The 576,716-nt window shown below is 44.0% G+C and overlaps 1 protein-coding gene and 1 long non-coding RNA gene across 2 annotated transcripts; one reads left to right on the forward strand and one right to left on the reverse strand.

The window, feature by feature from the left end:
* Window positions 1-45,265: 45,265 nt before the first annotated feature.
* Window positions 45,266-428,736, forward strand: TRABD2B (TraB domain containing 2B). Its single transcript, XM_039483378.1, has 7 exons — window positions 45,266-45,409; window positions 46,999-47,559; window positions 255,091-255,237; window positions 273,427-273,601; window positions 372,493-372,583; window positions 403,552-403,821; window positions 428,231-428,736. The coding sequence occupies exons 1-7, from the start codon at window positions 45,302-45,304 to the stop codon at window positions 428,451-428,453; spliced, it is 1,575 nt and encodes a 524-aa protein (XP_039339312.1). The 5' UTR covers window positions 45,266-45,301; the 3' UTR covers window positions 428,454-428,736.
* On the reverse strand, window positions 204,583-215,025 carry LOC120369743. The gene is made up of 4 exons (XR_005583371.1): window positions 214,936-215,025; window positions 214,046-214,156; window positions 212,775-212,928; window positions 204,583-204,726 (listed from the first exon to the last, which is right to left on the reverse strand). It is a non-coding gene; the product is annotated as an uncharacterized LOC120369743 (long non-coding RNA).
* Window positions 428,737-576,716: the final 147,980 nt, after the last annotated feature.

Genomic DNA, 576,716 nt, shown 5'->3' on the forward strand with positions numbered 1-576,716 from the left:
TATGATGTGCGGTGTCTGTCATGCAAGCTGTCTGACCCCTTCGCAGAGTTACGTGATAAATAACAGCTGGGGGAGAGAGCTATTCAGAGGCACTGGCAAAGGAGAAAAGATGAAGACTTCAAATGAAGCTGGAAAGAGGTGGAGCCAATGAGGTAGAGAGCTGCTGGGAGGCTGTTCCAGATGACAGACACTGCAGAGGGGAAGGCTCTTGCAAAAACACCAGTGATCTGATTATGAGAAAGAAGAGTGGAGGTTTAAATGGAGAAAGAGATGAACTTGGAGGTCCATGCAGGGTTGCCCATGGGTGACAGGTACTTCTCCTTCAAAGAAAGCGGTGTTACACTGGATCCTGAAAGGACTGCAAAACCAGTTGGGTCATTTGAGGGTGAAGATGATGTGATACATTTTCCTTTTAATTGTCAGAGCGGTACCATGATACACATGTCAGAGTCTGGAGTGGACAGGCCACCAGAACTGCAGAGTAATTGATGGGGTGTTCAGCTACAGATAGAATCAAGGCCGTGGAATATACAAACGAAGTTTGCTGAGGTGGTGATGCATTTTTCAGACATAAAAGATGTGGGAGTAGGTGGAAAGTTCAGCATGACACCAAGTTTATATACACGGTGGCAGCCTGAACGGAGGGAGGAGATGGGGGTTCGCTTGAGGGGCCCCTCTCACCCCAGGGCAGCATTCCATAGTTGAAATATTTCGTTGAGCATAGGTGGAGATGAAGACAGGTTTATATAATAAGGACAGGGTCACGGGATTCCCTCACCTCTAGTAGCATCTCCTGCTGGCCATCCTGGGAATTAGCTCTGCCAAGCATCATGCTCTCCCTCTGGCTGTGTCTTCCCCCATGTGGTCTTGCCCTGCAGCCCCGCTCACTACAGGGATTGCAGTCTCCTCTGCAGAATTTAGCCCTGTAGAGGGGCTCGGCAGAGGCTCGTCCCCCAGCGGGGACGTGGGGTATCCCACTGCCTTGCTACAGGCCCTCTGGCCAGGTCACTAAGGTCCTCCTGCTTCCAGGAAATTCAAAGTCCTTCCAGACCCGCTGTCTGGCTGGCATCTCCAATGGCCTTGCCACTTCCCAGGGGCTGGTACGGGAAGCCAGGCCCATCCTCTACACTGGGTTCCACCCCAGTGACCCTATAACAAGCAACCAAGGTATCTGCACTGTCTTACACCTTGCTGCTGTTTCCCTCAGCTTCTTCCTACTTTCTTCCCCAGACTCCCAACTCATGCCACTCAGAGAGTGGCTGCAGCCTACATCCCTGCCTTCCTACAGCCCCCATCTGTAGCCAGCTTCCTGGTTTTATAGGTCTCACCTGTACCTGCACAGATGAGCCTGCCTGCAATCAATTATAGTTCCCTGCTCCCTGGCTCCTCCTCCAGCTGCTGCCTGGGGAGTTAATTGGCCAGTCTAACCATCTTAACCCCTTCCAATCCTGTGTGGGATAGGCACCCCATCACAGACAGCAAGAGGCATGAATGGAATATAAACCCTTCCTCAGACACCAGCTGAGCAACAGCCTGGATGGCTTCAGGATTGTGGTGAAATAAGTCAGAAGAATGCATCTCTCGGGCCTGAGATACCAACGTATCAAGGTACCCAACATGCATCTCTACCTCCAGCTACCCCAGCTTTTGCCAACAGCAAGTCATGTCCCAGGGCCGAAAGAACAAAACTCCCTCCATGAGTCTCCGCATGCAGACTGCAACAAGGCTCTTTCCTTTTAGCTGTGGAAAGGGTATCAGATTGCTCATCTATCAATGGTGGGACACCAATAAATAAATAAATAAACCCAACCCAAAAAACATAAAAGTTCACTTCAGCAAGCAGAAAAATCCTCTTGTGAGGCGTGATATTATCCCTCTAATGTCTTGTCTTAAGAAAAACAGATGTGATCTTGGATAGAAACCTATTTCAGTTGCATTTTTGACTCTACAGAAAGTTCCCCTCTGAACAGATCTACATGAACACACACAGAAAAGCACTTAAAAAAAAAGTGACGGAATGGGGTAAAGTTTTGCTGCAATTCCAGCTCAGGAGATATCTCTGGAATGAAGGGTAATTATGCGAAGGACAGCAATGTTGGCTCTGAACGGCTGCCAGCTGGCAGCTGCCATGGCCTGTAAAGCTTCAGCCTTCACATTGGCTTCTCCTCTCTTGGACACAGGGAGAGGGGTCCCCTGGAGCACACTGGGATTTCACTTATTCAGTGATACATATATGGATTATAAGAAACAGATTTAAGAACATTTAGGATACCTTATGAGCCTTGCTAGTCAGACAGCTACTATTTTGGCTCATGCAGACCTAGCAGAATATCCTTGCTACCAGAATGTTACAGCTCCCTAAGAAAATACTGAGGTTATTTCCTTTCTGGACTCATTATTTCACGAACAGTGATTGCATATTGAAGGTAAACTGTTGGGGTAATGAATGTGCCTCCTTCTGTGTAGGAGCAGTGGCCTTTTGCTGTTGACACTATCAGAATGGAAATGGTTGGTATTGTGGTGAAGGCACTGGTGTAGACCTTGGGTAAAATAAATTCAACTCCTGGCTCTGTTATAGACCCCTTTTGTGGCCTTGGGTACATTGCTTAGGGTGAGAGTTTCACAGCTGACTTAATACTGTTTGCTTTACCATAGCACCTAGGAGCCGTAGTCATGGTCCACGAGCCCATTGTGCTAGGCTCTGTACCAACACAGAACAAAAGACAGCCTGTGCCCCTAGGAGCTTGCAGTCTCAGGAGAAGACAGAGGCATAAAGGAGTACAAGGGAACAACGAGACAATAACAGACTTCAATTGGGAGCAAACCTAGGACAACACCGAGTGCTGTAGAGAACTGCACCTTCAATGTCTCTAAGTTCCTGCACCTTCTCCTGTGAAAAGGGGATAATGTTGTCCACCCTCATTGTTTCTCTATTTAAATTGTAAGATCTTCAGTCACGGTTCTCTGCCTAGGGAAATGGTGTCCCAGTCTTGGTTAGGGCTCTGCAGTGCTACAAATGATAAAGACATCATGGGTGTCAGCTGAGAACTAGTATCGCCCACATCTGGCCACTGGGCTCTAAAGGAGAACCTTGTCTAAGCACTAGGCTCCTGTATTCCTTCAGTGGTTACCTCAGAGGAGACATGATCCCACACAGAGAGAATGAGTGGCAGTTAGGCTCTTGCACCATTCTAATGTTACTACTACAACGTAACTTTCCCGTATGACTATTGGCGATTCTTTGTGCCACCCCTTAGAGACAGAGAGAGAGAGAAAAATAACATGTATCCGTCACTAGGCTGTAGGCACTGTAGACAAACTGTTAAAGCCACATTTGATACCATATGACCTTCAACTCTTTTCCCCCTCCTGCACTTCATCTGCCTTGCTTATTTAGAGTGCAAGCTCTTCAGGGCAGGGACTATCACTCACAAAGGGGGAGAGATAGCTCAGTGGTTTGAGCATTGACCTCCTAAACTCAGGGTTGTGAGTTCAATCCTTGAGGGGGCCGCTTAGGGATCTGGGGCAAAAAAGTCAGTACTTGGTCCTGCTAGTGAAGGCAGGGGGCTGGACTTGATGACCTTTCAAGGTTCCTTCCAGCTCTAGGAGATTGGTATATCTCCTATTATTATTTAATGTGTTTGTACAGGGCCTAGCACAATGGGGCCCAGATTTCAGTTGGGGTTTCTAGGCACTGCCCTAAAACAAACCAATTAAATCATCATAAATCCAGCAGCATAACTTCATACATGTAGACAAGATTAAACTCCACAAAAAGAAAGATTAAAAAAACCCTCAAAATACCAGCTCTGAGCTATCTCACACCTCCTCCAAATGCTGAGGAAATCCAAATCACAGCATCTCCTGGAGGTCAGCAGATCTGGGATTGTTTCAGACTTGGGGGAGGAGTGTAGGGTTTCCAAAATGAAGGCACCTCACAGAGAACACCCTGCCAGAAGCTCTCTCCTGAGGGGGTAGAATTGTCATCAAAACCGTTCTAGGCTCAAAGTACAACAGGCTTGATTGTCCTGTGGGGAGTCATCCTCTGTGGCATTATTACTTCCACCCCCATTCCTCAACCCTGAGGAAGGAATTCAAGTTCAAGGTCTTGGCCTTATCATCAAGGCACTCAGTAGCCTGGGCCCAGCATGTCTCCACATTTGCCTAAAGCTCTGGGATGAAGTGTGATCAACACCATCACATAACAAAATGACAAACAATCAAGAGCTCACTTTCATGCCTTAGATGCCACCTCCAGCAAAAAAAGACCCATCCCTTAAACACCAATCTGGTGTTATTAGCTCTCTACTGTTGGAAAAGAGAGACACCAATAACAGCATTACTTCTTGTAAGCCTGAGCCTGCCCTCTACTCTGGGTTCCAGTCCAGGGACCCTCAGCTCAGCAGCTCTGGGCCTTCCTCTCTCAGCCCTCCCTGTTTCTTCCTACTGGTTCCCTTATCTGTCTGGGTGTACCAACCCCAACCCCTCTTCCCAGGGAGTGACCATCTTTTCTCAGCTATAGCTGGCTACCTAGCTTTATAGGCCCTGCCTGTTCCTGCACAGGTGAGCCTGTTTCCTAATTAGCCGCCTCCAGCCAAAAGCTTCCGTTTGCAGCCTAATTAGCTGATTAGGCCCACCTAGCCCAATTCAGCTCTTGCAGGGCTAGTGGAGGGATCTCACCCCATCACAAACATCTACCTTTTTCTAGAGTTCTCCCATCCAAGGACTGACCTGGCACTCCGCTGCTGAACTTCTGAGATGTGATGGGATCACCGATAGCAGATAAACCCCACAAATCATAGCCATTTTAATATGCTTGCTGTCCACTGTAGGGCGTTCAAATCAACAAGGAAGACATTTGATGGGAAAGATTAAGAGATTGTCTTGGTTTTATTGCCCATTGAATAAACAGACTTCAGTACAGCTGACAGCACTTCACATCCAGCAAGCCTGGCCGTTTGGCCACATGCTCCCAGCACTGTATCATTCGGAGATTAGCCTTAATCCAATTAATCTCTGATGTGAAATCCTGTTAGAATTGCCTTTGGGTCTCTGCAGCTTCCAGAATATAACTCTCCTGCATTGAAACAGATGATGTTTGTTTGGACAGGTGTTGGACACAAGGTATGGGGGGGGGGGAGAGAGAACAGATGTGTTTGCCATGTGATGTGACCCAAGAAAAGATTAAAGGAAAATGTTGAATATCTCCAGCACTGTATCTCCAGTTCCACTATAACCAATTGTCTGGTGTGACCACTAACTCCCTTCTCCACATTGATTTTAGAGACAAAATGGTGCACTTGGTCACTTGCACTGTGTGATTTAGACTTTAGCCTAAATCCTTGGGACAACAAATACAAAAAAGCTGCAGATTGCTAAATCAGATCCCTGCTTTTCCTACTGCAGTTTACTTTAATCTCAGAAGGGTTTTTGGTTGTTTGGTTGGTTGTTTTTTAAGTGCTGGCTTGACAGCTCTGGAAATTGAAGTTTTCTGTTTGTCCACAGACCAGCTAAAGCATGGACAGTAGCCATGCAAGTTTCTCAGCACCAGAGTAGGGCAATATTTTTTTGTACAAGGCTTTTCTGGGGAGGGGAAGGCAGGGGGAGGAGGATAAAAATGCAGATTTGTGTGGAACAAAACAATTTGCAAATTGGGGTTGATTTCAAATTGTTTCATCAAAATTTTTTTTGTAAACCTCATAATGGTTCGTTTGGGCATTTCAAAAACAAAATGTGTTGGTTTTTTGTTTCGGAAAGTTTTTCCTTTTGTGATTCCCCTTAGTTGTATTTTTTTTTATTTAAAATGTTTAAAACCCTCTCAAAATCAAAACAAAACATTTCAGATTGAGTTGACTGAAATGTTTCAGTTGACATGAAACTGCATTTTTTCAGTGTTTTGTTTTACTGAAAATGTCAAAACATTTTCATTTCAGGTTGACCCAAAATGATTCCTGCCCCAGTTTTTCAGACCTGAACTGAAAATTCAGCTATTTGCACAGCCCTATTAAGCACCACTTGCCACATAGGAATAGCGAGACTGGATCAGAACTGTGGTCTATTGATTTAGTACCCTGTCTCCAATGGTGGCCAGTAGTGGATACTTCAGATAAAGTCATTTAAACACCCATAATGGACAACTATGTACTAATTTGCCCATAGGGTGAAAAATTCTTCCTGACCACTATCAGTCTGTGGTTGCCTTATGTCCTGAAGCATGATGGTTTATATCCCTTACACATTTTTAGCCTATTTTAATTTTAACAAGCCTCAAACCTGACTACATGGAGTCTCATTGTGTTCATTCCTTACTTCCCACAGGGTGTGCATTAGTTAATGCCAGCTGGAAATGAGGGCAGCCTGTTCTAGGGTTTAGGGCCCTGAACTGGGCATTAAAAGACATAGGCTCTATTCTTACCTATACAATTGGGCTGTATAGGCAAGAATGTTGGACAAATCCCCTCCCATCCTTTGTCTATCTGGACTCTTTCTTGTGATATTTCCAGTCCGTCCTGCTCCTCACTGGGCTGGGAATACAGTACCAGCAATCTCACACGGGTGAATCCAATCCCAGCCAGAACCCGGGCATCTGGGGATGCACACAAATTGAAAATCGTGAACAAAAACATTTGAAACTTTAGACCAAATCTGAATGTTGTTTTTTTGTTTTTTTTTTAATTTGTGTTGTGATCTTCTAATTCAGCAGTTCTCAAAGTGTGGGTCAGGACCCCGTTTTAATGAAGTCACCCTGGATGGCATTAGACTTGCTGGGGTCTCAGGTTAAAGCTGAAGCTCTCATGCTTCGGCCCTGGGCGGCAGGGCTCAGTCTTTGGCTCCACCCCCTACCTGGGGTGGTGGGGCTCAGGCTTCGGTCCCCCCTCCTGGGGTCGTGTAGTAATGCTTGTTGTCAGGAGGGAGTTGCGGTGCCATGAAGTTTGAGAACCCCTGTTCTAATTGTAAAAAATGTGACTGCACCAGTGCCCTCTAGTGGGCAGAATTCAAACTATTCAGCTGTGTGTCATTGGCCCTAGTTGCTAACAGATAACTGAGATTTTTCTTTGGCTCCTATTATAAGACTCTGAGGTTTTGAAGCAGTAGAGTTTGGATTCTATATGGGCTGTTACCATGGAGTTCCACAGTGACAGAATTTCTTCTCACTTCCACTCGTGTAATCCAGGAGTAACTTCACTGAGGCCAATGGATTTACACGGGTGCCAGAGAGGGGAGGGGGACCTGACCCCAACTGTGAGGTTCACTAGTCAGTGAAGTGGAGATGATGCAGTTGTGGAACAAGCAGCTCAGCTGAGTAGATCCATAGACTCCACTTGGGTTTCAAACAAACCAACACACGCAGGCAGACAACCCAGAAGAGATTCCTAGGCTAAGGCCTGGTCTACACTGGGGGGGTAGGGAGCGATCTAAGATAAGTCGACTTCAGCTACGCTATTCTCATAGCTGAAGTTGCATATCTTAGATCGACTTAGAATTACTTACTTCACATCCTCACAGCACGGGTTCGACGGCCACGGCTCCCCTGTTGACTTTTTGCTTCCGCCTCTCACCAAGCTGGAGTTCAGTAGTTGACAGCAGGGCGACTGGGGATCAATTTATCGCCTCTACACTAGATGCAATAAATTGATCCCCGATAGATCGATTGCTACCCGCCGATCCAGTGGGTAGTGTAGACGTACCCTTACTTTACATTAGAAAAAGGTTGCCAGTACTGTATATCTATATTAGCAAATCCTCCCAGTGTAGATGACAGAACTTACATAGGCAAAGGAGTGCTTTTGCCATTATAGTTTGTACTTTTTCCCTGAACAAAACAAGCTGTACCAGTAAATGTACACCCCCACTCCCCCCATCCCCCGCCCAATATATCTGCATCTAGACTAAGGCTTTTGCCAATAAAAAATTGTAATTACAAAAAAAAAAAATCATCCCCTAACTCACATTGCTACACTGGCAAAAGAGCCTAGTGTGGACCGGGCTGAAATAAGAAGCAGGACTTGAGCTAAATTGAGATGCACCAGGCTTCTATTGATTTAAGAGAGCCTTTTAATGAAATCCATTTTAAGTCACACCTTTAGTTCAATCAGTGCACAATTGCATGTAGGCAGCCCACGGATTCACCACAGTTAAGTAGCTGCAAATTGGTTACCTAGTTTTGATAAGACAATCTTGACTGTCAGACCAGCAAATATCCCTAGAAAACTAGAAGGATTTCGCTCTGAAAACTTAAGCAAGGATAAAACATAAGAAAGATGGTAGGAAATCCACAACTTTCTCTTGGGCTTTATTCATCCAGCTAAGAGGCCCTGCTACAAGGGTTTGGAGAATTCAACATTAATGAGAAATACCAAAGAAATAAAGAATGTTCTTGACAGCTAAGGGGGGGAGGGAATGTATGCCTCAAATATTTCCACCTCAGAATTAATTCGATTTTAAACATGTCCATTTCCTACCCATCAGACTCTGTGTGCTATGGATTCAGTGCCAGAATTCTGACAAATGACATTTAGTCTGCTTGCTGGAACTTTCATCTGAATTATCTACCAAGTTAGAGGTCATGGGCATAACACTTCATTTTTCTCCATGCAGCAGATACACTGAACAGGAATGCCAACTCGTAAGCCGTTTTACAGGCCTGCTGTCATGAAATCACGCTAAAAAATGTTATTCCCAATTAGCTTCCAGGGTTCCTGAGGATGAGTTCTACGCCACACTAACTTATCTGATCTTTTTGGTAAGCCAACACTTGGCCAACGTGTGGTCAGATAGTCACATGACTAGAACAGAATGAGTGCAGGGTGATGGATTGCTCTGGAGACAATAGTTTCTGTGAAGTTGATTCTCAGATTCTTCAAATGTTTCATTATTCATTTGGTAGCTTCTGAGCCTTTTCCTGGATGAAATGTAACATTGAAATGAGTTGTCTTCTTTTAAGCAATGAGTGGGCATGCCTTAACTCTAAACTTTGCTGGCCAACTGATTTGCATAATGAGGGACTTGTGCCACACCTCTAGAGAACCTTATATAAAATTATTTTTTTCTACACCCACTTTAAGGTCAGAGTCTTCTGCTTAGAAAAGCTTGTAAAGACTAAGCTGGTGTAAAGATTAATGTCTTCCTCTCAATTAAAGTGGCACTTTCTTGTCAAACCTTGAGAACTCCAGAACATTAGGAAAACAAAACAAGAACTTGTGAAATGTGGAATTATCCCAGACGGTCCACTTTAAACGGAGCTGGCAAAACTACGACCTGAGTCATCCTGTTAGATGGATTGCAGTGCAACTGGGTGTATATTATCCATATTATTGGCCTAATATTTCAAGCTGAGCTTCTGCTTACAATGCATGTCAACACATAGACTGGCTTATTCAACTTCCTGAAAACATCTTGTGGAGATAAAACATGTGTGTATATTGTAATCCCTGGTAAGTCAACGTCGTCCTTTGTAAAATGGTGACATTTACAGGGCACTGATCATTCTCAGATGTTTTTATTTAATTCAGCTGAATGGCGAGCGAGACATGAACGCACATGAGCTGTGTTGAGCTTTTCACAGCAGGAAACTGTATCTCTGGACAACTTCCATGGTTGTTTACAGCGATGTTGTAGCCTTATTAGTCCCAGGATATTAGAGAGACAAGATGGGTGAGGTAATATCTTCTGTTGGACCAACTTCTGCTGGTGAAAGAGATAATAGATATTGGTCCAATAAAATATATTACCTCACCCCGCTTGTCTCTCTCTAATATCCCTAGACAAGTCACCTCCCCAAAGCTCATGGGGATTTCTCCCTGTCCACACTGCTTCTACTTGTAGTAAATTCAACAGAGGATACATCACCAATTTTGGAGCCTTCTGCCACACTCCAGGGAAGGCAGACCATTGTCCTCCCATCCCCATGGCTTTAACGGTAATACTTTCCCTTTAGAGTGACGCTTTCCTCTGAGGATTTCAAGTCACTTCTTTGATAGATGAATTAATTCAACCCTTAGGTTCTGGTAGGTGGGGAAACTGAGGCAAGGAGTGGCATAGCAATTTGGAGAGCAGGAAAACCAAGGCTGCAAGTAAATAGAACATAGATTAGTTATGTGCGTAGCCTGATGAACATAAGGCATGTCTGGCCAAGCACTCTCCCCTTCCCCTGCTGCAGTTCCAGCCACTTCTGCCCTATTAAGGCATAGTACACCAAACCCACCATGGTACAGCCCATGTATAGCTGGAGCTGTCATCCTCTTTTGCATATATGTAGCAGCGACAGACCCCGGTCGTTGATGGGCAGGATCAAACTGGGGACCTCGGGAGCTTAGTGCATGAGCTAAAAGCCAACTGGCTCTTAGTTAAGGCTGTAGCGCAGACTCAACCTCTCTCTCTAAGTTGTCTTGGTGCCATTAGATGGGACAGAACACCACACCCAGATGGTGTGTGAGTTACATATGCTATTAGGGATTGGGGGGCAGAAAGCAAGGGAGAAGTTAGTGCCCAGAAATATGAGGTGGATAAGGAACTGGTTAAAGGGGAGACTGCAGCGGGTCGTATTGAAAGGTGAGCTGTTGGGTTGGAGGGAGGTTACCAGTGGAGTTCCTCAAGGTTCGGTTTTGGGTCTGATCTTATTCAATCTATTTATCACTGACCTCGGAACCAAAAGTAGGAGTGGGCTGATAAAGTTTGCGGATGACACGAAGTTGGGAGGTATTGCCAATTCGGAGACGGACCGGGATATCCTCCAGGGAGATTTGGATGACCTTGTAAACTGGAGTATTAGTAATAGGATGAAATTCAATAGTGAGAAGTGTAAGGTTATGCATTTAGGGATGACTAACAGGAATTTTAGTTATAAGCTGGGGATGCACCAGTTGGAAGTAACGGACGAGGAGAAGGACCTCGGAGTCCTGGTTGATCGCAGGATGACTATGAGTCGGCAATGTGATGTGGCCATTAAAAAAGCTAATGCGGTCTTGGGATGCATTAGGTGAGGTATTTCTAGTAGAGATAAGGAGGTGCTAGTCCCGTTATACAAGGCATTGGTGAGACCTCATTTGGAGTACTGTGTGCAGTTTTGGACTCCCATGTTTAAGAAGGATGAATTCAAACTGGAACGGGTACAAAGAAGGGCTACTAGAATGATCCGAGGAATGGAAAGCCTGTCGTGTGAAAGGAGACTTGAGGAGCTCGGTTTGTTTTCCTTAACCAAAAGAAGGTTGAGAGGAGATATGATTGCTCTCTTTAAATATATCAGAGGGATAAATACCAGGGAGGGAGAGGAATTATTTCAGCTCAGTACTAATGTGGACACGAGAACAAATGGATATAAACTGGCAGTCGGGAAGTTTAGGCTTGAAATTAGACGAAGGTTTCTAACCATCAGGGGAGTGAAATTCTGGAACAGCCTATCGAGGGAAACAGTGGGGACGAAGGACCTCTCTGGCTTTAAGATTAAGCTTGATAAGTTTATGGAGGGAATGGTTTGATAGCATAACGTGATTTAGTCAATAGGTCAATAACGTGCCACCACTGGTAATTAGTACCGAGGGTCAATGTTGGGATATTGAAAGTCTTTTTCCTGAGTGTCTGGCTGGAGAGTCTTGCCCGCATGCTCGGGGTTCAGCTGATCGCCATATTTGGGGTCGGGAAGGAATTTTCCTCCAGAGTAGATTGGCAGTGGCCCTGAAGGTTTTTCGCCTTCCTCCACAGCATGGGGCAGGGGTCACTTGCTGGAGGATTATCTGCTACTTGAAGTCTTTAAATCAGGATTTGGGGACTTCAACATCTGAGTCAAGGGAGAGAATTTTCAGGAGTGGGTGGGTCAGCTTTTGTGGCCTGCATCTTGCGGGAGGTCAAACTAGATGATCATAATGGTCCCTTCTGATCTTAAGTTCTATGATTCTATGATTCTATGAGGCAACCAGGGCAGCAGAATGACCCCACTATGGAACAGGAGATTGCTTGTTACATTTTTAAGGAGAGGCTCCATCCATCCAAGCTACTGACCTGCAGTGGGAAACTTGCCAGGACGTCACCCAAGAAAGGAGGTTCCAGCCCATTGGAGCAGTGGTTGCTGCTTATTAAATTTATGAGTGGCTCCTGGAACAACAGATGTCTCTGCGGAGTCACGGTGGCAGGCACAGCCATGAAGTCAGAGACAATTGTCCCTGCGCTCTGCTCACGGGAACTTGCCAGCCCATTTACTCACCTTACCTTTCTCCCATCCATTTGGGATGATCACTTTGGAGGTCAGTGCTAATGGGGTATCTTTAAGGCAGGTGCTGCTACTCATCCATACCCCTTGCCCACACCAGTTCAGCCCACTTGGAGTAAGTCCCAGAAGAGACATCACTGCAGCAAATACGGTACAGGAGATCGGAGGAGGGGAAAGAGAGAGACCACTTTACTCAGGGCAGTATGGGTTAGATCATCAGCTGGTGTGGAGGCCTGGTTCCACTGAGCTCATCAATTCCAAGGCCAGAAGGGAGCTGTGCTGATCATGCCGAGGACAGAGGGGTAGATTTTCAAAGGCAAGTGGCATTCAGGCACCTAACTCCCTTTGATTTTCCATCTAGCCAGGCTCTTCTATGGAGCACTAGACCCAGGGCCAGATCCTGGCTGTCCCTTGAGTGAGTGAGTGAGTGAGAGCGGCGAGGGGGACTCAGGGAGCCTTTGCAACCGTCCCCTTCTTCCCCAATTATATAGGAACAACCCGAATCCCTGTGCTTGGGCTCTTTGATTGAAGTGATAACAATACCTGCAGCTCTAAGCACCCCATAACGGGTGTGGCTGGGCAGGCGAGGGGCCCAGCCCCGGCCCTTTCTTCCCCATGCACTGACTGACTGGCTGAGGCTGGCACTGGGGAAAGCATGATACCTCACCCAAAAGGAAGTGGAAGAGCTGCTTCTAAGGGGATTCCTGGGTCCTCGGGCGCTCACTCATCTACCGACTGCATGCAGGCCTGACAACAGCGGAGATATTATTCTGCTGGCCTGGCTTCTGCCCAGATTTCCCCTCCCTGCTGCCATTCAGAGCAGGCCCAAGAGCAGCTGAGGTAGATCTCGGCATTACCTGGCCCCTGATCTCCAGCCAAGCCCCCAGAGCAGCAAAGATTCTTAGAAAAAACAACTTCATTTGCACACACGTTTTTTTTCTTTTTTAGTAGAGCAAAAGCAGTGTCCCATGGAGATCCACCTGAGTGACACAGAGAAGAGACTGAAATTGCTGTTCCCCAGCCATATCCTGTAGCTTCTTTCCTAGCGACTGCTCTGAAATCGGACACGCAACACACAGAGAAAGGGACATTAGCTAAATGCTACAAAGCAGAGCTAACCCTCACCCCCCAAGTAAATCCATTGACCACCACATGCTGCTCCAGACCCCCCTGGTCACCCTCCATCCTTCAACCCTAAGCTCTGTGACCCCCATTGCAATTAGAGCCCCAAAACAGCAAAACATTTAAGCATGTGCTTTACTTTCAACACTGTCTAGCCAGCTCCGAGCCTAGCCTGGGGGGCTGAAAAAGAGGGAACTTTGTACTGGCCCAAGCTAAGTGTAAGAAAAATGCACGGTATCCCTTTTATTTAGTGTCAGTGCTTAGACCAGGGGTCGGCAACCTTTCAGAATGGGTTGCAATCCACTAATGGGTCATGGGTCTGTCAAGTTCAAATGAATTGTACAGTCTGTGCCATCATAGACAGGGTCATGACATCCACTGGCAGGCTAGGGGGGCCATCCCCCAGTTCCCCCAATCGGGCCCCCAGCCGTGCCTAAGAGGGCCCAGCGCCCTCTCTGAATCTCTTCCCTGGCTATTTTTTTTTTTTTTTTTTCTACTCAGCGCTCTGGGGTCTTAGCAGCACAGCAGTGTCCTTGTCTGTCTGGGTCTCTGGGTCTTCGCCAGGTCCAAGCAGTGCTGCAGCGTGAAAAGGCGGTGACCCACCGCCTGGCGTCGAAGGGAGCCTCGACCACCCACCCCACAATACCCACCTTTTTTTTTTTTTTTTTTTGTGTGTGTGTCGTCCCTGCCGGGGCCCCGTCGAAACTGTTCAAATTGGGCCCTGCACTTCCTAAAGCCGGCCCTGTCCACTGGGCATCACACAAAACACAAAACCAGTCAGCTGAGTTCACTAACTGTCCTGCCTCTTATTCCACAAAAAGCAACAAGAAAGTGACGTGACTATCAAGTGTGTGAATCGCTGAATGGAGCAAAGGAAATACTGAGCTTCCAAATATGGTAACAGACACAATGCTGAAGCAGAGTCAGATTTCCTATTACGGTTTACACAACTCCTCCTTTTCCCAAGCAATTTCACCCAACACAGCCTGAATTTGGATCCTGACATTGTGTGTGTGAATTTGCAAGTGAGTTTTACTGTCCCCTTCCAGGAGGAACATGTACAATGACAGACAACTCACTCACGCACACACACGCACGAGTGTCCTGTAGACCAAATGTTGATGTAAACCATAATGGAAAACATGCTTTGGTTTGTGGAATAGTCTCTGGAGACTTGTGAGAAACTTTCCCTTCACTCTTCTTAATTATAGGTTTCAAATTGCAACTCAAGGCCCCCTAAGATCTTAAGGCAATTTCAGCGGACTTGTCATTTACAGACATGAACAAACAAATAATGTATGTTGCAGCAATAAAATATCCGTGTTTCATTGGCACGTCCTCCAATGTGTCAAATGCTCTTTGTGTGAAAGGATGTGGGTCTTTACAGTGCAGGCAGCTGGCTGGATAGTCCTCAGATTTAGAAGGCCCATAGCTCTGGGTTTCCTTAATTCATCCTCCTGATGACAGAAGATGTCAATGACCCACAAATACTTTGTGTAAAAATGTAACATCCCGCTGGGAATATATGCATGGAAAAAAAAATCTAGCCGCTCACAGTCTGATATAAAGATACAAATGATAATTGGGCGACAAAATAGGTCTGACTAAAGCCTGATTTTAAAGGGCCCATTTAAAGGAACCGCTCACCTATTTTGCCTTTCTCGGCCTTGTTAACCTTCAAGACAAAAACAAATAGGGCTGGAGTTAGGCAAGCAGTTCCCACTGAAGTTCACCCCAATGCCCTTAGGCCTCTTTAGAAAACCCAGCCAGTGCACTTAAAGCATTTCCTTGCCTCTGTGATTGCTAACACATTAGGTTGGATGACAGTGATTATCTCTATATAACATGTTTGGTGCTTTGTAGACTCCTGCTTAATTGGGAAGGGAAGTGATTTTCATTCAGACTGTTTTAAATTTGTTTGGTTTGCTGACTATTTGGTCATTTGAGCTAAGCAAGGTTTGGGATAAAAGACGTCTCTGATAAAGAGCCATCAATCTCAGAGAATACTCACAGTTCCCATTCTGAGCCTTCCAAAAAGTGCTTCAGTGAAGCCGGGGAAGATCTGTTTAGACTCAGCCAGTGTGCCTAGTCCTCAGCCATCCTTCTCAGACCAGATTTGGTATTCCTTTTATTTCTAAAGGTAGACACCCCCACCCCGAAACATTTTTTAAATTAAAAACAAAAACAAAAAAAAAACCACAGATGCAACTTTGAGGTCTTCTCGTGAAGAAGCAAAGATCACCTTATTTGTCTGTGATTTATTTGTATTGCATTTAAGCAATTAATAGTTACATTATTTAAAGTGAGAACACTGAAGTCCCTGAATCTTTGTGAATTCTTCATCTTCAGAAAGGCAGGGCTACACGCATTTCACAATTCACATACCAATGCCCCAGTTCTGCCCTGAGCTAAATTCCATAGGAGTTGCACACATTCTGAGGGAAGCCAGAACTGCACCCCAATGTCTCACTTGGAAAAGGATCAGTTGAATGTTCTGAATTCAGAACAAGTCCGACAGCCAAATGCCACCCTGTTTGAGCACTAAATAATTTAGCTGTTACCATGTACGTCTGCAAAAACATTGGCACCATCCCCAAAATGTGGGCTTAGCATTGTTCATCTTCATTTAAAAATAGAGATCCTTCTTCATTCAAGCCTCACAAAAGATGGCTCTGTTTAAATTCTTCAGGTCTGAATTTTAAAATAACAATCCTTCAACATTTTAAATCTTCCTCCAGTAGGTGGAGATAGATGTGTGTTGGATTTCCTCAGGGAATACAAATGAGTGATGTTACTCATAATCCCATAGGCATCTAAATGACATATCTGCGATATTTTCAATAGGACCTTTTGTGTTTTGCTCCTTGTACCACCCACTTTTCTCACACACACAGAGCATGCAGGAGGAAGGAGGAGAGAAATTTTCCAAGGATCCTGGTGAGACAAGCCATTTACAGCTTTGTTTTTGAGATTTATGATGTCCTAAACCCACCTAGATGGACCCATGGGAATCAACATAAGAAGTGACCAGAAGGTCCTATAACTTCTCCACTGCCTCCATTTCAAAGTAGGAGCTCAAAATTACCATGGGAAGGGCTGTCCTCCAACAGACTTCTTGCTCAGAGCGGGGGCCAAAATGTCATTCAACATAACAATGACAGTTTACAGTACAGATCCAGCTCTAAATGTGCCTTTAGGTGCCTATACAAACTGTTCCAAGATATTCAAACCTTCTGAGATTCTTCCATCACTATCAGCAAATACTTTAGGGAGCTGTTTTCTTATACAGTACCTCACACCAGCTCATCCATTCTCTTAAGCTCTCCACCCTGGTTGACTTGCTACTGTGGAGAAATCCACAGAGGAAGTCTCCATGAGGTGTCCCCCAGAAAGCTTCCTCCTGAGCTGTCCCATTGGTTAAGCTGGTGTCCAGGGTTTGACACCCTGCAGAAGAAAGGTCACAGACCTTACAGATCCTGGAAGATCTGACAGAATCCAAGGCCATCGGCACAGAGACCACGTGCTTTGGTCCCAACCCGAGTCCCTTCCCCATTCCCTAGCAATGCAGGACCTTTGCAGCCCCACTCCTAAGTTTTCTCCTGGCTGGTGGCTGCCCTGGGAGCCCAGTAAAAGGGGATTCTTAGCATGAGGCTGTAGAAAAATAATAGACCCTCAGGCTGTATAACTTTTCCACCCTGATCTCTGCAGAGCTGGTGGGAGGGAGCAATGTAAAGATTTGCGGCCCTTCCCTCACCCCCCTTATTCTTCCCTGGCCCATGAGCTGGATGTTCCCTCCACCATGCATTGATGCCCAAATCTGGGGAATGTAAGAACATAAGAACGGCCACACTGGGTCAGATTAAAGGTCCATCTAGCCCAGGAGCCTGTCTTCCAACAGTGGCCAATGCCAGATGCTTCGGAGGGAATGAACAGAACAGGCAATCCTCAAGTGATCCATCCCCCATTGCCCATGTCCAGCTTCTGGGGAGAACCTTCTGCATTGTCCAGGGGGTGTTGGAATGCCGATGAAGCAAGGCAGACCTGTGCTTTAAGAATTCCCGTCTATACATGGATACCAAGGGTACAACTGGGCCCAGAGACATTAACAGGTTAGGGATTGGACTCTAAACATTACTATTGTGCGTTGAACAGTTACTGAGCGAGAATGTAATTTTTTTTTTAAAGAAACGCCATTAGAATAACCATTAAACTAAAAAGCAACAGAAGATGAGGACCCAAATCCTTGAAGAATTTATAGCCCAACCTGCAGCAATCCCTGGATTGACAAAGGATTAAACTGAGCCTAACAAGACTCATCCACATCTTCTTAAGAAAGTTACTAAAGTTCATTAAAGAGTGATGTGGATTTTTCCTTCAGGTTTCCTTTTTGGTTCCATTTTGAGAAGGATTTTCTCTGGAGAACCTCAGTTGTCAACGTTAATGGTTTAATCGGTGTTGATAGATTCTGTTTATGCTGGGAGAGGACTCCGGTTGCTCAACCTAATGTAAGCTTTACATTGATTGTAAGCAGCAGCTTTCTATGTCTACGCTTCATTTTGGGCTTTCTCAAAGCATTAGTGGATCTATGCAAAGGAATAATCGTGGCTGATGGCAGGGGGTGGGGGCAGCTGGCTTAATAGGTCATTGCCCTCTCAAATTCCTAGGATCCTACAAATGAACTAGGAACTATTTCCTCTACTGTGAACCCCCCCAGAATGGAAAGATTATAGGAACCATGTTGTGGCCTCATTCTCCACTCTGGGAGCAGAGGAGAGTTGGCATGAGAGGAAGCATAGCCCAGTGGTTAAGGCATTCGCTTAGGACTCCTGGGTTTGAGGCGCTGCTTGGCCACAGACTGAGCTTGATACATTTATTCATGACACTGTGACAGGATTGCCAGGACACTACTCTTTATGACAAAAGCGGGCTCTATGTGCTCAATGAAACCCAGCTGGGGAAAGAGGGATGGTCTTGTCTCCTGTATCCCCGGTAAACTTCCCAGAAGCAGCTCTGGGGCAGCTTCCAGCTTTGCCCATAGACTTCACTGGGACCAGGGCCTGCACTGAAGGGCTTTCCTGAAATGGGGCCTAGACCCCAACACTGTCGCTTGCTGTACAACACACAAAGGGCTAGATTGTGCAGCTCTTACTCATGTGAGTTGTCCTTTGACTTCAAGTGCGCCAGAACACAAGAACAACCATACCGGGTCAGACCAATGGTCCCTGTAGCCAGAGGTGAAAGTAAGCTGGATCGCATCAGCTTCTGCGGTGGGGATTTAAAGCCTCGGACCCTTTAGTTCACCCCGGGGGCTACCACCCACCTCTGCAGCTAGGAGCCCCCTGGGTGATTTAAAGGCCCTGGGACTCCCAGCCACAGCTGGTGCCCCGGGGCCTTTAAATCTTGAGGCCCCACCTCTTCCAGTTGAGGCCACGCCTCTTCTGGATGAGGCCACGCCCCCCAGGACTCCGGCTGTACTGGTAAGTCCTGTGAGTTACTTTAACCCCTGCCTCTAGCCCAGTATCCTGTCTTCCAACAGTGGCCAGCGTGTCAGAGTTGCAGATTCTATCCCAAAATGGGCCAGCCCCAAAGAGTTTGCAATAAAATAAATAAATGACAGGCCCAAGTTTTCAGAGCACTTTCCAACTTGCAATCCCCATTATGGCAAAAGTGATCCCATTTTACACCTAAACACATGTATTTCTGCTGATTTGTGTTCACTATTTATATGACCCCTATTACCATAGGTATCTGAGCACCTTGCAGTCTTTAATCATAGATTATTAGGGTTGGAAGGGACCTCAGGAGATCATTTAGTCCAACCCCCTGCTCAAAGCAGGACCAATCCCCAAATGGCCCCCTCAAGGATTGAACTCACAATGCTGGGTTTAGCAGGCCAATGCTCAAACCACTGAGCTTTTAATGCAAGGACAGTGCAGTTATACCCATTTTACGAAGGAAAACTGAGGCACATAGCGTTTAAGTGAGTTTCCCACAAGTCTGTGGCAAAGCAGGGAATTGAACTGAGCTGTTTTTAAGTCCCAGGCTCAGGCTCCAGCCACTGGCCCATTCTTCCTCTGATAGACCAGTGATCTCAAGTGAAAATGAGGTCCCACTGTGCTGGATGCTGTAAATACACACAGCAGGAGACGGTCCCTGCCATAAAGACTTTCTAATCTAAATAGTAAAAGCAGACAAAGGGTGGGAGAGGAAACTGACTAAAGATGCGTGGCAGGTGATGGACGGAGGTGGGAATAGAGCCCATGTCTCCTGAATCCCACTCTAGAGCCCTCATGGGACCTCTCCCTGAAATCTCACCTTCCTTTCTGTACTACTACCACAGACCCAATGTACAGCTCCACCACATATGGACCTTCAGTATAACATGTAGTTTATCTTTACAACCGTTTCTTAGTGCTCTGGACTGATTAGCTGGCAGGGGCACAGAACGCTGGAGCAGGGAGGCTGGTGGAAAGCACTGCAGTGGGTGTTCTCGAGCAGAGAGAAAAGAGCTGTCCTGTGATCATGCCTATACAGGCTGACTTTGCTTCGGCAGCGCTGACAGCCTCTTGGCTCAGGGCTCCTGACTTGTAGATGGCAAACAGTGGCTCCTCATGTTTCGCTATGGGAATTAGCCTGCTCTCCCAGCATGGCATGGCAGGATTTCAAGTAATGAGCAATCCAAGGCAGCGTTTGATGGAGAAATCCCGTAAACCTCTTTAAAATGGGTTTGCCGTCATAGATCCAGCTGGGAATGGATGAAAGGATTCTATTCATAAACGGCGTAAGGGTCTGTTAGTATTTCTTATTTGATTGGTCAGGACAGCAACATGGTCCAGTGAGCTGAGTGGGTATTAAGGTTAGAATGCTATGCCAAGCTCCACCACTGAATCACTGTATGATCTTGGGCAAGTCTCTTCACTTCTGTTTTCCCATCTGTAAAATGGGGATAATGGTATTTACCTTTCTCTGCATGGTGCTTAGCAGTGGCAGGGCCAGGTGGTGCATTCGTGGGGTGATGGATCATTGGTGGTGCTTCACCACCTTCCTAGTGAAATAGTGTTTCTGAATATCCAACCTAGACCTCCCCCACTGCAACCTGAGACCATCGCTCCTTGTTCTGTCATCTGCCACCACTGAGAACAGCTGAGTTCCATCCTCTTTGGAACCCCCCCCTTCAGGTAGTTGAAGGCTGCTATCAAATCCCCCCTAATTCTTCTCTTCTGCAGACTAAATAACCCCAGTTCCCTCAGCCTCTCCTTGTAAGTCATGTGCCCCAGCCCCCTGATTATTTTCGTTGCCCTCTGCTGGACTGTCTCCAATTTGTCCACATCCTTTCCATAGTGGGGGGCCCAAAACTGGATGCAGTACTCCAGACGTGGGCTCACCAGTGCTGAATAGAGGGGAATAATCACTTCCCTCAATCTACTGGCAATGCTCCTACTAATGCAGCCAAATATGCCCTTAGCCTTCTTGGCAACAAGGGCACACTGCTGACTCATATCCAGCTTCTCATCCACTGTAATCCCCAGGTCCTTTTCTGCAGAACTGCTGCGTAGCCAGTCAGTCTCCAGCCAGTAGCAGTGGATGGGATCCTTCCATCCTAAATGCAGGACTATGCACTTGTCCTTGCTGAATCTCAGATTTTTTTTGGCCCAATCCTCCAAATTGTCTAGGTCACTCTGAACGCTATCCCTACCCTCCAGCATATCTACCTCTCCCCCCAGCTTAGTGCCATCTCTTCATAAAATATATTTCCCTTGAGGGAACTGAATTTTTTTCAGCAGAAAAATACAGATTCAGGGACATGAAAATGTTTCCATACATTTTTGTCAGTTTCACCAAATTATTTCAGTGAAGGAAAAAAAAAACCAAATTCAGAGAAAATCGAAGTGTTTCAAGCATTTTTTAAACAAACACATAATTTTGATTTTTGACGTCAAACTGGCTTTGTTTCAAAATGTCCGTTAATACATTTTTTTAAAAATTGAAAATGTTTAAAAATGGTCAAAATGGAAACAAAAAAAAGTGTTTTGATTTTGTTGAAACTACTTTGTTCAACCTGAAATGAATTGGTTTCTCCCTTTCAATTTGCCAAAAAATTCCAAAAAAACCTTAAAAAAAAATATGCAACCCAGTTTGACTAGAAACAGTTTCAATTTTCTTTATTGATTTTTGCAGAATTGCCAGAGAACTAAAAAAACAAAAACCAACAAACTTCTCACTCAGCTTTAATGACTACCCCCCATACCCATTTACAGATGGGGAATGGAAACACGCAGCCATCTTGCACAGGGTCACCCAAGAAGTCTATGGTAGAGCTGGGAATTGGAGTCAGATCTCACATTCTAGGGTGGTGCCTTTAACCACAAGACCATCCTCTCCCTTACTGGAGGAAATAATTATATTGTCATATGAAGAGCTCACTCTCGTCCAGGACCTTAGTACATTGAGGAAGGGAGGAAAGTTTCAGACTCAATCAGAACTCTTTTTTTAACAAGCTCCCTAAAACACCATAGCCAATCACAGGAGCTTTGTGCTGTGCTTTGACTGGAAGGGTTTGAGCAACCACCGTGATTAAACTGGCATCTTTATTTAAAGATACTCACCGGTCAGAACAGTGCCATCTTCTTGCACTCTCCCTTTAGAACCCTTCCCCAAGCTTCCCCATACAGCTCTTAAGCATGTATTAGGTTTACCCACTACTGCTCTATGAAATTAGCATAATATACAGCACCTTGCGCCCCCACCGATTTCCAACGACTGTCATACTCAGAAAACAACTTATGTGGGCAACATGTCTCAGTCACCTTAATCCCTTGAAATCCATGGCAAAATTCCCATTCATGCCAATGGAGCAAGGGCTTGGGACGCTGGCTGCACATCAGTAGCGTCTCTGATGCTAATAAAGCTCACTCAGCTGCCCACACAAAATAGTCCAAGGGTTTGTCCCTGGGGATTGCTTTGCTGGATGATGAACTCAGTGGCATAAAGGCAATGGGGGAGAGCAGTTACTTGGTGGAGATAAAGATTTCTGTGCTGGGATGGCAGTGAAGCTTGTCCTCTGTCTACGTGCTTTCCTGTTTGGGATTGGAATCCGAGAAGTCCCCAGCATAATGGATTTCCCAAAGGGCATTTTAGGTTGTTGACAAGGAGGCACCGAGAAGTCCTTCTCTCAAGGACACCTCTTCCCGATTGCGGACCAAGAATTTGCAACAATCAAGGTGTCCAGTCACAGATAACACATTGTATCCATCTGGTCCCCATTGTATCTGAGTATGTCAAACTTCTAGTGTATTGATGCTCATAACACATCTGCGAGATGCCAGAATCCAGATGGATGGTGAATCTGTGGCCTGAATGAAAAAAGGGATAACAAGCTTCCAGTCCATCACTTTACATGATCCAGGCCCACACTACTAGGATAAAGGAGGGAGAATCTTTCACATTTCTAAATTCACCGAAATAGGCCACAGACTCCCTGGGTTCCAAAGGCTGGCTCTGGGTACCAGCATGGGCTGAGGCCATTCGAGTTTCCTCCACATAGCCTCAGCCAATTTACCTCAACTTACTCCCAAGGGGCCTACAGCTAGGGAGGTAAGATTAGCTCAGGTACCAGGGCCTATACAATCCTGGGACTCCCTATTTAGACCACCAAACAAAAGAGCCAAACTGGAAGAACAGCTCGGTGCAGTTTGAAAGCTTGTCTCTTCCACCAACACAGGTTGGTCTGTTAAAAGACACGACCTCATCCTCCTTGTCTCTAACAAGAGACCTAGGGCAATCCCAAGAGTGTTGGTAGTTTTTTCTGAGTTGGACACATACTCCCTGGGAGTGGGACAGTCATCCAATGACCCTAGTCATTGGCCAAGCCCCAGGGTTAGAGTTCCTATCTGAAGGGCATTTCTGGCTAGCGTTATGGTCCCTATGGGAAATGGTCCACACCATAGGGTTAAGAACCTCTCATCTAGTTGGAATTGGGGTTCTTCTGGGTAAGAGTTCCCAACATATGTTTAGGATTGCTATGGTGAGGGCTCTTCTTGCGAGGATTAGAGTTAAAGGCCCCTTTCTAGCTCACCCAGCTCTCTTTTTTTTTTTAAAGCTGCTGTGAAATTTGATACTAGCTTTTTAGCTTGTAGATTTTTTTTTAATTTTTAAAGCTTTTTAAAAATGTATTTAAAATAATTGTTTATAATTTTTATTAAGCGTATAATTTATAATGACTTTTAATAGGCTAACAATTTTTAATAGTCTAGCAACAGTGAATAATTTATTATTTTATTTATTAGCAAAACTATTTTAGCAAATGACTTACAGACACGGGCACTTTTTATACATATACAGGTAAGCTTAATCTATGAATCTGTCCTTTCACTTTATTTATTTTAGTTAGTAACACTGCAACCGTGCAGATATTTTTGTTCTGTTTGCCTAAGGCCAGATTCTCTGTGATGTCTTCACTTCCAGCTTATGTGGCCTAAGTGTACAAGATGGCTGCAGGTTATGTCAATCCAGTTGTCTCATAACACTCCCGTCCTTGACCTTCACTTATAATGAGTTCAACAGGTTACTAGAAAGGCAATCCAGCATAGGCTGAAGGCTCTTAATTGAGACCAAGCAAAGATCTTTTTGCCAGCACCCTTAACTTTTGCCCCTGATTGTGCTTCATTGCCGACTTTATAGTCTTTTTGGGGAAAGGTCCGTGGTCTGTAAAAGCAGCAGCTTTCTATCAGCTTGATTTTTGTTACTATCCAGCACTTTAGGGCCAGGCATAAAACTACCACCACCACCTGGAACATTAGAATTACCATAATTGGATGGAAGGCCAAATTTAAGATTTCTGTTGCCATGGGGGAACCAGTTTAACAAAGACTTTCATCATTTGTGTTTTACATTTTTGCAAATTTTTAAAATTATTTGTTTAATTTTGTGGCTGTAAGGCATTTTTATTGCATTTATATTCAATTTTAGGTTATTTTAAGCAGGCTTTTAATTGTACTTTTTATTGTGGGGTATTTTTTGTTATTTATATTTTATGGGTTTTATTATTATGCAGGGTTTTTTTAGTATGAGTGGAATTTTTTTCTAATGACAACTTTTACGTTAGTATTATGGTTTTGTGCTGGGGAGGGAAGTGGCTGGCTGCAAGCGGAATTGTTGTGTGGCAGGCGTTCAAATTGGTATTTTTATTTTATTTTCCTGTTGGCTCACTGTATGACACACTTAGTTTTGTTAGGGGTTTTTTGAAGTGTCTCAGTGATATTTATGTGGAGCCATTTATTTTACATATTTACTGTTATTTACGTGAAGTTTTTTCAAGCCTCAAACACGACAGGTTCCATATTTCCCATTATTAGAGGAATAGACCTGCAAATCAGATACCAGCAAAAGCAGCACACAGGACTGCATTATATTTAATATTTGCATTATTCGTCATTTGAAATACAAAGAAAACTTTTTTTAATATAGCGGGAGGCACTATTCTATATTTACATTACATTTAATAGCATTTACTTAGACTTATTTGGGTCCAAGTCAGTTTTTGCCGAGCTGAGGGCTTTTGTGCTTACAACTGTGCTTTTGAGCATCCAGCTGGAGCTCAGCAAATTTACTAGCCCTGATTTAATACCCTTAAAAGTGATACCCTTAAAAGTGAAAAGCAAACTTAGAACAACTGGCCCAATGTAAAGGGATAGCAAAGAAAGCATGGGCCAGATTTAAACCTTTTCACAATGGAGGCCATTACTTTCTAATACTTAACCACTACAGGGGCCATCAGTGGGGTCACCGAATTACCAGGGCGAAAATTTAGCCTGTACCTCTTGGTGTTTTTTTAAAGCATTAATTTATAGGATTTTACCTTTTAAATTTAGGAAGCCCTCTTATAGTTGTAATAAGCAGGATACAGATTAGGACCTCCTTTCAGTGCTTCCCTTTAGCCACCTCCCTCCCCAGCACAAGGCCTTTTGATCACAGCCACGATTTCCCTTTTCTCTCCCGACTCCGCTTGGAAAGCAAAGATCTGACATTCCTCATGCTCTGCCTAACTCTTATGTTGGGAAGTTTTTTGTGAGCCTCGGGTTTTTTTGTTTGGTTGGTTTTTTGCTTTAGGTATAGACCTTTCTATAGGTATAGACCTTTCGTTTAGCTGTTTTATTTACTTTGTTGTTGTTACACCCTTGCTTTTGCAGTGTCACTATTTGTGCTGCCCGATTCAGAGTTGTAGCCCTTCAGGTATTTCATATTTCCTTTAGGCTAGCTGCTCTTTTTTTACTCTTGTTTTTTATTTTTGCTTTTAACTGATTTATTTTTTTATGTACTATTATTTGCTTACAGAACTGCAGAAACACTCTGGGGCCAGTGAAGGCTCCAGGCTTTCAGGGTTTATTACCATATTTTCATACAAAATCTGTCAAGCTGTTATTTAAAACCATTTTAAGATTTATTTTTTTAAATATTTTTGTTTACTTGACCAGGCTACCGGCCTGAGTCCCAGTAATAGAATGTATCCATAAATTGACTCGCAAACTTCAACACAGGAATTACTGGTTGCAACCCTGCCCTGCCATCCGCTAGTCCCTATTACAAGTAAACTGTGTGTGTGTACCAGTCATCTCCTTCCTCTCCAAAAACTTCTGGCTGGCTCACCAAATCTGTTACCTGAGGTTATTTGAACCCATAGCCGTGGTAACTAGTCTCTGTTTTCCAGGCAGTGTTAGGAAATATAGCACATCCATCTGATAAAATGATTGGTATACACAAGAGTGCTTCCACACCAAAATCCTGGGGTTATTAAATACAAAGCGCACATCAAAATTAGCAATAGTCTAGAGCACCCACATAGATATAATCACCCAAAGTCTGAGGTGGTGTTGAGTGATTCAGCAGCACGGTTCCGGTGGCCAGCCTTTTTCTGAGCCACTAGGGAGTTTGATGCCAGCCTTTTACCTTGTAGAAATCCTCTCAAACTTCTTTCCCAAGCCTTTTCAAAGTACAAAGTACACTAAGCTTTTTATAAGCTTTTTTTGGACCAACCACATAACTTATAATGGCCCCTAATATGCTAACAATCTTTCTAAAAACAGTCTAGCAACAGCAAATAATAATTTATTCTTCTACTTATTAGCAAAGCAACTTCCGCAAGAAACTTACAAACACAGGCGAACTCACATCAAGGTCAGCTATTTACACTCTCCCCCGCCTCCCACATCATGAATCTGTCCTTTCACTTTATTTGTTTTAGTTATTAACACTGCAATTGTGCAGATGTTTTTTGTTCTGTTTGCCTAAGCCAAGGCCAGATTTTCCTGACTCTGTGGTGGCCTCGCTTCCAGCTTATGGGAGCTAAGCGAACAAGATGCCTGTGAGCTATGTCAAATCCAGTTCTCTCCCCAGAGCTATGGTTAGGGTTCCCATGGACAGGGGTCCCCATGGGTAGTGTACTTGGAGCTAGGATTAGGGTTCCTATGGGTATGGCTCTTCTCCCTAGGTTAAGGTTCCTACAGGTAAGGTACGTGGAGCGAGGGTTAGGGTTGCTATGAGTAGAACTCCCTGCCCTATGGTTAACGTTCTTCTGGGTAGGGTGCCCCTTCCTAGGGTTAGGCTTCTGATGTGGTGCATACTTCTAGCTTGGATTTGTTTTCCTATTATTAGGGTGCCCACTCTACAGTTACGGTTCCCTTGGGCAGATCCCTTTTGGTTAGGAATAGGTTTCCTCTGTGTCTGACTAGCGCTCAGAAGGAAGAGACTGTGTGTCACTACTGACTTCAGCTTGCGTTAAAATAGACTGACTTTGAAGTAAATGGCTTCACACCCTATGAACAATCCACTGAGTCACTCACTTTCCTCCTCTCATTGTCTAACCTCCCAGGAGAAACCTACAAGAGGAAAAAAATCTCACAAGTTTCTTTACTTCATATGGAGCTACAAGAGGAAAACACACCGGGGTACAACTATGAGAAGGGGACATGCAAAGTAAGAGCGACAAAACCACTGCTTGTATTTTAAACAAAGGGAACTGAATGCACACAACTCACTCTGATACAGTCTGACAAAGGAGACTGGGGCAGAGCATTTTCTAACTTCAATGTACTGAGCTCCTAGGAGGTGTTAACGGCTCAGCAATCCTATATTATTTCACATAAACTGAGGAGGCAGAGCAGAACAGCAGGGATTCCCAGCATACTGACCAAGATGGAAAGACTATAGAGTTATGTAGGATTATCACTAGAAAGTGGAAGACGAGGGTGAAAGAACATTAACTTTCCTCTTGATCCAGTAGCTTGGCAGAATTCAATTTTTTAAATAATTTTGATGGATAATATTGATGTTTATTTTAAAGCATTTTTTAAACTTTTACAAGTTAAATTTTCTCAGTTGTGGGATGCTCTAGGGAGGGTCAGATGATAATTATTCAATGACAGTATATGTTGAGATTTGAACAATTAAAGCTTTATAACTATTAAAACGCATCACAAGTCAAAATATACAAAGCCAATATTCTTAAATCAAGCTCTAAAGTTCTCAAGCAGCATTCTTCTTACTTTGCCTATCTGTAAATGTTGATTATTATCAATGGAAACACATTTTTTCATTGGCTTTCATGGATAAAGTGAAGTTGATATTTGCCAGCAATTACCAATATCCATCTAATTCTTCCAAGCCTACAGGAGTGGCTCATAACACTCTGTGACAGGGCCTGCCTTGTAGCCCAATAGAGCACTGCTCGCCCTGTCCCAGGGTCTCAGATGGTCTCCCAAGGAGTGACTGCAGACTTTCTCAGGTCTCAGCTCCTGGTCTTTATATAGGCCCTTCCTCGTCCTTCACAAGTGAGCTTCCGCCCAATTGGCTGATTGGGCCCACCTGACCTAATTCAGCCCTCTCAGAACCCATGAGGGGAGTCCACTCCATCACGGGGGGTTAGGCTTGAGCCTGAGTTCAAACGCTGGGTTTACACTGTTTTGTAGACATACCTTCATAATATGTTGTTGTGGTCCTTTAGCTGTCTGGCTCAGGCACACTTGAGTCCCACCTCTTGCATGCATGAATGCCTAAAAATAAAGGAATGTTATGAAATCAAGAACAGAACCATCCTATCAGTTTTCAGCAGAACCCAGCCTTCTCCTCAGGGGTTGTCTTCCTCTCCGGACCTGTTAGTCCGCCTTGCTGGGCCCACCCACCAGCAGGTTTATCCAGGCAGCAAGCTATCTCTGACTCTTGGGTGAAACCAGGCTACCCTTCTGGGTCAGCCCTGCACTGAACTGAGCCTTCTCCTTTTAACTTTCCTGTCCATTTGTTTAATCACATGATTAATTTTTTTAATCACTTGACAGCCCTAATGTAAAGGCCTTGCACGAGTGGTTCCTATATGAGCCTTAACCCATTGCAATTCAGAATTAATTAATGCTGCTATGGAAGCATAAATAACGGGCTAAATTTCTAAAAAGAGACTTCCAGTTTTGCAGGCATGAGTCACTGGGGGAACAAATACCATCGCCCGTTTCACTACCTGGTTTGTAGGCACAAGAAACTGTGCCAAAGTTTGGAAGCCATTTTGAAATATCAGGTGCATGTGTGAATATCCACATTTCCACCTTAACTACCAACTCATACAGTATTAATGACCTGCCAGTGACTATGAAATTAGTGCTGTTGAACCCTTACAGAGTTTTTACTTGGCTCAGTCAAACTCTCGATGTGAGGAATACGACCATGCACCTGATCCTGCCAGGGCCGTCCCTAACCATACGCAAAGTACGCAGCGGCACAGGGCACCAGGAAATTTGGGGCACCACAGTTCCGGGTGCCCTGCGCAGCTGCGTGCTGCTCCAACGCCTCTTCCCCATGGCCCCCACCCCAAACCCCTGCCCTGCCCCACCCCTTCCCGCCCCTGCTGCGCCGCAGCCCCGCCCCCACTCCCCTGAGGACTGCAGCAGGGGTTGGGCCTGCACTCACTGGCGGCGGGAAATGCAGCAACCCGGCCCCAGCCACGCCACTGGTGAGTGCTGGGGGGCGGTTCCCCCCTGCTCCCCAAGCCTGTTCCTGCCCCCCCCATGGAGGCCTGGGGCCAGCCCCCTCCCCATGTGGAGGCCTGCCCCCTGCCCCGTGGTGGGGTTGCATAGGGCCCCTGAATGGCTAGGGACGGCCTTGGATCCTGCCGTCTCTTACACCAGGGGTTATCAACCTTTTTCTTTCTGAGCACCCCATGCTCCCACCCCCAAACATGCTATAAAACCTCCATGGCCCATCCGTGCCACAACAACTGGTTTTTCTGCAGATTCAGTAGATTAAAAGCTGTATTAAATTTATAGTTTTATAGCTGAACATACGCACACATGCACACATATATTGAAATGTATTAAATATTTTTGGATGTTTTTCTACATTTTCAATATTGATTTCAATTACAACACAGAATACAAAGTGCACAGTGCTCACTTTATATTATTTTTTTTATTACAAATATTTGCACTGCAAAAATGATAAACAAAAGAAATAGTACTTTTCAATTCACCTCATACACGTACTGAAGTGCAATCTCTTTATCATGAAAGCTGAATTTACAAATGCATATTTTTTGGGGTTACATAACTGCACTCAAAAACAAAACAGTGTAAAATTTTAAAGCCAACAAGTCCACTCAGACCTACTTCTTATTCTGCCAATCGCGAAGACAAACAAGTTTGTTTACATTGACGGGAGATATTGCTGCTTGCTTCTTATTTACAATGTCACCTGAAAGTGAGAACAAGCATTCACATGGCACTTTTGTAGCCAGCACTGCAAGGTCTTTACATGCCAGATATGCTAAACATTCATATGCCCCTTCATGCTTCGGACACCATTCCAGAGGACATGCTTCCATGCTGATGATGCTCATTAAAAAAAAAATGCGTCAAATAAATTTGTGACTGTACTCCTTGTGGGGAGAATTGTATGTCTCCTGCTCTGGTTTACCTGCATTCTGCATATATTTCATGTTATAACAGTCTCGGATGATGACCCAGCACATGTTCCTTTTAAGAACACTTTCACAGCAGATTTGACAAAATGCAAAGAAGGTTCCGATGTGAGATTTCTAAAAATAGCTACAGCACTCGACCCAAGGTTTAAGAATCTGAAGTGCTGTCCAAAATTCAAGCGGGACAAGGTGTGGAACATGCTTTGTGGAAGTCTTAAAAGAGTAACATTCTGATGCAGAAACTACAGAACCCAAATCACCAAAAAAGAAAATCAACCTTCTGCGGGTGGCATCTGACTCAGATGATGAAAATGAACATGTGTCAGTCTGCTCTGCTTTGGACTGTTATCAAGCAGACCCCATCATCAGCATGGAAGTATGTCCTCTGGAATCAGGGGCAGCTCTAGACATTTTGCCGCCCCAAGCACGGAGGGTCCGCTGAAGCCACGGGACCAGCGGACCCTCCGCAGGCAAGCAGCCGAAGGCACCCTGCCTGCTGCCCTAGTGGCGACCGGCAGAGCGCCCCCCGCGGCTTGCTGCCCCAGGCACGCGCTTGGAGCGCTGGTGCCTGGAGCCGCCCCTGTCTGGAATGGTGGTTGAAGATGAAGGGACGTATGAATCTTTAGCGCATCTGGCACGTAAATTTCTTGCAATGCCAGCTACAACCGTGCCATGCAAACACCTGTTCTCACTTTCAGGTGACATTATAAACAAGAAGCAGGCAGCATTATCTCCTGCAAATTGTAATCAACTTTGTCTGAGTGATTGGCTGAACAAGAAGTAGGACTGAGTGGACTTGTAGGCTCTAAAGTTTTAGATCGTTTTGTTTTTGAGTGTAGGTTTTTTTTAACATAATTCTACATTTGTAAGTTCAACTTTCATGATAAAGAGATTGCACTACAGTACTTGTATGAGGTGAATTGAAAAATAATTTTTGTTTGTTTTTTACAGTGCAAATATCTGTAATAAAAATAAATATAAAGTGAGCACTGTCCACTTGGTATTCTGTGTTGTAATTGAAATCAATGTGTTTGAAAATGTAGTAAACATCCAAAAATATTTAAAATAAATGGTATTCTATTGTTGATTAACAGTGTGATTAATTTTTTTAATTGCTTGACAGCCCTCTGTGTGTGTGTGTGTGTGTGTGTGTGTGTGTGTGTGTGTGTGTGTGTGTGAGAGAGAGAGAGAGAGAGAGAAAAGGATAATATAGGTACAAAATTAAAAAAACCTGAATATTATGTTCAAATGTTAATATGCCCAAGCCCCACTGCCTGGGGCTGAAGAGAAGCCAGAGGCATGCAGGGCCCCGTAGTGTGGGGCCTCAGGCAATTACCCTGCTTGCTATAGGTTTCAGCATATCATGCAGGAAAATTAACACCCACTCTCCTAAATATAAATAAATCAATAAACAAATAAATAAAAGTGCACTGTGTCCATACAGAGCAAGGTGAAACACCTTTTATTTCTGCATGCTCTCTGGTTTATTTTGGTGACCCCCCTGAAACTTGCATGTACCCCCGCCCCAGGGGGCTGTAGACTCCTCGTTAAGACCTGCAGACTTACACAGCCTTTACGTGCATGTCATTGCCTTCAGCTGATTTACACCAGTGTGAGTGCAGAAAGCAAGAGCAACATGTAGGTCTTAAACATATTAGTTCACAGTTGCTTAGTGCATTCACCTTTCACCTCCGGAGACCTCCTATATGCAAATCCTAACTAGATCATAAGGGGGAAGGAAAGTCTGTTGGGTTTTTGTCCATATGCCAGAATCACCCCTAAATCTGAAACATGTTGGAATATGAATTAGTTCCAACTATGTAGGAGAGGCTCAGCAAAGCTGTTGGGAAGATCAGGGACTGAAATCAGAATAGCCGAATATGCAGTGTTTCCAACTTTCATAATAGCAAGTCTCATGATGTTTGGTATTTCTAACGCCCCAGCTCTTGGAGTCATGTGACTCAGCTTTCTTTCTTTTTTTCTTTTTCTTTTTCTTTCTCTTTAGAGGGGTGGGGTGGAGGATAACTTTCTAGCCCTTATGCTGGCAGAGAGAAGCTCGAAAATGTGAACAAGGAGCACCCTAATGGTTCAAACACCACAAGAACTCAGAATATATTTAAAATCTAATCATTTTGGGCCCCCTAACTCATGGTTTTTTAACCTTTGGGGTTGGCAATGCTGGAGGTGCCCCAACAGTCTGTGTAGACCGAATTAGACCAAGAGGAAGGGTTGGTGGTCAGGCCTGAGAAGAAATAGAGGTGATTGGCCTACAATCACACAGCAGGCTCATGGCAAGTTGGGGACCAGAATGCAGATCTTCTGATTCCCAGTCCAGCATTCTAGCCAGTCGACCGCACCACCTCCCCCCTGAGAAGTGCTTGTACATTGCCTGCCTGCAGTGTGCCTGGATCCAGCTGTATGCAGTCCTGTTGGTCCCAGCATGGTCTCACCCACCTTGGCTGTAGCCGGTGCATTTAATGCCTCACATTCAGCAGCGCCATATTTCATTTTAAATTAAAGAAAATAAAAATCAGGCAGTTTTTGTCAGCTCTAATGAAATCACATGCAATTTTTTTTTAATAGCCTGAAAGGAAATGAACTGAAATACGTCTGAAGGAATGATTTAGGAACACTTAATAAAAAGGCCCGAACAGAGACAGATGTAAATGAGAGGCTGGTGCAATAGATCTTCAATCTGGGTTTTATTGCCGTAACAAAAGTGCATATTTAAAAGCTGCCGCACAGGGCATCCATTCAGACACAAGCCCGAAGTCAGGGAATTAAAAGGAGGATAGTGTTTTGAATTAATCTAGAACATTTTTGCAGATTAGTTTACAAGCACAGAACGCCCCGGGGGCTGTGGAGAGAGCAGAGCATTGAAGGCAGAAGTCTCTGCCTTTTTCCTTTGGTTGGTGATTAGTTCATATCTCTTTGACAGCCATGTTTACAAGTTCCTAATTGCTTCATTAATACCTCATTATTACTTAGCAAGTGAAGAAGCTTTTAGCTTTGAAGCAGCTTTGCTGCACTTGAAGGCAAATACAGGGTGAATTTTGAATGTGTTAGTACTAATTAAAAGTGAAGTCTCTTTCCTGTTGCTTGTGGGTGGTGTTAATAGCTTCAAAGAAAAAAAATGGGCCTCAATTTATATTATACTCCCTTTCTCACTGTCACACCCACACCATTTAACAGTGTAGGGACTGATTCCACACACACACAAATAAATGACAGGACTAAATAAATAGTCTTTAAGGTGCCACAAGTACTCCTGTTTTTTTTTACACAAATAAATGAATGCAAGGTCCATGCTCATATACAGGCTCATCCCCACATGTATTTATTTATTTACAAGGGCTTCTGGATTCCAAAACCTACAATTCAGGGCAATGCATCCATTATTCTTTAATGGCTGTATACACATCTGGGAAGTCACCCCAAACACAGCACTTTCTTAGCGCACAAGAACCAAAAAGCAAGGGTCTGCTTTGTCGGTGCTGATTTTGGACCTTTTCCCCAATATTAGATCCATTTCAAAGCAAAAACTCAAAGATGCTAACAAAACATGTGCATGATAAGCAACACATCTCACTGTCTCTTTCTTCCATACCCCTGGCCTAGCCCTTGTTTATTGTCATCCTTTGCTGCTTTAAATCTAATTTAGGGCTGAATACTATAACCATGCTTGCAGCCAGAAACACAGTCGCATTGAAGGATATCAAATGTGCTGTATTGCACCCAGCAATAAATGTTTCCAGGCCTGGGCCCTTAAGCTGTGAGAGCCTTGGGGCAGGGATCTACCATTTAAAACATCTGTTTTATTATACGAATAATAATAACCATTTGACAAAGAGGGTAACTGTCTAGCTTGGCTTGGACAGGTGCATAAAAGCACACAAGAATCTTCTTTTATGCCCCATGCGGGACAAAAGCAGGATCAAGCGTTGAACTAGAGCTGGATGAAAAATACCAATTATTTGTCCACAGGGAAATTTTGAAAAGAAAATTGTTCTCGGTGAAGTTTCTCGTGAAATTTTCTTTTCATTTCAAAAAATCTAAAGACGGCTTTTCAGGTTGGTTAAAAAAAATTCTGCTTTTGAAAACTCATTATTGATTAAAAATCAGTTTTGGGGGAAAACAAAAATGCTGAAAATGTTTAATGTTAAAAAAAACCCCTACATTTGTTGTAACCATTAAAGTTTTTCTACTGGTGGGCGGGGGAGGGAACCTGTTTAGACAATTAACTATTTTTCATCGAAACCACTTTTCAGTGAAAAAAGTCCAAACAACTCTAGGTTTAACTTCCCCTAGAGCAGGAGGCAGAGGGCTTGGCTAACTCATCCAGCATAGCTCCATGACCCCACAGGACTTTGGTCAGCCTGCTCAGCAGCGTAAACTCTTCAGTGACAGGTAGCATCTTTCCGTTCTGTGTTTGTGCAGCACCTTGCACAATGGAGTCCTAGTCATTCCCCCATCTCTAACTACTCCCTTCGTTATATTCCTCTCCTGCCTCACAAGCCTTCTATAGGCGAGGGTTGAGTTTTGCCTGTCACCTATTTCTGTACTAATAATCGGAGGTAGTTTAAATAAAAACACTCCACACATGATCTTTATCTTGACAGTGTCCCTTTAAAGATCGGGCTATAAATAATAATGTTGGACACACAAAGCAGCAAATTCACCTACGCGCCTGGTCAAAAACCCCATCTGCTGCTGGGTGGTGTTAGAAAAACGTTCCGTTTATTTACATTATCTTTGATTTATACCAAATAGGAAAAAAACAAAAAACCAAAACTCATTAAGGGAAGCCAAGACCCCACTCTTGTCAGCATGTGAGGTTTGTCCAACTGGACATATTTAGAATATTAATCCATTCTGTGTATTTATAACCTGAAGCTGTGACAGCTTAGAATGACTCAAACACACTACAGCAGCCACTCTGGTCGCTTGGCACAAAGAAACCCAGAGCATGAAAGGCATCCTGGGTGCTCACAATGTGTTCTTGTCCGAAGATCTGAGATGCTGAGGTGGGAGCATCATCACTTGAGGCATCATGTGAAGATTCCCCATTGGAGAGTAGCCCCAGAAAAACTCTAACGTTCTTGCATTCCTTCCTAGGGCAGATCTCAGGCTTTTCACAACACTTTTCAGGGTAAGACTTGTCAGCAAACCCTGAAAACCTCTCACAGCTGTAATTTAATTGTGTTGATTGAAAACATGGTTAGCATCCTGCTGGAGACATGTCTGAAGACTTGCACATGCCTGGCCAGACAAGGACTGGTGAGAACATGGGGATACTTGCCAAAAATGTTAATCTAGTTTAGCAGAAGATGAGCTATAGCTAGACACTTGCATAAAAAGTGTCCTGGGAAAAGAGAGTACAGAAATACACTGGGTTTCCTCCAGCCACTGACCTATGGAGATTTGGCTTGTCTGAGAAGCAAGAGGGAATAACACATTGAACTGCACTGGCATAGTAAAGCCAGTGAAACAGCATCTTCAGGCTTCTTGTGAGGGCAGGATCCAAATCAGTGGAAGGATTTCCATTGTCTTCAATGGGCTTTGGATTGGATCCTCAACCGGCATCTCATTTACCCCTCTATACAGAGGCCAAGACATAATGGTAGAAACCAAGGAAAATGGAAGAGTGAAAGATCATCCAAAAGAAATCAACTGGATTGAGGGGTCAACATGTTAAGAAGACTAACCAATAAACTCATAGCTGGCTGGGAGTAGAACGGGCTTCCTTTTTGGAGAGTAACCACAGCAAAGGGCAAGTGAGCTAATGAGTCTTGATATGTAAAATTAAAAGATAACGAGATCCTTGCCTACTGGCAAGCTGAGGAACCCATTGAGGAGAAGCTGGACCATAAATATTGATGCCTCGCTCTTATCTAGCACTTCTCAGCAGTAGACGTCAACACATTTTTCAAAGGAGGTCATTATGATTATCCCCATTTACAGATGGGGAAACAGATTGCTTTGGTCTTTGCCACTAAAGGGCTCATTCACCATGCTGGCTTTTCAGTTCCGCTAGGGCAGATAATGGGAAGACTTGTCTCCAGTTTCCCCAGCATAGGGCCAGATCCTGAGCTAATATAAATCCCTATCACTCCTATGACATCAAAGGACTTCACTCCTATGCCAATTTACACCAGCAGGAGATCTGGATCATTTATTCAGGGCATAATCTATTCTCCACTAGCCCATGCAACCTCTTCTACATATGTATATTAGTGAACTACAGAGACCTATATCTTTGGCCTATATCTTTCAAACGCTCCTATGAAAAGAGAACACTTAGTTTCATGTGATTCAGATAGAATGTACCATTATGGTAGGGGGTGTGTGTGTGCTTTCCTCCTTTTAATTAAAAGTGCACGCTTCAAAGGTCCCTAACCCCTGGAATAGATATGTATTTTTTTTTATAGAGTGGATTCAAGTGCTTGGTTTATCTGGCAAAATGCCCTTTGAGTTTTCAGGGATCTGTTACTGTCCCCTGTAGATTTACTGCTTGAGGAATAATATTTCATTTGCTTTATGGTTGGTGCCTTACAAAAGGGTGAAAATATATTGAAGCCGTCCACAGGTCATCTCCGTGAGCGCACAGAAAGGCAATAAAGATAACTCACAATATAGCATGTTACAATTCAATTGATCAAATCAAGCATTTACACAATGAAGCAAGAATTAAATGCCAATCTATTTGTACTGTAGGACAGTTTGACAATTTGGCAAAGCAGTTTCTGAAGAGGAAAGTAAACTCTAGTTTAAATGGAGTTACTATAAAACTATGCACTTAAATTGCACTTTCCCCCTAAGTCTGAAAAGAGCTTTCTGTGACATGAATTGACCCTCAACATCCCAGTGAGGTGGAGAAGGGATATTGTCCTTATTTTACAGATGGGGAAACTGAGGCAAGGAGCCATTTAATTCTGTGGGAGAGCTGGGACTAGAATGCAAGACTAGTGACCCTGTGTCTGATGCTGTCTAGGTGGTTAGATGGCACATATTGCTGTAGGAGAACAGCACCTCATAAACATGCATTAACTTATTCCTCTCAATAACCCGTGAGGCAAGAGAGTATCATTAGGCATGGGCCACTGAGGCACAGAGAGATAAAGTGATTTGTCCAACGTCACTCTGTGGCAGAGCTCGGAATTCAACCCACATCACCTGAATCCCAGCCCAATGCCTTACCCGCAAGACCAACACCTGAAAAGTCATTGAAGGAATATTGCCAGTTTAAAACGTATTAATTACAAAATGTCTACGAATATCGAATTTGATTTTTCAAACTTTGACTTATGAAAGAGCTTGGCATTAGACATAAAAAATAAAATGTCGCGGTCAGCAAATACTACGTAATAGTAATAACATTTATTTCCAGAGGGTTTGCAAATAAACACAATATTTTTCATCGGGGAAAGACAGTTTCTATGCACACATGCCAATTTGCAATGAAAAACAATTCTTCCAGACAAAGATTTCCTCAGTGAAATTCACAACCTCTGCAAAGAAGGGTTTGGTTGATTTAATTACACGCCCTCACAAATCTGTATTTACTGTAAAAAATGATCACATTTCTCTGAATTTCACAAAACGATCAGTCTCTTTGTTCTGTGTTTGTACAGCTCCTAGCACAGCGGGGTCCTGGTCCCTGACTAGGGCTCCAACAAATACAATGAAAGTTTATAACACAGCTCTGCAAAGCTCACTCTCCACTTGAATCTAATTAGGTTTTTAAAAATATGTGAAAAGCCATTTCCAGTACTGAATGCTCAAGCCATTATATGGAGTTTTCTCATTTTTTAAGCATTTTTCTCTTCTCTGTTTCTGTGTGAAAGACCCCCACAAACATCAGGAGAACCACACTTACTATATAGGGGACATATTGAAAGTGACTAGGAACAAAATGCTGTCAAATGCACAGAGTAAACACTGATACAAGTATATTCTCTTTTATCTCTGTTATAGAAATTTAAGCTATTTTAAAAAGTTGTGGGTTAAAAATAGTAAACAGAAACGTTATTTTTAAGTTTGACTCCCAGGATAAGCTGGGTTCCTATCACCAGAGAACTAATCAAAGAAAACACATTGTTGCAACTAACGTTCTAGCTTGTTCCTGTGTTTTAATAATCTGCAGACAGAGCTGGGCAGAAGAGCAGTTTGAGAGCTTTGTAGTGGTGGGAGCTGTTTGCTTTCTGAAACTCAGCTGTTCTTTCTTTCTGGGTTTAATATTAATTAGCCTTGCTAAGACAATTCAAATGGGAGTTTTATGGTTCTATAATAAACAGAAAGCGGACAACTGAAGGGCATGCAAGAAAAGATAGAAGTCATACATACCATAAGCACTGCATTATGTATTTCATTATCACCTACCTTTTTGACATCTTTTCCCATTAACTTTCAGGATGTATCAACAAAGTTGCCACTCTGTCCTGAGCCATCTTAAATCACTTTAGTCAAACGATGTTTGACACTTTGTACTCTTTTAATTAAGATTATAAATGTATGAAAGCCACTTAGAAAGATCCGACCTGAGAGGAGTGAAAGGTAAAGATTACTATGGCTGAAATGCCACGGCTTCATTTCGATGATTAAGAACTGAGCATTGTAGAATCTACACATTACACTCTGAAAACAGAAGAGGTGTTAACTCCAGAAGAAATAAACAAGTAGCTGGAGGAAACTGGACCATATTTTTACAACCCATGGGGGGGGGGGGGGGAGTAGGGGAAGAGTCTAGGAATCTCCAAATTATTATGTTTGAGAATCTGAATGGAGAAAAAACTAAAATGTTATCCTGCAAATCTGAGTGGTGGGAAGAATTTCCCCAGTAACTTCAAATGTGCACATACGTATTTGGCTTTATTTTCAGTTGTGCCTGTCTCATCTCTACCCACATTCCATACATTTTAAATCACTATTTTTCTAAAACAGACCACTCTGGAACCTTGAAAAAGAGACTTCCTCCAGAAGGGTTTGAGCTAATGCCCACTGAAATCAACGCGAGTCCTTCCACTGATTTACCGGCCAAGGAATAAGGCCATAAAAAAAACCATCTTCCCAGTCATCAATGGAGACTTCATTACAGCTTCCATCGTCACCTCCACCACATTATCTTCCCTTCCACATCTTATTCCATTTGCCCAGGAAAAAAAATTGGGAGCCTGGGTGAGTCTTGCAGTGTGTTCGATACGTCAACAATTCTGGACTCTCGGCAAGCTTGCAATCTGTACCACCCAGTCGCTAAAGACTTACACGTGTGCTTCACGTTACGCACGAGTAGCTCCATTGGGATCAGCTATTCATTCAGCAGCACCCTGAGCACCGTGGCATGCAGTGAGGGGCATTTCATCAATCAGACATCACGTGTGTGACACGAATACTAATAGCAATCGACTGGCAGCTAGAGGATAAAATTCCATAGGCTCTAGAGCATGCCAATCAACTCCCAGAAGAAGAGATTCCCCATGTTATCAGGGGAGTGGCGAGCCAGCTTTACAAAAGCTTTCCATGTATCCAGAGTGGCTTCACATTGCAGTAAGGCACAGTTTGCATTTGCAGAGTGCCTTACAAACACACACTCACACACACACACACACAGTCAACTGGGGCCTGTAACACAAATAAATAATATGAGCCCATGACAATGTTATATGTGCTGTATCCTGAATTATTAATTAACAATGAAACCAAATCCCCCCCAGTCCAAACACCTCTTTGATCTATGGGAAAGTTCAGATCTTAGGCCCAGATCCATTGTTAAAGAAACAGCGTCAAGATAAATGCTGGGAGGACAGAGGTTTGTCGTGTGATGTTAGAAAACATTTCATGGTGGAATTTATTAACACACAAGGACCTTGTGAGACACAATGACCTACTAAATTTATAACTAACTAGGCTTTTGTTTATTTGATCAACAGATGGTGTTTTTCTAATCTCACAGCTATTCCGCATCACAGCACTGAAGTGGCTGCTGGAAAAAGAAATTCATCTTGGAATCAAAAGTCCCACCAGTCTAAAAATGAACAGGCCCACACATGGAAATACAAATGTAACAAACATGAGTCATATTTCACAGGCTGTAAAATAAAATAAGCAGTGTTGGTTGTTTTTAAGCAGATCTGCTAAATAGGTGAATTTCATATGTGTGTGGTTTTGTATACAAAAGTTAGCACTAAACGTCCAGTGATGATTCTCGCAAGAATAGAGATGTTTTTAAAACCCTGCATCATAGCCAAATTCCATGATGGGTATTATACTCAGCCTATCTACTTTACTTTTTCATTGGATGTGACACTTTTCATTTCCCGTCTTAAACTGCTGAGTACTGTATGCTGTTAAACAGCTTCCTCGCCCCACCCCAGAAGTGGTTGCATTTCAGTGGTGTTTCAAGTGATTGCTAATAATTAGCAAAACAATTTGGGAGCATTCAGGATGAGACACATGATACAAATATACACTGATACTATTCAATATTATACCCAAACAAGTAACATGCCACCTTAAAAATGAAAGATTCTAGATTTTTTTTCCCAAAGCATGATTATTTTAACTGGAATTATTGAAATTCAAAAAGAAAGTCCCTGTTCCAAAATAATTCCTTTACTTTGGCAGTTTGTTCCTCTGGGCAATGTTTATAGCTAGCCTTTTCTACCAGCTAACTGCTAATCAAACCATTACGCTTCTCTAACAGGCTTTGGGGTTTATCACGGAGGCCCTGAACTGCTCCAGCTCGAAACCTACAGTAGCAGGTAGAGCGCTATACATGTCCAAAGATCAGAGCAATTATTTAATGATTTTGGTAAATATTTACATTACAAGGGGGTTAACATTTACTTCAGATTTGCCCTAAACGGCTGTGTTTAAATGAGAAGTGCAGGGACATATGGAACTGATCTTAAAAGAAAAATTACAAGTACACAAAAGAATTAATTTCCCGTGCTGCTGCAGAAGCGACGGCCTTGTAAAAGTCATCGGTCTGAGGCGTGCATTTAAGTCCTAGGTGAGACGGCATGATGGATGGCATGCGATTTGTGGTCTGCCGTTTCTGCTCCCTGGACCGTTTACTGAAATGTCCATAACCCGACTCTGCCACTTTAATAGGACAGTTCGGCTTCTGTCTCCTGCTGGGATGTACGTTCCTGTTCTTTTTATGGTTACTTTAGTCATCTCGTCCGCAAGCAGCATAAATCAACAAGAGGCCGCGCTTTCCCAGCTAGACGGTGCTTGCATTAAGGGGTGGTTCGGGGATTTGCCATAAAACCGGGTATATATTGATCTCAGTGCACCTGCCTTTTACCTAGCAACGGCTACATGCATTGCCCTATGTGATAGATCTATTCTTGCTAGGAACACTTCGGGCTGGGCCCATACACAACTGACTGCCCTACAGGAGTGGCACCAAAATACTAGGAGATAGATTGTGATTATTCCTCATGCAGCTCTTTAGATTTAAGCAATAGAGAGACATTCAGATTAAAAGCTTCACATATCCTAATTATCAATTCAACTTACACTAACATAGTGGCAACCACCTGGCAGCAGTAAATACTTATCTACAGGTAACATGTTTATTCAGCCAGCCACCAGCATTAACTAATCATATACAGATAACTCAGCCAGCCAGGAAGTCTCCCCAGGAACACACCCTCGGCTTTTCCCCCAGCCCTAGCAGCTTTTGTGGCATGCCCTGGAGGTCACCAATGATGGGTTATTTTAGACCAGGGGTCGGCAACCTTTCAGAAGCGGTGTGTCGAGTTTTCATTTATTCACTCTGATTTAAGGTTTCGTGTGCCAGTAATACATTTTAACGTTTTTAGAAGGTCTCTTTCTCTAAGTCTAGAATATATAATTAAACTGTTGTTGTATGTAAAGTAAATAAGGTTACTAAAAAGTTTAAGAAGCTTCATTTAAAATTAAATTAAAATGCAGAGCCCTCCAGACCAGTGGCCAGGACCCAGGCAGTGTGAGTGACACTGATAATCAGCTTGTGTGCTGCTTTTGGCACGCATGCCATAGGTTGCCTACCCCTGTTTTAGATCAAAGATGGAAGCAAGTTCCAAAGTCCTCACCGAGCGGTGGCTTCTCAGGCCAGACAAGTGAGGCGCAGCCTAACCAGGAATTCCCCAAAGCTACAAAAGTACATTTTGCATAGTCTTGTTGATGTCATTGATAAATATCTTCAGCTTGGCCAAAGGACAAACTGTGATTTGACGTAAATGTCCACTCCATGCATCTGATGAAGTGGGTTTTAGCCCATGAAAGCTTATGCCCAAATAAATTTGTTAGTCTCTAAAGTGCCACAAGGACTCCTCATTGTATATATATATATATATTAACACCACAAAATTCAAAGTGAGACTCTACTCACAGAATAGGTAATGGTGCCTTCAGAAGCTGCCTTGTTACCACACCAATTTACCATACCCAGGAGTCACTTCATAAGGGCATTACTATGGTAACCATGGCTGGGTGAGGTCATGGCAGGATTGCAGCAGTTAAGCCTGCCAGGCACTTACAGGGGGGTGGGGATGGGCCCGGCACCCTGTGCTCCCCCGATCCCTCCCCAACAAGGCGGGCCCTGTGCATTTGCATGAAGGGGCAACATCAAGGCATCCAGGCCTGCCTCACATGGCCATCCGATCCCTTGCACCAGTCTGGGTAACGGTGGTAGCAGCTGTAGCTTCTTCACTATAAATAAGGGTATGTTTTAAAAGCTATTACATCATACATGGGCAGGGGTGGAGAGAGCTATAGAAAAAGGCTGGGGACTTCAGCTCAGAGCCTCTGGTGGGTGAAGCTGTGACAGCATGCGCCAAAGAGAAATGCAGCCATCTTGTTGCACATGCTTAGAGTAGATACGAATGTTTACAATTCCAGCCCCACACCTGCAAAAAGCTCTGCATGGGCAAACCCCTACAGCCACATGGAACGATTTGCAAGGTTTCCAGAGTGCTTGTAAACATGGTCCTGTACAGACTTACACACGCAAGTAACTTTACACACATGGGTAGCCCCACTGAAGTCAATGTAATTCTTTACCAGATCATGGCCTTAGTTGGAAAAAATCTCTCTCCTTTATGCGTTTCCTATCTCCAGGATCTGTCTGATAAATCCATGGGTCTAATTTTCCTCTATAAAAATGTGCCATTGATATCAAAGCTATTGTTAGGAGAACACACTGTTTTCATGTCTGGAGGCCAGAAACGGAATCCAAGCAAAACAAATTTGATTTGCTTTCAACGTCAAAGCCCCTTCAATCGTCTTGTGTAGTTACATTTGTTTAACAGTAACCACAGTGACTGATACATGTGACGTCATTTCAGGCTTTGCCCTGGTTTTAGAAGAATCTTATTTATAATTAATCAGAGGGACCTGATCCTGCCAGCTTTACCCTGGCAAATGCCCATTACCAAAAATGGGAGTTTTGATTAAGGACTCAGTAAATAGTGTGGGGTTTGCATATGAGCAAGGAACTAACTTCTTTTGTTGTTAAAAAAAACCAGTCACCTTCAACTCTTTCCAGCACAGTGTGTATGTAATATACACACAGAGCACTCAATACCTACCCCAGGTAGATTTTATGATTTAATATGTTAAAAGCTGACCTGAGTATCGACGCTCAGATATAAACTTCCCTAAAGTTTGGGGAGTGTTTGGATCCAGGATTTGGATTACTGCAGATAGGCACTGGCTGTGCAGTTCTGACCCAGAGCTCTTCTGTTCTGTTGTATGGATGTGGGTGTTTCCAAGCCACTGGATATACCATTGATATATATTGTCCCCTCATTTTAGATATGGGGACACCCACGTGCAGAGGGGTTATGTTCAGTTTGCCCAAGCACATGTGGGCAGTAAATGGAAGAGCTGGGCATAGAATCTAAGGGTGAAATCCTGGCTATGCTGAAGTCAATGGAAAAACTTTCACGGACTTTAACTGGGCCAGGATTTTGCCTGAAGCCTTTAGCCAGCTACTGGCCAAAGCTGCCTCACATCGCCACTTCCAAGCGGTGACAAGCCACACGTTTTGAGATTCTTGTGCGGTGTCTTATCTGAGCCTCTGATGTTTGCAAAATTGGACCAGAGATCTCTTTAGAGGACCATACTTTCTCATGAGGCTTTACATCCTGATTTCAACCCAGGTGTGCAAAGGCAACTTCCAAGGGGAATGGACGTAGGAAAATGCACATTCAACTGTTTCAAAAGCTTAAAAACAAAGTTGTGGTTTGCTTCTATACTGCAGGGCTGGAGGAGGCAGGGGTGGGAAGGAGAGGCGTGTGGTCATTTCTTACCGCCCTCTCCAGCGGCAGGCGAAAATCAGGCTGCTGCAGGTGGCTCACATTGGGGGCAATTGAGGCACTGAACCTACGGAACCCGCTGACGGCTCAAAGTCGTCCCTTTGCAGGCAGGGTAAAGATGCCTGTGGACGGAGCCGTCAGCGCCAGCTGGTTAGATGATTGAGAAACAGGCGCCCTCTAGTGGCGGCAAATCCTCCCTGCAGCGGCAAAAAAAAAAAAAAAAGTTCAGGAGGATGGGAAGTTTGGAAGTTGCTGTAAGTTTTTGCCTCCTCGCTGCGCGCGTGTGTGTGTGTGCTATTGACATGCTGACATGCTGATCAGTACCCGCCTTCCTGTGCCTGTTCAAATAGCAATCACCAAATCCATCCTCACCAGCGAGGCTCCAACCCCCCCGCCTGACAAGCTCCCACCGCCTTCCCAACGCCGAAACACTGCTCCGGCCAGCTCAGAAGTGGCTCCTCGGCTCTGCAGAAAGAGCATGGCGGAGGCTGGGGATCAGGCGCAAAGCCGGGCTCGTCCTCCGCGGAGCCTTTCACCGTCTGACAAGCCCTGAGCAGCGCGGGGGGCTCCAGGCGCCGGCTCCGGCTTTGCACTTGCCACCTGCGGACGGGACGGGCAAAGTTTGTTTGAATAACAAGACCAGGGGCAGGGGAAGGGGGCGGGGGGTAGGATCCAGAAAAGCCACCGGGGAAGGCTCAGCTGGGAAGAGGCAGGATGCGACCCAACCTGGCGCTGATCTACTTCATCTTCGGGGGGCTCCTGCCAGGCGCCACGTCTAGGACGAAGCAGATGGACCCCGGGCCATGTGAGCTGCCCCGATCGGTGAGCTGCTCCCCCTTGCCCCAGCCTGCGCCCCGCGCCCCGGCTTCACCCCAAGCCCCAGGATACTATCAGGCGATCCGCAGTGGGGGGCTGGCCCTCTGCCCGGCAGTCTCCTTCAGGTGCCGGGGGGGGGGGTCATTGCTCCTTTGTATCCTCCCCGCCCAAATCGGCCCCCGCTCCCAGGGCCTGGAGACAGTCCCATCCCAGCCCCGCTTGCTTCCCTCTCCTCGGATGGACCAGGGCTCGGCTGCGGGGGGACAGGATGGTTGCCCAGTTTGCTCAGGGCACGCCAGCTCCCAGGCACTTTCTGCCCCAGGAGCCCTGCAGGGAGATGGGGCTGGGCTCCGGCTGCTCCACGGCAAAGCTCGGTGGGGGGGGGCGGGGTCTGATCACTACAGCCCAAGGGGGTCACTGTCCCTCTGTCTGCCTGGCTGGATCCACACACCCAGCGCTCCTGTGCAGAGAGCCCACCCAGCTGCATCTCTACACCCCCGGGGCAGTGCCTCTAGGCAGGCACCACGTCCACACGGCTGTGCGAATGGCTGAGTGCACACAGGTGTAAACATGCAAGTTCTGTGTGTCGAGTTGGTACCTGGGTGTAGATACATGCAGATTAAATACAGTTTCTCTGTACGTCTTTCCATAGCTACACACTGCCTCTCCTTCGCACTGTGCGTATATAGGTGCACATATAGCTTCTGTATATACATTTCATCTAGCTAGACATCTATGTGGCTCTAGCCATCACCACATTTTTTCTGTATGATTACATGCTAATTATGCAGAGACACGTGTCTATATAACCATAGAAACAGATAAATACAGTTACTGAAAAGGGATCCATTTTTATGAATTTGCCAAGGTGCCAGTTAGATTTTAAAGCCGAAATCTAACAAGCTAGGTTTGCTAATTGGATAAGTGTTATAGCCAACATAGAATGGACTCTATTTTATTGAATGCAGGGAGCGTTCACTTACTAATTTTAAGGCTGGATTCCTTTCAGGGCCACTTTGAACTTGAACTGCATTTCTCAAATCTACTTGCTTATTCATAACTAACCAACAATTTATTAATTCGCCCAGAACCGCATTAGTACAGAATCAACAGTTCATCACTCAGGTGGAGACAGAACGAGGTGTTGGGTGCGCACTGCACACACAGCACCGTCTTGCAAGCAACTATCACAGACTAGAGTTGAGTTATCCCAAGGAACAATGCAGATGACAAGATTTCTTATTCAGATAGGTACAGGCACAGACACTGTATTTTATCTGTCCCTGTATATTATAGGAGTTCAGTGTGTATATACCTGGAGTGTGTGTTTGTGTGCACATACGTACGGAGACAGTTTATGGATGGTTTATCTGTGTTGCGTATGGATCTATGCAGATAGACCGTTGTGGTGTATATCTCATAGACATCTCTACTGAGGCTATGTTGTTGTAGGTATAGTGTGTGCAGCAGAGTTGCTGTATATAAAATTCTCTCTCTCTCTCTCTCTCTCTCACATGCTGTCCTGTGGTTTTGCTGGCACTGTGCCTCGTCCCCAAAATGGACTGGCTCTGACTCTGTCTCTCCCCCATCCCCAGCAGGGAGAGCTAAACTCCTTCTTATGGACCATTCGCCGGGACCCCCCGGCCTACCTGTTTGGCACCATCCATGTGCCCTACACGCGGGTGTGGGACTTCATCCCGGAGAACTCCAAGGCAGCGTTCCAGGCCAGCTCCAGCGTGTTCTTCGAACTGGACCTCACTGATCCCTACACCATCTCAGGCCTGGCCAGCTGCCAGATGCTGCCCCACGGCGAGAACCTGCAGGACGTGCTGCCCCGAGAGCTCTACCGCCGCCTCAAGCGGCACTTGGAGTATGTCAAGCTGATGCTGCCACACTGGATGACCCCAGACCAGCGGGGCAAGGGGCTATACGCTGACTACCTCTTCAATGCCATCGCCGGCAACTGGGAGCGCAAGAGGCCCGTCTGGGTGATGCTGATGGTCAACTCCCTGACAGAGACGGACATCCGCTCCCGAGGGGTGCCGGTGCTGGACCTCTACCTGGCCCAGGAGGCCGAGCGGATGAAGAAGAGGACAGGGGCTGTGGAGAGGGTGGAAGAGCAGTGCCACCCACTGAATGGGCTCAACTTCTCCCAGGTAAGGGGGGCTTGGGCCCCTGCGATTCTCTGTCCATCCCAGCAGGGGGGAGGGAAACTGACCAGCACCAGGATAAGGGAGCTCAGGAAGACAGGGCATGAGCCAAAGCCCTTTAGAACAGGCCCTCAGCAACCCAATGCAGCGATCAAGTGACATAACACTGATGGTGCTGTGTATCTGCGGAGGTGACGCTTTCCCGCTGTATGTGCATGGGATAGCCACCACAACACCATTGTGTACACACACACACACTCTCTGTCTCTCTCTCTCTCTCTCCTGCATGTGATATTAGGGAGCCAGAGGCACCGAGATGTGGTGTCCAGAAATTTGTAATATGCAAGGGAATGTGTCAAACCTAGTATTGAATTTCTGCAGCAACTTGATAAAAAAGTTTTTAACACCATCCTCTCATTCCCTGCAACTCAGAAGTAAAAATGTGAACTGAATTGATGGGGGGCGGAGGGAGTTTTAATGTCATTTTCAGTGTGTTTAATGTTATGCAAACTGCTTGGGTGTTCTTACTTTATTATTCCACGTCTAAAGAAATGGACTTTCATATAAGCTGTTGTGTACTGAGATCAGTTGAATTTTCATTTCTTGAATCTGCAAGGGGGGGGGGGGGTTGTGAAGAGGAGGTGAAGCTTGGAAAGTGAAGGACAGATTAAGGAGCAAGTGTTGGTGTAGCTGGAATCCAGAATGTCTCTTTCTGTTGGTAATTCAGCTTTCTAAACCAAATGTCAAGCCAGGATCGATTTCATGTTAGTGGACTAGCAGAAATACATTCACAGCTCTTGACGTTGCTTTGTGAAACTGTCAAATTAGAAATACTGGAAATTCTGAAAAGGAGCAAAAAGAGTGGGCGGGGGAAATATTCCAGAGAAAATCATGACTTACAATTACAATGTATCTTCTTTTTTTTTTTTTAACCGGCTTTCATCATTACTGTTAGTGCAACTATTTCCTGTCCTACCCTGCTGTCCTTAGTTAAATAAAAAATCCTCAGTGACTCTTTAAGTGGAGAAATTGTCACCAAGTGATGCATTTTTCAAAGATCTAACGGGGGTTTTGCTTTACAGGGGAAAAAAAATCACTTTTTTTTTCTTTTAGCAAAAATAAAGTCCTTTAATGTTCCCAGTTGTAAGAGTGTACACAGAGTATATAGATTTCCCACAGCAAATCAGCGAGAGCCTGGGCTCTGAGAGCATGGAAAGTATAGTCTGAGTTGTTAAAAAAATTCTTATTTCTAAACCAAAAACTACAGACATCTGGTGTTTTTTGACAAGGAATTTGCTTCTCCTTTTCCTTCAAAGAGTTAATTGCCTTTTCTTCTTGTTGACCACATACTTCTTTAAAACCGAAGTCTCAATAATTAACCACGGTACCCTCCCAATATTGATCCGATCCTGGTTGGCTGTAGTAGGTCAAATAGTACTTAAAATAAAACACATGAAAGACCTTAGTTAAAAAACTACACTTGGAAGCTTTTTAAATGTGAATCATATTACACATTTTTGTGTGTGTGAGGGAAAGAGAATTGCAAAGAAATGTTCTTACCATAGTACTCAGGGGATGGGAATCCAACTTATTTTTCTTTTAGTCACTAATTTTTAACATGTACATAGAATCCCCCTTCCTTTAAAAAGAATTAGGACTATTACCTAGTTAGTAAAAGAGTTGTTTTATAGACCGTAAAGGGGAGATTTATGGAAAATTCTGATGTTTATTAACAAAATGTTAGGTTTTGATGATTATGGATTGTTGATGTTACTACGAAAACAGGTCACCATTCACGAGTTACTTTAAAAATATGATTTTATTTTGCTTGACGCCACTTCTGGAAAGGTGGCCATCAAAGCGACGTGAGACAAAATTAAGTAAAACACACCAGAGAACTCTTTACTTGCTTCCTTTAAGGTGAATACATTCTGGCACCTGGCAAATTGTTTGGCGGTAGTAATTTGTAATGTTATCACACTGTCTAGCAGTCCCACTGCTTGGGGTATTCCTGTGCTAATTGAGAGGAGTGGGTTCCTTTATCTGAGTTTCTTCTCTTAATTCTAAATCTTGGAGTCTTCCGTTAGACACACATAATTAAACATACTAAAAATGGAAATCAGAAATTGATCAGTTCATGTGTGTGTGGTTTGAGAACATCTGCGCTAAATTACACTCCCAAATCTGCTAAGGGCATCAGCGCTTCTTACCTGCTTTCAGCATTACTGTAATATTGCATATGAGAATATTTGGAAATCAAGTCTTGTAATTGTGCCTCATTTGAACATCTCTGTGCTTTTTGTTTTCCAGGGAAAAATCCAGCATGATTCCCTTAGTAAGTTTAAAACTATAGTCATTGGCTTTCTCCCTGTCCAACCCCCCGCACCCTCAAATCTGAAAGGCAGCTTTGTGTTACTGAAAATTTTGAATAGGACTTTGTACACCAAATCCATTAATCTGATACCATGAGGAGGGGGAAATCAAGAAGTGATCACCCCATTGTACTTGGTTTCGATTGTTTCTGAAAGAAATGGGAGGTTTTTGCATTTTTAACCAGGAGTGTTCCATGCCTGGAGTTCCTTCAATTTGTGAATCGTTTTATCCAGATGAGAAAATTAAGATGTACAATGTCACTGATTGCTTCTTTGAGAACATACGTGGTATATCATTTTCCCATTGTGCACCTTGGCAATATAACGTTCATAGTCTGACCCTCCCTTCCGCCTGGAACTTCTGCATAGTATTCCCTGCTGATATATGGAGACCGTGTGGCTAATATACTGCAGCTTTATCATTGATTTTAATTGCCTTCTAAGTGTTCTTGAGACTGAGAGGGGCCCAATCCAGTATTTACAAGCACCCACAACTCCTAGTGACTTCAGTGAGAGTTTTGGTTACCCACGAAATTCAGGATTGGGCCCTGGATATATGTAAGTTCTAGCACTAGCAAACAACACAGTGCATCACCTGGTGGTGAAAGTTTCTAAATCCAAGTGTGATATGTAAAGGTGGGTCAGAACCTCAGAATCCGAACTTTCACAATCCAGGAATATGATTCAGAACTATATGGATCCATCTTAGTAGCTTTGATTAGGAGTGAAGTTTTTGGGCAATAGCTCAAAGGTTTGGTGCCTACATCCCTTTGAGGATCTGGGCCTGAGTTATTAACAGACACTGCCCTGAATCGCCAAGCTCAGGTCCTGCTTCACGTCCATATTTTGAACTCCCCCATGTCTTGTGGACGTGTATGGAATCTACATTTCCAGTCCAGGCCCATCTCTAGTTTTTAGGCTCCTAGCCCCAGATCAGGACGTTATGTGGCAAGGGGTGAGGAAAGGCAGCCACATGAATGCCAATGGGAGCAGAAGTGATTTGCCCACAAATGTTCCATGGGGTTAGAGAGAGGAAACTGCTTCTTGGGGTTCCAGAAGGAGCAGTATCTCCTGGTGCTCTTGGGACCCCACTGTCTAAAAGCTCCATTCTAGTTATAACAAGGGCTTTCCAGGGGCTAGGAGGGCGGCTGCCGATTTGGGCAGGGGGTGCGGGGCGGGGGCGGGCGCGCCGGCGCGCTCGCTGTCGGGACCTCTGCTGAGGTGTGTGCGCGGAGAGTGCGGGCGGAGGGCGGGGCAGGGGGCGGCTGGCGGATCTTCCGCAGTCATGCGAGCGGAGGGTCCAGCCGGGAGCAGCGCGCCCTCCCCCGCAGTCATGCCTGCGGAGGTCCACCTGCCGCAGGACCCAGCAAACCCTCCGTCATCATGCCGCGCGGAGGTCGAGCCGCCGCGCGCGCCGCCTGCGGCAAAAATGCGCCAAGCGCGTGCTTGGCGCGCTGGGGTCTGGAGCCGGCCCTGTTTCCAGGAAGCTAAAGTACCTGTTTGATTTCGGGTAGAGGTGGGCCCGACCCCACACCTGATCATGCTGACATTTGGGGAAGTTCACATCCAGATTTGGATCTGAACTTTGCAGCCGGCTCCTAACTCTGCAAGGGGACCTGGGTGAAATCAGGTGTCCATTAAAACCAATGAGGCTGTTGCCATTGACTCAACAGAGCCAGGATTTCACTCCTGTATCTGAGCACCCCGATTCCCGGGGAAGATTTGCAACTTTGCTGCTCGGTTCTGTCTCTAGACATGGAACCCAGCATGATTGCCAAGAAGGTATTTACTCCCCGCCCTCTAATTCATTCCTATATATTATCCACTTCACTCTCTTTCATCTCTCATCACTAGTTCTTTGTCCACACAGTTAATCCACATTCAGCTGGTGGCCAAGCCTTTCGTTACTATGCTTCCTGTTTGCAAAGTAGCCTTGCTAAAGACCCAGTGTTGTCCTGAGGATTTTAAACCTCTCCATACATGGGAAATAACACTGATTGAACGAAGGCCGTGTTCATTAGCCTCAAGATGTCTAGGTTTTCCTTCTTAGTCCTGAATCTGATTGTTATCTGGATTGTATCACTGCAAGATGTTGGGGGGTAAGTTAAACGAGAGACGTAATATCAAACTGTAATTGATTGGATCAGAAACCGCCCGGAAGAAAGGAGCTCTAGATAGTGCCAGATCAAACTTCACACTTAGCTAGTCTCTTCCTTTCATTTCTCTTCCCCCCTCGCTCGCTGCACAAATAAACATTGTTTTCCTACTTCCCACCAAGGAGAGTCAGAATTAAGTGGGAGAAATGACTTTTGTTAACAAAGTCAGTCTTCATTTCCCAGGTCCTGCTGTTCCATCAAACTCTGGGACATGGCAGCTCTGATTACGCGATTGATAGGATTACAGAGACTACAAGTGCTGTTTAATAAAAGGGCTATGGGTGGTCCATCATGTTTGGCCGGTGACATCTATCCGCACTCTTTACGTTGGGCCCTGAATAGCAGAAATACTAATATACAGACATGAAATATTATTATACAGACAGGGCAATATTTTGGTATGCCTAGCATTCCTCCCCCGCCTTTTTAAAAAAGATTAAAGATTTTTGCATCTACAAGGGCCATCATCTTCAGATGGTACAAATTGCTGTAGCGCTGATTTCAGTGGAGCAATGCCAGTTTACACCAACTGACGACCTGGCCCAGTTTAAAACAAAGAACAGATGAAAAAGTTAAAATGTTTAGAACTGGGCAAAATGTTATTGATGAAAACGCTTTTTCCTTTGGGGGGAGGGTTGTGTTGGTGGGAAACTGGGATTTTGACAAACAATTTTTCTCTCTCAATTTTTTTTCCCCAACAACAATAAAGCCAAAAGCCCTAAATATTTCAGATATTGGTGGTGGAATACCAGAAGATTTTTGGTCTACTTTTGCCAAAAGCTCCTCCCCCCCAAAATAAATAAGTTTTAGTCTGTTTTATTTTTTGAAGAAAACCTGACTTTCTCGGGTGTGCGTGTTGGGGGGAGGGGAGGTGTAATTTTCCAGTGAGCTCTATAAAATTCATAATGAAAAGGCACAAGGCAAAATTAAAATTATTCTGTACTGTGTGTGTGCTGCAAAGAGCTCACAAGATGGAGTCACTTTAAAACCTGCACTAGGCAACTGTTTAAGATAAAAATATGTACTCAAAAAAGAAATCAGTAGCTGCTACTAATAGTTATACCCCAAGTTATGAAAACCTGAAAGATTTATAAAATGTAATTTACTTTTTCATACGGATCTCTAGGGCTATGCTGTTTTCCAACTTGAGACCTTTCTTTTGCGTCCAGCTCTGGCATCATGCCTATAAAAGAAAAAGTCAGCCAGTTAAAGATGGCTTGCAGGGCAATTGTCAATTAATCTACAGCATTGATATTCAATTGCAAATGTATATAACAGATTGTATATACTTGGTTGTACCACTTTACTCACCCCCACAAACCTTCATATATTGCTCAGGTTAGAATCATACAATATTAGGGTTGAAAGAAACCTCAGGAGGTATCTAGTCCGATTCCCTGCTCAAAGCAGGACCAACACCAACGAAATCATGCCAGCCAGGGCTTTGTCAAGCCAGGCCTTAAAAACCTGTAAGGATGGAGATTCCACCACCTCCCTAGGTAACTCATTCCAGAGCTTCACCACCCTTCTAGTGAAATAGTGTTTCTGAATATCCAACCTAGACCTCCTCCACTGCAACTTGAGACCATTGCTCCTCGTTCTGTCATCTGCCACCATTGAGAACAGCTGAGCTCCATCCTATTTGGAACCCCCTTCAGGTAGTTGAAGGCTGCTCTCAATCCCCCCTCACTCTTCTGCAGACTAAACAAGCCCAGTTCGCTCAACCGCTCCTCATAAGTCATGTGCCCCAGCCCCCTGATAATTTCCGTTGCCCTCTGCTGGACTCTCTCCAATTTGTCCACATCCTTTCTGTAGTGGGGGACCCAAAACTGGATGCAATACTCCAGATGTGGCCTCACCAGTGCTGAATAGAGGGGAATAATCACTTCCCTCGATCTGCTGGCAATGCTCCTACTAATGCAGCCGAATATGCCCTTAGCCTTCTTGGCAACAAGGGAACACTGCTGACTCATATCTAGCTTCTTGTCCATAAGCCCCTGTCCTGCAGTCACATTTGCTGGGGTGGATCCCTTCATATTGGAGGGGTCTTGATTAGTGGATCCATTGGTAAGATCAGGGTCTCAGTTTGCAACCTCTTCAGGTCAAGGATTGGTTCTCCATGTGTTTTCACGGCACCTCATACAATGGTGCGCTGATCCTGATGGGGGCACTTGAACATTTATTTAAATATAGACATCAAATAATAATCATTGTTGCAGGGCCAAATGATGGATGAAGCCAGGGGGAGCGGTAAGAAGTGATTTATTCGGTTACAGCATCCAGACCGCTCGTTCCCCTCCGCCTCGCGACCAACGATGTGATCCCCGAGTTATGGTGACAGCATCTTCTCTTGGTACCTGCCGTATCCCCTACCTTCCCAATCATCCTTTTGTTTCCTAATATGGTGAGGATTACCCCTTCCCGGACCCGACCTGTTTGATCCCTATTAGGGAGAGGCTACCTTTCCCTGGACCCTACCCATTCAATTCCTTATATCGCGCGTTTTGAAGCCTATTTTACTGGCAGCAGATTGGGTAACCGAATAGCCTAATTTATGGTAAGGCCCCAGATTAGGGAACTTGCGGCTTAATTTGCTACTCCTGAGGCAATACTTGTATTGCCTTTTTTCCTGTATGACGGGGGGCCCCCATGCAGCTGAGGGTCCTCTTGCTTCCAAGCCGGGGTTTCTGCAGAGAATTATGAAGGCAGACGCTTATGCCTGGATCCGGCCTTCAGCTCCCTAGGCCAGATCCAGCACTGAGACCCCCTTTATTCCCACACCCACAATAATAACAGCTGATATCAATGCCATTTTGTTTCCTATTTGGAGTTCACTCACTGTATTGCCTAGGAGTCTAGCCGCCCAAGATCAAGAAATATGAAGCTCTTTTAGGCAGCCACCTTCTCTTTTTTACTCTGTTTGTACAGCATCTAGCACCCTGGGGTCCTGGTCTGTGGCTGGTGTTTTACACCCGGGCGAGTTTTGCCTGTAGCTCTCCCTTATTCACGCACCATGGCTGTGGTTGGATTTCAATCCTTCGGTGGAGTCTCTACATCCCACATGATCTACACTGCTGAGAACTTTTAAACCACGATCCGATGTTCTTCTAAAACATCTGCTCTCGGAATTATTTTGGAGGACGGTCTCCGGGCCTGTGTTATACAGGAGGTCAGTCTAGATGGTCCCTTCTGGCCTCGGGATCTATGAAACGCTCCCTTAAAAACACCAGGGGCAACTTTCTGTGCTCTGCTACATCTCCCAGGGCTCTGTCCCAGAGACCCACCAATGACTAGACTTCAGAGTCAGTGGGGATAAGGGACTAAATGGGTGAAGGGGTCAATCTGTATTTGATTCTGGCGCTCTTGAAGGAACACTGAATAATGATGAAATGGATGTTGTTTGGTTTTATATTTTGTTAATCAACCCCCCTGCCTCCTCCCCTGATATCAACATATATTTAAAACAAGGGTTCCCAGCCTGGCAATTGTGACTCTCAGGGGAGGCTGAAACAAGGGTCAGGGACCTTGCATTTCCATCCTGCTAAACTGGAGGGAGATTCTGGTCACCAGGTTCCACGATCCCCTGAAATGGCAAAGGCTGAATGCCACCAATTTAAAGCAATTTTGTGAAAGGGAAGTGTTCTAATTTCCCTGGGTGAAAGCCAGCTATAGTGCAGAGCCTATGCAAATCTTCCCTCTCACCCACCGACTTCACCACTGTGCTTAGGATCCACGAGGCAGAAGTGCCTAGACAGATGGTAGGGGTGGGGTGGGGAGGAGCCAGTTATATCTTCTGTGTGCCATGAAGGTTGGCTGCTCCAAGCCAGCATGGGGAACAGGAGACCAGAGGAGTGACGCGAGGCACCATTATGCAGAGCCAGTGGCCCTAACACATCACACGGCATGGCATGAAGATGCTATGGCTTCTACTCCAGGGCTAGCAACTGCAGAGAGGTTAAGCTACAGACTCTTTCTTTGGTGTCAGATTGGTTCTCTTGTGCTTAGCCCCGTCGGCAAATCTCTGGCCTAAAATAACCCGTCAGCGTCCCTCTGAACTAGTGCTCCCGATCAAGGGAGACTTTGCCGTAGCCAGACAGGACGATCTCCCGTTCGCGCAGTTGAGTATTGAAATGCATCAGACCGATCCATCGGCACTGGGCGGTATGTTAGAGGCACAGTGGCATGCAATGGAAACACGGGGTACTCTGCAGAGACAAGTATCAGCGGGGTATCCGGGTTAGTCTGGATCTGTAAAAAGTGACAAAGAATCAGTCTAGAGATAACGAGGTTAGTTCAGTCAGGGAGGATGAGGATCGAACTAACCTCGTTATCTCTAGACTGATTCTTGCCTGCATATTTATACCTGCCTCTGGAAATTTCCACCACGTGCGACTGACGAAGTGGGTATTCACCCACGAAAGCTTATGCTCCAATACTTCTGTTAGTCTATAAGGTGCCACAGGACTCTGCTGCTTTCTGCAGAGACAGGCCACCTTGTTAGACGGTGCATCGCTCTGTTGAATGGGAACTGAAAAGATTTTTCTGACCACTCCAGAGTCCACTTTCCTCTGACGTTTGCTATTGCGCAGCAATCCCTGATCTATTCTGGAGGCCAGCGATGCCACGTCTATTGCAGGAGGCAACTCTCGTTTTTAAAACTGCACATCCGGGAAGGGGGGGAAATGTATCCATCCTCTTATTTGGGCAGCATGCTCATTAGGGCAGGGACCGGCTTTTTATTTTGTTTGTGCAGTGCCTAGCGCGGTGGGATCCTGTTCCATGATTGGGGCTGCAGGGTACTGCTGCAATACAAATAATTAAGAATCCTCTGTGTCTGTAGAGGGCCTCTTGGGAGCAGAAATGGTATAATTTTGCTGTGTGTGTGAGGCAAGCATGCCCCGCTGTACAACCCTGAGCCCTGGTACCCAGAGCCTGACTGTGCAACTGTGCATGGGTCAGGTGACAAGATTTTGCAAAGGGTCGTCAGAGCGCTCCTTCACCCACTGGAGTAAAGGCACCTGGGGAGATGACTCCTCCCCCCAGCTGCCTGCCGCACTGGGGATATGGGCCCAGATCCACAAAGGTACATCGGCTCCTAACTTCCACTGATTTCAGTGGAGGTTAGGCCTCTAAACACAATGTTGTGTTTAGACCTTAAGAACCTCAATTCAAGTACAGTTCAACCTCCAGCCCTCAGTGAAATCTTTAATGGTCTTCCCTCAGTCCCTGGTGGATAGCAGTCTACGTTATAAAGCCAACCCACATCATTCCGGCTGGCCAGTGGTTCCTGTACTGAAATGATCTTAAGCAAGGGCACTAATTCACTTCGTGCTCCCGCTGGGACTGGGGTCTGCAGCAGAGCTCTTGGCAAGGCAGGGCTGGGAACTTCGGCGTGATATACTGTGCTGGAGCCGGCAGAACAGGCTTCCCCTGTAATGCACTTCAGGTTCCAATCCCGCTATCATTCACCTCTTCGCTTTCTATACCAACCACAGACAATGAGCCATGTGAAGGAGAAATATTGGTTAATCCATGCCTAGATTTAATAAATAGGTAGGATTTACCCTGCCTGTCTATTGGCTTTATTGCATGCTTTACCAGGGCTGTCTCTCTCTCTCTCCCCCTCCCCCCACAGTATTACACACACACAGTGATTATACACACACAGTGATGACATTTGACAGCATGAGTATTGATTACACACACACACACACACCCCATTTAAGAAGAATTTCAAAGGTGACCAGTGATTTGGGGTGCCTCCGTTTCTGACTACCCAACCCAGGAGACTTTAAAGGGGCCTCGTTTTGAGCCAGCCCCCATCTGCTGAAAACCAGCCCCCTTGAACATGTGGCAAGTAGGGTATTCAGCATCATTAGTCGCTTTTGAAAGTCTTGGCCTAAAAGGTTTGAAAAGAAGCCAAACTCATAACAAGACTGAAATCAAAGGGGATGCATGAAAATACAGTATATTGGCAGTAGGGTGGACGGGCCATACGACTGAGGCAGGATAAGAAGACCTCATGCACCTTGGTTTAAGTTTACAACAAAACTTTGCTGAAGTTCAAGAAGTTGGCAGACCCTCTTTATTTTAATTTCCGTGAGTCTTTGTACGTCCAGGCGCCAGCCGCGATAGTGCCTAAGGTGATACAACAGTAGAGAGGCAACCAGAAGGAGGACATTTCAGAAATCTCACTTTTGAGCCTGTCCTCTGTGCTATATATTTCCAGCCCAGCTTTTCAGACCTAAGAGTTATGGATAAGCTTTTGTAACCCCATCCCAAATGTCTGGTGGCTTTCCTGAATCTCCAAACCTTCTAAGGATCAGTTTGTTAGAAGACATGTATTGAAGGATGGGAGAAACTGCTAGAGCTAAGTGTGATGGCCAGCACACTGGGGATTAAATTAGGGACTCCAGAGCTAAAGGCATGAGGTGCTACAGCTTTAGCTAAAGAGACAAGGCTCTGTAACTGAGACTCAGATTTCACACAGAGGAGGATCCATAGCACATACTCACCAAGGGGTTGCACAAACTCATCAAATACACTTCTGCCATCTTCTTCTTCTTCTTTAGATTTCCATCCTCTGCTCCCTCTAGTGTTCAAGTATGTATTGCAGCTGCTCACTCCTGCTCTGCTCATTGAGTTTCACATCTAACAATATTTTGAATCCTTACAAAGTCATAAATGCCTTTGCTGATGCCCCTGCAAATGGAACCTGGTCCAGAAGCTCAGATGTGAGTACGTGTAAATCACAGGTTAATTTCAGTCATCTTTCCTAGTGCTGGTTATTCTAACCATGTTCTTTAACATTTGCATTTCCACTTAGAGCATCTATGTTTCTATGAGGTCCTTGGAAAAAGCTTCTGTTGCAAGTCGTTTCATTATCATAACGTGATATAAATGGAAGCTGCTAAAGCCTATAAATTAAAACCATATGTCTGGCACTTTGGGATGGCACCACAGCATGGTGTTTGAATTGCGTAAATCCGTCAGCACAAATATTTTTGATATAAATGAATGGAAAGCTTTTACGTCTTCTTCAAATCTCCCATTATAAGACTGATTTAACATGGGTTTAAACACCCCATTCTCCAACACATACATGCCCATTACCTGAGTTAATTTTCTTTAAATTCTGCCATTCTGGCTAACTTTAGGGTAACTTTTATTTGTTTGTTTATTTCATTTAATGAATCCTACCGACGACCTTCACCCGAATACTTGAAGACAATGGGAGTTTTGCAATTGACTTCTTTAGACCCGGGAAAGCATCCCATATTTGTCGGGAGTGAGCAACCTTCCATTTATTCCAAATCCTGCAGTTCTTACTCCCTCAAAAACCTCCTTTAGAGTCTGTGTGGGGGCGGGAGGGACAGGCTGGGAAGGCAAGGTTTGCCTGAAAAAAGCCAGATGGAAACCCCCAGGAAATTTGCATGGTCAAACATAGAAGGAGTGAAACAAATGTCTATTTACCTACTTATCTGGCCCCAATTGCAATAGTATATGAATGCCTAAGTTTCATTAAAATATTATATCTTCACAACAACTTTGTGGGGCAGGGAGGTGTTATTTTTCCTCTTTCACAGATGAGGAGCTGAGGCACAGAGAGACTAAATGACTTGACCAAGGTCACATGGGAAGTCTGTAGCAGAGCAGGGAAATGAACCTGGTTTTCCCAGTCCCAGGAGTGGGCCCGAACTACTGGGCGAGCCTTCCCCTTGAGTAGAAATGAGGGGAAATTTTCTTACTTCTCATTTTCTTTTCTATATTTTGTTAACAAACATTTGGAAACAAAGGCCAGGATTTTCAAATGACCAGTGAGCTCGGGTGACTTCATTTTGGGGGGCCCATCTGGAGACTCGATCTTCAGAAAGTGCTGAGCCCCCAATCTCTGGAAATAGACCCCCTCCCAGGTGTCTCCACTTGAACTCCCAAAAACTGAAGCATCTAAAATCACCAGTCACTTTTGAGTGCCATACCAACATAGCATTGCTCACTGGATTCTAATTAATTTATTTATCTAATCTTTCTCCAGTGCCTCTCTATCCAGGTTCTTCTACTGTGCCCACTGCTGTTGTATTGGGATTCCTGTAGGGGACAAAATTACCCACAGTTCATGAAAACTAGAAAAGGAAACTGTCTACAAACAAAGTGAAACTGACCAGGCTGGTTTCATGTGCAGTGAAGTGCAAAAAAGTAAACAAATGGTCAATAGGTTGATTTTTTTTTAAAGACCTTTCCATTTTCATAAGTTAGCTTGCTATTCGTAACAAAGGGGAGAATATTTCCTTATTTAAAGATTTTATATCTTGACTGCATATTGCCAATATTTTAGAAACTGCATTAACGCTTATAACTAGCCTAATGACTTATCATATTTGTTGGCAACTACGGTTGCTAACTGATACTGATAACTCGCGGTATGCTTTCTGCAACTAAGCCATTTTTGTTTCCTTTTGATTTTTTTCCGTGGACATTTCCTATTACAGGATATCTCAGTGCTCTGAGCATTGGCCTGCTAAACCCAGGGTTGTGAATTTAAGCCTCGAAGGGGCAGTTTAGGGATCTGGGGCAAAAATCTGTCTGGGGGATTGGTCCTGCTTTGAGCAGGGGGTTGGACTAGATGACCTCCTGAGGTTCCTTCCAACCCTGATATTCTACGGTTCTAAGATATCTATTCAATATTAGGCCAATGCAAAGCTCTCAGTATAAAGAAGATGCAAAGTCAGCAAAGGGAGTGAGAAAAATGAGACTCGAGAAACATAGCTGAGTTACTGAAGGCCTTTGTGTTTTCTGGCCTGTAGCTGATTTACAATGTTAAAACAATCAAGATAGTGAATTTTATTTCGCTAGTCAAATGTAATTGGAGTCACTGGGCCAGATTGCCAGCTGGTATGTATGGGTGTGGTTCTACTGATTTAAGTGGAGCCGTGTCCGTTTACAGGTGAGAATATAGTCCATGCATTGGGTAGCATGGATGTGGTCAGCAGGAATTATTGACTAAAGTGCAGTTGATTTCTGGTTTCTAGTAGTTATTTATGTTGTCTGGGATACCACAAAAGGACAAATGTTGATGAGATAATCATGCTAACTGCTAATTATACCATTTAATCACTTAGCAGGGTTAAATATGAAAGAGCAGGGCTTGATTTCTCTTCCCCATGTTAATGAGTAGAATGGAAATCAGAGAAGGACTTTTTCAAGAACATTTTTAAGAAATGAGTAATAAAGCAGCTCATCTAGAAATAGGCTTAACGGCAAATCAGGCTACCAGTCCTGTGTCATAGCCAGAATTATTCTGAAGTCATGTCTCCTTCATATGGTGTGTTCCAGAGAACGGTGACAGTCTGTCGACACAAAGAAATATGAGTTTGAGGTTAGTTTTTTCATTGCCAGTTTCATTGCTCAATAATGAAAACCCCCTCCAGAGTTCTGATGTATGTCCAAGGGAATGGGGCACTCATCTGGCCCTACGGGGGGATGATTTTGAACACAAGCAGGGTGGCTTTTTCTCAAAGGAGTGGCTTGGGGGAATAGGTTGGTAGTGGGATTTGAAGCTTCCCAATGCTAGATATCTAGCGTGACACCAATTCATGGGACAAAAACCTTGCTACCATTTGCTTGGTCAGTTTTCTGGGATGAATTGGTTGTCTCAGCCACTAAAATAGGTCTTGATGTCAACAAAAATCACTGGTGCTTATCATTACCGATTCTGGTGTTCTTGAGATAGAGCAAGGACTGAGTGGGCCTTGGAAACTGAGCTGCCATCTTTGATATGATGCCATCCAGGCTTAGTTATGTTGGTGGGATGAGGCCACCAGTGGGTTTTGCATTGTTCTGACCCCTGCTGTGCTATGGCAAAGAGGAGTCAGTCTGCAGGGTTGGCAGGCTGGCACCATTTGCCAAGAGTATATTCTCTTACAGTGATTTAGGCTGGGGTTAGGCTGTGGCTCTGGCGGTTCCCTCAGACATATAGTCTAGATGAGATTTACCCCCTTTTGTGTCCTGTATGTCCACAGACCACAACCAGAGAGTGGCACCTACCCATCCACCCCAGCATACCTTATAGGTCTGACCTAATATTTAGCAAAGTAACTTATATAAACCCCATTGCTGTAGTCTCTCACCATCTTTGATGTATCCTCACAATGCTCCTGTGAGGTAGGGACGTGCTATTAGCCTCGTTGTACAGATGGGGGACTGAGGCACAGAGAGACTAAGTGACTTGCCCAAGGTCACACGGGAAGCCTGTGGAGGAGCAGGGACTTCAAAATCTAAAGTGTAGTGCCCTAGGAACCAAGTGGGCATAGCTGACTGGCGCCTAAGAGGTCAATTGCTAGTAACCAGTGTCTTCCTTGCTGCTCCAAACAGTGTCCCATCTTAAGTTAGTTCCTCAAATGTTTTTTTTTTGAAATTCTAAATACAGAGCTCAATGTCGCAGTTTGTTTGTTTAAGGCAGTTATGTAAGTACCAGGCAGTCTAATTAGGCAAGTTAAACCATCTTGGAATAACTCACCCTTCTTGTCTGAGAGGAGAATTGAAAGGCCCAGGGCAGGAGTGTTCCTGGATTTGTGCTGTCGTCTGGCTGTGCGTTTGGTTTGTGGCAGTGACTTACTGCCTGCCTATGCTGACTGGCTCTTTACCCAGCTAATTGTATGAGGCCAAAGAGGTTTTTCATTATTAACTCAAGTGGCTTGGCTGTGAAACGAGACAGACTGTACAGTACATAACTCAAACTTGCTTGTAAAGGCATTAATTTCATTCTCAGTGAAGCAGGGTGTCCAGAGAGTTGTGAGCCTTTAATGTCTTTGCATCTGAAAGTCCCTCTCTCGAAATTGAATAATTTAGCCACAGCATTCACACTGGTTCTTGTCCCAGTAATGGAATAGAGCTCTATGTCTTAATATATAAGGGCCCTTCTGAAAAATAAACTGACTACTTGGAGCGCTCACTGGGTGTTACTTAAGATTGGACAAGCTCATGAGGAATTTAATGTGCAAAGCCCTGAGTCATTTATTGTCATGAATTTGAGAGAAAGCAGAGACACTCGATTCCACCCTGATACTGGTTTTGAGCCTTTAAAGTTTCTGGTTATCCGGGATCAGGGTCCCCCATGCACGCTTGGGTATTGAGAAATGTAAGAGGTGGGCCAGAGATGTCCTGTTCTGGCCACGCCTGGGTGCTGTCACTGAAGAGAAAAGATTCAAGTGTGATCTCTGGAAGAAGAATGCAAAAGAACCTCCAGAACTACTTGAGATTCCTGTCTGCCCTTGATCCAACATAGGCTTAATTTTGATTACACTGGAACGATTCTTTTATTAGGGGATTACAATGGCTTTGAATTGAGCTGTTGTGTAACGCACCAAGCAGCGATGTCATAACCCGTTGTACATTGTGGTTTGCTCACTCCGGGATTCGAGATGAGTCAAGGCACCAGTCATGGCCACAACTCGGGCCTGGCTCAGCAGTTCTCTTTGATACATCACTTGACGCACACCAGCTCAAGCCCTGGTTAGGCACAGTCATCACTGGTTAACAGGAAAGTCAGTACAAATAGCAAAGACCCGGATGAAATAAAATTCTTGACAGAAGCAGCAAAGAATCCTGTGGCACCTTATAGACTAACAGATGTTTAGCATCTGTTAGTCTATAAGGTGCCACAGGATTCTTTGCTGCTTCTACAGAACCAGACTAACACGGCTACCCCTCTGATACTTGAATTCTTGACAGGTGATTCCCAGAATCCACACGTAGCAGGTTGAGACTGTCACAGTGCTTTGTAGCATCACCCAGTTCAGAGACTCATGGGCATGTGGATAACCCCCCCCCCAACACACACACACACACTCGGTATTGGCATCTAACAAGCTGCTTATCCCTAGGCATTAATACGTGCCTCTAACCAGCTGTTTTAACCCTTTGTAGCTCCAAAAGAGCTATATAGCACACAGTTAGACCAGATGAAATACTCCAATAAATATTCAGTAGCGTTATCCCCATTGCAACCTACCAATATAACAGCGATGTCAATTGCATCAAGGTGCATCAATACCCACCACAGTCCCTCCTAAAGACGGCCCAGAAGGTACCTAAAGAAAACCAAGTCAGACACTGGTTCTCTGTTTCTTCGGTCTGTCCAGAATGGTATTTACACACTCTCTCCATTGCTGACCATGAAAAACACCATAAGCCACAAACCCAGGTCACAGATACTCCTCAGTGGCTGAATGGGCTTCTTTTGGGAAAAAAGAAGTAATGGCCATGTGATCAGGAAGTCACTGAGTTTCAGAGACAGTAGTTAGAATGAGTCTGTGGTTTATTATTGTGGGTTGGTGGTTTTTTGCTTTATTTTTCATTTTGGTTTCATTTGGAAAGTCGTCTCTGGGCGTGGGAGAATGCCAAGCCCCGTCCTGCGATAGGGATATTGATATTTATTTCCAGGACCCAGTCATAGGATTGGGATCCTGGTTACAAAGTGCAAGGTTCTTACTAGCACTCCTGTATATCATACCCTTATTGCCACCTCTAAAAGAAGGAAGCAAACTTGGTAGCTAAAAAGTGGTGGTGTAGTTATAAAGAGAACATGGATCAATTGTTTTCCGTTTCCTCTGAAGGTAGCACAAGAAGTATTCAGCTTAATTTGCAGCAAGGGAGGTTTAGGTTAGATATTAGTAAAAAAACTTCCTAGCTATAAGGGTAGTTAAGCCCTGAAACAAATTACCTAGAGAGGTTGTGGAATCTGTTAGTGGAGGTTTTTCAGAACAGGTTAGACAAACACCTCTCAGGGATGGCCTAGATTTACTTAACCCTACCTCAGCATGTGGGGACGGACTAGATCAGGGTTTCTCAAACTGGCATCTGTGGACCTGTGGGGGTCTGCGAGGGTGCTCAAGGGGGTCTGTGAGTCATGCCTGAGACCGCCAGCCCTGCTGATCAACTCCTCCTGCCCCCTCCCAGTACCTCCTGCACACTGCGGAACAGCTGTTCAACGGCATGCAGGAGGCACTGGGAGGGAGGGGGAGGAGCGGGGAGGTGGTGCGCTTGGGTGAGGGGGTGGAAAGAGGAAGGGCAGGGGTGGAGCGGGGGCGGGAAGAGGTGGGGCAGGAGGCGGGGCTTTGGGGGAAGAGGTGGAGTTGGGGCAGGGCCTGGAGCTGAGCAGGGGGCTTGGCGGTCTGCAAAATTTTTTAAATCAAAATGGGGGTCCTCGGGTTGCTAAAGTTTGAGAACTGCTGGACTAGATGGTCTCTTGAGGTCCCTTTCAGCTCTACAGTGGTATGATCCTGCGATATATAATCCGTCTCACAACCAACGAGGTGAGAAAAGGGTGTATTTTGTTTTGAGCTACAAAACAATCAGTCTTGGAAGCCTATTCACTTTGAACAGAGTAATGGGTGAGTCCAACAGGGTTTGTAGTGAGAGTTTTATGTAGCAAATCCAGGAGAACCATGAGATTTCTTTTATTTCAGCTTCCGATCTAGATGGGTAATACAAGGGAGTGCCTCAGAGGTGCCATTTTAGCGCTTTCAAATTCTGGCTAGAATGCGGAGCTGAAGAAATATGTGGAAAACAAAACCTAATGGGAACATGAGGGGCAAGGGAATACTCTGGTTATGATAGCAAGAACACAGGTGGATTGGCTGGGTCAAAGGCCACAGTGCTATTCCACAAGCATAGAACACAAGAAATGTTCAAGAATATAACCTATTGCCTGTGTATATCATGTCTTCTGTAATAACTAATTCTTAGTAGGTAACTGCCTGCTATTGTTACTAGCTAAAGGAGCTGCTCCTTTAGCTCAAGTTGTATTTGCTTATGGTTTATGGCTGAAACCCACGATGTTAATCCATTCTGGAAGGGAGTTACAGTTGTGATACGAGTAATGGAATGGTAAAGTCTAGCATCTCGAGGACTGCCAGAAAATACCCATAACGTTACCAGAATGCCAGCATTCCTAGTTTTCCATTGAGTTTTATCATGTGTTTTTTCTAGCAGAAAAAGACAATGAGGTAGTCATATCATATGATAACATCTTTTCCTTCCACTAGTATCTCAGAAAAATGTTAAACAGCAGCTACTATAGTTAGACATTTTTAAATCAGCCGATCTGGATGACTTGCATCCAAGAGTTTTAAAAGAGCTGGCTGAGGAGCTCTCTGGACTGTTAATGCTGATTTTTAATAAGCCTTGGAATACCAGGGGAAGTTCTAGAAGCCTGGGGGAAAAGCTAATGTTGTGCCAATATTTTTAAAGGCTAAATGTGCTGACCTGGATAATTCAAGGCCGGTCAGTCTGACATCAGTCCTGGGCAAGGTAATGGAGAGGGTGATATGGGACTTGATTAACAAAGAATTAAAGGAGGGGAATATAATTAATGCCAATCAATGTGGGTTTACGGAAAACAGATCCTGCCAAACTAACGATGTCTTTTTTGATGCAACTACCAGTTTGGTTGATAAAGATAATAGTGTTGATGTAATACACTTATACTTCTGTAACGCATTTGACTTGGTACCACATGATACTTTGATTAAAAAAACTAGATAAAATTAACATGGCACACATGAAATGGATTAAAAGCCGGTTAACCAATAGGTCTCCAAATGTAATTATAAAGGTGGAATCATCACTGGATGGGTGTGTTTCTAGTGGTGTCCCTTAGGGATCAGTTCTTGGCCCTACATTATTTAACATTTTTATTAATGACCTGGAAGAAAACATAAAATCGATACTGATAAAATTTGCAGCTGAGACAAAAATTGGGGAAGTAATAAATAATGTAGTGAACAGGTCACTGATTCAGAATGATCTGGATCGCTTGATAAGCCAGGCCCAAGCAAACAATATACATTTTAATATAGGCTAAATGTAAATGTATACATCTAAGAACAAAGAATGTAGGTCATACTTACAGGATGGGAGACTCTATCCTGGGAAGCAGTGACTCTGGAAAAGGTTTGGGGTTCACGGTGCATACGCAGCTCAGCATGAGCTCCTAGTACACTGCTGTGGCTTAAAGAGCGAATGAAATTCTTTGATGCATAATCAGGGGACTCTTGAGTAGAAGTAGAGAGGTTATTTTACCTCTGTATTTGGAACTGGTGAGACCTCTGCTGGAATCTTATGTCCAGTTCTGGTGTCCACAATTGAAGAATGATGTTGATCAATTGGAGAGGGTTCAGAGAAGTACCACAATAATGATTAAAGGATTAGAAAATATGCCTTAGAGTCTTAGACTCCAGGAACTCAATCCATTTAGTTTAACAAAGAGAAGGTGAAGGGGTGACTTGATTACAGTCTAAAAGTACATACATGAGATCATCAATCTAGCAGAGAAAGGTCTAACATGATCCAGTGGCTGGAAGTTGAAACGAGACAAATTCAGACTGGAAATAAGTGGTACATTTTTAATAGGGAGAATAATTAACAATTGAAACATGGTGAATTTCCTAACACTGGATTAAATTTCTTTTCTCAAAAATCAGCTGTAGGAATTATTTTTGGAGACATTTGATGGCCAATAAAGGAGGTAAGACTCAATGATCACAATGGTCCCTTCTGGCCTTGAACTCTATGAATACTTCATGAGTATGATTTGAGCACTAGTTGTTCAGACCAGGCAAAACACAAGTTGTCCTAAGTAGATTTTACCTTAGGTACTTGCTTAGGTAAGAACATAAGAACGGCCATACTGGGTCAGACCAAAGGTCTATCTAGCTCACTATCCTGTCTTCCAACAGTGGCCAATGCCAGGTGCCCCAGAGGGAATGAACAGAACAGGGAATCATCAAGTGATCCATCCCCTGTCACCCATTCCCAGCTTCTGGCAAATAGAGGCTAGGGACACCATCCCTGCCCATCCTGGCTAATAGCCATTGATGGACCTATCCTCATGAATTTATCTAGTTCTTTTTTGAAACCTGTTATGGTCTTGGCCTTCACAACATCCTCTGGCAAGGAGTTCCACAGGTTGACTGTGCGTTGTGTAAAGAAATATTTCCTTTTGCTTGTTTTAAACTTGCTGCCTATTAATTTTATTTGGTGACCCCTAGTTCTTGTGTTATGAAATGTAATAAATAATACTTCCTTATTTATTTTCTCCAGACCTATCATGATTTTATAGACCTCTATCATATCCTCCCTTAGTCCTCTCTTTTCTGAGCTGAAAAGTCACAGTCTTATTAATCTCTCCTCATACGGAAGCCATTCCATGTGGAGGATATATACATTATATATCACTCCACATGATGTGGAGGATATATACATTAAAGATTATGAAGTGCTCAGATCCTGCAGTCATGGAGTTCTATTACTATCTATGGTAAAATGCTACCATAGATAGTAATAGAACTCCATGACTGCAGGATCTGAGCACTTCATAATCTTTAATGTATATATCCTCCACATCCCTGTGAGGCAGGGCCGAAATATAATCCTCATTTTACCTATAGGGAACTGAGAATCTGGCCCTTTGTCTCTCTCTCTCTCTCAAAGGCCTTTAAGCACCTTTCTCCTATTGAGGATCTGGACCTAAGTGACTTCTCCGAGGTCACACAGGGAGGCTGTAGCAGAGGAGAGAATTGAACCTGGGTCTCTTGAGTCCTACGTTAGTGCCTTCACCGCATGACAATCTTTCACACTAGCGTCCTAAAGATTCCTAGGCAGCCTATCTCTAGGAAAGAGTTTGAGATACACCATCATCATTCCTTTTCTTGTTAATGTATTAGTGTTTCATGATAAGAAAATGTACTATTTGTGGGACCTGATCCAGGGAATTGGTGAGGAATGGTCAGCTGTGGAAAGCTTGACTGATTGCTAACTTCAGTGGGAATAAGCACTTGCAAAATGGAGACCAAGGATGCTAAAAGTCTGGGGTTCATGACACATTCTTCTATCCCTTGGTGACTATTCTGTTTGTCTTAGTCCAATGCAGACTTGATTGCAATGAATTCTTTATTCCCCAGTGCCACTTCTCCACACATGTGCACCATTTCTGGCTCAATTTCATGCCAATTTGTAATGAAACAAATCCACAGTTAAGTTGCTTTCTCTGAACCATACACAACCTGGGGCACTTTTTTTCAGAAAGAGTAACTCGTAACCAACCGATTCCCCTTGTGTTATAACAATATCTATCAAGGGGGATATTAATACAGGTTGACCTGTTGAAAATCAGCTGATTTTTGGCATGGGCTGTGTAACTTGAATGGCCCCACTTTGCCTGTCTCACTTTCATGCGATAAGCAACTCTGTTCCTACATGCTATAGCATAGCATCCGGTCAGCTTCTTCCAATATCCTTGGGTTTCCAGATGTCGTAACAAGAGAGTTAGCCATCTTCCATTTGTTTATGCTGGAGTTGCTATGTAGAAACCAAACTGCAGTGCTGCACAGATTTTCAAAAGGACTTAATAGGCCTCTCTGTAAACAGCTCCAAATATTTGCTCGAGTGACATTTATCGTATCACACGTCTTGTGCTCACATTTAGTTCTTGCTCTGCCTGTGTGTTTGCGTTCTCCTAAACATTAATGAAGTGCCTGAATACAAATGAATTATTTCACCTCAAAAGAAATTGAGAGAGATTCAGGGGACAAAGGGGCCTTAAGTAATAATGGTTCAACCCGTAATCGTTTCTTACATTTTGATCATGACCCAAAATGCTTTATTTATTAGTTACATTTTGTGACAAAGCTCCTCCTCTACCTTGGTGGGTCCTGCGCTTATTGGCGGATTTGCTCACTTCAGTGATCTTCCCCTCTGGTGGAGCCCATAGTCTGGGTCAGCTCCTCCTGTGTCTGATCAGGAGTTGGGAGGTTTAGGGGGAACCCGGGCCCGCCCTCTACTCCGGGTTCCAGCCCAGGGCGCTGTGGACTGCAGCTGTCTACAGTGCCTCCTGTAACAGCTGCATGACAGCTACACCTCCCTGGGCTACTTCCCCATGGCCTCCTCCAACCACCTTCTTTATCCTCCTTCCTCCTGGTGTCTGATAACGCTTGTACTCCTCAGTCCTCCAGCAGCACACCCTCTCACTCTCAGCAAATTGCGCCTCTTGCTCCCAGCTCCTCACACGCCAATCTCACTGACTAACTGGGAGGCTTTTAACTAGTTCCAGACAGTCCTTGATTGGCTTCAGGTGGCCCAATCAATGTAGCTATCTCCACTGCCTTCTAGAAAGATCTTAATTGGCCCCAGGTGTCTTGATTAACCTGGAGCAACTGCCATTTGGTTACCATGGTACTAGGGATTTGGTTAGCCTGGGGCTAACATACCTGTTCCTTACTACTTCACTGTAGCCATCTGGCCTTGCCCCATCACAATATGTACACATATAGGAACCTCTTCACTCCCATCTGAAATGCAGCTATCTCTGGGGCGAGGCATGAGGCAGTTACTTCACTGATTAATAGATTTCAAAACCAGAAAGGACTAACGTGATCATGTAGTTTGACCTGCTGGCCATAGAACACAGGCACAGAACTTCCCCCAAATAATTCCTACAGCGTATTTTAACAGTGTGCAACAACACTGCACAGCAGTTTAACACTTGAAGTGAAGGAGAATTCCACATCCAGCTGAAAGAGAAATGTACAGTGTAACTACCTAAGACTTTGTTATGATTGGAGCCGGGTGGGAACTGGTGTTCCTGGCCCACAAGAATATTGGCACTTTCAAAAAAAAAATTTCCTCTCCTGAATCAGGATGAAAAGTTGAAATCTTGAAAATTTTCACAAGATGAAAATCCACCACTCCCACCCCAAAAAAATTTCACACTGGGTCAGTCGAACCATTTCAGTAATTTCAAAATGTGTAGTTTTGCTCTCAACTGCCTTAAATATTTGACATTTTTTTAATCTGAAATTATGTGACATTTTGAACATGCAAAGTCATGTTGAACCAAAAACCCGGAACGGTCTCATTTAGAAAAATCTCAACATGTCCCTTTTCTTCAACTTCAAAACACACTTTTTTTCAAAGCAATTTCTGAATGAGAAATATGTCAAAATCTCCCCTTGCCTGCAAACAGTTTTGGTTTTGATGAATCTGCATTTTCTGACCAAAAAAGAAAAAGTTGAAAAATTCTCAACCACTTCTCATTATGACTTGGATAGAACGTAGGATCTGGGACCATAGCAGTTAGCAGGACCCCACTCCTTGGAGCATGTAGGCAGAAAGTGGGTTGGGAATGGGCTTGGCCTCAAAAGCCTTCTGCTTCCTGGCCAGCATTGTCATAACATGCTTTTAATATACGCCAAAGGCTAATTAACTGCGCCATGGCCACTGCTTCCCCGGAGCTAGCAGGGGTGGAATTGTGTTTCAGTGGTACCACAATGCTTCCTGGGGCAACTCCTGTGGTGAAGCATCTTATACTCTTCGCTTTGCTTATGGTTGTGTGTAAACGTGCAATCTAGTCCTAAAACTGCAACCCTATCTAGGGACTAGATGGGCAGAACATTGGGCTAGCACCAATCGTGGGTTGGCACGTCTCTTGTGAAAAGTGCCACAAGACCTTCACCGATCAATGACTCTCCATTGTTTCCAGCTGGGAGCCATGCAGCTATGCCCCTTCTGATATGAGGCTGCTCCTTTATTTAACATGTCCAGCTTCACCAGCCAAGCTTGTAAGAGCAGTGTTGGGCCTAATTAAGGCCATGGAGAAAAGAGATTCCACAGTAGTCAAGAGGGTCTCTTCAGTAATTCCCCAAGCCTATGCAAATAAATATCCAATTCCTTGGGGCTGGGAGATATGTGACTGCAAACCAGGCCTGCATTTATGCTGTAAGGAGTAAAATCTTAATCAAGGTCTGGAAGGAAATCAAAGCGCTTTTTAAAAGATGATCTATTATTAATAATAAAAATAAAAATCCCATGCATGACATCAGCGGACCACAAAGCCACAGAAGTCAGACACATAAGGTTTTATTTGTTTATTAATTAATAATTGGACTCTGCAAAGCTGTGTTGCACTCTCAATATAATACATGGGACAGGGGACAATCCCCCAGCCACCTTAATCTGAGTGGGTAGGTCTAGAAGGGGTTAAGAAAATTAACATGCTGATCTAAAGATTGTCTCAATTGGACTCAGCTGTTCCTATTTTTTTAATGCAACAATGGTCATAAAAATACCCTTTCATCTTTAATAATTACTGAATTGGCTTGTTAAATCCGTCCATTCCAAGAACCCCCTCCACACATAATCAGCATCAGAGTTCCCTCTTGCTAATGGGTTTGTTTGTACAAACCAGAACTCTTAATCTCAGAGTCAAAAAGTCTCATGGAAGAATTCTCTTAATCTGTGCCTATGGGGACCCAGGCTAATTGCTATTGATAGGATGCCCATTTTTTTTTTTTGGTCTATCTGGAAAAGGGATTAGGTGATAGCTTGTCACTGTTGTCCACGCTGGCCAATAAAACGAGGGATTAAAATTGTTCTGATTTGCGTTGACTGTGTATGTAATGCATTGGAAAGGGGATGTGGGGAAGAAAGGGATATTTTTGTCATCCTGGCGTTCTGATGTGCTAATGAAGGAGTCTGCATAAATTTATATACAGTGCGCTCAAGAGTTCCTGTCTCTCCCGCTTGCTCTCCAAGGCTACCTCCTTTAGATGGAGCACAAAAATGAAAGTGTAGTTGGAACTCGCTGGAGTCTTTAATTTAAAAAAAAAAATTTTAACTGCCAGATCGGAATCTAATCCACAACATATGTTTACAGGGTGCTAGGCTCTCTCCGTGTTGGAATTAACAGCGATACAGTACAAACTAGAGTAAATACCGTCAGAGACCTTTTATTGTCCTTTGTGTTTATGCCAAAAGCAAAAATACTCCTTTGTATCAGCAATGTGCCCTTTCCCTTGCTTACGGCGCTTTGAATTTCCTGCTGCGTTTACGATGAAGCAGACTGTGTCTTTGCACTTGTTCCCACCATTCCTGCTTTTAAAACAATCGTCTTGACATCTGTAACAAAGCTCCATGACAGGCCAGACACCCTTTCCTTACAAAGCTCTAATATGGGTAGGGATCACCCAAGGTTTGCAAATTTCTGGGGACTCACTATGGTGTTGAGTGGGGTAACCCTGGGGCCCATTTATAGGGTCTGTTTACAGTTTTGAAGCCCTGAGGCCTACTTAGAGTTTGGGATGGGGTGTGCCTCCAGGCTGAGCCTATCTTTTAAGTTTGGAATTCAAACCTGAAACTGCCAGCAAAGTTCGAGGAGCCATTAATTGATATGGACCATAGATTAATACAACCATCCTGGGAAACAAAACTAATGATTTTCACGTAGCTCTAAACGCGTCTCTTAAAACAAGTTGTTTGCTTCAAGACTCATCTCCTCTTTACTCTGTTTCCATGAGCAACTGCAGGCATGCAGTGCTGTGAAGAGACTAGAGTTTGGAGTGGCAGTCAGGCCTCCTCGGTTCTATTCCTGATGCTGCCACTGATTTATTGTGTGATGTTGGCTTGGTTATTTTGCCCATCTGTGCCTCCATTTATTCCGCTGCAAAATATAGATAATAATGTGTATAAACTGCATATGAGTGCTGGGAGGTTAAGTTAATTAGTGTGTGTAAAGTGAGCTGTCTTAGATCACCAGTGAAAATTTCTATACAAGGGAAAATTAATGCCATTATTTAATAATATGTAATGTGTTACAGGCATGAATTCATCTGTGAAGAAGGCAGGTGAAGGAATATCACCATATCCCCATTTTACAGATAGGGAAAATGAAGGAGAGTAACTGGATAGTAACTTAGAATCGTAGAATATCAGGGTTGGAAGGGACTTCAGGAGGTCATCTAGTCCAACCCCCTTCTCAAAGCAGGACCAATCCCCAACTAAATCATCCCAGCCAGGGCTTTGTCAAGCCAGGCCTTAAAAACCTCTAAGGAAGGAGATTCCACCACCTCCCTAGGTAACCCTCCCTAGGTAACTTGCCCTAGTCAGCAAAGGGAATGGGTGTCGGAGGGTCTGAGTCGCATCTCAGTTTAACTCTGTTTATTCAATAGTGTAATCACTGATGTATAAAGATGTGAGATCAGAATCAGGCCCAGAGTTCTCAGTTTGCTGTATGAGTCAGTGTGTAAGAGATGGAATCAGTTCTGCATAAAGGATACCAGCAGTGGGCTGCCAACTAAGCATGAAGAACTAGCGAAGGAAGGATAGTTCAGTGGTTAGGGCACTAGTCTGGAACTCATGAGATCCTGGACTCAGTTCCCTGCTCTGCCACAGACTTCTTGTGTGACCTTGGGGAAGTCACTTAGCTTCTCTGTGCCTCAGTTTCCCCATCTGTAAAATACGGGTTATATAATTTCTCTACCTCACAGGGGTGTTAGGATAAATACATTAAAGACTTTGTGGTGCTCAGGCACTACAGCAATAGGGATCATATAAGAAACAAAGAGAGTAAAGCATTTAGGAATGGAATGGTCTGTCCATCTATGGACCTGATTGTCCACAGATGGCAGTGGAGTTATGCCAGTTTTTACCAGCTGATGATGTGGCCCTGTATCTCTGACTCTCGGGAAAAGGAAGCATTTTGAGGTGGTTGTTTTTTTTAGTGTATTTTCACTGGACTAGACTGTGCTGTCCTTGCTCACGTTAAATAGTACTGTGCACTGAATAGTCTCATTGAGTTTGATGTCAAGGGAGCAGCGTATGAAGTAAGTTTCTATTCAATTGCAGTCTCACCCATGTGCTAGCTTACAGCCCACTGATATTCCTCTTGGGAAGTCTTGCCAGATCTTAGCTCCTCCACATCCAGCGCTCTCCTTTCAAAAAGAAAAAGTCTGGGCTAGATTCTCACTTGGACACGCGCACACACACACAATGTCAGTGGGAGCCAGATGTGTGCAAGCGTAAGCCACTGCTGAGTGTGTGTTATAGGCCCCGCTCTGCACTGACCCACAGAGAATATGGGTTGTTACAGTCCGATGCTACTGAGATGTAGCTCTTTAGTTCAAGCAATAGCAGGTCATGCTTTGTGGAGGTTCCTGGTACAGTCCATGCTGTGACGGCCCTCACACATACCAGGGCAGAGTCTGTACCTTGCCTGGCATCTAACTGCACCAATGCTTTGCCCCTTGTAGCTTCCTGAATGTGAAAACCAACATAACAAAATCTTTTCTTGGACTCTTGGAAGCCATGTTTTATCTTCCCAGGGAGATTTCATAGAGTCCGTCTTTGTCCCTTAACATTCTCTACCCATCTACTCTTTGGGCTCAGGTGTTCAGTTGGAATTTACACCTTCTTCCATGTGATATTTGTTTCTGTGATGTGCTGCTTGGGCAAGGACGTTTCAAAGTAATTGACGAATCAGTAACCCATTGACTCCGCTATCTGCACCAAGATAAGTGAGAGCCAGCCAGTAAAATTGCACGCTGACTAACACCCGAGATATGGGGGACCTGTTCACTCTGTCGTCTGGTCTATTCCAATAAAGCAACGTCCTCTGCCTCAGTGATGGTGGAGCTCTTAATTGCTTGCTTTTCAGGGAAATCTTGTATTTGTTCGTTAAGTAACTGCTGAATGTATCTGAATGGACGCTGCTGAATGGTTAGGGTTAACAGAGATCCCAAATTCTGAGCAGCATCACAGGTTATTGTTTTACTGGTGACATTTACTAAATATCGCTCAATAGGGTACAAAATAAATGGTATAGGGGACTCTCAGGTCTAGCTATCTGAATGTGTGTTCTGCATTCATCACCAGGGGGTCTGATTGTGTATGGAAGCAGATAGAAGCCAATGCCAGAACCATCTGACCCTACTGCCTCTGACATGGATCTGAACCCATATCTCTAATGCCAGAATCACCACCTCTGGTCAGAAAGAACCTCTTGTATGATTCACTCCATACCTTTGTAAGAGTTCAGGATTGGCCACAATTCTAATCACTTACATGTTTTATTATACCATTCTACGCCTCTTTCTAGTGCTGCCTGAAGCATTCTCCATTGGCAACTCATTCCATTATCTAAGTGACTTCCCATATTTGGACTTTTTTCCCCTAACACGTTTAAGATTTTCATGTACTAGTTCCAGATGTAATTCCTTGTTATACCACTCTTATTCACTTTAAATATTTTCTTCTCTTTTGTGTTAGTGCTGCTCAGTGAGTTGTATATAGTTGTCACGATATACAGAATCACAGTCTCTCTTAAATAGGAGACAGTTATTAAAAAAAACCCCAACAGCTACAACTCCAGGCACAAACTAATAAACTTCCGCAGAGTTTGAGTTACAGTTTTGTCTTGTTTGTTAACCAAGAACCTCGCAGTCCCTGGAAATCTACAGCTCACAGAGACACCTAGTGGCTAACTGATATACTATAAGTATACATATAATTACAATTAGAGACCCCAAACCCTGGGTTGTTAAACTTTTGAAATTCCACTCCACCCAAACAAAAAGGGAGACAGAGATTCAATGTCGAGTCCATGTTGTCTGCCCGAGTGCAAGAACCGGTCTAATTACACTGACACACACCAGCTCATTTTGCTTTTAGACCTGCCAGTGCATCTCTAGATTCCAGAATTCCATATCAGAACGGGGTGTAAGATAAGGATGAGGAGATCAGTCAGAATGGACCTACTGCACAACTAGTGCTGAGTACCCAGACCTCCAGTTGAGGCCAATGAGAGTTGTCAGTGCTCAGCTGACCCAGAGGGAAGCTATCATCAGTTCTTATGCAAAACACACCCAGGCCAATTGTGTTAGGTTTCAGTTCTTCCACCAGTGTTCAAAATGTGACTCCTGGTAGCATTCATGGAAAAAACCCACAACCTGTCCGATGAGCAGCTGTAATTGGAAAAGGGAAACCCTGGAGTTTGAATTCTGGGCTGGCCGAGTATGCAGCTTTCCCCGTTTAGATAGAAGCAATGTGTTTTTAAGAATTGAAAGCTCTAGAGGCAAGTGTCCACCCCACCTGTAATTCCCATGCCCTGCCTGACTCAAGAAGAGTCTCCTGTGGCTTTGCTTTTTTCCTTGCTTCTTTGAGCCTTGTTACCCATATTCCCAAATCACATCATGGGAAGTATTTTCCCTGCCCTTCTACTGTCAGATTTCTGAAAGCACCAAAACCCCTTTTGCAGCTTCCTCTTTTCCAGTGCAAAGGCCTTTCTCTTACAGCGGTGAGAGGATGGGCTGTGTTGTGACTTTTTCTGCCTCCTGAACCTATCTTCTTTGGGTCGGGCTCTTTACAAGTGATGGAACCAGGTACTCTCGACACTCCAATTTCTGATGTTTCTCCAACCTCTGGAGCATCTCACAGCTGTGAGGAAAGCAGGGGAGGAAGGAGACTGGAACTGGAACTTTGGAGTTGGGGGTGGAGGATGAATTGCGTAAAGTGAGAATTTAGAGTGTTACACACCAAAAAAAACCACAACAATGTCACATCAGCCCAACACAGGTAGCTAATTACTTTGGGCTCGATCGTGCATTGGAATCTCTGTGGGGACAGTGGGTTTTTTCAAGTGAAAGCGACGCTACACAGACGTAAAGGTCTTTCCTGTTCAGAGGCAAGGGCTTTGCCTCCCCGCCCCCAGCCCTCTTCTGTCTTTGTCTTTTAAACTATGTGATCTTAAAGGCAGAGACTGCCTCTTCCTCAGTGTTGGGCTTACCACACTGAGGGCGTTACTGCAGTTTGCTTCACCAGTAACAATTACTGCTCTAACACACACAGGGCCTGACACGGTGTGAATAACTGACTTCAATGGAGCTAGGGCAGTTTACAGCAGCTGAGGATCCAGCCTCCAGTTTTATTCCGATGGATTTTCCAAGCCTATCTCTGATGCCAGTTCTTGGCCTCTCCAGGCATTGAACTGAAAGCCCACCCAGCACTGCCTTCTACCTTGTAAAGGGTGCATTATGCGGGGTAGCGCTAAGGTCCTTCAAGCATTAAGGTTTCAAAACAGCCCCTGTGTTTATTTCAACTTTCCCTTTCGAAATTGCTTTGACAGCCCGGTGCTTTTCTAGCTCGTTTTGTGGAATATCAAGTCCGCCGCTGGAGTTTTTTGAATTGTGCTTAAAGAAAGAACGGCCTGTTTCCCTTAAAATTCCATATATTGTGTTGCAGGGGCTTTTCATGTTCCATAAACAATACCCTCTTTTTCTATCCCCCTGCTAGAGCCTTGCTTGCGCTAATTTTCTTGACGTGGACAACTTAGCATTTATGTGGAGAGCAAAGGCTGATTTTCTGCAGATTTACAAACAAGGAACCCCTAAAATTCAGAGGTTTGGGATTCAAGTGGCTTGATAGAAATCAGACTGATTAGTGCCACTTGAACTTAAGGACGTTCTACCAGAGAATCTGGCCTAAACTGCTTTTTCTAAACTTCCATAACTTTGTTTTATCAGATCTCTTTAGCTACCACAAGAGGTAAGTGAAAAATTAACTTTAAAAAGTGTTATCCTTATACATCTTGATGAGCCTACAAGGAAAAGACTCATGATCATAGATGCTAGGGTTTTGCATTTTACTGATGTCCCTATGAAAGCTCTCGAGAGCCTCATGGTCACAGCAGGTTCTGGGTTCTGTTCCAAGCACTACCATTAACGTGCTGTGTGGCTTAACCACTCTGAATGTCAGTTTCCCTCCTCCGTACAATTATTTTGATCATATCTACCAGCACTGCTTAAGAGGGCTGGTATGTGGCTTCACTGGCTGATGCTTACGAAGGGTTTTGAGGTGCCCAAGAGAGAGTCTTATTACATCTGGCAGCATTGGCAATGCATTTTGCCTCATTTTCCTGGCATACTCAGCAGCAGCAGCGAAAGGGTTAACATGGCATCAGGCAGCACTCTTAAGAGGCGGTTTTCAGAAAGCCCATCCCTGGTAACCTGGAAGCCGCAGTGAGTATTTTTGCTCGGCCATAAAACTGCAAATGAGACACCCTAAATATTTCTAAATACTATAGCTGCTGGATGCTAATGCTTATTTAATCTGCAGGCTGCTTTTAAACTGTCTTGCTGCCTGGATACTTTGTGGTGGACCTGAGAGGTCCTGGGTTAATGTAATCTAATGCATCCTAATGGGTAGTATAATTGTAACTGCCATACCAGCTGTCCCCAATGTATTTAACTCATTTATATGAAAACCACAGCATGGCAATTTACTGTTCGACATGAAATACTATCATCTCCCTGAGTAATGCATTTTAATTGCAGAAGCAAGACCTTGTCTATATAGAAATACCAGGGCTATTCAGTTGGTTTTTACCCAGTATCAACCTGCCCTCTTTAAGCACAGAGAGCTGAATAAATAGAGACACACAGAACCGGGCAGAGCATAATTCGGAAAACGGTGGAGATAGATGACAGGAATGCCAACAGGGCAGGCCAGGCAATGAGCTGGAGGGTGACAAGACAGCTAGACAGAGACAAGCTTCCAGGCTGGCGTGTAAGAGCCATTTTGACTGTCATTGGTGCAAATCTGGTGCAACGCCATTAATTTACACGGGCATGGGAAAGCGAGCAGAATCTGGATTGAAATGAGTGGTACCTTAGATGAAAAATCAGCTGATGCTTGGGGTCCTGCAAAGCCTGCCAAAGGAGCATTCCTGCCTTCGCTAGCCTCGTTTCCGAACCTCTCCCTCGTGCAGCTGACGGTGTGCTTCACAGCATAGTGCTCTATTCATAAGGGGCCAAATTCGGCAGCTTGAGTGCACAGACTGTGCGCAGGGGGCTCTGCGCAAAGGTTGGGAGAGAAGGAAGTCCCCCCGCCCAAGCCATGGAGTATAGCTAAGCCCTGCTGGGGAAGAAAGGATGGTCCAGTGGTTAGGGCATTGGCCTGAGCTTTAAGAGACCTAGGTTCAATTCCCTGCTCTCAGACTGCCTGTGCAAGTCAGTTAATTCTCTTTGGGCCTCAGTTTCCTTATCTCAGCATGGGGTTATTAGCATTTCCCTGTGTTGTGAGGCTAAATGTAGTAAAGATTGCGAGGCGCTCAGATTTCTGGGCTTCAATGACCATCATCAGTCGTAGAGACAGAGAGATTTTGCTGCTGCAGCAGCGGCTGGGCCCGGTGTGTTTACCCAGGCCCCTCTCTGTGCTCTGAAGGCTGCTGAGCTCTGCACAGTGCCAATTCCCTTTGTGGGCTCCCCACATCCTGCCTTTCCCCATGCAGTAGCAGCACACAGATCAGCTGTGTTCCGCCCCTCCCTGGCCTGTTGGGTTGGCTAAGGAGAGGTGTCTGGGAGGCAGGGTGTTGAGGGGAATTTTGTGCCTCAAGTATTAATTAGGAGACAACAGGCTTCAAAGCACTGAGCCAGCAATATGGAAGTAAAGCTTAATACTCTCCTGAAGGATTATTCTCTGAGGTCACTCAGATAGAGAGAAGTATGCCTAGCTTGGAAAGACTAACCAGCGTTGGCAGTTCATCACATACACCTGGGACAGGCTTCCAAGCCACACAGTCTTCCTTCATACATAACACCTCGAAGCAGAGAAGAAACAAATCTTTAAGGTATTTCCTTGCCGAGCATGGAGATCATTTAACTTTAGCTGAATGTCAATATGCTGCAGGCTACAGGACCAGGTGGGAGCCTAAAATGTGGGCTGTGGGGTCTCCAAGCCAGACAATGCCGTGCGAATGATGCATGATGTAGCCAATAGATGGAATAATCTCCGTAGTCTCTATCACAGCCTCTGATGAGGTCAGTGGATACACTCCGGACTTGCCATTTCTACAGCCCAGGTGTGCTGGCACTAGGCTGCATTTCATTCTTGTGAAGATTTTTTTCCATTCCCTCCTAGTAAATACAAAGGAGATTTGCATACCTTTCCATTTGAACCTCATAATTGTGAATCGATTAATTTCTAGAGATTTCAGATATTCTGCAACAGGTGAAATTGAAGGAAGAAGGCTTACAGAGTCTAATTCAGATCAGGTATCAATACGTTTAACTGAAGGCTCTGTTCCACCCCAGTGGTGACTGGATTAGCTGTAAGGGCTGGGTGAATTGATCCCCATTTTTAATATAGTTTGCGCTTTTGTAAAGCTCACTGAGGCTTGAGACAGGAGCTATGCAAGGAGCCAGAGCCCAGGATTTTGGCATGTTCTTGGTTAGTCTGAAGGAAAAGTTCTGAGTGTGTGTGTGTATATATAGAATGAAGGACGATCTACTCCTTTCTTTATCTCTCCCTTCGCTCTTCTTTCAATGAGGGGGACCATCAATCTGTATTTCTGACACTACAAAAACATCCCCGATGAAAAAGACTGATCTCACGAATGAAAAATGAGAGCCCGATGCATTGGCATGGGAAGGGGCAAGAGGAGAGAAAATGTGAGAAGAAATCTGAGTCTGAGTGAATAACAGAGGTCAGAGTCATTGCTTGTTACAAGGACATGAGGGTGAGGTTAAGAAGCCTGGGACGTCTTTTGCATGGTACCTTCCCAAATTCTTCTCCTCTAAATACCCGCAGCCACTCAGCATGGCACTCTGTCCCCCTCTAGCACTGGCTGGAGGTTCATGAGCCTTCTATAGACTTGGATAACAGGCGTCTTTTAGCTCCAGTAATGGAAGCTCATGGTTTTAGATCCAGAAGTCCTAGCTTCTATTTCCCACTGCTGCCAACCCACCCTGGGGTGCAACATTATACTTACATCCTCTTAGAGCAGTTTCTCCCTATGTTAGGCACCCTTTTCTCTTTCGTTGATGTCTGCTCTCTTCATGTTGAGGGAAATAAACCATCAGAACAACTGTATGACCACCAGGGAGCATAGCATAGCGTGCACAGGGAATGGTTGTACTTATATCAACAATAACAATGTCTGAATGAAACATACTTGAGTTACAGTTATATTTTATTACCATGGTTTTTTTTGCAAATTGATTTAAGTTTGCTGACCTTTTTTGAATATCCAAAAAGGTCTGGTCTGGGTTTCCTTTAAGTGCCAGGTTCAGATTTAGGTAAATTTGTATTTGAGCTGAACTAGTTTGGATATATCCTTCATAATGAGTCAAGAGACAGACTTCCAGAAATGACAGAATTGCTCATTGCAAATAGTATTCATTGTGAATTTAGCTTCCTTTTACTGTTCGAAAACCAAATGAGAAGCAGACCTGATTTCTATGTATGTATTAGCTATTCATAACAATTTGCTGGATATTTTGAATGAATAATTTTCAGTCTGGGGTTTCTTTGGCAAATGTTCAATTCAGTCTCCATTATTGGTGGTATATGATTGACCACCTAAGTCACATGGCAACATTTCTCAACTCTGATTGGATGACAAACATTCTAAAGGAAGAGACTAATCAATAGTGAATGACTATTTGAGCACATGCAAGAATAGCTTTGTTTACAGGTAGATATAGACTTTGGTAAAACAGAGAGATTTCTCAGTAACCTGTTAACACAAATGTTTGCGTGTAGCAGATAGTAAGGGACCATGAATGCAGTTGAATCAAACAGCAGTTTGGCAGTTGAACAAATGCTTCTGAAAATGTGATGTAGTGGTGATGGAACGGCACCAAAGTAGTCCCTTTTCTAGCAACACCTTCCTTGGTGCCGTGCTGATCTTCACTCTTCTCCGCCCCTCCTCATCCGAATGCAAGGTTGCCCTCTTCTTGGAACCCATTCCTAGCATAGACTCAGAGACTTCAGGGCCAGAAGGGACCATCATGATCATCATGTCTGACCTCCTGCACATTGCCAGCGACAGAACCTCACCCTCCCACATCTGCAATAGACCCATAACCTGTGGCTGAGTTACTGAAGTTCTCAACTCCTGATTTAAAAACTTCAGTTACGGAGAATCCACCATTTACTCTACTTTAAACCTGCAAGTGACCCAGGCCCCAGGCTCCAGGGGAAGGCAACACTCTCCCCCCCCGCCAGTGTTTCTGCCAGTCTCACCAGGAGGAAAATTCCTTTCTGATGCCAAATATGACAATCAGTTAGACCCGGGGCATTTCGGCAAGACTCACCAGCCAGACCCCTGGGAAAGAATTCTTTGTAGCAATTCACAGCCCTCCCCATTCGGTGTCCCATCACCAGCCACTAGGGATGCCTTTCTGAGGGTGATTCTTTGCCTTTGGGGGCACAAACAGCTGTGGCACTACAGTAGCCATCTTGCAAATGGCCGCTGCTTGTTCTCTCTCTCACACATATTAATTACCTGTTATTCTTCTCCCTGATTATTGTCGACGAAACACTGTTTGTTAGTCTTTCACCAGCTCTAGCTGCAGTATGAGGAGTGGAACTGAATAAGGAAGGTCAGGTTTCAGGAGGGACCTAGAATGGTGAGACACCACGGGTTCCAGAAGGCAAGCCAGGACCAGGCGGTTTGAGTCAGCATGCTTAATAGGGATCTCTTCCCTGCAGCTCTGCCTGCTCTAACCTCCCCCTCCAAAGGCAAATGGTTGTCCCCTGAATTGTTTTGATAAGTGAAGCAAGACTCTTAAAAAAAAAATCTTGATCTGAATTATGTATATCCCATGCTGAGAAATGTGAAAATACATTTACATTTTGAAAACGAGTGATTTTTTTTCATAGCTGTAAAATAATAAATGTTAATTACGTTCATAGGCAAAATCCAAGTCCATTTCAGATCTAGGGGAAATGACTTCTCCACGGTTAGAGGTAGTCTTGTCTAGTGGCTAGGGAACTGGAGCAGGAAACCAGGGTTTGATTCCCAGCTCTGCTGCTGTGTGTTGTCGCACTTCACCCGTGTGCCTCTTTTCCCTCTATTTGCCACCCTTTGTTGGTCATGTCTGGTTAGACTGCAAGCTCTTTAGAGTAGAAGCTGCCTCTCAGTTATTAATACAGCACTCAGCACAATGGGGCCTTGATCTTAATCAAGGCCTGTAGGCAGTAATATAAAAAGTAGAGCTGTTATATGACAAAGCAGTCCACTCTTAACAGACAGAGCTCTGGCTGATACTTGAATGAACAATAATCTAGGTTCGGGATTTGTACATATAAAGGGCGGAATCTAGGATTAGAAAGAGCCCAGAGCACCAACCCCCCCAAAGGCTTATATCTCTATGTGAAGTAATAATTGTAAGAGAAATAGATGAGATGTTCGAAACACGCAGGGATCTAAACAGCAGGATGTTGAAAGCAACCAACAGACGGCAAGGTTTGCCAGTTCTTAGTGTGTTATGTTGTGAAATTCAAGCGGGCTGAAAACAAGTCCTACTGATGACACATTTGCACCCGAACAAACATACACTCAAGCAGTCTACAAACTGGCCTACCTGAAAAAGAACAGGCCATTTACTTCAGGATGAGGTTTCTGCTCTTTTCTTCCCTCTGAAACGAAGCACAGCTGGGAGCCTTGTTAGCTTTGCTATGTACGGGGGTCCGTGTAGTTCATCCCAAAGCTATGCTGCACATGTTTGAAGAGAGCTGGAGTCAAGTTCAAGACTCCACCCCTGGAGGCAACGCAGCATGAGGAGTAAGGCTCATCTGCCCTCGCAGCGGGAGAAAAATAGGGGTGGAAAAGCGATTCTCCTAAGAAATGGCAAAGAGGCTGAGAAAAGGCTCCCAGGATCTTCAAAGAGGGGAGAGATTCAGAGGCCTGTTTTCCTCAATTGTTGCAAGATTAACTACCATTCATGTTCCCTGTTATGTTTGCTCCAAACTTATTTGATCCGAAGCAACGGGTTTATTTGCCTAATTTATGGTTGCTCTTAGACTTTTACCTCCTCAAATATAAATTAAAGACTTTTGCTCTGTGTGATTTAAAGCAACAGTGTGCTGGAGAGTGAGTCCAGCATTTGACTTGGCTTCATGTTTTTCTCCGGGCTATTGAAATGGCCGTGTAGTTTTTTAATGTGTGTTGTTAGAATGGTTCTCTTTTTTAGAAAATAAATATTTAGGTGCTTATTTTTTCTGAAATGAAAATCAGTGCCAGCTATCAACCACTAATGAGAAGCACTGTAATAATAACCTGTTTGTGCTAATCTAGTGTTAAAGAGCAACCCTACAATAACAAACCAGTGTTATGAACAGCCCTGCCGTAAGCTATTGTACAAGTGCCAGGAGGGAACATTTTGGCATGGAAAGAAAGTTTGCTTCCAAGGGATCACAAGGGATCATAAACCCAAAAGTTTATTAAAAATCTGAAGTCTTTCTAGCTGATATAAAATTAACCCACTCAATTGCCCAAAATATTTTTTTTCAACGATGAATGGAGATTAACGAACAGATGGGAAATTGATGGACGTCTGTTGATTGCAAGGACAGTGTTGCAAGATTAAACAAACTTCAGCATAAAGATTTAGCGTATGTCATGACAAGGGAGGAATTAGAAGGATAAAAGTCGCTTTCAGTGCCATAACAATTGGTTTATGTATTTAGGTTGGGATTTTCCATGGAGGGTAAGGCAGTTAGGTTCTCATCCTCTGTTGAAATTCAAGGGTATTTGGGTGTCTAAGAATTAGGCACCTTTGAAAATCCGAGTGTTACACAGATGTACAGCAGTTATTGTCTAATATGGTCAGAGGGAGGCAGTATGGCCTAGTGGATAGAACACTGGATTAGGATCCAGGATACCTGGATTCTAGTCCCAACCTGCCGAGTGACCTAAGGCAAGTCTCTTCCCCTTCTCCATGCCTCAGTTTCCCCACCTGTAAAGTGGAGATAATGAGACTGACATTTGCTATAGAAGAGCTATGCAATATTAGTATGGCAGTAGCAGCAAGAGGCCGGGATTGAGAGGAAAAACTATGCAAGTACTGAATGCTGCTACAATGACAAGCATGATTTTTGATAAGCAGAACTTTTCATGGTCCCATTCTTTTCTCACTCTCCACTTAAAGCACCACTAATTAAATTTGCCCATCCTTCCCCCAAAGGTAAATTCCAGATTGTCAGTAACTGGAACATTGGCTTGAAAACAATAAGCCACTCTGACACAGCAGCTCTAGCGTAAATATAGGGATCAGCCTGCAAAAAGCCAACAAAATCCTCCAGACCAAGTGATAACGACTGTTTCACTTGCTGAAATCTCCCAGTAATCTAGGGGATGAACAGGCTTCATAGCTGAGAATTGTTCGTATATCTGATTTACAGGGGGTTGTTTTTTAATATCCACTTTTATTACACTTTTAAAAAAAATCCTTGCAGAGATTTGCCAAAGAACATAAGGGTTTGTCATAATGGATCAGCCTGCTGATCCATCTAAGCCTTCTATCCCATCTTTGCCAGTGGCAAACTAGTAGAGCACTGGATGCTTCAGAAGAAAGCTGGAGTTTTCATGTTGGATGGTTGTGCAACACTGTAGGATGGCAGGAAGCAGATGGGGAGTTTGCTAACCTGTTGCTGTCTTACTAATGAGTGTAAATGTTAAATCTTTGGGAATGCATGTGTGGAGATGGCTGCCATCTCCGAGGCTGTCAAAGTGCCAACTGCTTTCAGATAAAGTGATTCATCTTTTTCCCGTTCCTCTGGAAAAGATAGGTAAGGCGACATGTGTGTGACGTATATTTTACGGGCATCTGCTTGCAAACCAAAATTCTCTCCCTATGGTCAGGGGTGTGAGAAGGTGGTGGTGCTGTAAACTTCACCCACAAAATAAGCTGCATCCATGAGAGTTGCCAAAATGAAACTCCGCTCACAGTAGATTGTGCAGATGTTCAAACTATGCTTGATTGTGCATGTTCTCTGACCACCCTCTTGATGGGGGTTGGATAGGTCCCTGGGTTCTGCTAGGGCTTTTTCATGACTGCAGTGGGGGGAAAAGAAACATATAAGTGGTGGTAACTCCAAGATGCTACTTGTGGCACCAATATGAGACATCATGCTTAGTAAACTGTGCAGTTCGCTGCAGTCCCCCCCTCCTTATGAGGGGGAATGAAATAGTTGATAATGTTGCCATATAAATTATCATCACTGTGCATCAGAGTTAACCCTTTACTAGGATGACTGGGGAAGTTCACACCTCTCCGAGCTATTGTTCCAGGCTCTCTGCAGACTCAGGCAGACGTTTCTGCATCAGTTACACTCAGGTCACATTTCTGAGATTTTCTTCATGGCCCTAACAGCTAGAGACTTATGTTTTCATTGAATGAAAGTTTAGATTCCTGAGACCATCACGGCAATTTGAGAGAGGTGCTAGTCAGCTGTACTGCTGTGTACTGGCCCAATGTGACCTACCAGTTATACAGCCCAATCGAGGCAGTGTAATATAGTGAACAGAGCATTGTTCTGTGAGTCAGAAGGCCTGTTCTCAACTCTGCCACTGATGTGCTGTGTGACCTTTGAACAAGTCACTTCCCCTCTCTGTGCCTCTGTTTCCTCCTCCCACCATTTGTCTGTCTTGTCTGTTTAGACTGTAAATTGTCTCACAGTGACAACCAAGATTCTGGGCCCTCGTCTCTTGGAAATGACTCACAATATGCCCTGTTTTGAGAGACCAAACCACCTCACATTTTGTGTGGGGAAAAATAAACCAAAGTTGTGATCTACCAGTGGGCACTAAGATCAGCAGAGGAAAGGTGATCCTGTGGCTAAGGAAGAGGATTGCATCAGGAGACAAAATTTGGCTCCCCGCTCATCCACAGATTTCCCATGGTACCCAGGCATTTCCTTGTGGCTCGGTTTACTCATCTGTCCAATGGGAATAATAATCCCTACATCAGAAGGGAGTTGTGCTGCTAATTCATGTGGGCACCTGCGGTGTCAGTTATGAACATTACTGCTTTGAGATCCATGAGTGAAAAAAATGTAAAAGATTATTTTCTGGTTTAGTTTTGCGTACCATAGACTTTAAGTTCAGAAGGAACCATCATGGTCATCTAGTCTAGACTTCACCCCCCCGCTCCTGTAATAGACCCAGGTATCTCATTTTATTCTATGCATTTCTAAGTACATTTACAGTTTTAAGGCACCGAATGAGTACAGTGATACTTTATTGTAGATCTCCGCTTGCTTCAAACAAACATTAAAGATATGCACTCAGCTTGTAAGCCCAATGGAAAAGGTTGTAAGCCCAATATCTACACATTCAGTGTGTTCTCACTCCTCATTGGTGGTTCCTATTCTTATTACTTGAAATGACTGTCTTTCCTTGCTGGCTGAACATTGGTTATGGCAGTCTGCTGTTCTCCAATAGTCACAGCACAGTGATGCTTACTGCCTGGACTGATATTTGAAGACATCAGAGTTACTTTGGCTGTGGAGAACTGAAGTACTTTTGTACTTATCACTCCGTTGAACTCTGGAATGGGTTTTTGAGACTCGGGAATCTGGGGTTTTTTTAAACACATTTTCTATTAAGAAAATTGATTAGCTTAAGAGCTAGAAGGAAAAACAACAAGCTAGAAGTATGGATTCACTAAACCTGGCCTGATAAGATATTTCAAATATAGCATTTTTGGGTTCAGGAGGCACTGATCAGTAGGTGGTTAGCTGAAGATAGGGGAAGTTAGCAAGCTAATACGATACATATCCAAAACTCTGGATCCAAACACCTTTGGGCTTTAGGAGCCTCTAGATTATGATTTGTATTACAGGAGTCCCAGTCACAAGGGGCTGGGCCCTGAACTTTGGGGTATCCTGATCCTAATTTTGCAGCTAAGCCATCTTTCTACAGTGGTTGAACCAGAAAAGCAGATTGCTCGACCCCCATCCCCACTCTTTCTCTGCATCTGGATTTGAGGAAATTCAAAAGCCAGGTCCCAGTATGCGCCTTGTGGCTCAGATCCCTCTGACATCCAACTGCTTTCCTTTAAAGGCTATATATGCTGACTGCATTTGACAAACAGGTGCTCGCTATTCAGAACACGCGAGACAGGCTAGTACTGCAACATCAGGAGAATTATGGTGAGGAGGTCAACTCTGCAGGGAAAGCACACAACAGACCTCATTAACCCCCCGGCATTGTTGTGTCAAAATTGCAGTGAGTCATTTATTTTCTTTAAAAAACTGCTGCTGTTGAGATATTCGTATTCGGATCCAGGATCAGGGCAGAGAGCAGCTTTGAATAGCATTCCTTCATTTGATTTTTCCTTCTCACTGGTCTGTATTGTTGAGCTTTCATAGCAACACCAGAGTTTGTCATACTGGATCTGAGCAATGGGCCATCTATCCTATCTCTGATATGAGTCAGTAGCAGCAGATTTGGAGGAATGGGCAAGAAATCCAGACTGTCCCCAAAGAAAATTTCCTCCTGACCCTCATTAAACATAGAATCACAGTAATATAGGGCTGGAAGGGATCTTGAGATGTCAAGTCCAGCTTGAGGCAGGAGTAAGTTAACCTAGATCATCCCTGTCAGGTGTTTGTCCAACCTGTTTTTAAAAGTCTCCAGTGATGGGGATTCCACAACTTCCCTTGGAAGCCTGTTCCAGAGCTTAACTACCCTTATACTTAGAAAGATTTTCCTAATAGTTGATCTAACTCCCTCTTGCTGCAGATTAAGCCCATTACTCTTTGTCCTACCTTCAGTAGGCATGGAGAACAACTGATCACTGTCTTCTTTGAAACAGCCCTTCACGTATTTGAAGACACTAATCACGTCCCCCCTCGGTCTTCTTTTCTCAAGACTAAATATGCCCATATAAATATTTTTTTTAACCTTTCGTCCTAGGTCAGATTTTCTAAACCTTTTATCCTTTTTGTTGTTCTCCTCTGGACTCTTTTCAGTTTGTCCACATCTTTCCTAAAGTGTGGCACCCAGAAGTGGATGCAGTACTCAGGAGCAGCAGAAGCTTCCTAAAAGCCCTTTAGGCTGTTCCAGCATCCCTGGCAGTACTTCAGTTGAGGCCTCTCCAGTGCTGAGTGGCACAATTACGTCTTACATATGACACTCTTGTGTATGTTAATTCACTTCTAAATATTAGCCTTTTTTGCAACTGCATCACATTGTTGACTCATTCAATTTGTGATCCACTATAACCCCCAGGTTCTTTTCAGCAGTGCTGCCACCTCGCCAGTTATTCCCCCATTTGTAGCTGTGCGTTTGAGTTTTCCTTAGAAAAGTGAAATACTTTGCACTTGTCTTTATTGAATTTCATCTTGTTGATTTCAGATCAGTTGTCTAATTAATGTGGAGTTGCTTAAGCCCTGAAGCAACAAAGTTTATATGCCTTCCGAAATCTTAATTAAAAAAAAATACTACAGTAACTCTGGTTTTTCTTGTTATCCATGTAATTGACTGGCCTCAGTGCTATCTTAAGAGTTTGACAGGCTGATTGCATGGAAAAAAATATTTCCTTTTTATCAGCTTTAGGTTTGCTCCCTGCAGCACTGCTGAATGTGTGATTTATTAAGACTAAAACGCTGGCCTAAAGGTAACTGAGGACATCTCCAGTGCAATGAGTTGGAGTGGGAGATCCACAGCAGATCATCTAAAGAGTTAAGAAGAAACAACACATAAAGGTGGGATTCAGATACAAGAAGACAAAAGGCTGCTGCCAGCCAGAGTTCACAACAGAGAAACCTAAAGGGCCTCTTGTACCTAGCATCTTCTGCCATCTTCCCTCCCAGAGTGAGTCTGGGTCTCAGGTCATCCCAAAGCCAAAGAGATAGCCAGCCATTCATCCTCCTTATCCTTCCACCTGATGGAGTCATTCACTCCAGCTGTCTAGATATATTAACCTTCATTGTGGCTGGGCTGCCTGGTAGTAGCATCTGTAATGAAGACAGGCACCTGCGCGAGCTCACGTGCTCAGAGACGGTGTTAACCCTCTCCCTGTCAAAATGGCAGGAGAAGTGGAGGAGTTCCGTCCGCCTTGCTCAAGATGTGGCCTCTTGTAGCTTGGCTGTGTGCCACAGGGACGTTAATCTGTGTTAGTCATGTTGGAAAAAATAGAGGTCTGTAATATTTGGATCTGGACCCAGATACTACCCCCACCCTTCATAACCCCCCCTCCACACACATGTTTTGGCAGCATTCAGATATGGGCTCTTGGATCAGCCCCTATACAGATAGGAGTTATCTGTGAAACATCGGCCTGGATCCAGGTTCAGATTTTGAGGGTATCTAGGCCCACCCCCCTTCCCCTCCTGATCTGAACACAGCTGATCTTCGGGGTATTTAAAATCTAGACAAGATGCTTTTCTGCTTCTCGTATCCTATCCCCAGTATAAGATCATCATTTTCATTCCCCCCATGCTGTTACTGAGCTTAGCAACTGTTAAGTCTGGAAAGCTTTTGTGGGTAAGGGCTCATGGCTTCTGGGCATATTCCAGCATAACAATCTGCTTTCTAGGACCTTAAGGGAGTTGAGATAGCTGCAGTGCAGTGCACTCAGCCCAATGCTACGGGCTGTGAGCAGGGCTGTGACAGAGCCCTATCCAGTTACCATTGTTAGTGGACCCCAGCTGGAATTCTCATGGTCACACATCTGGAAGCTCAGGCCTCCAGGATCTGCAGCCCATCCAAAGTTAGCAGATCCCAGGTTAATGCAAATGAAACTACCAGTTGTATACAGAAGGCATTTCCTCAAGAGCAGAGACAGGCTGCGGGGAATCTATCCCTGTGGAGTGCATGTCTGAATCCAGAGGAAAGAGACGAGTGATGAGGAGGAGGCATAGTTTATTGTATTAAAGGAAAACAGTGAGGATCTTCTAGCTGTGATTATTGACACAAGCAGCACCAGTCACTCTGGGCTTCCCCTTCACTTATGAGTGACAGACGAAACAAGCCTCTGGCCTGTTTATTCGGGGGCCTTGTGCAGACAGATTTCTTATAGAAAGATGGATTTGCTAGGGGGATTTGGCAGGAGTGGGTGGGGGAGGGGAGAGCTGATAGCTGCAGGGTCACTTTATAAATATTCTGGAAGGGAAGAAAGAGAAGCTTAAGCAGCCTATGAGTGTGAATTTGTATGGGCATCATCCAGACAAAATCTGATTTGATTTCTCCATTTTGGATCATGGAACAAAGATTTTCTGATTCCAAAAATCAAGCGTTATTCATATCCGATACAATTTCAATTTTATGTAGTGTTTTTCATGCACACTGTACCCTCAAAACAATGTAATAAAAGCTATAATGATTAACTTATTGATTTAATTATTATTAATTTGTTTAGGTTTTAATAATAAAAAAGGTAATGGAAGAGTTCTGGAAGGTAATGGAAGAGGTTTTTGTTTTTTTTTAATGAATGTCAACGGTTCTGAGCGATAACCATCCAATTGTATATTTCAACTGTGAAGAATAATCTTATGCCAATGAATCAACAAAGCTAGCCAATGAACCAAAGTAGCAAAATGGCCCTTTTAATGCACCCACAGGTCTAGCAACATGTCCTTAACCTTCTTCTAAAACCCTCTCGAATCAATGGCTTTTGCAGTGTGTCTGGTAGATCATCAAATCCAGGCTATTTTGGACCAATGGGGGGTGGGGGTGAAGGAGTAATAGGGAGGAAAGAAAGGGAGGGGTGTAGATGAGGGAACAAAGAGAAGACCTCAGGTGAGTTATGAAGAGAAATGGAAGGTTAATGGAAGAAAGGTAAAGGAAAGGCTCAAGGAGAACCCATCAGGAGTTGCAAAAAGAGGAAGGCTCCCACTCCAGCAGTCTCCAAGAATGTGCAGACGGGTCAGTGCTAGCTGAAGAAGGATTGTGGAGGGGGTTCAGAGAGACAAGGTCTGTTAATTTAGAAGTTCCATGGAGGGTTTTACAAACAAAGGAGGACATTTTGACTAGAAGATACAGTGGAGCTGTGTGTGTTTGAGAAGGTGCATAGATTCATACAGTTTAAGGCCAGAAGGGGCCATTCAACCATCTGCTCTGACCTGTATGTCACAGCTCAATACATTTCGCCCCGTTGGCACTGTATTGAGCCCAATCATTTGTGTTTGGCTAAAGCATGTCTTCCTAAAAGGCATCCAGAGTTGATTTGAAGACATAAAGAGTTGAGGAATTTACCACCTCCCTTGGTAGTGCATTATAATGGTTAATCATCCTCCCGGTTACAGATGTGCCTAAGGTGATACATCATTAGGTAGAAGCAGCAGCAAACTGGAGAATTAGTTGTGCGGAGGCGACAGACAAGGGAATGGGGGTGTGGGATAGTCAGAATGAGAAGAGTTGAAGGCATGGAACATTTCACTAGGAGTGGAAATATATTGGCTACTGCCTTATGTTGCCATGAGTTCTGTGCAACATCAGCTATATGAATGGGGCTCAATTAATTAGTTCAGATCATCAAGGTTTTGTCTAATTGAGGGACCGTCCAATGATAATTAATTAGCCATTGAGGAGACACCATCTCTTATGAATAATCGTGAGTTGCAGTTATTTGAGATTGCACAGTATCCAAAGCTAATGGTGACACTTCTACATTGGGTGTTTTCATATGTCAGATTCAATGCACATACAACTCACTGAGAAAAAAGCCATTGTATCAAAGCCACAGTTAAACAGGACAGTAAACGAAGGTCAGCAGAATACCAGTCCAGCACTGTGTAAAAGAGCAAAACGTGTTTCTTTGGTGTGCTGTTCCAAGAGCAAGAGACGCAGGGTGTTTGTTTACGAGTGTGAAGCATTAACAAACAGAGCACGCCTGCCAATCACAGATGAAAACTATGTGTGAAGCACAGCAGGTGCTCTTCAGACCTGAATGCAGAAAGGATCCATGAGGAAGGCATATTTTTCTCTGAACTTTGTGAGCTAAAAGAAAATGAACAGTTTCTTGGCTGAATAGGGAATAACAGGAAAATAGCAATTCCCACAAGCCAGCGGTCCATCCTGCCTGGGATCATGTATCTAACAATGGCCAATAGTTCGGGCGCTACCCAATTCACAGCCGTGAAAAACGCGTCACGGACAGTGAAATCTGGTCTCTTGTGTACTTTTGCTCTCTTCTATAGGGTAAAAGTATACAAAAGTGCACAGTGCTTCTCAAAGGGGGAGTCCTGACCCAAAAGGGGTCACCAGGCTAGTGTAGGGGGATCACGGTATTGCCACCCTTATTTTTGTGCTGCTGCTTGCAGCATCACTTCCTTCAGAGCTGGCACCTGGCCAGCAGCTGCTGCTCTCCGGCTGCTCAGCTCTGAAGGCAGCGCAGAAGGAAGAGTGGCAATACCATGAACCCCGCTCCTACAATAGATTTGCAACCCCGTGTTGGGTTGGGACCCCCAGTTTGAGAAACACTGAGTCTTAAGGGCTTTACATATTTGTATTTTGCCATTTTAAAATACATATTAATGTTTTGTTACAACACCATGACATTTTAAGATTTAAATATCTGAAACCATGACATTTGAGATTTTTAAAATGCTATGACAGTGACATTTACGAAAATGGACCGTGAATTTGGTAGGGCCCTACCAATGGCAGATGCTTCGGATAATGCTGTTTAAAAAGTGGAATTTTCCTTTTGTGGGAAATCAGGATATTTCAAAATTACTTTTTGTTTTGAATGGGAGTGAAAAGTCAAATGCATATTGCTAAAAAAAAAAATCCAAAAAGCTTTGAATGGGAAGAGTTGAAATAGGAAATATTGATATTTTTGACCAAAATGAAATGCTCAGACATATCAAAAATAAATGTTTTATTTCAAATTGATATGTCACAATGAAAAGTGCCATTACATTTTGAAATGTCAGTTTGAAACTACACTTTTTGTTTCAATTCTCTTGATTGGAATTAAAAAAAAATCATTGAAATTCACATTTCCCTGTGGATTTCCACTAGCTGAGGGTTTGGACCATTTAACATAAGTTATCTCTAGTGTTCTGGGGGGCTTTAGGGCTGAGAGCCTAAGGAAGTTGGAGTCGTTTGAATCAATGCTGCTTGCAACATGTAGTTTGAATTCAGTAGTTCCTTGCAGCTGCCTATAAGAATGATGTCATGTAACCAAATGTATATACACCACAATGCATTATTACTGGGAGAATCACATCTGCAAGGGGAACAGTTAGCATCATGTATAATTGGATGAGATCAGGTGATCAGGTTTCTGAAAGGAGTCCAAGTTTGTATAATATGACTGTTTATAAGTATTCCAGGGTATAACAGTCAAGAGTCCATTTCCAGGAGTCATGTGTTATGACAGGGATAGGTGGAAGGTCATTTTGCACCTTCTGATTGACAGGTGTGCCATTTGCAAGCAATGGGTCATAAATCATGTTAAACGTCTTGTGTCTGACAGACATCCCATTTCTTCCAGGGATGTTTTTCATGCTTTTTTATTACCCTAATTAGCTGCAACCCACTTACAATTCCAAGAACCTCTGTTGCTGACTTTAAGGATGAAATACAATTGCTTTCACTGGAACTAGTCATCTAAGGCAAGCAGCCCTCTGCCCTACTGAAACTGAATTTTTTTTAAAGTTTCTGCTGCTTGGTATTGTAGTATTCAGATGACTCCCGTTTCCATATCCCTAAGGAGACTTGATTCTATAGAACACCACCTCACACTCTGAAATCTAGAACTTGTTTTTATACCAGACGTGCACAGGGTGAAAAATAAGGGCCAAGAATTTCTAACATGGGCGCCTACCATTGGGCAACTAAGGCCAAGATTTTCAAAAGCAACCAGTATTTAGGATACTTCAATTTTTTGGAAGTCCCGGTTGAGTGACCTTTAAAGAGACCTGATTTTCAGAGGGCGTATGTTCAGCACCTTCTGAAATTGGGCTCTTTTAAGGTGTCTCAAGTTGGTCACCCAAAAATTAAGATAACCAAAATCACTGATCACTTCTGGAAAACTTAGTCCTAGATCCATATTTAGGGCCCTAAATAAATGGTGTGATTTTGATAGATTTTAAGGGCAAAAGAGTACCGGTACATTGTGGTCATCTGGTTGACCTCCTGCATAATACAAGCCAGAGAACCTCATCCACTAATTCCCATATCAAGGGTGCAACTTCTCTCTGAGCTATAGCAGATAATTTAGAAAGTCTTAATTTAAAGACTTCAAATGATGGAGAACCCACCACATTGCTTGGAAGTTGTTCCAATGGTTAATTAATTTCGAAAGTATTGAGCATTCACTTGCTCCTCTTGCCTAGGGTGATCATAATTCCCAAAGGGGAAATGAGACACTCTGTGGGGTGGGCCTGGGTGCATCCCCCATGCAGGGCTGGCCCAAGCCCTGCCTGCCCTCCCTGTATGGGGCTGATGTCACTGCTCATCTGAGCCCTGCCTCTCCCCTGCGCAAGCCCTGCTTCCCCCTAGTGCGGGGCCGGCTCACCGCTCACCTCCAACAATGTTCCTCCGCACTGATCAAGTTGGCAAGAGACAACGAGACAAATGCCCATTTTTCCCAAAAAAGTTGGGACGGCTGGGACAGTGCTTAAAAAAGGGACTGTCCCAGCCAAAAGTGGACGTATGGTCATGCTGGGTGCTCAGCGCTTTAGAAACTCTGGACAAAGCACCTTTTTATTTCTAAATGATGGAGTCAACAAGCATATTAAAGTCATTTTCATATTATACATACAGGGATTCTCTAAATAAACATAAAAGTTCCCGGTCTTTGAAACCCTATGGAATTTCAGTTTCATAATCAACACAACATTCATCATCTGTGGGGAAAAAAAATCCTTGATGCTTTTACTTTCTTTTTCTGATAACATGGCATAAGCCACACACGATTCGCACTGCCGACACATGGCAACAATGTCCTGTTTATTGTAAACACGAGTCATAGCCCATGGAGTATTTTATTGCTTGTGGTTTTTATTTTGTCATATGCAGCAATTACATGCATGGCGCCATCTTTCCATGTCAATAAAAAATGTTTCATTTTCAGAGAGCTATGTAATAATAATCCTAGCATCTCTTAATGTGCTACTGTGCTAAGCTAAACATTATTTTAATAACCAAGATGAGCATTGGAGACACAGACTTGTAGAAAGAGTAGCATCTTTATGGAATTTATTTTTATGCCAATGAAGAATACTACAGCTTTCTACTCTGGGCCCAATTCTGATCTGATTTATACCCGTGTAACTGAGATCTGAATTGGGTTCATTTGGTTTTAATGTTTCTTTATTAGAGTAAAGAGATTCTTCTATGTTTTAGGTGTGGTCCTTCTGTGGATGAAATCGTGCCGTAATGTGACACAGTGTCATGTGTGATGTGGGTTGGAAAAGTACCCCATACCCTTAGTGTCACCTGTGATGGCATCAACCAAGGTAATTTAAAAACCATTGTAGGGATCACCTTGGTTTTCACCATCATTTTAAAAATGTTTTCGTTCTGAAGCAGAAGGTGGGAGTTGTGCAAAGCAATGATAAATAAATAAAATCCAGAGTTCTGCATCTCAAATCTACATATAACTAGGGACATGCAAATCAATTAGGTAAAATGTGACTATCTGAACCTCCTCCCCGGAGGTGAACTGAACCTTTCCCCTCGGGTTTGATGAAGTCAGTTCACTGTCATCTTCACTCATCCATGACTTCTTGGTTCAGATGGGGATAGGGAGCAGGAGCATTGAACCATCATGAGAAAGGCAGGGCTCTGGCATTCCTGGCTTGACCAGAAACGGGAAGTGTAGTGCTGGGAATCTCCAGCTTTAGCATAATTTCTAGCCCAGTTTTGCTGACCCAGGAGCTTCAGATAAGCTAGCTAATATGCAAATAAGCATCCCAACTTCCGGGTGCTTGTCTAAACCCAACCTTTCGACACTCACCCACCTTGACTGTACATGAATTTGCCTTTAGCAATGGAGATTCCACCCACTTTCTGTGTCTTGCACTGTTGACAGATGTGCAAGAATATACAGAACAGCAAATGAAACACCTAATGCTTTTTGGTTCTCACACCCACCTGCAGGCAGCCTTTTTCTCGTTCACAAACTAGTCTCTCTCTTTTTTTTTTTTTTTAAATCACGAGTGGAGACCCTGCAAACTCCAACCCTGTTAGTCAGGTAGCAGAAGCAGAAGGTGGACACTTCCTTAGCATGGCAGCTGATTTTCTTGTGTTTGTAGAAATATAACGTGGTGCAGTGGCCCCTATCTCAGAGGCAGCAGTCAGTATTCAACTCTATTTCTCATTGCACATGCTCGCTTTGCTGCATGGGCTCATTGGCTCTGCGATTCATTTCCTCACATATGAGCTAAACGTTACTGTAAAAGGTATGTCTACACCGCAGCCAGAAGGCGTGATTGCGGCATGTGTAGGTGTACCCAAGCTAGCGTTGATTGACCTCACTCACTAAAAATCGCCGTGGAGCCATGGTGGCAAAGGACCCTAAGTACGTACTCAGGCCGATAGCCCATGTCGGGAGGAATTTTAGTGAGCTAACTGAAATGCTGACCACCTGCCTCAAGGGGTGGGGGAGTTTGATGGGTGAAAGGAAACAGTCCCAGCAGCAAGAGAAGGAGACATTCACACAGGGACAACAGGTAGCTCCTCCCCATCCTTGGAGGCTTTGACACCCATTGGCCATCTGGGGGAGTGTGGGGCTGATTGGCCAACATTCCTCAGTTCCCAAGATTTAATCTGCAACTGGACCCATGTGGGCCCTCTTTTGGCTCCGTTCCAGCAGCCCTACCCTACCCACCCTGAACTAGGAATGGGAATCCGGCCTGACAGATGTTGTGGGTCTAGCCAATTGCCTGTTTGGGAGTCAGGCAGGAATTTTTTCTCCCATTCACCAATTGGCAAAGGAGCAGGGAGGTTTTTTTTTTTTGCTTTCCTCACAGCACCTTCAAGCCCCGGTAGATTAGCTAGGAATGCGGTACTTGAGTCAAGTTGTTTGTTCATCACAACTCACTGCCAGTTCCCAGTGCGGTTAAAAGGATAACGTGAGCAGTTCCTAGCGGTAAAAGACCTGGGATTTTGGTGATGGTCCTTGGGCTCATGGGACAGGGTAAGATCTTGTGGCCTTTGCAAGCTGAGGTCAGAGCTTGTGGCCCTCATGGGCCGAGGTTCCCACCTTTCTGCACCCCCATCTTTCTGCTGAGGAGAGCCAACCCCGAGTTATGAGTTATATGGTAGGAGTTCTGTAACGCCCAGACTGGAAGCAAATAATTGCATGGTATAGGAGAGTATGGGTGATGGGCCGGTAGCACTCCTCCCCTGTGTCTGTCCTCATTTCTCTGCTGTGTCTGCATCAATAAAAGCTAGCTCTGGTATGTCTACAGATGCTGTCTTGATTGCAATGTGGATGTACTCAAAGATTGAGCCACACATTTGAGAATTCCTTCTAAAACCTGTTTAAGTTTCCAGATTGAAGTGTATTACAAACGGGCAAAAAGTGCTAACTTGACAGGCAGCCTTAGAGAATTAAATCCTCTGTTTCTTTAGTCATCAGTCAGACAACTGAAGGGCAGAAGTAAAGCTGCCTTCTTCAATCCTTGCCTGGGAGAATCACCTCTGCAGAAAGGAATAGTTTAGTCTCCATGCCCCAATCTCTATCTATCTATCCATCCATCCATCAGCCTCTCTTTCACAGAACATGTAAACTTTTTGATTTTTTTTAACCAAAAACCAAACATTTTTTATAGTAAAATGTTCTGGTTCGTTATTGAAAAATCAGAAAATGTTGACTGTGATGAATTTTTTCTGTGAAAATGGTCATTTTGATCAAAAATATGTTTTGATTAAAACATTCCATCTACCTCTTCTTTTAAGACTCCCAGCGCAGATGCAAATTACTACAAACTGTGGCATGAACATATGTACATCAGTTTATTTCATGGAATCCTTTGAACCAGACGTCAGATGAAAAGAACTTTTGATCACTATCAACCTGACTTGGATTAAACCAAAAGACAAACCAAAAGTTTTTATATCTCACGAACCATGTACTTTCCTTTATTTTTACCTTTTTATCACAATGGACACAGACAATTTTGAGTAGCCTGCAGAAATCAAGCTTGCAGAATGTGCTGAAATATATAAATATTAATATTTGGGGAGGGCATTTTTCTGGGATTTTCAAAAATGACACTCTTAAAGTATAATTGTATTATTTTGCAGCTATAAAACCATCTAGACTCAGGACTATTAGGGGGAAGCAATAGAAAATGTATTCAGTGGGAGTTTTAAGAAAGGATAAGGAACATCCTAATGTCGAAAGGAAAGTAATTCTGAGCCTGTTTTTCTCAAGTGGTTCATTCATCTGCAATTTTTCAGTGTTTTTCCTGACCACAATAATATTGTTAAAGAGCAGAAAAAGCTCATGACATAGGCTGGTTGAAAAGTTTGCAGTGAAAAAAAGGATTTGATGGAAAATTGGGTTTTTGACTAAATGAAAAATTTCATGAAAATTTCCTTTTTTTTTTGTGTGTCATCAATTCCTCCTCCTCACCAAAAAACAAAAACAGAAACCAAAAAAATCTGGACAAAAATTGTCTAAAAAAATGTTTTTGAAAAAAACTTGAGACTTTTTGGCTGAAAATGTCAATGAAAACATTTTTTCTTTGTTGCATTGAAATGTTCTGTGGAAAATAAGCCCACACCTTTAGAGTACTGTGAGAATGCAATGCCCTTTCTAAAGTGCGTATTAATCCAAGGACATCAACGCTAAATCTATGTGCAACTATGCTAGAGATCTGGACTGAGATCTCGTTAGATCTCCCAAGCGAAGGAGGATCAAAAGTGATGTTAGAAACATGGGAGTAGGGATGGGCAAACCTGCTCCAGATAAAATCAGTGCCATCCAGTTCTTGGCCTGACAATTGAACCAAACCCAAATCAAACATTGTTTTAAGTTTCAAAAAAATTATCTTCTTCTTGCCCTCATTTTCCATGCCCATGTCCTGGCTGTGGCTGTCAGCTGATGTAACAGAATACTGTGTTTGCCATGTTCTGCTCTATCCAGGGCTGATGAGAGGTGGGGGAAGCCGGTACAAATTACTGGGGCCCGGCAGTCTGGAAAGGGGTCCGGGGCCCAGCTTCCCCAGCCCTGCTTAGCCGTCCACCCTCACCAGTGCCCGAACCCGCTCTCGGCGGCCCTGGCTCTATCGGAAGCTACGAAGCACTAACAAACTCACTAGAAAGCCTGATCTTGTGGGGTGAGTTGTTGTGCCTTAACTGTTACCGTTTGAGTCCATGGGCATTTGACCATTGACCTCAATGTGGGCAGAGTTAAGCCAACTTGGAGTCCTTTCAAACATCCCTCCCATCCTCAATGTTTTGAGTGCACTTTCCAAACTAAAGAGGGTCTGATTCATTTAGTTATGCATCAAAAATTGGGACACTTATCCTAACCAAGCAGAACCTGTAAACCTTTCAAGTTTTGCCATCATCTCTAGGAGAAATATTTGCAAAGCAAAACTGTCTGCTTGCAGATGTTAGGTGGTGATAAATAGTAGTGGTAAAGTGGCTGGCTGGATATTCTCCAGCCCTCTCCTGACTTAGGGTTATTTTAAAATCCTTCATACATACCCATAGATACATTTTCAATGACTTCTGGTTTGGGTTCTGTAAATCTGCTTGAATTACTGGCTCGTGAATGATAGGAAAACCAGAACCCTCTGGGTTCAACAACCTGGCCCTTCTTTTAGGAGCATATTTTCAGAAGGTAAAAGCCCAGGTATGAACATGGAAAATGAGTGTGCAAAATATGCCCCTTATATTGAATGGGGCTAAGGTACTTAACCAGCTGTTGAGGGAGAGCAGATGTACTCAGTTGGCACATGCAATGGCAGTAGCTGTTAGCCATTTCAACTGCACTTTTGTGTACACATTTGTTATGCAGACTCCAGACATCCATTTTGAACACTTGAGGGCAGATGCTCAGCTAGCATAAATTGCTGTCTCTCCACTGAGGTCAGCTGAGGATTTGCCCTCGTCGTCCCATGTGGTGTTAACAGTTCTTTAAATGTGGAAGCTCAACAGCACTAGTGACTTCCCAGGTGCTCGTTCAGAATGGGCGAGAAAGGCCTAATCCATCTGCCTCTCTAATGTTGCTGGCTGAAAGTCAGAAGGATCTATTTTTACCCACCTTGCATTTGCACAGAAGCATCCATACACAGCTTTCTGTTGTTCCTGGAGTCTTTCAAGCACATGGCGAATAGAGTTTCAATGAATTAGAACCTATTGCTTCAGGAAATGTTGTTACAAATTGTTTTTCCACTGCAGCACATTGAGAATTTTCCATGCCACCTCCAGCGTATATTCTAAAATTCAAGTGACCATCAGGGAAAAGAGCAGCCAGAAAGGTTTTTGTCAATTTGAAACCCATCAGCCTAGCAGAGAAAGTTGTAAAGGCATCACAAAAACATGTCAGAATTTAGCAAAACAACAACACTGCTCCTTTTCCAAAGCTATTACTCAGAATTCAATGAAACCATGTTTCTCTAACTAACTAGATTAGTTTACATCGTGTGATATATAAAGAAATAGAAATTACTTAGATTGCAATAAGCCATGTTTTTCTAACTAAATAGATTAGCTTACATCTTGCAGCAGAGGGAAATAAAGCCAACCGAAAACAAGTCTGATATTTATTTTAGTGCCATAGGCTGGTTGGGTTTCTTATGTCTGTGTTCATTAGCTATAGTAAAAGACGATCACTGTCTTCAGGGGCCCTCCTCTCTGAGCCAAATCTGACCCCTCAATTGCGTTTACATAGAAATTGCCTGGAAATGGCTATGGGCAGTGTATAGGCCTTTGAGTCCCGATCATCATCTGCCTCTTACTTCTGCTCACCTGCTCACTTCCCTCTCTCTGGAGTTGATGGGAGTCTTTCCATTGACTTCCAAGGATGTTGACCCTCTTTCCATTGACTTCCAAGGATGTTGACCCTTATTGCCAAGCCCTCTTTTCCTTTGTGTCAGGTTCCTACTCCTTTCCTACCCAGATCTTACCTTCTCTCGAGGCCTTTGTGTCTTTGGATTGGGAACCTCTCACACAAAAGCCCCTTTTCCACATACAGGCCTCGTCCAATTTCTCCCCCAAAATAATGGAGCCAGATACTGAGCTGGTATAAATGGGCACTGCTCCATGATATACGGTTTAATGAGACTTGAACCCAGGCCTGCAGGGTAACCAGGTAACCAACAGCCCCTCACTGTCATCTGTAGCTCTGTGACCCACAATCTGCAGAGATTCAATGCAACAGGAAGTTCCACCTTGAGGATCTGACTGACAGTGGTCTTAGCCATCCCTGATTGGCTCCTTGTTCCTCTATAAGCCCATGGGGCATACCAGGTGTCCCGGCAACAATGTGGATCCCTAGCTAGCTGTCATAACTGCCCTGCTTTTCTGCTCCTAAACTCCCAGTATTGACCTCAGCTCTGACTTAGATTGTGACTCCCAGTTGACGCCTGGGATCCAATGAGGGGCCCTTATAACTGGTATTGACCCTTGCTCTCACTCTGGCTAGACCTTTAGCTTGAGTCTTGAGCCTGCTATTGGCTCTGCCCTCTGGCTTCCGGAATCCCAGGCTCCTGCCACTAGTCCTGCCTCCCTTCCCCCAGGACCCTGACTTCAGTGGAGCTTTCCCCATTTACACCAGTTGGAAGGTTTCACCCCATGGTTTTGAGATCTAAGAAATCATACTCAATATCTAACACAGCATGCTGTCATATGTAGGAGTAACATACAGAACACAAGGAAATAAGGAACAGCTTTATTTCATATGGGAGTCATCCTTGTATGGAGCCTGGATAGAAAAAAAGTTTAGTCTTATTGAAAAAGTTTTTGAATCCACAGTGCTGGGGTGAGTTCAGATTTGTGCTAAACTTTAGGAATCCAATTATGACTTTAAGAAAATTGAGGAGGGTTTATTTATTTAATTTATTAAAGTGAGTGTAATTCACTTTCCCGAGATTGCTCAACTGAGATATACTAATAGTTTTGGTGGGGGTTTGCTTCCTTTTTTATCCTGGCTTGGCTAAAGTGCGAGGAGGTCAAAGGGCTTTCACAGGGTTGCGTCAGTGGCTCAGTTCAGAAACTAACCCTGAACAGCCTACTGCAGGGATCAGCTGGTACTGATCACTGGTAGGGACAGGATACTGGACTTAGATAACCTATGGGTTTGATTCACTCTGGTAAGTCTTATGTTCTTATGGATAAAAAAGGTTCATTCATCTCCTAAACATATGAAGTTCTTGAAAATCATTACCTCCTGAGCACCTCTGAAATGTTCTGCACAGCCGGCTGTAATCACATCTTCCGGGGATTTGCTTCATGTAGATGAGACATGCACGGCACATCCGGTGAGCCATCCAGACCGAGTTGTGCTGCCCAGACAGTCTGGACATGGGCAGGACCCGGCAGAGGAGCTCAGTCCTGAAAACCAGGAAAACGGGTCCTCCACAAGAACAGCCTCGATAAACCTGGAGCAGAAAGAAGGCTCCCTGGGAGTGAAATCAAAATTAAACCAATAGAAGAATACTTCTACCTTGAATGCCTGCTAGAATCAAATAGGAAGCAGATGGAAGACTTTTAGAAGAAATCCAAGCTGGCTGGATTGCATTCAGGCAGATAAAAGACATCGCTGAAAACAATCTTTCAATTAATGGGGAGAGGAAGTCCTACAATTCATGTGGGCTTCAAGTGATGACACGTGGTTCAAATAACACGGTCCTCATCTAAGAAAACAGTGCAAACCCTTGTCACCACCCCTACAGAAACATACAGAAGGCAGTGTCACTGCTGACTCTATTCTGCAAGATGGAAAACAGAGCCAATGTATCTGATGACAACAAATGAGCCGATCATTTGTTATGTGAGGCAATTAGTAAGCAGTGGCCAGAACGTGTCGTCCCTAAAGAATTTATCCTTACATTGAGTAGACATATGGGGCCAAATTCCTCCACTATTTAGCTCCATTAAAGTCAGTTGACTTACCCAAAAATGGAATTTGGTGTATGTGTCCTCAGAGCCTTGCTTTGTGTATGACTGTTTGCTTAATAAAATTACACTGGTGCAGCAAAATAAAATCAAATTTATGAGCAGATTTCTCATTGTTTGCTTTTTTTCTGATCAGTTCTACCACCAAGACTGCACAAATATACCTGGGAATATTTGTTAAAATTTTAAACAGAGCTCACTTTGACTCTTTGAACCTATTCTGTGTTCACAGTCTAGTAATGTTCCAGCAGACTGGCAGACACTGTCACTGAAGTAGCAAAGTTTAAGAGGCTGTTGCAGAATGTATGTGGAAAGCAAATTCTGAAAAAGTAGATGCAAGTATTGGCATCAGAAATCAGATCAGAAAAGATACACTCACCCAGTCAGGGAACAGAAGCTCAGCTTGGGAGCGGCTGTCTGTACCCAGTCAAAGCATCTTGAAGTTCAAATATAGAATAGTCACAACAAACTGCTTGCAAATAAGCTGCATCCCAGTAATTGTTTGCATAATTTATTGAGCAAGTAATTTTAAATAAATAAATGTACGGCAGTATAGATCTAATTTGTGGACAATTCACAAAGAGAAAAAGAGATAAAATTAATTGACAGCAAATAATTTAATATGAATTATTCCGCCAGCTCCATTCCAAATTCTCTGAGAAGGATTCCAAATATATGAGAAAAGCTCTTCTTTGAATATTTTCAGTCCTTCCCAAGGCAGCAAGGACTGGAATTCCTAGGAGAAAGTTCATTCTTGTGAGCTGCGCAGTCAGATTGAGCCTATATTTTGGATAATTGTTTCAGACTTGTGGGTGCTTATGAAAAACCAAACCTTAATTCTGAGCCTTTTAGGGATCACCATTACAATTACTGGAGCAAATGTCTCCCCAAATTCATATCCTGGGCCGAGCACAATTGGTTAATAATAATGAACGTTGAGCTCTAGAGAATTGCAGTCAGATAACTGGAACCTCACTTAACTCTTGGAGATCAAGAGAATCCTGATATTGATTTGACCTTCGGCTTTTTTAAAGGGCAGCAGCTTCTTCCATTCCCAGTGGGCTTTTCCACAGCGGTAATAGGTTTCTTCTTAATGCAGAACCCTTCACATCATGTCTTTCCACTCTCTCATTGTAAAAACCTGCTAAGCGTCAGGGGTCTATTAAGGTGCCCTGCATGTGTGTGTATGTGTGTGTGTGAGACGTGTTTAATCCACATATTTTCTACTAGAGGGGATGTGAAAGTGTGAGTTTAGAATTTGAAACAGACAGTTTGGGATTATAAAAATTTAGCTTGGCTCACAAAGGCTGTGTGTAAGCAGAGGCTTAATTGAGTTCTGCTGCCTGTAATGGGCCTCTGCCAGTCATTCAGGCTGGATCGACTGGCTGTCACGTCATCTGTGCATTGGGGGAGTTGGACCAATAATTCCACAATTCGAGTCTTTATTTTAATCACCCCAGTGGGACCGTGGAGGGCCAGCCTTCAAATATGTAGGCCCACTTGTGACGTTATTTGTGAGCAACACCGTTCACCCGTGCTGCCTTCTTGACTCCACTGCTCCTGTTTAAACTGCAGCCTTTGCCTGGTTCTGACACCACATTCTTTCAGTAACATGTCATGTAATCTCTTTTTTTCCAACTGTTAAGTAAACACTCCGCTGCCATAATAGAGCTTCCTGAAGAGCAAAGCCTTTGGAGTGTCATAAAAGGAGATCTTTATAATGGAACTCAAAACAACTGTAGGTGAAAACTGGTGTCTGACAACTTCACATCCACTTAGGTAAGAAAAGGAATTCAGCCCCAAAGCCTCTGTCTGAATGAATGCTTGTGATTCCTATGCTGAGGGAGTTTCACTGTTTCCAAATCTTGTTTATCAATGTCCACTGAGTGCCCTTTTCTCTTCATAACTGGCTTCATATCTTTGGGGTTCTCAGACCCTCTGACCCTGGACTGTCAGCAGCAAACTGTGAAACCACTGCACACAGGAAAAACGTAGAAAGAAATAACTTCAAGCAAAGTTTTATACCAAAATTCTAAATCTTAGGTAGGCCAGTTGTCTGAAGATGGGCATCTCTTAATTTCCTGGTTACACTGAAATATGAAGTTCCAGCAAATGAGTTGAGGGCAAATTCTGCTCTCACACTTAGGGGTGAAGCCAGTGACTTGACCCAGGAACTGTATTTATTGATATCGTGAAGCAGTGCCTGTCCATTTGGCCCATCACTAGGTTTTACTATGCGGTAATCCAAGTGCATAGTAAACATTTCAAAAACATAATGAAAAGAATGCACTGTAGTTTTGAGCTTAAGGTGCACCAGGTAAGGTAAACCATTGGCAGGGAATATAGGGCTATCCTCCCCCAGGTATCTCACAGTAAACATGACAGGTATCTTGTCTCCATTTAGAATTTTACAGCAAGATGACTATTGCCGACTAGTTAATGTGTTGTAAAAACCTCACCCTTTTGTCAGTGAAGAGAAAGCCTTTGTCTTCTTCATACCTCCCAATTTGCAGGAGAAATACCGTAATTAATAGAGTTTTAAAATTGTCCATTCAATTTCTGTGTGTTTTGTGACGTATGTCTGGCTGTGAGCATGTGTATGTGAAGAACTAATTTATGGAAAGTTATGTTGAAGAAATGAGTTTTGCATTTAGTCCTGCAAATTGTGAAGTCCATGGCCATCCTGATCTCATGTGAATATAGCTGATCAAAACGTGCCAACTATTTTTTGTGTGGGAAATTGAGGATTTTTTTTTCCAGTCAAAAATACAAATGTATACCCGCTTCTTTTTCTTTGGTTAAAACTAAAACCTGGAATTTTGTACAAAAAACTGAAATTTTATTTGGTTTCTGGTTTTCATTGAAACCAAAAAGAAAATTTTGCATAATTTTTTTTGTTTCGGTTAAAAAGTCACTAATCTTGATGAACTGTTGATGTTGACCAACTGCACTTGTGAGTTCCATGGTGTTTGTGAAAAAAGTGATTTTTAATGTTGCTTTAGTGCTTAGGTCATTACACTGATACATATGGCACGATATTTCCAAAATGAGCTAGGGTGTTAGCCACACAATCCCCTTTGAAATTAATGGGATTTGTGTGGCTAAATCACCTAGTAGGCTTTGAAAATCGTAACCAATGATTTGATAGACTTCCCTACAGTTTAGTCTCCTCTGTGTAAAAGGGGTATAACGTTGTTTTGCTCCAGTTGGGGAAGAATGTTGTTAGGCTATAAAGAAGATTATTGTATGGAAAATTAAACAAGAAGATCTGGACTGAAGAATCAGAACAATTGGAAGAAAGTGGGGACTGCACAGCAAGGGAGACAGGAAGAATTCTCTACTGTGTATCATTGTTTAGAATCATAGAAATGTATAGTTGGGAGGAACCTCAAGAAGTCATCAAGTCCGGCCCTCTGCTCTGAGGCAGGATCAAGTAAACCTAAACCATCCCTGATAGCTGTTTGCCCAACCTGTTTTATAAACCTCCAGTGATGGGGATTCCACAATCTCCCTCGAAAGCCTATTCCAGAGCTTAACTATGCTTATTGTTTGAAAGTTTTTCCTAATATCTAACCTAAATCTCCCTTGCTGCGGAATACGCCCATTACGTCTTGTCTGCCTGGTAAAGAATGATTTGTTAAACACCTAGCGAAGGGGCATCAGGTGGGCACCTTCCCTTATAAATCTGAAATTTGGCCCAGGTTTATCAAGGTCCATGACCCTTTCTACTCGCCTGAGCCAAATTTGCAGTATGCTTGAGGTGACTTTTGAGTGAACTTGCGATGAGGTTAGCCTGGAACAAGTTAAGGGTCCATTTGGGGAGCCTGTAAAACATGGTAGTTTTGTATGGTTAGATAGGGACCTATAGGGGCTTGAACCCCTGCCCTCTCAGTGTGAGCACTTAGGCTGAGATAAGCAACTGAACATTTTAATGCTTATCCAGACCTCCTGAGACTCGTCCATCACTACAAAGACATACTAGTAGTTAGAAGCTTTTCAGGTTGTTATTTGTATCATAGTAGCACCTAAAGGTCCCAACCAAGATCAGGGTTCCATTGTGCTAGGTGCTGTACATACCCATAGTGAGAGACAGTCCCTGCTCCAAAGAAATTACAATCCAAATAGAACAGACAAAGAGTTGGAGGGGAAGTGACTCACCTAAAGTCACACAGGTCAATAGCAAAGCTGAGAATTGAACCTCTGTCTCCTGAGTCCCTGGCCTTGCCATTGGATCATGCTGCATCTTCAAAAGTTGCAAAAGGGTTACAAGTGGATTCTTCCTGGGGAGGGTTTTCTCCCTTCCCCACAAGTGAATATGCATGTGGCCTAGCAAGGAAGATGAAAACAAAATGACCGGTTAACATCTAAAATTGGAGGCAGAACAAATAATAAGAACATAAGAACGGCCACACTGGGTCAGAACAATGGTCCATCTAGCCCAATATCCTGTCTTCTGACGGCGGCCAATGCCAGGTGCCCCAGAGGGAATGAACGGAACAAGTCATCATCAAGTGATCCATCCCCTGTCGCCGTTATGTGGAACAATGCAACCACGTGCAAAATGTTATGGATCATTCAGGTGAATGGGAGCGCAGGTGGCAAATTCAGTTTAGTGAAGGTGAAAATAAAATTGTCTGGGAGCAGTGAGCCAATCTAGGGAACATGGGCGAAGATAAACAGACATCAGGAAATAAATTATTGTCAAAATATGGCTGAATCAACCCAGGGCAGAGCAAAAACGACTGATGACACACTGCACTATGGTGTGATAGCAGAAAGAGCGAATAGGAAATAAAATGCAAAGAAAGGAGAAGGTGGATCAGGAGCTTCTGTTCACTCTGTCTTTGTATTAAATAACAAGAGGACATACAATGAAAACTAAAGGGAGGCAAGCTCAAAACTGATAAAAGGAAATACATCTTCACACAGTGCACAATGAGTGTGTGGAACTCATTGTCCCAATGAATTGTCGAGGCCAACAGCTTAGCAGGGTTAAAAAAAAAGATGTTTATATGAATAACAAGAATATCCAGTTATATAAATCCTCATATTTCAGGGCATAAGATGACTACTGACAGTTGGGGTCAGAGGGAAATTTTCTCTGGGGACAGGTTACTCCATACCTGTCTACAGCAAAGTTTCTTCACTGAAGCTGCTGGTACTGGCCATTGTCTGAGACAGGATACTGGATGAGATAGACTGCTGGCCTGATCCACTATAGCAATTCCTATGTTCCTGGTGTTACTATGAAGATGTATGACACCTGATATACCCCAGTCTGGAGCAGAACTGAGTGGGAAATGTTTTTTCCATCTCACAAGAATTTTCCGAGATTCTTCCTGTCCCAAATCGAGACATGGTCTTGACATTTATGAACTGAACAGCACCCCCAAAAGTATATATATATTTATGGTCAATCAAAATGTTTTGTTTCAATAATTTTGAGACATTTTGATTTCAATCTTTTTTTTTTTAATCAAATTTTCAAAATAGGAAATGAATCAAAACCAACCTTTTCCTGCCAAAAAGTTTCAGTTTTAACAAATTGACATTTTCCGATGGAAAAATAATAACGCTCCATTGAACAATTCCCAAGCGTTTCTAATCTGGAGTATTGATTGCCATAGAAAAATATCATCGCCGTTAGAAGATGCAGTCTAGGGTAATGGGGAGAAGAGGAGTGGTGAAAAGAGCAGGACTGAGGAAAGGGTAGGGTTAAGAAGATTGCTGCGAAGTAGCAGGCAGTTTGATCTTGATGCCCTTTTCCTGTTCCTAAAAGTTCTACCGTCCTCATGAGAGGAAGAGAAAATAAACCATGGAATGGTAATGCACAAGGTTATGTAATCAGTGTCAAGGTCTACTGACCTCACTGCTAATGGTTTATGGGCAGCCGCGGGCATCCTTAACTGAAGAACAGCCTGGTATTTTTATTATACCTTATCTAACACTGGCCAAATGCCTCTGACACAATATGCAGAGGACTTATGTGAGCGCTTTGTTTGTGAAGGCTAGGACTGTAACAGGGTTTAAAAGAGAACTAGATAAATTCATGGAGGCTAAGTCCATTAATGGCTATTAGCCAGGTTGGGTAAGGAATGGTGCCCCTAGCCTGTGTTTGTCAGAGGATGAAGATGGACGGCAGGAGAGAGATCACTTGATCATTACCTGTTAGGTTCACTTCCTCTGGGGCACCTGGCATTGGCTGCTGTTGGCAGACATCATACTGGGCTGGATGGACCTTTGGTCTGACGCAATATGGTCATTCTTATGTTCTAACACAAGGAACCGGGTGTGGAGTAGCCTTTGTTTGGCTTATGGCTGAGGCAAAACGGGTTAGTCTAAAGACAATATGGAGTGTATAGAACTGTGTGGGACCTTTCTAAGGCCCTTGTCCTTTGAGGTCACTGGTTGTTAGTCCCAGAGCAAATTCCACATCTATTGAAGCAGCAGGAAAGGGCTGTATTGTTTCACTGCATTGCAACACACAAATGGCACCACTGCACGTAGCCCCACCACGTCCTGTCTCCAGTGCTCGGTCTGAGCAACGGGGCTGGGGAGCTCCTTGGGGAGTGGGAAAGCATTCTCCCTGCAGGCAAGGAACAGCAGCTAAGTAGCTTTGCACCTACCCACTTCTCACTCCAGGCTGGTATAGCCCCCAGGTCTCTTGTGCTGTCTCATGCATGAGGGACTGATGGATCTGTGTGTGGGGGAGATATACATTGAATCCAGCACTCCTCAAATTAGCCCTGGATCCCCAGTATACAATGGTGCTGTGCAGCTGGGATGGATGGCATGTAAGGAGATGCACCATCCAACTCTATAAATCATTCTATTGGGATGGAGAGAGGGAAATGATTCCAGCTGGGCCTGATGGAAAGGCCAGAGAAGTCTTGGATCAGGTGCCATAAGAGGATTTCAAAGTATCTCATACTCTGACACACAACCCGTCTCTGAAGGAACCATTCATAGTACCATAGTAGCACTTCCGTACCACACAGTGATGCCATGAGGGATAATCACGCTAAGTTTGAGAGATGCTCAGAGACCAAGCAAATGGGATACATGTCAGGGTCTGAGTGAGATCCCTATGTAGCAAACCGTTAAAGCACATGCTTATGTCCCCTTGAAGTCAATATGGAAGCTTAAAGTAAAGCCTGGACTTAAGTGCTTTGCTGGATCAGGGCTGTAATACCTACTTTTGTTGTTAACAAAATAATTGATAAAATCCCACGTATATAAATAGTCCTACCTATTGTGTTGCTGACACCAGGCCTTTCAAATGTACCTTCCAGGGGACGAGTGGATATAGTGTGTTCATTGAGTCCTCAATATAGGGTGACCAGATGTCCTGGTTTTATAGGGACAGTTCTGACATTTGGAGCTTTTTCTTATATAGGCTCCTATTACCCCCGACCCCCTCTCCCGATTTTTCACACTTGCTGTCTGGTCACCCTAGCTCAGTAGGTATATCTCTCTCTAAATGCTGCAATGCCATTTTGATGTCTGATGCTTCTAGGACATCTGTATGGACCTCTGGGTAGACTCATGCCTCAGACATTGTTCTACAGAGAGAGCCATCTTTTTGGCAGTGAAATGCCAGTGATTTCCCCATTTTTCACCACAGCTCTATTGTCTTTCTATTTCTCTCTAGTAGCGAAAATGAAATAGGCAGTGGCAGCATATTTGTGGTTCAGATGTCTTGTTTTCAGTTCAATTGTATATGGCCTTCTAATGTTGTTTTTAGAGAGGGACAGGGAACTGGATAGTATGAAATGCAGCTTGATTATTTTTGTTCAAGCCAAGAGTCCTGGTGTGGATGGTTTCAAGGCAGATAGCTGATGCTGATGTGCTTAAGCATCATTCATCAGTCTGGGCTATATAGATTATAAACAGAGCAAGTCAAAACTCAGAATTTCCATTTAGCAGAAAATTCTGACGTTTTCAAATGTCCTTCTGTCGTGAATCGGAATAAAAAGTTGAAATTTCAAAGTTTCGGAAATATCAAAATGACATTAAAATATTTCATGGCAGTGAGGTCAAAGCACTTGTTTGGATTTTATCATTTTTACTTTTGCATTATAACTTATATTGTCAAATTTGAAACAAAGCACGTTGACCTTATCAGAATGAAAATGTTGTCAAAACTGATACTCTCCCAGGAAACATTTTGATTTAGTTGAACCAACATTTTCAGATGGAAAAAAACTTCCATCGTGGGGGAAAAAAAGTGACTCTAATTATAAGGTCTCCAGGGCAGGGACTGTCTCTCACTCTGTGTTTTTACAGTTCCTAGCACAGCTGGGTCCCAATTTGAGTTGGAGCCACTGGGTGAAACTGTAATACAAATAATAACAATAAATAATGTTCAGCACCTAGCTCAAACGGTAATTAATAATTAATTAATATGCAACACCTAGCACCATGTGGCCCATATCTTGGCTCGGGCCTCTAGAGTGTAGCAATAAAAATAATGAATTAATAAGCTTCAGCTCAGCACCCACGTGTGTATCCCTGCTGACAGTCCTCTGACCCTTTTCTGGTTCTCTCATCCTTAGTTCTCATCACTGGCTACTTTTCAGTCCCTGCTTGTCGGGAGAGGCCTTCCGGCCATTCCTGAGACACTGTGAACAAATCCTGAGCGGCAAAACACCCCAGTTTAATTAATAAGACAAGAAAAAAATGGAAAGACCCTTGTTTGCCTTTAATAGTGATGTGTTTCCTCAGGCATTATGGTAATGGTGCTTTTGCTGTCCGGATGACTGGCGGCAATGGAGGAGGTAATGGCATATCCCTTTATTGCACATTACAAACTACATGCTGAGAGGCTTGTTCGAAGTGCAGGTCACTGGGCACCTATATTTTGTCTTTGACATTCCAGCCAAAGACCTTGCGCGTCCTCATCTTCCCCTCCCCCTCCCCCAGCTCTGCTTTCTTTGTGCCAAGGGATAAAGGGCTGGTAGTGAAGATATTAGGTTTCCACTTCAGTCAATACTTTGATGTTCAAAGCTGTTTAATATTCATTAAAGCTGCTCTTCAGATGTAATTGCAAGAATTACACTTCTCTTTTTTATGCTTGTCTGTAAACGTTAGGGGATAGGCAGTTAAACCCATTGCCGCCACTGAGGGTATTTTTGTTTTGTTTTTTAATGAGGGAGAGACATCAAGCATATAGGACCTATTCGGAGTTAGCTCTCTCTTTCACAATGGGACCGTATCAGGCTTGAGGCCCTCCCTGCCCCTTCCCTCCAAAAAATTACACTTAAAGAGGGTCAGAATGATAGAAATTGGATCTATTGGGTCTTCTTATCCATCTCCTGCCCCACATGCTACTACTTCTGTAATGTTCCCTACAATAACTCTTCTATCAAAGAGACCTATATGGCTCCCCATTGTGTCTGAGAACCTCACAATGCACCTCTGAGGTAGGGCAGTGCTATTATTCCTGTTTTACGAATGGGCAATAGAGAGAGAGAGCAGGGAATTGAATCCATGTTTCACAAGTGCTAGATTAGTATACAAACCACTGGGCCATCTTTACTTTTCCAGGTCAGGCTTTTTTGTGAGTTTTTCAGGACTTTACCTGGACAGAAATTGGGGGGATAACTTTTCTCAGAGTACTTTCTCACTTCCACTTCACTTCCCAACTCTTATTGGGCAGTCCAGATAGGAGAATAATAATAAATGCAAAGCTAAAAACTATCAGGGAATGGGAAGGCAGAGGGCTGCAGAGTAAATTAACTTGTCAAAACTCAGAAGAGGTTCCAGTCAGGTTTGGTTTGTGTGTTGGTTGGTTTTTATTGTACCCATCCCTGACAACCAGAACGCGGGCTGCTTGGATGTGTTTGTAACATAGGAATGACTTTACTGAATCACACCAAGTGGCCCATCTACTCCTGCAGTCTGTCTTTGACTGTGTTCAACCTCTGAACTCCAATACGATGGGGTGTATAATGGAAGAAACGGGAGTGAGCCATTTTTATTTTAATTTAAAACAGTCAAAATGGGGCAATGGCAGGAAATAGGAATTGCAAGATGAATTACTGAATTTGATCTGCAGTAATTGAGTGTCTAGGTTTCCATCCCCATGTTGTATAATTTATACTGGTCATTCCCACTAGATCACTAAAACCCAAGCATTAAAAATATCCTGAGTCAGGCCTTCCCAAAATTATGGGATTGGCTTAAAAATCTTGTGATTAAATAATAATAATAATTCATAGTAATAATAATTCATAAAGAGAACCGAGCGTTTATTTGTATTCCACTTTTTGAGTCTTTAATGGTCACAATTTCAAGCTTTTCTGCACAACCATGAGGGTTAGAAACCTATTTTTTTAAAAAATGCAAGCTGCGAGTCTCTCATAATCACCTGACTCCAGGAGCTGTTGGGGTCCACAACATGAAATATCACCAGACTTGCATAAAAGAGACTTAGCAACTTTGCTCCCTTTCTGGAAAATAAGAGTTGTGTGTGTCAGTCTCCATGTTGTAAGACAGCATCTCTAACTGCACATGAATCACATGGGAGCTTAGGTGTGCTGAACAGCCTGGAGGAAACAAAGTCCGTTGAGTTTATAAAATGACTAACCATAAAGGAGGCAAGTGCTCACCCTATTCCTCCCCACCTTTCCATTTCTGCAGCATTGCCTACCAAGAGGCAGATGGAGAACTTTGGCCTGACTGTCCAGGATCAAGCTCTTGGAATATACTGGATGGAACGTCAGACCTAATAAAAAATTTGTGGTGGTTTCACCCTCTGTTAGCTGAAGCTCTGTAAGCCTTATGACTAGTGACATCTAGCAGAGCTCCTCCTTTGGATGAAGTGGCAGAGGCCTATATATCTCAATGGAGCAGACTGTCCTGGGTTCTGTACCACGTGTCTGCAGCTATAGCTATCAGGTGCGTTTTCCTTGATCCCCAAAAGGATTTGCCGTGTGCTTTTCCTGTCTGCCTGGTGAGCTAAAGGAACAGCTCCACTGCCTCAGCCAGCAGAGGGAACCTGTAAAACCCAGTAACCAGCCGGAAGTTCTGTAGGCAAAGGGCAGCTGTATTTGTGCTCACAGGGAAACTCATTGTAGATAAACACATCCACGCCTAAACCACCATACTTCTTGAATAATACAAGGATGTGCCTGGGATAGGCTGTTGTCCTCAAGGTCCTGTGCTGACGATCCAGTCCTCTTGTCTAGAACCATCACGCATCAACCACTGTTTGCTAAAGCTGCTGACGGCACATGCACTTGCGCATGCTTCTCTTCTTCTTGCATGGTTTGGTCTCCTTGCTGCATCTGGTTGGCTGAATATGACCGGGGCAGAGTACACTGTCAATAATATTTGTTTGGTTGGGAAGTTTCTAAGCCATGTCATTAACAGGGGATTCCTTTGTCCCTTTCCCAGCCTTGGGAGAGGCAGTTGTAAACACCTGCATGCTCCTTGAAATGTTTAGCACCTGCACAGGTGGCAAGAATTTCTGGAGAAAGTTTTCCCCCTTTGATGTTGCAGTTTACGTTGAGATCTTGACATAACTCAACTCTGTGCTATAAGGACTGTTGCTCAGTTCAAGATGCCATCCATCAACTACAAAAGAACCACTGTCCACGGCTTAATCAGTTGGATAGTATGTCCTTAGTGGAGTCTGGATGAAGTACCGTACATTCAGCCCTAATAGAGGCAATTAATGTCACTCAAATATTACTCCCCTTCCACCTCCTTTTGAACAAAAACAACAAGCTTAATTGCTGAGGTTCCTTTGCATTCAAAAGTATGTTACTCTTGATGGAAGTTTTGCTTACACTGAAAATCGGCTGCAGCAATCCTGTTCCTATTAAAAACCTATTTTCAGCAGCAATTCCCCCCATCCTGCTCTGCTAGTCAAACTTTTGCTTCCTTCATCTCAAAACTATGTGCAGACCAGATGGCTTCAGCCAAAACTAATTTCCTTAGCTGTCTTAGTGAAGAGCTCATGTGAAATCTTTGACGTTCGACAAGGTGATATTGTTCCCTGTGTGTTAGCATAGCTTCTGAGCCATACGCTGGGGAGTGAAAAATCCCTCTTGATGGATTGGTGAGATGCCCATGCAAAGGAAAAGGTAGTTGGCACATGCCAGAGAGGTGCAATTACACAATACTTACACAACTGAGCCTATGATGGTATAGCCGTGTAGCATAGACACTTAGTATACCCACAGAAGGACTCCAGCTAATGGAGGCACACCACCTTCCCTAACAATGTTAGATATACCGACAGAAGCCATCTTCTATCGTCATACCTGCATCTGCACTGGGGGGTTTGTCGGCATAACTGTGTTGGGTAGGGAATGTGGTTTTTTCATAGCCTGGATAATCAGAGCTCTGCCATTATAGGTTTGAAGTGTAGACCAGGCCTTCAAATTGAGACCAAATGTTCTTTTTAAAAAAAGGCAGCTTTAAAACCGCCCTTAATTTAAAAACTCAGCAGCGTGGCGCCTAAGTAATTCACAGATTATTTTTCCTCAGTTAATTTGCTACAGTGTGTGCTGTAACAAGCAACAAAGCATCTCACACTCTCGAGTCTGCCACACAGGTGCGAACCAGTGATCCACTGGGTTCTGTAAATCTGAGGTTGGTCAGCTGACTTCAATTCCAGCTCCCAACAATTAGTGACTTAGACGCAAGTTGGGCACCATACCCAACTTGCAGGCTGTTGCCTTTATCATCAGACCGTAAAGTATTAGTGAGTGCTGGCCAAAATATGCCTAGCCCTTGCCATCCCTCTTGAGACAGAGTCGAAAAAATGCTGCTCTCCTAGCAGAAACTGAAGCTTTGAAACCCACGACTGCACTTGGGCAAAGGATTAGCAACCTGCTTTTCTCTGCCACCTCTCCCACCTTCCTTAGGATAGACTAAGGATCCTGCAGTTTCTTCTGCTCTAGTAGGACCTACCACCTCCTTGGGCTGAGACTCTCCCAGGCTGCATTGGAGGCTGGATCCAATGGGAATCTTCCTGCTGATGTCAATGAGCTATGGATCAAGCCCTGTGGCATCAGAGAAGCCACATTCTGATTCCCTTAATGTAATACTCTCTGTATAGCAGTTGGAACTAAACAGTGAACATTTATCTAGTGCAGTGGCTCCCAGACTTGTTCTGCCACTTGTACAGGGAAAGCCCCTGGCGGGCTGGGCCAGTTTGTTTAACTGACGCGTCCACAGGTTCAGCTGGTCACAGCTCCCAGTGGCTGCGGTTCGCTGCTCAGGCAATGGGGGCTGCGGGAAGCAGCACGGGCCGAGGGATGTGCTGACCGCCCTTCCTGCAGCCCCCATTGGCCTGGAGCAGCGAACTGTGGCCACTGGGAGCTGCGATCGGCCGAACCCGCAAACGTGGCAGGAACACAAACCGGCCTGGCCCGCAAGGGGCTTTCCCTGCCCAAGCGGCGGAACAAGTTTGGGAACCAATGATCTACCATTTAGTAGTAGTATTACGGTAGCACCTGGAGGCCAGGGCTCCATTGTGTCAGGCACTGCACAAATACATAACAAAAAGACAGCCCCGCCTCTTTTATCTGAGAGATTCGATGTTTAAAGTAGATTCAAACAGGAAGGGAAGAGCATTCAAGTCCAGGAGGGTGGGGTGCTATGGGGGAACATTTTCTCTGCTGAGCCAGGGAGAAGAAGGGGACCTCTCTTCCTCTGCATTTAGCCGTTGGGGTTGGTGGTGGTGATGGTGGCTCTCCATTGCCCCCCTGCCATTACTGGGCCTGATTCTCGGTTGCAGTAAGTCTGCTTTACATGGCTCTGACAGTGTAAAATACCTTTGCACTCACTTTCGGCCCCTTTCCTCTGCAAGAGTGGTGTAAAAGGAGGCTTAGTGTAACAGAGAATCAGGCCCATTGGCTTAATCATCCTACGCTGCAATGAAATTCCTGCAGTGAAATAGTCAGGGCCAAGTGACCTCGTCATGCTAAAGTAAACGTTTAATATCAGGCGCCATAAGTACAAAGTGTTGTTGTTGTTAATAATGAACTCAAAGCTAATAGGCATATCTGGGAATATACATGGATAAGGGGTCATGCGTTCTGGAGCAGTTGTCAGCAAATGAATGTTCGTATTTGAAAAGGTATGTTTTCCTTTAAGGAATTAGGCAGAGTTGTATATAGTAATGTCATCGTACCGTGTTACTATACAGACAGTGTTTTATTATGACTAAGGCCTGTGTGCTTTCTCAGAGGACTCTTCCCAAATGTGATTTACATCATTAAAATATCCAAGTACATTTGCACTAAAGACGGCTCCACCGACTTGAATAAACTCAAAGACCTGCACTCACAACTGGTGAAAGTCAGAGTAGCTGATTCCAATGGAGCTGCACCAGCTTATGTTGCCTCGGGACATGGCCCAGAACCCATTCTGTTCATCCAAAGCTGGGACCAATACCCAGACCAAATCTTTGATGTTCATGAGCATTTGATGTGGATGTTGGGAAAACTTGACCTTCCCCTGCCCTACTATCTTATTTTTCATGTCTCTGTATTTCCCGGTCTTGGCCAGGTCTGGAAGTACAAGTGTTGACATACTTGAAATAGGGCTGTTCTCATGGCATTTCCAGACTGATCAAAAGCAAAAATTACTAGAAATGTCATGAAAAGGCCTTTTTTTCTGGTGAATTCCTGCCCACCTTTTTAAATCCAAGTGTATATAGTTCACAGCTAAATGCTGAGTTCTTATGCTAACAGAACCCCAAACCTTAAGTTTTGCCCATCACACTGCTCCCTGCGGATGCTCCCACTCATTCACTCATTTCATATTCTTAAAAAAAAGGATACATTCAGGCCCCGAAATGTAACATAGCTACTGGATAGAATGTGATGCAGAACCACACCACCTGGATGGAGCTTGGGCATGCCTGGTGCTTCTCAGAGCAATTAGGAACCAGAATTGTTATACCATTTATCTGTCTGTCTGTCAGTCTATCATTTTAGGGTTTTACACTGCCACCCATCACCACAGTATTTCAGCTCCTTCCACATAAAAGCAATGGCAATAGGAAAGTCTCTGGCGAGTTTCTTTATGAGAAATTAGTGCCCACAGGAAGTCTTGGCGAGAGTTTCCGTTGCATTTTGAAGAGCACAAGAACTGTATAGACTGGTCATAATCTGTCTCTTGATCTCTGTCCCCTTCATAAAATTAGCTGAGTGTCTTTGAAGATTTTTTCTTTCTCCTTTTTTCTCTTTAGGCAGCTGAAGATGGAAATCCTCCTGAATCAGAGATAAAATGTGGTGCAAACCAAGATGTTTTTGGAGACATCATGCAATAATTTTACAGGTCATTTCTATGGGAAAGACGGGAGGGGAACTTCCATGCGGTCTGGAGTGGAGTATCACTTGGATTGCTCCTCTTGTGTGGAATCCATTCTGTGCACTGTGTGCGCACTGGTGGAATGAACTCCTGAAATGAATTATACTCTGTCTCTCTCTGAAAGAAAGAGGTTTGCAATAAGGCAGAAATACATGTGTATTTTTTCACATGTAGGTTTAGATCTCAGAGACAGAACATGCTTAAGAAGGCAATAATGATGATGAAGGACTGCATGGTTCCTAGCTAGAGGTATTCCCTGGAGGGTGTAGAATATGACGTTTACCTCGTTAGAAAACTTTCTGTTGTAATCAGAGCTGTTCAAACTCAGCAGTGAAGGGCTGCATGGCTTTGGTTTAACTTTGTATGGGTTTGTGCTTTCTCAGTTTTGCTTTGAGTTTTGAATGAAACCACAGTTTCACTTGGTACAATGAGTTCTGTATTGTTTTTGGTATCGAACCATAAACCTGCCCAGAGTTCATTGGAAGTGGGCCAAAGCTCAGTTCAGACATTCATAAATGAGTATTACTTAGTTTCAAAAGTATTACTTCCTTGCAAAAATTTTGTTCTGCTTTAGGTAGCAAGTAGGGCCAGAAGAAAGAGCACCCAAATTACAGATTTTACCGATCTAATAGTGAGAGATGGAATGAACCATAGGTGACAGATGTTACCCACCTAAAGAAGAGCTCTGTGTAGCTTGAAAGCTTGTCTCTCTCAACCAAAAAAGGTGGTCCAATCCTCACCCCCCTTGTCTCTCAGTTGTTAGTCATGTCACTTAATGCACTACAGGAAATAGCTCAGATACTATGGTGACAAGGGCAGCGTAGTAGTGGGCTCAGTGGCCTAGTGGATAGCGTCCACTCAGCTAGGAGCAGGGAAATGGTAGGGGAGCCCAGGCCCATCCACTCCACTGGGCTCTGACCCAGGGTCCCAGGAGGGTCAGCAGCGTTGACCCTGGGAAAGATCGTGGACTGTCTGCGCTACCCTTCCTGGGTTGCTTCTAAGGTTGCCAGGTGTCTGTTTTTTGGACCAGAAAGTCTGGTTGAAAAGGGGACCTGGCAGTGTCCGGTCAGATGTACTGACTGGACACCAAAAGTCCAGTTACTGTGATTGGAGGTGGAGGTGCTGGGACATCAACCCACACCAGCCCCTGCTCAGCATCTGATCATGGGCAGGCAGGCAGCAAGCTCCGCATCAGGCTGCAGCTCCCAGAGCAGAGGAAGCCCAGCTGGGGTGTGGAGGGAGGTGCAGAAACAGAATAAATTAGAACAACACTGGATAATGCCAACAGCATATATCCTGGAGCTCTGTGTAATAGCAAGACTTTCTACACATCACAGGTCCTTTCTGCAAATGGAGGACCAACAGGAGGACTAAAGGAGACTTTACCACCTAGCAGAGTTCTCTGTCTAATGCCTGGGTTTGTTGTGTGTATATGTCTGTGTGAGACACATTGATCAGTGTGTGTTACATAGCCTGACTCCATGTCCACTTACAGCTAGCAAGCCTTGGCTCTTTAATTCAGGTTTATCAGCTCATGCTTTTAGCTCTGGAGGTCCCTTGTTCAATCCCTGGTGTGTCAACCAAGATGGCGGCCAACACATTTGATTCAGTAGAGAGCTGAATCCATGATTCCATAGAGTGTGACAGTGGATCATAAGTGGATTGGCTCCCATGGGAGCTATTTCAAACTTGTCAGCTGGAAATCACTTTTTTGCATATGTGCAGATTATTAGTGATGTATTGAAGAAGCCCAAAGATTTTTTTTCTAGTTTCTAACATGTATAAATTAATTATGTCTTAGAACATGTGCACAACATTTAAAACTGTAGTTAAGAAAAATATTTGCATATTATCAAAAGTTTATTCAAACGACTGAAGCCCCTTAGGTCTGCCAAACCAGGTTGGAAAATTTGGAAGAACAGGCTTTTCTCATGGGCAAAGAATTTCAAAAGCAATTAGTGATATTGGGTGTATGACTTGAGATATCTCAAAGAGGCCTGATTTTCAGAGGACGGGTTATCAGCAGGTTCAGAGGATGGGTAAATCAGGCTCCTGTAAGTGTCTGGAGCTGGGCACCCAAAATCACTTGTTGGTTTTGAAAGTCTTGTCCATGAGTTTTCCAGTCCTTGCTGCTTCTGATGAGGCCCAAAATATCACCGCAGTATCCTTTCTTGGGGTGTATTGGCAGTTTCACTTCTATTCCTGGTAGGAACCAGGAAGTGTAGAAGTGTGAAACTTCAAATACACATCTAAAACTTCCATGAACTTTGTGCCTCAGACCCATCTCCATCTGCTTATCTGGCCCTCATCTCTATAGTATGTAACTTCCTCACAAGTACTGATAGACTTATCCTCCACTCCACCCCTGAGAGGTAGAAAAGTATTATCCACAGTGCAAAATAAGACATAGGGTAGGCTTGCCCAAGCTCTTAGACAAAGCTTTTGGCCAAGACTGGAACTGAATCTAAGCCTCCTACATCTTCGTCCAGAGACCTGTCCACCAGACTATCCTTCCATCTTCAGGTTTGCGCTGTGGTCTAAAATAGGAAGGGGATTCAGAATGGTGAGCAGGTTGATCTAGCTAACTAGTAGGACAGTATCATAGAATCATAGAACTGGAAGGGACCTCAAGAGTCCAGTCCCCTGCACTCAAGGCAGGACTAAGTATTATCTAGACCATCCCTGACAGTTGTTTGTCCAACCATCATTAGGACTGACCTGTGACAGAGGGAATATATAGTAACAGAAGACTAAGCAGAGGTAGCAAGTGAGGGAAGGGGAATGTTAAGAGAAGATATCCCATAAATAGGTGTGTGTTTTCACCATGAATGGGCAAGGGGAGACAATTTATAACTAAATAGAAGGCTTTAAGGAGAGGCGACTAAATGCCAGTGTTGTATCCAGCTGATTACCTAATACCATGCTCCAAAGTACAGGCGTTTTATTAGCTGAAGTTGTTTTCTGCTTGTGTTCTCTGCAAACCTCGCCACAGGGACAAGAAGTACCTTGTCTGTGCGGGGCAAAGAATGGCATTTCAGCATGGTATGCTGAAGTACCACTCACTTTTAAATTCTACGCTTCAAGGCCCTGCTTCCTGGATACAAAACTTGTTGTGTTTCCAACAGAAGGTTTTCATAGGTTAGCATGAGGTAAAGCACCAGGGTGTGAAGCCAGGCGTGTATATAAACCATTAAGTGATTTCAATGCAAAGCTGCTCAAAATGTCTATTAAACTTAACAGTAGTATTAAAAGTCCACATTTAAGGTTTCTTTGTTTCTAGCAAAGGTGCTTTGAAACACGAATAAGGTGTAAAAAAATTAGCCTTTTCTCAGTACCTACTTTTATACCAAAGATGAAATGTCCTAGTCCATCCCCCGAAATTGGTCTTGGTCCAATCCTGTGCTTGCTTTTACATTTTCTGAAGTGTAAATGTTCTCTTTATGAAATGGGCTACAGTCAGTGCCCATGTAACTCTCTCCTAAAGAGGTGTTATTTTTAATATCTGAAGGGCAGTTATTTCATTTCATAAAGATAGCTTGTTCAGTGGTGGAAATAAAAATCTCACTTGACGAATGCAGTGTCTCCCAATGATCTTCAACTCCGGGGGTGTTGGGGAACAGAACAGAGGGCAAGGGCCATAATGCTCTTCTGTATTCCCTGCCCTACGGTACGTGTGGCTTTGGATATCTTTCCCAAAAACTAATTCTGTGGTATAACTGTAGCCACCTAATAATTTTTTTAATGCATGCATCAGCACAAGGATGCAGCATAAAGGATGATATATTAAAGGCTGCTGAGGCTACCTACAGAGAAGGCGATGGCCTTTAACAGACCCGTTTCATTCTGTATGTTCGGTGGTAAATGGTTTAATAGGAACCTGTCTGATGGGTAGGGGGGGAAAAACAAACACTAACCCAATACTTGGAATCAGCTTGTAAGACAAAATGTCTCTGTTGATGTAAATGGGCACACCTCCATTGCCTTCAGTTGAGGTTTTGATCATTCAGACCAGCAGATGGCTCATCATTCTTCCAGCTTAAATGGGAATTTCTTATTGAAAAACTGTGTGTGGGCTCAAGGTGCAAAGTTTGGATTTGGCTCTATTTCCAGATTTTAGGGATGTAGGATCCCCCAGGTTTAAGCAGTATGTTCGACCCATTATAAAGGTTTGCAAAAAGTGGAGCCAGATCTGGATCTGTCATCTGAATACTTCCCAGTTAATATTCTTTATTTCTGGGGTTTGGACTAATGGTTAATTATTTCTGACTCCAGGTCTAGGGGACATATATCTGGTTTACCATTTTGGGAAACAGCTTAGACTAGAGGAATGGGAAATCTTTAGCGTTACCTATTAAATCAACACAGGAGCCATTCTCCAGAAATAATTGGGGGCTGACTGCTGAGCGGAGGAGAGGTTGTGCAAATTTATTCTGACCACATTTCTCAACATCATGTTTGTTGTGTTTGGAATGAACTGTATAGCTTTGCGCTCTCTCTCTCTCGGCACATAGTAACTACACTATATGCTTACTGAACTGATGAACCAAGGTTGTTCCATCTTTCCCTTCATTTGAAGAAAGAGGAGAGGGGGAAACACCCTAAGCAAAACAGTCATTTGTTCAATAAGCAAAAATGCTTTCTCAAGAACAGCATATATCTTATAAAATTTAACCCTAGCTGTGAAAGAAAATAGCTGTGGATAGTTTATCTGGATATATCACACTTAATCAATTCCCTGTCATTACAGGGGGCTTGGGGCACTGTTGCATCTTGATCTCTTCTATTCTCTGCCAGTGGCACACAATGTGTTAGTCATCTGAGGGCTGTAATTCTTTGATTTAATTTTGGTTGTTGGGTTTAGTGTGTGGTTGGATGGGTGGTGCTGATGGCCTGTGACATATAGGAGGTCCGTCTAGATGATCGGGGGTCCCATCTGGCCTTAAATTCTATGGCTCTATGACTCTAGATGCAATACCTACGACTAGGGTGACCAGATGAGAGGAAGAAAATATTGGGACACATGGGATGGGCAGAACAAAAAAAAAAAAAGAGTACCGCGAAATATCAGGACAAATTGCATCCCAACCAAACATCGGTCGGGACGCGGGACAAACGCTTAAATATCCAGACGGTCCCAATATGTCTGGTCACCCTACCTACGACTTTTCTGTTCACCATTTACAGATTAGAGCATAATTGAGAGGAGATGATAATAAAAATGGCAGCGTCAAAGAGAGAACCAGTCCAGAAGTCCTTTTACTGCATTATGTGGCCATCCATCATCACCAATGCTTGAAGGCCTGGTGGAAGAAGTAATCCGATCTGACATTTGCAGAAATCCTCTGCATATAACCTGTGGCTCAGGAGACTAGCACTTGGCTCCCAATATGAATAGCCAAAATACAGAGGAATTTATTTTTTAGTGTTAATGTCATTGAGCAAGGTAGGAACTTCTCTGGTAACAGAATAATTAGATGCCAAATGAATTCTGATTTTTTTTGGCACTAATATAGCAATTCTGTGATAAAATGACTTGTTATTTCTTCCAGGTTTTTTATTATTTATATGTAAAATAGCTGTGCGTGCAGCAGTATCCTCAAAGCAGAGACTGCAACAGAATTACCTTTCTCAACAGAGGTCTGAATTGTGACCTTCAGACTATTAGTTTCAGGGACTGTCTCATGAACATTTTGCTGTTTTTATTCTCATGATTTATTGTACCTCAAATTTACCTTTGTGTGAAATTTCAATTAAATGGCTGTTTTCACTTCAAAAGCATATGAAAAGTACAACAGTTAAGGTTTCTTTTTTCCCATGCAAAGTTCACTTCCACCCAAGAAGCAGGCCTGATTTTGCCTGAAAAAGAACCTCTGTTTTCATCTAAAATTGGCAAGGTTTTTGCTTGAAATACCTTTGCAACATTTTTTTTGCAAAGATCAGCTCATTTTAGTTCATCATAAAGTGCAAAACCACATGATTTTGTACATTGTTTTTCATTTTCTTATGGCTATTCCATGCATCTTTACTGCTGCATAATTCAAATCTTTCTTCTTTCCTCTCAGTTTAGTTGAAGTAGAATTATCTAGATAATGCTTATATAAACCCCTTTTTGTTTTAAATGAACAGTAGTTATATTAAAAGTTGAAATCGTACAGATACAGAAACAATAGCCTTGGTTATAAATTAATGAAGAGGAGTGCGATGCACTATAAGAATATGTCATCTAGGAGAAAAAAATATACGGGAGATACTGCAAGTTTAAAATGCTTAGGAAGCTCATTTCATTCACCAAACCAGTCTGATGGTTAGGAGAACTAGGTTCTGTTCCTAATTTTGCTACTGATTTGTTGCATGACCATAAGCAAACCACTGCACCTCAGTTTCTTCCTCTGTAGAATAGGAATAATGTTCCTTACCCTCCGTTGCAAAATACTTTGAGATTTGTGGATAAAAAACCCTAAAAGGCTAAAATGAGAGATGACTACTTGAGTTACAGTAGCTCAGTTTAGACGGAAATGCAGTCAGAGATATTTTATTCACTATATCTACAAAGCAAGAAGAATCCTCAGCACTTCTGAAAAGTGAGACCACGGTGTCCTATATTTCAAAAGTTAGAGACAATGGAAAAAGACCAAAATATTTTTGCGAATAATGCTTGACACTTTTCACAGAAATATTTCATCAACATTTCAAATGTTTGGAAATTTTTGACCACCCTAGGAGCTGATTGGAAAAGATCAAACAAAAAAAACGTGAAACATTTCTGCACAAATTTTTTGGTTGAAATTTTGAAAATTCATCCAGCTCTAGTGATTTGCCTATGGTCACACAGGAAATCTAATGACAATGGTGACCCCCGTTTACCTGATTCCCTATTCTGTGCCTTAACTAAAACTATCCTTCCTCTCTGCAAGGGACTAAGAGGATTCTAGAATCCACTATATAACAACTTTGAAACTCTCTATCACATCCATACATTCAAATGACGAGCTGAATTCCCTAAACAGAGATTAAACTAAAATCAGTGGAGCTGCATGGAGTTTCACTCACTGAAGATGTATTAGGGCCAGATCAGTGAGGTCTGATTCTCCATTGCCTTGCACCTTGTTTAGTCATTTACACCAGTGCAAAGTAAAGGCAAGTTGGCCCTGGTATAAATGACAATATAAGGTAGAAGGCACTGTGAATTAGGGCCTGGGAGTTTTGCCATTGACGTTAATGGGTTGTGGGTTGGGCCTCCAATCTATTTCCAGCTAAGCCTGGAGACTGATGATATATCAACAAAATGGCAGCCCAATTTGTGAGAGAAACCAGGACCATACACATCTATAGAGACGGTGACACAATATTTCTCAAGGTGGGGGAGGGGAAAGGACAACAACAAAAAATACCAATCATGTTTTAAAAGCTCATTCCTTAATATATGCTCGTATAGGGTAAATATGTATTCAGCCATGCAAGATAGAACTAATTGCTTCAGTTTTCTTTTCACTCAAAGACTAGAGATTTCCTCGACCTTAAAAAATAAAAAAAGTCAATTTTGTTTCTTTGCTCTGCAGGAATCAAGGGGGAGGAAGGAGTTTCAGCTGCCCCCTGGGCTTTTCAGGGTTAGTTTTCAGCTGGTGGAATTATGAAATATATACTCAAAGGTTCAAAATTGGTGATCGCTGCAGACTCCGTTGGGTGGGTAGAAAGCAGTCTCTTTAAAAAAAAAAATTCTTTTTTCTTCTTCTTCCAAGAGACTCTATGAGAATGAACTGGAAGAAGCATTTTTTTATTATATCCTGTAATCATATTTGAGTATCTTATTTTGGCTTTTTGCTGCAAGACCACCCTGAAGGTGGCCATCCTCCCACGCACACACATGCACAGTGTTGCTATGCATAAAGTCATAAATTTATCACAAAAATATAGGAACTGAGATTGCTGGAGGATTGCAAGGCAGCGTGCATCAAGATGGGAAGTCCGGATACATCTGAAGGAAGGCCATTTATTACAGGCTTTTGCATTTTTATCACCTGCTTACCATTCCCACATAGGTAATAGAAATATACCTATTGCACAAAGCATGGTGGTGTGATGCAAAGGTTTTACTGGTACAAGCTGGGATGGCTTGAGTAGCAAAGACATGAGAGAGTTCTGAAGGGCATTCCCAAATGTGTGCCAGGAAAATCTTTGCACTCCATTAGACAATTAAGAAGATCCACAGAGATGTCACTTGGGATTAAAAATAATAGGGATATAAACCCTCATGTTTCAGGGTATAAGTGAAGCACTAATTGCCTGGGTTTAGGGAGGATCATCTACTATGGGCGTACGTTCCCCAGCTGTTCTTTGTGGTGCTGCTTGTGTTATCCTCTGAAGCATCTGGCACTGATCTCTTCAGAGGCAGGATACCGCACTAGATGGACCAACTGGTTTGACCTGGTCTGACAAGTCCCATCTTCTTCTTATGAATCCTATGTAGGTCATATATTATACAGAGTTTGTAAAAGATTTGATGGAGACTCTTTCTCACATCACTCTGCCTATAATGCTGGTTTCTTAGTGCCTGTTCCAACCCCTATGGAAATCAGTGGGCATCTTTCCTTTGACTTTAGTAGGAATTGGATTTGTCCCTTAGTTACTATGACCCCCCAAAGAAGGGAAATTTTAACTAATCCATTTTAGAAACCTCTAAAACTGATCTGAATTGGCTTTGTGATATCCTGGGCTGGAAACAAAAAAGCCTTAACTTATCAGGAAAGATAGCTTCTGGAGTTTCTAATGGCATAAAGCTGCTGCTCCAAGCCCTGGGTTGTTCTGAGATATTAGACTTCAAACACAGCACTGTCCCAGAATTGACTCTATAGCTAACCTTGCCACAGTCAGTGTTAAACTAGGCCCAGTTCTGCAATGAGCTCTCTTTGTGTAGGTCCCTGCAGAGTCCCATGGTTGTAATCGGTGCCGTAGATTTGGGGTGGGTATCTCTTTCTATAATGCTTGTGAAGTGCCTAGAAAGTGAGAAGCCCACTGTTGTGAATGGGGCCTAGTGTGTACTGAAATATAAATAACAGCAGGATCTTTCATTTTGCATTTTGTGATAACTGTGCAGTGCTGACCTCCCAGTAACTAATGATCTGACCATGCCAGGTACCCTTGATTTCAACAGGAATGCAGGGATCTCCCCATAAGGGAATGCTGAGCACCTTGTGAGATTGGTCACATTGCTTTTTGCATATGGGCTACCTTTGGTGGGACCAACAGGTCAAACCATGCTCCTGCTCTCACTGAAATCAATGGCAACATTTTCATTGACTTTAGTGGTGGTAGGCTAGGCCCTGATCCTTTTGAAACATGAACTCTTGCATACTGGGGCATGAGAAGGCCAATGAGTGAGCGAGGGGAAGCAGGATAATCAGGCCATGCCATTCTGAGCCTGTGTGCTGCTGGGAAATGCTCTAAAAATGACTAAGTGTGATCATTTATGGGTGTATAATTCTTATGATTATAGTTTTGTGGAGCTCCTGACATAAAGTCTCATTTAAACCATCAGGCTCTGGTGTCTGATGCTCCCGGCCAAATCAATGAGAGTTTTGGTATAGATTTCAACAGGAGTAGGATTGGGCCTTTAGAGAATACCTATGAGACCTTCATTCCTTAGGTGATATGTTCCAAAGGTGCCTCAGTGAGTTAGGCACCCAATTCATTCAGTAGGCAGGGAGGAGGGATAGCTCAGTGGTTTGAGCATTGGCCTGCTAAACCCAGGGTTGTGAGTTCAATCCTTGAGGAGGCCACTTAGGGATCTGGGGCAAAAATTGGTCCTGCTAGTGAAGGCAGGGCCTGGACTCAATGACCTTTCAAGGTCCCTTCCAGTTCTAGGAGATTGGTATATCTCCAATTATTTATTTATTTATTTTATTTTAGGCACTGGGTGCCAAAGGGCCAGATTTTCAATGACATTTATGTGCCTAAAAATTCAGATAGTCACCTAGTGGAATTTTCACAACCACTCTAAGATGGTCTGGCACCTCAGAACATGTGGGTTTGATTCCCAGCTCTACCACTACCTTCTTGGGTGACCTTGGGCAAGTAACTTCACCCCAGTGCCTCAGTTTCCCCATATGTAAGACAGAGATAATGGTACCAACCTCCTTTAGAAAGTGCTTTGAGATCTACTGATGGAAAGTGCTATATAAGAGTTAGGTGTTAATAATAATTAATAATTAGAGTAATTGGCTTCAGCTAGTGTGGATTTAGCTTGTGGACAGCACTAAGGTGGTCTGAGGGTGAGTCAATAGGGGAGTGAATACCATCCTTTGACACCATTTGGTCTGAATATGCTGGCCTGCAAATTCTCTAGTGATTAAGGAGTGGTATATCCTTTCAGCTCTTTTTTTTTTTCTTTCTGTGTGTCAGTGATCTGGAGCCTGCCGTAGAGCAACAGACTGCAGTAATCTCTTTCAGATGCTCCAGTGTCTGTCTGTCTATACCCTGGGCCAGATCATGAGTGAATAGGATCATGAAAACCAGAATAAAACAACACAGCAGCCATTCAGTATGAAATGATGGAAATTGGTGGGGGGAGAGAGGCTGTTTTCTTTAATTTGGAGGGTTCATTGCTGCTTCTCAGTTGTCATTTATTAGGCTTAAGTGCGCTGCGGCTCAAACAAACCATGACGTAAATAAAATAGGGAAATATTTTGTTAATTTCAGAAACTAGCCATATGTTGCAATCAGATGTGCATGAATAAGAAGAATACCACCAAGAAAGGGCTGTGTATAATACCAAAGGAGGACTGGGCTCATGCTTTGAAGAACAGAACCATGGCCCTTGTTACTGGATGACTTTCTCCCAGCACTCCTGCTTAAGTGTTTGGTCTTAAAGTAGATTCCAAGAGGCAGACAACAAAAGCCCACAGGTAAGCATAAAAAAAAGGTGACCTTAACAGAGGTCTAGATATTGTGGGCGAAATGGAAAATTATAGTTGGGTCTGAGGAGCAACAAGAGGAAAATCAGTGGGGGAATCTGCTCAACATCTTAAATCAGAGAGACAAGGTGAGTGAAATATTTTTCTTGGACCTACAGAAGATGGTCCAATAAAACATATTACCTCACCCACCATGTCACTCTAATTTCCTGGGACCAACACGGCTACAACAACACTGCAAACATCTTAAACGTCTATACACAAAGGCCAGGAGTATGTGGAAAGACTGGAAGTATTAGTACATAACCGGAATTGTGACTTAATTGATCTCAAAGAGAGTTGATGGGATACGTCTCATGACTGGAACTTTGGTATAGAGGGGTACAATTTATTCAAGTATAAGCAGGTTAAAAAAGGAGGAGGTGTTGCATTATACATCAAAAATATAAACACTTGTTTTGAGATCCAGAAGAAGGCGAGAGGCAGACCAGTTGAAAGTCTCTGGGTAAAAATAAAGGGGTAAAAGATAGGGGTCATGTCATGGTGGGGGTCTAATATAGACCAAATCAGGAAGAGAAGGTAGATGAGACATTTCTAGAATAAATAACAGAAATATCCAAAACACAAGACCTGGCTGTAATGGGGGACTTTAACTACCCAGCCATCCATTGGAAAAGTAATATGGCAAAACACAAAATTTCCAATAAATTCTTGGAATGTATCGGAGACAACTTTTTGTTTCAGAATGTGGAGGAAGTAACCCAGGGAAAAGCCTTTTAGACTTGATTCTGACCAACAGGGAGGAATTGGTAGCAAATCTGAAGGTGAAAGGGAATTTGGGCGAAAGTGATCACGGAATAATAGATTTCATGATTCTAAGAAAAGGAAGGAGTGAAAGGAGCAGAATAAGGACAATGGACTTCAGAAAAGCAGACTTCAATGCACTCAGAGTTTAACAGAACTGGTAGGTAAGGTCCCAGGGGAAGAAAACGTAAGGGCTAAAGGAGTTCAGGAAAGCTGGCAGGTTCTCAAGGAGGCAATCTTAGAGGCACAACTGCAAAATATCCCAAGGCAAAGGAAAGATAGGAAGAATAGCAAGAAGCCAATATGGATCTGTCAGGGGCTCTTTAATGACCTGGAAATCAAAAAGGAAACAAAAAGTGGAAACATGGATAGATTGCTAAGGAGGAGTGCAAAAGAATAGCAGAAGCATATGGGACAAAGTCAGAAAAGCTAATACAAAAAATGAGTTACACCTACTAAGAGACACAAAAGGCAATAAGAAGGGGTTCTATAAATAGACCAGGAGGAAGAGAGAGACAAAGAAAAGTGCAGGTCCTCTACTTAGCCGGGAAGGAGAGCTAATACCTGATGACATCAAGAAGGTTGATGTTTCTAATGCCTATTTTTCTCAGGCATCACTTAAAATATAATGGTGGCCAGATAGTCCAGGGATCAACAACCTTTGGCCTGCAGCCTGCTTGGGTAAGCACCCTGGCAGGCCAGGCCAGTTTGTTTACCTGCTGCATCTGCAGGTTCAGCTGATCGCGGCTCTCACTGGCCGCGGTTTGTCGCTCCAGGCCAATGGGGGTTGTGGGAAGCGGCACGGGCTGAGGGATGTGCTGGGAGCTGCGGGAAGCGGGCCAAAGGTTGCTGATCCCTGAGATAGTCAATGCAATTAGTATTAACAACAAGAGAGAAGGAATGCAAATCACAATAGGGAAATAACAGGTTAAAGAATATTTAGATAAGTTGGATGTATTCAAGTTCTCAGGGCCTGATGAAATTCACCCTAGGGCACTTAAGCTGAAGCAATCTTGGAACCATCAGCAATTATCTTTGAGAACTCATGAAGGATGGGTGAGGTTCCAGAGTATGGGAAAAGGGCAAACATAGCACCTGTCTTTAAAAAGAAGAACAAAGAGAAAAATCAAATGCACAAGTAGAAATTGGGGAATAATTGGCAAGGGGGTAGTATAGTTGAAAAGGGTCTGAGGGTTACAGTGGATCACAAATTGAATATGAGCCAACAATGTGATGCAGTTGCCAAAAAGGATAATATCATTCCAGGATATATTAACAAGAGTGTCATATGTTAGACGCGTGAGGTAATTGTTCTGCTCTGGTGAGGCCTCAGCTAGGGTACTGTGTCCAATTCTGCACATCACACTTCAGGAAAGATGTGGACAAATTGTAGAGAGCCCAGACAGAGCAACAAAAATGATAAAAGGTTTAGATAACCTGAAGAAAGGTTTAAAAAAAAAAACGTGGTCATGTTTAGTCTTGAGAAAAGAAGACTGAGAGGGGATCTGATAGTCTTCAAATATGTTAAGGGCTGATAAAAAGAGGATGGGGAACATTTGTTCTCCATGTCCACTGAAGGAAGGATGAGAAGAAATGGGATTAATCTTCAGCAAGGAAGATTGAGGTTAGATAGGGGTAGTTAAACTCTGGAATAGACTTCTAAGGAAAGTTGTGGAATCTCAGTCATTGGAGGTTTTTAAGAACAGGTTGGACAAACACCTGTCAGGGATAGTTTAGTTTTACTTGGTCCAGCTTCAGCACAGGGGCTAGACTTGACATCTCAAAGTCCTTTACAACCCTACATGTCTCTGATTCTATTATTCTAAAGATAATGGAGCAAATAATCAAGCAATCAATTTGCAGACTCCTAAAGATAACAAGGTGATAAGTTACAATCAGCATGGATTTGTCAAGAACAAATTGTGTCAAACCAACCTAATAGTTTTCCTTGACAGGGTAACAAGCCTTGTGGATGAGGGGAAGTGGTGGATGTAGTATATTTTGATCTTAGTAAGGCTTTTGATACTGTCTTGCATGACCTTCTCATAACCAAAGTAGGGAAATACAACCTAGATGGAGCTACTATAAGGTTGGTGTATAAGTGGTTGGAAAACTGTTCCTAAAGAGTAATTGTCATTGGTTCACAGTCAAGCTGGAAGGGAATATTGAGTGGGGAACCAGGGATCAGTTTTGGGTCCAGTTCTGTTCAAAATATTCATCAATGAGTTAGCTAATGGCAAAGAGAGGACACTTATAAAGTTTATGGCTGATACCAAGTTGGGAGGGGTTGCAAGTGCTTTGGAGGATAGGATGAAAATTCAAAATGATCTGGACAAATGGGAAAAATGGTCTGAAGTAAATAGGATGAAATTCAATAAGAACAAATGCAAAGTACTCCACTTAGGGAGGAACAATCAATTGCACACATCCAAAATGGGAAATGACTGCCTAGGAAGGAGTATTGGAGAATGGGACCTGGAGTCATAGTAGATCACAAGCAAAAATGAGTCAACAGTGTAACACTGTTGCAAAAAAGCAAACATCATTCTGGGATGTATCAGCAGAAGTGTTGTAAGCAAGACACAAGCAGTAATTCTTCTACTCTACTCCATGCTGATTAGGCCTCAACTGGAGTATTGTGTCAAGTTCTGGGCTCCACGTTTCAGGAAAGATGTGGACAAACTTGAGAAATCCCAGAGAAGAGCAACAAAAATGATTAAAGGTCTAGAAAACATGACCTATGAGGGAAGATTGAAAAAAACAGGTTTGTTTAATATGGAGGAGAGAAGACTGAAAGGGAACATAACAGTCTTCAAGTACATAAAAGGGTGTTACAAGAAGGAAGGAGAAAAATTATTCTCCTTAACTTCTGAGGACAGGACAAGAAATAACAGGCTTAAATTGCAGCAAAGGTGGTTTAAGTTGGACATTAGGAACAACTTCCTGTCAGGTTGGTTAAGCACTGAAATAAATTGCCCAGGGAGGTTGTGGAATCTCCATCATTGGAGATTTTTAAGAGCAGATTAGACAAAAACCTGTCAGGGATGGTCTAGATAATATTTACTCCTGATTCAGCACAGGGGACTGGACTAGATGACCTCTCAAAGTCCCTTCCAGTCCTACGATTCTATGATTCTATGTTAATGAACGTATTGCGAAGGGCAAATCTGATCTTTCATGGGAGTGTTGAACTGAAGAGGCAGGAGAGCTGGCAGGGATGGATTGTAGGGATATCCCTGGTGGACTGATTGATGACAAGATGTCATGTATCTGCAAAGGGACTGCTAATCCCATGCATGCTGCAGAACTGTTCATGGCAGAGGGGGGATTTAGCAACCACAAAGGCTATTGCAAGTAGTGGGATTACTCGTCTAAAGGATGACTATCCATATGAGCAAGAACTGGGCTTTTAGACTGTGGGCAGAACTCTTGTCTGCAATTTGTTCTGTACAGCACTGACCCTGCTGTATGTTATATAACATACCGAACAAAACAAAAAGAAAACTCTGCATTAAAAGAATGTTACGGGTGCAATGTCAAGCACTCAAAAGTTGGGAAATGCCAGCTTTAAGGTTGACCATGCTGACACACTCCATGGGAAATTTCAGTGTGAAGAGGTAAAGTTAGGTGATACCCATGTAATCAGTGGCGGAACTCTGAGATCAATTTTAGAGACATGGGGTAATTTATCATACACCTTTGACCACTGCCTTCTCATCCATCTCTTTGATAATTTCAAAGAACCCCATTTTTCAAAAAAATCCCCCCCCCCAAAATATTTCTTTCTTGTTCCCCCAAATGCAGATTTTCTGATCCTAATCACAACTGCTGGAGGACCATGCTGGTCAGGATTCAGTTACAGATCAGTGCCAACTTCCCTAGATATACAAATGTCACCATATTCAATGGGAATTGGCACCTACCTGCCTTTTGTGCATTAGAAAATCTCCTCAATTTTTTTCTTGATGAACAGGATCATGGCATACCATTTTTATTATTTTTTTAAGCCTAGGACCAACATTTTCAAAATCGGCTACTGACTTTGGGTGCCCAGTTTGACACATGTTAAATTTCTCAAGTTGACCACATCAACCCAAAGGCAGTGACCACTTTTGAAAATGTTAACATATCCTATTTTCTGAGTAATACAATAAGGGAAAGTTCATTCCCTCTGAAACACCTGGCATTGGCCATTGTCAGAAGACAGGATACTGGGATAGATGGACCATTGGACCCAGTGTGGCCGTTCTTATGTTCTAAGTGGGGGACGGGAGGGAAGAGACTTTTTAGTCATTGTTTGTAAATGACTACTAAAGACTGGGAGATGTTACAAGAAGTCTAGCTAATAAAAGCAGCATTAGTAAATAGGTAGATAGTTAACATAAGGCCATCGATTGGTACATAAGTATAGGATCTGTTGGTTCAGTAGAGGAGCTGTTATGCACTCCAAATAGCTCTCTTCAGGCAGCTTCTAACAGGAGAGTCTTTGCAGATGTATCAATAGGGATTTTGCCCAAGAATGTACTTCAGGATTTGACTTAGCAATGAGAGACCTTGCTACGGCTGTCTGCTCTTGAATATTTGCTGGGAAGTGGAGAAAAATCACTGCGCCATATTTTGCGAGAGGAGATGCTCAGGTTTGTGGATTAGCAATGTGTGAATTAGCAAGCTTCGGCTGAATTTAAATGTCTGCCCCCATGTATGACACAGTGTGTCTGTTTTAAATGGGAATATCACACTCTGCCAGATGATGTAAATTAGCCAAGCACTATTGACTTCAGTCGAGCTATGCCGATTTACACCAGCTGATGTTCTTGCCCCTTTGCATTTAGACTGGGCATTAACAGAGATTTAAAACGGCACAAACGTTTTTTAATTATGACCTTGCCACAGTTTCTGTATGATTTCCTGGAATTTATTGTACATTCAGTAGGGCGTGTAAATCAAAAAGCACAGCACATGGCGGAGGGGGCTGAGCAGGAGGAGTTCCTGGATGCCCTCATAAAACTTTAAAAGGCTTGAATGTCAAATTGAAACCCTTGGGGCCCTAAAACTTGAGTCTCAGGGTACTTCTACCTGCTGTTTCATCACATAAGCCTTTCACTGTTCATGAGCTGCAAACCCAAGATGATTATGACTTCCATTTCCCTGCAGTGTATTTAATTTCCCTTTACTGTTGTCATCATACCCATGTCTGAACCACCTTTCATCTCCTCCTACCACTCATCATCCTTTCAGTTGCAGCCAGTGATGCATAGTTTTTTTAAATAGAGTGTTCCTTGCAGGCTCTTATATCAAAATCTGTTTAACCTCTTGTGCTTTCAAGCTTAAGGAGAAATCAGTGTGCATTAGCAGTTCAATGTGTAACTGCACTCAACAGAAGAGTCGGGGAATCTACACAGGGATACTGGAGTGTACAGGGATAAATGCCATCAGGGATAGCTGGCTGGCTTGCTCTCTCACTTCAGTGGATTAAATGTTTGCACGCTGACTCTGACCCATTCCAACAGAAAATATCCCTGTTGGGCCAGATGCAGAAGGCTGTGGATGCTCGCTGTGTGTTGACCTGTAGAGGTTCTTGGAGAAGGACAAGCCAATGCAAATGTGTCCGGCACACCACCCACCATGCCCTAGGCTTGGTCCAATTGCTCGTTCTCCACTCTGACTGGAGGAATTATTCCAAATAAGGCTGTGGGCATGAAAGATGGCAGCAGTCTGACTGTATGGCAGGGATTGCTTCAAAGCATGCTATAAACATACCTGGTAGAGTGAGGAAGGCTCTGATCCCCTCTCCCACCACACCAAAAGCAGTTCTCCAGGGGCCCTTCCTCCCTGATCGCCATGGTTTTGTTTAGGGAGGAGAGTGCCACATCCTCAGTGCTAGGGGGAGTCTTCCTCCTTCCCCTCTACTCCCCATTAGTCTGTCTATTTATGTGGCTAGTATAATATGGGGATGGACTTCATCCACTGTGGCTTCTGCTATGATGTAATATAACAGAATGTCCCCATGGGGACACAGATGCTTCAGAGATGGTGTACCTGGTTGCAAGGCACCACTGGGGCTCACTCCTGGGTCGGTGAAAGCTGCAAAATAGTTGAACTAACTTCCTATAAACAGTCCGGGTTTCTGCTAGGAGTAGCTTCAGGTCGTTGCTCTCAGGTTATATGAAGTAGAATGTCCTTGTCCCGCTGCAGGACGGAGGCACTGCACTTGCGTTAGCAGAGCAGTATGAAACTGTTAGTTTGGCCACCTGCACACATTTTCAGGGAAAATATGTGAGGTGAAAACAAGACAACCTCACCCTCAAATTAGCTTTTTGCTTAGTCAAGAAATGGGGCTCTTTTGGGGCATTTTCAGAGACAGCTTGAATTTCTTCACATGGATGAGCTTCCTTCAGTGCCTCTTACTGGACGAGTCCTGGTACAAACCACTTGGCAGCCCGCAGCAAGCTCTGGCAGGGGCAGTTTGTACAATCGGAAGAGAGGGTTCTGAATTCAGCCATAATATCAAAGCTGGGAACTCCCTTATAAACTCAGAAATCCACACCACCTGAAAGCAATAAAAGAGAGAACCCTTTTTGACCATTCTCCTTCTTTTTCTAAAATGTTCTGCAAATAACCTACTTAGCAAAACACATTTTAATAGAAGTTAGTTAACATCAGTTTTCAGACTGGATCCTATCATTTGACAACGAACGTGCAAGAGAGATGGAAAATATGTGATAAACTAATCACCCTAAACCACGTATTTCCTAATGCCAATGAGGCTCCTAACATATTAGGGTTTCTTGTAAATTTCCAGCCTACTCATTTATTCTACCTGCCAAGTTTTATAATATTCTAAAAAAAAATAGAGTATGTTTTCATTATGAGGTTCAGAAAGCCATCAGTACGTATTGGCTCGCAGTGTTTTGAAGCACTTTGTTAATGAGGGATGGGTAGAGAAAATAATTCCACCTCTCTTAATGTTTCCTCATATTTGGACCCAAACCCAAAGTCATTTTTGACAATTCTGAAATATTTGATTAATTTTTGTTTTCACCAATGAGTTTTTACTTCCCTCTCATCTCTGACCTCTGCTTCTGGGTTTGGACATGGATAAGAGCAGCAGTGCTGAAATATCATGGAATGGGCTGATCTCTGGTGTCTGTGGTCCAATCAGAAGCTGGGAGCACTGGAAATCTTCTGAGAGACTCTCTCTCAGAAAAATTAGTTGTTGGGCCTTGGATTTTCAAACCCCAAGAGGGGTGGTTTCAATCTGGGTTCCATTATATTCAAACCACCACTGTTTGTGGGAAAGAGATGTTCTTCTCAAAGTGCCCTGCTTTATCCTACCTTTAATTCTTATCCAACCAAAATCTAAACTTTGAACCCTTCAAGATGTCTCTATCACTGACATTAATACGGTACATAAAATGTAGCAGTGCACTGCAGTGGGTTTAGCAGACAAACTAGCACATTGAAGATTTTCATCATATGTTGCAGGATTTCCAGGTTCTCTTTCATTTGACCAATATGGTTTTCCTTTTTAGCCACAGAAATCCCACACACATATTGGCCAACTTCTATTCCCATTTATGCTGCGAGCAGAGTCTGGCCTCTCTGTTCCACATATTGTTCTACTAATAGCCAAGTGAGCAATTCCTCTTGACTGAGCTCAGTATACCTTCTCAGTCATTAGAAACCCCACTAAGCTGCAGCTTAGGGCATGTCTACATTACGTGCTGGATCAACGGGCAGTGATGGATCCAGCGGGGATCGATTTATCGCGTCTAGTCTAGATGCGATAAATCAACTGTTGAGCGCTCTCCCATCGACTCCGGTACTCCACGAGGGCGAGAGGTGCAGGCGGAGTCGACGGGAGAGCATCAGCCTTCGACTTACTGCAGTGAAGACACCACGGTAAGTTGATCTAAGTACATTGACTTCAGCTACGTTATTCACGTAGCTGAAGTTGCATAACTTAGATCGATAACCCCCCCCACACACACCCCGGTAAGCCAGGCCTTAGTAATGTACTGGTGAGCCCAAGGTGGTGGTGTTGGTTATATGCTGGATGTGAACCACATTGAGCATCTAAAGAAAATCCCATATAACTTCACTTCCAATTTGCGCACATAAACAAGTTAATAGCAAGCAGGAATCTTTTATAAGTCACTTTACTTTAATTGAAATATCATTTAATTGGCAATTATCTTAATTGATACACAGGGCATAAATATTGTGCTCTGGAAAGCTTCCAGGCCTCCTTTATTAGAGTATTAAGCCACAACATATGCAGATTACATTGAAATACCCTGTAGCATTTGTTGCAAGAAATCTCTCTCTCTTTCTCTCTCACTCTCTCTCTCTCTTTCTAATATTGGAGACAGATGTAAAATATAAGACTATATTATATATATTAGCAGAAAAATGATCATAAAGACATATTGAATATAATTGTCAACATAGTCTCTTAAATAATTTCAAATGATCCCTTCTAAGGGGTTTCTACAAGTTTTAACACTCTACTTTTGTGGAAATCGGCTTTCAAGTCAGTCAGGGTGGAGATTAGATCCAAAGATTTAAAACCCCCATAGATCAAAAGCAGATGCTCTTAGAAGACATTTCAGCCTAGACAGGCCGTCTGGGGACATTGTTACAGCGGGAAAAGACAATTTATCATTAAAACATGAAAGCCTCAGTTCAATAATAACCAGATGTATATGAAAAAAGGATGGGTGTCAGGGTCTTGATTCATTTGTCTCCCTTTAGAAATCATCTTTATCCAGTACTTAGGACCCGAGTGCGGATTCTTTGATGCCAAGACATAATATAAGGAAAACTGAAACATTTCACATTGTAAATCCTCAGCAATTGTCAAAGAAATTTTAATCATATAAAAATCCGAGGTGCCCTAGGTAAAGATAAGCAGCAATCGACTTGAGGAGCAGAGTCTGGGGGCTAAAATAAAGAGAGAGACGATCTGGCAAGTGTATTCCAATGTTTTCTCCTTTTTCCATCAACTGTTTTTCCACATTCACAAAATTAAATTCAGCAATAATGCATTGCCTTGACATATAGGACCTTTCTTCTAAATACTTTGTACAGGGCCGGCTCTAGGTTTTTTGCCGCCCTGAGCAAAACAAAAACAAAAAAACCCTCCGAGGGCGCAACTGCCGAAGCAAAAAAAAAAAAAAAAAGCATTAACTAATCCTGCCTCCATGTAAAATAGGTATTATTGTATCCATTCATCTATAGGGAAACTGAGGCACTGAGGGAACAAGTGACTTGTCCACTATCAGTGTGAGAGTCAGGTAGCAAAACCCAGGAATCCCAATTTCCCAATCCCCTGCTCTAACCACTAGAGAGCATTCACTCCACAGTAAAGTATATAGTACTGTCACATAGGAAATCAGCTGCAGTTCCCTGTGAGTGGCAAGTAGATTGTCCGCTTCATTCTGCATTTTAGTTTTGGTTTACATGCCTTGCTATGGGATAGCAGGTGTAATTAATGACAATATTTGTTATTAAATGTTTGAAATGCATTAGAGCAATCCTAATTCAGTGGTCTTAAACTGCACCTTAATAGTGTCTTGGGAAGGAGTGCATCTAAGTAGTTAGAGCAGGCAACTCTTGCTTTTTAGTCTTGGCTCTGCTACTGAATAGGTCTCAGATCAATCTATGTGAGTCTCCGCTAACCCATCTGTAAAATGAAAAAAAAAACACCTTTGCCTATCTCACAGGAGCACTATAATATTTTGTGGATGAAAAGTACAACATACATATTCTTATTATTGCCTCAAGAACTCTGATTTCTTATTGTGCTGGACAGAGCTGGTCTGGACTTTTCCAACTAAACATTTTTTTACTTTAGAAAATACTGATAAACTGAAACACAAACTGTTTGTGGGAAAGTATCTGCTTGGATGCATCACCCGATTTGAAAAGAAAAATGGACAACAATGGTTACAAGTTGTCAAAATGTTCGACATTTTCAAAATGAAAAGGTTTGTTTTCTGGTTCAAAACACCCTTTTCAGTTTGAAATTTTAGTTTATTTCTACTAACCGCAACAACAAAGGTTAGAAAAAAAGTCAAAATCAAAATGAAATATTTTCAAAATTATCAAAACAAAACGTCCTGATTAACCAGGTCTGATTTGTGTGTGTGTGTGTGTGTGGTGTGTGTGTTAATTATTGGTTCATGACAGTTTGGGAGATTTCAAATGTTTGTTCCAGTTTGGGACAGGAAAAAACTAAAACTCTCGAACACTCGAAGGATGGGAAAACCACTTTCTGTCCAGCTGTAGTGCTGGAGCAAAGGGCTAACCATTGTGCCAAATTGTTTTTGCAATACAGATGCGCAATCAAGGACCTACAAGGTATGTTTGCGGGGCAGGTGCTGGACTGGGTGTTCTAACTCTGCTGGCAGGGCTGTATCCTGTAAATTTCAATATTCAAGGAGGAACCTAGTATCCACTTTCCATCCTAGGGCACTCACATACCCTTCCCTCACCACTCCCAACCAACCTGCTCGCACAGAGTCCAGGAAACCTTTATTGTTTCCAAGGGCTTGGGGGTGATTGCTTGGTTTCTATTCTCATCCCTATTTGGCGTCTGGAGGTTCCTGCCCCAGGGTTATCAAACTGTGCTATTGGCTAATCTTGTCAGCAACTCAGCTGCCTCTGGGCATGGTTGCCTAGCAACCCAATGACCTGGGCTGGGTCCAATAGACCCACACTTAGTGACTGTCCTCCCTGATTGGTCTGAAGAGCCAATGGACCACCATTTAAGCCCTGGAGCCACAGCAGCACAGTGGCTGAACAATGCATTCCACAGGGGCAGCTGTCCCAGACCTGCATCTTGTCCAGGCCTTGCTCCCTCTCCTTGCCTGCTTCACTCCAGCACTGGTCCCAAGGAGATGGCATCTGCTGTACATGTGTGGCTGGTGGCTCCGGGGCTGCTGCGCCCTCCTCAGACAAGGTTTTCCTGTTCTAGCTAATGCTAGACTGAGTGGCCCATGGAATAAAGTGGTGGGAGTGGGTTTTGGAGTAGCCTTGTGTGCAGTCCTTATTGTACAGGAAAAGCTGTTTCAGTGAGCTACTTCCTGAAATGTGGGCCCTTCAGAGAAGCCACTACAGGATCTGAGTAGAAGAGAATGGAACAACTGGAAAACATGAGCCCACTTCTCTCAGTCATGAAGCCTTGGTTAAAAAGGCAGTTTCGCTGGTAACAGACAGTACTTGTTCTCTTCTCTCTCAAAAAATGTATGTATTAATTGAGTATACAAAGGTGGGTCACACACTGGTGTGTTTCTACCGGCAATGTACAGATCTTCTTGGAAAATGAATTCCAAGGAGGTGGATGCAATATGGCAAGTGAACATAGGAGCAAGAGTTGTGATGACTCCAAAGCAGCAAGAATTCCTGAAATTAGAATCCAGTTGGGTGACTTCTTTACGTCTTTCAGAGATGGCAGCGGAAGGTGCATATCAATCAGGTGCACGTCAAGCTTCAGTGACAGCTCACAATCACATCCAGCTGGTGAAAACACAGGTACAAAAGGCATGACAGCTTTCATGGAAAGCAGAGGCCATGTTAGCAGAAGCTCAGACAGAAGAGCTCACTAACACAAAAGTTAAGGAATCATCACAGCCAGGCAGTATCCAGCCCTAATCCCTGCCTGCCTCTGAACTCCTGATTCCAAACTCCGAGCTCCAACCACTGGCTTGTCTCTTGACCACACCTCTGGCTTCATCCTTCAATTTTTGCTTTGACCACTAGGTCAGACTCCTGCTCCAGTCCCTAGGTTGCACTGCTTACACCTTGGTGTGTGTGACAAATCTTGTCTTGTGGCTTTGGGGTAGGTGAGTCACCAGCTGAAAGCCCATGTTTGATGTGGGAGCAGATAGGAGTGATACACTCCCTTCCATTCTACACTCATCAGCTCAGTCTTTGGCTGTACTGTGTCAACAACATATAGCATCCCATAATCCCTAGAGTGCCATACTGACTGTCAAGATAGATACTTACTTATCCATGGCCAATGTGACTATAATACTCTATTCACTCACGAAAGCTCATGCTCCAATACGTCTGTTAGTCTATAAGGTGCCACAGGACTCTGCTACTTTTACAGATCCAGACTAACACGGCTACCCCTCTGATACTATAATACCCTAGCACGTGTTTAGGAAATTTCCAATGGTTCATGAGGAGCTTCATTAGAGATTATGAGAAAAATACCCAGTAGAGCTAGGGTTTAGGGGGGGTGTTTCCCTGGCCTGCTGCCCAACATGCATTCTGCCCCCATGAAGGCCTTAAATGGATTGAGGATGCTGGTAATGATGGGCCATAGGACCCAAATATGTACAGTGCAAGGTGTCCCATGGGGTAAAGGGGAAAGAGTCATCTGGACAGACTGTATCTCCAGTAGCCAGAGCTAAGTGGCAGGGTGAGAGGAGGCAGCTGAGTGAGATAAAGGGGGTGGAAGGGAGGATGGGCTGTGTGATTAGAAACTGCCCAGCTATGCTGAACATTGTAGACCTGAACCAATGTTTGGGATCAGAGTAGAAACCAGAACCCACCCTGTGTCGGATGGTTGCAAGGTTTGCTCTATTTCAATTTCTTGTAAAGCCCTCCTGGTCCACACTCAGCCAAAAAAGCTTCAGCTACAACATTGAGAGATATTGTCTCTGTCTGGTGGTTAGAAAAATTAGAAAATAGATACTGCCATTGCCAAGGCTGCGGTAAGACTCCTTGAAGCTTGTCAGCTTAGGAAGAATCTAGACTTGCCTGTTAACTAGAAATTGTGGAAGCTTCCAACAAGACAGTGCTGTCCATTATGCCAGTGGGTGGGGGTGGTGTGGGAAGGGGGAGAAGCATATTCTAAGCTAACAAAAACTATTATGTTAGGAAACTGACAGCTTTCCAGAGAATGGTTTCAGCTGAATGAAGAATTTCCATCCTGGAAAAATGTGGTGATTTATATTTTTTCTTTCCTGTCTGGGTTCCTAGTGCTACATGTTTTGTGAGATGCTATCAGTCAAAATACTGAGTGAATTGTAATAACATAGGTGCAAATGATTTGGGGAAGCATGGGAGGGACATCTCTCTCTCAATATTTTACTATCCCATTGCCGTCCCTCCTCTATGCAGTTGCGGAATGGAAGTGTTCTCTCTCCTCTTCACCATACCTGGATTTTCGTAAATGGTTGCCCCTGCGATAGCTTTGCAAAACGCTACATGCAAGTATTGATGGGTAGAAATACGTTTTATTGTCCAGGAGCTTCGCTGTTGGAGGAGGAGTTCGGCGGCAAGTTCTCTGCCTCCATCAGAAATATTTATAAACAGAGCTGGGCTTGAGCAGTAAAATCTGGATCCAGATCTAGAACCCCACTACCACCACAAAGCAGTGATGCCAATGGAGACATTTCTTGGGCAAGGGGGGGAGAGGAGCGAGGCAAATTCTGCTCCTTGCCCCCTCCCCCACTGGCGGGGACCATGTTCTGGTCCCTGCTCCCCCCTCCTCCTGCAGGTACTCCAAGTCTCCCCTCTTTCATACCCACACGGTGCATGATCTGGTGCCTCCAGGAGTCCAGTTCTCAATGGAGTCTCCTGCACACTGGAGTACAGGAATAGACTCCCTCCGTTTGAGCTGGTAACACTATTTGTCTCAGCTGCTCCTCCATCTAAACAGAAGAGTGGTTGGGCCAAATTTGAGTGGCATTGCCGCCCTGTGACAAAATCTCTGACTGAAATTTGGCCAGGCCACCCACCTGTCTGTGTAGAGAAGCAACCGGGTCAAATGTCAGTGGGGTTGTGACTAGCTGGAGCGATGTTCTGCATTGTTCTGGCAGCAGCCATACTGGTTTGGTATGGGACCACTGCTTAAAAATGGTCTGGCCATGGGCCCCTCGGCTCCACAGCCTATGGAATTTTGAGTAAGAGCACAAACTTTGGTCCCCACCTGCAAGCTGCCTCCAGTTGGTGCCACTGCCTCAAAGGTCAGGGTGTATTGTCTCTTCCTACTTCCAGTAATTGAATGAAAAATTGAGGCGGGGTACACATGTCTGGGAAACCAGAGGTCAGAAGATGGATGTCAAGTAGAAACACGAGCCCCACATGGGCAACTGTAGTTTTGGTTGCACATACACTTTTCATTTACGTCTACCTCTGCTTATAATTAGGGCTGGTCAGAAATTGTTTGATGAAATGCTTTTTCATCAGAAAATGTCAATTTTCTGACACTGAAACTGTTTGCTGGAAAGGATCGGTTTCAATGAATTTCCAGTTTCAAAAGATTTTTGAAAAAGGAAAAAAAAAAAGTTTTGAAATTGTCAAAATGAGCTATTATGAAAATTTCAAAATAAAAGAGTTCAGCTTTTTGGTTCAGAACAAACTTTTAGTTAAAACTTTGTTAATGTAAGATGAAAAAACCTGTAAAAATACAAAAGGTTGAGCTTCAAATGAAACATTTCAAAATTATTGGAAACAATATGCTTTGATGACCCAATCTGATTTTATTGATTTTATTTATTTGCATTTTCAGTTTGCAAAAATTGCAAGATTTCAAATCTTTGGCCTGATTCAGGACAGGAAAATATCCTGAAAATTCCCATGGAATGGGAAAACTGTTTCCTGCCCAGCCTACTTCTAACGTTAAACACGTATTGATCTGTCTAGGTATGTCTTATGAGCCTATCACCCTGGTACCCTTTTTAAAACTCAGGCGCAACGGGCCCAAGTTTTAGAAAGCAGAGCTATACTTGCACACACATTTCAATGCACATTCATGGTCATTTACTTTTGTGAGTGTGATTGCCATAATGGTGAATGAAAATGGCTAGTCGAATGCCTAGCTAGTTATTAGCATGCATGAATATCCAATTTGCACACACATTTTAGGCAAATAAATGCATAAACATTAGTGCACAAGTGTGTGTACATAATTCACATGGATATTGGGCCTCCATTTTTAACAATCAGCACATAAAGCGCATAAAATAAGCATATTTTTACAGGATGTTCAACCAAAGGTTTCAGTTTGGCAAACAAAAACACATAATATACTGGAAACATGAGACTTCATTCATATCCAGAATATAAAATACTCTAGAGTCTTATGAGTCCGTGCTTAAATTTAGGTTTTTATTTAATTTTAGACACCCTCTAGCCTTGATTCATCCTTCTGCGGAAGGTGCGTTTAATATTTAGACTTCCACCGACTAGTATGTTCCAGGCAGGTTTTGCTCAGTGAAACAGATCTATCAAAACACCTGGTGGAAACACATTTAGTAACCAAGAATTTTCCTCCTTTCAATGTAAACGAATAGTGCAATCTGATCCAAAATGTCTCATTTCTGACATGCATTACTTAGTTTTGGTGTGTGGTCACCACAGTTTGCTGTTTCAAAACACAAATTTGCAACTTCAGAACTTTTGTATCTTTGTGATAGTATATTGGGTTTAGATGCGTGTTTACCTCCCTTTCATGAAAGATTCCCAGCATGCTTTAATATACACCTCTACCCCCATAGAACGCGACCCGATATAACATGAATTCGGATATAATGCGGTAAAGCAGCAGGGAGCCCCAGGCCCTTTAAAGCACCACCTGAGCCCCGCTGCTTTACTGCGTTATATCCAAATTCATGCGGAGCCCTGGGCCCTTTAAATCCCCACCCAAGCCCAGCTGCCAGAGCTCTGGCGGTGATTTAAAGGGCCTGGGGCTCCCCGCAGTGGCAGGAGCACCGGGCCCTTTAAATCACCGCCGGGAAAGCTAGTCCAGTCTGGCACAGCATACCGGCTCTTGCCGGTACGCTGTACTGGACCAAACCCGATATAACGCGGTCTCACCTATAAGGCGGTGAGATTTTTTGGCTCCCGAGGACCGCGTTATATCGGGGTAGAGGTGTATGTATTAATACATTAATACGTACATTAATATATGAGATTAATGTAGATCTTGCAGCACTCCTTGGAGATAGGTAAGTATTTTCATGCCTGTTTTACACCAGGTACACTAAGGGGATGATTACACTACAGCCAGTACAGAACAGCACATGTAGACTTTTCCTACATCAGTGAAATGGGATTTTTCCAAGATATAGGTAATCTGAGAGGCAGTAGCCAGGTTGATGGGATAATTCTTTTGTGGACCTAGCTGCATCTACGCTGGGGGCTAGGTTGACCTAACTATGGAGTCAGGGCACATTTTTCAAAACCCTGAGCAACCTTGCTAGGTAGATCTAATATTTAAGTGTAGACCAGCCCTAAAGCTCATCCAAGTCCCAACCAATATTTTCCAAAGTATTCTCTAATTTAAGTGTATCTCAATTTTTGATTCCTCAACTTGATACTTCGGGTCGATTTTCAGCAGTGCTCGACACCCACAGCTTCCTCTGACTTCGGCGAGCATTTTAAACCTAAAATGTCTCAATTTGGGCCTCAAAATGTATGGACGCTTTTGAAAATGTGCATGTATAGCAAGCCCAAAGCCTGGAGTCAGAATGAGTATGCAGGAATGTGAAGGATAGTCTTGTATTTAGGGCCCTAGTCTAGAACTCACAAGCTCCGGGTTCAGTTCATGGCTTTGCCACAGACTCCCTGTGTGACCTTGGTCATGTCACTTAATTCCTCTTTGTCTCAAATCCCACCTGTAAATTGAGGATAATAATACTTCCTTTCTTTCTTTTGTATATTTAGACTGTAAGCTCATCAGCTCTGGGACCTTTTCTTACAACACTGAGCACAATGGGGCCTTGATCTTTGTCAGGGTATTTAGGCATTACTACAATACGAATTAATAATAATAATAACAACAACTCTAGAAAATGCTCATTCTGTTTCTCCTGCTGCTCCATTTCCTTCCCTACAAGTCCTTTTAAAAGTCACTGGGACTATCCCTGTCTTCATTGTATTCATTCTAGATGAGGCACTTATTTTTCAGAATCTTCCTTTTCCCACTTGCTTGACTGTAAAGGCCTGGGTGATTGCAGTGGTGACGTAAAATAAATGTGGTTTGCTGATAAATGTGCATAATGGTTCAAGACTACTCCAGTGAATAAACATGATTTCCCAAAGCCAACTGATGCATGAGAGTGGCCTTTGATTAAACAGGCTAAGTGCTGTATGCTACTGGTGCATGAAGCTGTTATTTATCAGCCAAAAACTTGTGCTGGGAATGAACATAATTCATTGAGCCTTAACTGGAGACCACTTGAGCTTTCCTCTCATCAGACCACTTTGTGGAAAGAAGTGTAATGGAAGTTAGAGTAAAGCCAGACAGAGCAGGGGATTGTTAGTTGGGGAGACCTGGGAAAAATTTCATCTGAGACATTTTTCTGTGGAAAATGGAGATTTGGCAACACCAAAATGTTTCGCAAATTTGGGTCAATTTCATGAATTGTTCATTTTGGGAAAAAAGCTAAACCAAATCAAACAAAAAAAATGTTTTGTTTCAAAATGTTCAAAATGAAACATTTCAATATTTTGGTTTGAAATGACGTTTCATTCCAAAATTGTCTTTAATTTGACTTTAGTAAAATCGAAAACATTTAAAAACGATCAAAATTAAAATGAAACATTTCAGTTTTGTGAAAGCAAAATGTTTTTTTTTTTTTTTACCTGAAATGAATTTTTTGACTTTTTTCAAAATGGCCAGTGACCTGAAACATCTATTATTTCCCCAACTGTAGTCCTGGCTTCTACTCTCAGCTGTAAGGGTCAGGAAGAAGTTTGCTGTTTTCCCAATAGTCTCAAAACCACCGTGAGTAAGTTCCTTCTCACCCATTTTGCACATCCAGCTGAACACCAAGAACACAAACCAAAAGAATTTCCTGTCTTTTACATCACTTTATTTCTGTGTTCATGCACACACATGCGTGCGCGTGCGCACGCACACACACACACACACAAAAGAGAAATAACTAAATTATCTAAAGTTCAACCAAAGCTAACTGGTCAAACCCAACCGGTTTTAAAGGGGAAGAGGAGCAAAGGAAGATATTTTTGGCAAGAGAGGTGTATATGGGAGTGTGGAATTTGTAGCCAGGCATAGATGCAGTTGTGGAGATTTCTAGCCATCTGAATAACTAGCTATGCAGATCACAAGCTATGCCATGACATCAGTCTGGTTGCTCCAGGATCACATAGCCTTAGAATCATAGAAACGTAAGACTGAAAGGGACCTCAGTACATCATCTAGTCCAGTCCCCTGTGCTGAGGCAGGACTAAGTATTATCTAGACCATCCCTGACAGGTGTTTCTCTACTTTGTTCTTAAAATCTTCCAATGACGGAAATGCCACAGCCTAGCTAGGTAATTTGTTCCAGTGCTTAACCACCTTATAGTTTGGAAGCTTTTCCTACTGGTTAACCTAAATCTTCCTTGCTGCAATTTAAGCCCATTACATCTTGTCCTGTCCGCAGTGGATAAGGAGAACAATTTATCACACTCTTTTTTATTTTATAACAACCTTTTGCATACCTGAAGACTGTTATCATGTCCCATCTCAGTTTTCTCTTCTCCAGACTGAACAAACCAAATATTTTCAATCTTTCCTTGTAGGTCATGTTTTCTAGGCCTTTAATTATTTTTGTGGATCTTCTCTGAACTTTCTCCAATTTGTCCACTTCTTTTTCCAAACTGTAGTGCCCAGAACTGGACACAGTACTTCAGTTGAGGCCTTATTGGCGCTGAGTAGAGTGGAAGAATTACTTCTCGTGTCTTGCTTACAACACTCCTGCTAATACATCCCATAATGATGTTTGGGTTTTTTGCAACGGTATTACAGTATTGACTCATATTTAGTTTGTGATTCACTATAATATCCAGATCCTTTTCTGCAGTAGGCATCTGCCTGCGTCCCTGATAGGGCAGTGGGTCTAGGAATGATATAAACATGGTGGGGATGGATGGGTGAATGAATGCCTATCGCAACTCATGAAGAACTCTCATACTTCCCAGACTGGACAGCTGATGCACCATTGCGGTATCACCCTGATAGCACTAGGGGGACACTCTGCTGTCCTGGAAAGGGAAAGGAAAGAAAGACCTTTCATCCATCCATTCTGTTGTGCAATTTTAGCGCATTGGGCAGTGATTATGGGAGAAAGGAGGTTTTATTGTTAGGGCACAATTGACCTTTTGGCTTTGACCACTCTGTTACTATGGAACAGCTGAGTGTTGTCAGAAAGAGGCTGAGCGGTGAATCTGCTTGGGGGAAGGGAGGGAAGGTTGGACAAGGTCAGGAAAGCTCTTTGTGGCAGGAAGATTAGCTGAGGTGGGTTGCAAGGGATTGTATGTAGGTGGAATGGGCCCAGGGTTGAGGATATCCTGGCGTGTCAATGAGTTTTCCTATGCTGTGCGATGAGAGGCCCAGTGAGTGAGGACAAGGAATGGGGCCAGGGGGTCTGTCCACTGTGTGAAAATGTACATCCTGTTAGATCTACGCCTGCGTGGCCTTAGGTGTTCTTGTTTCAGTGCATAAAAATGCTATCTCTTCTAAGCCACACAGGCCAGTTTGGATCAACCCCTGCATGAGGGCTATAACAGTGCAAGATGTGTCGGCTGGCCTTAGGGACAAGTTCTGTTCTCACCGTACATACATGGGCATGGTCCTGTATACCATGGCTGCACTAATACAGCAGGAAGGATAACCCATTGGGTGAGGTCCTTGACTGGGACTCTAAGAGCTCCAGGTTCAATTCCCAGATCTGCTACAGACTCCCACTGGGCAAATCGCTCACTGGGTGTCTGTTTTGTAAAGTGGGGCTAATAGAAATGCTGCCTTTCTCCCACTCTCTGCATTTAAATTGTACATTTTTCAGGACAGCCACTGTCTCTATCTAGGGCTTTCTATAGTGTCTATAGAGCAACGGTGTCCCACTCTGGGTGGGGATCTATGGAGCTGTTGTAATACAAATCACTAACAACACTGACACACGCCAGACCTTTGCAAGAGATAAATGGTAAAACAGTTACATCTACACTCCCTAATGCCACCGAACAAACCATGCAAAGGGTTTCTATTCCCTCAAATATTTCTGGCTTATTGGGGAGTAAAACATTATAAACCTGAGCTTCTTTTGAAATATCCATTACATTTTTTCCAGTGTAGTTTACAGTCACTGTCGCTAACGTTAACAAAACATTCATGTTAGCGGCATTCCCCTGCCGAGCCCCAAAGGAAACATTATTGGAAGGGCAAGAGACTGCTGCTTTATTTTATGTTGCCAATTAGCATGTTTGCGTAACTTAATGGACACCATGTCAGGCACAAATTCCAGAACGGATCAGTCTTTGAATCTGTGTTTGACTTCATGGACAAGCAGCCGTGGTACCATGAGGCAGCAACAGCTTATACTGAAATGGCCTTCAGGGTTGGGGCTATCCATCAATGTCTTTGGGCCTGTTTTCTGTAGGGGAACCATGGTAAATGAAAATATAGAAAACTGCCTACTGAAAAGCTGACTGATCGCTGTTTGGAATGGAAGGTGGGCGATACATCCTGTTAGGAAAAATAACTCCACCTCACGAGGAATGGCATCAAATACTTCAATATGTACATACCTCAAAAGACCATCCCTTACCGGGATCCAAACCCAGCCCCAATGCTGTGGGAATCCTTTTTGTGAAACTCCAACTTTGGTCTTTGCACTGTGTTGTCTCAGCTGCAGTGTATAAACCTCTGGTGAGGAGGAAACCACCCATGAGTGTGCTATTTCCTGCCCCGTGCACGGCAGTTTTTTCTTTTAAGAAAACAAGCTGGGTTCTTCCAAAACGTATTTTCTGTGCTCAAAATAATTTCTCTGCCAAGTTTACCTGATCCAGCTCTCAGTAAGGTCAGTGCAAGAACGCCCATTGATTTCAAGAGGGGGTGAGGGCTAAGGAATATGTTCTTGAGAATAAAGGACAAGACATTGGTAAAAATTGCCTTCAGGGGGCTATTCTGGCAGCCATTTCAGTGATAATTTCACTCCGTATTTAGTGGCCTTACCAAACTGGCTAAAAACTAATTACATGCAGACGTGTGAATTATTACTGAATATTTGACTCTGATTATTTCTCCTTTGCATGATGGTAGCATCTTGCAGCCCCAGTCATGGATGATGTCCTCATTGTGCTAGGCACTTTACAAACACAGAACAAAAAGACAGACCCTCCTCAAAAAAGCTTGCCATTTTAGGAACAGGATTATGACATCTTTGTTCACCTTGAGTAGTTCCTTACTCCACATGTAATCCCAGGGAAGTCAATGGGAGAAAGGATGGTCTTCTGGTTAAGGCTTTGGACTGAGACTCAGGACTCAGTTTCTCTTAAGAGTCTGTGGCAAGCTAGGAATCACTTGGAACGCTTCCTTGACAAACTGGTAGACTTGAGTGTTCAACATTGTCCCTCTACCTTCCTTGCAGAGTTTCATCAAATATTTTGTTACTTTCTACTAAAGCTGGTAAAAAAAAATCTGTTTCTGTACCCAAAATATTTTCTTTTTTCCCCACAAAATCGAAACGTCAACATTTTAAAATTCAAAATTTCCTCCAGATGTTGAGAACTGAAATATTTTGATCAGCTCTGCTGCTTGTGGAGTTTCTCTGTCCTGAAGCTAACTGCCTACATATTAGGCCCTGCAACCATTCTGTTGCTATTCTCTTCTTTATTTCTGCCCAGGTCCTGCCTACTTTTTTATATAGATAGGCAGCCTTTCTCCTCAGCCAATCAAATTCCTTTACCTGTTAATGTTTTGCTACTGCATTTTGTTTCATTTCAGTTTGCTCCTTAAAGGGATAATGAGAGGCTTCTTAACGAGCCCATCATTTTTTCCTTTCATTATTCAAATCTAGTTCAGGTCACCATCATGACATGGTAAATCCTAAAGCATAGGTGCTGGAATTAGGGGTGCCGCCACACCCCCTGTCTTGAAGTGGATTCCATTATATACAAGATTTACAGTTTGGTTCAATGGCTCCCAGCACCCCTACTATAGAAATTGTTCCAGCATCCCTGTCCTAAAGAGAATTATTTGTGCCTTGACACCTAATTGCAGAATGTTTTGAAGATTACTGGTAGGCGATTGTTCTTCAAAGCTTGTCTTGTCCATAAATTGTAGTTAGACTTAAGTTTAACAACATCCTCAAATACCTGAGGATGTGCCTGTAAAAAGGAAATACTTCATTTGTAAAGTATTGTGTCACATGCGTCTGACGAAGTGGGTATTCACCCACAGAAGCTCATGCCCCAATACTCCTGTTAGTCAATAAGGTGCCACAGGACTCTTTGTTGCTTTTTACAGATCCAAACTAACACGGCTACACCTCTGATACTTGACTTCATTTGTAAATTTACTCCATAGAACTGGGGGTAGGTTATATTTTATTTTATTGTATTTGATCATATTTTACATGTGTATGTGTAGGAAATATGTAACCAATATAAATAATCTATAAATAGGATCTATCCAACTTCAAATTTTTAATAAATACCCTTTCTGGTACAAGAAAGTGTTTTATTTGGACCAACTTCTTTCTGCTGTATTGCAAATTATGAAGTGGCTTTCAGTGTTTGCTTTCTAAATGGCTGTATGTGATGAAATATCCATGCTTATACTGCCTAGTGAAAGTACAGATTGAAATGTTTTCTTGATCTGGTTGTATTATTCATTACAGAATTATTTAATACCTTTAGACTTTTTCTCCTATTCACAAATGCATAAGAATATTTGCTCTTGGAACCGTTCCCAGACCAACTTATGCAAACTCATTCTAGCCTATGGTTTCTTCATAAACTGTTATTGATGACTTTCCCCTGCATATTGATTTGTGATTGGTGGTCTAAATCACATGATGTTGACTTTGCTCCTCAACTGGGTGACTTTGGGAACAGATAGGTGTTGGGAAGAAAAACGGCCATTCTGAAACATAGCTGAGAACAAAAGCCCATTCACATGAATGTTCACCAGTAGTGAACAATATAGGGTGGGAATACATTTGTGTCTGTAATAATTGACCAGCTCTACTCTTTTGCATATTATTTTTCAGACAGTGGGTCCAATCCTCAGCTGGTGTAAATCATCATCACTCTGAAATCAATGGAGCGTCACAGGTTTAAATCACACCTGTATCTTGTCCACTGTATATTTTCCCATTGCACAAAAGCAAAAAAACTTGGGCAGTTCATTTAAGTGTTACAATTGCACTTCTTTGGTAGCAGACATCAGCCTCATGCCTGCACCCTTCAAATATGTGCTAAAAAGGCCTGATCCATTGTCCATCGGAGTCAATGGAAGTCTTTTTATTGTCTTAAATGACTGCTGGATCATAGTCTAATTGCCTATGTAGGCACTTAGTGATGTCTTCTTGATTTATGGGAGAACTGAGTTCTGGTCATGAAATCAGTGAGGACTGGGGCTGTGAAATCTATTTCGCCCAAAGATATGGCAGATTATGTGGGGTGTCCTATTCACCGACCCAGTGCTACTTGATCCATATAAGTCCAAATTCGGTAGCTTCCTTTGCCCGCCCACTTCCAATGGCTCCCCCTCTGCAAAAGTTTATTTTGTGGTTGGTATGGCGCACCTGTATAGTGTGCCAGGGTTTGAAGTCTTCTTATGTGGTCCCTGTATCTGAGATCTGTGGAAGAAAAATACAAAGCTTCAGTGATGTGGAAAACCTTCCTTAGGCCTTCTGCCTCTGGGGAAATTTCACCCTAAATACACCCCTTACGGCACACACAGTGAAAATATAAATAGCAACTCTATTATCTGACCAAAGCAGAGTAGAAAGTAAAACATTCATAGTGTCTGCTAGGTGGCCATCTATGCAGGTGAAGGTCCGAGCCATTTAGCAATCTCTGTCGTGAAGCTGCAGTTGATTCGTCTTTGCTATATCAAAGATGCATGTGGTTTTGCTATTCTATTAATGTGCTGTTCTGACAAAGTTATTCCAGTCTGAAGGCTGGAGGAGGGGGGGACGGGGAGAGAAAGCGTGGCTCTTTTTTTAATTTAATTTAATTTAATTTAATTTTTTTTTAATGGTTGGGAATCAAGTTGCTCTTTCTGTAGCTGGCAAGCAACAGGGCTAAGACATGCTTCGAAAAACCTATATCCCTTGGAATGCTTGGCTTTCTTTCCAAAACTGTGGCAGGACATCCTGATGCTATGAAATTACATGGAAAACAAAATCGCTAGCAAAAAAGGGTCCCCTCTCAGCCAGGATTAGGAGCTTTTTTACTGAAATGTATCTGATAAGTTAATACATTGCTAGAAATTTTATTATGGTGAAAACTAACAACTTCTTTTTAGGGCTCTGTGGGATTTTGATATGAAAAATGCCAAGCTCTGGAAAGTTTTAAATAATAGGCAATTTACATTTAATAACTCACCTCCCATGACCCACAGGTACTGTGCTTGCCCTTACAACAGAAACATCTGGCTCTTCTGCTGTCCTTATTAAATAATCCCAGGGATGCAGAGAGAACAAACACAGGGAGGTGGAGGGGGGAGAAAAGCAAAAATAGATGAATTTGCTGCAATAGGCAGTGAATAATTCATGGACTGTCATCCAAATTACACTCTAAAAAATCTTTTAATGAGAGTGAGAGCATGTGGACCCGCTGTTTTGCAGATGACCAGAAATTTGGGACATGCTACTTGGACAAAGATTTAATTAAGATTTAATTTTGTTAATGCTCTCCTCTTTTCTTGTTATTATAGCACACATGGCATGCGTAGAGACCAATAATAATCATCATTAATAATAAGAACAACTGCAATAGACGATGTATATAGAGTCTTATCCAAAGCTCACTGAAGTATGGGAGGCTTTCCAGTGATTTCATTGGGCATTGAAGCAGGCCCATCGAGAGAGCTTTCAATCAAACAAGATGATCAGTTAATTTTTACCACATTCATGTTTGTGGGGTAGTAACAATTGTATGGGCATGTCTATACTGCCCGAAAGTTTGGACAACAGAGATGTGAAAAGCAGTGCGCACCAACGTGCTCCACTATAATTCCCCCGTGTGGACGCTGTGGGCTCGAACTGAAGAGTTTCTACTTGGCATTAATGTAAGTCCTGTTTGAAGAGGACTATGTGAATGCCAACTAGGAACCTTTTCTTTGTGCCTGCAGCATCCTTATGGGTGACTAACAGCACAGTATTTTGGTGCATACTGTTATTTACACCCCAAACGATTGGGCAGCCATGCCCAATCTTACCCATCCTACAGCTGGCTGAAATGAGGAACAGAGAGGCCCAATAATTAGCTGACAAAGTCAGGGTCAGAACCTAGAAACTCAGAATTTCCATCACCTCTTTTAACCACTAGACTCTGCCTCATGTGTACAGGCTCTTGTGTACAGCATGCTTTAGAAGTTAAATTTTAAATAGACTTGAAAAGACTCCAGAAGAAGTTTCCTGGTGATCAAGATTCTCCTAACAAATTACCTTGATGAGTTTGCTGGGTTCATTAGCCTGATGAATGCCAAGGAAGACTTTTTAAAAGGTGTGTGTGTGTGTATATTTATGATTATTAGGGCATATTAGACATGAGAGAGATTGGATCTTTTCTATAACTTTATTATTAATTAACATTTATATTCTTGTAGGACCTACAGGCCAACTGGACATGGCTCCATTGTACTAAGTGATGTGAAAACACATTAAGAGACATTTCTGGGCCTCCACATCTTACAGCACATAACAGGTGAATAAAACAAACAAGTCAGTTAGGGTAGGGACAGTGGAGGTAGTGTAAAAAATAAAATAGGATAAGCACAATTTTTAGCTAATCCACTCACCGCCTGCCTATCTATAACTTCCATAACTCATTGCTTCAGCTGCTGTCTTTTCCATAATAAGAACTATTTTCTATGTATAAAAAAAGCAAAAAGAATCCATGGTTTAAGGGGGGAAAAATCAGTTTTACAGCATATTGAACCACAATGTATTATCGTTTGGTGAAAAGAAAAAAATATATCCTAAAGAAAAGGTACCATTATATCAGTACACGAATAAGACTGACAACTTTGCATTTTCCCAATGACAAAATGCAAATTACTTCAGATTCTTGGTTTCTCAACATCTTCCCATGGTTATTGAAATCCAAACTGCCCGTCCTCGATTATTTTTTCAAGAACTTATATTTATGATTAAAGAGACCCTTGGAATAGATTTTGTAATTTCAAGTAACTGAGTCCAGAATAAATTTCATCCCACAAATCTGGTATCATTTTATTTGGTAACAACTGTGTCTGTTAAACTTCTAAAACATTTTCTAAAGGGCAAAGTGGTTATTTTATTTCTGTTCTTCAGTATATCTTGAGCCTGGAACAAACAAATCCAGACATGCACAGTATAAACATTATTATGCTAATGGGCTCTTGGTATATTAACAGTGTGCAAGATCCAATGCCTAGTGAAGTCAATGGGAATCTTTTTGTTGACTTCACTGGGCTTTGGATCAACCACAAAGGCGGATTCATGCATTAGGTTGTTCTGTATAGTCTCATCTGACTCCCAGAGGAGTCAATGGATATCTTTCCATTTATTTCGCTGGCCTTTGGATTAGGCCTTTAGTGTTGATCACGCAGATCACCATGGGTATTAAAACTCAAACTAGAACTACTTAGGAAATGAATATCATACTAGATGTCATTGGGAAAATAAGTTTCCACTGATTTGCCATAAAAACTCAACTTTGACTAATCACAATAATATTTTTTTAAAAAATGAATGATGTAGTTTTCCCTTTACATCCATCCATTCAAGGATGGGGCACTTAGAAACATGGACCTAACTTATGTATTTACCAGATGCTGCAGGCTCTACACAGGCAAGACTCCCACTGAAGCCATTAGGAGTTTTATATCACAGCAGCACGTGGGGACCTCCACAGAAATCAGGGCCCCATTGTGCTAGGCACTGTACAAATGTGATGCGGACAGACCCCAGTGGTTGGTGGGTGGGATAGAACCGGGGACCTCTGGAACTTAGTGCATGAGCCAAAAAGCCAACTGGCCATTAGCTAAGGCTGTAAAGTCTCATTTTCTCTCTCTCGTTAAGTGGTCTTGGTGCCACTAGATGGGACAGAACACCACAACCAGGAGGTGCGTGGGTTGCACAAACACCTACCAAGAAATAGCCCTTGCTCTAAAGAGCTTTACTAGACCAGTAGTAGTAGAGGACCAGAGTCACGGAGAAGTGGAGTGACTTTCCCGGGGTCACACGACAGGTCAGTGGTGGAGCTAGGAATAAAACCCAGGTCTCTCTTCTCCCAGTTCAGTGCTGTATCCGTGGGCCAAGGATGGTATGCAAGGTGGTGTGCCCTTTAGTTTTTGTTACTTAGTACTGAATTGTTATACGAGTGCCACTTGACGAGCTTTAAAAAAATCACTTTGATGTCAGTTAGGCATAGACACTTAGCTAGTTGTATCCTTACAGTATCGCCGACTCTGCTACACATTTTAGTGGCTGGGCTGTTTTTCTAAGCAAAAGCATCTCTTAGCTGGCCTGGAGCCATATCTCCTTGGCCTGTATTTGCATCGTATCTTGCAGGCTAATCAAGTTCAGGCATGTAGCCTGGTCCACTCCTGCCGTCTAGCCCCACAGAAACCAGCTCAGACTCCACTGACTACATATCCACTGTGCTGTTCATTTGCATTCCTTCCATCAACACTTTCACAGTCCAGTGGGACAGAACTATTTACAATATCCTCTGTATTTTCAGTCCTCTCTTCAGGACTTCAGAGGAGGAGAAGATTCCCTTCCCTCAGGCCTCTGTGAAACTGGCCCATCTAACCTTGTTCCTCTCTGCCCACTGTCCATTCGATGCCTCTTTATTGGTCTTGAGCCAATCAGCTTGGCTTGTTAGCTCACCCGGCCCACCCGCCTAATCAGCTTTCTCTGGGGTGGGGATCTGATGGGTATCAGAGTGATCAGAGTGCATGATCACCTGGAAACTCCCTGCACTCTGTCTCAAGGTGTGGCCAGTCTGTGGTGGGGAGGGTATCTAGGAGAATCCAAGTTGCTATAGGAAATGCTGAAGAGGATTTCATAAGCAGTACTTTTCCCTGTGAGTCAGCAGTGAGCCAATGACTTAGTGCGGACTTAGGAAGTGCTGCCTCACGGACGAGATGAAAATCTGAGGTGTTTTCCCACTGTGGTCATTAATAATCTCTTGGCTCTTTAAGAAAGAGAATGCCATACATTTAAAAAGAAACCAGAGTGCTACAGATGTTTGATGATGAAGAGGAGGGAACGTGATAGAAGTCTGTAAATAATGGATGGGATAGAGAAGGTAGAGCGGGAATGTCTGTTCTCCCTGGCTCATAGCACAAGAGCATGGGGACATTCAATTAATTTAAATGGTGGGAAATTCAAAAGTGATAAAATGAAATACCTTGATGAGTCATTGAGGCCAAGAACTTAGCAAGACTCAAAAAGGAGTTGGCTTTTATATGAATGTCATCTTTAAGGATAACAAACATTCAGAAGGGATATTAAACCTTGTGCCTGTGTAACTATTGGAGACCAGAATGAAATCTATTGTGGGGGTTATATTATCTTACAGCTGTTCCTGCAAGGTTCTTACACCTTCCTTTGCAGCATCTCGGACTGACCACTGTTGGTGAGAGGAGACTAGACTACAAAAGTGGCAGGTCTGAGCGAGTCTGAAAATCCTTATGTTCCTATGTCAATGCTCCTGACTCCCAGTCCTAGCCCCTCTCCATTACACCACACTTCCATCTCACCTTTCAATGTCTTTTAGGCAGGACACCTTAATGAAATGCATTTGGAAAATAAAAGGTTTTGTTGCCCAGAGATTGCTTCCTACGGTGGAATAATGTGGGACTCATATGCCTATGTCCATATGCTCTGGTGAAAGCATGCAATAATTTTTTCTAGTGCTTTACTGGTTTCTATTTGACACGACTGCCTTCCTTGGCTGCTGTCTCATTGCTACCATTGAGGAAACCAGGAACGCCGCCAGCTTTTTTGGCACCCTAAGCGGCAGAAGGTCCCGCCCCCGAAATGGCACCTCTGACAGAGGCGGCAGAAGGTCCCGCCCCCGAAATACCGATGACGACCGGAGCAGCTGAAGATCCGGCTGCCGCGGTCACCGCCCCGCAAATGTTAGCGCCCTAGGCGACCGCCTAGGTCGCCCAATGGGTTGCGCCGGCCCTGGCGGAAACCACTTTGAGAGACAGCAATGGTGAAAGCAGACTCAGTGTCAAAGTAGCTGACAGCCTATGGAACAACATTCAACAATAAGGAGATAACAGGAGATGTTGAGGTAGAAAAGAAAATCAAACTAACATCTGTTCCCTTTATCAGCCTGGTATTTTTTGTCAGTGGTTATTTGCTTTCTGGGCCTCAGTAATTTATTGTCCATTTTCTGTCCAATAGGAGAGATGAATGAGACTAAATTCTTCGATGAACTGAACATACATTTGGAAACATCATTTTAGTATCAAAATGACATTTCCATATGACATTTCTGAATGAAGCTGTTACAATATGTCTTGCTCGCTCGCTAGGCAAGGAAAAGGCAGCCAGGCTATTTTAGAATTTTCAGGGCTGAATCTTTGTGTAGTTCAACCTTTTCTTTAATATTTTTTTTTAACCAAAAACTAAATTTACTGCTCGTGGAAGAATGTTGCATTGGCCTGGAAACGGAAAGCATTCTGTTTATCTACCGTGCAGACGTGGTACAGTCAGATCAGTGCAAGCAAACCCCCATGCTGCCCTCTGATGTGCTTCAACAGTGTTCCGTAGCAGAGGGGCAGTTAGTTGCCATATTGAGATTTTCACAGGCACAGATGACATCTGGGTGCCTCGGTGCTGCTGAAAGTCAATGGGAACTAGGGCCCAGCCCCTCAAAGTTGTTTACCCATTAGGGGAATTATGCAGCTAAATACTTTTAAGGATCTGGGCCTAGGTACCTAACTATCACTTGTGCCTTTAAAAACCTATTTGTCTCCCTGTCTGCCAGTCTTCAGCCTCTCCACTGTGACAGTTATCAAGGGTCCCAGCTGTGATGGAGGGTTTTTGGCCACTCATGGGGTTTTAAGAACTCATCAATTCAAATAGGCCATCGACCAGGCATTAGACAATAACAAATTGCAGTGACTATTACAAATGGATCTGAGCCCACCTTCCAGATCAAAATGCCCCTGAACTTGGGAATGTTCAGTTTTGAATTTTGGGGCTTATCCCCTCTTTATTTACCAGTAACCTGGGTAGATCTGAGATTGAGACATACTGTATTAGGGTGACCAGATGTCCCGATTTTATAGGGACAGTTCCAATTTTTGTGTCTTTTTCTTATATATACTCCTATTACCCCCCACCCTCTGTCCCAATTTTTCACATTTGCTGTCTGGTCACCCTATACTGTATGGCTGCTATATGGTAAGGTAGCATGACCTAATGAGTAGGATATTGGACTGGGACTCAGGAGCTTTGGGTTTTATTCCTGGCTTGGTTGCTGACCTCTTGAATGGTCTTAGATGAGTCACTTCTGCTTTTTGCCTTGGTTTCCCCATCTATAAAATGGGGATAGTGATATTGACCTGCTTCGATCTCTACTGATGAAAAGAGCTAGGGCTTATTGTTATTACACCAGTATCACTCTTCTGAAACTCCTTGGCTTTGTATCATGCATCGTCAGGTCTGCTTGCTAGTTCCTCACTATCCCCAGTGTCTGAGGTTCAGTGGTACTGTGCAGTCATCCAACAAGAAAAACTAATTGTTCTGAAATATTTTGCGATAATATATACTTTAGTATACATAGACACTGATCCAGCAAAGCACCTAATTGAGTGTATAACTTTAAACATGAGTAGTTCCATTTTCTTCAAAGGTACTACTCTGTTCTTAAAGTTACACATGTGTGGGTGTACCCATGTCTGCTGGGGGTGGCACTCTGTCCCCCTCTAGTGGCACCTAGTCTAGCTAGCGATTGATGGCTTTTAGCTTATGCAGTAGAGGCCCATACACTAAGTTTCAGAGGACCCAGGTTCGAGCCCACCCACCGCCAAGCGGGGGCCGTTGATGTTACACCTCTGTCTTCTACAGGGTCAAGGCCATAGTGAACTAGTGTGTGTGTATGCATGTGCACCACTGCTCCTTACTGACTGAAATCAGAACTGTCTGACTGCGAGTCATAGGTGCTTTACTTTGACTATGGGAAAAGTAATACTTTCACAACAGAAAGATCTGAGCTAGTTCTGTCCTAGCCATCCCCTGGTAGTTTGGAGGAGCCATGGTCTGCAGAGTGGAGAAAATTCTAGATGGTTACAATATATTCTTTCCATATTTTGTATGCTTCAAGGTCACAATACTAAGCATTTCAAAGTGTATCGTTTTTTCATCAAGGGTGAAAATCAAACAGCCATTTCAGACCGACTAGAAATTATGAGGCTTCTGGAATCTATTAAAGCATAAATGTCAAAGTAAAATTAATGCAGAGTATTTTCTGAACCTTCTTGTTTTACTCCCCAATGTCTGTCTCCCTTGTTTTGTTATCTGCGCTTTTGCACAGAGGTTGCAGAGACAGAAATCTATCGTGAAAGAGACAACAAAACTATTAACTATTTTTCCATGTCTCTGCAATGAACACATCATATTTTTTCCATCAAGATAACCCTGCTTAGAAGAATGTTGTGGTATCTCCAAAAAAGAGAGAGAAAAGAAAAAGAAATCAGGATACCGGAAAACCAGAACTAAATTGCTCTCCCTTCCGCCCCCTATGAATATTTTTGAATTATTCTAGTAATGCACCATAACAACAAACAACATGTTTTCTTAAGTGTAAGTAGATTTGCTGTTCGGGAAATCCGTGCCAAAACTATTTTTGAACAAGCAGATGCCAGGTGCCTAAACAGATCCTCAAGTGCATTAGCCATTACACATTTCACTTCCATTCAAAGGCCGGGTCCGAAGACAGAAGGCTTATTAAGTTTTACTAGGTTGTCTGAGGAGAGCTTCCTTTTAGACCACCACTCTGTGGGAAATTGATTATGGCAATGCATATTAGGCCCTTCCAAAGCTCAGCATGTAATAGCTGATTTTCCTTTTAAAGCTCTCCATATTTCCTGGCTACAGCTACAACAAAGTTCTCTCCTGGAGGGTGTAAATCCGAGTAGTTCCATTGGTTTCCTTGCTGCTAGCCCAGTTTATATCAGCTGAGGATCTGACCTGCAGCTGCCTCTGTGACAGTAAAACAGAGAGATGAAAGAAACCAGCAAGATCTGCAGAACAAATCATACCCCTGGCACTGAAAAGGCAAAAAATAAATTCCAATTTTGTTTGTAACAACCACCAGGATCCTAGCAATTCTGGGAATACAATCTGTGATATTTACGAGGATGAATAGATTTTAGAGGTTGAATAAATTATAAGCTTTTCCCCCCTCCAGTTTCTTTCTGGATAGACGAGTTACATTTACACTGGTATCAGGGAGCGCAGAATTTTGTTTTAAATTCAATTCGTCAAAGAATATTGGGCCTGATTCTCATTTCCTGATTCTCATTTATGCCACGGCTCCTTCACACCACAGTGGCAGTGTAATTTACTGTTGGAACAGTGCAAAAAGGCCTTGGTGTAAACAAGATTCTGGCCTGTTTTATACTGAACACTCTGAAGATTGGCGGGCTACTTATTTTCCATGTTTGTGAAGAACATATGATCTGAAATTCACAGAAGTGATGGTTCTGGATCAGGGCCACGGAGAGATTCTATCAGGGCCCATAGGTTTCCTGATGGTACTGATGCTTTAATCTATTCAAATACCCAGAAACAGCATGCTTATCAAAGAGCCAGGCATCCAGACTTCCTGGATACACACAGCACTGCGCTGCAAGACATGAAATCATCTACCAAGATAGAAATGTATTGAGTCCAATATGATCAGTGCAAGTCAAAACCAAGGATCACTAAAACCCAATAAAATAACATTGTGGTACTTCAAAAATGAGCTTGGTGAGACCGCAGTTGTACCACATCCCAACGATCAATTCAACCATCCTTAGGTTATAAAAACGTACAGTGTCATTAGAATAGGTTCCAATGTGTATGAAACCTTGTCCAGATATTGTCACGTGCTGTTATTACCTCATTAGTTACATTATAGGACAAGCTTAATAAAATGCTGCAGGGAAATGGATTTAATAATTTTAATAGATGGGGCAACATCTTAATTTTATTATGTTTCTTCCTATTTTGTGGCCTACAATTTCCTGGTACAGATACTACAGTAGTAGTGATAGAAACATGCATATACACTGAAATGATACCAGAGCCTCACAATACATGTACAGCTGCCCAGATGTGCAGTGAGACTTTAAAAAAAAATTGCACTGACTTTTTAGGAGTTGAGAGACAAGGTGCGAGAGGTAATATCTTCTATTGGACCAACTTCTGTTGGTGACAGAGAAGCTTTTGAACGTACACAGAGCTCTCCTTCAGGTCTGGGAAATGTACTCAGTATGTCACAGCTAAATACAAGGTGGAGAATGTTATTTAGCATAAGTAGCTAACACATATTTCAAGATACCATTCAAGGTGAAGTGACCCATTAACACCCCTCCAGTCATAGGTGGAAAAGGAGGGAGGGAAGGAAGATGGGGTGAGGGTTGTTAGTTAGTTACCGATTGTTGTAATAAACCATAAATCCAGTTCTCTATTCAGTCCATTATGTTTAGTGTCCAGCAAAGTTATGAATTTAAGCTCTTAGGCTTGTCTTTTGAAAGTGTTGTGCAGGTTTCCTTTGAGGACGAGGACCAAGGGGTCAGATACAGAGTAATCACTTTGTGAAAAGTGTTTTCCCACAGGTGATAATGGTGTTTGTCTTTTTTCATTCTCCTATCCGAGACCGCAGTGATTGTCTAGTTTCATCTACGTAGTTGTTTTCGGGGCATTTAGTGCATTGGATGAGTCACACCATATGTTGTGATAGGCATGCGTTGGACCCATGGATCTTGACAGGTGTATTGGGGTGGGAGTTGATCATTGTAGCAGTGGAGCTATGTCTTCAGATGTTTCATCTGTTGTTCTGGCAGGGTCTGTGCCACTTTGATTTGGTGTGCCGTGGTCTGTGGGGAACTTGCTTCTGATGATGATCTTGGAAAGGTTGGGGCGTTGTTTGAAGGCCAGAAGAGGGGGTTCAGGATGGCTTTCTTTCAGGATGTGGTCCCCATCAAGTGTGGGTTGTAGCTGTTTTATTATCACCCGTATGGATTCCAACGTGGGGTGGTAGGTGACAACAAAGGGTGTGCGGTCAGAGAGGGGTTTATTTTTTTATTGAAGCAGGTTCCCTTGGGGTATTTGGGTGGCCCTTTCCATGCTGTGAGGTACTTCTCTGGTGGCGTGTCATTGTTTGGTGAAGGCTGCTCAGGGAGCGTTTCACTGCACACAGTGGGACAGTGTGAGCCCGATGTTCTGTAGAGATGTGACACAAATCCATGCAAGCCAGAGGATAGTGGATGGAAGCTCCCAGCTCTGCCCCGCTGCCTGATCCCCAGGAAAGGAAGATAAAGGAACAACGCTGGACAACAAAAAAGAGCACAAAGGAAGGAGGAAAGTTAACACGAGGGTCTGATTGGAGATGCTGTGCAGTGCTTATCCTATTGTTTCCTTCTGCCTGGTCTCAGGTCTGTGCTACAGGATTATAACAGATCTCCTGCTAAGGCTTACCTCATCTTTACTCCCCTAGCTTAGACCTGTACATCCACCTCACATCTCCTGCTTAACCCATCTCACCTCCCTGTGCCCCAGCTCCAACCTTGCTTGCTGCTCCCCTGGACTTCCATCTCCCCTTGTGCTCTGCTCCCTGCCCCAGACGTCTGCTGCAGTATTACGGGAACAGTGAGGTGAGCTGCCAACACCAGCAACAAGGGGCTCATATAAAACGTTCCCTCTTGGCCAGTGATAATACCCCAGTACCAGATGTGTGCATGGCTTACAGATGGGCAGAACGGAGACGCTAGTCACTTGTTTTCCCAGTTAAATGAAACCACGTTCTCATAACCATATCCAAGGAAGGAGGCAGCACCACTTGGCAAACAGATGCATATTAAGTGCCTTTGCTGGAAGCGTTTAGACCAGGGATGGCCAACCTGTGGCTCTGGCCTCTTCAGAGGTTAATATGCGGCTCCTTGCATAGGCGCCAACTCCAGGGCTGGAGCTACAGGCGCCAACTTTCCAGTGTGCTGGGGGGTGCTCACTGCTCAACCCCTGGTTCTGCCCCAGGCCTTAGTCCCACTCCACTCCTTCCCCCAAGGCCTCCGCTGCTTCCCCCCAGTCTGCCATGCCCTTGCTCCTCCCCCCCACCAAGCCTCCTGCGCACCACAAAACTGCTGATTGCGGCAGGCGGGAGGCGCAGGGATGGAGGGTTAGGTGCTGCTGGCGGGTGGGATACACTGTGGGTGGGGGTGGGGCTGATGCGGGGGCTGCTGACATATTACTGTGGCTCTTTGGCAATGCACATTGGTAAATTCTGGCTCCTTCTCGGGCTCAGGTTGGCCACCCCAGGTTTAGACCTTGTCCCCGGAACTTACAGAGTATGGAGGGGAGCAGAGTGTCCAAGTGGGGAGCAGGTCTTCTCTTGGAATTATTCTGAAGATTCCTAACATCTAGCGCAATTTGGGGCCATCCCCTCCCATTGGCTCTTTAGAAGCGTTGTCATGAGTGCCAAGGAGAAGACATCCCCAACAGGGATGTTTAAGCAAACGGTTTGTTGCAAAAATATCGGTAGGGTGGCAAATCTTTGTTTCGAGTTTGGTGTTCATGCCTGAGCAGCTAATGTTTTCCAAGCCCTACTTTACTTACATGAGGAGACCCCACAGACCTCAAAGCAGTTACTCACATGAGTACAGTGTGAAGAATTAAGATCTTCAGGGAAATCAACCCCTACGTTTCCCTTCTGTTTGGTGGTAACATTTACAAGGGGCACCAGGGAGCCCCATCCAGCACAGGAACACCCCCACGTTTCCATCTCCCCTTCACTGTTCTCAGAGGTGCATTCTTCCCAACCTCCCATCTGGAGCATTGCGAAGGCTAAATCCAGCTGCAACAATGCAAATCCAAGTTTCGTGGTTTTTTTAACTAGCAGGAAGCCATTTCCAACACAGTTTAGGGCTTTTTCTTAGTCATTACAAAAGTGTGAATATTACCACCCAGGAGCTCTTAGTTCCATTTTTGCTGCTAGACTCTTGCTTGGAGTTTTCCCTTATCTCCTTGTGAAAGCAATGGCTTCACATTAGACCTGCAGCTGGCTACCCAATTAAGTCCAAGTTCCTCGCATCCTCTCCCCAGAGGAGGGGTAGATGGGATAGAGGTCTTTTTCAGGCAGCATAGTGTATCAACAAATGATTGTTTCATGGTGGTCAAGAAAAGCAGGAGACCTGCAAAATCATTACAATTCCACTGAGAGAGGCACAAGGAAACATTTGAAAAGAACTTTTATTTTTTATATACAAACCAAACTCTCAGGCTTCCAAGTCTTCTGGCTTTTCTTTAAAAAAGGTTCGTTACATCCCCAAAGTTCTCTGTTTGCTTTCCGGGCAGCGATGTAGATTGCCAAATTCTTTTCTTAGGATTGATGAGAGCAAAACAGCCAGTGGCATGAGGGACTTGTTTTGCTGTTGTGCTGAAGAGCAGTCATTAGAGAGAAGTCAAAGCTCACACACAGAGAGAATTGGTCTGGTTTAGAGAAGCACCTATTTATTAATGCTTTGCACTTTTCATCCACTAATCTCAACTTCTTTAATAAATGAAGGTAAGTATAATTGTTCCCACTTTAGAGGGGGATAAATGACAGTAAAGCGTTAAAGTGAGTTGCCCAGAGCGTCATAGCAGAGTCAGGAATAGAACCCACTTATCCTGTCTCATATTCCATGAGCCATCCACTGGACCCTCCCACAGCTCCCTCTTCAACTGCTCATCTGTAACTTACACAGACCTCTACAAGGTTGCAAAAAAATCACAGACAAGATGGGAGGCTGGGCATGGCATTTCTGCACAAGACTTGGTGTCAAGCGATCGGCGTTTTACTCCTGGCTGTATCACAGACTTTCTATATCACCATCTCTACTTACAATTGCTGACTCGGCAAAGACAGAAAACTAGCCCAATGCCAGTTGTGTAAGCTTAGTTTGGTAAGAAAGGAAAATGAAGCAGTACAGGTAGCAGTGTAGGTTCATAAGAACGCAAGAATTGCTGTATGAGGCCTTGGCCTATCCAGCCTCGTATCTTGCTTCCAGTAGTTACCAATTCTGGATGCTTTAGAGGAAGGTGTAAAAGCCCCAATATACTATAGGGGGAAATTTCTTCCTGACCCCAGCTGGTGATCAGCTTATGCCCCGAGGCATAAGAATTGATATTCTTAGTGATTTTATCCTAGCCTATGTCATTGCAGATGCAGTCTCCATTACGGCAAGCATCTACTGTAAGGTAATTGGCCACAGTGTAAGAGATGTGTTGAAAGCCAAAGGTGATTGTGGGTAAAACAAATCAAATTCAGTTATCAGTGACAGAGGACTCTGTTAGAATGGGAACACAGGGTTTGTTGTTCATGAAAGCTGTAGACGTTGATCTTCTGCCATTTCCGTCTCCTCCTTTTCTGCTATCGTCGCTTTCCGTCATTGCAATTTCACTGGCTGTAGCAGCTGCTGTGAAGCTAGAAGCTGGTTATTCAGAGACATTTTGGAGTAGGGAAATATAAACTATTTTAACTAAAGGAGGGATGTGGCTCAGTGACCACAGGCTAGTGCTCCTCTCCCCCACTTTTGCCTTCCAGGCTCAGTCACTTCATGGACTAGCAATACTGCAGAGGCAACATATCCAGTTCCTGAGTGGTAGTTAAATGGGCTTGATAATGTTCACTCACATATAAAGGAAAAAGTATTCTTTTCCTTGCAGGAATCCTTGGATGAAATGCCTTGGTCTGTGCTGTGCAGAAGTTCAGTCTAGATCTTGACGGCACCCTTCTGGTTTTAAAAACTATGAACTTCTCACTAGGCAAATAAGTTTTGGAAACCAAACAACATAGTCTATTGCTCTTCAGGCTCCGTGGGCTACTGGCTCACCAACTGATACCAGTAAAAAGTGAGAGGATCAGTAGGAACCAGCCAATACAGGGTCTGGAAGGAGGGCCTTCCATTTCTCCTTAGATGGCAAGATGGCAGCACCCATCTTGTTTGCCTTCGAGGATGTCAAGTAAGGGAAAATGGAGATCCCGAGAACTCCTACAGGGCAATGGAGGATTTAATCGGGGGAAACCTGAGATGGGAAAACTTACTCGGTGCAAACGTCAGATGATTATATAATATGCTATATAAGCCAAATTCATTCTGAGCTGGTTCCCTGCAGGCAAGGATTCATAAAGCTCAATAAGAGCATCTGTAATCAATCCATCTTGCCAGAAAATTCATCCCAAATGGTGCAAAATACCTTGTGTCACTCCCTCTGAGTTCTCTTATCTGTTACTTTATCATTCCTCCTGCTCACACAAGAATATAGTTCTCATTCATATCCATTAGCCATGTGGTTAAGATGCCAGCACTATATGTGTTCTGTGGCATGTTGTATGTATTGGCTGAGATAGGGAAACTGTATTTCTGTTTCTCCAGCTCTACAAACCATACCCAGAATCAAATGCTCCATCAAACCCCTAAATTCACTTCACCCATTAGGAAATTTCCTTCCCCGCCAAATACCTTGTTAGTGGTGGCCTCCATTCAACCCAAAAGCAGTTTTTGATTGAACAAAGACGGCACTTATGCAGCTTCAGCATTGTGGTGAAAATTCCTAAGCAAATACCAGCCTCCGTTTTGTTTTGTTTTTATTTCAAACATTTCTTCCTTATTCCTCCCTGCTTCACATGTGAGAGGCCTGTAGCATCGTGGGGATTGATGGCATTGCAAAATGTTGTGGCCCTCGTGGTTAGCAAAAAAAAAATCCCCCTGGATTGGATGTGGCTAACCATCTGTTGAAACCGGGGTCTGTGCTAGCCTGAGCAATGACAGGGAAAACCATCTAACAAGCACACTAAACAACTCTGTACAGATCTTGCATCTCTCCCGCATCCGCCTCCATCCCTACCCCACCCACGTGCACCACCTCCGTGCTACTTCCGAACAGAGGATCATTAGCCCAGTGGCTGTTTGCTTTCATTGGATTTGTGCTTGTAAAACTCCAGCCCACAGTGTTAAGAGGTTCATTTCAGTGGTGTGTTTGCTTCCCTCCTGGCGGTCCATGACCTAAGCAGTGCATTCCCAAGCACACACAGACGTTATATAATATGTTCAATGGGTGGCCATAGAATGGTGCTTTTCTCTCTGCCAGTTTCCAAGAGAAGGGAGGGTTCATGACTGTTGTTATTTACCAGATGCTTTAGGTGGGTGCAAGGTGCTGTATAGTGCCAGATCCTGGAAAGTTCCTGCAAGCATCTTTGTGTTCCATTGACACCACCCCTTGGATAATCAAGTCCATTGAAGACAACCCTGTTCAGAGGATCTATGGGCCTGACCCTGCAGGGTTCTGAGCACCCTCCACTCCCATTAATTTGGAAACGAATTGATTGGCAAATAGGGACAGTTGAGAGCATTCACCATCTGGTAGGAGGTGCGGAGCACCTGGAATTCCAGTTTTTCCTTCTCACGGACTCACTGTGTGCACAAGTAAAAGCCTGACAAACTGGACCCCGGGCAGGTGTAAGAATGACAACAGAGGATGCATGAGCAGAGATTAGTAGTGGAAAACTAACTAAAAGGAATATTGGGCCAAATTCTCCTCCCTTCAGTTAAGCTGCAGTAGAAACAGGAAATGACTAGGGAGTTCATTAGTCTTGTTGGTGTTCATCAGAGTAGGAAGTATGTCTTTCAACCCCCCCACCCACCCACACGCACACACACACACACACACACACACCATCAAAAGTGAACCAGAATGGAAAAAAGTAGCATCCTGCTGCCCCACTCCCCGTTTTATTGTTTAACGTTGATTTTGTGAGTGATTTTGGGGCCAATTCCATAGAGATGGGGAGCACCTGCAATTCCCGTGGAAATCTAGTGGAAGGTGTGCGGATGGTCAAGCCTCTCTCTTGATTTAACCCTTAGTGTAAGAAAAGCAAGGGACTAAGAATCTGATCCTGCCAAGGTGGTGAGTTCATGATCACCCCAGCTTCTACTGAAGTCAAGTGAACTGCCCTGAAATTTGAAGTGCCAGGGCCTGATATTATAGTGCTGCCTACAGCCATGCTTCTTGCTAGCAGGTGAAACCTAGTAGCAATTCCCATGGTGGACCGCTCTTGGGCACAGATGTTCCATTATGCCCAATCCTGCCAACAGACATTTGCAGACAGGGATAAGATCGCTGAAATATTTTTTCCTTCTCCTTAACCAAGATGGTTGCTGTTAGAGCACTTCCATTGGATAAGCAGCTCATGTGCCCCTGTGAGTTTAAAAAAACAAAAACAAAAAAGAGATCCATCAGCTGACAGTAAGTGAAAGTGAAGCACATTTGGAGAGGGACATGCATTTTTAAACGGCATAATAAAACATATATTGAGTAAGGTTTTTAGTTTATAAGGTATCCCATTGTCCCTTGGGTTGAAAAACTTGAAAGCAGTTACTTTTTCAACCTGGAAGACATTACTTTTCTACCGTAAACCTCAACTCTTATTAATGAACAGTGTGTATGTGTGTAAGCAGATAAATAATTGCATGTATGATTGCATACAGAATGTATGGTTGAGACCTAAAACTTAGTCTTAGAAGTACTTAGAACAATAGTGTGAACCAGATGGTGGTATAATCCCATAGGAGAAGATAATGCAATAATGCAGAACTTCTGGCATGAGGAGGAGTGCAGTTCTAAGAGGAGGCTAAATCTCATATTTAGGCATGATGCCTAGGTATTAACTTTCCTTTCTTAAGTGAATAGTTTAAGTGATATTTATTTTGTGAGGTAATCTTCTTATTTCCTCTCAAAAACCTGGTGCTAGGTCTACTGCGATCATAGAATATTGGGGTTGGAAGGGACCTCAGAAGGTCATCTAGTCCAACCCCCTGCACAAAGCAGAACAAATCCCCAGGCAGATTTTTGCCCCAGATGCCTAAATGCCCCCCTCAAGGATTGAACTCACAAACCTGGGTTTAGCAGGCCAATGCTCAAACGACTGAGTTATCCCTCCCCACCAACATTCTCCTGGTTTGCCTTCTCCAGCATATTGTCTTCTGATCATTCAGCGGCCCCGAACATGGCGGTGGCCTGCTCCAGACATCAAAGTCCACATGAGTACCCATCATCTTCTCGCATCATATTTTGCTGATTCTCTCTATATTTTCCCTCCATGTTTTATTTTGACAAGACTGAAGCCACTGAGCTGTAATGAGCCTTTGTATCCAATTCATTTTGTGTGTGGCATCTGCTTACTAAGATTGGCAACATTCTGTTAGTCTATAACAGGGGTCAGCAACCTTTCAGAAGTGGTGTGCCGAGTCTTTATTTATTCACTCTAATTTAAGGTTTCGCATGCCAGTAATACATTTTAACATTTTTAGAAGGTCTCTTTCTCTAAGTCTATAATATATTATTAAACTATTGTTGTATGTAAAGTAAATAAGGTTTGTAAAATGTTTAAGAAGCTTCATTTAAAATTAAATTAAAATGCAGAGCCCCCCGGACTGGTGGCCAGGACCTGGGCAGTGTGAGCGCCACTGAAAATCAGCTTGCGTGCCGCCTTCAGCACACGTGCCATAGGTTGCCTACTCCTGGTCTATAAGGTGCCACAGGACTCTTTGTTGCTTTTTTCTATGGGAAGAATACCTGTATTCCCAAACATCTGTTTATAAGGGAGGTTTGCCCAGGATTAGGTTTGTGAGCTTGTGTGGCATTCATGGTAATTAATTTCAATACAGGTGTCTGTGTATTTGCAAAGCTGTAAGAAACTGATTATATAAAAGCACCAAATCCAGCCTTTAGGTGCATGCACCCTGCACCCACTGAAGTCAGTGCTTTCTGAAAAACGGTACATCCACTCTGACAAATATTGGCTTAGCTGTATGTACAGGATGAATATTCAGTAGCAAGGGAAATGCACCTCTGGTCTGAATATTTAACTTTTGCTCGTATACAAGGGTGCAAACACAAGCTGGGTGTAATATCAGCCAGGAAGGGATTGCACCCATGCAAATGGAATTCACTGCGGATTTTGTCATTGACTTCTGTGGGAGAAGGACAATAGTGGCCTGAATAGGTCCACTCGCATGAGTAAGGATGACTCACATGAGTAAGGATGACTCACATGAGTAAAGAATCAGGCCCTTAAGACTCCCTTCTGCAGTGATGCCGACAGAAGATGGCGACCCAATAACAGCTAAGCAGGTGATGAGCTGATACTGCCACCCATTGTGCACAACTACTGTCATCTCATCCCCCTCCCCACCCCGCCCGCCCTCTCCAGGTCTTTGTTTCACCCATCCCTTGTTTCTTGTCACTACCAAGTTGGGGCAACTGTCTTTGCACCACCTGTATGGACACTGCCCAGTGCACTGCCACCCTCCCTGCCCCCAACTAGGCGACACTGTAATACAAATGTTAAATCATCATCGAATCATCAGGTTAAAAGGGACAGCTTCCACAACCTCCCTAGGCAGTCTGTTCCATTGTCCTACTCTTAAGGTACGTCCAGACTACCCGCCGTATCGGCAGGTAGCAATCAATTTATCAAGGATCGATATATCGCGTCTCATCTAGACGCGATATATCGATCCCCGAACGCACTCCCGTCGACTCCAGAACTCCACCGGAGCGAGCGGCGGTAGCAGAGTTGATAGGTGAGCCGCGGACGTCGATCCTGCGCGGTGAGGACGGGAGGTAAGTCGGAATAAGATACTTCGACTTCAGCTACGGTATCCCTTACAATCATGATGGTTGCTTGAAAATAACTTGTGCATGGGCCTAATCCTTTAAGGTGTTGAGCACCTACAGCTAGCTGCCATGAACTGTCCATTTCCACTAATGCCAGAGGGGAGTGGAATGCATTCGGCTCTTTGCAAGATTAAGTCCATTGTTTGCAGTCAGCTTCTCTATCTCAGTGAACTCCAGGTGCTCAAATGGACTAAGGTTTCCTGTGGGTTATAATCTATTGGCTTCACTCATGCAAGCTGATTTCAATGAGGCTACCCTTGTGAGAAGGCCTACAGGATTTTGTCTTGTGTGTTTCTCTCTCTCCAGCTAGGCCCAATCCTATAGACCAGGGATCGGCAACCTTTCAGAAGTGCTGTGCTGAGTCTTCATTTATTCACTCTGATTTAAGGTTTCGCGTGCCAGTAATAGATTTTAACATTTTTAGAAGGTCTCTTTCTATAAGTCTATAATATATAACTAAACTATTGTTGTATGAAAAGTAAATAAGGTTTTTAAAATGTTTAAGAAGCTTCATTTAAAATTAAATTAAAATGCAGAGCCCCCCGGACTGGTGGCCAGGACCCGGGCAGTGTGAGTGCCACTGAAAATCATCTCGTGTGCTGCCTTCGGCATGCGTGCCATAGGTTGCCTACCCCTGCTATAGACCCTTCTGACTGGAGAAAGGACTGAGGGAATAGATTCCCCTTTCGTCTGTGAACTTCAGGCTGAGCTTGGATTTTCCACTCCAAATCCCGTTAAATTCTTCTTCCCATTTCAGGTCTACCAGGGAACAGAGATGGCACTGTATCCCAGGGAAGTCTGGGAGCAGTGCGTGTTTCAGACCTGGTGGAAAGAATCAGCCTGGCTGGTTTTAGCTAATCCAAATGGGCAATGTTCCCTTTTGTTCATAATCACGCTCACCAGGCCAAACTTTCAATTATTTTACTAGATTGGAAGTTGAAAAAACAAAGTCATATTAATAATCCATATGGAAAGCATGTCATAAATTAACATTCCAAAGGTTCTGTTTATAGCAAGGGCGTTTTGAGGTCTTTTGAGCTGGGGTCTTGCCCATGTGAAAGTTTCCCTGTTGCATTTCTTCCGGATCCCCAACTGAAAAAGTTAAAAGATTTCCTAAGATACAAAAGTTCCAAGAATTCAGGCCATTTTCTCCTTTTCTTTTTTGTTGTGATGGTTGTCTGCTAAACCCCAAAATCTGGTTGTTAGCTGGGAGCAAGCGATTGGTCCAACATGAGAGGAAGGAGCATCTGTGCTGCCTCTGTAACTCATTAGACTATTGTAGGGTGTTTCCAAATTAAGGCACGAATCCTGCTTTCCTAGAACTCCCAGTGAAATCAGTGGGCTTTTTGCCTGACTTGGAGTCCTTGGTCCTAAATGGAATTGCTCAGCACACTCTTGGTATGACACTCCTTTCTCAAGCAAAACTCGCATCAGTAGTTTCAGACCACATGTATTAAATTGTATCAGAGTCAATTCAGAAGGATGAACAACACTGGACTGATCTTAGCAGGACTTAAACTGGTGGCTCAAGGGAGTGTAGTAATACCAAATCTGATGCTTAGACTACTAACACATCCCTGTCCTATGGAGGGGGTCATATTCTGGATCTCAGACAAAGAGCAGGATTGACGATTGACTCTAGGAAGACGACTGTGGTAGATACAGGCCTGTCTTACAACTAGAAAGAAAAAGCTTCAGTGAAGATATATTTTGTACTTGAATGTGGATTTCCAACTCCAAATGAAAATGTATTTTAAAAATAATCTACCACAGAAGCACAAACTCTTTGACTGTGTTATCTAGCTTCTTGGGGGCTGGTAGCATTCAATGTTGTGTATGGACATCTGGTGTAATTCGCTTTCTTTGCATGAAGCCAGAGTACACGGCCTTTTTCTGAGGGAGGGAATTGAAATCACTCAACCTAAACCAGGGCCCGAGGAGGGAGACTGCAGGCAGCAGAGCCCACCGGCAGCTGCTAGGCTGGTGGCTCCATTTCCCCTTCACACCTCTGTATCTGCACAATAGCGGGTCCTGGGTCTAGGCCGGCATCACCCCCAGCCCATCCCCAATGCCACCGTTGCTCAGGCCTACAGTAAGCAGCACGCAGTGCTTTGTGGTGCAGAAGGCCTTGCGTTGGCTCTCCGTTCCAGGGTGATTTCACCCATTGAACTAGAAGGTAATGGCCAGTGCCCATCAGCAGAGAGGAAGATGACATTGGTTGTGTCCATTATCTTCCTTTGCTTTTTTCTTCCTTCCTTCTTTAAAGACGCTACTCAGAGATTTCAGAATGTTTTTCATTACTATGGCTTTGAAAAGGGCAACTATGGTTAATATTAGAGGACCCATTTGAGACTTGGGGCGGATGGGTGAGGGAGGAGGGGAAGGACAGATTTTGTCAGTCACTCTGGAAACACAGTAAGAGGCAATCCCTGCCCCGAAAGGCCTGCAGTATAAAAAGTCGAGACAGACAGAAGGTGGGAGAGGAAGATGGAGGCAAAGCAGCTTCCCCAACGTCAGAGAGAGGGAGCTAGGACTACAAGCCAGGATTCTTGAGTCCTCAGGCTTTGTCCAGTAGACCATACTGCCTCCCTGATGCTATGTACTCTGAACCAGGCTCGTTGAAAATAAAATACGAATTCCAGTGTCCTGGCTTCCTTTGCCAAGTTTCACTTCAAAATGCAGTTTTATGGCTTCAATAAATGACCTTGAAAATAAAATAAAATAAAATAAAATACATAGAAGTTTCTGGTAGAAAAATCCCTCCCCACATTTACGATCCTTTTTTATTAGACTAACTAAAATATAATTTTAAAAAGGCAAACAGGGATCATTCTATGCGGCAGGGTCTGAGTCTTCGTATGTGTTTTCCAGGGTCATGCACAATCTTGATCGGAGGCCTCTGAGCTTGACTGCAATACAAATATTAGATCACTATCTTCATCCACCAGCAACAGAAGCAAGAAGAGAAGCTTGTAAGGCTGGGTGTTGATTCACACTTTCTAATTCAGTTCTGAGATAGAGATTTCAAGGGCAACAATGTAACAATGCAGCTAGGTAAGGGTGTGGACTGTTGTTGCCCTCCTTAATTAATTGCTCTGTCTGGATTACAAAGAGGCTTTGTCAGTTAGAGCAAAAAGAGAAGGTGGAGTGGATGTAACAGAGGCTGAACAATGTGCATTCAGTGAAGAAGAAAGAAACCCTTGAATAAATTAGTCAACAGAGCAATTTCCCCTGTAGCTGACTTATAGTAATTAGGAAACTTCACGATGTATTGCTAGTATTGCCAACTTTAAATGTTCAAAAATCTCGATTCAGGCCCCCCAGAACTCATGAGATTAGTTTATCCATCACAAGATCCACCACACTATCTGGGATACCACAGTTATTTCCTCTTCTAAGCACAGGGGCTCTGTGTTGGAAATATTGGGCTCTTTCAGAAACCACAATGCGGCCTGTCCTTGTTGGCACATGTTGACTTTTTAATGGCAACCACAGCTGAACCACCTCAAAAGCTTCATGGACACCTGTTGGTGTTTACTGGGCACCTGTTGCATATTAGCCGTGCCCTTGGAGGCAGTTAACACCCAGATTCAAAGCAGGTGGGCAAATGACAGCCTTTTTAAGTTTCTCTCTATATGTGGTTTCTCTTTAGATTAGGAGAGGGTCAGGAGCCTCTTGAGCAGTTTAGCAAGAGTCTCCCACTCTCCACCTCCTGTCCAATTGAAATGGTTCATGCTCTTCACTGTCAGCACGGTTCAGATGAAGTTCACGAAGTGGCCTTCAAGCTGTTTGCCTCTTTAGTGTGGGTTTGGAGTGTGATGGGCTTCTTAGTTGATGGCCTGTGAGAGAGTCCTGAGAGACAGAAACGTTTCGCCCAGATGAGGTAGTTTGGTGTGTTCAGCAGAACTCAGTTTAGGATCATGGTGAGGGCTGGTCTACACGGTGAACTTACATCAGCGTTGCCACATCTCTCAGGGGCATGATAAATCCACATCCAGGAGAGATGTGGCTATGCTGACCTAACCTCCACCGGTGTAGACAGTGCTAGGTTGGTGGAAGAATTCCATCACATGATCCTTAGCTCTTAAAGGCGCCGTCCCCTCCCCATTTTAACTATCAAAACTTTCACACCAACTTCTCATCCTTTCCTTTGTAACTTAGTCTATAAAGTCATACGGGATCAAACCAAGGGTCCATCTAGTCCAGTATCCTCCTTCTCACACTGATCAACACCAGATGCTTCAAACGAAGATGCAAAATCCATATAAGCAGCAATTATGCACTAACATAATTGTTCTAATAGCGTTGGTCTTTCCAATGGACAAGTTTCTTGTCACACAGAGAGAACCATTTATGTTTGAACTTATAACTGCTTCAGAGATTCCTTTCTTCATCCTCACTCTTCATTTTTTATTGTCTTTAAAGTTGAGGGTGTGTCAGTGTGCTGTTAGCTACCACCCTACAGAATCAAAGCCAAAAGCCATAGCATCCCCTGTGAAATCTGATTGCATGCTGTCAGACTCATTTATATTAACCCTGGCCCTTAGATATTTTGGCATGTTATCAAAGGACTGGAAACATCAGAAAGATTTAATTTACAGCAACCAAGGCCTAGTAACGTGTCTCTTCTCTCTCTAACCACGTAGTGTTCTTATAAATGTGTATTTCATCACGAAACCAATAAGCATCCTTCATTTAGGGCCCAGCCATATCCTTTATAGTAGATATGGTATGAACATTCCACTAAGTAAACACAGAAATAACTACACTGCTAGGTGACCCTGGTTCTGTTTTGACCTGTCAAACTCAAGATCTGTTTGGTGAAAGTCTGCTCTGTGTTAGCAAGTAGCTGTTCAAACACAGATGCTGCTTGTGTCAAGGAGTCTTTTTTACCTAGAAAGTACAGACAAATATTGATCCTCTATTGAGCTTGGAGAGAAGGGCTTGAACAGCACAATGACATGAGATGGAGACTGAAAGGGTCTCACAGCTGAGGAATTTAGGTTACTAAAGGGCATCTTATTTGCTGATCAGGCAAAGCTTGACATGCATTTAATCCCTCTGGCCGATGTGGTCATGGAGGTTAAGCTTTAACCGATTTCTAATTAAAAGTGTTTACAGATGAGTGCTTTGTTTAGCCAACATTCATTATAAAGGGCTTTACCCTGATGAGGAGCAAGAAGTTTCTTGCCTGCTTTAACAAAACTCTCACTGGGACCCAGCTTCCTTCAGAAGAGGCCATAATAAAGTTATTATAATGACACCCTTTGTGATGTTATCCCAGGTTGATGTGGACTGGGGGTGGGAACAGCATTTCCACTAAGTATGCTCTGATTTTCATGGGTTTATAACTATCTCCTCTCCAACAATTCTGTCTGGCTGGGAGCTTGCCAATTGCCATCTAAGGTCTAGTCCCAGAAGTCATTAGTTTAAACCCCAGTGTAATCATGCTTAGGTTATACACAGGTAAAATGAAAGCAAAGGGCTATTGGCTGATTTAAGATGCTTTCTGACATTTGTGTGACTTGAAAAGGGCTCCGGTTCAACAGATGAAACATGGTGTGTAGCAGGGGATGACGGCTCTACAATTGTCAAAAGTTTGCCCCTAACGGATGCATGCAGCATTGTGAAGTCCAGAGAGCTAAACATAATTGCAGGTACAATTGCAAATGGAATGTTTGGAAACAGCTGATATTGGGGCATTGTGGTAACATTAGCTGGAATGTCTATTGTATTCTACATGAGTGCCTCCTGGTTGTGCAGCAAACCATCACATATGGCAACTTTTGACAGTTTGTCACAATGTTAGGTGTTCTTTGAAATTATTTTCTTCATTTTTGAGAGGAAGGTTTCCCTTAAAATTTGATATGAAAATCCCCAGGTGACAATCTTATTTGAGCATTGAAGCATAGCGTCCCCTGTTATACACATTGCGTGTGCGTTTCCATTTTGAGTTCTGTCTTCCTGAAAGAGTTGCAGTGATGTGATGCCAAGATATTACAATAGCTATGGTCCGTCATGAGATTAGAGCATTGGGTGGGAGAATTCTGACGGGTTTACATTCGTGAACTCAGGAGGTTATCGTAAAGCAAGAGATATGTTTGCAAAGATGGATTTTTTCTAATTCCAGGGACAGCATGCGTTACCCAGGGCTAAGTGTGCGTTACAGTCTTCCTCTGCATCAATCCACAAGGAGAAGCGTTGTTATAGAGCCTTAGCTCAAGCTGTAGTTGCTCGTGTGCTTCTAACTGTGGAGGTTCCCTGGTTCAAGCCCTACTCTGTCAGCCAAGAGGGTGGCCATCACATCTGCATTCTAGGAAGAGAGTATTAACCGACCCCAGGCTCCTCTCATGCTGGGTTTCCTACCCAATGTGATGACTGTTCTGAGCCTGATGAGTCATCCGAGGTAATTACCTGTGAGCCTTAAGGATCTGGACAATCCACAAGCAATGGTCTAAGCAGGGACCCCAAGGCAGGTATATAGGGGCCTACTGAAAGTAGTCACTCCAGTCTGCTCAACATCACTACCTTGTTGTGGATACTCCCAGCTACCTGATAGTTGTGACAGGCTGCTCCTGTCCTGGTCCCTGCCCCAACCATATATGGTTGCCTGGATTGTCCTGACACCCAGCTAGCAGGTAATTTCTTAAGGAACATATCCAAAGAGGGTTCTATCACAGAGCTCTTCCAAACCATCTCCCTGTTCTCTTGGCTTATTGCAGTACCCCTCCCAGGTTTGTGGCTGCTTCTTGCTTTCCAGAGACTGCACTGCTCTGCTAGACCCTGATTGAACTTTGCACAAGAAGACCCCAAAGTCCACAGCATAGCTGCCTGCAGGCTCAGAAATTTGCCAGCACAGAGCTCAGTGCAGGACCAGGGCCTTTTCTGCACTGCTTTCTGCCTTCTCCATCCCCTTGTTCCTTTACTTATTTGTTTCAGGGAGAGCTGTGGGGCTCTGTAGCTCACTTTCCCACTCAGCATCTATCTATCTCAGAGACTCAAAATGACTTCCCCATCAGTCAAAGGGAGTGGTCGTTGCTCTTAAAAAGAGGCTGGAATTTAAAGGGACAAGTCACAGCTGTTGGCAGTTTTATCATTACAGATTTAAGACCATTTGTATCACTTTAAATTCATTTGAATGCCTACAAAATGGGTTACCTAGAGAGGTGGTGGAATCTCCTTCCTTAGAGGTTTTTAAGGTCAGGCTTGACGGAGCCCTGGCTGGATGATTTAGTTGGGGATGGTCCTGCTTTGAGCAGGGGGTTGGACTAGATGACCTCCTGAGGTCCCTTCCAACTCTGAGATTCTATGATTCTATGAAAACAGGGATGCTATCTTGAACAAATTATTGGTAAATACAGGATTAGCTTGTAATATAACAGGCACTATCTAACTAATAAGGCTCAAGTAATTATGGCTAACTAGCAACTGTTAATATCATATAGACCCATTGATATAAGACCATCTGGTATGTCTTCTTCCCATTGCAGACTGAATTCATTGGTCCAGAAGCTAAAAGAGCTGTAAATATGGAACTTATTATATAAATGCTTCAGAAAATCCTCTGGCAATTTGAACAAAAATGACATTATTACATTTGTTAAGTATGGTAATGAAATGGGTACAAGATTCAGCTCAGCAGTTTCTAGTCTGGATTAGAGAACTAAGTATGCTAGTGTAGACTGAGCGCAGCTCAGGAAGATACATATAAAAAGGAGTAAAAAAGAGAATATGTTTTAAAAAATTCTGGGAGGAAAGATGACATTGTGGTTAAAGAGCTAGCGAGCTGGGGAATTCCTGGCTCTGACTCCCTGTGTGATCTTGGATAGTCACTTACTCTGTGTCTTAGTTTGCTATCTGTAAAATGGGGAGAAGAAAACGTTTTGTCCCTCCTTTTAACTGTGCTGTAATCTCTTTGGTGCAGAGACTGTCTCATCCTCTGGGTATGTACAGCCCCTAGCACAATAAGGCCTTGATCTTGGACAGGGCCTTTAAGCAAGAGTGGAGTGAATAACTGATTTTTAAGTTCTGGAAGAAATGGTTTGGTTCAAACAGAAATTGATTTTTTTAAAAATATGTTTTGGGTCATTTTTTGGATGTTTTTCACCCTTTTCGTTTATTTTGAAATAACTGAATTTGAAAATGAAATGCCATTCTGAAGTGAAAAGATCAGAACAAAGGTTTTGATGTTTTTACAATTCTTTTTTTCTGTTTTTCAGTGGAAAATATCTGCTGGATTTGACCCACATTTATGAATAGTTTTAGTGCCCCCAAAATTCATTTTGCAGCTAGTGTACTATTTGTATAAATTACAAGTAAATGCACCCTTTCATTTAGATTACATTTTATTAGGAAGTGACTCATTTCCTTACGTTTCAATTTGTATCTCTTTCTTTAACAGCAACACTTTATTTAGTGCCCTGTAGCCATCCGTGCTTGGATGCTGAGTGTGTTTTTTCTCTGTCTTTAATACATCTATCATCATTGGTGAGCAGGTGAGCACAAACTGGGTGAGAACTTGTTATATGGCACTGTGGCTGTAGTTTGATGAGTCTCAGATCTGGTGTTTTTCTCAGATTTACCTGGCAATGAATTTGCATAAGGCTTGATTATTCAGTTTTGCAATTCCCTAGTGATCTTTAGAGTAAGTTGTGTTCTACACCAGTGCCCCGTCTGCAATGAATATGCCTGCGAAAGCCTGATTAATGCCAAATTACACTTAAGGGAAAACTTTACTTTCAGCTACGATATTGTAAATTACTGAATGCCGCAGATAAAATTACCACACAGTCCTTCTAAAAATACCTACCTCTGTCATAGTCGTAGGACGCTTCAAAGGTTTGCATCGAGGGGATCTGGGAGATTAATTTCCGTTAAAGATGCAATTTCCTTATTTTAAAAAATAATTTAAATGCTGCTGTAAAAGCTAAGTTTTTTTTTTTAAAAAGAAGGTTCATATGAACTAAGGGCCATGTGCTGCTGAGAAATTTGCAGACTTTAATATTCTAATATAAACAAGGAAGACTGGATGGATCAGGGATTGGTAACTGCATACTAGAGCTTTTCCCCTCAACATCAGTGGTTCAGAGGAAGCTCTCCATGCATGGAATGTCCATTGAAGTCAATGGATGACAGACAGAATCACGTTACAGATCAGTAATGGTTGAAAGTCAAGATCACCTGGTTGTTTGGTGGCCTGTCATTATGTGTAATAATGATTTAGTGCAGTGGTATCTAGAGGCCCCAACCAAGTTCAGGACCCTATTATCCTAGGTGCTGTATGCCTGCATAGCAAAAGAGTGCCCTTGCCCTGAAACAGTTATAATCAAAGAGACAAGGCAGACAAAGGGTGTGAGAAGGGAGGAGTTATCTATTTTACGTGGAAATCGTTCTGATACTATGGAGAGAGATGATAGCTAGGTTTTACAGACAGGAAAATGAGGCACAGAAAGACCAGTGTCAAAGAGGGAGTCTGTGGCCAAGCCAACTTCCAGTACCTTAAACCCAAGACTATCCTTCCTCTCTGAAATGACCTGAGTTGGCGTTAATTGTCTGGATCATTCTGGAGTATTGCCCATGTTACAAAAGTATGAATGGACCCACCCGACCCTTTCACCCTTAAGTCTGCCCTACAGTAGGAAAATTACCTACCACTGACAACATTTGCTACTGTACTGGGTCTGGGAGCAGTTGAGCTGTGCGTGTAGACCAGGTCAGACTGTTTAGCACCAACCAGAAGAGCAAGGGAGCTCCAGTATCCTGTAGGATCACCTTGCACTGGTAGGGTCTGTGTAAGTACCAGCCACCATGACAATGAAAAGTCATAAATTTCATGCCAGCTGAGAATGTGGCCCCGGAGTGAAACTGACTGCCCACACTGAGGAAAGTGCAAACAATAGACAAACAGCAGAGAGGATGAAAAATACATTAGATTTTGACATTTCCTTCAGTGTCAGTGTTACTAACACAGGCAAACAGAACCAGTAGCCAAGATCCAGAAGACATTTCCAGTAAAACTAGGGCCTCAAAGCTTCTTGTGACCAAACCCCCCTAATCCCAGACATCTCCAGCTGCCTTTTTGATCTGGTTTAATGGCCTCCGTAATCTACGTGAGACTGGAGGTTCTCAAACATTTTCCACACCATTTTACAGACCAGGAGTAAAGGTTTTGCCAAACCTTCATTGCCAGACCCGAGTGACTTAATGGAAATCATTTCATATACAACTCCAATGTGTATTCGACACCACAAGTGTTTGGGCCCAAGGTTGGTGGAATTGCCTAGATCCCTGCTTCTTCGTTTCTCCCCTTCCCTCATGCTATTTCATTTTAAATGATGGCGAACGATGTGAAAGAAGATATGAACAGTATAATATAAAGATCTCCAATCTCTTAGGACATATCTAGGAGGACTACATTAGGGATGTCTAGGGACCTTTAAATTTGCACCTGCAGTATCCACATGGGGGAGTTACAGAATAGCATTTCGGTTCATGCTGCAGTTCACACCCCCAGTAGTCTGAATCACTGGGCAGTGTAGAAATACCTTTAGAATACACTGTAGAGACAATCTCAGGCAAGAGACCAGATGAACAGCTCTGAAATTCAGTGGTGTGGGATGTGGCTTAACCTGTGAGCTTCATTCACTTCAAAATCTGAGGTTGGTTTGGATAAGCAACCAAAAGTTTGGAGGCTTATCCATGCTATACAAGCTAGAGATGGGCCCAGACCAAAACTTGGATCTCAACACCATCAAATGTTGTGAATGTTTTGCCTCCTGGGCCCAAGTGCTCATTCACACTCTTTGGTCCTGCAGAACTGACATGGCAATCTTGAGGGGGTAAAAATATTGAGCATTTTTCCAATGCTTTATATGCTCAACTCTGTATCAACCTTAACAAATGTATCCTTACGACACTCCTGTAGAGTATGTTCCTATTCAGATGCATGCGCAATGCACACCAAGAAGTTGTATTGGTTCTCCAAAACCTAGGAGCAAGTACTAAATATTCATGAGTGCCATCTACTATATTAGCCACAGTTTCCATATGCAGACATTTTTCATTTAGAGAGCCCCCCCCCACAACATTTTTTTTCCTCTAAAAGAAACTGACTGATTTCAATAAACTATGTAGTCTTTGGAATAACTAGGCAGCTTAGCTGCCCTTCCACTTTGTGTGATTCCATCCTTAGTTCCTTCCTTCCTTCTGCGGTTTGCCCTCTGGAGATTTTTATGAGTTACTGTGGTACCACCTTCGCCAGCCCCTAAGCGTTGCCAGTCATTGAGTCTGCTCATAGCCCTCGCCAGTTTCCTATGCCAAGAGCACTCATGTAATGGGTAGGTATGGATCATTATCCCCATTTTACAGATGAGGAAACTGAGTCAGAGGGCAATACCTTGCCCAAGATCAGACACTGAATAAGTGACGTAGGTGGAGTTAGAACTCAGGGCTAGAGCAGGGGATATCATGGATTTTTTTGGTTCACTTGTAATTTGGGAGGGAGGGGGGTAAGGAAGGAAAGTTTGGGATTGAACTGAAAACCAATTACTTTAAAACAAAAGTGAATCAAAAAGTAAAAAAAAAATCATTTTGGACTGAACATTTAATTTCAGTTTTGAGCATTTTAAAAATAAAATGGAAGACAATTCTGAAATGAAAAGTTGTTTAGAATTAGAAAAAAATCAAAACATTTCATTTAAAAAATGTCTAAACAAAACATTTTAGATTCTTTGGGATTTTTCTTTTTAACAGAACAATGTGACGAAATTGACATGAACTCAGGAAATATTTCAGTGTTGCTGAATCTGCATTTTCTACAACAACAAAATGTGGTGAAAAATCTTTGCCCAGCTCCACTCAGACGTCCTGACTCCCAACTGTGTGTTTTGAGCGGGGGAGTGAAATCTGTAACTGTACAATGCATCATGTCTAAGGAAAATGCTTTTCTCTGGGCTCATTTCTGCTACATGTGAACAAAGAAATCAAACAGGTAGATCAAATTTATGAAGTTGCCCGGCGATGTGTCTGTGTGGTTAATAAAAGAAAATTAGCCTGCAGCGTGTTAGCACATATTTCACTTTTGTCGTGGTGTAATAACGAATCTTGTATCAAAGTCTGCGCTGCCATGTGAGTTTTATATGCTCCATTTCCTACATGTTTAGAACAGTGGAACCAATTTATAACGTAATGATTTTTCCATGTATAATTTCTTTCTGATGAATTCCATAATGTGGAGTTTTTACTGTGTCCAGGGCCAAAGGCAGCCTCATAAAGGATATGAAAAGGGGGCTGGTTAAAGTGTCTCATAAAAAAAAAAAAAAGAGTTTGAGCGATTTGCTAGGTGCTCTTTACAGGCTAGATTACGCCTCAGATTTTGCAAGATGCAGCAAGGGATAGCAAAGAGATTCCCCCTCTTTACATCCCCTGCATGGGCTACATGGACTTCCGTCCTGCATGCAGGGCCCTGAGGGGCTATTTGCCTGTTTACGCCCTCCTGGGAGCAGGTGGGTGGAGAGTGGGTAGCAATGGGTGGTGGGAAAAGGCGGAGCCTGGGGTGGGCCAGAAGGGATTTCCTACCTTCCGGGGTGCAAGGAGGAAGCGGGGCAGGAATTACGACTCAGAGGGGTGTCTCCAAGTCTCACTGCCTCCTGGTGTTTTTCCTGGGGCGGTGAAACTTACACCCCATCCTTTGTCCAGGGTTGTGCCTCAAGGCACATCCTAGCCCTATCTGTTCTAATTAGCCGAAGCTTTGCAAGCAGGCTTGTTTGTCTCTATCTCTGTCCTTCCTGGCTGCCTACTTCATTGTGTGATGCAACAAAACCATTGGAATAAAGCCCTGAATCCAAGCCAGTCAGAAATTGTCCTTTTGCTCTAGGAGCCTGATCCTGTCTCCAGTGAAGTCGGTGGCAAACAGGTGCTTTTCAGATGATGCATTTCTTTTGCCTGGACCTCTACCAGCTTTTGCAGAGGAGGGGGCTGAGGCATATGGTGGAAGGGGGAGGGAGGAGAGGCACAAGGAGCACCAGGCCTTAGAAAGACCAGATTCATAAATCTGTGGCACCCTCTCTATTGATCCTTGCACTACACAGGATCATTTCCCACCATGGATCTGAGGCTAGGTGTTGAATCCTGAGGTCCCAGCCGGCTGAAGCTTAATTTAATTTTTTTTTAATAACCTTGCCTGTATTTTGTTAAACTGGAATGAATTTAAAAGACACTGATTGTCTCCCAGCTGAAGGCCTCAAGCTTAGATGGCTGTATATCAAAAGCCATTTAAGCTGCAATGTATCCTGCCAATAGAGTAATCTAAGAATCTTAGCCTCAGGAGAAAGCTGAGAAACTGTCCATTTCACAGATTTGATGAGCCAGATTTGGCCCACTTTCATAACTCCATGGGAAAAACAGGGTGGGGGAAAGGAATAGGTCTGTTTTAGCTCCCTCTGACACTCCCCACTTCTGATTTATGCAGCTTTACCTTGGGGTAGACAGTAGGGAGAATAACAACCCACCCACTTTCTTTTTATGAAGTTTTCTAATTAGATGAAGGGGAAATGATCCTGGCAATAGAAGCTGCATTTTATACATGTGTATATAGTCTGTCAACTTTAGTCTATTGCACTGACGACAAACTGCTTTAGATGCCATTAAACTTTCTTTTCTGCAGAACTAGGTTGAAAACCAACTTTAAAGAACCGTTGAAATTTCTATGCAAAGTGTAAGGAAAGGTGGAATTATTTTGAAAAATATAAAACAATCTCTTCCATCAGATTCAAGGGCAGATGTGGTCACCACGACTCTATAAAATCAGCACCTTCTAAATCAGGGGTAGGCAACCTATGGCATGCATGCCGAAGGCTGCATGCAAGCTGATTTTCAGCAGCACTCACACTGGCCAGGTCCTGGCCACCGGTCCAGGGGGGCTCTTCATTTTAATTTAATTTTAAAAGAAGCTTCTTAAACATTTTAAAAACTTTATTTGTTTTACATACAACAATAGTTTAGTTATATATTATAGACTTAGAGAAAGAGACCTTCTAAAAATGTTAAAATGTATTACTGGCACGCGAAACCTTAAATCAGAGTGAATAAATGAAGACTCGGCACAGCACTGCTGAAAGGTTGCCGAACCCTGTTCTAAATCAATGTATCTACTGTGTGGTAATATTATTAGATTTCCATAAGAGGTCATTTTTATTCTGAAAAGTCTTTCCTGCAGATTAGTGCTGTGTAGGTTTGAGGCTAGCTCTAATTTTTACTGAGTGGGGTAAGTTACACAAATCAGTTTTCCCCTTTCACAGCCTCACAGCCGGTCAGTTCAAAATGCCTGCTTCATTTGGCTTTATGAGTTGGTAAATCAGATACCTTCTGCCTGCCAGCCAGTTACAGACACTACAGCAGATCAGATTATGGGCTGCCTTGTCCATCATCCCCATCTGGGTTTGCGTCCCCCACGTTTCTGCATCCAGCTGTTCTTTGGAAGCAGCGTGGCTCTCCCATGTGGAGGCTTCCCCTGGCCCAAGCCAACCGGATCTGCGATGGGCTGGTCTTGGCAAGAAATTGCTTGTTCCCTAGAGCAGTGTTTCTCGACCCTTTTGATACCAGGGACCGGCTTCCTTCCTAAACTATGTCAGGGAGATCTCAGGGACCGGTGCTGGGCCACGGACCAGTCACTGAGAAACACTGTCATAGAATCTCAGGGTTGGAAGGGACCTCAGGAGGTCATCCAGTCCAACGCCCTGCTCAAAGTACGCTTGTCAGCCTGCACAGGGAGGCTGATCCTGGTCTCATTAGTATCAGCTGCATCTTACTTAGACACATGAAACATGTTGGGGATGCAGTGAGCTTTATTGGAGACTGCACGAGGCTGAGAATCTGAAGACTTCAGGTTTTTACTTACAGCTCCATCACTGACCTGCTGCATGACCTTGGGCAAGTCATTCCATCTTGCTGAGCCTCTGTTTGGTGGGAGCCCCTCCCACCCTTTGTCTGTGCTGTCTATTTGGACAGTAAGCTCTTCGGGAGATGGACAAACATTTACTGTGTCTTTGTGCAGCACGGAGCACGGGGGGCCGTAACGTGCTAATGTAGTACACATCGTTAATAATCATTTGCAAACTGTTCACTCACTGCTAATGAGGACTTTCCCAATCTTTGATAAATAGGGATTCTCTGTGTGCAGGGAAACCACTCATCTTCATTCTGGCTGTGCCGATGAGACCTGTGTTAACCATGGCTAAACTGAGAGTGGCTATGTGCATTATCTTGTGTGACGTACAGCAACAATTTAATGCATTGTGCTACCATCTTTGGCCTTGGTTTTTAAAAGGGTGTTGACTCGGCCTCTGATTTTATGCCTTCAGCTAAAATGATTGTGGCTGAGTTTATCACTCTGGGTATGGCTATACTAGAGCTGGAAAGTGTCAATTCCAGCTCGAGGAGACAAAGAATCATAGAATATCAGGTCTGGAAGAGACCTCAGGAGCTCATATAGTCCAACCCCCTGCTCAAAGCAGGACAAACCCCAACTAAATCATCCCAGCCAGGGCTTTGTCAAGCCTGACCTTAAAAACCTCTAAGGAAGGAGATTCCACCACCTCCCTAGGTAACTCATTCTAGTGCTTCATCACCCTCCGAGTGAAAAAGTTTTTTCCTAATAGCCAACCTAAACCTCCCACACTGCAATTTGAGTCCATTACTCCTTGTTCTGTCATCCGCTACCACTGAGAACAGTCTAGATCCATCCTCTTTGGAACCCTCTTTCAGGTAGTTGAAAGCAGCTATCAAATCCCCCCTCATACTTCTCTTCTGCAGACTAAATAACCCCAGTTCCCTCAGCCTCTCCTCATAAGTCATGTGCTCCAGCCCTCTAATCATTTTTGTTGCCCTCCGCTGGACTCTTTCCAATTTTTCCACATCCTTCTTGTAGTGTGGGGCCCAAAACTGGACACAGCACTCCTGATGAGGCCTCACCAATGTCGAATAGAGGGGAATGATCACGTCCTTCGATCTGCTGGCAATGCCCCTACTTATACAGCCCAAAATGCCATTAGCCTTCTTGGCAACAAGGGCACACTGTCGACTCATGTCCAGCTTCTCATCCACTGTAACCTCTAGGTCCTTTTCTGCAGAACTGCTGCCTAGCCACTTGGTCCCTAGTCTGTAGCAAAGCATGGGATTCTTCATACCCGCACTAGCTCTGACTGAGCTAGTGTGCTAAAAATAGAAGCGTAGCTATGGCAGCGGGCATGGTGGGAGGGGCTAGTCACCCCACATAGAATCCCATTTGTGACCGTAAGTACATTTTTGGGGTGGCTAGCTCCTCCCACTGCTAGCACCGCCCACCCACAGCTACACATCTATTTTTAGCATGCTAGCTCTGATTGAGCAAGCACAGGTATGTCTCCTGAACCTGGAACTTACACCTTCCAGGTCCGGTGTAGACATACCCTGAGCCATCAATGGCCTGATTCTCAGAGATGCTGAGCACCCAGGTCCAGATCCTCAAAGGTATTTAGGTGCCTAACTCCCACTGGAATCATTGGGAGCTAGATGTCTGGGCCCCAAGTCTACTAGTCACACTGAATGTGCTATAAAATGTGCCCATGTTAATTTGCACCTCCATAATTGGGTCCACAATTACTTCCAGGTCCAGAGTTTGCAGGCATAAAATTAGAGACCACTTTTCAAAATCAGGCCCTTTCCCTTTAAATCACCCCCCTTCCACATACACACACCCCCTCTGGGTACTTTCAGTTTGCGGCCTGCTGAGGTCGATGCCCAGGAAATGGAGAGTATGACATGGTGTTTGTGTGTGTGTATGTGTGTAATATCTTTAATATGAAACTAGTTGCCACTTAATTATAAAGGCTAAAGACCTCCATTCAGTGTGCTGCCTACAATTTATGAGTCTCCGCTCCCCCAGACACACATTACAGGTATGCTGCAACACCCGAGTGACTAACATTCCTCTTTAATTTAATTTCCTCATATAAATAGCTTCATTAAGGATCAGTTATACAGGCTGAGAAAATAGTATTTGAATGGGTAAGACTAAGTCATTGAGTCCTGCACTCTGCTACTGTTACAATCATGAGCCTGTCTACTGCAGAGGCAGAGACCAGTGATAACCTCTCCCAGTGTAAATCAGGAGTCACTCCACAGAAGTCCGAGGAGTTGCACCAGAGTTAATCCAATTTAAAGTCAGAATCAGCCCCCTCTTTGCTCTCCCCATGAACTTTGTCCAGAAGAATAGCCTAAGAGGAAGGCTTGTCCGGTGGTTAGAGGTCTAACCTGAGCTGTGTGCGACCTGGGTTTAATTCCTGCTCTGCCACAAATGTCCTGAGTGACCCTGGGAAAGTCACTTAGTCTCTCTCTCTGCCTCAATTCCCCATCTGTACACAGGGGATGATAATGCCTATCTCACAGGTGTGTCATGGGAGTCAATACATTTAAAGACTGTGTGAGATGCTGAGATATAAATACTTTAGCTAGAACAGTGCCCCTCCCACCCCAGGCATGACTGTGATCTCCAAGTGGTTGAGCCTTTTGCAGTTACCTTCTTCTCCCTCTGGTTTGTTCATTGTATCTCCTTGGTCTCTCTCATCATGGCCTAAGGGGACACGTTCTTTAGGGTTGGACCTGTCTTTTTATGATGTGGATTCACGCAGCCCCTAACACAATTAGGCCCTCATCCCTGTTTTACATCCTAAAATAATGGCGGATGCATTTTATAGCATGGAGACATCAGTGGCCTGATTCTCAGCTGAACACCCAGTTCCCGCAGAAGTCCCTGATGGTCCCCTCTAGCCACTATCTTATTACCTCAAGTACTGGGTTCAAGCATCCATTTTTCTCTCCTACAGCAGATCCGACCAGCATGGCAAAATTATCAAAGCAACATGAATAATTAATTACAGCCTCCTACCCCGTGCTGCTGATGGCACAAGGCATAATTGAAATGGATGCATGTAATTAAACAAGGACCAGCCTATTGATCTGGCATTAGGCGGAGTTCTTTCTTTTCCAAGTCCCTATTGGAAGACTTACACTCCTGCCAAACTCACAAACAGAAGCAGTGTCCGGGAGATGGATGCTGCTGATGGCTTTGACAGTTCTAAACCTTCTCTCCCCAAGATCATTCTGCTCCATGTATATTGCAAGGGTTTAGTAGGACTTAAGGAGGTTTAGACATTTATTTGGATACCACAGTTATAATTGTTTTATCCTATTTAATGTAAGGGATATAAACTCTCATGCTGCAGGATAAGAGCCAAGTGCTAACTGCCTGGGGTTAGGAAGGAGCATTCCTTGTGGGCATGTTATTGCATAATTATCCATTACTAGGGATTTAGACCTTCCTGTGGAGCATCCAGTACTGGTGGTTCTCAGAAACAGGATACTGAGCTGAATGGCCCATCGGTCTCATTTGATGTAGTGATTTCTATGCCCTCTAAATTAGTCCAAGAGCATATCTCACACGTCTTGCTTGGAGATGGGAATGCATTGCTGTCGGGGCATATTGCTTTGCCTAACAGCCATGGAAGGGACTGAGTGATGATTAAGGCCTGTTCTTTACTTTCTCTCATTCCTTTCCCTGGTGACTAGAATGAGATTTGTTTTCATCCATGGGCAAGTCATGAGCCAGACCCTGGCTCAGCTTTGCTGTTCTCTATTGGGGCACTTCAGAAATGCTGGCAAATATTGCCCCTTCTCAGAGAAGATATGTAACGAACGGACAGTGTTTTTTCTCAGCCTCCCTGCCATCCTATCAGCAAGCATTGATCCCACTGGGGCAGAAATAAGGGGGCTCTGCTGACACAGTGAGGTAGGGGACTTCTTACCTCACCTGGATAGAATGGAGTGGTTCTCTTGTGGGAGAGAGGACCTAGGCTACGGGTTGAGGAGTCTTGAGGGAGGAACCTTGGGAACAGCCAAGCAGGCAGAGAAGTATTTGAGTTGCTCGTTGTTATCTTCGTGTTATTTCCTTTGCTGATAAACCCAAAGCCCAGGATGATAATGAGTTTGGACTTGATACATGAGTTAGTTTTGTGGAGCATGTTGGGAAAATCATCTGCTCCCAAGGTAGAGATGTATGAACTCTACTGCTCTACCCTCTCTTCGGGGCAGGATTGCCCCTTTATGCTATAATACTTTCCAGGGCTTTGTCCAGGTTTAAATGATCAAAGCGATGATGCTTCCACCACTTCCTCTGGTGGAAGGTAATATTACCTAATATGTAATATTACCTATTACCTAAGTCTGTTAGGGTGTTTTCCCCTAACATTCAGCTTACATTTCCCTTGTCATTCTTTCCTCTCATTACTCCCTTTTTGCATGGCCCAAAGCATCAATTATTCCCTAGCAAGTACATTTCCCCACTAAGCAGCCCGCAGAAATCACCACTTCAGCCGTGCATGTTTAATCTCCAGGGCATGGTGTTATTGTTCTCTCTGTTTCGTGCTCCAGGAGGACATGAGTGATTGATGATGGGCATAAATGCTTAGGGAGGGTAAGTCTTTAATGTGTCACCAGTTTTAATCTGTCCCATTCGGGCCTGGAGGGATATGTCAGATAATTGACAAGAATAGTGCCCCATGCCCAGTGCTAATCACTGCTGGAAATCTGCCACCACTGTGGCTGCTTGCATAACCCCAAGGCATGGAACAACAGCAAAGGCTATTTTTTCCATACAAATGTGGGCATGCATCTTTGGTGGTCAAAGAGAGTGAGCTGTCTATTGGAATCTGCAGTATTAAGTATTCACACTCTTTCTAATGCCCTCTCATGTCATGTTTTCTCTCTTACTAACCAGCACTATTTTTAGGAGCTCTTTAGCAAAGAGCATGCAGTAATACCTTGCTTATTTCATTTGGGCCCTGATCCAGCAAAATACCAGCAGGTGCTCAGTTTTAAGCACATTGGTAGTCCCAACGACTTCCCTGGGAGGGTTCACATGCCTGATATTGCTTTGCTGGATCATGGTCTAAATTTGCTCCCTCAAAATGAAATAAGCAATTAATGAAAACCCAATTTCTGGTTACTGTGTGCATCTCTAAACTGACAGTAGAGATAGATTGAGCTGCATAATTCAGACAGAGCTCCAGTTGGGGATTCTGAAGCTACAAAGGTCAGGAGTGTGTGGATCCTGTCTTTTAGTTCTTTTCTAATTGAGAGTGAATGAGTGCACCATTCTGTCACAACATTTCATGCAGAGTTTTGTGACTCAGAAGTTACATTTAGCAGGGGCACGTGTGAACATTCTTCAGCTGATTTATTTTTGTACTCTCCAGCGTTTGAGATTGGGATTTTAACAAATCCCCAAACTCAAAAGGAAACTCAGCCAAAACCACTAGATTTTGCCTGATTTTAGGTAGAAACCACTAAAATTCACTTCGTTTCCATCCCAAACCATAACTTGGGCCATTCTCACCTGACAGTTCATCCAACTTTGCCTATAACTCAGCTGAAAGGTTTATGAGTGTCGCTGGATCGGCCTCAGTTTCAGGTTGGAACAAAACCTCTTCCCAGGACTGGGGTTTCCTTTTGCAGAGATCACACTGTGAAGGAACTATTTCAGGCATAGAAAGTTGGGTAATTAAATCCCTTCTTTTGGTTTCAGGGTATACAAATCATAGATTGCCTTTGTATTTTCTAAAATATCATATTGTTAACCTAATTGAAGACTATAAATCATCTCCTAAACTAAACAAGAACAGCTGACTCTAGGCAACTATAAGGCAGCAGATGTGACAGCAAACTGGCCTTTCTAGCCACGTCTTTACATTTAAGAAAATGTGGGAAGTGCTGGGATACAATTATAGATGAATTCTTCAGGTCATCCTTTGCCTTCCTGGGTGAGTTGGGTGATATTCTTTGCTAGCTAGAGGCCCAGAACAACTGTACTTTGCCCATATAGAAACTGATCACTAAAATAAGAGAAGGACCCATCACATGTTGACATCTTTAGCTCTAGAACGTTTATGTTGTGGTGATATTATCAGAGATTATGATGTAGCTGCTTGCATCATGGTGCTCATTACACTTTTGCTACTCATAAAGTAATTGGAGCCCAATGGAAGTACAGCCCACATGGAAGTAAATTGTGTTTAGTAAAAGTATGTAAACCAAATACCTACAAACCCAAATAGAATGCCTGAAATATTCATGATTTTTTTTCTTATGGAAGAGCCTTATTCTTCTGTTCTTTGCTTGTTTTTAATCGATTCAAATCAAATAAGTTTTTCTTAGTCACTTTGAGTAAAATAGGAGAGCAGATGATTTAGAATCAACCTCTTTTTTTTTAATCCGATCATTAGGATGAGGCAGAAATAGCACTGGGGAATGGTCCCATGGTACCCCACTGGCCTGGAAAAATAAATGTTTTTCTTCTATCTGTATTGCTTTTGTCATGATAGCACCTCTCCTGAAGAAAATAACCTGCTTCTTCATAGTCAGCGGTGATTTATTGCCCTCTTTACAAAAAACAAATATTCAAATTCATCAAGGAAGAGGACATTTTAATGCTCTGGGAGTGGCAGTGTTTTCTACTGGTATTTGTGTATGCAACTTTGTAATTCACTTTCCTTGAACACTTTCCTTGAGCCCATAAATCTGGTTGACCTAAATGGGTTCAGGAAATGAACCCCAGAAGGATGAGAACATGACCTCAGCGAATGTATATGAAAATAGAAAGTGAAGTTCACCCCGTCCAGAGGACCAGCTTGGGGCCATTGCACTGTGAAAGCAGTTGGAGCACTGTTCTGTCCATCCGTTGTTCAATGGATCATTTGTCTACTCTTCAGTGGTTTCACATGCACCATGTCATCAAAATGTAGCAGTTCAGCATGCCATCAGCCCAGTTTCCATCCCTGTCTCTGCTTTAGACTTTGCAACTGATCCTTCCAGGTGCAGCTTTGACTGGTATAGCTTGGGCTACCAAATGACCCTTCAGTGAAAGCAGTTTCCTCTGCACTGGATGTTCACTGCTGGGCTCTTTGCTTCTCTTCCAACTGTTCTTGCCTCCTCCGTGTTTGCCATATGTTGAGTGCCAGGTTCACCTCTCTTCTCATGGGTCCTAGTTTCCCTCGGTGCTTAAACGGAAAGCCTTTTCTCATGCCAGTCATTTTGTGCATCTGCTCTTTGAGCCAGGGTTCTGTCATTCTGCTTCTTCTGCATCCCGTGGCTTCTTTCCTAGTCTTTGTGGATGTCCATTCTAAATTGCACTTAATCACTCTCTGTCTCTGGTGCCAGCACTTAACACAATGGCCCACATCCCGCACCAGAGCAAATCCATTGAAGTCAATGAGCTTGCATCAGAATAAACGAGGGACAATGTGTTTGTTCTGGAAGTTAAACACAACAGCGTTCGTTCACAATGAATGGCACACTGAGTTTGCTCAGCGTTGTTCATTTTATTATAGTGGAATGTGTAGGAATAGGGCCGTATCCCTTTAAATAGCTTGTGAGCCCCTTTGGGCACTCACCATGTCGTGTGTTGTAGAAGCTGCCAGAAACCAGTCAGAGCAGCAGTACGTAAATAACTAGATCTAACATGTTTGTGAATAGTTGCATAGTAAATACTAGGGTAGCAAACAAAAGTATCTCAGATCCAGCTGTGCCCAGGTGCTTTCTTCACATTCTTTTTGTACAAAGAGCAAAAGACCCAACACTTGCCAGGTTCTCAAAATAAGGATAGCAGACATCACAAGACAAACACTTCCCTCTGCCCCATGGCCTTCAATCGCACACTTTATCTGATCCACATGTAACCTTTCATGCTTAGCCTCCGCCAGGTATGTAATCATGTTCGATCATAACAAACAGTGAGGAGGATTGGACTTTCTAAGCTTTAGGAATTAAGGAAGAACATTAAACATGGCACATTGACCTGCCAGTAAAGGTACTTGGAAGGCCTGGGAATAGCTCCGAAACCAGCCATTGAGGACATGAGTATTTTTTCCAAACTGTTTTTGTTATGAATGATTTTTTACTGCCTATAATAACTACCAAGAAAGTATGTGTTAGTTATCCACACTGACCTTTTAAACTTCCAAGAGAACTGCATATTTTCTGAGGCCCCTTGTAGGGCCTATTAATAATTATGCTTCCCCACTGAGCACCATTGATTAGTTCAGGTCCTGTTTCACACTGTTTTTTTTTTAAAGGTCCCTAGAGTTTCTGTACACTCTTTTCTGCTTATGTTTAACTCTCCTTGACTCTAGATCACACCATTTTGCTAGCCTAGAGTTTGGGTCATGTTGACTTATCACTGAGCAGTGGCTCTGAAAGCTAAGGGAGAGACACCTTGAATATATACATTGGGTGGAAGCAAAAACCGGGGATCAGATATTGCAACTGGATTTCAACTGGAATGGTGAGGGGGAAAGCAAGAGGCACAGCTGAACATTAGTACTCTGCAACACAACCCAGGCCTACATTTTCATTTCTGTTAGCAAACATTTCTTTGTGAATAAATCTACTTTCCTGGCTGTGCTGTGTTAGTATTTTAGTTGCATTAAAGAGCCTGGAAACACCCTGGTGGCTCAGCCTGAGATATATAATACTGCTAACACAGATTTGTTTCATAACCCACAAACTATTAAAAATATTAGTGTCCCCCTGGGAGTTCCTCTTAAAGATTCCCTTTCTCTTTCTCTCACTCTCGGATCGGATCTAAGAGAGCCAGCAATAATGCAAGGCAAGCTGGATTTATCTAGTTAAAAAAAATAGATCCCAGGATATTTTAAGACTTCTGAAAACTTTCACAGGCTGAATGTTGCTTTGTGACCCAGTTTTTGTCCAATGCAAATAGCTGTTATGGAGAACTACTGAAGGAATATGTGGGCATTTTGAAAGGTGGGTTTTACCTTTCTATAGTGAGATTATATTTTGTTGGAAGCAAATTCAGTCTAGGACCTTGTAACTAGATATACTACCCCTTTAAGATGGAGCAGGGAATACTCCAGGAATACAGTTCCAGGGTTTGATATTTACCTAGGTGACAAAGAAAACAGCCACTGAAAGAGAAGTAATAGTCCCAGGATAGCAGTTTGTAGGATGGGGGAAAAGATCCAGGCTGCTGATGGTGTCTAGGGATTATCATGTGAGCTTTGAAGTGTGGGCAGGTCAGTATTCTCTCTCTCTCTCTCTCTCTCTCTCTCAGCCTGAAGGACTTCTGGGAAATGTAGTCCAAGGAGCTGTTTGGATTTGTAGGTCTCTAATGCAAGGCATGCCAGAAAGCAAGGCGAGCTGTAATAAGCCTCCTCTCTCTCATAACAGGAGAGACTGCAGAGGAGTTGGAGGTGTTGGCGGTCTCTCCTTGACAGGGCGAGATCTACCAGCTGATGTTTTCCTTTAAGGGCCAGAACTCTGTGGGGGAGAATCTGGAACCAACAGGATTGTCTCGGAGGAAGGAACTTTCGGGGGGTCGGGGGCAGAGAATGGGGTTTGAGCTTCAGTAACAAGACTTTTTTCAGGTTGTCTGTTTGGACTTTGCCACCAGACCCCGAAGGAAGAATCCAGACCTCTGGGTCAAGGAAACAACCTTTGGGTTCTCCAGAAATGGGAAGCCCCCAAGCAGGAGCCATATCGTTTTTGCTTTTAAAACAGATGTGATGGGTATGGAATTTGGTGACCATTGGCTTGGTACTGATCCTTATCAGCAGTGCCCTCCCCAAGGGTGCTCTCGAGAGTTCAACTGTGATTGTCCCTTGGGCTCAGTGACCTTCATATTGTGGTCAGCCTGGGCCTGACCGAAGGGTTGCCAATTCCCAGTGCCTTATAGTCTAAATAGATGCATTATCCCCATTTAACAGAAGGGGGACTGAGGCACATAGAAATTAAGTGATTTTCTCAAGGTCATGAAGGGAACCTGTGGCAGAGCCAGGAGTTGAATCCAGAGCTCTTGAGTCCTAGTCCACAAAATCATCTTTTCTGGAAACAGGAGGTCTAGACATCTCTGCCTGAATCCTGGTCATTTTGCCAACGTTCTTATTGATTTCAGTGAGAGTTTTGCATAAGACTGGCAATGTTTGACTCCACAGGAGAAATCCTTTTGTGAGATTTTGTTCAGAGCAAGAATCAAGGGGTTGGGGGAAATGCCTGAAGAAACACCTGAACTTCAGAATCCAAATCTGAACCAGCTTTTTCCACTTTTCTGAGCATCCCTCATTGCAAACTGTGATAACATTCCTCCACATTTCATCTACTATCCTTGTATACGAAGGAGATACAGTAGCACTGTTTGACACGAAGAAATTAGATTTAGGTGACATTCCCTTTTGCCGTGTCTCTCGTTTTATTTCCACCAGACCTACAGTTAACAATTGGCAATGTTTCATTTTCAGACTGTGTGGTTCTTATTACAGAGGCCACGGGAGTTAAAAACATTTTCCGCACACACAGCGTACACAACCTAACCCATTTCTTTTTTATTTCCCTGCGCAGCGCTAGCATTACAGATGCTGTACAGAATGTGTTAGATGACACTGGTTTTATTTGTCTTCATTGCAAGTAAGAAACATATATAATGACATCTGCTTGGAGCCCAGCGGCAGCTCCAGTCACCAGCGCTCCAAGCGCGTGCCTGGGGCAGCAAGCCGTGGGGGGTGCCCTGCCGGTCCCTGTGAGGGCGGCAGTCAGGAAGCCTTCGGCGACATGCCTGTGGGAGGTCCGCGGGTCCTGCGGATTCGGCGGCAGTACGCCGAAGCCACGGGACCAGGGACCCCCCACAGGCAAGCCGCCGAATCCTCGGGACATGCGGACCTCCCGCAGGCGCGCCGCCGAAGGCAGCATGCCTGCCATGCTTGGAGCGGCAAAAAAGCTAGAGCCACCCCTGTTGGAGCCTTTGATTTCAGATAAATGTAACACATCTTTGATGAGGAGCTGGCCTCTGAGTAAGGCTATGTCAGAGTCTGGCAGCAATGAACTAAGGGAATCTGACATCACAAAGCAACTCCACTTTAATCAACAGGTGTGGACAACACAGCTTTACCATTAGGTGGAATTCAAACCCCTCCCTCTGTCAAGGCATGCTTTCCCCAATTACAAATCCAGCTCTTTTTAGGATTCAGATGAGGTCAACTTTGCACAGCTTGGAACTAGAAAAGAGAAACCCAAACTTCTGTAGTGATTCCATATGTTGGAAGTTTCAGTCTAAAGCCTGCAGTGTGGCGGTATCTGTTCCCTTCAGAGCACTTTGATCGTTAGGATACTCTTGATTTCTTTTTTCCAGGATGAGTCCATGGAACTCAGAAATTATTAGAAAGTGAAACATGTATTTCCTAAGAATTATGGTACCTTAGAAATGTTATTAAAATATAACTGGGTGGGTTTTGTGTGTCCAAATAAATGTCTAACCCGCACTTTAAAGCCAACACTTTGTATTTCAAGGGGCAGTGGTGGTTTGGGCATCGGATTGCTGAATCTGAACCTGCCCTATAGTTTTTGGTTCAAAGCTGGAAGGAGCTAGCTTTTTAATTCCAGTTTGGCTATGGCTCCGAACTGGCTGATCACATGAGATTACTAAAACCTCACCAGAACGGCTCACATGAGACTTCTAAGACCCTGAAGGCAAACCTTGTCCTGATTCAGCTTCTGCACACCCGCTCCTCAGTCTACCCCTATTTACTGTCCTCTGTGTTAATGAAAATGTATAAGATTTCCATTATCTAGTTCTTTAGAAATGCCATCTAGGAAACCTTTTTTCCAGGAGTTCTATAACGTATCCCCTGAAAGAAGTGACGTCTTAAGGAATTGACTTTGTCCCCCCAATACGGCCTAACATAAACATAATCAGCAAAATATCAACAGAGCTATTGATACTAACCCTATAAACTCTCAGCATTTGGCAGGTGGTGTGATCACATGACAGGTGGATTAGTCTGCTTCTTTGCGGGTGGTGGGGTAACACATTAACTTCTTATGGTGTGGAGCAATCATAGCAGCTAGACATGTGGGGCCTGATTCTGATCTCACTTACACTGGTGTAAATCAGGAGAGCTCCAGTAAGGTAAAGTCATCTGTATTTGATGTGAGTGGAGAATCGGGGTCAAGGTTTTTAAAAATGGTTAGAAACATGCTTAATTTTTTTGGAAAATCACAACTTGGAGCAGAAGGAATTAGCTTCCAAATGGTGTAGAAATCCAGGGTAGCATCTCCAATGAATTTTAGTGGTCTGATGCAGGGGATTTTGGACGCTCAAGATTTTAGACATTCCAGCAGAGCAGAGATGGGGGCACTGTTCATAAAGCCTATAAAAAAGCCCCAAAGTCCTAACCACCATAAATCATCCCTTCCAAGAGCAAGGAAATCCAAAGCATGAAATACATGAAACCACCTGTAAGGCACTTTGAAAACAAAACAAAATTGAGAAAGTCAAGCGTTTTAGAACATATCAAAGAGAACATTTTGGAAAAGAGAAAAAAACCCACCTCTGTTATCAGAAGGGCCTAAAGTTTCCACTGCAGATTCCTCATCCCCAGAATATGAGGCTAAATTGTAGACTGGAAAACCTCCCCCATGTTCTCTGTTCTAATTGGAAGACCTTCATGCCGAGATAGGCTTATTGACTCATGTCATGCTTGATGATGTAATCACTAAAGCTGATTTTAAAAAACCCACTATTTTTTTAATGGAAAATTGGGGGGGTTGAACATGCAATTTTTTCACAAAAGCTGTCTGCTTTCTGAGGAAAATGTTGAGTTTCTGGCAAAGCTGACAATTTTCAGCACAAATGGTGGTGTTTGTGAGTGCCTGTGTTTGACTGAAAAGCTTTCCTTTATTTTCAGTGAAAATTTGAAACTCTTCCTGGGAACCACACACCATTTTTCAATCCGCTCTAGTGTTCAGCTCCCTGGGCAGCCTTGTCATTGTCAGAAACCAAAGGGCGTTTTTGATTATGCATTTTTAGAAAAGGGGGTTTAAACTAGCCATATTTCAAGAAAACAGATGTAGGCAAAGGGGATGGCATTCTTCATGGGGCAAAATCCTGACGTTCTTTCTCCCAAGAGGTGTTTTGCTTGAATAAGAACTGATTTCTGCCATCCTTACTAATCAAGTAGTTCTAATTCATGGCTCTACTCCCATTTAACTCAACTCTTCCATATCCCATTGAACCCATTGGAACTACTTGCCAGTGAAAGTCACCTCAGGGCAGAGGGTGAAACAAAGCAAAACCATCACTTATTTCCTCCTTCACCCTCAAAGAGAGGGTAAGTCGTGTGTGGGGGTCTTGTGTTTGGCTGTCTGCCCAGGTGTGAGCTTCACCCCCACGGGAGTGCCCTGGCTCTTTGGACATGGTGGCCAACGTCTTGGCTGAACCAGGGATCTCCAGAGCTAGACAAATGTGCTTCTGCAGCTGGAGCTAAAGAACCATGGACCCCTGGCGGGTGCTATAACACTCATATCCTCTGTGGATTTGGCACAGAAAGGGATGTATTACAAACACTTGCAGTGGGTCACTGCTCAATGGGTGAAATTCACCCAACCGTAGCTCATAAGATCTATATACCCCATAAACTCACTGGGCTTGTGCGCGGATTTGAATTGCATTCAGTACCAGTAAGGGGTCGCAGACGCAAACTCTGGGTAAGAGTTTCAAGATGTGGCCCAAAAACTGGGCCTTCAGCCCATGCCCTCACTCTTTGTACTTGAGTTTAACACCACGTACATCTGGTTCTTCATAGTCTTCCCTTTCATGTGGCGGGAAGTGCGTTTTGATTTTGCAGAAGGCGTTAACAATCCAGACTTTATTAGAATGTTTATTGATATCCTTTCTGTATTTCTTTCCTTTTCAAAAAAAGTAATGCATTTTTAAAGATGTATTAATTACTTTGCTTCTGTTTAAATTTAACAGCATTTCCAATCCACCAGACTTGTGGCTTTTTTCAGCGCCTTCAATAAGTTTTGTTGGTTAAAAGAGATGAGAAACCTCTGCTTGACCGACTTGCTTTAATTCCCTTTCAATTTGCCCTTTCTTCTGAGCAAATCATGATGTAAGGAGACTTGGCCGGCTCGCCAGCCAAAAAAATAAAATATGGAAAGGGAGCTTGTGAAACCAGGAAAGAAAAATACCTCTCAGACCTTTTGCCAATTCACAGGCTCTTTTGAAATTGTCTTCCCATCTAACATATCATATTTCCAAGCAATTCATGTTCATAACCACAACTGGTATCATGAAAAGAGGCTGAGAAGGGTGCCATGGTTCGGTTTGTATTAAAAATGGTCCCCCTTCCTTTCTGAACTTTTCAAAGGTCTCCCTTTAGGCTGGGTGCTGCAACTATGAACGCACGAGGGCTTGATTTATTTAACGTAAGGGGGCATCTTGTAGTTATAGAGGGTGTCTGATTATAAAGGATCCCAAAGTGCTTTCCAGCTGATGACCTCGAACTTTTACTCCATGTGAGTGAAGGAGTTTGTGCTAGTGGACCAGATTGCAGGACTGAGGTCACTGAGTGTGGGCTTTTTTTTTTTTTTGCACACATAAGCCTCGCTTCTGTGCCTTTTAAAGTCAACGACAAAACTCCCTTCAGCTTTACGGGTGCAGGACCTTAGCCTAGTAGACAGTCTTGGCCACTTCTTTGCACTCATTGACATTTGGCAAAACTGAACATGGAGTCTGGTCCTCTTTCAAGGTAGGGGGAACATGCAGTACAAGCTCCTCTTCCTTAGGGCTTGTCTCCACTTACCGGTGGATCAATGCTGTGATCGCTCTCCCATCAACTCTAGTACTCCACTGGAACGAGAAGCATAAGGTAAGTCAACAGGAGAGTTTCTCCCATTGACCCAGCGCAGTGTAGACACCGCAATAAGTCAACCTAAGGTACGTCGACTCCAGCTACTTGTATAATAGTTATTAAGATAACCTTTAATAAACTGATATGAGTACTCAGGTACCAGAGTGATGGCTACAGTGTGGCAGGTAGTGTTGCTTTGTACTGTTATACACCTGTCATGTTCCAGCCCAAGCATGGCTGCATTGCACTTGTGGATTAAGGGATTCCGATATACATGATCTGCAAAGCCCTCTGGGACTGTAGAAGATTGCAGGTTCTATACACATATAAGAAATTGTTAGTGTTATTAAAATACGATGCAAGTAGATCCACACACTCAAAACTGAGAAATAATTAGAGCTGACCAAAAAAATTCAATGGAACAGTTTTCTGTTGGAAAATGCAGTTGTCAAAATCAAAATGTGTTGATTTCGATGAAATTTTCAACAGGGAATTAATCGCTTTGATTCTCTTTTCATTTTTAATAAATGTCAATGTTTCATTTTGATCAGGTGAAAACATTTTGGTTCAACTTTATTGTTATAATTCATTTCATTTTGATAATATTAATTATTATTTTCTGACACTGAGAAACATGCTTTATCAAAACAGAAGATTCAACAGTATTGAAGCAAAATGTTTTGATGGTCCCAAATTAAATTGATTCAGAATTTTTGATCCACGGGAAATCTCAAAATTTTGGCTTTTTTGTTCCAACTTGGAGCAAAAACACATTTAAAAATGTTGGCGTTTCCCACAGAATGGAAATTCCAGTTTCCAACCAGTTCTATAATCAATGTTCTTCCACCCACAAGCAGAACAGTGGAACATTATGTGCTCGGTGCTGGAATTACAGTCTATCTCTGGTTACAAGAAGACCTCAGTCTATCTCTGGTTACAAGAAGTCCAACCATTTTGAAGCAATGGGCTAGGTACTGTTCCCCAGCTTTGCCATTTTGCTGTGCTCTAACAGTGCAAAGGTAATGGAGAAGGGCCCTGATGTAAGGGAATCTCCATGTTGTGTAAAGTTGACATAGTTCGCTCTATACCATCCAGCCAGAGGTGGATTACATTGTGCTCTTTCCAGGATTCTTCCTAAAAGTGTGGGGGGGGGCATGACCCCCCACCCCCTCCGTGGCCCCACTTCTGCTCTTCCTTTTCCCCGCAAGGCCCTGCCCCCAAACCAACCCAGAAGCTGGAGCCAGGTCGGGGAGCTCAGGCCATGCTATCTGCCTGGAATGGGGGAGCTGAGAGCAGTCCCTGACCAATGTCCCCACCTCCAGGACCCCACAACCAGGGCAGGCTCCAGCTTCCAGCCTGGCCGAGGGGCAGGGCCTTGGGGGAAGAGGAGGGCAGGGGGACGGACCTGTGGAAAAAAGTGGAAGGGCCATGGCCTGTAGGTCCCTCCTGTTCCGGTGCCACTAGCTCTTGCAATGCCTGACCAGTAGAGAGGCCCCTAGGGAACTGCTCTAGCTGGAATAACTTTGGATACGTCTACACTACCCGCTGGATCAGCGGGTAGCAATCGATCTATCGGGGATCGATTTATCCCATCTAGCGTAGAGGTGATAAATTGATCCCTGATCGCTTTCCCATCGACTGCTGAACTCCAGCGGTGCGGGAGACGGAAGCAAAGTTAACGGGGGAGCCACAGCCGTCGATCCCGCGCCATGAGGATGCAAAGTAATTTTAATTCGATCTAAGATACGTCGACTTCAGCTGTGCTATTCTTGTAGCTGAAGTTGCGTATCTTAGATTGACCCCTCCCCCAGTGTAGACCAGGCCTTAGATCTATCCTTAGTTATGGCCAGAGAGGGGCAAAAATCATGGGAGTAGAAAAGTGACATAGAATGAAGCTTGGCTGAAACCAGAGATATATATGCCTATTTTATCTTCCTTTGTCCACTGATGATACAGTAATGTTTTCTCTGGACATAGGAATCTACTTCTGTGCTCTCACAATTCAAAATCTAGCCATTCCAGGGAAAGCAGGGGAGACTATACGTTCCTTTCTTAAGACTTTCCTTCTTTTTGACTGACAGATAACTGCAAGAGATGTCAACTTCTGAATCCTGACACATTTAGGCAGGGGTGGAGAAGAAGAAGAGAATGTTAGTGCAGAATGATTTCTCCCCACAGAGAAGGTTGTGTGCTTAAGTGTAAATTGTAAGAGGAATGAGGATGACAGCTCCCGACTTGCCCATAGGGAGAAAGGGGTAGACAATTGTAGTTGTCAATCAATTAGGGGTGAAAACAGCCAGCAGAAACAAGTGCCCTTTTAAAGTCAATTTCCTCTAGCAAAGCCTACCCTCAGCTCTATAAAACAACCCACAACTCCTAGTACATGAAATTTTATAGCTCCTAGGCTAGAGATAGAGAGATAGAGAGGAATATGTAAGAAATAGTTTGTCAAAGCGAGATCCAATTCCTCTTTCAGTGCAGGGTTATGTTTTTCTCTCCTTGTGGTTATGAAGCATCTAATATAACCAGCATATGTGGCCGCTTATATTATATAGTACATGCAAAGCATTAATTAAAACCAGCAGCCCGGTAACTGGCATCTTAGCCTATGGCACTAGACGCGGCTATATTAATCAAGTGCATTCGTTGCTGAAGAAAAGTTTAAATCTAAAGAGCCTGATTCTCCTTTTGCTTGCACTGGTGTAACTCCATTGAATGTAATATTCCTGAATTACGCAGGTGGAGGTCAGAGGAAAATCAAGCCCAACATTACATTTAGAACTATGGTTTGTTGGCAAGAGGAAGGGCACTTGCTCCTGGGGTGACCAGACAGCAAATGTGAAAAATCGGGACGGGGGTGTGGGGTAATAGGAGCCTATATAAAAGAAAGACCCAAAAATTGGGACTATCCCTCTAAAATCGGGACATCTGGTCACCCTACTGGCTCCAGTGTTTATAGAAGGCACCTGTCTCCATTTTCCATTTAAGAGCTACTGTCAGCTTCTGATCCTGTCTGCTAGGAAGGCCATTCATGATGGTGACTTAATAAACAGAGCAGGTTTATATAACCCCCTCACATCTGAGGAATCTCAAAATAGTTTGCAAACTTTAATGAGGCCACCCTCACAATGGTGAGGTAGGTCATTGTGATCCTCATCCTGGTTGTATAGGCGTGGAGAAATCCATTAGCTGAGTTTCAGAGGTGCTGAACACCCATAGTTTCCCTGGAAGTCACAAGGGGCCACTCGTGCTTGAAGTCACTGGGGGTGCGCCACACCTCTGAAATCAAGCCACAAGTGAATTGCCCAAGGTGATACATGAGGGCGGGGACTGAGGGAGATTGACTCCCTGAAACACCAAACTCTTCTGTTTTCCCCTCCAGTTTGGGGAATGTAGTTCTGCCAAACTGCCATGGTGTGCTCCAAAAGAATCCATATCCCTCGTCTCAAGATGTTTGCACGCAGTTGCGTCAGCTCCCAAAAGGAGATCCCTCATGACGACAGGCAGGTCAGCATGACAACGTGTGAGAACTCCACAGTGAAGCTGGGCCTCAAGTGACTGGACAGAGGGAGCTATTAGGTCATGGAGGAGATATCGTCCCCTTTCCATCTTGCTGCCTCAAATCTGATGAAAGGTAGATCTTGGAGCAGGCAAGCAGTGCAAGCTTCTCACATAATTGGAGCTGAGGATGTTGGAGGGAAAAACAGAAGCAACCTTTGTAACTAGAGCCAGTCCGTACTTGTGACGTTCTGGATTTATTCACAGTTCATATAATACTGTGCTCCTGGTCATCATCAGGGAGGATCAAACATGGATTTCTGGATCTTAATGCACAGGCCTGTGCCTGAATGACAAGATCCACCTCTGTTCTCTGTTCCCAAGGCTGTAGCAGGCTCATCGGCCTTTAGGGGTGTAGCATTACCTCCTAGGAATTCTCATCCAGGGTTCTGACTCAGTCCGTTGTACAGAGAGGCCTCGATCCAAACTTCCTCAGGATATGGGGTGGAATTGGAGGGTTCAGCTTGTGTTGGAATGGGACAATGTGACACTACCCACTGGCCATGCACTCTGTACCAGCCTTAGGGAGGAGGAGGGATGGCATAGGAACTTCTATCCTGGCTCTACATCGTTAGATCCCCAGGGAGCCTTTATGCGGGTGCTGTGGCCAGAGCCCAGCCCAGGATCTTTTCAGAAGCATCTTGCGAGAAAGGAAAACAGAAGAATACATTCATACAAGCTGCCCCACCAGGGCAAATGAAGCCTGGCTAAGCAGCACTGCTCCAGGGAGGTCACCAAGTCCCTCTTGCTTATAGCAGACCTGCATTTGGCCCATGGCGTTTAGCTCTGCGGTGCCTTCCCAAACCAACAATGGATGTTTGATGCAGCTTCATTTGTTTAGTTACGTTCCTGACGTCATTCAGGAAAATTAGCATCGACCTTCTTTGACCCAGACTATGAAAGAAAAGCTAAGATTCTTTTTTCCCTGCTGCTGGGTATCTGCTCCCTCCTTATCGTGAAGGAGAGGATGCCGAGGAACTTGCCACTTGGCGTGAACTGAGAGCACTTAGGCTTTTATTGACTGTTTATGATGTGACATAGTGATAATGGTACATTATTAGTCACTCAAGGGGGCAGCCTCAGAGCTTTCTGAACAATAAAAAAATATATATGCAGAGAGAGGAAACCCATAAAGTCACCAAAGTCCTGAAAGTCACCCTTAATCATCCATCTCTGCATCCCATTCCCCCATCACCCTCCCTCCCATTGACACTCCAGGCCTGCATTCACAAGGAACTGTGCACCTGATTATGCTATTAGCTCCACTGTATTACTGTAAATGAGTAACGACCCCTTGAAATCACTGGCATAAATGAGAACGGAATCAGGTTCTGTTCCGTTCAGATTCACTTAGAGCCGGATCCAAAGCCAGTTGAAGACTTTACTGGGCTTCAGACCAAGCTCTGAGGGTGGTATTTCCTTTCCTCCTTTGTTTCTTAACATTGAGCCCAATGCTGTTGACTTCATGAGGAGTTTCAGCCCTATAAGTCATGGCAAAATTCAGTCCATTGCACAGGATCCTAACTCGGGACAAGTTGACTTATGTCCAGATTGACATCAATAGGGCTGTGCTGGTCACCAGCTGATCGTCCGAGTTATTACATTTGTCTATAAAATACACACACAGGCTCAGAACTGAGCACAGCTTAGAGGCAGCGTGCAGAGCTGAGGGATGGCCTTATGCCACCTTTTGACTCCATGATCCTAGAGCTGGCTGGGGGCAGGATTGGTCCCCAGTGTAGGTTAACATAGTCTCTGTGGCTGCTCTAATTTATACCTAGCTTCCTGTAGTCCCAGGGCTCCATTCTGGTATCCAGGGATCACAAGAGAGGGATGCTCTGGACAAAATCCTCCAGCGTAGCTGGTATTATAGCAGAACAGCCAAAGCAAAGGGTGACGCCCAATACATCTAGCCAGTGCTACAGCAAAATTGTGCTTTTAATCTCTCGTTTATTACACCTCATGAGACTGGGTCAGGTAGCTGTGGTCTACCTGGATTGTATTTATGGTTGGACATCTGGAATTCCTGGCTCTGCTACTTGCCTGTTATATGGCCTTGGACAAATCACTCATAGGGAACAATCCCAACCTCACAGCAGGGCCAGATCCTCACTCCTGTTTACACCAGCTATCTCCTTAATAGCTTCAATGGCGCTACAGCGATTTACACCACGTGAGGATCTGGCTCACAGCAAAACCATCTCTAAGTATTTATCCTTTCACTCCCAGATTTTGCAGCATTGAGCTCAGGTGTCATTCACTGACAGTTCCAGGCAAGGAAGGATTATGAGAAAATACCCCTCGAAGAGCACCAAAGTTGCACAGTTCCATACATTTATTTTCAAGACCTGTGCTCTGAGTCTGCTCAACCCTTAACCACAGCTTTGAAAATTGATCTCCTTATATTTAAACACGACCGCTGCATAGGAATTGTGCACGTGTGCACAGTCCTGTGGTAGGGGGCCGGCAAGGAATCTCAATTATGTAAATGGAATGTTTCAATTCAAGGGCTTTCTGATACTTCCTGGTTCTGTCCGGGTCAGACAATCTTGCACAAATAGTCGTTTTTGTGATATTTTGGTTTGTTTGATCTTGGACAGGACCAGGAACTGTTGAGAAATTATCTCTTTTTTAAAATTTTGATCGTATTTTGGGTACAAATTCAGATTGATTCTCCTGTTATCTGAGCACATTCCTGTACTCTTAATTCTTCATAGAAATATCTCTAACTCTAGGTCATGTACTTTACAAGGGTTTCATGTTCCTTCACTTGGAGCCAGATTATGGCCCGTGGGCCTGCTTGTATTTAATAATTTTCTCCAATGTAAGTAAATTAAATGATTCGCCATCAAATTCTTGGTAAATTACGTAGGAATCAGAATCTTTGTGTTATGAGTTCATCTGATCCTATTACTCAGAGACAACATCAGGGCCACCCAGAGGACCCGGGGGGGGGCGGCGGGCGGGGCCCTTTCTGGGAGGGGGCGCGCAGTGTGTGCCCTGAGAAGCAGCGGGGGGGACCCCACCGCCGACCCCCGGCGGGGCCCCCCGAAAAACTCTTGTGGGGCCCCTGTGAGCTCGGGGCCTGGGGACAACATAACTAGGTTGTTAAAACATAAGGCAGGAGATGCTTCACCGCTCTGTGCCTGAGTTTCCCCATCTGTAATTCTACTTCTAGCTCTAAAGGGGAGGCATGAGTCTTGTGAAATACTTTGGGTCAGACCCTCAGCTGGCATGAAGCTGTGTAGTCCCATTGGTGCAACTCAGTGTGGCTCCATTGACTTCAATGCAGCGATGTCAGTTTATACCAATTGAGGATTTTAATCCAGTGTAATATTCACCTGACGTCAGACTTATAAATTCTCTTTTCTGTAGCATCATAGTCATCTGAATAGCAAACCATTATGATGTCACAACAGGGATTATGGTTTCAATTGAGGAACAAAATGAGTGCTGGGTAATATTAATAAAACTACTTTGCATTTGCTACTTAGCTTTACATACTCAAATACACCTCTACCCCTATATAACGCGACCCGATATAACACAAATTCAGATATAACGTGGTAAAGTAGCGCTCTGGGGAGAGGGCTGCGCACTCCGGTGAATCAAAGCAAGTTTGATATAACGCGGTTTCACCTATAACGCGGTAAGATTTTTTGACTCCTGAGGACAGCGTTATATCGAGGTAGAGGTGTATTGCACAAGGAACAAACCTGCTTTCAGTGCCTATAACCCTATTAAATAAGTGATGCAACTACAATAGAGAAGCACAATTGTTTCTAAATGGAAAGCTTTTCCGCTTTCCATGAGGTGTCAGCAACACTTTAGATATAGTTTCATGCACTGATACCTCTAATAGTATCTTCTGTGTTTCTAAGGGAAATGGACTTAACACTGTTGGTGACAAAGGGCCAGCTTCACAGCTCTAGTGATGATACAGAGCTCAGATGGAGCTCTGAAGTCAGTGGAGCTAGGTGGATTTACATGAGCTGAGGAAATTGCCCGCCATCTGTGACTTCCAAGCTAGAAAGGCCCTTTTGGGCCTGATTTGGCTCTCCCTGTCATGGGGCTTATGAGGACTGAGTCTATAGAGTTACGGAAATGTAAGCGAGAGAACAATCAGCCCCCTAACTAGAGCTGGTTGGAAACTTTCCAAATGGAATGTTTTTCTGGTGAAAAACGCCAATTTGCTGAAATCAAAGTGTTTTGCGGGAATGTCGGCAAATCTCCCAACAGAACACAGGGCAGGTTTTTAAACTTTCCCGTAGAAACCTGCCTAGTTTCCTGCCTGCTTCTCTGCCCAGCTTGTCAGAAGCCTGCCACGGAGGCTGCCCAAGGCCAGGGACTCCAGGGTTTTCAGGCTTCCTGCTACAGAACCAGGAACCTGGAAGCCCTAGGAGCCATGCCTCAGCTGGGCTCCTGGGAGCTTGGGTTCCCAGGCAGAATTTCATATTGAAATTTTCCAAGCAGAATGTTTTGATTATTTTGGAATAATCTCTCCCCCCACACACACTCCCCCAAATTTCCCTTCCTTGTCAAACTTTGGAATTTCTACTTTTCATTTGAAGACAGAATTTGGGTTTTTTTTCTTCAGCATTTCCCATGGAAGGAAAATTCCAACTTTCACTCAACTCCGTTCCTAACTGAACAAGGCAGTACCCTGGACTTCCCCAATATTCTTTCGTGAAAGGAATACATACATCTTAAAGGCCTGATTTCCCCACTCTGCAGCGCCAGTTGTATGCCGATTTTACTCCATTGATTTCACTGGCATGAAACTAAGAGTATGTCTACACTACCCACCGGATCAGCGGGCAGTGATCGATCCAGTGGGGATCGATTTATCGTGTCTAGTCTAGATGCGATAAATCAACCCCCGAGCGCTCTCCTGTCAACTCTTGTACTCCACCGCCGCGAGACGTTTCTTCTTCCTTATCATGGATGGGAGAATCTGGCCCTAAAAGAGGGAAGGAAAATAAAAATCTCAGTGGCCTTCTGCATTCACCAAAAAATAACCAACCACTCGACCAACAGAAAGGCTGCATTTATTTTCAAGGATCTCTAATAACAATGGCTGCTCATCCAAGAGCTAGCTATGAAAGCCACAGTGCTGCTGTTCTCAAACGTCTCAGGCCAGCCTGGTGTGTCTTGGGTCCCCTTCTACATGAGCTTACTTGACCCCTGGCCTTTTCTGCTCTCCGAAGTCATCTCCCCCACCCTTCTATTTCTATTCCCCAGGCAAAAATCTAGCCTTAAAACCTTGCCCCAGGCAGGCTTCCTGCCCCAACCATCATCTGGGAGCACTTGAAAGACCTGATCCAAAGCCCATTGACGTCAGTGTGAATTGGATGAAGCATAAGTGCCCATATCACATTTCTGGCTGACAATCCCAATGCTCTAAAGACCCATTCTCTGGAGAGGCTGGAAGGGGACAAGGAGACCCCATTGCTCATTCTAGCTGGCTCCCAGGGGGGTGTATGGCCCTATTGTGATAGGTGATAGCTACTGCCACAGTAGATCTTTTGTAAGGTGTGAAGGCATCAAGCTGAAGAAGTGCCTGGTGAAACGATGCCGCCTGCTGAAAGCGCACTGGGAATAAGGCTATTTTGGCACATACTGTGATATGAAATTCCTTTTCATTCTGGTGACATCACATCCCTGGTCTCGAAAAACCGATAGCAACATTTTCTACGCCATAAATAAATCCACTCGGGGGCTAATAAACGAAACTGTTACTAATTTGTAACATGCCCCTTTTGCAGCGATGTCCAAGATTCTTACACACTAAGATTCCAGAGCTGGAAAGAATGAAGCAGCTTGTCCCTAACCGCTGGTTAACTTTTCAGTTAAACTGGCAAATCGGGTGCAGTTCAGCTTTTCGCAAGCCTCCTGGGAAGCTAGGCCAGCTTAGGCTTCAGTCGTAAGAGGACTATAAAAGTAAATAAATAAAATCAAATTGGGGGAATTGATGACTTCACTGAACCAAGCCATTGGCAGCTTGCCTCTCCCGCTGAAGCATGCCAGGGTGTCTTTCTGCATCCTAAGTTATATTAGACAAGTTCTCTGTTCTTTACCTGTAAACAAGGTCCTTCCCCCACTGTTCACCTCTTCCTGTTAATTTTGTCTTCTTGAAGTCCGCACCAGTCTCTTCATTAGCATTTCACTCAGTATGCAAATTGACTTCCCTTTTAAGATATACAATGTCTTAGCACTGGGGAGCTAACTATCTTCCACCTCCTGCCTGGTGGAAGTGGTCCTGAGGCATGCTACCTTACTCCACTCTACTAAATGCCGATAAGGCCTCAGCCGGAGTATTGTGTCTAGTTCTGGGTGACACGTTTCAGGAAAGATGTGGACAAACTGGAGAAAGTCCAGAGGAGATCAACAAAAATTATTAAAGGTCTAGAAAATGTGACCTATGAGGAAAGATTGAAAAAATGTGGGTTTGTTTAATCTGGAGAAAAGAAGACTGAGGTGGGACATGATAACAGTCTTCAAATACATAAAAGGTTGTTACAAGGAGGAGGGAGAAAAATTGTTCTCTTTAACTCTGAGGACAGGACAAGAAGCAATGGGTTAAAATTGCAGCAAGGGAGGTTTAGGTTGGACAAAAACTTCCTACCAGTCAGGGTAGTTAAGCACTGGAACAAATCGCTTAGGAAGGTTGTGGACTCCCTGTCCTGAAGGTTTTAAAGACCAGACAAACATCTGCCAGGGATGGTCTAGTTATTACTTAGCCCTGCCTGGAGTGCAGGACACTCGACTAAATAACCTATTGAAGTCCCTTCCAGTCTTACCCGTCTATGATTCTATGATTCTGCCTCTGGGTGACCTGCCTTTAACTGCAAGGCCTTAAGAACATAATTTTCAATGTATGTACATAGCTCCTTATATATTATTTGCATGTGCATTTCACCAAGATTATGATGGCCAGTCTGACACAAGCTTTCAGTAGAAATCTTACATGGCTCTCTTGGGAGAACTAGAACCATGAATGCCTGAACCAGGGGATCCCTGAAACCCTTAGGCACCCATGTGCCCTCTGCCAGTTGGCATCAAGAAGTTGTTGGGTCACAATGGGACCTTGTGTATGTGGAACCCCTGTGGCCGTGGAACCTTGGGTGGGAACTATTGCATGATTCATGAATGCATTCTGATTCAGAGCTCTAGAACAGATTGTGGATGAATTGTGAATAGGACCAACTGTGATGCAAAGAGATATCTTCACAGGTTCCTATGTGGCTGCTGCTTCTGATGCTAATTGTAACTGTCTCCCTGTTACCATTTGCTCATACTGTCCTTCTGTTGTATCCAACTGTTGTTGCTCATCATTAGAGCTGGTTGAAATGTTTCAACAGAAAAGCTTTCCCCCAAAAATATAGGGCTTCATTGGAATGTGAAATTTTTCATGGCCAAATGTAGATTGACTAAAGTTTTGGATATCCTGATGGGGAAACATGAAACAAAATGTTTCATTTCAATCAAAAACGGTGGCTTTTTCATGTTGGCCCTTCTGAATAGAAGGTATTTTGGGATCCTCTGAAAAGTTTTTGACTCCTCACTCATTTTAGGCTGACAACAAATGTCAAAATATTTGAATCTCCCACAGGATGGAAATGTTGCTTTCTGAACACCTGAACTCATCGTACTTAAGCTGTTTTTTGATGGCGCCTAAGGCAGTTAGGAACCCAGCTCCTACTGAACCTTAGCCCTGTGCAAATCCTCCTCTTCGACTGTAAGCTCATTGGGACCGGGACTTTGTTACAGATGTGTGTACTGTAATGGGGTGTCACTCTCTGACTGAGGCCTTTGGTGTGACCACTCTACACATATTAGAGAATAATAATCAGATATAAGATGTGTGTAGTTTTCTATACTATGAGAGAAAGGCTGTTCAGGTGGTGAGGGCACTATCCTGGGACTCAGGAGAACTAGATTTAATCCCCTGTTCTGCCACTGACTCCCTGTGTGACCTTGACCAAGTCACTTAGTGTATCTGCACCTCACTTCCCGCCTCTTCCTCCACCTGGTGAAATGGGGGTAAAAACACTTCCTTACCTCACAGGGCTATGTGAGAATAAATTAATTAAACAATGGGAATTGCTCAGATATTCTGGTAATGGGGGCCTGTGAAGGGGATCGCTCACTACCAGTGCTGCCTGGCGGTCGGGCAGGGATGTGGCAGGTTGCCTTCTCCCTGGGCATTCCCCTTTCTTACTACTGCCCCATCCTGTGGTGGTCTGTCCTTTCAGTGACTCGGCCTTCCAGCCGGGTCAGGGTTTTCAAGTCTGGCCCTTCCAGGGTATATATAGAGAGAGTCCAAAACCAGCAAAGTCTTCAGGATTAAGCAAGGGATTCAGTGTTTCCCCCTTGGGGTAGGGCCTCATGGGTTGGACTCTTGTACCTTCAAGATCTTTCCCCAACTTGATTCCCCCCAGAGGGGATAGATTTCCATAGCTATCCCTCTTTAGGGGTTGGTTGGGGAACCCAAGCCCACCCTCTCCACCAGACTTCAATCTAGGGCCCACTGGTAAATCCTGCACCCTGAGGTGCTATGCGGCTGCCTCCCTGGATCATTTCCTACTCATGCCATCTTTTCCCACCACATAAAATAAAGAATTAAACACAAAAATACAGTCTTTGACCTTCAGAGAGTCCCAGGTCTCTCCTTTTTTGGCTGCCTGCTACTGAGACACTCTGATCCCCTTTTTAGGCTCCTCCAGGTCAGGTGGGTTGGGACTGCTTGGGCCCAGAGTAGCTCTTTAACCCCTTCCTTTCTAGTGTGGGGTTTGTATACCCCATCACAGGGCCATTATATCTACCTTAAATAGTACCTTCATCTGCATGGTGCTGTGATGCACTGACTTTGGCAACAATGTTTAATTTAATAAATAATAGTTTGCTTCCCTTTAAAACTTTCCTGCCATTATAGGGGAAGGGTGGAAATTGGTTCCAGTAGGTTCACACATGCACGGAGCAAGTCACCATCAATGTGTGACAGATTCTAGGGCTTGAAAAGTCTGGGCACATCAGCAGTTTCTCTCGTTCATCATCTGTGAGTAATTTAGAATAATTTGTACCAGGCTGGGAAATTTTCTCTGGAAGTAAACGTTATCTTTGCATCTAAAGGGGATGCTGCCAAGTCGGTTAGGCCACAAATTTTGGTTCTCTAAATAAAACAACATCGGTTTTGCAAGACCTTCTATGAACAGCAACGTGAGCATGACTTCTGGAAAAAAAAAAGTTAGCTGCTCACTTCTTATGAAAGATAAGCAGAATGGTTTTCAAAAGTCATGCTAACATTACTCCCCTGAGTAGCATTTGCAGAACTGGGGCAAAGTGTGAATAGTTACAAAAGCAAGGACATTTTTGCTAAATATGTGGGACCAAACCTTTAGCTGGTGTAAAAATGCCTCCATTGAAATCAATGGTGCTATCCCGCTTTATACCAGCTGGAGGATCTGGCTCCGTAATGGGTTTGTTATTTCTTAACTGTCCCTTTCGTATAAAAAACTTAGCTCTATCTATCTCATGTAAAGATCACTGACAACCCAGGGGATTATTTCATACACCTAGTGAAGCTTTGCGGTTCTTTTAAACTCTTCCTAATTGATGAAGGTTCCTATGTGATTAGCTAACGGGATCTGTGAGGCTGAGGGGAGATTGCTTTCCCCCACTGTTCAACATAATAAATGGCACTATTATTTTTTTCAGCCCAGCCGTCTGATCCTTGCTGGGCTAGAAAGTCCCAGAAGCTGTTTTCTGTCAATTTGTTGATGTCTTCTTCCTCTGTTCTAGCCTGCCACAGAATCTCCTTTTGTTAGTTTTCCTTTCGGTAATACATGTGCACTTCAGCATGAGGTCTGGCCACCTTTACCCTCCAGGCATGACTAATTCCCATTTACAAGCCCACTACAAACTCCATCAGATCAAAAACATCAAGCAGCCAGGAAAACCCCTGCCTGTAAGGCTGGCTACAGCTGCTTTCTCTGTGCCGCGTGACAGAGTGCTCTCTGTTGGCCCTGCTTTGTTATGGTAAGGTCAAGTAAAAATGGCACTTTGAAAGAATGGGGAGGTGAGAGGGTTTGTACTGTGCTTTTCATACCCAGCCACTGTGGCTTTAATAATAGCTAGGGTTAAGGCAGTGATAAAGATTGAAACTAAGGACTTGGGAGAGATCTTGAATCATAAAAAACGGGGTTGATGGTTTCTAATGGGGCTTGTATTTGAAAGTAGGAAACCATCAGAAGAAAGTAACTAGCAAGTGCATGGGAAGCTATCTGAAGCCATCTTCTGTTCATGGCATTCAATAGACATGGCAATGGAAGAACAGCTTGAGTTTTGTAGTGGCTTTCCTATGAAGGGTATCACAAAATGCTTTAGGCAGCTAGCTACAGCATGGGTCCAGAAACACTCAGCATTGGTCTAACTCAGATACCCTGGAGGTCAAACTCCCATTGGCTTCACTGGGAGCAGAGTCTGGCCGCGCTGATTGTGTATGAAAATCCCATCCTACATCTGACATAAATTACTGAGAACAGTGGTGCGTGGACGCTGTGTGGTGAATACAGACACACACACATTGAATCCGACTCGCGAGGCCAGTCACAGGAGGGGAGAGGTATTAGCAGGACTTGAGGTGTGAGATCTTGAGCTGGAGAGCTACAAGAAGTCTATCAGATGGCAGAAGATGCAGAGAGGAAGACACTCACACTGGCTATGTGGGGGCACAGAGAAGAGGCCCATGCCATATGCACAAAGGGAATGGGAAGAGGAGTAGAGGGAGACAAAGTCCATAAGATGGGTTGGAGTAAGTCCCTGGAGGGCCATACAGAGGCATCCAATTGTGAACAAAGAAACAACAAACAAACAAACAAAAGCAGCAAGGGGCCAAAACCCAGTTTGCTGTTACAGTGCTGCAACCCTTTTGACTTCTACAGAGTTTCAGTGGGCGGAATCTGGTCCTGGGGACATATCTCTGGAACACAGCAACAAAACAGAGATGCAGATTGTCAGCTGATTCAGGAGCTCTGCTGGCTCCCTCACTTGGAGCCATTGGAAGAACTTCAGCGTGATTGAAAACCTTCATAATCATGTCCCTGAAGCTTGGTACGGAACTAGGGAAGGCAGTTTTGTAGCACTTCTGTTTTCTCCTGCAAGCACTGGATTTTCACGCCTGATCCACGTCCCACTGACAGTCCGAGTCTTGCCGTACACTTTAATGGGAGCTGGATTGGACTTTAGAAGTTCCCCATCCCATTAACTCGTTTCTGTTGATTTAGATCATTGGTTCTCAACCTATTTACCATTGTGGGCCATGTATGCAGATCTCTCTATGTTATGTGGGTCACATCCACACAGTCTATATGCTCCCTATAGGGCCCTGAGGATGTCACATGATCCGCACCTGTGTGCTGATTGGGACACAGGTTGAGAACCACTGATTTAGAGGCTCGGGTCTGCCGTTGACTTTCAGAGAACAATTGATGTTGTGAGAAACATGCCAGGTTTGCCTGTTTGTTTTTTTCATTTGCTATTTTTTTTAAACTGTCTGAAAGGAATGGTTCAAATTAGAGGTGAGTGCAAATTTTACATCCAGAAAAAAAATCAAATGTGCAAGATTTTGCATTTTGAAAAACGCCCCACCTGGGTATTGAAAGGAAAAGGGCAGTCATGGTCATGTGCTGGAATCTAGCTAATATACTTACCTGGCCACCACTGCTGCTGTATCGGAGCACCTCACCAGGCCCAGGGTATCACACCTCTGGGAGGTGGGGAAGGGTTATTGTTTCCATTGTACAGATGGGAAACTGAGACAGACTTGCCCAAAGTCACATGGAGAGTCTGTGGCAGGACAAAGAATCAAATCTGTCTCCCCTAAATCTCAGGCTAGTGCTGGACTACCCGTCCAGGTGTGTTACAGGTAAGTGCCGAGATACATTGGCAGAGCTCAGGGATGAGGATGGGAACACGGAGACCAGGACTGGAATAGCAGGAACATTGTCGATCTGGGTTGCAATTTATGGACCAAATTCTCAGTTGGTGTAAATGATCTGTGCCATCTGAGGATTTGGCCCATAGCGCTCAACCCAGACCTACAACACCCCTGTTACTTATTAGGGATTTATTATGACCTTCATCACCATAGTATCTGAGTACGTCTTCCAGGCCTGTGCCCCCACAAAGCTGTATTGAGCGACGCTGATTTGCACCAACTCAGGACCTGCCTTTATTGGTAGATACAGAGAGCAAATTTACACAGCTCCAGTTTACAGCATGTTACACGTGAGTATAGTCATTCTCATCAACATCAAATTCAATCCTAAATTCAAAGGGACAAAAACTGAAGAGCAGAAAGCATTTTGTTCTGCCCGTTACAGCCTCGGGAAACGTGGAGCAAATCAGCCGCTCAGCTGAGGTAAGGGAAGACAGGAGGGGACCTCGCAATCTCTAATGTCCTGTCTTCTACAAAGCTCTTTTTCTCAGGTGTGCTTGTAATTCAGGTCACATTTCCAACAGAGCTTCTGCTAACCATGTTGCCCGGCATGCAGCCTCCCTCCACGGAAAGTGAACTCCAGGAAAAATTGTGCCAAGGCTTTATTTCACATTGGTGCTTTCTTGGTGTACTCAGAACAATGAAATACAGCAAAAATGTCATAAAATAAAGAGAGAGAGAGAGAGGTCTGAGTTTGGGATTAAGGATTAAGTGTACAGAGTGCTGATCCTGGTTTTCTCTCTTTCCCCTCTCTCTATATGTCCCCATGTAAACTAGTGGGCAGGTAAAGCACCAGGGCTAGCTTTCTTAACATAAACAAGAGTCCAATACAGGATCAAACTCACACAGAACTAGAGCGACCAGATACCAAGTGTGAAAAATCAGGACGCAGAGGGGGGAGTGTAATAGGGTCCTATACCAAACAAAGCCCCTAATATCAGGATAGTCCTGATTAGATTGGGACATGGAATCATAGGAATGGAAGGGACCTTGAGAGGTCATCTAGTCCAGTCCCCTGCACTCATGACAGGACTACTAGACCATCCCTGACAGGTGTTTGTCTAACCTGCTCTTAAAAATCTCCAATGATGGAGATTCCACAACCTCCCTAGGCAAATTATTACAGTATTTAATCACCCTGACTGGAAGTTTTTCCTAATGTCCAACCTAAACCGCCCTTGCTGCAATTTAAGCCCATCATTTCTTGTCCTATCTTCAGAGTTTAACGAGAACAATTTTTCTCCCTCCTCCTTGAAACAACATTTTATTTATTTGAAAACTGTTATCATGTCCCCTCTCAGTCTTCTCTTCTCCAGACTAAACAAACCCACTTATTTTCAGTCTTTCCTCACAGGTCATGTTTTCTAGACCTTTAATCATTTTTGTTGCTCTTCTCTGCACTTTCTCCAATTTGTCCACATCTTTCCTGAAATGTGGCACTCAGAACTGGACACAATACTCCAGCTGAGGCCTAATCAGCGCAGAGTAGAGCGGAAGAATTACTTCTTGTGTCTTGCTTACAACACTCCTGCTAATACATCCCAGAATTCTGTTTGCTTTTTTTGCAACGGTGTTACACTGTCGACTCATATTTAGCTTGTGATCTAGTATGACCCCCAGATCCCTTTCCACAGTGCTCCTTCCCAGGCAGTCATTTCCCATTTTGGATGTGTGCAACTGATTGTTCCTTCCTAAGTGGAGTACTTTGTATTTGTCCTTATTGAATTTCATCCTATTTACTTCAGACCATTTCTCCAGATAATTTTGAGTTTTAATCCTATCCTCCAAAGCACTTGCAACCCCTCCCAGCTTTGTATTGTCCGCATACTTTGTAAGTGTACTCTCTGCGCCGTTATCTAAATCACTGATGAAGATATTGAAGAGAACCAGACCAAGAACTGATTCCTGCGGGACGCCACTCGATATGTCCTTCCAGCTTGACTTTGAACCACTGATTAGTACTCTCAGAGAATGGTTTTCCAACCAGTTATGCACCCACCTTATAATAGCTCCATCTAGGTTGTATTTCCCTAGGTTTTTTATGAGACAGTCATGTGAGATAGTATCAAAAGCCTTACTAAAGTCAAGATCTATATCTACTGCTTCCCCATTTCCACAAGGCTTGTTACCCTGCCAAAGAAAGCTATCAGGTTGGCTTGACACAATTTGTTCTTGACAAATCCATGTGGACGGTTACTTATCACCTTATTATCTTCTAGGTATTTGCAAATTGATTGCTTGATTATTTGTTCCATTATCTTTCTGAAATTAAGCTGATTGGTCTCAAATATCAGAGGAGTAGCCGTGTTAGTCTGGATCTGTAAAATGATTGGTCTGTAATTCCTGGGTTGTCCTTATTTCACTTTGTATAGATTGGCACTATATTTGCCCTTTTCTGGGTCTCTGGAATCTCTCCCATCTTCCATAACTTTTCAAAAATAATTGCTAATGGTCAGATATCTCCTCAGTCAGCTTCTTGAGTATTCTAGGACATATTTCATCAGGTCCTGGTGACTTGAAGACATCTAACTTGTCTAAGTAATTTTTAACTTGTTCTTTCCCTATTTTAGCCTCTGATCCTACCTTATTTTCACTGGCTATCACTATATTGGATGTCCAATTGCCACTAAACTTTTTGGTGAAAACTAAAACAAAAAAGTCATTTGGCATTTCTGCCATTTCCACATTTTCTGTTATTGTCCTTCCCCCGTGCAGAGGACCTGTTCAAGTTGCTCCCCTAAGCCCTTTACTGGGATGTACGTGGTGTGGGGAGCCAGCTGGGGGGCATCTGCATGCGGGTGAATAGAGGCACAGGATATATTGACTCCAAAGGAGCTACGCTGATTTAAACCAGCTTAGGATCTGGTACCTCATACTTAGGAGCCACATTAGTGTCTGTCCCTGTTCTAGTTAATATTCATTTCACTTTGTGTGGTTATTTGAGAAGCAATAAATACTTTGGAACAAAGTTGCTGGGATCCATTTAGGGTTTGTTCTGACCATAAGCATGTGACAAATGGGCTTTAATTTAAATGCCAGTGATTCGGTCAGTGGCGGGTGATACCTAGGCATAAGAGTGCCTACAACTTCTATACACTATAGCCAAATTGGGGGGGATTTAAGGAGGCAAATTTAGCAGGGAAATCTCACCCTGCTGGGATTTCTGAGGTTGCATTTAAGTCAAGGGACCCTGATTAAAAAAGTAAAGATGCTTTTGAAGAAACTTGTTTCAGTGAGAAAAAAATATCCATTGTCAACACTATGTTATCTTAGTGCGGCTCCTTCTGGCTGTAGCCACTCAGAATTTTTCATAGAATCATAGAACCAAAAGGTTAGAAGGGACCACAAGGGCCACCTAGTCTAACTCCCAGCCAAGATGCAAGGGGATGGACCTTGTAGATGTAAAAGGTTTGGCTCTCCTCTCATTTACACCAGTTTTACACTGGGGTAACCACATTGATTTAAAAGGAGTTACTCCTGATTTACACCAGTGTAAGCTAGAGGAAAACCAGTCCTAAATGTTAAATAGTTGACTTTAGGGCAGCCACTTGAATGTCTAAAATGTCTAGAAGATGCCATTAGTTTGAGTCAATGCCATTAATTTGAGTCACTGTTGAGTTACTCCAGTTTTGCGTCAATGTAACTTTTACTGGTGTAAATCTGGGGGTAATGCAGGGGTAAATCAGGCCATATTTCTTCGACTTGATGATCTAGACAGGATATCTTTCTAAAAGATAGACTCCGGTAGATTAATTACAAGTTACTGACTTTCCTGCTAAAACCAATTGGTGAAATTCTATAGCATGGATGGTACAGGTCAGACTAGAGGATCACAAAGGTCTCTTCTGTCCTTAAAGCCTACACTAATTTGCACTAACGCACCATTTAGTGACTGCAATGGTTCAGGATCAGGCTATAGCTGAGGATCTGGCCCAGAATGTTGAATACTGAATCTATTATTATTTGTCTACTTAGTTTCTCTTAAGGATCTAATACTATTATTAGGGTGTTTGGTGGTAATTTTGGGGGAGGATAGTGTGTATCATGAAAGTAAGCGTTTGGGAGGTTTTCAAATGGATACTGACCTAAAGACACAAGTTCATATTTAGTAGGAAGGTTTTCCTCTATCTAGGTTCTGAGTGGTTTTGTAAGGAGTCTATGACTAAGGTTTTGCTAAATTGAAACTGCCCATAGCCTGTGATGATAATCAAAAGGGATGTGTGTTGTTATAAACACTCTGTCGTTTTTCTTCATTCTTGCAGAGTTGTTGTTAAGCCTAGAGGTTCAGAAGTTCAGGAATATAAAGGGATAATTTGTACAAGAAGAGAAAGGCGTTTATTTCACAAGCCCTTGATGCTTCCCCTGGGAATTGTCAGTAGCTGCTGGAGTAGCTAGGGTCACACAGAGAAATCATGTATTCTGCTCCCACTTAGGAAGCTCCTAATTTTTAACTTTTTAACAGCCACGGGCTTAAATTTCTAGCAATGAAATGCGGAGGGAATGTTTGAGGAGTTCCTATTAAAAAGAAAAATAACAAACTTCAAATGATGATTGACTCTCTTTTATGTTTCTAGAATGGGGCCCATAAATCTTGCCAGTTTTCTCATCAATGGCTACTTGTTCATTTTGTTTGGTGACAACTTTTATTTTAAGTGAGCATGATTCTTAAATTAACCTGTGTTTTGACTCAAGTCTCCTTGCTTATCTTTGCTAGGCCTCCCACTGATGTATTAAAACCTAGCGGATTGTAACAAATCTGTGCCCACTTTATGGTTGTCATTAGACTGCATGCCATTGGGCCACTTGGAACTTCATGGCTGCAGCAGGGATAGAACCTTGATCCTCCTACTTCAAAAAGCACAGTCCCGTGTTACTTGAGCTAAGGAGAATCCTTCTTGGATGTTAGTTATATAGGACCTATGAAGCACAGTTGAGCAGGTCTGATTCCATCCACTAGAGGTCAGTGATGCTCATTCACAGTAGACATTTCATTACCATGTGGAAGGACTGCAATGATTCCTCGTTTTCAAATGATAAGCGTGAGAGACGGAGCCAATTTATGGGAAACAAGCACCTCTAATCCCTGAACCTTTACCATTTTTAGAACTGAACCTGAGCTCACCATTAAACATTCTAAAGTCTTTAGTCTTTGGCTTTATCCTTGTGCCTTTCCACACTTCCAGCTTCTGAAAGTTCCTAACAGGAAATACCACCCAGAAGTCCCCCACAAAAGTCCCAAACAAGATCAGCCACTTAATCCAACCTGTTTCCGTCAGGAACTTTTGGCTAGCTACGCTGGTGTGTGCAGTGGGCTCTCTTAGGTACTGTGTGCTCCTACAGGTATGCGCAGTTTCAAAAGCTAGTCATAAGCATATTCTAGTGACTGCCTGTGTGTGGCCAGTGATATTTGAAATCTCTCTCTTATACCCTTCTGTCAGTGACCTGTTATTCAGGCCTGGGGCGTAATTCTTAAATCAACATCAGCTTAGGTTTCATGGACTCCTGAATGAGGCAGGAATGCTCAGGTCTATATCTGTCTGCCAGAGAGAGCGAGAGAAACATTCATATGGATAATGTCATACACTACTAAGCATCTGTCATCTCTTAACAGGTAGTGAATTAAATCGGGGGCTGAATGGAGCACGAAAGCAAAAACTCATTGCCCTGTTTAGATCTCTATCAGCAATGATTAATTTACCATTGTACGCAGGAGGATCAGTGCAACTCCCAGTGATTTCAATTGCTTCCATGCAGCATTTGAATTCATGCATTCCTCTGGTAGAGTTTACTTGCTAACACTGAGGGCCTGATCCTGCCCAGGCTTGTGTTGCAGCCAGTGATTCTGATCACACTTGCTCTGGTGTAAATCAGGCATCACCCCCAACTGATATCAGTGCAGTTACACTAGTGAAGGTGGGATCAGAATTAGTCCCAGTGGAGTTGCGTGGGATAATAAATGGAGTAGACTTGGACCCATCTGTTTTAAATGCACCTTGGCTGGGACTTTGAATGGAGCCCACAGAAACTGGGCATTAGATTGTAAACTCTTTGGGGCAGGGACCATCTTTCTATTTCTACAGTGCCTAGCACAATCAGGTTGTGATCTACGACAGGCGGTTATAGGTATTTCTGCAATACAAATAATAGTAATAATACTAATTAATAGGTGTCCAGTCCAACAGGGGCTGGGTGCATAACTCCCTTAGGCTTATTTGAAAATCCAAATCTAAATTATGAAATCAAACGGCTTGAGAGAGTCCTCTGTTTTTTTACCAACCTCCATGCACTCATACAAATTGCCTGTGAACACATTTTTAATTGTATCCATTCATTTCAGTGACTTTGTTTGAGATAAACTGAATTGTGAAATGCCCTTTCAGTTTCCTATTGCATAGCATTGTAATAAAGGAAAGAAAAGATCCCTTCACCCCAAATTTTCCCCAAAACTTGAGCCACGGCTTGGAGAAGATTTTGGAAAATGTTGGTTAACTTAATTTTGTTGTTGTTGTTGTTAAGTTCTCATTTATGCTCAGACAAAGGACAAAAATATCCATGGCTTTCCTTGTGATATTTCTGTCTTGACCAGAAGCAACCAGTGTAGTGTGTTTAGCTATGTACAAGTTATGATTTTCTTTCCCATGCATTGTACCTTGACATCTCCCAAAACTCTTCTGTCTAAAGAGAAAGGCAGCCAGTTTGTGGTCACTTCAGCTCAGACATTCACAAAGGACACAAATGTGCTCTGTCTCTCTCAGGGAGACTTTACTTTTGTTCTTTCTCATTTGTTTGTTTTCACTCATTTCAAATAAGTTATTTAAATTGAAAAGACTGCGTGTTGAAAAAATATAATACCCAGGGTATGTTCTTGTCTGGTTTTGCACAATTTGCAGTATGGTTTTCAGAAGTTCAACTCAAGAGGTTCGGTAAACTTTAGATAAGCATCCAGATTTCTGGGTCCTTATCGAAACCAAATCTCTGAACCTTTTGAGGTGCTCCCATCAGCGCTAGTTGTTGTGTTGGGTATATAAAGTGACCCTTTGCCCTGCAGTAAGTAAACTGTTTGTCTACTGACATATCCAAGAGGGAAAATGCATTACAGTGGTTTCTTGAGTTATTGCAGAGTCCAATGCTAATAACATATATTTCTTAGAATTCTGTGCACTTAACTTAACACTAAAAACCATGTCTCTACAGAAACTGCAATAGATTTTCCCATAGGATGTATAGCATATCTTTTAATGGTCTAGACCTGTAACATTTACTGGCGCAAGTATCTCTGTCTCATACTAATAATCTCTTTGAAGTCACATCTTTGCATTGGCTTGGGCTTAACTTTGTCATTTTCATACACAAAGTGCTCCCACAAAAAATAGCTTGAAAATAATTCCGTGCTAGTTTCTGTTGCTTTACACTTTCCCCCCGGGGAAATGCTGGAAAGGACAACCCTCTTGGTCTAAACTTCTGGGGAAGTTTAAAGATAAATACATTGTTGGCAAAACCAGGCAACCAGTAATGGACATATTGTTGGTTTGTGTTTTTTTCATTTGATAATTTTGCATGGATCTGATATTGCAAAGTTCTAACTCAGTGTACATCAACTTTAAAAAGAAAATTCAGTGTTAAAAGGGCCGGTAGGTTAATGGGGGTACAGTTTATTTTCTGTTATTGATCCCTTTCCAGTATTTCTCTACCTGGAAAGATCAGAGCTCTGTCTAAGCACTCGCACTCAGAGCAAAGAGATGTGATTACAGGAAAACAGGCAGACAGGAATGTAAATTAGCTCAATGAAAGCGAACATGGGGTCAGGAAAGATCACATAAACAGAATAGAGAAGTCAAAGCCTCCAGTTTAACGAGGGCAGCATTAAATGTTGGTCTCAGCAATGTTGGTGTTGTGGCACTTAGAATCCAGTAGCATTTAGTTAGCAGAGATGAGCAAATAATTGGTACCAGAGAACTTATCCTGAAAATGTTCTGACTCTTTTTGTATGTACCTTTGTTGTTTGGATTTTTTTTCTCCGTGTATCCATTGTTTGAAATCATTTGATGAATAATTCTAGGCCTGTCGATTGAAGTTAGCAGTTACAAGTATTTGATATTCAAAATTGAAACTGCATTGCTTTAAATGTGATAATTATATCTCTCGAATAAAATCTTGGGGCAAATGAAGGGACAGACAGCTACTCCTCTGAAAAATATAGATATAGGGCAAAATTCTCTACTGATGCAAATCAGCACTGCTGTACTGAACTAAATGGACTCATGCCAGTTTCCATCAGCAGAGAATATATCTCATAAAGAATGGCTAATTACAATCTAGATCAGGGTCATCATGACTTTCTTTTGTGGACTCTTCCTGACTTGCGAAAGCAAAGGCCCAAATAGTCTATCTCTAGGGAAAAAGTATGTCCTCTAAATTCTTCTGCTGAAAGGTAGGGTTCCCCTATTTAAGGAAGTTAACACCAGCAGTGAGGAGGGAGGTAACGGATTTGATGTTAATTTCTGAGTAAGATGATTCCCTAAAACCTTGGAGAGTGGATGATGTGCATTTCCCAATTTTCCCGTCTCTTCCCACTGCACCGACAGATCCACCAGTAGAAATTTGTAAAACAAAATAGACTATTTTAACACCAAAAATGCAGATTTAGGTCAATTGAAATATTTTGTGCGTTTGTGTCAAAATCACTTATTTGGATTGGTCAGGAGGAAATGTTTCATTTCAACATTTTCCAAATGAAACATTTCGATTTCTCAATTTGAAATTACTTTTTGGTTTGAGTTTTCCCTCTGGTTTATTTGGCCCAAGGCATTTTATTTTATTATATTGATATTTTGATCGGTAAAAAGGTAAAAAAATTCATTTGGGGTCAACCAGAAATGATTTTTTTTTCTCAATTTTTCAGCATTGCCAGCAAACCAAAAAATCAATTATTTGTACAGTTTGTCCCATGAACCTGAGGACTGGAACCCAAGACCCAGAGGTGAAAGGCATAATTCTGCATTATCAATCTCCTGAGCCATCCAGTTCTCCCTCCCCCATAAAAATACAATCAATACATAACAATACAATCAACATTAGCTCTATTGAAGTCAGTGGAACTTTCCAATTTACACCAGCTGGGAATCTGGCCCTGTATCTCCTGTGTTTTTATGATGAATAGTATGCAACCTGACATACTGACAATTCAAGATGCAAAAGCAGTTTGGCTGCAGAGGTTTCAATCAAATAGAAAGAGGACATCTGTAATCTGCACGGCACATCCCATATCTGCACACACAGATCCCCATTACACATTCTGTACCCATTCCACAATGGAATTCCCATTGACGTCATTGGAAGTTCCGTTCAGGGAATGAATGCAGAATCTCTCATAGCAACTCTCAGTGCAAAGCAGTCAGGAGAATTTAGCCTGGTGTTTGGAAATATATGGCCCATAGTGAATGGGGAGAGTCAGCTTAATAAGCAGATCACAGACCAGAAGACAGGGAGAGAACTCCTTGTCTATAGCATTTGTCTACAGACACTTGCCTCTATGCAATAACAATCTGTGACCTTGCTTTGTTCCGGGGCTCTCTTAACATCTCTAGCATGCTTCCCCAAACAGAAAGCTTGTAGCTTTAGGATTTGCTGGAGTATTTCCTGTGAGACACAGCTGTAGAAGCAGCAGCCTGGTAAGAATTTATGAAGTGTTTCGGGGAGTGGCAGCATGTGCCAATTTACTGCCACATATGTGCCTATTTACAGAACATCCATATTAATCAGGCAAGGAATTGGAGAGGAGAGCGATTGGCCTTTTCAGCACTCAGCACTGGGAATACTTCCTGTTTCTTGGGAGGGCGGCGGGAGTGTACGACACAGCTGCGAAGGCTGAAGATGAACCTAAACTGCTGTTCCCAACTGCTTTCAACCCCGCTCCTAATTTCTGAGCATAGTCTTTGCCACCAGGGTGTATGGACCAGATTGGTACATGAAAAGCAATCAATTCTCTTCTAACTAGTGTTCACATAATGAACACCTTGACTTTCAGGAGTATTCCGACCTCTTTCACAGAAAAAGTGATGTAAATATTTTTTTGGTCTGCACTTCACTGGCAAGAGTTCCTGATGAGCAGTCAGTCTGAGAAATTTGAGCTGTTGTGCTTTGATACATAGGTCACAATGTATTTTGAATACTGAATAATTTTTACAGGGAAAACTCCCACGCACCGAGGGTCGGTCCCCCAGTTTGCAAAATGAATAGGACCCTTGACAGTGAGTGTATCAGATCTGTGCATCTCCTTTCACCTTCTACACTATGTGCAGAGAATGATGGAACAATGGAAACGGTGGATGTTCTCTGTTAAGGTTCACAAGTCACAAGTCCACATTAAATAGTCATTCATCAGTATTGGATTGCATGTGCACTTGGGAGCATTTTGAAGAATACATGTTCCAGGAGAAGAATCCATTCTCTGTAGCTTTCTAGACTCAACAGTTGCTCCACAGTCGATCCCCAAAGGTTTCCCTTAGACAGTCTAATGGTGTAACTTTATCTTTCCGCACTAAACTCTCCTGGAAAAGGCTGTACGTCTGGCTGTCTTTTGTATGAATTATGATTGATCACCTTAGTTGTCCTTTCCCAGCCTTTGATAATGTAAGTGTTCAAACAGTGATCCTTAGGATTTCTGCAGTCAGCTACTGTTACTGAGGGCTGCAATGTCACTGCCTATCTGATTTCCTGACAGCCATCTTTACTCTGACTTATTGCTGCAGAGTGAGATGGCTTTGAAGGCAGCAGCCAGAACTCAGATGATCTGCTTGCTAAAAGTCTGATCCTGCACCATCAAATATCGGTCGTTGACTTCTTGTGGAGCAAGTTGAGGCCTTCAGACTCATATACAAAGATATTTGGGGCCAGTCCTGCATCCTCACATGACTAGTCTTTATTACACAGAACATGGTGGGTCTGCACAGCATCAGGACCTTTATCTGAGAGTTTTCAATGAAACAAACCATCTTACACAAGCACCCTTTACTTTAGAATCAGTACACTCCATTCCTCTTATGTAGACTGAATCTGTTTCAAGTGGCCTCCTACAATCGGTGTTACCTTATGCTTAACTTGTATTTCACGCAAACACTCCGATTTCCTTCCCCAGACCTGAAGAGCTCTGTGTAACTCAAAAGCTTTGCCTCCCACCAACAGCCGTCTCTACCTTGTCTCGCTGTACGATCGTGTTAATCAGTGAATGTGGCTGACCTTGCGATCTGACTGCCATCCATCTCACTGAACAGTTTGCATACCCCATGGTAGTTTTCAGAAGACTGGGAGACAATTTTACACCAAAACTTTTTTTGTGGACGGGGTGTGAGGGGAGGGCAAAAAACAGTGACACAGAAACATTTTTGCAAATGCATGTTGATTTTGCCAAATTGTTTCAGCCAGAACAAAAGCAAAACAAAACCAATCAGGAAAAAAAACATTCAAATGTTTCATTTGGACATTTTTTTTAATTGAAATGTTTAAATTTTTCTTTTTGAAACAACTTTTCATTTCAAATTTTCCTTTAATTTTATGATAAAAAGACATGAACATGTAAAAATATTTGACATCTGCCTGCATCTCTTTCTTTAGGTTGAGTAAAATATTTTGTTTGCCCTGAAATGATTTCTTTGCACATTTTCAATTTGCTGAAAATTAAAAAAATATATTGTCTCAGTTTGACCCAAAACAGTTTTTTTTTTATGTTACCGGTGCACTGAAAAATCCATTATTTGCTCATGTCTAGTTTAAGGTTGCTTAAACTCAAGCCCAAGTAAGGGGCAGTTGACATTCACTGCATATTTCCAGGAGACAGAAACCAGATTGTGACTCTAAAGCTGTATGATCCTTGCTTCTCTCTTGCTCCAGGGAAGAAGTAATTTGCATGAGCCCTTTTCTTGGCTCCTCCACACCAACTTACTGTGGGTGGGAGAGGCAAGACTCCACCCACTTGTGAGGCTCCACCCACTCTCCAGCCAATTGCATAAGAAAGGGACTAGAACGCGTCCCCAGATGGCTGCTTTCCCCATCATTCAGATTCTGGCAATGTTTCTTGCCCTGGCAAGGCAGTAAAGTGGATCCTTCTGCTTTCCCCATGCACGGCTGGTGACTCAAGGTGGTGGGAATTGCTGAACAGTGACTGGGTTGGAAAGGAGAATTTTCTTTATGGATGTTAATCCAGATGTGTGTGTGTTTTACTTGGAGCTGGAACATTTTTTTATTTTAAACCTTTTCCCCCTACTTAATGGAAAAAGGGAGAAAACAAATGAAAACCTGGATTTTTGAGGGTGGGGGTCATTATCATAGAAAAACAAATATTGTGTAGAATAAATAAATACATAAAATAAGGAAACCAAAAATGTTTTCCGCCAGCTCTTGTTTTAATATGCGGCCGGAGCTGAGAGCACAGCGCATTCATTAAATCTTAAAAAAATAAATACATTGAAATGTCAGGGCTGATGTTTTAATGTTGGGCTTTTAGCTGGTGTCATCTTTTATGACTGAAGGGCTCCTTTACAGCCATTCTTATTTAAGGCCTGCTTTTGCACGGCTTCAGGTTTATGACCTGATTTTGCTGAATGAAAATAAAAAAAGATTGCCTCATAGTCCCTCAAGGATTATGACATGGCAACCTTCTATAGCTGATGATGCAAAAAGAGATCAAAATTGCTCAGAAGAAATGCTGGAGATTGGGTTGTTTTTAATATAATGAATCTTTTTTTCCTTTAAGTTTGTCTTCAGTTTAAAGGGAGAATTAAATTAACCAGTGACTGACACAATGCCTACCGCTTAATTCAAGCCCCTGATCTTTGACCCCTTACTTACATCAGTAGTCGTTACTTGCACATTGACGGCCCCCAGTGCTGATGGACCCCTCCTGAGATAAACTGTGATAGCAGCCAGGGATCTGGGCTGATGAAAGCGAGAACCTTGCAAATTCATTGTATAAGGTCAAATCCAGAGAGGTGCTGGGAACCCACCATACCAGTTAATGCTCCCCACTTTCTTCCCATCTTTCCAACTTAAGAAACTGCTAAGTGCCTGATTTCCAATGGGTGGGTGCTCAGCAAAATCTTCAAACCAGCCCCTTTAATGCATCTCATGTTGGATACCTAAAAATGGAGGTACCCCAAATCACTAGTTACTTTGTGTGGGATCCATGAAAGTACTTAGGTGCCTAAACCCCAGCCGTAGGCACTAAGGTGCCTAAGTCCTAGTTTTAGGTGCCTAAGTCCCAGTTTTGGCTCTGAAAAACTCCTGCAGAACTCTATAGGTGCCTAAACTCACTTGGTGCCTACGTTTTTCAGAGTAAAAGCTCCCTAAGAGCCTATGTTTCTGCTTCTGGCTCTGCTGCTAACTCCCTCGGGGTGTCCAGATTCCTCTCTCTCCACCAAAGCCCCCAATTCAGGGAAAGACAGGTATTTGGCCGCCTAACCCACAGGAGGGGCCTGATCCGGTAGGTGTCCTCAGCAGTGGATCAGGAGGAGGAGGTGCCCATGTTCTAACTTTAAGCCTAGTGGTTAGAGCGCTCACTGGGGATGTGGGAGACCTGGGTTCCAATCCCCGCTCTGTGCCACAGGGAGAGAGCGGATTTGAAGAGGAGTCTCCTCCTGCGTAAGAGAGTGCCTTACCCACTGAGCTACAGGATATTCGGCGGTAGGGCTCCCTCAATCTTTCCTGTGGAAGCTGCTTCACTGTGGATAAATAATGGAAAAATGGCTGGAGCAGGAGGTGGGACCCTGGATCTCCCATCTCTCAGTTGGGTGTCTTAACCTCTGGCTTGCAGAGTTGGTCTCTTTCTCTGTCCCAATGACTCTTTCATTGTTTAGCTCAACCTCCTTCACCTCCCCATCCTCTGGCCATCTTGTGTAGAGTAACTCACTCCCTCAAGTAACACCTAAGCCATCTGACTTCAGGTAGTGGGTTTCCACTTGTGGATCGCTAAGCAGAGATAGACACCCCCCGTGGTCTGGACTGAGGTGCCCACCTCTGAGAGAAGGGCTGGGCTTAGCCCATGTCCCTCTGTTCGGCATCTCCCATTGGCTATATTTGCCGCTCACATTCTTAGGAACCTCTCTCCCCATTCATTGGGCTGGGAGCTTAGGTGCACCTAACTCAGCTTTGGAGATGGCCGTGATGTTCCTGTGACTTTCTATGCGTCTAAAAGTTAGGCACTATGATGCTTAGCATTGTAACATCTAAGTCCCTACGTGGATCCCATACTTTGATCTTTTTCTTTAAGTGCAGGTCACTTGTGGCCGTGACATGAGCTGATTCATACATAAGTCCAGAGTCCAGCTCATTCCCAGATTTCTTCTGTTACATTTGTGACAAAGTAACAACAACCCCTCAGGAAGAGCTTTGCTTGTAATCTGCAAGCACAAACCAGGTTTCAGGTTCTTGGGAAGCTTTTAATGTTCCCCCCTTGAAATTAACAATCATAAACATGTGACAATGTGTCCATTTAAGATGAAGGAACCTGATCACTGCCACTGCCCTCTTGGTTCCAGGCAGACTGCCAGGCAGTGCTTTTGGAAATGCAATTGCTGAACAAAGTAACAGACTCGACTGACTAATTGGTTTGTCTGGTGTGACTTTCAGTGAAGTCTGCATTGCATAGATTAGTCAGCTGGGTACCGATAAACTAACTGGCGCGTGCATGCATTGTATGTGGTTTAAAGATAGATAGTCAAATATGAGTGATATTGCCGTGATATGACTGGAACCCTGGATCATAAATCCCCATGGCACATATTGACTGGAACTCAAATCTGTTCCAAAGACCTTTGGGCTAACTTCTCTTCTCACTCACCCTGCTGTGATTGCAATGAAGTTACTAAAGTTGAACCTGTGTGTATAAGGAGGGACGCTGGCCCTCTGAATGTAAGGTTTTGACAGTGACCAACAAAGAGTCAAAATATCCATGGAGCAGCAAATGACATTGCGCCAGATTCTGCCTTTGTTTGCACCCAGGCAGTGGGTCAGTTCTCAGATAGTCTCCAGAAGTGTTGCCTCTGCAATTCTAAACAGTATGCGACCTCCTCAGAGGGTGTAAATTAGATTGACTTTAATGGAGCTGTGTCTACTTACACCCGCTGATGGCCTCGTCGTGTGTACTTTTAATGGCTGTTTTGATATTTTTAACTGAGAAATAGCATATAGGTGAATCTGATTAAAATCAAATCCAGTTTCTCGAGCATTGCCAGCTCACTAGCTCATTAGTAATGTTTCTTTTTCTCGCTCATATACACATGGAACGTGCAAGGGAATATATAAAGGACCCAATTTACACAATCCAGATTGACTTAATTAAAAGCTGATTTCTGGCTTTAGATTTCTTTTTTCCTCCAGTAGTTTTTGGGTGCTCTGCTGTATGGCCTCTGACATTACAAAGTAATAAAACAGTATTATTATTTACAAAGTACCAAAAACAATGACTTAAAAGTCTTTCAGTGAGTTTGCTGCTCCTAGGCGAAATTCTTCCCTGGCATAAATAGAAAAACCTCTGTTAACTTTTGAGATGAGGTGTACCAGGTGCCCCCTGCTGGAAGCCCCACTGCATTCAGCATAACCTACCTGAAGAAGGTGTCCTTTTTGGGGGGCAGAAGGGGGAAGAGTACCTAATTTAGATCTGCAGGAGGTGCCTAGAAAGGCCACCCAGGATCAGCTGCAGGTGGAGCCAATAAGAATCAGTCCTCCAGTGGCTAGAAAGGCTGGAATAAACAGAAACCAATCATGGCCCAGCAGGCAGGATAAAAAGGACTGGCTGCTTCATCTGAGAGTCTACTTCTGGGTGAAGCTAGGATAGGAAGGGTCTCCTCTTGTGTTAGTGCAAGAAGGCTGGTCTAACTCTGACTGTGCCTTTTTCTTTGAGTCAATGAAAGGATCTTTTGTTTACACTGTGAAGTATAAGACCCAGGTGGGCTATCCTGAACTGAATATTAATTTGACTTCTATAGGACTAGGTGAGCCTGTGATAACATCATTGGAGAGGCAGCCACTTACAACATGTGAATTTGTTCTGTTGTTTCTCTTCCTGTTTATTAAGATCTCACTGTGATATCCAACCACTGTAGAATTACAAACAGACTAACACGGCTGCTACTCTGAAAACTGCAAATAGTTTATCCTTGCAAATACTTATTACTGAGCACAGTGCTGGTTACCAGTTACCACTGAAGGCAGGTAAATGTTTGCTGAATCAGGCTTTTATATGCAGAATATGGCCCCTGTGCTGCAAACAGGTGTGTAAGTAACTTTACTCATATCAGCAGAACCATTGAATTCACAGCAACTTTAGTATATAAAGTTTCCCACATTTCACAGGAATGGGTCCTTGGGTTATTCAGCAAAGTATTTAAGCAATGTCCTTAAAGCTAAACACATGTTTAAGCATCACTGGCACTTTAATCATGTGCTTAACTTTAAGCACATTGCTTAAGTACTTAGCTGAATAGGGATGGATTTAAGAATTGGGGCCCGTGCAAGTTACTAGAAATCCCACAGGCAAAATTCACAGACTACATGTGTAGATAATATTTATGATTAAATAGTATACACTATTTCAGGGACGTTTTATGGCCCATGTGATGCAGAAGATCACAATGGTCTTGTGGCCTTAGAATCTGCGAAATCTAATGGAGATTATTTCTGTTTGTTTTTCCATTTTGGTTAAAGTGTGAACTCCAACTCCCATCGCTTATTTATTTACAAAACTTAAATTTGAGCCTTCCCTGAAGCTGAAACTGTCCCTTTAGAATTAGATTTTTTTTCTGTCATTGACAGAAAAGGAGAAATGTCAGTGTGTTGTATGTTTTAGCCAGTAATAAAAGGTTTATGACGCACAAACAGGAGGTATCCCTAATACAAAGTAAGGAGACCACGTTACCCTCTGTAAATTATCTACACTAACTATTCATTTTCTTCTGCACTGAACATGTGCACTCAAGGGTCACCGGCACTTAGACATTCTTGATTAATGGCTTTATTTTTAATGGAGCAGAAGAAAGTTGGACGATATCCAAAGGATTTATTTGCTGGATACTTATCATAAACTAAGCTCTACATGGAGTTAATTTTTTTCAAGTTAAAGTGACGCTGGGAAGAAAAAACGAGTCTTTTAAAACTTGGCCTTCCTTGTGTAATTGACAACACTACAGGTTATTGCAAGGGTGGGGGAAAATATGATTATTTGTATTTCAGTAGCCCCTGGATTCCTCAGCCCCATTATGATAGGTGCTGTGCAATCAGATAACAGAAAGACAGTCCCTGCCTCACAGAGCTTATAATCTAAGGGTAAGATGAGAAACACAGTGTTGCTATCTCTCAAGGTGAATCTTGTGATATTTGGGGGAGGGGAGGTCCTGAAAGCCTCACCTCCTTGAGTCATGTTATTCTGTGAGAATCTCACCTTTTATTTAGGGAGAAAAAAAAAACTTGTAGAAGTTACTGACTCTCAGGACTGAAGAGAAAAGCTTGGAAATTTGACCCCTGTGGGCTCAAAAACAAATAAAACAACCCCCCAAAACACCAAACCATCACCAATGAAGGAAAATAAAAATAATCCATTGTTTTAATCTGATGATTTGAAAGCCAGTCTCATGACGTTGCTCGGCCTGACTCATGAAATTTGCATGCTTGGCACTGGCAATTCTGAATACAACAGGTGCCTATAGCAGACAGTGGGCAGCACATGCTAAAAATGGGATGATACCGAGCAGTATCAAACTGAATTTACATCTTGCCATTTTTGCCCTTTCTTTAGATATTCCAGTGTACTCAGTTGGGACAGTGAACGTACCCTGGTCATTTTCACTTTCTGTTTGTAATCAGTTTTACTTTCTCAAGCATTGGGTTCAAAGCACCATGCTGTACTGACGATTTCAAGTGTATCAGGGAGTGGTAAATTTAAACATATACTTTCATTGAAATCTGTTTGTATGGCAGGAAAAGAGGGATGAAAATACAACATCAAATTATACTTTATAGTAAAACCGTTTTTTTTTAAATTAAATCTGAATTTGGGCTTTAATTAGCTTTAAAACACCAAATTATTAGGTTTGCAAATAGAGATTATGGGCCTGATGCTGATCACAACATTAATACCTTATCTAGGTTCTAATTAGTGCTCTCCATTAGTAAATCTCTCAGTGCTTTACAAAGCAGGTCAGTATCATTATATTTCCATTTTACAGGTGGGAAAACTGAGGCACAGGGAGGGGATGTGACTTGCCCAAAGTCACCCAGGAGGCCAGTGACAGAGCAGGAAATAGAACTCCTTAGATCCAGTCCAGTGATCTATCTCTGGTTGTCCTTCTTCCCAGGTTGGCCAGAAGTATTTGCTTGGCAATGATATAATGTACCACCAAAGTGCACTCAAAATGGAACTTAAGTGGGTTTAGGTCTTAAGTGGGTCTTCATTGGTGCCTGGGTTTTATGCAAGGGGTGAATTACACCCACAGGGCATGATGGGAGACTGGCAGCCAGCTCACAAGCTTGGCAAAATGCCCCATAAAGTCTGTTGTTTGCAGAGGTGCCGAGCATTTAAATTAAAAAGAAAATGGATGAGAAAAAGTGCTCCCACAGAAGCAGAATATCTAAACAACTCCATGCAAATTCCACTGGGAGAACAATGCTCCCACTGCAATGGGTTCTCAGACTTTGGCCCAGAACCTCAGTTCAACCTGATTTCAGCAAGAGTTAGGTGTCCAAATGCCTTTGAGGATTTAGGCCTGTGGTTTCCAACCTGTGGTCTGCAGACCTCTCAAGGTCAACAGGCTATGTCTAAGATTTCCAAAGGGGTGCGCACCTCCATTTGAAAAATTTTTGGGGGGTCTGCAAATGAGAAAAGGTTGAAAACCACTGATCTACACCTTTGGGCACATGTGATGTGGCCCCCAGTGGTCTCCCTGTAGAATGGATGAGACCATTGCTAACACCTAAGGTAGCTCTCTGGCTCAAGAGTTGGAACGCTGCGCCATTGGAGCAAGAGGACAAGTGTTTCAGTCCCATGTGGGTGAGTGATTTTCACCTAGGAATTGCTTGCAATACATGGATTTGTTACACTGCAAAGTGAGAAAAGTTTGTTTTGTACGGTCCTCTTGGCACAGGATCTGTGGATTCTGAGGGAGATCAGAGGCCCGATGCTGACTTCTTTGTCAAGTTAAAACCTTCCATTGGCATTAGTGGGAGCTTTGAGTGTGCAAGGAATGCAGGCTCACGCCCTTGCTCCTTGTCACTTCCCAGCCTCTAGAAAACCCAGCGAGATCCTGTGGCTGCGTGTTATTGACACTGATGCATCATACCGTATCAACCCCAAGTTTCTTACCAAATAACACTGTAGGATGTGTCGTGGTTACAGTGAGTTTTCAGAGCTCCACTGTCAGATTTGAGCCATGTTTATTAAACTGGTTAATTAGCAATTTGAAAGGGGAAAACCAAGGTCCTAAGGTCTCCCGGGTCAGTGCCAAGCCACAGCCTGTTAACTACTCCTGCCTTTCAGAAGCAATAACTGTGGGTTTGGGAAACATATGGAACCAACTAGCCAAAAGGCTTTTATGAGCAAATTTAATAGGGGGCACAGTTTTGTGAGCAGAAATTCCAGTGGATGAGTTAATAGTTTCACTTTTTCTTGGCCGCCCCTTTTATAGAAACAAAACAAAACAAAACAAAAAATTCACTCACTCCTATTGACTGGCCTTGCTGCCTGATATTCAGAGGCATCCAACGTTTCTTTTGGACACTGGGGGCATCCTTTTAGTAGTTCCCACTGGAACCACTTTTCAGAGCTATTTCCTGATGCTGACCTCGTTAGGTGAGTTTCACAGCTCACTAATTCCTTGCAATAACACGTGTGAGTTAGGAACAGTGAGGGGGACTGCCCATCTGCTGGAAGGAGATGGAATTGTAGGGATTGGGGCAAACGCTTTACTGCCTTTCGTTAACCTGGAATATCAGCATTTCTTTCCTCTTCAGGCCATTTATTTTGTCCTAAAAGTATATACACCTCTACCCCAATATAACACGACCTGATGTAACATGAATTCGGATATAACGCGGTAAAGCAGAGCTCCGGGAGGTGGGGGGGGGGCTGGTTCTGGCCATGCAGGGGGAACCTGTGAGGGAGTACAGAGAGTCTGGGGTAAGTCCATGGGGGGATTTCAAGGACTGGAAGCATTTTTTTTTTGATGGAAGGAAAAGCTTTGGGGACTCCCTAAATGTGACCTGGAAACGGGGCACGGGAAGGAATAGGTTTATGCCCTTCCTTTACTTCTTTATATTGGACATAGAAGGCCTGGGTTTCTCCCTCCCCGCCAATTTTTTTTTTCTTGCACATTTTTTTACCTCAGAAAGATCAGGCGCGTCCAGTCTGATTTCCCCTGGTGTTGCCTGATCTCTTGATTGTATTTTAGTTATACTGATTACTTAAGAATTCCCAGTTAGCACTGTGTGGTCTGGCAGGGTCTTGTCCCAAGGTCCGACCCAGTGTTAGTAGAATTACTATTAATCTGGGACACCCGATGTGCACGGGAGCAATTCTGTCACTAGGGAAAAAAACCTTCTGAATTTGCAATCGTTTTATTAACACAGTGAGCAAAGTCACCAACACTCTGTCCCAGCAAGAGAATCTACAATGAGCGTTGGGACGGATACTCCCATCATCCTTTGCAGAACCCCCCGAGAAGTGTTACTCCTCCTCCTCCTCCTCATCATTCTCATTGTTGGTGGTCAGCATCCTGGCATCTTTCAAGGCTCACAGGCCAGGATACAGCTGTTATAATGTGTTATGCTGATGCCGCTCTGCCTAATGCATATTTGGTAGGGGGCACCACCTCTTTTCCTTATTTGGACTTCCACGCCCCACTAACGTGTGGGTGCTCTTCTCCAATAGGTTGCCAGGGCTTTTACCTCATGCTGATTAGCATATTTGTCAGTTGGCTCCCGTGGCATTCTTGTGGTTAGACATGCCGCTGGTGTTCCTAACTTAAAATATCTCAAACTGATATCAGCTACATCTTGTGGTTACCTGTCAGCAGCTGAGTCATACCTGCTATACCTTCTATCTTGTGAGCTAGGGTTACTCTTGATTAGCCGCTGAAGTTAAGGCTTTTTTAGGCCTTGATAAGTTTAGCAACACTATTGTTTTACAGATCTTAAGGCAGTACCACAATGAGCCTACAAGCCTCAACTTCTACCTATGTCTTACCTAGCAAATACTTATTCCTAAAGGCTGTGCTAGTTTTGCAGGAAAGCTCATTTGAGGCCTCAGATTTGGGCTGTGAGTTTTCTCATTGCTTCATTTCAGACCTCCTTTAGAGAGAGCCCGAAAAGGGCACTGGGGCAGAGCGCTGTTAGCAGTTATAATTGGGCCCATTGGAAGCCAACACCCTGATCACTTAAACCCCCAGGGCACTGGCTGTAGTTAGAGCTGGAGGGACTTCAGTAGTGTGGGTTTGGCAAGGGATCATGGGAGCCTGATGAGCTCACCAGCTCGCCGGCTGGACAGCGCTGAGAAGAAAGTAAGCAGTATAGAAGGCGGAGTGAGGGAGCAGGAAAGGGTGTTCTATATAATTGCTGTTAGGTTGTGATGTACCTGGAGCATGAAGCCGGAAGAGGTGGTGGAGGTACTCTGGTGGACTGTATATACCAGTTAATTCAGCCAGAGGGTTTGGCTTAGCCAGGGTTTCCAAGAGCTGAAGGGGGGACCCATTCACAGGCCGAAACCCATCTTTTGCAGATACCTTTAACTCTCTGGCCGGTCCTTCTGTGTAAACCATGGACTGAATTTCTGTCTATCACTCTAGCAGAAGGGTTTTGGGCCAATGTTAGCATGAGAATTTTGTCTGGCCATCAAACTCCCATGTCTTATTTCTAAAAGGTCTCCGGTTTGCAGTCACAAGCCTATGTGCAGGTGTTTTAGCATTGTGATGCTAAGTAGTATTGCAGCAAGACACATTTTAAAAGGTAGTGAAGACAAGCCTAGCTGAAGGCTTGAAGGTGATAATGTTGCCTTGAAAAACAGAAAAAGTTTATGGACATGGAGCCAAGCCATCACCAACGGTCAGTGGGTTCCAATGACTGTAATAAAAGGAAAAATGGTCTTCTGGCAAAGCATCCATATTTCATAGAGTCATGGATTTTAATGCCAGAAGGGACCACTATTATTAGCTGGTCTGACTTGCTGCATAGAAGAGGCTAGAGAATCTCACTCAGGCTTGAAACAGTAAGTACTATCAGGGTACGTCTTCACTACCCGCTGTATCGGCGGGTAGCAATCGATTTCTCGGGGATCGATATATCGCGTCTCATCTAGACGTGATATATCGATCCCCGAATGAGCTCCTGTCGACTCCGGAACTCCACCAACCCGAACGGCGGTAGCGGAGTCGACATGGGGAGCCGCGGACATCGATCCCGTGCAGTGAGGATGGTAGGTAATTCGATTTAAGATACTTCGACTTCAGCTACGTTATTCATGTAGCTGAAGTTGCGTATCTTAGATCGATTTCCCCCCATAGTGTAGACCAGCCCTCACTTCTGTTTGAGCTGTAACATCTCTTTTTAGAAAGACATCCGGTCTTGACTCAAAGCTGTCAAAGGTTGATTCAAAGCTGGTTGGAAAAAAAGAATTTCCTTCCTAGAGGAAACACCAAGATTTTGCCATTTTTTGGTCCCAAATTAGGACAAAAAAGGCTAAATTTTCCACCAAACAGAAATCCTGGGGGGAAAAATGATTGAGAAATGTCAAAATGAACTTATCAAAATGTTTTGTTTCGATAATATCAAAACGTTATAGTATAATGTATCTAAATAAGAATCAAATACCCCCTTCTGAATGTGAAACAAGGCCACCACACAAGGTCAATTTATCCCCCTAGGTTACATTATTAAATATAGTTTAAAGTTGAACAAACTATAGAGGCTTTTACCTCCTCAAACTATATGGTGGTCGATGAACATCGCAGCAAATAAACCCCAAATAGAACAGAATCGGTCACAAAAGTGGAGTGGAAAATTATCTTCTGTGTAATGTGAAAAGGAAAATAATTGGACACCATGAAGAATGGTGTCCATCATGCAAATGTTGTATGTGATCAGTATCCAGGCGCGCAAACGTATCAGATAGGCTCAGAATAAGAAGAGCTGTGATTTCTTCTCTTAAGCTATAGCAGGCACGTCACTGCTTTAAATAATGGCCTTGAAACTCTTGATCTGGAGCTGCGGGCTTGTGGCACAATAAAATGTGATTTATTGAAGCTTCAGAGGGTTCTTTCGAACAGGTGGAATTTCAGCTCGCCATATGCTGTTTCCTAAGCTGGAGTATGAAGTAAATCCCCAGCAGAATAGGCTTTTATTGAAAAGCCCCAGATTTTCTGAGTATAGTCTGTCTACATGTGCATGTCCTTCGCCTCCTAATTGGAGAAGGTGGGAAGGCTTTTTTAGAGCTATTTTCTTTAAATGGAGGTGCTTGATCAAAACCATCATCTCATTAAACCCTCAGGCCCCTCCTTCTGCCTGCTGGTGACAATGAAATTCAAACTTCCAGTGCGAATTTCACAGGTGCCGCTCCTGTTATAGCCATGCCCAGGCTTTTTATAGAATGCCAGCCCTCTTTGAGACAGGCAATCCAGTACAGATTTTCTATATCCATTTTTATTCAAGGGTGTTTTTTGCATTTTGTCTTTTGAAGCTGGAAATAAATGGATTGACCATTCAAGTGGATTGGTGCGTGCATGTGTGTGTGAGATTTTGTAACCCTTGTTTTTCAATTATATCTGAATCCTTCTGGCGAGATTTTGCCAGAGGAAAAATATTTCCTCGGTGTCAGGGTAACAGGATGAGTTACTCGCTATGGTCCCAGCCTTGCATTTGGGCCTCTGTAGAACCCTGGGGAATGCAATGGGACTGCACATAGGCATAAGTAGCCTGCCTACATGTATCTAACTATGGGATCAGAGCCCTTGATCTCGCAGGAAAGATAGCAAGGAAAAACAGCAACCATCTATCAGCACAGATATTCTTAGTTGAGGGCAAGAATGAATGGCACTGAATAGAAGAAATGTCCTGAACTTGTTCTCCTTGAGATGCATGTCAAAGCTCCTGTTGACTTCAATGTTAGCAGAATCCTCCCCAACTGCCCGGTTCTTAAGGATCTTACAACCTAAGATGACCAATACAATAATATATACAGACAGCAGCCCAGGGGATCAAAGGCTGGAAGTGTTGTAAGGGCAGTGCTGATCAGGGTTCATTGGCTACTTGGAAGGAGTGGTTTTTAAAATTGGGATTAAGAAGGAGAACATGGATAGAATTGTGTTCCGAGCACAGCTGTAGCCCATCTTCAACAGATTGATTTCAGGTTGATTGCAAGCTCTTTGGGACACAGTGTGTGTGTGTGTGTGTGTGTTTGTACTGTGACTAGCACAAATGGATCCTCATCCCTATTGTGAAGGTTGCATTGGCATCATTGTGAGATCTGGGAGTGACAAACGCAAGAGTGGCACCGTGTGAGAGAATTTCAGAGTGGTAGCCATGTTAGTCTGTATCAGCAAACAGAATGAGGAGTCCTTGTGGCCCCTTAGAGACTAACGAATTTATTTGGGCATAAGCTTTTGTGAGCTAAAACTCACTTCATCAAATGCATGGAGTGAAAAATACAGTAGGAAGATATATATACATACATAGAACATGAAAAAATGGGGGTTGCCATACCAACTCTAACAAGACTAATCATTTAAAGTGGGCTATTATCAGCAGGAGGGAAAAAAAAAACTTTTGTAGTGATAATCAGAGAAGTTTGTCCAAAGAGTTTATATAGAGGTAAAAAACAGTACAGAGCAAGGTCTGATTTCTCCCCATTACCTTAAATACACATTCATGCTGCTATTAACGATGACCAGAAGTCATCCATTAGCACCCTCCCTTAAGTATTTGGATGACCTCGTTCTGGTCCAGTTGAAATCAGGTAGTACAGAAATGAAAGGGAAAAAATTATAAACCAGATGAAAATGTTCAAACCTTGGTTTGGATTCAGTTCATGTTTGGAGTATGAGGGCTTCTTATTTCAAAGGAACTAGTTTGTCCGTCCTTAATTGATGCAAATGTTTATTGATAGGTTTCTTTGCCTTTGTGGTTGTGATTATCTGGTGTGAGCTTTTTCTAGAAATAATTATGAGCCAGAATATAACCCACCTACGCTCACTGGTGTGTAGCTTTTGTTTGGTTGAAGTCTATCCTAATTAATTACATGGCCTCAGTCACTATATCTTTAATGCACATGAGGTCAGGAAGTGATATTATACCCATTTTACAGATGGGGGAAACTGAGACACAAAGATTAAGGGTATGTCTACACTGCGTTTTAAGGCCTGTAGCAGCAAGTGTCCGAGCCTGGGTTTACAGACTCAGGCTCACGCTATGGCAGTAAAAACAGCTATGTAGACGTACAGGCTCGGGCTGGAGCTTGGATTCACTAACGTGGGTTTTAAAACAGTATAGACGTGTCCCGAATGACTTTGTTCAAGGACAGCCAGGAAGTCTGTGGGAGGGTGCAGAATCGATCTCATGTCTTCTAACTCCTGGCTAGCATCTTAAACTCTGGACTAATGAGACTTTTGGTGTAGGTAGGTGTTCCACGTTTGGAGTAGGAAGTCCACAGTCGCTTAAAGGCCTCTTTAAAATACTGGAGTCAGGTACTGTTCTGGAGAAACTGCTTCTCAAGTGCATATATATACGGTTCATAAATCGCATTAATAAAAATGCTCTTTCCCAAAGACTAAGTCATAATTTTCCATCTCTTCCCAGAACAAATACTGTCTGCTATATTTATTAGGTGGGACCGTCTATGGGCAGTCAGCTCTAAGTATGTTTATTTTGAAGTCAGTTCTTCGGTAAGCTTAAGCACCTCTGGGAGATTTCACTGAGGTAGAGATTTAGGCTGGAGGTCACCGGGGTTGGGTTGGAGCACAAGAAGAGAAATGACACTGTTTTTGTGCCATCAGCCAAGCAGTGTAAAAAAATAAACCTCGGCTTTAAAATGGCTTTAACCTGACCCTGAAGGAAATGGCCCATAGACTCCAGTCCAAAGAGTGTGCTAAGAATTGGAGAAAGACTCCAGCATGATTGTCAGGTTTGAACTATGGGACTGAACATGTCAAGTTGATGGCTCTTGAGAAATATATGTGTAGAGGCGTCCTGCCATTGGTTGGCTTGTGTATTTGCATGTCAGCCTGGCTTTAATAACTCACTTTCCACCCTACAATAGAACCTCTTGGGTAGCTCTATGGGTGCTGCTCTCGACCCAGAGAAAGCTGGGGAATGTGTCTCACATCTAAACCCATCTTTTCAACGACTCCTAACCCTTCGTTTTTTGTCTGAAAATTCAAAAGTAACTTTGTCCATGAAGTGTTTGGAAGATCAGTGTGGCTGGTCAGTTCAATGAATAGGCAAAAATAACCTCTAAAATACTTCTTTCACTTTGAAAAAAATAAAATTGTACCTTTTTTTAAAACCCAGTAATTCAGAAAGAGCTGACGTTTAAAGCCCAAAGTCAAATTTTCATATCTTGGGCACCTAAATAACTTCCCTGATTTTTTTTTCTCAAATGTTCTGAGTCCCTCTAAAACAAAATGGGACCTATGGGTCTTGAGCACCACTGAAAAGCCAGGGCCCTCGGGCCCTGATTCAGCAAAACCACATGTGCTTAAAATTGAGCATGTATTTAAGTGTTTTACTGAATTAAGAACTCAGTTGTTGAGAGGCTGCTTGGTCTACTGCTTAAAGCACAGGAGAAGGCACACTCTGAAGTTCCACGTTCATGGTTGCTCCTGATTCCTTCTGTGACTTTAAGTGAGTCACTTAATTTTTCAGTCTCAGTTTTCCCATCTGCAAAATGGAAAAATAGTAGAAGACCTTAGAGAGCCATGGTGCACTTAGTTCATTGTCTGGAAAGCACTTTGAGATCCCTGGTACCATGGCAGTGTCAAGTATTTTATTGCATTATATTTATCTGTTTCCTACTAGCTGGACTTCAATGTGAGTAGAGATTCTACTGTTAAAAGGATGAGCACCGCTTCTGGTTTCGAGTTCTGGTTAAATGAATTGCTGTGTAGTTTCAAGGATCATAAACAAATAACAAAGAACAAAAGCAAAATTTAGAATGAACTGAAGAGTCTTATAACAGAAATTTATTTTTTCAATGTTATTATAAAAACAATACAGTGTTTCAGAAAAATAATAATTGTAGGTGTATAAAAATAACTAGGCTTGGAAGAATTAAACTTTATTTTTTATAGTTTTTGACAGATATCAATGTTTATTTTTTAACCTTTTTTTCATTTAAAATTTTGGAAAAATTATGGGTTTTAATCATTATTTTTATCAATGTAAATTTACACAGTTGTGGGAAATTACGGGTGGATCAGACAATGGGAGGGGAGATCAGACACTAATTTCATGATTGCCGATTCAAAATTAATGCTTTATAATTAAAAAAACAAATTGTCAACATCCCATGTCAAAATATACAAAGCAAGTGTCCTTAAATCAAACTCAAATAAGTTCTCAAGCAGGATTTTTCTTGCTTTCGCCCATCTGTAAATTTCCATTATTATTGATGGAAATATTTTTGTTGGTTTCTTTGTGTGTGATAAAATCAACATTTACCGACATTACAGATAAAAATCTAATCATTCTAAGGTAGAGGGATGTGCACCCTAGGGGATAGGGTTGCTGGGCGTCCGGTTTTTGACCGGACTGCCCAGTCAAAAAGGGACCCTGGCTGCTCTGGTCCGCGGTGCTGACTGGGCCGTTAAAAGTCTGGTCAGCAGCACAGTGGGGCTAAGGCAGGCTCACCATTTGCCCTTGCTCCACACAGCTCCTGGAAGTGGCCAGCATGTCCCTGTGGCCCCTAGGGAGAAGGGCAATCAGGGAAGCTCCGTGTACTACCCCTGCTCCCAGCGCCGGCTCCGCAGCTCCCATTGGCCAGAAACCATGGCCAATAGGAGCTCTGGGGGCAGCGCCTGTGGGCATAGGCAGTGCACACAGCACAGAGCCACCTGGCTGCATCTCAACCTCGGGGCGGGACATACCAGCCGCTTCCGGGAGCAGCGTGGAGCCAGGGCAGGCAGGGAGCCTGCCTTAGCCCTGCTGCATCGCTGACTGGGAGCCACCTGAGGTCAGCGTCACCCGGCTGGAGCCCACATCTGTTCCCACACCCCAACCCCCTATCCCAGCCCTGAGCCCTCTCCTGCACCCAAACTCCCTCCCAGAGCCTGCACCCACAACCCCTCCATACCCCAGCCCTGAGCCCAATCCTGCACCCTGAACCCCTCATTTCTGTCCCCAGCTGGAGCCCTCCCACCCTCCAACCCCCTACCCTAGCCCAGGGAAAGTGATTGAGGGTCGGGGAGAGTGAGCGACTGAGGGAGGAGGGCTGGAGTGAGTGGGGGTGGGGCCTCAACGACTGGGTGGGGCAGGGGTGGGGCCTCAGGAAGGGCTGGGGTAGCGGCAGGGCAAGGGTGTTCAGTTTAGTGCAATTAGAAAGCCGGCAACCCTACAAGCGGGGTGTGGAGGAACATCCAGGGTGGCAGCGGAGCCTGGGCCAGCCCCCATGGGGGCGGGGAGGGAGTGCCACCCACCCCTCTCCTCCCCCAGCTCTGCTCCAGTCCCACCCGCAGACATGTCCCCAGCTCCCAGCACCGCGTTGGGCCCCTTCCCGACTCTCTGCATGGCTCCGCTCCCAACCCCGTACCAGCCACTGGCCATGGCTCCACTCTCTGGCGTGGGCAGCAGCTGCCGGCCCTCACCGCAGTACAGCTGCAGCTCCACCCCAGCCTCGGCCCCGGGCCGTGGCCCTGTTCTCGCCCCCAGGCCCACCCCCAGCTGTGGCCTCAGCCTTAGCCCCCTTACGCCTGTTTGGGGACCACCGTTCTAAGCCTCCTTAGATGTTAACAACATCCTAACACAAAACAGCCAACACATCAGAAAAATGTAAGAACTTCGGAGCTTTTTATTTACTTATATTTGTTTTTATTTTACAACTGTATATGTATCTAGTGAAGCTGTTGGTGCTGCAGCCTGTCGTCGGTCCGGTTGCAGAACCAGGACCTAATATCCCACTGTAGTTTCCTGCACAGCTTTCAACTTCTCTGCAGGCACTTCTACAAAAAGTCCAATCCTTCCCCCACCCGCAATCTAAATTTCACCATCTTTCATGCCCCATAAAATCCAAGCTGAGCATACTCATAATTTGAAAAAGCTGAGAAAAGCATGGTTTAAAGGATTTTTAACCTTTGAAAGGCTCTGCGCCTGTCCCCAAGGGCTATAGCCAAAGGAGGAAATGGCTCATCCTAGGATTTCCTGTGGATTCTAAACATTTGACTAATAGAAATGAAAGCTTTAGAAAAATGTTAATGGGGAAGTGAGAGCAGAGGTTTTCCCAATATATTTTCACTGAAAACCTTCCTGCAGGCTGATGATTTTTAACAGCACTGCTCAGGTGAGGACTAGAGTGTTTCCCACGTGGGGATGGGTAACATAGTCCTATAACTTTTTTTGCTCATATGTTGTTATATTTAGGCTTGGCAGGATTCGATTTTTATTGGCAAAGGTGTGTAAATTTCTATTTCACCGAACATGCAAACTGTCAGAGTATTTCTACTGGTGATCATAGAAATTTACAGATGGGCACAAGCAAGAAAAATGTTCCTTGAGAACTTCTTAGAGTTTGATTTAAGGATATCTGCTTTGTATATTTTGACATGTGATGACAATTTGGTTTTTAACAGTTATATAAAACTTTAACTGATGAAATCTCAGCATCTACTATCATGAAATATTTGCCTGACCTCCCTTCCCATTGTCTGAACCACCAGTAACTTATTACAACTGTGGAAATGGATAACAATAAAAAAAAATGCTTAAAACCCATAATTTTGCCAACTATTTATATTGAAAAAGCTTTAAAATAAGCATTGATATCTGTCAAAATTATATATTTAGAAACCCAAATTCTGCTAAGGCTGCATATAAGTAGTTGTAATTTTTTTTATTATTTAAAAGGATGCAGCCAGATCAAATTTTATACACAACTTACGTTGTGCAGAGACGGTTTTACAAAATCTAAGACCAAGAGAATGTTTCCATTAATTAAAGCCCACGCCCCCTGGCAACAGTTTTTTAAACAAATAAAGAACTCAGTCGTGTCAACATTTACGCACGTTTGGTTTTAAGCATGTGAGTGCACCTGTTGTGTTCACTGGGATGGACTTCCATGTTTTAAGCATGTAAGTAAAGCTGGCTCAATAAACCCAATCCTGCAATCCTTAGGCCTACTCATACATGAGTAATTCCTTTCAAATCAATGGGTTTATTTGAGTGAGTGGGTCAGGATTTGCAGGATCAGGCCCAAACACCCTTCTGCAGTTTCTGAGTGATTTCAGAAAATGAAACTGACCTGAAATTGATGGTGTGCATGGGGGGCTGTGGGCTGAGCCTAGGGTCTGTTAGGCAAAGCTGAAAGCTTCCTAACAAGGCTGCGGCCTGCCATCCTTTGATCTCTCAGCCCTTTAGGAATCCCTCAAGGAATCCTAAAGGGCTGAGAGATCAAACTCCTGGTTTTCAAACCCCTGTTCTCCCAGAGTTAGGGGGCAGGGCTAACTCTGGGAGAACAGGGGTTTGAAAACCAACTCCTAAGCGACCAGAAGAGCTAGCAACCAGAGGAGTTTGGCAGGGGAATTGAGAGAGAGAGCGTGAGCCAGATACACCTAATAAACATTCTCTAAAATGATCCCAATAACCCTATCCCGGCCCAAGAAAGAACACAAACAAAAATCCTGCAAGAGTCAAAATAATGCAGGCAGAAGTCCAGCAGCAGAGTGGAGGTTATTCAGTTTATTGCACTGAATGCAGCGTGTATGATTGTCTGCCTTGCGGGCAAGTGGCATATGGGTGCATTTAGCGCTGGCAACTCATGGCCCTCAGAGACAGAGTACGGGTTCTTGAGACCAGAGTGGCTGAACTGGAGGAGCAAAGAGAGAGAGGTGCGTAGTCTGGGGGTGGGACTGCTCTACTCTGTCCTGGAAAGTCTCATCTAACAGCCTATGTGCTGTTGATGAGGATGAAAGTCTCAGGGAAGGAGAACATCAAGCTGGAGTGGAGGGAAATGATCCCATAGTTTGGACCCTCCTTCTAAATAATGTCATGGTGTCCTCTTGCACTCAGGATACCGCTCCAGGGGAAGGGAACCCTGTTATTAGGAAGAGACAGATAATAGTAATGGGGGAATTCAATTATTAGACATACTGGATGTGTGATGCTCAGGAGACCTTCATGGTGAATCGTCTGCCAGTTGCAAAGGTTTCAGACTTCTTAAGACATGTAGATAGGCTTTTGGGCAGTGCTGGGGAGGAGCTGGTAGTCATGGCATGTATAGATACCAGTGGCGTAGAGTATGGTAGGAGAGAGGTCCTGGAGCCCAAATTTAGGCTGCTAGGTAAGCGATTGAAGTCCAGGACCTCCATGGTAGCATTCTCTGAAATGCTTCCAGTTCCACCCGCAGGGCCAGTTAGACAGGCAGAACTTCAGGGTCTCAGCACATGGCTGAGATGAGGGATTTAGGTTTATTAGGAACTGGGGAACCTTTTGGAAAAGGATGAACCTATATCGCATGGGTGGCAGGTGAAGCTTCTTCTGGGGTAGGCTAGCTCCCCATCCCGCCTCTTCCGCCCATGGGCCTGCCCACATTCTGCCCACACTCATCCCCCCCACTGCCACTCACTGCGTGCATCCCTCCTCTCCTCTGTCCTCCTCGCCATGTGCGTCCCTCCTCTCTTCTTGTTCTGGTAACAGCAGGAGGTTTCGCTTTCCATCTGAGCAGTCTAGGTCTGGGCACTGAGGCTGGATTTCTGAGGTCCTGGGCACTGGGGAGGGGGGCTTGTTGCCCAGGTTTGCAAGCCAGGGCCATTGGCTGGTGCCTCTCTCTGGGAGCAGATGCCTGGCTGAGACCTAAAATTTGGACGTAGTGGTGGAAAAAGTGGAGCTGCTGAGCTCTGCTGTGAGTCTGGGTTGAGGGAAAGCTGGCAGGATTCACTCCAGATCCACCAGAGCTGTGACTTCCCGAATGCCCTCCAATCCACTACCAGGGCATCTCCCTCGCTGGGAACACAGGGAAACTGCTGCCCCAGAGCCACATGACTCAGAAATGCATTTCCTGAACAGCTTTGGGCAAGGCCTGTCACCGCCATGTTCTCCAGCCCCATAGCTGGCACCAGGAGCTGCCATTGCAGGATGCGTGTGGTGAGCAGCGGTGGGCAGAGGGAGAAGAGGAGGGGGACACGCAGTGAGCAGTGGTGAGGGGGAGGATAGGAGGGCCTCATGCTCTGTTATACCCATCACCTGTTCTGTACAGGAAGGATGGGCTCCACCTAAATCAAAATGGAACCAGAAAGGTCATAGAGGAGTTCTTAAACTAAGGACTGGAGGAAAACTGAACTGGTGTGGAGGAGCACATGGCTTGGACAGACACATCCCTTAGGGGATGATTTATTAAAGGGGATATTCTATCTCCTAGTAAAACGGAGAGGGTAGACGTTGCTAAAGTACAGGTGGGAACTGAAGAGAAACTGTCAAACAAAAAAAGTCCCCTTCAGTTACTTCACTTGAAGGCAGACAGCTAAACCTTGACCCATTTTGAAAGTCCTTGTAGACAAATGTAAAAGTCTAAATACTAAGATGGGTGAACTTGAGTGCCAGATATTGAAGGAGGATATTGATATAATAGGCAAGACAGAAACTTGATGGAATGATGATAATCAAAGGGACATGGTAATATCAGGGTATAAAATATATAAGAATGACAGAGTAGGTTGTGCTGGTGAGGAAGTGACACTCTGTGAAAAAGAGCATATAGTGAAATATAGTAAATATCTTAAATGACTCACACGGTACTATAGAATATCTAAGGATAAAAATTTTGTGCTTGCACAGCTACAGACTAGGGACTGAATGGCTAGGCAGCAGTTCTGCAGAAAAGGACCTAGGGGTTATAGTGGACGAGAAGCTGGATATGAGTCAACAGTGTACCCTTGTTGCCAAGAAGGCTAATGGCATTTTGGGCTGTATAAGCAGGGGCATTGCCAGGAGATCGAGGGACGTGATCATTTCCCTCTATTCAACATTGGTGAGGCCTCATCTGGAGTGCTGTGTCCAGTTTTGGGCTCCACACTACAAGAAGGATGTGGAAAAATTGGAAAGAGTCCAGCGGAGGGCAACAAAAATGATTAGGGGGCTGGAGCACATGACTTATGAGGAGAGACTGAGGGAACTGGGCTTGTTTAGTTTGCAGAAGAGAAGAATGAGGGGGGATTTGACAGCTGCTTTCAACTACCTGAAAGGGGGTTCCAAAGAGGGTGAATCTAGACTGTTCTAAGTGGTAGCAGATGACAGAACAAGGAGCAATGGTCTCAAGTTGCAGTGGGGGAGGTTTAGGTTGGCTATTAGGAAACATTTTCACTAGGAGGGTGGTGAAGCACTGGAATGGGTTACCTGGGGAGGTGGCGGAATCTCCTTCCTTAGAGGTTTTTAAGGCCAGGCTTGACAAAGCCCTGGCTGGGATGATTTAGTTGGGGATTGGACTAGATGACCTCCTGAGGTCCCTTCCAACCCTGATATTCTATGACTTGATAAAAACAATGTCCTGATAACAAAAGAAAAATAGGGAGAAGATCCCAGTGAACTGACCTAAGTGGTGGTGTGTGCCATTAAGAATACTCTTGGTGCTGTAAATGAAACTGCAGGGAAACACAGGACTGAAGGGTCTTTGACTTTTAATAAAATAACCACCAGGGGTTATAAAGCCAAATTATTTCTAGGAAACCCTCCTGTAAAATCACCCTAGATTAGGGTCCTGAGACATGACTGGGGTGCCTAAGAACTATGATAATACAAATAAATAATAAAAGTTCTATTAGTTCCACCTACTCAAATGTTGTTGTTCTTCCAACCATTCACTGACCTTCTCTAGAACAGGCTCCTGCGTAAGGATCTTTGAAAACCGAGCTTATGCTCAGCAGTTCTGTAATCAGGATAAATCACCCCCAAGTCTATCACTAATGAGCATAGGTACATCATCACTCATTTAAACTTGACTGCCTTTTATGAGAGACAGAAAAGTATACAATTACATTTTTTGTTAAGGAAGTGTTTTATTTCATGGCAGCTTGGATACTTGTGCATTTAAAGATCAAAAGCAATTAATGCTCCTGGTTGCTGAGGTTTCTCTGCTAATGCATTCCTGTTGTATTTCCAGATCTGGGATGAGAAAGCTCAATTAGCCCACTGGGACAGTGTAACAATTTGACACGACCATTTATTTTGCCAGAGGGGGAAGCTGAAAGGTGGCCGGGGGTGTGGGGGGGTGTGGGAAAGAGCGTGATCATATATTCTGCCTATTTCACAAGTGCTGGTTCCCCAGGGATGCTGAAGGTTTCTGCATATTACTCATTAAACGACAGCAGAGATGCCCCTGAATACGCCAGCGTTTTACTACTAAAGATGTTGGGAAGCTTCTGAACTGCATCTACCGAGAAGTTTCCCATTTAGCTTGGGCTTTGGGTTTTAAACAGCTGGTGGGGAAGGCGTAGCTCCTCCCAGCTCAGTCCTGTTCCTTGGCAGAGATGATGGAGCTTCCCTTATTTTCAGGCCATCACTTTTGCAGTAAAGTGAACGGCAGATGCAGTCTAAAACTCTCTGGCTCACCTTGATTTTTCATGTGCCCTGCACCCCACTGAAATCATGCCTGTAGGCAGGCCTATATTTTATGACCTTGATGAGGAGGGTGGCATATCCCAAAGCCTTCCCAGTTTTCTTTCCTATTCTAAGCTCTGCATCCATGTGACTCTCCTTCCGTTTGGGAAGGGATAAATGTAGCTCCTTCCTGAGCCACTGCTTGGGTTGGCCAGAAGGGGTCAACAAAGAGCGGCCAGAAGCACAAGCCTCATCTGGGGCTGATAAGGGTTCCTCTGCAATGCTGCTGCATTCTGCTGATCATTCATGCTCTTGTGACCTCAGTCCACCAATATATATCTATTGTGTGTATTTGTGCAGGTGCTGTTTGCTTTGAACCAAACCTTGCTACAACATGAAAGTCTACGAGCAGGCAGCTTGCAGGCCCCATACACTACTGAAGATCTCATCAAGCATTATAACTGTGGAGACCTGAACGCTGTCATATTCAATCATGATACTTCTCAGGTAAGGCCATTTCCCAGCTGCCACTGAAGGCTAGGCATGAACAAACTGGCTAAGAGGTATCAGTAATTACGATGATGTTGATGCCCGTGTCATAGAATGCCCGGCCTTAAGATTTTAAGTAGAGGAGCTACCCTACGAGAATCCTTGATCCAAACGTTCCCTGTACTGTCACGTGTTTGAAATCAAATCCCAGATTAGCATCTAATTTCTGAAATGGTCCCTGTCTCTATAACGGTACAGGTCAAACATCCCCTAAACTTAAAAATCTGTATCTAGTTTTCAATTTTGCATCCTCTGCCCATCGAAGAGTTAAAGTACACCAGCTGTGTTCCAGAAAGGGCATCCTCACCACACCTCTGTAAGGTAGAGAAGTATTACATTGTACAGAGAGGGAAACTGAGGCATCCAGCAATACTTGCCCCAGGCCACATAGGGAGCCTGTAGTAGAGCAAGGAACAGAATCCTGATTTTGTGAGTCCCACTCCAGCCCGTTGACCATAACCTCATCTTTCCTTACCCCGCCCTTCTTGTTTTTCCTGTGCCTCTTGCTCCTTTTTTGTTCTCCACATGTCTCTCATTTGTCCGGGGAGCGAATGGGTTTTACCTTTGAGTTGCTTTAGGCATTCTTGGCGGAGGCAGGGATGACAATTGAAAAGCTTTGCTAGGAATGTGTCCAAACAAAAGATGGAGTAAACCTTATGTAAATAGGCTACAAGGCTAAATAACTTCTCAAACATGCTATAATCCAATAATATTATATGCGTCTGTTGCAGCCTTCCAGTCTGTGTTGGTCTTAGTTATCTGGTGCTAATAAAGCCTTCCAGTGTAGCTGGATCCTTCTTTGCAGACCAGCTGATGGCTGGTGGCAAACTCTGAGAGAGTGTGCTGGTTTTATATGCATATGTTAATTTCTTTCTCTCTGCTATCTGTGTGGAGACAGGATGTTTCTTAGGCCATCATCTACTGCTGCTCTGATGCAGGGTGACTTAGAAAATTGAGCACTGGACTGGGACTGAAGAGGACCTTCTATTCCTGGCTCTGCCACTGGCTGGGTGAACTTGGTCAAGTCACTGCCCCTCTATGTGCCTCAGTTTCTCCACCTGCACAATGGGGATAATGGGATGGACCTCCTTGGTAAAGTGCTTTGAGATCCATGGATGAAAAGCACCGTATAAGAGCTATGTATTATCATTGTAACTCCAACAGAGTGTGACCTCCATCTTAGCTGGGTCTTACCTGCACCTGGGGAATAGATGAAGGGTCTGTCTCTTTCTTACACCTTGGCAACACTTGTATAGCTTATCATGCCATTTGAGTCCCACTGGGATGCAATTCAGTCATCTCCATGGCAACCACATATGATGCCTTCAAAGGAGGACCAGACATTGATAAAATGAACTAAGAAACACAGATCCTTTTGTCAGTCTAAGTAGAGGCATTAGAGAACCTGTCATCCTTTCAGGGCCTGATTCTGACACCTTTACTCCTCGTGGGTAGTGCCATACTGTGTGAGGAGTCACTGTTTCTCAGTGGAACTCTGGGCACTGGAAGGTGCTACTCAGCATGCATGAATGTGGCAGAACTGGGACATTAATGCAGCAGTTCTAAACCTGTGTTCTATGGACGACCAGACTGGAGCCCCTAGTGGAGAGCCATGCATTGGGAGGTTGGGAAAGAAGTGGTCCAGATGGGAACATTTCTCTACTTAACGTGGTACGCAGAATGAAGGAGCTGGAGAACCAACGATGCTGTGTACCATTGAGAGGGCAACCAGAGGTGCCATCTTTCTAAGTTGCTGGGAGGTGCTCAACCCCCACTCCGCACCAGACCCTGCCCCCACTCCACCCCTTCCTCCAGCCCCAAAGCACCCATTGAGTTGGCGCCTATGAAGACAACCATAATAACTAGTTGTTTGTTTGTATTATCACAGCATCTCAGAGTCTAAGTCATGGACCAGGATCCCACTGTGCTAGGCTCTGTACAAACACAGAACAAAGATGGTCCCTGCCCCAAAGAGCTTACAATCTAAACAGAAGACAAGAGATGATGGAGGATACAGACAGCTAGTGTTTCTGGAGGCATCATGGCCAAGGGATTTGAAGGAGTGCAATGAAGTGACTTTCTGGATGTTAAAGGGAAGCTCCTCCGAAGCATGAGGGGCAACATGGAAAAAAGCATGAAGGGGCTTGTTTAGCCTTCCATCACCCACTTGTTACATTTTCAGTCAGAGGTGGGAGTTGACCCTTTGATACTGAATGAGAGACGATAGGGCCTTGAAAAAGAAGACAAGTAGCTTATGTTTAGAACTGTAGGGTTAGAAGGGACCGCAAGGGTCCCTTTGTGTGTTGATGTGTTAGAGAAAAGGGTATGAGTGAAGGGCTGCAAAGAGAGGATCACAAAGGTATTTGAGGTAAATACATGACCATTTTACAGATGGGGACCCTGGAGGCTCAGAGATAAGTTGGTCAAGGTCAAAAGGCAAGTGACAGAATCAGGCATGGAACCTAGCTGTCCGTCTCGTCTTATCTTTTAACCACTATAAAACAGTATAGTCTCTCCAGCGATATATCCATGTTCCCTAGAACAATTTGCAGCTGTTCCCACTGATTGCAGTGACACATAGGAACTCGGTGTGAATAAATCACAGATGCCTGTAACAGGCCTGCATTTTAGACTAGCGAGGAAGAGAATGTTTTTTTAAAAGCTCTTCTCCTTGCAAATTCTAGGATCAAATACTGCATTAAAAACATGCCATTTAGTATCAGGGGAAATAAAAGTTCCAAGCAACATCTCTCGCCAGAGTCCCACAGAGCAGACAGTTAGAACAGATTAGGCCACTTACAAGCCAGGGAAAATGAAAATACCATAGAATATTCCGGGCCACATAGCAAAATGTTGTCAGTGACAAAACTCTTGTTGACTTAACCGGGGACAGAATCGGGCCCAATACTTCTCTCCTGTGTTATTTTTTTTTATTTTTAAAGGCAGATTTGGATTTCAAGTGTTTCATACATGACAAAAGGATGCACTTTGAACTACTCAGGGTAGCTCCAAAGCTTATGTTCTAGTTGGGTGCTTTTTTCAAGCACGCATGGAGATGCCATGTGATTTGGCTACCAAATTAGATTAGCCTTTGTGAAGTATATCTAAAACATATCCTTTTACTGGAGCTCACAGGATTCTTGGCTTGAATTTAAGCAGTGTGGTTTATGATGGCCTGATAAGTTTGCAACCCTCCCCAGGATGTTATGTACAGAAGATGATGGGCCTACAAGTAGAAAAAGACTATACGTTCCGAAAGCACAAGTATCATTACTTAAATTTCTGGGTAAATGCAATATTTGCTAATCCTGGTGGTAGAATTGTCAGCATTTTTGGAAGACAGTACTGTTCTTCTGTAACATCTGACAGCTGGGGCAGGATTTCAGAGCTCTAGGCTAGTCCATGCAGCTGGTACTAAACTAAATGCACTGTGAAATGTCACCTGGAAATAAAACCGTATTGGAGAGAATAGGTTTTTAGGTAAGGCACTAGTTAATATGCAAGAGCAGTAATTCAGCTACCTAACATTTGCAGGTCATGCTGCCATGCAGAATAATAATTTACCCAAGATTTAGTTACAGCCTGAAAGATGCATCTGGGTTTCTTCAGAGAGAGATCTGTCCTACAGAGGAAGGATGGGCCAGTGGTTGGGACAGTGGAAATATGGGTTCAGTTTCTGACCCATCTCACACTTCATTGAGCAAAATGGGGTGATAGTACTTTGTACCTCTTGGGGATGTTGTGAGGATAAACCCATTAAAATGTTTGTTGGCAATGCCTGCCACAAGTGCCTTACGTAGATATGGGCCAGATTATCAGATGGTGTAAATTGGAAAAGCTGTACTGAAGTCAGTGGCGCTATGCCGGTGTATGCCGCTATGCCGGTGTATGCTGCTATGCCAGGGCTTAGTACATAAGTGGCCATAGGATACACTGGCTCAGGGTGTTAAGGGTTCTGGGCAGGTAGTGTTCCCTCTTGCCTGATCACTGCTGTCTTTGGTTGCTGAAACTCATGGATAGGGAACGGCTTGGATGAAGAGAGCAATACTGTGGATAATGGCACTCGGCCTCCAAAGCCCTACTCGCGGGGATGGTAGAAGCTGTTTGCTAGAAACCATAAGGTGTTCTAATATTATGGCAATTATTGAAGCCTAAGTAGATGATCGACAAACAACCTATCTCCTTTGGAAACCTGGATTCAAACATGGATTACAGTGCAGGGTCTGGAATAAAATGAGGTCTCCACATCACAAAAGCACCCTGCGGCTTGTCGGTGTCGGCGGACACTGCAGCCCTCAGGAATGGAAGAGCAGAGGGTACTCCATGTTGGTATTGAGGTGCATTGGCCAGGCAGTATGGGACCTGCTGTGCTGCACTGTTAGATCAAACTGCAGTTGGGGGTCAGGTTGCTTTGACAGAGCTGGGTGAGAGAACATGTATAGAATACTCCTCATTGCTATGCCATATCTCCGTAAATTCAGATGAGACCCTTGCATTCCCAAGCCCTAAATAAATCCGCCATAATATTCTTTTTTAAATCTATTTTTAAAAAAGGGGAGAACCGCAAAGCCAGCCCTCCCTGCAGTTCCGTGACGCTGCCCTCTGTATGGGCGAGCACCATTTCTCCAAGTTCATAAATCCTTAGTTAAACGTAATAAAACGTAACAGGACCAAGCTTACTCAAGTAGGCTATGACACAGAAGTGGAGAAGGAAAAGTATCTCCTGCTTGTACCCCCTTCTTCTAACAATTGATCCTTCTGTGACTCTTTCAGTTAAAAGATTTATGGTGGACTTTCTGGACAGAGAGTCAAAATGATACTGAAATGAAAATACTATGACGACAGAGATGGGGTAGGAATGTTCTGCTTTCGTGCTAGACTTGAAAAAAAAGTTCCCTTCCCCTTTATGGAAGGGTACTGTAGGATTTAAGGGGGGTAGCCCGACCAGATTGGATCAATGAAAGGAAGGTGCAAGAAATCTTCTAGAGTAAAACTGAGATCCGCCTCTAGAGGACATTTCTTCCCACCCTCAGGCAGTTAGTACGTTGTTTTAAGATCTGAAGCCTCTGGGGTTTTATCCTTTATGTTATTTTCCTCCCAATCTGATGTAAGTGTGGCTTTTCTCCCTGTTCATATAAATGGAATAACACAGGTTTTTTTTAATACCAATAAACTCTTTGGCTTCAGTGGTATCTTGTGACAGGGAATTCCACCAGTGAATTATGTCTAAATTTAATTAGGTGTTAATGGCCAATGTGTGTTAACTTATTGTATATGAATTTGTGTATCAAAGAATTCCTTTTGTCCATTTGAAATGTATTGCCTCTCAGTGTAATTGGATTTCTCTTTGCTCTTGTATTGAGAGAGGATAAATAGGAGGGTCTACTTTTCTTTGTTTTCCTTTCCATCCTACCCCCATCATTACTGGCTTCCTATTTGCCCCTAGACTCCATTTCAGCATCACATAGTCCCTCCTCCCACGTGTCCTGTCCGGGTATCCTTCTCCATTCTCAGCCTTCTCTTGTGTCCTCCCCTGTGGAGCGCAGTGCTGATCTGGCACCGTCATAAGTCCCCACTTCTATACTGCATTTTGGAGCCAATTGCGGTTGAACTCGAGCCCGCTGAATAAAGTGCCTGTGCTGTTTTATGATGATGGCAATGCAATAATCGTAATTTATGTTTATGTAGCACCTTTCCCACAGACCTGCCTTTACAAACTGCAAGCCTTACTGGGCCTGGTCCAGAGCCCATTGAACTCAATGGGGAGTCTTTCCATTGACTTGAGTGGGTTGAGGATTAGGCCTGCACTGTGCAGCCGCTCAGTGGGAGAAGTCTCCCGTTTGTATAGTGGCTGTGCACAGTTTCAGGCTCTGCACTCTCCCGAACAATAATAATTCACATCTTATATAGCAGACCTCCAAGGGCTTTACGAAAGAGGTCGGTATCATTATCCCCATTTCACAGATGGGGACACTGAAGCATGGAGACATGACATGACTTGTCTAGTGGCAGGAATAGACATCCTGAGTCCCGTGCTGTATTCACTAGGCCTCACAGCCCTCCCACTAGATTTCCCTCTAATCCGGCCCAGCAAATTGTGCAGCTGGCATTAAGTGCTGTGGCAGCATGCGCTGCGCATCACGCTTCTGATCATATGAAATTTAAGATGTATAAATTTATGTCACATCAAAGGAGCTTGCCCTCTCTACCCCCAAAGAGAAAACTTGCTGAGTGTCGCTGTACATCACGTTTGTTGTCTATAAATCACTTGGCTGTGTTACATATCCCTTGAAAAATGTTATCAGCGCATCCTGCGCTTAAACCTGTCCTTTTAAGATGTAAAGGTCCTGATCATTTGCATCACCTCATTAATTTGCCTCCGTTCTAGTGCTGGATAAATACAACTGAGTATCTGGCTCGCTTCCAAAGCTAGTCAAGGAAAACTATCTGTGGAATGCCCCGGCTACAATAAATACAAACTGTACAGCTGAAACCATTAAGTGGAGTGTTGACTGATAAGCAGGCCCCGGATTTGTCCGAGGAATGGAGTTTTATCAAGGTAAAAGAAAATAAATCTGCACACCAAAAGCGCAGCTATTGAAACGGGACCGTTTGGAAACATCTTATCACCTTCAGACATAAGCAGCTTAGACGAGCTGGCACAGCATCTTGTCTTTCCTTCAAAAGTGATTACTCTTCCCAATGAAGCTCTGGACGGAGCACTGGGCTTCACAGGTGTTGACCCAAAGGAGCTCTGGTTCAGGTTCTAGACAAAGAATCAGTCTTGCAGCCCTTGCGTAGGCATTCGCTCCTACTGAAGCCAGTAGATCTCCCATGATTGGGCCATTATGTCTGGTGACCAGAAATGCTGAACTGAATTGTGACATGATTGTCCAGGGCAGCTCATGCTCCTGAGTGTGAGCTGAAGAGGCCAGCTATCTGCTTCTCTCTGCACTCTGAGGCAGGACACTTTGGGGCAAATACGCTGTTTGCAGAGCCAGTTTGGAAGCATCCGTGCTCTTGTGAGATCACAAGTTCTGCTCCACTTTGTGCCCGAATCAAATCTTTGGATCCTCAGACCCTCCAACTTTGTAGGCTTTTGGAACAAGAACCCAGAGCCAGAGCCAAAATGTGCAAAAGGCCTCTAATTTTTACAATGGGTCAAAGCAAAATACCAGATCTGAACAATCTCAAACTCTGGCGCAAGGCCATGTATGTGTTTTTTGGACATTTGGAGCCATATCCACAATTTTCAGCTTGGGGTCCATCCCTTTTTAATAGCACTGGTCGAAAAAAAACATTCAGGGGCAAAAAATTAAAATTTCAAAATTTTCATCCCACAACTTTTGAAAAATAAATTGTTTTGTTTATTTTAAACCTTTCAAAGTTCAGAATGTGTTTATTTATTTGGTTTGAGAAATTTTGACTAGGTCTACTTAGTACTATGAGACCAAACTTTAAAGAGATCCTCCAAAGAGACAGAGTGTGGGCTTGCATACACGACAATGGGTTTGCCAGTATATCTGTACTGATGTAACTAGTGGAGTTCTTCTCTTGGTATACTTAAACCACCTCCTCGAATGACGAGCTATCTCAGCAGAATGAGTCTTTTGCCAGTATAAGATGCATCTACATGGGGTTTTTTTTTGCCAGTGTGACTCTCTTGGTTGGGGTGCATGTGTGGTATTTTGGGGGGCGTGTGTTGTTGTTTTTTCCACACTCCAAGCCAACACAGCGATGCTGGCAAAACTTTTTAGAGTAGACCAAGATTTAGTGTAAGAAGTCTTTGGAATCCAAGAGTATCTGTCAGCCCTGTATAAATTGCTGTAAAGCATTTGAACAGTCCCTTATTTTTAAGGAGCTGGTTTTATGAAGTTGGCCTTGGAAGGACTTATTTAATCCTACTAGTTCAAGTGAAATGGGAAGGACTTGTTTGTTTTTTAACTATATTGTGGCTTAACTATGGGAAATGCTGTTTTTCTTTTGTCTTGTAGCCAGAGGACATTTTTGTCACCTCATTATAAAAAAAAAGAAGAAGAAGAAGAAAAGAAAAGAAAGAGAGGAAAAAAGGCATTTGACTGCCCTGACTTGGCAGGATTAGAATTCAAGCATTCCACAAGAATGACCAGAGTTCCACATGTTCCTTGAACACTGCAGGCCAGATCCTCAGCTGGTGTAAATCAATGTAGCTCTGTTGTATTCAATGAAGCTATGCTGACTTACATCAACTGAGAATCTGGTGCCTAGATTTTAATCACCTTGGGGACAGTTGTTTATAGACTAAGGTCAAATCATGTGTTGATTTATACCCTATGCAACTCTGTCTGCCCAGAAACTGGTCACTTTGATCTACCCTGGGGTAATACCATTGATTTCAGTTGTTTCTCCTGGTTTCCACCTGTAGAGCTGGAGGAGAATCAGGCCATTTTGGTTTTGGGGGGACCATTTCGAGCATTTCTCTTTGGGGAAAGGGAGTTTTTGTGACTCTTTCCTTCCTTCATTCCCCATCCTGAAATTCTAGGGCAAAATCCTGGCCTGAAAAAGTACTTGCCAATCTTATATCTTCCAAGAGGTATGCTCCAGGGTGTAGCAGATGTTTGTTTGGCTGCCTGGCTGATTCTAATTGAATTGGTGCAAAGTCCTGGGTTTCATTAGAACAATTCATGATACCAAAACTCTCAAAACTTTATGAAGCTGCAGATGTTCCTGGAAGTGAGCAAAAGAGGCCAGTTATCTTGTCCTTGCTGCACTCTAGGGCTGGACACTTCTGGGTAACTGCCATCCTGTTGCAGAGTCAATTCAGATCCCATGCTCTGGTGGGGTCATAAATTCTACTCTTCCTGGACCTGAATCAAAACTTCAGGTCTTCAAATCCTTAAGCTTTGTCAGAGTTTGGAACAAAAATCCAGATCAGGAGCTGAAATTTGCAAAAGGCCTCTAACTTTCATACTGGATCCAACCAATGTACCAGATCTGAGTAATCTCACTTTGGGTGGGTGACGTGCGTGTCTGTGTGTGTTTTCAGATCTGATGTTGCCCTAATCTATAATTCTTCCTAGCCTGCATTTTGATCTTTGTTTTTTTGTGGAATTTGACAGACCTCTTACAAACTGGATCTTTTGGACTACACTATTTTTTTTTTTTTGTTTAAAATCGGGTTGCAAACTTTATATAAACATCCAGTCTGGCCACAAACATTGTAATAACATAAGAACGGCCATAATGGGTCAGACTAATGGCCCATGGAGCCAGTATCCTGTCTCTGACAGTAGCCAATGCCAAATGCTTCAGGAGGAATGAACAGAACAGGGCAATTTCAAGTGATTCATCCCCTGTCATCCAGTCCCAGCTTCTGGCAGTTGGAGGTTTGGGGACATCCAGAATATGGGTCTGCATCCCTGACCATCTTGGCTAAATGCCATTGATGGACCTGTCCTCCATGAATGTCCTTTTTTGAACCGTTACTCTTTTGACCTTCACAACATCACCAGGCAATGAGTTCCACAGGTTGACTGAGCATTGTGTGAAGAAGTATTTCCTTTTGTTTATAAACTTCCTGCCTGTACAAAACAGATATGAAAAAAACACACAGCCATTTTCCCTTGAGCCCAGACAACACCTACTCATGAAAAACCATCCTAGCCTGAGCCTTTGCCTGTATCCTCTATCAACCAGCTGCTCTCCCAGTTTGTAGAAGAGGGTAATATGAAAAATACCTTTTTGAAAAAAAAGAAAATCCTGGCCACAGGTTCTTTGCTTTATTGCCACACTCTTTCCTTTGATCAGGATCCTCACTTGGGAGTCTTGGCAACTCAGAGGCGATGGTTTTAGTGTCGGAATAGCAGAAACTTTTTGTCAAAGGAAACAAAGGGTTTTGAAGAAAAATAGAAAAACATGAACTTTTCCAGATGTTTGCAGCTTGCGAGGGTTTGCCTCAACAGTCACGACTTTGGGGGTTTTGAGGGGATATTAGTAAGCGTTAGGGGTTACCCTCAAAACTGAAACCTGACCCTCTATTTGCATATGCTGGAGGCTTGTCATCCTTATTCAATTAATACACGAATCCCAGTAATCCACCCCTAAGTATACACTGCATACTTGGGTGAAGCTTGCAGAAAGGGGCTACGCTCCTTGTTCTGACTGTGTTTTGTTAAGACTTCTTTAATCAAAACACTCATTCAGATAGGGAGGCCCGGCTGCATATTTTGGCATCGCTACCAAAAGGGGGCGGGGGCCGATGTTGATTTCTTTTTCCTTTAAGTGCTTGGAAAGTGACTATTTAACTGGTGTGGAAAAATAAATAGAAAACATACACGGAGGTCATGACTTCTCCAGGATTCATTGGAAGCCTTTTAAAAGGAATAAACATCTCCCCCCTCAAGGTGTTTGTGACACTCATGGCCAATATTTGCAGCCATTCCCCCCACCCCGTTAAGCTTAAATTCATGACAGTGGGGAGGGGGAGATGGGGGTTGGTTCTGGTGCCCAGTGTGAGCAGAAATGGCATTAGACTTTCTGCAGTCCCTATAAGGTCACAACTCCAACCCTGAACAAGCCAACTGCTCCACCCTGGGTACTTCTGCTGGGGTGGAGCACCATTGACGTCGCTGGTGCTTGGTGGAGGTCTTGGGCTCTACCCATACAGGGCTCCTCCTAGGATCAGAGCCTGCTGGAGAGGTGGGATCAGTCCAAGAGCTGCCCTCCTTCTCCCAGGACCCCCTGGCAAAGGGATGAATTGGTCTGTGAGATCTGTCACGTTCTGCTCCTGGAGAAGGAGTAATTGAGCATTGAGTTCCCTCCCCAGCTCTTGCTGCCATCTGCATTCCAAAATATATTCGAGATTTATAAATCTAGATGTTTCAGTGCCACTAAGAGACCAAACGAGATGAGAGCAGTGTGGGCTAGTGGCTGGCACACAGGCCTGGGAGTCAGGCACTCCTGAGCTCTGAGCCTGCCACGGACACCGAGTCCTAGAGTTCCCCCTTTCCCCACAGCAGCTGCTGCTCCCTTCCTCTCTCACTCCGTTTCCCACTTTCTCTTGTCTTTCTCTCTCTCTCCCTCCTTCCACCTCTGTATCCTCCCTCCCATAGGATTCCTGGTGGTGCCACTGAGCCCTGCAACACCAGGGTCATCGGAGCAGGGCCTTCTCCTCCTCCTCCTCCTTCCTTGTTCTTCCCTGCTACTGCTGTCTCCAGGGAAAAGGGACACAGACTTACTAGCCAGTCTGGCCTCCGGCTGCTTTTCAGCTGAAGGGGTGGGGCAGGACGAGCTGACTTTGCCGAAGAGGCAGAGAAGACTGAAAATATGCCCCTTGCTAGTGAAATTTGTTCCCCCAGCCCCATGAAAATGGATGTTGGCCTGCACCGCACAACAGGTTTGAAACACCTGGTCTCAATAGCGGCACTGAGAGAGGTGAGCTGCCCAAGGTCCCAGGAGCAGAGCTAGGAACGGAACCCACGCTGTATGACTCCCCCTGCCGTTCCCGACTGACTAGGCCATTTTGTCGGCAGAGGAGCAGGCAGGTGCCCCCTGTACTTTGCGGTACTGCCAGGTCACTTCCTGCCTGAGATGACGTTCTGTGCTGGGTGGGTGTGTGGGACTGAAATCTGATTAGCAGAATCGTGAATGTGTTTAGTATTTTGAGATTTCTGGCCAATGCAAGTACCGGGCTAGATTTGTGTGTCATGTTAAGGCTCCTATAAACCTCTCCAGCAGCCTGTATGTCAGAAGATCCCCCTGGTGGGAGCAAGCTGGCTTACCTGCTCTGGCTATGCCCTCTTCCACCTCCAGCATGTCCTGGCTACGTCCTAGACACCTCACTCGCTGCTTCCTCAGGCCTTTTCCCAGTTCTACACAGCCCTGCACGGTGCTTACCCGCTTACAGCTGTGCAAAGTGGGTGTGAAAAGCCACCTCCCGTGTAAATAGAGGCATAGGATGAGACCTAGTCCAGTATCTAAATGGTTGCCAGTACCAGATGCCTGAGAGGTAAGAACCCCATGCCAGGCAGTTGTGGGATAATCGACCCCATCCTGCTTAAGGGAGAGCAGATTTTGAGTGAGATGAAGGAGTAACTGCATTGATTTCTCCCACTTTGCCTAGAAAATCTTTTCACATACCCGTTAGGCTTCTGGTATTTTATTTTTCCTGTTAAAAGTCACTAATAAATGGAGGATTTATTTGGCTGGTGGCAGGGCGTTAATCTGCATCAGTGCCCTGGGCAAGCACACCAGTGTGCATGGCTCCTTTACGGTTTCCTCTTTCTCCATTTTGCATAATAACCCAGGAGTTGATCTGTTTGGAAGCTGCCAACTTTGGGCCATACCAGATTAATTAGCCGCCTCTTTTCTTGGCTAGTGAGGGCCCTTTCGGAAGGAAACTCATGGCTCCTGGAGCAGAAACGGTTGAGTCAGCAACCGTCATCATTTCAGCAACCACAATCCCATGTCGGCTTTATCCTTCTCTTGGCTGCTCTTATGCTCACAGTCCATTCGGCGTGCACTATTGGAATTCTTCACATTACAGGCTAAAGGAACCATAGATTGTTCGGCCAGATGTTAGAAATGTCCATAAATCAGAGGAGAACAGGTGTCTTCCAACTCCAAGTAGTATATTTTGTAGCACTGGAGTAAAAAAGCAATGCCCCATTGACCTTTGTTAGCAGTAGACTCCCTTCCCTGTATAGGCCATGATAACCATGACTTAAATGTCCGCCTCTTGCTGAAAAACACTGGTATAAATTGAGAGCAGCTCAGCTGGGCTCAAATTGAATCTTACATACTATGACAGGTTGGCAGCCTTTAGAACTCTCCTTGGGGTTTTTAGAATCCTGTTTGAGCAGCATTGTCAATTCCTGTGATTTTAATCGGTGTTTTGCATAAGGCCCTGGATTTCAATATAGCACAGGTCTAGCCTTTATGTTGCAGAGAAAAGCTAGGAAATGTGACGTCTAAAGGCTCAAAACCCAGAAGGCCAATACAAAGTGGCGATCTTTTTAAAAAAAAAAAAATCTCATGCTCCTTAAGCCAATCTATATGATTTTGGAGGGCTTGATTCATGATTTTTTAATCTTGCTGACTTGGCAATATTGCTTATGGATGCAGGGCTCCTCTGACATGTCCTGTTAATTGAGGAAGGATGGCCTGTGGTTGATTAATGGAGATATCCTGTCTCTTAGAGCTGGAAGGGACCCTGAAAGGTCATTGAGTCCAGCCCCCTGCCTTCACTAGCAGGGCCAAGTACTAAATTTTGCCCCAGATCCCTAAGTGGCCCCCTCAATGATTGAGCTCACAACCCTGGGTTTAGCAGGCTAATGCTCAAACCACTGAGCTATCCATCCCACCCCACTCAGGAGATCCATGATCAATTCTCTGTTCTGCCACTGACTTTCTCTGACTGGACATGTCACCTAATCTCAATCTCTGCCTCAGTTCCATGACTGTAAAATGGGGATACCACGCGAGTTCTCTGTTTAGATTGTGAAGTGTTTGGGGCAGGTACTGTACCTTACTGTGTTTGTGTGTGTGTGTGGTGCCCAAATGGTAGGAATCAGGAGTTTGAACCCCACTTACAGGTGAAGTGGGATTACTGCTGAGCCATAGTATAGGTGAATTCAGTTAGCTTTCAACCAGGCTATAAAGGGGGTTGGAGGAACCTCTCTGAGGCAGAGAGAGGGAACTAGAGTCTGGGACCGAGGTTCTTCAGGGAAAACCCTAAGGACCACCTGACCTGTGGGGAAAATGCTTATTCTGAGGTTTGTGTTTGAGTGTTGTACCAATAATGCCCACCTCAGGAAAGGGAATGTATGGTCTCCATAGTGCATACATTGGCAGCAATGACACTTGCGTAGACACTGGGATGTCTTCAGTAGGGTTTCTCTGTTTTGACACGGGGGTAACTGAGAAGAATAAATGGACACAAATCAGATATTAGGAATGGCAATATACAAAAACCTGTAGGAGAACACTTCAACCTCCCTGGCCACACAATAGCAGATCTTAAGGTGGCCATCCTGCAGCCAAAAAACTTCAGGACCAGACTTCAAAGAGAAACTGCTGAGCTTCAGTTCATCTGCAAATTTGACACCATCAGCTCAGGATTAAACAAAGACTGTGAATGGCTTGCCAACTACAGAACCAGTTTCTCCTCCCTTGGTTTTCACACCTCAACTGCTAGAACAGGGCCTCATCCTCCCTGATTGATCTAACCTCGTTATCTCTAGCTTGCTTCTTGCTTGCATATATATACCTGCCCCTGGAAATTTCCACTACTTGCATCTGACGAAGTGGGTATTCACCCACGAAAGCTCATGCTGCAAAACGTCTGTTAGTCTATAAGGTGCCACAGGATTCTTTGCTGCTTTTACAGATCCAGACTAACACAGCTACCCCTCTGATACTTGTCTCAATAGTGAAAATTGCACCATGCTGGTGTTTGCTGGGCCTGATTTTGATTTTACACTGGTGTGAATCAAGAGAGGCTCCATTGTGGTCAGTGGTGTTCTACAGGGGTAGATGAGCTCAGGAGTAGTCATTTCTATTGTGGCAGGAAAAAACAACTAACTGGAGACTGTAAAAAGACCATAAGTACAGGCTGGGCCTGCTTTGTTTTATTCACCAGTGAATTTGGCTTGACGTGTCTGCACTTACACGTGTCTGAGGTAATTGTTTTCAGGTCAGTTTGGTAAATCTCTGATTCTTTGTGTCAGTCCCAAAACTCCTCTAAACATTAAAAAAAAAAATCAACCCAAAACACCCCTGTGAAAAAATGTACTTCAGTGTTTATAACATCTCAGTTCCGTCTTGGCAGGAGCTAGGCCATTATCCCTCTCTGTGTTTTGCTTCCTGATAATGATACTGCAGGACGTTGTGCTAACGTAACATGCTTCCTCTGTCTCAGTACAGATGTGGAGACCAAGCTGCTATTCTGAAGCTTTACACGAAGGCTTTTATACTGACCGCTGTGGTAGAACCCAGCTTATTTCTAGATAATCTTTATTGTCACTCAGGCCTAGGGTGACCAGATGTCCAGATTTTATGGGGACCGTCCCGATATTGGGGGCTTTGTCTTATATAGGTACCTATTGCCCCCCGCCCCCTGTCCCAATTGTTCAAACTTGCTGTCTGGTCACTCTACTCAGGCCTGTAACCTAGGGATCTTCTTTGACTCAGACCTCTCTCTAGTGCCTCACATCCAGGCGATGGCTAAATCTTGCTGCAGAACATTTATCCTCACAACACCTCTGGGAGGCAGGCCAGCTCTGTCGTTCCCATTGTACAGATGGGTAACTGAGGCACAAAGAGACAAAGTGACTTGTCCAAAATCACACAGGAAGTCTGTGGTGGAGCAGGGACTTCAGCGCAGGTCATCTAAGGGGGAGGGGAGAAATAAAACCCCCTTGAGCGACATAAGTTCTGCCGGCATAATCGCTCATGTGCACAGTGCTATGTTGGTGGGAGACGCTTTCCTGTCAGCATAACGCTACTACGTGAGTTCTCATACAGCGGCACAGCTGTAATGACTCTGTGAGCCTGTGAGTGTAGACATGGCCTTAGTCTCAGGCTTGCGTCCTAACCATTGTGCCATCCTTCCTAAAGCTCCCACTGACTTCAGTGTTGCACAGTCATGGCTGCAGAACCCCAATAGTGCAAATTCTTATGTACATGCATAAATTTATTTGCATACCTTCTGACTGGGAGTGCTCACCCGGGTAGAGCTACACATGTAGGGAAGCCCTTGTCTACACATGAAAGTTAATCTGGAATAAAGTAGGGTGTGAATTTAAAGTGAATTAACTACTTCATGTGTGGACACTCTGACTCTGGAAGAAGAGTGTTGTATTCCCCTTTAGTACCAACTTTGTATTCAGCTGGCCAGAAAAAACCAGTGTGATCACAGATTCCAAAATGATTGCTGTCATACCATCCTGCTCTTGGGCTGTACTCCATTCTGGTGCCCAGCCCCAGATCAATAGGACTTCCAGGAGGCTGAATGCTTTGCAAAGGCTTCACACTCAGTTTCCCCTTGTCTCCTGCAAAGAGCGCTCTCTCCACATATTGCTTGGCAATGGGTTTCCTGAATATCTAAATTCTGCTTGTGTAGCTCAACAGCAGGGATCGAACCCAGGACTCTCAGCATCTGTCACTACTGTTTAAAGCTACAGAAGCAACTTGCTTCGCTAGTAGTATTAGTAGGCTGTTCTCTTCTAGCAGCTCACCCAGTAGAGGGGTTGGCGGCATAGTACACACTAGGTGGAGCTATATCTACTTTATCTTGAATCCAAACAAAAAGTCTTCATGGGCCTTCCAGGGAACACTTAACAGGGGGCCATCCAATCCCCTTGCTGAATTCTTGAGGTTGCACTTTTACAATAACAATTTGAAAAAAAAATTAACTCCCGACGACGGTTAACAGCTTGCTAATTGCATGCAACTGTTTCTTGAGTTCCTGATCCCTGTCTGGTGGTTAAGGAGGCAAACGGCTCCATAAATCAGCAGGAGCAGCTGCCTCCTTCGAGCCAGGCATGGCGTATGTCACAAACTGTAGAAAGGAACTGCGATACTGGAAGAAGTGTAGATGATTAATGGAGCAGACGTCGAGGCTCGGAGAGTGCTTGCACTACTGTGTGTAGCTATGCATACTTCAATCATTTATCTTCTCTCCTCGCCCTCTCCCCTCTCTTTCCCAAGCAACAGGGCAGTCATGTTAAGTGCGGTGGCCATTAAAAATAGAATAATTTACAATGTGCTTAAGGACCCGGCATGGTGTTGCCAGTGATGACTCTTAAATGTGTCCCTTCCTCTTGTTCTTTGGGAGGAGAATGGAAAGGGAATAGGAAACCCAATGCCTGATTTTAAATGACTGATCTGGCTTCAACAAACCCTTTCCAGTTTAGGAGGAGAAAATCTGGGTCCCTTTGGCATCTGCCAGGCCAGCATCTTGGGAGAGATGAACAAATGATAGTTTAATGACAAGCCAAGAGCAAAAAATTAAATACAATTAACAAGGCAATGTGTATCTTGATTCTACTAGGCTGGATTATAGTTGGGTCTATGCAGGTGGGGTGGAAATATGATGCACTTAGCTTTCTGCTTGGGCCAGAACTTCATAAAATCACATATAACCCTAACCCCTAAGTCCTTGTATTTCCTGGACGGGTGGGGAAGGTTAGCTCCAACATCAATGCTAGGCTTGCCAAGTGGGTGGAGTGACAGGGTCCACCATCCGATATAGCCGATCCTGCATCAGTATTTTGCATATGGCACTGATGGACCTGCTCTGGAGGCATCTTAGCTAATTCCAGATCAGGATCTGTATGCTTATATACAGCCTTCGTTTCCTTTGGGCAATGGGTTGAAAAGAGAGATTTTTCCAACTTCTAGGTACTGTGCCTTCAGACATTCTTAGATCTGCCAAGATATCATTTCATTGCCCAATTCAACTTCTAAAAGCTCCCGCACCGCTGGCTAAGCTCCATTGTTCTGATACCCATTAAATATGGAATCTTGGTATACAAGGAAATACAAAGGCTTGTAGTATTTATGTAGAACCAATTGATTTATGGCTTTCCTTTACAGTGGAGAGCCAAATGCAGAATGGCCATTATTTACTCAAACCCAGTCCAGGGGATAGGAATCTTCAATGGCCTTTTCCCCTTCCTTGACATCTGAAGCTGCTGTGCCTTTCGCTCTTGTAGCCAGTAACTTTTTTTTTTTTTGGCCTCTCCAACATCCTCAGATAGTTACTCAAAACAAACACAAAACGAGTCCAGTTTTGAAATCCAGTGAAATTCTGTTCATTTTTGGTCCTTCTCTTTATTTTCCAGTTTCACATTCTCCTCGGCACTTCCCAGTTCAGTCCCAGACCGGTAAAAATGCCAATATTAGAAAGGCATGTTCTTGTGGAATTTCCTGCAATCTGACTTGGGTTGCACACCATGTCTGCAGTGCCGGGAAGTTTGGGCAGCTTAGATAATCTTGGGTTAAGATTCCAATGTTAATTCCAGTTAATTTGGAATAAAATAGGGTGTTGGATGCTTGGAGGCTTAGCTGAACCAACCCAAGCTTTATTTCATGTTCTCCCGTCCCAAGCCCCCTGGTTTCCCTCTGTCTGCCTTTGTATCTGAACTGCAGTATTTCTTTCCATTGCAGCTCCCTAACTTCATCAACACAACGCTTCCTCCACATGAGCAAGTGACGGCTCAGGAGATAGACAGCTACTTCCGACAGGAGCTCATTTACAAGAGGAACGAGAGGATGGGGAAAAGAGTGATGGCCCTTTTAAAGCAGAACGCAGACAAGAGTTTCTTCTTTGCCTTTGGAGCAGGTATGGAACAAAATACCCTTGTTTGTTTACTTATGTGGACAATGTAATTGAAATCAGTGGGGAGGGGAGGGTTCTTCACTGTAAAACTTGGCCTTCAGTATAGAAATCTTCCTCTTGGGGCAGAAGGTCCTTGCTCCCTGACCTATTTCAGGACCTGGCAGTGATGTGGATTGAAACATAAACTCTTTGCATTTACACAATTTATTTTAAATGCCAGCATATGTTCACTTATTGTTTCCCTCTTATTGTAAATCTGCTCATTTCTTAGAGACTGAGTCAGGACATTCTTGGACTTTACTCATAGATTTGATACATGCCAGGCTACTTAGTCTGCGATGATTTGAAAGGCCGCTATCTTCAGTGTTCGTGCTCCGGTTTGCTCCCAAAAGGGACTCGATACAGTAAAGATGCCTGCGATAGAGTGCTACAATATGCACCACTGCCCCCTTTCTTTTTTTTAACATAGTAGAAACGTTTCTAAGGTGAAAGCATTTATCTTTCTAACTTCTAAGGCCCCAATTAAGCATGTATTTCAAGTTAAGCCAGTGCTTAAGTCCATTGATTTCAAGGCTAAGCCAGTGCTTAAGTCCATTGATTTCAAGGCAGTTAGCGATTGCCATATTGAAAACCAATAATTGATTCCTACTCTGTGTTTTCTTGCTCTTAGTCAATTTGTAATCCATGACGGAACTTGGCCTCTCACTGCGTGACTCTTGCAAAGGATGTTGGCAAAGGCCACTCTTGCAATCCTTACTCAGGCAAAGCTTCCATCAGCGGAAACTTTGCTTGAGAAGGATTTCAAGATTTGGTCCGGACCTTCTGTTATTCATTGTTACGACATGGACACATTTTGATTTTTTTTTCTCAGTGCATCTAGACTGAATTTTCTCTGGCACCTCTACTCGCCCATTCCTTGATGTTTCCATGTCTTTAGAAATCAGGAGTTTTCCTAGCTCTTCTTGCGGTAGGAAAATTCACTTTTTTAGGGAGAGAGAGAGAGAGAGACGTTGAAAGCGATATGTCAGCTATTTAACAGAGCAAAAGTGGTAGAAGTAAAACTACACAAACAGGTACTTGCCACACCTCTCTTCCTAGCAGTCATGGCTGAACAATGGAAGTTCAGAGCTTTTGTTTAACATACAAACTTGACAATCTGAAGATTATCCAAACTACTTTAATTGGAGAAACTGGGCTAAAAACTCTGCAAGGAGACAGGTTTCCCCATGAAATTTTCACTACTGCCTGGTTTTGACTATGTTAAAATCAGCCTTTGTCACTAGGCTTCTGCATCCAGTTCTGTCTGCAGCCAGAAAGAACAGATACATACAAAAGTTTTGGGGAAAATTCTGGTTTAGTTTTTTTTTTAATTTAATTCAAGTGTCAGCTTCCATTCTTGCAATTCCTTTAGAGGAAACACATTAGCTCCTCACTGAAACATAATTTATTATGCTGCAAAAGATAAGATGTTCCATCCTAAAAGAGGATCTCCCCAACTTTTGCGCTCATAGCTTCTGGTAACTGTAATCAGCACTTGATTGATTATTTGCAGAACTGAATGAAAATTGGATTTTTTTTCCTATGAGAAAGTCCAATAGGTCAACTTTTATTTTGCTGGTTTTTTTTTCTCCAGAACAAAAAGTTTTGAAAAATTTCATATTGGAAATGTTTGTTTTGGTGTGCTCGACCAAATGGAAACATTTTTTGTTTCAAGTTTACCATTAAACTATATCTCTCTACGGTCCCAAGGTGCCTCTTGGGAGTTGTAATTCTGATGCTGCAAGTCCTTATTCTTTCTAGGGCTTGGCTCCAGGGCTGATGTACAGCTCCCATGATGCACCATGTGGCTTGGGCAGAAGTCACAGTGTATTATGGGAGGTGTAGTTCAGCCTGCCCATAGGAGATAATGGGGCATGAAGCACCTGAACTACAACTACAACCTGATTCACCCTAGGTAGGTGCAGGTTGGTGTCAAAATGACTTTAAACAATATATTTTGTTTCAATTTGTCCCAGTGGAAAATACATTAATACTAATTAAAAAAATGTTAAAACCAAATTTTACCATGGAAAATTCCCAACCGACTCTCCTTGTCTGTCGCCCATTGAGCCAATGTTTCTCTGATAGAAATGGCCTAACTTATGCACCTCTGTATAGGTTGGGATGGGTCTGATGTGCTTGGCCCTGGGAGCACAAGTGGACCACAAACACAAGGAAGTCTTTCTGTCTCCCTAAATGGAAAACAGATGTTGTTTGTTGAACAGCATTTTTTCAATAGTGCGACAAATGAACTGGCCTCCAAGGAGTTTGTTGTAGATAATCTAAGATATGGCAAAGAGAAGATAAAAGACATTACTATTGTCTCTTGTTATAAAGATGTTGCAGGCCTGACAACGAAGGTGACTCAAATATGATAGAGGTGGTTTGGAGGCATTCAGTGGTTAATAGCAAAGATATGTCACTTCCTGCAATTGTCTGTAGATCATCGTTGGGCCAATAATACATGGAAGTGCCACCATCCTACTTGTGAGATTACTAAAGTTTAATTATCCTGTAAAGAGGAAATGAGCAGCTGTGAGGACAAACATTTTAAATAGAGACGGCCCTTAGGGAGGGTCTTAGATTGGAATCTGGAACCAGATTAAGTAATTAGATTATTCATTATGAATTATGTTATGCAGTTAATTATATTAACTAGACATGATCAGACATGGGGTCAGAATACAGACAAGAGTCTGTAACTGAGGTTCAGATTCAGTGGTGGTGACATCTTGAGAACTGTTCTCTTGAGCTTTTGGCCCCAAATGATGGAAATCTCATGAGATCAGCTCTTCTCAGGAGACTTTGGCCAAGTTGTTCTGGAATTCTTCTCATGGGATTTCATCCAAATGGGCAAGTAGTCCCCTTTCAGTTTTGGATACCATCTGGAAATAAAACACTACAGGTGAGTTCAGATCCATGAGTTGGGTCTAAATCATCACACGTCCTTCCTGAAATTCCTGGAGGGCTGTATTTGAGGTTCTGGTTTTGGCTCATCTTGAGTTTTTAAAATGAAACAAACACTGACCCTCTCCTGCACACATTGGGCAACAGGTGATTCATTGTGGTGCTCAGCCTGTGTGTCTTTCTGAATTTCTTGCCCAAGAAATGAATTCACTTTCTTCATGTCTAGTTGAAGGTAGGCGTGGAGGGAATCTGAATGGATTATCAGGACACTCAAGCTATTCTGGCACCAGATTATTTCCCAACCACTATTTACCTGCCAGAAAAAAATGCATAGTCAGCTATTACTTTTCTGGAGTAATGGTGATGCCATGTGGCCAGTTCAGAAATTCTGATAATCTCAGAATGGGTTCCCAGGAGGCTATGGTGCATCCCATCCCAGCTTCTACTCAGATACCATTGAACTGTAGAAAGCAAAATTGTAAGAGACCTACTTTATTCAGCCGTTTTGTCCATCCTTCCTTGGTAAGCCTCTGCAGCTCATCATCCTTTCATCTTCTGTCCAATCTAGTTTTCAGTGCTTCAAGCAGTGCAGCTTCCACCATTTTCCTCAGAGAGACTGTTTTACAATCCAATAGGCATCACTGTGAGCATTTTTTCTCCCTTATATTTGACCTGCATTTTTCTTTTGATCATTTTCACCCCCTTGCACTTTAATATTCAGTTTGGCACTGAGATCTTTAATATTCTCTGATGTTCCTGAGATCTCTGTTTTTAAAGATAGCCCAGAGTCTTTCACTATTCCCAGGTCTATTCCATCTTTATGCTCTAAGTGGTCGGGAGATGATTGATTCTTCCATGCCAGAATATTGCTGTGGTTTTGACCCATGAGTTCATTTTCCTTTATGATTCAAATACAGTTGTCTTTGCAATATTGCCAACTCCCAAAAAATCATGAGCTTGGCTTAAAAATCATGGTTTGTTTTCCTAAATACATCTTGAGTTCTTTTTATTTGCCTTCTGATTCCTGAGCTTTAGGGTGCATACAGGTCATGTTTTCAACATTTTCTCTATACCCATGAAAGATTGAAATGTATCTTTTAAAAGAGAGAGAGAGAGAATTGAATTTCTCACATTTTCCCATGGCTCCAGGAGCTCAGGCTTTAAAAACATGCCATATACCATGAGAAGTATGATAAAATCACAAGGACTGGCATTTGATTTGTTTTAGCAAGGTTGCACAAAGTTAGCTTATGCCGTTTTGCTTAGGGGCCCAGTGAGTTTTGCTAAATGTAGTTCTTGAAGTTTCAGCAGCCTGTCAGTTGCATGCCCATTCCTGAGACTAATTTAGGATCATGATTGAGTGGAAGGATAGTTTCTCTTGCAGAGCAGTAGATTTGCATAACGTGCATGACTATACCAGCACAGTATGCAGATGTCCTCATAAATTACAATCTGGTCGAGTTCAACGTACCCCTTTCAGTGATTATGGCAGCCAGATTTTTATAGACGCCTGTAAGAAAATATATCGTTGTTTAGAATCAAAATATGATGGGGGAAAGGTCATGGTGACCATAGATGTTATGGAGTTGACAGACTGAGGGCCATGTTGACTGTAGCTGTCACACAAGGAGACATTATGCTGGCTAACCACTAATGCAGAATCCCAGCACGACTGAGCTAGCGGTTAGTTCTGGAAAATCCCAACTGCTGGCAGCAAAGGGTTTGATTAGTGAATGTTGTGGGTTTGGACTGGCTGAAATTCCTACTGGGATAAAACCTCATGGCAGTGTAGGGCCCACTCTTCTTAATATGGAATTTCCCTTATCACTAAAAAATATTACTATGGGCCAGATTGTGACTAGTAGTTGCTTGGGTGCGCAGGTGCAGGAAGGCACAAAGAAGCCTTTCTCTCCATCAACCTTTCCTCCCTTGTGCATGGGCTCAGCCCTGTTTCACTCCCTACTCTCCCCTTAGTGCAGGGGTTGCTGACTACTATGGATCATGTCTACATTAGAGCTGGAAGGTGTCATTTCCTGTGTTAACAATAGCGGTATAGCCCCAGTGGTGTGGGTGGGGGCACGAGCTAACCATCCCGGGGGGTTCAGATGGGATTGAACTCAGGGCAGTTAGCCCCTCTGGCTCGTCCATGAAGTTCTGCCTACACTGCTATTTTTAGCACTCTCGTTCAATCAAAGCAAGCACTGGGCTGTCTACCAGAGCTGGAAAATTACACCCCCAGCTCCAGTGTAGACACATCCTTAGCACTGCTTGGGGTGCAAACCATCCCAAATGAGGTTGAGACAGCCACTGTCCTTGTTAGCCCATGAAATGGCAGGCACAGCTGGCCAGCGACGGAGAGACATGCACACTATACCTTCTTAAAGGGTGGGGTAGGGAGATTGCTCTCCTACAACTTGGTTAGCTCATGTGAGAGGCATTATGACTCTCACAGGGTCAGTGTAGCTGTGTATTACTATCAATACAGAATAGTAATTAACTGCTTCAACCTGGCCGTACATGCCTATGTCAACCACTCTTCTATATTATGGAGTTGCAATGTTACAACCTCATTTTGGCTGATATACAATTTCATTCATTCTCAACCCATCCGCTGTCTTATAACCTTCCCCACAATATAATGCACTGCATTTTCCCATGATGCTCCACAGCCTAAAAGTAAAATTCTGATGAGGGCAGCTCTAACGAAAATCTATTGGGGGGGAAATGTTCTAAATTCTGACCCCCTGATAAAGGGCCTTGCTACACTTGCAGATGTAGAGCACTTTCAGTTAAACCAGCCTTCGTAGAGCGCAGTGGGGAAAGCGCTGCAGTCTGTCCACACTGACCGCTGCTTGCGCACTGGCATGGCCACATTAGCAGCTCTTGCAACGGCCACAGAGAGCAGTGCATTGTGGTAGCTATCCCAGCATGCAAGTGGCTGCAACATGCTTTTCAGATGGGGGACGGGGTGGAGTATGACAGGGAGGGTGTTGTGTGTATGTGGGGGGAGAGTGGGGTTTTGTGGGGGCTGAGAGCATGTCAGCATGCTGTCTTGTAAGTTCAGACAACAACAGACACCCCTCCCCACCTCCCTGCCTCTCTCTCTCACACACAGAGCATTCCACAGTAATGGTTGCTTTGTCTCGGAGCAGATAACCGTGCCAGCTGTCAGAAACGGCTTTCAAAGGGCATATCACAGGGTTTCTCAAACAGGGGTCGTCACTTGTGTAGGGAAAGCCCTTGGCGGGCCAGGCGGTTGTGTTTAACTGCCCCGTCCACAAGTCCGGCTGATCGCAGCTCCCAGTGGCCACGGATCGCTGCTCTGGGCCAATGGGTACAAGCGTGTTTGAGAAACCCTGGCATGTTGACATGCTTGCAGTGATTCCAAAACAATGACAAGAGTGGCCAATTCACTTAAGGGGATTATGGGACATTTCTGGAGGCTGATCAGAGCGCAGTAATGCAACACCTCATTCACAATGACGCCTGGGCATTTCAGCCAATGAGCACCAAGTGTTAATCTTCTCGCTGAGCCCTGGAGTCAGAGCGCTCTGCGTGGCTTGTCAGCGTGGACGGGTAGTGAGTTAGGGCACCCAGGGCTGCTTTAATGCGCTGTAACTTGCAAGTGTAGCCAAGCCCTACACCCAAGACTCAGGTTGGGGTGCTGAAAGTGCCCAGGTACACAGTGGTGAAAGCAGGAAAATCTCTGGTCAATAGAACTTGACAAGCACAGATGACTGAGAATTAGGAGTCCTGCTGGGGTTTCTTCCCAACTCTGCCATTGACTTGAGGCATGACCTTGAGTGAGCTGCTTAGATCCACGTTTGCAGAAGTGGTCTCAGTTTATCCGCCGATGCTGTCCAAACATCGTGTGTCGATAAGAGATGTTGAAATGACATGTTTTGGCATGTCTGAATTGACATTTTCGGTACGCTGCCAAAATATTTGGGGGGTGGGGTGATTTCCAACCTACTCTATACACAGTTCTCACGTTTGCAATGCCCTGGAACAGGTCAGGACTTTCATTCTCCATCTTTATAAAACCCACCTGTTGCAACTGAACATTTGCGCAACCCTCCCCTTCTTCTTTCTATTCCTTGCCCTCCCCAAGAAAAAGATAGCACTATGGATGTGGAGAAAGGGAGACCCAGCTTTGAAACATGCTAAATTCTTCAAAATCGAAACCTGTCCTTCCAGGGCTTAATCTACCCAATGAGTCTTGCTGTATCTATGCTCATTGTAAGTGTGCTCCAGCATACGATACAGTATTCATTGTTCCAGGTCACAACCTTGATCACTTGCTTTTGCGGTGAAATCAATGGGATTAAAGGAAGAACGTTGAAGCCAAGCTGGTCTTTGCTTGAAGGTCCCATCCTCAGGAGCCTGAGATGATTGACGTAGTGCAACAGCAAAGCACCTAAGAGCTAAAATACACGGGGCATTTGTGAAGGGCCTTTTACAGTCAAGAAACAGAGAAGCAGCCAAGAGCACATGGGCTGTTAAAAAGAGTTAATATTTTGGCAACTAAGAATATACACATAAAATCAATGTTTAAGAAAAAATTACTTCTGGTTTATTTCATTTTTATGGACAAGTAATTTTCAAGTAACACTTATGATAACAGATGGATAAATTTATGTCTGCAGTTAACTTGAATGATATTTTCCTTAGGATGTTTTACTTTCTCGTGTTCATTTCTGCCTCTCTTTATTTAAATGGAGCTCTGTCTTGGGGGGAGGGGGGTGCTAGGAGGGTGATAGCTGTATTTATCACCTCTGAAGTTCAGAAGCAGTTTCAGTTCACAGAGTTTAATAATAGCCGTATCCTCAGAGTACAAGACAGGATTTTTCTGCCTAAAAGAAAGATGTCCCACTGAAGCAGTGACTGACCTGAAGTCAAAGAGGAGCATCCATAACTAGGCAGCTATGTAAGTGGCTTGTTTTTCAGACTGAGCAACCACAACTCCTACTGAAGTATGTGGATGTTGCAAGTGCTGAAAATCAGGCCACTATGAATCAGCTGCTTCACTATAGGTTTGGGTGGCTAACCTTAGGCGCCCAAGTTTGAGACTTTGGCCTATCTAATGTAGATATCTGTGGGCCCAAATGATTGCAGGGAATTTCAGCACACGCAAAGGATATTGTTAATCTACTTTGTACTTTCTATAGGTCCACAAAATTGAAATCATACTATCATCATCCTCCCACTCTACTGAAATTGTTCTAGCATGAATTGGACTGGTGGCATCATTAATAACAATGGCCATCATAACTTTTACAATTACATTAATAGAATTCATCAGTTGTCATCTTCAAAGTCCTTTGCAAACAGTAGCTGATTCATACTTACATCAGCCATAGAAGGTAAATAAATATGATTATCTCCGTTTTACTGATGGGGAAATTGAGACCTAGATTTTAAAAGCTTGTCTAGAAGAAATCAGTATCAGAGTTGGGATTAGAATGTAGAAAATCCTAATTCCTCGTCCTATACTCATCCTGCACATCTCTTATGTTCCCTTTCATCATCATAATGGCACCTGGCTCTTCAGTGCTTTTCATAATAGATCTCTAATTACTTTACAAGGAGGTCAAAATCATTATCCCCGTTGTACAAAGTGGGGAAGTGATTTACTTAAATTCATCCAGCAGTCCAGAGGCAGAGCAAGGAACAGAATCCAGTCCCCTGAGTCTGAGTCCAGTGCTCTACCCACTAGTTCACACTGCCTCCTTCAGTTCACAGGATCTCAGAGTGCCTTACAAACCTCATATAGGAAGCATTTCCCCCACTGCTAAAGAAACAGCCATCTCTGAGGTCAAACATGGCAGCTATTGTACAGCAAACGGTGGCAATAGTCAATCGTTTGGGAAGGAAATGAAGGATGATGTATCCAACTGAAAGAAAAAAAAAAGAAGAAAAGGGAGAATTTTAGGAAGTTATTAGCACCTGGCACCCATATGGAATCTGTCAATGGGGTTAAAATAGGTTTATTTGGGGACTGCTTTTTCAGAAAGGACACACATCCAAATATACATGCAATATTGTGGATTTACAGTCATTGTACATGTAAATGACCAGATGGGTGACTGGCAGTCACAACTGATGTAAGTTTGCATGCAAATTAGGCATAAAATTGCATTCACATTTGTGCGCAGGAGGAATCAGACTTGCTGGAAATCTGGGCCTTTCCTTCCAGAGCTCCACATTTCTTTCCGGTTTTCATTATCCTGCTTTTATCCCCTGCAGAATATTTAAAAAAAAAAAAAAGTTAGAAAAATATAGAGGGAAAACCACCAAACAGCAGGGAATAAAGAGACGCTCCCTGGAGTATGGCTCCCTGCTCCACCGCTAGTTAGTGGTGCTACTGACATCACCATCTCAGCTCATTGCAGAGTTGTCTCTACAGAGCAAGAAATTGGCGACTCTGGGTCTGAGCTTGGCAAACCTACAAACGAGGAGAAAAGGGCGAATTAATGGTTTGCAGATGCTAGAATCCCCCGTGTGTGTGTTTATTGGGGCACACAGATGCTTGTAGAAAGTTGAACTGTTGTGGGTTTTTTTAAGGCAAAATGTCATTTACCTTTAAAAAACAAATGCTAATTTTGTCTGAAATCTTTTCAGTTACATTTAAAGGTCTTTATTAAAAATGCAGGGTCTGATTCGCATCTCAGCTATTCTGGGGTAAATCAGGTATAACTCAAGTGTAAATCCAGCCTTTTAAAAACACAAGGAACTTTTATTATACATTGATCTTATATCACAGGGAAGCCTCTGAAAATATATACATATTCCTCTGAAGCTGCATCTGCACAGAGAGCAAGCCTGAGTCAGAGAGGATAAATAGCAGAAAAACCCAGCTACAGTACCTCATTTGTTAAAGGAAAACTGCAATGATTAATTACATCTAAGGATGTTTCCTGCAGTGCTCCTTCTCCACAACATGCCACTGACACTGGGGATTGGTTGGGAAAAAACTGGCACAAGAATTGGTTCTGCCGGTTTTATGCCAGTTGAAAATTTCTGTCCATCCAGAGAATTCTTTGCTGGCCAGCTACGGCCAGATGCTGGCTCCTTTGTGCTCCCTGAGCAGCCTTGCTAGTCACATTCCTAGATTCCTTGGGATTAGAAGTATTGACCTGAATAACTTCTACATTGCATTGCAATTTTGCTTTAAGAAATCCCTTACAAACCACACCGCACATATTTTGCATGACGTAGTTTAATGTTCTGCGTGATGAATGAGAGTGTGTCTGTTCTCGGGTGAATCTTTGGTTTTAAAAACTCATACGTTAATGTCAGCAGCTTGAGATCCCTGACAGAATCGTATTGCATCAAATTTATTATTACATCTGTGCCAAGTTCTATTGTCCAACTTTAATTCTGACTACTACCTGTTCTGAAGGAAGCAAAATCTGACATACAATATACTGACTTCGGCTGTAGGCATCTCAAAGCGCTTTACAAGTGTTAAATGAAGAGTCTCCCAGACCTGTGAAATAGTAATACTATTAGACCCATTGACTCACAGATGGGAAAACTGAGGCACAGAGCTACTAAGGGATAGATTGTGACCCCTTTATTGGCTCCTATGAGAGTTCCATTGGAGTCAATGGAAGCACACTGGTGCGAATGGGTGCACACCGGTGTAAAGAAGGTAGGAGTCCACGTCAGTGGCCTTACTGACTTGACCAATATTAAGGTGTGTTGGTGTGAGGGATTCTGCCCTCCGCCGAGGTCCTCGCAGGCTTTTGAGGTATCATAAAAGGCTGGTAGAGGCTCCACAGCTGAGGTGCTGAGAGCCATGCTGCAAGCTCCAGGGTAGGAGGCATGGCTGAGGGCATTTTGGGTGGCGCTGCTGCCCAGAGGCAGCTGGTGACAGGCTGCTGTAAGACAGGCAGCCTCCCAGTGGGGTCTGTTATGCTGGACACCTCACCAAGCTCCCACAGCAGCTGAGAATCAGAAGCCTGCAATGGAGACTTGCTGCCCTCCCCTGGGCTGTGAGGTTTGTGCTGCACCTCTAAGAGGCTCAGGGCAGAACGCAACTCATTTACTTCAGCAGCAGATGTCGTCATAGGCGTAGTTTGACTTCTGTATTTGGAGCTGAGGGCTGCTCACCTCCGCTCCATATTGTGCTGGCCCGCGCAGCAGTCTGGGAGCTGACCTGGTCTGGGAAGAACTGAGGCAAAAAAATCATTGAGCACTTCAGCTTTTTCCACATGATCTGTCACTAGGTTGCCTCCCCCATTCAGTAAGGGGCCCACACTTTCCCTGACATTCTTCTTGTTGCTAACATACCTGTAGAAACCTTTCTTGTTACCCTTCACATGCCTTGCTAGCTGCAACTCCAATTGTGCTTTGGCCGTCCTGATTACACCCCTGCATGCTCAAGCAATATTGTTATACCCTAGTCATCTGTTTATGTTTCCACTTCTTTTAAGCTTCCGTTTAAGCTCACCGAAGTTTCTCTGTTAAGCCAAGCTGGTCTCCTGCCATATTTGCAGTCCAACCTGACCACCTTCTATGATGAGATAACTGGCTCTGTGGATGAGGGGAAGTGGTGGACGTGATATACCTTCACTTTAGCAAAGCTTTTGATACGGTCTCCCTCAGTATTTCTGCCAGCAACTTAAAGAAGTATGGATTGGATAAATAGACTATAAGGTGGCTCAATGGGTAGTGATCAACGGCTCAATGTCTAGTTGGCAGCTGGTATCAAGCGAAGTGCCCCCAAGGGTCGGTCCTGGGGCCAGTTATATTCAACATCTTCATTAATGATCTGAATGATGGGATGGATTGCACCCTCAGCAAGTTCGCAAATGACACTAAGCTGTGGGGAGAGGTAGATGTGCTGGAGGGTAGAGATAGGATACAGAGGGACCTAGACAGATTGGAGGATTGGGCTAAAATAAATCTGATGAGGTTCAACAAGGACAAGTGCACTTAGGACGGAAGAATCCCATGCACTGCTACAGGCTGGAGACCGACTGGCTAAGCAGCAGTTCTGCAGAAAAGGACCTGGGGATTACAGTGGATGAGAAGCTGGATATGAGTCAGCAGTGTGCCCTTGTTGCCAAGAAGGCTAACAGCATATTGGGCTGCATTAGTAGGAGCATTGCCAGCAGATCGAGGGACGTGATCATTCCCCTCTATTCAGCACTGGTGAGGCCACATCTGGAGTACTGTGTCCAGTTTTTGGGGGCCCCCACTACAGAAATGATGTGGACAAATTGGAGAGAGTCTAGGGGAGGGCAACGAAAATGATCAGGGGGCTGGGGCACATGACTTATGAGGGGAGGCTGAGGGAACTGGGCGTATTTAGTCTGTGACTAGACTCAGCTCAGACCCAGTTGGCTTAAGGCATGTTGGATCCAGTGGCGCTCCAAGCACGTGCCTAGGGCGGCAAGCCATGGGGGGCGCCCTGCTGGTCCCTGCAAGGGCTGCAATCAGGCTGCCTTCGGCGGCTTGCCTGCAGGAGGTCCGCCGGTCCCACGGATTCAGCGGCAATTCGGCAGCGGGTACACCAAAGCCATGGACCGGTGGACCTCCTGCAGGCAAGCCACTGAATCCACGGGACCGGGGACCTCCCGCAGGCAAGCCGCCAAAGGCAGCCTGCCTGCCATGCTTGGGGCGGCAAAAAAGCTAGAGCCGCCCCTGGTTGGACCCAATGGTTGGGTCCACTTACAACAGACTGGTGACCACCCACGGGGGGACTGGCCCAGGTTGTAACACAGGGCCATATAGCATTTTTCATCATTGGATTGCAGAATGCTTTAAAAAGGAGGTCAATACCATTAGCCCCATTTTACAGATGGGGAAATTGAGGCACAGAGAGGTGAAGTGAGTGAAGTGACTTGCTCAAAGTCACACAGCAGACCAGAGCTGGGAATACAATTGAGGGCTCCTTATCTGTCTTCTAGTGTGTGATCCACTGGGCCACACTGCAACAATAGATAACTCTTCCCTCCTTCAACAGGAAAATTATTCATGAATATTATTTTCATCCATCTCCAATATTTATATTTAACAATCTAAACAACTAAGCTTGGCTTCCTGAGATGTTAAACCAAGGGCCAGCCAGAGAAGTTGTGGGCCATAAATAGCCAGTGGCACATTTCACAATAGAAGTGGTTAGCCCCAGTGTCATGAATATGTTCTACACAATGAAATTCCACCTTTTAATTTCAACTGGATGCAGCATTCTTCAGTTCTGGTCCTAAATTGTTGTGTACTGTTGCTGTGCGATTTTAAGGCTCCATCTGGTTCAGAATCAAGCCCTAACTTTGCTGTGAGAACCATAGAGATGCGCTAATGGCCTCCTTGATCACTTAGATGAGATGCACTGATTATTGGAGGTGGGTGATTTGTGCACCTGGGTAGCAGCAGGAGAACCTCAAGAAGTTTGCTTGTAAGTTGGATGGATTCTTAGGGAATCATTGTTGGTCCAGAAATTTCAGCTGTAAATCTCATTAAAACTGGGATTCTTGTGAGAATTCCAGTATTTCCTGGCTATGACTGGGCCAGAAATAACATGAGAGAAACCTTGTTGAAAAGTGCTTATAGATATGGGACCAAATCTTCTTCCCATTGAAATCAAGGGTAGTTTTGCTCTTGACTTCAATTCTGACTTGTGAGTAAGATTCCCTGATCTAGATAATTTCTCTGACATTGCTGAAAAGCAACAGCACCCTCCTTCTCTTTATAAGGTACCTAACTACTACCGACATCGTGCGGTGATCGAGATTTATCGATTTCGTATATATCGTCTCATCATCGCGCGATATATCCGATCCGCTTTTTCGCTTTCGATTCGAACTCCACCGCGCGAACGCGGTGGGCGTCGTCGACATGAGAGAGAGCGGACATCGATCACGCGCGTGAGGACGGGTAAGTTATCGATATAAGATACTTCGACTTCAGCTACGTTATTCACGTAGCTGAAGTTGCGTATCTTATATTGATTTTTCCCCTTAGTGTAGACCAGCCCTTAGTCTATTGAATCTGCCCTCCGGCATTATTTCCTCTATGAAATGAGAAGAGAATTGTCAAGAACATATTTAAATGTCAGAAATGTAAAGCAAGGGTAGAATTACTTAGAGTCATCAGGGAAATAATTAGAACATCAACCAGCTGTAGCAAGAAGAAATGTCAGAAATTCTAACGCCTAATCTCCTGTAGATATTTAAAAAAATGAACTTCTGCCACTGTTCACCGGTAAGGCCTGTGCAAAAGTGCTAAGGCGTGTTGTATGAAATCCTCATGGTGAAAGCTAAAGATGCAAATCCCCAATCCAAACTTGGGAGAAGTTCAGGTCCAGCTCTGCCTCTCAGCTCTGCCTCCTCTGGATGTGATGGACCTACTGCAACACCTGGGTCTGAACTAGGGCTGGGTGGAGACAGGTTATTCCATTTGGTGGAGAAGTTAAAAAATTTGAAATTTGGTTTTGTTCCAAGTTGGAAGAAACCACCAAAAATATAAAATTCTCCGTGAAAAGGAAAGCCCTCAGGTCCTTAGCTCAGGAGCAGTCTGTTGGGCTGGCTGCCACAGACCATGCAAGCCCTATGACCCGATGCTGCCAAGAAGCCATGAGCTGAAAAACATTCCACTAGAGAATTTCTGACCAGCTGTCATCTGAACATCCTTGAACTTTGGTACAGTTTGAATTTGGATCCATCCCTGGAGGAAAACTGAAATATCCATGATTTTTTAAGACTCCAGACACTGTACTGAAAAATGTACAACTTGTGTCTAAAAAGATGTTAACCTCAGTAACTGCAGCATGGCCTTGTACTTCCTTACACTTACTACAGGAAGTACCTTGAATACTGAAAATAGTGAGGTTAGTGATCTGAAAATCTTATTTACATATCAAAGGTATTTGGAGAAAAAAATAAGTAATACTGCTCTATGCAATGAGAAATTCTGCACTAAATCCCAGTCTTTACATAGAATTCCTGATCATTTTTACATTTTTCACTTGAGGTTCTTGAGATACAGAGAAATTTCTCTGAGGTTATCCTCACTAAGCATTCCAGTCTAGTTCCAACTGAAAATTTGGTTTCATACAATAGGATCTGAGTAGCAGATAATGGAGGTTGAAATTCAGTGGGAATTAGGCACCTAATTCCTCTGGTTTAGATTTTCAAAGGCACCTGAGTCCTTTTTGGAATTTATTCCCCCCACCCCCTGCAAATTTCCTGAAACCCTGTATCTGACATCTAGAGACCATGGTAACTGGTCAGAGAGAGGAGGAGCTTGGGAATCAAGAATCCAGGGTTTTAGTTTCATCCTTGCTACTGTGACCATGGACACGTTTCGCATACCAAGAGCTACTGAAACCATGCTGCCCCTAGGAAAGCCTCCACAGCTATGCTGCCTTCGTATTAGCGGGTTGGGAGAAAGATATTAGGCAAAAGCAAGACCGAAGACCGTTCCTTTCATCTGGCCTTGGCAAACACCAAATCTGGCCATTGGAAGTGACCGAGATCCAAAGACAAGGAGCTTCCACCAGTACAGTGTAACACCGACAGACCCTAGTCGTCAGCGGGCGGGATTGAACCTGGGGCCTCTGGAGCTTAGTACATGAGCCAATACCACATGAGCTAAAAGCCAGCTGGCTGTAGAGCAGACTCATTTTATCTCTCTCTCTAAGTGGTCTCGGTGCCACTAGATGGTACAGAACACCCACCCAGAAGGTGTGTGGATTACAGTCGCACTCTGCCACCAGTCCTGGAAAGCTCAGTCTGAGCTCTCTGGACAAAATCTTCCCAGCTAATCCTAACTGCTGTGCCATGATCTGTCTCAGCCCATTCATGATTTTACGGACTGTATGTATTTTGAGGTGGAAGAGTTGCGATTATAGAAATGTAAAGAGTGACAGCTCAAGGAGTTAAATTCTTTCCATCTTTACGACGGCCCAGAACAGATGGACATGGACTTGCAGAAGTGTAAAGTTTTTCCATCTTTCCTCACTTGTCATCTGCAGGGTGGGAGAACTACCTCTGGAGTGCAGGCAGTGACTCGGTCCCAAGCCTGGCCTTCTGAGCTGTATAAATAAAATAGACTCCTTTCACACTGAAGCGAGACAGGTATCGTGTTTCTTTTCACCATGGATGGTTATGTGTTTAGTTCATCTGGGAGCAGGGAGGAAGAGGTCGAAAACAAAAATTTCTTGGCGTCTGGAATACCTGATTCTCTCCGACTTGTGTTGGTGTAAATCAGGAGTAAATCCATTGGATCCAGCAGTGTAAGTGAGAAGAGAATCAGGCCCACAGTTTCTTTGCAGTTTTTGGAGGCAACTTGTTTTATTGTACATAAGACTTTGGGGGTGGGGGTGGGGAATGGAATTAAAAACAGTAGCAGAGAAAAGGGCTTCAAATGGAACCACTAGACAAGATCCCACTTCACAGACCATGCTAAGCCTGTAGCATTTCTGTGCATCTTACACAGCATCTTCCTGAACTTACATTTTCAGAGGCCTTTCAGCCTGCACAAGAAAAGACTGTGTATTGCCCTGCATTTTATTCCTATGGCTTGCATGTCAAATGGGAACCCTTCCTTATAACAGTTTTGTTTTTCTTTAAACCTGCCAATCATGCTGTTTGCCTTCGCCCAAAGTTTGTTGTCTTTGCCGTTGGTCACAGCATGAGCTACCAAAAAGCTCAGTGAGCTTGACAGGAGATTCTGTTAACCTAACCCTAGCATGTGAGCTGGCACCTCACCAGAGCACAAAGGGGCTTTTCAGAAGCCTGCCAGAGCACGAATATTTCATTTCATGGGTTACAATTAATCTGTATTTATTACCACTTATCTTAAATGGCTACAATATCAAGAGTTTAAAAAGTGCTTTTAATGTCAAACTGGGTCAATTAAAAGTCTACTTAAAATATTTGTAAAACTTCAAACCTGAACACTGCCTCCTCCCTCTGCTGCTAACCAAAATGTCTTAAACAAATACATTCATCTTACGGAGAATGGTGTTTTGTCAGTTTCCCCTTTTATATCTTTACAGATTCCAGGATCAATTTCCTTTACTTTTGCACTTTTATGCTTACTGGGTTCTAAATATATGTCATAGTAATAATCATTAATAATACTTCAGATGGTTATAAGCATTTGACAAAAGATTCTTTCAATCCATTAAAAAGCAGGAGACTATTTCATAGATTCATAGTTTTTAAGGCCAGAAGGGATCATTAGATCATCTAGAATGACCTGCTGTATGTCACAGGCCATAGAATTGCATACAGTTACTGTATTGAGCCGAAGGACATGTTTAGCTAACGCACATCTTCCACAAAGGCATTCAGTCTTAATCTGAAGATCTCATCTGGAGCTCACTTTGCAGGGATGTCTTGCTGAATTCTGCAAAAACATGATGGTGAATGTTTGTAAGAATTCTGTTCAGTTCAGCCATATTTGCATTCTGTAATCATTAGAGCTGAGCAAATAATTGATTTTTTAATTTGGGGCTAAACTGAAGAATCTGGGGGGGAAAAGCTGATTTGGTTTGAATGAAATATTGTGTTGGACCCAAAACAATTATTTTTCCATTTTATTTTGGGTTATTTTTGAGTGTGTTACTTGTTTTATTGTTTGATTTTTTTAATAGCTAAATTTTTAAACAAAATACCATTTTGAAATGAAAAGTCAAATAGTTTATTTTTCAAAATGCTCGAAATGAAACATTTTGGAACAAAAAGTTGACACAAATGTTTGGAAAGAACAAGAATGAACCATTTCAACTTTTTTTTCCAACTGAAACTATTTCCTGAATTTGACTTAAATTCACAAATAGTATTGGTGCCCTGTGGCAGGGCCCACTCGATTCTTCCTCTGCTCAAGTCCACGAACAGCTCAGAGACCTTTTCAGCCGGTGTGGTATATTTACAATGTTGATTCCCATCACCCTTGTATATCATACAGCCTTATTCCTTCAGTCTTAGGGATTCTTCAGCTCCTCATGCAAATCTCTCTGGCTGCTTCCCCCTTCTACTTCCTTCCTGTGCCTTTTTGTATCCTCTGTCTAATGGCTCGTCTCAGGGGTTCTCAGACTTTTGTACTGGTGACCCCTTTCACAAAGCAAGCCTCTGAGGGTGACCCCCTTATATATTAAAAACACCTTTTTATGTATTTAACACCATTATAAACACTGGAGGCAAAGCAGGGTTTGGGGTGTAGGCTGACAGCTCGCAACCCCCCCTGTAATAACCTCACAAGCTTATTACAGGGGTCCTGACCCAGTTTAAGAACCCCTGGATTAACTAGCATTCCACCTCTCCTCCACCCACCTTCTTAACCAGGTCTGTGCCGCAGTGTTTAATTGGAACTGCAGTGACCAGATTACTGGCTCAGCTGCTGTTGCCCAGCTCTCTCTCACATGCCCCAAAAAATGAATTTTTTATTGAATTTATTATTTACTGAAAATATGTTGCTTGGCTGTAGTTAGCAATAGGACAAGGCTTCAGGATTGTCACTCTGTATCCCTTTGACGTCTGGAATGTCTGCTGAGTCAGTATGAAGCTACAGGCATGGCTGAGAGCTCCCTTTTTTTCAGAATATCACCAGGTTCAGCCATCCTTGTATTCACATGCAAACAGACCCTTCAGTTTAGAATCGGGTGCTAATTTGAGACAAGACACAGGAAGACCATGTGATATACAATAGCTGGGGCAGGAGAGGGAGAGGAACAGAGCACCAAAACCAAGATTACATGGTTCTGTAGTTTAGCTAATGCCAAACTGGAAGGTTCCAAGTGCCTGGGATTATTTGTTTTATTTTTGAATTTTAAATAAATCCAGTTATCCCAGGCTGAACCCCCTTCATTGGTTGGGCTTGTTTCCTGTAAGTGATGGATGGAAATGAATCCTGTAAAAAGATCTGGAGAAGGAGGCAGTGGGTGACAAATTAATTCTGGGAGGATGGTCCATGCATAAGAATCACAAGGGGCAAAATTCCTTATTACTTGCTCTTTGTGAATAGCTTTGAAGAATAGCCATGCGTATTCTCAGATGAACAAAGATTCTAGTGTATGAGCAAGAGTTTTCACTCACCAATTACTTTTCTACTATTTAGAAAAAAAAAAGTTTCCATCTTCCAATCAGGAACCCGAAACAATACCATGTGACACATCATCAATCACACATCAAGAATAACAAATAGCATAAAGTTGGCGTGAAGAGCTTGCAGAAAACCTGTAGGCTGAAATTTGCTTGCATAAACTATTTGGCAAATGATTGCAAACAATGAATCAAGATCATTTCTAGCACCGTCCAAAATCTTCAGAGTTGACCCCTCTCAGTCTGGTTTTAGATCTATGTGTGGCACAGAGACTATTCTGACCTGTAAAAAGCAACTAAGAGTCCTGTGGCACCTTATAGACTATCAGATGTATTGGAGCATGAGCTTTCGTAGGTGATGTTCTCCTGCTGGGGATGGGCAAAGATCGAGTATCAGTGCTGATTCTTTTAGATCCTTCAGCAGCCTTTGATAATGTTAACCAAGAGGGGCTGCTGATATGGCTACAGACCTCAGCAGGGATAAAGATCGCTGCTTTGGATTGGTTTAAGTCACGTCTCTCAGCAAGGACCCCTGTGAGTGATTCCTCTTCAGCAGCTAGAGTTCTCTTGCATGGGGTACCAGAGTGTTCTGATTTGTCCCTCCACCTAACACAAGGCAGGTAGGGGAGATGATGAGCCATCTGGAGGACACAGCAACAATCAGTGGAGCTAGGTGGAAAGTCTGAAGTTTGCAGGGTGGAGTGGGGAGGGGAATGAAATTTCATGTAAATTTTAGTGATTTTTTTTTAATAATATAACCAGCTTTGGCCATCAGTCCACTGCAAACATTCAGCTCTGCTGCTGCACCTCAGCAGACCCACATATTTGATCAGTTGTGTCTTTGCCAGATTCTAGCCAAGCCTGGCTCTTGGAGGAGAGTAAATTGGATGAAATTCATAGGATAAGACAGAGGCATAATGACGGCGGGTTGGGGGAAACAACCTCTGACAAGAGAAACTATTTTAGTGTCTGGTTTCAGAGTAGCAGCCGTGTTAGTCTGTATCCGCAAAAAAAACAGGAGTACTTGTGGCACCTTAAAGACTAACAAATTTATTTAAGCATGAGCTTTCGTGAGCTACAGCTCACTTCTTCGGATGCATAGAATGCTGCATAGAATGCATCCGAAGAAGTGAGCTGTAGCTCACGAAAGCTCATGCTTAAATAAATTTGTTAGTCTTTAAGGTGCCACAAGTACTCCTGTTTATTTTAGTGTCTGTGGATCTTACATCACTGAAAATTTAAACTCCGTTGTTTTACCATCTCTTCCTACTAGGTGACAAAGGCAAGTGAAAACCAGGAAAGTTGGGGCTTAAAAATGGGTGTGAGGGGGGTGAGGCATTTTAAGTGCTAGCTAGGTCTAGGTTTGCATCATTTTAACCGTGGGGAAATATGATGGGACACTGTAACCTAGCACATCTGCTTTTTCGGTGTTAATTCTGCTCAGTCGTGCTTAAACAGACACTGATGGATTGTCCCTGGGTTATACTGGTAATCTCTAAAAGACCTGGCTTTAATTGTCCTGGGTTTTATTGCACAAAAGGAGCGAATTATGAGCCACGATGCAGCATCTTCAGTGAAAGTGATTATTAGCATTGCAGAAAGCTGCTCCTCACTAGGGATATGGCTTTGTCATCTGGACTCCCTCCCCCTCCAGGACTCTACTGGAAAAAGCTTGTGAATTTGCTGCCTCCTGCCAGTTAAAGCTCAGGGTGAAATGCAAAACTGAAAGCGGCCAATGGTTCTATATTCGATTCAGATGTTGTTGGGGTTTTGTTGTTGTTTTTTTTCCCCTTGAGTATGAGATCAGTCAGGAAAAGGCGAAGAATTTAGAAACCCAGAAGAGAAATAGCACAATCAAGTGTTGTTGCTGTTTTGTGTATGGAGTTGGCCGGTGTGTGTCTGAGGGGATGTGGGGGAGAGTTCTTGATCTGGCTTTATTAATCTTAACCTAGGCTTGTGAGCTTTTAAAGCAAACAGCGATTATTGTAAACATTTATTGTTCGTATTACCATAGTGCCTAAGAGCCCTAGCCGTGGACCCCAGACTCCATTCTGCTAGGTGCTGGACAAACACAGAACAGGAGGACAGTCCCTGGCCGGAAAGAGCTTACAGTCTAAGTATAAGACAAGACTAATTGAACCCAGTATAAATCAATGGAGTTACAGTAGTGCAGGTGAGGGGAGAATACGGACTATTTTGTTCAGTCAACAGCTGATTTTTTTCATGATGCACGGATCCATTGATTTAAACTGGGTTACTCCTGAATGCCACTGCGGTAAGGAAGAGGAACATGGGGTCCAACAGTCAGAAGGTTTAGTGAGGAGGGATTTGGAAGATGGGTTTATGCTCTGTGGGATCAAGGGGTCTAGTGGGACAGAATGGGTTACCTAGGGAGGTGGTGGAATCTCCTTTCTTAGAGGTTTTTAAGGTCAGGCTTGACAAAGCCCTGGCTGGGATGATTTAGTTGGGAATTGGTCCTGCTTTGAGCAGGGGGTTGGACTAGATGACCTCCTGAGGTCCCTTCCAAACCTGATATTCTATGATTCTAGGATTCTATGACTGGGACTGGTTTTTCATCTAGTGCCAAAAAGTAGGCTAGGTGACTCTCAAACACATAAGAAAGCAGGGCCCTGCCATACAACTATAGAGTTGGAAGGGACCACCAGGGTCATCTAGTCTAATCCCTACCCACCCCGCCAAGATACGGGATTTGTTGTGTCTAAACCATACAAGACAGATGACTTTGTCGCAAAGATCTTGTAATTTGAATAGATGTAAAACAGGCATCAGGAAGGGATGTTGGGTGCACACTCTACCCTTTCTTAAGCCTTCTCTACATGGGGAAATTGACCAGAATAGCTATTGTGAAATAAACTATTCTGCAATAGTTAGTCTAACTAGCCCCCTACTCTATTCTGGAATGAAAGTGATTTGATTCCAGAATAATTACTCCACTTTATGAACAGAGTAATTCTTTTCTATTAAAGTCACTTTTATTCTTGAATAATGTTCATGCAGGGAGCTATTCCAGGGTAGTTATGGTGGAATAACTTTGACCAGCATCGCTTTTTGGTACATTTCCCCGGTGTAGACAAGCAAATATTATGCTATATTGCCCCTGCTCCGTCCCCTCACACTGTGATCCCAGAACCAGATTTTCAGGGGCCCAATATCAGCAATTGGGGCCTTATTCTCTAAAATGCTTAACTCCATTCAGCACCTAACTAAGAACCAGATTTTCCAAAGTGCTCAGCACTCACCATGACATAGCTGGATTTTCAAACGAATTAAACACCCAATTTGCCCAGCTCTGAAAATATGGTCCCTTATTTTGGTGCCTAAATGGGAGCAAAACCTGGCCCTCAGTAAACGTAGAGTTCCAAATGCTTTGTAACCATTTTTATGATCATTTAGCACAACGGGACAGATTGTCTTATGTGCACATGTCTTCACAGGGTCTCGTGTTGAGAGACACTGACTCCCAGACGTCAGCAGGAGCTGTCACAGGATCAGGCCTCTGAATGTGTGTCCTGTTAGCATCAAGCTTAAATCATCACTGTGGCTGGGCTTCAAAAGCCCTACTAGTAAAATGACAAGCTGAGGGGCGAGATGCCGTGGGAGCATCTTCATTATTAGGGGGTTCTCCATCGTAGAACAAAAACCCACTTGATGAGTCAAGAGGTTTGGTTTATGAGTGAACTTTCACTAAAGTAAACACGAGATGGTATGTATCTAATTTGCCAATGAGCTCATCTGTTTCTTTGTTAGGAAAGAAAAATGTGTTTCCTTTCCAGCTAAAGGGTCACTCAGGCAATTTACATGAGCAAATAAAGAGGAGGGTTAGCATCACTAAATAAATAAAGTACACGCAAATGTAAGTGGCCACCAAAGAGCAGAGCTGCTCAGCCAGAATAGCACTGGGACCAGCGCCAGAGGGCTGCTGTTTGCCATGCTTCCCAATCTAAGCATCTCCTGGGTTGGGCGTTGATGAAGTCAGTGACTTATGGCTTAAGTAAAGCATCTGTTTGGAGTAAGTCAATTTAAGCCAGAGGTGAGCAACAAAGCGGAAACGGTAAAGCAGACTTGTTGGTTTAGCTATAGTCTTTGTGAAGGGTAGTTGGGCAACACAGTCTAGGCCAGGGGTGGGCAAACTTTCTGGCCTGAGGGCCACATCGAGGTTCTGAAACTGTATGGAGGGCCGGGTGGGGAAGGCCATGCCTCCACAAGCAGCCTGGCCTACGCCCTCTCCCACTTCCCACCCCCTGACTGCCCCCCTCAGAACCCTGCCCCATCCAACCTCCTCTGCTCCTTGTCCCCTGACTGCCCCCTCCCAGGATCCCCCACCCCCTATCCAACCCCACCCCGTTCCCTGTCTCCTGACTGCTCTGACCCCTATCCACACCCCCGCCCCCTGACAGGCCCCCTGGTACCCTGTGCCCTTTATCTAACCCCCCCCCGCCCTCTGACCACGCCACTCTGAGCAGCAGGACTGGCAGCCACACCACCTGGCTGGAGCCAGCCACACTTGTGCTGCCAGGCAGGAGCTCACAGCCCCACTGCCCAGAGCACTGGTGGCACAGCGAGCTGAAGCTGTGGGGGAGGAGGGACAGCAGGGAGCTCAAGGGTTGGGCAGAACTGTCCCACGGGCCAGATGTGGCCCCACCGGCCATAGTTTGCCTACCTCTGGTCTAGGCAGCATAATTCTGATGGCTGGAATAATTGTCTATTTTCCGCCTCCGCCTAATATTTTCCAGTGCAATTTAGCGAAGTTACTCCTGCTTTACCCTGTTTGAGATCAGAATCAGACCCGGAGGGTTCCTAATACAGTCTGAGATTTGCCAGGCTGACCGGCTGCATACAATACCCCACTTACAGCCAGCACGGCAGAATTCCACCAACAAGGGTGCCATTCAAAGCAATAGTGAAAGTGACTTGGTCATAATCAATCCCAAATCTCACTGTGGATTGAGCTAACCCTGAATGGCTCCAAATGCTGTTCTTTTGCACCTACCCCAGCCTAACACTCAGAATATATCCATAACAGTGTAACGATTGTTTGGACGAGATTCTGTTTGTGAGGATAAAACTATTGCTAGAAACGATCACTTCTCTATCCTGGACAGATTGTCTTTAGATAGCACGTTTCATATATATTACATCCCGTGTAAGGGTGACAGCAGTAGCGCTAGATCCGTTAATATTTGCCAAAGCACATTTCAATTGGTATCGTAACTGTGGACCCATTTCTCTCACCCCATCCCATCCTGCACATACATGTGGGCGCACACACACTTTTGCCTCTTTTGGTTTCAAAACAAATGATTCACATTTGCACAGTGACATCAAGCAAGTGGGCTCTGTGGACAAAGAGCCAAAAGAAAAGATCTTGAAAATATAAAGTGGATGTTAATATTTCTTTTAATCCTCACTTATTTACGGTAGAGCTTCCGATACTGTGTGTCAGCCCTACTTCTTCCTAAGTGGTGATCAATCACAGAAGGTTCAGAGGGTGAGCCTGGAGCTTGGCTAAGCACTGATTAGTTTGCACGCCGGTCAAACCTTGTGATGTGCTCTCTCTAAAGCCAAAGCCAAAGGTCCGATTGATGTCATTGGGTGCAGGGCTGAGCCCTTTAATGGCCCCTCTTGGGTCTTCATAATCAAGCTAGAGATCTCCCCCAGCCTCGCATCATAAATAAGAGAAGCCAGGCAAGACTGAAGCAATGCTGGTAGAAAGAGGGAAATGTTTGGATGAACTTGCCTCCTGGATCTCATTGAGGAGAGGTACTGCTGAGGGCATTTGATCTTGGATGGGTGTGTTGATCTGCAGCCTGGGGTCTTTTTGCACTCCTCTGTGCTGCTGAATAGCCAAACAGCCCTAGTGGGGCGGCGGGGGGGAAACCACCCACTTCCATCTACAGTTGACCAGAGGACTGCACCCTGTCCTACTGGATGCAGACCCAGCCATATTAATCCGTGTGTTTGTGATGTCCCGCTTTGATTACTGCAACTCATCCATATCCAGGAATGAAACCCACATTCCACCAGCAAAGTGCCAGTTGGCACAAAAACATGGCAGTCCTTCTGCTTAGCTACAAAGATTGCTTTGTATGCATAACCTCAGGGCTCCGCTTTCTGGAGTGGTTCACCATGCAGTTCCAGAATCCAGTTCAAGGCTTCTGACCTGATAGACACAGCCTTCCATGGGACTGGTCCTAGATACCTGACGGCTGGCCTCTCTTGTTATCATCATGACCTGCCACACCAGCTACCTTCCACTGGAACAGTGGCACTGCTGACCACTGAGGGAGGCTGGTGAGTATAGGAGACAGAATGCTCCCAGGATCAGACCCTTGCACTGCGGTTGGTAGCCATCCATGTAGCTACACCAGTGGAAACCCATAGTGTAGGTGAGTTTCACTGGTTTGGGCCTGGGGAAAGTGCTATGCTACTGTAAGGTTTACACTAGTAGAGCACACGTGCACTGGGGATTTGGAGCAGTGAATCTATATCAACCTAGCTAACTCCCTGGCAACAATTCCACAACTATGGAACCTGCTCCCCAGAAGAAATAAGGATCTCATAGGCCCATCCTGCATTCAGAACTAAATGCAAATCCTTCACTCTCTGACTTGACTTCCCCACAATGAGCTCCTCAAACACACACGTGAACACCAACAACTGATCAAACTATTTCTCCATCAGCCTGGGAAGGTACCATAGGGGCAAGAGAGAGATTTGTTAATGTTATAAGTACATACAAAGGTATCAGAGACTCCGCTGTTAGGGGAGGGGTGGGGGTGGGCCCAGAGATAGGAAGAAACTAACTAGACTGGAAGAGACTGACGGTCCAGCTAGTCAGGTATCCTGTCTGTGCCAGTGGCCACTCTACTCTGACAGACATCCTGCACTGCCTGAGTTTTAGCCAAAGGCAGTGGGCCAAATTCCACTCTGTGCCATGGATGAAGCCCCAGCGAGTTGGCCCAGTATCTGTTATACTGTGGTGTTGCGACTGTGACCTGGATTGGAAAAAAAAATGTTGGCAAGACAGAATGTTGGATCTGGATTATTTTTTGCTGAAGAGGAAATCTGATTTCAATCCTACTAATGATCTATTACATTTCATGGAGGATGTTAAAATAAATAGCCAATGAGACCTATCAAACTCACACACACACACACGGCTCCCAAAAGTTCGATTTAAATGGCTGGAAATAAAAGAAATGCCAAAAGCATAAGTATGGTAAATTGCCATGTATGTAAGATGAAAGGAATCAAAGCTATGCCAAAGTTTATAACAATATGTAATAGAAAACTGATGACATTTTTAAAACTTAACTAAAATAAAATGGATGATGTTACTTTTAAAGTTATATTCTTTGGGCCAAATATCCAAGGTTATGTCCTCGCTAGCCCTTATGTTGGTATAACGTATGTCACTCAGGGGTGCAAATAAACCACTCCCCTGAGTGACATAAATTACACCCACCTAAGCACCAGTGTGGACAGCGTTATGTTGGCAAGAGAACTTTTCCCACCGACATCGCTACCACCACTTGTTGGGGGTGGATTTATTAAGTCAATGGGAGAGCTCTCTCCTGTCGTCTTAGAGTGGCTCCAATAGGGAGCTTACAGCAGCCCAGCTCCATCTGTAGCTATGGCCTAAGGAATGAAAACTGGACATAAACATCAATGCAAAAAGACAAAGTGGTCAAATAAGTTGCTAATGTAACTTTAGGGGTCAGTGCGTGCACACTAAGGGTGCGTCCAGACTAGCTGCCGGATCGGCGGGTAGTGATCGATTTATCGGGGATCGATATATCGTGTCTCTTCTAGACGCGATATATCGATCCCTGAATGCGCTCCCGTTGACTCTGGAACTCCACCAGGGCGAGCGGTGGAAGCGGAGTCGACGGGGGGTAAGTCGAAATAAGATACGTCGACTTCAGCTACGGTATTCCCATAGCTGAAGTTGCGTATCTTACATCGACCCCACCCCCAGTGTAGACTAGGCCTAAGGATTCATTTGGCTCATGTTATGATTGTGTGCGTGGTATTCGTAGGGTACCAATTAACACAGTTCCTGTGTACCTCACATCTTTACTGCTTTCATACTCACAGCACCCTTCTGAGGTAGGGTGAGGTTATTCCCCCCATTTGGCAGATGGGGAAACTGAGGCACACAGAAGCTAAGTGGCTTGCCCAAAGTCACGCAGGAAATCTGCAGTGGAGCAGAGAATTGAACCCAGAGCTCCCGGGACTTAGGCTAGTGCCCTAATTGCCGAACCAGCCCTTTTCAGATGCCCCTTGAGAGTGCACAAGGTCATGCAGGGACAGCTGGAGCAGCATTAGGGATTGAGCCCAAATCTCCTGGATCCCAGCCCAGGGCCTTAACCACAAGACCATCCTTCCTCTCATGAGAGAGTGGATAATTGCACCTGAAAGACAAATATTGCATTTTGCTTTTTCAAACAAACAAACAAACAAAAAGCCCATTTAGTTTAGATAGACGGCCGTGCACCCATCACCTTGATACCTAAGTACCAAGGATACTGGCAAGTCAGTATCCAGATCCACAATGTGTCCCCCTCTAGCTCTACTAGTTAGACACATAGCAGTTTTAGGGTGACCAGATGTCCCGATTTTATAGGGACAGTCCTGATATTTGGGGCTTTGTCTTATATAGGCTCCTATTATCCCCCCACCCCCATCCCGATTTTTCACACTTGCTGTCTGGTCACCCTAAGCGGTATATTAGCTTAGTTCTAATTCACGGAACACCAGTACGACAATGTATCCACTCTCAATGTGATCCCATGGCTGCAACATTGTGTCCAATTCAAAGTGCCCCCCTACTACTGTAGTTATATCCCCCAGGGCGTCTTCCCAGACTCTGCTCCCATGATGGAGCCCCACAGTCCAGGGCACGGCCCCTCCAAGCACCCAGCGGGCAGGGATCTCACCATCAGTTGTCACTGAGCAGCTGCGTCGAGTCGCTGCTTTCGTGCTAGGACAGCCTTAAGTCAGGCGGGGAACACGGGAGGGTCTGACATGCAAAGTGCTGCCATTCATTGGCTCATAGCCCATGACGAGAACCCAGCTCAAAACATGACTTCCATTTACCCCATGCCTGGTTAGCTGGGAGTTTTGGAGTGCCCCAGGCCATTTGGGTAAACAGGAGTGTACTTTATCGAATTATAGAGCTTTATATCTGTAGGCCCTGTAACAAAGTTCCTCCTCTACCTTGGTGGGTCCTGCGCTTATTGGTGGATTTGCTCACCTCAGAGATCTTCCTCTCTGGTGGAACCCACAGTCTGGGTCAGCTCCTCCTGTGTTTGATCAGGAGTTGGTAGGTTTGGGGGGAACCCGGGCCCGCCATCTACTCCGGGTTCCAGCCCAGGGCCCTGTGGATTGCAGCTGTCTAAAGTGCCTCTTGTAACAGCTGCATGACAGCTACACCTCCCTGGGCTACTTCCCCAAACACCTCCTTTATCCTCACCACAGGATCTTCCTCCTGGTGTCTGATAACGTTTGTACTCCTCAGTCCTCCAGCAGCTCACCCTCTCACTCTCAGCTCCTTGCGCCTCTTGCTCCCAGCTCCTCACACACGCACCACAAACTGAAGTGAGCTCCTTCTTAAACCCAGGTGCCCTGATTAGCCTGCCTTAATTTATTCTAGCAGCTTCTTGATTGGCTGCAGGTGTTCTAATCAGCCTGTCTGCCTTCATTGTTTCCAGAAAGCTTCTGATTGTTCTGGAACCTTCCCTGTTACATTACCCAGGGAAAGGGGACCTACTTAACCTGGGGCTAATATATCTGCCTTCTATCACTCTCCTGTAGCCATCTGGCCTGATCCTGTCACAGCCCCCAAATTCAAATCCAGTGTAGATGGTACAGTGGACTGGAAATAGGTATTGTTTGGTGGTCTCATGCCAGGGCCCAGGAGACAGTTGTCTGCATCCCAAACAAGCAATCTGGTCTACATGGCACCATTGTTGGGAATCTGCAGAGCAACCAATGGGTGAGAACTGGGTCTGGTAGCCATTGAAGTAAATGGCAAAACTCCCATTGACATCACCGGCACAAGATTAAGCCTTGAGTTGGCAGTGGACAATGAATTCACCTCTAAATATGGCCCTGGCAGATAATAGTTCATAGATGTTGGTAGGATGGTTTGGGGTGCCTGTGTTGTACATGTGTTGTGGACAGAGGATGGCTGTCTGAAGGGCTGTCGAACTACCTTTAGCCAGAGTACATTGACACTGAAGCTTTAAAAAAAACAGAAAGGAAATTGCAGGCAAACTTTCAGTGCAACCAGAAAGGTGTGGCGTTAAATCTAGTCTTTGCTTAAACCTTTGAATGACTGAGGCACTATGAATGCAGCTGAAATTTCCCCATTTGCCACCTCCTGGATACTGTTATGCTGCTCAAATTAAAGTCTATGTTATTTTTAGTAGGAAGCCATCATAGCCCCGCAAATCATATGTTGCTGCCAGGATCTGATTATAGCCTTGTAACACATTTCTTGTGAATAAAAACCAGTTATGAGTGTCAGACAGTCTGGGTAATGCAGCACTTGTATATTCGGGTAATAGATGCAGCTGTTGGCAAACAAACTCATTGAAACAGTTTTCTTTTACGAGTAGTTATTCATTTATGAACTGTAGCAGAGGAGTAGGTAAAAATCCATCTATCAAAGCTAGAACCTCCAATATGGGGCTCTGCTGGGACTCTCAAAGTTGAAACGTATTTCTCCAAACTCTGAGACAGCAGACAATCCCTGTGCAGCATAGCGCCTAAGCACCTGCTTAATCTGAGGCCTGGGTTTGAGTCCCATTGACTTCAGTAGGACTTTAAATGTGCTTAAAGTTAAACGTGCTCAAATACTTAGTCCTGGAACTAGTTCAGGCTGCATAAGGGCCTGATCTAATGGTTTGAGTGACTCCTGGTGTGTGCTGAGAGTCCTTGGCACGTGTTATGGGAATTAATGACACTAAACACCTCACAAGATTGTGCCCATATTGAATATTTTAATTCCAGGGATCCAGTTTCTTAGCTAGTGGATGTGGATTCTCACTTTTTACCTGACCAGGTTTCACTATGTGGTAAGACCTCGTGGGCATGGATGACTGTAAGCACCCACAACACCTGCAGCTGTTGGAGGGCCCCCAATAATCAGGTCAGGATAGTCACCAGGGAGGGGTGAGAAAAGGGTTTGGAGTTTGGGTTGCATCTGGAGAAACACTCAGAGGTTTGGTTGTTTAGCCAAACGATTATTCAAATCTCTGCTGGGTCTGCAGAATTCAGCAGGCAATCTCCAGAGAACAGGTGCTCTTCTTGGCCCGTCCCGCTTCAGACTGGGTCTGAACTGCCGGAAGAGAAGCCATTCCTGGTGATGTGCTGGTGCTTTTGCTTCCAGTCCCAGCCAGGAAAAAAAAGAAAGAAAAAGAAAAACGTAGAAGTTTGTTGAACTTTCAGACATCAAGAAAAGTTCGATTTCAGCTTTGGGAGAAAGTTTGAGGAGGTCCTGATTTGATCCAAACCAAATCACCCATTCCTGGTTTCCTAGCTGTTCTGAAACTGGTGAGATAGTCCTGATTTCCATATGGCTCTGTCCTGAATCTTGCAAGAGCATCTTGCAGGACGATTACTCTGCAATTAATTTCAGGAATCAAAATTAGAGCTGGTTTGGAAATGGTGACTTTTTTCACTGCAGAAAATGTTCTCCTTTTCACTGGAAAACCAAAACCCGGAAAACCAAGAGCCAGTTAAAAATGTCTGATGGAACATTTTCCATCAAAAAATGCCATTTTCATTCAAACTGGAACTTTTCCGGGTTGGGGGGGGGGAATTGTAAGTAAGGGTCTCCATTCTGTTTCAACCTTATTGGAAAAGAGTGTTTTGATTTGTCATTTTGAAATGACTTTTCATTTTGAAATGTATTTTATATTATAAATTATAACGATATAAAATGACAAGTCAAAATAGGAATGAAACATTTCAGTTGACTGAAAACCAAAAAAAAAAAATCTCAACAATTTCATTTCACGGGAAATGTCTACATATTTTTGGTTTCTTTGCAGTTTGGAACGAAAACCAATTTTAAAATGTCAGAATTTCCCATGGAATCATAGAATCATAGAATCTCAGGGTTGGAAGGGACCTCAGGAGGTCATCTAGTCCAACCCCCTGCTCAAAGCAGGACCATCCCCAACTAAATCATCCCAGCCAGGGCTTTGTCAAACCTGACCTTAAAAACCTCTAAGGAAGGAGATTCCACCACCTCCCTAGGTAACCCATTCCAGTGCTTCACCATCCTCCTAGTGAAATAGTGTTTCCTAATATCCAACCTAGACCTCCCCCACTGCAACTTGAGACCATTGCTCCTTGTTCTGTCACCTGCTACCACTGAGAACAGTCTAGATCCACCCTCTTTGGAACCCCCTTTCAGGTAGTTGAAAGCAGCTATCAAATCCCCCCCCAATCTTCTCTTCTGCAGACTAAACAATCCCAGTTCCCTCAGCCTCTCCTCATAAGTCATGTGCTCCAGCCCCCTAATCATTTTTGTTGCCCTCTGTTGGACTCTTTCCAATTTTTCCACATCCTTCTTGTAGTGTGGGGCCCAAAACTGGGGACACAGTACTCCAGATGAGGCCTCACCAATGTCAAATAGAGGGGAATGATCACGTCCCTCGATCTGCTGGCAATGCCCTACTTATACAGCCCAAAATGCCATTAGCTTTCTTGGCAACAAGGGCACACTGTTGACTCATATTCAGCTTTTCGTCCACCATAACCCCTACGTCCTTTTCTGCAGAACTGCTGCCTAGCCATTCGGACCCTAGTCTGTAGCAGTGCATGGGATTCTTCCGTCCTAAGTGCAGGACTCTGCACTTGTCCTTGTTGAACCTCATCAGGTTTCTTTTGGCCCAATCCTCTAATTTGTCCAGGTCCCTCTGTATCCTATCCCTACCCTCCAGCGTATCTACCACTCCTCCCAGTTTAGTGTCATCTGCAAACTTTCTAAGGGTGCAGTCCACGCCATCCTCCAGATCATTAATGAAGATATTGAAGAAAACCAGCCCCAGGACCGACCCTTGGGGCACTCTACTTGATACCGGCTGACATCTAGACATGGAGCCATTGATCACTACATGTTGAGCCTGACAATCTAGCCAGCTTTCTATCCACCTTATAGTCCATTCATACAGCCCATACTTCTTTAACTTGCTGTCAAGAATACTGTGGGAAACCGTATCAAAAGCTTTGCTAAAGTCAAGGAATAACACATTCACTGCTTTCCCCTCATCCACAGACCCAGTTATCTCCTCATAGAAAGCAATTAGGTTAGTCAGGCATGATTTGCCCTTGGTGAATCCATGCTGACTGTTCCCGATCACTTTCCTCTCCTCTAAGTGCTTCAGAATGGACATTCTCAGTTGCATTCAAACATTTCTGGCTGAAAACTTCAGAAAATCCACACTGTTTTTGTTTGAGCTGGAAATTTTCCATTTTCTGCCCCCAAAAAATATTTTTTTCAGGAAAAGCAGACACCACCCACAAAAAATAAAATAATTTGGTCAAAAACCCAATTTCCTCATCAAAATAAATTTGGACAGAAAAAAATTGGCCAGCTCTAATCACAATGTCACATCTAGACATGATGCTACAGGTGTGCCCTGGATTGGAGGTTGGACACAAACGTCTTTCCGAAGGGGCTTTGGAATCTGAGCTGAATGTGAGCACTGCTTGGGCTAAATGCAGCATTTACCCACCGATCTAAGTAGGGAGCAGTGGGAAGCTGTTCTTCCTCAGGAGCACTCCAGGAAGAATTGTCTGGTGGAGCAACCCAATGCACAAGGAGGACTGCACAGCCTCCACCATCAGTCCGAAATACATAACTACAGAATAGGGAATAACTATCTAGGTGGTGCTAGGTAGTATTGCTGCAAAGGAGCTGGGTGTTATAGTGGAACATAAATGAAATAGGAGTCAACAATGTGATGCAGCTGCAAAAAAAAAATCTAATATCGTTCTGGGGTGTATTAACAAGAGTGTGGTATGGAAGACATGAGAGGTAATTGTCCTGTGTTATTCAGCACTGATGAAGCCTCTGTTTGGAGTACTGTGTCCAGTTCTGGGCACCACACTTTAGAAAAGATGTGGGTCAAGTGGAGAGAGTCCAGAGGAGAGCAATAAAAATGGTAAACGGTTTAGAAAAGCTGAGCTATGGCTATGCAAGGCAGCTTACAGCAGGGCAGCTGCTGCTGTGAGCTCTAGTATAGCTGCTCTAAGCTGACAGGAGATAGCTCTCCTGTAGACTTAATTAATCCACCCCTCAACGAGCAGCAGTAGCTATGTTGGCAGGAGAAACTCTTCCACTGACATAGCGTTGTGCACACCAGCACTCAGGCTGGCGTGATGTATGTCTCTCGGGAGGTGGTTTATTCACGTCCCTGAGCAGCATAAATTATACTGACATAAGAGGTAGTGTAGACATAGCCTGAGTGGGGACCAATAACCATCTTCAGATGTGTTAAGGGCTGTTATAAAGAGGATGGTGATCAGTTGTTCTCCAAGTCCACCAAAGGGAGGATAAGAAGTAACAGGCTTAATCCGCAGCAAGGGAAATTGAGGTTAGATATTAGAACAAACTTTACAATTATAAGGGTAGTTAAACTGTGAAACAGGCTTCAAAGGGAGGTTGTGGAATCACTGTCACTGGAGATTTTTAAGGACAATTTGGATAAATGCCTCTCAAGGATGTTCTAAGTTTACTTGGTCCTGCCTCTGTGCAGGAGGGTGGACTAGGTGACCTCTTGAGTTCCCTGCCAACCTTCCATTTCTATGATTCTATTTTCTAGATGCGGCTTGCTCCTCCAGTGTGCTTGGGAGGTGGAGTCGTGGCCTTGCCCCTCACCAAGCCCTTTGGGGGAGCTAGACACCCCTGGAAGAAGCCCTTGCAAAACTGAAGGGACACAGCAATGGTGACTGCTCCAGAAGTGGGGGAGCTCTTCGTGAATCCCCCTTTCACCCCAGCTTCTCATAAAGGCTTGGTGCAATCTGGCCTTTTGACAGAATCTTCTACATCCCACTTCCAGGGTCTTGTTTTCATGTGTGGTTGAGGGGGTGGGATATTTAGCTTTGGATTTCTTGGCACAGACAGCCCCAAACCACACCCCCAAATCTGAGCACCCCCAAACAGGGAGAGGTTTAGAATCACAATCTGGAGTCAGATCTTAACTTGGCCAAACCAGAACTCCAGGTCTGAACACCATCCATTTTATTTTCAGTGGTGACCCAGGTGTGAATTTTGGGACTCAAGCCTGTCTGGACATACTAGCTCTTGTGCTTTCTGTGTGACATCAGTGACTGTTGTTGACATCAGAGGCTTGCTGCTTGTTTGTTTTTTCACTCTGGGGAACATACTGTAGTCTCTGATCTCACAGCTCATTCCGCGTGGCTACCCAGCATATGCTTTGCTGGAGAGGGGCGCAAAGAGCATTTAAAATCCCTTCCATGCAGAGCTAAGGTAAGAAGGCTGGTAGCAACATATCTGTAACCTCTGCAACATAGGCTATATCCGGTAAACCAACCTGGCCCGGGTTACAGGTAGTCAATAGACTCTAGAATAGACCTTCCAGAAAGGTACAGGTGATGGGATACAGAGCAGAAGGAGACAAATGTCAACAGATGGACAGACAGGCAGCCATGGAATGACAGTATGGTTCTAAGATTACTTGCAGCATCCACTGGGTCCGAGCCAGCAGCATGGTGCCAGTGACAGACGGTCTAGGACCCAAAGACTCACATCTGCTGAGACACAACATGACAATCCCCACTTGATGCAGCTCCTCACCCTCCATTTCTTCTTCTTCTTCTTCTTCCAAAAAGTGGTTAATGTAAATAAATTGTCTGTTCACGAGGGTTTTGGCATCTGAATGGAACACTTGTCTGAAAACCTCCCCGCCCCCATGCTTTTGCTAAATGAGCCTTTCTTACTGGGAGGCATTCCAATGGCCATTCCCTCTTTGACTGATAATAAGCTTAATGAATTGGCTGTAAAGCTGGTGACGTGGGCAGGTCCTAATAATGCTGCAAAGCTAAAAAGTCCCTGAGCTCCGGTTCACACAGCAGATTAACTTTCTGAGAGGGAATCCACCCTCAGCCCCCATGCCAGAATGATAATCTCTGTCCTGCACTAACTGCTGTTCTCCTAGGAAGCTCAGAGCTTGTCTATATTTAAAAGTTACTAGTATAGTTAAATTGCTCTCCCTGCCTTCCAGTGTGGGCACAGTTGTACTGGTTTAAAAGTCCTTATACGAGTATAACTTTTTCTGAGGCCTTGGCTACATTTGCAAGTTAGAGCGCATTCAGTCAGCCCCCGGTGCCCTAGCTTCTGAGGTGTCCACACTTGCAAGGCACTTAGAGCACCTGGACTCCACAGCTGGAGCACCCCTGGTAATCCACCTCCACGAGAAGCATAGAGCTTGCTGCACCCAGGGTTTCAATGTGGACGACGTGTTGCATTACTGCACTGTGATTGGCCTCCAGAAACGTCCCATAATCCCTTGAACTCAAGTGGCCACTCTGGTCATTGTTTTGAACTTGGCTGCAGGCATGCGGATATCCCCTTTCAAAACTCTGTTTCTGACATCCGGCATGCTTATCTGCTCCGGGACAAAAAGCAAACCATTATTGTGGAATGCTTCTGCTGCAGAGGCAGGCGTGTGTGTGTGTGTGTGTGTGTGTGCGAGAGAGATAGGCGGGGGTGGGGGCTGATGTCAGGGTTTCCCCCTTCCCCCCGCCGCTGTCTGAATTTACAAGACAGCATACTGAAACACTCTCTGCCCCCCAAAACACACTGTCTCTCCCCCCACATACACACAACGCACTCCCTGTCACACTCCACCCCCCCCTTTTGAAAAGCACGCTGCAGCCACTTGCACACTGGGATAGCTACCACAATGCACTGCTCTCTGTGGCATTGCAAGAGCTGTTAATGTGGCCATGCCAGTGTGCTTGCAGCTGACAGTGTAAACACGCGGCAGCGTTTTCCCTGCTGCGGTCTCCGAGGGCTGGTTTAACTCCCGGCGCTCTACAGCTGCAAGTGTAGCCACAGCCTGAGTTGGGAACTGAAATAAGCTATACCATATAAGGTATCTTTTCAGCTTCACACACGCATGTGCATGCCCACAAACACACACACACAACTTTATAACTGCATCTGCATCGAGAGGGTTTTACCACTACAACAAACAAAATCACACCCTTAACCAACGTAGTTATACCAGCAAAACTTTTTAAATGAAGACTAGCTGTAAACCATCTGAGATTCATAGATTTTTAAGGCCAGAAGAGACCATGACGCCCGCCTAATCTAACCGCCTGCAGCACACTGGATGAGTCTGGTTTTGTATTTCTTCTTCCGCCAAAGATTTTCACGTGGTGCCAAGCCAGGAGGGTAGACATAACATTAGAGCTAATTTTTCCCTTCCTTGTGTTATTGCTTTAGATTATTGGAGCTGAAACCGTGTAAAAGATCTAACATCCTTTTTGTCCTTTATAGTCTTTGTTTACTTTTTTGACCTTTGCTCGTTTTGGAGAGTGCAGCTAGTTTGGTCCATTTCCCTCGCTGTTTAACATGAATTTTGCCTGCTGATTTTCATGCTCCGGCGCAGGGTTGCTTTGTTTGGATTGCCAACATTGCCAAAGGATGAGCCAGGCCGAGTACGTACCCACCAGTTCCCGGCGGGTTCGTGCCTCCACGTAATGAGATACCAGAGGAGAACTAGCACAGGGATGTCTGCACAAGGTGGGAAGTTTCATGCCTACCTCGTAGTGTAGATGTAGCCTTAGAGCAGAGGTCAACTCCTAAACTGCAGCATCTCCGCACCAGCTGGGACAGCTAACCCCACCCTCATGCTGATTTCTAACCATGCCCCAACCCTGTTCTAAACCATCTTCAATGCCCCCCACGTTGCGCTAACCCCACCCTCCTACTGCTTCTCACCCCACCCCAACGCACACAGGCAGGGGGGCTGGAACAGTTTTTATGGTGCGGGTGCTGAGAGCCATTGAACCAAACTGTAAACCCTGGATATGATGGAAACCATTTCAAGCCAGGGATGCAGCCCCAGCACCCCTTGGTCTAGCACCTATGTAAACACGCTGCTCTAACCTGGTCCCCACCCTGCACTAGCCTCCCCCATATGTGCATGCTGTAGCAGGTGTGGTACAATGCTATCATGGAGCCAGAATGCTGTTCTAGCATCTCCCAGCTCCACTACACCACCGCCTTAGGGAGATGGTGTGCTCCAGTGGCTAGGACAGGGGCTGGGAGGTTTAGAGGGCCTGGAATCTATTCCCAGCTGCTGTTCAGAGCGGCGATGGGCTTTTACCACATTTCTGAGTACAGCAGGGCCTTCGTCTTGGTTGGAGCCTCTTGATGTTACTGTAACTCAAATAACAACAGGGATGGGGGCCTTTTGTTCGGGGAGCGGGAAATAAATAATAAAAAAACTAACTTTTGCATCCAAACTATTTGACCGTGTCACTTCCACTTGGCGTTGTTTTGCTTCAGACAGGGAGGAGAGAGGTGACGGATTGCGGGCTGCAAAAGGTTTCAAGTGCTCCCAATTGGAAAAACAAATATTCAGACAATTAAAATGACTCTTGTTAAAAGACCAGATGGAAACAAACGGCCGCCCTTATCAGGCTGTGCATTTCCTGGGCTACAGGATAATCAGCCGCTGCGGCATCCTAATCGTGTGAGATTATTTGCCTCTCCACCTACCTGAACTCTCTCTCAGCTGATTAGCATTTGATTAGTCCACTTTTAAAATACCATCGGCGCTGCAGCATTGGGAGCACTTTCAAAGAGTGTTTTCCTCTTCACACTGATTGCATCTGCATGAATTATGCTAAGTGCTGAGACAGGAACAATATTGATGTAACAGAAGTTTATTAGGTTGATATGGTCATTCAGCCAGGAGAGCTTCGGGGGCAGCCTGCCCTTTGGATCTGGCCTCCAATGTAGGAAATGTCAACCTCATTAATATTCATATTGACCTGATTTGGGTAATTTTTGTCTGGAAGAGAGGTAGTTTTGGAATGTAATTAGCTTACGAGTATTTGCATGTTAATAAAATTCTTGATTATTTTTTACCGTTCTTCACTTTATGGAACAGGAGTGGGCAAAACTTGTGGAGTTGAAGGATTTGAAAACCTCGCAAGCTACGTTTAGGGGTTGCTAAGGTATTTTTGAATTTGTCATGCTCTCTTTCCCACCCCTGTAAATGTCAAGCTGTTTTTCTCAAAAGGATGATGACTATCTAATATATAGATTCATAGATTACAAGGCTTGAAGAACCAATATGATCATGCAATCTGAACTCCTGCGTAACACAGAAGTTTTATCCTCATTTAACAGATGGGGAACTAAGAACCATAGATAGATAGAACCATAGATTATTAGGGTTGGAAGGGACCTCAGGAGATCATCTAGTCCAACCCCCTGCTCAAAGCAGGACCAATCCCCAAATGGCCCCCTCAAGGATTGAACTCACAACCCTGGGTTTAGCAGGCCAACCACTTAGGGATCTGGGGCAAAAATCAGTACTTGGTCCTGCTAGTGAAGGCAGGGGGCTGGACTCAATGACCTTTCAAGGTCCCTTCCATTTCTAGGAGGTAGGATATCTCCATTAATTAAAAAAAAAACAAAAAAAATTAAAAACAAAAACAAAAAAAAACTAAGGTGCAGGGGAAAAAATGGGAGAAGTGTGGTACAGTTCAAGTACAAATATCTATGACCATAGTGATACAGGAACATACTTGCCATCCTGCTGCAGTGGATTCTTTAGCCTAAGTCTCTTCTGTGGCTACTGAGGTCTGAATGAGTGAACAGAAAGATCTGGGTAAAAAAAAAAACAAAAGCAAGAACAACAATAGCAACAAAGAACCCGAGGGTACCTTGTTTTCTGGAATTTGAATCTCTGACAACTAGCTCAAATCAGCTCCATTAAATTACCCACTGCAACACTACCAGGTCTTCATTTATATCCTTGTTGCTACTCCTGTTATACAATTGCAACAAATCTTGTACAATGTATGTCATGTAAGGTATCATGTGAGATGTTTGACTGTGCTAAGAGTGATTATCATGTTTATATGCATGTATTCTCTTTGTACATGAAGTTATGAGACTTTGCTATGTGTCTGTATCTCAAACGTGTTCTGTTCCTTGGGTGACACCCACAAGGCAAATTTACATCCAGACTAGCTTGGATGTAGCACATCCCTGTGCTTGGGCCATCCATTCCTCGATGGACCCACCGTCCATGTGGTGACGGATCATTATAGGGACTCTGCTCTTCAGTGAGGCCTCCTTGAGCAGGTCTCAGACAGTGTGGAGCCAATGCCTACCCCTGTGATTCAAGAAAGCATGTAAGAACAGGTGATTAGGACTTGTGATCTAAGACTCCATCTTTTGCCAGTAACTTTCCATGCCTGTGCACTGAGCTATAAATTGCAAACTGTGACATCACTGCTTTGTCTTCATTCCTGCTTCTCATCTCTGGGCTGTGATTTTCTAAGAAAGCTTTGAATGTAGGACTGAATAACTCCCAATCTGCTTGGGTGAACCAGAGAAACTAATTACAAGCTAGCAGATAACATCACTGTTATCCTGACCTGCAAAATCTGAAAATCAAGTGTAATATATACTTGTAGTATATAACCTCTGATGATAGGATAAGAAGCAATGGGCTTAAATTGCAGCAAGCCCGGTTTAGGTTGGACATTAGGAAAAACTTAAGGACTGGAATAAATTGCCTAGGGAGGTTGTGGAATCTCCATCATTGGGGATTTTTAAGAGCAGGTTGGACAAACATCTCTCAGGGATGGTCTAGATAATACTTAGTCTTGCCATGAGTGCAGGGGCTGGACTAGATGACCTCTCGAGGTCCCTTCCAGTTCTGTGATTCCTTAACTATTTAATAACTCTCTTCTTTTCTTTTTTTACTGTTAATAAAACCTTTGGTTTACTAAGGATTGGCTGATAGCATGATTTTTGGATAAGATCTGAGTTATATATTGACTTGGGAAAGTGGCTGATCCTTTGGGATTGGAAGAACTTTATATATGATGAATCTGGTTTTCAGTAACCTCTCATCACAAAGACCAGATGTCTGGGTGGTGATAAGGGCTGGATTGCCTAAGGGGACTGTGTTTTGGCTTCTTGTTAACCAGTGCTACAGAAGCTCATTTTGTTACTGGTTAGGTGAATCTAATTACAGAATAAATCACCAGTTGTTGGGGTGTGTCTGCTCTGTTTCTTACAGTCAGTGCTGGATGTGGCATCTCCATGGTGATTCATACAGGCAGGGTCCAGACCATGATAAAACAAAAATTCTAATAAAAAACATAAAAATTCAGCTACCGTATGAGGAGCAATTAATAAGACTGGGAGTTTTCATCTTGGAAAAGAGATGACTAATGGGGAATATGATTGAAATATATAAATTCATAACGGGTGTGGAGAAAGTAAATAAGGAAGTGTTATTTACTCCTTCTCAGAACACAAGAACTAGGGGTCACCAAATGAAATTAATAGGCAGCGGGTTTAAAACAAACAAAAGAAAGTATTTCTTCACACAATGCACAGTCAACCAGTGGAGCTCTTTGCCAGAGAATGTTGTGAAGGCCAACACTATAACAGGGTTCAAAAAACAACTAGATACGTTCATGGAGGATAGGTCCGTCCATGCTATTAGCCAGGATGGGCAGGGATAGTGTCCCTAGCCTCTGTTTGCCAGAAGCTGGGAATGGGCAACAGGTGATGGATCACGTGATGATTCCCTGTTCTGTTCATTCCCTCTGGGGCACCTGGCATTGGCCGCTGTCAGAAGACAGAATACTGGGCTAGATGGACCTTTGGTCTGACCTAGTATGGTCACTCTTGAGTTCTTATATGCCATTGGGTAATCTCTATACACCGGAAGCAGTTTATTGGAGTATATTTAGCTATGTAAATTTAAAGTACATTCAAAAATCAACCACAAGAGGGGGAAGTTGTGTGCATGGAATAAGTGACACTGCTACTTTCAGTAAAATTTAGCCAAAAGGTAATATATGTTTTTATGTTTTCACAAGGTGTAAAAACTAAAGATTCCCATGTTTTTCCATGGCAAATGGATTTCTAGGATTCCTGGTGATGACATGGCTGGTAATAAACCTTGTCACTGCTTTACCTCCCATCTGAGCATTTTCCATACCCTTGGGGCTGTTTCCCGTCTGTATTTTCATGAAGTATATTTTAAAGTGGGTTAAGAGGGCTGCGGTTTACAGATGATCTAGGTCTAATGGAAAAAGAAGTGACATAAAGGCCAAGGCTGTAGAGTGAAGGTCACATGCAGAAAAGTCATTGTTGCTTATTATTGTACAGCACCCAAAGTGTGTGAAAGCAACGGCTGATGTGAAAAAAGCGATAGGACACACAGATCACAACTACTTTGCTCTCAATGACGTACTGAGAGAGTTTGGCTCTGAGAGGGAGAGAGACAGTGTGGGGGTGCAGAGGTGTAGCACACAAGTGGCCGTTGTTTGGTGCGTGTGGAAGTTAGAGGAAGGCATAATACCTCTGGGAGTGTGCCCAGAAGCAGGTGATACCAGATTAGAACTCAGGAGATACAGGTTCAATTCCTGCCTCTGCCATCGACCTTGGGCAAGTCATTGAATGTTTCTGTGTTTTGATTTCCTCTCTGTTAAGCTGGAATGACAATGTTTCCATTCTGCCTTGTCTATATAGATTGTAAGCCCTTTGGGGCAAGGACTGTCTCTCAGTATGTGTTTGTGCACGACTGTAATACACATGATTAGTAATAACCCTTAAAAGGCTGCAGTGTCCTCACCCGGCATGTGAATGGGCTGTGTCCTGCAGACCTATAAATACGAGGTGCACTTCATTAGCTGTCATGGCTTAAACCCGAGTTTCAGGAGTCCATTTGCTTTGGAGAAGGAGGAGAGATCAGCAATCAGGTAACTTTCTCCAGCTGCACTGTTCTTCTCTGCCATTGCCTCCACCCTGGATGAGTCTAGCTGCTGCCAAGTCTGGGAAGGTCTCTCCTAAAGTACTTCCAAACACTTTCCAAGAAGGTGCTGCAGAAAGTTATGCTATGGGGAAATGCCAACGTTTTGAACGCCCACATTTCAAAATCTCTCATGGAATGGGATTTCCAAAAATAAGTAAATAAAATTTTCCATTTGGAAACATTGAAATATTTCATTTTGATCACACCAAAGCATTATAATAGAAAACGCTGTATGTAATGAGTACATAATATTAAATACAATATACAAGCCAAATAATATTAAAATGGATATTTCAGTATAACATGAGAGTTGAAACAAAATTAATTGAATGGATGTTATTGAAATTAAATGTTTTTCGTGATCAAGATGAAGAGAGAAAGTTGAACCAATTCATTTGGACATTTCTTTTTCCAAAACAATCAACGTGTTCATGTTAAACATTTCAGTTTCAATGCAACTGTGTGTTCTGGATATGAGTCAACAGTGCGCCCTTGTTGCCAAGAAGCCCAACGGCATATTGGGCTGCATTAGTAGGAGCATTGTCAGTAGATCGAGGGAAGTGATTTCCCCTCTATTCAGCACTGGTGAGGCCACATCTGGAGTATTGTGTCCAGTTTTGGGCCCCACACTACAAGAAGGATGTGGAAAAATTGGAAAGAGTCCAGCGGAGGGCAACAAAAATGATTAGGGGGCTGGGGCACATGACTTATGAGGAGAGGCTGAGGGAATTGGGATTGTTTAGTCTGCAGAAGAGAAGAGTGAGGGGGGATTTGATAGCTGCTTTCAACTACGTGAAAGGGGGTTCCAAAGAGGTTGGATCTAGACTGTTCTCAGTGGTACCTGATGACAGAACAAGGAACAATGGTCTCAAGTTGCAGTGGGGGAGGTTTAGGTTGGACATTAGGAAACACTTTTTCACTAGGAAGGTGGTGAAGCCCTGGAATGGGTTACCTAGGGAGGTGGTGGAATCTCCTTCCTTAGAGGCTTTTAAGGCCCAGCTTGACAAAGCCCTGGCTGGAATGATTTAGTTGGTGTTGGTCCTGCTTTGAGCAGGGGGTTGGACTAAATGACCTCCTGAGGTCTCTTCCAATCCTAATATTCTTTGATTCTATGATTCTGATGGAAAACAGTTCCGTGGTAAAAATTTTTGACCAGCTCTATGGCACATAAGGCAATCAGTCAAGTTGTTTTAATTCATGTATTCATTTATAAGAGTAATTTATAATTTAGTAGCAGAATATTTTAATGAGGTTCATCCTTTAAGCAAGCAATGATTATGGGCCTAATTCTCTCCAGGGGTTTCCACTTTGTCCAGTAGTTAAGTGCAATCGGGGTATAAAATGTTCCCATTCGTCTATGGGAATGGAGAGTTCTGATCTAGTATCGTTTATACCCTCTTTGCACCCACCTTCATCTTCACGCTCATCTTCATTACATGGCCTCCTGCTACAGGCTCCCTCCAGCTGTAAGATCTCATGAATATGCTCTGGATTTATGATGTTGACTAGCTATTGGTATTGTTTTTATTACTAACATCCTGCTGCAGTAAAAGATCAAATTTAATACATATGGTGATCGTCTATTATTTAATCCAATATGTGGCTTCTAATTTAGCTTCACTATGTCTCGTTATTTTAAATGAAGGCTGCAGATAGACATTTGGCACAGTCCTGCCATCATTATGTGAAATATCATTATTAATATTCTTTACTGGCGGTGTCTCCCGCCGCACCACCTCATTAAACAGTAATCTCACCATCAGCGCTTCCAAGCCAAGAGGCCAGGTCTCATCTGGTGTAAAATGGCATAGCTCCACTGAAGTGCTGTGGTGCTGGTTTGCTAGTGCTGTATGCACCAAATTGTTCCTCAGTGCTCCAGAGAGTTCTTGGAAGTGAGCCTGGCTACTGGGTCACCCCCATACCTCTCATTGCAAAGAGGACGGGTCTCCCCTGCTAGCAAGTCGTTTGTTGTCAGCAGCATGCAGCAGCTGGGGGTGCTTGCTGCTGTGGGTCACGGTGCATCAAAGCGTACCATAGCTGTGCAACCTCCAGACCCATCTTGTGGAAACCCTTTGCCTGGCAAGCAGGGTTCCCTAGAAAAAAGGGATATGTTGTTCAGTGATCATAGAAAATTAGGGCTGGAGGAGACCTCAGGAGGTCATCTAGTCTGATCCCCTGCTCAAAGCAGGACCAACACCAACTAAATCATCACACAATGCTTAGGGTAATGGGGGCTTGCCAAGGGCTCTGCATTATTCTGAATTGTATTCCAGCGGGCTGTGTGTAACAGGGCATGCTGGCCCCTTCAAAATCTGTCAGGCCCAGCTCTCCTGTATAGTCCAGGTGCATTCTAGCTTGGTGGTGTAATGAGAAGAGTGTACCTGCCCCTGGGAGTTATAAATGAGAGAAAGGGAAGGGAGATTCCAGAGTGGGAGGGAAGAGCTGAAAGTGTTCAGAGAAGCAGGGGGAGCTCAGAAGAACAGCAGAGCTGGGCAGAGACCTTCAGGGAAGGGATGCCCCTACAGGAGGGAATGGGGAAAGCTCCCTAGTTGAGCAGGGGAGCCAGATCAGGCTGGTGAAAGCAGAAGATAGTCAGAAGGGCTCACCAACAAACTTTCCCGGGCCAGGGAGCCATGGCCAGAGAGGGCTGGATGGGACTGAAGGCCAAGAGCAGCAGAAGGAAGTGCCTGCTGGTTCTCTGGGCTGGAGAGCTGAAGCCAGCTAGCGAGGGCTGAAGGCTGGGAATGATGGAGGCCTGAGCAGGTGAGAGCTTAGAACAAAACCTGAACATGAAAGAGGGTGGAGAAGCACCCCCATCTAGAGAGCCTGGGGTGAGGGGTGATGAGAGACGTCAGAGCTGTACCTGAGAGTCTGAATGAGGGGAGAGACGCTGGGACTGTACTGGATGTCTGACCGTGGTGAGAGAGGCCAGAGCTGTACTGGGTGTGTTGATGGACTGTTGGGATTTCAAAGAGTGAATGAACTGTTTCAACTGTGCTGGGAATTCTTTTGTTAATAAATTAACCCTGCAAAGAGCTGTTTATACCACCACGGGCAGCTGCCTCCCTGGTGCCTCCTCATTTACACTGTGCATAACAATAACAAGAGCTTCCCAGTGCTCCAGGCAGACTCTCTGTCTGGGAAGCTCAGCCCTCAAAGACACAGACCCCCTAATACTACAGAGGACTTATCTGCTAGTATCACTGCTAGCATTGACCAGGACAAACTTTAGTCTTAAGGTCAAGCCCTGGTCAGTTCAGGCATGAGAAACCTCTGTGCAAAATCCGAGGCGCTGAAGGAAGCAGTGTTGGTGGAACACTGGGTAGGACCTTGAGTTAGTCCTGAATAAATGCCCCCAGCTGGTTTTAAAAGACACTCTGCAGTTAGTTTGGTTGAAACTGAGCTGATGATGATGACTAACATTAGACATCATCCTCAAACCCATTGCATTTTTCACAGGGCATGGGGTTTGGGGTCCTGTCATCTGCCCTAATTCTAGTTAAGGTGAGCACATTCTGCTTCTGAATTCCCTCATCCTTTTATCTGGATGCAGCAGGGTTTTGCTAAATCGCTGCTGAGCTCCTCCATGACACCAACTGCATTTCAGTGGTGAGCAAAAAGTGATTCCAACCAGTACTTTGGGTGCCTCCAGGAAGAAAGATGCTCTGCAGGCGTTAAGATCATGTTGTTATGATCATTATCGTTATTTTAACACTAAACAGGGCGGGAGAGCTGCTATTGTGTGGCCCCCTGTCTGCCACACATGTGCTAGATTTAGCCAGGCGTGTGGGTGGCGAGGCTGATGTTTCTTGTGATATGTGGAATTTTAAACCACAAAAATGCAACCACAAAATCAGCAGATTACAATTCCCATTTGCAGGGAATAAATAATAATTATGGAGAGATGGCCCCTGGGGAATTAACGCGGCTGCTTCCAATTCCGTTGTTCAATCTGCTGCTACGTTTCTTCAAGTACTTATCTTCCTTCCTTCTTTTTTTTCTTCCCCTGGTTGTCATGGTGATTTATGCAGACAATTCACAACTCTGTGTGTTTGTGTGCACATGCACAGATATCTTATGCACCTGTTGCTGACCATCAGGGCAACTGCATACTCAGAATTGATACGCCTGTTCCATTCGGTTTCTGGGTGGATTTACAGGGTTTGCTAATTGTATCTGATAGATCTGTTCTGGCTTATTGCCAGTGGGATGCCTGGCAACATAAATCATTCTTGCACCTCAGAGGAGGGCACTATATCTATTTCAAATTCCCAAGCAGCAGAGCCTCATAAATCTAAACAAATGTTTAAAGAAAAGAATTAGATTCTTTAGAATGATATAATACAATGAAGCTTTAGCAAGTCCTGAATGGAATCTCTGGGAGAGTCTGTCTCCCCAGTGTAGGGTTAAGTTAGCCCTTACAGTGTCCAGTCCTGCAGCGTACCGAGGGCCCTCCATTCCCATTGATGTACATTGCAGGATTGGGACACAAAATGTGGGTACGGCTAGAAAAATTTCTGAGTAAACATCGTTACCCCTTTGGTCCAATAACTGGGAACGTGCATGGTTGTTTTTGTAAGGTTGGGAAATTGATTATAAGAGTCAGGTATATTCTTTGGAGCCATCTTGCACCTCAGAGGAGATCAGTTTTGTTTACTTACAAATACACAAACACACAAAGTAAAAACAAACACCAGGCAGTTCCTTGCTCTAAATTCCCAAGTCTGTCACTCCAGCAAGGTCTGTGCCCAAAAGCTCTGTCTCTCTAGTTCCTCTTAGGATCACTGGTCACAACTTCCTCTCTGGCTTTCTGCATGTCATTAATACAGGCTGCAAAAGAACTATCTTAGCCCCTGTGTTTGCAGTCAGGGAAAACCTTCAGCCCACACAGCTTAGTGCTAACCTGTGCCTTGGGCAATCTCTCTGTTGTTTGTAACTGTCTCTAATACTCGAGGAAGCTTAATTTTTTCTTTCCATTGATTCTGAAAATCCATTAACTTTAAGGAGGTCAGTGATTCTCTTTGGATCAAAGACGCACTTGGTTCATAGATTCCAAGGTCACTAAGAAGGGACCATTGTGATCATCTAGTCTGACCTGCATAGCACAGGCCATAGAATTTTCCCAGAATAATTCCTAGTGCAGATCTTTTGGAAAAGCATCCATCTTGATTTAAATTTGTCAGTGATGGAGAATCCACCACAACCTTGGTAGACTGTTCCAACGGTTAAAAACTCTGCCCGTTAAAAATGTATGTCTTATTTCCAGTCTGAATTTGTCTAGCTTCAATTTCTATTAGACTGTCTTTTACCTTTCTCTGCTAGATTGAAGAGCCCATTAGTAAATATTTGTTCCCCATGTAGAACATTCTAGACTGTGATCAACTCCTTAACCTTCTCTTTGGTAAGCTAAACAGACAGACTCAAGGAGCTCACTCACTATAAGGCATGTTTTTGAATCCTTTAAATGGTGGATGCGCTCTGTTTACTCAACATGTTGGCTCATTTTACTGAAATAAAGAAGCTTGTCTCCTTTTCATATTGCCCAGGCAGCTGTTGGAGGGCAAGGGGGATTCCGTTCTGCTTCATCTGATATCAAGAAAATTGTCAGCCATGTTGTAATTGCAGCATCTTTATTGATGGGGATGAGGGAGGAAGCATGATGAATATCGTTTGATTACCAGGTGGCGTTTGCAGTTGGCACGCCATCATTCAACTGTTAATCTGAGCAGGTGTGAAGTGGAACCAAATCAGGTAAAAAAAACAACAACACGCTAAGGGGTAAATTTTCAAAAGAGCCTGGTCCAAAATATTAGCATTTGTGCCCGGTGCCTTTTGGAGGTGCTGATTCTAATGCCCCGGCGTGCTAGTGTGACACTGAAGCTGCATATTTAGGGGTTTGCAATGCAACGTGAAGGTAGTCACAAGCAGAGTCTGGAAATGGAGCTCCCAGATGTGGAGCTCTTTGAAAGTCACTTTTCTGAATAGACCCACGATTGAAAAAGCCATAGTAGTGGATTTCACAGAGTGCTAGAGTTTTATAGTTAAACAGTGCGACGATCAGCAATATAATATCACAAGGTGCTGTTGGAAATCCAGTAAAAATGATGAGAGCTTTTCCTAACAAAATGTATTCCTTTATTTCTATTTCTTCTGTGCTTTCCACGAGCCATTAGCCATCCGCAAAACACTTAACCACATGCCAAACTCTAAGCATGTGAGTAATCCCAACAACTTCAATGGAATGGTATTTTACATGGTACTTTTTATTGAAGGCTTGGTCTGCGTTAGCAGATCCAGTCTTGCCGAATACAAAACCTTTCCTAAAGGTGGGTCCCATGATTAAATTGGGGGGCCAGGCATTTAAAATGGGTTTGAAATGATCTCACGTGGGTTAATGGAACCTGCTCAGGGGTGTGCATTTATAGTGCTTGCTTGGGGTGCTAACTGAGGGACTAGGAGTAATGGAATTAAATTTAAAACATCAGAAACTTAGGCTGAACATCATGAAGCTTTTCATCACAGTGTGGCCTGCTAGGCCGGATCCTGTGCTGTCCTGAGCATCCTAAAGTACCAAGAGCTTCATCTGTGGAGTAATCTCCCAAGGAAAGTGGTGTAAGGGCCATCCCATGAGTCATCTTAAACAGGACTTCCCAAAGCACTAAAACACACGGTTGGAAAACAATACCCCATTGGGTTGGCAGCATGATCTAGTGGGCAAGGCGCTGGATTGGGACTCAGGCGACTTGCGTTCGGTTCACTGTTATTCTGTCTGATCTTGAACAAGTCCCTTCCCCTCTCGGTTTCCCCTTCCACGTCTTGTCTTTCTGGCTTTCGACTGCAAGTTCTCCAGGGCAGGGACTGACTCCTTCCCCGAGTTTGTACACCATTTAGCACAATGGGCTCCCGTTCTCAGTCGAGGCCTCTGGGTGCTACATGTCCTATTATTTAAATTATTATTAATTACCTGAGTCAGGGGAGAAAATGGCTTAGTTGATCTAATAAGGGTTGAATGTGACTTTTGTTCCTATTCTGGAAATGTAATAAAATAGCAACTACTTACCACATCCTATGTAAAGTCCAGCTCTCACTATGTTTCTATATTGTAGCTCCCCATGTCCTCACACAGATAGGTTTCCCACTGCTTTCATTCAGCTTTTTGCAATCCTCTCTACAGCTGATCAAAATCCCACCCTGGGCTGCTAGGAGTGCCTGGTTTAAAAGTAGCCTCATAAAAGCCAGCCAAGTTCCCATGGCAAATGCACCCCAGAAAACTTTCAAAATGCCCATGTCATGGATTTGGGGAGCAGCTCTGTGGACCAGCCCACACATTTGGGGGTCTGATAAATCTGATTTACTTGAGCATTTGGGACTCTTGCCTCTTGATTCAGCTGTTGCCCTGTAAATGAAGTTGTGACTAGGTCTCTGAGGCCAGTTTTCAGTTTCTGTAGTAAAATACTTCATTACTTAAGTATGCATTCCCTTTGGGGAGAGTTCACCTATACAGTTCATTGTAAGCATCTGCAAAAAACATAGAAATAAATAAAATTAATTCAGGTTCCCGACTTAAAGAAAAAAAATTAATTAAATGGAAGATGGGTCCCTATGGAAGGCAAAGAGGCAACTTTAAAGACACGTTAAGTATTGGTTTTCAGGGTTTCCCTTCCCCCTTTTTACTTAATAGACTCCAACCATAGGATTGTGTTTCTCAGTTCAGATGCTAAAACGCTTTTTAAAAGACACATATGCAAGGGCACAAAGGCTTAACCCAGACATTTTATGGGATGTCATACTTTTTCAGCTGTTCAGAACATAAACATAAAATAACTAAATAAAATACTGCACGTTCCTTTATCAAAAAGAAAGTTGATTTGTAATTCCCAGGGTAGAATCATGAAAATACCACAAGAGCCGTAGGGTAAAGGACATTTATGTACAGTAATAAAATTAGTTGAAGGTAGAACAAATTTGCTGAAGGCTTTTGGAGCAGAAAACACCTGCCCTCACCCACCGCAAAAATCAAACATAAATATTCATTTTATAGATCAGAGAAATGCCTCATCTGACAAATCAAAGCCATTCTTTAGTGAAACGGTGTTACTCTGTGAGAGCTTTAAGGGTCTGATCACTAACGTCATTGGTAAAACTGCTATTGATACCACCGTTGAGCCCTACAGATGGCATATGGGAATGGGGCCCAGTTCTGTCCTGCTACTTCCCTTTCTGAGTTCTCTGAGGACCTCAGGGGCCTGAACCTGCGTGGTGCTCAGGGCTTCTCCTGAACGGTGGTGTGTGTCCTCAAGTCCTTTGGAAGCCAGCGGGATCTGAGGGTGCTCAGCACTTCACCAGCCCAAATTCTCTGTTCAGAGAGAAATAACATGGCTTCGCTCTCTTTTCAATGTTCAAAGCCAAATTCCACCCCCAGAACATGTGTGGAACTCAAATTGAAGTCGAGGAGAGGCCTTGTATCCAAGGTGCATGGACTTGTATCCAAGGTGCGTCGAAACATGACCCATTGATTCATAGAGTCACGGCCAGAGGGACAATTACAGAGGGACCAGTCTAACCTGTATATCACAGGCCATTAAACTGCCCCCAATTTGCCCTGTACTGAGCCCAATAACTTGCATTTGGCTAATGCAGAAAGGCCTCTAGTCTTGCTCTGAAAAAATCAAGAGATGAAGAATCAGCCACTTCCCTGTTAATCACCGTCACTGTTAGAAATATGTGCCTATTTCTAATTTGAATTTGTCTGCCTTCAGCTTCCAGCTATTGGTTCTTGTTGTGCCATTCTCCACTAGATGAAAGAACTTTTTAGTACCGGGTATTTTCACTTTCTCCGCATGAAGGTACTTATATACTGTAATCGAGTCACCTCCCATTGATAAGCTAAACAGATTGAGTTCTTTAAATCTCTCACCCATAGGGCTTTGTCTCCACCCCTGAAATATTTTTGTAGCACTTTTCCGTCACCTCCCCACATTTTCAATAGCCTTTTTAAAATGTGGACACCAGAACTGGACCCACTATTCCAGTAGGCAGTGTTGCTGTAGCTTTGTTGGTCCCGGGATATTAGAGAGACAAGGTGGGTAACGTAATCTCTTTTATTGCACCAACTTCTGTTTATTGGCCAGAAGCTGGTCCAATAAAAGATATTACCTCACCCGCCTTCTCTCTCTAGTATTCCAGTATCAGTCTCACCATGCCATATGCAGAGGTAAAAACACCTCCCTGCTGCTACTCATTAGTCCCCTGTTTAAACACATGGGTCACATTAGCCCTTTTTGCCACAACATCGCACTGGGAGATCATTGTTGAGTTGCATGTCCACTGTGACCCCTAAATCCAGAGTCTCTGCTTTCCAGGATTAATTCCCCATTCAGTAGGTGTGGCCTGTATTCCTTGTTCTTAGATATATAACTTTGCATTTGGCTGTATTAAAACACATTTTCCATCTTACCAAGCAATCCGGATCACTGGCCCTGTCTTCACTGTCATTTACCACTCTGCCAATTTTTGTATCATGCACCAGTTCACTGATGAAAACGTTGAATCGCATCAGGCTTCGTACCAGTCCATGTGGAATCCCACTAGAAACACCCCCCATTTAATGATGACTCACCATTGACAATTGCTTTTGGAGATCTGTCGGTTAGCTAGTTGTTAATCCATTTAACATGTGCTTTACTGGATAGTGGCGATTTTAAAAGTAATCAGAATATTGTGCAGTACTAAATCAAATGCCTTACAAAAGTCTAAGGGCATATTTAGTTGAAATTAAGTCGACCAATGTTAGGTTGACTTACGGCCACCACAGTAATTACTGGGGCTTTCCATGATCACGCTGCCCTCCTTCTGTCGGTGGTGCATGTCCTCACCAGGAGCCCTTCCACTGACTTAAGCCCAGGTACTGCCAGGGCTCTCAGCTCCATGTGGAGCTCCCTACTGGGAACTCAGCTGCCTCCCTGGGCTCTCGACTCCCTGCTCCCTGGCAGGAGCCCGGCAGCAGCCTAGGCTCCGGGCATGGAGCTCCCTTCAGGGAGCCCAGAACCCGGACACTACCTGGGCTCCTAAGGGGCAGCTGGGATTCTGGAGGCCAGGTGGCAGCTGGGCTGTGAGCCGGGAGCTGGGAGCCTGGCTTCGGCTCCAGCCGGTTAGCTCTGTGGGGAGTAGGGAGCTAGAGCTCCCCACCCACTCTGGGGTGAAAGCCCCAGCCGTGAGCCGAGTGGGGGTTTCACAGCAGGGAACCTACTAGCCTTTCTTGTCAATTTCACAGCTGTGAAATTAACAAGAATGACAGCCAACAGCCAATATGAGTAACAGGGTGTCTAAACAGACATTGCGTCACCCTAACTACACTGACATAAGCCTTAGGCCACTTGTGGAGGTGGAGTTATTATGTCGGTGCAGTAGCGCCCTTACATCGGCGGGAGCAAGGCTGTAGTGAGCACAGTGACATAAGTAGATCAACATATGCTGCTTTATGTCAACCTAGCTCTGTAGGGTAGATCAGGCCTCAGTGTACTGTATATGCAGTTACCTTTGTTAGCCAAACTTGCAATTTCATCAAAATCATTACATCAGGTTTTTCTGACAAGACTTAATTTCCATAAAACCATCCTGACTGGCATTAATTCTATCCTTTGAGTCCTGATTAATTGAATCCCATATAATCTTTTCCGTTATTTTGCCTGGAACTGATGTCAGGCTAACCGGCTAAGCTGATTCAGAATGCAAACATAGCTGAATTGTTACAAATGGTTGGGGTTGGGTTTTTAGTTTCCCTTGTCATCATATCCTATCTGCTTTTCTGCACTGTGTACTGCAGCAGATGCATGAAAATGAGAGGAGTTTGGGACACCAAATACTTATACAGAGCAGGAAAATTGATACTTAACGTATTTCCTTGTTTCAGATCAGGGTTTAATCTGCATCTCAGAGCCTGAGCCTGAATTATTGCAGAATCTCTCTTCCATTCAATTAAAGTGCAAGTGTTTGGTAGATTCACTTAAGTGAGAGAACATATGCGTTCAGGCCACTTACATGTTCCAGAGCTAGATGCTGATTTCCCTTTTGTTTTCAACTGATTAATCATTCAGGTTTTCCCCTCAAATCTAGTTAATGATCCAACTTTCTTTAATCTCATGTGAAATTTACCATATGGTCTGATATATACCTCATTATTTATAAATCTTGGGTGCCTTCTCTTCTTCAGTTAATAAGAAACAAAGTATCAGGTCTTCAGCTGCTGTAGGCTGGCCAAGCTCTCTAGGAGTCAATGGAAGGATAATGATTTGTATCAGCTGAGGATAAGGCCCAAAATGATAATCTAGCTAGTTATAAATGGCTGAAGTTAGAGATGCAGAAGGACTTCGAGCCATTCTCACTGTTCATCTCAGACCCTTAGGAAAGTAAATTGGGATTTGTTTTGGCTCGTGAACATGGAGAGCATGGACTTCTGGGATGGGTTCATTTTTCTAGTTCTAAAGAAAGGTTTCCTTCTGCAGATGTGTATCTGTAAACCAGCATCACACGCCTGGACATCTTCTGTTCTGATGACAATAATAATACATGGTATTTGCACATGCCCACTTACAAAAGCATCCTCAGCACTTTGCAATGAAGCGGATACAAAGGAAAGGACACAGGGCGCGTCTACTCTGTTTTTTAAAACCCGTGACAGCGAGTTTCAGACCCCGGCCTATAGACTCGGGCTTTCGTTGCAGCGCTAAAAACAGCTGGGCAGATGTTGCGGCTTGGAGAGGACAGGCTCAGGCTCTGAAGCCTATCCCCTTCCCAGGCTTCAGAGCCCTAGCCCAAGCATCTGCACAGCTGTTTTTAGCACTGTAGCGAGAGCCCCGCAAGCTGAAGTCTGTAGTCCCAGGTGCTGAGATTTTCTGCCACGGGTGTTGAAACACCCTGTAGACATGCCCTAAGAACTGGCAAAGGTAAACCATAGTTGAAATAAAACCATTAATCATCTCCATGTGTTAGGCAACAGAAATAAAAAGGTGTGAAAAATCTACTGTAATCTCTGCTTCCCTGGACTGAGATTTTTAGGTGTAAAGGGGGACAAGGATATAAACAGTGACAGCTAGGAGAAGGGTGTGTGGGAGAGAGACAGACAGACAGAGTGTTCTTGTGCACTGGGAGAAGAAGTGACAATGCAGAGCTGTAGAAGATGGGCAGACAGGTGGTCCAGGGGATCCAGATAAACTACTGATGCTGTCAGCACTCACATCTGCACTGGCTGGCCAAGAGCTAGAGCTTCATTTGCTGGAACACGGCAGGAGGCAGCTCTGTGCCGCTAGCAGGGATGCTGGTGGAAGAGGTGGTGGGCGAGTTGCACAACTCGCCAGATGTGCTCCAAAGGCTCCAGGGGAAATTCCATTTGAACCATTTTCATCTGGTTCCATTTGGCAGACAGATTTGGAACAGATCAATGGGTCAGTTGCTGTACTGATTCCTGGAGCTACCGACAGTGACCAGTAGAAAGCAACAGAGACCAGTTGAAAGATTCTAATAGAATCTGCTGGAATTTCCACTAGGGTCTCAACACTTTGATCCTTTATCAGATCCTGACCCATCTCTGAATTAAATGCCTAGGAAGGCTAATTCCATAGTCCTTTCCAGGCCAAGAGGAAAGACATACTACGGTTTCAGTGAGCTGGATGGTTCCCTCCTGATCCTGCAAATCCCAGGCATCAACAATTATATCCTCATGGACCGTTAATTCGGAAAGGTGTTTGGCAGCATATTTATTCTATTATGAATTCTCATATAGTGATGGGTTATTGTCAGAAAGGTTTTCCTGTTCACACACAGGCCCTGTGCATGACCTTTCATTCACCACTAGTGCCTCTTTTTCTGGTTCCTTCTCCAACATCCTGCCCTTCCCCCTCTGATGCCTGGTTGTGTAGGAAGTGAAGAAACACAAGGGAGATGATTTAGGGTGTCCATTCCCTCAATGTAAACTTCCTCAGGAATTGAAGGTATTTGAAAAACAGCTGCTTGAAGGATGTTAGAATTCAAATCTGCATTGTTCACATCTTGATGGACCAAACCCCCGCCCCCCCAAAACGCAAGACCCTTTCACCACATAAAAAAAAAGCATAAACCATAACAATTGACTGTCCCTCTATTTTTTCCCTTATCAATATTCCCAAAGCAAACTAACATGCAGTTCATACTTCCTGCACATGTTGCTTCTTTGCAAAAATATTAGCATTTGAAAGTCTTTGCTGCATTAATCTCAGACTGAATGCAAATACAGTGCCTGACTCCCAAATGAGCAAAACTTAACCCTCAAAGTTTCAGCAAAGGAAGACTTTTGTGGCTTGTAGTGTAGTCACATATTTTTCCATGCATTGTTTTCAAATCATTAACATTAAAGCTGAAGAACAGTGCTATACTCTCGATTCGGGTGGCAAGTGTATTGAGCAACTTGTATCGTTGATGTTCTTACACTGAAAAGAGTCACTCAAACTTGTTCAGTGACTTTAGTGGAAAGATACTAGGGATACAGTGGGACAGGAAATGGTTTCCCCATCCCATGAAAATTTCCATGGTATCAAAACATCTTCCCGTCCCAAACTGGGACAAAAAGGTGATTTCTGAGGAAATCAAAAATGTGAACACAGTTTCAATTTGGGTCAATTGAAATGGTTCATTTAGATCATTTTGAAACATCTTGTTCTGATTTTGAACTTTTTTTTTACACTAAAAAAGGTTAAATTACATTTCCTTTTGAAATGAAAAGTCTTTTCAAAACGAAAATATGAAACTTTTTGTTTCAAAAAAATTTTGAGTCAAGAGAGTCAATTAAACAGACCCTGTTTCACAAACATTTTTGGTTTCAATAAACTGGCTTTTTTTTTTTGGTGAAAAAACGATTTGGAAATATTCCTGACCAGTTCTATCAGGGATATGTTAGGTTGCCTGGATCTATCCCCATATATGAAATTGGGGAGACAGCAATAATACAAACTCAGCGTCTGGTTTTCATTTATTGTTGTTGGTAGTTATTATTACCAGGGTAGAACCTAGAGGTCCCAGCCAAGTTCAAGACCCTGTTATGCTGGGCACTGTACACGCACTTAGTAAGATATAGTCCAAACTAATTTTTGGAAGGTTTGACCATTTATTTCAGAAATCTATTTGTGAATTGTTCTGTAGGTATGTGGAAGGCAATTTAGGATTTGCTGATATTTGTACATACCTCTTGATCCAGATGCTGAAGTAATGGGATTTTAATGACTGTTTATCACCTAGGGTGACATTAGAATAATGGGACAGTGGTTTAGGTTACAGCATTCTGATGATGCCTGGAGGAGAAAGTACCACAGCATGGAGACCAACTGGTGTGAGAATTCTCCAATGGATTCAAATTGAATTCCTTGTTAGTTGAGAAATGAGAGTTAGGACCTTTCATCAACTGAATGATGTATGTCTTGTTAGTTTCAAATTAATTTAAGGACTACAAAATGTGGAAGCATTTCATATGGTGCATGCATTTTTGGATACCATGGTCTGGAAAAACAAAATCCTTTATTCTGTTTATAACCTGAGTTTGTGATGTCAGCACAGCTAGGAGCTAAGTAGTTTATTTAGAAGCAAACAGGAAGGCTTCACATTGCATTATACATTTTAAAATGCCATTCCCTTTTTTCTGTCTCCTCCCAAATTTCATTGCTCTCTGGATGGAAAGCCTGAATAACTGGTAGGAATCTGTGACAACTGTATAATCTATACAAACATAAGGAAATTAAAAGGAACAGTCACAAGAGTGAAATGCCTGAGAGCGTCATGGAAACTTTTTAATAATACCATACTAGAGGCTCAAATTAAACAAAAAATTAATTAAAAAAAAAGAAATTAAAAAAAACCAGCAAGAGGACCAAAAAATGCCACAGTGGCTGAACAACAGAGTAAAAGAGACATTTAGAGACAAAAAGACATCTTTTAAAAATTATTAGTCCAATCCTACTGAGGAAAATAAAAAGGAGCATAAGCTCTGGCAAGTCAAGTATAAAGTATAATTAGGCCAAAAGAGAATTTAAAGAGCAACTAGCAAAAGACACACAAAGAAACAGCAAAAAAAAAAAAAGTACATTGGAAGCAGGAAGCCAGCCAAGCAATCAGTGGGGTCACTGGACAATCGAGGTGCTGAAGAAGCACACAAGGAAGATGAGGCCATTGCAGAGAAGCCAAATCCATCTTCTCTGCAGAGGATGTGAGGGAGATTCCCACTCCTGAGCTGTTCTTTTTAGGTGGCAAATCTGAAGAACTGTCCAGACTGAGGTGTCAGTAGAGGAGGTTTTAGAACAAATTGATGAGTTAGATGGTAATAAGTCACCCGGACCAGAGTTCTGAAGGAACTCAAATGGGAAATTGCAGAACTAACGACATTGGTATGCAACCTATCACTTAAATCAGTCTCTGTACCAGATGACTGGAGGATAGCTAATATAATGCCAATTTTTTAAACAGGCTTCAGAGATGATCCTGGCAATTACAGGCTGATAAGCCTAACTTCAGTTCCAAGCAAATTGGTTGAAACTATAGTAAAGAACAGAACTAACACGACTACCACTCGGAGAATTATCAGACACACCGATGAACACAATAGGTTGCAGAAGAGTCAACACAGCTTTTGTAAAGGGATATCATGCCTCACCGATCTATTAACATTCTTAGAGGGTGTCAAAAAGCATGCGGACAACGGTGATCCAGGTGATATAGTGTACTTGAACTTTCAGAAAGCCTCAGACAAGGTCCCTCACAAAAGGCTCTTAAGCAAAGTAAGCAGTCATGGGATAAAAGGGAAGGTCCTCTCATGGATCAGTAGCTAGTTAAAAGGGAGGAAACAAAGAATAGGAATAAATAGTCGGTTTGCACAATGGAGAGAGGTAAATAGTGGGGTCCCACAAGGATCTGTACTGGGACCAGTGCTGTTCAACATATTAATCAGTGACCTGGAGAACAGGATGAACAGTGAAGTGGCAAAATTTGAAGATGATACAGAATGACCCAGGAAAAGTTAAGTCTGAGGGCTGGTCTACACTGGGGGTGGGAGGGATCAATGTAAGATACACAACTTCAGCTACACTATTCACGTAGCTGAAGTCGAAGTATCTTAGTTCGACTTACCTGCCTGTCTTCACGGTGGCAAGTCGACCGCCGCGGCTCCCCCGTCAACTCCGCTTACTCCTCCTGCCGAGGTGGGAATCGATTTATCGTGTCTAGATGAGACACATAAATCAATCCCTGATATATCAATTACTACCAGCCGATCCGTACTAAAGCTGACTGTGAAGAGTTAAAAAGAGATCTCACAAAACTGGGTGACTGGGCAACAAAATGGCAGATGAATTTCAGTATTGATAAATGTAAAGTAATGCACATTAGAAAACATAATCCCAATTATACATACAAAATGATGGGGTCTAAATTAGCTGTTACCACTCAAGAAAAAGATCTTGGAGTCATTGTGGATAGTTCTCTGAAAACATTTGCTCAATGTACAGCAGCAGGTCAAAAAAGCTAACAGTGTTAGGAACCATTAGAAAAGGGATAGAAAATGAGACAGAAAATATCATAATGCCACTATATCAATCCATGGTACATCCACCCCTGGAATAGAGCATGCAGTTCTTGTTAACCTATATTAGAATTGGAAAAAGGACAAAAAAGCGCAACAAAACGATTAGGAGTATGGACCAGCTTCCATATAAGGGGAGATTAAAAAGACTGGGACTATTCAGCTTTGAAGAGCCAAGTAAAGGGGGAATCTGATAGAAATCTATAATAATCATGACTGGTGGGGAGAAAGTGAATAAGGAAATGTTATTTTCCTCTTCACATAAAACAAGAGCCAGGGGTCACCCAGCAAAATTAACTGGCAGCAGGTTTAAAACAAAGATAAGGAACTACTTCACACCATGCACAGTCAACCTGTGGAGCTCATTGCCAGGAGATTTTGTGAAGGCCAAAAGTATAACTGGGTGAAAAAAAGAATCAGTTCCTGGAGGATAGGTCCATCAATGGCTATTAGCCAAGATAGTCAGGGATGTCACCCCATGCTCTGAGTATCCCTAACCCTCTGACTGCCAAAAGCTGGGACTGGATGACAGGGGAGGAATCACTCGATAATTTCCCTGTTCTGTTCATTCCCTCTGAAGCATCTGACACCAGCCATTATTGGAAGACAGGATAGTGAGCTAGATGGACCATTGGTCTGACTAAGTATGGTCATTCTTATGTTCTTTTCAGTGCTAGCTCAGTCTGTCATATAGCCATAAAGAAAGCTGTCAGAAAGATGGTGAAGATGTTTGACATCTTATTTGAGATAGGGTTGAAGGCACAATATTTGGATTGGTATTTTGAATGCTTCAACATTCGGGGGGGTTAATGTAATGAACCATGGCCAGATACATGGGCACACCTGACTGAATGCTAGACCTTCAGGACCAAATCACAAACTCCACCACTTGAGCTAGAGGAGTAACTCTGTCAGGAAGTAGCACACTTTTACAAACATTTGAATGAGCTTCTAGAAGGCAACAAACACAGCCAATCTATTACATACTCTGTCCTGGGCAAACTAGTCCCATGTGTCTGAGATCCATAGGTTTTCAAGGCCCATCTGGGATTCCATTTTTAATAAACCAAGTCAGTGTACTTACATAGGCATCAAGTTAATGAGTGTCAGAGCCAGAAAGTTCTGAACCCAAACGACAAACCTCTACCACTCAAGATGAAGGAATAACTCTGTTAGCTGCTACTGAATTAGCCGGCTAATAATGGCTCTGGACTGGATAGCTGATAATGCTGATATTAACTACAGGACAAAACCTTTAGATCATATGTTTTATCCCTCATTCTTTACATGTTGCTTGTCTTTAGATTGTGAACTACTTCAGGCACAGATTGTGTTTTCCTATAGAGATGGAGAGAACAGTTAGGAATAGAGCTACTGCCTTGCAAATCATAATCATATGCAACATAATCTTTATCAGCGTGGGGTAGCCAACAGCAAGAGAAATTATGGGTTCAGCCCATTGTAAAGTTAAGGGTGTGAGTGAAGTTGTTACTGACTCATTTGCAAACTTCAGTGCTGGATCTGGTTCTGCTTTCAAACCCCTCAAGGGTTTGGCGTAGGCCTGTCACTGCAATTTACCATATACCCACGACCCCCCTAAACCCCACCAAAAGCCAAACTCCCCAGGTTGTGGCCTCTTAGCAAAATTGCGGTTGGATTTGGTAGCACCTTCGTTCTCAAAGGGTTTCTGCCTGTTTTCAAGGTAAGACAGAACATGCAAATATTTACAGACGTGCCACATTCCAGACTTCCTTTCCAAAGCTACTTGAGGCCACTTGAAGAAGTGAATCTGTTGTGGTGACGGAGAAGAGCTTCAGTTGTACGCTTCCTTTCATCTGTGTCCAAACAAATGATTCATTCTCACATGCTAGGTCAGTGGGTGCAAGGATGCCTTGTTTCTCTGTGGATTGAGCAAGACTGATAGCAAGTCTTTTCCCTGGAGCTGGGCTGCTTGATAAAAAGAGATTGGCATTAACCTGGCAACAGTATCAACGTGTGTAGGAGACGCACATGGTATGTGCTCTTTGCATCCCTCTTCTTTTAATGCACTGGGTATGTGTTGATGTGGAAATGGATGCCCCTCTGTATACTCAGGGAGAGCTGGGCAGTGTCAGCACCTGCAAAGTCCCATGCCAGTGTGGGACCTTATCCATTAGGAACTGGTCTGGAGGCTCTTGCCCACATGCTCAGAGTCTAACTAGTCACCATATCTGGAATTAGGAAGGAATTTCCCCCCAGGTCACATTGACAGAGATCCTGTGGGGGTTTCACCTTCCTCTGCAGCATGGGGCATGGGTCACTTGTTGATTTGAGCTACAGGAAGTGGTGGATTCTCTGTAACTTGAAGTCTTCAGATCAAGCGTGGAAGGCTCCATATATCTATCCAGTCCCATCCCTTTCCCCCTGCCCTCATTCCTTCCATCCTTATGTTCAACATAGTCTCTGTTCCTAGATGAAGTGGCAAGTCTAAGATTTCATTACAGGTTTTTCTCTTGACTTCCCTGCAGTTGCTGTTAGGTTCAGTGTGGTTTCATTGCAGCATTAATTATCTGCAATTCTGTGGCTGGTTAAGCCCTTTTTAGGACACCAGCCCTAAAATCCTCTCTCCGGGCCCCAGCCAGAGAAACTCGGGTGGGTGGTGGGAAATTCTGCCAACAGGGCTGGATGGAAAGTCTCCTCTTCCAACTGTGGAGTGAGAACAGAACTGCTACTCCAGCCTCTGAGTCCCACGTTCCACCTGCCATGGCTGGGCTGAGAGTCCCTGTGGGGCTGGACTGCTTGGCACACCAGGGCAGTAGACCCTACTGTGCCATCTGCTGGCATCATCCCCACCCTGCACAATGACAACTCAGCTATTGTGCTCGGATGGGGAAAAAGCTGGATGAGGCAACGACATAATGCGGCATGTGGAAGACAGTAAGTGATAGCAGAGGCGTTGCGTAGTGAGGGGGGCACATGGGGTCATATTCCCTCCCCCACAGGTTTCTGCCAGAGGGGGAGTCGGGCTGAGTGCGGCTAAGGGGAACATGCCTAGGAAAGTCACCGTCACCGAGCACTACTGCTGAACTCCACTAGGAGGCTCCCGGAGCAGGAAAGAGAGCTGGGGCTGGCAGCATACCTCCACCAGAGGGAGCATGGGGGAGCCCTCTGAGTCCTGTCCCTTCCTTACCTGCCTGGCAGCAGGTGTCTGGATCCTGCTCCGGCCCACGCCTGCAGTGGAAAGGTGATGGGAGAAGTAGGTGGGGAAGGAGCTGGGAGAAGAGTGGGGGCAAGGTGGGGCCAGCTTGGAGCAGGTGTGGGTGGTATGGGAGGAATGGGAAAGGGGCCAAAGGCAGCACACAGGGTGGTTACGTCCCCCTCCCCCAAACTTTTAAATTGTGCTCCCCCCTCCATCAAGGGTTATGAGTCATCTCTGAGGGACAGAGAGCAAGTCCTCCCACTTGATCCTGATGAACTCTTGGGAATTTATTGGAATTCATTGGGAAAGCTCCCATTGACTTTGGCTGTGCAGGCCTCGTCAGATATTTCCCTCCCGGTTGAAGACAACTGTTTAGGTGTCCAGTCTGCTTCAGCAGAAGATCAGGAAATAGGGCATCATCTGGGAGGGACTCTGCGAATTTACCTATATGACCTATGCCACCTGAATCATACCTTTACAAGCATTTGAATCACCTCTCATGTGGCATCCCTGATGGATCTCACAACAATAACAGTCTAGTAATAAATAAAACAAGTGGCTTTGGTGTCCGTTCCATTCCCTACCTGAGACACAGAATAAACTCTGCCTCAGGTAGGGAATAGGGTGGGGTGGCAAAGTACACCAGACGCAACACACCAGAGGTGCATTGCTGCTCTGCAGGCTAACTTTTACCCTTTACTGTATTCCCTTGATTTTAAAAAGTCTGGCAAACATTTAATAGTGCATCAGAGTCTAGCTTGGTGTCCTCCATCTTTTGCCATCAGTTACCTGGGTTATTAATATCCTTATGCTCTCAACTGTGGTCATCGCTGTGTCTCAACATACCAACATCATGGAAGAGCTAAAATGGGAATTTATGGCCACAGGAGTTTTTCCCCCTTATTTAATGCCATGCAGGCTTTGACCTAAAGTGTAATTTTCTGCACATTTAAGGCAGATAAAGTGTCTTTCGCAGCCAAAGGAAAGCTCAAAGGTAACATTATCTAACTAGCAAACAGATGGAGGATTTAACATTCTTGGTAGCTGAAATGTTGGATTGTAGCCAAAGCATGTTAATGGATTTTTGAGAAGTCATTCTTTTTCTATAAGAGCGCTGGAGGCAGATGAAATATATATAACAGAGAAAACATCTATCTATATAGACAAGAGCAAGGGAGGATGTTGAACTGCTAATGTAAGACATGGGAAAAGGGCTTGTTTTGAAACTTGGGAACATGGTGGATAGAGTAGACGGGACTATGGCAACCCAACTATATGGGGCTGTATCTTTGGCTTAATGGCATAGAATAGCTTGTTCATTAGTGGGAGAGGTTGCGACTCAGTAACACTGCATCTGAATATCAGCAGCTCTTCTCCTTTGTGTGAGAACTGTTATAGCCCTGTGATGGAAGGGCTCTCTTGAAGGGTTTTTGTTTGGATTGAATAGTATAAAAACAAAACAAAAGCCCAATTCATGAATATTACTCCTGGGGGGATTCTGCACCATTGCGCAATGCAGAATTTTGCAGAAATTAATGTGCATGAAGAATTCCCCCCACCTCCCCAAAATGGGCTGCAGTGCTGCTAGCCACCACAAGGGGCCACTGGACTCGGCAGAGCCCAGCTTGTACATGTCAGACACTGCTTGGGGGAGGGAGCTAGAGCAGTGGTTCTCAAGCAGGGGTCTGGGGTCCCCAAGGGGGCCTCGAGTAGGTTTCAGGAGGGCCTCCAAGCACGACCTGCATTACACTCACTGGGGCAGAAAGCCGAAGCCCCACCGCATGGGGCTGAAACCCAGGCCTCTCAGCCCTGCCACCCAGGGCTGAACCTGGAGCCTGAGCAATGTAGCTTCATGGGGGCCCCAGTGGCATGGGGGCCCCAGGCAATTGCCCTGCTTGCTACCCTCTAATGCCGGCCCTGGCTTTTATATGCAGAAAACCAGTTATTGTGGCACGGGGGGGCCGTGGAGTTTTTATAGCATGCTGGAGAGGCCTCAGAAAGTAAAAGGTTGAGAACCTCTGAGCTAGAGGGTTCCTGGCAGGTGCAGTTTCCAGCATGCCCTGAGCGAAGGAGAGGGCAGCAGGCAGGAAACTCTTTGCAAGCCTGGGACTGAGCATCAGGCTGTTTCTCCCTCTGGATCCCTGGGCTTTAGGGGGGAAAGGGGGTGCAGGTATCTGGGCTGGGGGGCGCTGCAGTTGGGCTCTGGAGAGAAGGTGTTGTGAGTGTCTAGCCCCACATCTGGGCTCTGGGAGGGTGGATAAGGTGACAGAGAAATAGGAATAGGGTTGTCATAGGGGTTTCTTTAACCTCTACTCCCTGTGGAATTTTTGTTTGTGTTTATTGTTACAGACATACTTGTGAGCGGTATTTTGAAATAAATTACCAAAATAATTGAAACTGGCATGATTATGTAGTGTTATTTTGACAAATAACATTTGAAGAATTTTGCAGAATTTTAAAATATAGTGTGCAGGATTTTAAAGTTTTTGGTGCAGAATGCCCCCAGGAGTAGAATATGATCATGAATGAAAGCTCAAGTTTTGGTCAGTGTGATTCCCAGAGTCATATCACTTGCTATTCAGGAGTATTCAGATGGCTGTCCAGACTTTGTGTAAATGTTCATGTGACTAACCTGACCAGTTGTATATCATGATGTATGAGTGGTCAAAGAAATCAATTTGAGAGTGAAGTGAATGGTTTCAAACAATTCAGTGAAAATGTACGAGTTACCAACATACCTGCAGAAATCGAATCAGTTCACGCACTGGCTAAAGTTACAATGAAATGTTTGTACACACTTAGTCCGACCAGCTCTCCTCTTTTCTAAACAGAGGTTTGGGAGAGCCCAAATGACATTAATACTCTAAGAGACAAGGTGGGTGAAGTAATAACTTTTAATATCCGGGGACCGACACAGCTACAACAACACTTAATACTATGCACCAACTCCAAACACTGAACAAACCACACGGGACCAGTGCCACCAATTCTGATCACCCCATGAATTGGGGTAAATTCCAATGAGGGGGTGGAATTTTGTATCTTTCTCATGTCTAATGGACTGAGTCAGCACCCCAGATCCAAACATCCCAGAACATTGTGAGTGTTGGATACTGGTCTGGTTCCAAACACTGGTGCTCAAGGGCATCTGTAAAGAGACTCCACAGGACCTTAATTATTACAAAAAAAGAATAAAAGCACAGGGGACATTTCAGCTGGGCCTTTAAGCCTGATCCCCCATTGCAGCCTGTAGAAAGAATCCCATTGACGTGACCTTTCTGTCAGGCTCTTTCTGATCAAGGTCACCAGCCGTGGTCTCTAACGTGGCCTCTTGCTCCCCCTGCTGTTGGAAGGGTGGGAGCTATGGGTGCATGCTGTGGTGGGGCTCTAAAACCTGGCTGGGAAAGCAGGGTGTGAGAATGTGTCAAATTCAGTTACATCTGACAACATTGTGCATGGCAGGGAATCGTGCCAAATGTGCTATAACTTGGGAAATGGTTTGGGGCTTCACCACAAAGCAGTTGTGGAGAGAACACGAGACGTCTCACCGAACTCCACTTTAAATATAACATTTTTTTTTAAAATCACTCTGGTCACAAATTATCTGCCCAATCCAAGGTTAAACACAACTGTAAGGGCTCCCTGGATGTAAAACCCCAGTGTTACTTGGCAAATAATAATATGTAATAGGCAATACAGTCATACCACTTTTCACCTAAAGACCACAACATGCTGCACAAAGGTGGTGGGAGCACTCACCTGGGAAATGGAAGGTCAAATCCCTGCACTGCCACAGACTTTCTGTGTGAGCTTGGGCAAGTCATCTAGCCTTTCTGTGGCATAATTTCCCCATATCTAAAATAGGAATCGCATCACTGCCCTACCTTACAGGGGTGTTGTGATGTCAGATTCTATGTTACTGGGGACCATATATGTACCTCATATAGATAGAAAGGTAAAGAAGTACTGCCATCCTTAACTACCCAGACTGTAAGTTCTTCAGGGCAGGTCCTTTATCCCTAGTCTGTCTGTAGATAGCCATCTCCAACTCTGGCACTATTGACAAATATTAAATAATTGCTGTTCCCATTGGGCAAAATGAGGCACAGAAAAGTTAAATGGCTTCCCCAGGGTCTCACAGCAAACCAGTGGCGGAGTCAGAGCTAGAACCAAGGTCTCCTGACTCTTTCTTTCCATGCTCTCACCAAAAGACAATGCTGCCTTCCTACAGACGCATGCAAATGATGGGTGGTGATGCAGTGTTAGTTCCCCCAGCAATTCTTTGCTCAAGACCCAAGTTCAAATCCTGCCACAAGTGAAAATGAGCTAAGCGATGATTTTCTCCTATATGAATATGGTAAAATCACCCATGAAGTTAAGTTAGTTGTAGCTGTCTGCACCCATGGGACCTACTCTGGGAGTTTTTCCGTTGTCTTCATAGGACAGTTGTTCAGGCCTAAAGAGTCCAGGGCTGCCAAATATTGCAAATCAGGGGTTTGGTACAATGAAAGTGGTGCTAAGTGAAGCAACATTTAAAGGAGTGCCATGAATCAAGCATAGGACAGGCAGCCTCCACTCATCTTTCAGCGCTTTGTGGGGTAGTTTTATCAGGAGAAACAGCAGAACTACAATTCATCTGCAAATTTAACACCATTAATTTGGGCTTGAATAGGGACTGGGAGTGGCTGGCTCATTACAAAAGCAGCTTTGCCTCTCCTGGAATGGACACTCCTCATCTATTATTGGGAGTGGACCACATCCACCCTGATCGAATTGGCCCTGTCAGCACTGGTTCTTCACTTGTGAGGTAACTCTCTTCTCTTCTTGTGTCATTATAGAATGCCTGCAGCTGTAATTTTCACTCCATGCATCTGAAGAAGAGAGGTTCTTTACCCACGAAAGCTTATGCCCAGATAAATCTGTTAGTCTTTAAGGTGCCACTGGACTCCTTGTTGTAACAGTGTTTACAGATAAGGATGAGATCAAAAAAGCATTTTCAATTGTTACCTATGGGATGTGAAGGTTTTAAAGTCTCTGCTGGTACAAGGCTAGTGCTTCCAGGAACACTCTGCCCCACACAGCCCCAGGAAGCTGAAATCTTAAGAAAGGAAAAATAAAGAAAAATAAATACACTGGGCTAGAAATGACCTTTTGATTTGGCTAATAGAGAAAACTAAAGCTGCAGTGTGGTCCAGTGATTAGGTCACTAGACTCAAGGTATAGCTACCCTGCAGGTCTGATTGCATCTCCAGGAGCTACCTTGTGGGCTAGAAACATGAGCATGTGCTGAGAGGCACCTGACTGGCTTGTGTAGCCCACACTGAAGCCTGTGCTGCTGCATCTTTACTGATATTTTTAGTCACGCTCGCTAGATTAAAGCTAGTCCGGGCACGCCTGTCTAAGCTGCACTCCCACCTCTGAGTGCAGTGTACATATACCCTCAAAGTCAGAAGACCTGGTTTCCATTCCGGTCTTCTGACTCTGAGTCAGTGATATTTAAAAGCTTTTCTCTGCAACCATGAGGGCTAGAAACTTACTTCTAAAAAATAAAAAATAAAATGCAAGCTAAGATTCTCAATCAGCCTCTTGATTGCAACACTTGGGGCTGTGCACGCCATGAAGCATCGCGAGACTCAGATACTCTCTCTGCCTCTGTTTGCCCTCTGACCCTTCGTCTGTCTCGTCTATTTAGGTTGTCAGCTCTTTGATGTGGAGACTGTCTCATACTAGGCGTCTGTACAACACCCAGCACTGGGGGGTCCTGATCTCACTGAGGCCTTACGTGCTCCCGTAATACTAATAATAAATTTTGCAAACCTTGACATCTGTTTCACGTATGCAGTTTGCAGGGAGAAATAACTGCAGTTGCAATTTAGGTCCATTTCCAAGTACCCCATTTGACTGTGCGCACAGTCAGACATCGACAATTCTCCCAATTCTTCATGCGCACAGGTGCCAAAAAGGGGGCTTTTGCTAATGCCTGGCTGGTATTCAGGAATATTTCCATGAAGGAGGACAGCAAAGTGAACCTTTCACAATAGTGATGCTAACACCTGTGGAGGTTCCTCAACAGGGGTTTTCTAACATCGTTTGGGTTAGATATAGCTTTATTATTCTTGCAATTGTATGATCTCTGCATTGCCTCCAAGCATATATGTCCATATAACTTTTTTCAGATATCACCACCCTTCACTGGTTATTACGGAATCTACCCTCCCCTCTTAGGTAGCTATAGACTGCTCAGGAATGCTTTGCATCTCCTCTTTTTCCTGCTCACCTGTTTCCATAAGCACAGATAAAAACTACTTGATCAGAGGCAGAGCGCTGGCTCACACAGAAATAACACTGCTTGAATACTTTTGAACCATATTTCATATGCATCAGGGAGCAGGTGTTTTGAAAAGATATCTGAGCTCCCAAAGCAAAAAGAGTGGGAGGAGGATGAGCAGCAGCCAGCAGACGAGTTCCTTGATTCCTCAATAATTAGAAGCAGATTCTGACTTTTTTGGGTGGGGGGATGTGGGGGGATTGAACAAGTTGAGTAACTATGGATCTGCCTCCATGTACAGAGACTTTACCCTATTGTTCCTCTCAGTCTTGCGTGCCACCGGTCTTGTCCAGCCCAGAATCTAGTCTCTTGTGGGTAGACATCAGTTGTAAACAGATGAGAAAACTTAGACACTCTTTGCTTGGAAGGAAACATGGATTTAAAAAAATAAAAATGTAAGCACACTGCTGATTTCAAAGCCATGGGGTTTGGGTGGTAGCCCAGACTTCTTGGCTTTCCATTCTCATTGCTCATCTATTGAAGTATAAATCTCATTTTTCTTTTACAGCTAAATGCATACACACGTATGTAGATATATATAATATGTATGTACATCAGTGAACTTTCAGTAACCAGATACTGGATACTGCAAGTTCATCGTCATCATGGCAAATCCCAAAGGACGGGGGCGGCTCTAGGTATTTTGCCGCCCCAAGCACAGCAGGCAGGCTGCCTTCGGCGGCTTGCCTGCAGGAGGTCCCTGGTCCCGCGGATCCGGCGGCATGCCTGCAGGAGGTCCACCGAAGCCGCAGGACCAGCAGACCCTCCACAGGCATGCCGCCGAAGGCGACCTGCCTGCCGCCCTCGCGGCGACTGGCAGAGCGCCCTCTGTGGCTTGCTGCCCCAGGCACGCACTTGGCATGCTGGTGCCTGGAGCCACCCCTGCCAAAGGAACATAGTCTCCTTGCAAATCAGTCACCACCCATATTAACCTCTCACTAGGTCCTTCAGTCTGTCTGATTGGATATTCAGTTTATGCCCATCATTGGCAATCTTATCGTGCCACTGAAGTTTTTGGTGACCACCTGATGACTTGCCTGGATGGGCAATCACGCAAGTGGCAACTGTCAAACACCTGGGAAACATCATAGGCAGTGCTGGAGGATGCTGGGAAGGTGTGGACGCTTGTATAGCAGCAAGGTGACACTGTAGAAAAGTGATTCATTGATGTAAGCAAGCATGAGCTCTCTTGGTGCCGATCTGCCCTCAGATTTCATATTTGTTCACTGAATGCAGCCATGCTACCATAAGCTGTGATCTCCTGTCTGATCTACCAGCTGATCAATGTCAGAATAATAACACTGTCCATAATAAAGAAAAAGAAACACGTGCTGGAAGAAGTTGCATTAGTGATTCTATAGAACACAATCTTCCTTCTGAGTCAGTGCTGATGAATACCATATCATGGTGTCAGGGGAAACTGAGGCACAGTTTGACATGTCAAACTCAGGCACCACTTATGGTCAGTAAAGATTCCGTGGCATATTTCACAAAACTCGATTTTTTTGCTATGATGTCCTGGCCAAATTCTGTTTTGGAAAAGTTCACTCTATTTCTGCATAAATTCCCCTGCAGTTTCAAATGGATGCAGTATGCCCCTTTGCTTCCTCCCCTAACCTTCATATAGCCTTGCTATGCCATGGTTTACAGTGGCTGCAGTTTCAATGGTAGGCGAGGAGATTTCCCAGATATTATATTATTAATAGATACAATTTTGAAAAATTGAGGGGAAAAGGGAAACTGGCTTTCATTTCGTAACGGCTGTTTGCTCAGTGATCCAGGTATCTCTTGGATATGCAAAAAAACTCACAGCTTTTTTTAGTAACCTGAGGGATAATCCCAAATCCATCTCTTCTCACTGTACATCTACAGAAAGGCATGCAGCAGAAAACACAGCCCAGCTCCTCCTGGTAAATGAAAGGCATGTGATCCAGTAGACCTTGCTTGAACGGGGTAGTTGCAGAGACTTTTTTTTTCTTTTCAGAAATAATAGTCATGATTAATGATTATACACAATTCATTGGGAACCCTGTTCATCATTTGACATTACCTTCAGGACCATCTCCTGCCATGAATGGGCCATGGGGACCTCAGCTGTCTTTAACGCAGATGTTGTATGCGGTGCTATAGCTGTGCTGGTCTCAGGATATTAGAGAGATGAGGCGGGTGAGGTAATATCTTTTTTTGGACCAACTTCTTTCTGTTGGTGAGAGAGACGAGCTTTTGAGCTACACAGAGACCTGAAGAAGCGAGCTGTGTGAATTTGTCAGTCCCTTTACCTCTCTAACAATATGTCTCTGTTTTGTTTTCTATAAATTGGGCACAATGGTTACATCCTGGTTCCTCCAATGTACCTGAATTACCAGTCTGAGACTGTGAGCTCTCTGGAGTAGAGGGGCAAATTGTGTGAGGTAATATCTTCTATTGGACCAACTTCTGTTAGTGAGAGAGACAAGCTTTTGAGCTTACACTGAGTTCCTCTTCAGAGCTAGGAAACGTACTCAGAGGGTCACAGCTAAATACAAGGTGGAACAGATTGTTTAGCATAATTAGTTTACACAAATTTCAAGGGACCATTCAAGGTGAAGTGACACGTTCACATCCCTCCAGTCACAGGGAGGAAAGGAAGGGAGGGAAGCATTTGGGGGCGGGAGGCTAGTGGTTTATAGATTGTTGTAATGAGCCATAAATCCAATGGGGTAGGGACTTTTACGTGTTTGTATAACACCTAATGCAATGAGGCCCGAATCTCTCATTGGTGCCTCTAGGCGCTGCCATAATATAAATAGTAAATAAATAATATTGATTCTGCAACTAGATGCGTGCTCATATTATGCTCATGCAAATTACAGGATTAGGCCCTAATTACTGTTTGTAAAGTGCTTAGAGATCCTCAGATGAGAGGTGGGAAGTGTAAAGCATTGTTATTATTAGTGCTCATTTTTAGTATTGATGGTTATTTATTGTTAATTAAAGTTAGCATGGTGCTCTCACCTTAAATCTCAATCTCTGCACATCATAAATCAAGCATGATTCAATGCATCTGAGAGCTGGCTCAAGCTAGCTCCAAAAGAGGTGTAACCGTAATGTACTGGCAAAGATGTGAAGAGACACCTGAAGGTTTGCTGGATGCCAGGGTCAGGACTGTGCTATGGGTCAAATATTTTCCTGAGCAGTAAGGCTCAGATTTTGAAAGTTGCTTAAAGGATTTAGATGCCCATTTCCCATAATGGGAACTATGCATACAAATCCCTTAGGTTTGAAAATATTTGCCTAAATTCCATCTGTCACCGTTACAGGGCTAGCTGTCTCCTTTCAGATGTCTCTGAGTGCACCCAGCTCAGGTCTTGATCATAGAATCTTAGAAGATTAGCACTGGAAGAGCCTCAGGAGCATCTTCTTAGCTCTGACACAATTTAAGAAAAAACCTTTTTTTTCCCTAGTAAAGATCCAACCATTTGGATCAGTGGATCATAATCTCTGGCCTGATTGATGGCTGTGTCTCCCCTTATGTAAGAGTGTTTGAAACTGCCCGATCCCCTTTGTCAGTCTAACATGCAATCCTAGCAGTCGAGCACAAAGATCACATTTTGGATACAGATTGAAATATGCAATTAATGATGATTCTTATGGTTTTATCTCAGCACACAGTCACCCGTAGTAATTAAAATGAAGTGAGAGCATGAGGCTGAAGTAAGAGACAGAAAAGACATAATAGGTGTTCTGTCTCATGGGATATCAGGGACCTCAGGAGGTCATCTAGTCCAACCCTCAGACAGATTTTTGCCCAGATCTCTAAATGGCCCCCTCAAGGATTGAGCTCACAACCCTGGGTTTAGCAGGCCAATGCTCAAACCACTGAGCTATCCCTCCCCCTGTGGGCTGGGAGGGACCTCAAAAGTCCATCCCCCATGCTGCGGAAGGATTAATTATACCTGGACTATCCCTGACGGTTTTATCTAATTCTGAAATGCCTCCAATAATGGGGATTCCAAAACCAAATTCTGTTCAGTTGCCAAAAACAAAAATTAATTTTGAAAAAAAGAGAAATTTCTCGCAAATTTCAATTTGCCAATTTTTTTTCGAAAAACATTTTGACTAAAAATCTTTGACCACCTGAACTCATTTGTCTACTGATCAGAGTGAGGCTAGAAAGTGAAGAGAGGGCTATATTTCACGGAGAAAGATAAGTACTCTCCCGCACAGTGCTAATGCTATGGGTACCCAGCACTGCTTGTTAATACAATGCTGAAGGCAGTAAGAGAGTGAGGATGGGATCATGTTTCATGGGCCATAAACCAGGGCACACCAAAATTAATCCATTCAGATATGGTCAACTGCATATGAATCCCTGTAATCTTGAGCACACTCTACATGAACTCACAATTAATCCTCAGGAAAAATGAACCCACAAATACAGAGCTATATGTCAAGAAGAATATTTAACTTTCACAGTGAAGTGTTCAAGATCGAGGTATGGTGTTGTCCAACAAAGACTGTCATAAAAGTTAATGCATATAATGTCACTGTGAGTTATTAGCTTGGAGCTTGACTATTCCTGTTCAGTATGTTATGATGCCGTGTGGCAGTTATTTTCCAGAGAGATGGGAAACTGTAAAGTCCCTCATTAAACAGATCTCTGCTGCTGCTTTGTGGGATGGGTTTCCCTGCCTATAGCTGCCTGGGGTCTTTTTAAGATGACATTTGCAATCCATGGAATTAATGTTGCAGAAGTTTTGGAATGTGAGACTGGGGTCGGACAAACAGCCAAAGTGTTTTGAAGTCCACAAAACTGGGAGAAAATAGGGCTCTCTACAGAGGTTTCTTCTTTCGCTGCTGGAACCTAGAAGTTCAAATATGCAAAAATGGGGGAATAAACCCTATTATTTGTTTGTTTTTACATTAGCATCTTGATGGCCCAACTTAGATCAGCGACTTGTTGTGCGAGGTGACACATAGCGAGATACAGTCCCTCCTCCAAAGAGCTTACAAACTCAAGAGACAAGACAGACCGAAAGCGGAAGAATCATTATCCCCATTTAACAGGCAGGGAACCAAGGCAGACAGAAATTTAAGTGGTTTGCCCAGTCATCAGGGAACTCTTCCACAGTGCGGGGGCTTAAAATCAGCTCTCCTGAGAAGCAGCCTGTGGGGAAATGGTGGATAGTTCTGACCATTGTGTGTAGGGAAGTGCCATATGCTTTCTAAACCAGTTTGTCCATCAACATTTTGAATGGCCAAGTCTCTTGTAATGTTCTTTTGCTCCTTCAATTCATCTTCCTCATATAAACACCCCAGGAACAGACCTGAAAAGACTCTTCAGAGGGTAGGTAGAATGAGACAGCAAGAGAGAGTGAATGTGACTTCTTGATTGCTCTTGGAAAGTCACCGTGCATCTTGAATCCCTCCAGGAACGCTTTTCTTCTCTCATTCCATAAGGCATCGGCTCTGGCATGGAAAAAAACATTTTCAGAACAAGCCCTTTTCATTTTTGTGGGCTCTGTATTGCTCTTGTCACTAACCCAAAGCTTTCATGATTTTTTTTTGACATTCTTGAGTTAATTGGCCACAATGAAAAGTGTTTTGTTTCTTGCAGAAACTTGGATGTGAGGAAAAAAGCGTGGAGGCTGGGAGAAATCTCCCAGGCTGATGCCAAAGGGCTTATATAATAGAAAAGAATGGCCAGCCAAAATATAGTGCATGGGTTTTGCATGTAGAGTTGCGGAGGAGGGAAGAATCTGCTTTGGGAATGGGGCATACAAACTGGGGTAAGGTGGGCAGTGAATTTTTTTCTTCAATCCAGGATGATCTGAGTTTCATCATGGAAGGCAGCAAGTTTTTTCAAAGGGCACAAGAAACTGTTCAGCCAAATGACTGTAGAAATATGTATCTTCATTTTACTTTTGATTCATAACTTGGACCCCAGTGCAGGAAATCATCCTTGTCACCCATAAGCACGCACTTAGGCCCTGGTCTCGCACCATTAAGGGCAGCAGAAACCATTGACTTCATTCATCGATTTTTAGGGACAGATGGGAGCATTCTGACCATCTACTCAGACCTCCTGCTTTCCTAATCTGGGGCCTTAATGCAGAAGATGAACCATGCACAGCATGGGTGAAAATCACGCAAACCAGCGAGGGTACAGAATCTGCTCCCCCAAAGCTGCATGCAGGCTCCAGAGCTGCAGTACACACTCCATCTGTGTTTATTGTTCCAATCTATATAGCTGGGTCCTGGCTGGTGTAAAATCCATGGAGCTAGGCCAATTTATGCCCAGTGAAGACCAAGCACCTATGCTGCACAGTGACTGTCTCATGCCATTGAAGTTAATGGGAATTTTTCAATTGACACTAGTGGACTTTGGGTCTGACCCGATGTTCAGTGTGTGACACCAGAGGCTCCTTGGCAAAGGGTCCCTTGTTCTTTGCAAACAACTCTCACCTCAGACTTGACAAACTCATTACACCAAACACATGTTGCAAGGAATCTGTTCATAAAGAGTAGCATGTTAAGGTATCAACAGGAAGCTTGTCACTTACCAAGGCTCACAGTCACTGTGAGATGGATGTTCAGGTAATACTTAAGGAACAATGTAACTGTATTAAGAACATGAGAACGGCCATACTGGGTCAGATCAAAGGTCCATCTAGCCCAGTATCCTGTCTTCCAACAGTGGCCAATGCCAGGTGCCCCAGAGGGAGTGAACCTAACAGGTAATGATCAAGTGATCTCTCTCCTGCCATCCGTCTCCACCCTCTGACAAACAGACGCTAGGGACACCATTCCTTACCCATCCTGGCTAATAGCCATTAATGGACTTAACCTCCATGAATTTATCTAGTTCTTTTTTAAAGACTGTTATAGTCCTAGCCTTCACAACCTCCTCAGGCAAGGAGTTCCACAAGTTGACTGTGTGCTGTGTGAAGAACTTCCTTTTATTTGTTTTAAACCTGCTGCCCATTAATTTCATTTGGTGACCCCTAGTTCTTGTATTATATTGAAAGCACCATTTATAAACTTGGAGTAAAAGTTAGTCACCAGGGGATAATGTGTCTTGGTGGTGGCCCATTCAATCAGGAGGGAGATGTCATCCCACCCCGATCAGCTGGTGATGTAATGCAGGGCTCAGTTGTCCAACCTTGCTCCACCCCAAGATTTTCAATAGAAAACCATCTGCGACAACTGCAAACAATCAAAACCACTTGGAGGTAAAAAAGAACATTGTAGCAGATGGGAAATCAACCTATGACTAAAGACAAAAGACTGTTTCAGTATAACACAGACTGGGGAAGGCACTCTGTATCCATTCACTGAGGAGACATCTTGGGGAGGTGTGGAGGAGGGGTATTCTGATGAAAAACAGGATACTAATTCCTATGAAGCCAGTTAGCTCTGTAACAGACTGAACTTTGAGGGCAGGGGAGGAATCTGCTTTATTAGACAGGAAAGGTAACAATAAATACTTGTAGTCCCAGATTCACATTTTATGATTCTGTTTTGTATTGTAATCATTTGTGTCCATCACTCTCACTTGTTTCCAGTAGAATCTCTGTCCATTCTTAAATTAACCTTCTTTTGCTTATTACAAGTGCTGTGTGCCATACTGGAGCGATGGGTTTAAAGTAAAACTGGGGTACGCTGCTCCTTCAGAGGCAGAGGATCTGGGATTTCTGTGAGTAGCCAGTGTCAGGGGCTGGATATCAGATGAGAATCTATCAAAGGGACTCAGGGATTGGGGTAATTAAGATGATGATGATTTAGTTGGTGTTGGTCCTGCTTTGAGCAGGGGATTGGACTAGTTGATCTCCTGAGGTCTCTTCCAACCCTAATATTCTATGTACCTATTGTTATCCTGCCAGGCTAAGTCAGGGCCGGTATAGCCCAGAGGAGACTGCTTGAGTGGCTGTCAGGCTGGTGGTGTTCGGGCGCTAACACTGAGCCACTCTGGGCTCACTAGTGGCTATGGATAACAAGATGAGTCAGAGGCCAGGGTACCCTGAGTACCATCAGACAGGGATTTTGGGCCACTGGACCTGCGAATAGAGGGCCAGGCCAGAACTGTGTGGAGTACTGAAAATAAAGAGGAGCAGTTTGAATCCAGCCGGGAAGGAAATGTTATTTTCTTAAATACTTAGCTGTAGATTTATCCCCGGATTTGTTCCTTTGAAGCCAGCGGGACTTCATAAGGATTTTGGCTCCGTCTTCCATCTCGGCAGGACATCTCGGCAGTGGCCAAGTACTGAATGGGTCCGAGGAATGAAAAATGGCCACTTAACCCATAGCGGGAGGAAAGCTCACGTTGCCCTAACCAGGCACTTACTAGAATTCTTGCTGCATCGCTGCTTTAGAGGGAGAGGAAAGATGGTCCAGGGGTGGTAAGGTTCTGACTTGGGTTCAATTCCCTGATCCACCAGAGAATTCCTGTGTCACCTTGGACAAGTCATTTAGGGCCAGTTTTTAAAAGGTATTTAGGTACCTAAAGTCGCAGATTGGCACCCAAGTGGGATTTTTAGAAGTGGGTGTTTGGCGTTAGGCATTTTACAAAAATCCCTTTATGTGCCTATCTGCATCTTTAGGTGCCTAAATATCTTTAAAAATCTGGTCCTTCATCTCTTTGTGCTTCAGTTCCACATTTGTGAAATGGGAATGACAGGGCATCCCTACTTCACAGGGGTGCTGTGAGGCTAAACGCATTAAGAATTGTGAGGGGCTCAGATATTACAGTATTTGGGATCATGTAACTATAATAGATAGAAATGGGAAATATTTAACAGTAGCAATTCCATTTTTCTTTTGGCCCCTACACTTTGGCCCTGGTTCAATAGCCCAGATTTATGGATCTTTATGTTAGGCTGCGGCAATGGCCATCTTTATGGGGGAGCTTTCTGGAATGGGCCGAGGTCCTGGGTCGTTTGGGAAGAATGGAATGGAAGATGTGTTTTGCTGCTGTATTCTTTAGTAAACCATTCTGTGTTGTGCTGTGGGGTGATATCATCTGAATATGAATTTGTTGCCAGCTCAGCTTGAACTTGTGTGTTGGCTACAGCTGGGAAGGAAACGGTATCCCATTCTCTGAGATTTTTTGAAATTTCACAATTTTTCCCATCCCAAAATGAGATAAAAAGTCAGAATCCTGAAAATTTTCACGACCTGAAAATACAAGAAAAAAAAATCAGAATGGGTCAATTGAAATGTTTCATTTTGATGTTGACCTCTTAATTTTCTCTTTTACTCTCACTGAACTTAAAATTTGAAACCAAAAGTCATTTAAACTTGAAAAATGAAAATGGTCATTTAGAAAATGGTGAAATGGGTTATTTTGACAATTTCCAAACATTTTTTCCCTGAAATTGTTTAAAACAGGAAATTGGTTGAAACCGACCCTTCCCTGCAAACACTTTTGGTTCTGATGAATTGGCATTTTTCAATGAAAAAATATTTTGTTGAAAAATTCCCAACTAGCTCTAGCTTCCGAGTCTTTCGTATTGTTAAATCCGGCTAAATAATAAACACACATGTATGCACGGGCCATTCTTCTTTAATGTGGTGCCATCCATTTGCTAGAATGGGAGGATCCATAACTTCATATGGATAGTGCAGCTGTAGTACTTGATTGCTGTTATGGTTTATTCATAGGGGATTGAAGTAAAGAATTTAAGGCTGGAAGGGCTTAGCAGATGATCTAGCCCCACCTATATGTCACAGGCCACGGACACCACCCAGCACCTTCACACTAAACCCAACAGTTGAAATTAAACCAAAGCATTACAGCCCTCAGGAGACTGTATTGTGTGACATGTATGTGTCATGTATGTGCCAAAGGCTAGAAGGGACCATGGTACACCAATGCTGGAGACCCCTGCAGTGACAAGGAATTGATTGAAATATACCCAGGTAAATCCGGGCAAGTGATCCACATGCCATACTTCAGTAGAAGGTGAGAACCCCCCAGAGTCAATGCCAACCTAAGAACATAAGAACATAAGAAAGGCCGTACCGGGTCAGACCAAAGGTCCATCTAGCCCAGTATCTGTCTACCGACAGTGGCCAATGCCAGGTGCCCCTGAGGGAGTGAACCTAACAGGCAATGATCAAGTGATCTCTCTCTAACCTGATGGGGATAGGGCAATTCCTTCCCAACCCCACACACGATGATCAGTTGGACTCTGAGCAAGAAGCAGCCAGTCAAGCACGAGAGAGAGAGAATGCTCGGTGCCAGCTCAGAGCATTGTCCCACCCTGTCCAGTGTCCCATCTCCAGCTGCATCTCTGATGCTTCCGAGGTAGGAGACAAAAGCAAAAGCAAACCACCCACCACAAATCTAGACTATGCTGGGGCGGGAGAGGAGGGAAAGGGAATCCCTTCCTGACCCCTACAGATGACCCAAGGCGCTAGCTCTTAGGAACATGAGACATAAACCACAAGGCACCCTGAGGGTTTTCAAACTTCTGAATTAAACTTATTTTCCAGTAGGCTTCTTTGCTGCCTCCCTATCAATGTGCGATGTCCATTAATACTTTTCAAATCTGTCCATCTGTCTTTTTTTTATTGGCAGATAATATTTCCAGTTTAAAAAAGCTGTACATGCATCTGAAAGGCCTGGATAATTATTTAAATGCCCATATGGCTATTAGCTTCTAAGCGGAATGGGAGAAAACTATCTAGCTCAATCTAAATTACAATGTCACAGAAACTTTGCAACCCACCCCTAATATTGCTGAGATGGCTTCTGATTTCTTCCCGTGCTGAAACTGTTCTCTCCACGAGTACAATTTTAAGGGTAAAGAGAGGTCCTTTTACAAATAGCTACTAGAGCCACACTGATGGATAGTTGTGGATTGTGTTTCATGGCTAGGTGGGGAGGGGGGGAAAAACCCTAGTCTGCGCTCTAATTCCATTAGGATATTACCGTAAATGCATAAATGCCGGATGAGTTATTTATGGCAGTAATGAATAGTTAATATTTAGCGAAAAGTAGATTTGCAATCCTTAAATCAACTGTAGGAGACAAGAAACTAGTTTCAATTGCTTGTGTGCGCATTATGAAGCATGGGCCAGAGCACTGGAACATTTCAGTTCTGGGGAGAAGGTCTGTAAGTTCTCTGTTCCCTCCCCTGTTTATATGTATGTCCTTCAATATTTTGTTAAACCTTCCAGAACTGTGACATAATAAAATGGAAAACAGGGCTTTATTGGGGGTGGGGGGAATGGGAGTGTTTGTTTCCAACTTTTTTGTATTAATAAATACAAATTTGATCAAAGGAATCATTTTGCCCACAAATCATCCCCTATCAGTGCTGGGAAATCGCACGAAGACAAGAACTGGCAGTCCAGTCTATTGTAGATTTTGCAAGACCTGACTCTCCTTCTTCTGCAATAAATATGTATTTAATCCTCTGCTGGAACTTCCATTTGGAACGGAGGCTACTTGTGCAGCAGGGGTGTCAAACCCACTGGGAGGAGGGGGCTGGACTCCATGTTAAATGATGCTGTGTGGGCTGGGATATAAATTCCAGACTTGGTACTCCAGCCCAGCCCTGGTGTCCGTAGGAGGTTTGCACGGAGATCAAGGGGCGAACACAGCTTCTGTTCAATAATTAAACTTGTATTCATTATTTATTCAGCACCATATTGTCGCATTTCATCTCTGCACTGGAAAATCTGCTCCCCTTTAGATCAAAGTTACTTCTGATCTTTGCTTTTCTTCCTTCTCCACCTCCCATAATCTGTGTCTTCCTGTCTTCTCTGCCTCCGTGTGGCGGCTGCTTTTCTTTCCCAGTTGCAACTCCTGATTTCCAACCCCAGGAGCTTCATGACTACCCCCTACCCACCTTCCTCTTGCTAATTTGATCAGCAATGGACTAGTTAACTCTGACAATGAAATGTCCTCATTGGGCTTTAGAGTTGACTCTTGAATCAGATTAATGGGGGCAAAGGAGCTTGCACCTCTGAGTCCCTAATTCAGGCTGTCTGCACACTCAGACAGGCGGCATCTGTTTACCCTCAGTTCACATTTGGAAGATTATCTCTGCCAACAGGAAGGCTAGAAACCTATTTATTTTTTTACAAAAAATGAAAGCTTCAGTTCTGCATGAAGTGAATATGTCACATAGGCTACATAAATATATCTTGAAGGCCATCCCGCAGGCTGCATGTTTGGCACTTCCCTCTGGAGTGGTGTTCTGGCACTTCCTGGGATCCAGCCTGACTTCGTCAGATTCTGTCCAATGCTTCAAAGTACCTTCCTGCCTTGGTACGGCCTTGCAAGCCGGGAGCCCCAAACCAGTGTTTAAAGCAAGTTGTTTAAGGCTGAACAGAACAAGGTTGGCTGCTGATCCGTTATTGTGGGGTATTTGACGGAGAGATGGGATGGATGGAAATTTTGATGGTGATTTAAGACTAGAAAAGTCCTGACTGGGTACTCAAGCCTCCAAAACTCAAACTAAACAGAACCCTTTCTGAGGTTCTGAAAGCTTGACTGGCATTTATTTATTCACTCTTGCCTACTTCGGGATTCCTCGGTATGATCCAATAGCACAAATACAGAAATCCTCCGAGAGCAGCTGATCTTACAGTATCTCCAGGCCTGATGAAATGTACATGCACTTGGCCTATGACAGTGGGGCCTGGATCCCTGGTAGAGGCCCCTAGACATTACTGCAATGCAAACAAATAATAGCAATAAGTAAGCCTGGCCTTGAATATTTCCAGCGAGAAGGCTAGACTTTTGGGTGTTTGTCTAAAAAGTATTCAACCTCTGTTGAGTCTCTCCCATCTCTGCTGCAAACACCATGTAGCAATGTAGGACCCTGGAGGTGTTGTAACCTTGGGGTACTGTGGCTGCCCCTCCTGCCTATGCAAATTCCCATATCAAGGGGTTTTGTTGCCTGGTTGGTTGGTTGGTTGGTTGGTTGAGGGTTGAGGGATGGGATCCCACTAGTTCATCAATTTAGGAGGGACGAGAGAGTTTCTGGATGTCAAGTAAGAGTTGGGCTTGGCATGAAGTCTCCCGAATAAATCACACAATTTGTGATATCTTTGAGGAGAGTGGGCAAGCCTGGAAGACCAGCAACGCATAAGCCTCACTAGCTGATAGGGGTGAGCCAGAAGCTTCCTCCGTGGGCAGGTTATTCCATAATTGTCAGTTTTGGGGGTGGGATGGACCTTCCTGTGGATCTGGTACTAACCAGTGTCAGACACAGGATACTAGACTAGATGGATCCTGGGTGATCTGGTATGGCAATCCAGAGGTGCCTGTGTTTTTTGGGGTGGAGGAGCAATCCCTCATTACTGGCCCCATCCCCAATATCTCCTTGCTGTCCCCCTTCCACAATGCCATGGAGACCACTTGGTGGAAACTGACAATCAGGGATTGGAGTATCTTTTACACTCACAGATATTGTGGAGGGATGTGCCCGCAAATCAAACAACCAATATTACATTTTCTGGAGCTAGTGAGGGCGTAGAATCAGAAATGTCAGCGCTGGGCATGGAGAAACAAACTTCTGCTGGAATAAAGGGGGGTTCCTTTGAATTGAAATGAAATATTTTGAAGATCGCAAGTGAACGTGTGTGTGAGAGAGAGGGAGAGAGAGAAAGAAAACACTGTTGTACCTTTATAAATAAAAAACACAGAGAACAGTCAAAGGGCATTTGGAGGGACCCCATTTATCCTTAAGAAACTTTTCTCGTGTGTGTGTGTTTGTGCATGTGGCAAGTTTTCAATTTTTCAGAGGAAAAATTAAGCATTAAATCTTCCCCTCTGTCCTTGGTTATTTCTTCCTTTCTTTATCTTGAAAGTCTGAGGGCTTGTTCTTTAGATGGTGTACGCTGATATAGTTTGATTTACATCAGTTGTGGCTGTCTGCTGTTAGGCCATGATTCTGTAAAGCATGTAATTAATTTCAAATGAAAGAGAAGTCAATGAGACAGCTCACGTGCTTTTAAAGTTAAGCATGTGCTTAAATACTTTGCTGAATTGGAGCATTAAACAGTAAGGTGATGACAACTCCTTTGGTTTTCTTATCTCTTGGATACATTCTCCTTTCTTTTGGGCTGTGTGTTTTAAATACAGTCCATACACCTTATAAACTGTGGCTTGCTCAATTTGTGCAATTCATTTTTAAGAAAATCATTCTTCACATTCCTTCCGGCTCCGTTACCCAGAGCTCTAACCTTGACCAAGCTAATAATAGATATTTAAAATGATATATACATAAACATTCATTATATCTGTCCTGGGAGACTGGGACAAGGAGAAATGCTGGCAGTGCCAAGTTTTGTTCAGCAGTATGGGTTTCCAGCTGTGCCAGACTCAGGGCTCTCTTAACATACTGTTAAAACAAAATCCAGGCTTTGCTTGAATGTTGTCCAGCTTTACTAAAAGAAATATCAAGCATAATCTTATTAATGCTGTCACTCAGAAACCAGAAGGCTGCAGCGGTGCTGTATCTCTTTAGTCCGCATGTGTGAACAATTTTGCTCAGTGATATTTGCTCAGTGATATTTAAACAGGGGCTTTTATTCTGTAATGAATAGTATGACTACGTAGAGCTAAAAATTGGAATGCAACCTTACTTGTGTGTGTGAGTGTGATTTAAAGGGGACCGAGCAACCAGATTTTGCTGGCTTGCTTGAATTTTAACATACGACTCAAGTACACTTGCATCCACGTAACCACAAGGCTTTTTGAAACATGTTGTGTATATTTTGAGGTTTCCAAACTCCTGTAATAACTTACCCAAACCACTAAACTATTGAAACTGACCGAGTATCAGAGGGGACAGCCATGTCTTGTGAAATTGACAAAATCTCTAGGTAACTCTCTAGGCTCACTGGCTACCTACTGGGCCAAATTCATATAAGGGATAAGGAGGAAATATACGTATTTGAGTTTTCAAGTAAATGGTGCCCTTCTTTGTTATTAATTTTTCTATTTTCATGCCTTGGCAACAAAAGATAATTGTGAAAATCAACAGAGTTTACGCCAGTGGAAATGAGAGTAATGCACTGGTGAATCAGGTCAAGTTTCTCCCCCTCCCTCAGCGTATACGTGTATGGAAAACCAGTATATCTGTATTTATGCACACAAAACGTTGAGACTCCAGTGGAATTCCTCTAGATTTATAGTCATATAACTGAGAACAGAATTTGGTCTATGAGCACGCTATAAGGACATGAACAGAATAAAATAGGTATACATTTGATGGTATACATTTGATGGTCTAATTAACGATAAATGAGTAGTAAAAAGACTCTGTAGGCCCAATTTGTGTAAATTAATAGTTCTCTGAGAAACATAACTTACCATTGCCTGACTTTTCTGCATTTACATTCGTAACCCAAATATTACATGAATATAGGCCCAGTCCTGCCAATATTTATGCACGAGTTAATTTTACGCACAATATTCCCACTGAGTTCTCAACAAGACTGTTTACATGTGTCAATGAATGCATGCGTGTAAGTGACTACAGGATCATGCTCATAGCTTTTATATTATATTTAGAAAGAGTAAGATATGTATGTAGTTTTTGCATTTAATAATGATAAGGATTTGTGATTATGTTGTGCCATCTATCCAGGGATCTCAAATCCTCTTAGGAACCCTACACACCCTTCCTGCAAGGTAGTATATTACTATCATAGAATATCAGGGTTGGAAGGCACCTCAGGAGGTCATCTAGTCCAACCCCCTGCTCAAAGCAGGACCAATCCCCATTTTACAGATAGGAAGACAGATATGCTGAGAGGTTAATTGGCCAAGATCAGAGAGGAAATCTGTACCACAGCTGGGAAGAGAACCTAACTTTCTTGACTCTCAAGTATGACCCTTAATCACATAAACCTCCTTCCCTCCAATCTAATTTCCTTCTTTTGTTTTCCATTGAAAGAAAAAGAAAATAAAGAGTAAAAATATTTGCTGATCATTTCTAACTTCCCATGTCAATGGTCCCTGTAGGCTCTGAAGGCTACATCTCACTGGGATTTGACTGGAGTGGCAGAAGGAGAAAGGAGAGAACCATTCATCCAAACAGACAGGGTGATTTGTTGGAGTATACATTGTGCAGAAAGTCCTATGCATTTGCCTGCAGAGTCTGGGGGAATGCTGAACGATACACATAATACGTTGCCACCAGGTTCTGTAAATTTATGCTCTGGCACCAAATGACCCCAGTCAGAGGCAGAAATAAGTGGCATTGGCAACCTAAGATAAATGGCCATTTGCAGACTTGGGTGACGTCACCTCTCCTTATTCGCAGCCTGATTTGTAAACTTCCTTTTGTAGTTTTCTGCACCAATGACACCCAGCAGCCAGCTAAGTTATTCTAGGAAAAAGCACTAAGCATCTGTCACCTGGGTGATGGAACCCCTGGTTATTGAAGTGTCAGTAACTAGGGATTCCAGTGTTTTGATAACCAGGTTTTTTGTTTTCTTTTTTTAAAGAGCCTTGTAAAATAGTGGTCACCATCTGAGCGAGTGGGCGCCCGTGGTATTGTTCAAACGCACATTTTGTCTCTTATGAATCACTTCATTTCAGTTTAAAGTTTTGCAGGCACAATCCAAATGAACCTATAGGAACTGATTCCTCTAAGAGGTGAAGGGCATCCGTTTAACTACTCAAGATCAGCTGAAAAATACAAATCAGAATCTGGGAGACCTATCCCATGCATCACAAGGTTTCATTTGTGGTTTTCAGTCCAGACTTTTAGAAAAGGGGTATGGAATTTAATAGAAAATGATAACCTTTCTATATGCAGTGTGGTGGTAGCCATGTACGTTCTTGATTTATTGTTGGTCTAATAAAAGATATTACCTCATCCGCCTTGTCTCTCTAACCTTTCTATAGGTTTTTTAAACTACCCTCTAGAATTTAATAATTATAGCTGTACCAAAGCATTCTCTTGGATGATTCAAAACCCTTTATAGAAAGATTATCATTTTTATATTGAATTCACTAGATCTTTAGAGTAATATCTACACAACCCTATTGATTTTCTGTAAAAGCCTATTGATTGCATCCTTATTCAATTCCAAAAGGCTTTTCTATAAGGAAGGCCATGCACATTGTGCTTTTCATCATGGGCCATACCCAGAATCAGATCCCAATCCTATAGGACTGGGTTCTAGCTGAGGGTGAGACAGAAATATTTTTGAAAACTGGCTGAAATGTTCAGAGTGCAAGAACAGTTTTTCCCTGACTGTCAGGAGCTTTCCTCAGCCTTGCACTCTGCTGAGGTCAGGCTCGGGTTTATCGTTGTGTTTGTTTTAGTAATGTGTTCTCATTGCTTTAGTTATCATCTTCGCAGAGAATGGAGCCAGAGTTGTGAGCTCTGGAAATGGTTCCCACCCCCTGCTTTTGGCAAGCAAGACCTTATACATTCCGAAATCGCTTGGAGGATTTGCGGTGGGATATGAAACACTTCACTCATTGGTTACCTGTCTGAATCCAGCTGTCGTGACTGGAGCGTAGTTCCTAGACTAGGGCTTTTCAGTGGTGTATGTGAAATGAGTTGGTGACCTCAGTCAGATAGTAAGAGACTGTCTACTTGACCAAAGCCGCAATCCCAGTCATTGACACCCTTGGGAGAGAGGTTACATCCTCTTCCAGACTGTGAAGGCTGCCCAACCTGTTGATGGTGCTCGGTAAATACTAAAGTGAATAATGGTGGTTGGATTTCTTACCGTGCTATTTGAGCAGCCTATAAATAGTGGTGAAAAGCATCTGTTTCCATCGAAAGGACAAAAACTTTCCTTTCCTCCATGTTACAACCGTCTTTTGTAAAAGGGATAAACACTGATGCCGGTAGTCTCAACTGAGGCTCAGGACTAAGTGGGTCATAGACAGTGAGGTACTCTCACACCCCTGGAAAAGGCAGGGCAGCGTGAGGCTACTGCCGGCACTGTATTTTCCCCATGGATTTCATTTCCTGGTGATATCATTCCAGCTCCTGTCACAAGTAAAGCCGATTGAATGTTTTCCAACAAAACATGTTTTCATCAGAAAATGCCGTTTTGTTTAAATCAAAACTTTCCACGGAAACGTAAATTTCAACTAACTTTTGTTTGGGAATAAATATTAAAAAAATATGAGCAGGGTGAAATGTTCTGTTTTGACACTTTCAGAACAGACGGTATCAATTTCCCATTTGGAAATGACTTTTCGTTTCAAAATTTATTTTATTTCATATTATAAACATGAAAAAAGAGGAAAAAGTCAAAAAAAAAAAGCTTTTTTCATCTGACCTGAAATGATTTTTTTTTTTGTTGGGAATTTCTATATTCTTTGTTTTCATTCTGGTTTGGAACAAATTTTGAAATCACGGAATTTCTCACAACATGGAAATGCCAGTTCCCACACAGTTGTAATCACAAGCAAAAAAATACATATTAAAAAATCCTGTCTCTTTAAGTTTCCCTGCAAAAAGACCCTGTTCGCATTTTAAATACATTCTTTGCAGGTTCATCTAGCATCAGAAGGAAGGGTAAGCTGAGATCCTAAAGAAACAGGTCTAAAATAATAAGATCATGAATTGGCACTTATGTAAAAGGTGGACACTTTCCTATATTGTCTGCCTCTTCTCTTTAGAATCAAACCCCAATGTCCAATCAACAGTTAATGTATTTAATGTATTTACAGTAAAATGTAGTGGTCATCCTTTGACCAAATAAAAGGAAGTATTTCTTCACACAACACACAGTCAACCTGTGGAACTCCTTGCCAGAGGATGTTGTGAAGGCCAAGACCATAACAGGGTTCAAAAAAGAACTAGATAAATTCATGAGGATAGGTCCATCAATGGCTATTAGCCAGGATGGGCAGGGATGGTGTCTCTAGCCTCTGTTTGCCAGAAGCTGGGAATGAGCAACAGGGTATGGATAGCTTGATGATTACCTGTTCTGTTCATTCCCTCTGGGGCACCTGGCACTGGCCACTGATGGAAGGCAGGATACTGGGCTAGATGGACCTTTGGTCTGACCCAGTAGGGCCATTCTTATGTTCTTATGTGCTTGCTCTGAGTGGGAGAATTCCACTGTGTGGTATATGTGCATGAAAATGTGATGCCTTTGTTTTCTCCACCCTCTTGCTGAGCTCCTGTGATGCATTCTGGGAGTCCTTGGCCATGTGCATAATGGGAAATGTAGTCCAACTGGGGAACCCAGCCCATAGAGGCAAATGGGGGTATGACACAGCCAAATTATAATTCACATGAAGAACTGTGATGGCATTTTTAATTGAATTCCAGGGGGGCTGATTGGCCAAAAATGAAAGTGTTTTAGTTTTGAGTTTTCTTTTTTTGGTGAAAAATCAATTTTTTTCCTCAGAAACCAGACACTTTCTGCCAAAAAATTTGTTTTTTTTAATCAAAAACCCATTTCCTGTTGACAAACGGTTAGACAAACACAGAGGTGACTGCATGGGAGAAGAAACAAAGATGACACAATGGGAGAAGGACACAGACACATAGTCAAGAGAACTAAGCAGAATGAAAGAGCTGAGAAAGGAAGACATGAGAGCAGAGATGTGCTGAAAGAATGAGTTTTCACTACCTCTAGGGACAGCAAGAAACAATATCTTGGACTGAGTCTCTGCAAGTCTGTGCAGGTTTTGGGGTTTGATTCTCTACGTACAGCACAGCACTGCAGCTCTAAATGAGACACGGGGGGACCAAAATCTGCTCGCAGTTACACGGGCATCCATCTGGAGTAACCTCATTGACTTTGGGCTTTAAGTCACTCCCCAGTAATCTACAGGGTGGCCCTGGTCCAAACTGTATTTTGTAAGTGCTGAACAATTGTAGCAGGGGAGGTGATTACATGTAAGGAAGGAATGAAGTGGCAGGTGGGGCCCACGTAGGGTTCAAAGTGCTGCGCTTTTTGCCCTTTTATGTTTTATTTCTTAATCCCAATGACAGTGTCCGAAAGCAGCTGTGAGTCAGGGCTTTGCACGGCCGAGAAGAACCACATCAAATAGGATGGGGAAAAGATTTCTTCGGCTGCATCTAAACGGGGGCTGCGTTGTGTTCGTGCGGGCCTGCTTTACAAAACCGTGGTTTGCCTGGAAGTACTTGAACGCACACTTTGGTCTCATTTCCCCCCACCCAAGATAAGGAATCAGAAAGCCACCCCCCCACACACACACTCATTCATGTAATACTTGTAAGTGCAAAGCATTGTTATGACTCTCATTCCCCTACCCCTACAATCAGCTTTTCTGAAAAGGACAGACACCACCGGTGCAATTTTGCATTGCCCATTTAAGAGGTGCAGCACAGAACCAGGCAGAGGCAGGGCTTTGAGTGAACTTTGCATCCTCCTGAGGCTGGGGCAGCCCCCAGCAAAGCTAAGATATCCTGGTCCGGGCCTCTTTCAATTGCAGCAGCCTCTCCAGGCTGCCTGGTATCTCTGCAGTGCTCCCTCCCATCCCCAGACCTGCCTCAGTCAAGCCCCCTGTGCCATGTGTAGAGCCCTGCCAAATTCACCCTCCATTTTGGTCATTTTCACGGTCAGAGGGTTTTAAAAATAGTCAATGTCATGATTTCAGCTATTGAAATCTGAAATGTCACGGTGTTGTAATGGTAGGGGTCCTGACCCAAAAAGGAGTTGGGGGGGGGTCACAAGGTTATTGTAGGGGGCCTGTGATTCTGCTACCGTTACTTCTGCGCCGCTGCTGCCGGCGGCGCTGCCTTCAGAGCTGGGCAGCTAGAGAGCGGCGCCTGCTGGCCGGGAGCCCAGCTCTGAAGGCAGTGCCGCCGCCAGCAGCAGCACAGAAGTAAGGATGGCATGGTGTGGTGCTGCCTTCAGAACTGGGACCCGGCTAACAGTCACCACTCTCTGGCCGCCCAGCTCTAAAGCCAGTGCATAAGTAAGGGTGGCACTACAGCGACCCGCCCCTAAAATAACCTTGTGACCCCCCCCTGCAACTCCCTTTTGGGTCAGGACCCCCAATTTGAAAAACGCTGGTCTCCCCCATGAAATCTGTATAGTGTAGGGTGAAAGCACACAACAGACCGGATTTCACGAGGGGAGACCAGATTTCATGGTCCGTGATGTGTTTTTCATGGCCGTGAATTTAGTAGGGCCCTAGACACATGCTATGTTTGTGAAGGGGTGTGCAGAAGGCAGCCTTCAGATTGTCTTCCGCAGTGCGTGTGCTGGGGGAGTCTTCCCCTGGTGTGAACTGGGACTTCTGGGGCCAATTTATGCCACTCCAGCCCCGTTACCTAGCATAAAGGAGCAAAAGAGAATTTAGGACTGAGGTTCATTGTGGGGGAAGGGTGCATGGGGGAGGGGTGCATGTGTGGATGCAGGCTCCATCTGGGAAAGAGGCAGGGCTAGAGCAGCAAGGGACAGTGAAGGTCAAGATTGGGTGTAACAAGATTGACAAACTCATTTGAAAAATTATTTTTAATGTTCTTTCACTATTTTTTCCCAACGTTTGACATTTTGAACAAAGAAATGATTGCACAACATTTTGAAAATGTCTGACCAAAATGTTTCTGCCTTTTCCCAGCAGCTCTATTAGTGTTGGATTGGATTTAACACTTAACTGAATGTAAGAGGGAGCTGTGTTAGACAAAGGAATGCCTGCACTTGGTAGCTCAGGGGTAGTGCTGTCATGACACTGGGATGCTGGGAAAACAGAATCCCAGAGCAAAAGGAGAGAAGAACTGCTGCATTTCACATTGGAACCATGTGGAATCACAAATATTGCAGGGTTTTGACATTAAACCATAAATCCATAAGAACCTGGGAAATAGGACTTAAGATGTAGGACTGGAAGGGGCCTCTTGGACCCTCAACTCCAATCTCCTGCTACTCCGGTAATTCCATCATTTAAACTCACTCATAAGCTTACTAAACTCCATCTTCAAACTAATTAGGTTGTTTGCTGCGGCTACTCCTATTGGAAGGCTGTTCCAGAACCTCACTCTGACAGACAGAACCGTTCTTCCAATGTCTGACTTAAGTGTATTTATGGCCAGTGTATATCCATTTGTTCTTGTGCCAGAGTTGTCCTTTAGTTCAAACAGTTTAAATCCATCCTGCTTTGCTTGAAACTGGGCCTAGCTTCTTTTTTAAAAAGCACCAGCCTCCGTGAAGCTTTTGACCAACCTGGTCTGAGTTTCCTTCTAGTTTGTTATGGATCCAAACGAGGTGAAGTTTGTAAGATTTTAGATTTCATTGGCAATATTTTGCATCACACAAAGGAGTTCTCATCCAGCCCTGAAATCTATTAATCCCGGCCCAATGCATTCAATTAATTTCATTTTAACATATTGTGTATTGGCACAATGACAAAACACTTTCAGCAAAAGATAGCTGAAGAGGAAAGGAAAATTTTAGATAGACATGGACCCAGATCGCAAAGACTGGATCTGCATTTAGCTCCAGTGTTCTACAAACTCCAGGAGTTGTTCTAGGTGTTGGGTTCACGGCCATCTTTAATTGTAAAATGAGATTTCAAGAGAGTGATTCAGAAGGATGAAAGCACCTCTAAGCAGATGGGGCAACTCCAGGGCATTAATAGACCTCAAATATGGAGCATAATGATGAAAAGATAGGAGCACAACGTTTTAAGGAATGGAGTTTGCTGGCAGGAGAGTGTGTCTGAGGTCATTGAGGGAGAGTGGATTGACACAATGCAGAGGTTAAAAAATCCAGAGGGCAATACGTGTTGACTGCTTACTAAAATAGCATGGCATCTTTCTGATGCACTAATCACTCAGCCTCTGCAAATGTTAAGGTAGACCTGTCTCAAAAAATACACAGTTTGGAGAAGCAGTAAAGGAGCCAGTAAATATTTGCTGCAACGGTGACTATACAGCACTTGATTTTGTATCTCAGCTGATTGCTTAGTTCTTGTGAAGTTTAACTACAATAAACATTCGGGTTGTGCCAAATGCATTGAAAATCAGTGTCAGAGAAGACGAGGACTAGAGACTGCTGGCTGCTCGTTGCAAAGCAGCCTGAGGGCTAAATGGCAACAAAACGTTATACATAACATCTGATTCACGGCATGGAGAATGTAAAGAATTGAGACCTCCCGACACAGTTTACATTGGCCCTTTTTATGACTAATTGTGCAGAAAATAGCTCTGCTTGTTGCGCTCGTGGAAACGGTTCAGGTTTCTGCTGTGTGTCAGCTAATGGCCTAGCAAGCCTTTCTTAGCGTCACTTCAAAGGCTCTGCCATGGAGGCCTTTTGTGCGGGAATTATCTCTTGCTCCTTTGTACCACTTTATCCCTCTAAGCCCCAGAACAATGAATCCTGAAGCAAACAGACCAAGTAATTTGTAGTAGATCTTCAAATCCAGATAAAGCACATAACATTTGCTTAGAAGCATTCTTCTTGCTCCTGTCACCAAAACAAGATAATATTTTTTGCCTGTAAGAACTCGTGGGCTTATTTAACTTCTTAGGGCTGTGGCTTGATGCTGATGCTTAGATACAATGTTGATGGCATTTCATGTCTAAGATGGTGAGGTAGAGTTTTAATATCTAGGACTACATGGTTCTCCCTCTCAGAGTTGTTTGAAAAACATCCCTCCGAGGCCCACCCAGAATATTTTGCCCCAAATGAAAACGAAAAATGTTTATTGTCGTTTTCAGTGGAAAAATTGGACTTGTGGCACAAAATTAAGAACAAAGGTTGTTTTGTATTTTAGTTAAAAAACTGCCAACCCCGCTCTGCCCTGCCACATACGTACCTCCTACTGCTGCACTGATTTTCAGTTTTCCAGCTTTTTTTGAGGAAAGCAGACACGTGCCCTGAAAATTTCCATTTAGTCAAAAGAACAGTTTTCTATCAGAAAAACGAGGTGAAATGGGAAAAAATTTGACCAGCCCTAGGCACTGTGTATGATGGGCTGGATCACAGAATCCCCCTTGGGGACTGCCACCTGATGTGCCGAGACTACCTCTGAGCCTGTTTTTCCTGCCAGCTTAAGACTTCAGTACCCCGCCCGATTTGAGCTAGACCCATTAGCCTGCTGCAAACCCAGACCCAGGTCTGAACCACATCCCATAACAGCTGTAGGCTTAACTGAAAACAGCTTAAGAAGTGCTCCTGTCTTCAGCACTCAGATGCCCAACTCTCAATGGGGTCCAAACCCCAAATAAATCCCTTTTAGCCTCTATAAAGCTTATACAGGGTAAACTCATAAATTGTTTGCCCTCTATAACACTGATAGAGAGAGATGCACAGCTGTTCCCCCCCCCCCCCGGTATTAATACGTACTCTGGGTTAATTAATAAGTAAAAAGTGATTTTATTAAATACAAAAAAGTAGGATTTAAGTGGTTCCAAGTAATGACAAAACAAAGTGAATTACCAAACAAAATAAAATAAAACACGCAAGTCTATGCCTAATACAGTAAGAAAGCTGAATACAGATAAAATCTCACCCTCAGAGATGTTTCAAATAAGCTTCTATCACAGACTGGACGTCTTCCTAGTCTGGGCACAATTCTTTCCCCTGGTACAGCCTTTGTTCCAGCTCAGGTGGTAGCTAGGGGATTTCTCATAACTGCAGCCTCCTTTGTTGTGTTTCAACCTCTTATATATCTTTTACACAAGGCAGGAATCCTTTGTTTCTCTCTGGGTTCCCACCCCCTCCTTCTAAATGGAAAAGCACCAGGTTAAGATGGATTCCAGTTCAGGTGACATGATCACATGTCACTGTAAGACTCCAAGCCTTCATTCCTCCCAGCCTGACTCACAGGAAGGCCTGCAAGCAAACGGAACCATCCACAGTGAGCTGTCCTGGTTGATGGGAGCCATCATGATTCCGAACCACCATTAATGGCCCACACTTTGCATAACTACAATAGGACCTCAGAGTTATATTCTATATTTCTAGTTTCAGATACAAGAGTGATACATTTATACAAATAGGATGACCATGCTCAGTAGATTATAAGGTTTGTAATGATACCTTACAAGAGACTATTTGCATGAAGCATATTTCAGTTAAATTATACTCACACTCATTAGCATATTTTCATAAAATCATATAGAGTGCAACGTCACACTGTGAAAACACATTCACTGAAAAATTCAGATTGTCTGACCCCAAAACACAGGCTCATACCACTTGAGCTAAAGGGGTGAAAACCTGGCCCCAATGAAGTCAGTGGCAAAACTCCTATTGACTTTAGTTGGGAGTTACACAGAGAGATCCTTCTTACAAAGTAGTCAGTTATTAAAGCAAATAATGGCCAAACTTTGAGTTCACTGTATGTTTAGCATTGAAAATTACCCTCTAGCAAAAGTCATTGGTATCAAGTCTTCTCTAGGAAGCAGATGGACTGCCTTTACTCCCCATTCCTGTCCTGGATCTCATCCTGATCTTCTTCTGGTGAATCGACTTTAGTAAAAAACAGCAGAAGTTGACTCTAAATATGCATCAATCCAGGACCTGTTAGAAATGTGGAGTGGCAGAGTTTTTCAAGAGATGGCTCAAATTTTAACTTTGTACAGTACCTATTACAGTACCCATTTATCATTTGAACAGTCTTGCCCTGTAGTGTCATGAGCATCGTACATACAGATATATTTATAGGCTTAGAAGAATTCTTTTTTTTTGTAATTTTGACAGAATATTGGTTATTATTTTGTATTTTTTATTTACTTAAAGCTTCACAGTTGTGCAAAATTATGGGCTTAAAGTATTTTTTGTATATTTATCTATTTTACATGTTTACAGTTTCAGGAAATGTTGGGAGTGTCAGATTATTTAATGACAGTAGGCGTTGAGATTAAAAAATGTTAAAGCTTTATAACCATTAAAACTACAAGTTGTCAACATTGCATGTCAAAATATGCAAAGTAAATATCCTTATATCAAACCATGATAAGCTCTTAGGCAGCATTTTTCTTCCTTTCCCTGTCTGTAGATTTTGATTATTATAGAGGGAAATATTTTTGTCAGTCTGTGTGTATACAGTGAAATTAATATTTACTGATAAAAATCAAATCCTTCTAACCTAGAAATATCATACCCAGCGTGTTATTGCCATGGTTTATTTGCAACAATGAAACTTATTTTAGCTTAAATTGTTAGTGGAGATGTTGCAGTATTCATCTTTGTGCCTGGTATTGGAATTACCATAAACCTCTGTGTGGCAGGTCTTTTATTTTGCCTTTCGGCTGCTTTTCTCTGCATAGTTACTAGGCATTCCCAGGACAGTAGGTATTCTGACCTTTTTAGCCCTAGCACTCATCAACTGTCACAATAAATCAGGATAATACTAAAGGGATTTTTCATCCTGGTTCAGGATAAATAGCGAGTAGCAGCTCAGAAGACCTGACATCTATCTATCTAATCTATCTATCTAAAATATCCAGCTATCTAATCTAGCTATCTATTTCCACATGCACAAAAGTTTTCAATAATTATAACTTCCTAAAGTTTTTACCTTTTAGGGAGATATTTTCCAGGCCTGTTCTCTGACAATTCTGACCGTTTGGAAAGTTTTAGCAAAAATGGTATTGCTATTTTTCAGTAGGTGGAGAGAGAACGAAATATACCCAAGCCATTATAAAAATAAAAAATAATTTTACAAAATCTTTATTTTTTTTTAACAGCTTTAGTGATAAAGTGGCAGGAAGTAGGAAGTGCAGGGAATTAGTTCACAATGCACTGAAATACGTTTGAGTGTGCTGGAGAAATTGACATTCATTTGGCCAACTGATCAGGGCCGGCTCCAGACCCCAGCGCACCAAGTGCGCGCTTGGGGCGGCATTTTGCCAGCAGGGCGGCAGCCGGCTCCGGCGGACCTTCCGCAGTTATGCCTGCGGGAGGTCCACCGGAGGCGTGGGAACAGTGGACCTCCCGCAGGCATGACTGTGGAGGGTTCGCTGGTCCCGCGGCTCGGGTGGACCTCCCGCAGGCATGACTGCGGATGCTCCACTGGAGCCACGGGACCAGCGGAATCTCCACAGGCACGTTTGCCAGAGGTCCCCCGGAGCCACAGGACCGGCGGGATTCCTAAAGCCGCCCCTGCAACTGATCCACTGAAAATCATCTGCTGCTGTAAATTGTTAGCAAAGATAGCGCTAAGCTCAGCATATGTGCCGCCGAGGAAGGTCACAGTGTGTGGGCAGTTTTCATAGATTTTAAGGCCAGGAGGAACCATAGTGATCATCTAGTCTGACCTCCTGCCTAACACAGGCCATAGAATTTCATCCAGTGCTTCCTGAATCAACCCTATGACTTCAGGTTGAGCTAGAACATATCTTCAGATCCATTCGTAGAGAGATAAGAAGTTGGGCACAGCAACTTTTATTCCAAAAGTTATTCCAAATGAATATTGCGGCGAGGAGAAGTAAAGTGAGCAGCAAGGCAAAACTGGTCAACATTCAAGTATCATTGCAAAGAAGACACAGCAAAGTGGGAAGGATGCATGAATGGGAGAAGTTAAAGGATTTCAGATTCTGCCATTTAGGCAAAATCAAATAGGCAAATATTTTAGGTCGGATTGAAGAGGACTTGTACAGTAGGCTCCTCACTATGCTGCTTATTACAGTGTTTCGCTGATAAAAGAGTCAGTTTAGTTATAAATTAGGGCATGGTCCCAAAACCCACTGATGTCAATGTAAAGACTCCAGTTGATTTCAGTGGGCTTAGGGCTAGGAGCGAAGAGATGAGACGACTGGCCTATTGCTTGGCTGGATACGCTGGCATTATTGATTGAATCTCTCTGGACTTTGCTCATCCAGGCAGGTACTTTTGGAAAATACCTGGGTACCCCAAGAGAGACAAACTTCTGACCCTACACAGTCTGCATCATTAGGGTGTTTGTAGTTAGATTCTTATGCTGTCTGGCCAGTTTCTTACTTCAAAACCAGCTCTGCTGTTTCCACAGTGATCTTTGAGAAGGAGTCTGTTGGACATTGGAGTAAAGAGGCTCCAACTTAGTGCGAACTATCTGCTTTGGAGAATATTGATCTCAAGAACAATCTTGGGTTATGACACTTAGCAGGAACCTCTCTTATCCCTTGCAATTTCTGGGCAAATCTTAAGCACCCTTCCGATACCATTGGGAAGTTTTCCTAATGAATAATTAAGGCAGAAGACTGGAGGGCCCAAGGCACAGTGATGGATTGCAGGCCTTTTTACATTTACGTGTCTGGTTTGACTCCTTCCAGGTAAATAATGAACAAATGTTGATCAAATCCAAAAACTGTTGGGTGAAATGATTAATGGTCTCTGTCCACATCCCGGTGGACAGCTATCTGCATGACAAAAATTGTTAATTAATTCAAGTCATCCCCAACACTGCGGTATTTCAGTCCACTACAAATTCCAGAAGGCAGAAAACAAGTGTGTCCAATTTTGGAATGCAGTGAGAACAAAACTGCCACGATCCCATACTTTCCTCAACCTAAATAACTTAAGTACTCAGCAAAAGCCAACCAGATCCACAGGTGGCATCCTTGCTGGCATTCTTAACAGAGAAGCCAAGGGATCGGAAGGCCAAAATATCTCTCACCCCTGAATGTATTTACAGTGCATTGTTGGGAAGCTGGTAACGCTGCTGCCCTGGTCATGTTTGTTGAATAGGTGAGGATTTAGGGTTGTCATTATGCTACTTTTTGCCAGGACTAAATGAATTAAGAGCTGTAATTGGGTTTCTTTTGGTATTATGATGTAAAGGTCAAAGGTTAATAAGATTCAGGACCCTTGTTCCTACCAATAAAAATGTTGGCAACTTGAATTCCATGTCAAGGAAAACTAGGACATTGGAGTATGAACACGGAGACATCTTTGTTCCCAATTCCACTTTCAGCTCTCTGTTCAAGCAATTGCAGGATAGGACCTTTGTTTGCTCTGGCGTTGCTTAACAAAATCCAGTTATGATCAAATCAAATTAATCGCTCACAAATGTCATATTGCTCTCCCCTCTGAGGGCGTGGAACGCATTTTTGGGACTGCTCCTTTGGCTTTAGTTATAAGCAAGTTAGTCAGGGGGGAAATCAAATGTTTATGTTTCTGAAAAGGAGGTAGTGGAATCCTGGAACAAGTTAGGGCCTGCAAATATGATTTGAATAGTTTAAAGAATTGTCTTTTGGCTAAAAACTGTTTATGATGCTTGCGGGTTGCACTAAAACCCCTATAACCACATCACCCTCACAACTGATACTAATTAGCATCCTTGCTGGCAATTTAGGCAGGGAGACTGAGGCTTAAAAGAGACTGGAGACTGAATTACCCTTGAATCCTTAGGGTGCGTCTACACGCAAGTGGTTGCCCGCAGCAGCAAGTCTCAGAGCCTGGGTTGACGGACTCGGGCTTGCAGTATGGCACTAAAAATAGAGTAGGCAGCATCTTAGGCTCTGAAGCCCAGATAGCGGGTGGGGCTTCAGAAAGGAGCTGCGAACAAGGCCCAGCGGGTGGGCTGAAGAGAAGGCCTGAAGGGTAGAAGAACATTTTTGTTTGCTTAGAACTTTTCTGTTTGGACTCTTGGTACCCAAGAGGGAGGGATAGCTCAGTGGTTTGAGCATTGGCCTGCTAAACCCAGGGTTGTGAGTTCAATCCTTAAGGAGGCCACTTAGGGATCTGGGGCAAAAATTGGTCCTGCTAGTGAAGGCAGGGGGCTGGACTTGATGACCTTTCAAGGTCCCTTCCACTTCTAGGAGATTGGTATATCTCCAATTATTACCATTACCTTTACCCTAGAAGGGACTTGGCTGGAGAGCTAAGCCACATCTCCCATACAGCCCTGTATCTGGGAAGCTGAGAAGACCAACCTTGGAAAGGGAAACTAAGGCGGGGATGCCTGCCATAATACACTCAGCCAACAGGGCAGTATGGGGTAAAGGTAGCTTTATGACAAATCCCAAAGGCTCAAAACCCCACAGACCAATGAAAAGAATCCACAATTCATTCTTATTAATCTCCTGATTTTTAAGCTGATCTCATGATTTTTTTTTTAATGCTTGGGGTTACCAGTCAACGCTGAAATTCACCGATGTGCAGAGAACCAGCATAAGATCTATCCACTCTGAGCCCCACTTTAGCCAATTATCCTAGAGAAACAACTATGCCCTAAACAATCACGCAAGCCTGACCCATTCCACAAATGTTAGGAATGCTAAGTAACAAGGGATAGAAACACGGCCTGATGGCACTGTGGTATTTAGCAGAGTATTTGTGTCATAGAATCATAGAAGATTAGGGTTGGAAGAGACCTCAGGAGGTCGTCTAGTCCTGCATTCCACCCAGTCTTACTCCTGAATACAAGCCTAATCTGAATACGGTTAGGGTGACTAATAATACGTCTCTCACCTTTTGCAGGAACAATTGTAAAACCCGGGTAAGGGAGTGATTTAGAGTGTGAGCTTGGGTTTAAAATGGCAGCTATACAGAAGTACCGCAACAATTTGCAGGCTCCAAGTTACTGTGGAAGAAATGGCCCTTGAGTTGCCTACCCATTCGATCAATCCCTGGCCAGTAGGGGACAGCGCGTCAGGCTGTGAGTTGGCTAGTCTCATTCCTACTGCCCAAGGAGCAGTAGTGGACCAGGCTGTGAGTAGCTGAGTCTACTGGGCCCCAACCAGTTGCTTGACCTGACTTGCTTGTCCTTGGAGCCAGCCCTGTCTGTGGTAACCTACTCCTCCTAGCTTGGGTCGACAGGAGGGAGTACCCTCAAAGAGCAGTTTGAGTGATGCTGCTGTTTCTTCTGTCCATGTTTTAGGTCACTTCCTGGGTAACAATACTGTGATTGATGTGCTGAGACAAGCAGGCTTTGAAGTGGAGCATACACCTGCTGGACAACCAATTGGAAAGTAAGCAGCTGCCTGTAGATCCTTTAACCTCTGTCTCTGTCTCTCTCTCTCTCTCTCTCCAAGTGAGCAAGGTTATTTTGGTGAGCGAAGAGGGTGAGTTACCTTCTTCCCTATAAAGTTACAGGTACTCGTTTCAATGGAAGGCATCTGAAGTGTCAGCTAATGTACATCAAATGTGTGATACTGTGGCAGGAGGTAGCTCCCTGTAGGTTTAGATGACATAGACACTGCTAATTCACACCAGGGATGCTTGAACAATTTGTATACTGGGGGTGCTGATGTTATGCTTATAAGAAGCACACGGGATCTTTTTCAGGGGAAAAGGCAATACGCCGTGTTTATTGGAAAGACAACAATTAGCCATTGAACTAAACTGTAAACCCTGGAAACCACTTCAAGCCAGAGGGTGTGGCAGCACCCCTAGTCCAGCACCTACGATTCAGACCAGATCAGATGCACCATGGTGAAAACAAGAACAGGTCAATGTACTGAGAGGTGGTACCATTCTGTGGAGTTCTTTTATTCATTAAGAACGCCATTGTCCTTGTCAGCTTCTCCCCTGGCAGCTTTCCCGCTGCCTCTTCCCCTCTCCCTGGGGCAGGAGTCACCTCAACGCTGCATGGCTACGGTGCATTGCTGGAAATGTAGCTGCCACTTGAGATACTGTTGATGCCTCTTTGTGCCAGGCTCCTTTTTCCTCCACAGGGATATCGATTTTTCCGTTAAGGGCCCTTTTGTGCATCTGTGTCCCAGACAAAGCCCACATCCTGAGAGGAGTGCTTTGTAACGATCTTCTCCTCTCTGAGAGTATCCAAGAAAATGCATTATCTTTGCACTCTCATCCTCCCCTGTGCACCCTGGAGATAACATTGGCTGACATTTCTTCATAAGATTGTTGGCAATCCCGCGCTCGGAATAAGTGCTAGTGCCACTGTTCTGAGCAATCGCACGTGTGTTCCCTTCTATGGTCCACCCAGGGCACCCACTCTAGGCTCCCGGCTCCTCAGCTATCACCTCTCTTGGGCAGAGACCCACATCTCACTTCCTCCTTACTAGGGTTTTTCCTGGATGTACAACTCCCCGCCTAGACTGTGCTTTTCCCAGCAAGCTAGATGGCCTAAGCTGGCCAGAGTCTGTGTTTTGCTTTCTCTCCAGCATAGGTACTGGAACTAGGGATGCGAGGGGTGCTGCAGCACCCCCTGGCTGGAAGAGGTTTCTGTCATATGCAGGGTTTATAATTTCAGTCAATGTCCCTCAGCATCCCCACTATACAAATTGTTCCACCACCCCTGCTCTCCAGAGGCTGTGAACAACATAATGTCCCATGGTGTTTGTACACCACTCTACAAGCAAGAACATTTATTGTTAAGGTAAAAAATAATCAGCAAGAAAACATTAAAAACAGTAAAAGAACCTATGTGCATGCTAAAAGGCTTGCCCCAAATCACCCCAACTCCAGCCTCAGACTCTGGTAGGTGTCAGTCCTTCAAAACCCACCGCTGAGTTTTCCCCGTGGGTTACAAGTTCATAACTGTCTCAGATTCAGAAACAGCACAACCAGGGATAGTTCAGTCTTTACTTTATACAGCTTGGCCCTTTGATCTTGGCCTCTTGTAAGAGGTGACCAGCAGACAATGGCTCAGTCCTCAAGGCGTAGCTTCAAAAGGCTGGATTTTTGCATGCCCAGAGTTGTGGAATTCGCATTCACTTCTCCAGGGAAATTCCCAGGAAAACAATGTAATATCTTTTGTTCCAAAAGCCCATTCTTGCCTGGCACATAGCTCTCGCACCTATCACATCCGTGCTCCACCCTTCCCCGCAAGAATACATAAACAATTCATTTAATCCCAGCCCACAAGAATACATAAACAATTCATTTAATACAATGGGCTCCAAAGATACTTAAACATAATTCAATACGGTCTCCCAAGGATATTGCAGGAAATTGCCGAATCTGCCACAGTTAGTAGCATTTTCCTGTCCCTGGTGGGACTAACAGTGCACAATGCAAATATGAGGTGAGTTTCATTAACAGGATTAACTGCAGGACTAACGACTCTTGTCTGGTTGTATTCTCTGTACAAAGACACTGTCTAGATTTATATAGTCTTAACATTTGGCTGATTGGACCTTGTTTGCAAAACTCCTGCAATCCTTCATATAGAATATGATAACGCTTAATGGCCCATAAGTATCTCTGACACAAAGTTTATCCTGAATGCTTCACAGAGTTTATTCAGCAATAAAACTTCAGAGTTAAATAATATCAGATGGAGAAAGAAATGAGAAGATACAAGAGGGAAGGAAGGGCATATGTTCAGATATGATTTGGAAATTCATTGGGGCAGAAAGATAGGAATCACTTGTAAATGGAAAGAGCTTGTGGAGTTATGTTGAAAACAGACCTGGTCAGAAAATGTTTTTGTTTTTTTTTCTTCCAATGGAAAATGTTGATGAAAACTAAAACCACTAAAAGAGTTAGTTTTCATCAAAATATTAATGGATATTTCTGACTAGGGTGACCAGACAGAAAATGTGAAAAATCGGGACGGGGGGTGGGGGGTAATAGGAGCCTATATAAGAAAAAGACCCTAAAATCAGGACCGTCCCTATAAAATCGGGACATCTGGTCACCCTAATTTCTGACAGTTATAAACAAAATAAAAACAATTTTCAGGTTTGGGGCTTTCTGTTTTCCAACAAAAAAATCAAAGACCTTTTCTGGAAAAAAAAAAAAAAGGTCATTTATTCAAAAAAACACTTTTCTGTTGAGCAGCTCTAGTTAAACCCGTGAAGTTCTTGGTCCTCCAGGTCCAGGTTGAGTTTTATATGGGAGACTTAGTAAAATGTTATATTCTGTCTCCTAGAATCATGATGTCTGTCTTTCTCTGCTCCCATAAAAAAGAGTTGTAGAAAACGTGCATTCTATAGTGTAGCAACCATGTCAAGGGATAGAGAGGAGTTCAGTGCTAGATATTTATGTGTACGTTAGACAAACACCTATCAGGAAGCATACTTAATCTTGCTTCTGCATGGGTGGATGGATTGCATGACATCTTGAGATCCTTCCAGCCCTCCATTTCTATGATTCTATGTGAGATGGATCGAGGAGGGGGTCTAGCAGTATTCTATCAGGGTTGGATACTACATTGATGAGCATGGCATAAATGCCTAGACAGACAGATCAGTCAGCCATGGGTGAGATCTTACTCCATGTCTTCACTCGTGGTTTAAAAGAGGGCGTAAATGGCATGTTAATGAAATTTGCAGGTGATACTACTTTGCAAACATCACTCAGAACAGAGGAAATGTTAAAAAATACAACTTAGCAAGTTCAGAGACAGACAGAAAACAGCAAAGTGAGGTTGTGTTTGGAAACGTGGAATCTAATGCACTGAAAGGAAAATAATTGAAACCACATGTGCTGCCTACCTGAAGGATTGACTTTCTCCCCCTGCCGTACTCCCACTGGTTCCCCTTTGTAAAAGCAAGGAGGCTGCTGACAAGTGAGGACCATGGAAAGTGCTTCCCCCCAGGTCTGGAATAGTCTGTATTTGGCTACCTCTGGAGACTCTGCAAAGGACATCTGTCTGATGCAGGTTTTGGAGAGGGTTGAGGGTATGGTCCCAGAATGATGAAGGAGCAGAAAGGACTCTTTTTGGAGACAACCAACTGGCTGAGTTCCTGTCTGATTGACTGTTTAATGGTGCTGAGTTTATGCTGTAATATTAATAGAGTGATAGGGCATCTAGAGCCTTGTGTAGATGTCTTTATATTTTTAACTATTTAAATCAAAATAAGTACCAATACACAAAAAGGGAGGGGAAGACTTGGAAAGTCCTACTGCTAAAAGACACCTTGCAGTGGTAATGGACAGCAAATTAAGCATGAGTTTGGTTAAAATAAAAAGGTCCAGACAATTTTGAGTCACATCACTTTATGAAGCATGGTTGCTTTCTGCATGATCTTTGAAGGACTGCACGTGAAATAATGGGTCTGAGTCTCCTCTCACTTATGCCAGTGTAGACTAAGAAATCAGGTCCACTGTGTTCCATTCTGGGTCACCACATTGGGAAAAGGTGGTTAAGAAAGTGAAAGAAGTTCAGAGAAGTTTGGCTGGACACTTGTTTGGTTAGGGGCATGGGCAGAATGGATGGATTGATTGGCAAGAAAAAATTAAGATGGCTAAATGTCTATAGCTTGGCCAAGGGAATGCTAACTCAGGTGGTGGGGGGGTCCACAATATTTGAATGGTTGGAGCACTGTTGGAGAGGAATCGTTTAGGGTAGCACATGGGGGTTTATGTAGGGTGAAATTAAGGAAGAGAAGGTTTAGGCTAGACATCAAGAGAAGTTTCCTGACAGTGGGCTATATTAGGCTCTAGGACAGTCTTTCTAGAGAAAAGTCATAAGACCCATAATTTGGAACTTTTAAACTAGCTTTGACAAAACCCTAGATGGTGTTCCATGCTACAGGGAACAATCCTAGCTTGGCAGGGAGATGGACCAATAGGCCACATTTGTCTTTGATGTCTCAGATTCTGGGATTCCATAAATAGTTTGAATTTCATTAGTCTAAAGGAAAATTAAAGAAAGCTGTGAATAGCTTCATAGCCAAGCAATGTCACCTTAGGTCATTTTATCTTGGCTCTGAAATCTATTTGATTTTCAGAAAACATAAGAATATATTCAGATTCTCTCCAGAAATACCTACGGGATTTCATCATGTGTGTTAGAAGAAGTGCGAGACTCAAACAGCACAAAAGCAGAATCCAAAGGATAAAATCTGAAGTGTTCTACCTTGAAAGCTTAATTATATACGTTCAGCCAAAAATAAAACCTAGCTAAGAAGAGCAGAGACAATCATCTTCTTGAGTCCATGAAAGTGAAGGGCCAGATTGTGAGCAGGCTTTTGCATGGATCCATGGTGGAGGACCTGAGTAGACTTCTCACCTTTGTGTGCTCTTGTGATAGGGACAACTGTGGTACCCAAGCTCTCCTGTGCATAAGGACTGTAGGACAAGCCATCCCAATGGCCATGCTCCTCACCTGCTGCCAAGTCATGGAGAAATGCTGTACCTTTCCTTGGTTTGGCAGAGTATACAGGTATCAGCTGCAGCTTGCCTCTTGCTGCTTCCACTGGGAAGAGAGGCCTATATAGAAGGATGGTAATTAATTTCTGCTGCTTAGCCCCAAGAGGTTAAGGACAGAAATAAAAGCACAGCTTATATTCTTCCATTCAGCAAGAACATATAATTAAATATAGCACCCAGCAAAGTGGTTTGATGGAAAGAAGTACTACCGTGCATTTTGTTGGCCTATGAGACCGTATCCAGTACGTAAAGCTTTGGCATGCAGCTGAAGGATGGAGTAGATTCTGAGAATTCTTGAACAACAGAGAAGCATCATTGGCCGCAGGTGCTTCCTGAATTGATCTTTTAGTTCTGCTGTTTCAAATTAAATTTGCAGCAGCTGCGGCCACTGATCTGCTCAAGCCATTGGAATCTGTATGAGGCAAAATTCCCTCCCCCACCTGCCCGCTTTCTGAAGGAGCAGAGAGCGAGAGAGAAGATTGATTTGCAGTGGAATGTGCTCCCTTCCTCAATGAAAGAGGCACAAGACAAGAATGTTTGCTGTTATCTCGGGGCGAGGCTACGAGATGTATGTTTAGCCATTCGTTGCCTGAAACCTCTATTTAGGGGCCGTGATGGGATCCACAAGAGAAAAACAAAATCCAAAAATTGTTCCAGCTCACCCCACAAATATATTTTGAGGACATTTTTTGGGGGGGGTTAAAAAAAATGGATCCAATTTCAAAAATATTTATTTCATCACAATCCACATTTTGATCTTGTTGATGGAGAGGACTGGAATTTAAGGGGGATGTTTTCAAAGATGCCTAACGCTCAGCTTGACCAAGGTAATTAGGTACATGAAGATATAGATAAGCATCTCATGGAATTTACAAAATGCCTTGGCAGGCTAGGCAACTAAATCCCATGACAGTCAAAGCATCTAACCTGCTTCAGCAATTTGGTATATTCACTAGGCACATATCTGCAGCTTAGGTGCCCAAATACCTTCGTCAATCTGGCCCTTAGGCACTTTTGAGTATGACACCCTAAACCAAAATGCAATGGCCTCCGCTTTATTACTTCCTTAAGGGTTGTATTGTATCGATCATGATGAAACCCATGGGATTCCTGCTGTCAATTTACCTTATTAAAAATCCCCTTCACTGCTGTGGTATGTCCCAGGTATGTTCCCGAATGCATGGGATCTGCACAGAAGAATAATAGGCGTAATGCAGGCAAACACATTTTGCCCTTGAATATACCTGCTGCAGGCAGGTTGAGCAGCACACACACTGAGCTGCTGAATGTACAGGTTAGAGCAAGCAGTCCACACCTGGAAGGCATCTGAATGTCCCCTGACACTCAGTTGATTTTAAAGAAATATTAATGGTGCACTGACTGCACAGAAAGTAACCTGGAGGTGCAGCAGCAAACCAATTAGCTCAATGGTTATTTTTATATGCTGCTGTTTTAGCTGTGAGCATGGGATCTACTCCATCTAAGACTTGCTGTGTCAACAAGAATAGATGCTGGGCATGGGCAGAAGAAATCTATGGCCCTGAAGCTGCACAGAATACAGGCATTGCTCTTATTTCTAGGTATCTTCATGGGTGGGAGCAGAAACGTCCCTAAGCATTCTGCTGCCCAGGGTGGAAAATGTTTTCCATGCCACCCCCTCCCCCATCTCCTGAGACCTGAGCCAAAAAGAAACAAACAAAGAAAACCAGAGCCATCCAATCAGTGAAGAAAAAAATGGCTAAGCAGTATAGCGCCCCCTGGAAATTGGCACCCATGACAGCCACTTTGTACCCCAGCTCCTAAAACTGTCCCTGGGCGTCAAAGATCCCGTTGTAGGATCAGGCCCGAAGTTGGTATGGATAGCAGTTTTTGTATAACTTAATTTTCTCTAATCAACACTAGGCTTAAGGCCCAGATCCTCAAAGGGATTTAGGTGCCTATCTCCCATTGAGGATCTGGGCCTAAGTCTTAGAAGAAACAATATGTTTAGTTAATTTCAGAAATAAAGCCGTGTTTGTAGTATACCACAGTCTGGTATTACAGATGAGAAGGATCAGCTTCAAAAAGACAAATAATGCTGCACACCTTCCCACAGGTTGGAAATCTCCCTAGTCCCTTCTCACATGCCAATAGCCATCATTCTTCCCTGTGCTCAGAGCTATGCGGAGCCATCTCGCCCATCATTCCAAGTTCTTATCGCGCTTCCCAGAACAGCAAACTGCCAATTAACTGCCCATGATACCAAACCAAAATTCCAGAATTGAACCCACCCACAAATTGGAGCAGTTCAGGTCTGAATGCAGATATCAACTTTGCAGAGAGCTTCCGTCCTGCTGGATCTGAACAGCTGCAAATGTTGGCGAAGCTTGGATCCACATCCAGATGTCAACTTTGCATCTCTGACCAGTCTCTGAAATGAACACTGAAATGGCTTCTTTTGGCGGGGGAGCGGGGAGAACGGGACAGATGGGAGGGATGGTCTACTAACGAAGAACGCAAACTATGTAGAGGTCCATGTTTAAAGAAGATGAGGTAAGACAAAGAACATTATGAAGGTAGATTGAGAGAAAGGGGGGAAAAAGAGATCTATAGACTGAAATCTTGACTTCAGTTGAGGCCAGAATTTCACTCTCTGAGTGAATGGTTGAAGTCAAACGAGGTAAAGTTTTGCTAGAAAAGAGAAGGATAAAGAAATAGCACGTAATGTAAAATGACACCTTTGTCTGGGGATGGATGAACTGATTCAGATCAAGTAAGAACTGGCATGAATCTTCACGCAAAACTTTAAGCTACCCTGAACCAAATCTCTTCTGAGATGGGAAAAAAGTTGGCTATCTTTTCCCCACTCTGAATGGTTTCCAGGTGGCAGTGCTGGAACAATCCCTGATTTCTACTGTGAACTTTTGGGATTTAATCCAAGCCTCTAGATCATCCTCCCTTCACTAGCTCCATCACAGTCAGGACAGAAGGGAAGCAAAGCCATAATTCATTGTTTTTCACATGACAATATAATTTGCAATGGTTCCAAAGAGGACAGGATGGGGATTAAATAGGGATCATGTCCATGTGTATGTGAATGTATTGCCTAACCTAAAGTTGGGGAATAGGATTGTTTAGTGCTTTTGAAATTTAGTCATGGAAATATGGTGGAATTCCTACATGGCCCTACAATATCATCCTTCATGATTTTATCTCCCCTATCTCCATAGTTATCTCAGGGGTTGACTCACTCAAGGTAGGTATTGGGGGTGGGAGGAAATAGGGAAAGGTTTCAAAATCAGGGGTAGGGAAGCAGAGTTAATTTGTCAATGAAAATGTAAAGACCCTCTCACATCATAGCAAGGTATTAGTTATGGCCAGTGTCTGTGCATGCTGTTTATGCCACCTATCAGCTATCGGGCACCTTCTGAAAGAAAATATTAGTTTTGCCAGAAAAATGTGAAATTATTCCCAGTTTTTCAGCTCCTTCTGCTGGGTAGCCCAAGCTACCAGGCCCCCGCACTCCTAGGCTGCCTGTTGCATGGACTGCCTCAGAGCAGGGGTTCCTAGAGGTTCCTTGGCCAAGGAACCCACAGCTCAGTTCCATAGAGCTGATTCAAAATCCATTGAAGGCAGTAGAAAGACTCTGCTGAACTTCTATGGTCTTTGGATCTGGCCTATTATGGTTGTTTGGTGACCTACAGGAAATGGGTTGCTTTTCCAGGCATCCCTCCCATGGGACCGATCTCCACAGGACAGGAACCAGTGCCAGAATTGGCAATAATATGGTAGCTTTGTTGGCGTCCTCATCAGAAAGGCTACAGAATGAATCAGAAAGGAGACAGAATGACCCTCTAGCCCTGGAGATACTGGACCAAATTCAGACCATGTAGCTGTGCCTATTTATACCAGCAGAGAATTTGGCCCATTCTCGCTAAAACAGGATTACAAAGAAGATTGCTCTGTCAGCGATCGTGTTGTACTTGTCCTTTGGACTGATTCATTCCCCAGTGATATCAATCTGGACTAAAGTGCTGCTACCCTTTGTACCAGCTCAAGTGGTACAATGGTATAAAGTGGCATCATGTGGTTTGAAGGACTGTCCATTTATCTAGGTATGTCTGCAATATGTCTGCAGTCACTCTGTCTACCCAGTGTCAACTTTCCCTGCCTTCGTTATCATACTGTCATGCAAAGAGGCCTCACACATTTCACCTGATAGTTTTTCTACTTCCAGAGCCATCTTTTTTAACAGTGGAGTTTGTGGGATGTGTTGTAATCATTAGAACTACTCGCTTGGTTGTCAGCAGAACTGCGGGTAATTCTGCATGATATGTAGAAGCAAGTATTTAATATGGATGATTTCCTACAAACAAGGTGGGAGAAATAAGTTTCAAGGTCTTTTCTCCGTATTATCCTTCTGGCCAACATTTCTGCAAGTAAAATTCGGTTCACAAGAATGGTTGCTGAAAAGGAAAGTGCTGAGAATATTCATGTTTCCACACATAAATACTCTTACAAACACATTTTCATACCTGTAGTAGTGCTGAGGTGTTCACATGGCCATCTTGAAAGTCCCAGGTGATTTGGAAGTCATCCAGAAACAAAACCATGTGATTTAGGTAGCCAGTCTCACAGGGCTAGATTGTGGAGTACTTACGTTGTTGAGTACATTCACTTCAGTGGAACTACTTATGGGAGTAAGTGCTCACCACTACAAGTAAGCGCTCCTCAAACTTGCCTGTAGCAGAACTAACAAATGATAAATAGCAACTACTTGAAGAACCAGTTAGCAAGTAATTTACAATATGTTTGCATACAATACCCATTGAATGATTTTGATTAACAATCAAAGTCCATTCCTAATCATCTGAAAAGAGCTAAATTCATCCAGTAAATGGTTTGCTGCAAATAGATTACCCAGCTCCACTTCTGATCTGTTAGAGAAGCATCCAGACTTGTTCATCCCTCTGTGAGCCAAACTAATCTTTGTGGTTCACCCTTCACTACAGTTCATGCTACTTACAAGTGAGGATCACACCAATCTGTTTTCCATTTCCTGGAGATTAAATTCCTGTGTTTGACATCATTTTAGCTTAGTCAGAACTTCTCAGCAAAGCAACTCCTCCACTTTCTGTGTGTGTGAGGGGCAGCCTCCTGTGTATCGATGCACATGGCAATACTTCATGCTTCCTGAACTACAGAGAGCACAAGTTCAGCTCTTTTCTTTCCCCCTGCAAACTTAATTAACATTAATCCATTCTGAAAGACACTGACTTTTTCCCCTTGCACTCCCTGATGTGCTACGTTGCAAGGAGAATGAGGAATGAGGATGTCTATACGAAAAAAGTTGGCAAAAGCAATCAGGTAGATACGTCTGGGAAACACATGATTAACAGCCATCAATGGATCCAATATGGAGAGGTTCTTTCAAGGAGAGAGATTTTCCAGTGCAATGTCCCGATACAAAAATCCAACTTTAGGATTGGCACGTCCACAGTTTCAGTGAAGGGACAGGCCAACAGGTCAGGAAATCCTGATGGAAACTGAATTGTTCTGCTTAGGCCTTGTCCTGGAATCCTCATTGTTCGTAATCCCACTGTCTTAGGTTGTTCTACTTGTGAGAGATAGACCTGGCTACTCCCCAGGGAGTTCTGCACCAAAAAATTAAATATTCCGCACCCAAAAAAAAAAAAAAATCTGTGCACAATATTTTAAAATTCTGTAAAATTCTGCAGTTTGTATTTGTCAATAAATAAATGTGGAGGCTCCAGCATGGGAGGGGGAAGCACAGGCCACTGGCTGCACAGAGGTAGGAATTCACCCTGAAGCTCATACACCCCCAGGACATGGGTTCAGCAGTGAGGCTGCACCTGACCCTGACACAGTGCAAGGGCTGGGCCTGCCCCAGAAACACCTTGGTGCCCTGCCCCTCTGCACCAGAAGCAGCAGGTGTGAGCGGGCAGGCTCAGCCCTGCAGGATCCAAGTGTGTGTGTGGGGGGGGATCCAGACACAGGGTGAGAGGGTTCTGTGTGGGGAAATCTGGATGCAGGCAGCTCAGTGGAGAGGTTGGGTGCAGGGGGGATCTGGATGCACAGGGGTTCATTGGGAGGGTTCTGGGTGCAGGGGCAATGGGATTCTGTGGGGGGTAAAGTCAAAGGTGGTTGAGACTCAGCAGGGAGGGTCTGGGTGGGCGGGGTTCAGCGGGGGGGTCTGGGTGCTGCAGGAGTGTGGCTTTGGGTGGGAGTACGGGTGCAATTGGTTGGGACTCAGTGGGGTGGTGGTCCAGGTGCAGGGGATCCGTTGGGGTGGTCAAGGTGAATGGGTCATGGGGCTCGGCGGGGGAGTGTTAGCACAGGGGGCCTCCGGATGCAGGGGATGAGGCTCAGCAGGGGGAGGGTTTGAGCCCAGGAGGCTCAGTAGGAGGCGGTCTGCATGTAGGGCTGAGGGTCCATATTCAGGGCTGTGGGACTTGGTGGGGGGGGTTGGGTGTGGCGGGTCTGGATGCAGGGGGTGAGGCTCGGTGAGGTGGGGGTTCAGGTGTGGGGAGCTCGGGATTGGGGAGTTCTGAGTGTGGGGAGTGAGGCTTAGCAGGGTGGGGGCTCAGATGTGGGGGGCTTGGTGTGGGGGTTTTGGGTGTGGTGGGGTGAAGCTTGGCAGAGGGGTCTGAGTATGGGGGGGTCCGGATGCACAAGGGTTGGGCAGACAGGGTAGCAGATCCCCATTCAGAGACCCCTCCACCCACAGCTGAGCAGTGATAGGGAGGGATGTGAGTGGAGCTTCCTGCAGCTGAGGGAGGTTTCTGGGGGTGGGTCTGACCTGGCCCTGCCCCTGCCCCATCCGCTCCTTGCAGGGAAAGAGGAAGTCCCATATTCTCCCGCACCCAATCCAGCCAGGACTATCAGCTGAGCCCAACACATGGTAGGAGCCACATTCGAAGGCATCCCCAGTTCCCCTGACCCCAACACCAGCGGTGATTTACCTCTCAACCGGCTGCTCTGGGCATCTGAAACAACACACCCACGCTGCTGGGAGGGGTGGGTAACTGCTTTTGCGGCTTCCCACAAAAATGACTGTCAGCAAGTCATTTTTCTGCGGGGAAGCAAAGAAATCTCTGGGGGATATGAATTCTGCATGTCTGCAGTGGCACATAATTCCCACAGGAGTAAGACCCTTAGCCTGTATGAGAGACACAGTAAAGCAGATCCTAAGCTGCTGTAAATTGTCACAGCTTCTTTGACTTCTTTGTCATAGCTTCTTTGACTTCCTCTGTCTGTCTATCATTTGTAAAGCACCCCATCTCTATAGGGTGTCATTTTCTAAAGCACTTAGAAATGGCCCAACTTTGCTCCCATTAGAGTCACAAGTAAAACTTCCATTGGCTTGAGTGGGAAAAAGGGTTAAGTTAATGCTGGATCCTTTTGAAGGTCCCAGCTATCATATTTACACATAATTATGTATCAACTGTTTTACAGCTTCACCTCCATCCTGACCTCCCGGGCCACAGTCTACAGTGATATCTATGTTCTCTCGCCCATGCCAAATTAAAGAAAAAATATTGGGAAATCCTGCAGTTGATGTACGTGTTGGAAAGTACTGAAGTTGCTTAACAGTCTTACTACATTTAGGCGCCTCATTTTTGCATATATTTGCAATCCCAGGACTTCACTGTTTTCATTCTGTATTTCCAAACCATTCTTCATTAGTTTCAATAGTAATAGGTTACTCTTGGCACTTCTAGGGCACTTTGTCCTTGAATCTGAAAGATCTTTACATTTATTCATTAACAATGCCTCACTACACCCCCTCAGAGTAGGCAAACAAGTAGTATTATCCCCACTTTACAGATGGGAAAACTGAGCATCTATGTGGCTTTTAAGCGTGAGATATTTAGTCACTTAAGGAGGCTTTGCAAATCTGAGTGTTAATGTACTGGCTAGAGCATATGGATCAGCCTTGCCCTCTGCTGTATGGAATTCCAGGCCTGCTCAAGTAGGTGTGTACTTGTCACCTTCTAGAGGGTACTGAGGAATGTAGCTCTAGTTCATTGAAAGCTATTGTTTTCTGGAGCAGAAAATCCTGAATTCTGTCCCCATTGGCCCCCGGGAAGTTTATACAACCACAGAAGCATTATGACTTGCATGTGATCATGCAGTTGCTCAGTGACAAAGTTACGGGTAGGGCCCAGGAGTCCTGCAGGCAGTGCCCTGTTCTAACAACTAGATTACGTTCCTCATCGGATTCAGCCCCAACTTTATATTTCAGAATTATTTATGCAAAAATAAAGCCAGTCACAAAAATACCTTTGTAGAGACAACCCATCTCCATTTAATTTGGAACTGCTGATACGAGTCTGGAGTCTGTTGTCCTCCAAGACCATATTCTCAGTGAGGGGCCCTGTTGCATTTGAAGTAAGTGCAGTGCTTTGAAACGAAGATGAACAGTGATCAAACCAGGCTTAAAGATTCAGGGTATTGACTGCTTTCCATGGAACCCCACTGCAAAGACATGTTTATGTTCTGAAGTATTCCTGATGGACAGCTTGGAAGTCGAGCACTAACCTAGTTTTGGAAATCTAAATAGTTTCCTATTGTGCTTGATGTGACATGCTTCCCAGATAAACAGTCTCCCCTTCCACTGAGGAAAAATGATACTTCTGTATATCCAGGATTGTAATCACAAGGGACTAAGTCAGGCTGCCACATAGCCTCCATGAAGATGCTGGTTTGGGTGGGCACTGGGATAAATTTAACCCTAGAGTATGTGTGTGCGCCAACAGCATTCAGAATGAGTTAGCTTTAGTCAGTGAAACTGAAATATCCTTCCAGAGTGGAAGCGTTTTCTACATCCACATCTTTGTGCCTCTGTTTTTATTACACACTTGGAATTTAAAGCACAATCCAGCTGGCGGAGGTGGGCTCGTGTGGGCCTGCCTTAGTTGTGTAGTATCGTACTTCTCGCTGAGTTCTGGAGGCAAGAAGCATCCCTGACTGGCTTCGTCCCTACTTGAAATATGGTCACACTCCCCTGTGAAGCAGAAGCTTGCAACATAGTGGCGGATTAGCCACAGGGCCAGTGCCCAGGGGCCCCGGCCAAATGGGGGCCCCTGGAAAAATGGGTACCCCCGCGCCCTAACCCGCTCCGCCCGTCTGAGTTCAACAATGATGAGAGTTGAGGGTGTCTAGTACCCAGGGGCGGCTCTACCTATTTGGCTGCCCCAAGCAGTCATGCGCGGGAGGCGCCCCGGAGCCGCGGGAGCAGCGGACCTCCCGCGGGCATGACTGTTGAGGGTCCGCTGGTCGCGCGGCTCGGCTGGACCTCCCGCAGCTGCGGACGGTTCGCAGGTCCGGCAGCTCTGCTTGAGCTGCCGCAGTCATGCCTGCGGGAGGTCCAGCTGAGCCGCGGGACCAGCGAACCGTCCGCAGTCACGCCTGCGGGAGGTCCACTGGAGCCGCGGGACGAGCGCCCCCTCCGCAGTCATGCCTGCGGCAGGTCCGGTCCTCACGGGGCTCCGGTGTACCTCCCGCAGGCATGACAGCGGCAGGTCGGCCGGCCCAATCTGCCGCCCCCCCGGGAAAGGGCCGCCCCACGCGCGTGCTTGCCGCGCTGGGGTCTGGAGCCGGCCCTGCTAGTACCTCCCATGATGGGGAACTCACCTCTGATCTAATGGTCAAACTCCACCCATTGAAATATATCAAAGGAAGACGGCCATGTGTTCAGTCTAGCCCTTTACATTTCCATAGGCAGTTTTTGCACACACAACCCTTTACTTATTCCCATCCCAACACCTACACATCCAAATGGGGCAGTGAGACCTACAGTCTCCTCTCCACCAATGCACGTAACCTTTCATTAATGTTAAATAAGAATTTTACACATGATCAAGGGATGATTATACGTCTGTGCGAGGACACAGTGATGTAACAAAGCACGTACATGTCCAGGTATTTAGGAAAGGATTCAGCATAAGGTGCCAGTGACATGTATTGTTTGGAATAAATGCAGTTAGAAGAGCCAGAAAATCGCCTGGTGTTTACTTTGCTCTTCTTATCCTGGGAAAGCTGGGGAAAGGCTCGATGACGTACAAATCTTATTTAGTGCAATTTTCTCCACTATAGTTCTATTGTTCTGTAACTGAGGTGGCTCGCCCGATGGGCTGGAGAGCCACGGGCTAAGCGAACCTGATTATAAAATGAGCCCCACCTAGGGGGAATCAGGTGCCTGGCTGGTGGGTCTTGCCAACATGATCTACCTGATTGCCGCACTTGGGGTTGGGAAGGAATTTTCCCCCAGGTCAGATTGGCAGAGACCCTGGGGGCTTTCACCTTCCTCTGCAGCATGGGGCCTGGGGAGTCTTTGTAACTTGAAGTCTTTAAATCCTGAGTTGAGGATTTCAGTAACTCAACCAGAGGTTACGGTTCTATTGCAGGAGTGGATGGGTGAGGTTCTGTGGCCTGCGATGTGCAGGCAGTCAGACTAGATCGGGGCGGGCAAACTTTTTGCCTGAGGGCTGCATCAGGTTTTGGAAATCGTATGGAGGGTCGGTTAGGGGAGTGGGTCGTGGCCTAGCCCCCACCTCCTATCAACCACCCCCCTGAGACTCCTGCCCCATCCAACCCACCCCCCGTTCCCTGATGGCCCCCCCGGGACCACTGCCCCATCCACCCCCACTCCCTGTCCCCTGATGCCCCAGAACCCTCACCCCTGACTTCCCCGCCACCTCATCCAACCCCTCCTTTCATTCCTGACAGCCCCCAAGGACCCCTGTCCCATCCAACCACCCCTTCCCCGTCCCCTGACTTCCTCCTGCCACCCCATCCAACCCCCCCTCCTTCCTGACTGCCTGCCCAGGACCCCTGCCTCCTGTTTCCCCCCTCCCCCACTGCCCCAACCCCTATCCACACTCCTGCCCCCTGACCACCACCCCAAACTCCCCCGTCCTCTATCCAACCCCCTGCTCCCTGCCCCCTTACCGTGCTGCCTGGAGCACTGATGGCTGGCAACGCTACAGCCGGGCCACGCCGCCACCACGCAGCACAGAGCACCGGGTCAGGCCGGGCTCTGCAGCCGCGCTGCCCCAGGAACTCACAGCCCCACCGCCCAGAGCGTTGTGCTGGCGGCGGGGCAAGCTGAGGCTGCGGGGGAGGGGGAATAGAAGGGGAGGGGCCGGGGACGAGCCTCCTGGGCCAGGAGCTCGGGGGCCGGGCAGGAGGGTCCCTGCGGGCTGTAGTTTGCCCACCTCTGGACTAGATGATCACGATGGTCCCTTCTGGCCTTAAAGCCTATGAGTTTAATGTCCCATACAGAGCAGAAGGTGGCTGCTGTAGAAAGAGGGAAGGCCAAGCTTACGCGGTGACAATGCCCAGCTGGAGAAAGTGCCAGGAACGACGCCCAGAGGAGGTAGGGGAAAGCTCTGGGAGAAGGAAGAGGCAGAGAGAGACCCAGAGGGGAACATAAGAGGCTGGGTAGGAAGGGAACCCTGCACACAGCTCAAGGAGTAGAGCTGACTGTTCAGTTCAGGGCCCTGGGCCAGAATCCGGAGTGGGACCGGGTTCCGTTCCCCCACTGGCCCCAAGCAAGGGGGAATACAAGCCCATTGCGAAGCTTATCAACCCCACCGGGGGGCGGGGGGGCTCCAGGCTAAGCCCTGAAGGCAAGCAGAGGAGTAGCCCCAGAGGTGGTGGAAGGATTTTGTCTGCATTAGGGTCATTTGGGGACTTTCAGTTTGGACAGTTGTGACCCCAGAAGGGGTGGACTTAAAATGGTAACCTGGCCGGAGGGCCAAGACACTGAAAGAGAAACCAGAGCAACCATTGGCAGGGGAGCAAGCGATCTGCTATGCCATGCCTGGCCTCAAGGGGACACCTAGTGGAGAGTGGATTCATTTACAGGTTCGCAAAAGCTTTTTCCGGAGGAGAGTTTTCAAAAGCCCCTAAAAGATTTAACAGCACAAGTCCCATTGCCTTTCAGTGAGACTTGGGCTCTTAAATCCCTAAGTATCTTGAAAATCTCCTGGGTGGGGCAGTTAAGTTGTGTGGAAAGAAATCCAGTAAGGGCAAGTTTTTCAAAAACAAGACTCTTAAGTTAGATTCCACGATTCATATAAGGAAGCCCTTCTAGCAAAGGTGGAAGATTTCTGGCTGCTCTCTTGTTTGAGTTCTCAGTGTTGCCTATCAAATATACCAGCTGCCTATCACGATGGCAGTTGTTATACGAAGCACACTTCCACTAGCGCTGTGGAATTGATTTTAGCTGACAGCTCTGTCAAGGGTTAGGTGCTGGGGCTTTGTGTATCTGAAACCTGAGTGGCCTTGCCTCTACCTCCTGGACAGCAATGAAGGAACTGGAGAAACCTTGGGGTCCTAGTGTCCTCTCTCAGCCTGATGGAGGTCAATGCCCAGGATGGAAGGGGTGGCTCAAGTAGAGGGAAGGAGGCTCATTGTTGGCATCTACATCTTGAGTTAAAGAACTAAGGGCCAGATTTTTAAAGTTATTGAGGCACTGGGCGTTAGGCATCTAAATGACTTTAAAAATCTGGACCTAAGTCCCCGAACTGACAGATGTTGCTGAATCATTTCCTGTGTGGATTGAGAAAGTGTAGTGAACATTGAATAGTGGGTTACAGTGGTAAATATTGAATTCAGATCCTCCATGCTACTATCGCTTGAGCTACAAGAGAATCTCCCTCATCGGGTAATAGTATAGGGCCTGGGACACTGAGTTAATTCTGTCCAACAGGGACAGTGATGCCAGTTTATTATTACAATTTACTTTAAGAAAACCCTGTGAGATACAGAGGTCTGACTGGAATCAGAGAAAAAATTTCACATGAAAAGCCATTCATCACCCAACAAACGTTGTTTTCCGATGTTACGTAAACAGATTAGCAGAGGCAATGCCGTGCACTGTTGGAAAAGAAATCTGAGCTAGGAAGCTTCCAAACTGTCCTGGCATTGTACTACAGTCTGATAGCTCAGCAGCGTGACTGCTAGAAACTAAGCCAAGTGCCAGTCATATTTTCAGTGCTAGACCCTGGTGTTCGTTAGACTTGTTGGGAGTGATGTTACACAGCTTTTCAGCAGTTAAGTGGTGCCATTAATGAGATGCCAAGACACCTGCTCAGATAACTGGCACTTGGATAAAGCATTTTCAATCAAACAAACATCTGCTAAAAAACACATGCACTGCAAGGAGGATGCTTCCAAACTGACATCATAGGCTCCAGAGAATGACACCACAAGTGGTTTTCATTTGCCCGATGTTTCGTTTATTGCAGTATGAGGGTTTTCCTCACAGGAAGAAAACTGAACTCGCTTGCTTGCATCTCCAAGCAGAGATAATGAGATGTTGTTTTTGTTCAAAAACACATCATGAGCTGGGTATCTTTCATTCTCGTCAAACAGCTTCAGTGAAGATTCCACCGTCCCCTCTCATCTCCTGTCTGATTACATTTTTTTCCTCAGCGAATGCAAGCTTCAGAGTGCACACAGCTCCCTGGATGGTGCTGGTGTGAACCCAGAGTAGGATGACCAGATAGCAAGTAAAAAAAAAATGAGGAGCCCTTGTGGCACCTTAGAGACTAACAAATTTATTTGGGCCTAAGCTTTCGTGAGCTAGAACCCACTTCATCTTATACCCAAATAAATTTGTTAGTCTCTAAAGTGCCACAAGGACTCCTCGGGTTTTTTTGCTGATACAGACTAACACGGCTACCACTGAAACCTGTCAGATAGCAAGTATGAAAAATTGGGATGGGGGTAGGGGGCTAATAGGCACCAATATAAGGAAAAGCTCCAAATATCAGGACTGTCCCTATAAAATCAGGACATCTGGTCACCCTAATCCAGAGTGGCATCAGTGAATGCTCCTGATAATCCCCTGAATCTTGGCAGCTTTGCATTGCTTTACCAACACAAAGCTTTCCCATGGCAGGACCACCCAGTACAAAAATATTATCTCATGCCACAGCCACCATAGTGGCTCCAACCGTGCTCTTCCACCCAGCACTCTGCAGCTGAGGGTGTGAGCAAGGGAAATAGGATGAGACTCCAGTGATCCCTGGCTGCTGTTGCTGGACAGCGCAAGTTACAGCAGCTCTCTGGTGGTCAGCCTGATGCTCAGCCAGGGCTAGCCTCGGGATTGGCTTAAAGCCACCTTTTCACAGCCTCTCTTCACCCGGCTCTGAGCTGTTCTTGGTGCCCCTTGGCAGGAGTTATGTGGATGTAAAACTGGTGGGAGTGAGAAGAGGATCAGTGCCAGTGACAAGGAAAAGCATTTTTTGCTTGCAAATAAGTAAAGCGGAGCCCTGTGCATTGCTGAAGTATGGTGTGACACTAAGCCACAGGCACTGGTGTTAGCCAGCACCTCAGGTGTCTCTAACATACCCACTTGTTGAATGCGTCTGACCTGCTTCTGGTGAAAAGCCAAACAGCATGTGTAAGGGACTGATCCTTTTAGGCTCTGAGTTCCTCTTGCAAGGTGCTGAGCACTCTCAACTCCCAGTCAGGTCACTGAAGTCATTGGTAGTTGAGAGAGCTCCTGAAAGGCACCTTAGGACCTTACAGCATCAGGCCCTCAGTCAGAAGCACCATCATAGGGTGCTATCCTGTACCAATCATGGTCAATATGCAGCATTGTCATTGACATCAATGGAAACAAGATCAGGGCCGTGTCACCTGAGCTTGTTTAATGGTGTATGTTGTAAGCAAGTGTGAAGCAGCGTACCACCCCTTTAAGGGCCAGGCTGTGGCTGGCAGCCTGGGGGTAATCAAGGAAGACCTTCCCTGCCCTGGGACTTGGCTATTTAAACAGAAACGGGCAGCTGAGTAGGAGGAGAGGGGCGTAGAAGCTGTGAAGGCTGCGGAGGGTGGTGTTTTTTCTCTCAGGCTCCAGGAGACCAGTGTAACCTGATTTTGAGACTTTGTTTTGTGGAGTTGAAGTTTGGGAATTCTGCACCAGGGTCCCAATTAACGGCTTATTGTAATTGCTTCTGTCCTGAAACCTTATTAGAAGGGGAAATGCTATTTTGTTAGTGTGGGTTGGCTCCTCCTTGTCCCGGGCTGTTAAAGCAAACCCATTACTGCCCCAATGGTGGGAAATTAATGGAGGACCACACCACATTGCAAAGGGGCACATGGGGACGCCACATAACTTTACAGAAGGGGTTCCCAAACTTTTTGCTGGCACTACCCAATTTTAATGAAGTATTTCCTGCCAGGACCCCAGATAGCAAAGAGCAAAATCGCATCCTCCGCACAGAGTGACCTCACCCGCACTGTGTGTGCAATGTTATGCCTCATGGAGGGCGCCATTTTGCTCTACAGAATGGCATCCTCTCCACAGTGTGACCTTATATGTACAGTGCATGCGAGGTCATGCTCTGTGGAGGATGCCATTTTGTAGAGCAAAATGGCGCCCTCCATGCATTGTGACCTCACAGGCACAGTACATGCGAGGTCACAGGGTGCAGAGCAAAATGGCATCCTCCATAAACAAGGAAATCGCCTCTACCTCATCTGCTCATGGTACGATCCCATTTGGGATGGTGACCCCCCACCCCCAGTTTGGGAGCCTCTGCTTCACAGCAAGGTTATAAAATCTGATTTAATCAGAATCATTAAAAATGAGTCTTCCATTGCCGATAGCTCTGACCATGATCTAAAATGTTTGCCAGCCACTCAACTTGTGTATTAAGCTCTATTCAGGTAGATTTGTATTTCTAATTAAAGAGGAGAATAAAGCAGGTATTTTTTTCTCAAGAACTTGGCAGACATGAATCTGCTTTCTCTTCCAGGAATTTTAATGAAGAATGATTTTTTTTCATTCAGAAAGATATTTGTGTGTTGTGTGACTGCACTGTGCAATTAGCGAGTTTGTGTTAACACAGAAAGGGAGCCTGTGATGTATGTAGTATTTAAAATCAGTAAACTTTAGGTTTGATAAAATAGCCTTGGACCTTAAGGCAAAGAGAGTTTATATCAGGGATTCCCAAACTGTGGTTCATACACCACTGGTGGTACATGAGCTTGAAGTTCCATCCATTCACCTTGCAACAGTTTTTTAAGATGGTGGTGGGTTAACGAATGAAGTTTGACAGCCGCTGGCTTAGACAACATACTGCTAGGCAGCGCACTGTGATCCCGTGTTTCAAGAATGAGTTCTAAAGTAGAATTGCCTGCAGACAGTTTGAAGTGTCATCTTCTTACACTTGTCTAGGATTTTTGATAACTGTCTTGTTCTTTTCTGAGTCTCTCAGGTCCAGCGATAAAAAGATGTAGATGGGCTTCAGCAACATTTCTGCAGGGATTCATTTAATCCCTATTTTTAGCTCAGCAGATAGGATGTTTCACTGTGTAAGTATTTTTCCCTATGGGCTGGAAAAGTGGATTTAGCATAACTCAGATGTCAGGATTTTCTGACGGGTATCTGATTCCAACCTGCTGCTTGCTACATAATCATAGTGGTCTCTGTCTCTCTTCTTCCAGAGTTGAAAGCTGCTCATCTTTAATCCCATGAGTTTAAAGACCTGGGTTCAGCAAGGTACTTAAAACAGAAATTGCTGCATTGGATCAGAGCTGTGATCCATCTAATGCAGCGATACTCAGATCTCAGTGGTTCAGGAGCCAAATTAGTGATCAACATTACCCAAAAGAGCCTCAGGAGTGTGAATTAAACAGTATGACAGGGGAAATATTTAGGTATATATTATTCTCACAGCAAAATGACTGACCAAGTATTATTACAATTGGTTAATAACATAGTACTGACTGGTTAATAACTTAGATTGGTTAATAATTAAATTGACAGCATTTTAATATCATGTGCTGCAGGAGACACATTAAAGAGACCATTGCAGCTCTTCAGCCTCAGTCGGAGTATCACTGATCTAGTGACTTGTGTCCAACAGTGGCAAGTGCCAGAAACATCTGGCCACTGTAAGCAGCTGTGGAATTATCTTCCCTCAACCTAAACATGAAGTCAATGGGATTACTCCATGTGCTTCAAATTAGTCACATGCTTCAGTACCTTGCTGAATCAGGGCCCAAATCTGGAGTTTCTTTTTCGGATGGGAAGGTAAATTTATGCTCATGCAGATGTTTCTCTCTCAAGAGTATTAAAGCAAACAACTCACAAATGAGGAAACTGGGCAACAGACCTAGAGATGGTCCTGGGTCCACTAACACACGCACTGGTAGTTTGGAGAAATGGCCTTCCTCTGCTCAGCATGCAATGGTGGAAAGGGCAGACAGCTGAGTCCCAAACCTGCTTTACATACCACTGACTTTCCAAAGGTAGCCTGGCTACCCCTATGTACTTGCAGTACAGTGCACAGTGCAAGGAAGTCAGTGGAGTTATATTGGTATAAAATTGGAGTGAAAGAGAGTAGAATCTTGCTTAGTATTTTTAGATTGTCGTTAGCACTTAGGGAGAGAAAAGGGTTAGTTGAATATTTGTCCTGCTCTCAGTTCTGCAAGTTTCAAGATCATAATCATTAAAACAAAATAATGGCACTTTGGTCACCATTTCTAGTTCCTCAGAAATGCCTAACCTACCATCAAAATGCCGTGAAATTAGAGATGGAACAGAACCAAACTCGCAACCCAAAATTTTAACTCTGGATCTGGGGGACCTCAGTTTGGCAGATTAGGCACTGTAGGTGTGAGTTTTATGACTTTTAAAACATAGTGAACTATGTACTATGAATGGTATTGTCCAGCATCAGAAAAATTCCGCTATCTAATATGACATCATCCTCACTAACACTGAGAGTTAGTGCTCTGAGAGCTCATAGGGAGAGGAAGTAGTGATCGCATAACCCAAAAATAAATTCACTGTTCTTCTTTATTAAAGTAATACATCTGAGTATTAAAAACTCATGTTAAAAGGAAAGAAGGTGTATATTCTCTGTTGCTACTAATCTTTTTCAAGCCATAAAAGACAAAATGGATGGAATAAAGTTTGAGAGCAATGTTCTTGTTTAATAAAATGTAAAACTAGAATCTTCAACTTTAAACAACAATGTTTTCCAATCCTCCATGTTCATAGAGAGCTCTGAGTGAAATAGATTTCCATCTCATGGAAAATTCTCATATTCAGCATTTGTTTGTGTATCAAATCAGGACAAAAACTTGGAATATCAGCATTGTTCATGAAATAAAATGTTCTGAAAAAATTTCAGAAATGATTAAATAGTTCAGTTTGTCAGCTCAACTTTCAACTTTTCCCCCCTATGGTAGTGCATTACCTTATGGGAGCTGTAGTTTGGCTCTGATGCTGCCAAGCTCCCTCTACAGACTGGACTCCCTGGCCGGAATATATGTCCCATGATGCACATGCAGTCATGTGACTCCCGTGATCCATCACACCACTCAGAGAAACTTTTTTGCATCGTCAATGTTCTCTAGCCAGGGAGCCCAGCCTATAGAAGAGAATGGGGACACCAGACCTTTGAACTACAACTCCCATGAGGCAATACAACACTACAGGGAGATGCAGTTTAATGCTGAACTGACTGGAAACCAAACATTTCAGGTCAGTTCAAGAAACCAAAATATTTCAATTCGGATCAAATTGAAGAAGTATTTCATTTGGTTTTCCCCACAGACAATCAAAACAATCTGGCAAAGTTGAAATTTTCCGGCAGAAAATCTTGATGTTGTGGAAACTTGTGTTTTCTGTCAAAGCAACACAGGTGGAAAACTCCAGGACAGCTTTGACGATCGAAGTGGTGTGCTTGTGGATGCTGGGGGTAGGATTTGGAGAGCCTGTGGTGGGGTTCCGTACCCCCTTTGCATGCTCTGGTATGGCCTCTTGTTCTCAGCAAGGTTTGGGGGGTGGTAGCAGGACATTGGAAAAGCAGGACGACCATGTGGCTCCAACACCTCCATCCCACAGCACCAGTATCAGACATGTACAGTCTCCACTCCAATTCAAAATTATACTAGGAGCCAGATCTTCATTTGCACTAAGGCCACAGCCCTGCACAGGCGCCAACCTTCCTTTTTCAGGGTGGGCGCTCCACCCTCGCTCTGCCCCAAGACCCCCCTCTCCACCTCTTCCACCAGAGCCCCACCTCTTCCTGTCCATGCCCCATCCCCTCCCCCCAGCACCTCCCGCCTGCCACCAAATAGCTGATAGGTGGAGACCATTGAGCAGCTGATTGGCTGGGCCTGCCAAGCAGCTGATCAGCGGGTGGCTGGTGGGTGTTGAGCACCCACTGTTTTTTTTCCATGGGTGCTCCAGCCCCGGAGTCACTCACAGAGTATATAGCTCTGGCAGTGTAAGAGGGCCTTAAGTGGGGTGTGTATTTCAATAACAACTTCCAGAGCAGTGTAAAGGGGCCTTACGTGAGAATTCAGGCCACGGAGTACAGAAGTCCTAAGAAATCACTAAATACTGTGTAGATCTTATTCTCATTTACACCACAACTAGAGGCGGGGGGAAATGTTATGACCAAAACATTTTTCAGCAAAAAATGCAATTTGAGCATTTCACAAGTTCATGTTGGTTTTGCCAAAGTGTTTGTTTTTGTTGGGGGGGGAGGGAATCCAACAATCTCAGAATGTTTCGATTTGACATTCTTGTGCCCATCTACTTGGCCTGATGCTTCTTTAACACAGTTGTCAGCTAATGTTTAATCGCTGAATCTTTATGGTGAACACAGAGCACAGCAGGAGGAAAAATTGGGAAAATCCCAATGCCTCTGTGGCATGCGGGCAGAAGATGAAGGACGTGTAAGTGAGAAAAGACTTCTTGACTTGACAAACACTCCCAAACTGGAATTTATGAGAATCCAGATACAATAAAATGATATTAGCTAGAATTTGGCTGTACACTGTGCGTAGCAATGGAATGATGGCACGGAGATGAAACTGCCACATCAGACATTCCTTGCTTTTACCACAGCTTCCCTATTGAGGAAATGAAATCTTTCATCTTGTTGGTTAATCTATAAAATAAAGAAACAGAGAGGAAAATCACTAGACTTGGAAGGACTAGGGAGAATATGGCAGCTTTGCAAGTCAGGAGTTTCCTTCACCCAAACTAAAAAGAAGAGATGCATATAGCAAATTGGCAAGCTGTATTTTAAAAAGTCCTCTGTGCATCTTAGGGAATATAAATACTTCAGTAAAATAAGGGAAAACTGGTCTTGGGTTTTCGTTGTGTTGAAGCTTAAAGTGTGTTTATGTCCAGAACAATGTGTAAAAGTGTTGAGCATACCTGCTTCCTTTCATAAATTAATAGCAATTGCACTGACATAGGCTGGGGTGAATTTTGTAGTCTGTATCTCTGAGTCATATTTTCTCACTTACACGCAAAACCAGGACAAAAATCCTGGCTCCATTGAAATCAATGGAGGTTTTGCCATTGTCTTTAACAGTGGTAGGATTTCACCTGTGGTTTCTATTACTGTTAACCCTGAGGAATCCAAAGCAGCACTGGGCAAGTGAGTGGTAGTCTACTCTGCCCTGATGTTTCCTCAACACAACTGTCGTCTAATTTCTAACTGCAGAATCATTTCCGGTGGCAGCAATGTGGCAAGCAGAAAGAACCCAACTGGATTTTCAGGCCTTGGGTTGAGTTTGTTGCACCAGCAGTTAGAAAAGAAGCGAAGCAAACAAATTAGATCTGGAGTGATTGAGAGAGGTTATATATGGAACACCAGGATGTTACTTTTACAGACCCACTTTTCTGTCGACAGCTGCACTAGGTGTTTAGTACGGCCTGAGGATGATTTAAAACTCAAAGGTGAATAGCTACAAGCAAGGAGCCCAGAGAATAGGAGCGAGAACTCCGGCAGCAGAGCAATGAAGCAGATTAATCTCAACCTGAAATATCAACGTGGCCATTTTTGATCAACCCTTGTACAAAATTGAGAGCAGTAAAGCTACCAGGAGCAAAATGCGACACTGGGACCTCTTGTCTGGACCAAGAGTTTTACAGAACTAAAAAGACTAATTCTTTCCAGAAGAATCAAGCCCAGAAGAATCAATGTTTCTTATATCCTGGGAGCTAAACTACAAAGAGAATGTAATCATAGGCTTCCACCTTCTATCACCTTGATTTCATGATTCCTCAGGCCTTGGTTTACAGAATCATTGTGTAAGGTCAGGAGGTCATGCTCTTGGTGTGGGAAACTCATCCATGGTCCAAGAAGATCCATGAGTTTCAATTTTCAGAATTTCCTGCAGATCATCCCACAGGAAGAGGCAGGTTTGGTAAAGGTGGGCCCTTCAAACCTGGAGGTGTGTCAAGATCCTCATGGAAATCCCATGAGACACGTGCGGAGCATTTGTGTGTAGGTGTGGAATTTTCTGACTGTTCTTAGGGAAAATACCTCATGGTCTCAGAAAATCAAAACTTATCCTTGATTTCTTCCCTGTCCCTAAAAAGAACCTTGAAAAATTGCCTGGTTAATAATGACGAAAGAAAGAAAGAAAAAATCTACACGTTGGGTTACCTACTACATACATGACTCTGCTAATGCAAGTGAACGAAGCTAAGAATGGAGAGAAACCAGAGTAATAGGAAAAGAACCAGTCCAACAATCAGTGAATCTAATGGCAGACTCACTCCACTTGTAATCTAAATGCAGCCAGTTCTTTTTAAAAATAAATTGTTTATAAAATCAGAAAATAAAGAAATGTGCAAACCCTTCATGTAGGGCCAAAGCCTTTTGAAATCAGCAGGAAGACTCCCATTGATTGACATGAGGGTTACCATGTTTTGACAAAATAGCTTACAAATGTTCATATTATATAGTTGGATTAATTTTTCATATTCTGTTAGACTATATTTTTTGTTTACATTTCTGGTTAAATATGTTTGGGATAATAACCAGATTTGGAAAAAAAACATAATCTCTAGAATTTATTAAATCAGTTTCAAAATATTTTCACTCTTATGCTATTAAAACTTGCTGAACTAGCTTTTTGTTATTCTTGTTGTATCCAATTTTTAGGGATTTTATTTATTATTTTATTTTTGCTTGAATGGTCTCCTGATTATATTTCCATTTCTAAGTGAGAGCCATGACAAATAATTGAGTTTATGGCCATTTTTCCTAGAGATATATTTCCACCTCAGATTCACAGTATTTTATTTTCTAGCATTGTCATTCCTGGGGGCCATTTTCCAGTGGTATTTGAAGGGTCATATGTCACAGATCTAACTGTGCAAAGCAGACACTGATCTACTAGGTCTTAGTGAGATGATTAGTGATTCAAAAGTAATGGAACAAATATCAACCAAATGTAATATACAGCTGTCACAACTCAGCTGGTCCCAATGCACCAGACACTAAAAATGAGAGTGGTTAGGTTTATGACCCTCTTTAGGTTACAAAATTTTGTAATTGCTCAACTATTTATTTATCCTCTTGCTGAAGAATGTTCCAAAATATCGAGTTTACAACCCATGGGTTGTGTAACAGTGGTGGAAGGAATTACGATTGAGAGTTTCAAAGCTACCAAAGAGATTTGGTTGCCCCATTAATTTTAACAGGGATAGGTCATCCAACTCTCTGAAAAGGGTTTCCAGAATTTCAGCCTACAAAGTTTCCTCTCTACCAGCGCCAATCTTCTAGGAATTCAGAACATTATGAGCTCTTGACACAAGGGAAAAGGTGACAAAATCTAGAAATGCTGGGTTCTGATGTCTCAGTGCACCTTTGAGAAACCATTCAGATTCCAAGGTGCACATGGACCATTGTGATCATCTAGTTTGACCTCCTGCATAACACAGGCCAGAGAACTTCCCCATGCATGAGCTGCACTTCCAAATTTTCTCCTTGTAGAAATGAGCATATATGGTAGTTTATTTGGTGTGTACTGGCCAGGTGTCGCATTAAGAAATTATTGTGGTGACCTTTTTGCAGATTGTTCAGAATACTGGAAACATTTTGGGAGATGCAGAAATAACCATCAATAGAAAAGTTCTACTAAAATGTCATTTAACTCAGCTATGAGGCAAAGCTCAGTTTTAATGTATATGCATACGCTATCTCTCTTAGGTGCTTAGCTGCATGGCTCCTCACAACATTTAATGTATTCATCCTCACAACAGCCATGGGAGGTAGAGCAGTGTTATTGTCCCCATTTCACAGATGGGGACCTGAGGCATAAGAGAGACCACGATCCCACAGGAAGGCTGGTGTGCAGCAGGAAACTGAATCCAGGTCTCTCTAACCTTAGGCTAGTGCCCTCACCACTGTATCTGACAACCTCAGACCTCATTAGGTACATTTGCATCACTTCTTGGCATCCTGCCTTCACCCTGCTTGAGTCCATCTTCTCTGGCTAGCCCGTTGCATCACATGTATCTCTGTGGCATCTTCTTAATATAACTGTGCTTACTATGCTTAGTGACACACTGGTATGACTATATAGACACTATATAGACACACTGGTATGTTACTATTTTATTCCTGTTACTGTCACAGTAAGATGAGCATAAATACTCAAAGTGGCACATTGAGGATTTAGGGACTGATCCATAGCCCATTAGAGAGAAAAGGTCAGAACAAATTTGTAATTCTTCTCAGTCTGCTTTGGAGCAATTTTATATCTTTTGTGAACTTTGTCAGCTCCCTGTTCACCCCTTTATCCAGATCATTTATGAATATGTTAAACAGCAGTGGTCGGTCCCAGTAGAGATCCTTGGGGGATACCACTATTCACCTTTCTCCATTGTGAAGACTGACCATTTTTTCCTCCCCTTGGTTTCCTATCTTTTAACCAGTTACTGATCCATGAGAGGAACTTCCCTCTTATCCCAAGACAGTTTACTTTGCTTAAGAGCCTTTGTCAAGGGAGTTTGATGAAGGCTGTCTGAAAGTCCAAGTACACTGAATCAACTGGATCACCCTTGTCCACATGCTTGCTGACATCCTCAAAGAACATAGATTAGTGAGGCATGATTTCCCTTTACAAAAGCTGTGTTGGCTCCTCCCCAACATATTGTGTTCATCTATGTGTCTGATAATTCTGTTCTTTACTATAGTTTAAACCAGTTTGCCTGATAATGAATTTTGGCTTATCGTCCTGTAATTGCCAGGATCACCTCTGGAATCTTTTTTTAAAAAATGGAGTTATATTAGCTATTCTTTCGTCATCCAGTACAGAGGCTGGTTTAAGCGATGGGTTACATACCATATTTAGTAGTTCTGCCATTTCATATTTAAAATGTTGTTAGACACATTACCTCTGGGGATAGCTTTGCTTTAACAATGAGTAGAGGGATTCCCTATCTATCTCTTACAACCTTGCATGAGTTTGGGGAACTTAATAAATGTTTTTGAAGAGCTTTGAGATTCTTCAATGAAAGACCCCACAGAAGTGCAAAATATTGTTACTAATGTTCTCAACATGAGTCATGCAGCGGAATCTCATTGGGACAAGTTCTGATGCCCTTATACTAAGTAATACTTTACTCCATGGAGTAAAGTGCTACTCGGTGTGACTAAAGGTGTCAGAATCTGGCTCACCGAAATCTTGAAATGACATGAAATATCAGATCTTTGTAGAATTCAAAACAAACCTAGAGAATTTAGTGAGAGCAGCCTCTTTGTTGGGTGTAGAAGCATTATTGAGCTTTGAAGAGTCTTGTTATTGTTGCCATTGAATGACAAAAAGTTACGGTGCCTTTATTAATAAGTCTTCTGTAAGCAACAATAAATGCCTAGCAGCAGATGAGTGACATCGGAAAGACTTTTAGGGGCAATGTGAGATAGTGGAAAGTGACTTTGACTGTTCTCAGTGCTGTCTTAATAGATTTAAGAACAAATTAGCTACTAATAGTAGTAGATATGAATCTTTTTTGGACTAGAACAAAATGTTCCCTAATGAAACATGTGGTTTCACTTTGAAGCACATTCTGTAAATTGTCACCAGTGAAGTTAAGAATTTTTTGTTACTCACTGGTTTCACTCAGGAGGCAAAACTTTTAACCGGGCTTTAACTGTTTCTGTCAGAAAAGGCATAGCTTCGGTGTAATACGAATAGTTTTGCAGCCCACACTGATTATACATTTTGTGCCACTTTTTTCTAGCTGTACCCCTTTGGACCACTCTTGTGGTAGGTGAAGATTCGATCTCGCCCCAATTGAACCTTCATTCAAATCTAATGTGAATTTTTCTTTAAGTTAGGAAAAGTTTCCCTTTCGTCTGACCCAGTATGGCCGTTCTTATGGTCTTATGTCTAGCTTCAACTTCCAGTCATTGGATCATGCGATACCTTTTTCTCCTCAATTGAAGAGATTATTATTTAAAGGTATCTTATATCATCAGGCATGGGAAGTACCACAGTTGTGCCTGACCACTGCATAGAGGTAAAAGCTAGACCTGAGAGGAAAAAGGTTTTCCCATCCCTTGAACATTTTTTATTTGTTTTTTTTTCCTGTGCAGGAATGAAAAGTCAAAATCTTGACTTTTTCTGTCAAATGAAAACCTGGGAGGGAGGGGGGAGAAAGTTCTCAGATCAGTTGAACTATTTCATTTAAATCATTTCAAAACCTTTTGTTTTGATTTTGACCTTTTTAATTTAATTTTGTACTCTAATTGCCTTTCAGTTTTTTTCACCAAAAAGATGTTTTGAGCCAGAAATCTTTTCCTTTCTAAAGTATTGAAATGAAATGCTCTGACGATTTCAAAACTTCTTTCCAAAAATTCTTCAAGCTGAAAAATGTGTCAAAACTGACACTTTCCCATGAAAAGTTTCTCTTTTGGCAAATTGGTGTTTTCTGAGGGGAAAAAACGTTTCATCAGAAAATTCCCAACCTGCTTTAGGAAAAGCCCTTCACCTCCTCATGTACCTTCACACTGGCTGGTATAGTTCTTTCTATCAGACTTTTGTTAGGCTGGTTACCCATTCACATATTACATTTATACGTGTTTTGCAGCTCAAGGACGAAGAACACAAGCCCTTCTTCAGAGGGGTCCTCAGGAACAGCTGCATCTGCTGTCCATATTTTTGAGCATGTACCAGTGTCTTCTCCCACTTCTATGCCTCTTCAGTCAGATGAAGAAGACAGCCTTCCACCTCACCTCCTGCTACCAGATAGCATCAGCCAGCTGGAAGAGTTTGGCCGTCAGAAGAAATGGCATAAGAAGCAGCACAAACACCATCGCCAAAGGCAGTTCAATGACCTGTGGGTTCGAATAGAAGACAGGTGAGTCATTGTTATTACTCCAGCATCTTGTTCCTCCTCATTGTCTCAAAACTTGACTGTTGACTCCCACTGATTGGTTGATGTAACAAACCATGAGTCATGAGGGGACTCTGGGGGTAAGGAGTGGGGGCTGGGATGTGTGATGATATATTTCAGGCATAAAGGGGGGAATATGGGAGTTAGAATGAAGGCTAAGCTATTATACATACATTGGCTCAAAACTGGAAAGGAAAAGAGAGAGGTTGGCATGATGAGGTTTAAAATACAGGTTTATACAGGCCAGCTAACACACCAAAGGAAATGAAACAAACATTATTTGGAACTGGCTACTTATCTATCAATATAGATGTCCGCCTTAGGGTTACATACTGGTACCCATCACAGTAATATCTGACGGCCTTCCATCTAAAATTGATAGCAATAGCATGGAGTCTCTGGTACTTCTCCTGTGTTGGGGTGAAAACTGTGCTTGGGGTATTTCTCTTTATTTGTGTATTTTGTAGGTTTTTTCAAACTATTTTAGGTTGTAATTGGTTGATTTACTGGTGATACAGGTTTTATTTCCTATTTCGGGTGGGTGTATGGACAGGTGAGGGTGTCACTGTTCTGAATGTGACCTGTGCTGTGGTGGAAAGGCTCTTTGGAAGAGGGAGGTTTTGCAGTGTCTCTTAAAGATGGTCAGAGTCTGGATTTTCCCGGTCTCATCTGGAAGTTTGTTCCACAGATGGAGCCACTTTGTCCCCAGCTCTCTTGCACTCAGTCCTGGCTTTTGTGATCTGAGTTATCCCAGAGGAGGGCAACCTCTTTGTTTTCCATTTGAAGGGTACCAAGTCCTCCAGTGTCCCAGCATTCCATAGGACCGCCTGTCCCAGCTCAACATCACGTGGGACAAAAGGGTGTGTTAAAGGCTCAGATCTGGTTGGAGCATGGGTGTTAGCCACATTTCCTGAATTATCTATAAATTCAGGCTAACGGGCCAGGATACCTGCTATGCTATGTAGCTATGAGTTCAAACAGCTGGATGGAATTGGCTGTTCCTTTTTTTTATTTATAACAAGTATTGCTTCCAAAAATGGTTTTGAAAAGGATAGTTCCCCAGCTTAGTGTTGCAATGATGCTTTTTACTACCCCTACAGGATCTCATCTGAATCTGAACCTTTTATTCCTTTCCATTCGATGAGGACTGAGGACATGGTAAAATGTCAGTTTTCTGGCTCATGGAGCCTACGATGAACAAGACTTTGCATAACATTTGCTTTGCGGCAGTGTTTCTAAGGAGGCATATGTGGGGTTGGGTGAGAGACCAAAGACCTAAAATGGAGAAGGGGGGAAAAAATCTGCTTTAGTGCTTTCAGATGTTTTTGGTGCTGTTACAATTCTAAAGCAACTTCCGTTTAAAAAAAAATTACAAACTGTTAATCCAAAATCAGAGGCTCATGGGAAGCTTTGGTTTCCCAATAAAATGGATGTGGTATTGAAATTTACAAAACAGCTGCTGCATATTGTGCTTTTGGCAGTTCTGTTTCATCAGCATCAACTGCACGTTGGGGCTAGCGCTATGCATTGTACAGGGTGTTATTTTTTAAATGGTTCCATTCCCATTGGCCATAGTAGAACATAAGACTGTAAGTTATTAGAGTCTGTAGTATGATTATTCCCTGAACGGGTGCAATAGAATAATTCTGAGGCCAACCTGACTCCTTAACTGAAGATAATTTAAATGGGTTAGATCCCCATCTGAGCTATGCTGATTTTACACCATCCTGGGCTCTGGCCCAGTATACCAAGAATGTTCTTCCAGTTCATGGCTGTTTCCTAGCTTCCCTATTATCAGGTTAAGTTATACACTGGAAACTTGGCAAGAGGAAAAGGTGTCGAAACCTGGGATAAGTTGGGGCGGGAAGGGGAACCTGTGTCATTTTTATTTCAGATGAAGACCATGTAAAACTCAGTAGGTTTCCATCCAAAGCTTTCAAACCTCAATATTTTCAGTTGAGTTTCAAAGCCAAATCTGTGAGTGGGGGAGCACGCATGCAAATTTAAACCAGATTAAAAGTTCTTGTTTGAACCCCGCTGAACTATGAAATCACTATGTTTCAGAGCTCTTTTCCAAAGCTTTATTGACCATGGATTAGAGGACTTTATGAGCCATGAATTGCAGGGCTTTTATGGACTGTGGATTAAAAGTCCATCTCCTACATGTCCATGGAAATCTTAGGGTGTTTTTTTAAGCTTCCAATACAGAAACAAAGGAAATGAACAAATGAGAACAATGTTAAAGGAACATCAAAGGTCTGAATTCAACCTATAAAAGCCAGGAAATCCATAATTAATGGTTCCACTAAGGCCTTAAGTCATACAGTATTTCTAGTCTGCTCTGGGGCTGTAGCCACCATCTGAAATAGTCTAATAAAGATGAGTCATCATTTACTGTCATACATTATTATTATTTATTTTAGAGATTGTCTCTCTCATTTTATTCTATCCTGAGAGCTGGGACCAGCTGTCACAGACAAACTAATATTCTCTAGATTTGTATAACATCAGGGTGTTCTGGTAGAAGGTTTCTAGATCTCGAATTCACCTACCCCTGCTTCTCTGACAAAGCCAAGATTTGTTACAAAGCCAAACTATTTCATATGTGGGGGTTGAAAAATATAATTTTATTTCAATCAAAAAAATTTCAGATGTAACAGTTTCATTCCAAAATTTGTCATGGCTAATTTTGATTATTTTTTAAACAAAAAAACCTTAAACAAAATTAAAATTTCCCTTTCTAATGGCAATGCTGGTTGTCAAAAATGAAATGAAAATTGTAATTAGAAATGAAACCAAATGGTTTCATTTCAATTTTCAGAAATCTTCATTTTGTTTTAAATTTGTTTCTTTGCATGAAACATTTTGATTTCCACAAAACTACATTTTTGATGAAAAAATGTTGAGCAGTTCAGCTACCTTAGCAGGGATGGGGAGCGGGGAAAGGGGGGGAGTTTCGGGGGAGCGGGGGCATGGATGGATTGCATTGTATGGGTCACAGCTTCAGTAGGATGGGGAGAGTTTTACTGTTTCCATTGACACTGTCAACTTAGTTTCCTCTTCTAATAGAGATAGTTAATTACTGATTATATGTTTAGGGCAATAAATTGAAAGAATAAATAAATGTACATGGCACTATGCTGTAGGCGTTTGAATGACAAACAGACCAGGTCCTTTCCCTTAAGGGTTTAGACTCTAAAACCATAAGCAAAAAATACTACAAGACAGTAGAGACTATATACACCGTTGGCTGTTGACATTGTCATTTGAGCACTTTATAGAATAGAAGGATCTTTAGAAGTTCCTTACAGATAAAGAGGCAGGGAGGTTGGTGAATGGCGGACTATTTCAGGTGCTGAGATAATTTGGAAGAAGGCAGAGAGTCTGGAGGAAGTGAAAGGACAAATGAGATGGCGAGAAGGAAGGACTGGGTAGAGCAGAATGACAGTGAGGGGCAAATCAGTGATTAACAGCCTCACTGAGCCTTGAGCAAGAGATGTTAATGGGGTGGAGGTGTGGAGTGCATTGAAGGTGAGTAGAAGCTTCAGCTTCATGCAGAATGAAAAATGGGAGCAAATGTAGAAAATTTTAAGAAGCGGGGAGGAGACTTGGTCAGAGAAGAAGGAAAGGACTAAGTGTTTCTAATGTAGCCATGGAACTGCAGGTCTGTTATTGGCTGAAAATGAAATAAAATCCCACTATAAATCATAGATTATTAGGGTTGGAAGGGACCTCAGGAGATCATCTAGTCCAACCCCCTAAAGGTAATAATTGGAGATATACCAATCTCCTAGAACTGGAAGGGACCTTGAAAGGTCATTGAGTCCAGCCCCTTGCCTTCACTAGCAGGACCAATTTTTGCCCCAGCTCCCTAAGTGGCCTCCTCAAGGATTGAACTCACAATGCTGGGTTTAGCATGCCAATGCTCAAACCACTGAACTATCCCTCCCCCACAAATGGGAATGGCATTTCCTTGATAGCCCGTTGGTGAATGTTCAACCCCAGATGAATGCAGTAACATTACAAACATCCATTTCTTTTCGAAGTGACAGCTATTTCAGCCTAAAAACTTTAAGCCAGTGATGAATGAAGAGTGACAATGTGCAATAAACTACCCTAATCGTGCCCACATATAGTGAACCTTATCAGTTGGGCTGGAATTTAGGCCAGTTAGTCTGTTATCCTTTCCTTCAAGACAATGTAGTGATGGAAAACAGAAAGCTGTCAATTTGTACAAACTTTTAATTCTGCTTAACTGCATCTGAAAGGTAAATTTCAGTAAATGAATCCAAATTATTTCCTTTTCACAACACACAGTGCTGAAATATAGTACTTAGTTTCATTAAAGAGAAGGTTGCTTTTCTTTTTAGGAGACCAAGACACTTTTGAAGTCTAACAGTTAAATTGTGGACAGATGACTTTCTTCCATACGGTGGCTTTGAGATTGAAATTTCCATCATTGGGGTTTTGTTTGTTTAAAATATTCCATCCGTCTCTCTGTTTAGTGTAGTGAATGCTAAAGGGATGCATAGCCACTGATGGACACTGTGGGCTCCATTCTCTGTTCCAGCCAATCTATGCTCAACACAGGAAATGGAGAGGGGGTAATGGTGGCTCGTGCTAAAATAAATTTGTTAGTCTTTAAGGTGCCACAAGTACTCCTGTTCTTTTTGCAGATACAGACTAACACGGCTGCTACTCTGAAATCTGTCTTTATGGTTTGTGTTTCCCCTGTTGTCAGATTGGCTGGAGCCCTGTCTAGACCCCAGTATTAGTTAGAGAGTAGCCTTGGGACTTCTCTGACTTGTGGCCAGTTACCTGTGACTCCAACGAGCTGTTCCAGCAGCCAGGAACAGAGAGGCTTGAGCCAGGCCTGTCAGGTACCCAACACAGGCAGTCAGGACAAGGGTCGGAGCAGGGACAAACCTGAGGCAGGGAGTAGCAGAGGAGTGCGTAGTCAGGTTCCAGGCCAGGGCCGATACCAAGGGTCAGATTTCAGGATGTGAGTCACAAGGTGAAGTACAAATCAAGTCGAGGTCAAAGCCAGGAGGTCAGGAGCAAGGAATGGTTGCGGCAGCTACAGGGAATCCACACTGTTGCCTAAACACTTCCTGGAATACCCCGTAGGTTTATATAGGGTGGGGAGCCAATCAGGAGCCATGGGGCTGGTGTCTGTCAGAGATCTTTGAGGCGGGACTTCCTCTGGTCTATGTCCACAGTGGGTCATGAGCAGTGGATCACAAGCTGGTTACAGAATGAAGATGCCCAGCTTCTGGGTGCTAGACCCACAGGGCCGTATGATGTCTGCCTTTCCAGCCCATGCCTCCTTCAGGCTCCCTGCACTAAGGAACTGCAAGGTGGGGATATAGAGCTGCTACCCTGACCCTGCACCACCTAGAAATTCCCCCTCTACTGAGGCCATGTTACCTCCAGAGCATCATAAAGGGGCAACAAAACTATCTGATCCTCTATCTCACTGCAGTATGTAACCTAAGTAAGTTACTGCAACTTGTGTCCACTTCCTGATTAAATATTAAATACTTCTTCGTCCACTATTTCCTTCTTCCTTCTCCCCAGATATTTTTTTCTTTTCAGATAACTTTGTGATATCACCGTGATGCATCCATGAGTGCCCTCAAACAAGAAGGGATATTGGCTTGATTTCCTTCTGACTTGTTAGATAATAAGCTTTAATTATTGCTTTTCAACAAATATTCAAGTGACTACAAAATGCAGCCAGCTATTAACCAGTTCAGTGTAAACATCAGCTTCCAAATGTCTCCTGAGTGACTTGGAGATTCTTACACTTGTTCTTAAGGAGTTCTTTTTTTTTTATGAAATGAAATATGAAGTTCCTGGCCAAATCTTGTTTGCTGTTCTCTCGTGAGTAGTCCCATTGAAATAGTTATGTGGGATTTTGATTGGATGGTATTGCTTTCTTGATTTAAAAGTAAGGAAGTGAGACTTGAAGCATGTGCATACCTCCATTGCACATAGTGCCAAGCACACATGTGCTTAAAGATGTGTCTGTGCTTTATTGGATCAAGCCCTGATTTAGCTTTGGAAAACACAGACTGCTAGGAATCATGTTTACTCTGAGTGGTCCCACCAACTTCATCAGGATGACTTGCAATTAGATCTGGTCGGGAATTTTTCAGTGAATTGTTTTATTGTTGAGAAATGCTGATTGGTCTAAACTGAAATTCACGAAACAGAATCAGGTTTGATGTGAATGCCCAAGTCAAGGGAAAAACAACATCAAGGAAAACAGTTTCAGAACTTTTAAAATGAAAAATGTTTCTTTTCCAGTTCAAAATGACTTTTGGATTAGAAATTTAAGCTAATGAGACTGAAAAAGGATAAAACCAAAGAAATAAAAAGAAAGAAATTAATAGTCAGAGAGTTAAAGGCCAGAAGGGACCACCAGAGCATGTAGTCTGACCTCCAGCACCCGCACACTAAACCCAACAACCAAAATTAGACCAAAGTATTACAGTCCAGAGGAGACTAAACGATCAAGTGTCACAAGCAGAGAATAGGAGAGACTGATATATACCAGTGACCAAGGCCCCACTGTGACCTAATTGATTGAGTGAGATATACCTAGATGTCCTTGGCAAGTGATCCATACCCCACATTGCAGAAGAAGGTGAAAAACCTGCAGAGTCACTGCCAGTCTGACCTGGGGGGAAAAGAATTTCTGGCTCCATATATGGCAATCAGTTAGACTGTGAGCATGTGAGCAAGAAACGGCCAGTCAAGCACCTGAGAGAGAGAATACTCTGTGCCATCTCAGAACACTGGCCATCCCCAACCAATGTCCCATCTCCCCCCATGGCCATTCCTGAAGCTACTCATGTAAGAGACCAATAGGAGAGAGAGAGAGAATACTTGGGGGGATCCCTTCCTGACCCTTGCAGGAGACTGGCTGAAGCCCTGAATCATGAGATTTTTAGATACATAAGACATAAACTAGAAGGAACACCCAGGGATGCCCCCTCCCATCACAAACAACCCTGTCATACAATGCCACTCATAAATTGGTCCAGCTCTCTCTTAAAACTAATTAACTTGCTTGCCCCCACAACTTCTATTGGACAAGGAAAAAAACGTTTTGAAATAATCTAAACAAAACATTTCCATTGATCCAAACTTAAAAAAAAAATCAGTTTTTCAGTTCATGAATAAGGCTAAGATTTAGTCACGGGTATTTTTAGTAAAAGTCATGGACAGGTCACAGGCAATAAACAAAAATTCATGGCCCATGGCCTGTCCATGACTTGCACTATATACCCCTGACTAAATCTTGGGTTCTCTGTGGGTGGAGCTCTGGAGGGGGGGCTCCGTGGGTACTCTGGAGGGGGGGCTCCAGGGAGCTGCGGGTGCTTTGGGGCAGGAGGTGGCCCGGGGGCACTACGGGTGCTGGGGGGGGGGATAGCCCGGGATCGCTGCTGGTGCTGGGGGTGGTGGTGGCCTGTGGCACAGGACCACCACTAGTGCTCCAGGGGGCGGGGGTGGCAGTGTGTGGCCCAGGACCATTGTCGCTGCTGATGGGGACGGCAGCACACCTTCCGGGACCACTACTGGTGCTCGGGGGGGGGAGGGGGAGAGGCAGAACGTGGCCCAGGACCATCACTGCTGCTACGGAGGGCGGGCACATAGTGGCCTGAGACTGCTCCAGCAGCAGCCAGTGTGTGGCCTGGAGGCTACCCGAGATGCAGCTCTGGTATTAGTCGAACCTGCTGCTACAGAAGACATGGAAGTCCCAGAAAGTCACAGAATCCGTGACCTCCATGACAGACTCGCAGCCTTATTCATGAATCATTTTCAGCTTTTCACGTTTTGTCCTGAGTCAAGAAGGGAAAACAAATTTGAACTCTCAAAAATATTGATGGAACAGGAAAACCTTTTCCCGCCGTGCTCTACTCACCGTAGTGATATTATCCTGCTGCTTCTGAGTCACACAGCAGACAGCAAACCCTTTAATGGCCCTTTAATGTTTGTTAGTCACTTGAGTTTTTCAGGTGAAAGGTGTTATGTAAAAGCATTCATTTTTATTAGTTATTATCTTTTATTTATCAATCAGAATATAATCCCCAATCAGGACCAGGAATCAATCATCTATTATTTTTTTATGAGAAACTAATTAGTCATGTGTACCAAGTTCCTTTGTAGATACAGTAATTCATAATTATACTTGATAATATCAAAATATTTGTACTTTGAAAATGTCTGGGGGGGTTTTCCAAAGCATTGCTGGTAAAACTCTGTTGAAGTTGGTGGTAAAACTCCTTTACTTCAGTGGCAGTACTGTTAGGCCAACAGTGAGTATGTTTGAAAATCCCTCTTGTATTCCATGTTCTGTGTTTATGGCCATATCCTGAATATTCAAAGAGTTGTGAAATTTGCTTAATTTTTTTTAAATAGTTCATGTGGGTTCTTTTCATTGCCCTTCTGGTTTCTGAGCCATCAGGGTGCATTTTGGCCACATTTTCAAGCTGGTCTCGGCAACTATGGAAACTTACTTTATTTAAATGAAATCTGAGATGAAAGATGGTCCATTGGTCATGGCAGTAGACCTGCGTTCAGTTCCCTGTTCCGCTGCAGACTTCTTGCATGACCTGCATGTGCACTTAGTTTCCCAGTTGCCTAGCTGCCAAACATGAGACTAGCACTGCCCTGCTCAGAGGGGTGTTGTGTGGATAAATACATTAAAGACCATGAGGTGCCGAGCAACAATAGTGAAGGCGCTGGGATGTAGGTGCTTCAGATAGATAAATTCTCATGTGATCACCTGACTTCTAGGCACTGAGGCTTTACATCAAATATCAGGAGACTCACCCTAAAATCATATGAGTTGGCAGCCTTAATACAAGAGCCTTTTAACATAGATTAATAGAAATGTCGGGCTGGAAGGGGCCTCGAGAAGTCATTAAGTCCAGCCTCCTGTCATGAGGCAGAACCAAGTAAACCTAAATCATCTCCGACAGGTGTTTGTCCAACTTGTTCTTAAAAACCTCCAGTGATGGTGGAAACCTGTTCCACAGCTTAACTCCCCTTAGAGTTAAAATGTTTTTCCTAATATCTAACATAATCTCCCTTGCTCCAGATTAAGCCTGTTACTTCTTGTCTTTCCTTCGGTAGACAAAGAGAAAAGTGATCACAGTCCTCTTTGTAACAGCACATTTGAAGACTGTTATCAGGTCCCTCCTCAGTCGTCTTTTCTCAAGACTAAACATGCCCAGTTTTATTAACCATTCCTCAGAGGTTAGGGGTTTTTTTGCTCTCCTCTGGATTCTCTCCAATTTGTCCTCATCTTTCCTAAAGTGTGGTGCCCAGAATTGAACACGCTACTCCAGCTGCGACCACCCCTGTGTCGAGTAGAGCAGGACAACCACCTCCCGTGTCTTGCATACACTACTTCTGTTAATACACCCCAGATTGATATTAGTCTTTTTCTCAGCTGCAGCACATTACTGATCAGATTCAGTCTGTGATCCACTATAACCCCCAAATCCTTTTCAGCAGTACTAGCCAGTTATTCCCTTTTGTGTAGCTGTGCAGTTGAGTTCCTTAAGTACGGTGCACTTGTCTTTACTGCATTTCACCATGTAGATTGTTGTCAGAGGAACATATTCTTGTGTCAATTACCAGGATGCAATCCCACTATTTATTATTATCATCAATATCATCATCATCATCATCATCAGAGTGCCTAGGAGCCCTAATCATGGATCTAGACCCCCCAATGTGCTAGGTGCTGTACAAACAGAGAACAAAAAGACAATCTGTGCCACAGGGACAGTACCATTTAAGTATAAAATGAGACAAGTCAATGAAGTTGCACTGGCATAACTGAAAGCAGGATTGGGCCCAATATCTGTGCTTGATATTTACTGTATCCTGGTAAAAGTGATGGGTGTATAGAATCTTTGCAGAAGTTGAATAATGGCATAGCATAACTCAGCGCAATATGAATAAGAGGCAAATCTTTTTACTGTAGTCTGTGATATGGTGTTGACATAGTTTCTTTCCTGGTTTTTATTAGTGCTTCTTGGATTAGCAGGTTGGTCAAAGTGCACACAGTGTATTAATTAAGACAGTAAAACATGTGTTCAGTTTAGAATTCTGTCATGCATCACAACAAGATATGGAAAACTTTGACACGTGTCTTAAACTCTAGCATGATCACGCGAATACACCAAATTTGGCAGCCTGCTAGGGGTGATAACGTCTTTCACCTTATAAAACTACAAGGTTCATTTGTTATTCTCCAGACATATCTAAAGAGATGCACAGCCATGATTTCATATGATAAACAGGCTATGGGTCCAAAGCTACTTTTTGTTCATTCTGTTAGTTTCACTGGGCTTAAGTTTCCTAATGTTCTTGAGAAACTTGCATTGCTGAAATGTGATCAAAGAAATACGCCGAGCTATCAACTTTTTATTTAAAAAAAAAATCTAAAGAAAACTCTCATTGTTTTTTATTTGTCATCATTTAAGAGATTTACATCACTTTGATAACCATGGAGTATATGGTGCAGTATCTACACTTAGAGACAAAGTTTCTTTCTTTCTTTCTTTCTGATAGTGCACACATCTGCCCAAAGAATCAGAGGCATGACCTTAAGTCCCCCACCCCACATCAACCAGTTGAGTGTTGCAGGTGAGGGAGGAACAGGCTGTATCGCCGTTGGGCAGAGCTGTTCCTTGAAGCCACAATACAGTCCTAAGTAACTAGCCCAAGGTTACCAGGTGCATAAATCAGAGGCAGAAATAGAACCCAAAAGTTCCAACTCCCAGTCTCCCACTCTAACCACTAGATGTCACTTCTGTGTACAGTGGGCACTTATAAGAGGCAATATCAAGCAGATTTCATAAAATGTACCTTCAATCAAAAAGGATATTTTATGGTTCTCCAGTAGGAAATAGGGCAGGCTACAGAAGTACAAATTTCCTAAAAAAATAATTCTCCAAAAGTCCATGGATGATTTTGCTATTCATGACAGGTTTCAGGGTAGCAGCAGTGTCAATGTGTATCCGAAAAAGAACAGGAGTACTCGTGGCACCTTAGAGACTAACACATTTATTTGAGCATCAGCTTTGGTGGGCTACAGCCCACTTCATCAGATGCATAGAATGGAACATAGTAAGAAGCAACTGTAAGAGGCTAATTAATCATCTTAAGTAATTAGTCTCTTACAGTTAGTATGGCTACTTCCACTTTTTCATGTTCTCTGTATGTATCTATATATCTTCTTACTATGTTCCATTCTATGCATCTGATGAAGTGGGCTGTAGCCCACCAAAGCTGATGCTCAAATAAATGTGTTAGTCTCTAAGGTGCCATGAGTACTCCTGTTCTTTTAGCTATTCATGTTTTGGTCAAGTGCACACAAATTGTGCTTTCAGATCTGTCTACAGAACTGTCACTGACTTGACTGGCATTTCTGCATGTCTCTCTGAGGTTAGAAATTAGCCTACACAACTGTCTGGCTTTCAGGAGCATGAAGAAACAGGCAACACATTTTGTATTCTCTTCACTGCTTTCAGCAATAAACTACCTTAAGCAAAGCTTCTTTTTTTTTCTCCAAAATGAGACAAATAAACATCTAGAATTGAACATTTGTGTCTTTCTGGTAGAGGATTTTGAGCAGTCTCTGAATCTAAATTCTGCATTTGTTACTGGTTAAATATTTCCAGCTAGGTGAATGAGTGAAACTAATCAAGCTAGAGGCCAGATCTGCAAAGATTTTTGTACGTATAGTTACTCTCTACTCAGGAATGCAAGAACATTTTCCCTTCCTTCCTTCTCGGTGTGCTAATAGGAATGAAAATGCAGACACACAATTTGGTATGGACCCTATACAGAAATATCTCTTTCATTTCTGTTTTCTAGTACTTGCATGGCATCTATCCTTTAAGAAGGGAAGGATAGCACAGTGGTTTGAGCATTAGGCTGGTAAACTCAGGGTTGTGAATTCAATCCTTGAGGGGGCCACTTAGGGATCTGGGGCAAAATTAGTACTTGGTCCTGTTAGTGAAGGCAGGGGGCTGGACTCCATGACCTTTCAGGGTCCCCTCCAGTTCTAGGAGATAGGCTATCTCCATTAATTACTTGGGGGGAAGGGGATAGCTCAGTGGCTTGAGCATTGGCTTGCTAAACTGAGGGTTGTGAGTTCAATCCTTGAGGGGGCCATTTGGGGATTGGTCTTGCTTTGAGCAGGGGGTTGGACTAGATGATCTGATCTCCTGAGGTCCCTTCCAACCCTAATAATCTATGATACATATACATAATGTTGAGAGTTTCTTTGCTTGAAGTATAACCCTGCTGCAACTGTGTTTTGTCAGGTCTGTCTGGCATGGGGTAAATGAAGTGTTTGGTTCGGATTTGGTTGTAAGAACTGGTAGCTGCCAAGCTATAACAATCATATCCCTTACACTAAATTAGGTGGTGCGCATGCCCCCAGACTGCATAGTAGAATTCTACTTACAGGATGGTCTTGAGGTGAAGGCACAGGGCTGCCAACTGGGCTCAGGTCCTGACTCTGCTGGATTTATTCTGTGTCCTTGGGCAAAATGTTTAATTTCTCTCTGCCTCCATTCCCCATCTTTTGTTTGTATTTTGTATTTCTCTCACCCACCCTTTTTCTGTCTTGCCTGCTCAGGCCCTGATCCTGCAAAGACTTACACGAGGGCTGGCGCTTGTATAAGCTTTTGAAGGATCAGGGCTTTGGGGCAGCGAACTGTTTGGGGAAGGGACTAGGGGTACGTGTAACACCTAACACAGTGGTTCAGAGTTAGCTCAGGTATGTCTACAGATGCTGCAATCACACCTCCTGCCTGCAGAGTAGAGATACTCTAAGGATCTGGGCCTTGATGTCTGTGAACAGTGTCCTACAGGCACCTAGAACAGAGGACCAATTAGCAGAATCCTCTGTTATCTTTTGTGTTACTTTTTTTTCAGAGGCTTGTAAGGTACTAGAAATGGAAAAGAAATTTGATTTTTACGTACATACTTTTTAATGTTTGATCTGTTGGTCACAATTGTGCTAAATTAGGATGTGTTCCAGACACGGGATTCATACCCCAAACTCCACTGGAGGTCCTGAGTTTTGGGCTCAGGATTGGACCCTTGCACAAAAAAAGTCTGGAGAAAAATATGGGATTTTCCATTGAACAGGTTGCTACTAAGTGGGCTTGACTCTCTCTGTGTAAATGCAAGGATTTTTTGCAGGCTATTTTTAGCCTATTCCAGGAACAGATCCCTATGAGGTCTGGTATACAAGAACTTTTTTGTGAGGTTTCCGAATACTTGTGATTCTATGTTGTGAGAACAGACCATTTATGTTTAACCAGAGCATATGTTCCTTCAGCTACTCAAAGGAACGGCAGGCCGTGCACATGATCCATGCTCATGTTTATTGTTGCCTGTGAACAACCATGTGCAGCAAACAGACTCTGGAGGAAAGCTTGTTAGCAGATGTCCTGATGGCCCTTCCAATTTATAAATATGAGCCTCTACATTTATGTTTTCCATAGTCAGAGCTTTCACTTGCCAGATGTTCCCACGGCTGGGTCCTTGAAGTCTTTAACTATGAGGATGCATGGCATAGCGTCTATTTCATCGAAAAGAAAAGAAAATCAGATTGCTGTCTCCTATCAAATAGCTGCGGGGGGGAGGGGGTAATCCACTCTTTACACTAAAGTGGCTTTTCATATCCTGAATCTGAGATACACTTTATACAGCTCTGTAAAATTCTGTGGATCCTGCAAAGCTGAATAAAAGTGCATGTCAGATTTAGGTGCATCTCAAATAAACACACTCACCTGGGCATCTTTTTTAAAAAAAATTTTTTGACAGGCTATTAAAATACAAGTAAACAATAGTGTTTTCACCCTGATGGTGATGCTAATTTTACAAGGCTTGATTTAAGTTCGCATTTCATTTAGATTGAGCACGTGCTTTATTATTTTCAGATGCATTTCTTAAGATAAATAGTGGTGAATGGAGTTAAACCAGGGATGAATTCAACCCAATATCTATCAATTAAATACAAAATGGATAATAGGACCAGAATCAGCTTGGAATTCAAGCATCCCAGACGCCAAGCCCCCATGTTAAAAAAAGGTTTTGTCACCTCCGCCATAGAATTCCCCCTTCTCCAAACATTAGAGATCTCTCTGTGGGTTACGCACTTGGGAACATTTTCACTGACCCGGGTGGCCAAGGGCAGAACAAGAACCACAGAGAATTATACCCATGATGTTCACCCATGAAATGAGCAATTTGAGAAAACTGGGAGCAAAGACTGTTTCACTGGAAGCAGCTCAGTATCTATGGGGCCAGTATCTAGAGTGCTGCCACCGGGAAGCATTGCAAACTTGTGCAAACTGTCTGGACGGGTTCACAAAAAGCTTAGATATGGTTCCAGGGAGACACTTAAGTCATTTCCAGATAGGGTCCTAATTAATATGTATCACAGGGAAACCCTGATTAGCTAGCGGGATTTTAAGCATTGCTGCCTGTCAAAGATCTTTGTACAAGTAAGTCCTGGCATGTCCAGGACTTCCAAGGATATTTTACTTTGCTCTGGAAATGTTTTGAGATGGGAACTGGTTCTACTATAGTTGCTTTGTAAGACATAGGAACTTGCTGGAGGATTCTCTGCACCTTGAGGTCTTTAAACCACAATTTGAGGACTTCAGTAACTCAGACGTAGATTAGGGGGTTGTTACTGGAGTGGGTGGGTGAGATTCTGTGGCCTGCGTTGTGCAGGAGGTCAGACTAGATGATCATAATGGTCCCTTCTGACCTTAAAGTCTATAAGTAGCATGTGTTTTGTGGGCAACCAAAGGCGTAATGACCTTCACATTTTAAACTGGCAAATAGACAACCTGAAACTTTCCCCCCCAAGCCTCAGACCCTCAAGTTCAGGGAAAGTCAAAACAGCTTTCACTTTTTTCCAAGCTTATAATTTACCTAAATTGAGCATTGCTCAGACATAGTAGGTTCAAGGATCTGACCTGAACTTGAAGTTATTAGCCTAATGTTCTGTTTGAGAGACTGTTGGGCGGCGTGGGGAATAGAGACAGAGGACAGAGTCCAATGAATAACAGAGAGCAATTTGGGGATAAGACCAGGCAGAGAAAAAAACAACTGTACAGAGATGGAATAAGGTGCAGAGAGGAGGGAAAAAAGAAAATAAATCTCTTAAAGGGTTTAACAATAGAGTCAAATATATATGTATATTCCTCATGCGTATCTAAATATGCATGGTTAAGCCTATGCACCTGCAAATAATATTGATAATATAATATAATATAATATCCCAAACAACCACGCGAATAAGCATAGGAGAGAGTAGGGCTATCTATTCTGTTTCTGATTTAACTGTAGGTTGAGCCCAAGACACACAAAGCTGGATCACAACATGGACCACCACAAGATTGAGGTGTTCGGATGTGGGCATTCTGGCTCGGACCATTTGTAGAAAGTGGATAAAAGAAATGGATTCAGATTTCAAACAACACAACATTTGGGGAGGAGGGTTTGACACAACCTGATTTAAAGCTTCATCACATGAAAACCCGTTTCTTATACTGGGCACATGTTGCAGACCAGCCAATTGCTGGGAGCCTTGAATGAGCACAATATGGGCCAGATTTTTCCTAATTCTCTGGGCATCTTTGCCTGCATAGCTTGTGTACTCACTTACCACGATTGTGCTGATTATCACAGGAAGTGTGTGCAGGGTTGACCAATTAGACAAGCATGTGGTCATTTGCATGCACAGTTACCATGGTCGTGTATGCAGCTGCATAAACTGCATGCACAATTGAGAGATGCATTTTTGCACATCCACGTGTGTGCACAGAATGATCATATGGACCTTTGTGAGCCAATATTACCAACCCAGCAACTTTACTGAACACATTTTGGCTTGGCTGTCTCCATAGAACTGGTCAAACTAACAGTTCCAAAGTATTCGATCTCAGCAAGAACTGGGTTTCCTGTAAAAACTGGGATGGATTTTCTAGGTTCTGTGGCCATGAAGGCCTTGCTCCTCACTGATTTCAGTGGAAATTAGGAGCCAAATTACTTTTGAGGATCTGGCAGAGTCCTAATATTAAATCACAAGGGATCTTCTGAGGGTCTTAGAGAACCATCCAAGCATTTCTAAGGAGGGCAAAGGGAAGAACTAAAGTTGTCATCTCCTGTATCTGGACCACCCAAACACTAGCCAACAAATCATGGTATTTTTCAGCTACGATATCTTGACTTATTGTTCACAGGGATTTTAAAGAATTTCATTTCATTTCTTTCTTAGGTTTTTTTTCCTAGGGATGACATGTCGTTTCCTGACAGGCTGCTTTTAATAAGGTTGAAATCTTTGTTGTTGCCAAATCCAAGAGGAATAGAACATCTTTAAGTCATTAGATGGGAATGGGGTAATCACTCAGAGGGTGCGCTTCAAAGGTTATTAGTTTTTACAGTGTGTTCACTATTCTGCAGTTGTCTGAAAAATAACATAGGTACCAATTCTGCCTCTGACCCATTCATGGTACAGTGGGCACAGTATTTGTATGCAGACTAATTGGAGGATTTTCCTGACGTATTTTGGCACTTGAGGTTAAATAGGAACCTGTATGGTATTAGTTAGGGGTGGAAATACATGTTAGCAAGAAATAAGAGCCCCCCGCTCTCAAACTTTCACCCAAAAAAACAATAAAGACAAAATCGAACCCCTTCTCTGGCTTGGAGGATGGGCCATTTATGCACTTTGGGAATTACCTGAAACAAAGGGCATAATTCCACCCTCGTTGGAGTGAGTGCAACTCTGCTTTCTTCCGTGATTTGCTCCAGAACTGAATGTGGCCACAGAAGTAAAAAAATACATCAAGAAAGTCTGTTCCAAAGGAATTTTCCATATAACATTGGCAGCTGGATAGTCCAAATCTGAGAGACCCTGCAAAATGTTTGTGCTAGAATAGTGTTATTAAGATCCCACTGAAGATCAGATTGTGCTAGGGACTGTACACATATAGATAATCCCTGCCCTAAAAAGTTAACAGTCTCATTAGAAAAAGTGGAAACGGAAGCAAAATGACTTGGCCAAGGTCGCTGTAAATCAGTGGCAGAGTCAATCATAGACCCAGGTCTCCTCACTCCCAGTCCTTTTCCCCAGCCACTGAACTATAAGGGACTGAGGTAAGCATCTGAAATGTTGACATCTGATTGGTCTCTCACTTCCACCAGCTGCACACCAGCATCACTTCATTGGAATTACTCCTGCTTACACAGCCACAAGTGAGAGGAGACTCAAGTCTCAGCCACTAGGGATTCACACATCAGATGGCACAGCCACATGTGTGAAGAGGATCAAGCCTGAACTCCTAGAGGTTCACATAGCAATAGTTTTTGTCAGACGTGGGCAAGCTCCTGTGTTGTTGATAATTATCATTGTCGTTATTTCTGATCCTAAAGAAATGCTGTCTGAATAATGCTTCTTCTGGGAGTACATAAGAACATAAGAACGGCCATACTGGGTCAGAACAAAGGTCCATCCAGCCCAATATCCTGTCTACCGACAGTGGCCAATGCCAGGTGCCCCTGAGGGAGTGAACCTAACAGGCAATGATCAAGTGATCTCTCTCCTGCCATCCATCTCCATCCTCTGACAAACAGAGGCTAGGGACACCATTCTTACCCATCCTGGCTAATAGCCATTAATGGACTTAACCTCCATGAATTTATCCAGTTCTCTTTTAAACCCTTTTATAGTCTTGGCCTTCACAACCTCCTCAGGCAAGGAGTTCCACAGGTTGACTGTGCACTGTGTGAAGAAGAACTTTATTTTATTTGTTTTAAACCTGCTGCCCATTAATTTCATTTGGTGACCCCTAGTTCTTATATTATAGGAACAAGTAAATAACTTTTCCTTATTCACTTTCTCCACACCACTCATGATTTTATACACCTCCATCATATCCCCCCTTAGTCTCCTCTTTTCCAAGCTGAAAAGTCCTAGCCTCTTTAATCTCTCCTCATACGGGACCCATTCCAAACCCCTAAATCACTTTAGTTGCCCTTCTTTGAACCTTTTTTAATGCCAGTATATCTTTTTTGAGATGAGGAAACCACATCTGTACGCAGTATTCAAGATGTGGGCATAGCATGGATTTATATAAGGGCAATAAGATATTCTCCGTCTTCTTCTCTATCCCCTATTTGAATGATTCCTAACATCCTGTTTACTTTTTTGACTGCTGCTGCACACTGCGTGGACGTTTGTTATCTTAAATTTAGCACAATACTTTATCTTGTAGAGGATTTTTCATACAAACATTATTCCCCCGAACCCTTGATATGCTGCAGTATAAAGCTCAAGCTGAAAAGCGGAAGGAGAAGGAAATGAAGAGGTTAAAAACAAGGCAGAAAGGAAAGGTGGCAGGATTTGCAAAGGAGAAGACTCTTGCGCCACCTTTAAGTTTTCCACAACAGAAGAAGAGGGCTCCAAATGTTTATCCAAACCGCTTGGGTCTGGAAACCTTTCACTACTTCCAACTTATGCTTGGGGCAGGAGTTCCCCAAGGCCCTTTCTGGCGGTGTTTTCACATGCCTGGCCCTGGCTGGAACCTGGCAGTGCAAAAGCAGCACAAACTAGAGGAAAAGGAGTAACAAGGAAGGATGTTTGTTTTTTTCCTTGGGTCATTTGGGGGCAAAGCTCTTGGTCAGTTCTTATTTTATCCAAATTCTTTAACGTGTGGCTCTAATGCACTGGTGAAAGGACAGCCCCAGCCTGTCCCTGTAGCCCAGAGACCGCATCCCAGAGCAGCTGGCATGTCTCTATTTTTTCTCTCCATTCTTCTTTTTCTTCTAGCTTCCTTCTGCTTTCTGTTCGCCCCCGCCCCCCGCCGCCCGACTTTTGTTCCCCTCCTCTTGTTGTTCCCCCGCACAGCCAGAGGTGGCCCCAGACCCTTGCTGTAACCGCTGACCTAAGCTCAGGACATCAAGTTGCTTCCTGAGGCTGCAGCCCTGAATACACCTGCGGTTCCTATGGCCTGGCTGTGTTAGCAAGCTCTGCGCGAGCAGAGAGGGAAGGTGGGTTACAGTGAACTGCCACTCACTGCAGAATCAGCAGCTTTCCCCCACCCTCTGGACGAGTCTGCTGCCCCCCATCTTACAAAACACTGGTTAACCCACCTCGAAGAGCCAGGTCCCTATTGATTTGCTGTAAAAACTAGGCTCTAGCAGTTCTACCCCACTGTGAGCTCAACTGTTGGAAAGTTGGTGAAAGTGCACAAGTGTTACTATAGCTTCTAGCGGAAGATTTGGCAGGAGCTGCTAATGTTGGCCTAATTTCCCATCACACACTGGATACTAGCAAACGAGGCTTAGTTGTTTGGTTTCTATCTGATAGCACTTTGATGAGCATGGAATTTTAATGGCAGTACGCAGCCACCGCCTCATTACATCCTGTCAGACACATGCTGACCAAGTGTCCCGGAGTGCTGACACACTTGTCCGCAGCCTCCTGTTCTTTCAAAGCTGTCTTCTCCCAGAGATAAACGGCAATGACTGCGGCCGATAACGAAGCGCAGGACTGGTGGAATAAATAGATGGCTCTCAGCAGTGTTGTACTGCCCTCTGCTTCGGCATGTGTGTCACATATTCAGAGATCCTGCATCAAGGGCAGAAATTGTGCGTTGTCAATTTCTCACATAGTGTTTGATCAAGGCTGGATCAGAGCTCCATGATTCTTTTCCAATGGTTTCCAGTGGAGTCTTGTCCAAAGAGCGCTCTTACCCTCGGCTAAGATTTTCAAGATGTAGCTGTTCAGAACTTAGGACAATAGTGCTGCTGCATCCATTGCTCTTGTATCATTCGCTCTGCCCTGCGACACAGCATTGCTCCTTAGGAATGAAAGCACAAAGCACAGTTGACTGAGATATGGAAACTGTCCATAGATCTGGTCTCCAAAGACCCTTGGCATGAATAGAGACCAATAGACATCTCTTCTAGTCAATGTCAGTAGTAAGTCCTTTATCTTCTCTGTAGGCCACCAATAAGAGGACAACATTGCTTCCTCATTCAGACACACAGAGCCAGGTCATAATGTCATCACTAATGAATAGTTGCCTCTCCAGACCAAAAAGGACCATCACTGATATCCTTAAGGAGATACAAATGATTTTCTATTAACTGAACCCTGCAAAGGGAGCTGCGTGCTGGCCCTGATGCAGCAAAGCACCTAAGTGCTTAATTTTAAGTGTGTTAATATTGGCTTCCAGTGACCTACTCGTGTACGTACAATTACGGACGTGTTTAGAGTGCTCAACACCTGGCAGGACTGGACTTTTGGGCTGACAGTATGGAGACTGCAACACAGTGTTTCGAGAGAAGACATGTAAAGTATGGAAAACAGTGGGGTAGATCTTTGATCTCCAAAAGGGTGGCCTACTGCTCCCCACCAAGCAAAATCAAAAAAATCGCCTTACATTTTGACCTATTCTATTTTTTCCAGAACAAAATCTTTCAAAGACTAATACACATTCTGTAGGTTAAACACATTTGTGTGTCTTTGTGAGTTATAGATTCATAGATTTTAAGACCAAAAGGGAATATTAGATGGTCTGACCTCCTGTATAACACAGGCCAGCATCTTCACCCAGCTACTCCTCCACTGAGCCCAGTAACTTGTGTTTGATGAAAGCCTATATCCCAGAAAGGCATCCAAGTCTTGACTTCAAGAGACGGAGAATCCATCACTTCCCTCGGTACTTTGTTCCAATGGCTAATCACATTCTCTGTTAAAGAAATTGTGCCTTATTTCTGATTTGAATTTGTCTGGCTTTAACTTCCAGTCATTGCTTTGCATTATGCCTTTTTCTGCTAGATTAAACAGCCCTTTAGTACCCAATATATTCTCCCCACGAAGTTATAAAACTTCTAACAAGCCTAACAGTCATCATACTGCATGTGGCTGGTTCTAGGGACCTGTGAATCTTATTTACTAATCTTTAGTGACATGCATAACGGTCTGATTAGATCCCAGAGAAACAGCCTTTTTTTAAAGAAAAAGAGGACATTATTACTGATCTTAGATCTGAAAAAGCCACCAGGAAAATAATCTGATTGACTCTTCCCACATCTGTGGATAAAAAACAAAACAAAAGCTCAATAATGGTTACATTTGTTTTGAAAATTAAATAGGAAGCACATGCTGAAAATCATTTCAATAAAAAAAAAAGACTAACCCCAAATCACAAATTTGAACCAGGCATTATTTTATGGAGAATTTTGAATTTACCAGCTCTTTGGTCTTTTAATGGCAAACTCTATTTTTTAAGGTTCAGTCTCTGTTGACATGTCATCTGTATGACTTCTTTTCACCAGATATTATAAAGAAAACCAAACGCTGGGCTTGTACACGTTATTGTTTAGGCTGATTAACAATAATCATCATGTATTTACATAGCCCCATCCAAACGGGGCCCAAAGTATTTTGTAAACTGTGTCTAAAAGAATCACTCACCCGCTATTGAACGTCAGCCATCTTTGAGGGGAAATGTGGTAGCTGTTTAACAGGACAACCCTGCATAGAAACATTGGGGACCCCTTCCCACAACCCTTCCATGCATGGAATTCCCATGGCTCTCAAAGGGAGCCCTGTGACAGGAAAACTTGCTGGATGGAAATCTCGGGCAGGAAATGATAATAGTACCATCGCCATCTGAAACTGCAGAGGTAACCGAGGTAGGGAGGTACATTTGCTCAATTTGGAGTGAGATCTTTTCATGCCCCTCTGTTTGCTGAAAAGGTGCCATGGTCAGGCAGTGACAAAGAACTGGACTGGGACTCAAGACACCCAGTTCTGTTCCAGGGTCTGCCTCTGGTCTGCTAAAAAGTCATTTTAGGCCAGGTTTTCAAGGTATACAGGCACCTAAAGATGCAGATTTGTGCCTAGTAAGATTTTCAAAAGTACCTAAGTAAGTTAGGCAGCTTTGGCGTTCCATACATTGTCACGGGCATTTCTATCATTTTTCACCTTGTTTGCCAGGAGAATGCACTGCGTCTATGAGGATAATCTATTAGAGGTGCTCCATGATTTGTTATACTTGACTAACGCTGTCACACTAGTGCACATAGATTCATAGATTCTAGGACTGGAAGGGACCTTGAGAGGTCATCGAGTCCAGTCCCCTGCCCTCATGGCAGGACCAAATACTATCTAGACCATCCCTGATAGACATTTATCTAACCTGCTCTTAAATATTACCAGAGATGGAGATTCCACAACCTCCCTAGGCAATTTATTCCAGTGTTTAACCACCCTGAAAGTTAGGAACTTTTTCCTAATGTCCAACCTAAACCTCCCTTGCGGCAGTTTAAGTCCATTGCTTCTTGTTCTATCCTTAGAGGCTAAGATGAACAAGTTTTCTCCCTCCTCCTTATGACACCCTTTTAGATAACTGAAAACCGCTATCATGTCCCCTCTGTCTTCTTTTTTCCAAACTAAACAAACCCAGTTCTTTCAGTCTTCCTTCATAGGTCATGTTCTCCAGACCTCTAATCATTTTTGTTGCTCTTCTCTGGACCCTCTCCAGTTTCTCCACCTCTTTCTTGAAATGCGGTGCCCAGAACTGGACACAATACTCCAGTTGAGGCCTAACCAGCGCAGAGTAGAGCGGAAGAATGACTTCTCGTGTCTTGCTCACAACACACCTGTTAATGCACCCCAGAATCATGTTTGCTTTTTTTGCAACAGCATCCCACTATTGGCTCATATTTAGCTTGTGGTCTACTATAACCCCTAAATCCGTTTCTGCCGTACTCCTTCCTAGACAGTCTCTTCCCATTCTGTATGTGTGAAACTGATTGTTCCTTCCTAAGTAGAGCACTTTGCATTTGTCTTTATTACGCTTCATCCTGTTTACCTCAGACCATTTCTCCAATTTGTCCAGATCATTTGGAATTATGACCCTATCTTCCAAAGCAGTTGGAACATAATTGCTTATTTATTACTGAATGGTGATAGTGAGTTTGATGCTGTTCGTTACATAGAAGCAGACTCTGTCTGACATGGGGCTTGCAGTCTAAGAGTAAAAAAGTGGTCATAGATGGGACTTTTTACTTTGGATTTCACTGGGACCGGAATTTGGTCCTTGTGACACATCGGCCCCTCTAGGAACTAAGAACAATGGGGTGGTGATTAGGCAAATTCACTCTAGGGAGGCTTGCCTATACTAGTTCAGACTGGATTATCCAGAGGCCAACAGACACAGAAAGGACTTTTGGAAAATTAGTCTGAGTTTAACCTGACGCAAGACCTTCTTTCTGGTCCAGTCAACAGACAGGACCTACTGTCCAAGGGGCACCTCAGTCCTTAGGGAAAGGTTGGAAGGACTAACAATGACCAGAGTTCTTGTGGAGTTAGGGGGATGGTCTCTGGTAAACTTATTGGCAAATGGGTAGGCTCTTTTATTGTTTTTAATATGTTTTCTCTGTAATGCTTTTACCTTACAAATAAATGTGCTTGCTTAAACAGAGATGTGTGGCAACTTAAAACCGAGGGCAATTATGCTGATAATAGCCTCTGAGGAGAAAAGCAAAGCAGGCCTGTTTAGACAGTCTGACTTGCTGGGGTAATTCAGAGTGTAGGCAGGGGACTGGGCCTGAAAATACCCCAGTCAAGAGGTAGTGAGATGCATGTCTCTGCCCAAGAGAGGTGATGGCTGGGGAGCCAAGAGGCCTAAGTGTCAGAGCCTTGGGTGGACCATAGAGGGGAAAAAAGGTGGAGTTGCCCTGAACTGTGACAGTCCTAACAGCATGCATAGCAACACTCAATCCCAACCCAATGGGAAGAAGCTTGGGTTTTTTGTTTATTTCAAATGCTCAGTGAATCGTCAGTCATGGTGTTATTAGGCCAGACCCTCATCTGGTATAAACAGACATCATTCCATTGAGTCCATTTCAAGTATATTGTTTTGACAGACAATGCCTTGTAGCCAGTGGAGCACTGAAGCTCACATTTTTTAAGATCACACACATAGATGTGGCCACGTGACTAGAGTCAGGGCTCCGGGGTTCTATTATTGACTTTTTCACTAGGTTACATTAGGTAAGTCACTTCCCTGTGCTTCAGTTTCACTCAGGCACACACCCACCCCCAGTAAAACAGAATGAATAACACCTCTCTCGCAGGGATGTGGTGAAATAATTAGCACAGTGAACTCTTCCATGGAAAGAAACTCTATGTGTTCAAACTATTGTTCTTATTACTAATTAGGAAGATGTAGACTCAGCAACTCCCTGCATACTGAAAACAGAATCCTGTTTAATTTTGTCCTCTTGTCTTTTCTCCTAGCACGACCACACTACCTTCCCACGTCAGGATAACCAATGGCTACATCACAGTCAATCCTCCCATTTGGTTTTCAAACCAACTGGATCAGAGACCACGTTCGGATCTCCCGTTCCACCATCAGCCAAAAAGCTCAGCTGCTGGCCGCCTATTAGCATCATCCATAACTGCTTCTTTCTATGTGGCAATAGCTTCTTTTCTCCTGACTCTATTGAGGCCTTCCTGACCAACCTAGGATTACGTGCAATACCTAAAATGGAGAACAGAGATAATTTATGAACAAGTGGGTGGTTTTCTCCATGACGGTTTCAATCTGGACCTTCTCGCCGAGGAGAAATGGTAGTGCCTCTAGCTGGTTTTGTCTCTTAGCCCAGATATATTTTGAAACTCTAAAGCTTTATTGTAACACTGACTTATATCTTCTTTTTTGTAGAAGGATCTTTATTTCCCATAGTGCTATGGGGCTTTGTAAAATATATGTGTTCATTTATATATTAAAAAAGTGTATTTATTCAACTGGTAAACTTATTTTTCTTGGTATTGGATATGTTAATAACATCCCCATTAAACAGTAGTGACGGTGAAACAGATAAATTAATATTTTCTATATTTGTTTATTTAACCAACCAATCTGAAATGACATCCAAAGATGCTGTTTTGGTCATTAAAATTTTACACTAACCCTCCCATAGGCAAATTTGTGCTGATCGCTGAGATTAGTGTGTGTTTGGGAGAGGGGGAATAATATCCGTTTAGAATAATTTAGACATATTTTAGACAACTCATGCTGTCTGTGGTCTTGGTGTCACTAGGGAAAAAGGCGTGTTCTTAACTGAAGTTAGTGAACCCAAGGTAAAATCCTAGTGAAGAAAAGACCGTTTGTGGTTTTCACATGAGTTGGCAAGTCAAGATAAACTCTGAGCTTCCCCCACTGCCTTTAACTCAACCTGCTAACTTGTAAGAAAAGTGCAGGCTGTGTTGCCTTCACTAGGATTAACAAACTAATACATCATGATAGCTAACTTGAGTCGAGAACTCACCTTTTTTCCTAGTGAAAACGCATGGCATCCATCTGGAGTAACTCTGCTGAGTTTGTTTTTCCTCTCACACCCTTTTTGCATGAGTGTGACTCCTCACTGGATTTACTCCAGATTTACACAAGTGCTAATGAGAGCAGAATTTGGCCTACGTATGGGATTTAAATGTTCAATAGCATATTAGTCTATAAAACTTCTCAGCTCTGGCCACACTTCACCTAGAGCAAGTTGAGGGTGCAGAAGCATCTTCAAGTTCACTTTTGTAGCCACGATCCTGCTGCTGTGATAAGCGTGGCTGCTTTCTCTGTATTGTTCTGGCCTGATCCAAAACCTATTCAAATCAATGGAAAGACCCCCGTTGATGTCAGTGCGTCTTGGATTTGGTCCTTTCACTGGGTTTTGAGTTAGGTTCTTAGACGAGCAAGACGACAAAGGGCAAGATTCGCTGCTGGTGTAGATCGTGGCAGCTTCACTGACTTAAATAGAGCTTTGCCAATTCAAAACAGTTCTGGTTTTGGACCATTATCTCTGTAGCTAGTTTTGAGCTTGGCAGTGGTGGAAAAAGTACATCTCTTAATCATAATTCCAGCCACACTTTGAAAAACAAGCACTAGAGGAAAAAAGAGATGGAACATATGAAACTTTGCCCAGGCATCGTCCTCAATGAGAACGAGTCAAAACATTTTTTAATGAAAAAACAAAATGAAACGTTTTTTGCAGAAAATTAGATTCTTTTTTAGAGGAACGGCGCAGACCTGGGCAGGTCCGCTGCTTGCTGAGTTAGGCCTATTTTTCCAGGGCATGCACATAAGGCTTCAGGTGAAATGGAAGACATCGAGCTTTGCCCCCAGTGAGAGCTTCAAGGACATCTCATGCATCCTATTCCATTGTATATTTTGGCATGTGGAAGATGAGAGATGTTGGTTTTGGAAGGGAGCCATTCCCCTTGCATGATATTTATTGCACTGGGCTGCATATTGGAAGCATGTTTTAGGAACTTCCGTTACAGCTTTATTTGACTGCTTACACGGTTAAGGACTTCGTTTGACTATAATGCCTTAAAAAGCCTTCAAATTCCACCTTAACGCACCTAACCCAGGGGGCGCTCTATGGCTGTATTCTAGACAATGAACGGACCATCTGCAGTGAGAACTGTGAACTCATTTAAGAATAAACTATCCCACAGTAAATGGACCCACAGGTAATGCAGGTTTTCTTGGTGTGATGCTACAGTACAGAGGTAGATTATTATTACTTGGAATATGGTAGCATAGCACCCAGAGGCTCCAGTTGAGATGGTGGCCCCATTATTCTAGGCACTGTACAAACACAGTGAGTAACAATCCCTGCCCCCAAAAATGTACAGTCTAAATCAGGGGTGGGCAAACTACAGCCTGGGAGCTGCATCCGGCCCTTCAGATGTTTTAATCCGGCCCTTGAGCTCCTGTTGGGGACCAGGATCCAGGGCTTTCCCCACTCCAGCGCTCCAGCCACGGAGCGGAGTCAGGGTCTTCCCCACTCCACACGTGCTGTGGCTCCGCGTGGCTCTTGGAAGCAGTGGAATGTCCTCCCTCCGGCTCCAACACGTAGGGGCAGCCAGGGTGCTCTGCACACTGCCCCCACCCCAAGTGCTGCCTTTGCGGCTCCCATTGGATGGGAACCATGGCCAATGGGAGCTGCAGGGGCGGCACCTGCAGACAGGGCAGCCCGCAGAGCTGCCTGGCCGCACCTCTGTGTAGGAGCCAGAGGGGGGACATGCCGCTGCTTCTGGCCACCCGGAGCCTGCACCCCTGACCCTCTCCCATGCCCCAACCCCCTGCCCCAGCCCTGATCCCCCTCCCACCCTCCAAACCCCTCGGTCCTACCCAGAGCACCCTCCTGCACCCCAAATCCCTCATCCCCAGCCCCACTCAGAGCCCACACCCCCAGCTGGAGCCACCACCCCCCGCACCCCAACCTCCTACCCCAGCTCGAAGTCTCCTCCCCTACCCTGGACGCCTCATTTCTGGCCCCACCCCAGAGCCCACACCCCCAGCCGAGCCCTCACCCCCTCCCACATTCCAACCCCCAATTTTGTGAGCATTCATGGCCCGCCATACAATTTCCATACCCAGATATGGCCCTGGGGTCAAAAAGTTTACCCACGCCTGGTCTAAATAGACAAGACAGAGAAAAGGTGGGAGGGGAACAAGAGATTCACAGAGCTGAAGTGATTGTCCCAGGTCACTGGGAATGTCGGTGGCAGAGCTAGGAGTGGCACTCAAGTCTTGTGACCCTCAGGCCACTGTCCTTTCCATTAGACCAGTGTAGAGGCAGGGGGCAGCAGTGTGAAGCAATCACTTGAGAGAGAGAGCAGGGCAGCAAACAAAACCTCCATTTTATTTTAGATATGCAGAGAGCAGAGAGCTCGGTTGAAACCGGTTGAGCTAACCCATAATAATCTAACTCAGTTGCCATAGCAACAAAAATCATGACAACCAAATACACAACAACCAGCAGCAAGGATAGAGCTCAGACCCTCCTGCTCCAAAAGCCTGGGTTCCTACCAGCTGAGAATCTCCATTAGCGTTATAAGGCCTGTGACATGTGGCTGAGTAGTCCTGAGTCTCTCCCATGTAGGAAAATGGCACACATACTCTTTATCCCAATATATTACAATATTTATTCTACACATAGTCTAGTTATAGCTGTCACGTCCCAAGAGTTCATCTGTACTTCAGGGGAAACAGACATTGCCACCGTTTATTTGAATGACTTTGTACATGGATGTTCAAACTTCATAGTGGTCCATGTTTTATATTGAGACTTCCTCCTGGAGACCTCCCCTCACATTCACTATTAGGCCACTATCCCTCCAATTCAAAGTCCTAGAACATCTTGGTAGCAACTTCCTCATGTGGAAATGAAATATCAGCCAAGTATTTAATTGAGAGTTCACTGTTTTGAAGGCTATTCTGAAGGTGGAGCTAAGGAGAAGGACCCTGTACTGGATGATCTAGCTTTCCATGGACTTTAGAGAACTGTGTTGAAGTCATGATCATAGAGGTTCCCCAACTAATTAGATGATATTCCCTGTATGCTTTAGTGCACAGATATCTGTCCAATTAACTGGTTCCAATCAACTGTTTTTAAACCATACCAGTAAATATATAAGGGACTACAAAATGAGACCCCCCCAGCATAGACAAAATGGAATATTTAGTAATTAACTATGCTAACCCAGTACTAATAAAAATATGCTAATGCTAGATAGCACATGGCTATGTTTCTGAAAGAGCCTTTGCTCAAATGGGCCATGTTAATGTCATGACTATTTTCCACATGAGTTTGGAGAGTGTCTATATAATTCAGAGGGGAAACATGCTGTCTACATAATAGTAATAACCACACACTACTAGCTTCATTTGGGATTTTATTTTCCTTCTCTTTTTTGAGCCTTTAGGTTTCATATTTTCCAGCTTTTTTCAGCAACCAAGAGAGCTAGAAGCTGATTTTTTACCTAATGAAAACCGAGATCCTCATATAATCACTGAATCCAGGAGCTGGGGATTTTAGAAAAACAACAAATACCACAAAACTCACAATACAATTGTGAGAGTTTGGCACCATTGTTGTGGGAATTACACTTAATCAACAGATTTCGTGAGATTTCTGCTACTTGGGGCCAAGATTTTGGCATTGTTGAAGCCAAACCAGAACACGGATCTGATTCAAAGTATGTCTACACATACCGTGGATCAGCGCTGCAGCGCTTAATCTACCGGGGGTGGATTTAGTGGGTCTAGGGAAGACCCGCTAAATCAACCACAGATCACTCTCCCATCGACTCTGGTACTCCACCGGAACAAGAAGCGTAAAGTAAGTCGATGGAAGAGTTTCTCCCATCGACCCAGCACAGTGTAGACACCGCAATAAATCAACCTAAGCTACGTCAACTCCAGCTACGTTATTCACGTAGCTGGAGTTGCGTAACTTAGGTTGACTTAACCCTGTAATGTAGACCTGGCCTCGGTCTCACAGCTCAGTCTTAGGCTAAAATCAATTTTAATACGTCCTACCCTATATCTAATTGTGATATTGCAACTAATGCCAATTAACTATCAAGCTGCTATCCTTGCCAAAAGAAATGTACAATACCACAATCAAAAGAGCAAAGGGACTCTCTTTTACTTCTTTCATCATTTCCCTTGCCAAAATGCATTGCCACTTGAAGAGCATGGATGGGGAGAGTGGGATAGAAGTTGCATTGTACTTTGTGAATGGCCCATTTTTGGTTCAAGCACTCATGCTGTTGAATAATGCTATTGTCTTCCTAGAACTCTATTGGCAATGATGGTTGAGCATGATTAATGATAATTATGCTCTACACAGGTGTCAAACTCCCCCCTTTCCTGAACCTCCCTGCCCAGTTCTGCAAACTCAGTTGTAGTTTAAGACCAGCCAGTATGCAGTGCTGTGTGTTTATCTAACCTCTTTGCTATTGAGCTGGCAAGATAGGGAGTAATCCAAGCCATCCTCAATGCAGCGATCAGTCTATTGGTATGAAGAGGTATTTCATTACAAAGCATCATCTATTTAGGATGTCAGTTTTCCGCAGCATGTTAGTTATGTCAGAAAAACCGCCGTGCGAAGGTTCAGCTTTTTAAAATCAATCAGCCCAGCATAAATGTCATTGTTCCACATTGTCATTCGGTAACCTACGGTATTTCTGCACATCATTTGGCCAAAATAAGCTTAAGCCACCTCTCTTAAGTGATCCACGTTACACAGAGTGCTCTGGATTTCAATTTCTACCTGAGCAGGAGAAAAATCCAGCTGCCTGATTCTGATCTCAGTTCACCAATTTTTGCACCAGCATGATTCAGTGAATATAATCCTGATTCACAGGGGTGCAAAAAAGAAGAGTAAGGGGTGACTTGATTATAGTCTGTGAGGTCACACAGGAGGTCAGACTAAATGATCATAGTGGTCCTAACTAGCCTTGGAATCTATGAAGCAGAGATAGCTCAGGTCTGTCTACCCACGCTGGGAAGCACCTGCCCAGCTGCTGTGTAGACGTACCCCTTGTGGGTAGCTTTTAAACTGGTGCCTTAAGTTAGGGAAATTCCATGAGATCTTCCCAACTGTTAACTGTGCTGCTTCTTGTGAAGGGATGTGAGTCTTCATCTGAAGTTCAAGATGCATATTGGTCAGTATCCACTTCAAATGTGCGTCAGATATTTCTAGGATTTTTTTGTTCCTCTTCCTCCTCCCACTTTTGTGACATGTTCTGAAGAGTTCTTTAAGAGTGTAATTAAAAAGATGCTTTCTAATGTTATTTTTTTTTTCAAAATATTTTTGTAGCATAATATATGAATAAAAGTTATTATAAATCCACAGCACACAAATCTTGTATGTCTAGGTTCTTCCCCCCCTCCCCCGTGAACTAGGTCTTCATTGAAAACATGCAACAATTCAAATCTCAAGTTTGGAGTGCAGAGTTTGAAAGCTGCCTTTTGCACAGGGTGGGCTCATTTTCCCTGGAAACGGGGGCCATTTCAGAGTGGGGCAAACTTTGCCATAAAATGGAACCCTCCTTTGAGGTCATCGTGAACAGTGGGAATGCCTCCAATAAAGCTATGCCATGTTGCACCAGACGAAGATCTGACCCCGGGAGCCAGTGTCAGAAAGATTAGAATCAAGCTCTTGTGTATTGCAGGAGCCAGGTTGACAGCCCTAATTCTCCTTTTACCCGACTGATCTAATGCCATTGGGCCAGATCCTCGGCTGTTGGAAGGAGTCGCCTCTCTGAAGTCAATGGAGCTCTAGCACTTTACAACAATAACGAGCTGCCCCTTTAACTTCAATGGTGTTACTCTTGATTTACACCATTGTGAGCTTAGAATCGGGTTCTGTGTAGGTCTGGAGGCAGGATTTATTACATAACTCCATGATGAGAGGGCTGCTACAGCAATAACTCACACATCCGTATATCCCAGTAAAAACCTTGTGTAAATGGACAAGACAGAGGGCCTGCGCTCAGTCCTGGTGGGAAAAGGAGGTGTTTTATTTGAATGAAAACAGTTGGTGTCTTTTGAGCCTTGAGCACACCCTTTTGCAGCTGGCTGTAATCTTGGAATTGTGTATCCCTTGGAGATAAAGCGGAGGTTAGCTGTGTGCATGAAGATAAAGAGGGCTTTGGGAATTTGCTCATTTTTTGGCACATTCCACCTCGTTACAATGAAAGCCTGTAGCAAATCATATGCATTGTAACCGCTAGCACATACCTTTCCCTGAATACATTGCCCTTAATCGCACCTTAATTAGGTGTGAAAGCCTTTGCAATTTCAAGCAATATTTCAAGGTGTCTGTATCATAGATGTTTCTTTGACTGACAGCCACTCAGTGTGGTGCTCTGTCCCCCTCTAGTGGTCATTGGGTTTGCTACCACCACAGCTAATAGAGTGGGATTTTTAAGGTGCAGATTCTCAAAGGTATTCAGTCACTGATTTCAATAGTAATCAGACACCATAATATCTTTGAGGATCTGAGCCTAAACACTGTGATTTAAGATCCAGATTCAACCCCTAATGCCAATGCCCCATCCAAGGGCATAACATCATAGCCTAATAATTATTGCTGCTGAGAAATTGTAGATTTTCCATCATCCCATTTAGAACTAGTCAAAAAATGCAGAAAAATGTTTGACATTTTTAGAGAATAGTTTTCGTCAGCACTTCGAATTTAAAATATGTTCAGCACTCGAACTGGTCAAAAAACAGAAATAGATATTCTTGGAAAATGTTCACAGCAAATTTTCATTCAAATTTTGAAACTCTGAATATTTTCAGACCACTCTAATTTCAGTGTTTCATGCTCAAGGGGTTTGGCCCAGCTTCTGATAATCTTTCAGACTTTTGAGTGCTGCCCCTTGAGCTTTTTCATCCAAAACTAATGAAATCACGTGGCTTCAATTAGATGTGTAGCTATTTAAGTAGAGCTGGCTGGAAATTCTCTCCCCCGCCCCCCTCACACACCCAAACAAAAATTACTGTGCACGTTTTCCTCTGGAAAAAAAATAGTTAGGCATCATATAATTAAAGCCAAATCATCATGCATATTCATAAGGGGATAGAATTAAGGTTACATGGTCAACGTTAATTCTGGCATTTCTGATCTCTTGCCCTATTGATAATATTCTTATAGTGTAGCTGATTTTTGTATGTAGTAAATTATATGTTGGTAAGGAAGTGTGAGTTTAAATACGTAAATCTAAAGGTGCATGGGTCTAAATTGGAGTTGTGTAATATACACATTGAGGGCACCAGAAGAGGGTGTAAGTTGCCCCAAATAGACTTCCTCTGCACTTACTTCAGCTCATCTTTGAATCTGCATCTCACCCACTGTAGCATCCTGCATGGAACCTGGAAAGAGGAGTACTGGTTGCAGGGGGGAAGAGTTTGGAGGAGGCCTCAAGGAGTCAGTCTGTGTGCACATGGCTAGACTGCTAGCTGCAATCGCAGCACCTGTGTAAATAGTTCTCTTAATAAAGAGCCAGTTTAGTTTTAGAAGCATGGAGTCCTTTCATGTTATCACCCAGCACATGGAGCATGGTAGCAGTGGTCAGTCTAGTGAGACCCACAGTAAGGAAGAGCATGGGATTAACAGGAAAAGAAAGCAGCACTTAGAAACAGCTCAAACACTGAGGCCTGGTCTACACTAGGGGTAGGGATCGATCTAAGTTACGCAACTTCAGCTACGTGAATAACGTAGCTGAAGTCGACGTACTTAGATCGACTTACCGTGGTGTCTTCACCGCAGTGAGTCGACTGCTGCCGCTCCTCCGTCGACTCTGCCTGCGCCTCTCGCCGAGCTGGAGTACAGGAGTCGATGGGAGAGCGCTCAGGGATCGATTTGTCGCATCTAGACTAGATCCCCGCTGGATCGATCGCTGCCTGCCGATCTGGCTGGTAGTGAAGACATACCCTGAGGGACTCAGAGCACTGGGAATGCAGGAATTTAAGATTTAAAAAACCTTGCACAAGAATGGACGTAACGGAAGCAACAATTGCAACTGTCTACAGAGTTGATCATGGTGGATAAAGATGAAAAAAATACAGGTAATCCTTTTTTTTAACTCTCTCTCAGGGAAGGGAGGGAGGACAAGACGTGCGTAAGGGTGTGTCTACACTGCAGTCAGGCGCTGTGATTGCAAACCCAAGCTCGGGTAACAGTAGCCGTGTAGCCACGGCAGCATGGGCAGTGGCATGAGTTAGCCACTCGCGTGTGTACCCAGCGTACAGGAGTCATTTTCTATGGGGCAAAGGAACAACTTGCCCCCCAGCATTGCTATGGCCCCTCCCTGGACTTAGCACAGGGCTTTACGCTCCATTTCCTGCCTCCCTGACATCACAGGATATAATATAATCACATATAATATAATGTTCTATGGGCTAACAAAACTGTGTCCCCTACCCCCCACCCAGAATTTTTCTGAACTGATACCCCTAGCCCAGGGAGCTGGATGAGGTTGTGCTCTGGATGTTTGCCTGTTTGCTGTTTGATCAAAGCGAGCTTAGATAAGCCTACGCAAGCTGCAGTCACGCCTCTTGATTGCACCGTAGACATAACCTAAGACAGTGGTTCTCAAAGCCGGTCCACCGCTTCTTCAGGGAAAGCCCCTGGCGGGCCAGGCCAGTTTGTTTACCTGCCGCGTCTGCAGGTTCGGCCAATCGCAGCTCCCACTGGCCATGGTTCACCGCTCCAGGCCAATGGGGGCTGCGGGAAGCAGCGCAAGCGGACGTACTGGCCGCCCTTCCTGCAGCCCCCATTGGCCTGAAGCAGCGAATTGCGGCCAGTGGGAGCTGCGATTGGCCGAATCCGTGGACGCGGCAGTTAAACAAACTGGCCCAGCCCGCCAGGGGCTTTCCCTACACAAGCGGCGGACCGGCTTTGAGAACCACTGCCCTAAGACACTGTAACCAAGAATAATGCCCAAAACACTGGAACAGCCGATAACTGTGTTTGATGAGAGCTGTGACCCCAGACAGAATGAGACTGTAGAGAGATCCTGCTTTTTTTGCTCAAAAACAAGAAACAGAAGAGGGGATGGATACTTAGCTGAGAAATCTGGCATCCACATGTCACTTTGGAGAAATAAAAGATTTACCAGCTAGAAAGAGGATCGTTTGTGAGACACACGAGTCCACCTTCCAGGAGAGATTGAAAGCAAGAGCTCTAACTGTAGAGAAATGCCTCCAAGTAGCAAGTAGGCAGAGTTGTTGTAGCTATGTTGGTCCCAGGATATTAAAGAGACAAGGTGGGTGAGGTCATATATTTCACTGGACCAACTTCTTACACAGGGGTCTTCTTCAGAAGAGCTTCTTTTGTTGGTCCAATAAAAGCTATGACCTCACCCACCTTGTCTCTCTGATATGCTGGGACCAACACAGCTACAACAACACCCCGTACTTGGAGCCATTTCGCAGGTCATCTGAAGACAAGTTCTGTGCTGCTCGAAAGCTTGTCTCCCTCACCAACAGAAGTTGATCCATCAAGATATTACGTCACGCACCTTTCACTCCAAGTTGCGAGGGCAGCTGTCCAGTCCAGGGAAAGGGTCAAAACCAGGCCAGCCGCTAGCGGAGAACAAGCACACGGGGTCATGCCAAAGGACTGCAAAGGGCAGGCCAGAGACGGAGTGACTGAGAGTGCAGACATCATGGTGTCATTTACATGCTGAGGGGCCAGAAGCGAAGGGGTGAGGCAGGAAAGCGAATAAAAGGCAGGCGTGGAAAGGGCTCAGTTAAAATCACCCTGCCTCACTTTAATGTGCACATCTTCCAGCTATGTCTGCACTACCCCTTATGTGAATAAACCACGCCCCCGAGCGACACAAGTTACCCGACATAAGTGCCCATGTGGACAGCGCTATGTTAATGGGAGAGCTTCTCACGCTGACACAGCTACTGCTGCTCGTGGGGGCTGGAGGAAAGCTGACGGGCGAGCTCGCTCCTGTAGACTAACAGTAGCTACATTAGAGAACTTGCAGTGGTGCAGCTACATTGGTGCAACTGTAAACTCTAGTGTAGCCGTGCCCTTAGCTTCCCTTGCACACCAGCCCCTGGGTGTAAATCAGTCTAGGTACTCCAGCTAAGTCTAAAGGCGTTTCACTTACACCACATTAACTCGGAAATTGGTGAAGAGTTTTTAGATGACAGACACAATTTTCAAAAGCACCTACATGACTTAAAAGCCTACGGTCAACTTTCAGAAATGGCTGAAGCACTTAAGAACATAAGAATGGCCGTACCGGATCAGACCAAAGGTCCATCTAGCCCAGTATCTGTCTACCGACAGTGGCCAATGCCAGGTGCCCCAGAGGGAGTGAACCTAACAGGCAATGATCAAGTGATCTCTCTCCTGCCATCCAACTCCATCCTCTGATGAACAGAGGCTAGGGACACCATTCTTACCCATCCTAGCTAATAGCCATTTATGGACTTAGCCACCATGAATTTATCCAGTTCCCTTTTAAACATTGTTATAGGCCTAGTCTTAGGAGCCTAAGCCCCATTGCCTTTAAATGAGACTTAGCTTCCTACCCAAGTCCCTTTTGAAAAATGGCTCCTAGGCTCTTAAGTCACTTAGGTGCTTTTGAAAATTGCACCCATCCTAATTACTTTGTGAGCAACGTTTAGCTCGATTCATAGATTCATAGACTTAAGGTCAGAAGGGACCATTATGCTCATCTAGTCTGACCTCCTGCTCAACGCAGGCCCCAGAATCTCACCCACCCACTCCTGTAACAAATCCCTAACCTATGTCTGAGTTATTGAAGTCCTCAAGACTTCAAGGTGCAGAGAATCCTCCAGCAAGTGACCCATGCCCCACTCTGCAGAGGAAGGCGAGAAACCTCCAGGGCCTCTGCCAATCTGCCCGGGGGAAAATTCCTTCCCGACCCCAAATATGGTGATCAGTTAAACCCTGAGCGTGTGGGCAAGACTCACCAGCCAGCACCCAGGAAAGAATTCTCTGTAGTAACTCAGATCCCACCCCATCTAACATCCCATCACAGACCATTGGGCCTATTTACCTGCTAATAATCAAAGATCAATTAATTGCCAAAATTAGGCCTAATGATGCCCGTCTCTATATTTTTCCACCCAGGCAGAATTGCAGAAGGCTCTGTAATTTGAATTAAATGCCATTTGAGATCTAGGATGCTTACACACAATTATACAAGCATTGTGGCCCAGTATAGTATAAGATCAGCTTCCACAGATTAGAAGCTAAGAGGTGAGTGCCCAGGTCTCTAGCCATTTTCTGCTCTGTTGAACCAAACTGAGAGACACTTTTCTTACTGACTTATACTGTTACATGAAGTGTTGTACTGTTGTAGCCATGTTGGGTCCAGGATATTAGAGAGACAAGATGGGTGATGTAATATCTTTTATTGAACCAATTTCTGTTGGTGAAGAGGCAAAAAAGGGGGATTAGTGGGTTACAGACTGTAAGCCATAAATCCTGTGTCTTTATTAAGACTATGAATTTTAGTGTCTAGCAAAGTCATGAACTTGAACTCCCAGGCTTGTCTTTGGAAGGTGCTGTGCAGGTGTCCTCTGAGGCTTAGAACTGAGAGGTCTAATAGGGAGTGATTGGTTTGTGAAAATTGTTAACCCTGGGGCGGCACAGTCTTTGCCTTTTATCATTTTCCTGCGTGAGTTCATTTGAGAGCGTAGTGATTGTTTGGTTTCACCCACATAGTTATTGGGGCATTTAGTGCACTGGATGTGGTATACGTATGTTGTGATTGGCATGTGTAGGACCCATGGATCTTGGAAGGTGGGAGGCATTGATCATCGTAGCAGTGGAGAAATGTCTGCAGGTTTTGCATCTGTTGTTATAGCACGTATGATATAAGATATACTTAAGCTAAACAATCGGTCCAGCTTGTATTTAGCTGTGACACTCTGAGTATCTTTCCTAGACCTGAAGAACAGCTCTGTGTAAGCTTGAAAGCTTGTCTCCCTCGCAGACAGAAATTGGTCCAATAAAAGATATTAGCTCACCCACTTGGTCGCTCTTTAAGTGTGTGGACTTAAATTAAACTCATAGAGTTCTTAGGGCTCCATTTCTTAGGACCACGACATGTTGCACGGGGCAAGGGATATTCACTAAAGTAAGGTACTTCCAAGAAAGAGGTCATCCTTTCTCTGTCTGCTGAAGACATGGTGTTCATATCTGTTCTTGGTTGTCACTGTTTTAAAAAAGTCTCCTATAGCAAAAGTTTTAGATGTACCAGCTAAGAGAGCGGCTGTCACGCACACGAAGAAGAACTTAATGTATAAGCACTCAACAGCATGTCCAGTTTTGTGCATACATGTGCATATTTTACAGAAACAGTTTAGATGCTGCTGTTTAAAAATGTATCCCTTTAAATCCTTGTGCCCGACTGGAAGTAAAAGTAAAGCCAGAGGAACTGCAGCCATGAGTGGAGGACATCCAACCAACAAAAATAACCAGAGACCCATAGTTCTGTTTCCAGTAATAACTGCAGTAATAGAAAAATGAGTAGGTACACAGTTTACTAAACATTTGGATGGTGAGAATGTAATTATCTAATTTCAATAGGGTAGATGAAAAACACCAAAAAGCTGTCCTGAAAGTTACAAATTTCATGCTGCTTTCTTTGACTGATGGTTTCCTTTGCCCTGAATGAAATGCTCAGATGATTTACTTGTGCAGCTCTTGGGTGAGTGTCGGCCCCTGGCTCCTTGATGGGTGGCATGCAGATGTGATGGAAATATAACCAGCTTTGACACCAGTTTAAAGTTGGACTGGACAGATTACCCAAGAATATACTGTAGGGAACAGCCCTGTGCTCGATATGCTAAATAGAGGATTGGCTAAAGATTTGATCCAAAGCCCAATGGAGTCAATGAAAAAACTTTGGCTTGGGTTCTGGATGGTTGGCTTTTCTAGATTAGTGTTTCTCAACCAGGGGTATGTGTACCCCTGGGGGTCTGCAGAGGTCTTCTAGGGGGCACATCATCTCTAGTTTTACAACAGGCTGCATAAAAAGCACTAGCAAAGTCAGTACAAACTAAAATTTCATCTGGACAATGACTTGTTTATACTGCTCTATATACTATACATTGAAATATAAGTGCACTATTTATACTCCAATTGATTTATTTTATTATTATATGGTCAAAATGAGGAAGTCAGCAATTTTTCAGTAACAGTGTGCTGTGACACTTTTGTATGATTATGTCAGCAAATAGTTTTTAAGTGAGGTGAAACTTGGGGGTACACAAGACAAATCATAGAATATCAGAGTTGGAAGGGACCTTGGGAGATCATTTAGTCCAACTCCCTGACAGATTTTGCCCTGGATTCCTAAATGGTCTACTCCAGGATTAAACTCAAAACCCTGGGTTTAGGAGACCAATGAGCTAAACATTGAGCTATTCCTCCTCCCCTTTTGAAAAGGGTACAGGAGTGTGGAAAGGTTGAGAACCACTATTCTAGCTGGTAGGCCCTAATCTTGCAAAGACTTGTGATCATGCTTTCCTTTAACCACATGAGTAGCCCCATGGATTTCACTGGATCCGTGTGTTTGTGTGCAAGCAGGTTTCTAAAGCAATTCACTTTATTCCATTGAGAGCGAGACAAGATTAAAATGTCAACAAATTACATGAAGTCAAAACTCCATCATGTTGATTTTTCAGAGGAATAGAGGAATGATAATAATAACAGCCAGCCACAGTGTGTTAATGCTAATAATGATCGTTCACACCCGGGGTCCCTTGGTTCTTACAATGAAGCACAGTGGGAAGAAAATGACCAGTATAATGTGAGAAAACATCAACAACCAGCGGACAGAGGTGAATCAAATGAAAGGCAGATGGAGGTGGAAAATGGGAGATTCCTGCTCTGATTTTCAAAGAAAGTACAATGAAGGACAATGGCCGTATTATTCTTGAGAATTATGACATCATTTTTAGACTGCATCATCTCCGTATGAGGAGAAATTAATAAGACTGGGACTTTTCAGCTTGGAAAAGAGATGACTCGGGGGTGGGATTATATGATAGAGGTCTATAAAATCATGACTGGTGTGGAGAGAGTAAAAAAGAAAGTGTTATTTACTCCTTCTCATAACACAAGAACTAGGGGTCATGAAATTAAATAAATAGGCAGCAGGTTTAAAACAAACAAAAGGAAGTATTTTTTCACATAACGCACAGTCAACCTGTGGAACTCCTTGCCAGAGGATGTTGTGAAGGCCAACACTATAACAGGGTTCAAAAAAGAACTAGATAAGTTCATGGAGGATAGGTCCATCAATGGCTATTAACAAGGATGGGCAGGGATGGTGTCCCTAGCCTCTGTTTGCCAGAAGCTGGGAATGGGTGACAGGGGATGGATCACTTGATGATTACCTGTTCTGTTCATTCCCTCTGGGGCACCTGGCATTGGCCACTGTTGGAAGACAGGATAGTGGGCTAAATGGATCTTTGGTCTGACCCAGTATGGCTGCTCTTATGTTCTTATTGATATTTTGCTGTTCTCAGTTTTGCATCTTCCTGGTAATAGGGTTTTTCATGTATATACTTAACACTGATTGGTTGGTTAATCAGTTAGCTGGCTAGCTAATGGAGTGATTCTTCAGTCCCGCAGAAGAGGGGAAAGGGTCTGCCTGGGTTCCAAATGGAGATTTCTGGAAGCAAGCAGAGGGATGAAATTACTGCCATACTTCTGACTCAGCAGGCTGTACAGAGTTGATGAACAAAGCTGCTAGCTGAGAAATGGTTGAACTCAACCTCAGTTTTTGGAACTCTGAGCTACTTCTCACGGTGGGGACTTTCTCTTTCTCTGGGGACTGAACTGTTTAAATTTAATTTGGGTTTTTTTTTCTTTATATTTAAGTAAAATTGTGAAGATAATATATGTGGATTTTGCAGTAACCTTGTTTTGTAGTAGAAATTAAGCTCTTATAATTAGGTTTCTTCATCATTATAAAACTATATTAATTGCATTTTGTTTAGACTTGATTATGGGAGGTTGCCCTGTGCAATCCTTGCTGAAAATCCTCAGATGACTGAATTCTGGGTCTCTGTGGGCTTTTCTCTAGGAACTGTGGTGAAGCACTAGGGGAGGGGCAGTAAAGTAAAACTGCAACCCACCCAAAGGTTAGACAGTGGAACTGGGATGATTCTCTACTACCGCACCTTTGTGGAATCAATTTCACCCCTTCAAAGAGAGTGCTGAGTGACAACTAAAGAACTTGCTACTCATTTGCAGTGGTAGTACCATATTATCTCCACTTTGCACTGGTGTAAGAATGACTTGCCAAGGGCTATTTTCTCTAAATAGGTTGCAGAGTGCAAGGTCTTATGTCTCTAGAACCCAGGCCTGTAGAGCTACCAGACAGTTAACAGCGCTGGACTGCCACCCAGCAGCAGCTATTAAGCCACCTGCACTCCACTTCCCATGACCCACTGTGGACACAGACCATGGGAAGTTCCGCCCCAAGAGTTTGACAGACAGCAGGCCTGATTGGCTCCCTGCCCTATATAAACCCAAGGGGCATTCCAGTGACTGTTAGGCTAACAGGGGGGGATTTGCTGTAGTTTCCTTGGCTGTTCCTAGTCTAGGCTTTCAAACTCCTGGTTTGACCTCTGCTTATTTTGGACTTTGTCTCCTGACTTGAACCTGGAAACTTGACTGGGACTCTGATTCTGGCCTGGAACTGGCTAGGAGCTCCACAGCTACTGCCAGCCTCAGGTTTGCCCCTGCTTTGACCCTTTTGTCCTGACTGCCTTTGTTGGGATCCTGGCAGTAAGTTGACAGTCTTAATCCAGGTCCCAGAAGGTGTCTACATCATGGAAACTGCTGACAATCATTTATCTCTAATTTTTGCCAGAAACTGCAGCAGGTGAGGCATAGTGAGTGTGCTACTCTCTTGTGGCTAGAGGTGGTCTTGTCAGGACAAGGTTAAGACACAGTGGGAGAGCCTGGAGCAAGCTGCTACCACCCTTGATGTGTCTGTCCTTTGAGTAACTGAAGCAACTACATGCTGCCTCACTCGTGGTGTTTGTGGCAGAGTCACAGTATAGCCCTCCATTAGAACTGTGGATTTCCAAGGGACTCCTCAAGTACCTGAGTAAGGGTGGGAGAGTCTTTGAGTATGTCCACACTGCAACTGGGAGGTCTGAGTGCAGCATGTGGGGACATACCTGAGCTAGTTTTGATGTAGCTCAAAGCTAGCTTGAGTCACAACAGCAGGGAAGCAGCGACAGCATGGGCTAACCCTGGCCACTACCACGGCTTCACTGCTGTTGTGACTCAAGCTAGCTTTGCTCTAGCTACATTAAAGCTCTCTCAAGTCTGTCTACTCATGCTGCAGTCACACACCACTGATTGCAGGCTAGCCATACTCTTAGAGGCTAACTGCCATGAGGCAGGAACCCTATCTTTCTTGGTGATAAAGTGCTGGACACACAGGTGGTACTTGCTCCTCCCTTATTAATTATTGGGTAACAAGTGCATATACTTGTGCATGAGAGAGAGGTCCAAGAGCTGCTCTGTGCCCCTCCAAAATGTTCACATCCCTATGGAGGTGAAGGGCCTCCTTTAAAGTCTCAAGCTTCCTAGGCCATGACTTCCCCCAAAACAACCCAGCTTTTGGAAAAATAAGCAATAATTTGTGTTAATGGGAGATTTACACATTAGAATAAAATTTATGAGGTTTGGCGCTCCTGTAGCAAGCAGCCAGCAATGAGCTGTGATGAAAAGAAAGCACCTTGCCCAGCATGCAGTCAAGAGGTACAATAAAATCAAGTCATTTTCGGGGGGAGGGAGAAACTCGTAAATGTGATGTTTTAGATTTGTCCTGGCCTCCCGACATCACTTTCCTCCTTGTCCTGAGATTAGTCACAGAAATGAATTCTAAAATACCCAGGAGGAAGAAGAGGGCGAAAGGAAAAACTCTTTAACGGGTCTGCCCCAGACTTCCCCATCTGTTTTTCTCGGTCACTCTGAGCCCAGACACTCAAACAAAAGGGATGGGAAGACCGGTCTAAAATTATGATCTAGAGCGTGATCCAAAGCCAGTGGAAGTCTTTCCATTGCATCCAATGGGTCTTTGGGCTAGGCCCCATAATTTGGAAAGTGACTTCATAGTTCCAGCATCTCCCATGGCTCATGTTCTGGGAGAAGTTTGATTTTCCCAGATCTTCATCAGAGTGATTTTTTTTTTCCCATCCTATTTTTTTCAGGTTTGTCATGAAGGGCGAATAGGTAATGATCTAATGAAAATGTGCTCATAAACGACGGTCTCTTGGGAATGCTGTAGCTTGCTACAGCTTTGAAAATAATACTGCACTCGCCCAAGTCGTTTCCAAATATTGACTTAATTTCCATGACGTCGAGGGGTACTAGATGAGGAAATGGTGTTATAACGTATTACTGAGTGGGGAAAGGCAAAGTGTTTTCAGTGACTTCCCCTAAGTCACACAGGAAAGCTGTGGTACTGGTGGAAGTGGATCTGGTTCCTAGTTTATAGTCCTCAGATCCATGGTATACAGGTTTCAGACTCATGCCTGGCTTACTTACATTCCTATAGACACCCTGTTTCTGTACTGACTTCCATGAGCTTTTGCGATGGTACCAATCATTGCCAAGTCAATGAGGGAAAGCATGAAGGTTGCTATTTTTATAGTGATTAGAGCAGGGCTCAGGATGTCAGGAGACCTGAGATCTCTTCGTAATTATGTCTCTGCCTCTCTGTGTGACTTTGGTCAACTCGCTTAACCTCTTTGTCTCAGTTCCCCCCCACCCCCTATATAAAATAGACCTGGTGAGACAGATTCTGTGTTTATCCTTCAGGAAGAGGGTAAAGGTGAGGAGGAAGGGTGGGGGAAAAGAGACCACTAATAAACAAGGCCCCAGTTCTGCAGATAAGCATCTCCATTGTTTTCATTGGGACTACTCAAATGACTAAAGGTTAAGCATGTGTTTGCAGGATTGGGGTCTACATTATTGAGTATTGGAAGTCCTACATCAATGTAATTTGAAAGTAAGTGTATTTTCCCTAATGGGTCTGAAGGAACATGTTCTTATGGAAGCAGGATGTGTGGAATTTAGCAAAAATGGCAATTTAGAAATGGTCCAAATGAGCAGAGACAAAACTCCCCCAAACTTCAGGGCTGCTTGGATCCAGAATTTGGATTTGGCTCATTCATTACAGAACCAGCCTCTCAATTCTGATCTGGGTCCTGGAGGTTCAAGGAGGGACCTGGGAAGGAGGAGATGATGGTTCTTTTCCTGACTATCATTGTTATGCTGTGTGATCTTATGCAATTCACTTGACCGCTCTGTCTCAATTTTCTCAACTACGGAATGGGATTAATAATGTTATAAAGTGCTTAGAAAAGCAAGATACAAAATCATTCCCTTCCCTGGTTTCCCCCATTTCCACCACTTCAAACACAAACTACTCATCTGCACTTAAGACCCTTCACGTCCTGACCCCACCCAACTTATCATCTCTCATGTGGTATCAAGCTATTGACACCCCCACCTCCAATCGGCCCAGGGTGCTGGCCTCTGTTGCTCGCTTGTTACTTTTTTAAACAAGCACCGTTGTGCTTTCTCGCACTTGGCATGAACTCCCTGTAAACATTTTTAAAGCTACTTGATGGACCTTCAAATCCCTCCTTAAACATCATCTCTGCTGTGATGCCTACAAGAAACTCAATACTGATTCAGCACCTGGTGCACTGAAACCACTGCGGATCATGCTGACCAGTGCTGTCTCATTGGGTACGTCTACACTGCAATAAGACACCCATGGCTGACCCATGTCAGCTGACTCTGGCTGTGGGGCTATAAAATAGCATTGGAGACATTCAGGAGCCTGGGATCTGTGATCCCATGAGTGGGGGAAGGTCCCAGAACCTGGGCTCTGGCCTGCACCTGAATATCTACACCCCAATTTTGCAGCCCCACATCCTGAGCACGAGTCAGCTGACCTGGGCCAGCCATGAGTGTTTTATTGCAGTGTAGACCTACCCATTGTCACCTTGTGTCTCCTCTATCAATTTGTAGTATCCATCTCTCTTGTCTTACAGTTAGGGGCAGGAACTGTCTTTTCTTCTGTGTATCACAATGGGATGATGTTCTATAATTGGGCACCCTAGGCAGTGTCTCAACACCATTAATAATAATTGTTAATAGTGAATATACCAGCTCTGTGAAAAGAAATCTTATGGTGGTAATAGGCAGTTCTGAACAACATTGTTTTAGATTATTTTTTTTAAGCTTTCAATCCATTTCTTTCCCTTCAACTGGTGCTTTTTTTGGCTGTAATCACCATGCAGAGCAATGTGTCATTGCAACGTGATAATTTGATGATGATGCAGAAGTGCCCTGGTGCACAAGCACTAATCTTCGGTTAAACCATAATGACAGCATTGGAAGCCATTAGTTAATTGTGGAAACTTCACATGCCGTGTGGCCTGCCGTATTGTTCCAAGCTATTACGAGAATTGGCTGTAAGGAGGTTAACTGGAATTTATCTGTAGTGTTGTTCACAACTTGTGGTGCAAGCACCATATGCCAGAGGAAAATGCTGGTCACTGAACTATACTTGTTTTAACAATCTCAGTGCTTGATCCTGTGAGCTACAAAGCCAGTGTGCTTGCTCTATTGGAAAGAAGGGGAAAAACCAGTTCTGGCTAGCTTCATTTGCATGAATTACCCATAATTCCACCTATTGAGTTTTGTTTTGGTTGGAAATTGTTTATATTTGTATGTGTAAATGTGAGGGTAGGTTACTATCATTATTTTGTTCACAACAGGTCATAGGAATTGTGCAAGATATGCCCTGCTGGAAGGGGTTCAACCTAACTTTGTAAGTAATGGTCTTTGGATAAAAAGCTCAGGGTCAGTAGTGGTGGTGGGGAGAAGCCATTGTTTGGTGAGGAGAAGTCCAGGGAGCACATGCTCTGTCTAAGAGATCTGTATATCTCTCTGTTGAGTGTTTGTGTTCTATGCAAAGGAATGTCTGGGTCTTGGCCAGAGTAGAAGCACAACTGAGTTGACTCCACAGCAAGGCCTGATTGGACCAGTGGTGGTGATACAGAGATTTCTATAGAATACCAGGGTTGGAAGGGACCTCAGGAGCTCATTTAGTCCAACCCCCTGCTCAGAGCAGGACTAATTCCCAGACAGATTATTGCCCCAGATCCCTAAATGGCCCCCTTAAGGATTGAACTCAGGACCTTGGGTTTAGCAGGCCAATGCTCAAGCCATTGAGCTGTCCCTCCCCCCGTATAGCCAACCCAGTGAAAATCGAGGTGAAATTGAAGTACTGAAAAAGTAGCTGCACTTCAGTGTGAGACCAACAGAGAAGACCAATGGCAGAGAGCCACCTTCCGACTCCCCTTGACTGTCAGTGAAACTTGATCTGTGAATGGGGTTCTAGGTGTGTCAGGTTTGTGAAGAAACAGAGTTCTGGGAATCCCCAACACAGTCCTTTACTGCCTGGGGCTAAGGGATTGGCCAGACCCCCAATGTGTTGATTTGGGTTGCTCAGTTTCTCGTATGCCAACGTTTATACTGGGTTTTCATGTTTCTTTTGGCTGTTTCCACCTTTTTCTCCCCCCAAATTAAAAAATCCTTGTGGTTCCATGTTCCCAAAGGTCTCTGGGTATGTACAGGTTCGGGGGGAAATACCTGCAAAGGTGACTGCGGTGTTAAGTGCTGAGGAATGTTGTTGCTGTGGCAATGCCATCAAGGCTGATAAGCTGTTACAGCTGCTTAGTGCTTCTGTTCTTGGAACTCCAGTGTTAGTTGCACGAGTAGAGAACACAGCCTGCTATTTCAGCAGACGTCTCTTACTCGTAAAGAATGACCACAGGCATGGTTCAGTGACAAAGGCGCTTGGCCAGGTTTGTTGCCCTCAAGGGCATAGTTCTAGTCATTTTCACAACTTGCACAAGTACATTAACACAAGAGAGCGAAGGAGCAGCTCAGTCAGCAGTGGGAATCTCTGCTGTCCCCTTGGCCACACAAAGGGTTAAGGGAAGGTACCCTGCCATTTTTAGACTGGGATAAACCACTTACATGCCACCTTATGTGTTTCATGACATCTGTTTGTTATCTCCCCTTGTACCTTGCTCCGGATGTCCCAGACAAAATTTTCCTATTCATTATTCAGTCAAACCATCTTGTCTTATGAGGGCTCAGTGTATTCCTGTATCATCTCTTAGGAATGTGTTTACGTAGTTCCTTGAGACCTCCCAGTGTTCTTGTACCATCCTCTCTGGTCAGGAATGTGCTTACTTGGTTAGCCAATACCTAGTGTGGTGTTTTATCAAGGCCAGGCCTACTCTGGTTCACACTGTTAATCATTCCTAGGGCTCCAGCAAGGCCTACAAAGGGAGGTTTTAACTGACTTTCCCAGTGGCTTGATGGGGTGTGTGTGCTGCGGCTGGAGTATTAATTATTTTAAAGAGAGGCTCCTGGACAGATTTAGCCCAGCTCATGGTGCTGCCATTGTCACCTGGTGGACAGGTCATGTGTATGTGTGTGTTTGTGTGTGATGCTGAGTGCCTTCAATTCAGGATTCATCAGCAATATTTCCTAAAGGAAATATTCTGTGCCAGCTGGTCCACCTCTGCAAGACTGGGGCAGCAAAAGCCTCTGGACTGGTGAGCGAAGCCTGGAGGGAAATACAAATGTTTAGCATATCTGGCATGTAAATATCTTGCAAACGCCAGCTGCAACAGTCCCATGCAAACGCCTGTTCTCACTTTCAGGTGACACTGTAAACAAGAAGCGGGCAGCAGTATCTCCTGCAAATGTAAACAACCTTATTTGTCTGAGCGAGTGGCTGAACAAGAAGTAGGACTGAGTGGACTTGTAGGCTCTAAAGTTTTACATTGTTTTATTTTTTAATTCAGTTACTGTTTGTACATAATTCTACATTTGTAAGTTCAACTTTCACAATAAAGAGATCGCACTACGGTACTTGTATTAGGTGAATTGAAAAATATTATTTCTTTTTTCTTTTTTACAGTGCAAATATTTGTAATCTGAAATAAATATGACGTGAGCACTGCGCACTCTGTATTCTGTGTTGTAATTGAAATCAATATATTTGAAAATGTAGAAAACATCCAAAAATATTTAAATAAATGGTATTCTATTGTTTAACAGAGCAATTAATCGCGATTAACTTTTTTAATCGCTTGACAGCCCTAGTATTTAGATGCTGTTGCACTCAGGCCTAGTCTAGTCTTGCTCTGTAGTGTTTCAGTGTAGCCACTCAGTACAGTTGCGGGAAGGGTTATCCGACTGTGGTAGTTAATCCACCTCCTGGAGAAGCGGTAGCTAGGTTAACAGAAGAACTCTTCCATCAATCTAGAGCTATTTATACCAGGCTTCACCACATCACTCAGGGGTATGGATTTTGCACGCCCCTGAGCGACGTAGCTGGGTCAACTTAACTTTTGAGTGTAGACCTGGCTTCAGTGCTGCAAAGCCAAACTGATTTAGGATCCTACATCTCATTTTTGAAAGGGATTTTGGCTCCTATGTGCCTAAATCCCTGTGGTAAGTGAGTCTTAGGATTCTAAATCAGCTAGGCATTGCAACACTGACTGTAGAAACACCTAAATACCATTAAAAACTTGGGCCTATGAGAATAGTGCAGAATTCATTTGAAGCCAGACTAAAGCCTCTTTCCACAAAATGTTACCCTTGTTCAGAAATCAAAGCCCATATACATTAGTGAGCTAAAGAGGCCCCTGGGCCAGCTCTTTCACTAGTTACTCTTAAGCATCTTGTGTGAAATTCTTCACCCCTGCACAGAAGGCCTGATGCATGACTTACATCCTGCTCCGCTCCCCAGCTGCTCGTAATAACAGGTCCATGAATGACCCTGTGCATCAGCCACCTTGGGACATAACTGCACAAACCTAGTAAACTGCAGACCAGGCTTAAGCAGGACTTCTATAGTTGGAAGCTTAGTGCTTGTCATTTGCACAGGGATGCTTGGCATCCCTTCTGCACATCACAGCCATTATTTCCTAGTCTTTAGGTATGTGTCACACGTGGATGACAGCAATGTCCTGAACATACTGTGCATAAACCTGTTACTGCCTTTCTTAGCTCTTGTCCCTCCTGACCAGCTGTTTCCACTATGACATAACTGTTCCCCTTGAGCTTTTAAACTTCAAAAGGAACCTAAAGTCCCAGCTGCAAACAGCTGGATGGTGTAATAATAATAATAATAATAAAAGGTTGGGAGTGACTTGGCCATATAACAGGTAGGAAGCAGGGTAGAATTACTATCAGCTCATTCTTCAGCTCAGATTTCATTGCATACATGAGTCAGAGCCCAATCCCACAGCTTGTTCTCACACAGTAGACCTCATTCATGCAAACAGATGCTTTAATTTCAGAGACAAGGTGGGTGAGGTATTGGACTGTATTCTGTCTGGTGAATGAGACAAGCTTTTGAGGTTATGGAAGCTCTTTTTCAGGTCTGCAAAAAGTACTCAAAATATCACAGCTAAATACTTATTTAGATATTTAGTGTAATAGGTATTTAATGGTTAAATTTAAGTACTTAGGGTCACAGCTTACGTACCTGAAGACTAGCTCATAAGCTTGTCTCTTTCACCAACAGAAGTTGGTCCAATAAAAGATATTATCTCACCAACCTTGTTTTGCTAGTATCCTACGACCACTCTGTCTGCTACACCACCACAAATACCATATGGTTCTACCTGACAACTCCCACTGTAATGTACCTGATTTGTGTGTGACTGTTAGAGCTAGTCAGAAAATTTGTCTACCTTTTTTTGATGAAAAATGCTGGTTTTGCTGAAATGAAAACATTTAGAAAATGTCAATTTTGACAAACATTTCACAGGAAAAAATTGAAAATGGAGAAATTTCATTTAGGAAATTTTTTGTTTGGGAAATTCAGAAATTTTGTTTTGGAATTCTGAAATTTTCATTTTTGAATTTCAAAATTTTTGTTTTGGCATGTATTTTTAAAATTTCATAACATGTCAGTAATAGTGCATGATATGATATGGCATATAGTTGAAATATTCAATTTTATTTTTTTTAAACCATTAATGGCAGTTACTAGTTAGTACTGATTGAAACATCTTATCTTCTCTGATCCCTGTCTATCTGTGTTACAATGAAACAATTTAGCACTTTGATACACATGTTTCAATTAGTACTAAGTAACAGCAGCCCATAAATTTTCAACTATTATATTATGTCATGTTATACCATAATGATGGTGGTAGTAGATATTATGAATATGGACGTTATGAAATGCAAACATAAAATTAAACAATTTAAGTGTTTTGGAATTCTGAAACCAACATTTCCTAAAACCCAACTTCTATTTATTTTTTATTTATTATTTTTGTAGCTCATAGCTTACCTTTATTATATTCAACAGTAATGCAAGGAACCTATAGACCTGTATCCTGTAAGACGTTAGAATAGTTAGCATAAGGCCTTGAGGCCTATGAACTTTGAACAGATGACCAGCCCAATGGAAAACCCCAAGTATTGGGGAGCTGAAAATAGTGTATTTAAGAGGAATTTCTGACCATGGGAATTGAGGTACATGATAAGATGAGATCATTGCTATACTACCCTACAGGAGAAGGACACTCCAACATTGGTAAGGTGAGGAAATACAAATAAGAAAGAGGGGGGAAACCCCTACTGAATATGCATCATAGTGGCATTAACATAACATATAATAGGTTGCATCCCAGCCCAGGCAGTGGGAGAAAGCGATGTAGTCCTTGGGGAGGTGCCTGAATGATGGCCTCTGGTGATGAGCATGGAGGTGATGGTGAAGAAGACGCCAATGGCTAACATTTCAGGTTGTTCTGCAAGAAAGGGTATGAGTACAGGGATGTGCAGATGTCATTCTATAGTATTTTTATCTACCTTACTGAGTTGGGGTGTTTGTAACTGTACTAAGTGTACTAATAAATTATTTGTCAATATAGAAGTGTTCCTATAGTGCAAGTGTTGCAGCTGTGCACATCAGGGTTCCCAACTATATAATAATTTGAATAATACTGGGCCTGATCTTGGGACAAGAACCTGTCAACCCTCCAAGTGATAATTGGGAATTTGTAAGTAAACAAACCATAATCAATATAACAGGCTACAATTTGGAATTTCCATTTCATGGCATAGACCTGACTTGACATAAGTAACTTGCCTCATTTCTTAGCGGGCATAATTGGGAAAGTGAATGGAAGGTTAAGGTGTAAATAGGGACTTGACAAACAATATGATGGAGTCAGGATGTCTGTGCTAACTAAGATAAGCAGCAACACCTTGATGCTAGGGCCTATGGAAAAGATAAACTTGGAGTGTAAAGATCAGGTTCCACATGGACGGAGCATGCTGTACAGAGACTGGTTCCTGCAAAGTTACCAATCCAATCCAAAAATGTGTGGTGTAATGTATAGTAAATGCAATGTTATGTGTAAATGTATATAAAGGAAGCGGTTGGCTTTGTAACTTTGGATGTGTGGTGTGCCCAAGTCAGCGTAGCTTTGCTGTATGCCAAATAAAGGAAACTGAGTGACGAAATCCAGAGTTGACCTGAGTGTTTTGGATCCCAGAGAACTGGATGAAGTGTTCTCTCAGAACTGGACAAGGTGTTCTGGATCAGCCGAATGGAAAAGGTCTCAGAGGGAATCTCAACACATGGGAAATGTTGAAGATACTTGTTTTCATTTCAGTTTGGAGCAAAATCAAATTTCAGAATTTCCCACAAAATGGAAATTCAGAGTTTTTATCAGCTCTAGGGATTATGCCCCTCTAGTGGCTGATCCAGAGAGTGGATCATGGATCTGTGTAGAGAAATGAGGGGGTAGAGGCCTGCGTTTCAAAATTAAAGAACTGTCCTGAAGTTTTTCTCAAACTCAAATGAAACCCAAGCCCATAGGTACTGGAACAAGGGGTGCTGAGAGTGCTGCCGCACCACTTGGCTTGAAGTAGGAAATAACACAAATACTTGATTTCCGCCTTCGGCATCCCCACTATAAAAATTGTTCCAGCACCACTGACCAAGCCATGAACTTATGGACCTTTGTTGCTTTCTGGTTCTAAATGGGACAGGATACAGAAATGCCAAAACTATGGGGCTGTTCTTGGGGCCTGACTGAAATCAGGAAATACTGGAAATCTCATAAGGATGTCTGTTCTTTTGAGATTTCCATAGGCTTTCGGACCTGAGGTTTGGATAACCATCCACACTATTGGATCTGTACCCGAAACTCTGAATAATTCATCAGAATGGGAAAGTTTTGCTGAAAAATCTGCTTAGTGTCTTGTCAACATTTTCTGAGGGGACTTTTACAGTAACAGATTCCTGTTTAGGCAAAATCATCCCGTGTGTGTTGAAACAAGTTTCTCCAAACTTGTGAGTAACTTACATGGCAACATTTCCCCTTCATATGAATAAGGAAAGGAGGCTTCTTTTCAAAACCGTCCTCTCTGAATTAGACAGTTCCAAAGGGAGCTCTGTTATGCTGGTAGCTGGCATGCAAAGATGAAAAAGCAACAACAGGCCTGGCCTCACAACAAATAAGAACCCTCCAAAACCACAGTTAGTGGAGGGATGTGGCAGTGGTTTTAGACTACGGAAATAGAGTTCAATGACTACTTAAGCATATTCCAGGAAGGAACGCACACCCCAGCAGCATCATTATCCCATTAGAGTTGGTGATGTTGCAATCCCAGAGGATCCCTCTAGCCTGCTCTATAGATAGGTTGAGCCCATGACATGACTAAATAAAATGTCAGTCTGGAAACGTTTAACTGATAATCACTGACGATATCTCAGGTGCTTGGGGATCGGTGTGTAAGAGGCAGGCTGACTTGCAAACTCATGTTTCCATTGAGGGTCAGATCCTACCCTAGTTCAAATGGGTGTGGCCCTATTGCAGGCAATTGAGCTTCTTTAGCCATCCTCTATTTACATTTTGGGTGCCTTAGGTTTTGAGAGCTGAATTTGAGGTGCCTAATTTTCAGAACCCACCCTCTGAAAATCAGGTCCCTTTAAAATGTCTCTAGTTGGGCATCCCAAAAACTGAAGAACCCCACCTCACTGACTCCTGCATTATCCATGATGCATGTAGACCACAAAGGGAAATCAAGGTGTGCCACAAACTGAAGCGCCCAAATTCACTAACCACTCTTTGGAAATCTTGGCCTCAGGGTGTTATCAAAGGAGTGTGGGCTAATGGCCAGTATATGAGAAGAGTAGTCAAGACAATGACTTCAACTGAGGGCTGGTCTTCACTATGGGGAGATTGATGCTGCTGCAATCAATGCAGCCGGGGTCAATTTAGCAGGTCTAGTGAAGACCTGCTAAATCAACTGCAGAGCGCTCTCCAGTTGACCCTGGTACCCCACCTCTCCGAGAAGAGTAAGTTATGTTGACACAGCAGAGTGAAGACACCAGGGTAAGTCAATCTAAGCTGTCGACTCCAGCTAACGTAGCTAGAGTCGACGTAGCCTAAAACGACTTATCCCGGTAGTGAAGACAAGCCCTGAGCCAGAATTTCACCTCTAGATTCTGTTCCTGGCTTGTTGGGTGATCTTGAATAAAAGTCACTGTGTCATAAATTAAGACTTTTTATGTCCTAAGTGTTCTTTCCAACCCTTTGCCTTGCCACCAAAGAGAACAGGACTCTATACAAAATAAAGACAAATGCACATATATAATTGTCAATAGGGTTAGACTAGTATGTAAATGGTGTGAGTGGAGAGTCAGCCCTCTGAATATAAATTATTACTCTTATGAAAAAAAAAGTAGTTGTATATGTTTAGTGTAGTTTCAAGCCAAGATGAAATACACTTATGATGGAGAATGTGATAATAGAAAGGGTAGTGAGGTGATTATCCAAACTAGCACTGGTTGGGAATTTTTTTTGACAAAACATTTTTCAATTAAAGTGTTGAGGTGTCAAAACCAAAACTTTTCACAGAAAAGGGTCAGTTTCAACAAATTTCCCATGTTGGAAAAAAGTTTTGAAAGTGTCTAAACATCCCATTTGGGATTTTTCTACATAAAAAGTTCTGTGTTGTGGTTTGAAGTGACTCTTTGTTTCAAAATTTGTTAGTTTATAGTGAAATATTAATTGATTAAAAATAAAAGGTGAATCAAATGTTTCAAATGACTTCAAGTTTTATTTATTTATTTTGACATTTCATCCTGATTTAGGACAGGAAAACATTTTGAACTGTCAAACTTTCCCAGGATAAGAGAGCCATTTACCACCCAGCTCTAATCCAAACGTCTATGGAAGTTTGCATAACACCACTGACAAGCTCGCAGGGCAAGATTCATGACCCAGGAATCATATGCTTTAGTAGATAGAGATGGATAAACGAAGAAAACAAATGAAAAACCACAACCCAATGTGATTTCAAATGTGCACCAGGACATATAATACCCAAACATGCTGAAAAGCATTTACAGGGGAGACTTATCCCTTGGCTAAAATAATTTTAAAGCATTGCACACCCCAAGATCGATTTATTGAAAAATCTGATTAGTGCCTGGTTTAAAATTTTATATTCTCTCATGTAGAATTAACCCTGGTCTACACTGGGGGCGGGAGGGATCGATCTAAGTTACGCAAGAGGTTCATCAGGCTTGACGAGGGTGTTCTATATAAGGGGCTTGGGTTCCCAATTGGAGCCCTGGGGGGGACTACTTTTTAATCCCGCCATGCAATTCCCACTTCCACCCCTGAATTATTTCTCACATTTTTATCCTGCTCCCACCCACTAAAACCTTAGCTCCTTCAGGAGAGACAGATTCCTCCATACTACTACTACTACTAAACAAAAAAGCAGTTGGTTAATCTATAATATGGAATTCAGACACAATCTGAATAAAACCAATCTTGCTTCCACCATTAAAAAATACCTTCACTCCTGTTATAATAGAAATCAAATCTCTTGCTATCCCTCGTGTCAATTTAAGTATTAACAATTTTAAAGTGTTTTCCCACCAATTACCGCAGTTGGGTATTTTTGCCCACCCAATTCCGCCTGCAACAAAGTACATTTTATCCGTCCTGCTGTTGTGGCAGCAGGTCCTGTGGGACCCACACGATCCCAATCCCACTGCAGGGTTCTGTTCCAAATCCACCCCCTCTTCCTTGAATAAAGAAATGAGAGTGCCTGCATTTCCCACCTCCCGTCCCCCAGCTGCAGCACCTGGGGAGGAACCTCTGCAGCGACGATCTCCTCTAGTCTCAGAAGCTGGAAGGCTGGTGTTGTGGTTAAGTCCTTGAACTGATGTTCCAGAGAACTGGCTTTACCGCAGACTACCTGTGACACCTGAGGTGAGTCACTCTATGCCCAAGCTGTAAAGTGAGGTAATCTTTTGTCTGTCTTGGTGTGGTGGATTTGGAGCTGCCTCTAATGATTAATACCGGGTCATTGTGGCATGGACTGCCTGTCGGTATTGTGTGAATTGATTAGCATGTTTGTCAGGAAATGCACCCAGAAAAGGAGGGTGGTTCCTGACATTCAGATCTCCTGGAAGACACTTCATGGCATAAGAGAGAATGCAGAACAATTCACTTGCTGCCCTGGCTCTGCCTCCCTGCTAGGCTGGACAGACACATTTTCACCAGGAGGGACTCAGCCTCTGTGGGGTGGGGGGGGAAGGATCAAAAGCCTTAAGGGGTTTAAAGACAGGGCTAAAGGGGAGACTAAGGCAGAGACTGGTGGGGAGCAGACTGATCCTGAGATCCTCAGGTCAGGGAGCTTGGGTAAGACAGGCCTACCTAAGTTCTTCTTATATACTTTACCTTCGTCCTGTTGTTCAGATTAAACAATACTTTGTTTTAAGACAGCTGGTTTGGGTTGCTGTATTCACCACTGGTCACAGCTCCCAAAAGGAAGAACTGCAGGTGCCAAACCCATTTGGACTTGCTGGGTGATTATGGTTTATCTACAGGGTGCTGCAGCCCAGGTTGAGGTTTATGAGTGGAGGAATTGCAGGGAGGTAAAAGCATGAGGCATAAGACCAGGAGAAGGGTGCACTCAGACCACAGAAGGGGTCAGAGGTGCAACAAGCCATGAACTGTGACACTTGGCTATTTAGATTGTAATCTCTTTGGGGGAAGGGACTGCCTCTCACTTGCACAAAGTGTCCCAATCTCAGTGGAGAACCTAACACGCTGTTGTATTATATGAACAAAATGGCCTGGAAGTTCTGCATATTCTTATATATAAGTCCAAAGCCAGTTCCATCATCTTCAACTGTCCACTCTGTGCAGGTACGGAATCTACCATACCAGTGATGGAGAATGCGAAGGCATGACTGCATTCTGTCATCCTCCCATGCACCGGCCTCTCCATAAAGGAGTGAGCTGGATCCTGCATGACAACATAATTGGTATAGGGGTTAGAGGAGGGGACTTGGAATCAGGACCGCCACTGATTTGCAGTGTGGCCTTTGACAAGTCACTTAACCTCTTGGCTTATCAGCTTGTGTGATGCGTATAACACTTACTTTCCCCACAAGGCTATGCTGAGACTAAATGAACATTTGATGGGTGAAATAGGTCTACATAACGGCAAAAGTGAACACTAGTGCACTCTACGAAGTAACGTTAGATCAATCATGTTTTGGTGCAAGCTGATGCTACAATGCTTTATTAATGCAACATTTACTCATATTTGCTTTTCACTTTTTTAATAGATTTTTTTTATGAGCAGAGTAACAAAAATAAATGCACACGCAAAATCAGCACATGGCCCTGATCAGACAAGCTTGCTTGATCCTACAGGTTTCAGAGTAGCAGCCGTGTTAGTCTGTCTCCGCAAAAAGAACAGGAGTACTTGTGGCACCTTAGAGACTAACAAATTTATTTCAGCATGAGCTTTCGTGAGCTACAGCTCACTTCTTTGGATGCATAGAATGGAACACACAGACAGGAGATATTTATACATACAGAGAACATGAAAAGGTGGAAGTATGCATACCAACAGGAAGAGTCTAATCAATTGTAGGGTGACCAGACAGAAAGTGTGAAAAATCAGGACGAGGGGTGGGGGGGTAATAGGAGCCTGTATAAGAAAAAGACCCCAAAATCGGGACTGTCCCTATAAAATCAGGACATCTGGTCACCCTAAATCAATTGAGATGAGCTATCATCAGCAGAAGAGAAAAAAAAAACTTTTGAAGTGATAATAGAAGGTGTGAGGAGAACTTAACATAGGGAAATAGATTCAGTTAGTGTAATGACCCAACCATTCCCAGTCTCTGTTTAAGCCTAACTTAATTGTATCTAATTTGCATATTAATTCGAGTTCAGCAGTCTCTCTTTGGTCATTCAGACTGTAAATGAGAGCCTCCCGTTGTTTTTCCATTGGCATTTTCTGCCTGGCTGAAAGCTGAAATAACCCTCCCTTTTATGTACTCGATAGTATGGTATTATGGCTAAATGGATTTTTAGTACAAAGTATAATTTTCTACTTTGCTTTCAATCATCACTTAATGAAAATGCCTCCTAATGTCTTGCTCACCATAACATTCTTCCTTGGCCTCAAATAGTAGCTTTTCTCAATGGAAGTGAAGAGTAAATTGTCTTATAAAGCTACAGTTATCTAATAATAATAATAATAATAAAAAGTTATTTTGTAGCCTGCTGCCCAGAGTCATTGAATTCTCACAGCATGTTATTAACTTCAAAAGGGCCGAAGGCAGCGAAGGTGCCATTAACTTTTGCACACTATTCCATTCACGAATCTTTGTATTTTGATAAAAGGAAGGCATGGCTTCATTTTTCTCCCTAGATTAGTTAAAGAACTGATAGTCTATTGCAATTTCAAAAGCATTGATGCATTTGAACTGTGTCCTTAGATTACTCTGTCTGAAAGCCCTTTGGGAGACTTGCATTCTCTCCTTGCATAAGGCATTTGCACAGCCTGAGACACAGTTGAAATACAAAGATGACAAAGGATTAAAGCATCCACTGGAAGTACTAGGGCATACAGATGAAGGGGCTGAGTCTGCCAGGACACACATGCTTAACTTTAGGCACCTGAATGGGCCGACAGTTTCATTGGCTTCAATCTGCATGTATAAAGTTAAAAAGGATTGGGGCCTCACTGAATATCTAGATGTCACCAGGGAGTGGTAATGAGGCAGAGACTTTCACTTCTTGACTTTCAGTGAAATACTCTCAATGAAATTCAATAACCTCAAAAGCAGAAGTTTTTGCATCTCATGTAAATTTTGTGATATTGGCCCAATTTCTGAGACTTCTTTTCAGTTTTCCCTTCAAAGTTTTGACTATTTTTGAGTAAAAACAAACGTCAAAAGTTCAGCACTTCTGAAATGTTGAAAAACACTTCTTTTCAATGAAAAATCAAGTCCCACATCAAAACACCCTGAAACTGCAGATGCTTCATTGCAAAAACTGTCCTTTTTTTAGTTGAAAAGCAAGACCTTTGGGTTGAGAAATGGCCTGAAACTGATTTGTGACTATTCTTGAGCGTTCAGTAAAAAATGCTTGTTTCTGCGCTCCCCTAGCTGTTGGTTTCAATCCAACCCAGGTGAGTAGTGATTGGAAGTTGTTGACATCTGATAGCTGCTTGGTGGCCCCCGTGAAATGATCACAATGGTCATAGCCCACCTCCTAGCATGTTTGCATGGCATTTTGGAATGAGCCTCTGAGCCTGGGTTGCACTGTTGCTCTAAATATACAGCTATTTTTAGAGAATTAGTGCAAGCCCTGCTACCCTGAATGTGTCAACGCAAGCTGGGAGGCTTTTTCTATAATGCTGTGTAGACAAACCCCTAATGGCCAAGTGTCCACATCTCAATGTCCACCACATTGATATGACTGGCAACCTGGTGGGAAGACTCTGAAGAGAAGCTAAGAACTGAATGAACCATGAAGACTGACCTCACCTCTACTAGACCTTCTCCATGTGTGGGAGATATGAGGGAACGTGAGTTGCTACAGTTGTTAAGCCAACAGCTGTTGTGCATGGAAAGGCCCTGGTCCAGCAAACTGACTATAATCAGATTTCTTATGTGATTAACATTAGGCCTGGGCATCAGTGAATGCTGGATTGAGCACTAAAGTTAACACAACAAAAATTACTTATTTTTCTTTCCTTCCTTGTTATAAAAAAAAAATCTGACAAAATATACTTTCAGCCTATGGAAAATCAAATCTGATTTGCTAAGCGAGACAATGAAACTTATGCTGACAATTTACAGCTGACAGTATGGTTTCAACATGGCAATCAACACGGTGTTAGCACTACTGTAGCATACCACCAGTTCATGTGACATAGGCAATGACAGAGCTGTAATTACATAAGACAGTGTATAACCTGAAAAGATAATACCATTCCTGAGCTGTTGCTTGTATCCTGTTACATATGCATACTCTGCAGTTCTGTCTTTGTAGTATAGCCCCTTTCTTGCATTGAGAATTTTATTGCACAAGTAGGCCCAATGCAATCAACCATGAGCAATAAAAAGGTCAGGCTTCCATGATGTCTCTTGTAGCCAGCTGATTTAAGTATACTGCTCACGGAGTATGCTTTTGCAAAAGAAAACATCAAACACTTTATGACATAAGAAGCAAAACTAAACAAATCCATTGGGGGGGGGGAGTGCGAGTGATCAGAAAATCAAGACAAGCTCATAGTACTGTACCAACATTATGTGAAGTTGATCAGGAGCTGCGTAACAAACCTGCATATTCAAAACAAACTTAGCCCCATTAAAAACACTATAAACCACAGTTAAAAACCTACTGTTTAATAGCAATTCACTTTCTGATCAAAAGTTATCATTAAGAATTGAGAAATGAGGCCTTACACTGGTTGGATTGATCTCGTCCCTACCTCCAAAAAATAACCTTTCTTATCTTCCAGTTAGCATCTCCCCACGAACGCTTAACAATGTGCAAGCAAAACTGCTCTGTGACATAAGAGCTTTCCCGGCGGCTTTGCAAAATGTCTAAACCTAAAACTTTTATTGCCATAGTGCCATCTACAGGAAGTTAGCGAAATGAAAGCAACTTTATTAAATGATGTTGGGTTTTTTAGAACTGTGTTTGGGTTTGTATATTGCATATGCCACCTTTAATGGTATTGTTGACTAGTACGATTGTTTGTTTTTAATGTGCCTGTAACACTCCAAAGGTTGAATCTAAAGCCTACTGACATCAGTGGAAAGACATCTATTGAGTTCAATAGGGTTTGGATCAGGCCTGGTGTGCTTTGGGGTGAGCATTATAAATCGTTATGATCATTATTAACGCATGACTGTAAAGGTACAAATAAGACATTTAAGCATGTGTTTCAGCGCTTTACTCCATAGGGATTGACTTCTGAATCGGGTCCAATGAAATGATGTCAATTCTTCTTAATCACAGCGCAAACGCTTCTGCTGCTGCTGATCCCTGTCTAGCAGTGAAAATAACATTTCACGAGAACCCATTTTTTTTCCTGTATATTTTTAAAACCATAGAAAACACAGCTAGGGGAAACTCCTCCGTGTATTAATAGGCTGGTGGATGGTAAACCTTTGCAGGTAGTTTCTAAAGGATTCGGAGAGATTTGTGTTCCATGTGATCATGCTTTGCATTTCTCTGTCACAGGGTGATAAAACCCTTTCACCTCAAGAAATCCAGTAAGACTCCCTCCTACTCCCCCCCTTTTTTTTAAAAAAGGAGATACAGCTATCTCATAGAGCTGGATGGGACCTTGAAAGGTCATTGAGTCCCATCCCCTGCCTTCACTAGCAAGACCAAGTACCCCTCCTTTTTTTCCCCCCCCACCACCACCCCAAATGGGCCCCTCAAGGATTGAACTCACAACCCTGAGTTTAGCAGGCTAGTGCTCAACCCACTGGGCTATTCCTGTTGTAGGTACGATGCTTTGATTGTGTTTCTGATGGATACCTACCTTTACATACCACCCATCACAGTAACAACCCTGTGAGCAGGGGCGTGCTCAGGGATTTCAATATGTCTATAAACACCAGCCCCCCACCCTGTGGCCCACTGCCTCCACCATCCCTCTGTCCCTTGCTGCCTCCCCTACTCACCAGGCCCCCCCCATCCCTGCAATGCCCCCAGGCCCCACTGCCTCACACCGCCCCCATTGTCCTGAGCTCCCTTCTGTGCACTCCAGGCAGGTTCCAAACACTTTCTGGAGGCGGCAGGCGAGGAAGGGGTGGGACTCCGCAGGCTTCCTAGAGCCCCCTCTTGCAAAGCTGTGCTGCCAGCCTGGCTTCCCTGCTCTGGGCGCCATCTAATGGAGCTCAGCGGAAGTGCTCGCTGTAGCGCCTCTCCCAGGCGCATCCCTTCAGCGGTGCTCAGCCGGACTCCCACCCTGGCAGAAAGGGGTGAGGACAGGTTTAGGGGAAGGAATCCCAGGGTGGGGCATAATCTGGGGGTGGTGGCAGAGATGATTATTGGGGGGCTGTGCCCCTGCTTGTACCCCACTTGTGCAAGGTGCCTGTGAGTAGAAAATGCCAAGACAGTTGGATTTTTATTGATTTTGATTTAAAATATACAGAAAAGGGTTCTTTAAAGTCACCCTGTATTAAAAGTACAGTCATGATGAAAAAGGAAAGGACGTATGATCCTGTGTTAAATCACCGGGCTGGCACTCCAGCTCTGTGGGTTTGGTTCCCAGCGCTGTATGACCTTGGATAAGCCATTTCATTTCTCAGTGCCTCAGCTGACCTCCAATGAGGATGATCATCCTTCCTGTCTCACCATTTGTCTTGTCTATTTATACTGTAAATGCTTCAAAACATAGAGTCTCTTTTATGAACAGCACCTAGCACAAGGGAGCCCTGATCTCAGGTAGTACTGTAATACAATAATGAATGAGAAAAGATTGAGCCAGAAGCTACCCTTCACCCCAAAACTAGAAAACAGTGATACACAGAAGATATTTATTATGCTCCTAGGAGAACAGGTTTATAGACAAAGTTGAGCTACTAAGGCAAAAGGCTAAACATATTATGGAAACATATTGTAAAGTTAAATTGTGATAACTCACATGGGATAAAATATGGAGTGTGGTTTATCTTTCCAGTAAAGGGCTCCCTCTGTTTAACTAGAAGGCCAATAAATGACAGTGGATGGGATGACAAAGTAACTAGGGTTGAATATGGGGATGTGTCCCAAGCCACAAGAGGAATGAAATAGACAAATCTACAGATGTGTGATAACAGAATGCTAATATTTTGCTCACATACAGCGCCAACATTAACAATTAGACTAGGTCACAAATGTTCCATTTAAACAGATTTTCCACAGAAAATGATCTTTCAACTGACTGAAAATTTTTTAAAATAAAAATCTTGTTTTAGTTGAAAATGTTCCAGTCTTTTTGACAAAATTAAAAAATAAATAAATTGTGGGGAAGAAGAATCCTGTTAATAATACCTAGCTAAACCGGTACACTGTAAGTGACAATACATTCAGATTGCTTGTTCTTCAATAAGTAAATGCTGCAATTACCAAAGATGAATCTCTTCAAAATGGCCACAGAGCCCTTCTCTCGTTGTCACCAAAAGATTGTCACATATTTATGAATGGTACAGCTGCTTGGTGAACTAAAAAACAAAAGGGGGACTTTTCCTACAAATAAAGTTTGGGTAGCCAATTCAGAGCATGGAAACAATCCCATGCGGTGTCATGTGACCAGTCTGACAGTGCAAATAGAGTTGGTTGAAATTTTTCAAAACTTGAAATATGCATTAAATTTTTTGTTCTAAAATTTTGCATTTCAAAAAAAAGAGGGGGGAATTTTCACGGGCTCCCCTGACTCCTTTTAAACCAACTCCTACAAGTAGTAATGAGCAAATACTCATAGCAAGTATTGTACATATGGCAAAATTACAAACAACAAAGAGGTGAGTGTAAATCATGGTTTACTTACAGCTAGCTCATGGAGTATAAACTGGGCTAAATTCATCACATAAACTGGATCGGATGAAAAACCTGCTAAACTAATAGCTTCAATCAAATTAACTGTCTACACTATACAGAGAAAAGGCCACTGCGAACTTGTGAACACACAAAGACCAGTTCCAGCAATGGTCACAGGTGGTAAAATGAAACTGAGGGGCCGTGGGGTCACCTGAGCTCTTTGTACTGGCGCTAGTGGCATGTGGCATCAGAGGGCACTCAAGCTGCCCCTCTGGGTACCACTGAGGGGAAAATTTCCAGCGACTGTGCAAGGGGCATGTAAGCACCACGTGTGTAGTGGGTATGTGCAACACATCTTGAAGAACAACAGTTATGTAACCATCTTTTCTAGGACAGAAGTAACCTATCCATAAAGGGAATCACTGACATTCTGTTGTGTATTTACTGGCATTTTGAACTTTCCATAGTAAACAATGACAAAATAAGAGCTTGACTGAGCTAGTAGTTCCCATGCCCAAGCTGAGTGATGCACAAAACACTAAACAATAACATGAAGGGAAACAAGTAACGTCTGGCTAAGATTTTCAAACCTGGGGGGGCGGAGTCAGTATTTATTATTCGGCATCTGCAATCTGGTCAAGCCAAGCCACAGCGTTCTTATCAACAATGTTGAAGGCACGAAGACCTCCGGGAAGTTGAGTTATTTTTCCCATCCTCAGCAATGTGTGTCATGATTTGTGGCTACCCACACTGACATTGTGGACTGTCTCTAAAACGCTACCAAAATTGTGCTGTGGCCCAAATTCCAAGTCCGGAATTAAATCAGTTGAAAAGGTTCCATGGCCTTTAGGGTAAATCAAACCCAGGTTGATGTTGAGTGGGTCTGAGACAAGATAATTATTTGTCATTTTCTCTGTTGACCATGAAACCCACCACGTATCCTCTGCTGTAAATCCCTCAACGGGTAAACTTCTCCACAATGGGTGCCATGAGGGCAGAGCACCATGTGGTGGATTAAACAAGTCTTTAATTAATGGTAGATGTGGCATATTAGACAAATTAGAGGATTGGGCCAAAAGAAACCTGATGAGTTTCAACAAGGACAAGTGCAGAGTCCTGCACTTAGGATGGAAGAATCCTATTCACTGTTACAGACTAGGGACCGAATGGCTAGGCAGCAGTTCTGCAGAAAAGGACCTAAGGGTTACAGTGAACGAGAAGCTGGATATGAGTCAACAGTGTGCCCTTGTTGCCAAGAAGGCTAACGATATTTTGGGCTGTATAAGTAGGGGCATTGCCAGCAGATCGAGGGACATGATCATTCCCCTCTATTCGACATTGGTGAGGCCTTATCTGGAGTACTGTGTCCCCAGTTTTGGGCCCCACACTACAAGAAGGATGTGGAAAAATTGGAAAGAGTCCAGCAGAGGGCAACAAAAATGATTAGGGGGCTGGAGCACATGACTTATGAGGAGAGGCTGAGGGAACTGGGATTGTTTAGTCTGCAGAAGAGAAGAATGAAGGGGGATTTGATAGCTGCTTTCAACTACCTGAAAAGGGGTTCTAAAGAGGATGGATCTAGACTGTTCTCAGTGGTAGCAGATGACAGAAACAATAGTAATGGTCTCAAGTTGCAGTGGGGGAGGTTTGGGTTGGATATTAGGAAAAACTTTTTCACTAGGAGGGTGGTGAAGCACTGGAATGGGTTACCTAGGGAGGTGGTGGAATCTCCTTCCTTAGAGGTTTTTAAGATCAGGCTTGACAAAGCCCTGGCTGGGATGATTTAGTTGGGAAATGGTCCTGCTTTGAGCAGTGGGTTGGACTAGATGACCTCCCGAGGTCCCTTCCAACCCTGATATTCTATGATTCTATGAGACCGGCTCATGACTGGCTATGAACTGCGAAGTGCAGCTAGACAGTGCCAAAATCCCCCCAGCCCTGGGCGTGCCTGCTGTCCCAGCCATCTGTATTGTCTTGTTGTTTAGATCATAACCTCTCTGAGAACAAAAACAACGAGGAGTCCTTGTGGCACCGTAGAGACTAACACATTTATTTGGGCATAAGCTTTCGTGGGCTAGAACCCACTTTATCAGCTGCATGGGAACAGGGGACTGTCAATTACAATTTGCTTGTACAGTTTTTAAACTGGGTGAAACAAGGTGAGTCCATTTCACAAAAGTATTAGAAAGAATTTTTTTTTCTCATTTCAAAAAATTGTCAGTGAAAATTTTCAAACACCATTGCTAGAAGTTTTTGTTGGAGGGGGGGAAAAATCCCACTTTATTTCAGTGGGTGGGGGAGGGAGCAGGAGGGAGTCAAGTGAAGTGGGTTGGGTTTTTTGGGGTGGGGGGGTTGTTTTTTGTTTTGTTTCACCTCTTTCAACCTTTTTACAAAAACAAAGCATGTTGACAAAACACTGACGTTTTTCTTGCCCAAACATCTGTTCCGTTGACAGGCTATTTTTGATCAAAAATCATTTTTAAAAATTGATGCAAAAATTTGGACCATCTTCACATAGCACTAGACCCTGACCTCACCAAGGCTATAAGTACTACTACACTCTAAATGATAGAGTCATTGTTACAGGACAGATTGTGGCAAGCCTCTAGGCAGGTGTGAGCAAAGGAAGTGTTAAGCAGAATTACATTCCCTGCTCTGGCAACCTGTCCCCTAAGGGGCAGGGACGGAGGAGCAGAGAGAAAGTGGAACCATAGAAGGGGAAATACACCTGATTTATACCAGTATAAATATCTCTAAGATATATTTGGCCCATCTGCCTTTCTCTAAGCACATTTCAGCCTCATAGATTCCAGACCAGCTGTGGAGCGAATAGAGGGGTAAGGGGGGCGACTGCCCCCTAGTGGCCTTTAGCTGTATGTATGATGCCTTTTCATATGGTGCTAGAGCTTTGGTTCTCAAACTTTTTTTTTGCGGACCACTTGAAAATTGCTGAGGGTCTCGGCGGACCACTTAACGATCTTTCCAAATGTTGCTTGTACCGTTAGCTAACTATTGTAAAGCACTTTGAATAAAAGAACTATATTGGAAAAAAAGACACCTTAATAATAATTAACGGGGGTTTTTTTGTTCTACAAATAAAAGCCCACAGCTCATATTTGAATATCAGTAGTCTTACCTTTCTAATGCAATGGATGTGCCCTCTCTCCCCTACCACGGCAGCCCCCCGAGCTCGGGCTGGGAAGGAGGGGGGTTTCTCCCCCACCACAGCAGCCCCCGAGCTCGGGCTGGGAAGGAGGGGGGTTTCTCCCCCACCACAGCAGCCCCCGAGCTGGGGCTGGGAAGGAGGGCCATCTCTCCCCCATAGCTGCAGGCCTGGACCTGGGGAAAGTTGCCTCTTTCTCTGGCCACTGCAGCCCTGCACATCCCAAATTCCCCCCACCTCCTCTTCTCACGCCACTGCCCCCTTCCACATTCCCCCCAAGGCCACCACCTCACCTTACATGTGTGTCTTCTCTGGGGCCTCTAATTAATTCCTCTCAGGTGACATGCCCCAATTCAAACCCAACGTCCCTCTGTGATTCGGGAAGTTCAAAAGAAAAAGCAAATAAACTGCAATTATTTTATTACCAGGAAGATAATCTCTACCTGTGAAACAGGAAAATGGTGGAGCTCAAGAACACAACTGTTTCTCTGCACTCTGTCTGGACTCTACTCCTGTCTCTTCTGTTCAATATTGTTTTCTGATGGAGGGGCCTGCGGCCCTGGGTGAGGCACCACTGGAAATCCTGAGACTTTGGCAGTGGGAAGCATTCGGGCATCTAATTAATAGAGCCATGCCTGCACGGCTCCACTAATTAGATGGGTGGCCCTTAATTCTCTCATGTGCGGTTGCCCATGCGCGCACCTTCGAGGGAACTATCCACGGACCACCTGAATGGAGCTCGTGGACCACTGGTGGGCCACAGACCACAGTTTGAGAACCTCTATTCTAGAGAACAAACTCACCCCTCACTTACTGCAGTGGTGGCTCCTGTCCCACTGTGCTGGCTCCCTGCTCTGGGCATTGTGACATAGCACAAGGAACCACATGGCACCACAAGCTCCTGCACCATACTGCACTGCTCCTCACTCAGATTTGGCCCAGCTGCTCCCTCTGCCAGGCCAAACCTGAATGGTGCTGCTATCCTATGCTCCAGGTCATAACATCCAGAGAGGGGAGCTGGGCCCAGCCTCATGGGAAGGAGGCACCCAGGGCCGGCTCCAGGCACCAGCGCAGCAAGCTGCTGCTTAGGGAGGCCCATGGAAGGGGGCGGCACGTCCAGGTCTTTGGCGGCAATTTGACGGCAGGTCCCTCGGTCCGTCTCGGAGGGAAGGACCGGCCACCGAATTGCCGCCGAAGAAGCAGCATGGAGAGCATGCCGCCAAAGTGTCGCTGATCGCGGCTTTTTTTTTTCCTTCGCCGCTTGGGGCAGCAAAACAGCTGGAGCCGGCCCTGGAGGCACCACTGCTTGATGCATGTGGGGCAGGCTCACGCTACAGCCCCTTCAGCCAGGACATCCCCTTCGCCTCGGGGCCAGGATTAGAGCAGGGCGAATGCTGCTGCTGCAGGAAATGGATTCCCCTTGGTGGGACGAGGCGGGGGACAAGTGCACCCGGTGAATAGGGAGGTACCACCAAGGACCCATCGCCTCCCTGGTTGTTAAAACCTGGCTCTGCCCCTGTTTGAGACATTCCAACGGCAAACACAGGGTCCTGTTCCCATTGACAGAGCTGTTTTGCCTCTGATTTCCCCAGTAACAGAATCACACCCACAGCTCCGTGACAAACCGCTTGCAATTCGCTTTGCTGGGTGTTGCTGAATGTTCCATCTGTGATTAGCACCTGAGGTGAATTTGATGGCAGGTTTCATTGTCCAAATAAGTTATAAAACCATTCAATAAAACAGTGTCAATCTTGTGGTGATCTTTCTTTTTTACAAGGTGCCTTAGTACCGTGTATTCCAGTTCCATTTACAAGGTCATTGCAGGTGTAAGACCGGCCTTAGAATTATAGCTACTACTTAAACTGTGTATTTTATGAGCCTAGGGAAACATCCGTTTGGCCTGTAAAAGGGGCCTTACATGTTGCTTGTTTCTTTGTTCAGCGATTAGGCCCTTCCCTTCTGCACACACGTACCCCTTGAAATGCAGCCAAATTAGGCAGGGCCCGAATTCCTCTGTGGCTGGAACTTAGCACAGCTTTCCATTACATTGAACTTTGGCTTGAATAGGCTCCGTGCTGCGTAAAGCCTCCACTGAATTTAGTTTACCTGGTACCCTGAAATAACTCCAGAGTAATTTGCAAACAGTGGGTGTTTTGAAATCGCCTGCAGCCAGCTTTACGGTGGAGCAAAGCGTCTTCTTCTGGAGCATGACAGAACAGTTTGGGGGTGTGACGAATCCAATAATCTCATGGGAAGCACAGAGGGTATTGATGGAGCAAACCGCAATTACTCTTACTAGAGCTCTGGCTCACACACAAGGGGAGAACTCTCGGTTGTCTGACGTCCATGGGAGTTTCACCAGAGGCTTCAATAAGGCCGGGATTTCACCCCACAGCTACTGTCCTACATCTGGCCAGGAATACCACCATTTCTTTCTTGCCTCCAGAGCTGTGGCTCATTTGAAAGAGGACAGTGTTGAGCTACTGGTCCATTACTGAAGCAAGGGGAAGGGCGCCCTTTGTGGCATTACCAGCCCTGTCATTTACAGCACTCTGGGTTTTCTCAACCTTTTTGATACCAAGGACCAGCTTGCTGCCTCCCTAAACCATGTCAGGGACCAGTGCCAGTTCACGGACCGGTCATTGAGAAATATTGCCTTAGATGTCCCAGTGCAACCTGGCCTGATGCTGCCTCTAGTGTCCTGGCCAAATTCTACCATCGTCTCTAGAGCGAGTTTTAGAACAGTAGCATGAGCCCTGCAAACTCAGAGCTGGCGACCGGGCTGGGCGGCTCGCTGCCTCGGGCTGCACAGACGTTCCCACAACATCCTGCGCTGTTGTATGCGGTTGCTGAGTGCTATTAGACAGCTGCCAAGCTCAGCCCCAGACGGAGTCGCATTAAAATGCTGACTGGATTGATTCCTTGTTTGCAAGCTGTGGCCGGGCTGGTGGATTGACTGTGGGGCTGGAGGTCAGGCACCCTGGGTGCTGCACCTGACTCACTCGTTGACCTTGGCCAACGCACTTATCCGCACTGTGCCTCTTCTACCCCCTTCTTTGCAGGGTGACAATGCTTATCCATTTGGGTACACACCCTGTGATCTGTGGATGAAACGTGCTCCCGTAACACAGTTTGTAAAATAGCTTATGATTAAAAGTGGATCTCACTACATAGGATAGAATATTCTTAGCACTGTAGCAGCTGAACGGGGTATTGGTGCACAGCATACTCTCAGTGGAACAGGTCTCAGAGACCCTTATCTCTCTAGCCTCCCGTCTGCATGTAAGACTAAATGTTTACAAGACTCAGGAATGCCTTATGTCTGTGGGCATGTCACATGACCTTGGAGATAACCTCTGCCCTCAGCGATCATGTGATAAATATGGGAAAGTGCCATGGTGACCTGTTTAAAAGGTGTCTTACAATATTTGGGTATTAAAAACACCACTTGGCACTCATAGTCTCCAGAGCCTTTTACCGGAGAATCTCAAAACCTTTTACAGAAGGACAGCAGGACCTAAAAATAGGTTAGATCATACGATTACTTAGACTGTAAGCTCTTTGGGGCAGGGACTGTCTTTATGGTCTAGGGTTGTACAGTGCCTAGCGCAGCGGGGTCCTGGGTCATGACTGGGGTGCTTAGATGCTGCTACCACAAAGAAAATAATAATAATTAATAAAAATGGGGCATGTGCACGCCAGTGTCTTGCAGGAAATCAGGAAAGCAGCTAACACTAGAATATGGGCTACCGGTTTCTGAATCCCGGCATCATGGTGCCACATTTCGAACGATGTTAGAAACCCTCCCAAATAAGTGTTTCTTTCCCAGCTGTACCCTCTCTATAGTGAACTGGGCTGCCATGTATTTGGGAGGAGTGCCAGTTCCTCGTTAGATCCCATCGCGCGCTCTCTCTCGCTCTCTCTCTGTCTCGTGTTTATATGCATATCTCACCTTTTGTGGCTTGGCTTCCACTCTTAAATGGCCCCCTAACGCCTGTTTACTTCCCGGTTTATTTTGTTCATATTCAGCCTTTATTGGATAAAACAGGAAGCTTGAGCCACCATCACGTTGTGCTTCTGCTCCCCACTCCCTTTATACCTAGCTGTGCGCAGTGCATTGTTTATTGTTAGCTTAACGGGTGCTGCCATTGTTTCTGATGTAAATACCTTTCTGACTGAGTTAAAAAAAATGTTTTAACAAAACCTTGTTTGCTGAGAGCCAAGACACTATTTGCAATTTACCTTCCAAGCGTTTTATTCAGCAGAACTTTGGCTCGCATTGCAATGACTCGGTGTTCCAGATGGTCTGCTAAATCTAACTCATGAGCTTCACGCTATCATGTGTGCAAAAGTGGATGTGCTTTTGCTGTGGTCCTACACATCCTCAGGTGTGTGGGATGTCTTCTTGCCCCCTCAGACTGTTGCGCCAGCGACTGGCTATTAGGACTTGTCACGTGACACATGGGGATCAAGGTTGGTTAGGAAGTGTTCACTGACGCCTCTGCCTTGCCCGTGAAGATGCCAGAGAATTTCAGCCCTTGGTTTCCAAGACATCACTCACACTATGGGATTGAATGTCTCATGGCAGAAGACCAAGGTCCATAACCTTGGAGCTGGGCCATCAGAACCTCCATGCAGATGGGACCAAGCACTGTGGAAAGCACTGATGAGGTCATCTACCTAGACTAGTGTTGCCAACCCTCCAGGATTGTCGTGGAATCTCCAGGAATTAAAGATTAATCTTTAATTAAAGATTATGTCATGTGATGAAACCTCCAGGAATACATCTAACCAAAATTGGCAACCCTAACATAGACAGCAAGCAGAGTTCACATGGTCACAGCAAACCAGACCTCCTCCAATTGTTAAGTCTGATAGTCTCTTTAATGAAGTTCATGTCTCGCCTATTGATGCAAAAAATGTCTCTGAGCTGAGGCAAAATTCAGGCTCTATCAAATCTCTATACTGCCTGTATTGCTACAAGGGTCAGAAACCTGGACCCTCTCAGGGAAGACTTGGAGCAGCATTTAGTGGTGACTTCCAAATGGGTTCAAATTGGAGCCTGAAAAAATTTGGCAGCAAGAAGTTTGCGAAACTGTAAGTCCAATGGTATTACCTGATATTTCTGCATGTTAATGCTGAGCACAGCAAAGAGGTTGTCTATATAATGAAGACTTTGATCCGGCCAGCTTGTTTATTCAGCCCTTTAGTAAAATTCCAGCTGCCTGTAATAATTACTTTGAGCACTAGATGGCGAAATCACGTTGTCTTCAATCCTTCCGATTCTCACAGGTCCCCTTGTAAACCCTTGAAAAACGAAAGCTGGGATCCCAGACCAGAGATACAGCAGCGGGTTGAACAGAGATTTCGTGTGTGGGAAGCAGGCTGGGGCTGAAAATTTGGTAGGGGGCTTGGCGGGGTGGAGATCTCAGCGACACTTCCTCAGTCATTTCATCGCATGACTTCACATCACAATGAGGTTGGTGCCCCACACAGTGAGAGTCACATAGCTTCTGTCACGTCCCACGTGCCACTTGTATGGATTTTAAAAATACAGATTTTAAAGGTATAACCGGGTCTATAAAGGAATTTAGATAAGTTCCTGGAGGATAGGTCCATCAGTGGCTATTAGCCAAGATGGTCAGGGATGCAACCCCATGCTCCAGGTGTCCCTAAACCTCCAACTGCCAGAAACTGGGACTGGCCCATGGAGCACTCAAAATTGCCCTGTTCTGTTCATTCCCTCGGAAGGATCTGACACTGGCCACCGTCAGAAGACAGGGTACTGGGCTAGATGGACCATTGGTCTTCCCCAGTAGGGCTGTTCTTATGTACCGATTCCCTCATGCCTCCTTTCCACCTCTAGGGTTTCAATACCCATCACACAGCCATTGACACCATGTTAAGGTCTGTCAGCTGATGGTTGCCCCAGATATCCCCTTTTATGGACATGAGGGGGTAGGCGATAATGTAGACACAGGCTCTATCATCTTTCCACCTTGAGCACCACAAGGCTTCCCCAGGGGGAACACACTGCATCAAAAAATAATAATCACCCAGTAGAGCTGGTCAACAGGCACAATACTGCATTAGTCATGGCACAGCTCGATGGGTTGCTACCACCCAGCTATAGGCTGAATCCTGCCCGACTGAGTCTGTGCCACTTTCACAGAACCCCTTCCCTCCTGCCCCTAGACTCAGGGCGGTTGCTCTGCAGGTCCAGGGATCCATCTGAGTGAGGGATCAAGATGGGGGAACGTGACACCTCTGGCAACCTGAACATAGTGGGACATGGATCAGCGTTCACATCACACTCCCCAGCAGTGGCTGGTCTGGGCCAGGGAAGCTAATGATCCAGCCAGTGGACCAAATCTGGTGATGAATCCTGGTCAGGTGCCACCTGAGGCATGTTACACATACGCTAAGAAGAACCTGAACACAGGCCCCGAATATGCATTTATTCCTAGGTGTCATTTGCATCCAGGCCCTGATTCAAAGCCCACTGGAGTCAATGGGATTCTTTCCACTGCCTTTGGATCAGGCCCCGAAGGGCAAAGGGTGCAGCAATGATGATGTTGGCCTTGAGTGTTGCTGAGGATGGCAGCAGTAGAAGAAAAGTGACTAGTCTCTCTTTAGTACCTATGTGACTCCGCCCATAGTCCTTGAGCATTTATTCTCATGACCCTATGATACAGTTAGCCCCATTGTACAGATGGGAAACGAGAGGCACAGAGAATCTAAGCATCACAAGGTGCCTGTCTCTTTAGATGCCTGTGGCCAGGGCCGGTGCAACCATTTAGGCAACCTAGGCGGTCGCCTAGGGCGCTAGGATTTGGCGGTGGGGGCATTTTTTTCGGCAGCGACCACGACAGCCAGATCTTCGGCTGCCCCGGTTGCCTCCGGCATTTAGGCGGAGGGAGCTGGGGCAGGGGAGCGCGGGGAGGGCCGCCTGCAGCAAGTAAGGGGAGGGGTGAGCTGGGAGACAGGGGAGCTCCCTGCCCCAGCTCACCCCTGCCCCGCCTCCTCCCCGAGCATGCCTCAGGTCCATGCGCCGCAAGCCTGGGAGGCTGCTTCACTTCTCCTGCCTCCCAGGCTTGCGGCGCCTAAGCTGATTGGCGCTGCAAGCCTGGGAGGCAGAAGAAATGAAGCAGCAACGGCGCGCTCGGGGTGGAGCAGGGGTGAGCTGGGGTTGGGGGATGCCTCAGGGCGGAGGGTGGGGAGCTGCCATGGGGGGGGGCTCAGGAGAGGGCACAAGGTGGACGTTTTGCCTAGGGCACGAAATATACTTGCACCAGCCCTGCCTGTGGCCAATATGTAGGCATCACTGACATTTTCAAAAGCCCCAGTTAGATGCTGCTTAACCCTAAAGTTCCCAGAGGGACCGCTGTTTCCCTTCAGTAGGCATGTGCAAAGCTGACAGGCTGCTTCAAGCCCACCCACCTGTCTAAGCCCCAGTGGGATTCATGAACTGGCACTCCCCTCCCGCACTTGGCTGCAGGGTCTGACCTGGTACCCTTGCTCTGAGGACAGCAAGCAATTTGGTGAGGGCAGATCTCCAAATTACCCAGTAGCCTGGAGGTTAAGAAACTCAGCTGGGATGCAGGAGAGATTTTTTCAAATCCTTCTTCTGACTGATCCAGTACTAGGACTTGAACCTAAGTCTGAGGTATCCTAACTAAGTGCCCTAACCAGTGGGCTATTGGTATGGCCCAACCAAAGTGATGGTTCATTTTGGTCAATTTCATGGTCATAGGGTTTTTAAAAAAACATATTTCATGATTTCAGCTATTTGAATCTGAAATGTAACAGTAGAGGTCCTGACCAAAAAAGGAGGGGACTTTCCTGAAGAAAGGGCTGATGTGCTTCAGGGACCTACCTCCAGGAGTGGGTTCACAGCTGAGACAGGCCCCCTCCCTCCAGCCTGTCAGTCAGGCACCTACAGGCCCAATGAATAGGAGTTAAGCACCTCAGTACCTTCGAGATCCCGGACGCTAAGTCCTGCCCCTTTCTAGCCTGGCTAGCTTAGCTGATGCCTTGCTGAGCTTGCTAGCATTGGAGACGCCCATTCACTCTATGGGGAGCCTCGTTCAGGGCTGCGACACCCACCGGGTGACAGAGGCACCTGTGAGCTAGACCTTGCCATGCCTACAGTCCCTTTGTGAAGCCAGCCCCCGGGGACTTGCCCAAGATCATGTAAGAAGGCTGAGGCAAAGCAGGAAACTGAATCTTGGGCTCTTAAATCCTAGCCTGATGAAACGAACCACTGGACCATTCTTCCTATCCTCACCATCACCTGTGACGGCCACACAAGCAACCACTTGTGGGGTGCGCCGCTGCTGTCAGCGGTTGACTATTTTAGCCTTGTTTCCGGCTCGGCTGGGGAAGTTTCTGTTTTTTAAACTGTCTCCAAGACGCATGTTTTTCTGGGCTCGTCCGTCTGCAGCTTTGGGCTTGGTCAGCAGAGTACGCGGCCTTGCTGGCTGCGCAGGCTGGGAGCAGGCATTGCTGCTAGCACTGACAAGCCAATGACATCACTGCGCAAATAAATAGCGGCGGGCAGGCTGGCGCTGTAAAAGTCTGCCCCACAGATGGCCCATCAGGCCCCGATTGAAAGAGAGAGGGGCCTGCATCACCGTGTAATAAACTTGACATCATAGCGTCAACACACAGCGCTCATGGCACGCCACTCTTGTCAGGAAAATCATAACAGGCCCAGGTCAAGAGCCATTTGCAACTAGCTAGCGACGTGGCTGGGCCCATGGCTATAACAGCGCGACGCACAGCAGTGATTGGGAGGGCGAGTGATGCAGCGCGTTAGCCTTTCACTTCAGAAGGACTCAGCGCTCCTTTAGCCCCCAAGTGACTGATTCCCAGGTCTCTGTTTGTCCATGGGACACCCCACCCCCTGTAACTGGGAGCCGCTGCTCAAGAAAAATCCAGGGTGGTGGCAGCAAAGCTGCAGTCCGGAGCCAAGGGGTCCTGTGTGTTGGAGCTTGGTCAGACTGAGTGGAACTCACCCCCGGCACAAGGCTGCTGCATCTCTGAAGTTCTGCTCTCGCCTGCGCTGGGCGGTGGGTTTTTCAAAGTGCTCAGCCGCACACACGTCCGGGGGCAGGGAGGTGACACTAGCTGTGCACGATAGGGTCACACGCATTAGGCGTGACCGTCGGCCTCACGGAAAGGAGGAGCTCTGAGCGTTGGCCGATGTCAGCTGTAGCGGGTGCAACTGACCCCCGTGCAGAGGGCCTGCCTCAGGCCCATGCGCCATTCGAACCCCGATGGGGTGTTTGAGGGTTTAAGGCTCCACCCACATGAATAGCAGGCAAGATGCTGGAGTGGCCGATCTGGGACTCCGTTAATAAAGAATGAGCAAATAAACATAGATTCATAGGAGGGAGAAGATCCTGTCACAGTGACTTGATTTTTTTTTTTTAATGAGATTACATGTTGGATTGAACAAGCTACTTATGTTGATGGCATAGACCTAGATTTCTGTGAGGCATTTGACCTTGTATCGCATGATATTTTGATTGAAATACTAGGACCAGTGGCAGATTACCATATGGGGCAGAGCACACCCACGTTGGCTCTGCCCCCTTCTCCTCCTCTGCTGCTTATGGCCCTGCTCCTCCTTTTCTCTCTGAGGCAGAGCTCTTCCCTGCCCTCCCCATCCCTACCCACACGAAGCTGGCCCAAGCCCCCCCTCTGCCCCTGTGCAGGGCTGGCCAGAACCCCTCCACTCACCTCCCCGAGCCTCTTGCTGGCAGAGGGCATTTGGCCCGTTGACTCTTGCCAAGTGGTGACCAGCTGGCAAGAGCAAATGGGACAAATGCCCAGTTCCACCAAAAAAAGTCGGGATGTCTGGGGCCAAAACGGGGCGTATGGTCACCCTAGGCCAGGGACCCCAAACTTTTTTGGTTGTGCCCTTGCCTCTCCCCCGTGGTCAGGAGCAAGGCTGGAGGTGTGGCTGGGCCTGCGGCCAGGAGTGCAGCCATAGCTGGGAGCAGAGCCATGGGGGGGGGGGGGGGGGGGGCAGGCGGGGAACACAGCACAGGCGCACAGCAGGCTGGGGTGGTGCTCCTCACCCACCCACCCCCCCCCCCCCCCCGCCGCGCCCCTCCTCCTCCATCCCCCCCTATGGCCCCCACCCACACTGGGACCACTGCACCACACACTATAGAGAGCCTCCCAGGCCCCCGCAGCAGTGGGAGCCCAAGACCCTCCCCCCCCCCCATGGGGGGGGGCAGAGTGCCCAAGAGCAGCCCCCGGCCTGTGTCCATGCCCCCAAGGGAGCGCCACCCGGGCCAGGGCTCCCCACAGCAGCCTGGGCTCCCTGGGCAACCCTTGCCACAGCCTGCTTCTGGCCAGGCCAGGGGGCATGGCCTTGAGGGAAGGGGGAAGGGGAGAAGCAGGTGGTGAGGCCCCATGGCAGTGGGGGGGGGCCAAACGTTCTTTGTGCCCAGGGCCCCAATAAATCTTAATCCGCCTCTGACTTGAACGATAGAAAATGTACATGGCACCCATTAAATGGGTTAAAAACTGGCTGGCGCGACTGCTGCTGGAATTGTGTGTCCTGTTCTGGTGCCCACCGTATAGGGATGTTGATAAATCAGAGAGGGTTCAGAGAAGAGCCACAAGAATGAATAAAGGATTAGAAAACCTGCCTTATAGTGACAGACTCAAAGAGCTCCATCTATTGAGCTAAACAACGAGAAGGAGTGACTTGATTACCATCTAGCACTACCGACGTGCTGGAACAGATCTTTAATAATGGACTCTTCAATCTAGCACAGACAGACACCACATGAGCCAGGGGCTGGAATCTGAAGCTTAACAAATTCAGACTGTAACTAAGACATCAATTTGTAATGGTAAGTAACCCCTGGAATAATTTCCCAAGGGTTGTGGTAGATTCTCTATCATTGACCAGTTTTAAAACGAGATTGCCTTTTTTTTCCCCTAAAGGATCTGCTCTAGGAATTATTTGGGGGATGTTTTATAGCCTGTGTGATACAGGAGGTCAGCCTAGATGATCACAGTTGTCGCCGCTGGCCTTGGAATCTATGATGCTAGAATCTGTTTGTAGGCTCGGAGCTTCAGTGTATCACTCAGGCAAATCCCAGCAGGATCTAACACCACCTGGATCAGTCGCTAGCTAGATCCTTAAGACTGTTCAGTCTAGATCCATCATTGGCCATCTTATTGCGCCACCAAAATGCTTGGTGCCCACATGACTGCCGGCCATGTATTGGTAAACACGTTTCATAATTCCTTGGTCTTCTGTCCCAAAAGCATGCCTACGAGAGCTGCCGAAACCGAACCAGTGGTGGTGGAAGCGGTTGCTGAGTTTGGCTACGAATATCCTCTGGTCCTGCCACTTAATATGGAGCTGACGAAGATGACAAGAACAGAAAACTTCAGGGCCGGAACCTGCAAACACGTACTATCAGGAGTGGTGCTCAGTGGAATTACTTGGGGGTAACCATTATATCCAGTACTACAGGGTTTTGGGGTGGGTTTTGGGGGGCTTTTTTGGGCAGGATCAGACCCACACTTTTCACTAATGCAAACATTTTCTCTTCCTCTCACAGACCGTTGGGACAGATTTGTAAAGGTATTCGGGGACCTACTCTCATTGAAATCAGGAGGAGTTACGTGCCTAAATACTTTTTAAAATCTGGCCCTTAGCGTATTCCTACCTCATTCCCTTAATGTAAAAATACCTGGAATGTGCTGGTGACATTTTTCTTGGAGCTCTTTTCTGTTTAACTGCAGCTCGGTGTCGTTGCTGAGAGACTCCTTAGTAACAGGAAACAGTTGTCTAGTTTGAAGAACAAGCTATAAAGCAAACAGCTTTGCCTCCTTTTTAAAGCCCCACAGGACAATATTTACTTTTCTAAAATATCATTTTGCCGTGGCTTTGGGACCTTGTTTGACCAACTTGGGGGTCTCGGGGCAGTTCAAAGTGGGCTTGACCTATAGCTGAGCATGGAAAAGAGGAGCTGCATATAAATAACTAAATTACAAAGGGATCAATTCTCCGTCAACTCATTAGCAATGCTCTGCTTCGTTAAGTGATAACTCCACTTTCCAAGACCCTGGTGTAATTGCTTTGCACCAGTCACATTTTACCCTTTGGTTCACAAGTTTCATAAATGAAGGTTAAGTTTACTTAACCACCCAGGATTTACCAGCCATGTTAAAGCATAAAATGTGCACGCTTCTGGGCGCCGCTCCAGAAACGGCTTTGTTGATTTAGAGACTCCAAGGTTAAATGGTAGCGCCTGAGTCCAAGTTACTTTTCCCGTTGGGGACCCAGCAGATCTGTTTTGCAACATCATCTCATCGTCCAGGCAAGGTTGACTTAACAGGCTTGAAGTTAAGATAGCAGTGATTGCTAAAACCAGAATGGAAATCTGGGGGTTGAAATAAATTACACCCATGGAAGGGATTTCAGAAGCCTCTTATTAGATACTGTCTGCCACTGAAAGATGCTATAAATTCGATCTAGCTATATATGTGTGTAGAAATAATTCTATCTAGCTATGTGTGTGAGTGTGTATGTATATATATATACACACACACATTTATTTATATCATATATATGATATAAATCAATGTATAGCACATATATGTCTGTGCACATTATAGATATATAGATATATAGATACACACACACACACTGCTATTTATCTATCTATTTAAAAATGGGGGCCCAGAATCTCAGCTAACATAACTCAGTATAGATCTATTGACGTCATTCGAGCTATACACCGTCAACCCAGCCACAAATCTAGCCTACTGTTTTCACTGAGATATCTATGCATCTTTATGCATTTGAAAGGCTCTCTCCATTCCACATAATGCGGCACTGCTTTAGCACCTTCCATCCAAGAATCTTGATACATCTTGCAAATATCAATGAGTTACTGGGAAGTGCCCATGTGTTTGTTAATCCTGTTTTAATAAATGTGAGTCAGAGGGAGTTGGGAGGGAATGTGAGTCAGAGGGAGTTGAAGGGGCTTTCCCAAGGTCACACAGGAAGTCTGTGGCAGAACTGGGAATAAAGCCTCGATTTCCTGGCTTCTAGCCCTTTACCTTAAGATAAGGCCATAATTCCTCTCCTTATCTGGAGCCATCTGCTGCTGCTTTACTGACGTTTTGTCATATATGTGCTCGTTTTGAAAGAAGGCATCCAATGGCTGGCTAGGATCCTAATCTGGTGTCGTGTTGCCTTATTAACCTCCCTCAAATCATGCAGCCTATGAAAGGCCAAGAAACAAACAGCACCATCACAAAATGGCAATTGTGTTTCTCCATGTTAGAGTGTGACAGATTACACTGCTCTACAGCCAAAATGCTTCTGAAATAAATGTAGTCAAACTTTACTAATTCTGGGTCACTGAGAACGAAAATGATGCTTAAAATTGTTGATTGGCTCTAGTTTTCAAGATATGCTATTGGGTCAGTATATATGACCCTTGACTTGGGAATAGCGGAGGATAAGTGAGTTATAAAGGGAAGGGATCTCAATTTAAACCAGAAATGACTAAAACACATCTTTGACTGGATCTATGAATAAATCTATGACTGGGTTTGGACAGTACTTGCTTTTTAGGCAAAATAATGAATGATGCAATTTGAAGCTGGTATTGCGTCATACATGATATGAATTGCATCATGTTATTCCTAGAAGTCATGGATGATGCAATCATAACGAAGCTTACATCACTCTGCTGAACAAATTGCCCTATATCAGCTCTAGAAATCATACAGTGTTGTGCTCTCTTATTTGTCAGTGTTTGATTTTGCAAAGGGAAACATTTCTGTTTGTAAAGTGAGCAGAGATGCCTTGTGTGTGTGTGGTTGTGAGTGATAACTTGCTATGTGTTGGTGAAGTGTTTTTTTTCTTTTAAAGCTCAAAAGCTCAGTATATGGTTAAGATATGGCCTAAAGCCTTCACCTTATTTTGGCTGCAAAATTGAGCTCAGGACAAGACACATATGCTGCAACACTGCTGCAACATGTGCACAAATCGCCAGTTGTTGGAAAAGAGGAAAAGGAAATCTGCCTTTTTTTTGCCAATGATTTGGGAGAGAGCCAACAGATCATACAGCAATTAATACTTCTGCATGGTGGTGCCCAGTTGAAAAGGTGTGTCAAAAAGAAAAAGTGGACTGTGCATTATCCAAACATTCCATCAGCTATACGCCCAGTACCCCACGGAGAAGGACTGCGGTTCTCTGATGCTGAGAATCATTTCACTTGATGAGTTAGCAGGGAAGAGAAGAGGATGGAAACTTCTTGTCCTGAACCTCATGTGTCAGGACCCACATTTTCTCCCATCCTCTCTCCCCTGAACCACCACCTCATAACACAAGGTGAACTGAATGACCTTGTCAGGGGATTGGAACTACCCCAAGAGTAAGGCAGGCTGTTGGGCTCCAGACTACAGCAGTGGAATCTCCTGGCAGGTGATGTTAGGGTTTCCATGTTCGTGACCGTAGGATCTTGTCCCATTCTTCTTCATGGAAGGTGATCTTGTAGCCTGCAACAACATTGATGGTGTGATGGCAGCCTCAAACATCGTTCACGATTCAGATGAATGGAGACTGTTCATTGATTCATCAAAGATGAGTCTTAAAGCTGTTTTACTGCATAATGGCAATGTTTTCAATTCCCATCCATTCCAGTGTCAGTCAGTCCATAGGAAGAAAAACTATGACAACAAAAAACAAACTTTGTGCAAATAAACTAACCACATCCATCATCAGCAGTTGTGATCGATCTGGTTGTTTGCTCTCTTTGCTGGTCTGCAGACTGGATACACAAAGTAGTGCTGTTTTCTCTGCGAATGGGATAGTCGTGCAAGAGATTCCCACTACATCAAGAAAGATTGGCCACTCTGACAGTCATTGGAGCCTGGGAGGAAAAGTGTTCAGCATCCACCACTTGTTGAATCAAGGAAGATTTTGTTACCACTCTTACACATCAAGCTGGGTCTGATGAAGAACTTTGTCAAGTACACATCAAGCTGGGTCTGATGAAGAACTTTGTCAAGGCAATTGACAAAACACAAGCAGCTTTCAAGTACCTCCGTGGAAAATTTCCAAGGTTAAAAAGAAAAGATAAATAAAAGGTGTCTTCTTTGTTGGTCTCAGATTCGTGAACTTCTTCGAGATGATGCATTTGACCATGCACTGCGTGGCAAGGAAAAGACGGCATGGAAAGCCTTCCAGTTAGTGCAAAAAAAATTTTTTGAAACAACAAGGCAGACAACTACAGGTTGTTTGTGGAAAACCTCCTCAAGGCATACAAAAGCCTTGGTTGCAACATGTCACTAAAGATACATTTTTGCACTCTCATCTAGATTTTTTCACGAATTGCAGAGCAGTGAGCGGCGAGCACGGCGATTTCACCGGGACATTGCAACAATGGAGAAACGCTATCAGGTCAAATGGAGCCCATCAATGCTTGCAGACTATTGCTGGACAGTGACAAGAGATGCTCCATTTAATGAATACAAGAGACAAGAAGCGCCGAGTAGACACTGAATAGGACTAAACTATGTACATAATAGTTTTTTGCCTTTTGTTTCATAATAAATTTTAGTTATATAACCCTTTTGCTGATTTTTAAAGTGTTACATAAACAGGACAGGTGAAATATTATCATGTAAAGCAACCATAAACACATGAAAAGACCTAGGTTTACAATTTATGATTAAAACTCTACTATCTACACAATATACATAGACATAAAATGTAAAAACTTACATAACTTAGAAACAGTAGCCAATCAGTTGTTTTAATTGTCATATTTGAATTCAGCACATCAAAATACATAATAAATAGCACATTTTATCTCTGAAGCAGACGACTTCTCAAAAATTGTAGACCAGTGTTATAGGATCCTGTAGTCAATAGTCTTGTTGTGAAAAACACTCCTCCTGTCACCCAAAGCAATTTACTGCACTTCTGACAACTCCCGCACTGCTCTCTGTTCCCAGGGGAAAATGCATAAAAGCCTACGGTAATTTAAACTGCAGTTCCCTTTCCTTTTATTGAAAGAGTGACCTTCAAAGACTCAGAGGATGAAAGAGTCCAAAAGCTCTGGACTGCCTGAGTCAGCAAAACTTGGTCTGGTCTTGCAGTCAGGGGCGGCTCCAGGCCCCAGCATGCCAAGCGCGTGCTTGGGGCGGCACGCCGCGGGGGGCACTCTGCCGGTCGCCGGGAGGGCGGCAGGCAGCTCCGGTGGACCTCCAGCAGGCGTGCCTGCAGAGGGTCCGCTGGTCCCGCGGCTTCGGTGGAGCATCTGCAGGCACGTCTGCAGGAGGTCCACAGGAGCCGCGGGACCGGCGACCGGCAGAGCGCCCCCCCGCGGCGTGCCGCTGTGCTTGGGGCTGCGAAATGGCTAGAGCCGCCCCTGCTTGCAGTCCTTCTTCAGATAAACCATCCATTTTCTTCACATTTTCTAGAGGCAGGGGCCAGCCGTCGGAGGCAGACTGTAGGTCAACCAGGGCTGATTCCTACCTATCCAGTCCTTTGCTGAGATTGCCAAGAAGGCTGACACTTACGATCCGGATGCTTGTCCAGTACTAACTGTTCTGTGATCACAGCGTCCTCTTTCAAAGGTCATTAAACAGCTGTTGGGTGGCAACAGCTTCCATTCACTCCTGCCTACTGAATGTTGGGTCACTGCATACATTGGGGGAGCCTAGAGGTGAAACGTTTCCTGATACATCCATTCTCCTCAATCAATCTTTAACAAAAAAAAAATGGTAACAATAAAAAGGCCTCATTTTTCCTGAGATCTACACTCTTGTCGAAATAGAGGACGAATCAAACATTGCTAAGGTTCTGATTCAGTGGACCCTCTACTGACAGGGTTACAACCATCAATGAAACATGTGACTCATGTCTGTAACGTGCTTATAAAATCTATTGAGCATTTATAAACCCTTTATTAATGAAACCTTAATATAAATTGTGAACAGCTACCCTGGGTGAAGTTCTGACCGCACTGAAGTCAATGGCAAATCTCCTAGTGACTTCAATAGAGTCAGGATTCCACCCCTCTTTATTCAGACAAGAGGTATGATTGCAGCTTGGGGAGGCATACCCAGGCTAGCATTACTCTAGCTAGCATGGATAAAAATAGCAGTGAAGACATAGCAGCATAGCACCATGGACTCCGGTGTGGGCTAGCAATGAGAATATGTAGCCAGGGTCCTGCATGGACCTGGATTTCTTTTACAATGATATGGTAAAAATGAGAAAAGCAGCAATTTGTCAGTAATCGTGTGCTGTGACACGCTTGTATTTTTATTTCTGATTTTGTAAGCAAGTCGTTTTTAAGTGAGATGAAACTTGAGGGTACACACGACAAATCAGACTCCTGACAGGGGTTTGGAATAGGCTGGAAAAACTGAGAGCCACTGCCCTAAGGCTATATCCATGCTGCAGCTGGGACCGTGCATCCCAGCCCGATTAGACAGACACACTCTAATTTTGCTCATGCTAGTGTGCTAACAATACAAACCCCCCCAGGTCCCTGTGGTATGTACTCGGGTGTCAAGCCCAGCCACCACCCATGTTACCCCCGGCTACGCTGCTATTTTTAGCACTCTAGCTCAAGCAGAACTAGCATGTGTCTGTCTACCTGTGCTGAGAAGCACACGCCCAGCTGCTGCGTAGATGTGCCCTGAGGGGATGTGGGCATGTAGTTTTGGTTGCATCATTCAAAAATCAGCACATTTCTAGCTGGGGAGCAAAGTGGAGTTTTAAAGCACTGAGGTAGATGTGATGGTGGTAGCATTTGCAATGGGTTTAACACAATAGACTGTCTGACTTTTTATCAGCTAAGAGCTCAGTCTAATAGATCCGGCTCTGAATTACAATCATATTCAAGTGAAAGGGAGCCTTTGGAAATTGCTAGCACCTCTGGAACCTTGGTTTAGCAAATCTCCCCTAGTGAGCTGAAAACCTCACTGTTTTCCCGTGCACTTTAACCTTCCATTTCAAATGCCATTTCCCTCTGAACGGTCAGGAAAGCCAGGGGGGGAAGTAAAGAACTCACCATCAGAGAAGGTGAGAACTTAAACTTTACTCCTCAGTGAGTTTATCCATGTATCAGTGGCAAACCAGAAGGGTAGGTTTATTTTTATGACTAGTGCCTATCCCTTAACTTCTGGGATCCTAACATTTGCCTGCAATGTAAATACTGGTTTTGCATTCTCTTTATCCTCACGCACATTCCCACACCCTCTTATCTATATGCAGAACATCTATACCGCTCTATATACTATAGAGGTAGAGGTGTGTACATATATAAGGTAGAAGTACAGGTATGTGTGTTTGGGTGTATGAAACTGCATGCATATATGCAATATAGAGAGCGGGTGTGCATGTGAGAGAGACACATAGATATGCAACTACAGAGACATAAAAATACATTGCATAAGGGTCGTGTATAAACGCCCTAAGATCAGGCCATTTCGGAGTTAAGTTTTAGTCCCTTAGCACTAGGGTGACCAGATGTCCCGATTTGATAGGGACAGTCCTGATTTTTGGGTCTTATTCTTATATAGGCTCCTATTACCTCCCACCCCCTGTCCCAGTTTTTCCACATTTGCTGTCTGGTCACCCTACTTAGCACTCACCTCTGACACTCTACGCTTTACTCATGCTCATTGCAGAGGATTGTATACAAGATCCCCCCACCCTACCCCCCAGTAAATGAGCTGCTTTGGGTTTGCTGAGCCTCTGCATCCCACTTCATGCAGGATTGGAGGGGAAGGTAGTTTTAAAGTGACCTTTATCTGTGCCTCCCACCACCTCCATTCTGGGCCCCGAGCGGGAACACATTGATCCCTGATATAACTGAGAGCTGCTCTCAATTGGGTCCAGCTGCCCACAGCCCCCAAGCTCTATTCCAAAATCTACAGATAACCAGGGTGTCCCTTTTCCCCTGACAGGTCCACTGAACATTGAGAGTGTTGCGGGGAGGTGTAGGAACAGTTTTGGCAGCTCTGTGCTAGTCAAGGAGTTCTTCACATTGGGGAACCTTCAGAAAAGCAGACCTATTGGGTTTATTTCGGCTTCATGCTGCTGGCATGGTTATAAACCACTGGAGTGGATGACACGATCTTACCGCTGAAATTCAGACGTTTATGGCTCTAGTCACACCCAGTAGGGTTTATGTGTGTTTAACTTGTCTTTTCTTTTCTTCTGGTGGCCTAAAACAAAAGCGAGAGAAGAAAAAATAAAATCCTGGTTTTGAAACCCCCCTTTCAAATCTGCCGTAGATGCAGTTCAGTTCGCCTGATGTGGTCAGAAGAGCTTGTCCAGAGACGGCCTCAATCCACAAGTTCTGGACATGAAAAACTAGCCGAGCTGAGATGGTGCGGGATGTCAGTGACTATTGCCCTTCATAGCTCACTGACACAACAAACTGCACTGGGCCTCTTTCACCACCACAAGATTGTCCCATGGCCATTCTTACTCCCAGCCTCAGTTTCCTGCATGCAGAGGAAGTATATATAGTAAGTGTGATTAACTTTCTCGATTAGTAATTATTTTTTTCATTTTATTTGTTAAAATTATTTAGGAAATGTTTGTGGGAAATAGTTACTTTTCCAAGTAAAATAAAGAGAGACTTTAGTTTTACTTTAAAAAAAAAAAACAATTTAGTGGCTTGAAAATTTTCATAGCAAAAAAATTGTTTTGTATTTTAGGTCATCGTTTTGATCTATTCAAAATGAGCTAGTTCCTCCACCCCACGTGGCCTCCGGAGGCACAAGGAGGGTGAACAACTGCCTTAGCAGGCAAGCTGCCGTTTCAGTGGTAGGTGGCATAAAGCCAGCCGGCTTTACACCACTCTTTGGAGTAGCAGGCTTGCCAGATGCACACCAAGGGTTGACCTGGATCTGAACGGAGTGCAGTGCACTCCAGCCATCCTGGGCGGGCATTGTTCAGGGACACCAGAGGATCTCATCACTTGTAAAATGCCATCACCCACGGGCGTGAAGAACACTCACCCAGTGGTTCTTTCTCCCCACTCTGCATAGAGATTCATCACAAGGTGCAGGGCAGTAGAGAATCGGGACAAAAATGGATATGTGGCTGATCCTGGGAGATTCTGAGTGTCACCAAGACCCACTGACACTCAGCGTCTTGCAGGATTAGCCCCTAACTAATCAAATTCAAGGGAATATGTTGCAGATGTAGGCAAGACTCTTTATTTCGTCTAATGATCACAAAGAGGAATGGACCTCAGATACCACAGCTTTACACCAGTGTCACCCTCCTGAAGCCAGGGGAGCTACATCACCATAAATATGGAGCATCACAGTGGTGATTCAGTCACTAATTATGTAGGGCCAGATCCTCGGCTGGGATAAATTAGCATAGCTCTGTTGACTTGAATGGGGCTAGGCCAATTTACATCAGTTGAGGATCTGGCTCTTCATTGAGTTAATGTTACTTACCATGGGCCAGATTCTAAGCCGGTGCAAATAAATAAAATGGAGAGGATACCTTATTGCCTAGAACTGGAAGTGACCTTGAAAGGTCATGGAGTCCAGTCCCCTGCCCTCACTAGCAGGACCAAATACAGTCCCTGAAAAAAAATTTTTTCCCTAGATCCCTAAATGGCCCCCTCAAAGATTGAACTCATAACCCTGGATGTAGTAGACCAATGTGCAACCCACTGAGCTATCTCTCCCATCCTTTATTTCAGCTGAGGAGCCATCTTCATGGATGAAATATACCCCTGTTTAAAGATCCCCCGCCAGGCTTTTGCTCCACTTAAGTCAAATTTAAGCCCTCAAAATGGGGTTTAAGTGGGTCAGAGACCTTGTGCTGGTCCTCCACACAGGGGTGACTTCTTCCCCATTTAATTGCTTAACCCAGTTCAAGAGAGAGATTCATTACAAATAGCTTATCATCTCTATGGAAGCCTTCTAACTGAAACCATAAAACATTAGCTAGAATTGAAATATACAGGCAAATTCTCAGCTGGCATAACTCCAGCGAAGTCAAGCCATATGGAAATCAATATGATTCGCAGGCTAGAACAATGCCTTCTACTGAGAGACTTAAAGAGTTCCGTCTGTTTAGTTTATCAAAAAGGAGATCAAGAGGTGACTTGATTACAGTGTACAGTGAATAAGTACCTTCATGGTGAGAAAATACAGAGTACTACAGGGTTTTTGTTTTAATGGCATCACAAGAACCGATGGCTAGAAGTTAAAAGCCAGACAAATGTAAATTAGAAATAAGGGACACGTTTTTAATGCTGAGGGTGATTATCCATTAACCGACCACCAAGGGAAGTGATGGGATTCTCCTTCTGAAATCTTCAGATCCAGACTGGATGGCTGTCTGAAAGAGATGCTTTAGTCAAACACAAGTCAGCAGGGCTCAATACTGGAGTAACTGGCTGACATTCTATATCCTGCGTTATAAGGAGGTCAGACTAGAAGATCTAATGTCCATTGCAGACTTAAAATCTATCAGTCCATTTAAAAGTTTGGCTGATGGTATCCCGCTTTCCTCTCAGTAAGCTCAATTTTATACTGGTGGAGGAACTGATGGAAATCCACTGCTTTTGACTGAGTTACTCCCAACTTATATTAACATAAGGAAGAGGAAAATCAGGTCTTGAAATCTGAAAGGAGCGGTGTTGTTCATTATGCAGAAGCCAATTTGAATAATAAATCATGGTTTGTATCTTTGTGTTTTTCTACAACTATATTCCTCTTAAGCAGAGCTGTTGATTTTCAGTGTATCCGAATCAATGAATGTTCTGATTACTCCAAGTTCGAACATTTCCCCCAGAGCTTCCTAGGTGGCAAGTTCATTAACAAAACCTTAATAAAATCAAATGAAAAAATGTCTTCGCACCATCTGTTCCATAGCAGCGGTGCATTCCTCAGGCTGCGATGTCATCGTCTTTGCATTGTTATGCCTGACGTTTCTTCAAAGTCAAAGACAGATTGACTTCTTTGGGTTTTCAAGTTCTGTTTGCACGGCACATTCTGCAGAAGATGCGCTGTGTTATTTCTACCAAAGGGCCTCTGACAGGTCCACGAACAACAGAGCTTGGATTCAGAACTCTTAGATTGTTGAATCAAGTCAGAAAGAAGAAAACCAGGGGTAGTGTGGAACATACTAGCTCAAGGTACAGAGACATCCATGTTTCAGCCAGTGGTTCACATTCTGCATTTCTAAGCAGTCCTAAATGTTCTGGTCTCCAAAGACCCAGCCCACTTTCCATTAAACTCAATAAGATGCTTTCCATTGACATCGATAGGCATTGGATCAGGCTCTAAACAAAAAAATGACACACACACCCCTTGCCAGAGAAATGGACTGTTCTTTGAAAGCAGCGAGACCATAAAGCCATACTCACACAAGCATCACTACTGGCTTCTTCAGTGGTGCTGCTCAAGTGGCAGCTCTATTTAAAGTCATTATTGCTTTATTCAGCCTCACAACACCACCTCTAGACAGGAAACAGGACTTAAACTAAATCCACCCGGGCTGGGGTTAAGCAGCTATGCGTGAGGTGCAGAGCATTTCCTAGGGATTAGCAAGTGGTTAAGAGATTGCCCCAAGGTACATAATCCGCAGGAAATGCTCCATGCCAAGGATGTTATTGCATGCGTAGTTAAATTCCCAGCTGATTAAGTGCTTCCCTCCCCCCATTAAAATTCCCCTGCATTTCCAAATGGGCATGGCATTTTCCTTCACTTACTGCCCTGTGCCACTGTCGAGTATTACTGAATAGTGTTAAACACACCCCTGTCCGGGGGAAGGATTCCAGGCCTGCACCTTTTGGCAGTGTATCCATTCCACCACATACCCATGCACAGCCACAGTATGAACTGTAGCCTGATCCCGCTCCATTTGAAGTGAATGAGGACTTTGCCATTGGCTTCATTGGGAATGGGACTGGAAACTTAATTCTCTGTTACTGCAGGCCAGATTGTTTCAATCATGGCATCTCATTCAGTTTATGGACCAAGCCCTGGTCTTGTTTCTCGCCTGATTGAATTGATAAGTGAGTAGGTGAAGATGGAAGATGTGGTGTTCCACCACCTAAGAATCCAAAATTCATCCCGCAAAAATGGGGCAATGTTTGTGAAAGAGCATGGCGGGGTCTCTGAGCTGGTTGAGTTATTCATTAACTCAAATTAAATCAGTCCACTAATTTAATCTTTGCTTTGTTCTTGAATCCTTGACTTTCTTCATGTACTTTGTTATTCACAAGTAGAGCTGGTCAAAAACACGAGGTGAATGAAACCATGAAAACTGGATTGACATTTTTTTTCATGTTTGTGTTGCTGAAATTTGAAATGCCTATGTAAAAATTTAAATTTTGAAAAAAAAAATGTTGATCGGCTGTACAAACAGTTGAAAAAATTGTAGTGGATTGGGGAAATTTCATTGACATTTATTTATGGGGGGGCCATCAAAAATTGCAATTTTCTTTTAAAAAATTATATGGATGAATATTAACTCTATGATGTGGATGAGCAATTTTCAGCCTGTGGGTGGTTTAGAAACTGTACTCTTTAATTCTTTGGTATTTGATCTCTGTGCTTGGCATCTGAGTCACATGGTGTCATTTCTGCTTTCTGATTGGATGATGCAAGCATTCTAAACAGGAGAATAAAGAAGAAGTATCTAAATATATAATCCAGTGAAAACTAGAGACTAATACATCTTCAAATACCTTCTTCATATGCAAAGATGAATATTTATATGCAGAACAGACATTTCCAAAATTAATTGTGTGCAAAATCAATTCCAGGCCATTGCATGGGCCTTAGGCATTGGTACATCCTGGATCCTTCTCATATCTGCTGTGGCACACAATAGCTTAATGTCTTGTGGATTTTAGCCTAATTCTGGATGTTGCAAGTGGCGTGGGGGTGACTAAGAGGTAGTTAGTGGATTGTGCTATGATGTCAGACTGATGCTTTGATGGTCCCATTTGGCCTTCAACTCTAGGACTCAAAGAGCCATTCACCTGAACGTTCACAGGCCCCGAGTTTTTCCATGGGAGGCTTTCCATTGATTTCAATGGGCTTTGGCTCAGGCTCAGTGACTTTACGAGCCTTGAGGAGGACACATTTTCTTGTATAAGCCAGTGGAACATTACAAGATACCTTATTTTCCATGGAGTTTGATGATAAAAGCTCTTGAGTGCTGCCTCCAGCAGTGAATTCCTAGAAGGTGGTGGTAGGGCTCTCTCAGCTCTGGGGTCCACTCCCTCTTAGTTTGGATTGGGAAGACTTGAGAATGGGATGTCAGCCACACCTGCTAAGTCTGGCCTTTTAGGACCCATGTCCTCATGGAGGACTGGTCACATTGGGGGGATTGTGTTGTTTTAAAATAACCTCAAGTCATGTTACAAAAATCATGTTGGATCCCTGATCTGGGACACATCGCCAACCTGCATGGTAACATGAGACGGTAAAAAAAATCACCATTTTAGTCCCAGCTATACAAGCAAGGCCAGACCATTTTACAGCACTCGTTACGGTATTACAACATGTGCTCCAACACAGCTGGTTTTCCTGAATAGACAGGCCTTAATCAGCAGGATCCGCTCAAGCAACTCTTGGGCCCTCAGTTAATTGTGCCATTGGCCTGCAGGTCCAATAAGCCATGCACCACACCTCTCCCTCCCCACCCGCTTCAAACTGTTCTCCCCTATCAGCTGGGAGTGAGCCCCACCTCCCTTTTCATCAGAGAGGCAGCACTGGTGAGATGGACCTCTGGGTGCCCACATTTTCCCACAGAGATCTCAAACTGTTATCCCCAAACAGCCCTGAGTCAGCACAAAGCCATGGAGATTCCGCACCATATGGCAGTAAAGCACAACCAGAAGACAGCACCCCAGTGCCCCTGGACTTAGACTCAGTAAAAACAGTGGGTTCTATGCCGGGCTCTGCTCCTGGTCCACGCTGAGCAAGTCACTTCTCCCTGTGACTCAGTAAAAGGGAGATAATGATACTCCTCTGTGAAGCACTTTGAGATCTACTGATGGAAAGAGCAAGGGGATATTATTATTCACAATTCACTCTTCTCTTGATGAGAGGGAACCCCCATAGGGCTGAAGCGGCATCTGAATCTCGTTGTAAGCGCAAGGGACGGGGGAGCCGTCCAGATGTTGTGGTCCTCCTCTTTAGCCTTGAATTGTGCACATGTGCCCAGCTAGCCCATGTGATGGGCATATAATAATAAGTACAAGATGCCTTTTATAATCCCTTCCTTCACTGCACGAAAATACATGGCTGCCAAATGGGTAACTACACAGTATCCCATATTCTGTGGCTAGACTCTCAGCCTTGGCTCCTTGGGGGATGGCTAAATCTCAGAACGCAATTGACACGGTCTGCTCTGTCACAGGGCTTGCCAGGACTAAGCATGAATCCTTTTTATAAGGACAAGTCAAAGGTTGGATCACCCTTCTTGTTTCCCTCACTAGTTTGTTTCTGATTATTTTTCAGCAGCTCACAGGAAAAGAAAAAAGAAAAAAAAAGCATCTGATTTTGCTGGGGGAGGAGGGAACCACACAATGAGAAATGTTTTCTTTTCTTTCAAAAAATTAAAAGTCAATGAAATTAATAAGCCCAGCCAGATGAGTATGAGTCATTTTCGGTACAAACTAACCACAAAGGCTGAGAGGCTGGCTTTAAGTTCCGGACAGAAGGCAGGGAAGTGAAGACTATAAAATAATCCATGGATTTGTTTATTATTTGTAGGTGTGTAATATAAGAAGTCAGAAATGCTACTGGACAACGTACCCTGTCACAATAATATACAAAAGAAGACATCGGTGGCTAGGACATGAGCGGAGAATGGAAGAAGAACACTTACCAAATACCGCCCTTGAATGGAAGGCAGAAAACACAAGAAGAAAGAGAGGAAGACCACAAATAACATGGAAATGAACCATTCTGAATGATCAAAAACCTCAACATGAAAAGGGAAGATTTGGAGAGAAGGGCAGTTGACAGGCAAGGATGGCAAATGTGGGTAGCCCAATGTGCAGCAAAGCACGGGATGGACTAAGGTCTAAGGTAATATTATCAGTGATCAAAAGCAAAATCATGAGCTTTTCACATTGAAGTTATCAAATGAACCCTATGAGATTAGTGAGCAGTAACTGGAGAGTGTGAAATCAAAAGATTTTATTGTAAAACATATGCAGAGAATATACTCGGCATGTGTTTTTATGGCTTGATCGTCCTTCTTTAAAGTTAATGAGGGTTTTTTTATTGACTGGAATGGGAACAGGATCAAGGCCTTACTAAAGGTCTCCACTATTGTCTTGCAAAATTCTTCTTTTCTTCAAAGTCCTGCAACTTGTTCATCTATTTCTGTGCATGTCTATTTGTCTGTATTTCTCTCATCGGTAGATATACATATAATACACACACAAAACCACACTGATTTTTCAGAGGATGTGCACAGGTTTTGTCTATTCACTTCTGTAGGTCCAATGGGAGAGGGTCAAAGTTTGGTAAAGTTATAAGTAACGAAAATGGGGTCTCAGAATGGGGAGAGTATGAAAACCTCCGTAGTACCAAGCCTGCCTTTTGTACACACACCAGACATCTTGCTTATTCTTGTATGCATACATTATATACATATAGGGCCACATTTTAAATCTTACTAAAGTCCATTAGAAAACATCCATTAAAATCAGTGGGGCCAGAATTTAACAATACTTATATTTTACTCCAAGACAAACCATAAAGGCAAGGCTCCACCCTGCAGTCTTTACTCTGGCCCTGGTTCTAAAATCATTCCAATTTAGTAAAGCATTTAAGCACCTGGTAAAGTGCCACTGCAATTAGTGGGACTTAAGTGCTTGCTGAAAGTTAAGCACTCAGTGAAGTGTTTTTCTAAACAGGGATGTTTTCCTGAATTGGGGCCCATGGGCCAGATTTTTTAAAGAATTGATGTGTCTGAAGATCCAAAAAGGTGATTTTCAAAAGGAACCTGATTTCCCTTTAGTTTTAACATGTGTGGAAGTTCTTTGCAGGAAACGTATATACTATTGAGCCTCAGACCATAGAATCATAGGCTTTAAGGTCGGAAGGGACCGTTATGATCATCTAGTGTCTGACCTCCTGCACAAAGCAGACCACAGAATCGCACCCACCCACTCCTGTGTCAAACCCCTAACCTATGTCTGAGCTATTGAAGTCCTCAAATCGTGGTTTAAAGACTTCAAGGTGCAGAGAATCCTCCAGCAAGTGACCCAGGCCCCACGCTGCAGAGGAAGGTGAAAACCCCCCATGTCCTCTGCCAATCTGCCCAGGGGGAAAATTCCTTCCCAACCCCAAATATGGCAATCAGCTAAACCCTGCACATGTGGGCAAGACTCATTAGCCAGACACCCAGGAAAAAATTGTCTGTAGTAACTCAGATCCCCTCCCATCTAACATTCCATCACGGGCCACTGGGCATATTTAACACTAATAGTCAAAGATCAATTAATTGCCAAAATTAGGCTATCCCATCATACCATCCCCTCCATAAACTTATCAAGCTTAGTCTTGAAGCCAGATATGTCTTTTGCCCCCAAAGATACTACAGCGGGCCACCAAATCCACCCGTTGATGTATGTTTCTATAGATATGTAGTAAACACATTGAAGAATTGCATCTCTGTGTTTACTGCCTGTCTCCAATCTTAAAATAGTATTAATTGTAAAAGCTTTGCAAGCTTTGACTTACTAGATGAAGCCAGCTGCCGTTATCACTTAGCTGTGCTTTGTGCTTTGCTTTTCCAAACAAACCAAATAGACAACATAAGTTTCCTTCCATGTAGTTACTTTATAAAGTGCTGTTTCATTAACAGAAATGAATCTCCAAATTGAGCTAAATAGAAAAGTCACAGAACATTGTGTTGGTTTGGGGTTTTTTTTCCTAATTTTATTGCAGCTACTGTAAAATCAATGTAATATTCAGAGCGGTAGAAAAGTATGACCATTTAAATATATATTTTAAATGCATGATTCCAATTGTTATTTATTTATAACTGGATTAAACATTGCAATCATCCTTTACTTGTCTTCACCCAACTTTTTTTTTTTTTTTTAAGAACTGCAAAAAAATCATTTCCCCCTTCTGGATGTAAATTAGAACGTTATCTTAAAATCCAAATGTATGTATATATTTTTTGCATCGACAATTGTTTTAAATGGTGCATTTTTCAGTTTTGCAGAGGACAACATAACAGGCAAAATGTGAATATTCTTTTTTTTTTTAAAGTTCATAGCCAAAAGGAAGAGCGGTTGGTTTTATTTTATATATAACCAGGATATACATATCAACAACATTTAGCAACGCAATTGAAAAACAAAACTGTAATGCTACCATTGACTTATTTAACGACTTCTAAATTGGTAACAGACTTTCAACTGCCTGAGTAAATGGTTTCTAATGAGAGCATGTTTGTAAACATCTTGACACCAAATGGGCACCCCGGTTTATTCTAGTGCATCTCAGTGAAAATAATATCATACACTATCTCAGCTAGCAGTGGCCACACAATCGGTATGAGAAAGATATTCATAATCTTTAGCACACAGGGTTAAGAAATGTCATTGTCTTTCTTCTCAAGAGCCTTCTTTAAGCCCCCAGGGTTACATATCTCTCCTGATCTTCCAAATTCCTCTTCCACACAGGATCTGTTATGAAATGCATTGCACGACAAGCCTTGGATGATTCTATCTCCAGGTAAAAATAAAATGCCCCTGAGCTGAAATAGAACATAGCAGGTTTCCTGGAATTTCAGGTGCAGCTGGGAACTTTGGGGGAAAGATGCCGGTTGTTGTGGGAACAGGGGAAGAAGGTAATAAAAATGAAGCTGGCTGTGTGTGATGTTAATGTCCCTTTCCTTATTACAGGGGTGTTTGCTGAACCAAATTTCTCTGCCAGAACACCCAGGTGTTATTGTACTTTGATTGTAACTCCCCCCAGGTATAACTGTGTAAAAAGCATGGCCAGGGGGTTGAAATGGAACATTGTCAGGCACATCCGAACCGCATCCCCAGTGCCAGAACCTTTCACCATGCTTTGGAGGCAAAGGATTGTCACGTTTGTTACTATCATTTTAAATCTGTACATGATTGCTATAATTGAATGCATTTTTTCCATTGTTGGGACTGGAAAACAAGCTGTTAAAAAGAAAACTGCAGGCAGGGAAACAGATAATGGAAGCTTTTAAAAAAAATAGGGTATAAATTGTAATCAATAGGAGGATAAAAATGCTCCATAAATATTCCTAACAAAACAGTATCGCCCTTCAAATAGGTTAAGGGCTGTTTTAAAGAGGCTGGTGATCAATTGTTCTCCAGGGTAGGACAAGAAGTGATGGGCTTAATCTGCAGCAAGGAAAATGTAGGTCAGATATTAGGAAAAACTTTCTACCTCTAAGGACAATTAAGCACTGGAACAGGTTCCCCGGGGAGGCTGTGAAATCCCCATCAGTGGAGGGTTTTAGGAATAGATTGGAAGACACCTGGCTGGGATGGTTTCTGTTTATTTGGTTCTGCCTCAATGCAGGAGGCTGGACATGATGACTTCTCAAGTCCAGCCCTGGGAGTTTATGCTTCAGGTCTCTCCTGCCGAAATATTTGATTCTGGCCTCTGCTTAAGAATAACAGGTGACCCCCGGCGCTGGCAGAAGACACAATCCGCCACGTGTGTCCCCACTTCGTTTCATGGCCCCAGGCCATAGTTTAGTGGCTGCTAGGGTAGGTGTGGGGGGGTGCAGATCAGTTCCTGCTTGCGGTTTATGGCCCCGTTCAGGTGCGGCTAGGTAAGGCCAAGGGCAGCCTGGGCTGTTAAAATGCCACAGTGGAGGAAGTGCTCGGGGTGGGGCTGGAAAGGCTCGTTGAATGGGTTGTTTGCGCCCGGTGGCAGGACGCTGGTATGTTTTCAAACAAGCCCAGGGAATCGGGAACGCATCGCAGAGGCGGCAGGTGTCCAAGCCCTGCCTGGCCTGGGGGGCTTCCCTTTAAGGCTGGATAATGGAGAAGGGGGTCCAGGAGCACCAATCAGCCAACCCCTCCCCCCCCACACACAAAGGGTAACAGGGGAGGGGCGGGCGCTAACACCGCGCCTCACCTCTGTTATGAAACTGCTGGATGGAGGCACCTGCTAGTGGCCCGCTCGCTATCCATGAAGAGACCCCCCCCTGATTTCTGCGCCGCTTGGCTCATCCCCCCCCCAATATCTAGCTCGCTGGCTCCCTGGCTTGTCTACCGCGCCCGTCCCCGTGGTATCTGAACACCAGGCGGACAGATAAGGAATCACCCTGCGGGCTGATTCATTCACGCCCCCAAAACACCCGAAACGAGACACGCCTCGCAGGTAGATCCACAGTGTGAACGGGCTGCACATGTCCCAGGTGAAAGGACTAAATCCCCCACTGATTCTCTCCCAGAGCCCAGCTGTCCGCTGGGGTCTCCCTGCCATCCTACGCAGGTCACCTCGCTAGAAATAAATCCGTGACTCTAACTGTTCCTCTCGCAGACGCCAGTGGGAGTGGGTTTGAAAATAGGATCCGCGGGCTGAGTTTGTACCGCTGAAGCCTATTTCACACTAAGACACAAGCCCCTTTCATCACCAAGCCACAAGTCCGCGGTCTTGCAAAAAATACTCAGGCGAGGTCATTTTCTTCCCCCATCTCCTCTTCCCCATCAGCTTGAGCTGGCGGCGGAGTTCGGGGGGCGCACCCCAGCGCGCTCTGCCCTGAAGCGAAGAGGTTTTGGTTTGGGAATTAAGAGGCTGATCATGTGATTTGCCCAGGCCGGGTTTATTCCACACCCGAAGCGTGCCCAGGCCGCAGACAGCCGTACTGCACCGCGCCAGGTGTAACGACCGCCATATGGGCGTGGGGGGAGTTTCTACGGTAGAATCAGTAGTTTAAAAGCCTGAGCAGACAATTGCCCGAGAGCTGCCACATCCCTTACGAACCTCTCAGGTCTGTGGGCTAGCAAAGCCCTGGCTACTGGTGTCTATCGTTTCCCCAAACGCACCGCGGGATAACTAAAGATGGGGTTCGGGTTTCCCTTCATGCATAAGCCTGAAACCCGCTGCATTTCCCTGGATTTAGAGTAGGAAAAACCTCCAGCCACTGAACTCATTTCCAGTGATCAAAGCCAGAGCCCTACCCTGCTGCTTACAAAAGTGGCACTTGGCAGCACATGTGAACAGGAACATGAGGATCTCCCCCCAGAATCTCCCCTACTTACACCGAGGCGAACTGAATGGATAATTTAACCCATCAAAATTAACCCTTGACCCCTCTGATGAATTCTTACTCATGCAAGCAGTGGTAAGGGCTTCTACTCAGGCGAGTAAGGGTTTGCAGGTCTGTTTCCCAAATTAGGGCTAGTGTCCTATGGACACTATACATTACACATTGCAAAGGTCTTACAGATTCTTCTAAAAATGTCTCGTTAAACTAGTCTGGTCAATTCCAGGGCTTTATGCGGAGGCCGTTTGGCTAAAGGGAGATCGCCCTGAGAGAGAGCTAGTGAGCAGCACGGTTACATTCGTTTCCCTGGCGGCGTTACCCACCCTCGCAGCTCGGCACACAACAATGCTAGTTGCGACCCAGGCTGTGAATACAAGAATTCACTAAAGCGAATTGATTTTGCTGCGGCAGGTGGCACCTGTCAGAGACCAGCTAGATCCTAGGTTCTGAAACTACAGTAAAGTCCATTTTCTAATTATTCCTCCCGGCCATCTCCTCCACACCACTGGATTGTTGCGCACAAACCCAACAAAATTAAAAGTCACCTGATTCTCAGGTCTGTGGCGCCAGCCCATTTCTTAATTCTTTAGCTAGCGGCTGGTAATACGCGAGGTTTTCCCTTTCTTTCTATGTGCTATATCAGATTGTTGTTTAATGGGTCGCTTGTTTTCAAGGGTGAATCATCTAATAATCTTGCTTTCCAACACGCCAAAAAGCTGTGCAACTAAAATAGCAAAAGCAACAGATTTTTTTTTTTAGCCTATTTCGAGGGATGATCCAATTAATTGCGAGGTTTGCCTGAGTACGTGCTACACAATCAGGTCCTTTTGAGTGAATGAAATGATGGTTTCTTGTCTTGCTTTTCTATCACTCGATCACTTTTCTTTAAAAAAAACAACACACCGATATTTAACGACAACTTCTTGGGCTCCACTTCGACACGTTACAATTTCTGCAAAATTACAGCAGAGTTTCTGCAAAATTAAAGCAAAATAGTAAGAAAAATTAGACCCTCGCTGCCTTTAACGCTAGTTTAACAATCTCTCTTCCAGTCTTACAATCCGCACTACACTGGAGAATATCGTGCTGGAGAGCGCTGTTGTGAGAAAACACAATAACAGCACTGGAAAGCAAACCCCTTTTAAAAGGAACATGGAAGAAGCACTTTCCTCTTCAGAGCATAGGGGGCGCAGTGGGATCGTGTCTGCTGTTGAATTCTGTTCAGTCTGGTCTGAGTGTTACACACGTTTTAAGGTTGGGGACGCTACAGTGGAGAGCTCGAAGTATTGGAATGCAAAAATGCAACACGTTCCCAAACAGGGCTGTTGGGTGAAGTGATTTTTCGGGGAAGAGCCTTCGCTTTGAACAGGTAAAAGCGACGTCGGGGCGGGGTTTTGTAGATCTATCTGTAGAACCCCAGATTTAAAAACAAAACAAAAACCAACAAACACCCCACACCCGCTATACAATGGCCTCTTAAGAAAAACGGGAGGAAAAGAATCAGAGGGGTAGCCCTGTTAGTCTGTATCCACAGAAACAAGGAGGAATCTGGTGGCACCTTAAAGACTAACTGATTTATTTGGAAAAAAAACAGGAGTACTTGTGGCACCTTAAAGACTAACAACCACCGGATTCCTCCTTGTTTGCACAAAAAGAATAATTCCTTTTACTTTTCGAATTGATCCCACAGCTGACTGAACAACTTTAGTGGTCAGAAGTGCCTCAAATGCCTGATAAATGTCTCCAACGCTGTAGCAAAACTACAAATAGATAAATTCAGATTTACCTGCAGGGAGTGTTTTGCCCTTGGGAAAGAGTTGATTGGATTACAGTGCAAATATTAAGGGATAGCGACCCATAACCTGTAGACTCATATTTGCATTGATCACAGATATTGATTAAGCACTATATGTAGCTTCTGACTTTTAAAAACAAACTTTGTATTGCGGATAATCTAAGTAGGATGCCCAGATGTACAGACACTCTATTCTTAACCTGAGTACTAGATACATTTTTTAACACTGGCTTTAATAAACATTGTAAATGAGGATTAATATATGGTTAACTGAAGCCATATCTTTAACTAAAGCTGTTCTATTATTTCCTCGCATCCTCCTTCTCCAATAGCTTTGATTTTCCTTTGCAAGCAGCTGAAATTATTTTAAGCCAAGAGCCTTACCCAGGGCCCTGTGAAATGACAGACTGAAAAGACAGATTTATTGTCCCTCATCAACAGCTCGTTTAGGTCATTACAAGCCCATTACTGAGAGACAGGCTGGGCTAGCAGAAACCCTGACTTTATCTTATCATACGAACGAGTGAGCTCTAAACAGGGCCAACGCGGCCCCCTGGCGCTCTGCCTTTAGCCTTGCTGAGCAGAGTGTCTTCAAAGACAACTTCTCCCCCTGCCTTCACATCTGCTGCTGGGCAGAGGGAGTGGGGGGCTGTGACTTGCCCCCAGCCCCATGGATTCTGGCAGCCTGATGGGCTCACCACGTGCATCCCCAGAGACTGAGTTATTAGAGGGAGCCTTTGTTGCACCCTTTCTTGTAATCATAAGAACATAAGAACAGCCCTACTTGCTCAGAGCAAAGGTCCATTCAGCCCAGTCTCCTGTCTTCTGACAGGTTTCAGAGTAGCAGCCCTGTTAGTCTGTATCCGCAAAAAGAACAGGAGAACTTGTGGCACCTTAGAGACTAACAAATTTATTTCAGCATAAGCTTTGGTGGGCTACAGCTCACTTCATCAGATGCATATACTTCCACCTTTCCATGTTCTCTGTATGTATAAATATCGCCTGTCTTGCATCCGACGAAGTGGGTATTCACCCACGAAAGCTCATGCTGCAAAACGTCTGTTAGTCTATAAGGTGCCACAGGATTCTTTGCTGCTTTTATCTCCTGTCTGTGTGTTCCATTCTATGCATCTGATGAAGTGAGCTGTAGCCCACCAAAGCTTATGCTGAAATACATTTGTTAGTCTCTAAGGTGCTACAAGTACTCCTGTTCTTTTCGTCTTCTGACAATGGCCAATGGCAGGTGTCCCAGAGGGAGTGAACCTAACAGGCAATGATCAAGTGATCTCTCTCCTGCCATCCATCTCCACCCTCTGACAAACAGAGGCTGGGGACACCAATCCCACTGACTGACACGTTTTAAGCCAACACCTCAGGAAATCAGCTCTCCCAGTGTGGAGGACCCCAATGTCGCTAGTTAATATTTTGAATTGGGGGGGGATTGAAAACACGATGGGTGGGTTTTATTCGATTTTACTTTATTTTTTCTTTCCTCTCCCGTGCGATTGGCATGTGTGAGCCCAAGTCCCCGAGGGAGAGGGGCGGGTACCCAGGGCACTGCCCGGAAGAGTGGGGCGAGTAGCTGGGCGTCTCAGGCCATCCTAAATTCACACAAGAGCAACATTATGGGGGGGAGGGGAAGTTGACCCAAATCCCAGGGAAATGGGTGGAAAGATCCCCACTGACTTCAGCTCCCATTGGCTTTGAATCAGGCCCTAGGTGCTTTCCCAACATTAGCGTCCATGACCTCCCCCCCCCCCTTCAACAGCGCCCCCCCCCCCACCCCATCCCCAGCCGAGGTAGCTCAGGCATAGAACTCCCTGGCGGTGGTGAGTGTCTCTCCCCTCCCACCCCCTGGTAATTATGCAACCTCTCCTGACCCTTCTTTATGTCCCTTTATCCCGGGCTCCGCGCCTATTCGCCGGGGCAGACACGGCTGAGCCGCTGGAGAGTGCAAAGGGGGGTCCCTCCAGCTGGCACTTTCTATGTGCTCCCCCACTCCAGCGAGAAAACAAGGGTCACTCGTTGGGATCGCACACCAAGGCCCGGCACAAATGAGCCCCGGGGCTTTGATGCCTGTGTTTGGCCACAAGCAATTATCTCTAATGATTGTTTTGCTTTTCAGTTTGCCCAACTTGAGAGAGCCTTGAAAAGAAGCTTTAAAGAGTGGAGTGAATAACGCACTTCTCTAAGCAACCTCTCCCCCGCCCCACCACCACCACCACCCGGCTTCTTTCCCCCGCGCCAGCAACCTCTCCCCCCAGCAACCTCTCCCCACCCGGCTTCTTCCTCCCCGCCAGCAACCTCTCCTTCCCCGCAACCTCTCCCCCACCCGGCTTCTTTCCCCGCCAGCAACCTCTCCCTCCCCGCCAGCAACCTCTCCCCCCACACCCGGCTTCTTTCCCCTGCGCCAGCAACCTCTCCCTCCCCCCCCGCAACCTCTCCCCCCACCGGCTTCTTCCTCTCCCCGCCAGCAACCTCCCCCCCGCAACATCTCCTTCCCCCCGCGCCAGCAACCTCTCCCGCCCCCCCCCGCAACCTCTCCCCCCACCGGCTTCTTCCTCCCCGCCAGCAACCTCCCCGCAACCTCTCCCGCCAGCAACCTCTCCTCCCCGGCAGCAACCTCTCCTCCCCCTCTCAGCAACCTCTGGCTTCTGTCCCCCGCAACTCCCCTCCTCCTGACTTCTCCCCGCAGCCTCCCCCTAGGTTTCTAGCTCGCTCGGCTCTTCCACGTTGAGAGAAACAAACTCCCCCTGCCTGTTTAAGGCACAATATGGGCTGGGCTGACCCCCGCGATGATTTCTAAAGACCCAGCATCGGTTGTACAAATAGGGCGCAGATGGGAGCGGGCGGGAAGGGGACGAGGTCGGAGCTGGATGTCTATGAGGGGAGGTGAAATGGTTTTCAGCTGGGAAGGAAGTGGAGCCGCAGAGAGTCCCTCGGCTCCCCCCGGGAAATAAAGCATGGCGCTGCACTGACTGCTTTGCAGCGAGCGGGCCCAGGCGGCCCACGCTGCGGGCCCGACGCCACGGTGAGGGGCGGGTTGTGTTTGGAAGCTTTTCAAATAGGAGGCATTAAAAAAATCACCTGGGACAGATGTAACACACCCAGGTGCAGACACACACACGGACACACACGTGTTGTAGGTCTATAGGGTGAATTCCTGGCCCCCCTTAAATGGTAAAACTTCCATCGACTTCCGAGGGGTCAGGACTGCACCCCCGCCCCCATCTGACCTCCTGAGGTCCCTCAGCCCTGAGCGTCCATGATTCTGCGATCTCTGCTTCTTAAACAAAACCGGCCCCTTGCCCTCTGCCATTATAAATCAACCCCCCGGGGGCTTTTCTCGGGAACTAACCGGGTATCCCGTATTTGAAGTACCCTAATGAGAAGTGCGGGGCACGGGGGAGGATGTGCGCGGCGGTAGGAAAGAGACTTTTCCCTCCCTGCTGCTGAGGCAGAGCTGGAATCGACACCCCTTTGCAATCGGGTCTCTCCAGCCAGTTCCGCAGGCACCGATCTTTCTAATTTCCCAGCAGGTTTCTCCCCCCCACCCCACCCCCCAAAAAGCACAATCACGGTCCGGCCACATCCCAACATGTGCAGCGACTTTCCCTCCACCCAGCCGCTGGTGCCGCAGGCGCGGGGATGGGAGTCCAAACGTCCCCTGGTGCGTTTGATCGGCCCGATGAGCGATTCTTTATTCATGACGATGATGATCACTAGTTTATTCACATTATTATTTCCTCCAGCTGAGGACTAGTAACCCCGGAGCCCCCAGGTAGCTTTGTGGTAAAGAAAGCACCTGGCAGCAGGGCTCTGAGTCCATCCGGCTGCAGTCCCCATGGGCGGCACTTGGTCCTATCAGTATGAAGAGGATCGTTCCTTTCCTTTCCAGGGAAGGGACATGAGCTGGGCGCAAGATGGCTTGGGAAAGGTTTGACACACCGATCCCCCACCCCTCTTTACAGCGATGCTTTCTGCAGCATAGAACAATCCCCTCCCCCCCCCTCTAAAAAAACTCCCTAAACCTCAATTAAAAAAGAAACTGGGAAACACAGTGAATTAAAAATGATTAGCTTAAAAACGATCCATATGTTTGCAAATGCTTCCCAAATGATCCCATTAAAGCCCATGTGTGCTGCAAGGGGCGAGGCACTCAACCGATCTACAGATTGCATCTCTGGGGTTTCCTGAGCTGGGGGGGTGTGTGTCTGTCTGCCGTGTGACACGGCCCCTCTGCCTGGGGTCGGGTGCACTCGCCCCCGGGGGGAGGCCTGTCCCCACCTTCGCGCACACAGCGCCAACGCGTGGGGTCCCGGAGCGAAGCTGCTAATTGAACCGCTTCACACACGGTTTCTGCAGCGCCTTCGCCAAAAATCAACTCCCCGCTGCTCCGGCGCCCCTTGGGGACCACACACATGCACCTCGCAAAGCTTTTGTGTGTCAGCAAAGGGGACGCACAATAGAAGGGGCGAAAGGGAAGGCGGGGGGAGATTTGGTAAAGACAGAGGGCACGGTACCTATAGAGCCAGGGAGGGCAACCGGTTCCCAAGCCGAGATCAAAAGTTGGGCTGTTGGTAGAAGCAGCTGAGCAAACTCAAGTATAGGCCCTAATGAGCTCCGAAAACCTAGCAGGGAAAGCACAGCACCAGGCTGGAGGAGCTGATTATAACACACTGACAGGTCACTCATACAGTAGCCATAGCGGTAAAAGGGACTAAATCTCTGTGTGTGTGTGTGTGCTAAGTACAACACACACATTTCATACCCAAGTGTATGGACATTCACACCTGGAAAACACAACACCCCATGTGCATATATTCCTCTCACACATGCCTGTATTACAGTCACAGAGGTAGAATACAAATGCAGGTGTGTGTGGATAGATAGATAGATATGGCACATACACACATCACCAAAGTGGGGGAGGTAATATCTTTTATTGGACCAACTTCTGTTGATGAAAGAGACACGTTTTGGAGAGCTGGGCAGCGGAGCTGGCTGGGATTGGAAAGCGTGTCTCACCAACAGAAGTTGGTCCAATGAAAGATCTGGCATCACCCACTTTGTCTCTCTAATATCCTGGGACCCACACGGCCACAACTCCACTGCAAACACGAAGCTATAACACGCAGGCAGACACCCAAGTGCATGGCAGGCATTTTATACAAACTGCAGCTTAAGCCACTGTTCTCAGTAATAAAAAGAGGGCCCCAGGTGAACTATAAGAGCAGAATGGAGAATGGATCGGCTTTTCAATTGGTGTAAAAATTAAAGAAATCAGCGGAATGTCCCTCCACCCTTGTCTACATCTGTCTTGCAGCTCTTTCTTGTCACACTTTTCATTAAATACTACAGGGAGCAGTTACCCGGGATGGGAAGTGTTGCCTGCATTCGCATCAAAAGACTCCCCCGTCTCTATTATGTTTCTGTGACTTCACTATGCTCACTGGTGAGCTAAGTATGGATGTGAGAAGACAGATCGCTGGTGGAAGTGCAGAAGCATTGTATGGTCCCAACAACACACACAGCACTAATCCTTTGCATGCCCCAACTAAGACTGGCATTGGATTTTAGCTCTAAAATCATGAGGGGAGGAATTAGAGTTCCAGCTACCTAATGAAGTGATTAATATATGCCTAGGTTAAAACTATGGGGAAACATACTTAACAAACCCAGGCTGATATATAGCAAGGGCGACCCCTGACTCATTCAGCTAAAATATAGTCATAACGATTGGTTTCATTCAGCAAAATTGTTTCTAGGAGGAAAACTAATGGATACATCAGGTGTTCCATAGAAATCCTGTGCTTTAGCAGATAGGTCATCAGGTCAGGGGTCTATCTTATATTATTTCATCTCTTACCTCCACAATCAGCCTGATCTCAATCAACCCAACTGAATGATCCAACAGCTGAACCCACAAACAACAATTTTTTTAACCTACTTCCATCCATCACTCTCTTGTCTCTCCTATGTAAGTTATCTCTAGGGGCATATATATTTCAGAATAAAATAATAGATTGATGAAGACATATTCCAATGGGGGTAGCTGTTTGGGTGGAAGGGTGGAGAGGAAAGAAAAAGAGGGTGACTAATGTATTATTAGCAGTGATTTTGATTAGTTATATCCCCTGCTGGAAGATGGCATGTTGCATTTGTGTGGGGATGGAGTTAAATCAGTGCTCCTGAAAGCAGCCAGTGGGAGAGACCTGGAGACTGATCTCCTGTCTTGTCCCACAGAACAGATACTGCCTGGGCAGCTCTCTCTACCTTGCCGTAAAAAGCACTCCACCCCATATCCCATGCTGGTAGGTCCCCAGGCATCTCTCTGATAAGACTGTGAATAAGAGTGCCACTCAGTGCTGTTTTGTAAATGACATTTTTGCTGGCAAAAGGAAAATGTCCAACTTTGTTCAGATATTAGGGTAACCAGACAGCAAATGTGAAAAATCAGGACAGGGGGTGGGGGGTAATAAAAGCCTATATAAGAAAAAGACTAAAAAATCAGGACTGTCCCTATAAAATCAGGACATCTGGTCACTCTATCAGATATTGATACCCACTACAAAAACTGATCTAAATTCATTGCAGTTGTCCAATAAAAGGTGACTAGATCTATATGGTCCCTTGATCTATATGCATCTACTCTGTATAAAGGGGAGCTGGTATATGTATCTACACTGACAACGCTTTCTGAGAGTAGAGGGTTCTTTACTTTATCAGTCAAAGGCATGATGAGGTCCAAAGGCTGGAAGTGAAAACTAAAATTCAAGCTGGAAACAAGATGCACATTTTTAACAGGGAGGGTAATTCACCACTGAACAGCTTCCCAAAGGGTGTGGTGCATGCTCCATCACTTGGGGTCTTTAAGTCAAGATTCAGGGCCTTTCTAAAATATCTGATTTAGTTCAGCCACAGGTTAGTGGACTTGATGCTGCGATCACTGGGTGAAATTCTATATGGCCTGTATTATTGCAAGAGGTCAGATTAGATGATCACAGCAGTCCTTTCTGGATTTACAAATTCAATAGAAAGAATCCTATTAGCTTCAGTGACCTTTGGATCAGTATTCCCCCAGTTCCCAATGTGGTGTTTAGATGTTGCTTGTAATTATTAGAACTGGGAGCACTGGCTGTTGGGAATCTGAAAGGACAGGAAACAGGAAGGAGTTGAGGAGGCAGAGTGAGAGTTACAGAGGGTGCAGCAGCAGCTTGGTAAAGAGGTTTCCACTGTAAAAAATAAAGTCCTGTTGAAGTTTGTCAGTACCTTGCCTGGTTGATACAACACCCAAGTCTCTGCTTTATCTGCATGACACACCTGATCTCTCTCTCCATACAGTACTATGTGCCATTGCTTGGGTTTCCTTTCTATGGGGATGGATAGTTGAAGGGTCATAATGTTTCTGGGCTATACTGAATGTGACACACCACAATTTCCTTGCCAAGAGCACTGATGTCTGTAGAGGCTTCCTGGAGGAGAGGCCTCCCCTGAAGTGTTTTTTCACTCTTGGGCCTATCAGCAAGTTAAACAAGAATGTGTTAGAACTTTCCTCTGGAGGAAGGGCTGTCAGCTGCTGTGTTTGCTTAGACAGTTCAGTGGGCATTGGAAATGGTGTTGATCATAGAATTGGAAGGGACCTAGAGAGGTCATCTAGTCCTACACTTGTGGCAGGACTAAATATCTAGACCATCCCTGACAGGTGTTTGTCTAACCTGCTTTTAAAAATCTCCAATGATGGAGATTCCACAACCTCCCTAGGCAATTTATTCCAGTGCTTAACCACCCTGAGACTTAGGAAGTTTTTCCTAATGTCCAACCTAAACATTCCTTGCTGCAATTTAAGCCCATTGCTTCTTGTCCTCAGAGGTCCTGTCCTCAGAGGTTAAGAAAAACTGTTATGTGCTCTCTTAGTCTTTTTTCCAGACTAAACAAACTCAATTTTTTCAGTCTTCATTCATAGGTCATGTTTTCTAGACATTTAATCATTTTTGTTGCTCTTCTTTGGACTCTCTCCAATTTGTCCACATCCTTCCTGAAATGTGGCACCCAGAACTGGACACAATACTCCAGTTAAGGCCTTATCAGCATGGAGTAGAGCCAAAGAATTACTTTGTGTGTCTTGCTTACAAAACTCCTGCTAATACATCCCAGAAGGATGTTCACTTTTTCTGCAGCAGTGTTGCACTGTTGACTCATATTTAGCTTGTGTTCCACTATAACCCCCAGATCCCTTTCCGCAGTACTCCTTCCTGAGCAGTCATTTCACATTTTGTATGTGTGCAACTGATTGTTCCTTCCTAAGTGGAGTATTTTGCATTTGTCCCTATTGAATTTCACCCTATTTACTTCAGACCATTTCTCCAGTTTGTCCAGATCATTTTGAATTTTAATCCTATCCTCCAAAGCACTTGCAACCCCTTCCAGCTTGGCATCATCCGCAAACTTTATAAGTGTACTCTGTACGCCATTATCTTACTCATTGGTGAAGATATTGAACAGAACCGGACCCAGAACTGATCCCTGTGGGACCCCACTAGTTATGCCCTTCCAAGATGACTGTGAACCACTGATAACTACTCTCTGGGAATGGTTTTCCAACCAGTTTTGCACCCACCTTAGAGTAGCTCCATCTAGGTTGCATTTCCCTAGCTTGTTTATGAGAAGGTCATATGGGACAGTATCAAAGGCTTTACTAAAATCAAGATATACCACGGCTACCGCTTCCCCCCTATCCACAAGCCTTGTTACCCTGTCAAAGAAAGCTATCAGGTTGGTTTGACATGATTTGTTTTTGACAAATCCATGCTGACTGTTACTTATCACCTTATTAGCATCTAGATGTTTGCAAATTGATTGTTTAATGATTTGCTCCATTTTCTTTCTGGGTACAGAAGTTAAGCTGACTGGTCTGTAATTCCCTGTGTAGTCCTTATTTCCATTTTTATAAATGGGCACTATATTTGCCCTTTTCCAGTCTTCTGGAATCTCTCCTGTCTTCCATGACTTCTTAAAGATAATCACTAATGACTCAGATATCTCTTCAGTCAGCTCCTTGAGTATTCTAGCATTTCATCAGGCCCGGCTGACTTGAAGATATCTAATTTGTCCAAGTAATTTTTAACTTGTTCTTTCCCTATTTTAGCCTCTTCTGATCTTACCTCATTTTCACTGGCATTCACTACCTTAGACATCCAATCACCACCAACCTTCTTGGTGAATACTGAAACAAAGTCATTTAGCTCTTCTGCCACTTCCACATTTTCTGTTATTTTTCCTCCCATATTGAGTGATGGGCCTACCCTGTCCTTGGTCTTTCTCTTGCTTCTAATGTATTTGTAGAATGTTTTCTTGTTATCCTTTATGTCTCTAGCTAGTTTAATCTCATTTTGTAATTTGTCTTTCTAATTTTGTCCCTACATGTGTTATTTGTTTATATTAATACTTTGTAATTTGACTTAGTTTCCACTTTTTGTAGGACTCTTTTTTATTTTTTTTTTATTTTTAGATCATTGAAGATCTCCTGGTTAAGCCAGGGTGGTCTCTTGCCATACTTCCTATCTTTCCTATGCAGTGGGATAGCTTCCTCTTGTGCCCTTAATAATGTCTCTTTGAAAAACTGCCAACTGTCTTCTATTGTTTTTCCCCTTAGACTTGCTTCCCATGGGACCTTACCTACCAATTCCCTGAGTTTGCTAAATTCTGCCTTCTTGAAATCCATTGTCTTTATTGTGCTGTTCTCCCTCCTACTGTTCCTTAGAATCATGAAGTCTGTCATTTCATGATCACTTCCACCCAAGCCGTCTTTCAATTTCAAATTCGCAACCAGCTCCTCCCTATTTGTCAAAATCAAATCTAGAACTGCCTCTCCCCGGTAGCTGTCTTCACATTCTGAAATTAAAAAAAAAAAGTCTCCAATACATTCCAAGAACTTACTGGATAATGTGTGCCCTGCTGTGTTGTTTTCCCAGCAGATATCTGGGTAGTTGAAGTCCCCCATTACCACCAAGTCCTGTGCTTTGGATGATTTTGTTAGCTGTTTAAAAAAGCCTCATCCACCTCTTCTTCCTGGTTAGGTGGTCTGTAGTAGACACCTACCATGACATCACCCTTTTTTTTTACCCCTTTTATCCTTGCCCAGAGACTTTCAACAAGTCTGTCTCCTATTTCCATCTCAATCTAAGTCCAAGTATATACATTTTTAATATATAAGATAACACCTCCTCCCTTTTTTCCCTGCTGGTCCTTCCTGAGCTAGCTGTACCCTTCTATACCAATATTTCTGTCATGTGTATTATCCCATCAGGTCTTTGTGATGCCAGCTATGTCATAGTTGTGTTTATTTACTAGCATTTCGAGTTCTTCCTGCTTAATTCCCATACTTCTTGCATTCGTATACAGACATCTAAGACACTAATTTGATTTCCCCACCCCAGTTCTATCTTGTCTCTCCATTATCCCTGCTATAACACCCCAAATTCCAAACCTTATCCCAGGTCTCCATGTTCTTGACTTAGCAGTGGGCTTTGGTCACCTGCCACCTTCGAACCTAGTTTAAAGCCCTTCTCACTAGGTTAGCCAGTCTGTATCCAAATATGCTCTTCCCCTTCCTCAATAGGTGGACCCCATCTCTGTTTAGCAGTCCTTCTTCCTGGACCAGCATCCTGCGGTTAAGGAAGCCGAAACCCTCCTGGCAAGACCATCTTCCCAGCCAGGCTTTTTGCAGCAAAGTTAGACTGACAAAATGCCAGTCAAATAGCCCCTCCTTTTATAGCCTTGTGTTCATAATGCACAGCACAATACTGAAGAGCAGTGTAGGATCCATACTTTCTGACAGAGATGGCTGGGTCACAGGTTACCAGAGCAGTTGAAAAGTGGCTGACAATCCAGTAGGATGCTCATGGAATGATGGGATTGAAAATCCTTCATCATGTGATGCTGTACCTGCTCCCAGGAGGCACTGCAAACCCTTTGGCCAGTTGCACAGTGGGATAGCTACCCACCATGCACTGCTCTCTGTGTCAATGCAAGAGCTGCTATTATAGTTGTGCTCCCCCAACACAAGGAGTGTGGACATGCAACAGCAGTTTAATTACATTGGTGGCTGTATATTGCCCTGACTTGCGTCAACAACACTCTGTAGTGTAGACAAGGCCAAAGTGAATGTAAGGAGGCTATGTAAGGCTAAGCAGTGTGATGAGTGGAACTGAAGAAAGAGGGTAAAGTTTCAGATGGACCTGTTGGTGCAACACAAGTGTCTTAGGAATGCAAGTTCTTAATGCACATATTCTCGAGCATTCGCATGTCACACTGGCCTCTCATCAGATTAAATCAAGATCTCTTTCCTTCAACTCTGCCTACCTTTCACATCACTTATTGTAAAGAAACAAGTGTAACAAACATGATAAGGGGATGGAAGGAATTATAACAAGGTATCGGGATGGACTTCCTCATGTCCATGTCTCTTGTTATTTGTTTTTCCTGTTGCACATCTCAGAACACGAGTGTCTCCAACTTTGACTAAGTAGGCCAGTTTCATTGTTGATGGATAAGGAGGTGTTAGTTCTATGTTAGTACGTGAGTGAGAGTATAAGATGGTTTAATATACAAGCTGAGAAGGGTGGGGGATGGTGAACGTTTTACAAACTTGGATTCCTTCCGATTTTTTAATACTAAGGGTCACCTCTGAATCTCTGAATGTGGTCCATTAACTTAGCAGTGCTCTTTTTTTTTTTCAGCATACCACACACTGTACAAAATTAGACTCAAACCCTCTGTGTCCCTTAAAATATTAACATTTATTGTACAAATGCCAAGAACAAAGCTAAAGAAAAACAATGAAAATAAACAAGTTTTAAACACAACCACATTTTGTACAGTAACGTCCATTCCTCGAGCCAATCTTTTATTACTAGGAACATGGCTACAAATATGAAAGATAATAAGAGAAGATGAGTCACATATAACCCTATAAATCTTCGTTCTCACTCTGGAAAAAGTGACTCCTCGTGCTGTTTTCAGGTCAGAGGTCCTGTGAGAGTTCATTAATAATTTGCAAAGTGCTTTGAGATCCTTAAATGAAAAGTACTATACATGTATAACATAAATCAGAAGTTATGGCTGGAAAAGCAAACAGGTTGGTAGGGTATAACTGGACCACAAACTGTCCAACACAAATGAGTGTTGCTTTGTAAAACTACAATGATTTTGAACACTGCTATGTGTTTCTACCTGGGTTCCTATACTGTGCTCACTGTTTACTGATTGCCCAAGTCGGACATCCTTATAGATTCATAGATTTTAAGGCCAGAAGGGACTGTTAGGTCATGCGGTCTGACCTCCCATCAGGTAATACAATTTCATATAGTTACTTCTGTATTGATCCCCATAACCTGTGTTTAGCTAAAGATCTCTCCCAGAAAGGGATCCGGTCTTGATTTGATGACTTCAAGAGACGGAGAATCCACCACTTCCACTGGTATCACTGGACCTGATTCTCCATTCATGGTGGTGTAAATCAGGAATAACCCCATTGAAGTCACTGTGTGAAAATGGTGTAACTCCGTTGATTTCAAGGGGGTTACTCCTGATTTGCAAAGAGGTAAGTGAGAGAAGAATTTGGCCCATTGAGTAGTACTTAGGGAAGGCAACAGAACTACTTGTGTGAGTAAAGGCTACTCAACAGGAGTAAAGACTAGTGAAATCGGCCCTTAGTGAAATGAAGTAGGGAGGAAAAGAATATAGTCAAACCAAGCAAAGGAAACCAGCACTGATTCTATCATTATTTTTCAGCCAATGAACACTTCTTAAAATGTTCTGAATCAAACCCACGAGTTGATTTATTAGCATCCAATTACCGCACAAAAGAAGAACAAAGAGGTGAATCCATTTCTTAATGTTAGGTGATGGTTTCTAACACAGTTAGGCCCTAACTGCCTGGCTCTTCCTCATCAGCCTACCTGATCATTACAAAAATCAAAGAGCCCCAGGTGCAGTTTGTGTACAAAGGCAAGAACAAAGAGATGAATTGCTCCTCAAGCCAGAAGGTTAAGTGCACTATTTCCCTAGCATGGCTTTGTTTTCTAAAGTTCTCTAACCTCTGCTGCTTCAGGAAGCTCCATAGCACATTATATGAAAATGTGGAGGTTCTCTCTTTGAACTGCTCAGACTAGTGATTAGGCTAATAATTATGTCACTCTATTGAGATTAGATTCAGAGGGCCTGATTCTGAGCTCACGCAGTGCATCTTCACTGTTCTCAATAGAGTTACTCGTGACTGAGGTGAGTGGGAGCGAGTTAAGAATTGGACCCAGAGTATCGCTTCTGTAGTCAAGGTCATTCCACAGAAAGAAACCATGGCTACTCTGTTGCCTCTCCTCCTCCTCCCTCAGTCTGAAACGTTGTCCTTGTATAGTACATAATAGTGGTTAAAGGGAGCAACTGTTAGGTGCCTGTTGAAAATTAAGGGTCACATTCTGCTGGGCCTTCACATGGGCATGCAGTGGGGAGGGAAGGAAAGCCACAAGGACTTTCTCCCCTCCATTCCAGCGAACTTTCCTCTCAGGCAGAATTGCAGCCCCAGAATTCAAGAAAGCGCTAGACCTGCTTCCCCTTTACTCTGGGGTTGCAACAGACCGGTGACCCAACCCATTATGTCACCAAAAAAGTCTCACCGCCATTGTTGCTGAGCACAAAATGGCTGCCCTCTTTGCCTTCACGGTCACTACACTGCTGTTATGGAAGGGTCTCACCTCCGTCTACCCACATTACTCCAAGTATGTAGCCTTCTGGGACTAATTTAGGTTGCCTTGAGTATGAAAGGAATGTTGGGAGTCTGAATTCTATTCTAAATTTTCTGTTCTATTGTTCCTCTAATTTCCTGTGTGATTCAGGGCACATGGCTTTGTCTAGCGACTTCCTTTTCTGGCTCTGAGTGCCCACAAAAACAAAATGCTACGTGTCACTTTTATATAACAGGGACAGAGCTCACTCAGCACTCAAAAAAAAAACTGGGACCAAATTCTGCTCTCAGCCATGTCTGTGTCACTTCAGTGAAAACAACTGAGGGTAGAGTTTGGCTCCTGGCCTCCATGTTAAAAATAACAACAAATATTTCTTCTGATTACTGGATTCTTTCCAGTCTCTGCTTCTCCTACTCCACTTCCAGCAGGTTTTCTTCTTTCTTTCCAACACATGGTACGATTTGGACATGATGGAATAGTAAGACCTCAGACTCTGTACCCAGAACTGAATCTAGTCTCGTTTGAGGCTAATGTGATGTTGACTAACCTGTTGCTTATCTCAATAACACCATTCTGTTATGAGCTCATGAGACCATTCTGTTATCATGGGATTATCATATTTGTATTGTGCTTTATTCTGTGCTAACATGTGGCTCCAAATAAGTTGGTGTGGGATGGAGCACTAGGACCACTAGATCTCTATGTACTTGGATCCAGTAGCCAGGTAGCCCTTCATAATGGTACATGGGGTGAGTAGCTGCTATTCGTTGTGTCCTAGCACAACAGGGAAGCTTGATGGTGTGCTGGAGATAGGTAAGAGGTGGTCTGAGTCAGGGCCAGTGGATATATGATTACATAGATCTAGTGACCTTTCACCCCTACGGTGGCACACTCCATGAGAGAGCTATGATAGTCTGAGGTTTTAGAAGCAACCATATTGAAACTCAGTGACCTAAGAGACACCAATAACCTCACCACCTTCCATTCAAGTTTAAGGTGCATGCCTTTAATCTGCCTTCACTAATAAAACCCACACTGTGGACCCGAATAAAATAAAAATCACCCAAAAAGTCTACACACAATTTTACAGAGGCCAATCACATTTCTTAAGTCACTTCTGAAATATGCTCAGATGGCATAGTGACGGACATAGTAGAAGAGCAGAACAGAAGCAAAGTTTGTCTGGAATTTTTCAGTGAAGTGGTTTTTTGGTTAGAAAAATGCCTATTTGTCAAAACCCAAATGGTTCACAGAAAAGGGTCAGTTTTGACCAATCTCCCACTTCAAAGGTTTTTTTTTTAAGTTTTGTTTTTCAGTGCGAAATGACTATTTCAAAACTTTAGTTAATTTAGACTAAAAAGCTATTTAATTTAATTTTTTTTAAAAGATCAATATCAACACTTCAAAATTAATGGAAATAATTTTCAATTGACATGATCTGGAAAGGAAAAAACCCATCAGATTATTGGTTTCAGGAAATTTTTGAGATTTTGACTTTCCCTCATGATTCAGTATGGGAAAAAATTTTTAAAAAACTTTCCTGGGATGGGAAAGCCATTTATTGCCCCGCTCTGAACAGAACAGAACAGAACTGAACTATACTGTGGCTCTGCGTTCTGGAATTACTTCTTCCATGCCCCACACAGAACCCAGGTACCAACTCCACATAGTCAGACTTAAGAACAGGAGTACTTGTGGCACCTTAAAGACTAACAAATTTATTTTAGCATGAGCTTTCGTGAGCTACAGCTCACTTCTTTGGATGCATAGAATGGAACATACAGACAGGAGATATTTATACATACAGAGAACATGAAAAGGTGGAAGTATGCATAACAGGAAAGTCTAATCAATTGAGATGAGCTTGGTTCTGGATACAAGATCTCCCCTTCGGTGGAAAACAATTGGGAGATCTCAAGCAAAACTCACCTTTTGGCTGAGATTTGTGAGAGTCAGTTGGCTTTAGCCACCTAACCCCCTTAATCCTTTTGAAACTCCCAGCCTTCCTTTTCAAGGAAAAAGTTAAACAATCTATCTATGCAACAACCTGAGAGGCTGAGAGAGATGATTCAGTTTCAGTCACAGTGTCCCTCATAAAGAATGAATAGGTCAATTTGTTTCAGTAATACAAACTACACCACAGGGGCCTTTCCTCCCCCTCTCTAGATTTATCTGCATAAATATTAATACTGCATGTCCTAATTAAATCCAGAAGCATATTTACTTTCACCAATTAGATACTGTGTGTCAGAAGTGGGCTTCTTGTTTCCATGAAACGTTACAGCCTGTGAAATACAGTCTTTCTTTCCAGAGTTACTGCCACTCAGTAAATAATGTGTCGTATTTCTGAACCCTGGCTGAAGTGCACTCCAAGCAGAAACAGGCTAATGGGGAGAAATGTAAGAACAATGTCAATGCTCACAAAGTTCCTACAGAATATAGATTGACCGAGTGTAATGCTGCTCTGCTGGGAAGAGTTGACGTAAGTACTTGCTCTTACTGAAAACTGATGGTTATTTTATTAGCATTATTTTTTTAAACTTAAGTACAACAATAAACTTTCCTATATCCTGGAAAGACAGGCTCAGTCAGTGTGTGCAACAGTTCTTGATGTCTTTACTGTAAACATTTATGGTTACATATATTAATTATCACCCATGTATATATCAACTGGACTTCAATGGGCTCCGCTTTGGATCAGGCCCTTCTTAACAACTGCGTGTCCCAAAGATGGCTTCAAGACTCAAAAGGTGATTCTGGATTTTGATCAGAATAAATCAGATCTGGGCATGCTCAAATCCAGGGGTTTGGTGTGACCCATAATAAAGACAAGGGACACTTGCAAGACACGGATCTGGACTCAGATTCTGAACAGCCCCAAACTCCTAGATGTTTGCATCCAAGATTTTGGTCTGGGGCCGCTCTACAGCTTTCCTGTGTCGGCAACTACTGTAAAGCTTCCCATAAAGGTTTATGCTCAGAGGCCTTCGAGGTGATCTTTATTTCATCTAAATAAAGACAACAAGGGGTGGGCGCAATTATTGCTCCATTAAAGTTCAGACATTAGTGGCATACAGCCCAAAGATCTGTGATTGTGATGAGGACTTGGTAGGCAAGTTCACACCAGTTCACAAGGTGGTTGTTGATCACAAGGAACAATATATTGTGTGGATGAGGCTAGGTTTATTTTGCAGCCAGTGTCATAATTACACTAAATGTGATTTTTGTTTTGGTTCAAGTTAAAGACAGGCAGATATGAAAAGTCTTTAGCCAGCTGAGTGCTCGACAGTTTGCAGAGAGGCTCGGCTGGATCCACCAGAAATCAGGATGGATCCTGGGTTGTGTTACAGCTTTGAGCAAGGTCCATGAACATTTGCTGAATCTGAATGGATAATGATTGACCCGCACACATACTCTTTGTTGCATTCAGTAGAGTCTGATTAAGACATAGGCATTTTAGGCCTGTTCCTAGGTCTCAGCTCCCAGAGCCACATAGTTACATCAGAACCTAAACTTTATTTTTTTACATACAAGTAAGTTTTTAGCCTTCTTGGTTGCGGAAAAAAAAAACACCCTCAGCAATGTGAACCAAATATAACTGATGCAGTGATATCTGCCTGAGTCTGCAGAGAGCCTGAAACAATAGCTCTGAAAGGAGTTGACTGCCCCATGCAACTCAATGGAGTGTTAACTCCAAGAGCCACTGCTCCAGGGGAACCTGCCCACAGCACCACCATAACAGAGGACTGTGTGTGTGGCAGAAAAGAAAGTGCTGTGGAGCCAGCCGACCCACTGATGCAGATATACCCTGGGGTAAGTGCTAGCCCATCCCCAACCACGCTTTCACTTCTGCATTGGCAAGGCAGGGGAGAAGAAACTTCTGCTAGTCACTAAGGAGAAGGGGCCCCATGCAGCCACCCCCACCCCCAGTCCAAGTAGGGGCAGCAGCGGTGATGAGTCATCCCTGAACTAGAGCCTGATTAAGCTGTATATGGCGAAGAGCCATTCCTGTGCTAGGCTCCGGCCAATCCACAAGCCCAGCGCTGATCTCGTGACTCTCATTCTATGCACAGGAATGATCGCATTGACTTTGCTGGGGCTACTCACATGCTCAAAATTAAGCAGGTGCCTAAGTCTTTGAAGTATCATTACATGCACCTGCAGACACATAAACCCTTTATTAATATAACAGAGATGGGATTTTGGAAGCATTTAATCTGACTGCTAAGTGAGTCCATATAGGACATCAAAATAATCCCTGATAATAAAGTTATTCAGCATATAGGACCCTTACCTAGAGCTAGGCAAAGAGGGTCTGAGCTAGTTCCTATTTAAATCAGTGTTAGAAGTCCCATTGATTTAAATTGTGCAGAATAAGGATGATGGGGGGGATAAAGGTGAATATTCTGTTGGCAAATCTAAACAAAATGTGAATCTGTTCATTCTGCTCTGTAAACTGAGCTAGCAGTGGGGGAGGGAAGTTGGCAAGCAATGTATATAATTCATATAAAAATATCATGGAGTTTGTCTAGCAAATTATTTGACCAATACACTTGACCAGCCACACCCACACACAGCAATGGATTTCTCTGTCCTCCTGTTTGTGCCTGATCTTTTGAATCCTTTCATACAATGTTAGGATTTAGGGTCTATCCATCTATGAACCTGCATCTGAAGAAGTGGGTTCTTCACCCACAGAAGCTTATGCCCATATAAATGTGTTAGTCTTTAAGGTGCCACCTGACTCCTCGTTAATCTGTATCCACAAAATCAAGAGGGCTACCCCCTCTGATACTTGCTTTCCAAGGTACAGCCTGCGAACTGCTGAGGTTGAAGTCAACTCTTTCCCTCGCCAAACAAACCGATAAATACACTCCCATTTATTATTATAATAATGTGCCAATAACAATTGAGGATCCCCCCCTTCATCTAAACATTTAATTAAAAAAAAAGAAACAAGGTTAGAAAGCAACACATGGAAAACATCACATCCAACATCTGAGACTACTGCGATTGATTTACTGACCTCAAAGGGTGAGTTGTTTTTTAAATTGTTGCGATTTCTTTCTCCAGGACAGAGCAGTGATTTGCAAACACACATGAATCCATTTTTTAAATGGATCAGATTTGTTTCGCGGTGGGGGGGGGAGATAATTTGTGATTAATTAATCCATCCACACAGATATTTACGTTTAAATCGAGTAAGACTCACTGCCTGTTGGCAATCACTCAATTCGTTCCTTTTTATCCCCAGGCGAGTGACCTTGCAAGAGACAGGTGGTTATTAGACTCCAACAAACATTTATTCCCCATGATCACCGGGTATTGGTGAAGCACAAGTTCTAGTCCCAAATCATCAGGATTTCGGAAATAATGGAAAACAAGGGAGGTTTGTTTCCTGATCCCAAATAGAAGTGGCATCATCTAAAGCTAGTCTGACTTGTTCCCGGCTCTGCCTCCCACAGTAATGTTTCTGCCCCTGCAGCCTTCTGCGAGCTGGGAGATTCCCTGGCAGACCTGCCCGTTTGCAGAAGCGAAGCCTGCTTGCAGGTGAAACTCTTCAGCAAACCGGCGGGCAGCATGCGGCTAACCGAAGGGAATTGCTAAAATAGGACGCAGCTGTTGCAAAGTCACAAACTGGTTGGAGAGACACAGCTGGCTTTTTTTTTTTTGCATCGGTTCTGAGCGGTACTTGTGGTCCAGGACGAACGGGGTTACACCCTGATCCCACATCCACCGATCAGAACATGACTCAAGTCCACCCACTCCTGGGCGGGGTGTGTGTTATCCCCCGCAGCGTCCAGTCATAAATTCCCAACGAGTTTTAATCACCCGCTGCTAGATAACCATCGAACGCGGTTAATTTCCAACAAATTATCGAATCCAGATGGTGGCGCGATCTGGGTAAACACGGGGCCCGACAGCAGCATAAAACAAACAAGCCTGAAACGGTTTAACGTTTCAGATCTCGTCTCCCCGAACCGGGGACCCTCAGGAACTGCCCATCTTCCCAAAGAGCGAGAAACAAAGGAGGGGAATGTAAACAGAGGTAATACGGACCACGTGTTCGCAACCGGCTCGCTTTCCAGCCAGTCAGCCTGACAGAAAGCCCGCACACGGCCACATCTGCCCCGGGGGAGAGGAACCTCATCTGGATTAATACCTTCATATTTGCACCAGGGCCACGCGTCGGGATCGGGATCGAACGTTGCTACACTTCGAATCGCCCACGTGGAAACGAAGCTGCTAACGGGGTGATCACTGGTGAGGCTTCAAAGGAAAAAACCCACCCCCCTCCCTGCCAAACATGGCAGCATAACCCCGCATGATTCCCCCCCCCCTCCACGCCCTTTGAAATAAATCTGGCCAGAGGGGAAATAGGCGTCAGGCACTTTAAAAGCGCCCCACCACTCTCCAATCAGGGCAGAGCAGAGAGGTGGCGACCCACGCCTCTAAAAGGAAGGGTCCCCCCCCAAAAAAAAAATCCTCGAGGGCCCATTCTGCCCCAGGGGAGGGGAGGGCGCGCTCATGTATTTACTTTGGATACTAATAATTTAGAAGTGGTGTTATGTGTTTGTGTTGCAGCCTCTCAAGGGGAGAATGGGCTGGTTCCCGGAAGCCTGGCTGATTCTGGTCCTGCATTCCTGTCCTGGTGGGAGCCTGGAAGTGGGCAGATGGAAACCTGCCCACTGATCAAGGACCTCCCCCAGCCTAAGGGGTGGATCCACAAGGTCTGGGATCTCAATTAATTACAGGGGACGACTAAAGACATAAGAGGGACAGGAGTGAGGTCACAGGGCTAAATGAAGGGAACCTGATGAGGACAGGGCCGTCCCTACCCACATGCAGCTGAGTAGGGCATCAGGAAATTTGGGGCACCACATTTCCCAGTGCCCCGTGCAGCTCCAATGCCTGCTCCCCATCTTCCCCATGGCTCCCACCCCAACTCCACCCAGCCCCGCCTCCTCCCAGCCCCTCTCCGCCCCCACCTCGCCTCTTCCCACCCTCACCCCTTCCCCGGCACAGCCCCGCCTCTGCCCCCACTCCCCTGAGGACTGCAGCAGGGGTCAGGCGGGCCCGCACTCACCGGCAGGGGGAAAGTGCAATGATCCAGCCCCAGTGAGTGCTGGGGGGTGGTTCCCCCCTGCCAACCCCCTCCCCCCGTGCAGAGGCCTGGAGCCACCCCACCACCCATTGCATAGGACCCCAGAATGACTAGGGATGGCCCTGGAGGGGGATACCGAGCAAAGGACCCCAGACAGCCCCCACTGCTCCTCGAAGGCGTCAAGGGAGCCAGCGGACTCTGCCCAGAGGAACTCCGCCCAGATGCATGAGCAGACGGAGGATGGGAAATAGGTCTCGCAGTCACAGGAAACCCTGTCAGCCAACCTCCTCTCCCTGGTCTTGTAGATGGCTAGTTGGGCCAGTGCTAGGAGGATGTTGACAAGGAGGTCCCACGATGTGGGGCCACGGATGGGGAGTGCATAGATAAGGAACTGAGGGAACAAGTGCAGCCAAAAATGCAACGGGATATCTAAGAGGAGCCGGAATAGGGGCTGCAACAAGGTGTACTCCAGATACACGTATGCCAGGGTCACCCTCATGCTGCAGAAGTGGCAGGTGTCTGGGACGGGGGTGAACACGCCCGTGCTCCCGGCTCCGTGAAAGAGCTGCCAACTGATGTCCCCAGCAGGCTTCAGGACCAGGGTGGAATATAGGCTGGCCCACTGGGGTTCCTCACCCTCCAGAGGTGGTAGGAGGTTCCACCAGTTCATGTCAGGGGTAGGACGCAAGGGTGAGGAGGTGAAGGGTGTGCAGCATGAGCATGTACAGACGTTTCCTTGGCATGGTCCAGAAACGAGCCGGCTGCAATTTGTGTAGCCAGCTCACAGTGAAGGGATGGGATGGGTGGGTGGGGCCCGAGGAGAAGGTCCAGAGGGCCTGGGGTATAGGGTGGGCAGAGGGTGCCCTCCCGCAGGACCCAGTTGAGGTAGGCCTGAGCACTGGGTGGTAAAGTGGCCCTCGCCTCCTGAAGTACGCACCGGGGAGTACGAGGGCTGGGAGAGCCCCATGCACTGAGCAAGCATCAGGGGATCCAGCCAGTCTCCCAGGTCGTAGTCCAGGAGGTCTCAAAGTGTGGTGACTTCTGCCAGGACCAACCTCTGGAACAGCGTGAGGGACTCCGCCACCTGCACACGGAGCTGGGCTTTGTGTAGCGGGGGCTCCGTGAGGAGATCAGCCCCCTTGGTGGCTGCCATGGACCTGGTTGCTGAGACCAGTTTACAGGTCTGGAGGAGGTCCTGGTAGAGGACCCGGCAGCCCAAAGAGGACTCGCAGAAGACCCCTTGGATGAAGATAAAGGAGCTGCTGGTCATATCGGAGCCCTTGGAAGTGGCGTAGGAAGGTGTGCACCAGCTCCATTCCTGTTGCTAGTCAGGAGTCCCATTGAAATCAGTGGGGATAAAATCTAAGCTGACTCATTCAGGATAGAGGCCTTTTTTTTTTTTAAACTTGTGCAGAAGCATTGGAAAATAAACACACTCCCCCTGGGCTAGTTCATGCAGAATAGAGCTTCGCAGCTCCGATCACAGACTGAGCGCTGAGCTAGAATTTATTACAGTTTTCAAACATCTGTCACATCCTTTGTGCCCCAATTGCTGTCCTTTAAGGAGCCCAGCAGCCCTTTTTATCACATGGCAGTCATTTTGGCCAGCTAATGGCTTTCAGATGGGCAGGCAGAGACTTAAAACTCAGTTTAATGGTTAGCATTTTAGGGAATGGGGGGAGAAATGTCCTGAAACTTAAAAGCTGCAGATAGGAAGGAAGAAAACCTGGACCTCTCCTCAGAATTCACATGCTATTTGCCTTCCAAGAGCTTTTGGGCCTCAAAAGAGTCAGAATTTAATTTGTTGCATTATATTTCCTGGCCACCACAGTTAATAAATAGACAGGAATGATTGAAAAACCTTGAAGTAAAGATTGTTGTAGTTGGATTTTTTTTTTCAAGTATATAAAATCACCAAATAAAACGGTCTAATGGAGCATTCCATTCTGGAAGATTTGACGGGTGATTTGCTATTGGAAATGTCTCTTATTTTTTAATGAAAAATTCCATCCTATTTTATCAAAATAAAATTAGCTGCAAATAGGAATCAGGTAGAGATTGAAGAGCAAGGCCTTAGTGTATTTTTTAATGGGAAATTAAGCCTGTCAAATATAATTGGGTAGGAAGACAACGGAGCTTTACATTTGGAGGTTATGGGGGGGGGGGGAATGTATAATTGGTTCCATCCTCTTTCCAGCTGTATTCTCTTATTGTATTATCTTGATGAGAAGGATCAAATTATAGTAGCAGACTCTAAAGTGACCACGGCCTAGGACCAACAGATAATGAAAACACTATCTCTGCTCCCATAGTTACATCAGATGCAGGAAAGATGCTATATTTAACCTGGGTTTATTTTTAAGGCAGTTCATACATGAGAAATATCAATAATTGGTCACATGGACACCTGGGAATGTATTGATTGCATGTGTAAACACCTTAGCATAGGCATTTATGTGCAGTGCGGGGCAGACTGCTACCCGGACATGAGATGAAGCCATTCACACTCATCAGGGCGCTTAACAGTTAAAGTAGTTAACACTAGGTTATTTCATCATTTGTGAGCTAGCATTTGAAAGTCTTAATCAACTTCTTCAGAGTCTAGTACAACCAGTAACAGGAACACTGTGTTATTCTGTATGTACTCAAATTTCTTTTTCAGAATGTACATCTCTTGTGGCATAATTAGGTCTTTGGGATCCAGTATAGAACAATAGTTTAAATGAAGTGTGTATCTATATATTAATTTATAAGCATGCATACATTGTGTGTGTGTGTGTGTGTGTGTATACAGGGGCAGCTCTAGCCATTTCGCCGCCCCAAGCACGGCGGCACGCCGCGGGGGGCGCTCTGCCAGTCGCCGGTCCCGCGGCTCCAGTGGCCCTCCCACAGACATGCCTGCGGAGGGTCTGCTGGTCCCGCGGCTCCGGTGGACCTCCCGCAGGCGTGCCTGCAGATGCTCCACTGAAGCCGTGGGACCAGCGGACCCTCCGCAGGCACGTCTGCGGGAGGTCCACTGGAACCGCCTGCCGCCCTCCCGGCGACCGGCAGAGCGCCCCCCGCGGCGTGCCGCCCCAAGCATGCGCTTGGCGTGCTGGGGCCTGGAGCCGCCCCTGTGTATATACACACATGCATGTAAGTATACACACATACAGTTAAGTGCTTTTTGGGTTTTTTTACCAGTTCACTCATATAGTGTAACACGTTAGTGTGTACACACCGCCTCGATCAGAGTATACACAGGCTAATATAGACACACAGACTGGATCTACACGGTGTAGGAAATATACAGTTTGTTTAAATAAGTCTCCTAATCTTGTTCCCAAAGATACTATTACCTGCAGGATATGGATGCTCTCAAGAAGAAGAAGAAAAAAAAATCTGCCTTGCCAAAGCAGGCCTTCTAGTGAAAAGGAGAAACAGCACCACCCTAATTACCCATGTTGTTCATTCCCTTCTAGATAGCACGAAACACAAACGTTCTCCCAGTCCCATGAGCGGCAAAAGACCCTCTTTCAGCAATTCATGGTGGTCTTAGATCACAAATGTGCATTAAAGCATTTACCCCAAACATTTGCCTTCCTGGGGTTTTTTGTAGTGTGAAGAACTAAACCAGCCAGCAATGCCTGTTCCCAAGAACTTTCCTTTCCCTCTTTGCAATTAAGGCAGATCTCTTCTTGCATCTTTCGCCTCTTGCGTGTATAATCTCCATTTCCCCTCAAAGTGTGTTATTTGGTTTTGGAATTACATCTATTTACCCAGAGTGGAAGTTGCACAAAGGTTGTGTTTATGTGAGAAAATTATATCACTGACAAATGCTGATTGGCATGCGGAGGCTGCGAGGGAAAACTGCAGAGGACGTTTTCATCAGCTTGGAATAACACAATGATTGTGTTTTCAGCAGACTAATTGATCACATACCTCAGCGCTCTCTGATAGCTGTTTACACAAAAGACGGCTTCCCAGATGCAGCCCAAAAGGGCTTGGAATAAGGAAACACATCGCAGCAAACATAATAATAATCATAATAATGGATGATCACGGATTATCCTTAGGAGAAAAATCTAGGAGCTAATTGTCATGTACACTAAGATCCCTTTAAATCCCTCTGACAGTATAAAAAGGCCTTAGAGTGGATGCAAATGACATGCACTTCCACACTGCCAGAGAGGTGTATATAAGAATCAGGCCTCTAATCTATCTTGTATAAACCAAAGAAGATGAATAAACCATTTAGCTGTTTTCCAGTTACATTAGTGTATACAATGCCCATTCAGTTTTGTCTGGAAATAGTTCCTTGTTATAAGAAACTTCAGATAGATTAGTGGTTGGGCTTAGACACAGAACCTCTTGGAAGACAGAAGATGCCAAGAAGAGAAAATGGACCTTTTACAAGGAAAGATAATATCTATTGCCTAGATGTTCTCTGTTTAGTTACACTTCAAAACCAAAAATAAACAAATGCACCGGAAATGTATTAATGTGGTCCCTGTGTGAAAATGAACAATACCTGATCTGAAAAGCCAGATTCATTTTCTAATTGAGTTTACCATTCCAGGACACATTTCATGGTAATGCAACTATCCACGGCAAGAAACAAAGCTGTCTGTGCTTTTCACAGGCTTACATCCCTCTATACCCAGTACCTGCCTGCATCTGAGAGCTACAAACTTAGAATAGACATAGTTTCGTTAAAAAAAAACACACACAACAAAGAAACAAAAACAAAAAATACACACACACACTTTGGGGGGTGTAAAACAACCACTTTCATTTTGCAAATTTAACGTATCTATCACCTGCTTTCTAGTTTTGAGTCTGCAAAGATTCTGTTAGTCTAAAAAAAAAATCAAATCAACCTGTTAGATTTTTAGATTGTTGATTTATTGCACGTTCTCAGTTCCACGTCTATTCCTGCCTTTCAGAAAGTCTAAATCTGCCACATGTAATTTGGAGGAACCTGTTTGATTTTGCTCTTTATTACATGTCATCTGCTACTGTGTTTAAAGACCCTTCTTTTGAACAGCAGATCAGAATCTGATAATATTTCTCTTTGCAAAGTCAACATTCTATCACTGTTTCGAATTCAATTATGAGGCAGACTCTCTGTGGTATGCAAGCACTATATTTAGGTTATATTAAATTATGTTTTAATAACATCCACTGGCTTTTTTTTTTTAATCCACCTCAGCCTTTAAAAGTCTTAGTCTCTTTAAGGTGGGGTGCAGGGGGAAACAGTTTATTAATGCACCACATTCAGAATTGTTTTTTAATTGGAAACATTTTGCAGAGAAAACCATTAATAAAACTCCATTCCAAATCAAACTTCTCTGTGTATGTTATTTTTACTCTGCAGTCAAACTCTTTTATTAGATTTAAAACTTTCACTGTTCTTTTTTATCTCTAGCAGTGTAATGTTCTTCAATAAAAAAAAAGGCCCAGTGACTCCAAAGTTTGGCAAAATAATATACTTTTTGGGATGTCTGTGTATGTTGCCAATTAGTTTTGCTGTAAATACAGACCTCCATCCATCATCAGTCTCTGGGTGGCTATAAGAGATCTAATTTGTTTCAGATGCCTCATGCTTTCTGAGCTATTCACCAACTCTGCTGACCTGCTGTGAAGACCAAAAGCTGCAGAAGGATGACTGACAAGGGAAACTCAGAGAGAGACCCTTATCTGCTTAGGGGTGATCCTGCCCCACCAAGTAAGAAACAGAGGCCATTTGCAAGGGTCTTCCCCCCCCCCCTTCGTCTGCCCCAGTCTTCTTTTCAGAAGCTTGCAGTTTTAGAAAAGATCTCAAAGGCGTAAGACTCACATTAGGGAGGCTGTGACAAGGTGTAATGGAAAACTCTCCTCCTCAATCCGTTCTCCCACCTTCCCTCTTCTCCTTTTACAAGCCATGCTTAAAACCTCCAGTTCCCTAGGAATTTTATGAATGCCTGAGACAAGCCAAAATAAACTCGTAAAGAAAAAGTTTCAAAAAAAGGTCACAGACCCATACAGCAAGTGTTAACCAGTAAATATCAAATCTGAGGCCAGAAAACGTTTGGTGAAAATCTTGTGGCTGTACACAACATGGCAACACTTTCTTTTGTATATCTAAAGAGCAGGATTTTTCCAAAAGGAATTCCCTGCCTTGAATCCCAGCATCAGTGAGTCTGATAGATATATATAAAATATTGTCATTGGCTTCAATTAAAGTCCTTGTTTTCTAAAGTTAGGTACCTAAATCCACATTTAGACACCTAAAGGGAACTTGACATCTTGGGGGGGGGGGGGGGAATGGCTTCTTCTTTACAGCCTGATCAGGCCCAATGTGTCTAAGACCATGATTAGGGCTGGTTAGAAAAATGTTCCATCCTCTCTCTTTTTTGCCAGAAAATCGGATTTTCAATTAAATGAAATTTTTTCATGAAAAATATCTTCTTTTTCTGAGGAAAATTTTGATTTTTCATAAAGACAAACCAAACCTGAATACCTCAGAAATAAAGTTTTGGTTTTCTGCTGAAAAGAGAAATATTCCGATTCTGGTATGTTCCACGGTGCCTCATGGGAGTTGTGCCTTGGTTGCTCATGACCTCTTTCTTCTCTATGGACCAGGCTCTAAAGCAGGACCTCATCTCCCTTGAGGCACTGTGCCCCTTGGGACTCCCATGATGCACAGCCTCTATAGTCCATGGCGCCTCCTGGGAGATGTAGTCTGAGCAGGGAGTGTGACCTCCAGAAAGTGGGAGCATGGGGCCCCTTAACTACCAGTCCCATAAGGCACCATGGTGACAGTTGTGAATCAAACTATTTTGTTTTTAGAAGAAAATATTTTGAGCTGATTTTTTTTTAACCAAAATGCCAAAATTTTCAGTGGAAAAAAAACCCCAAACCCATTTTTCAACCATCTCAAGCCCAATCCTACAAATCACTAAAGCAGGTGTTAAGTTTAAGCATGTGAGTAGTCAAGATATGCACATGCTTGATGGGGAGATTTGATCTCCTACTCTTGCTAACATGCTCACCCTACCCCCGGTATGATTTCCCATTGTTAAACAGTCCCTTACTATGGGTACGTCCATACTACCCGCCGGATAGGCGGGTAGCAATCGACTTCTTGGAGTTCGATATATCACGTCTCATCTAGACGCGATATATCGAACTCTGAACGCGCTCCCGTTGTCTCCGGAACTCCACCACCGCGAACGGCGGTGGTGGAGTCGACGGGGGAGCTGCGGACTTTGATCCCACGCCGTGAGGATGGGTAAGTAATTCGAACTAAGGTAGTTCGACTTCAGCTACGCTATTCGCGTAGCTGAAGTTGCGTACCTTAGTTCGACCCCCCCCAGTGTAGACCAGGCCTAAGAACTGCAATGTTCTACATTACCTACCTGCAGCTGCGTTAGTGACACTAATGGAAGTTGCTGTGCATTTGGCTCATGCAGTGCAGATGCCTCGCTGAAGGCAAGGCTAGCCACTGCCTGACCTGTTTCTGAAGCAGATCCATTTTGATCTTCACTACCTGCTCCTGTAAAATGGCTCCAGGTGCACCTACTCCGTTTCAGATGTGCCTAGATTTCATGGGAACCATTGCCATAGGCTGTTGCGGTACGATGTGATCCTGCAGGAGGCTGAGTACCTCTTACGAAGCGCTCAACACCCATAACTCCGACTGGAATCCATGGGAGTGGAGGGTATTCAGCACATCGCATGGGCCTGTCTTGTGGTCAAAGCATTGGACTGGGACGCTAGAGATCAGAGTGCAGCTGCTTGTTCTTTCACACTCTTCCTCTGTAACCTTGGGGCAAATAACTTATAGAGCCTATTAGCCTGTTCCATGGACCACTAAAATCAATGCAGAGTCTCTCACTGAATTTACTGGTCTCTCTGTGTATCAGTTCCTCATCTGGACAATTTAGCTACTAATACTTCATTTTCCCAACTCATGGCTTTTCTTGTCTGTTTGGATTGTAAGCTTTTCAAGGCAGGGACTGTCTCACTAGTTGTTTGTACATCCCTGAGCACAATGGAGTCACTGTCTCAGCTGGGGTGTCTAATGGCTGCAAGTCTACAAATATTCAAAATTGTTGGAGATATTAAAATACTGAGTAATTTGCTCAAAGTACTATAATGCATTTTAAAAAGTACATTTTTCAAAAGTGTCTAAGGTATTTAGGATCCATTTTCAAAAGTGACTTGGGTCTAAGCACCTTTTAAAATCCAGCCCTATCTGCATCTTCATGCACCTAAATACCTTAGAATCATAGAATACCAGGGTTAGAAGGGACCTCAGGAGGTCATCTAGTCCAACCCCCTGCTCAAAGCAGGACCAATCCCCAAGTAAATCATCCCAGCCAGGGCTTTGTCAAGCCTGACCTTAAAAACCTCTAATGCATAAAAACATTTATAAAAACCTTATAAAATCTAGCACCTAAATCCCATTGACTTTCACTGAGACTTAGGCTCCTCAGTGTCTAAGTCACTTTTGAAAATAGGATGAAGGCATGTAAGTCACTTAGTCATGTTATCCATGACCTCTTTTCAAAATTAACATCACCAGTTCAGCATTTGTTGAGGGGAAAAGAGAAAAAAATATGACCCTCGTCTATCACATTGCATGCTTAGTTTTCATCATGTTCAGAGGAAATTACTTTTACTCAGAGCCATATGTAGAGCATCAACAAATGCACATTCTGTAATGTTGGGAGTTCTGCAAGCGGGATTACAATGCTGGCAATTTATAGCAGCTGCATAAGTAGCCCCTTCTTCCACACATTATTCTGTCAACATTGTATTTTCCTTGGAAAAACACCTACAGTAGTTTAAATCTCTTTACTGAAAACAAATCTACTACAGGTGCTTTAGAGTTCATCCATGGGATATGAGAAGGTTGAACGTCCCCAAGAAAGGGAAATTTATGTCAGTAATGACTAATTGATTTGCTTGGCTTTAAAATCCCCAATGTATTTTCACTCCCCCGCCCTCTTTTACAATGCTAGTAAAAGAAGCTACATCATATATTTGTGTTATATGTGGGTTCATTCTGGAAATCCCTTACTTTTTGAAATGCGTTTATGTTTTCCCTCATTTCCTTTTACCATCGCTTTATAAAAGGGCTTGTTTTTACAGCCAATCGATAGGCTAAAGGTGAGCAGGACAGAAAAAAATGTGTTTTAAAAATAAACGCTGAAATCAAGGTAGAACCCGAAACCAAAGTCTTCATGGCTGGAAATGAAAGACACACTTTCCACACTCATTTGGACTAAATGTAATACATTATAGCAGAACACCAGCTCCACTGCAGTTAAGATTGTGCATCACTTTCTGTTTAAAGTCGACCATTCTTTGTGCTCTAAAATCCACATGATTAATCAGATTGTCTTAAAACTTGCTGTGACTTATGGGGGTACAGGGTAAGGTTAGAAATTTGAGGGCATTTGAGTCAACGTTTGTAGGCCCCCTAAAAATCAGCTGGGTCTCCTAGCATTTTTTTGCGCACATAGATGCCTAGATTCGAAGGGCAGAAGGCACCTTTGTGATCATTTAGTCTGACCTCCTGCATAACACAGGCCAGAGAACTCCCTCAAAATAATTCCTAGAGCATGACTTTTAGAAAAAGATTCAATCTTGATTTTAAAATGGTCAGTGATGGAGAATCCACTACGACCCTTGGTAAGTTGTGCCAATGGTTAATTACTCTCACTGTAAAAAATGTGCACATTATTTCCAGTCTGCATTTGTCTAGTTTCAACTTCCAGCCACTGGATCATCTGCTACTCTTCTCTGCTAGATTGAGGAGCCCAAATATTTAATAATATTCTCCATGTAGGTATTTGTACACTGTGATCGTCACCCCTTTAGCTTCTCTCTGTTAACCTAAGTAGATTGATCTCCTTAAGACTATCATTATAAAGCAGGTTTTCTAATCCTTTAATCATTCTTGTGGCTCTTCTTTGAACTCTCAAACTTATTAACATGCTTCTTAAATTGCAGGCACCGGAACGGGACACAGTATTCCAGCAGCAGTGCCAAATACAGGGGTAAAATAACCTCTCCATTCTTACTCAAGATCCCCCTGTTTTTGTATCCCAGGGCTGCTTTATTCCTTTTCGCCAAAACATCACACGGGGAGCTCACGTTCAGCTGATTATCCAACATGCCCCCAAATCTTTCACAGTCACTGCTTCCCAGGATTCCCACTGCTTCCCCACCCTGTAAGTATGGCCTACATTATTTTGTTCCTAGATGTATACGTTTATATTTAGCTATATTAAAATGCAAACTTTTTGCTTGCACCCAGCTTACCAAGTGATCCAAATAGCAATGTGTCAGTCACCTGTCCTCGTCATTATTTACTACTCTCCCAATTTTGGGTCATCTGCAAACTTTATCAGTGACAATTTTATGTTTTCTTCCAGGTCATGGATAAAAATGTTAAATAGTATATGGCCAAAAACCAATCCTTGTGAGACCCCACTAGAAACACACCTGTTTAATGATGATTCCCTGTTTACAATTATGCTTTCAGTTAGAACATAAGAATGACCATACTGGGTCAGACCAAAGGTCCATCCAGCCCAGTATCCTGTCTACTGACAGTGACCAATGCCAGGTGCCCCAGAGGGAGTGAACCTAACAGGTAATCATGAAGTGATCTCTCTCCTGCCGTCCATCTCCACCCTCTGACAAACAGAGGCTAGGGACACCATTCCTTACCCATCCTGGCTAATAGCCATTAATGGACTTAACCTCCATGAATTTATCTAGTTCTCTTTTAAAGCCTGTTATAGTCCTAGCCTTCACAACCTCCTCAGGCAAGGAGTTCCACAAGTTGACCATGCACTGTGTGAAGAAGAGCTTCCTTTTATTTGTTTTAAACATGCTGCCCATTAATTTCATTTGGTGGCCCCTAGTTCTTATATTATGGGAACAAGTAAATAACTTTTCCTTATTCACTTTCTCAACATCACTCATGATTTTGTATCCCTCTATCATATCCCCACTTAGTCTCCTCTTTTCCAAGCTGAAAAGTCCTAACCTCTTTAACCTCTCCTCATATGGGACTCATTCCAAACCCCTAATCATTTTAGTTGCCCTTCTCTGAACCTTTTCTAATGCCAGTAGCCATAAATTTTAATCCATTTAATTTGTTCCATGTTAATTTTATATCTTTCTAGTTTTTTAATCAATAAAAATTGCAATACCAAGTCAAATGCCTCACAGACGTTTACGTATATGTTAACATGATTAGCTTTATCAACTAATTGTGTAATCTCATCAAAAAAGAATAGGTTACTTTGACAGGCTGTGTTTTCCATTTTATTTTGATTGGGATTAATTATATTACCCTCCTTTAATTCTTGATTAATTGAGTCCCACATCTGCCACTCCATTATCTTGCCCAGGATGGATGTCAGACTGACACAATTACCTCCAATTACCCAGGACATCCTATTTATCCTTTTCAAATATTGGTACAATATTAGCTTTTTTTCCAGTCTCCTGGAACTTCCCTGGTTGAAAAATCAACAGGAACTATTCAGCAAACTCCTTAGCCAGCTCTTTTAGATGCAAGTTAGCCAGACCTGCTCATTTAAAAATGTCTAACTTTAGTATCTGCTGTTTAACATTCTCCTGAGACTCTAGTGGAATGGAAAGAGTCATCACAAGATATGACTGTATCATCTGTTTTCCCCCCAAGTGCAGAACAAAATAGTTATTGAACACTTCTGCCTTTTCTGCATTATTATTGATAATTCTAGCATTTCCAGCTAGTAATGAACCAATACCATTGTTAGAATTCTTTTTCTTCCTACTATATTTAAAAAAACTCCTTCATATTGTCCTTGACGCTGCTGGACATGGATTTCTCCATGTGTCTCTTTGCTTCCCTTTTCAATTTTCTACAAGTCCTAATGTCTGACTTATATTTATTACTATTTGCTTTCCCTTTCTTCCATTTGTTTATAAATACAAAAATAAATACATTTTTATAGTTGCCTTCATTTCCCCTCTAAACCAGGTTAGGTATTTTTGTTTTTTTTTAAACAAACATGGCCTTTTTCTTTGATTGTGGACTGGGGATTTTTGAGCATCTAGTAAAGTGTTCTTAAACAATTCTTAATTATCATTCATATTTTTCTGATTAAATTTTTCCTCCCAGCTGATTTGGCTCATCTTTTTTTCAGCTTTGCAAAATTGGCCCTCTTAAAGCACCAAGGATCTATATCACTGGTCTGGAATTTATTCTGTTTGCACATTATAACTGTGATCAAGTCACGATCACTTGCACCTAAGTTATCATCATGTTTTAGTTCTGTGACCAGTTCCTCATAAGAACATAAGAACATAAGAAAGGCCGTACCAGGTCAGACCAAAGGTCCATCTAGCCCAGTATCTGTCTACCGACAGTGGCCAATGCCAGGTGCCCCTGAGGGAGTGAACCTAACAGGCAATGATCAAGTGATCTCTCTCCTGCCATCCATCTCCATCCTCTGACGAACAGAGGCTAGGGACACCATTCTTACCCATCCTGGCTAATAGCCATTTATGGACTTAGTCACCATGAATTTATCCAGTCCCCTTTTAAACATTGTTATAGTCCTAGCCTCCTCTTTATCTGTCAAGACGTGATCCAATATAGAATTTGCCAGTGCTAACTTTTGGGGTTAGGAAATAGTCATCTATAATATTTAGAAATCCCAAAGCTGGTTTAGTACTGGCAACATGGCACCTACAGCATATGTCATTCAAATTGAAGTCCCCCAGGATCAAACAGCTTTTCCCCCCCCATACACATTATAGATAGGTGTGTAAGGAGCTGATCATCATGTTCCCCTAGTGTGATTTGTTGGTCTGTAATAGACATCAACTAATACCCCATCATCTTGAGCTTTATCTGTTAGGACATTGATCCATACACATTCAAGGTAATTTTATTCCGAGTTATCAGTGACTGAGAAATTGATAATGCTATTTTTGACATAGAGTGCCGCTCCCCCTCTTCTGCCCACTTGGTCCTTCCTAAATAGGTTATCACCACTGAGATTAACAGTCCAGTCATAGGAATCATCCCACCAGGTTTCTGTAATATCAACTAGATAACATTTATGCCAATAAACGAGCAAGTCCAATTCCTCTTGTTTCTTACCCGGGCATCTAGCATTGGTGTATAGGCAATTAAAGAATTTCATGTTCTTGGGTTCCTTGGTTAATTTTCTTCTTATCACCACAGTTTTGTGCTGAGTGCTCAGATTGTCCCTCTTTTTAACCCTCTCCCTTTGTAATTTGCTTAACAGCATCCTGACTATTCTAGCCAGCCTGTCCCCAAGAGAGTTGGTTCCCCTTATACTGAGGTGAAGGGCATCCAGACTTTACACTCTCCTCTCCCCATAGCAGTTGGACCAATGTTCCACAGAACCAAAACCCTCCATCCCACCTAGCCAGTTGTTCACTTCCAGAATGTTCTGCCTTCTGTGTTTTGCTCGTGGACAGGAAGCATCTCAGAGAAAATCGCTTGGTCTCAGTGTCACTGAACTTAACATTCTGGATTGGCATGAGATACCCATGGGCAACCTTAATTCTTCCCTAATGAAGTTTTTGGGTAATTAATATATATATCAGACAGTGCTTTATCATCAAAAGATGGCATCAGGACTTTTAATAATTTGCTTGTCTTCATTCAACAACCAGTCTCCGGTTATTAAAGCTATGTTCAACTAACTTTACCGTACCCATCTATCTATAATCAATGGCTAAGGTAGTGGACTGGGATTTTAAAAGACCCGTGTTCTATTCCTGGCTCTTTCAAAGACCTGATGTATGTCTTGGAGCAAGTTGTTTCATTTCCCCATGCCTCAGTTTCTACATTTTTCAAATGGGAATAATGTTATTTACAATCCTTTGTAAACTGCTTTGAGATCTACAGATGAAATGCCTATATAACAGTGTGGTGTATCAATATGGTATCTGAGCATCTAAAGGCCTGAGGCCACCAACAATTATTACTAATTATTAATAATAATGGAAATATTTAGGTAGCATCCAAAAACCCCAATCAGGATTGCCCTGAGCCCCATTGTACTGGAGACTGCACAAACACAGCTAAAAAGACAACCGCTGCCAGAGAGTTTGCAATCCAAAAAAATGCTCTTGCCTTTAGATTCACCCTTTCATCCACTCTCTCACTCTGAGGTCATTCTCCCTACAAAAGTGCTCCTGATAAGCTATTATCCAATTTTTACAATAGATGAGTCAAGGGAATACATGGGTAACTTAGTGGCCAGCTGGGTTAGGGACATGGGTATTACTTTAAATTACAAGGAGTAATGGAGAATCTAGTCCAAAGAACACAAGGTATCCATATGTCTCCATATGTGTCCACACAGGCTCTTGCATATAATTTATAGCTACCCCATGGAATAAGGAACCTGGCTCACAGACTGACATTTGCTGTAGAGGTTACAGAATTGATGGTTCCCCATTTCCTCATGTGGTCTTATTGTCAAGATCTTCTGGGACATGCTCTAGTCTAAAAATCAATTAACTTTCACAAGGACTGCTCCCAGTGAACCTTGCAATATTCATTCTCAGCCACCATCCACCCAAGTTATTATCCTCACGCCACATGAACTTTGGCAAACTAAACGTCTACATGTAGTGCACAGCTCTGGAAGTTACCTCAGGAAGCTTGCAGAATACAGCAAGTTTGGGACATAGCTTCAGCTGTGAAATAGAAACCAGATTTCTGGGCTGGATGACTTTTGCACACCTGTGATCTCTACTTCTTGAATCTACATTACAGAAAAGAAACGTCATTTGATTTCTCAATCTTAAAAGATAATACAAAGATTTTTCGGAATCCATATTCAGGCATCTGAGGGTACATTTTGTAGAGTATCTTTAATAAAAAGTGCAGTTCCAAAATGCATCACACAGTTAATACAGACACATGGGCTTGGAGTTTAGCTTCCTGCTGGCATAATGCTCTGCCCAACATAAGAGTAAGGAGAGAGTGGGTTGGGGGCAGGAGGAGAGGGAAGGTGGGGTGGCTGAGTTGAGCTCTGATGTGCCTGACCCACCACTGATGTAAGGTCTAAGAAGGACCTTAACACAGTGGTGTAGATTAGGGCTGTCCCATTGCATGTCTCGTGCACCAGGGCCAGGTGGCTTTGCATCCAGGAGCCAGTGAGGGGGAGAGACATGGAAATGTTATTCCAGATGACAAGTGCTGCAGAGAAGAAGGCTCTCATACCAAAGGTGGTCAAAATACTGGACGGGCCAGAGAGAAGGCAGGCACAAGGGGCCTGATCCAAAGTTCACTGAAGTCAAAGAAAAGATTCTCTTGACTTCAATGGGATTTGGATCAGACCTTAGATGAGCAGAGGGAGTGGCCAAGAGATAGAAGATCCATGTTGCTCTGTGATGGGGGACACATACCACCAGTGCCACCTTGTGGTCAGGCAGGGGTGTGGCAGGTTGCCTTCTTCCAGGGCACCCCCTTTTTTACTACAGCTCTGCCCTGCAACGGTCTGTCATTTCAGTGATTTAGCCCTATAGCCTGGTCACACTTTCAAGTCCACTCCTTTCAGGATATATATAAAGAGTCCAAAAATGGGGAAGTCTTCAGGATGAAACAAGAGATTCAGGAATTCCCCCTGAAGTCCGGGGTTTATGGTCCAGTCCCTTGTACCTACAGGGTCTTCCCCAGGTAGGTTCCCCACCAAGGGATAGGCTTCCATCATTGTCCCACTTTAGGGATGGGTAGGGGAACCTGGGCCCACCCTTCCTACCAGGCTTCATTCCAGCACCCAATGATAGTCAACTAAGTCCTGCACCCTGAGGTGCTACCTGGCTGCCTGCCTTGATCACTTCCTACCAGTCAGTTCTCTTCTCACAGAGTAAAGTAAATAACTAAAACACAAAGATAAAGTCTCTACCTTCAGAAAGTCCCAGGTCTTCCTCTGTTGGTTTTGTCAAGTCCCTATAGCCAGACCGCAGAGATCAAACGTGCAGATGGTTCACCTTCACAAGAACTCAGCATTCAGGTCAGCTCACCCTCCCACCCCCTGAGTCTGCCTGACAGTGAGCAACTCTGTTCCCCCTTTTAAGCTCCTTCTCCAGCCTGTGCAGCTTTGGAGGTGCAGTGGGGTGGGCCTGCCTAGACCCAGAGTAGCTCCTTAACCCCTTCCTCTCCAGTGTGGGGTTTGTAGTCCCCATCACAGGCTCATTTTATTTCAACATGTTATCAATTTCGAGGCAGAATTCGATGAGGTGTGCTTTAAAATCCTTGCCATGAGGTGGTCCATTATCATCATCAGTTAGAAGCTGGTATAGCTTGGCATAAAGGACATTAAACAGATCTATGCTGGGGTGATTTGATTAACGCTTAAATGGTGGCTACAACATTGATTGCAGAAGTTCCAAAGAGCTACATGGATATTGTTGTGTTGTCTTAACAGGGTGCTCAGCTGCTGTACTTAATCAGGAATCTCAAGTCTGAAGAGGAAACATCAACACTGACCTAATGTTAGTGGTCCCACCATATTAACATAGCTAAATGATTTTTTACTAAAGAGCAATATCCATATTCTACATGCTGTTCCCAGCTAATGAGTTAAGCAGTGAGGCCCAGATCCTTGAAGGTATTTAGGTGCCTAATCAACGGGAGTTGGCACTGTGATGGGGTGTTCACCTCACACCCGCCCCTGAAGGGATTAAGGTGGCTAGGTGGGCCAATTAACCTCTTAGGCTGCACCTGGAGGAGGCGCCAGGGAGAAATGAGCATTAAGTAAAGAATGAAGCTCACCTGGACAGGAACAGGCAGACCTTATAGAAATCCAGGTAGCTGAGGGCAGAAGAGTGCGGCAGGTCAGAGATCTGAAATCACTTTCTCAATCTGAGGCTAGGAAAAGCAGGGAGCTTGGTCTGGAGGGAAGGACGTACCCAGAGGAGGGCAGGGAAGGAGCCTGAGAGAGGCAGCATAGGTAGCAGTCCAGGGAAACAGCAGCAAGGTGTGAGGCAGAGCAGACCTTAGCTGCTGGTTGTAGGACCCTGGGTCTGGAACCCAGAGAAGAGGATGGGCCTGAGTTCCCCAACCAGTCACTGGGCAAGTGGCACCTTTGAGGGGCAGTGAATTGGAAGACTGCATGTGTCATTATAGAAAGACTTTGATACTCAACCTCCCCCACACCAAAAGAAAAAAGGGGTGTGTGGCTACAGTGACCTGGCCATTGAGCAAAGCCACAAAGAAGGAGCCCTTGAGTCCTGAGAGAGAGAGACAGAGGGAGTATCCGCAAGAAGAGGTGTCAAACCGGCAGAACTAATACCCAGAGCAGTCAGGAGGAGACGCTCCAGTGGTGAGTAGAGCACCCCGTGACAGGCATCTACGTACCTTTGAGGATCTGGGCCTTGGTTTGGTATCACTGTTTCACCTCACTGGTGATGGGCTTCATCTGCTTTGGCAATTAACTGTTTGTCAGTTGATTTTCCTATAAGTTATGTGTAGATATTATCTATATAGAAAGAGAGCCATATCCTCAACTGGTGTGAATCAGTGTAGATCCATTGAAATCAATGGAGTCATACTGACATATACCAGCTGAGGGTTCATCTCAACTTGACACAAGACACAAGAAGTCTCACGTAAAAGAAAAAAATATTTTTGACTCTTACTATCAAAGCAGGAAATAAATAATACTACTACTTAACTGTTCTATAGCATTTTTCATTAATGGATCTCAATGCACTTTACAAAGACGACACACTCCACAGATGGGGAAACTGAGGCAATAAGAAACGTTAGTAACTAAATACTTGAGCCACATGAACACCAGAGGGTTTTAATAACTTCTAATATCAACTTGTCACCTCAAAATATTTTCAACAGTCTGCTAGCACATCTGTCTGATGTACATAGCCCATCTTCTTACATATCGCCAATAAAATATATTATAGCCCGTTCGATGACTTAATATAATGAATTTGCGGCCATTTACCATGAGAGAATTCTGCTGTCAGAAATGGAATCAGATGTAAATGAAGCGGTGGGAGAAATCTGTTGTCTGTTTTAGCATTAAGGTGGTATAGTTTTCTCTTCAGCAAACATCCAGGTCAAGCTTACATCAAACTCAGATGAGGTCATATAATGAGATGTCCAACTGGGTCACGTCATGTGAAATATCTCGCTTAGTTCTCCTGAAATCCTACTGAACTGGTTGGAGGAAAGTTTCTCCAGATGGCAGAGAAATTCTACGATCCAACACAAGAATTAACATAAGATTTAGGGCCAAATACTTTGATAGTGTAAACTGGCAACACTCCACTATCAATGGAGTTTCACCTACTTAACCCATCAGAGGACTTGGTTCTCCATTTCAGAGTATGAACTAACTGCTCATCTCACCGCAAGTCTTCTGTGCTACTAGCTGTTGGAGACTTGACAAAGAGAGCCTGATCCTAGCAATTTCACAGCCAGGTAAATCTGTTTGCTGTTAGCTCAAGTTCAAAATGGCTTCGGTTTTCTTAGCGCTCGACTTCCCGGCCCTCTGTACTGTCTTTTCCCCTCCAACAACTTGGTGATTTGCCTTCAGCAGTAAAAAGAAATGACGATGATCACACTTCACTTCTCAGCTCCTTTCCCCACTTATATGGTGTTGTATATGTCCACAATTCTTTGCCACTCCTTCTGGGATATGGCACGGGTTCACAGATCTTGGCATTCCAGTCCTTTTCTCTTCAAACTTCTCTTGAGTTTCTCCATCGAATCCTCAGTCTTCTATGTCCTTTCTTACTGTCGTCTTCCCCCCGTGTTTTCTTTGCTGGTTCTTCTTCTCCCATTCTTAGCACGTGGCCAGGCAACCCCAAATGTGCACTCTCCAGATTATCATTGAAACTCCCAACTTCATCTTCCCCCCTATTTCTTCCATGCGCACTCTGTCTACCCTCCACTTACCTGCCCTTCTCTTTAGCATATTATTTTCTATTATCTGCACCTTTTCTTCCATCTCCATAAGACCCACCATTTCACTGAAATGGACTGGACAAGATCACTTGAAAATGAGCTTTAGAGAACAATCTGCTTCTTTAGGGAGACGGTCTGGTGCTTTAATAAGCCTTTTCTTTCTCTGTCTTCTATGAATCTCTTTAAAGGGTTTAGGCTCCAATTCAGCAAAATACTCAACCACGTGCTTAGCACTGGGCATGTGTTTAGGTCTTACAGAGTCCAAACGGGTGTAAGCATGGTTGTAAGTGCTATGCTGAATAGGGCCCAGATTCTGCAAACTCTGATGGATGTGCTTAAATTTACTCACTTGAGTCATTCCATTCAGATCAATGGGATTGCTTACAGGAGTAAAGTTAACTACATGCACAAACATTTGCAGGCTCTGGGCCCAGGGATGGGGAAACAGCACGTGCTTAAAAAAACAACGAGGAGTCCAGTGGCACATTAAAGACTAACAGATTTATTTGGGCATAAGCTTTCATGGGTAAAAAAACCCCACTTCTTCAGATGCATGGAGTGAAAATTACAGATACAAGCATAAATATACTGGCACATGAAAAGAAGGGAGTTACCTTACAAGTGGAGAACCAGTGTTAACAAGGCCAATTCAATCAGGGTGGATGTGGTCCATTCCCAACAATTGATGAGGAGGTGTCAATACCAAGAGAGGGAAAATTACTACAAAAGCACAAAATTGCCACACAGCAATATATTACTGACTAATCAACAGCTGTTTGTTTGGCAACTGGCAATAACTTATGTTACTCAAATTCAGAAATCTGCCCTGTGACTGGACGGAGGAAACCTGTGAGTAGATTTATTCACATTAACTTCTGTCTTGTTGAACTTTGAGTTCAAGGTTCACTCACAAACAGGTTACTTTTGTCCAGTTCAAATTTTACTGCATCTTATTGTTCCTCTTTGTATACCAATGGTGCCTAGAGGCCCTAGCTGAAATCACGACCCCATTGTGTTAGGTGCTGTACATACACACAGTTAGAGATTGTAAATTCTTTGGGCCCTGACTATCTAAACAGACCCAACAGACTAAGAGGAGCAAAAAGGAAATATTGGCATCTCGACTTTACAGATGGGGAACTGAAGCACAAAGTCACAAAATGACTTGCACGAGGTCACATGGGGAATGTGTGGCAAACTGAACTCAGATCTCCGAAGTCCCAATCCATATCCTGGATCAAAAGGTGCCTTCCTATTAAAATTGTACTTTAAATATTTTGTACTTTTAAAAAGCTGGTTCTTCTTATTTTCTATTGCTCTGTGAGTGGGCGGGTGGGAAATTAGTAGAGGAGTTACATAGGTGAATGACAGGTCTATTTAAGTACACAGGTGGTGCATCTCAAATATTTTGATTGTGTCTTAGACTGATAAATGATTTTATGGTATGAGTATATTATAGAGTAGCCTTTTTCATAATACAACTAGTAAGGTGTGTAATTTACAACTACAGTGCAACCCAACATTTATTTTCAGTAACTTCTCCCAATTATCCATATCAACTGATGTCTCTCAATGAAGTGCCAAAATCTTCAGAGTATGTTTGGAAAGTCGGATATGTTTGCATAATACAAACCTATGTCATGTTGGGAATTAGTTTGACTAATAGATCTTTGATTAAAGCCGTGTGAAGCCTGGGTTTAAAATATAGACCTGGTTTTCAAAAAATTTCATTTATAAGATAAATTCTCCCCTGTAAATGGTCTCTTTGATGTCCAATATTAGTCGTATAGACAACAAAGGGACAGACATTTTCTCAGACCTATTTCCCACTACATTTTCCTTGATGTGCTTGACACTTTAAACTTCTTCTGCAGGGTATTTGAATGGTGGTATCTATAGATAAAGAAGATAAAGGTTTCCATGGTGTATTGATCCAGAAGAGATGCACCTAGCATAAATTTCAGCCTTAAATGTACATATAGGAAACACTTCCCTTGAGGACACAAATTATGTATGTCTCTAAGGTAATATCCAGCTGCCATTGGACCTACGTTACAGAAACCACAACAGGAAATGTTCATTTTCTCAACCTTAATAATCCTTTCAGTACTAATTAATTTGGATTTTTAAGAAATTACATTAATTCCCAATTAATTTTTATTGCAAGGTATTTCACATTTAAACAAAAGTCAGGACTCAATACTGTAGCGATTTCTTAAGTCAGCTCCTGGACTTCTTGTTTAAATGGCTCTCGTATTGTAAATAAAATGGAAGCTTAAACTGCTAGGTTTCTGTTGCTCGGGTGAATAGAAATCTCTGAATGCAAAGGACCACAGCAGGAGATCATTACATGCCCCAAGTGTAAATGCAGAGGGATCTTCATGGCAGAGCACTGTACAGAAGTCAGAGAATTGAACAGAAGCTGCAGGTCTAAATTCTAACCCCAGCACCAAATGTAATAACTGCTGTTTGCTATTGCTTTGCAAACACGGGGCCAAATGATTCTGCTTAGTGCCTGGAATGCCCATTGAGGTCTGTCGGCATTGTAAGCGCTCAGCGCACTGATCTATGTATAGCAAAATAATAAACCAGTCCAGCTGCCACCTTGTGATGGGGCGTGCGTCTGCATGGCCTCCCTGCTCCCTCTTCCTGTTTGTTTCCCAGTTCCTGCTCCTTGTACTCAGTGTTCCAGTTCCTTTCTCTCTGTGTCGGTGGGTTCATCGCATGGGGGGGCGGGTAGTTACTCAGGGCCTGCTGCTACGTACCTGCCACTTGGACTGTTTTGTTTGGTTCAGACTGTTGCTGACTTAACTGGTTCCTGATTATTACATGTTTTGATTCACCACCTACTTGCATGCCTTGCTTCAATTTCCTTGTGTTTTAGTATTGCTGTTCTGGGGCACATCAGAGCGGAACATTACAGCGACAAGGGCTTCTGTTCTGAAACCCACGCTGCCTTCAGCTGTCGACAGGTGATACTTTATTCAGAATTCTCCGAACGATGCGCTGATCCTGCAACTCTCCGACGCTGCTAGGTGACCCTGGCTGCAGAACTGCTTAGGCTGTGTTGGCTTTGATATTTAAGTCGCTCCTTTGAGGTGGGCTGTGCAGTGCCTCGATCAGTATTTTGGGACTGGAGAATCTCTTCTGCTAAAGAGGAAAATGTTTTCTGACGCTTGCCAGCTGCCCGATGAAACCATACATGAGTCTGTGTGTCATTTGCGGCGGCTGGCCTGTGACTGTGACTGTGGCCATGTTATGATGATCATGCTCCGGGGTATTTTTGTGAGCGGGATAGCCAATAACCATCTTGGCGAACATTACTGGCTGAAGATATTACAATTCTAACTTCGGATGCTGCGGTTGCTAAGAGTGAGGCATTTGAGAGGGCTCAGGTTAAAAGGGTCTCAAACTGCTTCTAGTTGTGTGTCTGCACTTAGACCATCAGCTGCTCCTCCTGCTCAGGGGTGCTGGAACTAGGGGGGCTGACGCACCCCCTGGCTGGAAGTGGTTTCCATCATATACAGGGTTTACAGTTTGGTTCAATGGCTCTCCGCACCCCCACTCTACAAATTGTTCCAGCCCCCCTGCTCCTGCTTCTATCACCCAGAGTCATCCAACACGGCCTACTCTCACTCCACAGCCTTGGCAGAGAAAGTTGCCAGCTCCTCAGAGTTTCCGCTGTGGTAATACAGCTCACTTGGCCAATTTCCCTGCCTGCCCGGCTCGAACTGCTGTGTTCCTGGCTTGTGGGAAGGAAGGAAACTTTAAGTTAGTGTGCTGTGGTACCCTGGTACACAATGACGGGAGACCTGAAGTACATACTGTACATGGGAAACTACGTAAGACCACCTTTACCAGGAACCCTGTCATTTCCTTTAGTATGATCGCCTCAAGGCAAGGTGCTGGAGCTGGTATCCCATATCGTAGAAATTAAAGGTACACCGCTGACATGCATGGCGTACACAGGCGCTGAAGTTAAATGTGCTCCCCTCTGGGTTTGTTCCTAATCTGGACATTTGCCTGAGTGCACTGGTTATAAAGGTTTGGAACTGGAACTGCTAAATCCCTATGACACTTTGGGAATCCTCACTTCTACCTGGGGTGGCATCAGAGAATTTAATCTCTCACTAGTTTTTAGATACCACTCGTTACCAGAATAAGAACATAAGAATGGCCAGACTGGGTCAGACCAAAGGTCCATCCAGCCCAGTATCCTGTCTACCGACAGTGGCCAATGCCAGATGCCCCAGAGGGAATGAACAGATCAGGTCATCATCAAGTGATCCCTTTCACTATTTCTTTTTCCCAGCTTCTGGCAAACAGAGGCTGGGGACACCATCCTGCCCACCCTGGCTAATAGCCATTGATGGACTCAGCCTCCATGAATTTGTCTAGAAGGGCCCTAATTTCCCTCGGAGCAGCTATCAGAGTAGGCAGGGAGGACAGACTGAAAGAGCTGCCCTCAAACACAGTATTTGTGCAAGAGCATGTTGGACATTTTTCCTCTACATTTTTTTTTCCAATGAAAAGTGCCATTTGTCAAAATCATTTTGAACATTTTTGGTTTGGACAAAACTTTCTTTAAAATAAATAAATAAATAAATAAAAGAATCATTTCAGCAAAGTCTACGTTGGAATGGAACATTTCAATTTTTTGCTTGGAAACTTTTTTTCCCACAAAACTAAAATTCATTGTTTTTATATATATATATATAAACATTTTAAAAAGTTTTAAAAGCTCAAAATCAGAATACAACGTTCTGATTTCATAAAAATGAAACCGTTCAATTGATCTGAAACAAAAAAAATTGAATTTTTTTGGGTGGGAATCTCAAATTTTTTTTGCTTTTGTTTCATTTTGGAATGGGGAAAAAATTCAAAATTGCTGAATATCCAATGAAATGGAAAATATGGTTCCCTCCCCGCTCTTCTAACGTATTTGAGAGAGTGTTTCTGCATTGCACCTTAATGCCCACATCTTCTGTCTCTAAATGATCTTGCCTTGTTTTGACTAGTACAGAAAAGAGATACCAATTATTATCTTAATTTAGGAGACAAAACTCTGGTCTCTAGACTACTGCTTTACTTAGCATACTTAGTCCATACTACCAACTATATGAATAATTTACACACTGTTGGATCTTGGACATCTAACACACAACATTCACCGGTGTTTCATTTTAATGTTCCCTACTTGGGCCAAGAGAGGAATTTAAACCTGAGACCTTCCATGCTAAAATCATTAGACTCTACTGCATGAGTTAAAGGATAAGGCAGGGGTGGGCAAACTTTTTGGCCCGAGGGCCACATCTTGGAATAGAAATTATATGACGGGCCATGAATGCTCACAAAATTGGGGTTGGAGAGTGGGAGGGGGTGCAGGCTCTGGCTGCGGGTGCAGGCTCTGGGGTGGGGCTGGGGATGAGAGGTTTGGGGTGCAGGAAGGTGCTCTGGGCTGGGATCAAGGGGTTTGGAGGGTGGGAGGGGAACCAGGGCTGGGACACGGGGTTGGGGCGCAAGGGGAGGCTCAGGGGTGCAGGCTCTGAGTGGCACTTACCTCAAGCAGCTCCCGAAAGCAGCGGCATATTTCTTCTCCGGCTCCTAAGCAGAGGCGCAGCCAGGCAGCTCTTCATGCTGCCCCTTCCACAGGTACCGCCCCTGCAGCTCCCATTGGAGCGCAGGAGGGGGGCCATTGGAGTGTGTAGGAGCTCGCAGGCCAGCTTAAAATGTCTCACAGGCTGGATCTGGCCCACGGGCCATAGTTTGCCCACCCCTGGGATAAGGCTTTTAGGTGGAAAGGGTAGTAGATTCATAGTAGATTCATATGGTTTGGGATTTCTGCTTTGGATCCATTTATAAGCCTACATGCCTGCCATGGTGAAGTAAAATATTCTCCACAAGCCAACTGGCTGTGCTGCATTGCAGCCACGGAGTGCTTCTCTGGCATCATTAGCTGAGCCTCCCAGTGCTCACGTAAATGCTATGTCTGTATCGTGGTCAGTTCCTAAGTGGGTACACTGAGGTGGGAGGGGTCTAGGAGACATCTCCTCTATCTTTTCCTTCCTCCTCCACTGCCAGCACACATACCCAAGGCAGCTGAGAGTTAGAGAGAGGCTAGACCTGAAAATCTATTATGTCTCACCCCTGCTTTCCTAACACACATCAGCTCCTCGAGAGGAGGAGCCACCACCTGCAAAACTCCTTTTAAAATGGACAGGCAGATTTCATGACTGTAACAAGACCGCCAGTCTGTTTACATAAGAGTTGGGCCTCAAATAGGGTTTCCAACCCTCTAGGATTGTCCTGGAGTCTCCAGGAATTAAAGATTAATCTTTAATTAAAGAATATGTCATTTGATGAAACCTCAAGGAATACGTCCAACCAAAATTGGCAACCCCAGCCTGAGCTTTGTAGTCCAGATCTAAAATTCTTCAGTATCGAGGGGTGTCCAAATCTGGGCTGATGGTAGGCGACCTGTCCCTGATTCCGGTACATCCCAAATTGTTCATGCCATTCCTGGCTGCCCACAGGGCTTCTACAACATGAGGTTTGTTAAAGGTTTACATAGCTCTAAAATAACTAGTTTTTAAAAAAAAACCTCTTAATTTACAACAGATGCACAAATGTGCCACGGGCACAGACCTGTCGTCATGCCCTCCCAACCGCAGTTTCACCCGATCATGTGGAGTGCACCTGTAGCCAGCTGGCGATGCACTTGCTCTCAATGGGGGAGAGATTCCCCAGGCCTGGATTTTTGGTTCCTCATAAGAGAATTTGTGTATGGTGTGTCTGTAGGCATATGTGTACCTGGACGTAAATAACCATCCAAACCAGGTCAGCAAGTCCCAGCTAAAGCTAACAAGAGACCAGGTGCTAGAATGACGGGGGTGGGGAGCAGCGACTGATCTGGGGTGAGTGCATGGGCAAAAGCAGTTGTGGGGAGAAATGTTTCAGATCCAAGTTCAGGTCACCTGAACTCTTGGAAGTTCGAGGGCTTGTTAATGGGTTTGGTGGCTAAACGGTTCAGGTTGCGTCGCATCTGTTTTTTTCACATTCGATACTTCGTTCTCTTATTCTTTATATCTAAAACCATCTCACTCCCACACTAGAGTTTAGGATTTCTCCCTGAATGTTCAGGATTTTCATCCGTAGTCACATGCCTCAGAGAATCGAAAAGAAGAAGCTATCTACTCCAAAGATGGCATTCTTGGCTCCCAGTTTCAGCTGGCTGAATTTGAGGAAGCTGGTGCACAGTAGGGTGACCAGACAGCAAGTGTGAAAAATCGGGATGGGGGTGGAGGGTAATAGGAGCCTATATAAGAAAAAGACCCAAAAATCGGAACTGTCCCTATAAAATCGGGACATCTGGTCACCCTAGTGCACAGGGCGTTTAAAAAGAGAGTCAGTAAAATGGTTTAGGAATCTGTAGACTTTTAGGGGGGAAATCTAACTGCCAACAGGCAGGTTTGCTTTAATTGTTTTGGGTGCATGAATTTTGTTCCTGCAAAAACGAGGAACTTAGTAACGTTAGCTAGTGCCAGATAAACCCAGTGCAAGTTTACCACACACCACTCTCTGTGCTCCTCACCCTTAACATCACCCGGGGCTCTGATTCCATTGCTTAGACTACCTTGAGCAGAGATGATCATTTGCCCTGGAGACAGATGGCTTCTAGCAGCTAATAAAGATGCAATAGATAATGGTGAATACTAGGGGCTATTCAGAGGAGCAGAGTAGATGAACAAGTTGGTTAAGCTATTCCCTCCTTGATTAAACAATCGGGTTTGTTCCTCCTGGATGATTGTTTACTTCCCTTCAAACACAACAACTGTGGCAACCACTCCATTCTTCCCAGCAGGCCTGGAGATCCCAAGTCTCCAGAGATCAATACTACTATGTTGTAAACACATTATGACCTTTAATTTTGACTCACAAAGAAGCCTTTTTCTTATGATGTTCACTGCTGCGAATTACAAATATGTGATGTTTTGAAAGTATAGTAAACGGGTACGAGTCTGCATCCTTAACATCTCCACCTCTCCTGCTGGAAGGGAGGTTTGTTATTTTGTTCCCAGGAACTCAGTGTTACTCAATGGAATCAGCCCTGCAGGAAATACAAGAGAGCAAAAAGAGGAATGTCATGGTTTCAGAAATTGGATGCACAGTTATTTACTTGTTCCCATAATATAAGAACTAAGGGCCACCAAATAAAATTAATGGGCAGCAGTTTTAAAACAAATAAAAGGAAGTTCTTCCTCACACAGTGCATGGTCAACTTGTGGAACTCCTTACCTGAGGAGGTTGTGAAGGCTAGGACTGTAACAGGGTTTAAAAGAGAACTGGATAAATTCATGTAGGTTAAATCCATTAATGGCTATTAGCCAGGATGAGTAAGGAATGGTGTTTGTCAGAGGGTGGTGATGGACGGCAGGAGAGAGATCACTTGATCATTGCCTGTTGGGTTCACTCCCTCTGGAGCACCTGGCATTGGCCACTGTCGGTAGACGGGATACTGGGCTGGATGGACCTTTGGTCTGACCCGGTACGGCTGTTCTTATGTTCTTGTTTGAGTTTGGCTGCAACTTGCCTGTTGTGGGCGGGAGCCCAACTCACAACCCTAGAGCTGAACAAACACAAAATTTGGGGGCAGCTGAAATGCAAACCTGGGTCTGAATTTTTCACTTTGCACCCACAGTATCTTTGCAACCCCAGGTTTCCAATCAGCCCTAAAATGGCATTTGAAATCTGCCTCTGACGGGTTGTCTACCTGATGCATCAGTCTGCAGTAGAGGGCTGTAAAGTCTAGTGCATACTAGCATGCTGTGTACCAACTGGCTTGCTCTTACCCGGCAAGTATTACATTAACAAGCAGTAGGGGACTTCTAGTGCGCACAAGCAGGGTCCACTTAGTATGAGACGCTAGTGTGCACTAGAATTGACACCTCTGTGGTGTAGATTAATGCCCTGTGTAGACAAGCCCTGAGTTTGGTGGTGCAAGGCTATCTTGGGAATGTCAACCCAGCAATAAAACACCCACAGCTGACCCAGGTCACCTGACGGGCTGAGGCTGCAGGGCTATGTAGGGTAGATGTGCGGGCTCAGGCTGGCGCATGGGCTGTGAGATCCCGTGAGTGGGTTGGGTCTCAGAGCCCGGGCTCCATCCTGAGCCCAAACGTCTATGCTACAATTTTAGAGCCCCACAGCTGGTCCGGGCCAGGCACGGGTGTTTTATTGCAGTGTAGACATACCCTTTGGTTCCTGTCAGCTCGCCTTAGACTATGATAAAGGAGGACAAAATGTTAGGCAGACTTGTTGATGGAACTGAAACTCAATGGCTGCCAAAGACTGTTTTTGGAAACACTGCAAACGCTAAACTGAAACCTCACTGGCACGCAAGACAATCTTGGCTTTTTACTACTAGGCCCAAAACTAACATTTTCATAATAATTTTCCAGTATCAAAGTGATAGTTTTTATCCAAGACAGCTGAATACTGCAGAACTGTGTAACAATAAGTCAGTGCCAAACATATGCTATGTATCTATTTTAACACCTTTGATAATAAAAAATGCATGTTCGTAGCAGTTTTCTCAACTTTCCTGCAATAACAACATCCTAGAGTTGATGCTTTTTGTTTTCCTTTCACATTATTACGAACCTGTGTTTAATTCTCAGGGCCAGTTTGGCTTTTTAACCTCTCTTTCTACATTCCACTAGTAATGTCTGATTAAGAAATTAGCCTTTCAAGTGCTATAAAAAAATCCAAGAAATACAGTAACACAATACCACGGAAAACCGATATAATCTTCTCAAAACTATAAAAATTGGTCACCCGAAGGAACATCTGCATGGTAAAAATTTTAAACAAACTGGAAAGGAATCAGATAGCCCATAAAGAACGAAGCAGCTAGAAGACCCATTGGTCAGCTCACATTTTTTGCTGTCATCCTGACTCAGAAAGGACTATCATTCTGAAGCATGTTTCTTCAGTTTTAGTTACCAGCATCTGGAATGAATTCCGGGATAGAACACTGAAAGTTTTTAAAAGGAAACTCAACCTTACAATAATTATTCCTTAAATCATTAATATGGTGAAAGCGCCAGATGTAAAAGTATGAAAAAATACAATAAAATATGCTCCCAGGTATCAGTCAAATCCCCAATGTGCATCTGTCTGTTTTCTCAGTTCATTAATATGGGTTGTAGCCTCAGATATTTTCTTTTATGTAAAAATTTCCACTTGCTTGTTGAATCTTCTGTCTTGCATTAGATTCGCTGCTCCACCACTCAAAACAACCCTGGCAGCGTATGTTGCTGGACTGTGGATCTACCATAATGTAGGCTTGTCTCCAGCAAAAGATAACAATGTATTGGTCGGTTATCCAGCTCAATGAGAACTGCTTCAGTGGAAAGGTTTTCACCAGGGCCCTGATCCTTAAAGGGGGCTTCATGTTGGCACAAGGGTTTGCCGATGTGGAGCTCATTGCAGGATCAGGGTCTAATTCACAGACAAGAGATATTACTTAATAAGGTCTAGTTGTGACTGCAAATAATGCAAGCGATTGATCAGGTTGCTGTGCTTTTGATGGGGTCAAGGGCCTAAACTGACTTGGCCACTCTCACCAACCATTCCTGATCCATGCTTCATGCTTTCTTATCTACGCTCATGCTCAGGGTCTAACTGATCCCCAGATACAGGGTCAGGAAGGAATTTTGTCCCAGATCGGCAGGGACCTGAGGGGGTTTTCACTTTCCTGTGAAGCATTGTCACAGGTCCCTTGCTGAAATCATCTGGATAGCTCCCTTAATCAATTCCCCGCCATTACAGAGGCCATGGGCACTGGTGCACCTCATCCCTCCTATTCTCTGCCAGTGGCCCATCATAGTTTAGTCTCCCGTGGGCTGTAACATTTGGGTCTCATTTCGGTTGTTGGGTTTAGTGTGTTGGCCTGTGATATGCAGGAGATCAGACTCGATGATCTGGTGATCTCTTCCAGCCTTAAACCTCTCAGGCTATGACAAAGCACCAGGGCTAGACCCAGGGAGATGAAAGTCACTAGATTAGTCAGGCAGGCAGGTCGGGGCTCCATGCTTACTTGGGAAGGGGAGGCCAAGACTGAACTCACCATGACGGTGGTGTCTACCCAAACCTGGGGAGCCTCGGCACGGTGCTATATTGCATAGGATTGTCAAAACCTCCTAAGTGACTTATGAGCATAAGTCCTATTGGAAGTCTATGGGGCTTGTGCTCCTAACTCACCTAGATCCTAATCAAGACCCCACCCATTCTCTGTATTGCACCAATATCCCCCCCCACTTTAGTAAGAAGATGCCCCTGTGCTACTAAATGTTCTTGCAGATAAATACTCATTTGAATATTAATAATTATGCCAGGCAAGTGTATAATTAGATGCATATGAAGTTTGCCAGAAGCTGGGAATGGGTGACAGAGGATGGATCACTTGCTGATTACCTGTTCTGTTCATTCCCTCTGAGGCACCTGGCACTGGCCATTGTCAGAAGACAGGATACTGGGCTAGATGGACCCTTGGTCTGACCCAGCAGGGCCATTCTTATGTTCTTATTCCCACTGAAAATAAATGGTAACTGTCTGGTTTGCAGTCTGTTCCCACATGCCATTCAGATTTATATGCCCTAGACTATAAATGGGCTTCCCGGAGAACCAGATGGAGCTGGAGGGGGACCAATGATAGCACAGAGGGAGTACGTGTCTGAAAACCCTGGTTAACTTAAATAAGGAAGTTGCCATCCCTCCATAAATCCTGCATCCATCCCCTGATATATGACCAGACCTTTGCACAGCATTCTAGAGCCGTCTCTTCAAATGCCACAAAGGGGTGGAAGAGAAATACATCCACTGATCAAAATTAAAATCTCTCCAATCTAAGCAGCTCAACTGTCAGGAAAGCCACTTGGCTGGTTGCTATCTGAAAGCTCCTGTGACTCGTTTCAGGACAGAAGCGAAGTTTTGGCGATATGTAGACTAAGCAAACTCTCAGCCCACCCCAGAGAGTGAATGAAAGGACTGCCTTCTCTTGACTAGGCCAGAGCCTGCTTCTTTCTACAATGTTAAGCAAATGCATAGCAGACTTGTGAGCAGGTTTTTCTCAACACTAAGCAAACCCATTGGTTATTTGTTAAGCTTTGACTATGTGCTTGGTGCTGCATAGGCTGACCAGATCACAAGTGTGAAAAATTGGGACATGGGGCGGGGGGATAAGAGGTGCCTATAGAAAACAAAACCCTGAATATCAGGACTGTCCCTATAAAACTGGGACATCTGGTTACCCTAGTGCTGCATGAGACATACATAAGGACAATCCCTGCCACGGGGAACTTCCATTCAACAGACTGACACGTGCACCAGGAAAGTCCAAGGAGGTGATACCGTTAAATAGTCCTCTCTTTTGTGCTTCCTAGCAAGACAGTTGTGGAGAAAGCACTTGACTGATGAGGTGGGTTAGGGTTTGTGAGCCATCTGGAAGATGTGAATCTTTGGGAGAGATCAGAGAGGTGAGAGCCAGGGATCACCTCTATGGCGATTAAGGGATGGCATTCTATGTAGAAGGGCAAACATAGAAGAAGATCTGAAGATGGGAGTGGGAAGAGGAAACAAATGGGCTGGCAAGGCGGGTATGGCTAATTGTGCAAAGGTAGCCAGAGGGCACACGGCAGCATTGAGATGAGAGTCACAGTGCAAGAGGTGGAGTTACAATCTAAGAAAGACCTTGCAACGAAGACCTGGTGGAAGGCTTGAGGCTGGTGTGGAAGATAACTTTATGATTGTGGTTTGGCTATAGAGATGAGCAATCTGGAAACCCAGAGTTTTCTGGACTCTGTGCATTTGATGCGAGACAACCTCTAGATGCCCTAGCTTGCTGGGGAAAGATAATGGTGTGTGTAGCCTCCAGACACCACAGAGCATAAACGAACCATCTAGAAGTGACCAGGTACATGACAGGCATATGAAAAGGCTTTGTACAAAAATCAGGGATGGGAAAGCCAGTATGGATGCAACAAAGAACAGTCCCAACTTGCAACAGTCCCATTCTTTAAACCCGACTGGAGTCTTTCCGGATGATTTTTATTTGAATATTTTAAAAGAATTTTGTGCTCTACTGCACTTAATGATTTGGCCATGAGAGGAAGCTAAAATATCAAATTAACCCAGGAGAAGCATGAGATCTTCAACTTGGCGGATTCCCCCCAAATACTATGTGGAGCTCAGGAAAGGGTGTGTGGTTGCAAACTTTGCAACTCAGTTTTCAATGCAGGTAAACTTCAGATATCACCTCTGACCCTCTTGATGACTATCCACAAAGAATGCAGCCTTTCTTTATTACATAACACTCTACAGCACCCATCACCAGCGTGTCTGAGCCACTCTCAGCCATTCATCACTTTCCCTTCACAGCTCCCACAGGAGATAGGGATGTACTATTATTCAGGGACAGGCCTATTTACTCCCTGGCGATATTTATAGAGATCAGCCGTATCCCCCTCAGTCCTCGTTTTGCTGGGCTAAACAAACCAAGCTCTTTTACGGTGTCCCTACACTGCAGCTGGCAGTGTGCTTTCTGGCTCAGGTACACACACAATTAGAAAGTTAAAACCAGCAGTGTGTGCCAGGGTAGCACAGGCAGAAGTTCTACTGACAGAGAACTTGCGTTGCTGAGCCTCAGACACACAGGGAAGATAGGCCAGGCTTTACCATAAATGCTAGCTCCCTTTCTTGTCCCATCACCTGTCCACGTGCTCCTCCTCACTGCTACGCTTTTAGTGTCTTGGGGTTGAAGTGGGTGTCATGAGGCAGGGAAAGGTTCCTGGTCCCAGGGATTGTTTTTTGCTCAATCTCAGCTTTGTACAGGGTGCCCCAGACAGCACAGAATCCCACTGACTTCAGCAGAAATTGGCATGATCTCTCTCAGAGCTTGGTGTTGAAGCACTGGAGGTTGGACTTGATGACCTCCTGAGGTTCCTTCCAAACCTGATATTCTATGATGCGCCACTTCCAGTGAAGATGTGCGCCTACAAGACACCGTTTGATGCTAAGAGTTGAACAGGAATGTCACGGGGTGCACTCACCTCTCGTGAGTGCCCTCTTGGCCAAGTGTGTGTGCCTGCACTCTCTTTCTCTCTGTTTGTTCCTGCTCTGTGATAGCGCAGTGCCCCAGGGCTCCCTCCGTGGAGACAATGTCTTCACCCTCTTGGGTTTCTGGGCCACTATAATTCAGTTCTCCCTCTGGGGTGCCTCAATGTCCAGGCCACTTCCCCCAGTGACTAATGAGGGGTGGGGGGACCTGGGCCCGCCCATAACTCTGGGTTCCAGCCTAGGGATCCTGTAGGTAGCAGCCATCAGCTGTGTCCCTTTAGCTATGTTGCACAGCTTCTCTAATTCCCTAGACCACTTCCCCGTGACCCCACGCCCTCTTCACCCTTACCTCAGGGCCTTGTCCTAATGGAGTCCCAGCAAGCAGCTCAGGGCTCCCTCTCGCTCTCCCCGGGTTCTGTCAGTCTGCCCTGTCCAGGGTTCTGCATCTTCATCAGCCAGCCACACCCCATCCACGCTCCTACAGCTCTAGCAAGGAACTGAACTCCCTCTGGCCCTGCAGCTCTTCTTATACTAGGCTGCCGGGTCCTGATTGGCTGTGACCCCACAGCCACTCTAGGCAGCTTGGAGGAACCCTCTCCACTGCCCTTTTTGGGGGTGGGATGTGGCAGGGCCATGGGGCCTCAGAGTGTCTGGTATAGCCCATCACAAGGAAAGACAGGTGAATGGGTGAAAAAACTGCAAAATTGAGAGTACCAAGGCTATAAAAGGCTAATATAACCTTACAGGTCGGCCAACAACTGTACTGGAGTCAAGAAATCCTCTGGAGTCTGAAAAGAAGGCCTCAGTGGCTTCAGTCAAAACTGAGGTGAGGTGAGATGGTTTGGTGGGTGGATACTAATGGTGCTAAAGCACATGGCTGACCTGTGTTGAAGTAGTCTGTGCATGGCTATATGTGGTATTTGAGCAATGTGGATCACAGAGGAAATAATGGAACACAACAGACATATAAATCAGCAATGTCAGTGCTCCAAGGGGGAGATGCGTGAGACGAACGAAAAGGAATGTAAGAAAGTTGTCAGAAATATCATTCCAGGTAGGAGTGAAGATTGAGCAAGCCTGCAAGACAAACAATATAATACGTTACAAATACATAAGGGAGAGGAGGAGGTCAAGGGAGGAGAGACTGGAGGGCTCTTGAGGAACTGAGTCAGGGGAAGAGTGTCAGAGGAGGCAGCAGCAGATATTTCTGAGGGAAGCCTTAGTATTTACCAAGGACGGCATTGGAATGAAAACATTCCAGAGTCTAAGCTGTGGTTTCTCATGAGGAGACGAAGATGTACAAATTGCTGAGAGTAAAGATGCCACCAGAACAGGTACAAAGTACAGCGGATGAGTAACAAGGGTAACATTTTTTGAAAGGACCAGCCTGATTTAAGAGACTGCATCCTGTTTTCAAGAGTTACTTAAGCACTTAGGAGACTTAGTGTCGATGAAAGTCCATGGGACTGAGGCTCCTAAGTCCCTTTTGAAAATGGGACTTTGCTGCTTTTGAAAATGTCACCCATTTGTCAACAGTCCTATTTAGCATTTCTGTTGTGGTAGTGCCCAAAGATTCCGATCAGAATCGAAGGCCCAGTCACTGAGTCAAGTGCTTGTACCAATGCAAAGCAAGTCAGTGCCTGCCCCGAAGAGTTTACAGTCTAACTGGAAACAAAAGGCAGCAAGTGGGCCTGGCGAGAAATGGGAGGGAAGACGAGGGTGTGTGAGGGAACAATAACAGGCATGCACAATTACACCAGCTCCTGTGGGAACCATGGGATAGTTCCAAATCATTCCAATGAGGCTCGGATTTTCAAAGGAGTTGAACGGAGTGTCCAACTCCTACTGGATTTCAAGGGAATTTAGGTACTTAACTCCCAGAGGTTCCTTGGAAATTCCCCGCCTTAGGCTTTAAAATTCCCCTTCCATTCAGAGCCCTCTGAGCTCTCTTAACATCTACCACCCTCACCCAGTCCCAACCCAACTAAAAGTTATGCTGCCTCTTGCTCCTTTCTTACCACCTCCCTGCTCAACCCAAATACCGTCCCTCAGAGATTCTTGCTCAGGGTCACACTGAGGGTGGTTTATTCTCTCCCTGCTCTCTCGGCTGATGTCTGGGGGTAGGAGAGGCAGGACCGGACACTGACCTCTTTGGATGGAAAAGGAGGATATCCTGTAAGTGGGGCCTGGTGAAGTTGTCTCTTCAATCATTGTCACTAGCTGGGGGAGGGGGACCTCATAGGGCTCTCGTACTTGTGGTAGGCAAGATCCCCTTCTCCACGCAGGTCTGAGGCTAACTAAAACCAGAGAACTCTGCAAGTCAAGACCACCTCCCAGAATTGCTCAAGACATGGCAGCTACGAACTGAAAGGAAGGGTGGTGGGGATATTTAATTCTCCACTGACAACAGGAGAGGTATAGAGAACTGGAAAGAAGGTAATGTTACATCCCTGCTTCGGGAGGAGTCAAGAATGGAACAGAGACCTCGGTCTGGGTATTGGGGGAGAGTTGACAGCGATCAAGGGAAGGAAAAGGCAGAAGGGCACTGATCATACAGAGAGTGCACGGAGCCTCCAGAGCAATGAGGTGGGAATGACTTTAGAGCTGGTCAAAATTAGCATTTTTTGGACAGAAAATTACTTTTTCAACAAAAAAAATTGGATATTTTGGTGGAAACGGTCCCTGTTTGTCAAAAGTCTATGTGTTTGGCAACCAAAACCCAAACATTTTCAAAGTTTTTTTTAACTTTAATTTTCTGGGTTTTTTAAAAAAAAATGCAAACATTTTGATGAAAAAAAATATTTTTGTTGTCACTGAAATTTTTCACAGGAGAAAAAAAAATCACTTTCTGACCAGCTGTGGAAGATTTTGAGAGTCTCTACTCCTTCTCTACCCCCAAAGAACAGCATATGTTGACTGGGACTATAAGAAGGGTCTGGGATTTGGCCTTATAATGACTTTCTTTTTTCTCTTCAGGCAACTGATCTCTGGGTGCAGGATCAAAATTTCACCTCCTGTATCCAGGATTGTACGTTAGATGGAACACATTCCAAGGCCTGGTCTGCTTAAGGAAAGTGGTATAGTGTTCACTCTCTCCTCCTGTTAAACAATAATGTGCTGACTGAAAACGTCAAGCTTAAGTTTAAACAAAATAAAAGACTGTCTGGCTGCGGGTAGAGAATTTAAACACATATTAATTATGGCTGCTAATACTCTGACATTTTCAGGATTTTAATAAACTAATACATATTTCCCCTTCATATTTCACTGACGTGAAATCTGTTTGGCACAAGTAATTGCAACAACTCTGGACGACGGGTGCAAAAGGAAAATGAATGTGTAGAATCCTTAACGTGAACCAGTAGTGCCCTCACTCAGAGCAAGTCATGTGTAACCCTGCAAATGACGAAATCACAGCCCTGGGCTTTGACAGGCATTTCAGTATTTGGAACAAATGATTTATTGAAATAATAATAATACAGGAATCAGATGAAGAAGGAAAGATAAGATCAGAAAGGCTGTCTCCAGAATAGGATAGATTGGAATAAAAGTCTCACTGAAAACATTACAATGATATCATTTAACAAACATTAGCATGACGTGGCAGTGTTCCTATCGTTCAAAAAGAGTTGGTTGGGTTACAAAAGACAACGTTCTAGAGCAGGGGTTCTCAAACGTCATTGCACCGTGACCCCCTTCTGACAACAAAAATTACGACATGACCCCAGGAGCAGGGACTGAAGCCTGAGCCCACCCACCCGAGCCCCACTGCCCTGTTTCAAGGGCTTCAGCACCAGGTGGGGGGACCTTTAACCTGATCCCCGCCACTCAGGGCTGGAGTCCTCGGGCTTCGGCCCTGGACCGCAGCAAGTCTAATGCCAGCCCAGGCGACCCCATTAAAACAAGGTGGCAACCCACTCTGGAGTCACGACACACAGTTTGAGAACCACTGTTCTAGCCCAGTGTGGTAGGTCAGGAAGTGTAGTTATTGTCGTGTAAAGGAATGGGGAAGTATCCTTTAAATAGTTTGTGAGCCCTTCAGTGGTGCTCACCAGGGGCGGCTCCAGACCCCAGCACACCAAGCGCGTGCTTGGGGCGGGGGGCGCTCTGCCGGTTGCCGGGAGGGCGGCAGGCGGCTCCGGTGGACCTCCCGCAGGCGTGTCTGCCGAGGAGCTGCTAGTCCTGCGGCTTTGGTGGACCTCCCGCAGGCATGCCTGCGGAGGGTCCGCTGGAGCCACGAGACCAGTGGACCCTCCGCAGGCACGCCTGCGGGAGGTCCACCGGAGCCGCGGGACCGGCCACCGGCAGAGCGCCCCCCGCAGCATGCCACCCTGCTTGGGGCGGCGAACTGTCTAGAACCGCCCCTGGTGCTCACTGTGTCATATCTTTTAGAAGTTGGCTGTACCTAACCAGAGCAGCAATGAGTCTATGTCGCCAGACCTTGCATGTTGGGCACATTCAGAAAACATGATTAATTGGATCCCATCTTGCCCATGTAGTTTCTTCATATTATGTTTGTTGTGCAAAGAGCCAGAGATACAATTATTATCATTATTTGTATGTGTTGTGGTGGCTCTTCGGGATCCCAGTCATGGATCAGGGCCCCATTGTGCTGAGTACTGTAGAAACACATAACAAAGGGTAGGATAACCCAACGCCTCCTGGGGAATTTGGGAATGACTCCCAATACAGTACTCTGGGACATCAGGGAGGCAGGGGCTAATCGCATCAGAGAGAAAGATCTCAGTTTTGTGGAAAGAGTCGAGAGATAATGGGTTGCTCAGGTTTTCAGGCAGGGTTGTCACAAGCAGGAATGCAGGGGCATGACCCATGTGGCTCCCATACTGCTAAGTGAGAAGGGGATCCTGGCTGATGGGAGGAGAATGCTGGTGATGGTTCTGGCATGGAAAGGACTAAGAATCTCTATACTACAGTAAAGAAGGATCATCAAGAAACTAGGTAGATCAATCTAGCACCAAGCTCAGAGTTTTATTTTTAGGTATGAAGAGGTTCAACTATAGATTAGACCTCAGACTTTTTTTTTTCTTCAAGTTTCAATGATACTTCCAATTTTGAAAGTAAAAAAAAAATCACTTTTTTGGGCACAATCTTTTAAATTGTGAAACTTCAAACCTCAAAATTTGGACACATTTGCATTTTGAAAAAAAAATCAGAAATAATTTTTACTCATCAGTTCCTTTTTCTCAACCACCTCCAAAGATGGATCATAGTCACAGGCAGAATAAGGCAGTCCTCTCAGTGACAATTTTTGTGTTGGGATGAGGCTGCTATCACTAATTGTTATGATTAATAGTGTATATGAATCACACTACAGCTGAAGGACACCTGTCCACAGTCAAGGGGCTATCTGGTAGGCATGGTATAAATGCTTATTAAAAGACCGTCACAGCCATCAATGAGTTTACATTTGTTAAAAGAAAAGAACATAAGGTAAGAAAAAAAGGGCCATCCAAAGGGTGATCAGTGGCCCTGTCTGGGCCATCTGGCCAATGCAGGAGCCCAGTGCCAGGCAATGATCTAAACCAATGATCTCTCTCTCATCCATCTCCTCCATCTCCATCTCCATCCCTCACCACACGGCTAGGGACCACATTGGGACCTAGCCTCCATCCAGCCATTTAGCCATTTATACCACATTTTTTTATAATTTTCTTTAAGTCCCTTTATAACATCCCCCCTCCACTAACCTCCAGTCCTGGTTGATCAAAGTCAGTTGACTGTGCTTCCTTGAAGATTTTTTTCTTTTTTTTTTTTTTGCCCACTGTTTTTTATTTATTACCCCTTCTTGTTTAATTATTGGATTAAGTAAATAACTTAACTAACTTACTTTTCCACTTTCTCTTCATCACCTCATCATTTCTCCTTATCATGTATCCCTTCTCCTCTTCTCTTCTCCTCTCTCCTCCTTTTTCTCTCTCTAATCTCCTCCCCCTACCCTCCTCTCCTCTCCCTAATCATTTATTTTTTTTTCTTTTTTTTTCTTTTTTTTTTTGAGTATTTTTTTTTTTTTTAGAGGTGAGAGTTCACAGTGTACGAGATATGGGATATTATATTATAATATATATATAATTCTATATATATATATCTCCTCTTATCTATCTATTTTTTATTTTATTTTTCTTTTTTCCTTGCTTTTTTTGCTCTGCACACACTCAGAGACACATCAGAGACTACTCCAAGATCTTTTCCCAGATCTTTTCCTGACAAATTAGCCCCATCATGTTGTCATCATTGTATTGTATATTATTAGTTATTTTTATTTTTTTTTTATTTTTTACTTTTTTACATTATTTTTCATTTTCATTTTGCCATTTTTTTTTTTTTTGTGAGAGATCTTTTCTTTCTCTTTTCTCTTCTCACAATCTGCTTTATCTTGAGTAGTTTTAGAGTAGTCTGTCATTGCAAAACAAACCCACCTGTTTACCCCTTTCTCCATTTCATTTATGAATAAAAAATTGAATAGGATGGATCCTAGGACTGACCCACCCACCACACACTAGTTACCTCTCTCCATTGAGAATATTATTTTAATTCCCTTCCCTCCTGTCCCTGTCCTTTAACAGTTCTCAATCCATGAAAGGACCTTCCTTTTATACCATGACAATTTAATTAGTAAGAAGAGCCTGAGGTGAGGACCTTGTCAAAGGCTTTCTGGAAGTCTAGTACACTCTCCGGATCCCCCTTGTCCACATGTTTGTTGACCTCTTCAAAGAACTCTAATAGATTAGTAAGACACGATTTCAACATTTGTTGATGCAATCAGGGGAAAGTGGAAGTAAAAAGGCAATACAGAAAGGGAAGGATTGATGGGTACATCAATGGGTTTACTTCAGATTTACATTGCTGCAACTGAGATCAGAATCTCATTATTAGCAGCAGCATTACAGTAGAGCCTCTGGGTATGTCTACACTGCAACGAAACACTAGCAGCTGGTCCATGTCAGATGACTCGGGCTTGCAGGACTCTGGATGCCTAGCTACAAAATGGAGTGTCTACATTCGAGCTTGGGCTGGAGCCCAGGCTCTGGGACCCTCCCAACCTGCAGGATCCCAGAGACTGAACATCTACACTACACTTTTATCCCCATGAACCTGAGTCAGCTGACGGGGGCCAGCCACGGATGTTTTATGGCCGGTGTAGACATGCCCTAAAGAAGATCAGGGTTCCATTGTGCCCGTAGCAAAAGACAGTCCCTGCCTTGAAGAGCTTACAGTCTAAACAGCCAAGAAAGAAAACATGTGGGAGAAAATGTCCATTTCACAAATAGGCAACCAAAGCACCAAGAGATTCTGGCACGGATCCAGCAAAGTTCTTAGGCATGTGGCTAACTTTAAATACACGATTAGTCTCATTGGCTCACCCGAGGTCACACAAGACATCTGTGGGAGAGCTGGAAATTGCACCTAAATCACCTGGATCCCAGCCAGTGCCATAACCATAAGACCATCCCACACCCGTTCAGATTTTGAGTTTCCTTTACTTTTACTAAAGCTTGATTTATACTGTCTGTAGCAATGGTTTTGCTTCCTCTTATGCCTGTTCTGACACTGAGGAAAACCATTTAAATCTCTGCAGATTAGACATGGGAACTGATTTTACTCTCACTCCACCACACTGAATTTCACTGGGGTAATCTAAGTTAAATGAGATCAGAATTGTACCCATCATTTAGCCTTCCACAAATGCACAAAGAAATAGAATGAAACTCCCATTTGCCTTAAAGGGAGTTACCAAAGTAAATCCCAGTATACAGAGGAGACCCCCTGACCTTTAAATTAGGTCTTAAATTCTAGGAAGAGTATGATTTATTGGTGGAAGGAGACTAAGAGAAGGAAGCGCTCAAAGGGATTCATTTCATTACAACACTGAGCGCTGATATGTAAGTATCATGAAATAACTATGATCTCCAGAAGGAGTTTGACATCAAGTATGTAGGGAACCAACAGGTCTGGCTGCAGAGTTCTGGGGTGATTGGTGAGAGATAGATATGAAATCAAAATGAAAGAGGCCAGTAGTGGCCACAAAAGGATTGGAGAAATGGGAAATACCCAGAGCAGTTGGAGGAGATGGGAATAATGGATAGAGAAGAGGAGGAGCTCAATGCCTTCATTTTCTTCATAGAGCTGACGTTCTTACAGCCTGCGCAACTGGAGAGATCAGCTTTTTGTGATTAACGTTTGGGGCTTTGGTTTTTGATTTACAGGACTGGGAGTCAGATCACCTGGATTCTTTGCTTCTGGCTGTGCTATAGACTTCCTGAATAAATTTACGTAAGTCACTTAGGCCCAGATTTTCAAATTTGGGGGCCTCCGATTATGCACACAAATCCATATTGGCCTGCCTGATTTTCACGGGTGCTAGCAAAAGCAACTCCCATTGACTTCCAGGCTCACTCCTCACCGTTGGGAATATTGGCTTTAATTCTAGGTGACTCAGTTTCCTCATCACTCACATGGGGGCGATATTACTACCCTTTTTACCAAGGTCGGTTTTGAGATTCCTTTTAACAATGCTTGTAAATTGCTTAGAAATACTAAGATGGAAAGTGCGACCGAAAAGAAAAATACACCCATGTGAAGCAGCCCAAAACGAGAATGATAAAAGCAGCTTCCATTTTGAATAATTACTCTGATTATTGCAATATTGTACTTTCCACCAAGGTACTATAATAACTGGGTCACAAGAGATAGATAGTTATGCAAAGCATTATTAGTTCTTAATTATCGTTATATCTAACACATGAAATCTATGGTCTTTGCTATTGCGGCAGTCTAAAACCAAAGTGTGGGGGCATTTATAGTTAGAACTAGAAGAAGGAAGATGATCCTTTGATTCTTTACAGGAAAAGCACAATATTATCCAGAACTAAAAAATGAAGCCAATAATAATTGGTATTTATGTAGCACATGTCATCTGACAATCTCAGAGCAGTATAAAATGACCTTAATGGAAGCTGTGGGTGTTAAACACTTGTGAATATCAGACCATTAACTTAGATACCTAAATATGGCATTAGTTGTCTAATTTGAAGCACTCAGGCTGGAACATTTTGACCCAACCAAGGCTATTGATGCTCAGCCCTTTGATCTAATTGCTAGACAAAATGAATAAAGCACTTTAAATGCAGTGCTGGTTTCTTTTCAGGTTTCCTACATAAATTGACATGTTTTTAGACACTGCAGAGAAAACATCATGTAGAAAAATGATATGTATTTCATCAGCTCCCTGTCCTGAGATCCACATGTGAAGTTGTTCATATCTGTTATTGGGGAAAGTAGAGAAAAATTGCAAGAATTTAACCACTCCAGGAGGTTATTCTATCTGAAACCAGAGGAAGTTCCCTTTTAAAGAATCTTAGTCTTTACCAAGAGTGCTCTTTTCTCACCGAGAGCCCCCGATGCGGACATTTCACTTTGAATGGGGCCCTGTCTCTGGAAACAGAGTTTTTGTTGCACGCACACACACACAAAATCCAGCAAATTGGGTGATCGTTTTCTTTCTTTAGACTCGCTGCCATGGCAAAGCTTAATTTAAAAGCACAATCTACGTATCCTGGGAGCCTTCAGTGTAAGTTAGAGCAGCAAAAGGGCTGCTCTGCCTAATGCATTGTTTCCCATGGCCTCCAAGGAACAGAGAATTGCCATAGTGACGTGCACTCTGGCCATGCCCTGACGTTGCCCCCGCGCTGGTGCTGGGAGCAGAATGAGTGCAATGTCTTTACACCAGTTCTACAGCACCTCATGAGCCCCGGTGCAGGGGTATCCTCAGCACATGGCTGTTTGTGTCCACTTTAAAGCCCCTTTTTGCTTCCAGAGTGGTGGGAAAAGGCCTTAGCCTCATTGTTAATCAGCCCCCATACCTTAACTGCAGCAAGGGGTGTGCTGGATGGGACTGTAAATCCATGCTCAAAATCCAAAAACTGGGATGATTTAGTTGGTGTTGGTCCTGCTTTGAGCAGGGGGTTGGACTAGATGACCTCCTGAGGTCTCTTCCAACCCTGATATTCTATGGCTAAGTCTACACTGGGGGGCGGGGAGGAGGGTCAACCTAAGATACGCAACTTCAGCTACAAGAATAGGCGTATCTTAGGTCAATTTACCTGGCCATGAGGACAGCGGCGAGTCAACCGCTGCCGCTCCCCCGTCGACTCCGCTTCCGCCCCTCGCCACGGTGGAGTTCTGGAGTTGATGGCAGAGTGATCAGGGATCAATTTTATCGCATTTACACTAGACGCGATAAATTGATCCCTGATAGATCGATCACTACCCGCCGATCCGGCGAGTAGTGTAGACATACCCTAGGATTCTATGCCAGGAGAGACTGGTGGTTTTGCTAATGCCACTCCCCATTCCATAATGAGGCTTCTGTCACTCCCCCTTTCGCCATGGGATCTCAGATACTAGAGTGGTGGGCCTGTGATGGACTCTTTCCCTTTGACAGCGTTTCCAGCCCCAGCACACAGGGTACTGAGGATATGCCAGGGCTAAGGAAGAACTCCATGCGACCACACAGCCTGCATGAACATTGGGTTGGCTCTGAAACCAGAGGTACCGAGCTAACTTAAGCACATCTAACTCCATAACAGTGTCTCTTACAACATTCCTTCCCTTTACGTTCTGTTCTATGCAAGCACAGTTGTTATTAATCATCCACTTGCATGTTCACACAGTTTTTTTAATCGTTCAACCAGATATTCCATCCTAGGAACTTAAATTAATATTTGTTTGAATAATCTATTTAAAATGATGCCTGGCCAGTGGTGTGGTCTGGCTAGCAGTGCTCTGCTCTCCCAAGCGGACGTTTGTATTTGGTTTGCCCTGTGTTTTCCTCCCCTGCTCTTATTTTATATCATCCACCAAAACCTTCCCCTCAACTGGATATTCTCTAAGAGTGCTTCTTCCGCATGCAGTCAATGGAGGTCAAGTTCTTTCTTTCTTTTCTTGTCCTAATAACTTTGGAGATGTGACTCAGTCAGAACCGATGACTTTTGAGGGACTTTCTATTTGCATTAATTTGAAATATTTCTGTGTATGGTATAATTGTTTTGCAGTGTTTATTAATAAGGTGCCTTGATCCTGCAATGGATCCTGTCTACACACAGTCCCATAAACCAGCACAGTGCCCCCTTGAAGTCAACGGGGTACCTCTGAGGTATGTGGATAAGCCCATGTTCATTACTTTTCAGAATTAGGGCCATATTAGCCTGATTCATCACCATAAAGATAAAGAACAGGAAGGTGATCGGGCAATTGTTTGAGACGGGCCTAAATTCAAACTCCAGATCTAGACAGCCTCTGACTTTGGAAAGTTTGAAATCTGAATCAGATTTTTGCAGTTCAGGCCCACCTCTGGTAAAGATTACTGAAGGGCAATCTTCATTCATTTTGAGCAGCAAATACCCCATGGAGTGGTACTACTGATTTCTCATGTGCGTGAGTGCTACCCAGGCTGAGTAACGATTTCAGAAACTGGCCCAAAGTCCTTCACAATTCAAGGAAAGAGGGGAAACCTCTCCTATTAAAAAAGAACTCTGACTCAGGGGGTTTGATCAACCTCGGATGGTTTGGAAAATAGCATTCTTAGTGTTGTTCATTTTCAGAACGTAGTACAGATCGTAATTAATCCTGACAACATCTCTGTGAGGTACATAGATAAGTGCAATTTGTTCTCACTTTACATGACACAGAGTATATTACTCAAGCCCCTTTGAAGTCAACTTTCCATTTGCTTCTATGGCTCAGGCCCAGAGACAATAAGTGGTTTGAATGAAGATACAATGGGAGTGTGTTTCAGAGCTGGGACTAGAACTCATGACAGCAGTATTCACCATACCTACTCTTTAGGATTTCATCTCAGTCCTCCTCACTTGCACATGCTCAGCTAACTAGACCATACCTAGTTCTCTTAGCTGAATCTCCTCTGAAATGCAATGTCTGAATCTCTTGGAACTGCAGAACATGGCTGGAGATCTCCCAAGAAAATCCCTCTCCTCCTACTCTTTTTCACAATATCCAGGGTTTCCTTCTTCTAGCCTGATTGCCTGCAAAATCAGCCTCTCCTGGGATGTTTTGGTGTTTCCATCTTGAATCTGGACATTGAGAACCATGCAAAATGGGGAAAAAAAAGGCTAATGGAATATTTTTGAACCACAAAGAGCTTGAGTTTGAGTTCTGGGTGAAGGTTCTCATTAGGTTTCCTTTTATCTGAGCAGATCTTCAACCCTCTAGTTAAGAAAATTCATTGTGAAGTCCTCTAGCTCTTGACTGCCTCAGGGGAAACAAAAATTAGAATATTATGACTTCCCCTTATTCCACATTTAAATCTCCCAGAACTTTCACGCATGCATCAAGGAAAGAACGTGACCCCTTGTTAGCATATTCCAAACTTCCATCCACTCCACAGTAATTAGATATTCTCTGCAGCAATGGAATTTTGGAAGATACCCTCTCCTATATTTAGCTTCAGCACAGTGGCCAATCCATCAGCCCATCTCTCCTTACCCAGTTCATCCTTCATGCCCCCTTGTACAAAGACATGGAGAGGTCTCCTATGGAGATAGGTTCAGTGTGGCACAACTCCCCTCTCAGGGGCTCTGTAAATCCTGCACAATGGAAACATATCAGTACCACTGTAGGCAGGGCCTGCTATGGCCATAGATGAGGGAGTGGATTTAGCATCTGATTATCTGTATTCTAAGTCTGCTAGAGTCTTAGGAAACTGTTGCTGAATTAACCTTAGCAACACAGGTAATGTGACTGTATTAACCTGATACCGTGCTCTCTGCACTGGCTTCCTATGGAATAGAGCCCAGTTCAAGCTCTCGATTAACCTACTGATAAAGCTCTCACCAGTACTGAGCCCATCTTCCTGAGACATCCTTCCACAACCATGACCGCTCACAATAGCTAAGGTCAGCCAGAACAAGGAAACAGTCAATCAACGTAGGGATGCTCATGAGTGCAAGAGATAGAATTATGATGGGAGCTGGACCTACACTATGGAACTCATTCCTGCAAGAGCTAAGGGGGACCACTTGCCTCAGTGCTTGCAGAACTGAATGCAAAGCTCATTTCTCCGCTTTAGCTGTCCTGCAATCATTCCTGCAAACACACACATGCACACACATGCATGCACATACACACATGCACACACACGCATGCACACACACACATGCACACGCATGTGCGCGTGCACACACACACAGAGCAAACCCAAAACTTATAAACCAATCAAGGTATTTCTCCTGAAAACTGGGCAAGAGGAGAGAGAAAAAGAGGCAGATTCTTATTTCTATTTTTAAATATGTGGGAGGAGCACAGATAGGACAGTACTAAGGGAGGGAGGGATGGTGTGAGGGATAGATAAATAGATAGATCTCTAAACAGTTTTGAGACAGCTTTATTGGTAGCTGATCACACAATGTATCAATTTCAAAATATCTGTTCTTATCCACAAAGCCTTGCGTTCGAGATTGACCAGGGACAAACCTCTTAATATGTCTGCTTGTCAAATTGAAGCTCGCCTTCAGTAGACATCTGGAGGAAACCTCACTAAAATTGTTTGAGGGCAAAGAGAAAAATAGCATATTTTGGTTAAAAGCCCTTTTTGCTAATGGCAATGAAGTTAAGCCATGAGCTCAACTGCTATTTTCTTTCACCTTTAGTTTTTCTTTGTAAAGCATATGACAATGATTTTTATAACTGTCTATATGGGACACCAAAGCACAGTATAATATCTCACCTCAGTAGAGACCTCTTGTAATGGAGTCATTTCTTATTCCACCACAGAGGAACTTCACTAGAACAGAAATGGAAATTTGCACACAGCTTTGCAATGAAAGAATTTGAGACTTCCATTCTATTTTATGATGGGGCTATTCCTGAGGGATTCTGGGGCCAGTTCTCAAGCAGTATTGAATAGACAGTTAGAAATGGGATTTGTAAAAAAAAAAAAAAAAAAAAAATTGGTGGGAGAGATGGTAATTGAAAAATTAAAAAATACAAAACCAAAATTTGGGGGAGGGGGTTGATTTTTTGTTTAACAAAAATTAATTGTTTTGCAACCATTTCTCTTTTGCAGAAATGCCATTTTTTATCAAAAATGTTCCACTGGAAATTTTTCAATCAGCTCGCTAGTATGGAGCATTTGCACCCTTCATTTAAATCCATGAAACTGCAAGTGCTTAGCAGCTCTCAGTATTTGGAGTTTGCTTTACCTAAATCCACTAATCCAAAATCCTTGTTCAGTTTTTATCCAGTCCTCACTCAGGCAAAGTTGCCATTTAGGGGGAGTAAATAAGGACTGTAGGATCTGACCCAACTGCCAGGATCCGCTGTAACAAGACATGGGTGTTAGTCAGCAGTAAGCTCTCCTTTAGCGCTTAAACTTTTGGCGTTCCCACAAGGAAATCTATTGAGAGACTGTGCTTTGTAAATTCATTTCCCTTTGCTGGCTTATAACACAGCTGCTATATATTATCTTATACATTTGACCACAAAGGTGCATTCTATAGGCAAGATTGATCCATTACGAGCATCCCTTTTTACTCATTCACTGCTTTTCAGTGTAATGTTTGGGGACCCTGTTCTCAGCCACTTGTACATTTCAGCACTTGAAACGCACCAAGAGGGACAAACACTTGACTAATATCTCCACCTTAATATCTATACCCGTCTCTCTGTTTCTCTAGCTTTCTCCCCAGCCCATTGTGCTGACCAATTGTGCTATCATAAAGGAGAGTGTTGGGGGTTGTTTTGTGGTGGCCAAGGACCGTGCAATCACAAGCTTTATTGCATACCATCCCAACCAGTGACCCTTGTTCTTATCACGAGAGCCCATTCAAGGGGAAATTACACCAGACTTCAACTGGGGAAAGTGTCCCTCTGTTTCAAGGCTATTCAGCGCTGTGACCACAAAAGGTGAGAACTGCGGAACAAGCCTCTTCTGCTTTAATTGTGAAATATTTCAAGCAACTAGTAAAAAGAACCCCCTCTCCCCCACCCAAAAAAAAAACCAACAAAAAACCTATTGAGATCAGGTAGTCCCAATTCCCTGAGATAAACAAGTTCAATAATATACTGGTCATCAGAGTTAGCCTATCTTCAACAGGCTTTTGTGTTTTTCAAAAAGGACTAAAATAACCACTTGGAAATGTTAAACCAAGGCATGGCATTTTAATGTGAAAATAGAGGCCTAGTATATTTTTGGTTTCCTCTAACAATGATTGCCCTCAATCAGATCACTTAGACGCGGCAAATTGGTTTCTGCCGGGGGTTTTACGATCATAAAAACAATTCATACATATTTATGGCAAGCAGCTTTCAAGCATGGGTATTTTTTGCTTATTACCATAGTAACAGCATGGTCACCAGAAGTGGATATTTTGGCTCAGTTCCAAAACAACATTCAAAAATGTTCTTTTTGGGCCGTTTTTAACAGGAATCATGGTGAATATTTGAATTCTATTTTCCAATTAGGTGAACTCAAGTGTTTTCTGGCAACTCTGGTTTTTCCCTCATCTACAGAAAATGTGACTTTTTTTATTATGCCAAGGACTTTTGAGACTATAGCTGTGGAGACTTCCCTCCTCCCCCCAGCTCTGTTTATAACGATATCTAATTCTGTGCTAATTTTTAATGGCCAGGATTCCCGAGAGATTTATTTGCAAATTTCATCAACTTGAGTTCCTGCTTCATTTACTGAAATGCAGTGCTTGGAACTGACCCCGCTAGTAGGTACTCTTGTGTCCCTCTTAAACCATTACAGCATAATATAATGGACAGTGACTAGTTATCACAAATAAAACGCTCTATTGTCTAGAGAATCAGAGAACACATTTAGTCTTGGGTGAACTCGCTGAATTAGATGCACCATTGACCCAACTTAAACAAACACACACTGTGTTTTAAGCCTTGAATTTCTACTTAAACCAATAGGATTGGGACAACTTATAACAAAAAGGTAAGTAGTTCTGCAAATGGAAGTGAACAATTGGCATCCACTCCTGTATTATCTTAAGAGTCATAGCTGAAATTATTTGCACTCTTTCTCTCAAGGTCTTAATACGTCACCATTATACTTTTCTTAATGTCTCTACAGTACTGCCATTATCTAGACCCTTTTTCTATTATGATTCTTTGTATCATGATGATGCAGCCTCTTATCTAAGGACATACTGGTCTACACATGCCCAGTAATGCAACCTGTGGCCCTGATCCTGCAGCAAAATGCAGGCTAATCCTTCCACCCACAAAGAGCCCCTTTGACATCAATGGGCTATGTGTGTGCACCGTTATTTGCCTCTAACGGCAGTGGGAGTCTGATTTTATCTTGTTCAGATCATGAAGAGATTATTTAAAAAGGAAGGAACTGACCTACTCCTGTCTCTGGCCTTTTCTGAAAAGAAATCTTTGCTCTGTTTTTTAGGACCCTAGGTATGCACTCAAATGGCTAGCCCATGCTGCCGCACCTTCACTGCTCTTGATTTTCAAGCATGTAGATCAAATCTAGCTTGGGTACGTCTACACTGTATGTCTTACAGCGCAGATGTAGTTTTATTAGCAAACCACAAGGGTAACTTTTGCTGATCCTAATGTAAGGAAAATAGAAGAAAACAGGACATTCTAGGTGATGATTCTAGATGCCTCCAGGCTTGTCTTCGCTACAGGGGTAAGTCGACCTAAGTTACGCTATTCCAGCTACGTGAATAACATAGCTGGAGTCGATGTAGCTTAGGTCAACTTACCGCGGTGTCTTCACTGCATCGCATCAATGGGAGACACTATCTGGTTGACTTCCCTTACTCTTCTTGGGGAGCTGGAGTACTGGGGCCGACCAGAGAGCGCTCTGTCGTCAATTTATTGGGTCTTCACTAGACACGTTAAATCAATCACCACTGCATCGATTGCAGCAACGTTGATCTCCCTGCAGTAAAGACCATTTTTGGTTGCCCAACTTCAGACACATGATTTCCAGAAGTTCTGGTTAATCAAAACTCGCATTTGCAAGCTGTAGCGGGGTGACCACCCACTCCAGCCTGGAAGGGATTAGAAAAGCCCTGCAGAGGGCTGGGGCTGGGCAAGGTAAAACCCTGGCTGATTGGGGGAAGTGGCTGCAGCTGGGGCCATGCCCCAAACTGAGCAGCAGGGCCTTATAAGAAGGCCAGGGAAGCCAGAAGGAGGAGTCTCTCTCTGCCTGTAGAGGGAGAAGGGCCTGGCTGCAGGGAGCTTGAGACCGGGTACCTGAGTGAAGCAGGGCTGGGGACAGGCTGAGGAGCTGGGGAGTTCTAGCCTGGAAAGCCCCAGGCTGTGGCCCAGCAGAAGGCCAAGGGGTACTAGGGGTTGCAGAGGGCAGCCCAGGGGTAGGCCAAGGCAGCAGGTCCAAACCCTCCTTGCCAGTGCTGAGTAGGCTGAGGCTGCAGTCTGCCCCAGGGCGTGGGGCTAGACAATGACTGGCAGTAGCCGTACACCGAGGTGAGGTGGGGATAGAGGGTGTGGGTTTCCCAGGAAGGGAAGACCCTGAGAGAAAGGGGTTACTGCTTAGGAGCAGCACCCCAGGTAAAAGGGCACTGGGTCCAGGGAGGGACACAGGGGCCAGAGGACAGGCGGATCACCGGCCTGCAGAAGGCGCTCCGGAGCTGGAATCAAGCTAATTCCCAGAAGTCACCAGCAGGAGGCGCCACAGGGGTGAGTCCTCATGCTTACACAAGCAATGAGAGTTGTGGGTGCTTGGCATCTCTGAAATGCAGGCCCTATATAGCTATATTTACCTCCCGTGCATACATGCATCCCATGTTAAACATACCAAATACACTTCTATCTTAATGTAATATAAAACCAGCAGGCTGGAGTGCTCTTTATCTTCTTTGAAAATCCATATATACTGTTTATTGTTTGTACTTTATACAGGCTCCTCATGTGAAGACACTGTAGATGTAAATATACTGTATGTGCCAAAGGACTACAAGCATCACAGAAAGAGAGAGAGAGAGAGAGAGAGTGAGTTTCTTATAATATTCAAGGTGTACTAGGTTCTTTCTAAATGGAAATGAAAATTTAGGGCCCATTGACTTCCCTTGATGTCAAAGTCCATTGGATTAGACCCACAGTATCTGCCTTGCCCACTTTACAAACAGAAAAAACTTTGCTATATTCCTCCACTGTTTTATTACTGCATGAAACAGCCATTAAAAAAAACCCCACTCCAATGGGTTTGATCAGAAAACGCTTAAGTAACACAGAAGGAATTTGCAGTTTTTTGATACTGCATTATTACACTAATATCTTAATCCTTTACCAATCACATTTAAATCCCTACTGGGACCTGGATTCAAAATTACATTATTTAATGTTTATACGGTGAATAATCCAAACAATATTTAACACTAGCAAAGAAAAAGCACACACTCACCCTACATGGATTGTCTGCTTTTCTTTTCTTGGCAATTACCCAACCAAGGGCCCTATTAAATTACCCTGATTTTTATTATCTTAAAATGAAAAAAAAAACCCTCTCTATTCCAAACAGTCTACAGAAGAAATGTTTTAGGCACATATCTGAGCCTTGGAGCTCAGGCTCGAATTCATGTCCAAAGCCTTCCAAAGATCAAGGCTGTTTAGAAGCATTTTGGAGGTTCCTGGACAAACCTATTTACTATAGGTGGGCCCAATCCTGGTCCTTGATTGGGCACAAGATGAAGACCTAACAGAGTGGATGAAGAAATGGAAATGATCTACACGTGGAATGTCTGCTCTCTTTTGGGTTCATTGTCTTCAAAATCATAATATGGTTCAGGTAGCTGGTGTGCTGTGCCCACTGCTTATTGTACTGATCATAATCAATTACCTTGTGCTTTTTCCCATATCTGATTTGTGTCCATTTATCCTTTTCCTTAGAGACTGTCCAGTTTGGCCGATGTACATAGCAAAGGGGCATTGCTGGCATATGATGGCATATATTACATTGGTGGACATGCAGGTGAATTAACCGGTGATGGTGTGGCTGATCTGGTTACGTCCTGTGATGGTGTCACTGGTGTAGATATGTGGGCAGAGTTGGCATCGAGGTTTGTTGCATGGATTGGTTCCTGAGCTAGAGTTACTGTGGTGCGGTGTGCAGTTACTGGTGAGAATATGCTTCAGGTTGGCAGGTTGTCTGTGGGCGAGGACTGGCCTGCCACCCAAGGCCTGTGAAAGTGTGGGATCATTGTCCAGGATGGGTTGTAGATCCCTGATGATGCGTTGGAGGGGTTTTAGCTGGGGACTGTATGTGATGGCCAGTGGAGTCCTGTTGGTTTCTTTCTTGGGTTTGTCTTGCAGTAGGTGGCTTCTGGGTACACGTCTGGCTCTGTTGATCTGTTTCCTTATTTCCTCATGTGGGTACTGTAGTTTTGAGAATGCTTGGTGGAGATTTTGTAGGTGTTGGTCTCTGTCTGCGGGGTTAGAGCAGATGCGGTTGTACCTCAGTGCTTGGCTGTAGACAATGGATCTTGTGGTGTGCCCAGGATGGAAGCTGGAGGCATGAAGGTAGGCATAGCGGTCGGTAGGTTTTTGGTACAGGGTGGTGTTAATGTGACCATCACTTATTTGCACCGTGGTGTCTAGGAAGTGGACCTCCTGTGTAGATTGGTCCAGGCTGAGGTTGATGGTGGGGTGGAAGCTGTTGAAATCATGGTGGAATTTTTCCAGTGTCTCCTTCCCATGGGTCCAGATGATGAAGATGTCATCAATGTAGCGTAGGTAGAGAAGGGGCGTGAGTGGACGGGAGCTGAGGAAGCGTTGTTCCAGGTCGGCCATAAAAATATTGGCATATTGTGGGGCCATGCGGGTGCCCATAGCGGTGCCACTGATCTGGAGGTATATATTGTCATCAAATTTGAAATAGCTGTGTGTGAGGATAAAGGCATAGAGCTCAGCAACTAGTTGTGCTGTGGCATCATCAGGGATACTGTTCCTGACAGCTTGTATTCCATCAGTGTGTGGGATGTTTGTGTAGAGAGCTTCTACATCCATGGTGGCTAGGATGGTGTTTTCTGGAAGGTCACCAATGCATTGTAGTTTCCTCAGTTTCCCCTCCCTTGGTTTTCACACCTCAACTGCTAGAACAGGGCCTCATCCTCCCTGATTGAACTAACCTCGTTATCTCTAGCTTGCTTCTTGCTTGCATATATATACCTGCCCCTGGAAATTTCCACTACTTGCATCCGATGAAGTGGGTATTCACCCACGAAAGCTCATGCTGCAAAACGTCTGTTAGTCTATAAGGTGCCACAGGATT

This window comes from Mauremys reevesii, linkage group 8 (genome assembly GCF_016161935.1).
Source record: "Mauremys reevesii isolate NIE-2019 linkage group 8, ASM1616193v1, whole genome shotgun sequence".
NCBI lineage: Eukaryota > Metazoa > Chordata > Testudines > Geoemydidae > Mauremys > Mauremys reevesii.

What these genes read in the sequence shown, in the direction of transcription:
- TRABD2B (XM_039483378.1), top strand. Translation starts at nt 45,302, where the DNA reads ATGCGACCCAACCTGGCGCTGATCTACTTCATCTTCGGGGGGCTCCTG. An exon ending in CTTCTTTGCCTTTGGAGCAG is followed by an intron (nt 273,602 to 372,492) that starts GTATGGAACAAA and finishes TCCATGTTTTAG; the next exon opens with GTCACTTCCTGGGTAACAAT. An exon ending in GCTGGACAACCAATTGGAAA is followed by an intron (nt 372,584 to 403,551) that starts GTAAGCAGCTGC and finishes CGTGTTTTGCAG; the next exon opens with CTCAAGGACGAAGAACACAA.